A 517,763-nucleotide genomic window follows, 5' to 3' on the forward strand; every position below is an offset into this window, starting at 1 on the left:
AATTCTGCTGATGATGGGTGGGAGGTAACTGCTGTATTCTGAAGAAGCAGATATGTGTTGAGATATAAGGTATGGGTTGTAACACAGTTGCAGATAAATAAACAAAACAATGTTGACCCGTTGTTTGCCAAACAGTGAGCCCACATAAATTTAAACAGTTAATCTTGCTTTCTTTTCCTCCAGTTTCCTTAGTCATTTTTTTATTTATATATTAACAATAGTGTGTGTTTTAATTTCCAGGTATTATAATTTATTTAATGTTACTCCATTAATTGCATTCAAATTTTCCTTTTATATTTTCTTGATATTCCTTCATACATTTCCCTAGATACATTCTTACTATGTGGTGTTTTTTTCCATTTAGGATAACCATTCTTCCACCTACAGAAAAGCTGAAGATAGTTTTGGCTAAAATAAAGGAGTTCCATCAGAGTTTTACTGAGCAGTACTCTTAGCCCCAAAAAATACTGAAGAAACAGAAGCAGAGCCTTCGGGTGATCTCCACTTACCTCTATTATGGACACTTAAGCTCTTGTGAATAACATTCGGTGCTATGAAGGTAATGAGGTATATGGAGTTCTTGTAAAGAGTAGAAGTTTTTTTTAAAATTATAACGTGATAAATTTCCATGTCTTTTAAACAAGTCAAATAGGTTTCTGTTGGAGTACTCGTACTTGTCTTTTAGGAATGCCCCTCACTACTCTCTCTTCATTTTTCCTATGGCTCAGTGGTAGAGAAACTATCACAGCACAAATGTTCTGTCTTCACATTTTGGTGGAGCGGAAGGGCTATTAAACCTCACTGCACCTGCTCCTTGAGCTACTACGGGGCAATTGAACCTCGCTCTGTGAAATGGCATGATAAATAGGGACACTGCCCAAACCTACTTTGGAATGTCTTCAGTGACATGTATAAAGAAAAGAACATTACTTAAGTTATACATTGCATTTGACTTGAGCTGCTTTTAGGTATTAGTCTGGAATATAGTAGCTAGTTCTGGTTCAAATGGATTTTTAGAATTTTAACATTTCTACAAGGATTCAAATATGCTTTATATTCTCTGTTCAGTCTGTTTTTAAAAAGCAGTAGATGAACTGGAATATTAAATATCATGAGTCAAACACGTGATAACCCTACTATGAACAGTCAGCAGACCACCAGACTTTCTATGTTTTAAGTTTTTAAGTGTATGTGTGTAAATATATTCATAATGCACATTTTAATTGCCAGTTTGAATATAGAATTAAATAATTTATACCAAAAATTGTGCAAGTGTTTTTCTTCAATGTGAGCAACTATTTCAAATAACGTTTTGTAAGGAGCTTTCAGAGACATTCAGCTTTTTAGGCATCAGGTTCCTATCAACACCAGCGTGACATTGGCTATGACATTGTCCGAGCCATTCTAACCAAACCGTTCTCAATGACACTTTAATGATGTAGAAATATAGACGACACCCTGGTGGAATACTCATGTACATTTATTGGGGTTAGACCCCCAACCTTTTCTCCATTTGCAGGTAAACTGTCTGCAGGCCTTGAGTTCTAGGAGAATTCTCCTATTTCCACTAGAGTGCGCCAGAGTCTGGGACAAAATCAAACAGCACCCCTAGAGCATGGGTCTTCAAATCCAGTTTCTAGTCCATGATTGTGTACGATGCTAGGTGGCTGATATTAAATTTATATAACTTTATAGTTTAACTACAGTAATATGAGGAGTATTAATAAGGAGTTTATCCCCCCTCTTTTTAGAGCTTCTCTTCTAGGACAGCTGTAGACTAGCTGTTGGAACATTGCAGAAAGGATGCCATGACATTTGTCTTAATAAACCTTCATGAGGTCAGGTATTCATACAGGGTGATCAGGTCTGATTAATTTATGTAAACAGTTATTATTTTCTGACTTGTTGCAAAAGCTAACCCAGTTAATGCAGCATTAGATTCACTCAATTGAGCCCATCATATTGATTATTTTCCCTGCTCCAAAATAAGATGCAGAAAATAGCTTTTAGAAATTAACGGAAGGAATAGTTTATATTCATTCTTCCTGCAGCTGGTTTTCAACCAGTGGGTCTTATGTGTTCTGAAAACCATTCATTAGTCAACAGCAGCAAAGTGAATCACCGCTATGAGACCAAGCCCAAATATTGAGGTTTGGACCATTGCTGGGGGGACATTTTAATTGAGTTTTTATTGAATGCCGCTTTTGTAGTTCATCCTGTTCACTTCCGAGACATCTGTAAATGTGGAGAGTGGAAAACACAAGGGGGGGCTTTTCTTTGTTCAATTTAATTAGAAATGTTCTTAAGGTTTATGTTTGGGGGAGAAGTAAGGGTGATAGTGTCTTATTTAGCCTTGCTCATTCTGTTTTTCAGATTTACCAAGCCTTAAATCCATACACCCCTCTTACTCAGTCTTGATGTTAAGAGAGTGCGCACTTCAAAGGAGACCTCAGAGCTTAGAGCAATTGGAACTAAGCATCAGGCTTCAATACCGGAGGCCCAAGCCATACTGCCCCCTAGTGTACACATGGAAGTGAAAGCCCACAGTTGTCAGGTTGCGGTGAGGCCAGTTTGGTCATATCCAGATCTGAGTCTGGCACTGACCAATATGGCACAGCTCCAGATGTATTGAACATTTCTGAATGAATCTCTGATGTTATGTGGAACTGTTCCTGCTGCTTAGCCAAAAGCCATTTCGCTGATAAAGCAGGGCAACAACTTCCTGCAATTAAGCAGAGCCCATTAAAATTAGCATATTAAAATCTCTCGACCGGTTTCCGCCAAGAACACCAGAGCTGGAACTGTCTGCACTTTTCCAAAAATAAAATCCTCAATGCCTTTGACTGTTGCTGATCAAATGGTATTGACTGGGGGTTGGTTCACTTTTGCTTCAATTATAGTCTGCCAGACTTGATGTTGGAACATTGCAGTAAGGATTTGATTGCATTAAGCTACAAGAGCCTGAATGAGGATAGGTTAGTTGATTAGTTGTGGATCACCAATACCACTTCAACTCAGTCTAAAGGTACTGAAGTCCCATTGTTTTAAATACCCCTCTTTTGGACCCTTGGCATTGTCATGATTTTCCATATGCTCGTGTGCAGCAGCTCCAGAGTGTGCCATTGCTCCAATAATGTTCTCTGAACATAATACAGGTTGTCTGTGTGCCGTCGAATACTACTGAGGGTATCTTACAGAAATTGATTCAACTGCTTTGAAAAGGTTGCGTACATGTAAGTTGCTTTTATAATGTGAATTTGTTTTGTCTTTATACTCTCCTCCCTACAGCTCCTCACGGACGCCAAAATCGCGTGCTAAAAGCTGAAGCAAATTACCAGGGTTGAGTCAGGTTTGAGTCGAACTGGCGTTCGTGGATTCCTAACAGCAGCGAACGGGGCCGTGAAGTTGCAATGTTGGAAAATGATGGACACTAAGTAGCATATAATACAGGAGTTTCATATTCCACCGCAGGTGTATGACAATAAGGGGACGTGCGCCAGCCTCATTGTGCATGCGCATACGAAATGTGACCAATTTCAGGCACACAAATCGTCTATTTGTCATATTGCTGCGAAGCGTGTAACTCACAGCGGCCTATTTTTGGGGAATAAATTATTGCAATATATATTTGGGCCAGGCAGAGGGCAGCAGAAGGCCAGACGTATTGTGTGTGTGTGTGTGTGTGTGTGTGTGTATGTATGTGTGTGTGAGGACTAATGGCAAAGCGTAATGAAAGTGTGCCACTTTACAAATGGGTCACTCTATACAAAATGCTATTAGCCTATATTGCAGTGTGGCTGGCCCGAGATACAGTGAGTAATGGCTAAAAATGGTGGCTGGAACGTGTAGAAATCAATGCTACTTTTCTTCATTGATTCCATTAAAAGTTTTTTTTTCAGAGAGATTGATTACACTGAAAGGCCGTCTTTCCAGGCCGGATTACACACACCGTGCGGATTACACACCATCATCTGAGGGCTTTTTTTCCCCAAGCTTGACCACATTTAGTTTCATATTTTATTTCATCACATGACCGTATAATGGCATTCATCACGCCCTGCTGAGCTCAGAAAAAGCACCTAATGCTGTTTTTTGCCCAATTTCCACAAATCCCGTGGACTCTTAAAACCTGCAAGTGGGCTATTTCTGCAATATCTCCTGTAAATGATATGGAATTTCTCGTCAACTTTAACAGAATCACACGCTCTCTGTTCAGAGTGCAGCTCTCTTTCTGCCTTTATGCCAATCCACACAGACTGAGGAAAAGTAACGAGATAACAGAAGGCCATTTGAAGCAGGAGTGATCAGTCTTCAGGGTTTAATTTAATGAACTATGTTCAATTGAATTACTGTTGATAGCAGAGGCTTATTAGGCTTAGCAAGCCAACACAATAGAAAGCAGGATCAAGAGAGGAGTACTTTCAACTAAGTTTTACCACACAACATCTTACGCTTTCTTTCATCTTTTACTACCACATCTTTCACCCCAACTATTCTGCTGATTGAATTGCTCTTTGGCCTTCAGGCTATATGGTGAGACTATTCCAAATTGCCTCCTAGCTCCTAAAATATCTCTAAGGTAATGGTTTGCATTGCTCTTCAAACCCCAACAAAATCCCATAAAGCCCAAATAAGTTAGAAAATATGATAATTGCTAACACAACAAGAGCGCAGGGATTAGTATATCTATTCTGACCTGTATTAAACTGGAAAGAGTCCTAAAAAAAGGATGCCTGCAACACATTAAAAAAAATTGATACAGGAACATGTTTACTCCTGTGTTGCATCACCTGTCTTTTTAGCTACACTTAATAATAGTTTGTGGACACAAGACATCAACTGATCCAGTGAAACAGATGGTTTGCCATTCCTACATCCTTCGAATCTTTAGCTGCATGTGACATTTGTTGTCAAACTTTGCATATTTTTAAGTGTGGAGAGAGATGTGAGCAGCAGGAGGGCCAGTCTAACACTGGCACTCACAGACCTTGCAGCCATGCTGTAGTAACTCATGCAGAATGTGGCTTAGCACTAACATGTTGAAATAAGTATAGATGGTTTTCTGAAAAAGATGTCACCTAGAAGGCAGCACATGTCACTCCAAAATGTGTAAAAATGTTCAACGTTTATGTCTTTCTATCATCATTATTACTGTATATTCATTTTATTAATGAAGCTAGTCTTGCTAGGCATTTGAATTGACAGCAATATTTTTTAAGGATTCCAGCCAAAAAAAAGTCTTGAGCCCATCAGTCAACTTTACACAGTACGAGGTTAGTATGTGATGAATTTGCCCCCCTGCTCTCGGGTGTAGCATAAGCTTGTATTGTTGTTATCAACATTAGTTCTATAGCTTCAGAGCAAAACTAAAGCACACTTCAGGCATGTCTCATATGATCGACTGCATTTGGGTGAAATAAGGTAAATTTAATTTCTGCCATTTTAAAATGACTAGGCCGAAGGGTGAGTCTTTGAACGACTTCCATGCTTCACTGGGCTATCTTCTGAGTTCCGTTAATGCAGAGTGTCCTCTTCTGTTTCCCGGGTGGTTGGGCCTTGGTTCAAAGGCCCATGCGATCACCCACATGCTGAGACCGTGAAGCTCTCGCTCCTCTTTAAGTCATTCTCGCCCGCAGGCAGCCCCCAGTCTGGCTGCTTCATTAGGTCACAGTGTGCTGTGGGTGAGATTTGACACAGGTTCTGGATTACCATACATTCCCTCCAACTTCAGTCATAAAATATACATGCAGCACGGTAGCGCTGGCTCCTGGCGAAACCAGTCGCGCTCATTACGCGTCATGATGCAATGCCACTGCACTGTCCAAACTCTGGAACAGAGATGTTCCCGTTATTTCATCATTTTGTTTCATGGAAGATTCATAATCTTGGCTTTGCTACACAATGGGAAGCGGAGATGTGCCAAATCATAAGGAGTGCAAGATTTGTTCTTTAATATGCACAAGGTAGTGGATTCTGACATGGATTTTTCAGTTTTTTTCTTGCTTTAGTTTTGAAGAGCTTATAGCACTTTAAAAGGTTTACTTGAATTGTCCAGCCCCATAGAACTCTCTCTCTCTCTCTGAGTGGGAAGGACAATTATAACATGATATTGTAAGTTGGTGTTCTCCTCCAAGTGCTTTGAGCCAGGAGTACTGCCAGGGATTTTGGGCTTCATAAAAAGATCTCACAATGAAAAGAGCCCTCCAACCATCATTGTGAGAGATGGTGTGTGTGGCACACTTTTTAGGGGTGGAGTATATTCGTGGAGCGGGATGGTGGGTTCATGGCAGTCCACTGATTCAACTGATCTAGTGTTAACATTTTTATTTTCAAGAATGAATATTTCAAAAAGATCAAAACTATATATATACACACACACACACACACACACACACACACCCATTGTACGTTCAGGATTATAGCTGCTGGCGCCAGTGCTTTGAGCACTGATGATACTGTATTATTATTATTATTATTATTATTATGCTTATGTCTAAGCCATAGCTTACTCAAATGTGTGTTAGTGTCAGTGTTGCTCTGCAGTTATACAACCAAACCACTAGGGCTAAATCACAAATATCTTACATATCATACAACTCAATGTAGTGGTGTAGTAGCATGTAGTTTTATTGTCTGTAATGTGTACAATATAGGAAGTAGGGCACCATTTGGAATAGGGTAGTTTACATGCATGCAAGGAAAGAAACAAATACAAAGCTGGCAATTTTTTCCTAGCTCCTGGACCATGTAGTTATTTTATTATTATTGTTATTTTTATTTATTTATTTTTAATTTTTTGCAGAGGTGTCTGTATTCTTTGCTTTTACCATATTTTTATTTGTCTCCTGATGTCCAAACATATGTCTTGCCCTGAATTTGCTGCTGTCTGCAGTGTGAAGAAAAGGAGTATATTTCTGAAGTTATCTCCCCTCAACTTGATCCACGTTCGTCTGACTGTGATCCAGTCCTTCATTGCAGTAGTTATATGTCTGGGGAGGTGTGCATCAGTGAGGATTTGACACAGAAGCATAAATTGATCCACTAGCAAGTAGGGTGACGGGGGGAAGATCTAGCTAACGATTAGCCTATTAGCCTACAATTTGTTAGGAAATTGTATTTACTCATATGTAATCATTGATTCTTTTATCTGCCCGAACTTCAAGGAGTACTGGCTGAGTGTACTGGCAAATGAGTTCTGGACATTTTGAAGACTTACCACCCCTACATCCCTGCACTGAGCATAAAATACAAAAAAAAAAAATCTTCCAGCATCCTCTTCCATGCCATTTCAAAAAGAAATAATTTGCATGGAAATGCTAGATATAAACAGCTAGGTGTCTCAATGGCCACTTGTGATAAAATCACATACTAGGTATGAACAGGGCATTAACTGGCCTTTTACACACCATTCCTTGAAGAGCTGTTATTTTAGCATATGAGGCCTTATGCTCGCTTAAAAACCCACTGAATGAACTCCCTGCATTTACAACTCACTGGAGGCTCTTGGTTTATCACAGCATTCACTTTAAATCTAGAGGATTTGGTGTATGAATATCCCAGCTGTGAGAGCCATGTCTGGCACCAACAATCACATGGTGGCAGTCGCATATACACTTTTATGTCTTGCTCATTCTTACATAAGGGTTAAATCACAGACAAGCCTTCAGTTCCCTAGGCTTAAGGGCATAACAGAAAATTAGATTGGGCCCTTTCTTCAGGCCCACTGTAAGACCAAACAGCTTTCATGAGTTCAGCAAGGTCCAACAAATCTAGCATGCGTGCCGTATAGTTCAGGTCTACGAATACTCTATGAATTACACTGGTTTATGCTGCTTTGGCCTGATTCTTGTCCATACAGTGTGGTCATACTGGTTGACAGGCACACCATTGTCATAAGCAATATATCAACTGATTTTCTTTATGGCCAGAACACAGTTATCCACGGCTTTTTGCCTGGCAAACTGCCATCTAATACAGAATTGGCTAGTTTTGCTGGTGACTAGATAAGTGGGTCACACTGGTTGCTCTAGCAAGGACCGCAGTAAAACCACCGAGCTGCTTGTTTTGTATACATAGTTACTGTCCCGCAATTCTCTGTTCAGAAGTACGAGCATGAGCCTTATAAAATGGCCAACGAGAGTGTGTTGTTGACAGATGAGGCGGTTTTATCTGCAGTCTTTTCAGATGTCAAGCTGACAGCTGTAGTTATTGTGCTGCAGAGGGCAGAGAGTTTAGTGTTCAGTAAAGAAGCTTTGAGGCTATTTCGTGTTGCTGTATTACAGATGACACTGAACCCTGCCGCAGGAAAAGACTCTGTTTGGAAAAGGTCACAGGCGTAAGATCCTATAAGACACAATTGTAGTCCATGGCAGTTTTGAACAAGTTGACGGAATGTAAAAGACAAGCTCAGGGTTTAAGGGCTTGGAGGGGAGTGATAGCGGAGGAACTCTAAGCAGGAAATGACACAAAACGCTTGAGCTGCCGTCTCTGTACATGACTGCTATTGAGAATAAACTAAATTCAGTGCTCACTCGCTCAAAAAACAAGTTGAACTTGATGTGTACTTTCCAGTTTTGCAGATAATGGAGAAATGCTTTTGATTTTGGTGTTGACATTTAATGGGGGCCTGTTTTTATACATATAAAATCATGTGCACCTGCACTGAACAAGTTGTTCAGTGCATGTGCGCATGATTTATGGAGCACACCATCCCACAAACTGAGATATAAAACAGTCCAGTCAGTTTTTGTGGGCTTCCTAAGTCAGAAAACATTAAATGTGGAGGAAAGAAGAAGGGAGAAAAAAAAGAGAACTCATCATCATTTAGGGACTGCTCTACAGGGGGGGTGCTTTTGTGCTTTGCATCAATGATACTTTAACTCGGTCCCAAATGGGAGCCTTAAACCCCGTGGCCGTCCTCAAAGGCTACATTTTGGTGACATCAACAACATGCAGTATTAAAGGGAAAAGACCTCAAGGACGCTTGGTTCAAAGCGTGCATTTGGGACAGACTTGTGTGATTTGCTGTCTCTACAGGTGCCTGGTTGTGTTTGTGTTGTACTTCTGGTAATCTACAGAAGCTCAGCTCAGATTACAAGCAGACAGCATCTCAGAGACAGTTTCAAACAATTAACAACTGCATTCAAACTCATATCTTAAAGCAACATTGTATAGTATTTTTACTTTAAAATCTCAGCTTCAAAATCATTGTGATGCTTTACTGACCAGTAACAGGGAGCCTGTTGTTTCTACTCTGGACTCAGCACTGCAGAAACCGCACTGAATTACTCTCTGCAACTGTAGGGGGAGCTCAGGAGCAAAAATACCAAATCTTACCTAGTGTTCCTTTATCAATCAATCAATCAATCAAATTTTATTTATATAGCGCTTTTCACAACAAAAAGTCGTCACAAAGCAGCTTTACAGAGATCCGGGTCCAAGCCTCCTATGAGCAAGCCAGGGGCAACAGTGGCAAGGAAAAACTCCCTCAGCACACGAGGAAGAAACCTTGGAAGGAACCAAGACTCATACGGGGAACCCATCCTCCTCGGGTCGACACCGGAGACACAACAGAGAACAGAAGTAAAAGTGAAATGACCGATGAAGGGGTTATAGTAATATAAATGTAGTATATTAGTGATGATGGAGAAGCAGAAATGAAAATGGTGAGGATGATGATATTAGTGATGTAAATCACTATTAAATATGTTTCTCTCAGCCATGTTCGTCAGACGGCGGTATTGGTTCTTGCCTGTATCTCAGAGGATATTTGGTAGTAGGCCTGTGCGGGATCAATGAAGGCGCTCATTAGCATCCATTTGATCTGCAAAATGAAAAATTGGACACTAAACAGATTAGCTGTCCTTGAATTAAAACGCACTTTTGAATTGATGAATAGTGAGTGTGTTGTGCGACTTGAGTATGTCCTTGTTTTCATCAGTTGTCTTACTTGAAGAAGACTTGGTGGTAAATATAACTTTTCTTTGGCTGTTTTTTTTATTGGTAGGTTACAAGTAAATGTGTGAGTGATAAGTACTAAAATCCCTGCCATTATCATGAGTTAGTAGTAGTTGTGGAGCGCCCCGAGCCAATCACACTCTTCGGATCTAGCTGTAGCATATTTTCTCACTCCAGATTTCCTCTACTTTCGGTAAATTACCTCCAGCACTCTTTCATTAGGACATTTCCTCACGGTTGATAACTCATTATGGTTGAGTTTTTCCTGAAGTATCCAGCGTTTCTGCTCAAATAAATCCCAGTCTCCTGATTTTTTTGGGGACTGCTGCCTTAATTAATGAGGCTCCTCTGCTGTTTGCTGTATGTGCTTTAATAGTCTGCTCTATTGGCCCCTGTGTGCATTAAGGTCATTAAAGTGGAAAATGAGCCTCATTCATTCTTAGCAGTGTGTTTGTTCTGCTGTAACTGAAGCCTAGTGCACTGCACTGCCACAGAGACACTGGAACACGCTCATTAATTTACACACGTCCACACCCTAATTACACCACACTCTGCAAAACTTCCTCTCTTCAGTTCTCTCTCTCTTTTATGTATTTTTTAATGTAATGAATTTCCCTTTTGCCTCGAAACCTTTCCTTTTCTATTTCAGCTGTGTTTTATTGCTGAAGTGATGATTTGGATTAAAACGTGACCAGAGATAATTTACAGGGGAGCTGACATTTTCTTGTGATGGGAATAGAAAACGGGACAACTTTTTAAAGTCTGGGTGCAAAAGTTGATGGAAATTAGTGCATAGCCCCTCCAAGGTGTACCCCGAAATTTCCAGAATTGTTTTAATTGTTGTCCCAATTCACCTGGATATGAATCATTTCCATCTGTTAGTTGTTGTTGTTGTTCTACTTTTGGCTGTTCCCATGAGGAGGAACACCACAGTGGACCTTCTGATCCACACTGTCTATTTGGCACAGGTTTAGGCCTTTCCTGACACAGCCCTCCCATTCCACCTTGCCACCCTATTTCAATCACATTAGCTAAGACTCCCAAATCACATGTTCCTCTGAGATATGGGGAGCTCTGCTGCTTCCTTAAAACTGTCGCTAACATAATGCAATTGGAGCTCAACATGCTAGCATCACGCTAGCATTCTATTACCTTGGAAAGTTAGGAAGGAACAAGTTACATAAACATCACAGCAGAGTTATTAAAAAAAGGACCATGAGATAATAGAATGCTTAACTCCTCAGTGTTCAATATTTATGTCTGATTAATGAAGCTGCTAGGACTGTGTTTGGGAGTTTTAAGCCTGTCCTATCAGATCTGATTGATAGTTCTTAGATGAATCATTTTCACCTGGATATTCAATAAACTTTTTTTTTGATAAGCTTCACTAATATTCTCTTAAGTGTATTGTAATTGGCTAATAATCAGGGTCTTCCACTCAAGACAAATTTAATAAGTTAAGCTCCCCTTGACAGAACGATGAGCAGTTGAATTCATTAACCACTATTACATTAGCTACTATAAACATAATAGATCACTGTCTGTGTTCATTCAGTACAATATTAAATCAGTGTGTGTGCGTGTGGGTAGAGCTATCATATCCTAGAGGAATCCAACATCAGAGTAAAAAGCCCTTACTACAGCATACCCACATTACAAAAATAAACTGCTGTAAAGCCTTACAATGCTTTTCACATTGCCTTCATAATCAATGCTGCATTAAGAAATGATGCAGATTTGACAGCACTGAAAGATGTACAGCTTAATACCCACTTATATATTCCTGAAATGTACATATGACATGAAAACAAGCCGAGATTGGTGCGCAGTGCGTGAATTCAAACACCAGCCTGCCATATTGTTTACATGAAGCATGCTCTAATTCATGCAGATTTTTAAGTACTGAGCCAATGAAAAGTTGGTGTACACAATGCACAATGGCAGTGGGTGCACTTCTGCCACTACTGACCAAACGTTATAGATATAAAATGAAAAGAATATGAAATAAACAACAATTGTCAGATGATATGATTATTTTCCTACAGTTTCCTACAAACTACAGCTGAAACTGATGAATATCAAAATAGTCAGTGGAATTCACATGCACTCATTTTACAAACTGATTCAACCATACACAACTGTAACAAAATGTGTTCCACATGGCCTTCATTCATCACAGTTTGTTACAACAGCAGCAATATAGTTAAATATATATTAACTATATATATTTTAAAATGTATTAATGTTTCAATATTATTTTTATCAACTAATTGTAAATCAATCATATATGAACTTTTATTGTTCAGAAACAGATCAAGTAAAAATACTTGACTTGACCACTCCTGGAATACAGCATTCATTCCGACATATCTGGCAAAAATATCTGGACATTTGCGAAATCACTGTCACTGTCTGGTTTGAATGTCAGAAAATTGCTGTGATGATCTGATTGCATTTGGTTATTAGAACATTAATATTGTTTAAGAAACAAACAAACAAACAAAAAAACGCATTGCACACCTCGTGGCCACCTTCACATGGGGACCTCCTCCATGGTGTATGGTGCATTAATTGGTTCATTCAGCGAGTGCCCCCGTTTGGGGTTTAGTTTGACTTAACTCCTCTCTCTTATCAATACAAAGCAATGCTAGTCTAAAGAGGGCTTCTGCTGGGTCCAAGAATAAGAATTTTGTAGGTTTAGCCAGGATTATTGCATGAAAGGCAGCTTGAAAAGACATGACAATTGGCATGTGTCACGCCGGATGAAAAGCTAGGCTCAAAATCACAAACGCAACACATTCAGTGGAGACACACTAGATGACAAATGGCAATACTGTTCTTTTGGCAGTGCTGAGATAATTGGCACACGGTTGGATAAAGATAGTGGAAGCATCTTGAGTTGGTTGTCTGAAGGAGCTGTTGCCAATGAAACAGTAATTAAAACAAGAGATATTAACATGATAAAAGAAAGTGTTGCTCGTCTGAAAGACCCGGCTAATAATGGTTTTTAGCTTGTAATTGAAATGAAGGGTCTTTGGTCTTTGAATATTGTAAATAGTCTGTGTACTTGTCTCTTGCTTGTTCACTCAGATGTTTGGACAAGTATTTGGAGCACTTTCATAAAATAATGGAGGGAATAATAAAAATGGCTGTAATTTCTAAACAGTTCATGCAATATGTGTATGTGTGTGTGGCTGAGGACTCACTGAGGATTGGACCAGAAATAACTGGAGCTGAAGACACAGTTGACTCAGATGTAGTTGTGTCCCATTCTTCCTGCAAACTATTCTTGAGGTGTGCAACAGATACAGGTTGTTATTGTTGCATTTTGTGTTCTAAATGCACCACACATTCCTTACTCGGGCCAGGACAGGACTTCATGCAGACCAGTTCAACACTTTTTGAAACATCCCTGGAAAAGACACCATCTTGAAGGCAGCAGTAGTCGCATGTTCCAGCATTAATGGTGCCATCACTGTTTGTAAATTGTAGTAAATTTTCACACAACCCTACATCATAAGCCTGTACTCTGGCTTTTGAACTTACAGTTGGTCTGGGTGGTATTTATATTCTTTGTTCCAGAGCAGACTGCACCATTTTCTTCCAAAAAATGAAAAATGTCGATATAACTGACCACAATACACACTTCCACTGTGTTACGGCTCATCCCAGATTCCTCCATGCTCAGTGAACTTGATGGCACTTCTGGACATGTTTAACACACTGCCTCCTTTTGGAACTGTGAAGTTTTTACTGCCATTTGTGGATATAAGTGGGTATTGTAGTGCTTGACAAATGTATTCCAATATAACATTTTGGAGCGTTTGGAACATTTCAATTGGTCAGTTTATTCTTAAATTTGAACTGAGCCTAAATGATGTCTGCCATATGAAGATGATGTAGAAAATTAAAAATTGAGATTATAGAGGGGGAAAAAAGACTCTTTGGACAGAGAGAATATGGAAAGTAAATGATCTGCTCCACATCTTTGAAAAGTGTATTTGAGCAGATGAAAGGTTGTCATTTAAAGTATGTAGACGGAAATAACAGGGTCGTAATAACGCTAAAATGCAGCCTCACTTTGATCTTGAGCAAAACAAGAGATCATGCATGACTAAGTGCAGCACATAAATGACCAAACAGACCTGAGGGGAAAAATACAGCAAAAGAACAACGGTGCTGGATGTTGTGTATCAGGACAGATGAAAGATTCTTATGGAAATTATGTGGAATAAGTTTTCACCTTCCAACATTTCACCTTGGACAGAGAAAATTGCTCCGAGAGCATTTGTGTCAGACATTTATTACGGAGAGAGGGCACTTTTTGCATTTCCTTGAGGGAATATTTAGCAGACTATGTTTAAAGCACATGTCTTTTTTGTAAATATATTTCATGTCATAACTACAGAAATGCATGGATGTTTTTAGATCAGACAGTGAGGGTTTGAAACAGAACCAACTTTGTAAGATCCAGGATCATGCAGAAAAACTATATTCTCACTCTTACTCAATTCCCAGGTAGAATGGCCTCTCCTGTTCTTCAAAGGCTTCACACTATATGTTGGAATATTATTGTGAGGATTTGACTGCTTTCAGCCCTGTAAACATTAGTGAGGTCAGGTTCTGATGTTGGAAGATTAGTTTAGAATCTCAAACCCCACATCAAGTCAAACGAATGTTACTGGATGGAGCTACCATTACTCCAGAGAAAACAGATACACTGCACCACACCATAATACTGAGAGACTTAATTCCCCTCCAGCTTCTATTTTGCCTTGGGCATAGTGGCCCTGGGCTCATGTGCAGCTACTCCAGCACATCCCATTCTACTGCTGAATGCATTCCTGGAGATTTATGTGTGGCGAAATGTATCAACAATGAATGCATTGTACAGTTGGCAAACTACACACTTTTTGACTGTTAAATAAAATGCCTTGATGTGAAATTATACTCCGTGCTCCAGAAAGGAAATTAATTATCTGTAAGTTTCCATAACATAAGGGTTTCCAACAAAAAAAAAGAAAGTGAAATGGGGTTTTGAAAAAAATGTGTGAATGTGTGTCTGTGTGTATTTCTAATATTTTTTAACTTATAGAGGGTAAAATGTATCCTGAAAATATTTCAATATTTGGAACACAGTAAGTTACAGTGTTAAAACAAATAGAACATAATGTATTCAAATGTATTTTGTAGCAATATTATGTAAAACATGTCACAAGCAAAAGCACATTGCAAGATGAGTCCTGGGCATCTGTTGCGGAGTCTGGTTCTGTTGGTGTTGGCTTGTTTCTGTCTGACGGCACCTGGTGGCGGGTTGGTGAGGCAGTGGGGGGCCAGTGGGGGCCAGTAGGAGGTCCAAGTGGTGGGCTGCCATGCAGATGGCTAGACTGCAATTCTTCTGGAGCGACACCCCTCTTGTTCTGACCCAGATTCCACCAATCCCCGCCCCTCCCCTGACATTTCCTGGAGCAGGTGGTCTTCTCGCTTCAGAGAATGTGGGTGAAAACCATTTATCATACATAAAAGCGATAAAAAAGGGTAAATATCAGCTTTACTTAATTTCCTTTCTTCACTCCAGTTATAGCTAATCAACCAAGGGATCTTTAATGTCAGAAGGTGGACACTAGAGCTACGAAGCTTATGTTGTAAACAAATAATGAAACCTGTTAATTAACCTATACAGCACCCTAAGTAGGCAGAGGGAAGCAAGGCATCTCAGTTATGTTAAAGGGGAAGTATTATGGAAAACAAAAATCACTTTTTGAGCACCTTAGCACATTTGTTTGGGGATCCGGAGCTCCTACCAAACCACAAACTAAGAAATAAAAAACAGAAGTAAAAGAATTGTTAATTAGCTAAGTAATCAAGGTACACACTATAAGCTAATGCTTTTGGTCAGTATTTGTTTTTGTTTTGACTCTAATGTGTATTCATTCATTCATTGTCTGTAAGCACTTATCCAGTTCAGGGTTGCGGTGGGTCCGGAGCCTACCCGGAATCACTGGGCACAAGGTGGAAACACTGGAGGGGGCACCAGACCTTCACCGGGTGACACACACCCACACACACATTCACTCGCACTCACACCCGCGGACACTTCTGAGTCGCCAATACACCTACCAACACGTGTTTTTGATTTTGAACCTATGGAGCACACAGACACAGTCATTCTTGATTTTGTGTCTCATCATCTGAGTATCTTTACACTGTACCCATATTTACACGAGAGCAAAGACAAAAAAAAACAAGCAAAAAAAACAAAAACAAACAACACTACTGTTACTCTTTCCTTTGTATTGACACTGTTGAGTTGACGATCCACCTACCAGTGTGTGTTTTTGGACTGTGGGAGGAAACCGGAGCACCCGGAGGAAACCCATGCATACACAGAAAGAACACACCACACTCCTCACAGACCGGAGTGGGGCTCGAATCCTCAACCCCAGGATTATAATAAAATATAGTTTATGGGGCGGCATGGTGGCCCAGCAGGTAGTGTCACACAGCTCCAGGGGCCTGGAGGTTGTGGGTTCGTTTCCCGCTCCGGGTGACTGTCTGTGAGGAGTTGGTGTGTTCTCCCCGTGTCCGCATGGCTTTCCTCCGGGTGCTCTGGTTTCCTCCCACAGTCCAAAAGCACACGTTGGTAGGTGGATTGGCAACTCAAAAGTGTCCGTAGGTGTGAGTGTGTGTGTGTGAGTGAATGTGTGTGTGTGTCTGTGTTGCCCTGTGAAGGACTGGCGCCCCCTCCAGGGTGTATTCCCGCCTTGCGCCCAATGATTCCAGGTAGGCTCTGGACCCACCGCGACCCTGAATTGGATAAGCGCGTACAGATAATGAATGAATATATAGTTTATATGCAGTACAGTAACCCCTCACTACTTTGTGGTTCATCTTTCACGGATTCGCTACTTCGCAGGTTTTTTCATGGGGGCTTTTTTATTATTTACATGTATTAGACTAGGCCTGTAGGTGACACAATATATCATTTACAAGTATTTCTTACGTACAGTACATGTATTGTTCATGTCCACATCCGAGTGAAATTTACTGACGCTAAATCACAGCTTAGAAATTACTCTATTAAAGAAACTGGTAGGATATCACGTAGTTCCAGCTGAAAAAACATTATAGAATGACTGTTTAATGCAAAGGGTGGGTTGTTAACAGTACAGGGAGGGTTTTAAAAGTCCAAATACTCTTTAAATACATAAAAAATATCTTTCCTCTACTTCGCAGAAATTCGTTTTTCGCGGGTGGTCTTGGAACGCATCCCAGCAAAAAAACGAGTGATCACTGTTTATATATATATATATATACACGTATATAAACTATTAATTAAAGGGTTTCAATGGGTCGAGAGCCCACCCAGAATCATGTTTTTGTTACTTATGTGTTTCAATTTTTTGTAATAAGGGACCATATGTGCTTGCTGCGTCCTTGCCCTTCAACGTTACACTTTGTTCTTTTCTAGTTGTAACTTTATTCCACCATTCCTGCTCCTGATATCAGACATGCAAATTCTTTGGCCTTATTAAAAAACATGTCTTTCCTCCTCCTGCTGCTTGCTGTTTGTTGGTGTTAGGAGTTTGCTACAACCTGACAAGCTTTTTCAGTACTCCCCCACCCCTGTCTCTCCCCCCGTCTCTCTGTGGAGTTAGAAAGTGTGAGAGAAGCCTTAGTCGCGTGTTGAAAGGTCACTGAGACAGAAGTGGTGAAAATGTCGTTGTCGTACAAACACTGAATAACTGCAGACTTTGTACAGAGATGACAAAGAATCGCTGTTTCTTAAAGGGGAAATCCACTGATTATGCAGAATGAATACCTAATTAAATCACTAAGCCATAAACAGTCATTCAGGCTTGGATATGAAATGTTTCATTGTGGAGACGCAAATTTTCTTACAGTGATGATGATGATGAGAACCAGGCGTTACCATGTCTACAACATTTCACTATCATCAGCCAGCAGCAATCCTACACATCTGCTGAGCTTTAAATGACCACTCTGGTAAAAATCAAGTGTTTTACCTTGTTAGCATGGTCCTTGTGGGGGTGTTTATATGCTAGAAGGACTAGAGGTTGGTCTTTAATTGGAATTTTCCTTTTGGTAAAATCTGAAAAAAGTAACGCATTTATTTTAACTCTGAAAGCCCAGATTTTGTTGAATTGTGTCAAAATATTTTTATGTTAAATGCTTGAAGCTGTTGGAATTTATCAGGAATCCCCAGGTAGTAATGATTTTAGATTCCTAGAAAAACTATTTAAAAAATGTGATGAATTGAATGTGGTTTTTGCATCTAGCTTTTCTGATTTTCTGGTGCAGAGATCAGGTGGCACTTGTGAAATGTTTGCCAATACCATGCTGATAACACACTAAAACAAATTATTTGTACATGTATATAATGTATATGTATGTAATGTATAGGGTGGCACGGTGGCGCAGCAGGTAGTGTCGCAGTCACACAGCTCCAGGGGTTCGATTCCCACTCCGGATGACTGTCTGTAAGGAGTGTGTTCTCCCCGTGTCCGCGTGGGTTTCCTCCGGGTGCTCCGGTTTCCTCCCACAGTCCAAAAACACACACTGGTAGGTGGATTGGCGACTCAAAAGTGTCTGTAGGTGTGAGTGAATGTATGTATGTGTGTCTGTGTTGCCCTGTGAAGGACTGGCGCCCCCTCCAGGGTGTATTCCCGCCTTGCGCCCAATGATTCCAGGTAGGCTCTGGACCCACCGCGACCCTGAACTGGATAAGGGTTACAGATAATGAATGAATGATGTAATGTATATAAATTAATCCCAAGAGCGAAGAGTACAATTATTAAAGAGTGATTAGATATTAAACGTGATGTTCATGATTTTAATCCAAAAAGATTTTTATAAAATTCAGGGAATGTTTCCTCACCGTATGTTAACTCTCCAGTCTGTGCACTGGAAAAAGGTCTGGTGTTTGTATGTAGCCCTGTCTCTGTAAATGGGAAACGGTTAAGTATCTCTGTATGAAATGGCTTAGGAGATACTTGGGTAAACTCAAAAAGTGTCCATGTGTGAGTGAACGTGTGTGTGTGTGTTGCCCTGTGAAGGATTGGCGCCCCCTCCAGGGTGTATTCCTGCCTTGCGCCCAGTGATTCCAGGTAGGCTCCAGACCCACGGCAACCCTGAACTGGATAAGCGCTTACAGATAATGAATGAATGAATGAATGTATGATACTTGGGTAGGTAGCTGCTAGCATCACACTGAAGGATCATCCAGATGACTGTGGCATCACCAGTGAGTGAATGTTTACACAGGGACTGCACTTTCACTGACATTTGACTCATTAGATAACAAATGATAACTTAGTGACATTCTTTAGAATCTTTGTGTGTAAAAAGAGTTTTCTTCTATAACTCACTCTCTCTTTTCTTTCTCACTCTTTCTCTTCTCACTGTCCTTTTTCCTTCTTCTGACTCTGATGACACAATAATCCGGCCTCGTTGCCTTCTCTATCTGCTCTATCTGCTTGGTGTGTGTGAGTAATGGCTTTCTGGGCCTGTTCTCTGTGGCTGAGTAAGTGAGTGCTGGCCTGTATTATCTAATGTGAACAGATGAAGAATGTGCCTATGCAGAGTTTGGCTTGGAGAAAGTACAGAAGACAGAATGAAATGCAAGACAGATCAATAACTCTATCAGAGAGAAAGAAATGACAATCAGGGTGTGTGGAGGGGAACAGATAACAGCTCTGAAACAATCCCACAGTTCATAAGAGAACTAAGAAAATATGCCACAGGTTAATGGAGAAGGACGTATCTGATTACGAGCAGAGAGACCGCTGCCTTCAAAGAATAATATCTTATATATTACACTTTACTTTAATTTCAATTCAACTGAAGTTACTAATTCTTTTTAAAGACTTCTTTATTGGCTTAGTTACATGGACTTGCTGTTTTACACTGATATCAATCCCTTAAATGATATGGCACATCTAATATTTTGTTTCATTTTTCGACACGATTTTAAACTCAGTAATTCAAAGAATACTTATTGTACAATAGGTGTTTTGAAAATCAATAAATCCTATCATCCTATCAACAGGCATGTACAAGTTTTGTAAACTGTATAACACTAAATTAAAATAAATATTTATATATTACATTAAATATATTTGACAAAAATGGGCTTCAAAATCTGCAATAACTTTTTTATTTACAATAAACTTGAGTGTGTTTGAGAGTTAATTAGGATCAATTAAGAAAGAAATTGTTTAGAATATGTTTTTATGCTCCAGTGAATATCAACTTTGTTGCATGTCTATGTTGTGTTTCTACATAAGAAGATGCATCATGTGTGAAATAATAACAGACCCCATGGCTTAGCTTTACTGGAGTGTACCAAAGACAGTGTCAAATGGCCAAAATCAGAAAGTCTGTGTTTCCTATGTCATAAGCCTAGGGAACCAATCCCATCAACTGGGGCGGTGCTTTCCAGGAAAATTCAAATTGCAGTCCTGTGTTGGAGGGATGGGTGGAGATAGAGCAGGGGACCAAATGACAGTAAAACATTATGAAATATGGGATTGGTGTGGGATATGATTTCAGTATAGGTCTCAGTATTGGAAAAAAAAAATATTGCATTGTTATACAGGTTAAACTCTTATAGAACAACCACAAAGCATAAAAAGTCTAAAACCGTCTTAGTTACCAATCTGCTGAAGTGTTTTATGTTATCTTTAGAAAGAAGCCCTTTGTTCTCTCAAATGCAATGGACATTTAGCACACTACTGTACTCAGTAATTGACTAATTGACCTCATGATCTTCATATGAGCTGTAGCTAATTAGAGGCATGCCATTTGGCTTGTATTACGAAGATTCAATTTGTGTGAGCTGTAACTAAACGAGTCCCTTTTTCATGCTGGACACATGCCAACGCTAAATATGTAGACTGACTCATTCACGCTCCGTCTTCAGCCAAGACAGGAGTGGTGTCTGAAGTTTGCTTCTTTGGTTTTGTGCTGGAGCTACAGTTCAAAAGCCTATATATCGTAAGAAGCCCATAGAGAAAAAAAACAAAGAAAAAACAAAAACAAAAACAAAAAAAACAAGCCAGATTCATAAAACTCAGAGGTAGGTGTGCTGCTCCCCAGGGTCCTGGGGTTGAGTGTTCGAGCCTCACTTTGGGTCACTCTGTAAGGAATTTTGTGTGTTTTCTCTTCGTCTGCATGGGTTTCCTAGGCTTCAGACCCACTGTAACCCATAAACAGGAAAATGAATGAACAAATGAAGTGTGCTGTACAATGTGCTGCATGTGATGGGTACGAGAACCACAAAGACAAATGGGTAAAATAATTCATTTTCCACATGACATTATGGCATCTGAATCTTGAAATATGAGTAACGCTATATTCATGTTGTAAGCTAACTGCAACTCCAGTGTGTGAAAAGTGCTCTGTGTTTCAGGTTATTAAAATGGATAGGTTTTCTACACTTAAACAACCCCAAAGACTCCTGTCTTCGTGAACGCGGCTTCCGCGGCCGCTCCTGTCTTCGTGAACGCGGCTTCCCCGGCCGCTCCAGCCCCAGAGAAGGCGGCTTCCCGCTTCTGTCCTTGCTACTCTGGGCTCAGCATGGCAGAAACTTCACTATGTAACTTTGGAGGAGGGTAGGAAACCACTGCCCTCACTCCCCTCTACCCAATGCTGTAAAAATTAATTAATTACACTAGGGTGAGCCCCAGGAGTAAAAAAAAAAAATCTGACTTGGTGTACCTTTTAAATCCTTATTAAAATTCAGAATGACATTGCTTGATTTTCGACTAGACTTTTTGTCTTGGTTCATCCCTAGTGATTCCTTGTGGTGTCGCTTGTTTTCAGCCATCGTCAGAAATAAAATGTGAAACTTTTACAGCATATTTGTAATGAAAACTATATGATTATATATGATTGTGCTCAAAATACATATCCCCGGACCGATATATGTACAGTGTTTGCATTAATCACACACACACCCACGCACAGACCAGACAGTGAAACAGTCAGCTGGCTGATAAATATGATGACTGTGTGTTTGTTTATGCCAACTGCTGCTACGTGTGTTTTCATAAAATCACACAGACTTCATCCTGTTCATGGTTACGGTGGGTCTGAAACACACCCAGAACAGAACGCCAGTCATTGCAGGGCTTTATTATGATTATTATTATTATTACTATATTTGTTATATATTATTTATTACTAAACTTAGAGTCTTACTAAACTTTAGCACTTAGAGTCTGTCATTAAAGTGTTGATGTTATCATAACGTTCATCATAATGCAAAGGCTTAATTTTTTAATAAAGAAGTAATAAATAACATGACTACTGAACAAATTATAGAACAAATGTCTAAGTAAGGAATGGCCTTACTGTTGATTATAATGGTTTAGAAAATCTTTAGCTTATTTCCTCTTCACTAGACTAAGAGCTTCATTATCGATGTTGTTCTGAAAAGGCTCCTCTAGAGAGTCTTTGTAGTGAGTGCAGTATCCAGAGTCCAGACTTCTGCCCGACAGACAGGCAAGACACCTCTTTTGTTTTTGAGCTGAAGGTCACTTCTCCGAGGCCTTTCTTGAAAGAGCTGCAAAGGTTCATTATTTTAGCCAGAAACAGAAAAGAACCTGGTTTTAGTTGACCTTCAGGGTCAAATATCCTGCAGAAAACTGGCATACTTTCTTAACTTGTAGCTCCAAGGGTCTGTCTGAATAGAAATGAAGGGATTAAAAATGGGTTGGTCCCCATATTTGATATTTAGCCATATTTCACACAAAGATTAGTAATGTGCGGGAGTCTATAAACATATGTAAAAAAATTAAGTGATTGAAATTGTGCCTTTTTGAACAGCACCTGTTGCAATGCTACTCAACAGATCTCTCCAGATCTGTTACATCAGCTATCAGACGCTTGTGTTCACTAGAACCGTGGTCATTGGTGGCTGTAGAGCAGGCAATCCCACACACCCATAGCCCTTTTCCACAGAAGTTGAAATGGTCCAATTCTTGTTTGTGAATTTAATTTGGAACTATTTAGCATGTTTCCACCAACATAAATTGTTTCCAATCGTGAAAAGTTTGTTCCCAGTTAGATTCAAAGAATAGTAGGTTCTTCAGCATGACCCATGATCCTGGACATGTTGAGATAAAGAAGCTCCAGAAAGAGCACAGAGCCTCAAATAAAGCATTATCGTGCAGTGGAGCTGGACGGGGTTGTTTACAGCGTGCTACATAAATAAAAGGGAAATAAAACAAGACAGTGCTCCATCTGTGTTTTTTTCTGGGGCTGTGTTCGGTACCACAAGGTGTATTGGCTACTTTTCACCGTTTACAAGCTCAGGAGAATGACTCAGAACTTTCACACAGCCCACTCTGATCTGACCCCGCTGTAAACAGTGGATAACCCATGACCCTGTCTTGATTCCCTATGTAGGGAACCAATGCTGAATGCTGCTCCACTCATGAGCAAGAAAATCAATTCTTAAAGTGTGCCTTTAAAAAAACAAATTACCCCAGACTTCAAGTTGACCCCTTTGTACTGTTTTTAGCTATATTTAGCTGGATTTTTACAGTCTAATGTAAAGCTCTGGTTTAAGGGAAGGGCTTTTCATGAGTGAGGTGAGAAACTGAGTGCTCTATTAAGGCAGAGGAGATCACAAGGAAGAGATGAAGTAATCTTAAAGAATACTTGACCGTGCGTGAAAATCTAGGTGTCTGATTGTACTGGATAAGTGAATGATGAAACCCAGCACAAAAGCCTCCTGTGATCTCCTCTGTACTCTGTAGAGTTGATAGAATAAAAAGAGATTGTAATAGATTATGTGCTTTTATAAAGGAAATAGAGAAGGTGATTGCTCAGTGGCATACATTAAGTTAGGAAATGGCTAGCACAAAGGCTCTCTTATCTTTTCGTAGCTGTCTTCCTCTCTCTCTCTTTCCCTCGCCCTCTCTCTCGTGCTGCTGATGTCTGTGGATAAGTGCCCGAAAGCGAGCTGAGAGCAGATGCATAGTTCTCAAGGGAGACAAAGCCAACAAAATGGAAAAGGCTGGAGAAAATGAAACAAGAAGCTAATAGTCAAAATTAATATTTTTTTTTTTTTTGTTGTCTACCGTTTCCTTAGAAGCCCCAGACTTATTTCATGGGAATAAAATTCATTTATTCCCATTTCACTTTCAAAGTAAGCTAGAGGTTGGAGGGAATCTCTAAATAGAACAGAGCTGCTCTTTCTGGTCAGCTGTCAATTGCACACCCGGCTTGCATAATCTCTATAGAAGAGTGTGACCAATAAAATGGGGCCCTCTTGAGCAGCAGCACGTGGCTAAGGTCATCGTGTCCAGTGCCAGGAGTCGGCCAGAGGGTACACAATTAAGTACCTTTGGGAACTAATCATACAGACATCAGCCATGATAATAAAATGGCTCCCTTGTTTCTATGCTCATTGTCCATTTTATCATCAGCTCCACTGACCATACAGGAGCACTTTCTAGTTCTACAATTATACACTGTAATACATCTGTTGTTCTGCAACATTTGTTAGCCGTTTTCACAAAAAAACATGTATCTCTAAAATAATAACTTTACAGGAAAATGGAAAAAAACTTTCAAATGTAATTGAATATGAAAAGATTCTGGAGCATTTTGTGGTCCATTTTTAATGAAATGTTTACACAGTGTGAAAGATGGCTGCTGTTTAAATGATGTAGTAAATTAAAAACGGACAAAAATGGAGATCCATTTTTAGCAAACAGTCACAGGTCTGAACTCCAGTTCAACTCAAATAGAAATAACAGAAAAAAGAGGAAAAAAATATAGTTCAACAACACTATTAAAATCAATACAGAAAAGGGACACTTAACAACCAATCAAGACAAGGCAGACTATCATAACTTAAACAGTACTAACTGCCTTCATTATAAAGAGCATGAGGAAACTTTATAAAGAAACATTTTCTGTTTTCTTCTATCTTCCCCTGTGACAAGACTAATCAATCATATGGGTCTGAAACAGTGGCGGATGCTGGTCTTTCAAGGAGGGGAAGCTCAATTTCGGCCTACATCATAAAATGTGTCGGTTTATTTATACGTAAATTCTACCCTCCGTTCCTTTTCAAGAAAATGATCTGTGACCCTGTTGTACCAACAAGGCGTCTTTTCCAGGGACTTGACTAGTGTCCTCTCAATGGCCAGCAGAGCTAGGCTGCTTAAACGGCCTTGGCCCATGTGAAGTGTGTCCGCCTGTGAGTGCTTTGTGACGGTGGAGGGGCTCAGCAGTATAATAAAATGTATGAATCAGGTTTGTGCCAAAAAGAATCGCAGAAAAAAATTCATCTCAAACGTAAAACTTATCATTTCAAACAAAATATCCAGCTCTGACCTTTGTGCTCCATGGTTTTAGTGCGTGAGCTCTAAGTTCCGCGCGTGCTCTCTGAGTTTTGTGCGCCTGATCCCTGAGTTTTGCGAGCAGTTTTGGCACAAAGCTCTCGCGTGGGCGGGACTTCTCCTTGGTGCCTTCCCATTGGCTAATGAGTTTTTGAGTGACAACTCAGTGCCCTGAACGTTGTTCACGACTCTGAGTGCAGGAAGCGTGTGATTTCGGCTTTAGGATTCCGCTTTTGCAGAATATAACGCATTTATTAAGCGCTGAACAGCTCTGATATAATTTCCTCTTTCATAATATTTAAACAGATAGTTCTTTTGCTTGAACTGTTGCTACAACATTTTGACTTCTTTTTCTGTTTGAAAATTGAAAATTATAAGTTTGACGTTTGAGATGAATTTTTTTGTGCGATTCTTTTTGGCACAAATCTGATTCCATACAGCAGCACCCGCTGGACAGAAACTGTGATAGAAGTCAGAAAGAGTGATAGAAGTCAGTCTCCAAACACAAGCAGTTACAAAAAACACAACCAGAAATAGAAGCTCGATTTGTCACTAGTCGTTTTTAACAAAGAAAATGCCGCTAAGAGGATTCAGAAAGTCTGGTTCAACGCAGAACAGAATGAAAATGTAATGTTCCCACGGATCTTTACACCAAAGGATCGCTGATTCGCTCATTTCGCTGTCAATCAAAAAGGGATTCAGCCTCAGAGAGATCATCCAATCATCATGCAGAAGCTGAGCGTCCGGGCCAGCCGAGGCCAGCCCACTGCCCCATAGACCCCCAGAGACGCTGAGCGTCCGATGCGCGGGACAAAGCCAAGCATTTATCCAATCACTCGTCTCGTTTCGCTGTACTTCGCTGCTTCTCTATTGAACACAAGCACTGTCTTTACCAGTGATAATTTAAGTGACCATTATCCACTTCAGGGTCGTGGTGGTTCCAGAGCCTACCTGGAATCATTGGGTGCAAGGCGGGAATACACCCTGGAGGGGGCGCCAGTCCTTCACAGGGCAACACACACACACAGATACACATTCACTCATACACTCACACCTACGGAAACTTTTGAGTCAGAAAAGGATATAGACTTTTGCAAAGTAAACAAATTGGTAGTGCTTTTAGTGCGAGCCCAGACCTCATCATCACAGTCTAAGAATGGAGGTGAATATAAAAAACAGATTGGAGTTACTTTAATTAAAGAAAATTGCTATAAAAAAGAGCTGACATATATAAATAAATAATTTTTTAAGTGTATTTGTACGCGTGCAGAATATATTCTGATTAAAATGTAGCATTTGTATTTAAGTCTGATAATGAAGTGTGGTTTCTAATGTTTGCAGATAAATAAATATATATATTTTTTTATCCAAATTCATAGTGTTCCATCTTATGAACATAAAAAGCTCTATTGCGGTTCCCCAATGAATGGTTGTCCACAGGCTTCAACCAATAAATTAGCTGGACAGGATTATTTAACATGGAGGCAGCAGTGGTCTCCTTTACTTCCTCAGTCTTAATTGGCTTCTGACCCAGCATGACAGGGTCTAGACGCTATGCAGCCATATTTCTCTGCTCTTTTCCCTCTATCCATTACCATAGACTTATCATTATAGTCACATCTCCTCCCTAATCCGTGTTAAGACCCTCTACATTTGGTCATTAGAAATGTCAAGTCCATTGGAAGAAGCTAAACAAACAGCATGAAGATACCCACTCAGTCTAAACCTGACTTTCTTAACTTCCATAATTAGCTGTGCTAGCATGCTAGCTCTCTAGCTTCTGCCTGTGTGGTGTGTGAGATGTTAGCTTGTCTCCAGCCACAACAGAACTTGAAGATCTCTGTGGGGTGCACAAGAGTGTATGTAAATCATTTCAGTACCTTAGCGCTTTGCTAATGAGCCGAGGAAGCATGTTGTGATGAAAGTGGAAGTGTACGTTTTCATTATGGTGAAGCTGGGCAAGTTCTCCATGGGTGGGAAGACAGTGGTAAACACTTTGCCGGCTGGAGATGCAGCAGAACAAGCATCACACCTCGTCTCATGCGTATTTCTCCTCCTAAACCTATTAGAGTGTCAAAAACGGAAGCGTGTCCAATGCTAGGTTAACTAGGTGGAAGACGAGAGACTTTTCCTTCACCCGTAGTTCCGCTCCAATCCTCCACGAGTGCTTCATAATGATTCAGGCGAAGAAGGGAGGCTTGCTGTGAGAGAAATTCACATGCCATAATTTTGCTAACTCGCCTCAAGCTGGAAATCACAATCACAGCACCTCCTGTCATACTTTTCCGTCGCTTCGTTGTCCGGCCCTGGCTGTGCTAGCTCTATGCTTTATGAGGACGCTCTTATCCAAATATAGAGTTTCCTTTCTCTTTCAGCGTTTTTTTTTTCACCCACTCAGCTGGTCCCAAATATATTAGAAAAGTCATACCTAAAGAGAATGTTTCTCACAGTCAGCAGTCCAGTGTAATATGCATCACAGGGCAGCATAACCTTTCATGTGGGTCATGGCAGGATTAAAATTTCAGCAGCAAATCTACAGTCGCGAGCCGGCGATCACTGCACATCCGCTGGTGTCTGTCCGAGTTTGGATTATATGAGTTTTTTAAATCCACCTATTGATCCCATATTTACACAAAGCCTGCGGAAGGGTTTCTTTTTTGCAGGTTACTGCCGGCCTCCATTTTTAGAATCAGGGATTTCACACTCTGAAGGGTCAGTATTTTAACTATGACTAGAAATTGTATTTAAATCTAAGAAAATAACCACTTATCATGGAAATCACACTTGGAAATCAGGATGGTGTTCTCAACCCTGCGAAAATAACATCAGCTTTGCTGCCATCAGAGTCTATCATAATAAGCCCTGCTTAAAGACCAGCTTCGACCAACAATGGCACTGTCAAAAACCTCACATCTCCAAAATCTTTTTAGGAGAATGGGGAAAAAAAGAAAATTATTTTGGAAGTTCACGCAATACATATCTCCTATGAAATTTAGTGTGGTACAGTGGTCATCATTGGCTCCCATGTGAGAGACCTGTGTTCAATTCCTTACTTACTGGTCTGTGCTACACCAGTCTGTGCTTGCCCAGAGTCTTTGGGCAAGACTCCTAACACTGCATTGACCTTCCTGTAATACCAGTAACCTTGTAAGTCATTCTGGATAAGAATATAAGTTAAAAAAAAACAGAATTGGAGATGTAAGGTTTTGATGTTTTTTTGACAGCAGTGATATGTTGTTTACTAGATGCTGCTATGCTGTTCAGCAGCCTTTGGTACTTGAATGTTAAAGGAAACTAATGCAGTCTTTGCATTCAAAAGAGCAGGCCATGTCACAGTCTGAACAAAACCTTGCCCCTTCATTTTTTCCACACAGTTTGAAAATGCCAGCCGCTATTTATGTTCCTTGTAAAATCCAAAGTGCCTTAGAGAACAAAGTTGTTCCATCAAAAGTTGAGAACTTTTTTTTTACCTTCTCCTGTACAGTTACTGTTCTAGTGATACAAGGTTTTGTATTGATAGTGAAGGTGTATGTGTTCTGCTCACCAGTTGGTCCTCACCAGTTGGTGTGCAAACACAGTTTTTTCAGCAGTGAAGTACCCAGAACACTGACACTGATGGGCTTTGGATCAGTTAACTTGCAGACACTGAGTGTATTTGCATATACATCCATAAAACAAATATTACCAGATTTCAGCAGTTATTTGATTATCATGTTGACAGCTTTTGCTCTGATCAGATTCCAAGAAAGATGCTCCATAAAGAGACCTGGGATTTAAGTCAGTAAGAGATTTTCAGAGCTTGTGTACCCCTCCCCCTCCCCCACCCACCGCACATCTGCATGTATGGAATCAGTACCAGATTTTGGTCCATTAAATCAAATTTAAATGTGGTGCATATTGTGCATTGAACATACAAAAGTCTACAAACACTTCTAAATACTTTTAATACATGATATTAAAATGTCATTAAAAGTTATATTCTAGGACATCCTCTCTTTCTTTGACAGTAGACACAGGTGTGAGTTTAAAACTTTATTTTTTGAAATATTATCTATTTTTACTTTGTAGTTTTTGGCTGCTATCAGGTATGATGGCCCTCAGCTGAGTGTGATTACATCTGGAGCACAGCAATATTGCATTTCCATTACAATATGAGCATGGAGTCATAAGCAGTTAGGTTTTGTTTTCATTAAACCCCCTACCTTCTCTCTATCTACCTTTCTCTCTCTCACTCTCTATTGCTCTCTCTCTCTCTCTCTCACACACACACACACACACTCACACACAGCAACAGCCAGTCATAGGCTGGACCTCATTCACAGCTTTGCATTATAAAAGGGCAACACCACCGATTCATTTTTACAAAACTCTGCAGAATGAAATGAAATACAAACAAAATAATTCAGAGTGCTTTGATGTAAAATGTACCAATGTAGAGAAACTTACAGATTTCTTTACAGTTATGTTGATAGTAACCAGGAGCTGTGACATCAAAACACATTTAGATATTAGATATGATTTATTCCCCACAAAAAGGTTTTAAGTAATATTGATGATAGAAAATAGTGGTAAATTAAAAAGAACAAAACTTAAATTAAGTACTATTTAAAAAACAATGTCTTGTATGTATCTCTTCACCATTAGTGTATTTTTGGTGTGTTCTTCGTGTGTCTGTTGGGGGTTTACTCCGGGTGTCTCCACATATTGTTAGGTGGACTGACTGTGTGTAATTGCCCATAGGTGTGAGTGTGTGAATGACTGGGTGAGTTTGCGATGCCCTGTGATGGACCAATTCCTTCTCCATGATGTGTTCGTGCATTCAGTGATTTCTGGTAGGTTCTGAACCCACCGTGACCCTGAAGTGGATGAAGTGGTTTAAAAAAATGAATGAACGCATGGGTTTTTAATGGTTAAATAATTTTGTATGTAGTTTTTAGCGGCATTAGATTATGATTTTACAATGTATTGTTTCACCTTATGTTTTCATATAAATGTAGTTTTTAAAATTATTATTATTATTATTATTATTATTATTATTATTATTATTATTGGAGGGGACTTCAAAATGTGTGTGGTACATTTTAGTCATTAAACAGATCTGCTTCCTATCACCACTGTTGTGAACAAATCTGACTCTATAACCCCATCTCACATCCTATCACTCTAAAGATTTGTTTACGTCTTAAAGTTTCACTCAAGTCATTGGCTAAACCACTAAAAATTCATCTCTTCTCATCAGAATGATGTACTTTCTCAAAAAACCCTCCCAATGCCTTTATGAGTCTGCACTTAATCCCAGCCTCTGTCTCCACCAACACTTCCACTAAGAGTCTGCAGCCTGAAAGCCCTGCCCCACAAGTTGAAGGGATCAGTGTCTTAGGTTTATGATGTAAGAAACCCTGGCTGGCTGAATTTGCATGTTTTAGACTGCCTTCGGAACCCATGCAGCTTCAAAATGTAAATGCTCAGCCATTGGATGATAATTTCACACATGATACGTCTCCTAGCGTATAAACAACACCACACGCAAAGGAAAACAAGGTTAAAAGCTTGATTTGATTTTGATTTTAAGGGATTTTGATTTTAAACGATTTAATGTAGAACTGTCAGTGGACTTTACCTTTAATATTTTTATCATTCGTGCCCCGCCTCCCTATGTTTGGACTGGTTCGTATTAAGCAGTCCAGGGCCAATCACATAATAGTAATTTCCATATAATCTCTTGCGCTACATTCAGCCAATCGCAACAAAATATATTAGCCAATCACAGGGAAGCAAGGCGGGACTTGTCAGAATACGCATGGGGGGGAAAGAAATCCAAAACGCTGGAGCCTCTCTGACATCCAGCGCGAGGAGTGATGCGCGTGAAGGACTCGGAGCGACCGTTACAATTCAAACAGAGAACGTTTAAAACATCTCCTCAATCTCCGGAGATTTGCCGCTGTTTCTCAGGTATATAACCAAACTTTCACCCTGTTTTCTCTCTCTTGACACTAAATTCTGTATACGTTTGCTGTTGTTTTTCGACATAAGAGGAAAAAATAAGATAGAAGTCTGTCTGTGTGAATTTTTACAAACGTTTTTTTCATTTCTAGTCCGAATTTATACCAGGTTCCTGACAGTATTTCTGACAGAAAGAACACCAGATTTACTAAACGCTTTATTAAGGCTAATTACATCCGTAAAGTAGTCCAAATCTAGTGCTGAGCTTGGTCGGAAGTTTTCTCACCAACTTAGTGTTTGTAAGCCTCCATTTGCGAGAAAAAGCAGAGTGTGTGGCTTTAGACCAGTGTTATGTATCTAGCTACGAATTGACCGGGCTCTGCTCAGGGTAACGTTAGGCTACACGTCGTTCAGAGGGAACTGTGCTGGTCTGCGCCGCAGAAAGGCTGTTTTTATACTATTTTGTTTTGGCATAGCGTGCTCAGCATGTTTGTCCACTCAAACTGACCTGCTTCAGACCTGTATCTGCGTCAGCTACATAATAATGCAGCATCTCAGAAAGAGCTGGAGCTTCAAACTTGGACCAAATGGTAACCAGTTTTTCTCTTCAAGATCAACCTGCAGGGGTCACTTACATCCCGCTTCTGTCCAACCAAAACATGTATTCACATAACCTTTAGGACTGTATTCTATTTACCTGCAGAGTTCACGTCCAAATCAGGTCAGACACCAAACACACCTGGTCCAGTTGGTCAAGGTTCTGTCCACCTGCAGAACCCAGACCAGGTGTGTTCTGAACTCTGCAGGTGGAATGATATCTAAGAAGAAAGCTGGGACCACTTCTCTAGACCAATCATTAATCTTAAACAGTGTTTCATATTGTACTGCTGCTTTCTGCATTGCTTGCCAGTGTTTCTGATAACATACCTGCAGTGATAATTTGAAGTATTTAGAATACACTGCCAATTCCTTGCATGAATTTTACAAGCATCAAGAAATAAAATTAGTAAGTAGAGATTGCAGAAATGTGCAAGATAAAAGTGGTAACTGCCTGATGTAAACTTTGTGTAGTGTAGTAATAAAAGGCATATGAAGCACTAACATGCTATAATTGTAAGCTTCACCCAAAACAATAGTTGCATACTTGTGAAATATATTTTATATTTTACTTATTGAATACCACATGTAAGTGCAGCTTTTAATAGTGCAGTATTTTATATTGTACAATGTGTTATAATTTTGTCCAGAATTAATATAATCACTAATTACATTTTTATTTATATAGTGCCTTCCCCAATCTGTTCAATACTTCTGAATCTTATAGGTGCCCACAAGAAGCCCATCTAAATCTAAACAGACATATTTCTGTTTTAATAATATATCCTACAATGAAATGAAAGTCTAGACCTGTCCTCTAGACCTGTGTAGCTAATGTATCTGTATACATTTTACCTATAAAATTCTGTTTTAATGAATGTGTTCATTTGCATCAGTCCAATATACTGACCTAGCTAAGCAGATATAGGCTAACAGTCACAGAATGAATGTGATAAAATTCCTCAATGTGGGTTCGCAAATAGGGGTAAAGCCATATAAACTAGTTGGATGTGTCATAGCACAAATTTAGTTAGCTGGGGACAATAATTCCGTCAACCTGCTTCATCTCAGATATCAGATTTCATATTCTCATCATGTTTAAATTTAAACCGTGAACAGCACATTCAGGAGTGGATGGTCTGTAATCCCTTTTCACCTAACACATGCTGTGCAGAACATGAAAAGTAGTCAGACAGCCCCAGCCCTGTGTTTCTTACAGACATTAGGTTTTCATTCAGCAGGATAGAACTGTAAAGCTGGTAGTCTCTGCTTTTGATCACATTGGCAGTATGAAGTGAATAAGATTCTTACTGCAGCTTATTGACTGAGTAGTGACATCTGTAACAATGCGAAGAAGACCGTAAAATTAGAGCTCTGTGTAGGAATTTAATAGTAAATCCTCTCTGGAGCTGGAACTGGTTGTTGAAAAAAATCTGTGGTTTGTGTTACTAGCAATTTTCAGACAGTCTCCTTTCCCAGCCTCTCTGTGCTGTGCTCGATTGACTGAATAGCCGAATGGTGAAGTGTGATCAACGACTACAGCTCAGGTCAGAATGAGTGGGTGCTATTTAATTACCTCTGTGAAGTCCATGCCATCTACACACCATGTACTTATATATGGAAATTAATCTGCAATCAGACTGCACAAAAAAAGTATGTATTATGTTGAATTTATATGACTCAGATGTCTGCATCATTTCCACATGAATATATATTACACAATCTTTCCATCAGCTTTTTGGGCAATAATTGTTTTACTGTCATATGTTCTTCATGGAAAAAAAAAACATTTGCCAAGTCTGGTGCAAATCATATGCGGATTTCTTACATAATGCGGTTTCTTAAATGACGCAGTTGATATGGGTACTTAATTACTTTTGAGGACACATCAAGAATCATTAACATTCACACTGCAGATGTGACGTGGCCTGATGCATCCCAGACTGCCTCAGAAGGTGGTTTGAGTGATTGGATTACAATGCATGTCGAAGATTTCACACTTATACTTAGTGCTGGCCACTTACGATCTGGTAATACAATGCCAAGTGTTTATAGCACCATATTTTGGCTCAACATTTTTGGATGGTCTGCGTGTGCGATCATTTTTTGGAATTATTCATACTGGAACAGTTGCAGACCAGATAAGTGTGGTTTTTCTTTTCCTTCATATTGGCTTTCACTGACCAAAGAGTACTGTGCGAAAGTTTAACCCCTCAAAGGAAAATATGGAACCAACTAAACCTTCAACAAGACATTGTCCCATTGGATACAAAGCACTTAAAGCTTTCAATTTTGAGAGACAGGAGACAAATCAAGCTCTACAACATCTACTCCTGTCTATCTGTCCACTGTGAGAAGACAGCTCAAAGCTATGGGTCTGAAAGGATGCAGAGATGTCACAAAGCCCTCACTGAAAAAGGAAATAGATACAAAAGACAAACAGCTGCAAATCAAACCATGAAATGGCAAGTCTCCTAAAAAAAAAAGAAGGTACAATAATGGCAGATGTTGGTATTATAATTGTTCCTGAGACTTTTTATGGAATTTTCTGTTTTATATCTGTCTTTTATGTATTAATTAAACAAATGAATTGTGGTCCCTGACTTTTGCACAATGCAGTATAAAATGTTCAAACTCCTGTAACAAAAACTATCTGTTTAAGGGATAAAGACAAATTAAGTAATGGCCAGGAAAATGACAGTCTCTGTTATATAAAACCTCAGGAGTTGCATAATTGGACTTAAAGGAAAATGTAGGAGATATGTTCTTTCAATTAGTTATTTCTCATCATTAATTCTTGTGTATCACCAGTAGCTTTAGTACTGAGAAACTTACCACTTCAGTGTCTAAGCCTTGAAAAACCTTGATGAATCTTGTTTTCATATTGGGACACTCACAGGGTAGTCATGTGTGTCCTTACATGGTCAACTGAAGAAAATATTGCGAAGTATGTTTCCTGTCAAGTTTAATTGCCTTCAATTTGCATAGCTATGACTGTTCTCTCTACATTCATGAAGAAAGCAGGACATTCCTAATTTTTTCCCCCACTGTTATTCAAAACATATTCAGAACAAACATCAAATACACAAAGACAGGGTTGAAAAGAAGATTTATTGGGTTTTTAAAGGCTTAAATGATTGCTCCATTGGACTGTATTTAAGCTCAGTCAATATCTGGCTTGCTGTAATATTAAATGATTAAGCTGGACAGGATTAAGTTGGATAGTGGGTATTTTCTCTTTGTAAATGTTGATAGAGTAAGTACTGTTCTATTTGGAATGTACTGTATATTCTAGTTAGTCTTTTATAATCATAATGCGCTGTCAGGTAGATAAGAGCATTGTATTGTTCTTTTAAAATGTAATAGCTACTTGTTTGTTTTGTGATGTCCTTAAGTGCACGCAAGTACAGCTGTTTTATTTTTATTGTTTTTTAACATAATTACTGAATATAAATGAGGAGCCTAAACAACAGTTAAAGCTCTCATAATGTTTTTTTTTTGTACTTGTGAGTGGATTTACTTCAAACATATTGAATTCTTATTGATAATTCTTATCTTAAGTCCTTTATAACATTTGGATTTAAATATTTCAAGGCAGAAATTAAACCTTTGATCTTGTTTAATTGTTATATATCAGATATCAATTACATAGTATTGTTATGTGAAATGTTTCACTGCAAAAAAAGTGCTTTTTAGGTAAGTCATGACCATACTTTTTATAAAAACCTCATGTGGGCTTTATTAATATGATGACCATGTACAATATTACAGTACATAAAAAATAGTTGGATTCCATATCTCTTTTTTTCTCGTATGTATTTTTATTTCCCTTGAGATTGATTTATGAGGTTTGTGTGGGTTAATTAACCTACAATAGGCATCATTTATTTTAAGATGATCATTTTACAACCTCTTTTTACTGAGAGCAGGCTTTTATAGTAATTGTACATAAACAATTTGCTGATTTGCTACATATTGCCTGACTGGCTACTGTAGACTGAGTAGGTGAAAGTAAGTAGCTGCGTTAGTATTTGTGGCATCACAAAACAAATGAATTGAAACCATACTGTCTTTGCAACTAAGTTTCCATGAACTGGTAAGTAAATGGTACTTCTGAGGAATCAGACTTGGTTTTGATGTGTTGAAGTATACCTGGATATCCATGAAAAAGACATCATCTAGAAGGCAGCATAGTTATGTGAATGTATTTTTAGTGTTACTCGTGCTTTGGACACTAATACACCCCTCTATAACTGTCTGTGGCTTTAGTGCTTTATGCTAGTAACAATCTGGGTGATCCTATTCTTCTCTGGTTTGGAGAACACAAAGCCTGTTATTTTCATAAAAAGGTTTTATCTGTCAGGCCCCTGAGTATCAGTTCATTTCATGCAAGCTTGAGACAAGAAGAGTTTGGCACCATTTCTGGACAGTGTTGATGCATGGCCTTCGTTATGGATAACTTACATTTCTGGAGGCAGTGACCACTGATGTTTACAGACCGTGGTTTATCAAAGTATTCCTCAGTGCATGTGATGATGTACATCATAGAACTGCCATTTTAATACTATGTTCACTGGCCATCCAGCTGTGGTTTTATGCTCTTTCTGTGTTTCCTCTAAATCCCTGAAATCCTTGCAATCACATATTTAAGAACATTTTTCTTAAAGTGCTGAAGCACAAATTTCTAATAAAGGATTAGGCCTTTCCTGGATATATTCTTGTGTATCCAAGCATGGTTGCATCACCTGTTTCAGATGATTTTCTTTAAACATTTCACAATGTTAGTCTTATGTTGTTTCTGTCCCAGAATTAGTGTATATTTATTAAAATAATTAAGCAAATATTAAACATTCTACCAAGAATATATGTCAAAATGTTTGCTGATATCATTATTTCACACACTGTCCCAGCTCTATTGGTAATAAGGTTTGTACCCACAGATTATTTTCATTAGTACCCATTTTCCTTAAGACAAAGTAATTTTGTATTATTTAATTGTTTCACTGTCTTGCCTTAATCATACCCAGTGGATGTTAAAAACTGCTGAACAGATTTTATCCTTAGAAATTCAGAGAATTCAGGCTACATTGAAAATTCACTTTTTACGTAACAATGCAGCAGCGAGCGGAGCCTCCTTTTTCTTGGACTGATTAACCTCTTGCTCTCTTTTACCATTTAGTCTTTAAGATTGTTAAATGATATGTAACCTGAGGGGTGTTCAGGCTTCTGCTCATTGTATAGCACTATTTTTGTTTAATGAATATAAATCAAAGCTTTTGGGGAGCAGCCGAAATCTGTGGGATCAAAGACAACCAGAAAACATGGCAGCTGCTAAATATGTAAATGTATTTCAAATAAATGTGGCTTCGTGAAGTGCATACTGCTGAAGACACATTATGCAATTTATTTGCAGGCTTCAGTACTTTTTCCTGTTCTTTTGTGTATTTTAAACAGTTTTACTTTCAGAAAGATTTGTGCAGTGTAGAGTAGACAGATACCAGTCATGACATACTTATGAATACTCTCCAATACTCTAGGTCAGGGAGGTTTACCTTATTTTAATGTAAGCCAGTATTGATTTATGCAATGGTATCAATATTTGCAGTATCATTATGTGAGTTTTTTTGTTTATAGTGTTCTTGTTTAAAAAAATGTATGCATATACTTATGTACATTCAAACAATGATTAATGGAATAAGGTTTTAAAGTGAAACAGCGCTTTCACTTTTGTAATGCACTTTTACAGTGAAGATAAAAAGCTGGTCTCATAAGTGGTGAAATGAATGGAACCTCCATATTACTTACTACTAGACTTTTTTTTTTTTACCTGTGTTTATTCCAAAATATGGTCATAGATTCTGGATTTCTTCATAAGGCCTAATGTCTGATGACATCTTTTGCAGAACCAGAATCAGTTACTCTGAATCATTTTTTGGAAGCATCAGTATCCACTCTAGTCAGACATTTTTAGGGTATATTTGTTTTTGGACAGGGACGTGTGTCCAAAATATGGAAAGCCACTCATTTGTTTAATGTGAGACAAAACATTTGATAGTAACTAAGAATGCATTCCATCTCAAGTTAGAAACTTTTTCTATCATTTCTAGTAAAGCTTGTTATTCAGAAACTAATATAGCTCAGTTAATATAATAAATTATTGCTCTAAATTATTCAGTATTAGAAAAATAAATATGAAATTTTCTTTAGGTTCTTTAGTTATGAGTGTGGTCACACATACAGACCCTTAGAGTTTAAGGGGTTAAATAATATGAAAGAAGGAAGATGAATTGTGTAATTAAAGCTATTTGTCTGTAAGCAAGCTATATTTTATAGCAAGCTCATTTCTGGAGTAGGTCAGAAATGTGAGACACTGTAACATATCCTGAGGCAGCATATTCAAGTCCAGAAAGAAGAATTCTTCCCAGAAATTTGTTTCAGTGGCCCTGAGACTTCTGAGGCTGGTTTGAAATGATTAGACAGACAGACAGGGAGTGAGTTAAATTAAAGTAAAGGATTTTTACTTTTATTTTTACCACTTTCATTTTATTTTTACTATTTTACTTTTGTAAACAGAATTTTCTAAAATACAAGGAACATATAAGACAAGATTTGATGGCTTTGTTCTAAATTGAAATCTAATGACTGGCTGCAGCCTATAGGCTTCAAATAGCAGTAGGCAATATGACAAAAACATGGAGTGTCTCTAGTTTGTCCTTTTTTTGATAAAGAATAGTGTTTAGAAGGCAATCCAGTAGGTCAGAGTTAGAGAGTGGGAAAAAAACGAAAAACCCATTGATTTTCAATAAAAAAGTAGGTCAGAATTAGAACAAAAATGCACTAAAAGCCTTTTACATGGGGACAATAACAGGGTTATCGGCAATGAATTTTTTCCCTTCATTTTTCAGATATTTCTGACTTTCAGATGTTTATTTTTCTTTTATAATTTCTGTTCCATTTTTGCAGTTTCACTCTTTCTTCGGGCATCTTTTCTTCTGTTCCTTTGATTAAGGTTTATCTTCACCTCATATGTCCATTAAACTTTATTTCAGACCTCTTCTTTGATGGCAAATTTCAGTCTGGCCTTTCTGTTCTTGGTGCTGATGAGAGGTTTACATCTTCTGTAACTCTCTCCTCTTCAGAATTTTCCATGAATAGTAAATCATTCTTTCACTTCTATGAACTGGAGATTGCCTGAGATCCCTTCGGCTGTATTTTTAGGGGTTGTCTTCACAGCTCTAATGATTTTCTGTCATCGCTTGCTGTGGCCTTCCTGGTACTACCTGGTCTTCTCAAACTGGATTTGTTTCATGTAGTTGTTTGCTCATTTCATGTTTCTGTAATGCTGTTTTTTATGTAAGTGGTGTTTGTCTTAATCATAACTCTAGAATAGCTTGCAGTTATAATCAGTTTTGCAGTTGTGCATGTACCTGCCCAGTCCTTGCAGTCCAGCAGCTGGTCCTAGTTTTTGCTCTAACCCAATCTTCGACGATATGTAAATACACCTGTCCAGGGGTTCAGTGTTGTTAGTGCTTTCACAGAGTCATACATAGTTCAGTCTGGAGGCATGGTAAAATTTGGTACTGTTTGTTTTTGAAGTTGCTGCTAAACAGGCCCCAACCACAGTCTGTCCTTTGACCCACTTGTCCACAAGTGTCTCCTGTGCACTTTTAATGTTGTATGTATTAGATACAAGCAAAACAACCACTTGCAAGCTACTAAAGAGTGTGTGCAAATGTAATAATCAGTTCTTGCCGTTTTAGATTGTATACTTATTTCTGTGGCAGTCGCTAGGTTGCTGTTTACCATCTGTCCAGTAGTTTTAACTGAATGTTTTTCTCTTGCAAGTGGTAATGTTTATTTTACTGTGTGTAATGTGTTCCTGACACATGCGGCACACAACTACATGGTTAATTAGCCTTATTTGGGGAGTTTTTAGCCATTCTAGCTTATATACATGACACTAACAGCAGATTGCGGGTTGCACAATTTGGACAGGCACAGTGTTACCATACTTCAGACTCCATCTTCAGAAGGTATTGGAGTGGTTTAGAAATGTCCAAGTCTTGTCCAAAGTCATTCCTAACCAAAAGTCTCTGGGGTTTCTTTTTACAAATAACTTCTTACCCTGCATGCCTCTGTTTTAATGGTTTGTTTTAGTTCCATTGGAAGGATGGTACAAAATTGTGGATGATTTATTAGGCTCTTAGGTTTCAGCTGAGAGATTTCATCTTGGTTTATGTCTTTCCCTCGAAACCAATCCTTAACATTCACATTTCTTTTGTGTGGGAAGAGGGAACATAGAACAAATGACAAGTCACAAATCAGTCATCTGTTTTTTTTCCCAAAGCTATGCCCAGCTGAAACTGAGATTTAATACAAAAATTATATTATTCTAACATGTCCAACATGTATGAAAAACATGACCCAGAAATAAAAGCATACATATTAATAAGCTTCAAATGCATCTTTTGATCTGAATATGAATTCCATGAATACACAAAGCTAGGAATTTGTTACTGTCATTCCTGGCCAAATCTAACATCAGAGTGACCTGAGTGCACATCGTGGGGCCCTAAAAGACCCATGCATGTACAGAGAAATAAAATATATATAGACATAAGTAAATATTATTTGTGTATTATTCCTGAACATTTTTAACTAGTTTCAAGCTCTGTCTTTTTTGTAACCAACCTCCAAGCACCGCTTAGTAAACGTTGCTCCTGAAAATTCGTTTGATTTCTATTCATTTTCATATCCTAAACTAATTTCAGTTAAGTTAAAAATTGTAATTTGTGTATCTAAAAAAAGTTGTTGTCATAGTCAGTGGTTTACATTTTTTTGTATAGATACAATTAGAAAAAGTCAACTTGAACCTGAAATGGTAATTTTGAAATTTCCTACTACGTATTTGAATTTAAGAACTGATTTATTATGACATAATGGCTCTAGTGGGGGTTAAAATGAGCCAGTAGGAGTAGGGGTTACATGGGTCCAAGGGGTTCTTAACCTCAGTCAGTCTTAATTATGTGGAATGTAAAAAATTGGAATAAAACTGTCTTTTTCTATAAAAAAATTTTAGTGCTATGATATTGCACAAGAATTTAATTGGACTTTTATATGATCCACTTTAATTGTCCTGCAGTCAACATAGTTGAGTTAAATCTTCCTTCACAACGACAAAAATGGGGGACAAATAGGCAAAAACATGTATAAGAACACAAATTCAACACAACCCTAACAAACAACTATAAACACATCAAAAACCCCTAAATAAACCTGAGAACAGAGATGGATCATGGGAGGTATAAATGCCATCTGCTGCTCTCTCACCCCTCCTTTGTTCCAACACACATACACACACCCATTGCTCAGCGTATTATGCTCAACATTTTTGGCCATAGCCATTACAGTAAAAGATGTAGACAGCAGAGATAATGTAATATTACTGGTGCTGTTTTCCCTGCACAATTAGAAAATAAGAAAAAAGCTGCTCTTGAGTGTTTCAGCTACAGTTCTGATAAAGAACCACTGACTGAAGGAAACTGAAACTTATCTACAGGAACAGCAGGAAATGCAATGTTATAGTTATTTTGTAATATAACCATCTGCTTATATATTGTGGCTGTAAGTGAAAAAATACCACCCTAACAACCCTAGAGAACAGCAGCTGAACCATGTGATTCGTCCTGTACCCAATATTAGGCCAGACATTTTTTATTTAATAGGAATAGGGAATACTGTGTTGTGCTTGTGTTATAGAAGTTTTCAGGGAGGGTCTCTGAGCTTGGAAAGTGTTTTCACTCAGTGATGGATAGGGGTAGTTGGGAGGGAGTGTAAGTAAATTTTAGGCAATTGGTTAATATTATTGTTTGGCACCCTAGGGCACTCAAAGAATTTACAAAGAAATATGGCTATGGTTTAATGTTAATATTCTTAGGTTATGTTAAGCATCTCAAAATAATATGTCTTCTTTAGCATGCTTATGTTGTATTTACATGCTATTATTAATCAATATTGTCACTGGCATAATTACAGTCCAGAGCTTTTCCTCTGTTGTTGGTTGTGCGTGATTGCCTGGCCTCAGTGTTTGCTGACCCAGGTGTATTTGATTGTTTGCTGCATTATTTTTCTGCGTCCTTGCAGGCAGTCAGAATGCTACAGACTCATCCTCCTCTCTGAGTCTCATCTGTTTGTCTATCATCCTTGTGTCTTTGTACAGCATAGTGCAATCCTTCTGGGACCAGCACAAAGGGGCTCTCCAAACCCAGCTCGGAGAGCGCCTGCCGCGGCTGATGAGTTTTGAAGTCCATCAGAATGCTCAAAGGCACTGTAGCTTTGTGTGTTTGTTTTGAGCTCAACCTCAGGGACTTGTATTTATTGATCATCACAGCATCTTTGATTCAGTTAACAATTTGTCTGCATGACTTATGTTGTGAAGGAAGGACATCCAGTGACCTTGTTTAGGAAATGTGGCTATACTGTGCAGGTGGGAACACTGCTAGCATTACTAGGTTTAATGTCCAGTCCCATAAAATTTAGATTGATTAAGGAGGCTCTGTAAAGGGCTTTGAACAATTTGTAGACAAAAAAATAATAATTTAGGATTTTTTTGGAGGCTGCAATCCAGTTGTATAATATATCTAGATTAAGGATTCTGTTTATATTAGAGCAAAGATATCTGACACAAATTAAGCCTAGTCATAGACTAAATTGCCATGCAAATACTTAATCCCAGTTGGAATTCTTTTTAGTCTAGGTCCTGGAAAGTAATGACATAATGCATATTTCAAATTCACCTTCTGGTCTCCAACAGTCAAGGAGACTGCCAATTATATTTATATGCATTTGTAAAAGCCTTCTTTTATTGTTTTACATTATATATATGTATATATATATATATATATATATATATATATATATATATATATATATATATATATATATATCAGTGGCGGATGCTGGTCTTTCAAGGAGGGGAAGCTCAATTTCGGCCTACATCATAAAATGTGTCGGTTTATTTATACATAAATTCTACCCTCCGTTCCTTTTCAAGAAAATGATCTGTGACCCTGTTGTACCAACAAGGCGTCTTTTCCAGGGACTTGACTAGTGTCCTCTCAATGGCCAGCAGAGCTAGGCTGCTTAAACGGCCTTGGCCCATGTGAAGTGTGCCCGTCTGTGAGTGCTTTGTGACGGTGGAGGGGCTCAGCAGCACCCGCTGGACAGAAACTGCGATAGAAGTCAGAAAGAGTGATAGAAGTCAGTCTCCAAACACAAGCAGCTACAAAAAACACCACCAGAAATAGCTTGATTTGTCGCTAGTCGTTTATAACAAAGAAAATGGGATTCAACCTCAGACAGATAATCCAATCATCATGCAGAAGCTGAGCATCCGGGCCAGCCGAGGCCAGCCCACTGCCCCATAGACCCCCAGAGATGCTGAGCCTCCGATGGGCGGGACAAAGCCCAGGATTTATCCAATGACTCGTCTCGTTTCACTGCACTTCGCTGCTTCGCTATTGAACTCTGTGGACGCTCAGCGTCCACACTGTTTAAAACACTGTGAAGCTGCGTTGATATATATATGGAAAATGCACCTCACACCATTTTAAAACATAGCACTATAAGAATATACCATATTAAAGATTTTAAAGGAACATCCATATGAGGCTCAAACTTAAGAAGCACAGATGGGTTGTGGCTCACCATTTTAAACTATGTGAGAATATTGTCAAATAGCATAAAAAATATTCTCAACATTAAATTCCAAGGAATATAAGTCCTTCACAATCTAATGTCTATAAAACAGTGAAAAGGGACCTTTTGAGCCTTCAGATGGCATTTCATGAGAAACTTTCAAGCTAGTGTGACTGAAAATAGCCACATGGGCTTGGGGTAATGTGCTAAGTTTAGGTGAGTTAATTTTTCAACTTTGGTTTCAGGAAAAAAACTAATGCTGTGCTCTCTTTCCCAAATATGAACGACGCTTTAAACTGTTATCAGTGAAAGGTGCCAAAAGCCAGAGTCTGTCATAGTATAGGTTGAATCAGTGCCTAAGGCATGGGTGACTTGCACCTATGTGAAGGTACCATTGATACAGAGGATTATATGTCTTGTGCAAAGATGCCCATGATTATTGCTACAAGACCTGGCCTCGTTCTGTATGTGGTAAATCAGAATCATATTGTAGACACAGTGAGTGTTAGATTGATTGGCCTGTCTGAAGTCTAGATCAGTGTCTCCTGTGGCACATCATGAAGAGAAGAATCAGCCAATAGCCATGCACTGCTGAATAGCTGAAGTTTTGTAACGAGGAAAAAAAATGAAATATTCCACTTGCAAAACTTTAATAGTTAGTATCCTCAGTTCCCAAATGATTAAGAAAAGGTGATGTAACCCAGTGGTAAACATGGTAAACCCTGCCCTAAATTTGTTTGTGTTTTGCAGGCATAAAATGTGTTTATTTTTACAAAATGCCATCAGGTTTCTCAATTAAATATTTTTTTTTGTACATGTTTCTGTTAAACAAAATAAACTCTATATTTGTTTGCAAATTTGGGTTTTTAAGACTGAAACATGTGCATGTAATATACACACTCTACTTTGTGTTGTAGTCTATTTGCAGTCTTAATTAAACTCGCAAGAAAACTAGTGGAGGAAGCCATTAGTATTTGTGTAACACCAGTGTTAGCCTGTTACTTTGAGAGCATGCAGTTAAACAAATTATAATTTATTCATTCATTCGTTGTCTGTAACCACTTTTCCAGTTCAGGGTCATGGTGGGTCCGGAGCCTACCCGGAAACACTGGGCGCAAGGTGGGAACATACACTGGAGGGGGCACAAACAACCGTGTGTGTATGGTGTGTTAGGAGAATTCCTCTGAGTGATCTGTCTCTGCATGTCATGTATTCATTAGAACTGTGTTTCATATCAGTGTTAATTTAGCCTGCTGTATGAGATTAATTTGAAAAAAGAAAACTAATGTTTTTATTGACTTTGACACAAAAGATCTTTGTCTGTAAAGAAATTAGTCTTATAAATGTCTATAAATATTGGTCCAGCGGTGCACTCCTGCTTTGAGAACTCTAAATTATATTCTGATGGATGAATAATGATTTATTAATGCATAGCTTGAGACCATATGCCACTAAATCGAGTTTACTTCTGACCTTTAGATCTTGTTGTATTTATGGATGTGTAAAGTGGCACATAAACACAGTAAACTTTGCATACCCAAGGATATTTTCATTTTAATAAACTCTCTCATGTGTAGATAATGAAAGTTAGGATGTAGTGCAACACACTGCTGCGCACACACAACCACACCGAAGATTTGTGAATTAGGCTTTAACAGCCATTGAAACACACTGACTGTAATATTCAGTTATAATGTTATAATGGCCTATGAAATGCATACCTGAAATACTTTCAGATTGCTGATAGTTTCTTTAGAAGCAGAAGGAAGAGATTAACTAATCAAATGTTTTGAAGGCAGCTCTGTGTTCTTGGATGAATTGTGTAGAGTGGTATGTGGATATGAAAGCGTTTGTATTGCAATGCTTGAAAACCATATTAGATCATAGACCATGATGCATTGGCATAATAATTGACATAATAGTTAAGTCTTGCTGAACACGTTTAAAAAATAGACCTGTACATTTGTCATCAACTCTACATATATATTTTTTTTCACAGAAATATTTATTTCGAATTCTCTCAAACACTCTCTGAGACCAAGATTTGGTTCTCGGTATAGGCTCTTTTTTCTGATACAAGAAAAGTGAGACAAATGAGAACCGTAATGGTGGGGTGAACTATATGTTGTACTAAGTCATATATAACTCCATTAGCACATAAGGTTTTACCTTTAGAGCCAACCTTAGAAGCTCCAGTCATTGCAGGTAATTGTGAGCAAATTAGAAGTTTATGAAACACATGTTGAAATAAAGAGAAATCTGTGGATTACATCCAATTAAAGGTGCAATATACGGTTCAGAAGAATGACTGTTCATATCAAACACACCCCTCTCTTCAGTGCGCCTTCAGAAACTCTGCCTCCTAAAGTCATGCACACGTATTGCCAACGTGAGGACTCTATTTTAGCACACAAACACACCAGACAGCTAACTAACAATGAGGAAACCCTTGGCTGATATTTCCAAAATTGCATTGGATGGATTTCATATACAGTGACTTTAAAGCGACTTCTTTCATTAGAACAGATTTTTACTGTTCTTCATACTGTCTTGCTTTGCAAGAGTGTAGGTCTCTCTCTAGTGGATAAAACTTAAAATACATAAAGGAAAACATTAACATGTCCACCTCCTTTTTATGTATTGAGCTTGTTGTGAATATGTAAATAGCACACAGTCTTTATGATGCTTTATAACAGACATGAATTAGGATCAATAAAATATCACTGCAACTGAAGGCAATATACTGGACCATACTATAGACATTACATCAGTGTGTGTTTGCCAGTTCATGATGTGTTCGTGCCAAGGGGCAAAGCTTCTAAATCCCTGAGGGTTTTCAGGCTCCAGGTGATGCTAATTGGGCCAAGCACGTCAACTCTTTTGAAAAAAAAACAGCTTATAAGGGACTGTTGGGAGTTTATGAGTGAGAGGAGGACGTGGCTCAGAGGATTCGACGTTCTTTGGTCCATTTGTGTTGCCAAAATGCACCTGCCTGATTTGTTTCATGCCCCTGAAGGCCTTTTAATTTTAGTGTGTTTTAGTCTGGGTTACATTTAAATAAATGACCCAGTTACCCTGCATTTCTCTCTCTGGTCTCCCTGTGACTGATTGCATACTCTTTATCCTGGTCAATGGTACGCCCTACAGCATTCTACATAGTAATTAACCCTATCTTAACAGCAGTACATTCAGAGATTTTGGTAAAGTCCCCGTAAACTCATTAAAATGGGCCCCCAGAGTAGTTTCAGTGTGTGCATGGCCACATTCAGGATGGTAAAATATCTTGACAAGTGGAATTAGAGCTTTCTGGTTGCTACTGCCACTGACAAGATAAAATAGGATCATATACATATGTTTCTAAACCCAGAATAAAATCCTTACAATTCCTTCATTTTTAGGTCCAGTTCTTTAGGAGTTTCTAGTACCCACTAGGTAGATATCTACCAGTAACTTGGCTTCCAATATACTTTTGTCCCATTCTACCCTCTAGCCATTGGCAATTGATGATAGTATAGTGTGTGGGTATTGCAGTAGGTAAACGAGAGCTGTTTCCAAAATAGGAAATAAAGAAGGTCCAAGTAGGTCAGTATTGCAAAGAAACTGTTCAGTGTGTGGCACAGCCTGAGTACATGTTTAGCTGGCCTAGGAGAAGCAAGTGGCAACAGAGTGGCAGCTCCTAACTCTTGAACCCTAACATTTAAACTCTAAACCCAAAGCATCAGTCTGCGGAGCCTCTCAGTCCATCTTTTAAGCATCTTTCGACAGTAATGTAAACATGTAAATAGGGTAAAAATTCAGATAAAACAGACGGTCAGGTCTGTTTTCATAGGCATGCAAATATTTGTTCTTTGTGTTGTTTTTGCAATAGGAATAAATAATGGTGTTACAGGAAACTCACTTATTAAAATGTATTTTATAGGCTGCTGTTAATCAGCCTGTTATCAGGCCAGAGGATTAAATTCGTTTGTCTTGTTTGTGTATAACAGCTAGGGCTGTACCATATTGTAACATTCGCCATAATATTGCTATAAAAAATAATAAGAATCAATACTGTGATAATTGTGATATTTTGACTTGTTTGCGTAATGAACTCATGTAATATGGGATACATTCATTTTGTGAGTCATTTAGGCACAACGAATAGTATGGTGGAACATTGCTCTGCAATGGAAGGATTTGCTCCTTCCATGACTTCAGTAATGTGGAGATGGTCTGGGTACAAAATATCAGGTGTACAACAAATAGTGCTGGGCGATATGAATCATGATTAATTGTACATTTTATCATGATTACAATTAATGAACGATTATTTTGTTTTTGTGTTTTTGACCCTCATAATTCTATGACTCCAGCATTAAAACTGGAATATTTTTCTAATGTTACTGGGAGCTTGTTCCTCTTTTGTTTTTTGAGCACTGTTTATATTTGGTGTGTGATTGTGCTTTGGTCACTGAAACTGAAACTGTTTTTTTTCTCAGTGTTTACATTTGACTTCTTTTTGTTCAGGGACATCGTAATTAAAGGGAGAGTACATGAACACAGTTAGAAAAAAAGATATAATCGATATAGGCAAGATTATGTCGATTAGAATTTCCGAATGATTTCGATTAGCTTTCGATTAAATGCCCAGCCCTAACAACAAACCACTGTAAGTGTAAGATATGAAAGAAGCCTGTAACTACAAAACGGTTTAAACACAACTAATCTGTTGAGTACGAGAAGAAACGAACAATGTGAGCTCAACCCAATCAGACAGAACACTCACCATAGCAACTATTCTGTATTTGTTTTGTTATTTTATGTGAGAATTTGCTGTTTATATGCACACATTACATTATCTTCGCTTTAGTTGTGAGGTAGCTTTATAAGCTAAATTGTTTATTTTATACAATGTCAGAATTTGGTTAAGCTACGGTTGTTTACAAAATAAGCATAATTTGTACTAAAATAAATCTTAATTTAATATACTTAATATAATAAAATAATATATATATAATAAAATAACCTTTATTTTGTTGCAGTAGTATCTTCTTGATATTAATAAAAGTATTTTTCAGTGTTTTGTTAATATCACCAAGAAAATTGTTATCACCAAAATAACATTACATTTTAAATAACAAATTTTAAATAATTTTAATAACATATTAAATATTAAAATATCGCCTTAAATATTGTGATATTACTTTAGGGCCATATCGCCACCCGTAATAACAGCATCAATGTTATTTATCAAGTTTTATGATGAAATATTCTCTGCACATCAAAGGCTTCAGCATAACTTATCAATTTAGCAGCTAAAAACAACAGGCAGCATGGTTTTGAATATTCAAAACTTGATGGAGATTCATGTCGATGGCAAATCATTAAAACATTAAATCATTACAATGTTGCTGATCAACACAGTCCCACCAAATGAGACTGAATTTCCCTCTGAAACATTTAGATTGAATGAGATTGAGATGTTTTTATAAATAATAAAAATGATTGACAAAAATAGAGTATTTTTTAAAACATATGTATAATTATTTGAATCAAATTGTGAATTGAATGTTTATTGCCGCTTTTCCAGGGAATTTGGACACTGACAGGATTCATTGTGCTACATGAAGTTCAACACAAAGACCAAGTTAAACGAAGGTCAGAAGGACAGAGTTCCAGTTGAGAGAACAGATAGAGGTACTTTACTCTGTCAGACAGTTATATCTCTGTGTGTTCTGGCTGTCAGTATGTCTGCCAGGTTTAAAGCCCTACACTTATTTATGACACCCATCTGGAGTGTGTGAGCGTGTGTGACAATGGTGGTTACTTCTATAGTGTGCCATTCAACTAAGAGCAATGTGTTGTGGCAGAAACATATGTCAGTTTTCTTAGTTGGGCCTCTAAATGGGGCTACACTATACAGAATAAAAATCCTCAGGTATTGTGATTGTATTGGTGCAGTTTCAATCAAAATAAAATTAGCATATGACTTCAGCAGTGTAATTACAGCAAAACCAAATATCTTGTTAACTTTTAATGAGCTTTATTAAAAGTTTTTTACTGTGCAGCCCTACCTTTAAGTGAGAAGTATTTATGTGTTTACAAAAGGCCAGGATCAGAAATCTATGCAGAATCTCAATAGAACCCTCCAGAGATCTGAAATTGAGCCATCTCCTGACTGAAGGAATGCTCAGATGAGGCTAATGACGAAAAAGCATCACAGCACAAAGCAGAGCTTTTTTGGAGTTCCTCCCTCTATCAGAGATGCAGTTTACTCAAATAAATATCTTATAGAAAGGAGAGAACAAGGGTAGTATCCTCCTTTTTATTTCTATTTAATGAGGAGTCTTTGAAATAGCTCTGAAAAAGCCTCTTATCTTCACAAAAAAACTACAGAGGAAGGGTTTTGCGGGTTTCCCTCGTCTCCAGCTCCGTGGTCAGGTTCTGAAGCGCGAGGAGGATATGTGGCTGATGAATAATGTACATCTGTTGTGCTCCTCCTGTCAGATCCATGGCAGATTGCTTACAGTAAAGGGTCAAGGTAGGCCACAGCCGAGCAACTTCTTACACACCCAGAACAGCTTTGCATTCCTATCTCTGTTTTCCTCTTTCATATTCAAATTCACACATCCTCTGTGTCCACATATAGCCCTATACATCTGCCCTAGTGGAGGAGACTCTGCAGTCTTGAAGGTTTTTTGATTTCTTAATATGACGTTCATGATTCAACTCAACGGCCAATTACCCAATTCTCCATAGAGTCCATAGCAAGATACCTCTTTTTCTTTTGTGATATTGACTCTGAAGCCTTGACTGTTGGCTAATAGTGTTGTTGGTAGGATTGTCTTTTAATAGCGAACCTGAAAAATTAGCTTAATTTATCTGAAGTGCTTTGCTTAAGACAGTCATCTAAAAGCACCACACTCAATCTACTCAGACAAACACAATGTTGCCTTAGGGAAGGAATATGTAGCCAATAATATGACTACAATGACTACCATTGCAAAAATCTTGCATTTTTAAAAAATATATAATATAGGGACTTTCACACCAAACAACAATTTCTTATAGCAAATACCTGGAATTTTAATGTAAAAATAAACAGTGGTACTACTATGTCATGTAGCTGGCTATTTGTTGTTCTTACGCTAACATAAACCCCACTTGGCAATTTGTGCACTAAAAACAATTCTGCAATATTTCAAGTTTTATAGAATGTTACAGAATCAGAGAGGATTTCTCCTTTTTTCCTGTCTTTAATCTGATCCATCATTTTCTGCCGGCTTTGGTAGTGGCAAGCGAGGCTGGCTTTTTAACAAGCAAACAAATAAATAAAATGCTAATGCGCAGTGTCTGTTTTTCTGTGCCGTTAGCATAGTGTTGTGGGGGGGGATGCGATGAATACTAAGAGGCTGAAGATGTTTTGATCGATACTTTTAAAATATCATGGCAGTTAATTTGGCAATGCCACAGATAAACTTGCTTAAACCAGAGAAAATAAACACATTTGAATTTCTGCTCAAAAACTTGACAGTTGACTTTGTTCTTGCTTATGATTTGTGCTTGATTCTTGTTGAAAAACAAGAAAAAAGAAAACTAGGCAAGCCTAGATTAGCTGGACCGCCATTAACCATATAGTCATTGTCACAGAAGTCTTTCTGGCATTTCAAAAACAGGAAATCCCAAAATACATACCCTTTGCATTAGAAGGTCTGGAGTAGCTTTGGTGTCTCGTATGAGTATCTTTGTTTACATGTGGTATTTATTACAGCATTGTGTTGTACAGAAAATATGGAGGGCAGGTAATAAATGCAGAAATGAAAATATGAGCAAAAGGTTTGTTCATAATATATAAGACCAGCATCAGTGTTTTTCTTGTTAATTTTATTAAAAAATAAATACTAAATTATTTAGCAACAAAAAAGAAGACCAAGAACATTCTATTTATTTTAAGAATTAAAATTACATATTTTTTCAGTGTAAGTTTTATAAACACACTAATGCCACAAAATGTCTCCCCACCAATCCCATTACAATATTTCAGACAAATACACACACATTCATGTGAAATAAGACAAATTCAGCATTCTTCCTCTGTATGTGAGATATAATATATGTGTAAATGTTGCAGGGTTGTGACACATCCTGCTGAGCTTGTGAACAGCGGGGTAACAAAGTGTAATGTAACATAACTAACGCAGAGCCAAACACAGTCCCAGTAATACACACAAACGGAGCATGTTTCTGTTTATTTCCTATTATTTATTTATATGAAACTTGGTAAATGACTCTGTCCAGCTCCACAGGGCGAAAAGGCTATGTGGCTCTGAGCTCTGAGTTACTGAACCTCGACATGCCCACGGACGAAGTCACAGTTTGCGCTGAAGAATCTACTCTACTTTAGTTCCAACTGGGAACTAATTTTTCTGCTTTGCGAATTAGTTTATGTCTGTGGAAATGCGCCGATTGGTTCCAAATTTAGTTCTCGACCAGGAACCTTTCCCTTGTTGGTGGAAAAGCGCTATGTGAAATATGGCTAATCTAAAAGCAAAAGGTGAAATAACGTTCCTGCTCAACATTACAAGTCAGTCAGTATGCGTCTACTAGGCCGGTCTGATAGACTGTCTTGCAAAAACTCAAAGAACAGCTACAGCTTACAGTTAGTAATTACTGTAATTGTTGCTGTTGTGTTATTGTAGTCTATTGTGGATATTGGGCGATTAATAGGAACAATATTTACTTTGCTTACCCACTTATCTTGAGAGTGACAATATTTTAAATTCACAAAGCACAAGTAAAATAAATGAAATATAATGAGACAATATACTTTGTGCATATTAAAGCCATTACATTCTGACATTTGTGTTTTTAATTGATTTATTTATTTGTAGTTTTTATACTTATTTTTATATATTGGCCATTGCTGTTACTGTGATTAGCTGGCTCAAGCCTTGTAGGGCAAACATAAAAATGTGTAGTGTCCCTTAATGTCCCTCTTCCAAATTGGTTAATTGAACAAGCAGAATAGAACTACACACACACAACTGCTGAAAGAATGATATATTGTCATCTTAAAGGTCTAACATTGTGAATAGAACAAAAGAAAGATTTTAGCATGTGGCTTCCAGAGCTCAGGAAGCTATACACTAATAAATGACTGTCTTTTTGTACATAGACAGTGCACAGACAGTGTACAGTGGGTAAAATATACAGGGAAGGCACCCACATTGTTTAAAATATGTGATTCTGTTTACAAAGGGATTTAACACTCTGTCAGCTCATTAATATGTCACATATTGTTTACTTATGGCCTGTGTCTGCTCTCTGGTTCTTTGTATCTGTGTTTTCTAAGTACAGTATGACAACTTATGGCCCACAGCTTTATTTTCTTAAGTTTTATTTTAAGTTTTGTTGAGAATTCATGGTTTGCTCTCTGTTCTCTTGATGGAAGCTGAACTGAAGCCAACTTAAAGAATAAATTAATGAAACACAAGCAGAATTTAGTTTAGTGATAATCAGGACATTTTGAACTGCTAAATGGGGCCGGCTAGTGTATTTTTGAAAATGCCAGATGCATAATATATTCATTATTATATTTACAATTGCATTTAAAAAAACATTAAAAGACCTAAATACTGTCAGATGTTATAATGGAAATGCCAGAGAATACAGAGTTGAGGCATAAGAACATTTTAACATCAGACACTGAAGATCATTCTCATTAAGGTATACATTCATACATAAAACATAACACGGCCTGCATAATACATTATGCAATAAGGATTCATGATGAATTATAACCAGCATGCAAAAGGCCATCTGGGCTCTGTATGCTATATAACAGTGGATGCCAAAATGTTGTATGATTAAAGAGTCATATCACCTTCTTGAAGCATAATCAGGAATACAAAATGCTCAGCTTTTACAATTTACATATTATCACACATTATTATAGCCTCCTAAGTAAAATAGGGCAAGACTACCCAAGTTCAGCTCCAGTCCATGTAAGAAGCAATTCTGGATCAAAGGGAATATAGTCTAACAGCATATCATCATTAGCCTGCATGTTTTATAGGTATACTCAGTGTGGAGAAAATATTATAGGATTCTACATTATCATATTTCTTTGATTAAAAGCATAAAATCTCAAAGGTTAAAGAATTCTGTAGTAGAGAGTAGTTAATGAATAGCAAGTTTGTTGTCAGCTGTGCTTGTTAAGTTGGACTTGATGTACTCACCTGAATAGCTGAATACAAATTCTGGAAATAAATTCCAGTTTTTACATTAGAAATGAAGCTTTTGTTATATTGTGTTGCATGTACAGTATTTCCATAGTATTTAATACTAGTTTTGGATACGAGAGACTGATTGTAGAACATAATACAAATATTTAATATAACCCTATGCAAGAAAACCTTATTTGTAGGCCTGTCTTATAATATAAGGTTGCATATAAACAATTGCAGATAGAGCCTATCAAAAGTAAAGCCTTAAGTGGCCAACACTGGTCTTGCTTTCAGCTGTTCACATCTGAAATTGGGAACAGCTCAAACTCCAATAAACAAACATTAGTCATTTCTTTTGGAGTATCATCATATCAAAATTGCCACAATCCAACAGACAACCCTGCTTGGGACTTAATTAATCCAGAGATAGGAAACCAGGCAACACATGGAAAGCTCCAATTCTACATGCTGATCCATTTTTACTGTCAAACTTGAATGCAGATTTTAACAATTAAAGGAAAATGCTCTAAATAACTCTACTGACTTCCAATGAATCTGTAAATTTAGGTTTAAAAGGGTTAAAACAAATTATATTTTTTAATTTTCATTTTAAAATGAAAAGCAGCTGTGAATTTAGTTTAGCATTCAGTGTGCATACTTTAAAAATATGAAAATAAATAATCTGTCAAGATAAAAATCTATCAAACATTATCTATGTCTTTGAAGTGAGACAGCCCTAATTTGAAGCAGTGTTATTTGGCTGAAACCCTCATCCACAGCTGGCTGTCCAGTATAATCCAGTTAATTTGGCTTCAATATTAAAATGAAGACTGCTATTAATATTCCATATGGGCTGGATTAGTGCATTGACGCCTTTTGGCTCTCCACAATTTTGACCCTGGGTGCACACTGGGAGTTTGTTTTGGCTTTGTCTGTGGGAACATGCAAAAAAGACTGTGTGTGGAAAGAGTGCATCACTTGACTTTGACCAGTACATTTATAAAGAGAGCCACCTTTGTCTGATAATGGGTTTATGAAGAGCAGCGGGCTGAAGGAGAGAGACTAATGAGGCTATAAATTAATTGTACTGTGTTTTTTAGCTCTCTCCCTGGTGTAGAGCTGGCCACTCCCTAATAAAAATCATGATCACTGAAGCTTCATTAGCAACCTGAGCACGCTCCTGGATATGTTAACGTAGAAGTCTAATAATCTGTAGTTACATCTGCATTTTAACCATGTCTATAGACATTAGTTATTACAGCGACAGTCTACATTATGAAAAAAACAAAGCCCTTACGTTACACATTAAAGGATCTGTATCATCTGTATCACCTCCTTTAAATAAAATGGTTTCATGTAGCAGGTAAATATGTGTTTTATTACATACCATTCCATTCCTCTCCAAATATGGAATCTAAGCTCTAAAAGGAGTCTGTTTGGTATTGTTTCTGCGATTTAATACAAACAAAGGCACCTACTTGAAATAGAGAGATAGTATAGTATCAATTTACAGATTAATTAAAGGTGGTCAATAGTACATAAAATGATGTCAACAAGTTGCATTTATCAATACATTTTTTGGGAAATTTCTTAGGTTTTACTTAGGAAATTATTTATTAATTGCACCTGTAACTGGTTAAAACCTGCACCTTTGTGCTCAAACTATATGGGATTATTGCTGTATAAGACATTCATGTGTTTCTAATCTATAGTGTCTTTAAAATATTTTTTACAGTATGATAGTTACTCCTTGTCACATCAGCTGATATCAGTTATTACTGATCTGTGCTTTTTCAAATCAGGGAATTGAACCCTAGTCATCAGCTCAAGTCTACTTGTGTTGTACTTGATAAGTTCTTACTGATCTAGGCTTATCCAAAATGGGATTTTAATCCTAGTCTTCTGAGATTTAGACAACTACACTAAATCCAACTTGTTACCATAATTATACCATTGTGTTAGCACTTATTACCGATCTGGGAAGAGCTACTGTATTGTGTTTAAAATGATGAGATGAGGTTTTGTTCCAACGCTGGTGATTTGCAGGTACCACTCTAGTCTTTTGAACGGGAATGTAGCATTACAATAATAAAATTTTCATTCATTGTGAACATTTTTTCAGTCATAGACAGAAAAATGCTCAGAAAAACAGAGGTTTAAATACAGTATTAAAAAACTATTTTTGTACTCTAGATTGATGTATTGCCCTCTGGTCATAACAGCTTAGCTGTGTGTTGCTTCGCTGGTTTCATTCATGTTTTTTCTCTTTTCTATTTATAAGGGTGCTTTAAAGGAAATGGGCAATATTGATTTTGAGCTTACATTCTAAAGGGCAGCCGAAGGTTTAGAAGTGTTAAAATCCCTCGTTGCCTGTCCGTCGAAAAAAGAAAGAAAAAAACGTGATGTAACAAGTAGGCTAATTTTGAAAAGTGAAAAAGTCTGAGGTCAGGGGACCCAACTTTGTAAAGAAGTGTTTCAAAGTTTCCACATCACCTTCGTCCCCTTCAAATCGATGCTGCAATGAGATTTTCCCCTTCAGTAACCCTGGTCACTTCTGTAAAGTAGGACATCTTTTATCTCTATTGCATTAGACACCCAGTCCATTTTTGTTGAAAAAAAGGAAAAAAGAAAAAAAAAAGAATCTCTTGACCCCAAATGAGGAGAAATGAGGCCAGCAGGTAATGAAAGAAAACTGCTTTCATTTTTGATATTGGCCGGATGGCTGGTGAGGAAGATTGCTAGCTGGGAGCCCGCCCTTGACATTGCTTTATGTTGTCTTGATCGAGACTGTCCAAATCCACTAATGCTTGATTGTACTAATGCACTAATTATTGATTGTAATTAGATTACTGTAGGTCCGTGGGTGAGGTTATAAAGTGGGGAATCTAATGAAACAATAGATTTTCTAATTTTAATTTCAAAACAAGAATGTAATAACATTATTTCTCTGTATAACTGGCAGTGAAGAGCTGCGTATTTGAAATTTTTGAGTACTCTTTTACTGTTAGAAAAAGTGATGGAGAAATATGTTCATTTTTAATTGAATATTGCTTTTATTTAAAATTTCAAAACTTATCTTTTATGTTTTAAACGAAAATATTTTCACACATTGTTCATGGTTTATTACTCTTTAGTAAATGCCAAATATTTGTATTGCTTGGGCTTTTTTAAACTTGTTTAATCATTGAATTCATCAATAAATGACAGCCTTACTTAAGAAGAATACCTGTGGAGAAAGCAGGGCATAAAACAAGGTGATAACAAATATTGTGTAAAATGTAACAGACTTTATTAGTAGAAGTAAGGTGTGCTTGTGCCCATTTTCTCAAGGCAATGTCATTTGCAAATTCTGACATTTTTAAAATTACTCTATTATATAACCACACTTTTCTAAAGCATATGAACAACCCACAGTAAGACCTATCCAGGCTAAATTACAGCCTCTAAATTGTGGGGTTTTAATAACTTATTTGAATTTCTATCATAATTCCAACCTATTTCAATTCAAAAGTTTTTATTTTGAAATTATATTCATGGATTTGCCAGAAATATACTATAATGTAAATTCAATACATTTGAAAATTTGACTCTTGCTTGGTTACACCACAGGTATTCAAGTTTTATAATTGATGCAGTCAGGTCAAAACCTTGCTATTTGTCAGTTTCTATCATTTGTTCAAAACACAAACTGTCATTTTCATTGAGTGGAAAGTAATAATTAATACAACAAAAACATGTTTTAAAATATTTGGAATAAATGTAGTTTCCATTCTTTTTTATTGAAAGGTAAGAATGTATTTTTCTTCTCTTAAAATTTGCCTTTTTGGATATAAAAAAATTTGTCTCAGAGCAATGATGTATTTAAGAGTCCCTACTTTAACAGCTAGTTGTTTGGTACGGTGTACTCTGCCTGGGATACGTGTACTCACAACGTTTGCAGCTGAATAAGTGAACAATAAAAAGACAGAATCTTGTGCAAATCAATATTTTTTAAAGATTTAGCTTAAATTAAAGAATGTATCCTTTCCCTTGAAATGTTCCATAAATCATGTTTTTGCAGTGTAAAAACTGTGTATTAAAATGAAGTTATTGTTATCACTTTAATCCTAACAGTTAAAGGATGTTTGACTAGGCTAGATTCTTACTGGAATATTTACTATTATGGACACATTCATTATAGCAACAACCTATGTGTTTTCATGTTTAGCCAACTAAGTATAGTACTTATGTTTGTCTGTGTGTGGTTATATAATGTAATTACTCTTATAAACGTAACAGCTGAGGAGTGGGGGTCAAGGCTTTAATGATGAGTAAATATGCATAAGCATATCACCACTGTAGGAACAAACTGGCTGCTTGTCAGGAGTAGGATTAAAAGCTTTAGCTTTTAGCATAATGTTGTAAAAGTTTCATTTCATTGGGACATTTGCGATACTACTTTCAAAAAATATAAGAGGTAGTTTAAAAAGAATTACAATGTATTACTGTGACTGAAGTATTCTTGTATACAGTTTTGTGGAATTGTATTCATTTTCTAAGAGACCATAACTACCTAATCCTTCAGAGGTTTCTAACTGAAATGTCACATTTTTTGCTAATTTTAAAGACCAGTTTCCATGTATTTGTTGAAAACAATAAAATACAAAATGTGCCATTCTTTGAAAATTTGCATCTTTGTAATATCTGTAGAGCGTGTGTACTCATGTAATTTGATCAGAGGAGGATAAATGTTTGTATTGGATTGCATATTTGCATTGTAAATCTAGATATTAATGTGCTGCAGCTATGATTTTACCAGTTTGTTTTGCATCTATGGACAACAGACAGTGATGGTCTTTCCTACACTGAAAAAGTTATAATCTAATCTAATAAGATAATGTATCTTCTACTGGAAATTATGTAACTATGCATCATTCATCAGGAGGCACTCAGTCATGTCAGTGCTGAATCTTGATAGAGAAACTAAACACTGTGTTGTTAAACTAAAGCAAATATTGCTTAGTGTAATTGATAAAAAAGTATTTCCTGGAACCTCCCTTAGGTCAGTTGCTCGTGTGACTAACCTCAAGCCAAACCAACTATGAACACAGCACTTGGCTCTGTCATATTTCCGAAGAAGTGAACAAGAAAGGATACATCAGTGGCAATGTATTCCTGCTTGAATTCTTTGACCCCTACACTTCTCCAGATGTGAGCTATCTTCTTTGCTGATGCTCTGTAAGGCCTGCAATACAGCCATTTTCACTTCCTTCTGCTTTCAGGGTCTTCAGTTTTGTCTTCAGTAAGAAAAATACATGCCCAATAGGGTTTAGACTGGGTGATTTCCACTTTGGGACCCTAAAATTGCTTGCAATTTCTTTAGCACTGTTTCAGGTCTTTGTGTTTTTGCAAGGTGAAGCGCAACACATTGACTTTTGAGGTGTTTGGTTGGGCCTGAGCAGTTAAGATGCTTCGGTTCACTTCAGAATTAACCTGCTGCTTCGGTCAGCACTCGCATCTCCAATAAAGATAAGTGGGGCAGTTCCACTTTCAATAAAGACAAGTGATCCAGATTTGATCTATGACCAGAAATGGGTTGGTTTGCTATAGACCAAGACTTACCTTAAGGTTTTCCTCACCTTTAAAAAATAATTTTGTGCTAGATTTCTCCAAAAATTTTAGTCTGTACAATATGAACCCTGATAGCTAGTACTCCCCTAGGCACACACAGTGCCACCAGCCTGGAAGGGTCAAGGCAAGCAAACATGCCTGAAGATCTCTAACCAAACAGATCTGCTAACTCAGCCAACAGATGCCCACTCAGCTAAACATTGTACTTGTATAATGGGTGGAAAGTAGGGGCCATTTGCACGTTCTTGGACTCTCCCAATCTATCGCCAGCCTATCTCCTAATGATAGGGCCAACGCATACATTTTGCAGTGCTCAGGAGCCCATACACACTGTATCATTTTCTTTTTATTTAAGCAATTTGTAACCTGAGCTAATTGTTAGATAGTCAGCCCTGTTTGTTTGCAGCAGTACCAGACAGTTGAGCCGTCCATTGTGTAATGTGAAATTTCTGTTTTGTGCATTTCAGTCAAAGATTTGTTCATAAGAGTCTCAGATATAAATCCAAAAAGCGATATTTATATGCAGAAATATGAAATATTTTGCAAATTGAAATCAATTAAACACTTCAAATATATGCAGACACCTACATTACATACTACAAAATTCTCTCTAGGTTGAATGAGATCTTTTTTTTTACCAACCTAGCAACAGTAGCTATGAAAAAAGTGGTGTGCGGAGAGGTCAGTTGCTGCTTTCTGCAGAATGGCATTGCCAAAGCAGTTTGAAAAAATGCAGTGGCCGGCTTCATGTGTCTTGGAAGAAGCAAGTACTCTTCTTTTAATGGTCATCTTTGACACATCCTGGACAGCGCTCTGTTTTTTTTGTTTTTTTTTTGACAGTTTTCTTCATGATTGAACATATTCTTCGGTCATCCAGTGCTGTGGACTTCCTTGATCCTGCTGGATGTTGTTTGTGATTCATTAACCTAATGTTTTCTTGCTTCTTAACAATGTACCAAACAGCTAAATTTAATTTGAATATGAATTTAATATATATTTAATGTTTGCTGTGTCCCTGATTGATTTATTCGGATTTACAGCCTCATGCTTGCCTGCTTTATTGGAATAGGCATTTTGAGACACAACAGCAGAGACCATATGCAAACGCCACATCTAGATTCTACTCTAAAGCTGTTGATAGCTTTTGTCTGCAGCCAATGATGCAATGACTCACAGCTGGCCAAAACCCAATAAACAAAAACAAGTGAGCATCCAAATGGCCAATTACACTGAATTGTTTCACCTGATATAGATGTATGCTTTTGCATCAAAGCAGGAACTCTGTACTTTAACCTCATGTTCATTGCTTAATTTTAACTCCACTGTGCTGGGGTTAAGTTAGAGCCACAGCAACAAAAATTAAATCATTGTCCAATTATTTGCAGCCTGTGCTATATGTATAGCGATGTCATCACCGCTGAGCAGTAACAATCTAGGAATTTTAATATGAGCTCTGTGGTCATAAGGCTATTGGTCATTTTAGCCAGCAAATGATTATTGGACTAAATTACTAATGCAGTGTTTCTAGAAAAAAAATCAATTTAGCATATTAAACAAAAAGCATACAGTTAAGCAAATACAATTATTATTAGCTAAATAGTGGGCACAGCAGTCAGTGTGTGTGTTTGTTTTGTTCCTTAATATTGCTGAGGCAGTCTTTTTATTTTTTCATTTTATTGTAGTCATCCAGGAAATCTCATTAGTCTGTCTCTTTCCTGAAATACGTTTTTTTTCTGCACAGAGCGTCACAAGAGCCATACGTGCAGACTGTGATGGCTTTGTTTTAGCTCCATGAATTATTTAGTGTTGCGTGACAATTGCGTTTGTAGCTTTATTGCTGACCTGCTGTTATTGTCAATAGATGCTTGAATGAAAATGTGCTTTCCCACAAGGCTTGCTGGGTAATTGTCACACGGGTAGCCAGGGAAGAGGAAAAACAAACTCAGAGGCTAGCTTCTCCTCTGTTTATTCTGAACTAACACAATCCAAACTTACACAGCTATTTACATAACAAATTATGCTTGTAGGTTTGAAACATGGACTTGACACTAAAGGAGACTCAATAAGAAAGTTTAGAATTTGCATTTTTATTAGCACTGATTTGCCTGAGACTTGCAAGTACAACGCTGGCACTGTTAGGATACTGTTTATGTTGTGTAACCTTTGAGACGCAAAGATACAAACTGAATTACTTCCAAAGTTAATAGAAACTCTAGCTTTTGGTATCTCTTTTCCCCCTAAATATGTCCCTTACATTGTTTTTCTTTATTGCTATCATCAAGTAGGATGCTTTTATTGATACAGCTATAACTGAACATATTTTTCTGTCTTTGTTATGCTAAAGGAAAATGGATAAATGTTTAAAGTTAAAGGACAGATCAGAGAGATAAAATCAGTGAACATGCCAGGTCAAAAAACAAGAAAATATTTAAACAGTAGATCCAAAAGACAAAGTCAAAAGTAAGTCAAGAAAAACAAAATCCAAGTCCTGACTCAAGTAAACATACAGTACAAAGAAACGCTCTGTTTGCTCAGAAAGAGTTTGCAATAAGTAGTAACAAACAAACAGTTTATACCCTAAAACCCAGATGAAGCAAATCAATATTCACGTGAAGATGACTGTCTCCTGAGTCTCTGACTGGGTGCATCGCTGACTAGCTTGGCTTTATTCTTATGTCTATAATATTGTTTGGTGTATGGTAAGTCTAACAATGAGAATATTGCAGCAGTATCAGCAATGCTACAATAGTTAGTGACAACAGCTTTAACTTAGCTAACATGAATATTGCCAAAGAAATTTGAATTTAAATGTGCTAAGGTTTATAATCAGATATCTTTTAGAATCTCAGTTTAAAGTTAATGAAAGTGGATTTATTTAACAGGATGCACTCTGGGTATACGTTTTGTATCATCTGGGCTGAACTGTGGCAGGTGTTTTTGTAAAGACAGAGTTGTTTGGTTTGTTCTGTGTGTGTGTGGGTGGGAAGATATTATGCTCGAGTTCTTCAGCACACAGGAAGATACCCTCATTTACATGGCAATTAGAGAGAGGACACCGGCTCACGAGAGAGACAAGTGTGTGTGGATTTGTTTTTGTACAGTTTCAGAACACCTCCTCTAGAAACCCTGGGATAAACAGGTCTAAACTGCAGGATAGAGCCAAAAATCCATGGCTTATGTTTTTAAGCCACTTTTTGGTCATGTGTTCAAATGAACATATGTGCAAGTGTGTGTAGTATGTATATGAGCTTAACATAAAAAAAGAGGCAAAAAAATGGCAAGAAGGAAAAAAAGTAGCATGAAATATCACTTGCGTTATTAGGCAAGTCCATGTTGGTATGGGGGGGTGGGGGGTTCAAACATATATATTTAAGTTCTTGTCATGCAAAAATGTCCCTCCTTATCCATTCGCATGTACGGTCAAATCAACCAATTACCTTTTGAAATGAGTTTTGGTTTGTACCAGAGATGTTTAGTAAAATTTGTGGGAAAGATCCTAACAAAGCAGATAAATGTGGTTCTGTTTTTTCCAAATTAAACATTTTAGAAAACTGCAGTGTCATAACAAAATGCAGTGAAAAAAAAGTCTGTAAAGGTAAAATGTTGTAAAATTGTTTGTTATGAAAACTTATTTACAAAAAAAAAACAAACATTCCTGAAAATATATTGTATGAATGCAAACTTATTTTAGGAATAAAAAACTTAACTAAAAATATTAGATTGTTTACAGTGTTAACTGTTTAAAATACCAAGATTTGCTAGGCACAGGTAATTTGCTTACTTTCTGGTAACTTGCCTGCCTGGGCAAGTTGAAACAAATTTAATGTTAAACCCTGTCCATGGTCAAAGGACAATCCTTTTTGATTTTCAAAAGTGAAAATAACTCCCTTAAAAAAAACAAATATGTCATTTCGAACCGTGATTTTCTGAACTTGACAATGTTTAAGCTTTGTTTGTATAGAAGCAAATCTGTGTTTGTGCAGCATATTAGTGGAAGTTCATAATTAGACTCCCCATCCTTAGCATTGACATTTTAAATGCAGTCGTAGGTCGATAAATCAATAAGTCTAGTAAAACCAATATGTAGTGCTCAGAGTAGTGAAAGAACTGTAAACTAGCACAGTTTTGGCTGTGTGTGCGTAGGCAGCGAGTTTGTTTGAGTGATAGCTCTGCGAGTTGTAATGAGAGTTGGGTCGGAAAGGGAGCTTGTGAAACATGGTGATTTATTTGGTAATTTTGGGTGCATTCAAGCGAGAATGCTGGGTAATGGAGTTTGCAGCGAGCTCTGGAGCATCAGATGTGTGACACATTATAGCAGGAACACCCCAGTCGATGTATGCTGTACACATTAAAGGTTAATTGTGTTTGTATGAATGTGTTTTGTACGTTTCTTTCTCTGGTGTTAAAGTGTGAATTCAGCTATTAGTTTTGGGTGCATAAACTGGGTTGTTTCAGACTATCAGTCAAGTTGCATATTTTTTACAGTAACAGTGGGTGTATAAACAGCAACTGAGCAATAAACAGTAACATACAGTAAATAAGTAAAAAAAAACTTTTTATAAAATTCAGAGGATGTTTCCTCAACATTTGCTAGCTCTCCAGTCTGTTTTCATGCTCGAAACAGGTTTAATGCGTTTACGAAGCCTCTGTGTCTGTAAATGGGTAAAAAAACAAACTGTCTCAGTCCGGTATGCTATTCTTTCTCTCTCTCTGTTCATGGCAGAGGCAAAGGAGAGAACAAACATTAAAAAGCACGAACCAAGATGAGCATTGCTCTATTCTTGCTCCATGGTTGGGTAATAATTAGTTATTATTTGCTGTTTCTGATCACTTAAGGTGGAAATGTCTTTAAACCTGAGAGACGACTAACTGCATTCCCGAAAGTGCTACAAAACTAAACAACTTGAGTTACTAATGAGTTTAATAATGTGGTAATTTAAACAGTGAACAGACATATTAAACTTCAGCCACATACAAACAACAGTTGTTATTTTCCTTCAGATGTACCGCTCCACCATAAAAGATGCCGAGCTTACAACTGCATTTCTCTACAATCGTAGATATTCCATTTAATTAAAATTCCAATAACAAAATAAGCCCCAAAAATTACAGCCCTTAAAAGTTATGGTAAGCAAAGCAGTGGGTATAATATGTATAAAGCCTTCCTCCACACATCAGATATGTGTTTGATTCCTAGCTCGGGCAGGAAAACCACTCTACATCAACATGGGTTTTTAGGCAAGACTCAATACCCTACATATGTAATATGATTAAACTGTACTTATGTCATTTGTGCATGCATAATTTAAGCCATGCCCCTTTTGAAATATCAAACTTGTGCTCAGTAACTAGCCTGTTAGCATGAGTTGTTTACTAATCAGTTCCATCATGTCTCATCTGTTAAAGGCACTCTAGACAACAGATGCTTCTCTGAATTCTGACTCCCCTTCAGTTGCACACATTGTGCATACTTGTGAACACCACATTATAATCGCAATTTCTTTTGTTTCCTTTTATAAATAACATGTTGCTGACATTTTTCTTTTGTTATCCTTGTTCTTTTGTTTATAAAATGTTTTGTATTTTTTTTTATATTTTTGCTTTAAGACACGATTTTGGTAACTGTTGACTTCTATTGTTTCTTAGTAATATTAGCCTCGTGGCTACAGAGCTGGAGTGAAGAAGTAAAAGTTTGACCACACACGTCTTGGTTGACTGAGTATATCTAGGGTAAGAGAAGAACTGAGTAAATTTGATTTCCTACCAAACCATTTCTTTAATGTCGCAGCGATACAATCCTCAAGAAATTAAAAGCTTAGAAAGTGCCGTGAGCACGCTACTTTAAATTCTTCTGGCTGAAGGGGTGAATGAAGCAGAGCATGCAGGATGTGACAAGCCTGCAAGCCACTTTCTCCTGTTCATGCACAGATTACACACTCTTACGCTTGTTTACTTCCTCAAGGGATGAGCAGAATGTAAAAATTGGCCTCAACATCAACAGAGTTGCCTTTTTTTCCTGAGGTTTCAGTATTTATTTATTAGTGTAATCTTTACAGAAAAGAACACAGGCATTTTATTATTGGAATTATTGTGTTTTAATTGGCTATAATGTTTGTTACAATAGACATAATAAATGGGTGGGAAAACATTACTGTACATTAATTGATATATATATATCTAGTGATACAGTGCCATCATTCTGGCGCCATATACAGCCATAAAATTGTATTGCTGCTTATCAGAAGACTATCAGAATAACCTAGTCCTAGCTACTTATCACAGTAGGTACTTGGCTCATCACAGAGATCGGTGTCCTGGACTGTTCCTTATGCTCTTTTTTTTGGTTCACATGCCTCCTTTTGTTCCTTGCCCTAGCCATGCCCAGAACATGTGAGGTATCATTGGTCATAAGACAGACCTCACAGGGGTTCTATGTTCTTTTTTTGTTTAAAAGCCCAGTGTTTTTGTCTTAGTCCTGTCAGTCATTTTGTTATGGCGTTTTCACATATTACCTGATTAATTACAGATTAATTACAGATTAAAATCTTGTTACACTGTATACATTAAATCGAGCAAGTTTTGATTTTAAACTGCAGTTAAGAGTTTTGATGTCCTGTAGACATCACATTCATGTGCTGTGTCTCATCATACTTGACATTGATTGGCTTGTAGTGGACCATAAGTCTGAATGAACAGATTCTTTTTTACTATGTATTATTTACTACTACTACATATTTATGGCTCAGATCAACCTCAAAGCTTCTATAAAACACAAACACGCAGTGTTTGTGTATGCAGTGCTTAGTCTACTTATTTACCAGTTCCCTTATTTGCATTTTCGATTCCACCTTAAATGGTTGAAACTCATTGCACTGGCTATGTCCAAAAACACACCTGACTAAAATATAAATAGCAGAAATGAATCTGTTTAGACTTTGGTTCGGACTTTCATGTGTGAAAAAGCTCTTAGTGTAATGGCGGTTCTCTTTCTGTATTTACACACTTCTATGTTTTTGCTTTGTTTAGCATATTTATTATAATGGAAATATCCCCCAAATAGAGTATTTGTCATGGATAGACTTTAAATGACCTATAGCAGGCTTTAAGGCAGCTGTGCTGGAGTAAATGTATCTAAGTGCCTTGGCAGGGAGCATGACTCAGTAAGTAATAGTTCAGGGCCAATAAGGGTCCATTATAAGGGCCCATTGTTGCCTGGTCTAAAGTTTTATTGTAATTGAATCAGCCTTGAACATCCCAGACCAAAAAGCCTCTGGAGACATCATCTCGTCTAGGCTTATACTTGTAAACATGCAAAAATGTCTTTGCTCTGCAGGGGGAGTGTGTGCAAAAGGGAATTTCTACATCTGCAGTATGTACATTCTGGCATGTCTAAAGAAAATGTCAGGGTGTACATTTAAAGTGATCCAAAATCTATAGTACACTGGTAAACTTTGAAATCAGTTGACTTTTTATTATTGGCAACCTTTAGCTATAATGGGATTTTGGACATTTTACAGCCTTCAAAATCCCTGGATTTAGAACCATTTTAGAAAAAAACGTTTAGAAAACAACGTTTGTACAAAACAAACAATAAAGAAAAGTATAGATGGTGATAACGTTTACCATACAGTTTATTTGCCACATAAGTTTATTTGGATGGCACAATTGTTTAGTGGCTAGCATGTTCATGTCCTAAAGTAAAAAAAAACAAAACATGGAGGTTAGGTGTATTGGCTTCTCTAATTACTGTCCTGGTGTGTGAGTGAATGAGTGTGTATGTGAATTAATGTATGTATGTATGTGTGTGAGTGAAGATGTATATGCCCATTTATGGATTGGTGCTCTATCCTGGGTGAAACCCTAGAATCCAATGCAGTCCTCCAGGTCATTCCTGGTTGAGAGCATGCTGTACGTGTTTAACTGCCGCTTCTCACCAGTGTGTGCGGATTGAATGTTGAACGAAATGGTGTTCTGTGTCGTGTTGATTGTAAAGTGTCCTTGGGTTTCTAGAAGGGTGCTATATAAGTGTATTGGCAAATTAAAATGAATATAATAAGTTGACTTCTTTGCACGTAATAATGTAGTTAGCTAATGATGGTATTTTAAATTGTGCAAGTACTCGAACGGGTAAAATTTGTGTGAGCTTATATGGATATAATTATATATACTGTTAACTGGAAGGCTTGCTTTTGTAAAGGAGCTGACTGGGCCTTTTACAGGATTTAGAAGAAAACCTTTTGAAAAATGTTATTTGAAATGTGTTATAAAAGCAGACGCATTGCCTTTTGATAAATATAACCAATTTACACCATGAACATGCCATTCAGGTGTATAGAGTATAGTTATAGTTTTGGTAAGGGTTGGTCTACTGCAGACTAGGTTTGGGCAGCAAAGTTAGTCATTTTCAAAGTACCAAATTAAAAGAGCTGGGAGGTATGATCAAAAAAGATATTAGAATAATTTTCAGTATAGTGATCAGTCTCAATAATTAGCACGTTATAAAATATTATACATATTACACTTTTACAGTTTTTAAAGGACATTCTTCTAAAAAATACACACAGAATACACCAAATGTTCATTACTATACAATAAAAATAGTAAATATGCACACAGTATATATAACCCTTGTAGGTGGGTCTGTGACTCCATTGGCTGCAGCACTAAATGACGGACAACTAACTCTGGCTGCTGATTGGCTAAATAAAAGTAACAACCAATGAGAAGTGTATTCTCTGTTTAAGAGCTGTGGAGTATCTGCCACTCCCTGCGGCTGAGGGAGAGCAGCATGTCCCAAACAAATCATGGTCTTAACTGTCTAACCTCAAAAATACATTTAGTGTCCAAATATGCGAGGGTCGGCCACTCTAATCACGTCCCCTCACGCTCCAGCTCTGAATCCGACTTGCGGGATTGTGCGTTTGTGCAGAATACTCAGAAAGAAGAGTATTGTAGCCTCTGCTATGGTGGCCAGCAGAGTCAGATCACAACAACATTTAAAAATCGTGCTACAGAAGTGGGAGGAATTATGAGCCTGTCGCCTAGAGGAAATGGAGGATCTGACTTAATCAAACTCAATAAAGCCAATACAGATCATAAGATACACAAAATAAGGCAGCAATCAGCTGCGATACCGATCTTTGAGATCGAATCGGGACATCCCTAATAATAATACAATATAAAGCCTACACCCAGAGATCTGAGACAACATGAAATCGGAGCCGAGTTTCACTTCATTTAGTTTGCGCCTGATGAACAACATGTTGATTTATGGGAACTGTCAGAACTGCGATGGCTGAACAGTAAACAGATTTTCCATTCAAATCTATGTAATAGAGAAACATCGCTTCATCCCAGGATTTCTATCGTTACGGACATGACACCAATGACAAAATGATGACGCAACTTCAGCTGTCAGTGTTGATTGATCCGTACATGAGTTTGTCTGTTTTGAGAAGCGCGGACAGACAGAGGAGGAAGCTGCTGGGTTTTAAGGCAGACAGTGCGGTGGTGTTAATAACGCAAGGGGGAGGTGCACGGAGGCATCGCTGTACAACCTGTCATTGACACTGTCACACATTAGCGCTCTCTTAGACTTCCTCAGTCTGGAGCTGTGAAAGGTTACCGTGTACCTAACTCCCCCTCCTCCTTTGCTTGCTCACCCCAGGGCTGACATTCTCCTCTCTCACTTTTAATTGCCCCCTGGGGGCTTTTTTTCTCAGCTGCCATGGAGGTCTGTTGCGCGCCGACTGCAACAGGGCGCCCGGCTTTCTGGCCTGTCGTCTTGTTAGAGAAGGAGAGCAGAAGCTAAAAGAGCAGTGATGTATGTTTCTATCCGCTGTTCGACTGAATCCTCACGACTCTCCGCACTGTGCATGGGTTTAACTACAGAATGGATCAGTGTAGCTGCAGGAGTACAGCAGTGTGTGGTCGACTGGAAGGCATAAAGCAGTAAATAAGGCAAGTTAAGGGTTGTGATTGATTTGTAGCTTTCAGGAAATATTGCACAGTTATTAATCATGACATTACATACAGAGAGTGTGTGTGTGTGTGTTTTATGCTTCCACTGGTAGAACCCTTGAATAGACCTTGATTATATCTAATAGTCAAGTTCTTTTAGTTTACATTGCTGTTACATATTTAAAAGCACTCAAAACAGTTTGTTTACTCCCGATGTGTTTACCCTGTTGTCAAACATTCACCCAGCCATACTCGCCTGCCACACTATATGTGGTAACATTGTAGGCTTACATTTGCTTTCTAGCGTTGGCTGATAAAATTAGGATGTTTATTTTAAGGTGTAAAGATGTACTAAATTAATACTGTGTGGAGCACACATCCAGTTATTGGTGGGGAAACGTAATACAACACATTTTTTTTGTGTTGGAAAAGCACTGCCTCCTAGTTTTTTAACTAAAATGCAATTGACCTTTTACACAAGAGGATAAAAAAATATTGAAATACACTGAGCAATCACTGAATACCTACCTTGTATCTAAACTCATTGTCCATTTTATCAGCTCCACTGACCACGCAGAAGCTCTTTGTAGTTCTAAAATAACAAATTGTAGTCTATCAGTTCCTTTATACTTGGTTAGCCCCCTTCCACCCTTTTCTCCAGTGGACCACAAGAGAACAGGTAGTGCTTCCGTGACATGGATGTGGTGGTGGTATGTTATTGTGTGCTGTGCTGATAGGAATGGACCAGACACAGCAGTGCTGCTGGAGTTTTTCAACACCTCATTGTCACTGCTGGATTTAGTCCACTAAATCCAAATACATCTGGACATTTAGTCCAAATACATCTGGTCGACATCATCCTGTGTCCATTGGTAAACCAACACAAACAGGGTGAAAAAACGAGGTAGGAGTGCCTGATAGAGTGGACAGTGTGTGGACACAAAGGCACACTGCATTGTCAATAAATGGACAATGAATGTAGATATATGGTAAGTGTTCCTAATCCAGTGATCGTTCAGTGTCTATTGAACTGAAGTTGCCAGAGGAGGAAAATATCCAGTCTTAATTGAAACGTAGAGTTATTCCAGGAGAAGACTTGATTAAGAAGCATCTGCTTTTTGCCTCAACACTGAAGGGTTAACGTATATATATGGTGAACTGCGGCAGGCAGGATTCATACTGTAAATATGTATTCATAGATGAACAGATGTGTGTCTGAAGCAATTACATTTCGCATTTTCCTACCGTATTCAAATTTCAAGTATCTTTAAAATAGTCATGAGGGACAGAGTGATGGAGAGGGGAGGGGTGCTGAAAGAGGAGAGAGGAATGGAAAGAGAATATATATATATATATATATATATATATAGAGAGAGAGAGAGAGAGAGAGAGAGAGAGGAAGAAAAGGGGAAAATGAGAGAGAGAGAGGGATGTCTACAGAGAACAAAATACTGAATGGGGAACACAACAAGGGAGGAAAAGAAGAAAGGGGAGACAGAAAGAGGATGAAAGTAGGCTTTATGAAAAAAAGGAACAACACAATATTTGAAGACAATTTCACCATATGTGACATCCTAGAGAAAGAAAAACAATTAATGATGGTGTATAAACTGATCAGCCATAACATTAAACCACTCCCTTGGCTCTATATGTATTATTTGGGTGGTAGATCATTAGTGTTACTGTGTATTGTGCTGCTATGAGTGCACATACTATTAGACACACCTACTACAAGCTGGTTGTTCGGTGTGTATCTTAAAATTTAAATCTACACTACTCTTGTTATGATTTCATAACACTTTAAATTTTAAGAGGATTGCAACAGCTATTCAGTTATTGGGTGTAACTGGTGTAATGATACATCTGTGCTAACGATTTAGGTTTCAACATAAAATAAATATAGAAGCCGTTTATGTCTAATATATAGCCTATCATTATGATGTAACTGATGGATTGGATGAAGATCACCCGTTCACATTTTATACGTATTCAATCTCAGTGCATTATATTTTAATTAATGTAATATACAGTGCAATTTTATAAAGCTTCTAAAACAATAACATTGAACACCATAACGGATCACTGATATTGTTACTGAGTATGGGTCAATACCCTGAGCAGTGGCGTTCTTATCGGGAGATATTATCGGTGCATCACTAGCGATACTGATATCAACACTCATACAGCACTCCTCTAGAAGCAAACCACTAAGCCAACAGAGCTAAATAGCTTTATGTAAGGATGGAAAGCCACCAGCCTTTAACAAGACCAGCTGGACAAGTCTCAAGTCTGCCCCTGAATGCTCTGTGTTGTTGTGCATGAGTCATTTTTCTGTGTTTCTTGTAGAAGCTGCCAGCAGCGATGCCAGACTCTTCCCTTGTCCTGCTGCTTGACCTCAATACCAATGGATGGCATAATTCACTCAAACCAGGAATGTTGCTTCTGTCCCTTTTCTTTACATTCCCCCAGGCTGTTTGCTATACAGTGTCTTTTGTCAGAGTTAGAGTGGACCGTTAAGACTTTCTCACTGTGTGGTCTTCAAACTAACCTCATAGTGCTTACGTTAAAGCTTTTTTTTGTGTGTGCCATCGTCAACAATTCTGATTTTAACCACAGAGCTACTTTCGGTTGTAAAATCGTTGGCCTGACCAGGCCTGGAGTCAGAAGATGAGCCTGCATTGTCAGACATCTCCTTCTGGAAAGCCTTGAGGAGACAAAAAATCTGCATAACATTCACTAACCTTGTTTGTAATTTAAATTAAAATTTACATTTGTGGCTTTTTTAAAATGAAGGCAGTGTTTCTTTACCCAGTGTTTTTCTCAATATAGTCAGTGACAAAAGCTAGAACCCTTTGAGACATGTGACGCCACCCATTGCTGGCTGATGCAAACCGATGCCAATACAGTGTCATTAGTGCTCAATACGCTTGAAGGAGAACACTAACTGCCAATTGTGTTACCTACCCAGCACAAGAGAAGTCTGCATTGGCTCCTGTTGCGCTGAGCGAGTGGTACTTTGCCTTTCCCACCCAGAGATACAGGACAATTACATTCTCTTGGGCTCCTGGCCTCGGATGGCAGAGATATCACTGGAGATTGAACATGCATGTTGCTACTCATCTCCTGATAGCCCACACCTAGACTAACCACTAAGGAGACCTGATAGATTTATCTCTAAGGTAAGGTAGTATAATCCAAGCTCAGTCCTCAAAACACTGATAAACTGCCAGTGAGTGTACGTTTTACAGTTTGATGATAAGTTTTTTTTTTATTTGGGTGAATTTTCTGTGCACTTTACATGTCAGCTGTCTGATTTTCACTCTGGTATGTTGGCTGCACCTGGGTACAAATTGTGTCTGACGCACGCTTAACAGGGTAGGTGTTGCAGTGTTGAAATAAACCTCTTCTCTTTGATGTGTATAGTCTTGTTATTGTAGCTTTGAAACAAGCTGAATGACGACTCCACTGCTAAAGCCTGATGCCAAGTCACTGTAGGATATGATTGGGGATGTAAACCTTTACCATGTTATATGAAATAATATGCCATTTTATTAGTATTTGACCACTGTGCCCTCAACTAATGCCTTTTCATATTCAAAGTGTGGCTGATTATGTATTCTGCTCAATACTATAATTTGAAGAACTATTTTCAGACAGTAGTATGACAATTGCAGACGGGTTGTAAATTAGCATTTTTCTCTAATATAAGTAACTTAAAGCAGAAATATTTGGGGAAAAAAAAAATATATATATATATATATATATATATATATATATATATATATATATATATATAATACATTAAAACCACAAACTGTGAAATAGCCTACCAAAACCACAAGCTGGAATATAAGACCTGTGGTCTGCTTAAGACAGAAACATGGGCTGGTTTTATGCTGCTTCTGATATCGAGTGTGATTTTAGAATGGTCCCACCTCCTTTACTCCAATCAAAGGGCTGGATATGTTTTATGTGAAAATGAAAAGATGAGTTTAAATTGAACAAAATACAAAAAAGAAAGTACTGAGAAAATGACAATTAGGATTTGCTCATTTCCTGGGTGCTCAACACTGAAGTCAGCTGTGGCTCATTCTCATTTAAAGGAACAGCTGCTGAAACCGGCCTTTCTGAGCAAGGCGGTTTAGACGGGGAGAACGCTTCTGTCGGGTTTGATCCTTGTGGTATATTGACCAAAGCATGTAACAGACATTTCATCAAGACCCCAGAGAACTGTTAACATGTTAACAATCCTAAGTCAAATACACTTGAATTCTCAGTGCAGCAGCAAGGTAAAACCAAATCAGTTTCAGTGGACTGCTCTTGCTCAAAAAAAAAAAAAAACAATGGCAAAAAAAAAATTTGATTTCACCACATATCAACATATCATTTATAGGCTTTGTCTATAATGGTAAGAGAAATATATTTCCACTTTTTTTTTTGAAACACTAAATTAATATCCATTTTAGGCTTGTTCACAAGGCTTGCACTGACAAAGGTCATCCTTTTAAAAATTCCACTAGCAGCTCTGTAGTCAGTTTTTGTAATGATACGGATGGTTAAAGGATGTTTTGAAAAAGGGATGGTCTGCATTGATTTGCCATTTCAAAACTCATAAAAATACACCTCTGGCCTAATTTTGGCACACGACTGTGCAAATACAATTCATTAACTGAATGCAAAGCCTTGCGGGGACGTCATGTTCACGTTAAGTAAAGACTATTAGTGGATTCTTGTTCATACTAATGTATCAGCTTCTCTCCCTAAAGAAATGAACTGAACATATTTTAACCTTGACAAGGACAAATTATCCTTCTACTGTCCACCTGAACAGAAGACGGAAGATTAATGCTTTATGGCTTTAGAAAAAAGATTCTTATAAATGAAAATAACTTAAAAATAAATGTCGACTTTTAAGAACAGCTGAGAATGATATTTAGAAGCTTTTTAAAGAAATATAAACTGGTCTTTCATTGTGGAGTTTATACAAATAATAACTGTCAAAATAAGAATTGATGTTGACAATGGTTGCATATACAATGCAGTGCACTGCTGTTGATTATTAGTAGAGATCAATTATGATTAACAGTGTGATTTTGACTGAATAGGCACATTTTACAACTTTTTCATGCACTTTTACAAATAAATTAGCTATAAATGGTTTTTTGGAGTAGTACCAAAGAAGAAACACTTCAATGGATGGTGCTTTTAAACATTTTTATGAACTTCCACACATTGTGCTGAAAAAGTCATAAAGAGCACATTTTTTTCTACACTGCAAAAAACTATTGAAGCATTTGAGGATTCTTTGAGTTCTTATGGCCCCTTAATGATGGAACTCATTACCACAATCTCTTTCCCTTTAAAGCTCAGCTTAAACCCTTCCTCTTTCATTCCCGTTTCCTCCAGTTGATAATGTTGATATTGTCTAGTCGATTTTTCTGATGATTCTGAACATGATGCTCCTTTAATACATGAGAAAAACTCATAACAATTGTATGCAGTAATGAAATTTACAATGAAAAATATTGGCTAGAACCTGACTTCAGGACTCATTCAACCAGAACCGGATAAAATAAACTGAAAATGCTGACAAAACATACCAAATAAATATCCCAGAATTATTACCATGAAGCATGCGCCACAAAATCCAACGCCCCGACAACAGTAATCCAAGTAAATGACTTCAATAAGGACAGGAGTGACAATCTGGTGAAGTTCCATTCCACCTTAAATGCTGCAGACTATGCACACGGATGTAACAACTACACCCCGGTGGAGTGGGAAATGGGAAAACAATGCAGGCCAATGAGAAGTAAACTTCAGCTACTCTTCTTTGCTCTTTGTACTTTGGCTCTGGCATCTGGGACTTTAAGGTGTTACTAGGCCCTGGGTTCAATCCAGGCCCTGGGTCTGTGAGCATTATGGGGTGTTATCCCTGTGTCTACATGGGTTTCCTCCAGCAATCAAAAAAACACTTGTTGGTAGGAGGACTGACTGAAGGTGTCCACAGGTGTGAGTGTGTGAAAGACTAGATGAATGTGTGATGCCCTGTGATGGACTGGCAGTCTGTCCAGGGTGTGTTCCCTGCCTTGCACTCTCTCTGCCGAATGTCATCTCTCTGCCAAATAGCTGGTAAGTGGTGAACGTACTGGCGCAGATTAGCTGCTGTCACATCGCATCATCCAGGTGGATGTTACACATTGGTGGCTCCCTAATGTCCCTTGAATGTTCCTTTATGCTTCTGTTGTTTCACTGTGCTCTGTGTATTGAGCTTGGATCAAACCAAAATAGTTTGCACAAGGTGTCTCAAACATGTCTTGAACATGTCTGAGATGAGTGAAACACGACTGGAACAGACAGTGCTCATAACCATTATTTCCTGTTTTTATTACTATAAAGTTAGTTTGTAACGTCTGGGATTTTGACACGTTGAAGGGCCATAAAATATAATGTCTTCTGGCCATTTTGATCTGAAAATTTAGTGAATACTTACATTTACACTGCCATTGTCATGATACTATTTATAACCATTGTCTATACTGAAGAATCCCTTTTTAAGAGCCTGTCACTCCCCCTGCTTTCAAAGTGCACTCTGTGAGCACTTGCTCTCCATGTGCAGTCAGGTGTGTGCTTTCAGAACATGTTCCATCAGAAATAATATGAATATGTCTGCATAGGAGGGGCTTTCAGACCCTGGGCTAATGTGTGCTTTACCCTCAATTTCAATTGCAAATCATCGTCATAGAGTGACCTCAGCCAATTTCACTAATGAGGGTTCTTTTTTGTTGGGAGCATGAGCTCAGGTCATGTTGTACAAGGTTTGAACAAACACATATAGAGATCATATGGCTCTCAGGGTCAGTTCCTCTGCCCTGGATCATCATATACCTAACTCTACTGCAGGAGAGGGATTTTTTTTCCCTATATAGCCAATCTGCATATTAATAATTTAACTATTTTCTGCACACATTTTTGTGCAGTAAAATCATCAAACATATGTTGTGGATGTGGACTCTAGTGCATGAGACTCATATGTTGTGAATTGATTGTTCCTTAATCCAAAGAAGGTCTGTGGCATTTTTCCTCATAAATTAATAGATGAATGGTATGAATAATAACTAATTTTCTAATTAGTTTCATGTTACATTCAATGTCCTTTTTTTTGTAAGATAATAAAGTGTCCTAAACAATATGGTTCAGAGAGCACACTAACAGTGAGGTGGGTCTGGAATGTGTTGTTTGACCCTTGCAATCAGAGTGTTGTACAGCAGTGTTCTCCCTGCACTATCACACATGATTAAACTCATCAGCTTATTGCCAAGCCTCTCAGCAGCTGAAACAGATATGAGTTAGAGCAGGGAAAAATACACTCAACTGTGCTTTGGTACTCTGTGCTTTAGACAATTACAAGGAAGTAATGCTAATACTGCAAATTCGGTTCTCTGAACAAATTAATAGGTCTTTATTGTCAGCAACAACAAAATGTCACTCAGAACATCTCTCTTGCGCCCTCTCAGCTGCCATTTACATTTTGGTGAATAAAAATTATCGTAGGAAATGTTGGTACTTGGTACATTAACTTACATTACGATCATCTGGCAACAATGATGAAAAGCATCTTGTAAGTTTGTATTAACAATTTCTTTAATATTTCTGCCTTTTTTTTATCATTAACACTAATAGAAACAACAAATTGGGATCAATTGAAACAAAACATAAACCGGGTGGCACGGTGGTGCAGCAGGTAGTGTCGCAGTCACACAGCTCCAGGGACCTTGAGGTTGTGGGTTTGAGTCCTGGTACTCCAATGTGCTAATTATCGGTTATTGTATCTGCCCAAAAAATTGTAAATCGGTGCATCCCTAGCTAATTTGCTTGATGACCCTGTTTGGCCTGCCTTATAAACAGTACAGCAAAACCATTTTTTAAATCTTTTTAAAGCTGATAAAATCAGATATAAAGCTTCAGCAGTTTTTTATTTGAAGGTCTAATGATTAATTGCTTTTCCTTTCTCTTAGATGACACCTGGAGAAGTCTGCAGCTAATGGATGACTGACCGTGCCTCCTGAGGACCAGACGGTGTTTCTGGACTACCGTTTCTGACCATTACCTTCAGTTTCGTTACCGGTACAACTCCCAGCAGGGTTGTGGATTATTATAGCAGGTTTATTTCTTGGTGCTGGAGCCTGGTACAGAATGAGAACTACTCTGCTGTTGTTGCTGTGGCTGTATTTGTGGTATGAAGTCCGAGGCACTCTCAGGACTACAGGGGCTCAGAGGAGAACAAGCTGGGAACACAGAGGAATGACTGGTGAGGGACGGTCACTCAGACGCTCCAAACGAGGCTGGATGTGGAACCAGTTTTTTCTGCTGGAGGAGTACACCGGAACTGAAGAACAGTACGTGGGCAAGGTATGGTTTCTTTTATATTTTCTTTATCTCTTTAAGAAATATGTAAACAGATGAATCAATTGCTTTGAACTGTATGGCTGAAAGTTTGTAGACACGTGGCTCTTCCAACATTTCTTCGGAAATCAAGGGTTTTAATTAGTAGTTTGTGCCCATTTGCAGCAATAACGGCTTCAGCTCTTCTGAATTTTATTGATACAGTGCAGGAGGGCTTTAAACCCCTTTAGCCTATACTTGACATTTGGTACAGTGACTTTAGTCTCATATGCAGCTGCTCCACAGCATCCAATCTGTATGTGAACAATTGTAGTAGGAAAAACATTCAGCTCTGTTCAGTGAAACTATGTGGCTTTGTTAAAAAAATTACATCACGCAATAACCCTCATAATAATCAGGAGATTACTTGGTTACTAATATAATCAGTGGTCCCTAAACAAATTAGCTCATGGATATGCTCTAAGACTTGACCTCTTTTCCTTACACTGTTTAGTTAGACAAACGTCAATCTACAAAGTATAAAACTACTACTGCAAATCTTCACAGGCAAATGCCAGAACAAATGTCAGACTAACTGGCAGCACCACTTCAGATTAAATTTACTGTGCTACTGTGCATGTTCACGGAATGCTGAGTGTGTCCAGCTGCAGTGCCATATGTTGGTGAGGCACTAAGATAAGCCGTTTGATCTTCACTCTCATCTTTACTGTGAATTCTGCCACCAACGCTGAAGACTAGTTATGAGACTAAAGGCTAAATACGAAATCAGATTTCATGCAGGTTTTGAAAGATACAATTTTTTTGGAAGACATGAGGAAATTCCTGGTAATCATCCAGGTAAATGCGATAGGCCAGTGGTTGAATTGTCCTTTTAGGAGATAAAGAGAATATTCAGTATATCATCACAAACAATTTTTGATGCCACAGGACCGGTAGAACGGTTTGAAAATCAAGTACAGATATAAATTGCTGAGGTTACTTGAGTGTCTGTAAATCTGTTAATATATAGTTAATTGGATAACTGTGGATCAAGGTAAACAAAATGCAGAAATGGATACAGTATAACGCTGTAGGCATAGGTTTCAAGTTGACAGCACTGTTGCTACCTGAACAATTAGTATCATGCAGAGAGGCACGTTAATGAATTAATTCCTTAAATTCATTCACCAATGACACATAAGTTGTTTGATTTTTGAGGGAAATGTAGGGGTTTGGTTTAGTATTAATAGGGATGGCCTCTCTACAGTTCGGAGGCTGATGTGCCCTTCTGTCTTCAGTGGACGCTGTGACAAAACATTTGCCAGTGAAACAAAGAAAGTAATAAAGAAATATAGTTTATGGCCATAGCTGACATCACCTCCAGTATCTTGTATATGTGAATTCTAAAGCCACAATATCTCTGCATCCTCTGATACATCCTTAACTACATGTCCTTGGAAACAGGTCTTTAGAAACTTATCTTTCACAATGTCTCCAATTGCGTTGTGGCGCTCATGAACTTACTCACTGGTTACTCACTAGTTTGAGCAAAATGGACACATTGTGTAGTTCTTTCAAACCATCAACTTGGCATTTCATTGAATTGGCTGTGTATTTTCTTGTTCAAGTTCTTCTCATGGTGGACTGTAATATGAAACTCATTGGGGATTTCTGTATTTGAATACTGCTGCCTCAAACAGTAAATCTATTACATACTTGGTCCATGTTGGAACATTTACCACTCTGTGTCAAAGATTGCAAGAGTGAGTTTATGCGCTACAACTAGTCATTTTCTTTAGTGAGGAACATCACTCAGAGTGTCTGTGCTTAAGCTGAAGGCTCTCAAAATGCCAAGGCTCATTTCTTAGCTTAATAACTGAAGCAGTACTGCTGACTTTTCAGTTGGCAGAAGATAGTAAAAGGTTTAATCACCTTTTCACTCAATGAACTTGCTGGCCATGACATAGTCTTTGATATAGAACAGCAATAATGTTGGTACATGACCTGATTCTTCTTCATAAAAAATGTTCACTGTCTTATGTCCACTTAGATGTTGCAGAGAATCTGAAATTAGAGTCACCAGCTGTTCCCTCCCTTGCATAGGTTTGGTCAGTTTAGAGTGTTATTTGAGAAGCTGCCTCACTGATATATCCCTGATAAAGAGTTGCTGTTTTCAATTTGGCTGATTTTCTTGGCAGATTTTCATGATGCTCACATCTCTTATGAACTCTTATGAAGGATGTTGGCTTTTTCTTTGTTTCAGTTGCTCTTAAGCTTTGTTGTGGTTCTTAAATGATAGCCTGATTGTGATTATTCGAGCTGACAGCGATTAAGTAATGAATGATATATTCTTCATAGGATGTACCTTAAAATAATTACTCATAAAGGTTAGGGAGACTGAGGTCTGAGCTCTGGAACCATATGCTATATGTGGCCAAAATTGTGTGAATTCTTGCTTATCCTTCAGAACACAAGAGTAGTAAGCAGTACATCACTATCCCTCTAATGGTTTATACCCCTCAGAATTGCACTTGACATTGAGGGTAGTCAATTTAAATTCATGTAAAGCTGCTCCGGAGCATTTCATTTTGTTTCATGCCTTTCTGTGAAGATTATACAAACTGTGAGGGCACAGCTAACATCCTGTCCACAATATCCGAACCTTAAATGAATTACAAAGAGGGTTCACAACATTGGACAAATAATGTAAAAACAAGTTCTCATAACTGACACAAGTAAAGTCTGAAATTCTCTTTAGGATTTCATGCCAACTTTCTGTTCTCTCAGACCAGCCTCAGAGATCTAAGCGCAGTTGACACAAAATTCTGGGAAAGATTCTTATTTTTAAGACCTGAATATGTCACCTCTGCTTGTTCCAGATTCCAGTCTTGGCTGATTCTGATTGTGCACTAGTAAGAAAGCCACAGGAGTATGTTAGGGTATTTTTCCACTGGGGAGTGTGTTTCGGTACAGTTTTAAAATCTTTGATTATGCATTTTGTTCCTTTTTTGAGGGTACCAAATGGGCTGGATTTAGGGCTGGACAATAGTTCAGTATCAATATATATCACAAAATAAAATGTTTCAATGACAATGATATGATTTTTAAAAAACAATTTTCAGTATTTCAAAATACATCATTTACAGTATCTGTCACCGACTGACACTTATTACAAGGCACTGCCCAGTTCAATACCTTCAATTTTAAAGTTTAAAAATATATTAATATAGTAATGCTAATAATATAGTAATAATAAGAAAGCTAAGAGGTTTAGAATATTAAGCCCTAGCTGGAATATATGGGCGAAGACAAAGCAATGATATTCACAGATTGCTTAAATTGAGTCATCACAGAAATGTCACTATAGCCAGAGAAACACAACTGCCATTAAAACCTACACAAGACACAATCTTAAGGTGCTAACAATGGAAAACCACAGTCAAAGCTCTGACTGGTCTGATGCTGAGGTACAAGATCTTCTCAGTATCTGGTCTGAGGAGCATGTCCAGCAAGATTTGGAATTCAGTATAAGAAACTAAAACACATTCCATGTTATTTCACAGCATTTACTTGAAACATGGTCCCAGAAACTGAAAATTTCACAGTCACTTTTTGTCTCTACTTCTTCCCTTAAGACCAAACTGAGTAAAAGTTATATCAGCTCAAAGCTCTTTCATTGCTGCTACTGTTTTGTAGTGATGTGTGATGATATCTAAATTATATCAGTGTGAGCAGCTAATTATTTTTTAAAGATCTTCGGCATCAGGCTGATGCTTGGATTTTGCAGATATTTCAAACTGATAATTGTTCACACATTTATTTTATGCCAGAAGAAGACTGGGCAATGATCTTGTTCCAAACATTTGACTGAGGAACGTGTCGAAAAAAGTTTGGCTCAGATTCTTCCACTTCTGACAGTGTGGAGAGGCATAAAGGCAGTGCTGAAGCACTCTTATTTCTATATTATTAATATTCTGGTATTTAATTCCGGTTTAATACTTTGCCTTACATTTACTTTCATTTATTATTATTTTTATTAGTTTGAGTAGATATATTATTTCATTTAATTAGCTATTTAATAAAAAAGAGAGTTTAAAGCAGTGACCAGTTTATGCAAGTGCCAGCTAACAAACTAAATGGAGTATCTTTCTGTATTTTATAAATGTGTATAGTGCCATTGTCAGAATTCCTATATCAGTGCATCCTTGCTGTTTTGTTTGCTGTTTACACTAATGTCATGTGGGAAATCACATCGCCAAAAGATATACGTCACCTACATTCATGGATGTGCAATGGACATGGCACTCCAGCAGGGTGTGGATATTTCTGGGTCTGTATTAGTAGCAGACCTATGCCATACCCAACGATCCAGTGGAAAATTGCCATTAGTTTAACCTAGAGATGGCAGTCATTGTAGGACCCCTGTGTCACTCTTTCATTATTACTTTTTTTTTTTTTAAATAATCACGTTGTCAACATTAAGAATATTTCAGCAGCTGCCATACTTCAGTTTTGCTGTAGCTTTCATGCCTCGCCAATCTCAAATCTTAAAAACAAACAAAAAATATTCAACACCTAAGAGAAGAACAGCCTCCACAGTTTTTTCCTGTATCATACAGATGTTCAAGAGCAATGTACAAACTGACACAGTCATGTTACTGAAAGCTTGAGAAGGGTTAGCCATGCATGAATAATGAGTATGGATAACTGGTTTTGAAGTTTGCTTTACAATATCACGCTGCACTACGCTGGATTACGTTCCCCTCTGTTAGACTGATCGAATCAGAGCTAACGTCAAAGACGTTTTGTGCTGACTGCTGTCTGGCTCGCTGCTGGCGGGTGTCCGTGTCATTTATTATAAAGCATTTAAGGTTTCGTGTCAACCCCTGAGCTCATGCTGGATTTCAGCAGAATCAAAACACGGAGCCTTGTCAAGAAGAAACAAGCTAGAGCACAATGAAGCCCTCAAAGTGCGCTAACGCAGTCCAACTCAGGAACTCACAGGTTAGAGGTCACTCCTCTACTTCTCTGTGACTCCAGTAACACAAGCTGAATTCCTTATCCTCTGAATGGCACTCAGAGAAAAACAGAGAAAGAGTGTTATTCTCTCTGAGAGAGAGGAAGCTGCGGAGATGGACATTTAACATTCCTCCAGTTCAGTCAGAGGACATGTTCATCCGGTATGAGAAGCAGTCAGATCCCATATGTAGAAATTACACATGGCAACATAGCACTTGGTCTTTTCCAGTATCAGTAAAATTTCAAATCAACCTACTCATTGAGAGGAATAAATGTGCTATAAATGAAAAGCACATTATTATTACTGATGTTTATGTTACTGATTAGAGATTTTATATCTTTCTAAATGGGCATGTTCAAAATTGGCCGTTGCTTTGTGAATGCTGCCATTCGAGCACCGGTGCAGACCACTTAAACAGACCTAAAAACCTTAGGGGTTCAGACTCAGCTCACTTTTAGTCAAACTCAAAACTTTGAAATATGAACATACAAACAGAACAAAGATGACTAAACTGATCAAAAATAGTGAACCTCCTCCCCTTATAAAAACCTTTCTCTTTTGAGAATAGAATAGAGTTTAGAGAATTTTGAATAGACAGTGTCCTCTAAAATACATGACATAAACACACATGACTGAATGCATATATGATAATATGTACTAAGGTGCCAAGTTTTCCACTCAAGGCAGAGTGTTACAGCGATTTCACACCACCATACTGTCATGTCAAGTCTCATTATTTAAATGAAATTATCACTGAATATTGTTTTGACTTGTTTTATACTCATGAGCATGTGACAAGTCCACTGTCATTTACACCAAGATGTCTTATTCAATGTAATGAGTCATAAACCGGAACCCATTTTTATTTATTTATTAATTTTTCTTTGCTGATGTTGTATAGCAGTCAATACTAAATGCAAATGTGTACCATTTCTAGTAGTAATTTATGGACAAAAAAAAAAAGAAAAGAAACACTTACTAAAGCTTATGATTTTTTAGTTAAACAATGGTTTGGCAGTTTTATTTTATGGTTTGATATACTTGCCGTTTTTCTTCCAGTGCTGTTGGAGGTGAAATGTTTTAAAGCATGTAGTATAATGCATGAATCCTTTCAGACAGCAGAGAAGTGAAACAGAGATACAGTTGCTAGAGAGTGAGCTGATTCGGAAACATTGGAACAGGAGGTACATGAATTACGCAGTTTGCTGACCTTTAAAAAAGGATCTTTCTGGAAGAAGCCCTGACCGTCTTGCTTTGCTGCTGTGGCCAGCCTGCCCAAGCCCCAAAACTGTGTTAGTTCCAGTGTCCTGGCAAAAAGCAGAACTTGCAAGGAAGAAAAAAAGCAAAGAACAACCCAAAAAAAATAAAAAATAAAAAATAAAAAAAAGAAACACCCCTTAAACAGTATTGTTTATAAATAGAGCAACATCGGATCTGCACTATTGCCCTACTACTACATGTTGGATGATGTGACACCTTTGCAGATCACCTTGTGTTGTACTTATTTGCCATTCAGTATTAAGATAACATTACCATTGAAGGTTATTTAGTGTGATGGTTTCCTAAAGGACATTTCCATCTCAGTGTAAATGAGATGTATGACTGTGAAGAACATTTTTAAAAGTTCTGTACCAATTAAGGATGAATTTTGCCTAAAACTGTCTGTTCTGAAACGGATGTGTAAATCTAGCCTGTGGTAGTATAAGCTATTAACATGCTCATGAATGTATTTAAATGTTGACATATCGAAACTGGGGCATTTTAATATTCTTTAATGCTTTTTTTTTTTTTTTTTTTTTAATGGGATACGCCGTGTTGATTTTATGTAACAGTTGTGTTTACAAGCTCTTAGTTAGGAGTTAGTCTCTCCTATGTTATTTAACGAGTAAGATAAAGATTTAGTGAAGAGGAGCTGGAGTTCTTTATGTGGAATTGGCTTTTGATAGAAAGCGTGTATTACAGAAAACAATAACTGCATCTTGGATGAGATAAAAATTGTTCATATGTTTTAGACACTGACAATTCCAGACTGCTTTATAGCTCTCTGTTAGATATACCAAGATAAAAATTCACTGTAATTACATCAACACGTTCATTGTATTATGAAGTTATTTCATTTGGAACAAATGAAATCATAAACGATGAATAAGGTGTCTCTGCTGTTATCACGATGACTTTACCCATGTTTAACATTCAAATTTTAATGTGTGATAATTATCTGCTGAATGTTATATAATGAATAATGTGTCAATGAAATATAGCACATTATATGTTTTGTGCTATACTTTTGCTCATACGTTATATTTGGCAAGTACACAGAAATGAATTGTGAGTAACAGTGCACTATTTAAGTGTATTCTCTGTAGTTAATGTTTAGACTTATTTTCACTTAAAAACATGTAGTTTGACCAGGGGGACTACACTTTGCTTGCGAATGTACAAACTCTGTAAAGGCTTTCAGCCAGTTAAACTCAGCTTGCTTCCAAAAATACTGTGATTTCTCTCCTCTGAAGTGCTGCCTCCGATGTCCTTTATTATCCCAACCATTGTCAACACAAAACTTTCCCATTTCCTCTTTCCTTTTCAGCACTGATGGATGCTGCACTCACAAGACTCTTTCAGGAGAGTGTGAAACTTTCAACAGACATCTTGCCCTAAATATCTCAGAGCTGTATGTATGTCTCGAAAGACCCTGTTTTCTTACAGACCCAGCTACAGGAGCTGTATTGCTTTAGTGGACAGTATTCTGAAGGGAATGAATAGACTGTGACCAGACAGGAACCTAAAAAGCATGTTCTGTCCTAATTCTGAATTCCTCAGTACTAACTATAGCAAAGCCATTTATCACTCATTCCATCACTTTCAAAGAATCTCTTAATTCTGCTTGGCAATCAAAGTGAAATTGAGGTATAAAACTTTTGATTAACAGGGTGATGTTTTTCGTCTTAAGTGAAGCAGGGCAAGTAGGTTTTGTTGCAAGTAGGTTTGCAACAACAGTAACAAAATAATAACAAAAATAATATTAACAATACTTCCACTTATTGGAATAGCCCAAATGGGAAAAATTGTATGGAATAAGTGCATTAATGTTTTTGTAATGCTAAACATATTATTTTATATTGTATATTATTGAGAATTATTGTAGACTTTAGACATCTAAGAACCAAACTGTAGCCCTAGCTTCAACAGTCTCAGTTCGCTACATATTCATGGACTATGATGATGATCTGCTGATTAATTAGTTATGTAAGTAATATACAAGGATTATAGTTCCTAAATATCTAATTTTAACAGAATGACAAAAAGTCCTAGAATGGCTATAGCACTTTTTAAATGCTCTTTTTAAATGAAGTACGTCTATGAAATTCAAGATCAGTTCAAGTTCACTTTGAAACATAGGTTTTTTTTTTTTTTTAAAAAGAGAGAAAAATAGATTCCAAACAAGGTCTTTGAAATGGTCAAGGTCTCACTATTGATATCAGAACATGTTATGGTGCCATTTTTCATTACTAAAGGTAGAGTGAATATAATGTCTGTCCTATAGCACGTTTTCAGAACCAGAACAAGTCATTAATAAAAATCCACTTAGAGCTAAATGTAAGGGGCAGTAAATCTTACAAGTGTTTCCTTCTCTTCGGTCTTCATCCGAAAACAAAGAAAATGTGGGGGAGGGGATTTTACCACTTTTCCTAGAAATGGTGTAATTGTATTTTCAATGAAAATTGATCAAGAGTACATTTTCAATGTGCTGTGGGGCTGAGGAATTGATTTTTTGTACCAGGCATTTTCTCCACTTTGAGTCAGCTGCTATAAATTCAGTCCTATAGGTTTATGTTTTTTTATTCACTTGCTTCCAGATTATCATTTAAAAAATAATAAAAAAAAAGCCTAGATAAACTGAACACAGAGGAGGAGATTAGCTTCTGCAGTTGAACACCAGCCTCAATGCATTAAATTTGTGAGTGTAACTACTACAGAATTAAAGTACTGTTGTATTCAAAAGTGAAAGGTGCAAATTCTCTATAGAGAAAACACCTGTACACGATTATATTTTATATTTTTTATATTATATATTATATTTGCTAAATTCATAGTGCTGGAAAAAAATATAACAGAATATATGGCTTTTCTAAAAGTTTTGCATGAGTTAAATTCAAGTAATGAATTGAAAGAAGCAGAAAATGCCATATGAGTGTGCATTTTCACTTAAAATTTCAATAACCAGTTCTTTATCTCATAATATCCATGTGTAAAGGCAGAGGGTGGAAAACACTACTGAATGTGTATGACCATCGAGACTTCCGGCGGTATTGTTTGTGAATCCTTCATGCTACTATGATGGACACAGCCACATGGGCTTGGGATTACCTTGGAAAATCGTTGTCATATAACACAGTCCGCTGTTGCATTAAGACATGTAACCTGAAGCAGTATTATCCAAAGAGGTAGCCATATACTAAATTTGTGCAGAAAAGCCAGGGAATTCTCTGGGATTAAGGTCTTCTGGGATTGACCGAAGTCAGTGTTAAGATGAGTCCATATTTCAGCTTGTTTTTGGGATAACTGACTGGAAATGCGCATGCATGACTGGCCTTCCTTCATGTACACCTGTCATCTATTGAAAATGTTTGCCATGATGAGGAAAAACAGACAACAGGGACCACAGATTTTAGAGCAGCTCAAGTCTTCTATAGAACAAATATTCTGCTTGCAAAACTACAATAAATATTGTCTTCAGTTCCCAAATAATTAAAAAGTAAAAAGAAAAGGTGATGTGACCCAGTGGTAAACGTGTCTGTTCCGGCTTTTATTATGTTTCAGGCATTGGTTTCTAAATTAATATATATATTTAACAAGTTAAGTTTTTCAAAAAAACAAACAAACAAAAAAAAAACACAAACAAACAAAAAAAAATGATTCAAGTTACAATTCAAGTCAACAAATTACAAATGTCAGGTTTTGTGTGTCCCCCAAATTTTCTAGAAGTCGGATTTATAAATAACATTGCATAAGAGTAATCTGTGGAAATCATCCAAATAAACAACACAGTACATTGTTTTTATTTTTTGTACATCTTGAGTAAATGTAGGTAAACATATATACTACCTACTGCATTGCATTGTAGTAGCGGCATGTCAGGAAATTCAAAAACCAAAGCATCCTTAGCATGTGGGGTGAATACACATCTGGGTACTATAACATTTCTTGGTTTTTGTGTTCTTGAATACTGGAAAGTACCTTGCACAGTGAAAATAACTGTACAAACACACAAGTAGGCCTTCTGAGAAACAACTACTACAAAATAGAGGAAACACTGCAGAACTATATAGTGAATAGACCAACAGCTTTGGGCAAAGCCTTAGATTTTATTAGAAAACAGTAGATAATCTTAAATTTTTTTTACTGTAGTACTTTTTTACAGTATATCTAGTTATTCCCTTGTAATCTCTGAGCAATGCTACCTGTTGTAGCCTTTTTTCTGAGAAAATTAACCGCCTTGGATTCCACCCATACAGCTATAAATTTTTAACTGATTTGTGCCTGTGGCCTTTTTGTTGCAGCAAGTATTTTAGTCCTGCATTCAGTCTTGAAGTAGTGGGTACGGTCCCTAAAATGGCGCCCTTATAGTGTGGGATGTCCCTTAATACATTTCACCCATGTGTGTTTTAACAGTAGGGAGTCCGTCAGTTAGAGACATTAACTACACTTGAATGGCTTGCTTGGTGGTCCGACAAATAAAAAAACAACTATTTTTGAAGCAAAATGCAACCCTAAGTAAACTGCAGGAGCACAGTGATTGCAGCAGTGAGTCTTTTTAACAGCGTGATATTTCTGCCTCCCACAGCTGCACTCCGATAAGGACAGAGAAGACGGCTCTGTAAAGTACGTTCTTACCGGAGAGGGAGCTGGCACCATTTTCGTAATCAACGAAAATTCAGGCGACCTTCATGCCACCCGGAGGCTGGATCGCGAGGAGAAAGCCTCCTACACTCTCAGCGCTAAGGCTGTGGACAAGGTAACAGGCCGAGACCTGGAAGGACCATCGCAGTTCACCATCAAAATCCACGACATCAACGACAACGAGCCAAAATTCACCAAAGACCCCTACATTGCTTCAGTGCAAGAGATGGCTGACGTAGGTGAGCAAAGATCTCATGGTCATAAGGGTGTGTTACAGTAGACTATTTATGAGACTGATATATTGTCCCAGAAATTATTGCAATAAATGATATTATTGTCATTTTAAGACCATTTTATGATATGCATAAATGTATAATATAATAACATAACAATTCAATTACATAAAGAGCAGTGAACCTCCAAGTAGGTTGTACTTTTTATTGAACCAGTAAATTGCCAACAATATTTACATGCGCACAAAACCCTGACTAATATCCCAGACTTAGAAGCAGGGCCACACAAATGTATTTACAAAACCTGTATAAAAATGTGTTCATCTATAATCTTGCCTACCAACATAGGAGTATAGCCTGAGGTTATAAAATAAAATGCACTTTGGTGCACTTTAATTTTTTTATAGTTTTTGAAATTATAAGCTTTCCTTTTTCCTCTCTTCTATTCAAATATCATGATGTCTATTCCTGAAATAAAAAAATAGTAATGTCTCTCCCCATCTGAAAAAGTGCAGCTCTTCTGCTTTTTGTGACTCATGTTTGTTTTGGTGTCAAAACCTGTAATCACATGCATGTCAGTGAGTGTCAGTGGAGAGAGTCACACATCCAGATATATCTTGAATATTCCAGCCAATACAGGCCTGAATGGCATGTTTTATCTGGGCTAAGCTTAGATTGACAAAGACTAGTCAGTGTGTGACATTGAACTGTTCTGTTTACATTACCGTGTCTTAGTTTGAGTTTTGGTCGTAGTTTGATGAATATCGAAACACCGGTGTAAATGTAAACATAGCTACTGAATCCCTGTTGGGAGATACTCATCCGGGCTAGGTTACCTGAAGGCATCACTGTTATATGTCTATGAAGGTTTTAGTTTAAAAATGCAATAAAATATTTTAGACACACCTTTTAATTAGGCTTGGTACGCTTAGGCTCATGTGCAGCTAACTCGTTTCACTGAACATCCATGTTCACAATTAGTGCACCTTAGAATTGTAAAATCTCCCTAAAACAAAAAGGATGAAATGAGTTCGGACAGTCTGCAGCAGCTGCAGTAGCTGAGCCTACGCTTAGCTAGCCTAATGCCAAGTGTGGGTTAGAGGGTTATAAAATCCCACCAGCACTGGTCTGTAGCTGTGGAACTGTTCCTTGGGGTGATGTACCTAACCATGTGACTGAATGCCATTGCATCCTCAGAGGAATGTTTCAATATCTAGTCTAAAGCCTGCTCAGAATAGTAGATGCCCCTTATTAATAAAAATGTGTTAGATTAGAAGATCATTGCATACCTTTGGCCATTTTGTGTATATTATGAGTAAAACCAATTTTAAGTACAAAAATAAAGCTATTTCCATTATAAATGAGCTTTTTCCAGCTCACTTTTAATGGCTTATCTAGCACAGTGATTTAGTTCTAGGGCTCAGTGATGTCCCAAGATAGAAGGAGGTATTAAACTATGTCTGGGCAATATGCAAACAGGTTCATCCCCTTCCATATTGTTCCACATTTAAAGAAGAAAGACATTTTCCAACATTGTGTTTGTGCACGGGGGATTGGGGACTAGCCCCATCTGTTCAAGTCAGCAGAGACAATCCTTCATCACACAACACAGTTCGTCCCTCTATAGCTTTCCAGAAAGTCAATTTCCTACGCTAAGTTAATTATTCTGGAGTCGAATTGAGTGGATACTGGCTGATCTTTGCACAATGACAAAGCAGACGAGTTGGATGTTGGAGAGTGAGCGTAGTGAGTAATAATGAGCATTCACAATATATAAATATATCACCCCTCCCCAGCATCGTCCAGTTTAAAGGGATTAAAGAGCTTATCACCGAGGCAAATGCTAAAGAGGGTCAGTGCAGCTTTATCAATCATAATAATTAAACAGTGTGTAAGAGAGATTGACTTTTGATATCTGCAGTTCAACAACAGCAACACTCCTGCTGACACTTGGAATACAGTTGACCCGTCTCCCGTCTTTACTTTTAGCAAAATCCCACAATTTAGTCTGTTTCATCCGCTAAATCCAAATGGCTTAGTGAAGGTTTGAGGGGCTAAACAACAGTCTTTTATTTCCATTTGTGTCTGTATTGGTACTGAAGGAAATGGGTTTTGAATGGCTGCAGATTCTCAGGTAGCAGTTGGGCAGAGTACTTAACTCTAAGTTGCTACAAGGGCGAGTCTTTCAGCTCTTTCCCTTCAGTGTCTTTCATGACCGTGTGAAGGGTTGCATTCAAAAAACACTTTATAGACCACTAGAATTTATTGCCCTCTTTTTCAGGATATATATTGGGTAGAGTGGGCTTTATACATGCTATCATAATATATCTTTATTAAAGAAATACAGATGTGTCTTCAGTTATATGTAAAATGCTATTCAGTTCAAAAATGTATATTCAGAATTGATACTAATAGATTAAATTGATAATATATGGTCCATGCATAGACATTTAAAATAAACTTTTTTTTTACATTTATATGACTATTTTGAATTAATATAATCAAATAAAATTTTTATTTTATAAATATTGCTGTAGGATTAAATTGTAAGGCATTGATACCTCTCCCTGTGTTAAATGTTGTAAGACTAACTGTATATTATATTTAGCTGCTAGTGAGCAATGTGTAGACTGAAATGGGTGTGCTGATTAAAATAATTAGTAAAACAAATAATCAAACAAACATAAAAACACCTGGCTTCTTAACCCTTTTTTCATAGTTCATGTGAATGACTACAATGATAAAAAAAATCCACTAAATGCACTTATAGAATTATTAACTTGCTTGCTTAGCTACAAAGGCAGATTTACAGTTCAGGTTTTGAAAAACACATAAGACATTATAACCGCTAGGAAAGGGGTTAACTGATGCTAGGCACTATAATAACCTAACATTGCAAAGCTCACAAAGCACTCTTGCCATGTGGAACAAAACAACATTCAGAATGTGACAGAACAGAATTCAAGGCTGTTAAAACCAACCACAAGCCTAAAATATTGGTTAATAATAAGAAAGCCCTTTGCCTTCCTGAGATGAATGAGGCTGCAGTTATGCCTCCTGGAGAACTGTGCACATTGCAGTTGATAACAAATGAGACAAGATCTTGAATGAGAATAGGGCCCTGTCTCTCAAAACCTTTCCTAATACTCCCTCACTGACTTCCTCCCATTGCTTAGAAATTCATAAAACTATTTTGTGCATGGGCACTATTAGAACAGGAAGAGGATGTCTGTAGACTCCATGCAAGGGACCTTGGAGGGTTCCACTAACAAACTGCAGCTTATAAAGAACAGAAATATCTCTAACGATGGCAACAGGGATTCTGCCAAGCCGAAGTAAAACTAAACATTTATAGTGCACTTTCCCAAGCTATCACAAGTTACCCCTGGCTTAGCAACAGTTGTTTGGACAAGAGAACACATTTGGCATTGTCTGAGCAGTCAGGGCAAAGTGTCACTTCAGGACAGACTTGGCTTAAAGAACCTCTGAACAATTTCATCTTGCACTTTTTCCTGTTAAAATTTAATTGGGTGTTTATTTGCTTGACGATGAGGATTTTGCATTTCTCTCAGATATGCTTCACCCAACAGAATACTTCTCAAATTAGATGCCACTCAACAACTGTTCGCAATAATATCGTCTTGAACAAGCTGATTTTTTTAACTCCAGTTTTTAGATTCACGTGGATGGATGTTATTGAAAATTCTGACATTGTGCGCATTGTTTTTGTTGTTCTACATGTGGTCAGCACCATTTAGGACATTGCATATTTGACATGGCTGTTTCTCTGTGATCTGCAATATTAGATTTGATAACATAGATTTTGCCCACCACACAGACAAATCATTTGAATATCAATGCAGTTTTTTTTTTTTTTTTGTGGATTCCAACTACCTCAATTATAGCACTTGAAGTGCCATGAATATTTGGTTCGTGTGCTGTTCTGGGTTTGAGAGCAATACGCTGTTGCAAATCTGTTGTTATGCCCTTGATAAAAGTTCTTTCATTGTAGGTACTCCATGTTTAAAAGAACATTGTGGAAAAGGGGATAAGCCATGTGTTTTTCATTAGTTGAAACAATACATTGTGTATAACACGAAATACTAATTTGTATCTAACTGCTGCACTTTTTCTTTTCTCCATTAATCAAACATAATAGACTGGTTTATAGATTATGGAAATAGTCTCTAGCAAAAAAAACCCATTTCTCTCAAAATAAATTGTGATCAGTTGCTTTAGTTTACATAGAGAATCATTATTTTGCGATGCTGAATGGGTTTTGTATTTGTAGTTATTGATATAAGGTGAAAAGTGTGGGCGGATGTACAGTGCGAGGACAGAGTGAATTTGACCTGCTCTCTTACCGCAGCCGGCGTATGACTCAGTTTGGATGATGTAGCATTGATCACTCTGCAAGCGTAGCACTTTTAAAGGGCTTTTGGGGAACGCTGGTGTTCAGCTGTGTGAAGGAGTTCATCATTTCAGGTCATGTGCGCAGTGCATGCAAAGCAGCAGTAAAAGGATACAGACAATAACAATGTTATTGGGCGTTTTGAGGGTCAGAAGAGCTGTACACGCTTATTTTATGTTATTAAGTCATGTGGTGCTGTGTGAGAAAATGTCTATTTTATGATTTTATTAAGTTTGGAAAACATCCATAGATTGTTTACTGGAGCTACATGGCTAATAAAGCTAATAAGCAATAGAATTGTTTATTGTTCCTGTTAGCATTGTACAAACTGCATGTCTCAAGTATTACATGCAGTGTAGGGCTGGGAAAATTGACATTCAATTGACATAGTCTTGTCTATAACTATTATATTGATTATTTTTATTCTTTAAAAACCACACTACCAAGCTGTAGTTACGTGAATCTGCCCCTATCTGCCACAAGGAAACAACCTAAAGAAAAACACAGAGTCCGTGATTTGGACGTGTTTTACTTTGGCTTTAATTAAAATGACACTTGACAAAAAGAAATTAAATGTAAGCACTGAGAACAACCAGTGTCAGCAACCAAAGCACAATCCCACACCAAATATAAACAATGGTCAGAAAACGATAGGAACAAGCTCGCAGCACTATTAGAGAAAAAATATCCCAAATTTAATACTGGAGCATATTTACAACACAAACCTCGTCACTGAACTATGAGTCAAAAACACAAAAACAAAATAATCGTTCATTAATCGTAATCGTGATAAAATGTAAAATTAATCGTGATATTGATTTGCGCTCATATCGCCCAGCACTAATGTCCAAACAATGTAGAAACACATATAACTAGTGAATTCAGCTAATTTTATATACACTCATTATGGATTCAGATGATCATTTGTGTACATTCAGCTTGCATGTTCTCCATAGAAATGCACTATATGAAATAGGATTCTCTAGAGCTGCTCAGTGCCTAATGCGGTCTAGACGGGTATAAAGCCTCCTTGTGCCAAGCCTTTAGGACAGAGGCATAATTTCAGATCACCAGGATAGCAGTGACATAGGACTGGACTCTCAGACACAGATCTAGAAGAATGTTTTATCTGCTCTGATATGCATCTTTCATATCAGATCAGTATATTCCTAATTACAAGAGTTCTTTTTCAGTGTGCAGTTTCTCCCCCTCTCTTTTGTCCAGGTACATTTGTTGTGCAGGTGACGGCCACAGATGCCGATGATTCTACATACGGTAACAGCGCTAAAGTGGTGTACAGCATCCTGCAGGGACAGCCATACTTCTCTGTAGAGCCGGAGACAGGTCTGTTTCAAAATACTTCACCACACACTTATGTTCCCTGTTTCTCTTCAGCACATTCCACATGCACACACACACATTGCCCTTATCACACACTCTGCTTTGCTGCACTTCTGCCTCTGCAGAAAAGAACTCTGGCAGAGATTAGGGACAGGGCAGTGGCGAATGTAAGTCTAATATTGTGCGAATAGTGTGTTTGAAGCAACTCTCCCATACATGCTTCAAAAAGAGAAATGAAACATAAAAAGGCATTAGCAGATCACTTAGGCAGCTTATTGCTATTATGCTTTATCTCAGATGAACCCACAGATGCTTTATGAGTCCACAATTTACTCTGCATGTGGGATGATAAATTATACATATATATATATTTGCATTGATCATTGACTGATCAGCCATAACATTAAAGACACCATATTGTTTCTGTTTTACAATATTTTTCTCTTGTTTTATCAGCTACATGTAGCTCCATTTTCTAGTTCTACAACTACAGTTCTTCAATGCCCCCCCAAAAAACATGTCCATCTGGGGGTGGATGTTACAGAAGCCAAAAATAATCTAATATTTTTATATAGGTCAATGCAGAGAGACTGCATTCAGAGCGATTTTTAAACATTCCTATTAATCCATCCATAATGAAATGTTCACACACTGTAAAAGCAGCGAACACATTTCAATCATGTAGATAAATGAAAAAATGGAAATAATGGACATACATAGTTTTCCTTGGACAGGGATGATACACACACACACACACACACACACACACACAATGCCCAGCCAAAATAACAAACAAAAACTTTTTTTTACAATTACAGACTATAGTCCATCTGTTGCTCTGCATAATTTGTTAGTCCTCTGTCATCAGCTTCTTCAACAGTCAGTACTATGGCTCTGAAAGGATGTGGAGTGGTCAAGATGCCCTCACTGAGAAAATGAATGAAATGTGTGATAGAATGAAATACAGACACTGAATGAGCTTGGAATTACTTGAATCATGAGAAGCAGAATTCACAACCTTCATCTAAATTTGAACTTTGTAGGTGAGAAAAGACATCCTAGACAGATTTCTTGTAAAAAACTGAAAGCATGTCTCTTCATAATAACTGAACATATAGCTGTTGAGGGAAAAAAAATGTTACTTTTGAATGTTCTACTCAACAACACTGGAATTACAGTTATAGTTCGTGTCTTGCACCCAGTGATTCCGGGTAGGCTCCGGACCATCTGCAAACCTGAACTGGATAAGCAGTTACAGACAATGAATCAATGAATTTTTCCAAGCCCTTGATGAGCCATACATACATATAATACTCACGTTCACTGCTAATTTTAGAATATTTCAAACTTTTTTCTGTAGGTTGAAATAATCAAAGTCTTTTTTTCCACTCAGGTATAATCAGGACAGCTTTGCCCAATATGAACCGTGAGGTCCGTGAGCATTATCAGGTGGTGATTCAGGCCAAGGACATGGCAGGACAGATGGGGGGCCTCTCAGGGACCACTACAGTTAACATCACTCTGCTGGACATCAACAATAACCCGCCGCGCTTCCCTCAGGGTGAGACACACACCTCATGGACACCATGACCCCAGTTCTGATGATGCAGCGTGTGTGCATATATTGGCTATGCGGCACTCCATGCTGATGCTGCTTTAATGCATATTCAGCATGCTGCCACATTCTTTCAAGCTACTTACTACTGCTGTTTCTGTGCCATTTATTTGAATTCATGCTACAGTACTTACCATATTTATTAAATACTGCTTTTAATATCTATGTGCTTGCTTTTAAAATATAACACCATGCATTAAGTGTACCATGAAACAAACTGGTCCCAGAATGAAGTCATAGAAAAAAAACATTTTTAATAGAGCTGGGCAATAAGTTCATATTATATTTTTATGTCACCGTTTGGTTTTCTGAGTATATCATATGTATTATCAGTATTGATCTGTAGAAAACGGATTTATAAGAATGAACACATTATAAACAAATGTATAATATACAATTAACACCAGTTATAGAGAGCCTGTAAACAGCAGCCCAGATTTTAGTACCTACACAAACCTACAAAATATCTAGAGGTGGGTATTAGGTAGTTACATTTACTCAAGTACACGTATTATAGGGGTGGCACAGCAGGTAGTGTCGCAGTCACACAGCTCCAGGGACTTGGTAGGTGGATTGGCAACTCAAAAGTGTCCATAGGTGTTAGTGAATGTAAGAGTGTGTGCCGCCCGGTGAAGGACTACTGCCCCCTCCAGGGTGTGTTCCTGTCTTGCGCCCAATGATTCTGGATAGGCTGTGGATCCACCGCAACCCTGAACTGGATAAAACGCTTACAGATAACGAATGAATGAATGAACATGTATTATATTAAATATTAATTATACTCAGCTACATTACTGGCTAAATCAAGCAAATTTTAACTCATGTTACATTGTGTCCATTCATTTTGTGGACTTTTAAATGCCACTGTGCTTTTGCTGTGTTGTTTTGTGACTGGGGCTCCCCACTGACTTCATTTCCTGTGCTGACAGATGCTGGAATTCCACTCAACACAATACAGCATAATCAGTATTTAAGTAGTTGTTGGGCTGCTATTTTTATACTTCTACTCAAGCTGTTTTAGAGGAAGTACTTTTGCCTGAGTATAAATTTAGGACACTTTACCTACATCGCACAGAGGGAGTAGCCGATTAAGGGAAAACCTTATGCTATTATGTTTTTTAACATATTTTTTTCACTGTTTGATAGTACTGCATATTCTTTCTTAGATTCTTACAAAGATTTAATCAAAATATCATTTTACTCATTAAAATGTATACTGCTGTTTTGCTGCTGCCATTTGTCCACACTAATCTGTGAAAATATCTTGCAGTACCACATCATTTGTATAATTGTCATGTGCGTATTTGAACAAAAAACAGCAATAAGGCTGTGTTATTTTTACTCATCTTATTTTTCTATCCAAGCCACTGGCTTGCAGAAAGAAAATTTTGTTGCTAATCTGAGCTCAGAATGAACTTACACATGTTGATAAAGCACTATTCTGTCAGAGAGAAAAATTAAGGGTTTTATTTTTCACGCTATGATTTTGCTTGATTAAAATAGCTGTCTAGCGAAAAGCTGTTGATTGTTTTTCAGAATTAAATATTCTCCTGTCGCACTCCAGAAAAATCTCCTCAGAGGTCCATCCAGAGTTCAAAGTAAATAGCAGGGAAGGATTTTTTTATATAGCTCTGCAGCTACCAAGGCTTTTGAGTGCTTCTGCTGAAACAAAATCAACAGGCTTTTTCATATAGCAGATGAATTGAATGCAGTATTAAAACCTGAAATTATTTTGGAAGCTGTTTCTAGGACAATGGAACTGTATCGACAGTACACACTTTGCTCTCTTCTGAGCATGTCTAATTTATAGTCTTTTATTTAAAGCACTGTAAGTGGTCAACACTAGGCAACACTAGTGATCAACTAGGGGACAGGCTTATTCTGTGGCACAGTATGCATTAAATTGGCGCTACCAGACAATGCCAGATGCAGTTTCTGTATATTCAATGTATTTTTAACAAACAACTTGAAAACCAAACTGAATCTAACTCAGAATTGAAAAGTAGAACCAACCTGAAAATATGTATCATTTCACCCCTATATGAAATCTCTGAGTTACCCTGGGAGCAGCTGTGGTGCCTGTTTGGTAAGGCCTGAGTAGTTCTTCAGAATATAGTGCACAAGCTATTCCACTTCACTGCACATAGTGTAAACTAGATTCAGTGAAATGGAAGGATCCTTTCAGTAACTGTTCTCTGTGTACATGCTCTCCAGGTGTTTATCAGTTCAGTGTTCCTGAGACGTTAGAGCCAGGCAGTACGGTTGGTGTGCTGAAAGCTACGGATGCAGACACAGGCAAAAACGCAGAGATGGAGTACACCATCATGGACGACCAAGACATGTTCCAGGTCTCCACCAACCGCGTCACGCAGGAGGGAATCATCACTCTGAGAAAGGTCAGAAATTTAACATACTTACATATTACTAACACTAACATTGAAATGAATCACAACAAGAGAGAGATGGGACAGACTGGATGCTAATATGTTCAACTGATATTAATATTTGTATATAATTAATCATTTAATTATGATTTAGTTTGATCTTCATTAAATGTCTATTCATACATAATTGTGTAAAGACAAAGTTAATAACATTCAGTTTACATTTTTACTGTCTGCACACATTTTTTCTCAAATTCAGAGGGATTAAAGGTGTCTTCCTTTCCACTTACTAACACAAATGTGGTATAAATGGAAAGTTTTAGATCTGCATTGTCTTTCTCAGTTGAGGTACAAGTAAGAAAATCAAAGTATTAAAATGTGTAAAAGTTTGCTTCTTTCATTTACAATGCAATCCAAATGATTTAATACATTTATAAAAGTGTGACAGGGTGACGCAACTGGTACTGTCACAGCTCTAGGATCCTGGGGCTGTGGGTTCGGTATTCACCTTGGGTCACTGTCTGTATGAAGTTTGGTGTGTTTTCCCTGTGTCTGTGTGGGTTTTCTCTAGGTGCCGTTTCAACCCAAAGTCTAAAAACACTGGCTATTCAGAAGTGACTATTCATAGGTGTGAGTGTGTGAGTGAAATTATATGTGTGATGTCCTGTGATAGACTGGTGCCCCATTCGTTGTGTGTTCCTGTGGACCTACCATGACACTAATCTGGATGAACTGGTTACAGAAAATGAATAAATGATCAAAGTTTATACATGTATAAACTATAAACATGCATAAACTTTTTCTGCAGGCATATGCTATTACTGTTTGATTAAAAAAAATTATTTTAGCATTGGATGACATGCTTTTTTTAATAGAATTTTTCCTCAGAATCAACCTGTAGTATTGATGTTAAATAATGACTAAATCATTAAAAACATAAACTAAATAGGTGCTTCCTATAGTGTGCAGTAGGTATTAACAGGTAGCATAACTGGGGAGCAGCTCATGTTAAATTGCAATTACCCTTTTTGTAAAGTGGGTTGTATTGTACATCCTGTGCATTGTAGAATCTGTGAGCACATTCATGTTGAAGGAGTACTGGAGGAGAACTTAATTAAAACTTGGGGAATGAAAAGTTAATTAAGGATTTATTATCTAGTATTGTCATCTTATCCTCATCTGTATCATACTCTATATTAATTGAAAAGTAGATGCTGTGTGAAATTTTTTTTTAGGTTCAGTGTGTGACATTAATGCATAAAGATAAACAGGTACCAGATTCAAACAGACTGCTCTGACATTTGAATCAAAGTAATATTAATTAATTATGAGATAATGCTACTGCCTTTAATTGTATACAATTTTACATTGTGAAGCTGTAAGATATTTACTGAAGCGTTGGTGAATATTTTTGTCCAAACTTGTGTCTGGCAGAATTCTGTGAGCTGACAGAAACCCAGTGCACCAATGTCCTGACATATTGTGCATATGACCAATAAAGACTTTAACTTTTGACTTAAACTGCGAGGCACCCACATGGTGTATTAATAAACTCAGAGCTTTTGGCACTCATTCAGCAGTTCCTGAAAGGTTTGTTCAGGCAGTTTTGAAAGGATTATTTTTCTCTTTCCCCAGCCCCTGGACTTTGAGAAAAGGAGGACGTACACTCTGCGGGTTCAGGTGGAGAATGTCTATCTGGATCCACGCTTTCACTCGCGCGAGTCTTTCAGAGACACAGCTACAGTGAAGGTTTTTGTGGAGGACGTAGACGAGCCACCTGTCTTTAAACGACCGGCCTACATCATGGAGGTCAAAGAGAATGTGAGGATTGGAACCATCATTGGATCTGTCAGTGCTGTGGACCCTGACGCCAACCGAAACATTGTCAAGTATGTCCAGTTTCACAGTCTTAGGCTTTGGAACTAAATCTAGAACCCAGCTGATAGCATTAAACTAACTTGTGCACATACCTTGGAGCAGATGTGGTTGATCCATGTGAATTTGAATGTGCTGGTAAAGTAGTAGCTGATGAAGCATCCTCCCAGAGCCAGATTCTGTGACCTCTCCTTACAGGCCTTTAGGTTTGGAAGTGGGTCAAACAGCACCTATAAAGTGGTGAAAGCCTGTTAGCAGTATTTAAACATACTGAATTGCAACAGGACAGTGAGTATTAAGAGGTAGGGTTTAGTTAAATGTGCACTATAATTGGTTGTCTTACATTTTTAAGTGCGTCATATAGTTTTGGAGAAATAATGAGATATTAGGGCTCGACAAATATGGGCAAAATTTATATCACGATATATTTCTTAATTTTGGTCGATATGATATAATTCCGATACCGATATCGAACAGTACAAAATACTATTCCAAGAAAAAACTTCCAAGAATAAATAAGAAACATGACATCACCATCAGAGATAAACCTATTGGCTTTGTCAATATTAATATTTTTAAAATAAATTCAGTGCTGAACTGACAACAGTGCCCTGTAATGACCGTCATTCAGTGACAGATGTTGTAAATAATGTATATTGAAATATTGAAAATGTGTTTAGAAATCATTGTTGCTGAAACATTTTATATTGCGACTTACATATTGATATTGAATTATTGTCCAGCCCTATGAGACATACACTTCAAGGTTTATGTATATTATTATTGTCACTGATGTAACTACAATGGCTTGTTGCATTGTAGGTTAATGGAGCAACATTTTATTCCATGTAATGCCAGAGTATTTGCAGAGTATAATGCTGTTTTTAAAGTCTGAAGTTAATTTAGAGCTACTGTAAGTCATATGTATACTAACATAGCTCTTCAGACTGTGGCATTATTTAAATGTTAACATTTTTAAAAGCTATTCTTAGGACATGTGTATGAATTATGGATAATGTTGAATCGTTCTTTTCTGCCCCAAACCGAGCCGAATCCTACATTAAGGCTGACACCCAGAAGTTGGTAGAGCGCACACCTGCAGACACAGCGTGAGCCGAGTGCCCCTGTAATCACGTTTATTCTAGAGCAGGTTCTTCATGAACGCTTGATAGCCGATATTAGTCGTGTCTGACCCTGAATTAACCCTTAATTAGAGAGATTGGATGCAGACTTGAATAGGGAGTGCTTGTCTTTATCACAGTGGGCTGGTGTTGAAATGTGCGCTATGCTATTGTTCTGCAGAGAATCATCTCGCTGGAGCTGTCAGATGTGTTAATTACTTTGCGCACACTGTTCATTTCCCTAGCTGGCAAAATCCCTCATACAGGGTGCCCATATTCTGGATTTAAGAACCACTAGTGGTGGTAGGCTTTTGCTGTTAAGTCTGCTTCTTAATCATGATCAGTAGTCCCAACAGAGACAGAATTACATCTCTTGTAAGATATAGTGTTAAGCTGAAAACAGCACTCGAGCTCCACATAATCATCTCCATTTTCTCTCATTACAAAGCAGGCAATGCTCAGTTTAACTGCACAAGCAGAAATGAAACGATGCCAGAAAGGAGCTGTGAATGTGTATTTATGCAAGCCTTCTTTTATTGCTGTTTAAAACAAATAGGTTTTATAGTGAATCTCACAGAGGCATAGACGCTGGCACTCCTCGCATAGCTTTGCTGCTTTTGTCTTGTAACCTTAAACATCATTCGTCATGAAGAGCAATAGCCAATATTCAGAAAATCCATGCTCCCAATTTTTTTCCTGATAAATCAACCACCAAAGCTTTGTGTCGCAGAAGTAGCCAAATAAAATCCATATGCACAGAAAATCATATACATGTTTGTTTTGCAGACACGTAGGTTTTCAATATGTTTTAAGTAATGAACATTTTCTTTATGAGTTTCCAATAACATAGCATATTAAATCTAAAGCTGTAGACTGCGCCTAGACGTTCTCTTTGTAATAACTGCAAAACTACAGGAGCACCTGATAAAAGCCCAACCTTGGGAATAAAGCCAAAGGCCATGCAATTTCATCCTCCTGTGATGTCAGCACTCATCAGTGCTCAATCCTTTCAAGTGTATAAAGCAAAAGAGTTACAATATGTGCTTTTAAAAATAGCTCTGAAAACTGTCAAATCATTGTTTATGCTAAACCTGCTCTTCATATCAAGGAAGACACATTGATGAAGATGCTGGCTTTTGAAGCTAAATATACCCAAAGGATTAGTAAGACGTTTTCTTTTCTTACTAAATAGGAAATTACAGTAAAACAAACATAATTTGAAAATGTTCATGAGTATATTGATATTGTCTGTGGATTTTCCAGTGTGCAAGTGTGTTTATTGAGGCTGTTTATATACTGATATATTATACTGCTATATTATATATTAAACACTATAGTGCATACACTCATTCATTGGTGGTTTTTATGGTTTAATATCTGTTATTTTAAAAGTCTATACAAGTTTCTATAAAAAAATGTTCAACTTTCTGTTGAAATCTATAGGAGCGATTATAGAAGTTGCTCATGGATAATATATTCATATATATATTATCTTGCATACCGTTTGTTAAGGTCAATTATGGTTTAATGTCTTTATCAAAGGAGTTTATGGATTAATACCTTCTATTTTAGTCTGTGAGTTTTTACCGTTATGAACGAGTTAAAAGTTTATGATTACATGTATCCCAACATGTGTAACACAGACCTATGCTCCTTTACTTCCTTGAGGCAGTGTTTCGTTTTTTTCTTCCTTGTTTCAACCCATTGGCCCATTAATCAGGAGGGGAAACAAATGAGTGTTTAACTTAATGAATGGCCTTTACAGCACCTTCTTATACGGCAGGTGCCCCTGGCTGACTTTAGTTTCTTAAAATTAAAACTGACATATAACAGGGAACATATTTCATATTAGTTACTCCAGAGGCCATTTTTACATTAAAATGTAGTGCATGTTCATGGCAGGGGTGTGTGCGGGGGTGCTATATTAGGTTTGGAAATAATCTCTGCTTGGTGGTGGTTCTCCAGGAGGAAGGCTTGGCCTTGCTGACATATCATATTCAACAGGGCAGGACATAATTTATTTTTATAAGGGGCAATTTTGCCCTTACTCAAAATGGAAATTTAGGGACATTTTATACACAACTGATAGCATTTCATTGTTCCGAAATATCCAGAATAACTTTCTGCCTAGAAGACTAACTATTCTGCAGAAAATACAAAAATTGCATTTTTAAAATTCATATTGATTTACTGTATTTACAAAGGTCATACTCCCCTATGCCTCTGTTTTAATGGGGCAAAAACATTGCAATTTATTAACACTAATCCAGTAGAAATTTTATATAAAAATAAATACATATGTTCAGTGTAATGCTTCCATTCTTAAATTTTCCTCTGAATTGCCACAGTACATCTGCAAAGACACATGATCTAAAAGAAGAAAATATGAAATGTCAGTTATGGGCTTCTCCATTATTTGGGTAACACAGGAGACAGGAGGGTTCTAAGAAATCTAGGCTTGGGACCTTGTACTGCGCGTCTCTGTGATTGGTCCAAGGAATTGTTGAATCCACTTAATACATTTGGTTTTATTTTCATATCATAACTCATTTGCATGAAATAGAAAATCTGAACTAGATCTGCAGCTTACAGCTGACTCAGTGTGGCCTACTGACAATTCAAGGCTACAAATCACATGCTCTTGTAGGGAATAACCTCTGTTACCATTGACTGTTTTGTTTGTCATTTTTTTAGGCATATGTAAATATGTGACATCACAAAAGAGTACATTTAAATCAGACTCCATTTTTCAGCATCGATTCCATATGTGGAGTGTGGAATTCTTTACGAATTACATTCAACTCATTTATTTGAGCAATGCTAAGGAATTGGGTTTTCCAAGATATAAGCCCTTTAAAGCCAGGTGGAACTGGAAGTACGTTCATCATTATCAGTGCACAGCGTTCACATGCAGTTCACTTTTTAACACTAGCTGTAAAAAGGGTCTGAAAGCCTGAGGGAGCGTATGAGTCGTTTGGTAATGGAAAGAGTAATGGTGCAATCTGAGAGTCTTCAAATGAAACCTAATTAACAGATAGAGCAGAAGGGCTGGCTTGTTAGTTAATCTAAATAAGTATCGGAGCTGTGAAAAATGTTGAACCAATGTAGGTTCTTTTTATTTATTTATTTCCAGCTGGGCCTCACTAGTGTCTGTTTTTTGTTTCCAGGTATCTAATAGACTGGCGCACGGATATGGACCATGTGTTCAACATCCATCCAAACAACGGATCAGTGTACATTTCTCGTCCACTGGACAGGGAAGAGCAAGCCTGGCATAACATTTCAGTGCAGGCTGCTGAAAACAGTACGTTTCATATCACACAGGGAACAGATAAATGTCCGGTAACGTCACTGTCTGTCATAAGAAGACCATATTTCTCTTTTTAAGAGAGAGGAAACAGTTATTTTCAAATTTTCCTGATAATTAAACTTAAAAACTGAAAGGTTTGGCAGCTACAGAAAAGTAATGAGGTTTTATTATGACAGCTACATATATTATGACCCATTTGGCATAACAACCACTGAAGTGTTTACTCATCAAAGCTATTCCAAATGCTCTTTTGATCACCATCAAAGTGTTTTAGTGAAAAAAAAATTTAAAATAAAAAAGAACGGCATCTGGCTGAAAAAATCCTGTGCTTTTTGGTGCTCGGAGGTGCTTTTGCATATTAGTTTAAGATGCAGATTTGGATCTGTTATATTCTAAAGAATGATTTTTGTATATAGAAGTAGTTCAAGATATTCTTTTTTAACACTTTTTAACTTCTTTTTAACACATTTTAACACTAAAATATCTTATTCAGGCAGTCTGATGAGTCATGTACCAGTCTACGTCAGGGTGCTGGACATCAATGATAATGCCCCGACGTTTGACAATGTGGATGAGGCGTTTGTTTGTGAAAATGCCAAAGCAGGCCAGGTAATGATGATGATGATGATAATGTGATTTTTATTTTTATTATTATTTTTTCTGATTATTAATTGAGAAGTTGTCAAGTTCAACCTTAAACATCTTAATCACAGCTCACCATTTACAGAGAATAGTATTATTACAAATTTCAGATTGATGGTTATCTTATGATCTAGGACAGTATTGGCTCTCTTTGTGAGTGAAATGTTGTGGCTCTGCATGGAGCTGCTAGTGAGCAAAAAGGAGAGATGAGACCCCCCTGTAATAAAAACAATTCTCATCTCCCACAAAGGCTAATAAAACTGATTTTGTTAGTATCAGACAATGCAACATAAAAAAGGAATTTAATCATATTAAAATAATTTATATAAAGGTTGAAACGCTTGCTGTCTTAAAAAGACACAAATCTAGTGGTTTCTGGTTTTGCAAATCGTCCACATTCAGCTGAACTATATTTAATCAGCATTATTGGTGATTGAAAAGAATTAGTTTAAATTCAAAACAGGCAGAAATGGCATTTAATGTCTACTGTCAAAAGGCTTGTCTTAGACTTAATTGCATTACATTTTTTTTGTCTAGATAGGAACTTATTCTGTGAACTGAAATGTTCTGTAAAGAAGCTATCAGCGCATATACAGAATGAAAATAATATAAGGATAAAAAGGCTTCAGAATAGCTTCATACAATTTCACCTGTGTTTTCTGCTCACTACAAAGCTTCTTTCTCTTTCAGAGGATCCAAACGGTCAGTGCCTCAGATGCTGACCAGCCGGTTGGAGGTCATAGGTTCTTCTTCAGTTTGGCACCAGAGGCTTCCATCAATGCCAACTTCACTGTTAGAGACAACAAAGGTGACTTACAGAAAAGTGGAACTTTGTTTTTAAAGGTTTAAGTTTGTCATTATTCAAGGTCCTACAGCTGCAAGGAAAGTTCATGACAAAATCCCTTGAGTATTATCCATCTTTTAGTTTATTTTGTCATTTGTCCAAACAGAGAGCCCTGTGTTTGGAGTTCTGGCAAAAAAGAAAATGTTTTTAATGCCTTAGTAATTAACGTGATTTATTATCTTATTAGCGTATTAACTGCAGTGGTCCTGATATGAAAGTCTATTACCTTTAACTATTATCACTATTATAAAATTAATCAGAATGGAATAAATTAATGAAAACTCACAGGTGCAGAACAGAGAGGCTTAAACTAATGCCGCAACACTCCTCAGAATCCTGCCTTTTGCTACAGTCTAATCTTTAGTTAATTTGACAGCACAACCTCTGTTGACAGAAAGAATCTGAGCTAAACTGCTCTTCTGCTCTGAATTCTTTTACATTCAATTTCTATTTATTTATTTATTTATTTTTACATGGTTTAACGTTTTATTGAAAATGTTATGCAACATCTGCACAGACATGTAGTATAAATTAACAGTAAATAAACAGCATTTGTGCATTAAAAGTTAAGATCATTTTCATTTTAAAAATCAATAAAATGGGATCAGGTTCACTATAGTTTTTCAATACTAATGTTTTATATATTACACACTGTACTGATCACTTCAACAGTTATTGGACCATATTTCTGCTTTTAAAAAAAGACTTAACCTAAAAAACTATAACAAACCACACAGAAGCTTTCAAATATCCCAGACGCCTTTAGTGGGAAAAGCTAAACTAACAGATCTGTTGCGGCTGTGAATAAATATTGACCTCGTTTGGGGTGAAGCAAGATTAGAATCAGCTCCACTGCTTCATGGTTGTCTCTCTGAATTGGCTGCTGTCGAACATCTTCCTTTATTTATGCCTTGTGCAGAGGATTCCCTAACAGATTATCCTGTTGCATCCCCTCAGCGGATCAAGGCCTGAAAGCTGAGGCTCGGCCGTTTAAGGCCGCCCCATATTTCACAACTCAAATGCCAAATAAACTGCATTTCAAAAGTTTGGAGCGAAAGCTTTCAATAGTGAAGTTTTGTTGCAGCTACGCTTGTAATGTTTACAATGCTGATATAATAATCAACAAAATAATCACTCTAAATGAGAAAAAAGTCACAGTGTTCCCAACAATAAAGGAAGCCATGAACATCTTTCATGCAGTGACAAAATACATATTGGAGAATATGAAGGTCCCATTTTACAAGTTGACATGTTGGAGCTAATTGGACAGATTAGAAGTGTTCACTCCTTTTGTAGTAGATTTTAAACAGCATAAGGTAAGGTGTCAGATCCTTAGAATGAATTGTGAATGAGATGCTTGATTCAATGCTGTTCAATTATTATTGCACAATTAAGAATAATGACAAACATGATGACTGAGCCCAGTCTTTTAAATATTTAGTTTTGTGTAGTTGTGAGTGAAAGGTTTGAACTGTTCTGTGCAGATAACACGGCCGGGATTGTGACAGTGCGGAGTGGTTACAGTCGGCTGCAGAAGAGTGTGTATCTGGTGCCTGTGGTGATTGCTGATGGAGATTTCCCTGTCCAGAGCAGCACCAACACACTGACCGTGCGGGTGTGTTCATGTGACCGAGAAGGGAACATGAAGCAGTGCAACTCTGAGGCCTTCACGCTCGCGGCTGGACTGAGCACAGGAGCTCTCGTGGCCATCCTGCTGTGTGTCATTATACTGCTGAGTAAGAACACATTACTACGATTCTTACCATTATTATTCTTTGCTGTATTACATTGTTTTTAATATATTTTCTCTGTCTCAAAAAACAAAAGTACATATCTCAGTATTTTGCAGGTTTCAGTATTTACCGTTTGAAGACATAAGCTGCTTTCTGAATTGATAAGTGGCCAAATAAAAATGCTCCACAATGATTTAGAATAAAACCTCTTTCTTCTCTTCTAAGATTACAATTCTGGAGAACTGTGGTTTTTGGACAGTGATGATATATTGAAGCAATAAGCTGCTTGAGTCTGTGTGATACAGCAAGTGTTATCATGCAGTTTTATATTTGTTGAATAAAATGACAATTGTGAAATATGACAGCAGTTACCATAAAATGACAGAAGAGCAGAGGAATGTTTAAATTTTGAATGACAGTTATACATAATACATATTCCTTCAAGAAAATGTAGTTTGGTTTGAGTATTATTTACAAGCCACCATGAAAGGTTAAAGAAAGGCAAGAACTTTCTGTTGACCGTCATTACATTTTTATTGTTCACATAGTGCATTCATCTAGCAGTAATCGATGTTCTCCAGACTATTGCAGTGTTAATGCTAATATCCACCATTCCCTGTGTTTTATCATATTGCAGCTTTTGGCCTTATTATAAAGCTTCAACACCCCATAACAGTAGTACGGTCTAAATCATGGCTGCTCACAACAACTACATTAACTTTGTAGCCCCAGTGTGAAAATGAAGAAGCGAACTTCAGAGAGCAAACATGTCAGAGAAAACAAAATTAGATTTGTTACATCTCGGTTGTTTTCACTCCACTTCTTTAAATTAGCAGATGTTATGAAATCATTAAAATGACAACCGTGATGTGATGCCGGTGTCCTGTTCATCTTCGCAGTGATCGTGGTGCTGTTCACGGCTCTGCGGAGCCAGAGAGAGAAGATGGAGCCGCTGATCATTTCCAAGGAGGACGTGAGGGATAACGTGGTGAGCTATAACGATGAAGGCGGAGGAGAGGAAGACACCCAGGCCTTTGACATTGGAACCCTGAGGAACCCGGAAGTGATTGAAGACTCCAAACACAGACGGGACATCATCCCTGAGAACCGGTATCCGTCCACACGCAGGCTAACAGCCACTGCAGCCCGAGACAATACAGACGTCCGAGACTTCATCGCCCAGAGGCTGCAGGACAACGACCTGGACCCAACAGCGCCCCCGTACGACTCTCTGGCCACGTACGCCTACGAGGGCAGCGGCTCAGTGGCTGATAGCCTGAGCTCACTGGAGTCGGTCAGCAGTGAGGGACTTCAGGACTATAACTACCTGAGTGAGTGGGGGCCCCGATTTAAAAAGCTCGCAGACATGTACGGAGGGGAGGAGAGTGAAGATTCATAGCCACGCAGTAGGGCTGCACCATATGGACAGAATAGTAGCACTGCGAATATATTGCGACTGTGGTATGCTCTGCAATATATGAAAGATTTATCAGTGAATTTACGTGACCAAAATATCTTACTTTTGTTGAAATGAACATTTTGATTCTTCACCCACAGAAACTCACCTGAAACTGCAGTTGGTCAGGATGCTCTCAGCACACAGTAACAAACATTGTGATTGGTTACAAGACTCATTTACATATTGTCTCTTCTGCAAAGGCCAATATCAAGAAACAATATATTGTGCAGCCCTACCATGCAGCTTAAAGCAGGGAAACCGACACTGACTCTGTGGATTCGCACAAGCTGGTCCTCAGTGGTGGACATCCATAAACCGTGAGAGCCAAACAAATAAAGGAACATCTACCCCTTGTGTGGTATTTAACAAAGTGAATACCAAGGCAAGCACTGACATTGTTTTCTTTCTCCCAAAGTGCCCTTTTACAGGACTGAACTTTTGATGTCTTATCAAACCTACTCTGAGCATTTGGAGAACATTCTGGTCTTCAGTGGCTCCAACCCCAACATAATTAGAAAAGGAACTGTTGACCGTGCCGCCTGTTGACCTTGGGAATCCTCACTGACTGCGTGCATTACTTTTTTTTCCCCGCAGAGCAGATAAAGAAGTTAAAACAATGGGATTTACACAAATACGGCAACATCATTATGCATATTTGAAAATCACAACGTATGTCTGTGTACACAAGTCAGTGCTTCTGGGTTTTAGCTGTGTAGCCGTAACTCTTCTGCAGTGCCGCTGTACAAACGCATCGTCACACTTCATCGTTGGAAGAAACCATGCTGTTGGCTGAGACAGTTGAGTATGATTCATGTGAAAAAGACTCTAGAGCATTCACAAGACCATTGGTTCTTGTTTCATTTGCAGTAGTTAGGCAATGGACTGGTGTAAACTGTGTTTTTGTAGTTTAATGGTCAGGCAGTACATAGCTAGCACTTACCACGAGGTGCTGGATTGTTGGATTAGTTTAAGGTGCTTTCTTTCATCGCAGGAGCCTGATTGGTGTTTCCAAGTGTAAAGAAGTCTCAGTTGTAGTAAACAAGGTCAAGATTGGTAGGTCCGGCAAATCTTTAGGTAAGTAAATGCCGCATTTTGGCTTCAAGTAATAAAAGAAATGAGCTTATGGATGTGGAATAATGAACAGGTTCTCTCTGAGCAGAAGAACTACTTTAACTTTCCATCCTTGATTTCCAACTCCAACTTAAAATCCTAAACTGGTTAGCAGAAATGTAAAAAGTGTTTACGTTCTGCTCCTTTATTAAAGCCTGATGAACGGTAATGCAGTCAGCCTTCTCTGTCCTCGATTTTAACAATAGACACTTGAACATTTTTTCAGAATGTTTCAACAAGCAAAAACGTGAGTCAAGCGCTACACTAAATCAATGCAAATTAGATGATGTGTAGACACACCTTGCTGTAGCCTCTTGCCATTCCAGATCCTCAGTCTCTCTCCAGATCTTGCTGTTTGAGCACTATTTGCATTGTGTCTCGTTCATCACTTCTTTTGTCTGCACTGAACACCTACAATTTTTTCCCTTTTTATTGTTCCCTAAGCAATAGAGCACAGTGGCATTTTTTATAAGGGATTTACACAGCTGTGGATGTGTACCCTGCAGATACAGAGGGCAGAATGTAGTAGGTTTGACAGTTGTGCTTGTTACAAAATGGTTTCTCAGATCCTGATGCAAGTCAAAGTTCTGTGAGAGTAAAATGCAGGAAAAGAGTAAAGGAGAGGAAAAGCACAAAATGCATTTGCAGTTACAGTAGCTTGTGATTGCTGAAGTGATATTGAACTTTTTCACTTCAAAATCTAGTTTGATGGGATATAGTAAAAGGAGACATGCGATAAACTGGTAACGTTTCAAATTCGCGATCTTTCTCTTCGGTGAATATTACTTTTTTAATATATATTACTAATTTTACTTTTCATTTTTTGATCCTAGAAAAATACTTTAGGTTTAGGCTCATTCCCCAGACCCGTTTGGAACATATAAAACCCAAAATGGAGACCAAAGGCCATATTATTTCCGAAGCACGCCACTTTAATTCTGCCTTTATGAATGAAGTATTAATAATGCATTGATTGCCATCTCTGACAGATGCTCTTTGTTCTGACATGCTCATCGTTGTAGACCAATGTAGTATGTATTTTGCTTTTTATCTTTGGGCACTTTTACATTTCAGCTTTTCTTGTTTTATTTCCAGTTGTGTTCTTCAAACCAAAATGCTCCGGCGCACTCCCTGCCACAGTCTACTGAATCGAAACGTGTCTTCACAGAGTATTCATTTCTTGTATCAGGATCAAATCAGACAGAAAATTAGACACGTTTATTCACATTAAATCGAAACGTGGCTCATAATAGACTGTAATGTGGCTGAGTTCATGTATTTCGTTGTGAATTTACTGTAAACCCACAAAAAAACATCAGTTCAATAATAATCCTAAACAAAGAAATTACATCTTTCCTTGCATTTCTAACAGTCGCTGCTCTTGTTCTTCTGGTGATTTAGCCGTGATTACTATTAGAAACCAAAGGGTGAAAGCTCAGAAAGAAGCTACAATACAGTACAGGGCCATCAGAGAGACAGAATAATCAATACACTTGAAGAAGCAAATCTTAGACTGTCTTTAAACGACTCACATGAGACTTGTTTAAAAAAAAAAAAAAAAAAAAAAGATAGAAGGAAAGAAAGAAAAAAACACTGCGCACCAAAATACCCTGCTCTTCTTTTGAAAAGTGAACTGTGAGTGATGTAGACGTTGGAGGCCACTTTGGCTCGCTTTGTGTGATGTTGCAGACACTGTTAGATTATCCTTGGTTTCCAGTCCGAAAGGGGGGAACTAACGTCCCTGACACAATGATCACCTATCTATGCTTTGTACAATGTGATATTTTGTATGAAATATTTATATGACTCTACATTAAATACATGTAAAATCACTGACAATGGGTTTCTCCCCACTGTGTGGTTTTTCTCTGCGAGGTGTTCAGGACACGTCATACTTAAGAAGATTGCAAGCTATTTACATTCATGTTCCACCTCTGAGCTTATACTTGTCCACCATCCACATAAAAGCTGCTTAACTTCTGGTCAGGAGCTGACCACTGTTGAATGCGTAATAAATTTGACCTCACATGCTTCATCTATAAATGTGTTCTTGTGTAGCTACTGTCATAAGTTTGAATGAGCGTAACTGAAATTTGGTAAAAATCCCATTCAGCCCTTTGTGAAACAGTTGTTTGCCTTGTTTGATACAATTATAAAATCTTTAAATTGGCCTACATATAAAAGTTTGCCAGTGTTTGTCTGCTCTAAACGAGTTTCACAGTCAATATTTTGAACAATAATAAAAAAATCACTTCGAAATAGTGTTACTCAACTGTTTAATCTGTTAGTTCAGCTGTTTTAGATGCTACGCAGTCATCCTGTGCTGAGTTTGATGGACATGCAACAGTAACTGAGGGAGGTGAGACAACTGAACAGCAACAACTGATCACTGAGACTGAAAAGCACCTGGACTTCACAAAGTGGATGATGTGCGTATAAAGGCCATAGCTTCAACACTGTCTCAACACATGCAACGTACCGCCCCATTCCTATAAATAAAGGCCCAGTCACCACGGTGACGCCACAGCAGCCTGGCGACGTTTTTTTTTTTGGCCTGGAGCTTCCTAGCACAAGCATCTCTACAGAAATATATACATCATCTGTCCAAATGTATCCAGACACCTCTTATGACTAGTGAATTCAGCTACTTAAAGGTGCACCCACTGCTGATGTCATTAGCCTTTGAGTTACACACAGCTTGTTGCATTACTTCACAGAATAGGATTGTTTTTTTAGGTTGAGCTGGAGTCCAGTATCTGCCTTCACTCCTTCTCTAATGGTCTCAACGCTGAATGCCATCAAACCCTCGCAGCAACAAATTACAAATCCCAGAAGGGTAGAAGCTGTAACAGCATTGTAGTGGCTTAGACAGAGTGTAATATCAGACAGAATTTATCTAGCCAAAATAACATGCTTTTAATCATGAACAGCTCTGTTCCTGTTCATTCTGCAACTGAATTCATGACAACAATGAAGCACCTTTGGATATTGAGCTTGCGGCGTGGCTGTAAACCCTTTTAAATCAAACTGTGGTCTTGTCATAATTGCATTTCCGTAATCATACTGTGTGAATGTAATGTCTGGACTGGCAATCAGATTGCATGGTAAACAACTGCTCTAGATGCCTCTAATAACTGCATCTGCTAGAGATGAAAACAATCAAATGTGCAATGAAAGTGCATGTCAAATCTGAGTTAACATCAGAGAGGAAATTTTTAATAGTGGGTCTTATCTAAAAAACTGAGCTAAAAGGCTTCCACAGCTGCATTAATGCTGTCCTTTGCTTTGGTCTTTGAGTTTTTACTAAAATCCAACAGGGATTTATCTGTAAATTCATCGTGTGCTGCTCTATTTTTTGGCCAGTACTGAACGCTGAGGAGCCATTCTCAGAGAAGTTCTTTTTTTTAGGGAAAAAAAAACGAGTCTATGTAGGAGTTCCCTACAAATCAGCTTGGGATTTGTAATCCACACTCAAAGCACAAGGGGTTGACCCCCACCCCCACGCCGACTTCAGCTTTTTAGAAAAAAAAAACCTTTGAACATATAAAGAGCCGTCTCTCCTCTTTACCGCTCTTTTCTGTTGATGTGTATTCAGTTCTTTGTGAAACAGTTTGATTACTTTCACTAAATTATCCTGACCGAAAGAGTTAAAGCAGTGCGAAATGGCTCATTTTAGAGAGACAGACAGCAACGGTGATAGAAACCAGGGGTCACAACAGCTATAACAGAAATATAGCCCTTCTATTTACTCTAAAACCACCTGTGAATATACAGGTGTCTCCTGAAGCGTAAACAGCAGTGCATTGTGAGGAGCTTTTAGAGTCGCAGACGTCTGGTTCCTATCACCACCACTGTAAACAAGCGAGTGTATGGGCGTGTGTGTGTTCACAGTGACACTGATGAGTTACTGCAAGGTTGACATTGGTCCACCAACCAAAAATATCTTTACAAGTACAGCTCTGTGGTCAGAAACTGCCCACTGATGAAGAGCTAGAGGATGGTTAAAACAAACTGTGTATCAGCACAGTGCTAGCAGTGGGTTAATATCCTGTGCAAGCTTCAGCAGGTTTCAGTTTGGGTGGCTGTCCATTCGTGTAGATCATGAGGGACCACAGCTTTCCTCCAAAAATCGCCTCAGGACCTGGCAACACTGCCAGCAGTTCAAAAGATGCAGTGGCAGGCTTAGAAGCCTTAGAGGAAGTGTGTGAAGCCTGTGTGCTCTCAGGTGTGTGCCACAAATACAGTGACACCAGGAGGAAGAGCAGTGGAGAAAAGCTAAATTGGATGGAAGAACCACAGTACATAGTGCTGGGGAATGATAAAAGGTCCTGACACTCATCGGCACCTGAGTGAAACTCCAGCAGCTCCAATATTTACCCACAGCAGTTCGACCATTAGTACACACCTCACAATCATCCAGGTTTTTGTCTTGAAAGACATGGGTATTAATTAATAAATGGTTTCAGAGGAGATATTAATGGCAGAGAAATACAATCTGGAGGTGTTCAGATGGCAGAAAGACTTCCAAACCTTGAAAATCATGAAAAGAGATGAAGATATTGCTTAACCCTTGCTCCATAGGTGGTTAATATTTACTTCTTTTTGCTGTTTCAGATTAATGAGGTGGACCTGACTCTAAAATGAGAAGCTGCATTAAAGTAAACATAGACTGAATGTGCTATAAAGAGTTTGAGTTACAAGTGAGATTCTGTGGTAATTCAAACTGAATAAAAACTTAGACAAAAAAAAAAAAAAAAATGGATGCCATTTTTTAATGTACTGGAACTTTCACACCAATTCTGTTGTGTTTTTTGTCACATTTTGAAACCGTGAAATCTTGTCAGAAATTGATTGCCAGTGTCAGATTTGCAATATCTCGTGTGGTTCAAAAGTTATCAACAAAGAAATGTCAAACGTTTTTGTTCATTACAGGTAACTAAAGATGGAATTGACAAGAGAAGAGAGGATTAAAGTGATTCTGATATCCATTGAGGGTTTCCGTCTCCAGTACCTCGCATTCTGGCGGTTGACCTCACCACTGACATAAAATGTTGCTCTAATGCCCACGTTCAGAACTCGACATGTCTGTCAGGGTCATTCTCTGATAGTTTCTGCTGCAGCTGGACCTTGAAGGCGTGCCACATATTGGAATGAAGAATCCTTACAATGGATGACTGGCTGACACCACATTCTGCTGTGAGATGTCATGGGCTACGTCATGGACTTTTTGCAAAGGCTGCCAAAACATTGTTGAGGTTTCTTTGCCGGTAGTGGTCTTCGGACATCCACTACGTGGCTTGTCATTAACGTAGTTGTTGGTCTGTGGCAATGATATGGCAGCTGCATTCCCAGGACATCAGCATCACCTCAATCCTCTCTTCTTTCATCAATTCCATCTTCAGTTACCTGTAACGAACAACTAAAACTTTGAAAAGTGTGTAAGGTGTAATTTTTGAATATTGCAAATCTGATTGTGGCAGTCGATTTCTGAGAACATTCTGGTCGTCTTTGATATGCTACATGACCACTTTCCAAGATTGCGGACATGTTCCAGACATAGCCTAAACTGCTGGGGTATTCAGATATGTCCTTCCCCCTTTTATTTCTGAAATATAAGGGTGTCCTGAGACTTTTGACTCATCCTGTAAATACATGTCAATGGAGATTACACACAGCTGTGTGATACGACTGACCCTGTGTCCACAATGGGTGTGTGCAGCAGTGTCTGCAAACTTATGACATATAATAAATTAAATAATGAAGGCAGTTTCACACAGTTCAGTTCATGTCTTTATTAAGAAGCCTGGTCCAAACTTAACAGTTTACTTTATAGAAATCACACTCCACACAAACAGCACAACGTGATAAAAACATGAAAAAATAAACAAACAAACAAACAATTTCAAATCCAGAGCTTCTGAATAGAGGAGGAAGCGACAGTTCCAAGTTTCCCCTAACTGTAGACCATCCGCTGAGATGTGTTTGGAGTCTGAAGTTCGCTCTTTAGTTCAGCTCTGGAGCTTCGAGTGTAATTCAACTAACAAGTAAAAGAAGTCATTTTTAATTAAACTGCTTTCATTGAATATGTTCGTCCCAAATGGTGTCGTTGCCTCATCATCTCCTAAAACATTAATGCTGTCCAAGTCCCTTCCCAACCCCCCAAAAAAATTTAATAATGCATGTCCATCTCAAAAATGCTCCTAATTTTTTTTAAACAGATTAACAAAGAGATTGAACTCAGAGCCATTTTGGTCCATCCATTATGAAATGTTCACACAGTGTAAAGAGCAGTGAACCTGTTCCAATCATGTAAATAAATAACAATCCAGTAATTGACATCCTACATTTTTCTTGGAGAAAGATGTTATATTCACTGCTCAGCCAAAAAATATTCTACAATCTCCACTGCCCACACAGATGCACTTTATAGCTGTACAATTACACGCTGTAGTCCATCTGTTGCTCTGCATACTTTGTTAGCCACCTGTCACCCTGTTCTTCAATGATCAGGGCAGATGGACTACAGTCTGTAACTGTAGATCTGCAAATTGCACCAATATGTTCAGTGGAAAATGAATATTTGTGTGTGATTTCTGGTTTGTCTGGTGTAGATAAGTGTGTCACAAATCAAGACAGAGTTTTACAGCTGGTGGCTAGTTACTGGGGTAAAAGCTGTTTCTAGTTAGCGGTGCTGGCCAGTGTCCGGTCCTGTTGACTGACTACAATCAGAGGAAGTGTTCAAGTTCATAAACATGAGTTTTGGGCCAAATGTCTCGCTGTAATAAGTTTTTGCTGATCCGGAGCTAGGGAAGAACCTGAGTGTGGCCTGGTGTGTGTTGGGTGTGTAACTTTGTCCAGTCTACCTCCTCTAGGCTTTACACTCCTCCTTACAATGCTCTTCTTTCTTCTTCATTCATTTTCGTCCATCTTCCCCCTCATCACTGTCTCGTTCCTGCCGCTCTCGCTCCCTCCTCATCTCCTTCAGCTCCTGCCTGTACTTCCGCTCAATGAAGCGTTTCTGATAAGCCATCTGAGGGAAGTTATCTGCGAGAAGGAGGAGGAGGAAAAGGAGGAGGAGACAGAAACAACGTTAGTGAGAGAGAGAGAGAGGGAGAGAGATTTAGTGAGATATTTCAGATGTGGAACATAAACCCCAAACTTTTTCCATTAACATTACGAGGAAACGAGGAATCAGCGTGTCTGCTGCTTTGACAAATCGCTTGGCGAGATGCACTCGCGATCCCGCAATTATTTTGACTGATACAACCTCGTAGCAAGGGTTTAATTGCATATTCCCAGATCCCCCATAATTTAACCTATCACTGAAAAAAAAAAAATAAAACAAGGAGGAGGAGAATTAGACAAGCTTCATCAGCTGCCATGGCAATCAGATTTGATAAACCAATTAAAAACCCTACGTATCTTAATACCATCAGAGACAAGGCCAAATGTGAACGTCAGATTAATGTGGAAGCATACGTCTCAATTTAGGCTGAAAATGATGAGGATCAGTGGAATCTGTGTTCCAGATTTAACAGTAAAGAGCTGAGGATGCTCACACTCGCCATTCAACTGACCACTTCAGGACTCAAGACATCAACTGTCAGGTTTTCTCCTGGACTATTTTTCACTTCAGTTTTATTTCTACAGATTGTCTGCCAGCAGCCAAAAGCAGCTTGTCCAGCAATATGAGTGCAGCCCAAGGGAGTGTCAGAACTCTAATAACCATTGACTGACCACTGAAGGGAAACCACTGACAGGAACCAAAACTCAAACGAAAAACTCAAGGAACCAAGACTCAAAGGAAAGAGCTCCCAAACAGCATGCGAGGGAGAGCAAGAACCACACAGGAACAAATACTCAAAAACAGAAGAAACAAAAATGAAATGAAAAGCAAAACACTGCCAACATGAAGAAATACCACTGAGAGAAACCACCACCAAAGAACAAAGAACGTGAGGAAGAACCACTGAGAGAAACCAAGTCCCAGAGAGACTCAACTGTCCTTCAGATGACTGAGATTATGAAAGCATGACATGGTCGGACCTTGTGAGTGATAAATGTCCATCCCATCCATAAACACACACACACAGAGGAACTTTAAGCAGAGGTAGAGGTGCATTAATGCTTCATTATACAGACACAATCTACAAAGCGGTGGAAAACCGTGTTTGACCTCTTAGTGAGGGGTTCCAGAGCTTATGGACGGTGCACTGTTATGCAATGAGTGGATACAGTTTCATCAACGTGGACATAAACACAGACAGAACACCCACAAAGTTCACTCCAAAGAACATTGCTTTAACAGCCATTTCAAAAGCTGTATTGGAAGGAGAGGGCTAAAATCGTGGATTCCATCATGGCAACATACTGAGCCAGAACCTCTGGGCTTCAGGCTGGACCTACTACAGATGGTGTGAATGGTCGAAATAAGACAGTGTGCTGGAAAATTGCTCAACACTCAATTTATAGCTCACCATTACCTCAATCTCAGCTCCAAACTACTTCTGCAAAAGATACAGTTTTTCACAACTTAATGACACTTTGTAATATAGCAGTCCCCTCAAACACAGTGAACGCTGTTAACAGTGAGCAGAAGTGAGATGGCACTTTAGCGCGTTTGGTCAAAGAAATCCTTGAAAAGGAACAACATCAGTCATATGTGAAATGATGAAGTGACAAAATATAAAGAAACTACAAAAAAGAATTTCTCCATTTAAATACAATAAGAAATAAATCCATTTAGAGATGGTAACAGTCATATCAGATAGATCATATTTGAACCCAATCTCTCAAGGCCATAGACAAATGTTTTATGTTTTGCCACCGTTTATCAGCACTGAGCCCAGGAGGGAAAGTAAAAAAAATTCCAAAAGCAATTTGAATAACAAGGCCTTTCACTTTGACACGTTCCTCCCTCACACATCCCTGATCAACTTCCAATTGAAAAGCGCAGAGCACAGCACCGGGGCACAAACGAACATGAAAATGTTCCACCGCACAAGAAACGGCCTTCAGTCCACGGCTAATTTTCCATTCTGCAGAGCATCCTTCAGGACTCAGTGCTTTGTCCACAACAGTTCATTGGTAAGTCTGAATTAGGTCAGGGAGTGAGTGAGTGTGGGGGGAGAAGGAGTGAGAAAGAGAGGAGAGACCACAAATGAAAGAAAAAAAGGAGAACTTGGAGGGGGAAAAAAGGTTGGAAAAAAAGGAAACAGTTGAATTAAATGTGTGCAGTCTTTCGTGGGTGTTTGATAGAAGAGAGAAGGACAGGCCTAAACTCTGGCATTTTTAACATTGCTCAAATTCTCTGTACTCAGGCCTCTTTTTCTGAGCGAGAAAATCACCTTTTGAGCGGCGCACTCTGCATACAGATGACCCGGCCAGTATGCAACAGCATGCACACTTCAGCCAGCGCCTTTTGTTTATTGACAACGAAGTAATTCCTTTCAAGGACGGGACTCGAGTTTCTGGAAGGCAATTGAGTCCTTGATGACAGTGAGAGCAGAAAGCAGCAGGAACACGCCGTTAACGTCCAAAAAACTGCAGGTTTACTCATGAGACAGAGGAGCTACAGTATTTATAGTGCTGATATTTACAGCGTTGATCCATCAGGGCTGTCACTAACTCAATTCTGTTTGATTATTGAGAGATGCCGGCCTGAGAGTCACCATCTCTAAGAGGAAAAGGAATTTCAGATCTCTGTGGATTTTGTCAATCTAAATTTCATTAAAACCAGCTCCATTCATTTGAAGAAGAATGACAACAAGCAAGAACAGGAACAAGAGCAAGAACATACACAATACAAGTGGAAAATTAGCTGTTTGGCGTCTTGCTGCATTCACAAGCTAGACAAACACACATCACAACAGCCCGCCCCCAAAAATCCACTCCAAAGCTGTTGCAGTTCTTTAAAAGTTCCTTAAGATGAGCAAGAGCAAGAAACACAACTAGAGCTACAACTAAATGAAGGCATTATGCAGCAAATGACCACACATTTGGAGAAGAGCTCCAGCTGATGAAAGAGCTCTGAAGAAAAACTCCTACAGCAATGACATATGAATATTCAACAATATCCGGAGTGGAGGGGAAAGTCTATTCTTGGCAGAAACTTCAGCACTGCAACCGCAACTGATACACACCTCCTGGAAATCCATAGAATAAAAGTCCTTCAGGTTAATCCACCAGGTTACTTTCACACCTAGTTCCTTACCATGAGAACACTGCCCATGTTTTTTTTAATAATGAGAGCAGAGATACTACCCCAGAATATCACACCGATGCCTTGGCTTCTCTTTCAGCTCAGGGAACGGCAGTCAGAAAGTCATTACTGAATGAAATAACCCAGAAAATGTCTGATTTGTAGTTTTGTGAAATTTTGGAGCCGCTGTGTCATGGTGCATTGCGCCTCGTGATGCATTTGTGGCCAGTCCAATGACTTCTGAGTCCGCTCACATTTTATTTATTTAATTTTTTTTTATAAGGAAGAGGAAATAATCAAAACTGCACTCTGAGATATAAACATCACCTGAGCACAAAAATAGGAATCGCTAGGCTAAATTTTTCTATAAACACACAAGTTGGCCTGGAAGTTTCTGGCTGATTTATGAAGCCAAAGTAAAATTGCCTGTAAAAGTGAAAGGAGGCTCACGCTGTGGAGAAAACAACGATGAAACAATGTTGACAACTTAAAGTGTACTAGCTCAACCGTGTGGCTAGCAGCTGCTAGCATCATCTCTGCTCTTGACAGTACATTTAAAATGAAAGCCCTACAGAGGCACAGGACAGGAACATAAAAAACCCTTTGATGTGCCATAGTCCATCATGTCTTCATCTGATCTCAAATACTGGGGTAAAGTACATCGTGATAAAGGGGCATTCAGAAGCCAGAAAACAGTAAACCTATATGTTACTTGTTGTGTTGGGCTATATTCTGTAGCTCAGCATTACATCCCTCATAGTCATTGTTCAGAGCAGACAATTGGACTAATAATGTGCAGAACCTGGTGTTGCACAAATGTGTCCATATCAGATTAACACCAGCTAAAACTTTAATAAAGGGGCTTCCTTATTGGGGCAGCCATCTGTCTTAGCGTTAGCCACTATCATCAGGAGATCTCTGGTTCAATCCCTGGTGAAGTCCCAGCCATCTGAGAACGGGAGTGGGGTCTCAGCAAGTGCATTTTGGCCTCAAACTTTTTTTTCCTTCTCTCCCTGTCTGTCTGCAAAGGGAGTCAGCTAATGAGACACATCTGGGCAGTTGGCATTCACCTCAAGTGTGTGAAGTTGTTCAACAGCATTGTGTTAATAGCAGTTCAACAAGAAATGGATGGTTGGCGTTGTTTGATTTTGGGGGCACTGTGTCTGATTGGGGGAGACTTATTGATTGGTGGAGTTGGAGATTAATAATTGGGGGAAAAAAAGTAATACATTTAGTATGCTCCACTCTTACTTCAGAACGGTTCAGTCATCTTTTCACTGATAAGAATCCCACTCTTTGAGATTGTCTTGGATCATGAGAAAATGCCACCAGCAATTAAGACATGTTTCTAAAAAGCAGAGCGATCACAGACTCACGTCTGAATTACTACCCAAGGCTGGTCGAAGACACTACACCAACGCACTTGTTACAAAACTTTCCCAAGTTTGTTGTGGACGGATGACCAGCCTGAACCAATTACCGATTATTCAGGAAGACTTTTGTTCTCCTGTCCTCGAGCACTGAGCATTTTCCTCCATCTAGAACCACCCTTAAAGCCCTCTGCATTGACTCTCCATTAGAGCGGCCCTCCTACACCTCAGATCCTCAGCCTGCCTCAAGCACCCTTCAGAGTGTGTTCCTTGACTCCTTTTTCACGCCCAAACATCACTCCACCATCTTCTCCAAACCCCATCTGTTCTCTCTGCCTCCTTCCGAGCGCAATCTAGCTGCCAATCAAGAGGAATTCATCTTTAATCGGAGTGAATCATAGCCAAGCGCCACGGAGCTTCCCGGCAGGGGAAAATACGTGAAGAAGAAATAAGAGGGGGGCTGCTGAAGGAAGAGGGATTGGAATGAGAAGGCCAAGTGGATGGAGAGATCCGCAGGGAAGAGAAATGCGCAAACAGGTGAGGAAGAAGAATGAGGCTGCAGAAGAAAAGAAAGGCTAACCTATGACTGGAAAGGGAAGAGATGCTAACTAACCCTCAAGCTTTCGAGGGCAAAAGGATATGAACTTTCATGCATATTTCAGTTCCATTCTGCCTTTCAAGAAAGAACAGGTGTGAGGTCTAAGTGCTGTGTGTGCGTGTGTGTTTGAATAAGCCTGTGTGAAAAGAATCCACGCTTTAAAAAGCCAGAGCGCTGAAAGCGAATGTGACCAAAGGGCCAGCACTATAGGTGGTAGCTCAGAGTTGCCTGGAGACATATTTTCCCATTTTTTCCGCCTTTCCGATCAAACTGGAGGTCAGATGCCGGTTAACGTTTAATTCTGTCTCTGCGCACACAGGCCTCCAACTGGCAAAACCAACGTCATTAAACGTTTACTTGAAATCCAGAGGAGCCATGGGCTTTACAGTGTTTCCTGCTGCTAGAATACTGCATGCAATTTGAGTCGCTTAAAATTTCTTAAGATGAGGCCTCTGGTCATTCTCTCAGGATGTGATATGGTAGTTCTCAAAGGACAAAATTGACACTGTGACATCAGTGAATCAATCAAATGAGGAACATTGTACAACCTTCTAAATGTTATTCCACAAAGATTCGCATAAACTTCTTGTTTTGGAATATTAGGAATTAAACTGCTGGTAATGTCCCTGGTTGCACTGTGTAGTGCTTGACCAATATCTGGATACTATTTTTTTCTTTCCCAAGTAATAGTTTCTTTTTAAAATTGTGTTAAGTGTGTAGCCTGTAGGCTTGTCACAATAATTACATTAATGACCTATGGTACAATTCCTCAAAATATGGACATTTCCAGTGCTGACCTCTATATTGCCCATTGTACACTGTTGTGTTTGTTTATGTAAAAATGAATGTCACCAATACTTTAGCCACTGTGTTTTCTGTGATCTCTCTCTCTTTTGTGATGTGGATTTGTTGTATTTTTAAATATTTAAGATATTTAACCATTTTGTCTAGATTCTTCTAGATATTTTCTTTAGACTCAATCAAAACTGGGCCAAAAAATCTGAATGGTATTGATAGCATGTGCATGGATTTGCCTGCATTCAGCAATGAGCGCAATATTGAGGTCAGTACTGATGTTGGATGATTAATCCTGGATCACAAACACCACTCCAACTCGTCCCTGCAAAACTGAATGGCCCTCCACTACTGCAGAGATCACAGTTCCACCGCTCCACACTACGGCACTGGGGCACTTGAGCAGCTCATGCCGAATCTTGTTATTGGACCTTAACCTGTTATGGTGACCTTAAGCTCAGGTAGGGCTGCTCCACAGTGTCCCATTTTGTTTCATGATTTTCTAAGGAGACTACTTTTGAAGTAACTGAATTCACTAATTTACAGACATTTCTGCAAATATTTTGACATGTGACGGCTCATGCAGGAGTGGAATCTAAATTCTTTGGCTTCAGAAGACAAGAATGAAGAGTGCCTTCCCAAATACAGCACTGTACTGTACCAGAAACTACCGTAGTGGCAAGGGGCTCTATATCTCCACTGCTGTCCACACTCAATACCCTCGGTGTATAGGCAGTTCCTGCTCTGAGATAACCCCGTTAGCAGTCAGTACATAGGCCTAACCTCTGAAACTCATCCATCTTGTCGAGGAATCATTGACTGTAAGCTGAAATGAAACCGAGAGAATGTTCTGATCATATGCATGATGTGATTTCAGAGCAAATCTCTACACGGCATTTCCTCCTCCGCCGGAGTTCCACAGCCTGGTCCTCAGGGGCCGGGGAGGAGATAGAGAGAGAGAGAGAGAGAGAGAACAAGACAGTGAGAGAGAGGGGGGGGTGTGGGTGTGTGTCCCTTGGCTGGTTTATTCATAGAAAGGCACACGGGGGGGATTTTGAACCCGGCCCAGTTCCGTAGTTCCGGCGCCGGCCCGAACGTGACTGATAGTTGATATTAAATGAACTGACCTTTTCAGGAGGCATCGCTAATCTAGTCACATGAAACGGCAATTTATGAAGGGGGAAATGTTCATTTAGCAGCAATGAGCGAGTATCAATCAATCTGACAGCTGCTTGCAAGGGAGAAAGGATCTACTGGAAGAAAGGAAAAGGGGGGGGGCAGAGAAACAGATTAAGGAGGCAACAGGGAGCGAGCAAATGAGCGAGAGAGGACGATGTGATAAGGGAGGAGGGCTAGAGACAGAGGGACTAGACAAATGAGCAAGAGGCATGGGGAGTGAGAAAGAGAGAGAGAGAAAGAAGCGCAACAGCATGTATTTTTGGCAGAAAATCAAATTTACTCAATCTCTCCTCCCAACTATCCCAAAAGTAGTTGATCAGCCAAGGCATGTTTGGAGTCTGAAGTTTGCTTCTTCAGTTATACTCTGGAGCAGATCCCTAGTTTAATTTTGAAATGTAAAATTATATTTGAATTTTACATCTATTTTTTTTTAATCATGCAAAGAATATAAATCAGACACACGACTGCAGCAAACACAACGGCCAAGGATCTGTCTCAGCCTGGAGGTTGTGGGATGTTGGTACTAGTGACATGACATTTATTAGGCCTGCATCCACATATTTTTGTGCATATTTTGGCAAACCAAACTAAAAAGATGTGATGGAAACAGCCAACATTAAAATTCACAAGTTTCTTTTGCCAGTGGCTGATCAACTATTTCCAGGGCAAGAGGGAAAAGAGGTAAAAGTGACTCCGGGCCAAACTGCTCCTTTAAGTGGTCATTCTCTCAGGGATAAAGAGGCGAGAAGACTGAGTGTATGAGAGCAGCAATGGAGACGTCGGAGTGTAAAAGCTCAGGGGCAGCTTATTACAGAGCCCTGCTGTTGAGTGCTAATATTTTATAAACCTGAGAGGAGACGGAGACAAACAGCATCAATCACAGACGGCTAGGGGCCTCATTTGCGGCCGAATTAAATCAAAGCTCTGACCCCGCCGCCCTTCAACAACGGCGGCACAAACCTGAGCCGGAAACGCGAGCTTTATTCGGTCCTGGCTTATTAGTGAAAACCTTTTTTTTTCCTCCCTCTAATAACACAGTGTGTGATTAATGTGCTAGCTATGACGGTAAGCTAACACAACCCAAATCTTTAAAACCCAGAGAAATCGGAATACACTTAAGTGCAGTGGGTCCCAGGATTGAATGACCGTGAAAAAGTCCAAAATTAATGTTCCTGTGATACATTTTGGTGTAACATTAAAATACATTTATCCATTCTCCATCTAAAGGTCTGTCGAGACCCTTTAGAGTCAATTCAGTCTGTATAATCTCCAGAGGAAAGCATGAGTTGGAATGAGAGGTTCTTGAGTGGCTTCATATGAGCTTAAGTTCACCATGTTCAATGTCAAGGGTATGCCAGAGAGGTATAAATCCCCCCAAGTACCAGACTAGTGAAACTACATTCTCTCAAGTGATGGAGCTCTATTCATTACCTTTGGGAGAGAACACAGTTCCACTGCTGGATGGGTTAATGCCCCTCTACATGATGCTTGGCATTGAGTGACTTAGGCTCATGTGAAACGGCTCTAGAGCAGTGTAAATATTGGCAGCTGAATTTGATTTAGTTTTAGTCTTTTGGATAAAATATGTATTAGTTTTAGTCTCATTTCAGGTGTTTAAAAGAGCAATCTGTAGGCTATTTACTGTACTTGTCATAAAATGTCCAGGGTGTGTGATCATAGATTAAGGAAACAGTCAAAGTTAAAACACTGCTGCTTCTCACAGCATTGCTGAAGCAGTATATTCTCCTTGAGAAGTGCCCAGTCCGGAGCGAGCTCATATGATCCGCCCTCTGTCCAATCATTTTACAGTCCACCTTGTGGCCAGGTCTACAAACAGTGTCTCACAGCCATGAAATGACCAAGTGAACAGAGTTGTATTTTACCAGACCCAAAAAGCCCCAATGCCCTTCTAAAAATCTCCATGAGCAGAGATGGAATAAAATGAGAGGAAATATTGGCCCTGTGTCTGAAAAGTGGAGGCAGACAAGCATCAGCACAACAGAACAGAGCCAGAGCTGGCTAATTTTCTCCTGAACATGTAACAGCAAATCATTTCTCAAAAAATATAGAAGTACAGATGCCTTTGTATAGATTAAAAGGAATAAACTAGGGTGACCAGACTTCCTCTTTTACCCGGACATGTCCTCTTTTTTAGACTTAAAAAAACGCCCGGGCGGAATTTCACAAATGTCCAAGATTTTGTTTTTCTAGTCCCGCCCTTCCTTACTCCGATTGGTTCGCTTGAGTGAGAATGGGGAGTGGTGAAGTAGCCTACAATCTTCGGATTGGACGGTCTGACTGTACAGCTACCGTTATTGGTCGATAACCTTCTCTGTAAACATTTAATTGGTCAGTCTGCACGTCAGTAGTCCTTGTTTACGTCAGGTAAAGCTCATGTACCTACCCTCATCTCGAGCAGCTATGCCGGAACGTAAATGTAAGTTCTCGGATGAATTAAAAAAGAAACTCCCATGTTTTCCCATGTGTAGCAAATAAAGGTGTAAAGGACCTAAAATCACACATAGGTTCAGCTCAGCAAACAACGAGTGCTCATCACCCCCACCCCCGAGACGTGTCCTCTTTTTCATCATCTCAGATCTGGTCATCCTAAATAAACCCCATAGGTTGTGTGTTTTATGAAAAGAAAGTGAGGCATAGCCACGTTTGAAAGGTGTTAGTACTGTTTTGTGTGTTTTATACGAAGTAGGTGAATAACAACGTTATTGAAAAGTGTAAATACCTTTGTTTGTAAGTACTATAGATTGTTTGTTTCTTTGAAAGCAATTGAAGCAGTGTGTGTTTTAAACAAATTAAGGAGTAATAGTTATGTTTGAAAAGCCTCGCATATTCACCTATTAAGGTGGAATGGAGAAATCAAGCTTGGTAGTAAACACCAAAATATAAACAAACAAACAAACAAACAAGCATTTGTTTTCCTGCTGCTGTTCAGAGAAATCATGTCACACAAACACCCTGCAGCATCTGCCGCTGTGTTGCATGATTATAGTGTAGATAGTAGGTTTTCATTTAGGAGTGTGGGGAGATTTTGGTCTAAAATGTCATAAGTCAACTCATTTCTACCTTAAAACTTCTCATTTTAAAAACTTCTAAAAAAACTGCTAATTTTTCCCCCTTCACAGTTCTGCAACAGGAGTCAGATTTTGCTCTAGTTCCAAAGCTGTTCACTCAGCAGCGTCTCTGTTCACAGTGAAAGCGGTGGCAAAAAGTCAAAGTAAACGTAGTTAGCAAAGAGGAGTCGACTCCCAAAAAAATGGATACTTCACGTTGGCGCCCTGACAACAAATTGACATTGCATTTTTATTTGCTGATGAAAATTCCAAAACATTTTGTCAGTTTTGTCTTCAGATGATTGTTTTTGTTTAGTTCTTGTCTAGTTTTTCTTGTGAATGTAGGTCATAAACAAATGTTTTGTCATAGTTTTAACAAAATAACTTTTTTAGTAAGTAACACTGCTCTAGAGCTACTCATTCTAATGACCATTTATTTCTATGAAGATAATAAAGAGTGAATGTCTTTGTCTATAATGGGCACCCACTCATTATAAAGGTTGTCTACAAACCTCGGACATACAGGGTATAATTTAACATTTGCCAATGAAAGGACCTCAAACTAAACAGCTAACTGACTCAACATTTTAGGAGAAGTCAATGTACTGCGTCTGCACTGATATGCATTAGTGGTGTGATGGTGCAAATCAGAAAATCACGCCAGTTGTTATCTCTGCACTTTTGTCCTGGAAAGCCTTATGGTAAAAGCCATTAACAAAGCTCTTGTCTAATCCAGGCGACGTATATCTAATTTTCCTTGAGTGTGTTGTAATTATGCTGAACGGAGGCTTTGTGGAGTGGCCTGGAGGAGAGCTCTCGCACTGGAGGGTTCTTCTACAACAAAACTCAGCTCCACAATGGGCTCATTCACTGTGGCAAACAATTGTAGTGTTGATGAAGATATGGTGCTTATACGTTAGCATAGCAGAGAAGGCTCCGTGTGCAAACGAGTTCTGCATTGCGTATCTAAGGAAGGAGGACGTGTCAAGAGATGCAGTTGAGCTTGGCCTTGGACCACGACAGGCTTTGGGAAGGATGACTTTATCTACATCTATTCAGCACAGCTTACATAGAAATTCTTTTCAGTCAAACCACACCACAGCCTTGAACCACAAGGAGAGGACGATTGGGAGCGTTAAACTCATTGCTTTCGGACAAAAAAAAAAAAAAAATAACAATTCATCTCTCTTAAAATTCCCATAGTGCTTAAAATATTCCAGGGCAAGAATAATCTTTGTAAATGAGGAAAACATCTAACTGTGACTTTTTAGAACAATACTGTGACTGTCATTTCAACTGTGAAAAATGTGAAATTAAGACCCACTTCTGTGTGGTTTTTGGTTGAGCAGACCGTTGCTGCTGGTCATAATTTGTCAGGCAGTTAACCTGTGATGTGTTACTGGCTTGAATTCTTACCAAATAAGACAACACTTATTTTCAGCCAGTGGATTAGCCAAAGGTTTAACATGTGGAATAGCAATTTTAATAGTCAAAGGGCTAGCCAAAAGACTTTGCATTAATTTTGGAAATGTTTCTACAGTGTAAAGGGCAGCTAATGTTTTTAACCAGTGTTTTATAAACAGAAAACCAAATCAAGTTATCCTTAGACAGTAATGACTGTGGGGAAAAGTCATGGATAAATTTCTCCACACTGTTTATACTGTTTACCCGGCTTGTCTTGATTCCTGTAAAAAGTCTGTTATTATAGATAAAGTAGTTAATGATTAGTAATTAATTCAGCTTTTTATCCAGGTTCTTCCCCAAGATAACAGCTGTATTTTAAATAATCTCTCACTATGTAAAAAACATTCCGTAAAATCACTTACATTTCTCCAGAGCGTCCATAGCAGCCCCCATCTCAGCCTGCTGAATACTGCGGATAAAGATAACATATACACAACATTAGATATACAGTGGGGGGAGAGACAGAGGAAGAGGAAAAAGACAAAAAGAAAAGAGAGGGGCAGAGAGAAAGATATTACAGTAAAGAAATGAGATCCAGAGGGGGAGAGAGAGAGAGGAGGAGAAGGAGGAAGAGATTGAGAGTGAGAGACAGACAAGGAGAGTTAGAAAGAGAGAGAGAGTATCTTAAACACATCCTCAAAAGTACTGCACTAAATTCAGCTGTGAGGCGGACAGGAGAGGAGAGAAGGGGATTAAAGAAAAGTGTTTGTTAAAGCTGTTTGTGTGTGTGTGTGTGTGTGTATATAGAATGCCGTTATTGAGTCGGACACCATCTATAAAAGGTAAAGCTGTGAGGCCGCTGAACCTGAGAGCGTTGTTTATGTGGTCTCTCCAGTAGCTTACTGTGCATAACCATTCTGCTGTATACCATCACAGCACCAACACAGCAGCAGCTTAGTGACGGGTAAATACATAAACAGCTGAGGAGGGGTGAAAAAGAAAGAAGGAAGAAAGAGTGAGAGAGAGAAATAAGTTATCGCCAGCTTAGGGCCAGGAAGAGGGGGGCTTTCAAAGTGGGTCTGCAGGAAGAAGATTCAAATTCAAAAGAGTGTAAAGGATATGGATAGGATTTAGGGTCTGATTTCTTTAATCTGTCTTTCGCTTAATCACTCGCTTCCCTCAGCCCCTCTGTGAGCCCCTTCCCTGCCCCTATACATTTGCCCCTTGCCTCCAACATGGCTTCTTTCCAACTGTCCCTTCTTCTCTCTTTTCCTACAGCTCCTTCAAGTCGTCTAGGGCACTCAATCAGATCGAGCCTTCTGATTCTCCTGACGTGTTTGAGAGGGTTAGTCTGTTCCTTTTTATGAAGATTCTGTGTTCTACACTATCTTCAGTGGACTCACATTGCCCAACAAAACTGTTCCTAACTAGACTGTGACTACAGACTTCCATCTTGATTTAATTCCAAGAAAAGTGTGTCCATACCCATTTGTGGCCCAACGAAGTTTTATATGAGAGAATTTTCAGATTAAACATCCATATCTGAATAAAAATAAACTAAATTAATTCCAAATATGACAACAAACAACATTTAATCTGAACATTAATAGAACTGTCCAAAAGTCTGAAAATAAAATGAAAATAAACAACATGCCTTCCAAATCTGACTGAAAATCAACTTAGTTGGAAAAAAAAAAAAAAAAAAAAATACTGTAGTGAACAGAACTTAACTTTTTCCCAACATAATTCAGTCCAAAACTGACAGTAGCGAGACAACCTTCTGTAGGTCACTGGTCATTGTGTGATTCTACTTAATTGAATTAGTGTCCTTTTATTATCCTCATGTACTGAGCCCTTAGAATACAGGTTTAGATAACAAGGGCCATAAAAACGCCAGCAGGAGGGAACTCATTTGTATGCGGAGCTGGGAAACGTGGAACAATCCACCGGTTCATTTAAAATTAAAACCCTGTTAGAAATCTAAAATCTTTTAATTAGGCTTCAGCTTCATTAACCTGTGCATTGTAATGGTTCATGCAGTGATTTATTTATTTTATCAGTTTTTCTTATCTTTTATTAACCAAATTCATATATTTGTTTCTTAATTTCTGCACCTATTTTGACATCATTTTTTGTGTCTGGTAAGTCTTCATCTCGAGGCAAGTAGCAACCGTTTCCATTTACTGATTTTTACTTAACTTAAGTATTAAGTAACTTTAGTGTTATTTTTTAAAATACCCAAGAAATGACTTTAACTCTAGTGTATTACTGAGATGCACTTGCTCAATTTAATGCATTAAGATTTAGTCACATGTTAAATTTAATGGTATGAGTTTAATGGCTGTGTAGCTCTTTGATTGGTCAGCACAGCTTTCGAGCTTTGGCTTTTATATTTCAGACAAAAACTTTCCAAAAAGAGAAGAACCGAGCGGCAAAGGGGACAGTCAGGGCCTGGTTGTTAGGGAACTGGGCGTGTAACTGGAAGGTTGCTGGTTCAATCCCCCGAGGTCATGGGTCATGACTGAAGTGGCCTTGAGCAAGACACCTAACCCCCAAATGCTCCCCAGGTGCCTTGGTTAGGCTCCGGGCATGTGTGCACACTGCCCCCTAGTGCTCATTAGTGTGTGTGTAAATGTGCTTCACTGCATGTATTGGGTTAAATGAGGAGAACAAAGTCCTCTGTGAGCAGTACAGTGGTAAAGTGCTTATAATTTTGATTCTAAAAATGTTTTAGTTCCAGTGATGTATAAAGTTCCACTAAGTACAACACAATATACACAGCACGTTTTTATTAAGATTTTTTTGTATGAATTTGTACAAGGTTTTTTTTTTTATAGAAAGATAAACCTTACTTCTCCTGGACTATGGATTTGGGCAAATCCAGTCTATTGAGATTCAGTCATATGATAAAGCTGTATAACTAAAAAGCTGTTTGAGTGTATTCATACCTGGGTCCTTTTCCACAGCCAATGCGCTCCCCTTTAAAATAAACAGCCACAGTGTAGGTCCGAGCATGAGACGGTCCAACTGTCTGCAGCGTTCTGGGGGAAGAAAAAACAAAAAAACAAAATCAAAAATCAAAAACAATTACGACCCTGAAAAAGTAAAGCTGGACAAGGATAGAGAGATAAATTGTGCAGGGTACAGATGGTTTGAAGTGGGAAAAGGTTAAAGAGTGAGAAAAGGACAAATATAGAAGGGAAGACAAAAGATAGAGGGGACAAAAGACCAGGAGAGAAAAACGAAAAAGTGATAAGAAGAGAGGTGGATAGAGCAGATGAGAGAAAGAGAAGGTTCAAGGTGGAAGAGAGGGGAATAAAAGATTGAAAGAGAGAGAGGAGAAGCTTGGGAGGCTCAAGGACAGTGGCAATGTCCGTACAAAATGGAGATGGATGGGGAAAGTAAATAAAAAATGATTTTGATTGGAATGAGCTTAAAAAAAACCCAGAATCTTTGGCTTTGTATAGGTGAAGAACTACTTGCTTGACAGCCTCAATAGAGACCAAATAAAAAAAAAAGAAGAGAAAAAAAAGACAATAAAATCTGACCCCCGGCTTCAGGCCTGAAAACAGAATTTCACACAAAGGAAACGTAAAGAGTGAAGATAAACAATGCTGCTCTGATGTCAAGGAGCTGAGGTGTGCTTTCAGCCAGTAAACAACTCCATCCAAAAGCCTGCTTTAAAACTTAATGATACCAACTCATTATGCACTGGAGAAAATATGAACATGTAAACAAACAAATGAGAGAAAATGTTAGCATTATTTGTGTATTAGAAAAAACAAACCACAACACGCTCAAATCATGTAAATTATTAAGGAAGTATTTCCTTATTTCATGATCCTGATGCATGCTTAATATTTAATATGCTGGGGTCATTCATGGTGCATTATTCATATTTTAAGTCTTTTCTCCAGTCACATAGCTTCTGAAATGTGACATTAGCTTGTATCCTACAATTTTATTCCATTCTGTGTGTATTTAATGTTGAATCAACAGTAACAAAATGCAGCCTTCTCATTCAACAGCTTTTCCATGTCCAGTAAATAACCAATGTACACTATAAGGCCCAGAATTTGAAATGAAATGGTACTAATAGAAACAGTAACAGCATCTACTCCTCTAAAAATACTCAACACTAGATCTCGGTACACTTCTGTGAGGATATGAAATAAGGTACTGTTGATAGCTGGTTAGTTCTGGACCACAAAGACCACTCAAACTCATCCCAAAGGTATAGGATGGAGTCTATAGTGAGCCTATTCCATTATGCCCCAAAATTCATAGCCAATAAAAGCTAAAACAAAATCAATGCTTCAATGATTGAATGATTCAATGCTTGCTAGTCCAGTATTATCTAATGCAGATATTGGGGCAGCCTCATTTTACCAAAAACTCTACCAAGAAGAAATTGTTTGGACAATTGCCAACTGACCAATTGAGATTTGACAAAATATTTTGTGAAATTAGTCTTGGTTTGGAAACTTTCATCCTCAACATCAGAAAAGCCCAACATTAGTAGAATGTTTTGGAGGTATATGCCCCATACTAATACGTGGAGTATAAACTACTATTTGCTACCTACCTTTCCCTCACAGCTCCAGTACACAACTAAATAAGCAAACGTAGAAATTAAAAACGAGTTGGCCTTCACTGTGTGGGAGAGGGAAACTAGGCTAAATAAGCAAACATTCTCTTGGAGTTTGGCTTGGAGTTATCATTTGGGACAGACCTTTCATCGATCACCTGATGAAAGACCCAAAACATTGACAGCCACACATTATAAAGTAGCGATGTACTGGTTGCCAAAAAGAGTGCTTTTATTGAAGAACCCTGAGTGCCATGTACTTGTATGTTGTTACAGTTGTCTCCTGCAGCTGAGTGCTCTGTAACTTGCACACTTATTTACATATTTTTTGTGGTCATATTCATAAAGTGTTTACCAACTGCTAGCTACTGTACATCCAGCATATATGGACAAAGGCTATAGTTTTAGCTTTTAAGGTTTATATCTTCAATTTTCCAGGAAGTATTAGTTTTCTTTAAGGGTTGTGGTTTTCTCTACACAAAACCTGCAATAGTTCTTTACACATGTCCCTAGTCCTTAGAATTCAATGATCTGCGTTCCTGTTCCTTTAAAACTGCTTCTGTAGTTGTCTCTTCTTTGTTGTGCCTCAGGCCAAAACACTCATAGCTTCAGTGTAAATGGACAAGGAGACACTGCTGTAGGCTGAATAGGTGAACAATATATAAATATGCATTGTTTTCTTGAAACAACATTAAAACAATGAATGTAAAATGGGCTAGACCTTAAATATATGTACTGACTTGGTGTTGAGTGGTAGCGATGCTCATTCCAAATAATTTGAGATGTGCTATTCAAATGGTTTAAAAAAACTCTGTCCTGAAGTTAGAAAATATCCAAAACTTTCAAGAACATCCCTCTGCCCCTGGTACATTCGGAATGCTTCAGAATATTAAAGAGAACTTATTATACCACTTTTTCACAAATACATGCACTTCTGTTGTCTTAAGGATCAAGCATCACAGCAGCGTTCTCCCTCCAGTGTAAACAGTCCTGTTCAGAACAACCCGTATCAGAACCTGTTCCTTTAAAAGAGAATGAGCCGGTGTTGACACCAAGAAAAGCACACAGCAGTGAGAAGCGAGGAGCATTTTTTGTATGTTTCTCTGTATTCTTGTACGCGCAGTAATCATATTACTCTCTTTAATTTGTTATGTTTATTTTGCTCAGATTATGGGTATAACATAACATAAACAGTCCAGAGCTGTGATTGGAGAGACTCAGATGAGGGGCAGCTAAATAAAAATTATATGATTCGCTTTATCCCATATTTTCTGACTTGGGTCGCCCACAAAATAACTGACTGAGTGGCCTTTCTTCCCACAGTTTGTGAGTTTTAGGTACTGGGTACTCATATCTATATGCAAGTGGACTATTTAGTTATTTATGTACTATACCCTCTCTAATACACCTTCAATTTCCATGAAATGGACACTTTCAGCTTCTGGTTCTGGTTTCAACACTTGCTCAGATTCCACAGCGATGCACAAAAAGCAGCAACGCACATTCTCCTATTCTCTACACATTTATCATCATTGTGCTCTTGATGGCTATTGACTGTGTTGGTTGTCAAGTCTGAGATAGCATCTGCAGTTCACACACACACACGCGCACACACACGCGCGCACACACACACACACACCTTTCTTTCTCTTATTGGACAGGCCTGTTTGTGGCTGTTAGGCTGCGTCACACTGTGAGACCGAATCTTCTTGCCAATCTTCTACCCACCATGTTGTAAGAGCAGAATGTGGATGTGCCAGTTTGTTTTTGTCACTATTGAGTGTCCTTTACTCTCCTGTGTGTGTGTGTGTGTGTGTGTGCGTGTGTTAGAGAGGATACAAGTGAAGTAGTACATCATATCTGAATCTTCTTTCCCAGTAAACCACACTCATTCCAAGTGCTATGTTAGTGTAGCAGAGTCAGTGCCAAAATCTTACCTCTGTTACAGTAATCTTGCTTAAATCCAAAAACTAAATACCATAAATGTCATGTGTTTATCCTGACTGCAGAGGAGTCAATCAGAGAAATTTAATAAGAACTGGTGCATTGCAGAGTCCAAAGGTTTCATTCATGACGGTGCTTAATACCTCTAAAGATGTTTAATACCTCTAAAAGCTACATACAGAAACAGACAAATATGTTGCCTTATTCCAGAGACTCTGAGATAATGTTTTAGCAGATAGATTAATTTACAGTTTGTGTATGCCACGTTCCCTGTAAAAACTAATTTCACATCAACCACTCTCTATGACTATTTACATCTCTACAAACTCAAAAATATAAAACAATCAAATAAAATAATAAATCCCTTTAAAGACATCAATGTTGCCCCTAAATTGTGTTCAGCGTTAACTCTGGTTAATGAAGAGCCTTGTTGCCAACATTATAGTTTCCTTCATACAGGGAGATTATTGGGGCTTTAATGACGAGGGCATACAAGACAGGTTGGAGTTAATGGAGACAAAACCTAGAGGGGGCTCATAAGAGCAATGAAGCTTGTGGAACCCAAGCTGACCCACTAGATGTATTCCCTGAGCAAAGCAGAGTTAACTGTGCCTGGCAGAAACAGATTTTGAACAATAGTGGAGCCTATATATATATTTATATATATATATATATAATAGGTATGGGTCAAGAGGGCACTTGTACAGTCTGAGGGCAAAAGGGCAGGGGCTCAAGCCCCTCCAGAGTCTATCTGTGCCTGATTGCAAGACATATTGCAATAGCTATATATAGCAATGTAATCACAACCCTGGAAGTGTGCCCACATTGTACAGCAATATTACATGGATGATAAATGTACAAATCTAGCATGTCAATATTAATATATGTTTCTGGATTCTGTATATATTTTTGGCATGTTTTTGTTCTGGAACACAAGAAGAGAAAGCTTTCGAGTTTAGAGAACATTATTTGAGGTTGCGAGTTAATTTGAAAATTCATTTGTTATGCCATGGGTCTAGGTTTATGAATGAAACAGTATAACATTTAATTAGCACCCCAAATGGAAACGCTTAAAGGAGTCCAGATAGTGTAAAAAGGCAAAGGGTTTTGTTTGGTGTAAACGCGCTAACCACACTAAAAAGGGTATTTCAGCAAATATTACAATCATGTCCAGCAGCACCGATAGAGCTGCCGTGAATAAATCAGTGCTGAAAGAAAACTTCTAAAACATTGCAGGAGAGAAAAAGAAGTGTTCACACCCTTCTGACCCAATCATCACAGGACTCGGAGGTGTTCTGAATTCATTATTAAGCTCCCAGAATGGAAACGGCACTCAAAGGAGTGTCATCTGTTTGTTGAAAGAACGGAAATGTGTTTTTTCACCTTATTTCAGAATTTTTTGAAGATGGGCTTGCATTGTATTTTTAATAGAGTAAATTTGTAAGAGGATTAATGGATGGATGATTAGATAGAAAAACAATAATATATAGGAACATAGATTGTTTGGGAGATCAAAACATGGATAAATAAACAGATAGGATTTGATAATCATATTTATACTATATTTATGCCACATTTAACACACATTAAATATGAATAATTATTGAACAAGGAGTAAACTCAGTTACTGAGTGGAGATGGCTGAACTTGCTCAGTGTTGCTGACGGATATCTACAAAAGTTTTCTATGAGCAGCTCTCCATTTTAGGACATCCTCAGGGCTTGAGGTCTCTAGTCCTGTCTCATATAAGCAGTCAGACTTAAAAGTGATTTATCTGATGTCCAAAACCTGATGCTGAAGTTTCAGAACTCAAACAACACATCTTCATGCGTAATAAAGGAACAAGCTACAGTAACCATGACATCAGTAAAGCATGGTAAATGTGAGTTTGTCCTGTCTGTGCTCGTTGGCTGCAGTCTGCAGACTCCGATACACTCTGAGTTGTTCGTTGGTGGGAAGGTAGTGTGTGAGGGGCTCAGACTCCAGATCACGTTTCAGACCAGTTGCATCACATCAAACCTTTGATTTGATTTTTTTCAACCTGACTTTAGACATAATCTTGTATTGTAAACTCTTCAACTCTGCAATGGGTCTGAACGGGTTCTATCAACAGCCAATGAAAACTGCACAGAAAGTAGACACAGAAAACTGGCAATCTGTGCCTTCTACAGTGGACAACTGATTAAACACTCAAACAATGGAAAACTACAAGACATTACATCGTGCTTGATGCACATGTTCCCCACAAAATCAGTATTAGCTTTAACAGAAACAACACAGGAAGCTACAAGTTGTCACAGCCTTCATTCAAGCATTATATTTTATTTTGTGTTTCACTTTAAATGGCGCGGCAATTAAATTGTAGAGTCCGTTACTGCTGCATGTCTGACACTTCTGAACCATTTGAACCAAGGTGGAAGCCTCAGGTGTAAGCCTACTTTTCCCCAGCTGTCTCTGCAATGTGTAGAGACCATGATGACCATGTCCAATTCATGACCCAAAGACATTATGTCTTTTTTTCTTCATTTCCCTTTTATGGATCTTCAGAAATAGCAGTGCAAACGATAACAGATTTTATAAAAATGTGAAAGAATAAGACCAGTCCTGAAGTGCGAAATACCCAGTCTGTTTATAATCTTGTTGTGTAGTGAATTCAAGACTACTGGATTTATTTCACTTTGGATGATAAAATACAACAACCAAAGCTAAACCGTACTGTTACTGTTTATTGAACAAAGCACTCCAAAACATGAACAACTCTGTAAAATTGCGCATTGATCTAAGTAAAAACGGTTTATTAATTGATCTCATAAGATTGTGATTGCTCGTTTGAAGAAAGGTCCACCTTAAAATAAAGTGTCTCTAATGGCTGTGACCAAGATCATTAAATGATTTGAACCTGACACTCGGGAAGACAGAGCAGGGTTAGAGGGCCAAAAGGTCTGATGTAAAAGTCTATTGAAGAGCATTTACACACTTGACCCACGCGCCTGAGCCTGCACCCGGGATTGATCCACAGACGCTGGAGAATTTCCTCTCAACTGTGGATAGTTCGGGCATCACCTCTGAGTGTAGGTTTTTCCTTTTTTGCAAACAAGGGAAGAGAACACATTTGTATCTCCTTTTTTTTGTTGTTGTTTATGTTTTCTTCAGTATCCACGCTCCAACAGTGATGAATAGTTACTGGACGTGTGGAACACCTTCAAACGAGGAGTGGTTCTCGCTTGAGAAGATTTTTAGCCATGCAGACTGAACCACATTCCCTCCACAGATGACAGCATCCCTCTCCCTGACATTACGAAACTTGAAACAGGGAGCGAACCAATTATGTTATTCTATGCCCAGCGCCACAAGGGGATAGATTTCAGACATGATGTGGACAGGTTCACTTGAAGCGAAACCCACCCTACTGTCTTCAGGAGGACTTAGCAGCCATGTCTGAATTTGAAACTAGCTTTCACACTTGACCAAACACACCCAACTCTCATAGCAAACAGCCTTGGGTCCATGAATAAACTTGAATGCCAAAGAGTCTGTGGCAGCAAAGATGGGATTGTCCGTTGGCGAGTGTCCCAGAGGAAACCAACAGGCCTGCAACCAGCTTCCTTGCTCTGCCTTGTGCCCTGGAGGGTGGAAGCCATCGCCTAATTAGCCACTGGTTTACAGAGCCTTGCTGTCCATCCAGCAGGTAACACTTGACCACAACATCGCAGGTCACAAGTCTGCAAAGCAAACCCTTAACTGACCCAGAAACTCTAAATAATGTAAGCTGAAGAGGTGGCAAGAAATTGCCCAACCAATTTTTGAAGAAAACAAGATTTTTATTTTGAGCAGCAAAGGCCGCCTTTATTAATCACTGCAATAGAGTTACTGTGGTACATCCCAATGTACATGTGTTAGAGTGTGTATAACACAGCATTTTCTGTAGGTGGAGCTCAGTCAAAAGTGGGACACTTTGTTTAAAGCTCCAGCCAATCTCTTTAAAAAGCTATAAAATTATCCCAATCCTCCTATATATAATAGGTGTTAAAACTGCATTGAATATATCTGGATGAATAAACAGCATTTTGGAACAGAGCTAACATGATATATTTAAAAACACATTCCTTGTAAGAGTATAGCTTGGTATGTTCTGTGCTGTCACAAGAAATCCTCTGACACATTCACTATATATTTCCCATTCTTTTCCCTTTCCTCTGATTGAATTTGAGCCTTTCCTCTTCGTTTCCGCTGTCGTTTGTCAGACTTCTGGTTTAGGTGCCATTATGTTAAATTAGGTCCTCACACAATATGATTCCACAGAATAACTTACTAATATAAAGTCCATATCCCTAAAAGGAAGAAATTGTTCGGATTCATTGGCTGCTGGATTCTCTAGACCACACTGCACAGAAGAGTGGATATCTGTAATCCTGCTTGCTTTGGTACCCTTACGTATATAAATATTCCAGAAAGGGTCACCTAGCCTTTGTCTCATCACTGCAGTATTTTCAACTTTGGTGATATGGATTTTAAATGCTTAATGATGTCTTTGAGAAGGGTCTCAACACTGAAAAAGGTCTCAGATAAAGCCACTGCAACATCATGTAGGTTAATGCGATTAGCATTAGGCCTAATGGCCGTTAAAAGGTGTAATTGAGTTACTATCAACATGTGGTAAATGTCAGCTTTAAAACCAAATAATTGGCTTTTTCTTCAAAGTCACCATTGATGGAGAAATTATGCTAATTCTTATATTCAGTAAATAGCAGAACCGCTTCATTGATAGCAACCTAACAGTGTCTGGAGATACAGATCAGTCCCATTCTTTTATACAAAGCCTTGCACGGTCTTATAAAAACTGAATTACCACTTTGTTAGGGACGGTACAAACATAACCTCGAACCTTTCTCTTTCGGGAGGTGAACCAGTTGCTTGTTCAGGGTTGACTACTGCTATTTCTTAAGTGGGCCTTCTCCAGTCTCCTCACCTCATCCAGAATGTGGCAACATGGCTGGTCTTCCAAAGGTTCTCACACATTTCTCCACTGATGTGTTCACTGGTTTCCATTAGATTTAAGATCCTGACGACTGTCAAATGGGCCAGACCCTGTGTATACGCTAATACCAAAACCTAGTCCATGCCTCCAGTGAAGTTCGAGACACAACATCAAGAGTATTTGTCCTGGCTCCAAGATGGTGGAAAGACATTTTCACTGGCCTTTACTGTCCGAACAACTGAATACCTCTCTGTTTTCAAACTCAGAGTGACTACTTTCTATCCTTAAGGCTCCGCATTGACTACAGACATGGTAACTTATGTCACAAAACACCAATGCTAACAGGAATTGCTGGCTTTTGAAACAGCAACAACTGGTGATGGTAACCTTGAGCTTTGTTTACTCATCATGCATTCACATGCATATCAGTTCAGACAGATCCACATAGTTGTTCCATTGCTTGTTGCACTGTCCAGCTGTCACTGGATTCTTTGGTTCACCACCATTTTAAGCAATGTTTGTACCGCCTCAAAAAACCATGGCATAATTTTCGAAGATTGAACTTTGAATGATATATAAATCTCTCGGGCTCTGTAAGGTTTAAATGTCATGGTGTATTCTCTTGGCTCACTTGGAACCACGAGCGAGGAGGCACTAAAACATTACCCGTTTCCAAGTACCAGATACTAAATTTGCCTAATGGAAAACCAGAGAGCACCGTTAATCCAATGGTTTGTGATTCTAATCCCGTTTTTACTGGTGAGGATTTATTCTTTCAACAAGGTGGCAAAGCACTTTTGTAAGTTGCTCTAGATAAGAACGTCTGCTAAATGCTGTAAATATAAATGTCAATTGAGAACTGAACCTTAGTGACTTTGAAAATTGTTAGCGAGGCTTCTTTTGTACACTTTAATTTTAAACCCACAATTTAGCTGTTTAATAACAAATGGAATGGCAAAGAAAATAACCAGTGAGTAGTAATCCTGTAAACAAAAACAGCTTGTGAATCAGGAGTACAAAGAGAATGGTGAGAATGCTGCAAGAAAACAGATGGGCCACAAGCAGGAAAACCACATACAAGTTCATCATTGGCAGACGAACTATCATCCCAGTGTGCACCACTAATCAGACTTTGTTTCAAATGGCCTACAACAGCCAAAGACCATGTCAGGTGCCAAATGCTGTCAGCAAGGAACAAGAAACCAAGTCTCCAGTGGGTGCTGAAGAATCAAATCTGGACGGTTGAAAAATGTGTAACAGTCTTGGCCTGTTCAGGAGCATCAAAACTGGGCTGTTGAGTAATGGAGAAATGTCTTGGTCTGGTCAGACAAAGCACAGTTGAATTCTGCATCACACTAATGAAAGGTTGACAGCATAAGTCCATGGATCCAATAACTCCCATGACAACCAATGAAGAGAATCTGAACGGCATGGCTCATCTCAACCTTGTTGCTAACCAAATTCATCCCATTGTGAGAACAGTTTATCCACATTCAGACAACCACTTCCACTACGATAATCCTCAATTTCACAGAACACATATCAGCCTAGAATTGTTCCCAGAATATGACACTGGACGTGTTCATAGAAAGACAGTGTAGCCTCCAAACGGCAGCAACGGTGTAAAGAAATAATTTCTGCTGTTAGGATATAGAATATATTCTAGGATTTATTCCATCCTTCCAAATCCTGAAGGAGGACCCTAGGGCACTGTCAAAATATACTCTGAAGTTGCTGACATAGAAATAAAAAAGATAGTTACAAAATATTTTCATGAAAATTATCAGAACAGTGGCGTAGGTAAAAGTGTGTCCAGTTTAGTGTGCCAAGGTCCTGACATTGTGCTATCTATTGATATGTCCTATTACCTTCTCTGTGCATGCTTGGACCCCCCCACTCCCGCCACCATGCTTCACAGCTAGTTTTGGTATATGTATGTAGTTTGCAGGTTGTTGTGTCAATTCTCCAAGCCTAATGGAGATTAAACCTTTCATTAAAATTACAGTGTTGCTCTTAAACATCCAGATGATCTTGTCATGGACAGATTTTTTCAGACAGAGTTATTTCCGATGTGGTATGCACCTATGAACAACTCCCTTGTTCTGTGTTTTTCTTAAGACTCATGAATACATCACCACAAAGCAAGCTGTTACCATAAGGGGCCACTGTCACAAGCTTAAGGATTAAAGAGAATGTACCCTTGCCCTGGTCACTGTAGTCTGTCCTTTCCCAGGGCCTCTGGGAACCTGCTGCCTATCTGTGGACCAATGGGTGCCCAGATCTCCAGAAATGCATTTGTACATTTACCACTGGTTTCCTCTACAGTGACCTCCACTAAACACTTTTGGTAAAACTCTTTCCAGGTCTAATAACCCTCAACATCTATTCTTCTGTGACCCCTCTGAAGTCTCTATCAGATTATACTGAATCAGAATTCTGCTGTGAGGAACAGGTAAATAACATTGTGGGTTTTTTTTTATATCTGACACGGCAGGTCAAGCTCATACCAGAACAGATTTACAACAGCAGACTTCAATTACCCTCTCTTCAAGAGGTCACCATATCAAGGCCATTTCCCCATCTGTGACCTTGAATTTATCAAACTACTCTTTCAAAGATAAAAATGATGATAATGTTCTAATTATCATAACCCTGCATAACAGTCAGACTACACTTTAGGAGACTTCAAATTGTAAATATTGTGTGCATCAATGGACATGAATATACTCTGCCTAAATTGACATATTTTGTTTCCTTAAAGGGCACATATTATAAAGAAATCAACTGTTCAATGCATGTGCACATTTGCGTATCTGAAGCCTAACAACCAAAATCTGTGAAATAACCCTGCATTCCATTTCAACTCGAATGTTGAAATTTCTGATTTCCAATTAGGAAATTTCACCTGGAATGCCTCCACTAATCAGATTTCCTATTCTGCTCACACGTCAGCATTTAGTACTTACTCGGCACGGTTGGAACCCGGAGTGAGCTGGGACTGAAAACGTACCCAGTTCCAGGGACCAGGTGCTACATTTATCTCTGGCTCATTCTCAGTTAAAGGAACAGACGCTGAATACAGATATTTTGAATGGTATTTTAGACCATTCAAAATATCACTGGAAAATTAGCCCTGGAACAGTGTTCACTTATGGAAAAGGGGTCAAATATGTCCCATATTAAACAAATATGTCCCTTCCTCTTTTCTTATTACGCAGTATGCACTAGTCAGTGTGGTTGTTTGATTGATAACACGTTAGTGTTCCCCTCCAGACACTGTTGTGTTCAGTGATGTTGTGTTAACAGAAGGTTGCCCTCGCACCTCTCAGATTGGTAGCATCATGTGATTAATGAATACCTAGCTAGTGGGTGGAATTGGCAAGTGATAACAACAACAACAACAACAAAGACTTGTTATGCAAATGTTGTCCTCAAACCTCACTTAAACTGCTTCAACTCAGTATGCCATCAACACACTTAATGGGGCATTCTGGCATAATACTAGATCTTAATAAGTAATGCAGTTGTATTATGCAGTATTCTGAAGGTGCAGCTCCGGATGCCCCAGGCTTGGTGGTTTGACAGAATTTTAAATTGTTTTCATTTATCACACAACATACAGCTAGATAAGTGTATCTAATAAGGTACTGTTGAACTTTACTGATCGCAACACATTACAACAGAACTCTTCTTAACAGGACACAACGAAAATATGGTTTAGCACAGAAGGTCTAAGCCACACCTAAAATGACTGCAACATCTGTCTCCAATTACCCCTTTCTTTCAAGAGGTCGCTGCATCCAACTATTTATTCCATCACAGACCTTGACCGCTGAAACAATTTGTTTAGTGGAGATACGGATACATAAACTTACTCGTCACCACACTTTGGGAGATATTTATGCAGAAAAGCGGGAAATCTCAAAGGGCTCGTGAACCTTTTCTTATAAATATATCAACGCTGAAAAGATGAGCAGGGTTTTCTAGTCCTATTCACCCTATGGAGATAATCATACAAAAGGTATATTCATCATTTATTTACTGATAAATCTTTGATGGGGTTTGTGAACTCTCTATAAAGAAAGCTTAGATAATGCATTCTTTATTAAGGCACGCTTCCCATTCTCAGTGTCTCTTTAAAATCAAGCATAAACAGCAGGGTCTGTGCTTTAAAGCATTCTTTAAGACACCCAAGCATTTCATTTCTGACACAGACTTAATATCTCCATGAGTCTTAGAGCAACTTTTGATTCCTCTTTCCCCTCTCTTTTGTCCCAGTTGCCAAGGGACCGTGTAGGATACTTCCGGCAAACTAAATAAATAAATAAACAATAATTCCAATGAAACATTGTTTACAGATCTCTTCTCAAGAGTGAGGTTCTGTTATGACATTCCTTTATCAGAATTAAGGAAGTTTGTGTGCAGCACAGATGGACAATGGAAGATGGTGAAGGTCAGGCACAGAAGGAAGAGAAGGAGTAATATTCTAATGTGTCACATTTGTGAAGCTCAAGTTCTTTCTCATGGTTTCTGTCTCCTATTGAAAAACACAGTAGTGAAGAAATGCAAGCTCTCTTAGATGCAAGGATATTTCTTCCAGACCTCCAAAAGTTAAGAAGTGTTTGCATTTACAGTAAGATGGAGAGCAAATGGGGAGGAGTGTGTACTTGTATAGAGGGAGGGAGGAAGGGAGTGTAGAGAGGATTGTGTACTTGTATAAGGGAATATCTGGCTCTTTGCCCTCCGTCCTCAGTGTGAGACAGCACTGCTGGAGCTGAGATTTGGGATCATTCCAATCTTGATTCAAAATAAATTCCTGCAACACACACAAACAAAATAAAATCATTTTTAAAAACCATTACTCCTGCTTCTTTGTAGCTTTCTCTCTCTCTCACACACTCTTACTTTCAGTACTTGGAACAAATCATAGGCTACTTAAGACAAAAACAGAGATTGAGGCCAAAAATAAGTCTCCCAGGTGTGCAGCATTGATACTCTCTCTCTCTCTGAGGACACTTCTTCTAAAAGCACTTCCATTAACACAAATGCACTCGGCCCAGAGAGCAAAATGGAGACTTTGAACATAGAACTGTCTGTTCCAATTCATTTTCTAAAAAGAGGAGTGCCTCTACCCCGGCACTGCACACTGCTCACCCCACCCCCATCCCTCATAATACCCTTTCTTCCCTCATCCTCTTGGTTTCATCTTTGTCTGTCTCAATTTGTCTGTTTCATGATCGCCTCGACATTTCCTGACCTCTACTGTACGCCCCGCAAAACCATTACACAATGTATTTACTACGTCATTTCATTCCAAAACAAGTGACACAACATCTTTAAGAAAAAAGTGTAATACATGGTATTATGCCTAATATCACACAGAAGAAAATTATAACTAATGAATGTACAGCATATTTTATACATTGAAAACACAAACAACACACAAAAAAGAAAACTGAGTAGACAACAAACATGTTAAACTTATTTTATAAAATAATGACATTCTCTTGAAACTATACTGATAACAGCTGTCAGTTAATAAAGTAAATCAGCTGTGATTGAACACATTGTTTTTTGTAATTCCTTTATCTTTATTATTTATTTTTACTACAATATATTTATTCTATACAATATTTTCCATCCATTTGTTTCTCCACTTTTCTCCTCATTCTGATCTGGTCTCCTCTGAAGAGTCTTTCTTTCTTTAGGTTATACCATCCTCACCTCTCTTCTTTCCAGCTGTTTCATTTCTTTTTTGCACACCACTCTCTCTTTCTTCCTTCAGCTTCCTCTTATTTCTCCTAAAGTCTGACCTCAGGCAGCACAAGGTGGTTTGCTTCTTTTTTGTTTCTTTCCTTTTTTCATGATCTGTGCGCCAATTGTTTGAGAATGGAGGGATTGCAGGGAGGTGAAGTTTCGCAGGATCTGACCTTCTTTTTTTTTTCAACCTAACACATCCCACTCTTCACCAACCCATGAGATTCGGAGAAAAGAGGGGGTTGGGGGAAAGAGAAGATAAAATATCTCTCTTTTATGGCAAAGAGGTGGACACACGGCGTCTCTGGACCTCTTTTTCTCTTACAAATGGAAATCGGGGCCACGGTGCCGTCCCTCGCTTCTTTCCTTCCCTCCAGAGACGCTAGCCTCGCTAGCAGTTAGCATGGCGGATCACAAGTGTGTGTGTGTGTGTGTGTGTGAGAGAGAGAGAGACAGAGGGAGAGTGTGAGAGAGCTACTGAGACGGCGAGTGAGAACAAATGTAAATCCAGGCCACACTAAAAGGAGGAAGAGAAGAAACCCCCTCTCTAACTGTCACCTCGTTTCAAAACGCAGCGCTAACTTCAGTGACGGCTCGCTAGTCGCCAGCGCCGTTTGTTAAGGAACTTTCTGGGCTTTGTGACGGGTGCCGGGTCTTTCCCGCCACAGAACTGAGAGGCTTAAAGAGAAATATAATGAGGCTGAGCGGGAAGACGTACCAGGGGAAAATCACTCCCTTCTCCAGTAGAAGATGGCGCAGGCCTGCTGTTGAAGCTAACTAGCGTGTCCTTGATTGATTGTCGGGAGAATAAATAATCCTCCAAATAGCTCTTTTACACACTGTGGCGCCGAACGCAGCGACTCCGGCAAGGTTTCCTCAAATAAAGACGCTAAAACAAGGGCGTGGATATTGACGGCTTATTTTAAACATTCTTTTTTTAAACCTAGCATAAGGCCCCAGTTAAAAGTAAACTAAATATAGCAGCAGTAGACATAAGGCATTAGCCTAAAGTGGTAAACTGTTAAAACACTGCTAAAATGGCTAAAAATGTCCAGCAAACAAAGACATATTGAATGTCATGAAATTGAAATTTTGATTGAAATTGAATGAACGTACCTTTAGCCGAGGGAAGAAGCAGACATTCATGAAAGTGTGGACATACTCGAGGTCCTTGTCTATGTAAAGTGCAGCAATAAAAGCTGTGGAAACAAGAATAAGTAAAGATTAGATTATTTTGGGGAAAACTCAAAGCAGAAGTCTCACAGTCCACTTTCTTAAGAACCCTATCATCCAATAGTCCTCTGTAAGAGCTTCTTGACAGCTCCACATCCTTTCAGACCCAAAGTATTGAGTTGTTTTGTCAAAGTGGATGGATTGACACAAGCATGCATGGATTTGTGTGAATCAGAGGCGAGCGTGAAACAAAAATTTCTTCAGTGAAAGATAAAAGCTTTAAGCACGAGGTACAGCAGGGCTGGACAATTATTCAATATCAATATATACTGCAATATAAAATTATTTTTCAACACATTTTCTGTATTTCAATAAACACTATTTACAGCATCACTGAATGTCGTCCATTAAAGGGCACTGCCGTCAGTTCATTTTAAATTATCAGCAAGAACCACTGGTTTTTACACTGAAACGAGGAAAATGTTTAGAAAACTAGCTAGCTAGGCTGCTAATGTTAGGAATTTATCACATATGTTCAACAAGCAAGTCATCCATTACTTTTTTTCTTGTTACTGCACAGCACTTGGACACAGAGTGAAGTGGGGTACCCATCATTAGGAAATCGCCTAAAGACTGTACCTACCATCACAAGCATGTTACCAGCCAGTACAGTCTATTAACTGGCAAAGCAAATCTGGAAAATAAGTGTTCTCTTCCAAGTCCTTTGAGCTGCCCAGTTGTGTTGTGTTATCTGCTGTTAGCAGAAAAATAGCGGTAGTTGGCATCATGTGACTCGGAGGAAGCATATGCTTGTCCACACTCCCTGAATGGGGGCACTGTGTGATTGGGGGATTCAGAGCAAAGTGCTGGAAACTGAGGAGAAAACTGGGCCCAAAAAACAAAAACAAAACAAAAAACAAATCCCACCAACCAAAAAAAAAAAAAAAAAAACCTGTTGACTTCTGAAGTGGAAAATGAAGGAATGTCCAACAAGAACAAGATGGCAGCTTCAACACAACACAAAACATTTTAGGCCATGAACAGAGTGATGAAATATGAAGTAAACGGGCAAAATTATACAGCCAATCATAAACTTGTCAATCACCTTGTGCTGGTCGGAGTGTTGTAATGCAAATTCATGGAATTAAACTGAATTCACAACAGTGTTGTGATTGATTCTTTTCTGGTAACTTCCTCTGATCTATGTATATGTATATGTATATATATCCATCCACCATCCATCTATATATAAACACATACACACACACACGTGTGAGAACCCTGGAGAACAGCAGCCTCTTGTCTCTTTGACTCTTTCTCTCTCTCCCTCTGAGCGAGGCCCTCTACTAAAAAGACTAAACGCATTTGTCGTTCTTGTCATGTCCATATGTCAGCCGTCTCTCTCTCTCTCTTTTTTTTCCTTTCCCCTTCTCTTTTCTTTTTCCCCCCTCCTTTTAAAGGCGTGCGCTTGCTGAAATATTCAGGTCGAGTGGGAGAGATGTCATTTTTCTCACAGCGTTGTAGCTCCGGGGAATCGCGGCCTTTAACGCTGGACTCATACACTCCCCCCCCCTCTCTCTCTCTCTCTCTCTCTCTCATACACACACACACACACACACTCACCCTCCGTTAGCCCTGCCTCTTTTCTGTGGTCGTCTCAGCCCTATCAAGAGTAATGTGAGATGAAAAGTATGTGTATGTGTGTCTGTCCCAGGACCCCCTGGGCTGATCAGTGTGTGTGTATGAGTGGCAGCTCAATGTGTGAGGAAGTGTGTTTGTCTGTTTGTTTTCATTCCTTCCCCCAGTGTTTCTATGCCCTGCGATTCAATTTCCAAATCCAAACTATAAACGGATCTATCTCTGCGCGTCCTCTTTTGTAGCTAGTTTCATAAAGTTAGCATAAATCCCATTCAACATAATGAGAAACTGTAAGATGCGTAATACTCGATATGACCCTAAAGTATTTCGACACCAGCTCATCCAACATTTCTTCTGAAATGAAGGATATTAACAGAGTGTGTTCCATTTTGTAACAGCCTCTTCTTTTTTAGCAAGATTTTATTCTACATGGCTACTGTGTAAAAGTCTTAGGTACCTAAGATTATTATTATTCATTTACCTTCTAAATAAGCGCTGTGCTTATTTGTGTATTTTTACTGCTCAGATAAAAATATAGGCACTTTCTCATGTGCCTCAAACATTTGCACAGTACTGTACACTACTTGAATATTTTGCTTTTCCATTAAGTAAATTTGGTACCTGAAACACTTCTTTATTAGCTGCTCACTCTTGCTTTAAAAACAGCAGAGTAGGGACTAAACTGGGACCTAAACCTTGTAAACTAGTCCGATTGTCCAGAGAGACTTGTCAATTAAGGCAAACTGCTGACACCCAGCAATAATATGCCATCTGTTAAAGTCTCCAAGCCACAACAGGGATAACATTTTGTTGTTATACGACTCACAACAACAGTTGCAACAGTTCCACTGAGATTACAAGAGGTTCAAAGCTCCTTGGATCAGTGGCTGATTGAAGAATTCAGCGAGAGCTGGATGGTGCGACAAGGAACGGAAAAAAAAGAAAAAAAAAACTCTACTAGTCTCTCTGAACTGATGCATGAAGCTGTGTTCAGTTCTAAACAACATTTCATGTTACTGCTGAGACAGAATTATGCGATGATGGAACCGGTGTAGAGGAAAATGAACCAGTTACCAGGGACCAAAAAGTGAGTAGAGCTGAGTAGAGTAAAGAAGATATCATCATAGATACCATGCAATGCAAAAGTGCCATTACTGAAGTGTTGTTGGAAAACTCCCAACATTACCAAACCAACGTAGGCACGTAGCTGTGAAAATGTTGCCATGGTGATAGTAGCTTTCCAAAGCAGGTGATGGTCAAAGGAGACCTCTGTCAGTTTCTTAAAGTGAAGAGAAGGCAGAAGTATGTGAGAACTCAGCACCTATAAGTTAGTGCTCTACTGTGAGAGTGCAAGATGAAAGATGAACTACATTTTGTAACATTTTCATCGGCACTGGAGGATTCTTTCATTTATATTTTTAAACCCAGAGCATAGCTAAAGGGGGGTTTCTAACTGAAGGGGCCCTTAAGGCTCCCCTCTAACTATGCCCTAATACACACACACAAAGTTAGGGGACTCTAGCACTGAATAATACTAAGCCAATGCTGAATTTCTTTAGCAGTTTTACATTGATAATTTACCAGTACAGCACAATACAACCTGTACATAGTAGATTGAGAAAATAAACACACACAAACACTTACACTCCAGCAGGTCAGCGAGGGTTTTTGTTCTCAGAGCCACAGGGCGTTTAGTTTTGTCGTTGGTGATGGCGAACTCCTGCATGCCCAGCTCTTCTGCCACTTTAGCCTGGGTCCTGTTGTTCACCAGAGAGCTCCGTAACAGCTGTGGAACACATTCACAGGCAGACGTTAACTCTGGACACAGTGCTTGGGCATGCTTTTGGAGCATTTCCCATTCACTTGAGGCTTATTATAATTAGAGATGCATTGATCAGATTTGGCCAAGCGTGGCAGCGGCAGATTTTTGCTCCCATCGGTTGAGTCAAATGCAAAGGTTTGGACACGGCTGGACAAATGACGTTTAATTAATTAAAATGAAGAGAAGGTAAACATCACCTACAGGACCAAACTTTTTGGCCATATTTAATGCTCATGTTATTTATTTGCCAAGTTTAAAATGAATTAACTTTGGGGAAAAAGATATAAACACAGTACCTTAATCTATGCACAATCTCACAATTTTATACTTTATATATTTTTGCGTTGAAGTGTTCAGGAGGATGTTCTCTGTAAAATTTCCTCTCATTTATTTTCAGAAATTTAAATAAAAAAAGTTGATCTAATTGACCTAAAAAAGGAATGATATAATGCAGTGGTTCTCAAAGTGGGTGACATGCCCCCACTATTCTTATTTACAAAAGAGAACAAAACTAATACAATAGATCCTTTATCTGATTAAAACAGAAAAAAATAGACATTCTGAATGTGATGCTAGCGACAGGTTTCAGAATGTTCAAAAAGGGGAAAAAAGCTGGTAAAAACTGTTGAATTAAAAAGAGCATCACAATTAAAAGAAAAAAGTTCAAGCAAAAACTGGAAAACATTTCATTTTCACCATGACAGCTATTGGCCTCCTCGGTTCCCAAACACTTACAGTGTGTTGATGCAACACAGTGGTAAACATGTGCTAATCACAGCTTTTGAAACAAAGTCAGAAGTGGGCATATCTTTCTCATAAAGGAAATTTTCATTTCTCAGTTTCAACACCTCATATGTTGTCTTGGCACTATTTAAATACCAATTAAATGTACTATTTAAATGATGATAAACTCACATCAGTGAATTCTGTTTTTATTTACATTTTCTACAGATTCTGAACTGTTTTGGAAACTGGGTTGTACAACAGTTATGATGGATGATCTGTGCTGCAGTTTTAAAACACTGTAAATGCTGGATATGGGCCCTGTGCTGAAGTGAATCACTACAGCTGAAGTACTATTACAAAGTTGGGACTTACAGTCCTCTTTCCACTTTTGCTATAACACTGACTGGAATCTCTTTTATTGGCACGCATGCACTAACGAACTCACTTTATACCTTTCCTAGCTCTAAAGTGGAAGAAAGGCATGCAGAAACATTCAGCTACACTCAGAAAACACAGAAACAAAATGTCATAAAAGCAAAGCGAAGCCCTGAGTGGGACACACTGGAAATGGACTTGCTTTGGAGATGGAAGGACTTAAGAGGCCTTGCTAAATGTTTTAGCAAACTGCATCCTCTTTGCTACACTACACTACTAAATATTGGATTCACACAAATGAAAATGTACTTCTGATGATTTCAAAAAACTACATAAATAAAGAAATATCTCTCTAGGATGGGGGAGAAAGCCGGGACGGTTGGACAAGCCGCAGAAAGATGTTAACGGGCAACATTGCCTTACCCCACACACACACACACACACACACACACACACACACACACACACACGTGTTGAATAGGCGCTTTCCATTCCCAAACCCACATAAGACGGCACTCTGGTTCAGCTATGATTTCCCTGTGGGTTGATGTTGGCTTTTATACTTCTGATGTCACTTCCCCTCCATCTCTGAGCTAGCCAGCCATCCGCTGGAATGTAACTCCAGCCGCAAATGGCTTTTATACAGCTTCTCTTAGTCAGGACCCACTGGGTGCTCTGCCAAAAGGGAGAAGGGAAGAGTGGAGGAACGTGAAGAACTCTAAAGCGACACTCAGTGCCATTCTGCGAGGACATCCTGAGAAAACACCATGAATAATGCGCTTGGACAAACTGACTCTTTAAGCTACAGTGAGAGAAGGAGAGCGTTTCCTTCTCTGTTACTGTTCAGAAACGGATATATTCAGGCTCCGCCCACAAATGGGGTCATTCCTAGCTACTGTTGGGACAGGCATAAAGCTCATGAGCAGTGAAGCAACAGACAGAAACTAAGAAGCTAAGTCACTGCAGCAGGGATCTGGCAGAATCTTTTCTGATATTAATATGAAACTCTGAGAATAAAATACAAAAGTAACCGTGGTCAAAGGAATGAGTTCAGTGAGTTCAACTACAATAAAATAAGTTTTATTAGGGGCTTCCGAGTGGTGCAGCGGTCAAAGCGTTGGCTCTATCATCAGGAGATCATGACTCTGAGGCTGGGAGTCCTAGAGAGCACAACTGGTTTTCTCTCTCGGTCGGTAGGACGGCACCACTTTCCCCATGTCCCTGCAGCAGGGGGGTGTCTCAGCTGATGTGACTGGTTTGGGCAGTTTGCATTCTCCTCTGACACGTTAAGCCCCATTTATACGGGGTGTTTGCATTTTGCTTCACCTGAAAAATGCTGTTAGCTCAGCTTTTAGCCTTATTCTCATTTGTGTTGTATTTAGTAATCCAAATTAAAGGGTAGTATAATGTCTCCAGTTTTGAAACCACAACAGTTTTCACAACAGTATGTGAATGTTAATCTCATTGAAATTAATGGAATTTCACATGTAAAAATATACAGACACAACCCTAGTGTGACTTATGCTTTAAGCCATTCAGTGGCACTGCATCACTAACAGTTTGGCAACAAATGGTGGTTTGGGCTCAAGTCCTGGATTAAGCTCAAGTGCGAGTGTGTGTGTGTGTGTGTGTGTGTGTGTGTGTGTGTGTGTGTGAGAGAGAGAGAGACTGGTTGAGTGTGTGATGACCTACGATGGACCAGTGTCTTGTCCAGGGCATGTTCCTGTTTGATGTCCAATGATTAGAGATTAATGAATTAGAGAAGGTGAATGACTGAACGAATGAATGAAACTTCTATTAAGGCATGCATTGCTTGAACTCCAGATTTCCTGTTCATTTGTCAAAGAATAATCCAGCTTTGACTCAAAATTCCTAATATGGTCATGATCCTGGTGACAAAATTACTTCAAAAATAACAACTTCCGTAATGAACAACCTGCACACTGTCTGATTCCAACGGATAAACTCTAAGTTGACATTAGCTGTCATTACATTAGCCTCATCACACCAATGTGGAACTAAAGAAGCAAACCAAAATACATACACATCTTGGCTCTCTGACTTCATTTGGCACGAGGGGGAAAGCTGTGTAAGCCTAAATTTAATTTTTCACCAAACTATTCCTTTGAGTGTACAAACCCCAGCTGATGCCATAAAAAGCTCGTTATCAAAGACAGAGAGTGAGCAATGTTGCGCCTTGTTCGTCACAACAGCAATACAACAACAGCTTGATGATGTCTTGTTCTCCCTCTCCGGCGGTGCACATTCCTCCATAACAGAAAGTAGAAAGAAGAGACAGAGAATAGAGGAGGAAACCTCGAAGTAAAAAACGAACAAATGCTTCCATGGGGATCGATGGCGAGATGAAAGCCACTGTGTGAAAAGGGAGGAAGATGATGGCGGGGAGCTATTTACATCATCTGAAGATCCAAATGCTCTCAGAAAGCCACACACAAATACTCACACTTCTTCTTAGTCAATGCCCAAACATCAACCCATCCTTCATGAAATGCTACCAAAGTGCGAAGAGGAACTTTTTATGTATATGTTATGTAACTTTTTAATGTATGCAATATGTAGGTTGTATGCAAAGGTTTGAAGAAGCCTGTTTGATTTTGTTGATTTTCTAAGAGTCACCTGGAGCAGGACTTGAACCCACAACCTCCAGGTCCCTGGAGCTGTGTGACTGCAACACTACCTGCTGCTACCTGTTCACTTTCTTTTTACTCAACTAAACGTAAATGGTCGCCTTAATGGCACCAGAGTTAGTGTAACTGCTGCAGGGTCAAGGGTCCAAGGCCTGCCTCGGGTCACTGTCTGTGAAGAGTTTAGTGTTTTCTCCCTGTGTCTGTGTGGGTTTCCTTTGGGTGCTACATTTTCTCCCACATTCCAAAAACAACCCTAATCAGAATTAAGTAGTTACAGAAGATGAATGGATGGGTGGGGGGTGGGGGGTAATTTGAACAGGTGTACCCAGACTTTTGTATGTGTCTATATGTATAAGTACAGAGCTAACAATAATTAGAATCAGGACATAAACTACATAAATAAAGATATATCTCTCTATATATCCCCCCCCCCCCCACACACACACACACACTTACGGTAAGGTGTCCTTCATGGTGGTCAGGGAAGTGAATAAAGAGATACTCTGTGGCCACCAGCTGCATGATGGAATCCCCCAGAAACTCCATCCTCTGATTGTGGCCCCTGGAGAAAGGAAAGGTCAGAAGACATTAAAGAGCTGACACCATGTGAGCTCTATAAAATCCGATGCCATCAATGAATCACTTGTCCTTTAATCTTTATATTATACACAGTAATATCACACACAGTTCAGTGACCATTTTTCCTCAACTTCACTTATTTGACATTTCATCAGCAGAAAAATCCCCCCAGAGTCATTCTAAAGTGTCTATTTACTTCATTATCTTAAATTTCTACATATTCTTATTGTTATACCTTCATTCTGGATGTAAATGCATATTGTGGATGTAGCTTGTAGCATAACATTTAATTAAACAGAAATATTAAGGGAATTAATTTTATGAGCTTTTTACTTTTGGTAGAATGTAATTCTGGACATTGATTTTACTGTAGTGTCTGTTTATCTGCATGGACAAAGTGAGCATGAAATGCAGTGGAACTGAGCAGGGAAGGACAGAGGGCCTGGGAAGATGTAAGACAGACTGACAGACAGAGAGAGAGAGAGAGAGAGAGAGAGACACACACACACCGTGTAGGTGCAGGGATAGTACAGGACATCAAGGCTCTTTAATTAAACAGAATTATAGATTAGAGTCGGAGATATATGTTGGCACTCTGCCAAGCCATGCTCTGTGTGTGTGTGTGTATTTTATTTTTTTTTTTTGGGGGGGGGGGGGGTAGAGCTGCACAATCTATTGTTTGTTAATTGTTATTGCAATATTGCCAACTGCTATTAGAAGGGTAAAATTGGCAAATGAGCCTCAGTCAAATGGTTTCATTTTTGTGTTCCTGTTTCTGAAATTTCTGTGGCCAGTTCATCATTATACACTCTGGTCTCTTTATCAGAAACTCCATTATACAGTGTGCAGCATTTATTTCATTCAGAAGCTCTGCATCTTTTAAGGCCAAACACTTTGTTGGGCTCTGTTCCACTTTAAGGAACCTGAAACATCAAAATTAAGTCAATATTACTGATCTATGGAATCTAAAATAAAGCAGCATCCTCCTCTATATTCATGCTTTTCAATCTTCGCGCCACCCTCCAAATGCCTCCAGGGCTGAGACACTGTTTTTTTTATTTATTTATTTATTTATTTTCCCCATTTACAGTGCTAGGGCTCTGTAAAAACACCAGAGCTTTTTCCTAACATGCGGACTAACAGGAGAGCTAGTAAATGTGAGGAAACATTCTCTGAAATTGATAAAAAGTGTGTTTTTTTTATTAAGAGTGTCCACCATTGGCTTGATCACTGCTTCCACTCCTTTCAGGACACTCACTATCAGTTCAAAGAAACATTCAAGGATATTTTCCACAACTCTAAAGTTCAGTCTTACTCCATGTTCAAACTGGAAGGCGACAGAGAGAGAGAGCTGTTATTTCCCATCATAGCAGACTAATTGTAGCTGTGATCTGCCGGCAGGAGGTAGGCCACACTGTGACAGAGTGCAAATGAGTTATGATGCAGAGATGCACAAAGCAAAATGATTCGTTCAAACAATTCCTCAAACCAATCACAGAGACGAACTGCCCAAGGTCCCCATGCCACCAGATCATCTCTCTCTCTGTCTGCTGCTGAAAAACATATTCACGCATTCATCTCAAACCGTCCAGAACTGTAACTCTCTCCTCTCTTGCATGAATTCCTCTTCCCTCCATAAGCTCCAGATTGTCCAAATTAGATAACCAATCTTCTTACCCACACCCGCTCGCATCAACACATTACACGTGTCCTTTATAATTTTCACTGGCTCCCTGTTAAATAACATATCCAGTTTGAGATCATGTCGCTCGCATACAAAGCCTTAAATAAACTTGCCACTTCCTACCTGTCAGACCTTCTTCAGGCTTATAGACCCTGCCCCACCCTTAGATCTTTCACCGCTGGCCGGCGACTCATTCCTTTTTCTAATCTTCACAGCCTAGGAGTCCAGGCTTTCTCCAGAGCTATTCCCTGTCTCTGGAACTCTCTTGGTTTCCTCCAGGTGCTCCGGTTTCCTCCCCCAGTCCAAAAACACACATTGGTAGGTGGATTGGTGACTCAAAATGTCCGTAGGTGTGTGTGTTGCCCTGTGAAGGACTGGTGCCCCCTCCAGGGTGTATTCCCACCTTGCGCCCAATGATTTCAGGTAGGCTTTGATTTACGGTTATGATTATGATCTTCTTTTGTGTCTATTTTCTTTTCTCAGTGAAGAATTCCTGACCCTCCTTTTCTCAAAGAAATCTGCAGGGATATTTTTTTTCTGATTCAGGAAATTTCAAACACAAGCATTTCCTCTTCTCTGTGTGGTCGTTGTAAAAGCTCCACATCCTTTCAGACCCATAATGTTGAGTTGTTCTACTAACACGAAAAAACAAAAAAACAAAACAGAGCTTTTTGCTACAAGTCTGAAGTTCTGTAAGTAAACTTCTGGAACCTTCTGTTAGTTCAATTTATTTTCCATTGTCTCCTTTCTTATACATGTATAATACCTCCTCTGTAATCCCCTCAGATATATCATCTGAAAAATGCATGACTCCATCTTAATGACTGTTTTGACTGGTACTTTAGTGGTCTCTGATTTTTACTCACTTATATACGTACATGATAATTGCTATAGAGGACTTTCAGTGCAACAATAGAAGCCATATCACCTCCTACACTTGTGTGTGAATCATGTGAACATTACAGAGTATTATACAGACTAATCGCAGGAACACTGGATTTCAAAATGCACGCTCACACTCATTCACACACAAGACACCGAAAGGCACAGGCTCCTATCTCCCACACACTGGCACTGCCACCCACAGCTGCACTGATACACATCCTTTCCACACTCACTTACACACACAGCTCCACACATGTACAGAGTGGCACATTGGTGATGCATGAAAATCTCTTTTAGAGCACAGCAGAGGTTGAGGGCGTCATATAAGAAAGGTTAGAGTTTATAGCTCTATTATGAAGCCTGTGGCTTTTATATCACGCCGTTTGCTGAAAATGGTTTCATTAGGCGTGCTGGGACACAACCTGAGGAGAGGAAAAAAGAGGGAAGAAAAGGAGAAATAATCGCAGTAGAAAGTTGGAGGAGAAAACAAAGAAGGAAAGTGGGAGAGTGGGAAAGGAGAGAGAGTAGAAACACTGTATATATATGAGAGAGAGAGTGAGAACCTCACCATTTTACAGCAATAATCTGGTGAACAATTAGGATTAGAAGTTTATAAACATTAACATTTTAACCAGCGTGAAATAGCTACATCGCCAAAAGCCATATAAGAACACTTTGTAGTTCTTCAATTACAGACTATAGTCAATGTGTTGCTCTGCATAGTTTGTAGCCCCCCACCTCCCACTTCAGTTATGAGGACCCCCACAGGACCACCACAGAGCAGCTATGATTTGGGTGGTGGATCATTCTCAGTTCTACAGTGATTCTGACGTGCTTGTGTAGAGTGGATCAGACACAGCAGTGCTGCTGAAGTTTTTAAACCCTGTGTCCACTCACTGTCCACTCTGTGAGACACCCCTACCTCATTGGTCCGCCTTGTAGATGTAAAGTCAGAGACAGCAGCTCACCTGTTGCTGCAGTTTGTTTTGGCCGTGCCTTAGTCCTTCATGAACGGTCATATGTTCAGCCCAGAGGACATTGTTGGGGCTCCAGCAGCACTGCTGTGTCTGGTCCAGCGCAACACACGCAAACACCACCACCACATCAGTGTCACTGCAGCACTGAGAATAAATCCATCAATGGTGGGCAGCAGGAAAGCCTGCATGCCCCTTATAGAGGTGAGAATGATGGCAAGTTGGGGGGCTGCAGCATGTTTCAGGAAAGTCACACATCCTGTAGTCATTTTAATTCCGTCTCTCAAAAGACTAAAGCCTGCACCATTCTCTCTGTCACATTATCAGAAAATGTACAGATAATGATTAGAAAATGAGCAGACAGTGGCTTTAATATCTGAAAAAACTGTGACTAAAAATTGGGGGACTACATCTCATTATTAATTTAATGATGATCTCATATTAAACAAGCTTTTTTTTTTTGGAAACTGACTAAAACACACATCAAGACTGCTATAAACATGCTAATGTAAATTAGTGAGCTTCAAAGCTAGGTTTATGTGTTTTACATATTAAAAATGTGAGGAATTTTCTGTTATTGAAGTGGGTGGATTTTAGAACTCATCTGAACCATGAACACATTTAAAGTTGATGATTGTTGCAATACACTTCTTATAAAATTCACAGGATGTTTCCTTACCATTTGTTAGTTCTTAATCTTTTAAATGAAAATAACTGAGGATGCTGCTCTTTAGGTGGGTAACACTGACATTTTTTGGAGTGGAACTGACTGCTACCTTTGCATGGGAGTAAACGCAGACTGAAAGTGTGACAAAATGAAGCAGTTACAAATTTCGAGTTACAAGGTTTATGCGGTAATTCAAACAGTGAATAGAAACTTACAGATAAGTTAAATTCCACCCATGAATAAGCGACAGTAGGTTTCCTACACAAATATACAATTCCACCTTAAAAAACATGGCTCTTCCTGATGAATACACAAACGGGAGGGGGGAGTTTGATTTGATGTGAGAACACTAGTTCTCCAGAATCATCAATGTTACCTTTAAACGGTTATGAAATGTAATGAAAGTCCACACTTGTATATGAGGTGGTGGAACTACACACATGGTGTGTGCGTGTGTGTGTGTGTGTGTGAGAGATAGAAGACGAGCAGGAGAGAAGTCAGAGAGAGGATGAAAGTAAAAGGACGAGTGCAGACGTGAATGAAGGCTGCTGAATATGGATGACCAGCGGAGAGTTAAAGGTGTGCCCCGGCTCTCTAACTGTGTGGATAAGTGTGTTTGCGTGTCCAGTCCATGTCAAACGCAGAGCGGTTTTTATGGTAAAAGCGCATTAAGCCGTTCTCTTTCAGGAAGGAGCGAGGGAGGGAGGTGGTTTTCCTCTTTCATTCTGTGTCCAGCTTTCATCCTCAACACCTTTCAGCCTTCTTCAAAACTGAGGCGTGGAGAGCTAGAGAAGAAAAAGCCACCCCCCCCCCCAAACCCCCAACCCCCCCACCACTCCGTCTTGGCCTTTTTCCTCCTCACTTCACTCTTTCTTCACCTGTTCCCTTCTTCCCAGCTGCATTATTCACCCCAGTCCATCAGGCCTCAGCTCGTTCTCTCTTTATTCTGTGGAAAATCTCTTAAGGAGGGCAAACCCTCATTAGATCACAAGGGCTTGGAGTAACTATTTTTTTGTATGATGAATAATCTTTCTCAATACTTTCTCAACTGTTTCACTAACATCTCCTCATACACTGCATATGACAAACATCTGGATTGAGCCTATTATAACATTATAAACCATTATAAAATCCTTTTTAAATAAAGCAACAGAAGCCCCATCGCCCCCTACACTTCCTGTAGTGTATTACACTCTGTCTGAACGACAGTGTAGAACATTTGGACACTAAAATGCCATATTCCCCTCCAAAATTCTCACAGTGTATTACAGCCAGTCAGATGGACCTTGTGTCTCAGGTGAGAATTACAGCGCATTACAGCACTTTTTAAATGAAATGGAAAATCATATTGTCCCCTACAGTTCCTGTAGTGTAAAACACACAATATAATGCCTTACTGCATTTATCTATTTGTTTTAACTACAGATATTATATATATTACATAGATATTAATTCCTTTATCTATATGTTTTAAGGTAACAGAAGCCGTATCACCACCTACACTTCCTGTACTGTATTCCAATCTGTCAGAATGTCTGTGTAGATCCTATGGACCAATAGGAAACCACATTCATTGATGAGGTGTGGGCTGTAGGGCGGCCAGTCCACTGTTAAATTCTTAATGGCTGTTCTGATTGAGAAATCAACTAAGGCTGGTTTATGACATGTGTCCAGCACTGAACATGAGTCAATACACGATTCTGCTCCTAATCTATAACAGTTACTCTTACTAGCATTTGTCCAGTGCTGCTGAAATCAATAGCAGTCCATCTGCTAAGCTTTCGGGCACATTTAGCTTTGTGTTCCTCAGAACGTCTTGGTATGAAAAGCATTCTTTGCCAAACAATGACATGACAAATTTTCTTTTCCAAGCCATTGTTTTAAAATACATATTGAAAGTCTTTTAGCCCAAAGCTGGTTTAAAGCTCTGAAAAGTTTAAAGCTGATGAGTTCTGACATCACAACAAGGGGATAAAATGTGCGGCCTTTGGCTTTATTCCCAAGGCAGGGCTTTTGGCAGCTGTTCTTTCAGTTCTGCACTTTTCCACAAAGAATAATGGAAAGAAAATCATTTGAAAATCTAGCCATTGCCAAACTTTTGATGGGCAGTGGATACACCTTTTTCTGCGACCAGAATAATAATGCTGCTTTGTGTAGCCGGCTGACAGTGAATTAACACGGAGTGCACAAACTGTAATTTCAAACAAATTTTAGTGCTTTCAGGCTGGAGGCTGAGGAGTCAAAATGAGTGCTTTCAAAGGTTTTTGCACACACTCAGCTCAAAACTCTGCTGGGAGACAACATACTGATGGCTTTCATAATATATATATATATATATTCTCGTCTCACTTTAAGTGTCTGAGGGGGAAAATAATATAATAAAAAATACAATAATGAAATGAAACGATAATACTGTTGTCACACATTTGAAATGACCGATCACAGTTTTGGCTCAGGAAGGGCTTCAGTCTGTTGTTTTCATTAGAAATCCATTAGGTTTATAGCATGCTTCAGCAAAATATATTATCATCATTGCATTTTATGAACAAATGTTTAAAATCAAGAATAATCAAAATCAAGTGGCAGCAGAATGTGTCAAAATGTAAGAGCTCAGTGACTTTAAACATGAAATAACTGCATGCCAGTGTACGAAGCTTCTGCTAGATCTGCCCGAGTTAACTGTAAGTTTTATTATTGTGAAAGAGAAGCGTCCAGAGTTCAGCCACAAAGTGGGAAAAATCACCATCAACTCACTAGAGAGCTTTAAAGCACCTCTGGAAGCAACATCAGCAAAAGAAGTGTATTGGACTTTCATTAAATGGGTTTCCATTGGCAGACAGCAGCACACAAGCTTAAAATCACAAAAAGCAATGCCAAGTGCCAGCTGAAACGTGTAAACACATCCCTGCTGGTCTCTCAAGCAGTGAACTGATGAAGAACACTTCACTATATGGCAGTCTGATGGATGAATCTGGGATTGGCGGAAGCCAGGAAAATGCTATCTACTGGAATGCATAGTGCCAACAGTAAACTGTGGTGGAGGAGGAACAATGTTTTTCAGGTTTTAGGCCTAGCTTCTTATAGCACTTTTCCACTGCATGATTCCTACTCAACTCAACTAGGCATTTTTTGCTTTTTTATTAGACAAATGTTGTACTTGGTGTACTTGGTGCATTAAACCATGTATTTTTTAGTAACCGCTTGCTCATGGTTCTAATAGAGAGTAGGGACTAAACCATAATGTGTAAACCTTGCAGAGCACCGATTGGCCAGACAGACTTGACGAAATGCAGACATCCGGGGCAAACTAGCCATTTGTACAATGCTACTGTTTTTCATTAATATCTCACTGCTGTAGCTGTGGTTTTCAAAGCCTGTGGTTCTGGTTAGAAATGGTGTTTTTCAACATCACCAGCTACGTTTTGGTGTGCAGCTGTACTAATAGAAAACAAACCAGTTACCAGGGATCAAAAAGCAGGTAGAGTAGAGTAGGTGCAATGCAGTGGAAAAGTGCCATCTGTTCCTGTGAACAGTAAAATTAATGCTGCATTATACAAAGACAAATTTCAGGCCTCCAACTATGTATGTAGGATGAGTCTGATGAGTCCTCTTTTAGGCATCTGTAACATTTCAAGGTCCAATCAATTCCTGTTTCCAAAATAAGATCTGAAACCATAAACTGGTTGAAGTTATGCAATTGCAGTAAACGCTGCTGACTGTTCCATCACCAGCATGTCTAGATCTCTTTTCTTTCTCCACTCTGTTGCACTACAAGACACTTATCTCCCTCTTGATGCACTATACCTCATCGCTCAAGCTAAAGGAACATGTGCATGTATTGTCAAGTGTAAAAAAAAAGTGCAAAGCCAAAACGCAAAGGTTTAACATCATTAATCGACGTGTTGAGCTAAGTGATTACTTTTAAAGGCTGTAGACTCCTTACACAAAGCTGTCCTCCCCACGCCCACATGCACACCTTGAAAAAAACAAACACCAGGCATTGTTGATGAGTTGTAATTTAGATCGACTCTTCGATGGGAACCCACAGATAGAAGCTAATTAGCCTTTACATTGGGTTATTTCTTCGGAGGTAAACATTACGAGGCAATTAAAAAAATCCCACCATTAGCAAATATACCTGCAAGCATACTGAAAAAGCAATTATCTTGAAGAGTGTGATGAAGACCGCTTCCACAAATATGTTAATGTAATATACTTGGCTACAGATGTGCTCAAAACGTCAAGATTCCACTTGGCTTTTGCGAAAAAGGCCCGGCAAACTCACTTTTGGATTCTCCAGTGGAACTAAGCTTTAATCATCCTGCAAATGGATGGTCAGAGCACAAATGGAATGAGCACTGAGGAGGATCTGATCAAGCCGAAAGCTTCCTCACTGTCTTAGCTGTAGTGATATAGAGGAGATATATTTGGGTACAACTGTTCCAATTATATATATATATATATATATATATATATATATATATATATATATATATATATATATATATATATATATATATATATATATATATATATATTTATTTATTTATTTATTAACAAAGGAGTGAAGGCCAGATCATCACATTTAAAACATGGACAGCAACGTTCCTTATCATCACAACTAGTGTGAAGTGATGGAACATCCTTGAATGCTCCCTTGATACAAAGGCTCATTTGGATCAACTCCAGACTGCAGCGAGGACCCACAGAAAGAATGTAATTAGGCCTCTTCATCACCAGGCTATTTCTTCTGGAGTAAAAACTATGAACCAATTTTTAAGTGTCATTAACAGAGTTTTTCACACATTATTTAAAATGTCACATATCTGTCGGTCTTTACAGTAGTGTGCACTAATCTTAGACACCACTTGCTAGCAGACAGACGTACTATGCCTCATGAAAAGCTACTTTGGCGGACTTGTTTCACAGTTTGTGGGTCTGGAGGCTCCAGATACACAAATTAATGTGCACATGGACTGAACAGGGTAGTGAACATAAGGGTAGTGATCAACCGATATATCGGCCGGCCAATTAATCTGGCTGATTTTTGGCATTTTTTATATAATCGGCATCGGTAAATAAGTATAAATAAATAAGTATTAAATAAGTATTTATGCTGTTATTGGAAATCGTTGTGACAGTACAGATTTTCAGATTTTTCACGCCGCCATATTTGAGTCAGTGGGTACATATCATACACCAATCGAACGGGCAGACTCTCAGGATCACGAAGATATACACTAAAAGGTAGGACTAAGGAATTAAAGCCGAAAAAATAAGATATTCCAAACTTCAGGTTTCTTCCTCATCGATGACAAAACTGCTGCTTCTCGAAGCCTGAAGAGCCCACAAGTGGCTCACACACAAAGTTAGCACAACAGCGCTTACCTTAGACAGTCCCCTTCAAAACGAGACTAAATCTGAGTCAAACTTCTCCGTCAAACTGTTCATGAGTAATCCTATTGTTTTTGTCAAGAGTACTGGCTGAAAAAATAGTACACATTTTCAAAAAATAATTAAAATATGACCCATGTGGACCATGTCACTGCAGCGTAGCATAGTCTCTCAGCTTTCCAACGACATGTCAGTCAAGTCTGTAGACCAATCAGGGGCAGAGTTATGGATACCTAAGAGTTTTTACTGTTTGGTGAGGGGTAAATGGACACTTGGTGAGGGACAGGAGACTAGTTTCTCAATAAAGTAAATAAAAACACTAAGATGTTGACATTAGGTCTAGAAAAGATATATACACTGTATTTTTGCAGTAAAAGTAATAATTTTTCTTATGGAGAGCTTGGGGTCTAAAGAGACACTGGGAGAGGCCATCTGTCCACTGTCGGCTCCAGCTTGAATAACTTCAAATCAGTAGGCGGTATCAACTCCAAAATTTACCTGATGAAAGTAGACCCCTGGAGACACAATTTTATAAAAGAGAAAGTAATGGGACTCATGAACTCTTCAGTTTATAGTCACTAACATTTTTTAACATATTTTTTTTCAAAAATAAGACAAGCGCCTACATTTTTTTGTGGTTTTCATATGTTTTTTGGCCACTTCATATATATTTCAGGACTTCTAAGTGGTTTCATTTACAAATTTGAAGGGTTTTCTGTAAAAATAAATCATGATAATGCCTCTAGTTTATTCACTGCCTGAGGAATGGGAATATCGGCTTTACATATCGGCCATCGGCCACTACTGCTGTCTAAAATCGGCATCAAAAAACCCATATCGGTCGATCACTATATAAGAGTGACGTTTTATAGCCATCCTATTCCCCGTGTGAACACAGTTCTGGGGTCTTAATGAAACGTGTAGTGTGCTTTTGTCAAAATAACACAAGGATCGAGGATCACTCAACACCTGTCTATACAGCCCAGCCCTGATTGTTTCTGCTGCTGTTGAGAATGCGCCTATAGCTTTTCACTATAGCTCACACATTCACGACAGCCCAGAGGTTTTCCGGAATTTGCCATAGGAGCTGTATGTGCAAACGCAAACACCTGCCACATTCATCCTGGACTTTATTTTGACTTCATCTTTCTATGGCGCTGTCTGCTTATTTGGAATGATACGTCTCCTACAACAAAAATACCACGCAGACCGTTTTTTTTTTTTTTTATAAAGCTGAATAGGTTGAGCTCAGTTTTACTTCCCTGACCCCACCCCAAGCTATCTACTGACAACTAGGTGGGCCTTAGTTTTGAAAAGATTGAAAATCCTTGTTCTAATTCATTCATTCATTCATTCATTTTCATTAAGCGCTTATCCAACTCAGGGTCACAGTGGGTCCGGAGCCTTGCCTGGAATCATTGGGCGCTAGGCAAGAATACACCCTGGACAGGGAGCCAGTCCTTCACAGGGCATGTTCTAATACATGAAAATGGGAACATTAACATAGGAACAGGAACCACATTTCCATAGACTCCTTATTTTCCCTTTATCTAAAAAGAAAATACAGCCACTGTATCATATTTATGCAAAACAGTGTTGAATTCATCTACATAGAAATGTCATCACTTTCGACCAATTAGAACAGTGTTAGAGCAAGTATTTGTTTCCTGCTTTGTTCTTTGCTTCCAACAAAGTCCTTCAAGGTTCTGTTCCAAGGTCAGAGCCAGACTATTAGACGTAGTCTAAATTTAGACGGAGTGCGGTAAAAACTTCACGTCCCATGATACAGCAGCACTAACGGGATAAGCTGACTGGTGGAAGGCGGGGGAGTGAGGAGGGGGTGGTCCCGCTGGGGCTGGGAGGCTGCAGAAGGCTGGATATCTGGCACAGTGTCAACATCGACTGCAACGGGCCATCAGTCAGAAAGGCAAAATCAATGGCAGTGACCATGCGCTCCAGGCAAGCTGGCATTTATAGACAATTCCAACACCAACAATGCTGTTCTCCCCAACAACACACACACTGAGCCGGCAAGATATTCCATATCTAAAATAATTTTCCATCTCAAAAAAAAAAAAAAAAAAAAGATGCCACTGAGATGTACATCTGTCTCCAACTTTGTCAACAATATCAATCTGTTCCTTTATAGACAATAACACACAAAGGCCCAGACATACTGCACAGAGATAAAAGTATAGAGAGACAAACCAAAAGACAGAGTGACAGATAGATAGATAGAAAACAGATCAACAGACCAGCAGAACGACACAGACAAACAGATATACCAGCTGAATTACAGACTGGACAGACAGAAAGCAAACAGATAGACTGACAAACAGTGAGGCAGACAAAGCAGCTGACCAACAGATTGACAGAAAGACAGCCAGATATAGTTCATGTACGGATGTTGAATGATTACCTTGGGAACACAAACACCACTCCGCTTGTCCTAAAGGTACTGGATAGAGCTGGCTGTAGAACAAAGTGTGTAACACCACTAACTCCCACGTGGAAGAAGGGTTTCAAATCTCAGATTGAGCAGCACCACCATGCTACACCTGTCACTGTCCTAAGGCAAGACTCTCAATGCTGCAAAACCTGATACATGACCAAAACCTTGAAGCTGCTGAATCAAGGTATCTACCAAATGCTGTGAAAGTACAAGTAGGCATATTAAATATTACAGGCAACTGTAAACACACACACACAGACTCATGCACTTACAGCGTGAGGTGGTTGAAGCCCACAGTGCGGAGTGTGAAGGCTCGGGCCAGCAGTCGGACATGTGTAAACAGGACACCAATGGAAGACTCGAAATCTGTGAGTTTCTGCAGGACGGGGGAGGACTCTATCAGCTGCCGGTCCGTCAGTGGCTCCTGTACCTACAAAACAAACCACAACTGGTTAGCGCATGTACAAGGGTGTTAGCTTTTTATTTTAGTTTCTTAATAACAGTGAAATAACTTTTTGAATTCCCCGGTGAAGCAACTGTCTAGGCACTGACTTTATCAACAGGAGATCACAAATTTGACAACCCAATGGTGCCTCAATCATCAAGGCCAAAAGACTCTTTTTGGGTGGGCAGGATGGATCTTCATCTCCCAATCCCCAATTCTGGTGTCAACATTTCTCCTCCAAGCATATTAAGTTGTTCTAAGGCACTGAGTTAGCACCAGTACTGTGTTGTGCTCAGCACAAATAATTGTTTTTATTTTTTCCCAGACTCAACATCATGAAAGTTTAGTCCAACAAAAAAGATCATTAATGTAGCTTCCTGTTATTGGTAAACCCACTCCAAACAGTCGACGCCTACTCCAGCACCATGATTAAATATTCAAAAACTTGCATTACATTACGATATCCTTCCACCTTCTCTGAAATGTCTCCAGCTCTATCCACGTTTAGGCAAATGACTGAATACATTAGAGCAAGACGACACAAACTCCAGAATCTGGAATCTCCCGAATTGTGCGTAATGCCTCGCGAACGACATGTGGCACTAACGACGCTTCAAAGTCAACATTTTAATTGGATTGAGGCTGCCAATGTCATGGTCTCTTTCTCCCGCTTTGCCCACAAAAGCATTTGCCGTCTGCCTCATCGACGAGGTGCTCTTAATTAACAACGCCGCTCCAAATGCCAGCCGTCACTTCGTCACGACTAACGACATTTCCCTCGCCGCTGACACCAGGCTCTGTGCTCGCCGGCGCAGACGCTCCCAGTTTACCGCTCTTGACAGACGCAATTATGAAGCCGGTGGTCCTTATGAGGTGTTTACCTCAGAAGCAGCCAAATTTTTACTCCTGAGCAGATGAAGAAGAAAAGGGCCGCCTTGCGCCCGTGGCAGCAAATTAGCATGACACTGTGGAAAATCCGGGAGTCGTAAAAACATATGTAGGAGCATTTGTTCCAGCCAAAGCGAAACAGGATTTGAACTCCACTCGACATGTGGAAATGCAAACTGGCGAGATTATGCCAGCAAGCCCAAAGCTAAAACATAGAGGCAGTCAGACATAGGAAAAAAAGAGAATGAAATGAAGGTGAGCGTGTCAAACAGTGAATGATCCTGCTGACCTAACAGAGCACAAAGCAGTGAAAGCTCTACAGTTAGACCAGGAGGCTTCTGGGTATTTTTACATCAGCCAAAAAAGCACTACTGACATTGCAGAGTCTCTGCTCATTGGAGCTGTGGTTACAGTCTGAAATTAGGTACTCTTTTTCAACTGAGTTAAGAACAAAAAATATATACACTTGTTTTAGGTGTTTCTCAAGGTTCAATCCTAGGCCCATTTCATATTCAGAATTCCTTTCTTTTATACATTATTTACAAATAATTAAGCAGCCTCTGGTTTTTGTAGTGGTCATTCACGTTTAAACTAAGTTATTTGTTTTAATCAATGTAAAAACAAACACAAAATACACTGATTAACTATATGATGTTTATATGTATATGTTTCTATGCTCATTATATATTTATTGGACATCAATGACCATGACAGACTTTGTAGCTATATAATTACACTCTGTAGTCCATCTGTTGCTCTGCATATTTTATTTTTAGCTTTTTATCACCCTCTTTCTCAACAGGATGTCCAGAGGACCACCACAGAGCAGGTATTATTTGGATAATTCATCATTCTCAGTGCTGAAGTGGTGGTAATAGTGCTGGTGGTGGTGGTGTGTTAGTGTGTCCACGCGGATCAGCACAACACACAGTAACACACCGCCACCCAAGTCATACATCCTCTGTGGTGGTCCTGACCTTTGAAGAAAACAGTGAAATCTGCATCTGAGGAAATGAACAATGACTGTAAGAACAAGGAAGATGCATCAAATGTAAGGGTGACTGGGGTATAATTATATGAAGATAAAGGTGATCTCCAGGTTCAGTCCTAGACCCATTTTCAAATCAAAGCTATACTTAGTCTGAGTCCAGGAAATGATATTTTTTCCCCACTTACCAAGAAAAGCTACAATTTGCTTTACATCGTGACTTGAGCCTTTTTTTGTTAAATCAAGAGTAAAGTAAGCCCAGTATTTACATTTACAAAGGACACTGTTCATCAAGGTTCAATCCTGGGCCCATTTTATATTGGGAATAGCTCATTCTTTTATACTTTTCTTGAAAGATAATTCTTAAATCTGCCAAATCAAGATATGAGACAGTTTGCGAGATATATCTGTGTGTGTCTTTGTGGAGAAGAACAGGAACATGAAAGTACCACAGCACTGTGCCCTGGGGTGTGTTGTTTTGTTTCTTGGTTCAAGCAGAGCTGCTAATCTCATCTCTGAACATGGGCCCAGAGGTTGCATCACTCTCCTGCATTCATATTCTCATACACTTTCTCAATCCCTCTTTTCCTCTCTTCCACTCCCTCTTTCCAATTCCTTCCCTTTAGCTCTCTCCATTTTTCACTGTCTCACTCTGCTTCTCTTGTTTATCGCTCATACTCTCCTCACTGTCTGTTTCACTCTAGTTCTCTCGTTTATCTCTCCTACTCTGCTTCTGTCTCTCACTGTTTATCTCCTTCTCTCTTCTACTTTCCTTCTTTTTGACACTGTACCTCTTTCATTCAGTCTGTCTCACCCCTTTATTCCTGTCACTCAGCCTCTCATTCCCTCTCTCTGTATCTGTTTCTCTCCATATCTTTCTTCTTCTCACTGTTTCTATTTCTCTCTCCTTCTCCTCTCATTCTCTCAGCCAAAAAAGGATCAGTTCATTCAGACAACGACAAACTGTATGAACTGTACCTCAGCGCTTGCGCACACACACTCAACAGCACAGAGAGAGAGAGAGAGAGAGAAAGAGAGAGTGAGAGAGAGAGCGAGAGAGAGTCAAGAGTGTTTGGGGGATGATGACAGCTGGCTGTGATTGAGAACTTTAAGCTTGCGCCTCTTTGACCTTTCAAAACATCCTTCTCAGCTCTAGCCATGATTAAAGCAAAGTTCAAGACCAGAGAGAGGGAGGAAAAACACCCATATACCCACAAACAGACCCAGTGACTCAACAATATTTTCTCTCTCACTCACAGTCTCTCTCTCTCTCTCTCTCTCTCTCTCACACACACACACACACACACAGTCTCTGTCTTTCTCTCTCTCTCTCTCACACACACACACACACACACACACACACACAGACACACACACAGTCTCTCTCTCTCTCAACAGTGAGTATTCCCCTGAGTGGTGTGTGACGTTCCTCTGTAATCCTGTTACAAAATCTTTGATCTTTGATTCCAAATCCTAAATTCAAAATTTCAAAAACATTCACTCTCCCCTTTCATCTGACAGAGAGAGAGAGAGATGTGTGAGAGAGAGGACAGGGTGGGGGTGATGCGTGCGTGTGAGAGAGAGACAGAGAGGGGTGGGGACATAGAGGGGAAAATGAGAGTCGGACCAGAGTGCACAGAGTGTATAAAGCACTGACATCTTTAATTCTGGCCCAAAACAGTTCATCATTATTATGATCACCATTATTGTGATTATTTATGCAAATGATCCTTTAGCCAATCATAGCCTTTCACTGGGTGTTTTGATGAATGAAGGACCTTGAGTAATCCAACTAAAGGCTATTACTCTGGTGTTATTACAGGTCAGTCTCTAAGCAGGTCGCATCAAGGGCTTGTTAATAAGTGCTTCATTAACTGTGAGGCACATTGCGATCGCAGGTTGCTGCAGTGTAATCGCTGTATGGAATATTATTTATACCTTATCGCTCCAGAGGATGAGTTCATATGAACGTTGTCGTTTGTGCTCTCAGTTCATTATTACTCAATCTCACTGGCTTAGCTTAGTCTTCTTTCTCAGTACACAGCCTGATCAACTACTGTGTGGAAACAGGTCAACTTTCTAGCGCAGGCAGTTCGGACACGACAGGAATTCTCCCATGTCCCATCGCTCCAGTGTGGATGGAAAACAAATTCAAAACAATGCAAGGATGCCAGGTCTAAGAAAAACCTGTGAAACTATAAATCTGCGAATGTATTGCGAAAACGTCATGGAGTAATATACACAAAAATGTAAGTAATATATAACAACCCTAAATGTTTTGAAAATCCTTAGACACCTTAAATATCCTGCCTACAGGAATACCTTAATGTGGCTGAATTTTAAGGCAGCATCAAACCACTCCTCAGCCACAAAGGCAATCCCATGATGCAAAGCAAGCACAACTCCCATTTATTTCATTTTCTCCCAGAGAAAAGCAATTAAAACTGATAAAAACGGGAAGACTAGAATCCATCGCGCTGAAACGCTGAGACAATGCTAACCGCTGAGGTAAGTAAACACTGGCCCCTCCGAGCATGTTGAGACACCCAGTGCCAGCATGTTAGCCACATAAAAAGATAAATAAATAAATAATAAAAAAGAAGAGGTCTTGGAGAAAACATGTTAGCCCTCGCCCTTCCATTTCGGGGTCACTGTCTGTGACTGGGGTCTTCTCTTAGCTAAAAGGGGTGGAACTGACGGTGACTAAACTGGGAAGACGACGAGTTTTAAACTTGAAAACAGTTAAAATGATGTAGGGCAGAAAGTTCTGGAAAACAGTATAAAGGTGCTGACAATCGTGGAACACTCTGCCATAGAAACAGTGGTTGTAAATGTATCAGCATTAGTGTGGACAAGGCAGAACAGCTAATGTGAGAAGGAGCACGGACTCCAGAGACTTCACACAACCTTCTGAAATAAGCAAACACTTCATAAGTATCAGTGCGGAAGTGTAATGTGTGCTCTCACCTGTAATGGATGTGGAGGGTAGTTCAGCCAAACCTCCCTGAGGTCCTGCGGAGGAAGGGAAGAAAAAGAGAATAAGCTAATAATTGACGTTACGTAAGAAAGGAGCTGGCTGTGGAGAATGAGACTGCATTAATGAGCCGTCCTTTGGGCTCCGAGAGTGGGAAGCAAAACGCTTTTCACAAACCCAACCTTATTAAGTCGGAAAATGTGACGGCAAATACAGTTCTGCACCTTTTAGCCTCGTGCTAAAGGTTAACCAAAACTTAAAGAAGTGCGGCAGAGCGGCTTTGGCCTCACATTCTGCTGGGAGGCGGAAATAAATGAAATAAGAATGAATCAATAAAGAATAAATAAAGATGTAAATAATCTGATAAAGGCAAAGTAAGTCTACCAGCTTTAGCATTCATGTCAAGCTGATCTACATATTGATAAATCAGGCATTAAAAAACAATGATTTCCATTTACATTCATCTACATCTCATAACAGCTAGTTCACACTTCTTTTATCGTAACTACAAAAAGCAAAGTAGAGGTCAGCTGAAAACACTTTTTGGCCAAGGATGTTGTAAAAGACCAGTAAATTATGCAATTTACCCATTAACAGCCTGATTTTAGTAAGCTGCAGCCAAACACAAGCATAATTTCATCACTGTCCAAAGAAAAGCATGCATCTCCATTTTGGTTGATTTTTAGTTTATCATTTGAATGAGGCAGCCGTCCTTCACACTGTGAAAATTTCATAATGAATGGACCAATAGAAATGCTCAAACTTGTACTTGTACTTGTAATAAAAGTACACCGACAATTTACATTGATTTCCATTGAAAATAGGTTATTTCCTTCACCTCTAAAGTTGATACAGGTTTTTCTCAGGACTTTGACGATTTTAGTATGTAAACGTTTAGGCACTCTACATGTTTTGTCTCTAAACTTATTCCTATACAGAGAATTAATTTATGAACATTTTAATCCACAATTTCTGTTAAACTACTGAAAAATATAGTAATTGTTTTAATAGGGTTTTTTTTTTAACAAAGTCAAAATTCAGCACGCTTGGAGGAGACTACTAACTAAGCTAATTAATTCCTGGTTTATATGTGTTCATCATACACAGATGTTTGCATACACACTGAACATATACTCGGGGGCAGTATCCAATCCAGAATGTACAAACAAGCAACAAAATCAGGTGCTTAGTTGGTACAGAATGAATGGAAGCAGCAGAATCCTAGGAAAATAAAGACATTGGGGTTTCATTTTATACATTTTGAGGATCACCTGTGTTTTTTTTTCTCATGACCATGGCTACAAAAGAACTAAACAACATTTACTTGTCATACAGCATCACAGTCAGATAACACTTAGCGGAGGTATGTACATCAGCATACCTGTCAACATCTGTACAACACCCAGCTTTAACAGAATTGACTAACATTGTGCTGAGTGATGTGGAAAGAGAGGACCATTCCAAACATACAAAGAGAGGAGGAGCAAGGACAACTTGGCTGTGACCAAAATGTAATATATTTTTTATAATTTTTCCAATATGATAAACTAATTAATGACAGAAAAAGTGTGCACCGATTTATCCTCTACCTAAACCACTTCATAGCAGGGGCCCAAAAGGGCCTACCTTGTCTCCTAAACTATTCAGACAGCTGGCAATACCACTGTGGCAGCCATGGCCTAATGGTTAGAGAAGAGGGGTTAGAACTCGAAGGTCAATAGTTTGATTCCAATGACTGGCAGGAAAAATAGACCTCCCTCTGCCAATCTACAGCTGAGGTGCTCATGAGCAAGGCACTTAACCCCCAACTGCTCTAGGGATGGCTGTCTGCTGCTCTGGGTACGTGTTCCTTGACCCTAGTGCACTAGCGTGTGTGTGTGTTCACTGCCTCAGGTTAAAGGCGGAAGACACATTTTGTTTGTGGTCAGAAAAAGAAGACGTGGTTAGATATATGAACTATGGTATGATGGTATGAAATGGTATGAAAGCTAACGCAACACAGCAGTTGTACACGAGTGTGTGTCCAGTTCCCTGAACATGGCTTTTAGAGTCTGCATCAGTCTCCAGGCAGCGCTATTAGCGTTAGTGTCATTACTGTTCATGAGCCACTTTACATCTCAAGTCGCTTGCAGTTAACCTCACACATTGACATTTAAACTCACAGGGCATCATTTAGTGCAGGCGCTGAAAGGCTGGCACTTCACAGTCGGACCTTCACACAACTGGAAATGTTACATCACATCTCTGCGACGTCACAAAGCCCAAATTAATCAAGACAAGAATGCAACACACGTAAACACTGCATTAGTAAACAAGATTAGCGGCTAGTGTTGCTAATATATCTAACATGGCTCCTGCTAAGAGAGGTAACAGTCAGTCGTCTTCTCAAATCATGTTAGAAACCAGACATTATACTGACACCTAGTGGCCTGGATGTACACGATATTCTGTACTAAACTTATTTTACACATGGCTGCTTCCATTTATGGTATGCAGTCTCCTTCAGTGAGCCGCACTTGTGGGGAAAAAAAAACGTCATGTGACCAGGGGCACCCACATTGTATATGAGAGGTGGTAGTACCAATGATACATAAATACATTCAGGTGTTATTTATACAGTGCACATACTTTTTTTTTTTGAAGGGGACATGTTAATGAAAATATCACTTCTTTAATTAATTAATTAATTAAAATAATAATGAAATCTAGAGCCCACCAACCTCACAAACTCTGAAACGAGACCACCCAGTCAGTTTTTGTGGGACTATAGTGTTTTGAGAGTTGTCCCTGCCCCTTGTCTTAAATCTCTACAATCACAGCGTGGGTGCAAAATCAAGGTTAACCAGAGCAAAACAAACACAAGTGCTAAGCAATGTATGTACTGAGCTAGAATGAGAATGGAGTACAAAGAGAACAAAGGAAAAACCAAGCTTCTGCTTCTCACTCCTGGGCTCTTGTGCTAAGCTTAACTGTGGCTCATTATCATTTAAAGGAACAGGCGCTGAAGCCGGCCGTTCTAAACAGGGCTGTTTAGACAGGGGGAGAACGCTGCTGTGGTGTTTGATCCTTGCAGTATTTTGATGTCAAATGAAGTCACAGATGTTTCATTAAGACCCCAGAACTGTGTTCACTTGTGGAAAAGGGGTGGAACATGTGCCCTTTTAAAGGAACACTGGGTAAAACTTGAGGTTTTTGCTTCTGGGGCTCCCCCTAGTGTAAATCATTTTACAGCACTGCACTAAAATCAATGGAGAGGAGGAGGGAAAAGGATTGGTTTCCCACACTCCTCCAGAGGTTAGTATTGATGCTTTTCCACTTTGTACGTTGTTTCCGCTAGCACAGCTCCCCTACGAAATGGAGCCAGTGATGTCGCAAAACCGCTGTCTCTAACGGGAACTGCAGGTTTTGAAAACCACAACAATGTCGGCGGTAATGTTAGGCGCTGTTTACACGTTGTGTAGACACGTGATGTTTTCGTTTTTTGGCTCCATGCCCTGGTTCACACAGAGCAACTTTCCTTGTTGTGTGTTCAGATTTCGCTGGAGAATTTCATCAGCCATTGGCCCAAGGAGCGTTTAAACATCTTCTAAACACCTCAAGGTAAAGTTACGAGCTACTGTTGTGAGTCGGATAAAAAGAAATGTGAAATTTTAAAAGCAGCGAATTTAAGCTGGAGCTCTGCATTTAGTGGTGATAGACAGGTCTCTGGGGTGCATCAGCGCTCTACAGGATTTTACATGATTTAGTACATGCTCGACTTGGTCGGAAACATAACCGAGCAGGGACTCAAAACTACCTTATTCCAGGGACCAGGTACTGGATTTGGCCAGTGGAAAAGCAAAAGAGCTGAGTCAAGTCGAGTCTTGTAGGTTCCATGTAGTGGAAAAGCACCAATAGCAGCTATTTGACGTATTGTCCCTTATACAGCTCAGTGGAGCATCACAACGATACTGAAGTTGTAATTTTAAGATGAAAATATTACATAGTTTTCCTGCAATGTAGGTTTAAATGTGGAATATAGAAAGTCACCATAAATACACCTTTCACTGAATATGTGAAATGAGTAAAATAACATAAGCCACAATCATAGCTGCCATATGAGAAGGGAGGTCATCTGCCTCACTAAAATGTCCATGTCAACATACTTTATTTATGAAATGTTGACACAAGTACACCAGCTGATCTCCACAACACTATGTGGCAGCCTAGTCCTGTTTTAAAAAAACACCAAACGGCCTGCGTTTATAATGCTTCCCTCAAGAAACGATAAAAGTGCCTTGTTCAATGGCATGAAATGGTTAAACCTTCCAATACACTTGATGACTTCTTTTTTAAAAAGCCCAAATCTGCCTTGGCTGATGTAAGATGACAGTTTGAGAATGCAACTATCACAGAGCCAGTAATGAGTCAATTGACGGCTTTATAAGTCATTCTGGCTTCGTTTATACTGCAGGTAAAATGGCCTTCATGTGTTCACTGCACATATTTGATTGTTTTTGTTTGGTGGTTTGCAATAAGTTTAAAGGGGACATATTCTACCCTTCTGGAGTCTTCGTGAAATGTCTGTGACATGCTTTGGTCAAAATACCCCAAGGATCAAACATCACAGAATTATCCCCCTGTCTAAACAGCAGAGTACAGAGCAGCCTGTTTCAGGGGCTGTTTAAATGAGAATGTCATTTAAAGAGTCATAAAGAGTCATAAATGAGATATTGCTGTCGTCCTGTTGCATCAATCCAGCGCTGTGATTGGAGAGACCCGGATGAGGGAGGAGGGCAGTTTGAAGAGTCTGCACTGTACAGAAGCAGCAGCAAAAATTTGACACTACCGTCTCTACATACATTTTGTGTGTTCTGCTCATGTTTAACCTTGCCTTTTGTACTCTTACAAATGCAGGTCCAAGCACTGTGATTGGAGAGATTGGAGAGGAGGCGGGGCAATTCTAGTCTCTACACAACATGTAAAAAGCAGCACAAAATGAGAACAGATCGTTTTATGCCATGCTTTCGGACCACAAATACGGACTGCTGGTTTTGTTTCACAGTTTGTAAGTTGGTGGACTCCAGATCCCAAATGTGCACATGCACTGACTGTCCCTTTAATGTGGCCTGTATATTACAATATTCTGATTAGATCATGCTCCAGAACTGACCCTCAACCACCAAGCACCTTCCACTCGTCACCAAAACCCAACAGAAGTCGTTATATCTTTCTGCCTTTATACGAGCAATGGCTTTAAATTCAGAGGACTAACAATAAACAATAAAATGTCTGGGATAAGCCAATTGTAGCAAAAGGTACAATATAAATTAATAATTTATACAATACTATAATTGTGAACAAAATAAATTTGTGCTTGTTTTAATTCTAGAACTTAAACATATAGGGAAAAAGTTTTTAGTGTACATATGTAAAATAAAGCAGTGGAAGAGAGGCGAATGCAGCGACATAACACTCATACACACTAGATAATGAAACTTGATCTCAGTGAACCTTAGACACCTGCGCTTCTCTCTTTTATATTCTCAAATTAAATTAGATTTTGTAGCTATTTATTAGGTTTCTCTTGTTATAAAGAACTGTGTTCATTAGTTTAAACCACACATTCTGGCCTCGTTTGTCTCCCAAACAAAAAGTCACTAAGGGTAACCTTAGGAAAGGCACGCAAATTTATACCAAAAACGAAAAAGGACTACATCAAGTTATTGGCATTCACGAATGTGTGAAAATTATCGAGAGCGGGTGATGTCAGAGAAGCACAGTAAAAACTTGTTGAAACAGTCAGTACCTGCTTCTGTGTGGTGAACCACATCTCACACTTCAGGGAAGACATTACACTTGACTCGCATAAACTCAGTATATTGTGTAATGTACACACACGTATACTATTCTTGAGATGGCCTGCCCTGACCAAAACCTCTCTCGAATGTCACCCACGGCCACAATGATCGTGAAAGTGAAGTCTGAGTACACTCTGAGGTTTGATTAAGGTCTTATAATTACATCCAAATCTGGCATGGGCGCATGACTTGCTTGTGTGTTTTACGGGAGATAACTTGGAGTATTTCAATTACAGTCATCTCCGAATGCTTTTCGTGATTAAGGTTCAATTAAAAAGCTATTTAAGAGAAACAAGTCTGCCGAAAGTGCTGGCAAGATAATTACAGACATCACCGCGAGCGACAGAGATACAGAAAAATATGCTTTAAAAAACCTTTAAGATTAATGCTGAAAGGAAAAAAGCTATATATTTATATATGGTTTACTACATCATTTCAACACAGAAGCTGTCCTTGACATCGTGTAAACGTTTTATAATGATTGGACCAATAGAAAGCTCCAAAATTACCTTCCATTGACATTTAAGAAGCCCCCCCCCCTTCTCCTGTAATGTTGTAATTTTGGACATTCGGGCTGGACGATATGGGCAACATTTATATCCCGATATATTTCTTCATTTTGGTCGATACAATATAATACGATATAATTCCGATATCTATATGAATATCTATAAAACCCACAGACAAACGTCCAAGAATAAACAACAAAAATGACATCAACCTCAGGGCGCAGTCAAAATTAATATTTTAAAACAAACTTTTAAATTGAATGTGCTGAACTGACAAAAGTGCCAGATGTGTGTGTATATACTGAAATATTGAAATCATAGCATTATTATTGAAACATTTTATATTGTGATATATATTGATATAGAATTATTGCCCAACATATTCAGAAAAACAATGAAAAATGAAGCCAGAACCCAAAAATAAATTAAAAAAATCAGCCCATCTTTGGGGAAATAAAAGGAAGAGGCAGAGTGGAAGCAGAAAAGCTTTGTTTTCAGACATCTACTGTATGAGGAAAGTCCTGACAATGCAGCTGAAAGAGGGAAAGAGGGAGTAAGGAAGAAGAGATTCCAGTGGTTGAGGACGTGAGTTAAAACAGACCACATTCCCAACAACTCCTTAGCCAAATGACCACTCATGTAAAGTATGTACAAAGCTTGGGAGGTGAGAAGTAATAGAGAAAAATAAAGCCAGAATTGAAGCATTGGGAGCAGGGAGGGGGCACAGAGAGGGAGGAAGGGTCTGAGGGATTGAGCAGAGGGAGTGTGTTTAGTCATCGTCTGGCTCTTGATCGTTAATAAATGCAGCGTATTTTATTAAGCCCAAAGGGGCTTAGTGAGTGGCGAGGGGCTAAAGTGGATGACCCTCTACAAAACAGCAGCGGAAAAGGAGGTGTCAACAAAAACAGACTGGGTGGTCTTGTTTCAGAATGTGTGGGTTGGGGGGCTCTATACTCCCACATTAAAAAGCACCAGAGGTGGGTAGTAACACACTAAGTTTACTCCGTTACATTTACTTGAGTAAGTTTTTGGATAAATTGTATTTATAAGAGTAGTTTTAATGCAGCATACTTTTTACTTTTACTTGAGTATATTTGAAGAAGCAGTATTTTAACCCCGTTTCATTCTGCTCGCTACTCACTATTTATTTTTATCGATCTGTCCAATGCACAATCTCTTTGTTTTGATTGGTCAAGACTTCCAACAAAGGCTGTCACATGACTGTGTCTCACCACTCAATTGTAGCCACTAGGGACTTTCACTAATCAAACAGAGCCAAGCCATCACATGACCACACACAAAATCCCTGTGGCAAACACAGGCAGAAAAAGCACAGTACAATGGCATAGATGACGTGTGTTTTGCAAAAACCCATCACCCCTGACCTCACATAAATTCAATGTTTACTCTCCAGACAACCAAAAAATACCCATTGTTTTGTTATTAAGTTAATGTGGCTGAATTTAATTCATGTTATTTTGTAAAGATTTAATTTATTAGTGCTTTAGTTGTTTAAGAGATAGTCTCTGGCTCTAAATTTGTTCATTGCTGTTTTATATTTGTGTGCATTCAGGTGTATTATTTGACGTTCTGATTATTAAACAAAGAGGTTCAGCAGCAGTTACTCAGTACTTGAGTATTTTTTTCACTTAGTACTTTTTACTCTTACTCAAGTAATTAATTGGGTGACTACTTTTTACTTTTACTTGAGTCATATTATTCTAAAGTAACAATATTTTTAGTTGAGTACAATTTTTGGCTACTCTACCCACCTCTGATGAGCATATAAACTGAAAATATAATTTTGTTATTATTATTATTTTTTAAATAATATATTCCCTTAAATATTTTGACTACTTTATAACCGCATAAATCTGAGGATCCAATGAGTCTTTACAGCAACTGGTTTGGCTGGTCTACACATCTTCAGTGGTCTACTGGGATCATGTCATTGCTTTGTGAGTTAATCGCACTTAAGTGTAGTCTTCATGTACTGCAGACACCAAACAAAGACACTGATCTAGAAGTGTTCAACCCGTCACTGTGTTGAGCCATGTATGAGAGAGAGATAAAGGTCACCGTTACATTAATGCACACACATGATGATAAACTGACACTCGTTCCTATGTTTGAAAAATCACCGAGCTATTAAACAACCAAGAAACCAACATAGAGCTGGGCGTCAATTTACATCTGATACTGAAGGTTTTAGTAAAGAAAAAGTGTGGAGTTGATCATATTTCAAAAGTGAAAATCAAGTCAGGTTTTTAAAATGCCCTCAGACATTATTTATTCATTTCATAATTGTTCCAATTATTTTCTTTTCTTCTTGCCTTTGTACTTTTGTTTACCTCTGGCTTTCTTTGCTCTCTATCTTCATTATTTATTCATTACGTTGTATTTAAATTGTGTCCAATCCATACATTCATCCTGGTCAGAGTCACTGTGGGTCCAGTGCCCACCTGGACTAAATAGGCATGAGGCAAGAACACACCCTGGACAGGTTTATCATAAGTTAATATTGCAAATAAAATGACCAGTGCTCCAAATATAGCAGGTGATACCAAACATTTGAACAGTAGTGTTTTGGAACACTGTTCTTTAGATAAATAAAAAAGAACATAAAACTATTTTCAGAACAACTATCTCTTTTTTTGGAGAGAGAGAGAGATGGAGAGACAACTAATTCTTATTGATTTCTTGGCATATGCAAAAACAAAACGGTCTGAATTGAATCAGCGAGGATGCTTAAACAGACCATGTTCCCAATCAATAAACATTATACATTTCCAATGAAGAAAACATTGCTGTGGCTCCTCCCAATCATTAGCTTTCAGTTAATATCTTCCAGTGTTAGGGAACCTTTGTTTATCTATGTATTTATTTTAAGAATTTGTTATTATCACTGATTTGATACCAAGTGTCAGTCCTGATCCATCAAAAACTGGAATTAATCTGGTCTATATATAATCTCAGAAACAGTAGTCTCTCTCTCTCTCTCTCTCTGTAGGACGGCCCTCCCTCTTCCTCATCACTCACCAGATCCTGACCCATTCTGTTAGCTAACATAACAGAGTTTAGAATTCTACTCCAAGCCAAGCTTGGAGAGCTCCAATGATGGTATGTATATATGTGGTGTTTCTGGTCTATGACCAGAAAAATCAATAGAAAATAATGCTGACTAGTATACTGACTTCATTATGACGTGGACAAGCGGTTTGGAAAGAAACAGGGTCAGGTCATTCCTTCACTGCCCAAAGATAAGTATATCTCCATTCTTATCAGATTTCCATTTTTCTAATCAATTGAACTAGAGCTGGACGATAAGGCCAAAATTTATATCACAATATATATATCTTAATTTCGGTCGATACAATATAATTCCAATATCTGTATTATCTAAGGGCATTGAATTAGCATGGACAGAGATGACATGTCCCCACCAATATCCAGCAATTACTGAATTGTCCCACCAATAATTTGATCCCCTCCAAAAAAATTAACCTAGAGGTGCAGAAAGGGTTAAATCACGTTCTCTACTCGAGTCCTACCTCCTCGTAACACATGTGACCAGTGTGATTGGTTGTGCCTTTCCCTGATGTAAAGTGAGTCTCTGTAAGTTGGTTGTTAGCAGTGCCAAAACTGGAAGGAAAACTTTCCAGTCACAAGTATTATTGTGCAAGACTCAGGTGCATCATGGGTGACACATGGGTGTTAAAAGTGAGTGAGGATGGCAGTATAAAAGAAGAAGGTGGACAGAGCTATTTTTCGAAGAAACGTGTAAGTCACTTAAAGTCAAGTTCGCTAATGAAATGAGTCCATCATAATAACAGCAGGCTAAAATCGTCTGTAGCTATGAATAACACGGTTTGGAAATTAACTGCACAACAAACTGCCAATTGTCAGTTCACTTACAATGTCGTTTTATCACGGAGCCAAGGGGGGGAGAGGGACACAAAAAACAGGCAATTGGGGTGGGTGTAAGGGGGTTTGGTGGTAGATTTATAGGTCCCCACCAATGTCAAGAACAAATCTACACCATTGACTGTATGAACAAAATAAAGGCGACAGAAAAACTGCCAAGAACTGAAAAGCAACATGACATTACCATCAAGCAAAAACCTCTTGGTTTTGTCAATGTTAATATTTTTAAACTAACTTTAAAATTGAGTGCATTGAACGGATGGAAGTGCCCTGTAATGACCTTCAGTCAGTGACAGATGCTGTAAATAATGTTATTGATATATTGAAATTGTGTTTAAAAATCATTTCATTGTTATTGAAACAGCTTATATGGTGATATATATTGATATTTAAATATTGTCCACTACTCTTTATACTGCGTGAAAATTTGATGGTGGAAGGACCAATAGAAATGCTTATTACACTGACTTTCATTCAAATTTAAATGTTTTCTGCAGGTGAACAGTTCTGGCCTTTTAATGAAATGTCTATGACTGCTTTGATGTAAATACCACAAGGATCAAACAGCAAAGCAGCATTTGCCCCCTGTCTAAACAGCCCATTTCATCACCTGTTCCATTAAATGAGTATGAGCCACAGCTGAATTCAGCCCAGGAGTGAATTCTGGTTTTTAGCTGTTTTCACTTGGTTCTCTTTCTTCTCCTTTGTCATTTTCTCAGTATTTAATCAGTGCTCGGATTTCTCCACAACTGTGTCTGGTTTGGCTTTGTTTAACTAAGGCAGGTCCAGTGCTGTGACTGGGAAAACCCAGACTAGGGGGCATTTGTGAGTTGAATGTGCACATGCCCTGAAAAGCCGTTTTTTTTTTTTTTTTTTTTTTTTAATATGTCCCCTTTACAACTTGTTTGCCTTCTCTTGTCAAGTTTCCAAATTCGGAGATACAGTGTTTTGTCGTGGACAGCGATGATATGTATGTGTTTTTTTCTCCTGTGGCAAATGGCCCCGCCTCCGTCTCCTCATAGTGTCCCTCCTCGACCAGCCCGGCACTGTAATTACCCCTGATTGTGGGTTATGTATGCCCGCTGTCACACAGACTGGCACGGGGCTCCATCACAGACCACGGTTCTGCTCCGGGTGGCACACATCCATCTCCACGCTCTCCGGCTGCACAGCGCAGTCACCATGGCAACATCCATCACCCAGCTCCAACACTAGAGCTGATGCTGCTGTTGAATGTTAGTGGTGAAAAAACGATGTTCCGCGCTTCAAAGTGGAATTGGCGACTGTAACAGCCTATTAAATGTTGCCATGGTGAATATAATGTAGTGCCATTTTGTTAGCGACTGTTTTTTTTTTTTTTTAAAGTGTGCACAATGATATCTGTAGCATAACAGCATCTGCAGGCATTCTAAAAAAGAAAATATTGCCACTGTACAAAAGTTTATATTTAAACAGAGTTTAAAACTAGTATTTGAGGGTTTGATTGATGGTACTCTGAAGGAAAACAGGAAACACTAAGTTTCATTGATGGATAAATGAAATTCCCTGTCCAATGGCAGCAAAGTAACTTTGATACTACCACCACCACCACCACATTTTTTTGGTGCAGGTGCCATATTGAGGACTGATTTCCTGATTTCAGAGAGCAGCATTTACGTAACAGATGGGAAAGATGGTTGCATTTACCTCATACACAGCTCTTCTCCATGCACTGGGGAGAGGGTCACAACACTCACAGAAGCTCACCGCTTCTTGTGTCAGGGGGTAAAGGATCCCACTGTGTTGCATAATGACGAGACAAAGTCTGTTTTCCTGTTAGCCACATTTGCATTATTGTCATAGGACCTTTGTCATAATGGAAAACTTTCAGCACTTAAGTGCAGTTTAACGCCAATGCATTTCTCTGCCCTTGTGAGAGCGAGTTACTCATACACAGATTATATACAAGCTTCAATAATCCTCTTATTTCAATTGTGTTATGTTTTAGAGACTACAGGCACAAACTACATATTCTTTAATTTTAACATCTAAATGAGGACTAAATGTGTTGAAAGAAACAAAGAATATTATTATATTTGTAAACACAACCGTTTTTATTTGAGTTGTGTGTTGAAGCAAATATGGTGGCTACTCTATACACATCACCTGCAACTTATGGACATAACATTATCCAGTTGCTGTCTCGCTCATGTAGGTGGTGTTTAAGAACATGCAGCAGCTTGAAAGGTTCTTGAGCAGTAAAATTATACTCTGCCCTCTTTTGGTACTTTGTGGAAGATTGCTGATTGCTGCTCTGAGCCAATGTTTTTCATTCCTAGAGGAAGTTTCATACTGGAGCGTGTCTAAAGCCCAAAGGCAACACTCCCCTCCAAAAATCTACAACATGCATTATTCCAAAACTCAACCAGGAATTGTTATGGACCTACTTTCCCATCGACTGCATCTTAAAACAGACAGATCTGCTAAAAATAAATAAATTAATTACATTTCTTCCCTAAAGCAAAGAAGAAACAACACTTGCTCTGCTTTTAACTCAATGAACTCTGTGTGGAGGATCAGGGCTGTAGGGCAGAAGCAGAAACGAGGGTTTAATCTCTGACACAAAAACAAACACATATACACACACACATATATATTACCTCACTGTTGAACAGCAACCTCCCGAAGAGCTGCTTGGCCTCCTCTAACCCGCCTTCCAAGTAAACTGCCCCTGGAGCAAGAGATGGAGGAAAGAAACATCAAGTAGGAAGACAGGCACCGGAAAATTTAAAGAGAAAGAAAGAAAAAAAGAAAAATAAATAAATATAAAAATCGAAAAGAAAATGTAAAGAGAAAAACAGAAAAAGGAATAAAGGAAGAAAAAAGGAAAAAAGGGGAGAGAAAAGAAAGCAAAAAATAATGAATGAAATGAAAAGAAAAAAAAAACAAAAAAGAAATAAAAATAAAGAGAAAAGCAGAAAAAGGAATAAAGGAAGAAAAAAGGAAAAGGGGAGAGAAAAGAAAGCAAAAAATAATGAATGAAATGAAAAGAAAAAAAAACAAAAAAGAAATAAAAATAAAGAGAAAAGGAATGCAATGAATGAAAGAAAAAAGAAAGCAAGAAAGACAGAAAAGAAGAAATTAAAGCAAGAAAGTAATGCAATTAATGAATAACGAAAAAAGAAATCAACAAATAATTAAAAATATTTAAGAAAGGAAGCAAACAAGAAATAAACAAAAGAAAAGAAGAAAAAAAGAAAAAGGCAAACAAATGTGCTATCAGATTGGCTCTAATCTTCATGTAAGACTGAAACAACTACAAATGTGTTCTCATGGGAAACACACACACACTTCCCTAAACGTGCACACACACACTCTTTTCTAAAACCAGGATTATGTAAAAGAGGATGTTGGGCATAAAACATGAATATTAATCCTCTCCTGAGGTGAATTTACATTAATGAATTAATTTACCTGGAGACAGCAGAGACGCGCTCTCGCACTCACGGGGGAGTCGAAATTTAGCATAACAAACTCCACATTACAACTCCTGCCATCGCACGCTCCCTCTACTGCCAGCAAACTTGCAGAAATTGATTTGCACTCGAAATGAGCTGTAATTGCTTCATTAGTGTCCAGAAGTGATTTTTTTAAATTTCATTTTTATGAAAAGTTACCCTAGGGGGTGCCGCAACAAAGACCCACCCCTTGAAAGTGCTGCGCAGATGGGACCCGAACGGGACTCGCAAGGGCACTTGGCAAAGGCTAAACGAACTTAAAAGAACTCTGGGCTTACATGCTCATTTAGCAAAGGAGTCACTTGTAATTAGTAAATGCAACTTCTGTAAAAGGCATCACAGAATATCAGTAGTGCTCACAGCTTGTATAATCTCCACTGAAATGCACTGAAGAGCTGAAGGTCACCATGCCCAATGCCAAATGTATAAACCCTGCTCAGAATTGGGTTGGGGAGTTTTCCACTACATGGTAGACTCGACTTGACTAGGCTCTACTCTATACACTTTGGAACCTGGTCCCTGGTCGATTGTCCACTAGCACAGCTCACCCCTGAAATGTAGCTGCTGATGTTGCAAACCAGTCTCTAATGGGAACCTCATGCTTTGGAAACAATGGTTGCAGTAAAAATAAATAAATCAAAAATAAATAAAATAAATAAAAAAGTTGTGTTCTTTCCTTTTTGTTGCACTGTCCCAGCTTTACGAGCTGGCATTGTGGATTCACATTACCAGTCCGAAGTGTCTCAGATCTGATATTATCTGTCACTGTCATATGTGGTCCTATATGGGATATGTATCTGATTCGTGGGCATGCGACACTAATGCAATGCATTATATTGGATTTCATGTTTCTTTTTGCCTATATGAATGTGCCTAGAGCTTTCGCCTTAGCCAGCACCAGCAGTGCGGTAAAACAACAGAGAGTCTCGAGCTGTATCCCCTAATAATCCCTGCATAAATCAGTTCACAAATTATAAAACAAAATCTACTACACCAAGACAGGGAACTAGTAAGACTGGAAAATGTAAAGCTAATTAAAAATGAGATATAATTAGACAGAGACTTATTTTATGACCTGGAGTGTGCACTACAAAGGGTTTAGAGAGATATTTGAGATTGAGCCAACCTCTCAGCGCAGCAGTAAAAGCCGCTGGCATTTTTCACATTGGCCAGCAGTTTGTTGTTCTCCTGGGTAAAATATGATACACATGAGCTACTAATATTTACGTTTTTCTCTTTTAATACAATGCGTCATCTCGCAAATATTTTGGTGAATATACGTAATGTATAATTGTGTGTATGCATGACAGACACAACCCACTTACGTTTATTACACAACTTGAACCATCAACGCTGCAAATCTGATCTGAGCAAAAAATCTGAACTGATGAATAAAGCTTATAATGCGAACACAGCCTTAGTGTCCACTGTTCTGAGGGGACCTTTTCTGCTTCAACTAAGAGGGTCAAACATGAGACGATGATCTTCATCCACTGCGCATTGTGGCTGTTTTCATCTAGAGGCTGTTTGTTTTATTAGCTGCAATAAAGGAACGATTTGCGTTAGTTTGGACCCGAGTACTTACGCCAGTCCATTCCGCTCTGAAATCAATGAGCAGCGCACAAACTGAGTGCAGTGTGGCATACGGCTCTTTTATTTCTGCTAATGGGTCGTTTTGCTCCAGGGCGCTCTGACACTGGTGTGCCTAAATGTGAGGCGAAGCGAGGCGGGGCTTTTATGGACAACAGCACACACTGATGTATCAGAGATTTAAGGCCATGAGACCAGAACATTCTGCCATTGACTGAAAACACCCTACAAAGACCATGCTGACCTATTTGGGCGGAAGAGTGCGACAAAGTATTTGAAACCTTAGTCGTACACGTCTAGAACATCAACACTAGCTTGTATCTCCAGATTTGTCGTTTTTTTTTTGGTCATACATGTTTTAATTTGAAAACTCTATCCTGCACATACCGAAGCATGTTACAAGCATTGTTTCTTGAGTTGGTACTTTAAAAAGAGGACTTTATATTTGAAAACATGAGAACACAATGCCTATGTCATGTTGAAAAATTTAATTGTTCAGCGCATGTGCCTATTTATTTGTGGATCTGGAGCATCTACCAAGTCAGGGCTTTTTTTTTTTTTGTGAGCTGCCTAAGTCAGATAAAATGAGATAAAACAACCTGTTCTGCTTTTGCTCTGCTGCCTATGTCAAGTGCATAGACTTTAGAATTGTCCCACCCACTTGACAGAATCTCTCCAGTCACAGCGCTAAAACCGAGATTATGTGGGAGTGCAGAGATGAGGTCAAACAAGGCTAAAAAATCCAATGAGGGTGGAAAATAAATGGACCGATTAAATATGGAGAAAAGAAATGAGAAGAAATAACTGTTCATTTGTTTCTCAGTGATGTTGGTTTGGGGTTGGGGTGAGCTGTGGCTCATTCTCATTTAAAGAAACAGGCTCTGAAACCAGCCGGTTTGAATAGGGCTGTTTAGGCAGTGGGTTGGAGCCAATAGTCTTGTGTTAGCGGAGATAACAGATTATTCCAAGTTGAATTTTCGTCTAAAATAATGGGTGTGATTGTTCATGTACTCAAATTGTTTGTTATTTGAGTGTACTGTGGCTTTAAGACCGGGCGGCTTCAGACTTAGACTTGCTCAGAGTTTATTGAAGCTGCGTGGGGAGATTTTGTGTTGGGAACTACATGGTTTTCTAACCGAATTGAATTGGAAAATAGGGAAGAATCTAACTTTGGAATTACTTCAGTGATAAAGATTACAACATTCTGCATGTGTATTAGTCAAAATAAACTGATTTGTTTTATTCATCTAGGAGTGCAGTGGAAGTTTTGCAGTGGAAAAGCACATTCTACATGTGTTAAGAAATAGTTCAGACACCCCATAAATTTCCTTTGGTCCCCACAGGAAGAAAGGTGCTGATGTGTTTGATCCTATGGTGGGATTTTGAAGAAAGTATGTCATGGATGTATGAACTCTTTAATTTAGAAAAGGAGAATAATTCATAAAAATATTTATCATAAGTGTACACAAATGCCTCAAGTAATATAAAGACACTCAGTACTGCGCTCAGTATTAAATGTCCACCGACGTCTACTAATGAGACCTGCTCTATTTCTCCACACCTCCAAAGTTCAGTATTAGAAGTTGGTTGGATTTGATTGGTTGTAATTACACACACATTCAGTGATGCTTAGGGTGACCAGACGGTGGAACAGAGGACACATCTCCTCTCACTCAAGCGAACCAAACGGAGTAGAGGAGGGCGGGACTAGTTTGTGAACGAAACGCGTCTCGAAATTCTATGTAAGCTCTAGAAAAACAAAATCCCGGACGTTTGTGAAATTCCGGCCGGACATTTTTTTTAAGTCTAAAAAAGAGGACATGTCCGGGTAAAAGAGGAATTCTGGTCACCCTAGTGATGCTGCTGCATGGCTTCTGTCCAGTTTGTTTGAGTGCTCTAGCACAAGAACTGCTTCATATTCCTAGTTTAGTTTCAGCACTCAGTGCTTCTACTTTGTCTATCTATAACTTTCAGTTGACAGCTACACATCCTTTCTAGCAGTCAGCGCTACGTGACCCACAACATGGAGACATCTTCTACAATGTCTACAGTAGGAAGATAAACAGAAAAGTGTGAATTTTACCACATGTAAAGCTTTAATGGTCTTTTTTTTTCTCTCTCTCTCTCAAAGTTCTATATGCTGTTTAACTGATGAAGAATATCTTCTTGGTGAGACACATGGTCTTGCAGTATATATATCAGTGGCGGATGCTGGTCTTTCAAGGAGGGGAAGCTCAATTTCGGCCTACATCATAAAATGTGTTGGTTTATTTATAAGTAAATTCTACCCTCCGTTCCTTTTCAAGAAAATGATCTGTGACCCTGTTGTACCAACAAGACGTCTTTTCCAGGGACTTGACTAGTGTCCTCTCAATGGCCAGCAGAGCTAGGCTGCTTAAATGGCCTTGGCCCATGTGAAGTGTGCCCGCCTGTGCTGCCACAGATCTTTACACCAAAGGATCACTGATTCGCTCATTTTGCTGTCAATCAAAAAGGAATTCAGTCTCAGACAGATCATCCAATCATCATGCAGAAGCTGAGCGTCCGGGCCAGCCGAGGCCAGCCCACTGCCCCATAGACCCCCAGAGACGCTGAGCGTCCGATGGGCGGGACAAAGCCCATCATTTATCCAGTGACTCGTCTCGTTTCACTGCACTTCGCTATTGAACTCTGTGGATGCTCAGCATCCACACCGTTTAAAGCACTGAAGCTGCGTTGATGATTGAGAGGAAAGACGCGTCTTTACCAGTGATAAGAAGCTGATTCTGAACAAAAGTTGAGCGCGTTGTAGTGCATATTTATTCAATGACATGTACACACAACAGTATATATTTGATCACATATTTTTTTATGTTTTAGGCTAAGCTGAGCTTCCTTTGCAGTCTTAGAGCAATCGCCGCTGATATATATATATATATATATATATATATATATATATATATATATATATATATATATATATGAATGAAAGGGCTGTCTGAGCAAACTACATGATGGTACAAGTGCTTTCGTTTGGTGTGGACAATGTAGACAAAGAAACAAATGGTCTCGTTTTGGGCACACCATGATGAAATGAAGGATAACTGGATGAAACCAGAAGTGGTTTCTAGTGCGAGAGTCAGATAAAGAGCAACTGGAGGCAAAGTTCAAACCAGAACATCTTGAGGATAAAGAACAAAGCTTTATGAATGTATGAGGACTGGAGAGGGTAGTAATAGAATTTCATGAGAAACCCCCAGAGTGCTCCCCAAAAGAAAAAAAAAAAACTCCCACTTTCAGTGGAAGTCAGTACCCAAAAACAGATTACAGTCTATCAATTGACCCCCTTCTAGGTTTTGTCCACCAAGGCTAAAAGACATCCACTCCCACTGGGATGCCATCAGTCTGTCAGTCGTCCAGTAGTGGGTCACCGGAAGAACAGGTCAATTGGGGAATCAGGACAGGCTCTATCATGAAATTCAGCTCCAGTTGCTTTGAGAAAATAAATGTGGACGGGTTCGAATTGCAACTGTGGAGTAACATATTTATGGATGGCGGTTTATAGCACATTTCCAATGTGTGCCATTCCTTTAAAAAAGAAATCTGTAGCTTATTTCTGCAACGGTTTAATATAAAAGCGGCCAGTACACCCCAAGGGTGCAGCCAGTAAATGCACTCTTTGGCAGTGCACAGGTGCACCCTACAGCCTCCCGTTCGGGTTCCAGCTGGCCCATGTGTGCTCTGTGCCTAAGGATACAGCTGGCTGCATTTTCATTGGGTGGAGGGAAGGGTATAGCTCCCTCATTCCCTCTCTCTCAAAGGCAATAGTTTGCTCACAAGCTTGTAAATACCCACTGGAGATATTACCACAGTGAAGGCTCTTAGCCAGTCAGAATGCAATCCATCTCACATGGTTTCTTCTTTCGCAAAAAGGTACAAAGGTCTTGTTTCGACGATTGGCCCAGCACAAGAAAACCCGGGGATTATCTGTACGAGTCCATTCCACAGTGAATACAATATGCACACCATATGGTTCAGGAAAGGTCACTGTGCCATTGGGGCTGCTAGGATGCCTCTTGTGGAGGGTTCAAACGTGAAATACATGAATCTGGCAACCATCCGGCAGATTTAGTTCTTCTAAAGAAACCAGAAAAAAAACATCTTACAGAGAAGACATTTTCTCTCTTATTACAGTTCATCATGTTCTTTAAAAGACACTCTGAAGAAAATAAAACAAATAACACATCAATTCTAAATCTCCACAGGATATGTTTTACCATCATTTACTCCTCTGTTAAGAAAAGGTCATTGGGTGATGATTTCAAGAGCCACCACTGAGATAATGCCACTTTCCTCCAGCCTGCTTTTCAGTTAGCACTCAGCTAACAGTTACCAGTGCTGAATGTTTACTTCCTGAAGCCTGTAACAAACACTCATTCAGTCTGACACGACATCCTAATCAGGGCTGAGGTGGGTCTCTAGACCACCTGGGATCACTGGGCACAGGGCAAGAACAGGCAAATTGTACTCAGTAAAGGTATGATGGCTGGTGAGTGGGCGTGGTTACTCAGTGAACGTATGATGGCTGGTGAGTGGGCGTGGTTACTCAGTGAAAGTATGATGGCTGGTGAGTGGGAGTGGTTAATCAGTGAATGTATGAAGACTGGTGAGGGGGCGTGGTTACTCAGTGAATGTATGAAGACTGGTGAGGGGGCGTGGTTACTCATTGAAAATATGATGGCTGGTGAGTGGGCGTGGTTACTCAATGAATGTATGATGGCTGGTGAGTGGGAGTGGTTAATCAGTGAATGTATGAAGACTGGTGAGTGGGCGTGGTTACTCAGTGAATGTATGAAGACTGGTGAGTGGGAGTGGTTAATCAGTGAATGTATGAAGACTGGTGAGTGGGCGTGGTTACTCAGTGAATGTATGAAGACTGGTGAGTGGGCGTGGTTACTCAGTGAATGTATGAAGACTGGTGAGTGGACATGGTTACTCAGTGAAAGCATGATGGCTGGTGAGTGGGAGTGGTTACTCAGTGAAAGTATGAAGACTGGTGAGTGGGCGTGGTTACTCAGTGAAAGTATGATGGCTGGTGAGTGGGAGTGGTTACTCAGTGAAAGTGTGATGGCTGGTGAGTGGGCGTGGTTACTCAGTGAAAGTATGATGGCTGGTGAGTGGGCGTGATTACTCAGTGAATGTATGAAGACTGGTGAGTGGGCGTGGTTGCTCAGTGAATGTATGAAGACTGGTGAGTGGACATGGTTACTCAGTGAAAGTATGATGGCTGGTGAGTGGGAGTGGTTACTCAGTGAAAGTATGAAGACTGGTGAGTGGGAGTGTTTATTCAGTGAAAGTATGATGGCTGGTGAATGGGAGTGGTTACTCAGTGAATGTATGAAGACTAGTGAGTGGGCGTGGTTACTCAGTGAAAGTATGATGGCTGGTGAGTGGGAGTGGTTAATCAGTGAATTTATAAAGACTGGTGAGTGGGCGTGGTTACTCAGTGAATGTATGAAGACTGGTGAGTGGACATGGTTACTCAGTGAAAGTGTGATGGCTGGTGAGTGGGAGTGGTTACTCAGTGAAAGTATGAAGACTGGTGAGTGGGAGTGGTTACTCAGTGAAAGTATGATGGCTGGTGAGTGGAAGTGGTTACTCAGTGAACGTATGATGGCTGGTGAGTGGGCGTGGTTACTCAGTGAATGTATGAAGACTGGTGAGTGGGCGTGGTTACTCAGTGAATGTATGAAGACTGGTGAGTGGACGTGGTTACTCAGTGAAAGCATGATGGCTGGTGAGTGGGAGTGGTTACTCAGTGAAAGTATGAAGACTGGTGAGTGGGCGTGGTTACTCAGTGAAAGTATGATGGCTGGTGAGTGGGAGTGGTTACTCAGTGAAAGTGTGATGGCTGGTGAGTGGGCGTGGTTACTCAGTGAAAGTATGATGGCTGGTGAGTGGGCGTGATTACTCAGTGAATGTATGAAGACTGGTGAGTGGGCGTGGTTGCTCAGTGAATGTATGAAGACTGGTGAGTGGACATGGTTACTCAGTGAAAGTATGATGGCTGGTGAGTGGGAGTGGTTACTCAGTGAAAGTATGAAGACTGGCGGGTGGGAGTGTTTATTCAGTGAAAGTATGATGGCTGGTGAATGGGAGTGGTTACTCAGTGAATGTATGAAGACTAGTGAGTGGGCGTGGTTACTCAGTGAAAGTATGATGGCTGGTGAGTGGGAGTGGTTAATCAGTGAATTTATAAAGACTGGTGAGTGGGCGTGGTTACACAGTAAAAGTATGAAGATTGGTGAGTGGGCGTGGTTACTCAGTGAATGTATGAAGACTGGTGAGTGGACATGGTTACTCAGTGAAAGTATGATGGCTGGTGAGTGGGAGTGGTTACTCAGTGAAAGTATGATGGCTGGTGAGTGGAAGTGGTTACTCAGTGAACGTATGATGGCTGGTGAGTGGGCGTGGTTACTCAGTGAATGTATGAAGCCTGGTGAGTGGGCGTGGTTACTCAGTGAATGTATGAAGCCTGGTGAGTGGGCGTGGTTACTCAGTGAAAGTATGAAGACTGGTGAGTGGACATGGTTACTCAGTGAAAGTATGATGGCTGGTGAGTGGGAGTGGTTACTCAGTGAAAGTATGAAGACTGGTGAGTGGGCGTGGTTACTCAGTGAAAGTATGATGGCTGGTGAGTGGGAGTGGTTACTCAGTGAAAATGTGATGGCTGGTGAGTGGGCGTGGTTACTCAGTGAAAGTATGATGGCTGGTGAGTGGGCGTGATTACTCAGTGAATGTATGAAGACTGGTGAGTGGGCGTGGTTACTCAGTGAATGTATGAAGACTGGTGAGTGGGCGTGGTTACTCAGTGAAAGTATGATGGCTGGTGAGTGGGAGTGGTTACTCAGTGAAAGTATGATGGCTGGTGAGTGGGCGTGGTTACTCAGTTAATGTATGAAGACTGGTGAGTGGGCGTGGTTACTCAGTGAATGTATGAAGACTGGTGAGTGGACATGGCCACTCAGTGAAAGTATGAGGACTGGTGAGTGGACATGGTTACTCAGTGAAAGTGTGATGGCTGGTGAGTGGGAGTGGTTACTCAGTGAAAGTGTGATGGCTGGTGAGTGGGAGTGGTTACTCAGTGAAAGTATGATGGCTGGTGAGTGGGAGTGGTTAATTAGTGAATTTATGAAGACTGGTGAGTGGGCGTGGTTACTCAGTGAATGTATGAAGACTGGTGAGTGGACATGGCCACTCAGTGAAAGTGTGATGGCTGGTGAGTGGGAGTGGTTACTCAGTGAAAGTATGATGGCTGGTGAGTGGGAGTGGTTAATTAGTGAATTTATGAAGACTGGTGAGTGGGCGTGGTTACTCAGTGAATGTATGAAGACTGGTGAGTGGACATGGTTACTCAGTGAAAGCATGATGGCTGGTGAGTGGGAGTGGTTACTCAGTGAAAGTATGAAGACTGGTGAGTGGGCGTGGTTACTCAGTGAAAGTATGATGGCTGGTGAGTGGGCGTGGTTACACAGTGAAAGTATGATGGCTGGTGAGTGGGAGTGGTTACTCAGTGAAAGTGTGATGGCTGGTGAGTGGGAGTGGTTACTCAGTGAAAGTATGAAGACTAGGTGAATGGGCGTGGTTACTAACTGAATGTATGAAGGCTGATCTTAGCTTGTCTCCTTAACAAACCCAGTAGTGTTGGGTCTTATGTTGTGATCCTTCCGAGCTCTTTAGCAACTCTAAAGTTGCAGAAGCACCAGCCGAGCGTCTGTAATCATTCAAATGCACAGGGTTTTTCATCTAGGGACAGACGCAATTAATTAGCACAGTGCTAGCACCCGCTCGCATGTGACTGCAAAACAGTGTAGTTAGCTCAATATAGAGAAGCTCATCCTCATTCAATGAACCATCACGTTCAATTACCTCTGCGCTCTCTACAGTGTCCTCCACGTCGTGAGTCAGCAGAAATTTCTTGCTAGCTCACTGTGTTTTCTTAAGGTCGATGAGCCTTTAATTCAGTCAGATCAGAGCTAGCTAGTGAGGCTGAGAGACCTATTAACATCAGCTCGCATCAAATCCATTACAGGGAAAAACGCTAACCGCCGGCTCAGAGTTAACTTCAAGATGAGGCTAAAAAGAGCCATGGGCTCGGGGCAAGAGCATCGTTTAAACAGTAAGCTTTTAGTGAGTACTTAGCTTCCAGTTGGGGGTGATTTAGCTGTTTGCAATGCAATCTCTCAAAGTGTCCAGCACCGCCAGTGCTCTGATTTCCAATCCACACAGCATTCGGATTAATCCCGGAATGAATGGGCATTTGACACTTTAATATTTGCTGTTTTGACACTTTCATAAATACACCAGAATGAATCCTTTCAAACTGATTAGCCTTTAATCCATCCGATACTTTTAAACGCATCGCATCAAGTCTGGGCATATGCCAAAGGAAGAAAAACAAAGACAAACAAACAAACACACAAAAAAGAGGCATACAGTATCCCACAATCCCTGATTAAATTCCAAATTTAAGCATCTTACTGTCGTGAGAGGAAAAAATTAAACGGGAGGGCTGAAGAAGGGAAGGAAAAACCCTATCCTTCCTTTCCCTCCACCAGGGTGGCAGCAATTAACAAAAGAGCCTGGCTTTTGCACAATAACCACAGTAAGCACATTGTAAAAAGCGGAGATATTCAATGAATCAAAGATAATCCTTTCTCTCCTCGGTTTTTAATAGGAGAGGCTTTAAGCGACTTCACAAAGTCTCCCCCATCTGTCTGCCTCTGGCGGCGCTAATCCACACATCGACTGCATGTGGAAATTAGGGCCACCAGACAGCCCCACTTTGCTTCTTGCCAGCTTTTTTCCTTTTCATCCCACCGCTCCACCAGCACTTCGCAGGAGTCCCTGGGATAAATAAAAGCTATATACACACAGTTCCATAAGAGAAGGTGACGGCAGCTCAAGGGAACGGCAAGCTTGGCCTTCACAATTACGACGGGCAACCGGTACTTCATTATATGAGGCTATAGGCAAAGGCATGCCTCGGACCATGGTGGGCCTGAAGAGTGATGAATAAAGATTAAAAAAAAAAATGAAGAAAAGAGGAAAAAGTTAGGTATTTCCATTCAACGCTGAATAATTCAGGGTTGTAGGCGTTCATTTGCAATGCAGATTCCTCTTACCCCAGACACCCCACCCTCTCTCTGCCCCCCCCGCCTCTATCTGCGCTGATCCTCCGCTCACACTGCTCTATCGCGCTTTTATTTCTACCGCCTTCAGGTTAATAAATGTAGACGCTATATATTTTTCATACAGGCCGCAGGGTTAAAGCTTGCTAAACGGGGAGCGCTCCGTGGCTGGGAACAGATCCCAAACAAAGGCAAAGTGTAAAAGGTCAAAGCAGCCGGTGTGATTTATGTTCCACTCGGCTTGTGTGAATAAACACTGGCGGAGGGTTCTCGCCAAATGTTTACTGTGCGTTCTCTGTGTACCTAGAGTCATATGGATGTGTAAAGCTCTCACGCAAGATGGAAAAAAAAAATGAAGCATTGCTAGCGGACAGCAGACGGCTTTCTTCACAGACGTAGCCGTGGCTGGAGTGGAGGTAGAGTGTGATGTCTGTTTTAGTCGAACATAAGCAGGGCATGGTTTTGACTGACAGGAAGCAAGGTCATATCTGATGTGGAGCATGCATACCACCAGGGGGAACGGAAAGAGAGGGGAAAAAAAAAAAAAAAATAAAACATTGTGCAAGATTCTGCGGGAGTACTCGTCTTGCCAAAAATTGCTGACAAGTGCACAGACACGCGCTGTCGTTTCGGATGATAGACGTACAGTCTCTCCATCTCTCTCGTGTCCTCTCTCTCGCACTTGCTCTCCGTTTCCTCTGCCACTCTCAGCCTGAGAACAAAGAATCTTAACAGGAGAAGTGGGCAAAGGAGCCCAGGAAGAGAGACAGGAGGCACAGAAGGGAAGAAAAGGCGACAGAGACGAGACGGCGTGCTCCCAAGTAATGAAGGGAGGAAGGAAAATGACAAATGTCACCGCTGAGGAACAAATTATCATCGGAAGTGGTGTTCCTGCCTGTCATCCTATCTGGAGTACACTCTTCCTTGAGGGGCTCCAAGAACTCTTAGAGCAAGAGATGCCTTGAGGGAAGTTTTACATCAAACTTCTCTCGGTGGACGCAACAAAGAATTTGGGATCAAGACAAGTCCTGATTATGAGGGGGAGGAAAAAAATACTGGGATTAATCATGATTAATCAAAGAATGTCACTGGGATTAACACGATTGACTCCACTAATATTCATTCATTCATTAATTGTCTGTAACCACTTACCCAGTTCAGGGTCATGGTGGGAGCAGAGCCTACCTGGAATCACTGGGCACAAGGCAGGATCACGCCCTGTAGGGGGCGCCAGTCTTTTGCAGGGTGACACACGCTCACACACTCATGTAAAATTACACTTGGGTAGCGAATCCACCTACCAATGTGTGTTTTTGGACCATGGGAAGAAACCTGAGCATCCAGAGGAAACCCATACAAACACAGGGAGAACACCAGCAGTAATAGTTTTCTATTGATAGACACAACTAATATAAATGTAACTCCATTGTGTTAATTTTACAATAATTAATTTATTTTACATTACATTTGATCCTGGGCTCCCCCTACAGATGAAGATTGTAATTCCCTTTCCTGAAACAAGGAGGAGGGAGGGAGGGAGGGAAGTGGGGTGGTTTTCTACTCTCCTCCAAAAGTTACATAGTATAGTTTCTGCAGGGCTGAGTCTGAAGTAGCAAGGACAGAAGCGCTATTCTCCCTATTACATGTCAGTGAAGCATCATTATGATTTTGAAATTAAAAGTGAAATACTAATTATTCGAATCCTAACATGGGACTGGTGTGATTAATTGCAATTAATCGCAGCACATTTTGTAATTAGTTACTAATAGTAATACATTAAACCTCAAGAAGATTTATCATTTCAGCTATATACCAGTACACAGTAAAAGTGTGAAACACATTCCTCTAGGACCATGGTGTAACACACAACATAAGTGCAGACAACACCCTACATGCAGAAATTAGGAATGACTTAAATAAACACAGAACAGGACTCTAAGACAGTGTAGTTCTCCTCCACAGCCAGTCATAACACTGTTCAAACTAGCACAGGTTCAGATATCAAACTTGATAGATATTTCTTTTTTTTTTGCAAGGCATCACGGATGGCTCAGTAAGCACTCGGATCACGTCTTTCAGCAGTTCACACACAGCAACCAGAGGGTTTTGTCAGCTATGTACGAAAACAACTGGCAACTGGAAAACTTGGTGCTAAAATCATGTAGCATGGCATTACCTGGCATTAGGCAACTCCACTGCTTTAGTTTTTATTTAAAGCCCTGATGCCCTCCTACAAAGCCAAGGCTGGACCAGCCCCTCCCTACATGACAGCAATGGTCATAACCTGATCCCTGCCTCGAGCGCTTTGAGCTTCAGTACGGCTCATCTAGAACCATCATCAAGTCAAGTCTTATGGGAGACGGGCTTCAAAGATTCTTCCCTGTCCTGGCCTTTGCTGGGGGGAGCAAACCTCCACTGGTCTTTACAATTCAAACAGCAGAGTCTCTCACTGTCTTCAAATACAGACTGGAGACTCATCTATTTGTGCTGTATTTAAATGGCTACTGATCATGCACTTATTGAAACATCTTAATAACGACCCACCAAGATGTGTTTTTGGACTGTGGGAGGAAACTGGAACACCTGGGGGAAACCCATGCAGACACTGAGAGAACTCATTAAATTCTTCACAGACATTGACCCACAGGCCAAACTCAGACTCCATTATAATTCAGTCCACAGTTTTGGTCACATGACAGGTCTAATGACCACTTTGTTCAAATAACAGTCACAGTATGTAGCTCAACAAAGTGACATACTAGCAAGGGAGGGATGAGTTTAATTCTAAAAATTTTAATGTCACAGATGTGTGTAAATTTTGTCAAGTTCTGAGATGCCTTGCTGAGCTTGTAAATAAAGAGAACAGTGGAGAAAAGTAGCCAATGCACCTCATGTCACTTCTAACACAGCCCCAGATGGGACACTTCCCTGTTATATTGTAACACCCTGCAAACAACCTCACCCAGCTCCACTGTGTGATAATGCTTTATTTGAGGCTTGGTGCTCTTTCTAGAACTTCTTTTAGTTCTGAAGAACATTTTAGGTTCTCAAGCCAAATTATGTTTTTGGAAATGCACAAATAGTTTTCAAATTAGGTTTGCGAACCAGTGAACTGAAAGCAAACTGGTTCCATGTTGGTGGGAAAGGGTTCTCTTTACTCCCACACCTGGGAGAAACTGCATACTTCAAAATTCAGTTTTGCTTCATTAAAATAAAGAAGTTCTCTTTTGGATAAATTATTTGGGGCATATGACATTTTGAAATATCACAACAGAATCATATTGAGATTTGAGTATTGTGTTAATACTGTAGGGCCTGCAGCAATCCTCAACCCTACATTCTAGATCAATATGGAAGATACCATGGCAGCTACGAGATGGAACGCTGCAGCAAGGCTACTTGTCTTTAATGAGCCGGTCACTGGTAGTGGTACCCCAGGCAACATCAACACCGTCAGCACTTTTTAATCTTTCACTGGGTAACTAGTGATGAGAAACTTGCTGACTTTGCTCTCCTCCATCTCTGACACCACCTCTATCATTTCCCACGCGCTATAGATCTCTGATGTCCCTTCCTTACTTCCTTCCTTCCTTTCAAAGCAAAGACTTCAAACATCTGGGTAAGATGGGAGAAAAAATGCAAGGACTACGAAAGTGATCGCCATATAATGAATTCAGATTTGATTAGAAATATAGTGAAAGCCCATATGATTGCAATGATGGGAATTGCTTATAAGCTCACGTTAATGTTGTTAAAAAATGTAATGTGTTTTAATCCTGTACAGAAAAATACTTTATCCTGCTGCTGTTTTTTCTGAGCACAAATATTTGAAATGTGGTCCTGAAAATAAGTATTGGTGGGTAACCAAATCTGCTTTAAAAAAAATGAAAATGAAAATTCTGGAGGAAAATTCATGGGCGAGATCCATCATGACATGAACGAATGGTGAAAAAGGTGCGTATCTAAATGAGGATTTTATTAGCTAATAATTTTATTAGGATTTTATTAGCCTGCAGGTTTTACAAGTCCTGCAGTCTCTTGTCTTTATAATCTAAAACCTTCACATTAAGTCAAATATGCATTTTTTATTAAACATTGAGCATGACATTTACTGATGATTAACTGCAACAAAGTTAGTTTTCTTCAGGCAACATGACCCAAAGACCCAGACACTGAGTAACAAAAATAAATAAATGAATAAAAACAAACTATAAATGTCACAATGAAATGGAAAATGGAATGCATTTGTTTTCTTTAATTACTTAATTATTAAGTACTTCCAAATAAAAGAGGACAGTTGGGCTAGAAGTACTTAAAAATATTGAAATCACGCCAACTCGCATACATAATCACACGTCATTAGGTGTTTTACAGGATGAAACATCTCTGTACTTTGAGTAAATTTAACAAAGAAGCAAGGCTTTTGTATTTTTATTGATACGGCACAACTGCGTGAAATTAATTTGAACTAGCATATGAAAAATTAAGATAAAATAGATGGATTTTGACCAAAGCTTTGCTTTAACGGCTGTTGTACTTGAGCATGAAATCTGTCAAAGATTTGTTTCCTGACACCAAAGTAAATGTTCCTAGACATATATAGTATTGCCCCAGTCCTAAAAGAAACACTGAACTGATCACATTTTTCTTTTCAATCATTGTATTCTCTACAACTGCATTGAAATATTAGAAGACATAACAGGTGAGAAACACCTGTACCATAAAAGGGGCTTTTTATTCACATAAGTCACAGCAAAACCAAGACCAACAAAGCCTTGGTACTTATTCCTATTGCAACTCAGTGGATATTGCTATAGCCAGAAGAATTGGCAATCACATTCAAAACGTAAAATAAAACCCAGTAATAGAAGCACCATGTTTAACACAGAACACCTGAGGTGCGGTGCTCAAGAGCAGCGCTCGAATTATTCAAACCCTTTCTGACTTCAGGCTGTTGTCCTGACATCTGCAGCCAAGGGCTTATTAGACCAATTCATTTGAGTGGAAAAAATTGGACCCCAAATTGTTTTTTTTGAGACGAAGCCCAAGGAACATTTGAGGATTACAGATCACTGAATCTGAACCACCTGCATCAGGCATAATAAGTTTAAGAGAATAATAAAAGGAAAGGGTTCAGTATCTTTCAAACCAGACTACAAGATGGAAGAAACTAGTTATGTTGACTAGTTACGTACATGTATTTATGTAAAGGATTTGTGTAAAGAAGTCTACTTTATCCTCAGGTATATTTTAGCTGTTCCTTTAGTCAGTGATTCTCATTTTTCGCTTTATTTTTTTACACTGTTTTTGGGATTTTTAGATTTTTTATTTTAAACCTAAAATTCTATCCACTTTGGCTGTTGTGCTAACATAATTTATGTTTGCTTTTAAATGTAGTGGTGCTCAGACCATCTGTAAGCCTTTTTGTTTATTTAAGTTTTCCCTTGGTGAAGAAATTATTGAATTTTTCAGTATGATTATTTTAAAGCCATGAAATCTATAATTATATGGAAATATTATACATATGGTTTTTGACAATTTATGTTTAATCTGCTTAACTAATGGGTATCAAGGTAAATGACCTCAGCAAACTTAAAACATCACTGTACAGCAATGCTCTGAAGGTTAATGACTGAACGGTGTGTAAGGGAACACACTTTGACAACAGTCCCTTGCTGTTGTACTTGACCAATAACTTACTGGCCCGTTAAATTCGGCAAGCTCATTTCGGCTTAGAAGCTCTTCCTAGTACGACCTGAGAATAAAATAAGGATGTAGAGTTTGATTTCTACAGAGAAGCAATGTGTGAACCCCTTCACACACCTTTCCCACCACTGACTTTGATTAGGCAATGTGTGTTTACAGCTGTGTGATATATGTGCACAAGACATGTCGGGATGTCAGGCTTTGTAGCAATCCCTGGAAAAAATAAATATACCTCAGTTCTGTGATTCTTTCCATGTTCTCCGTATTGCAGAAATCGCAGGGCCCTACATTGATGGACAGTGGAATGGTGTTCTCTGGAGTCAAAAGAGCTCCATCTAATACCTTTGAGATGAGTGAGAAGTGGCATTTATGACCTAGAACTGATCATCCAGCATCATGAAATTTCCCAGAAATATTGCATATCGTCATACATTGTGCAAGCCTGTTTCCTTTACTGCAGGAAAGCACTCAGTTCTTATGTCACCAGGGACCACACAAGTCCTTACAAAGTGCTGTAAAGCAGCTGAACTGCTCACAGGACCAGAAGGGAAAAAAGGAAAGCCCAGAGGAGACGAGTAGAGGAAAGGTGGAGACATCTGACAAACCTTGCCCCTGCCTTCTGATTCATGTGGGCACCAGATATCATGTTACCCGACTGGACGAGCACATGGCGAGAATGAGACTTGCCAAGACTTGTTGGCAAAGGTGCACAGAGATCCGGGAGCAAAGACATGATCTGAGCGCACCTGTCACTGATGTCCCCATGCCACCAGCGATTATGAGCGATATGCCTGTCATTGCCACGTCTCCGTGATAAGGATCCACACTCATCACAAGGCTGGAGAGCCTCTGTTTTAATTTGGTCGAAGACAAGGTGCCAGGATGGTCACGTGGTGGAGGGCTGTGAGAGAACACTGTGGTGCAATAGTGTCCAGATGGACGGCCTGTAATCCAAACCTGGACCTGTGACAACTCTAGGAGTCCCAGGGGGACGACAGGAAGGATGGCAGTAAGCCTGGCCAAGAATTTGACAGAAGGGTGTCGTCTACACTAGTGCTCCGCATGATTTCTCTCCACTGGGCACAACCTCAACCTCATCTTTTGACTTGGGGTGTGGGTGGAGGGTGGTGGGGGCTTTTCATCACTACCTGATTCTGTCTTTAGCCCCGTTCGACCTTGATTCATTTTACCAGAGGAGGTCCAGTTACGTCATTTGTACTGGATGTGACTGACCAATTTGCGCAGGATGAGGTATTTGGACATTTACCTCACGTTAAACCAGAATGCCAGGAAGGAAAACAAAAACAAAAAACCCTCCCAGTTAACACCAAAATATATTAACATTAACTTACCAAATACATCCAAATGGCCACCTGTGAGAGGAGCTTCTAAAATGTTGTATTTTCATTTGAGACAAAGAATATTGGAGATAACACTAGTCTTACTTTTTTTTACTTTAAGGCAGTGTAGACTTTTCTGGGGAACTGCTGTATTCACAGCAAAACAAACTCATCCCTCTCGTTTGTGTTAATTGCGAAGCTCTGCCTCTTAATTTGGAACGGTGTTTCTGCATAAGAAACCAACTGCAGTTTGTTTGTGGTTTAAGTTTAACTTGACCAAGTTTTTATTCACGATTTGAATTACCTTGGAAGCTCATTTGTTACTCAAGCTGTTTGCATTTTCAGTTTGTGTTTACTTTCATGCCAAATTGGGAGTCAGTTCTACTTTAAGTAAAGCATCTGAAACAGCACAAAAAAAATTTTAAATGTCAACAATTAAGGCACAGGAATTGAACAGCATATTATTATTAAATGTTATATAACAGCAATATCACTCTCGAGGTGGTGCTGTTATTAATAATATCAGCACAGCTGAGATTTTGTCTAGATGTTGTTCCATATAACAGCAGACGGTCTTGTGTAATATCCCTTAAAGTAGCTCCAGCTTTGACAAATTATTTGTTATAATTATTATCATGGTGGAATAATCAGACGTAACAAGTATGGCCAATTCATACTGGATTAAAAATCACACATCTCTTCGCTAATCACTCAAATTGCAGCACCTGCAATACCCCATGTACAACTAATCCAGCTCTAATAAGGCTTTTAATAGCATGTAATCTGTATATAATTGGCTCTATCCAAACAACAAACCTGCACAAACCTGGGGACCACTGGCCCACACAGGGCCTCAAATGTGCACAGCTAGAGAAGGTTAGCAGAGAGTGAAGTGCAAGGAACTGGCAATAAGCTGAACACACTGTCCTGGTGGGAGAAGAAACAGTGCCAGACTAATGGTGAGATCCAGGTTGATGTCTGGCCAATGAACGCAAAGGTGAGCAAAATGAGCTCTCACCCCCAGCTGGACACAGAAATATGGTAGTGTAGTCATTCCAAGGTGGGTTTATAATGTAGATACAAGAAATCTAGGTTTAGGCATTCTCAAAATGGAAGAACCATCAACAATATGGACAGAGACAAAAATTATATCAGCAAATGATTAATAAAACAGCTTCTTATAAATAACCTATTAGTAAACAACCAATTAGTCATTTTTCTCTCCAAAGATGATTCTTCACTGCATATTTATGAAATTCTGTACTTGCTTTAAATGTCGCTGCCTCTATGTGGGAGACTCACACTACAAAGTAAAAACTGGTTAATTCTGGGACAACAAAGAACTTTTCTCATGGAAATTGTACTTTTGCCGAAAAAAAGGTTAAACTAATAAATAATCACAATCATAAACATTGTTTTGCAACTGATGTTTCGTCTTCATTTTTATCCATTAATTTAAAAAAAAAAAAAAAAAAGGACCATTTTGATGTTTCTTCCTGTAGATTCCTAAAGGTGTTTTTACTTTGTAACATTCGAAAAGCCTTTATCACCATTTCATCAGTGGGACTCCCACTGATAAATCCATGGAACCCGAATATCAGCTGCTCATCAGCCAAACTATAAATTGATGAAGCTCGAAAAAAGAAAATGAAGTGAGCTTCCTCCAAGCCACACTTGCGCGGTGACAGACAGAGAAACGTGGTGTGTCCTGAGAGCGGCGCTGTCAGGACCTGAGGTTCAGACTCAGCAGGAGAGCTGAAGAAGGACTGAAGGGCTGTGGGGGGTCCGCGGTGGGGAACCAATTTCCAGCTGCGCAAAGAACTCTTATAATGATCTGCTTTCTCACAAAGTAAGAAACTGTAGATAAAGGCAGAAGGCAGTACATTAAGACAGAGTAAGAGTGTCTTGTATTTCATGTGCCATTTTGAAGACTAGTAGAAACTAGCAACTCGGTGAATCCGATATTTAACAAGTGATTCAACAATATTTAATCACCGCAGGGGACAAAGTCTGAGCTGCCTGTGTTTATCCAGCCGGTCAGAAATAACAGTGTTGAGAACACAGCTGTTATATATTAGGTGCACAAATTATTTTTTAAAGCATTTTTGTGTAATGTGCATTTCCATATTCATTTTTTGCGCTTTTGTCATTTGTTATGACAAAACAAATAGGTTATTCGCTCATTGCATAGTACAAATTAGATTTGCTGAGTAAAATTGGGAGAACTCACCATTTTAAATTGTCTAAACCAAACCTCACACTGCACATTTGGACGGAACAATGCATATGCTTCAGCAGCTTATTTTTATTTTGACAGAATGAATGCAGCATAAATTCTTCTCGCTTGCCATTTTGAAACTACTTCAGGGTTACTTTTTTGTTGAACATAATGAAAATTGTCATTTTTCATACTAAACGACCATAACATGCCAAAACAGCAGGAGAATATTTGAATTTTGGATTACAATTAGGTAGTGTGTGTCACTGTCACACAACTCTATTGCCATGGGGTTGCGGGTTTGAGCCTCGCTGTGGGTGACTGTGAGGAGTTTGATGTGTCCAAAAAATGTGGATTGGTAGGTGGATTGGCGACTCAAATGTGTCCCTAGGTGTGAGTGAATTATGAGTGTGAGCCACCCTGTGAAGAGCTGACGCCCCCTACAGGGGTGTTCCCACATTGTGCCCAGTGATTCCGGATAGGCTCCGAACCCACCGTGACCCTGAACTGGATAAGCCATTACAGACAATGAATGAATGAATGAGTGAATTATTGCAGCATTGAGGAACCGTGTTCTCTGGAGTGACAGAGCTCCACCCAACACCTTTTTTTTTGGATGAGTTGGAGAGGTGTTTGTGCTCCAGAACTAATCATCCAACTGTATCTGATCTCACTAATGTTCTCAGAAATGCCATCAAATCTCCACAGCGAAATGTTCCCTCATCTAGTGTAAAGCCTTCTCAGAAGAGTAGAAGTTATTAATGCTGTAAAGATGGAACAAACAGGTTGGACTGAAGAGATCTGAGAGCATGACAGATCAGGATTGAAAATAATCCTGACCTATTTAAGGCTCGGCGTGACTAATTTACGGCCCTGAAAAGATTGGGGCTTAAAGAGATACTTAATCGAAATTATTGCAAGAAAAATACATTCCATGCATAAAAAAGATACGACAAACAATAAAACTGACAGAGGAAAGCCACAGAGGAATATTATCTCACTGCTGACAAAGGCAGAGGAACGGGGGATTCTTTCTACCTGACACACTATTACAAGTACTTTTATGAGTATCGATGGCACTGGCTCTGAATTTATGATCCAATTAAGAATAAAATATATATTGTCTCAGTTCTAACAAAACCCGTAGCTTTATTTTCTAACACCATATGAAAATGTCAGCAGCCCATTACACTGTGTAAAAACTTCATGATGAATGGAGCAACAGAAATGGTCCAAAAATGACTTGGAATAAAATCTTACATTAAAGTCTATTAAAATTACGAGTTGATATTCTTCCAGTTAAAAAAAAATTTCCATTTCAGAGAAACAAGGTTCTTATGAATGTGTGTAGCATATCGACAGCAAACTGGGGAGGCATGGTGGTGCAACAGATTGCAGCAGTGTTGCTGCCACACAGGGCTTGCTGTCCGTGAGAAGTAAAAAAAAATGTAGGTGGATTGGATGTGCACAAGTGACCACAGTTGTATAAAAAAAATGAAATTGGTTCTCTACTCCTAATGGCAGTGGAACTCTTTCTGGTGCTCTGCAGAACCATTATATGAGGAACTATTCTTTCAGAGAGAAGAATCAAACCAAGCAATGAAAAACCTATACATTACAAAGCTTCTTTGAGTGTTTGTGGTTCTATAGATTGTCCAAAGTTGAAGATGACCCTATCACCTGGAGATCGCAGGTTCATGTGACTAGGAGGGAGCTTGTGCTCGCCCCCGCCCTCCTAAAGTGGCACTACGTAGGACCTGGGGATATTTGGTGTAAGAGAAGAACTGAAGGCAACTAATAATAATAATAATAATAATAATAATGATAACACTTGAGCTGTTGTAGTAGAAAGTGGATCACCATGGGGATAACCACTCTATGCCAATAAGTGTCCTTGGGCAAGATTCCTAACACTACATTTATTACGGGTGGTATTGATAATAGTGTTGATTTCATATGCGCAAATCACTTTTCAGGCTGTTCATTCTTCAAGCTCGATTGACGCACAATTCTTCCAGATGTGAGTTTGATTGCACACCATGGATTTAATTGATGTGTTCAAAAACTGATGGTAAAATTTGTGCTCTCATTTCACAATCACAGCCCTGATAAATAAGGGCCAGTAAGTGCAGACACAAGGTTGATGTATCCAGTGAGAAGAATGTTTTCATTTTCCGGATGAATTATGCATCTGGCAGATGAAAGTTTGGGTGTTATCGCAGACGTCCTCTCTTGGCGGTGCTTGGAATTCACACTTAAGGAAATGCATATTCAGAGAGACTGATTTAGGTTGGGACAGAAACTTGCAGAAACAGGCACAGCTGTGCAGTTTTAGAGAGTGGAAAACAGAATGTTGAGCTGTGATGGTACACTCGGTGATACAGGAAAAAGCGGAAGGTGCAAAGACTGCTGGGAGGAAACTGAGCGTTGCAACCTACCCTGTGGACATCAACGTGCGGACAAAGAAAAACATGATGTTGATCACTGCTGAGAATTTTTGATTCAAACTTCTGTTTAGACAATGAAATGAAGATCGCTGTGGAGACAACAGTATTTGTGTGTAAGGAACAAAAACCAAAAACAGGTAGGTGCAGAGAGTGGCTGCTATGCTTCAGTTTAGGCAAAAAAAAAAAGAAAAAAAATATCACACAGCATCAACACGATACAAGATGTTCCAGAGAGTTCCGCGAGCTATCTTTGCAATTACGCAGATCAGAGAGAAGTCACAAACGCATACAATGCAGCTCCAGGTAAAACTTACAATACAATCAAGGCCGCTGTGAAAGTGCACATTCAAATGTTCCATCTATCCCACACAAAGAGATCTGAAGTGTTCCAACCACAAGGCACTCCAAACAAGACCGCCATGCACTGCAAAAAATCGACTTTGTTTCAACACGATAAGATATCCATCACATTGCAAAATTTTTCTGGCTAAAATAACTGAGGAAAAAAAAAACTTTTTACAGAAACAAATATATAAGTAAATATACAGCACTGTCTCAAGCCTCTATCTTTTATTTCCAGTCCAAACTACCACTAAGTACAAGTTAGACATTTCACAGGGGCGTATTAGTGGGAGATCTGACAAGATCCACATCAATAATGAAGGAGAAAGACAATGGAACAGCAAAACAGGAGTTGCAAGATGCAGAGGCTCAAAAACATGACTGTTTACATTCCCAAAATGTAAACAGACGTTAAGAATTTTAACTTTAGGAAACAGAAAATAATTAAGCTCTATTCTCGCTTCAGAGCTGAAAAAAAATCCACAAATGATGTTCCATCCTTCCACATCCTTTAATGGGGTCATAAGAAGAAGAAAATGCATCTAAGAGTAAACTTTGGAGGTGTGGATGTTACATTCCTTACAGTTTCCTACTAGTAATTGGAAAAGTTGAATAATATTATTTAACTCATGACTCATATCTGTGACCAAACTCATTCATTCATCTTCTATAAGTCATTCTTCCTGTTCAGTCATGGTAAATCCAGAGCCTTTTTCATTCCAAAAATCGCAAGGCAGGACACCCTGGAAACTCCATCACAGGGCATAACACACTCACCCAATCACTCTTATACACACACATACACACACACACACACACACACACACACACACACACACACACACACACCTGTTGGTACTTACACAGAAGTCACCCAGTCACTCACGCCTGTGGACAATTTCACACACTCACCCAGTCACTCACACCTGTGGGCAATTTCACACACTCACCCAGTCACTCACACCTGTAGACTCACACCTGTGGACAATTTCACCCAGTCACTCACACCTGTGGACAATTTCACCCAGTCACTCACACCTGTGGACAATTTCACACACTCACCCAGTCACTCACACCTGTAGACAATTTCACCCAGTCACTCACACCTGTGGGCAATTTCACACACTCACCAAGTCACTCACACCTCTGGACTCACATCTGTGGACAATTTCACACAGTCACTCACACCGGTGGACAATTTCACCCAGTCACTCACACCTGTGGACAAATTCACACACTCACCCAGGCACTCACACCTGCAGAAAATTTCACCCAGTCAATCACACCTGTGGACAATTTCACACACTCACCCAGTTTCTCACACCTGTAGACAATTTCACCCAGTCAATCACACCAGTGGACTTTTTTCACACACTCACCCAGTCACTCACACCTGTAGACAATTTCACCCAGTCACTCACACCTGTGGGCAATTTCACACACTCACCCAGTCACTCACACCTCTGGACTCACACCTGTGGACAGTTTCACACAGTCACTCACACCTGTGGACAATTTCACACAGTCACTCACACCTGTGGACAATTTCACACAGTTACTCACACCTGTGGACAATTTCACACACTCACCCAGTTACTCACGCCTGTGGACAATTTCACACACTCACCCAGTTACTCACACCTGTAGACAATTTCACCCTGTCAATCACACCAGTGGACTTTTTCACACACTCACCCAGTCACTCACACCTGTAGACAATTTCACCCAGTCACTCACACCTGTGGGCAATTTCACACAGTCACTCACACCTGTGGACAATTTCACACAGTCACTCACACCTGTGGACAATTTCACACACTCACCCAGTTACTCACACCTGTGGACAATTTCACACACTCACCCAGTTACTCACACCTGTAGACAATTTCACCCTGTCAATCACACCAGTGGACTTTTTCACACACTCACCCAGTCACTCACACCTGTAGACAATTTCACCCAGTCACTCACACCTGTGGGCAATTTCACACACTCACCCAGTCACTCACACCTCTGGACTCACACCTGTGGACAGTTTCACACAGTCACTCACACCTGTGGACAATTTCACACAGTCACTCACACCTGTGGACAATTTCACACAGTTACTCACACCTGTGGACAATTTCACACACTCACCCAGTTACTCACACCTGTGGACAATTTCACACACTCACCCAGTTACTCACACCTGTAGACAATTTCACCCTGTCAATCACACCAGTGGACTTTTTCACACACTCACCCAGTCACTCACACCTGTAGACAATTTCACCCAGTCACTCACACCTGTGGGCAATTTCACACAGTCACTCACACCTGTGGACAATTTCACACAGTCACTCACACCTGTGGACAATTTCACACACTCACCCAGTTACTCACACCTGTGGACAATTTCACACACTCACCCAGTTACTCACACCTGTAGACAATTTCACCCTGTCAATCACACCAGTGGACTTTTTCACACACTCACCCAGTCACTCACACCTGTAGACAATTTCACCCAGTCACTCACACCTGTGGGCAATTTCACACACTCACCCAGTCAAACCTCTGGACTCACACCTGTGGACAATTTCACACAGTCATTCACACCTGTAGGCAATTTCACACACTCACCCAGTTACTCACACCTGTGGACAATTTCACCCAGTCACTCACACGTGGACAATTTCACACACTCACCCAGTCACTCACACCTGTGGACAATTTCACACACTCACCCAGTCAATCACACCTGTGGACAATTTCACCCACTCACCCACTCAATCACACCTGTGGGCAATTTCACACACTCACCCTGTCACTCACACCTCTGGACTCACACCTGTGGACAATTTCACATAGTCACTCACACCTGTGGACAATTTCACACACTCACCCAGTTACTCACTCAGTCACACCTGTGCACAATTTCACACACTCACCCAGTCACTTGCACCTGTGGACAATTTCACACACTCACCCAGTCACTCAAACCTGTAGACAATTTCACCCAGTAACTTACACCTGTGGAAAATTACCAGTTAATAACCAGTTACTCACTCACACTTGTGGACAATTTCACACACTCACCCAGTCATTCACACCTGTAGACAACTTCACCCAGTCACTCATACCTGTGGATAATTTCACACACTCACCCAGTTACTCACTCACTCACACCTGGGGACAATTTTACACACTCACCCAGTCACTCACACCTGTGGACAAATCCCCACACTCACCCAGTCACTCACACCTGTGGACAATTTCCCACACTCACCCAGGCACTCACACCTGTGGACAATTTCCCACACTCACCCAGGCACTCACACCTGTGGACAATTTCACACACTCACCCAGTCACTCACCCCTGTGGACAATTTCACACACTCAACCAGTTACTCACCCCTGTGGACAATTTCACACACTCAACCAGTTACTCACACCTGTGGACAATTTCACACACTCAACCAGTTACTCACACCTGTGGACAATTTCACACACTCACCCAGTTACTCACACCTGTAGACAATTTCACCCTGTCAATCACACCAGTGGACTTTTTCACACACTCACCCAGTCACTCACACCTGTAGACAATTTCACCCAGTCACTCACACCTGTGGGCAATTTCACACACTCACCCAGTCACTCACACCTATAGACAATTTCACCCAGTCACTCACACCTGTGGGCAATTTCACACACTCACCCAGTCACACCTCTGGACTCACACCTGTGGACAATTTCACACACTCACCCAGTCACTCACCCCTGTGGACAATTTCACACACTCAACCAGTTACTCACCCCTGTGGACAATTTCACACACTCAACCAGTTACTCACACCTGTGGACAATTTCACACACTCAACCAGTTACTCACACCTGTGGACAATTTCACACACTCACCCAGTTACTCACACCTGTAGACAATTTCACACACTCACCCAGTTACTCACACCTGTAGACAATTTCACCCTGTCAATCACACCAGTGGGCTTTTTCACACACTCACCCAGTCACTCACACCTGTAGACAACTTCACCCAGTCACTCATACCTGTGGATAATTTCACACACTCACCCAGTCACTCACACCTGTGGACAATTTCCCACACTCACCCAGTCACTCACACCTGGGGACAATTTTACACACTCACCTAGTCACTCACACCTGTGGACAATTTCCCACACTCACCCAGTTTCTCACACCTGTGGACAATTTCCCACACTCACCCAGGCACTCACACCTGTGGACAATTTCACACACTCACCCAGTCACTCACACGTGTGGACAATTTCACACACTCACCCAGTCACTCACCCCTGTGGACAATTTCACACACTCAACCAGTTACTCACACCTGTGGACAATTTCACACACTCACCCAGTTACTCACACCTGTGGACAATTTCACCCTGTCAATCACACCAGTGGACTTTTTCACACACTCACCCAGTCACTCACACCTGTAGACAATTTCACCCAGTCACTCACACCTGTGGACAATTTCACACACTCACCCAGTCACTCACACCTGTGGACAACTTCACACACTCACCCAGTCACACCTCTGGACTCACACCTGTGGACAATTTCACACAGTCACTCACACCTGTGGGCAATTTCACACACTCACCCAGTTACTCACACCTGTAGACAATTTCACCCAGTCACTCACACCTGTGGACAATTTCACACACTCACCCAGTCACTCGCACCTGTGGACAATTTCACACACTCACCCAGTCACTCACAACTATAGACAATTTCACCCAGTCATTCACACCTGTGGGCAATTTCACACACTCACCCTGTCACTCACACCTCTGGACTCACACCTGTGGACAATTTCACACAGTCACTCACACCTGTGGACAATTTCACACACTCACCCAGTTACTCACTCAGTCACACCTGTGGACAATTTCACACACTCACCCAGTCACTCACACCTGTGGACAATTTCACACACTCACCCAGTTACTCACTCAGTCACACCTGTGGACAATTTCACACACTTACCCAGTCACTCACACCTGTGGACAATTTCACACACTCACCCAGTCAATCACACCTGTGGGCAATTTCACACACTCACCCAGTCACTCACAACTGTAGACAATTTCACCTAGTCACTCACACCTGTGGGCAATTTCACACACTCACCCTGTCACTCACACCTCTGGACTCACACCTGTGGACAACTTCACCCAGTCACTCATACCTGTGGATAATTTCACACACTCACCCAGTCACTCACACCTGTGGACAATTTCCCACACTCACCCAGTCACTCACACCTGGGGACAATTTTACACACTCACCTAGTCACTCACACCTGTGGACAATTTCCCACACTCACCCAGTTTCTCACACCTGTGGACAATTTCCCACACTCACCCAGGCACTCACACCTGTGGACAATTTCACACACTCACCCAGTCACTCACACGTGTGGACAATTTCACACACTCACCCAGTCACTCACCCCTGTGGACAATTTCACACACTCAACCAGTTACTCACACCTGTGGACAATTTCACACACTCACCCAGTTACTCACACCTGTGGACAATTTCACCCTGTCAATCACACCAGTGGACTTTTTCACACACTCACCCAGTCACTCACACCTGTAGACAATTTCACCCAGTCACTCACACCTGTGGACAATTTCACACACTCACCCAGTCACTCACACCTGTGGACAACTTCACACACTCACCCAGTCACACCTCTGGACTCACACCTGTGGACAATTTCACACAGTCACTCACACCTGTGGGCAATTTCACACACTCACCCAGTTACTCACACCTGTAGACAATTTCACCCAGTCACTCACACCTGTGGACAATTTCACACACTCACCCAGTCACTCGCACCTGTGGACAATTTCACACACTCACCCAGTCACTCACAACTATAGACAATTTCACCCAGTCATTCACACCTGTGGGCAATTTCACACACTCACCCTGTCACTCACACCTCTGGACTCACACCTGTGGACAATTTCACACAGTCACTCACACCTGTGGACAATTTCACACACTCACCCAGTTACTCACTCAGTCACACCTGTGGACAATTTCACACACTCACCCAGTCACTCACACCTGTGGACAATTTCACACACTCACCCAGTTACTCACTCAGTCACACCTGTGGACAATTTCACACACTTACCCAGTCACTCACACCTGTGGACAATTTCACACACTCACCCAGTCAATCACACCTGTGGGCAATTTCACACACTCACCCAGTCACTCACAACTGTAGACAATTTCACCTAGTCACTCACACCTGTGGGCAATTTCACACACTCACCCTGTCACTCACACCTCTGGACTCACACCTGTGGACAATTTCACACAGTCACTCACACCTGTGGACAATTTCACACACTCACCCAGTTACTCACTCAGTCACACCTGTGGACATTTTCACACACTCACCCAATCACTTGCACCTGTGGACAATTTCACACACTCACCCAGTCACTCAAACCTGTAGACAATTTCACCCAGTAACTTACACCTGTGGAAAATTTCACACACTCACCCAGTTACTCACTCACACCTGTGGACAATTTCACACACTCACCCAGTCATTCACACCTGTAGACAACTTCACCCAGTCACCCAGTTTCTCACACCTGTGGACAATTTCCCACACTCACCCAGGCACTCTCACCTGTGGACAATTTCACACACTCACCCAGTCACTCACACGTGTGGACAATTTCACACACTCACCCAGTCACTCACCCCTGTGGACAATTTCACACACTCAACCAGTTACTCACACCTGTGGACAATTTCACACACTCACCCAGTTACTCAAACCTGTAGACAATTTCACCCTGTCAATCACACCAGTGGACTATTTCACACACTCACCCAGTCACTCACACCTGTAGACAATTTCACCCAGTCACTCACACCTGTGGACAATTTCACACACTCACCCAGTCACTCACACCTGTGGACAACTTCACACACTCACCCAGTCACACCTCTGGACTCACACCTGTGGACAATTTCACACAGTCACTCACACCTGTGGGCAATTTCACACACTCACCCAGTTACTCACACCTGTAGACAATTTCACCCAGTCACTCACACCTGTGGACAATTTCACACACTCACCCAGTCACTCGCACCTGTGGACAATTTCACACACTCACCCAGTCACTCACAACTGTAGACAATTTCACCCAGTCATTCACACCTGTGGGCAATTTCACACACTCACCCAGTCACTCACACCTGTGGACAATTTCACACACTCACCCAGTCACTCACCCCTGTGGACAATTTTACACACTCAACCAGTTACTCACCCCTGTGGACAATTTCACACACACAACCAGTTACTCACACCTGTGGACAATTTCACACACTCAACCAGTTACTCACACCTGTGGACAATTTCACACACTCACCCAGTTACTCACACCTGTAGACAATTTCACCCTGTCAATCACACCAGTGGACTTTTTCACACACTCACCCAGTCACTCACACCTGTAGACAATTTCACACACTCACCCAGTCACACCTCTGGACTCACACCTGTGGACAATTTCACACACTCACCCAGTTACTCACATCTGTAGACAATTTCACACAGTAACTCACACATGTGGACAATTTCACACACTCACCCAGTCACTCACACCTGTGGACAATTTCACACACTCACCCAGTCAATCACACCTGTGGGCAATTTCACACACTCACCCAGTCACTCACAACCGTAGACAATTTCACCCAGTCACTCACACCTGTGGGCAATTTCACACACTCACCCTGTCACTCACACCTCTGGACTCACACCTGTGGACAATTTCACACAGTCACTCACACCTGTGGACAATTTCACACACTCACCCAGTTACTCACTCAGTCACACCTGTGGACAATTTCACACACTCACCCAGTCACTTGCACCTGTGGACAATTTCACACACTCACCCAGTCACTCAAACCTGTAGACAATTTCACCCAATAACTTACACCTGTGGAAAATTTCACACACTCACCCAGTTACTCACTCACACCTGTGGACAATTTCACACACTCACCCAGTCATTCACACCTGTAGACAACTTCACCCAGTCACTCATACCTGTGGATAATTTCACACACTCACCCAGTTACTCACTCAGTCACACCTGGGGACAATTTTACACACTCACCCAGTCACTCACACCTGTGGACAATTTCACACACTCACCCAGTCACTCAAACCTGTAGACAATTTCACCCAGTAACTTACACCTGTGGAAAATTTCACACACTCACCCAGTTACTCACTCACACCTGTGGACAATTTCACACACTCACCCAGTCATTCACACCTGTAGACAACTTCACCCAGTCACTCATACCTGTGGATAATTTCACACACTCACCCAGTTACTCACTCACTCACACCTGGTGACAATTTTACACACTCACCCAGTCACACACACCTGTGGACAATTTCACACACACCTGTGGACAATTTCCCACACTCACACCTGTGGACAATTTCACACACTCACCCAGTCACTCACACCTGTGGACAATTTCACACACTCACTCAGTCACTCACCCCTGTGGACAATTTCACACACTCAACCAGTTACTCACCCCTGTGAACAATTTCACACACTCAACCAGTTACTCACACCTGTGGACAAATTCACACACTCAACCAGTCACTCACAACTGTGGACAATTTCACACAGCCAATCCTCTTCCCAGTCCCTGGAGCTTACCCACAAACCCAAGGAAGAACACACCCCACAGACTGACCTGAGGTGGACGTAGAATCCAGGACGCCCAGATAGGATAAACCCTACCCGCAGCACCACTGTGCCACCCCGGTGGCCTGATCGCTTAAATATGATGTAAAACACATCTCCTGGAATATGAAACCTACCCAGAATCACTGACAAGAATGAAAATTTTGATATGGTACATGACATTAGTAACTTTCATCTGGAACACAGGCCACATTTGAGGTTGATATACATGATGCAAACGAAAAACACAGCATCCTCTGCAAGGTGTTTTGCTCAGAAAGTGCTGGGTATATGAGCTTTTGCCTGAGGGCCGCTTAGTCAGTATGTGGGCACCTTCTGGAAGCTGGACTTTGCCAAACAGCTGCAGATTTGGTCCCACCAACATCCAGAGTGAAATTCCACCAGCCCTAGGGCCAGAAGCCCACTCCCTGTGTGGGACGTCCACTTTCAGTTCACCCCCCCCACACACACCCCCTCCCGAACCCGCTGTCCAAGTAGAAGAAGAGCCGGGCTCAACTTCAAACATCACTGGATCCTGTGGTGAATTCAATATCTTCGGAGGTGTGAGAAAGTGGGATTTAGAGCTGGCAAGCAAACCCTTCATCCAGAATTCCGGCTGAATCCCATCCCTCATGTTTCCTTCAGTCAGTTCCACTGAAAACTGTAATCCAACCTAGCGGTGCGGATCTCAGATCTCAATTAAAGGCACTGTTTATTTTAGGAAATAATTAAATTCACGTTTCAACCTCAGTTAAATTTAGGCTGATAATATTAATATCTCCCACCAATCACAAAATGCTACCAAGCTTGAAGGGCAAAGACTTGAACATGCTTCCACAAGGTTTCTTTTCAAAATGCTGCTAACGCAACACAGAAGCTCAACAGGAGAATGATAATTGGACAAATTGGGACAATCGAGTGTCAGAAGTGAAGCCGTGCCATCCTAATGATCTCCTAAGACATGGTCAATGGGGGTCCTAACGTTTTATCATTTTCATGTTTCAAAATTAGAGTATTTTGAATTAAAAAAAAAAAGGACCACATACAAAAAGTTTGAGAGATATGAATTCTGAGGATGGAGGGGAGGAGTTCTGGGTTGCTTTGCTTTGTGTAGGCAAGTCGGACACCACTGTGAAACAGCGAAAGTTGTCCTGAGGAAGTCCTCATGGAAGACAGGGAGACGATGGGTTTGTGGTGATGTAAAATTTTTGATCACAGTAGTCTGAAGTAGTAGTTTGATCTCTGTAGTCCAGAGAGTGGACAATTTATATAAAGTAGAGAAGGATTTCTTTTGCCCATACTAATGACAAAAGTCACTTGTTCATTGCATGTGCACATTCATTTGTTTTTAATGGTCTGCCTAAGTCAGGAAATTACTTGATTTGTTCTGATTTTGTGCTGCTTCTTACGTAGAATGCAGTGAATTTAGAATTGTCCCGCCTCCTCGTCTGGTGAATCATATCACTCGACCCGTGTTAATGGGGTAGCCAAATAAGAGCTTAAACAAAGCTAAGACCAAAAACAAACACAAGTGTGGAGGGGAGAAAAATAAGTACTGATTATATATAGAGAGAGAAAACAAGAAAGGAGAAAAAAATACAAGCAAAACTGACTCCTGTTCCTCACTCCTGTGCTCTCGCGCTGAACTGAGCTGTGGCTCATTCCCATTTAAAGAAACAGGCCCTGAAACCGGCCTTTCTTTTTTCTGCTAAATTATAAATGGGATCTTTACAACTTTACACTCAATTAGAAAACCAGAATGACTCTTCCATGGTAAGGCTCAAACAAACCTTGAAAATATAGATTGCACTTGGTGAACACATTCTTTATTGAATATTCTATATTGATTATAATCAATTACAACACCCTAAAGATAATGCAGTTGATTCCTCACCTTTAAGTGTATTTTCACACTTATACTTTGCAAGGCTCTAGATTCTGGAGCTTCAGCTGAGAGATAAGTGAGCTCAGCTTCTGTTCAACTGCATCATTTTTTAGCTTTGGCATCGACAAGCCACAGTTTGACCTCTTCTATTCTCTAGGCAACACAGAAACTGTCAGACCGCAAAACAATCCCTTAAAGCATCGTTTGACCCGGAGCCGTCTCGGTGCCTTGGCTGGAAAAAATGTCACACGTAAGCATTCATGTCTAGAAGCACATTTGTGTTTGGACTGTGGGACGAAGCAAGAGCACCCCAGAGGAAACCCACGCTGTCACAGGGAGAACACACCAAGCTCCTGGACCCAAGGCAGGGACTGAACCCCAACCCCAGAACCCCCGGAGCTGTGCCAATGTTCTTACTGTACATCAATTGGACAGCTTTACGGAACACAACGTTTTATGTCCATGTCGTGTGGTTTTAACAGCTATCAGTGCAGAACTGGAGCAGCTGGTCAGGGGATGGCCTAAACAATGCTTATGCACTGCCCAGTAACTGCAGTGGCACGCTCTGAAAATCACTTTATGAGTGGACGTGAATAGTTCCCTTTTACCACAGAGAGACACAGAGAAAAGAGGGGGGAAAAAAAACACCACTGCTTTCCATCAGCGCAAGACCCAATGGCTTATGAATTTCTTCTTCCTCAGGCCTGGCTTGTTTTAGCTCTCCGTATGTAATGTTTGTGAAAATTGCAGCTGTGGCTCAAATGCAGCACAACACTTGAACAACTATCTACCCCGAAGCAGGGCAGAGAGAGCGCAGGCGATGGAGGAGGCAGTCGTTAGCAGGCGCAGAGTAGGAGGAGAAGCTGGAGGTTTTAAAACGCAGGAAACACATACACAGGCTCTGGAAGGAAACCTGCTGCACTCTTTCGAAAAAGCAAACTAGCAAGGCCATTTTACCTTCAGCGGGACAATGCCTAGTAGCATGAGGTGACGGTACAAATGGGGGAGCGTAGGATTCCGGATCAATCCCAGTATCCACAGCTCTACTCCAACAAGCTCAGTAGTTACAGTTAGAATAGGACTGAATAGAACAAACCAGAAGAGATTACTATGGAACTCTAGAATATTTCAAAGCTGCAAAGTTATAATTGTAGGAGATTTCAATATCCATTCTGAGAAGGAAAGTGACCCACTAAAAGGCATTTACCTCAATCTTAGACTCTATTGGTATTACTCAAAATGTAACAGGGCCTACACACTACTGCAGCCACACTTTAGATTTAGTTCTGACACTAGGTCTTAACATTGACAAAATTAATATCTTACCGCAATCCTCAGCAATCTCCGATCATTACTTAATTTCATATGAGCTACGTTTTAGCCATAATATATGTAAGAACCCTCGCTATTCTACAAGGTGTATAATAAAACCATCTACCGCCCTACAATTTATAGAAAACCTACCAGAACTATCGACCCCAGTTCCAACTCCATCAGACCCAATGGACCTAGATGTACTAACTGATTTTGTAGAAAATACCTGTCGATCTACTTTAGAAAAGGTAGCACCACTTAAACATAAAAGTATAAGACAGAAAAAGCTCACACCATGGTATAATGATAAGACCCGTACTTTAAAACAAACGAAAACTAGAGCGGAAATGGCGATCAACCAAGCTTGAAGTGTTCCATTCTGCCTGGAAGGACAGCCTTATAGAGTATAGAAATGCCCTCACTAAAGCTCGCTCAGCATATCTGGCCTCGCTGATCTCCAATAATAAAAATAATCCAAGAGCACTGTTTAGTGTGTTTTCTAGAATTACAAAAAATCAAGCAGGTTCTGAACAACTAATTCCAGCAACTCTCACCAGTAAAGATTTTATGGACTTTTTTAATAATAAAATTGAGAATATTAGACAACAACCTCAAGCCACAGGATCAAATCCATCCTGGCTGCCACCCGATGTGAATGATATAAAACATAATATAACTGTAAAAGAAAGACTTGAAACCTTTTACCCACTCCCACAATTAGAACTAGAGAAGATTATCACCTCCGCAAATTGTACAACTTGCACACTTGATGCAATTCCCACAAAATTGCTCAAAGAAGCACTACCAGCTATTATTGATCCTCTTTTAACTATAGTAAACTCATCCCTTAGTCTGGGCCATGTACCCAAAGCTTTTAAACTAGCAGTTATTAAACCTATGATCAAGAAACCAAATATTGATGCTAGTACACTGTCTAATTACAGGCCTATTTCTAATTTGCCATTTCTGTCCAAGATCTTAGAAAGAGCTGTGGCCCAACAACTTAGTTCATATCTACATAAGAATCATATATATGAAAAATTCCAATCTGGATTCAGGCAACATCATAGTACAGAGACAGCTCTAGTCAAGATAACAAATGATCTTCTTCTTGCCTCTGATCAAGGCTACGTATCCCTGTTGGTGCTTCTTGACCTAAGCGCAGCCTTCGATACAATAGACCAAAATATTCTCATAGAAAGGTTAGAAAACATGGTTGGAATCACAGGGACATCCCTATTATGGTTCAAATCTTACTTATCAATTCGTAAAAGTAAACAATCTAAATTCAAATTATTCTAAAGTAAGATTTGGAATTCCACAAGGCTCTATTTTAGGACCATTATTAATTACATTATACATGTTACCGCTAGGCACAGTTATAAGAAACCATGACATTAACTTTCACTGTTACGCAGACGACACACAATTGTATATTTCAGCCAAGCCCGATGACAAACACAGATTAAAGAAAATAGAGGACTGTGTAAAAGACGTGAAAGGCTGGATGTTGCGTAACTTCCTCCTTCTAAACAGCAACAAAACAGAGGTCCTGCTTTTGGGTCCAAAAGTGGCAAGAAATAAATTATCAGATTTAATTTTAAATCTAGCTGACTTTCCAGTTAAACCTGGTTCAGCAGCAAAAAATCTTGGTGTCATAATTGACCCGGATTTATCATTTGATCAACACATAGGTAGTATCACTAGGACAGCTTTTTTACATCTTCGCAATATTGCTAAGATTAGAAATGCCTTATCCCTTCAGGACGCAGAAACATTAGTACATGCCTTTATTACTTCAAGGCTTGACTACTGTAACGCACTACTGTCAGGATGCACCAGCAGCAATTTAAGAAAACGTCACCTAGTTCAAAATGCTGCAGCTAGGGTCCTCACTAAAACTAGAAAATTTGAACATATCAGCCCAGTTTTATCATCACTTCATTGGCTGCCTGTTAAATTCCGCATTGACTACAAAATTTTGTTATTAACATAAAAAGCTCTACATGGGCTTGCTCCTGAATATCTTCAAGATACAATTTCCTATTATGAGCCTCCACGTTCACTCAGATCACAGAATACTGGATTTTTAATTGTTCCCAGAATTCAGAAGGCCTCAGCTGGGGGAAGAGCCTTTTCTTATAAAGCCCCCAGACTCTGGAATGATCTTCCAGAAAATGTTCGGGACTCAGACACAGTCGCAATCTTCAAATCTAGGCTAAAAACACATTTGTTTAGTTTATCTTTTGGTAGCTAATGCTCCCCCATAGATAAAGGCGGCAGATCCGGGGGGTCCATGGACACAGGGAATTATAGTAAACTGAGACGCTGGTGCTGTCGTCCCGCCGCTTCTCGCGATCACTCAGGTTTGTTGATGGTGGAGCGGAGGGATGACAGTGTTTCAGGATGCTCCCGTGTCTGTGTGTCCTCCTGGTTCTCTCCTTTTAGTTAAAGCTGTCATAGTCAGATCTGCCGGAGTCATTAGCCACACTCTGGAAATTTTCATATTTTCTACTTTACAAACACAAAACAGTTCAAAACTAATTCCATCCCTTTACATCTTTCCGAGTAAACAACTGCCCACCTGTCTGTCTGGACACTGATGGATGACTGTCGAGACCCTCCTCCACGCTTCAGATCAGCTGCCCACGCTCCAGCAACCACCAAGTGCCTTGAAGCTGTCCCTACACTGAAGTTCTCATGGACTACTAACTATCATCACCAGTAGATTGACCAGAGGAGGATGGGTCACCCCTTGTGAGCCTTGGTTCCTCCCAAGGTTTCTTCCTCAGCTGGGGGAGTTTTTCCTTGCCACTGTCGCCCCTGGCTTGCTCACTTGAGGGATTTACATTTGTTTTTACATTTCATGTCAAATCTTTGTCTTACTGGAATTCTGTGAAGCTGCTTTGTGACAACATCAGTTGTGAAAAGCGCTATATAAATAAATTTGATTTGATTTGATTTGATATTAGAATAGAATACAACAAGCATAGAACATAACAATAAAACTGATTAGAATACAACGAAATAAACTAGAGAACAAGAGAACACAAGAATAGGAAACAATTACAGAAATAGAATAGAAGAAAAATTAGAATTAGTTCAGAAGAAAAAGAACAAAAGAACAGAAAATTATAACAGAAAATTTCAAAACAATAGAATGGTATAATAGGAGAATAAAACAATAGAAAAGAACAGAATATAGTTACTGCAGAAAAAACAAGAGCTGAATGGTGCAAAGCAACAATAGGAAAAAGAAAAGAATTATAGTACAATTACACAGATCAATAGAATATAACAATATAATTATTGCAAAGAAAAAAAATAGAATAAAACTGAATTGAATTAGAGCAGAGTTAAACAATAGAATAGAATAAAATAGTACAGAAAAAAAAGAACTATAGAGTAAAAGAATTAGTACAAAATAGCATAGAACAAACTTAAAAAGAGAAGAGAACAGCTTTCCAATAAAAATAAATAAGTAAATAAAAATTTAAATGACCAGAATATAACAAAACAATAGAAGAGAACAAAATAGTATAAAATACAAATTAAATTGAACAAAGCAAAACAATAGAATCAAATCAAAACAAAATTAATCTGGAACAGAACTAAACAACAGATTGGAACAGAATAGAACAAAACAAAAAAAATAGAATAAAACAATACACAAGAAATTGAATATAATGAAATAAAACAATAGAAAAGATTATTATTGATTAGTATAAAACAAAACAACAAATCTCAGTTGTCTCAATGCTAGAAATATTCGTGTTTGTCCTTTTACACTATAAAAACAACAACATCCGAAACACTGACAACTTCCACCCTAATGTCCTAAATACAATGAAGGACAACCATCCGACGACCATCCAGTGAGCATCCAGTTACCCAGTTTAATCTGATCAATAAACCTGGTCCTGCTGATGGAACCAAATGAATCCAAACCCGTGTTCAAAACCTGTTCATAACATTTATCATTTCTTTACAAGGACAAATGCCCAGTGTGCACTGTGTTCCGTTCTGTATTCATGCAAAAACACGACCACTGCTGAGATAAAGAGTTTTAAACAGTTTCCTCGCTGTTTTTCACTGCTTTTAAAACCTTTTTAGGGTCAAATTCAGGCAATTAATCACAATGAAACAATTTAATGCTTTGCCTGGCTTAATAATTATATATTACAAAAATTATTACGTGTGTGTGTGTGTGTGTGTGTTTGTATATTGTGTTGAACTCAACTGGTCCGTGTGGTCCGACTCTTTCAGTGGGTTTATAAAGGCTGAGTCTATGGGTGGACATGTGTATGTGTGTGGGTATGTCGGTGGATACAGTACATATTTGAGCCTCTCCGGGGATTCAGCATTCAGCAGGAGGTCAGGCCACAGAAATCAATATCACTGATGAATGTCTCTCTCTTATTCACTTTCTCTCTCTCACACACACACAACTCTTTTTCTCTCACACACACAAACACACACATTATAGACAAAAAACAATATAGTAATTTGACAAAGCTCGTATCCTGCTATGCTCTCCCAGTAACATGCAACGAGAACAAAAAAAACAGGAGCCAGCAACAACATCCACTGAAACACAACTCCTGATTTACTGACCGCTTTTGTTATTAATCACAGGAGCTATAGGGCTAATGTAACTAATGACTAATGAAAGCTTTCAGCCTCGGTTTTTGCAATTAGCAAACCAGTGGCTAAACCTGTGGCTCTGAAACCAATATTCAGGGATCACAAGCAGGAATGTTGTAAAGGAGGCGGAGAACACAAGTCTTGGGTTGAAAATAGGAACGCTTATAACGCTCAGTATGGTCTCTGTGTATAAGGGATGTCCCAGTTTGCTTGTGCGATATTGTGATTTAATTGCCCCAGTGTGATCATGATATCCACTGATGTTGACGCTGATTATAATATATTATGGCATGTTCAGCGAACGGTTTAGGTATATTACTTTGCATTCCAATGGGCTGATTTACATTTTCATGCACTCTGAGTAAGGGGAAGCTAGGAGTCACCCTGTGTGTTGTGTGTGTATTGTGAGCAAAGTCTAAAATGCCCTGTGTCCACATCTGGACATTTTAAAATATTGAAACTTTTTGAAAGCATAGTACAGTTTTTGAAAAAATGTATTTATATGTATATATTAGATATAAATTTTGCCAAAGTTCTGGAGATTTATTTAGCTGTTCTGAGCAATTAAATACTTAAGTTTATTTTAAATTCTTAATTTTCTTCTTTTTTAAATGGTACATTGGGATCAGGGAAACATTCTGCCAAGTCCCACCCTTCAGTGAGCAAACACAAACAATTTGCAGAAAAAGCCCACCCTTGTTTGAGGTGTTATTGGTGCTGGATAAAGTACACGACCCATGTACTTGAATTAAATGCTTAACACATTGTAGGTGAAAAGACTCTAGTGTCACTCCTGGTTCCCCAGTCTTTTCACAAAATGTTATTAATTAGTCTGACATGGATGAACATACAACGAATGATGTTATATCAACTATTATATTCACCCCAGGTGCTGCCCCTCCAAACCAACAGAGGTCCCTGCATCCAGAGTATTAAGCCCAATTAAAACTTCTGTGTTAAACCTATGCCGTAGGCAGTGTGTCCTGATGCGTGCCTCTCCAGAAATGTAACTCATCGCATTTACACAGACCACAATGACCTTGATTGGTCTGTAGTCGGACAAACGTTTGCACAAGTTGCTCAAGTCAAGAAATATTAACTCCTCTACATTACACTCCCTAAATATTGCACATTAAAGATTCATAAAACTAATACCACTACACAGTGTAATACATAAAGTTGAAGCAGATGTTTGAAATTCAGCCCTAGTGGTTTGGCGGTGTAATTGCAGAGCGACACAGAGGCCAACGCACAACTATAACCTTTCACAGTGGCATGGGACACTTGGTTTAAAAAAACAACAACAACAACAAAAAAAAAAACAATTAAAAAAACCTTTATAAAAATATTTGTTATGTATAAAGCACATTTTTCTTATTTAAAAACACGTAACAAAAGATAGTGTCGTTTTTGTGGGTCTGGAACATATTAATAGCATTTCAATTCATTTTAATGGGGAAATTATATTTGATATACAAGCAAATTGAGTTACGAGCTCGGTCACAGAACAAATTAAACTCGTTAGTCAAGGTACTACTGTAGATTGCACTTTCATGATTCTAACCAGCGAAGACAGCAGAGACTACATTTTTGGGCAAGGTAGGGGGATCTTAGGAAATATATTCTGTGTAGTCTTTATTTTGAATGTGTGTGGGTGTGTGTGTGTGTTTACTAAGTATATATCACATTATGGGGACCAAAACCTGTTTACACACTCCCACCATGGGGAGTTACAACAGCTGGTCCCTACAATGTCAATCAACGCAAAATACACTTTAACAAGAAGATATATTTAAGGTTGTGATAAGGTTAGGCTTATGCTATAGGTACTTGCGCTAAGAAGTTAAGAGTAAGTGTCCACAAAATTAATGGAAGTCTGTTATTTCACAATTGACAGACACAAGATTGTGTGTGTGTTTTTGCACTGACCTATTAGAGCTTCGAAGCAGTTGGCCATGGCGTGCCTGAGGTCAGACTCCCTGCACAGGTCAGGGCCATGAGCGTACAGCATGAACCGGTCCAGCTCCAGTTTCTATAAAATATAATAAATAAAATGGATTACAAAAAAACAAACAAACGTACAAATATGAAGATTTCTGAAAAAAGAACAGAGGTTCCATTCTCACTATTACATCTCAGCCGAGCATCATAATGATTTTGCAGCTGTGAGTTTAAGGTAAAAATATTACACATTGTTCCTTTAAGGGCTTTCTTTCTAACTACAGTCTCATTGACTTTTCAAACACCTCTTCTAATGAGTGATTGCTACTTGTTGGTGAGTTGCACCTACTGCAGACAGCGAAAGTCAATTCCACACAGTATTTTACAGTCTCTACTGAAAAGGCTTGACCAAAAGAACGGGACAGTCTGGAGCAGCTGCACATGAGTCTCAGGTAACCATGAACAATGAAAAGCATGGGCTAGAGCTGTGGTGGGCCATATATGGCTTGTTAGGCTGTTTCATACGGCCCTCTGAGTATTTACAAAATTGTGATTACACCTCTTTCCTGCAATATCCCGCATTCAACTGAGTCCACTAGATGGCGAGATAAAGCCGAGTCTATTTGTTCTACAGATATTCATTCGTCACATTTGCCAATGAGTGCTACTACCCCTTTGGAGTCACTGATCACGCCAGTGTGATCTATTCACTTGTCTTGTTTAAGACGTCACATATAAACCTTTAACTTTTGTTGAAAGTGCTGCCTTAAACACTTTATAGGTTTTAGTTAGACTGCGATTCATCAAACAGAAACAAATATAAAAATAAAAAAAATCACATTCGCACATAAACATTCACATATTTAAATAAGTGTGGCATTTCATTTATATTCAGAAATAAGATAAATATAATATAAAATATATATTAAGGTAGGTAGGCAATATTTACTTCTTAGGTTTCACATGTAATTTATGTATATTAGTTCCCACTCCTCATAACCCCCACCTCTTGGCCCACCTGTCCATTTTTAAATCCTAGAGTGGCCCTTGAGCTGAACAATTTGTCCATCCCTGGGCTAGAGTGATGCTCATTGTTCACAAGCCCCTCACTGTGCTTTAGTAACATGGCCTTTAACCCAATCAGAACCTGATGTTACAGACACGGTACACTTCAGTCATGCTGCTCTTTCTTTCTATCCTGCTTGTTGTTTGTCTACGGTGTTGATCAGAGAAGTCTTGTTTCCTCTCATAGTTTTTCCAGTTCCTCCATCACTTCCACGGTGCGCACTTATGGCTAGGACCCATCATTTTATAAAACTGTTTTGTAGAACACGTTTCGCATTGTCTTAAATATAATTATTTATATAATTATGTCAGAATAAAATATCTATTATATTTAGAGAGTAAACAACTGTGTCTCTCCCTCTTTGTCTGTCATTCTCAATTTCCTTTTCTCTTTTCTGTCTATCACATTCTATTTCATTGTCTCTCACGGTCTCTTTCGCTCTTTTTTCCCCTGTCCCTCTCCCTCTTTCTATGTGTAAATGACAGATGTTCCCATGTGTCACACAGCTGTGTCACACAGTCACGAGTAACCCTGATCAGAGTGGGGCGGGGGGAGGTGGGGTAGCGGGAGGAAGGGAACGGAGCAGCAGATGAGACGAGTAATAATCCGGTGTGACCTTTGATGCGATCTGATTGGCTGCGGGGTCGTCTGGTGCAGGCAACAGCTTTCAACTATTTATAATTGCAAACAACAATGAGTTTCCACAGACAACAGAAAATCTTTTAATCTTGAATTCAATTAATCATCTTTCATTTATTCTTATTATCCCTTCTATTCCCTACCACAAGATACGTATACTTTGCAGGGCACATGTGAAAAAAATAATAAAATCACTAATTTGCGAATCTGGATCATCTACCATTGCACAACTTGTGAAGCAAGACCGAAGTAAGTTTTTGTAGTCTGCCTAAGTTGGAAAACAAGGGACACAATGTGGCCAATCTGTGCTGCATTTCACTCTGTCCAATCACAGTGCTGGACACATGTTTATTTCAGAGCGAAAAGACGATGTTAACCGAAGCAAAACAAACACAAAGAGTGTAGACAAACACGAGTAGTGAATAAAAATGGAGTAATCAATAACAGAAGAGAAAGATAACAGAGCAAAAATGGTTAATAAACATAAGTTTGTGCTCCTCGCTCCTGGGACTCGTGCTAAACTAAGCTGTGGCTCATTCTCATTTAAATGAACAGGTGCTGAGATTGGTCATTTTGAACAAGTCTCTTTAGACGGGGGTACTGCTGCTGTGGTGTTTGATTCTTGTGGTACATTGAGCTAAGCATGTCACAGACCTAGACCTAGAACTGTGGAAAAGGGTGGAAAATGTTCCCTTTAAAACATAATTTCTTTCAGTTTCTAATACTATTTTACATAACATAATTCATTCATTGTCTGTAACTGCTTATCGAGTTCAGGGTTGCAGTGGGACCGTAGCCTACCTGGTATTCACTGGGCAGGAACACACTCTGAAGGGGGCAACACACACTCACACATGCACACATATGGACACTTTTGAGTCGCCAATCCACCTACCAGCCTATATTCTTTGGACTGTGGGAGGAAACTGGAGTACCCGGAGGAAACACACGCGAACACGGGGAGAGCACACCACACTCCTCACAGACAGTCACCCGGAGGAAACCCACGCAGACACAGGGAGAACACACCACACTCCTCACAGACAGTCACCCGGAGGAAACCCACGCAGACACAGGGAGAACACACCACACTCCTCACAGACAGTCACCCTGAGGAAACCCACGCAGACACAGGGAGAACACACCACACTCCTCACAGACAGTCACCTGGAGCGGGACTTGAACCCACAACCTCCAGGTCCCTGGAGCTGTGTGACTGCAACACATTACCTGCTGCTCCACCCTGCCGCCCCATAACATAATTACAATAAAAAAGTGCGATATAAGTTTGAGAGACTAGAACTGTACAAAACACACAACAAGGCTTTGAGGAATGTCAATCATTTTGCTGAACAGACATCATAAAACCCTGTGTGATATGTGGACAATAGGCCTCCATTCGCTATGAGTGCTTGGGACAATGTGGTTAGGAAGACCATCCGCTTAAGAAGACTTGTGGTGCTTTTCCACCGCATGTGCCTGGGCTCTACACGATCACTTTTCCACTGGCAGGGCTTCCCTGCGAAAAGCCGGTGATGTCAAAAACCCCCTGTCTCTAACAGGAATCGCTAGCTTTGAAAACCACAACAAGTTAGGCGCTGATTATTCATCATGTATTCGCGTGTTGTTTTACTTTTTTGCACTGAACACGGCTCCATGCCTCAGTTCTCACAGACAAGTTTTACTTGTTGCACGGTTGGCTTTCATTGGAAATTTTTGTTGGCCAGTTTCGCTTGTCACAGCATCTCAACCACCACAGAGGTCAAATTCTATAGGACGGGTCTCTTCCATTCTGGGCCTCGTATCCATGTTCCAGGCCGGGATTTTGAAATTGTCAGCTAGAATGACTCTCTACCCGGTACATACAGTCAGGTAGATTAGCAGGTGCATAGAGTGCCATACGGGCTGGCCTTGAGCAAGACAATAATTCAATATCAATATATATCACAATATAAAAGGTTTCAATATCAATGATATGATTTTTATACACATTTTCAGTATTTCAATATACATTATTTGAAACATTACAGGGCTCTACCATCAGTAAACTGCATTCAATTATGAAGTAAGTTTAAAAATATCAATAATGACAAAGCCAAGGGGTTTTTGTTTGATGGTGATGTCATGTTGCTTTCAGTTCATAACAAAATCAGAATTATATCATATTGACCGAAATTAAGAAATATATTGTGATATAAATCTTGGCCATATCATCCAGCTCTAGGTTGGCCATTTTAAAATGCGTATAGCAAGGCCAGCACATCCTTAATTACAGCATGTCTGGACTGTGGTTTGATCTCGGCTGAGCGCTTTGATGCTTGGTGTGATTTTTCCAAGGTGAAAGATTTATTACGTTTCAATTTACAACTTTGGAGCGACGGGAGTAGGGTGGGTTTGTCAAATCAGCAAAAGTCCACAGACATTATTTCACCCAAATCAAGACTTGCTCTCGCATGTGAAATAAAAACATAACAAAAAAAACAACAACAATGACAACGACAACAACAAACAAGGGGAGGGAGAGGAAGAAATGATGAATCCGAACCTACAGGGAATGGCTCGTAATTTGCAGGGCCTCGCAGTGAAGTGGCGGATTATGGGCTCGTCTTCTGTGGATAGTTTTTTGAGAGATAATTATGAGTGTTCTTGCGTGGAGGGGCTTAGCGGGGAAGAGAGAGAGAGAGAAAGAGAGGGAGGAAGAGATAGAAGAGAGGGGGCAAAGAGGAAGAGAGAGAGAGAGAGAGAGAGAGTAAACAACTCTTGCGTACACACTTATTGTATCCCTTTTTTTTCTTGCCGACGAGCAAATTGAAACAAGGCAAAAACAGCGAGCGGCGGCTCATACAAATGCAGGGCAGCAGCGGGCTGGTATTCAGGAGGGAACGACATGAAAGATTAAAGTTTTAATTGCTTTTCTCTACATTGCCAGATGATTATTGTAGCACTGTGAAACTACAGAGACTTTTTGGGGCGGGAGGGAGAACTGGAGCAAGGTTTTTCCACATCGGCAGGGAGGGGAGGCGTGGCTTGTTTCTCACGGGACAATACTACACCACTGCTTTATAGCACCAAAACAATAACCTTTTAGCTTTAATTACAAAGACGGTGAGGAAACACAAGGGAGGTGTCAAGGCAAGGAGAGAGAGGAGGAGGGAGACAGAGAGAGATAGGAAAAAATTGAAAAGAAAAGAAGGTGAGAGAGTTTCCCCTGTGAAGTTTGAGCATGAATAAAGAAATAAAAAATTAATAAATGAGCAATAAAAATGATAAAAACAAAGATCCTTGGAACATTGTAAGTTAAAACTTTGTCACCCTTGAGTCCTTTTGCCATGCAATTTCCATGCAAGTTCCATTCAAGTTCATGTTCTTCACCTCTATACGGCACAACCAAACTTTACAGAATCCATTATCCATGCACTGGAGAGAGTCTCGCAGCACTCAGAAGCACAGAAGCCTCCAGTGTGGTTCCCAATCTCACCTCCCTGTACTGATTTCACTTCCCCTGGTTTCAAGGGTCCTTGGGGAGTGAAATCAGGGCGGGGAGGTGAGATTGAGCCCACACTGCGGTTTCGTCACAGTACTATCTCTTGTCACAGCACGGAGAGGTGCTGCAGCCACTGGGAGACTGTTCCTAACTTTGATTGATGCTGCAACTTACGTGGGTTTGCTATAATCACTGTAATTTACACTGAAACTGTAATACTAACCATCAGGAATTTTAGCATGATTTTTCATAAAACCAGTAACTGTTTCATGTCTAATTATATTCCAGTAACATCACACCATCCAGGTCTGACCACAGACTTCAGTGCAGCTTGTGCTATAACAGTAATCCTGGTACACCCCCCCCCCCACGGACCTGGCAGGACCAAGCATCCCATCAAACTCTGACCACAAGGCTCTGAAACAGCTTTTTACCTGTGGGCAGTGTGTTCTGGAAACACCTAATAATAAAAACCGTCCTTTAATCTCACACTTTTTATTAGATGCAGTCACATCCACAGACATTATACATTCATCATTTTGGCCTGCTGCTGTTGAACTAATCAAATAATCAAATACAGAAAATTAGATCATGATGGGCTCCTGAGCAGGCGACTGGTTATGTCTGATGCTCACGTACTGTGCCCTGTGGCGAGCTCTTGGCTGGATATTTTTGGGTGGTGGATGACTCTCAGAGAAGCGGTGCCTAGGGCTAGCTATGCTTCAAAATGTTTCGATACCAATACCCATGTGTCCAGAAGTTAGACTCCGCTCCTTTATGGTGGCCTTAGTGTGGGGACAGATGTTTCAGTTTGTATAACCTCTCCAGAAAAGTGCTAAATAAGCACAAAATCATTGCACATAAATATTAATTTACCATGCCTAATGTCAAGGGTCATTTAGAGAGGTGTAAAGTCCAAGTACAGAGCTGTGGAGATGGAGATCATTCAATATCTCAGGGACGCTGGAGTGGTGTTTGTGACTCAGAATATTTCAACACCAGTACCAGACTAAACTAATGTTTATATGACTGAACACCATCAAATCCTCACAGCAAATGTTCCAGTATAAAGTCCAGAAGAAATATTGGATGAGACGATGTCCACAAATGGCCACACTGCATTTTCTTTAGATATTGTTTGAGGTATGAAGATGTAAAGTGTCAGAAACGAGTGAGAGCTACAGAACGCGGGTATATTTACTGACCTCACCAAGCTGAAGTCTAATCAAGAAGTGTTAACGTTAATGACATGCATGCAGAATGTAATTTACAGCCAATCAGCAAGATTTTAAAAAGGTATGCTTATTAAGTCACTGAGGCTGATAATATTGACTGCTAAGGGGTTGAAGTTTGGCACTGAATGACAAGGTTTGACAAAATCATTCAGTCAGGGCCATGGAAGTACAGTCTCTACAGCAAGCCCTAGCAGAGTCTAGAAATATATGATGGATGGATGGATGGATGGATGGATAGATAGATACAGACAGATAAACGGAGTGTTTATAATGGTAAAGACTATATAAAGACTAATCCAATCCAAATGGAGCTTTTGAATGAATACATTACACCCCATTTACCACAAGTGAACACAGTTCACCAGGATCTTAATAAAATGTGACATACTTTGTTCAAAATACCACAAGGATCAAACACTGATCACTGATATTATCTTGTCTGCCCTGTTCAGAACAACCAGTTTCAGCACCTGCTGAGAATGAGCCAGAGCCAAGCACTTAGGAGCAAGGAGCAGAAGCACTACCTTTTAGTCACTTTTACTTAGTTACTCTTTTTTCCATTTTTGCTTTCTCCAAATTTAATCATTCATTAATTCTTTGTCTGTGACCGTTTGTCCAGTTTAGGGTTGTGGTGGATCCGGAAACCACCCAGAATCACAGACTAAAGGCAGGAACACACACTGGACAGTGCGCCAGTCAATCACAGGGCAACACACACACACACCTGTTGTGTAGAGTTAAAAATGACAATTTTCGTTATTTAAAAAAAAAAATAACCCAAAAATTAAGTAGAAAGTTAAAAGTTTCACCATGCTGCCCCATATTTAATCAGTTTTTTTCTCATTTGCAACACGGATGTTTCATTAAGAACTGTGTTCTGTGTGGAAAAATAAGCATATTTTCACTTCATAAAAAAAAAAAATTAAATAGTAGTATACAGATGCATTTATTTTTCCTCCAATCTCAAAGCTGAAAAATCACAGATGTGAACATTCCAGTGTTTTAAATTTTTTAAAGTTTACTTTGTATGAGATGTCGTCACAACAATTCAACTATAATTAACCATGAGGGAAAGAGTTTCTGATGACATTTTCCCTGCATAGCACCACACCAGTGTGACATTTACTACTGTGTACCTAAACAAAGTCACACACAGACTGGAGTTTTGGATCAAGGACTTGAGCGCAGAACACTCAAGCATAGAAAATAGCAAGAAAGAAACGTCATCCCTTGGTATCCACAGGGACTTGTCCAAGGACCCTCTGCGAATACCAAAATAATTAGATGATCAATGCCTTATGTAAAATGGAATAGTATTCGAATTTAACGTATGCACATCTTCCTGGATACTGTTTATCATCTGTAGATTATGTGTAATACCTGATACAATGTAAAATGCAGCGCCAATAGTTATACTGTATGGAAACAAAGGGTGTGCTAAACAAAAATAATGTATTTACCTTTGTACAACACTACAATTTGTACATCTGCACACCTGACCTGCTTCACCTCAACATACTGTACACTTCCAAACTAAACACACACTATATAACAGTGCTGAAAATCACTGAAGTCTATATTTATTGCTAACTACAGTTTGCCCATTTAATTTTATCTCTTCTATCTGACCTGCAGCACTGTTCATGAATACACTCTCTATCTAACACCTAAGCACCGATTGTACTGTTTTTGTGTGTTCTTTGCACCATTTTATCTGTTTTCTTTTTATCTCTGCATCTGTGAATCAGCCAGATGGTGTTTTGTTATACTCTACAACCCTATATTTGTATAATAAATGTAAACTTATATAAACTCGAATTGAATTGCGCTGAATGAGATGCGAGACAAACAATGCTCACACAATGAGTGCCAGAGAGAGACTTAGTATGTATGGAATGGCAGAGGGCTACAGCAGATTTCATCTACACATCGCTTCATGCACCTGGATTCAGTGTAGTTCTCGAGTGGGACAAATTCCAGGTTTGCTTTTTAGATTTTATTTATTTATTTATTTTTAATATTTTCAATACGCAGTTGGTTAAATTTTTGCAAATACTGAAACTGTGGACCCTAAGAGCCAACACTTACTCTAAATTCTACTGGCACATTGTATTGGAATTGACTTTAAATATTAAGAGCAGTCAAAATTAACGTGTGGGATTTTAACTCGTTAATCTTTTTTGTTTTACTCTAATTAATCACTTTACCAAATTTGGACACAAATTTGTTAGCAGTTTTATTTGGCAATGTAAACACAGTGTCGCTACTGTTGAGTTCAGAATGTAGATTACTTTTTGTTTATGTTGATATGTATAAAATATCATAACTAACTATCACTATTATTACGAGCTGTGCTTTCATTCATTCATTCATTATCTTATCCAGTTCAGAGTCGCAGTGGGTCCTTCCTGGAATCAGTGGGTGCAAGGCAGAAATACACCCTGGAGGGGGCGCCAGTCCTTCCCAGGGCAACACACACACACACATTCACTCACACACGCACAGCTACGGCTATTTTGAGTCGCCAGTCCACCTACCAATGTGGTTTTTGGACTGTGGGATGAAACCAGAGACCCACGCAGACACAGGGGGAACACACCACACTCCTCACAGACAGTCACCCAGAGGAAACCCACGCAGACACAGGGAGAACACACCACACTCCTCACAGTCACCCGGAGCTGGAATCAAACCCGCAACCCCCAGGTCCCTGGAGCTGTGTGACTGCGACACTTCCTGCAGCACCACTGTGTCGCCCTACGAGCTGTGCTTTAGAATTAATATTCTCTACTAAAGCTTGTCTGATACTAAATCTCTCTCTGAAACTGTTACTCAGCAAATTAAGAGATTCTAATTCAAAAATCTACAATGAGATATTATAAAATAGTAAACAGAAGAGCTTCCTCTCATTAGTTAATATAAAATCTAAATGTAACTCGATTGTGTGGATCTTACATTACTTTAGTTTACATTTTAGTTTATATTTAAAGATCCATTATTAAAAGCTTCAGTCTTAAGATAGGACCATGAGATTAATCTCTATTAATCACAGTGAATTGTGCAATTTATTTGTTATTTTGTCATATTTTTAATTGATTGACAGCACTATAAAAAGTTCAGCATTAATTACTGAAAGGGTTGTGAGGAGAAAGCATGTGGGTGGAGCCTCTTTTACCTCTAATATGTGGAAGTTACAACTTGCTTGAGGACATTTCTTCAGCTTGCTTTCAACTCTAGTGTCCAGACCTCCACGTTTAAGGTTCTTTTATTGTGATCTTGATACCCCTCACATCAACCAATTCCATTTCAGACGTCACCCTAACAAAAATCCACGAAACAAATCTCCATTCTCTGCGTGTTACTGAACAAACAGAGCCCAGTCTTTCAAACCTAGAATCTCCATCTAATGGCCTCTCTCCTGGATGTAATTAAAGAAGATGCGTGTTGATACAATCCACATCCAGATTGTATTTGTCAAGTTCAGGAAGTGACCTTTGTAAACAGAACATTAATTCCCCAATTAACAAGGACATATGAGGCCTGCAGAGGGGCTTAGTAAAAAATGGTAAATTTATGCAAAGCAACATGGGCAGAGTGAGTCAGCTGCAGGTGTGTATGGTGTGTTATGAGAGCAATATACTCAGACAGGTGTAAATACATACAGCGTAAACTGCAAATGATCAGTGAGCATTCGTTTCTGTCGGATTAGCTTAAAAGGTATCTGTAGAATTTCTGGATAGTGTTTTATTTGCCAAAGACCCTTTTTTTCCCCTGAGTCTCTTTATCTTAAAGGGAAATCATCATGGAGCCTACCGACCTACGCACTGTGGATCAAGACCACCTAGTCTGTTCCTGTGGGCTGCCTAAGTCTGAAAACATGATAAAATGTGTCATTCCCATTTTGTGTTGCTTCTAATGTAGAATGATGAGACTTTAAAATAGCCCCTTCTCCTCATGTGAATCTCTCCAATCACAGAGCTGGATTCATGAGCACAACAATGAGGTTAAACAAAACAAAGCAAAACAAACACAAAGAGCACAGAGAAATAACAGAACTGTGAAAAAACAGAGAAAACAAGTATGGAGTGGGAACCACTAAAAACCAGAGCTCCTGCTCCTCACTCCTCAATCCTGGGCTCTTGCGCTGAACTGAGCTGTGGCTCATTCTTAATCAAAGAAGCAGGTGCTGAAACTTATTCGGAACAGAGATGTTTAGACAGGGGGAGAACGCTGCTGTGGTGTTTGATCTTTCTGGCATTTTGACTCACTAACGTTTCATTAAAACCCCAGGGCAGAATTTATGCCCCTTTAAGGGGACACATTATGAAAACTCATTTGTTCAGTGCATGTGCATATTAATTTGGGGATCTGGATGGGAAATGGTTATTGTGATTGTTATTTTTATTACCACTATATATACTACTACTGTTATTGCTATTGTTTCCATTTTGTATTCTATATTTATTAATCAATTTTATTTATTTTGATCGACTTATTGTTTGTTTTATAGCAGTGTAGTTATTTTTTCTCGCCCATGTTTATCTTATTTCCCTTTATATTTATTATTGTTATTTTTATTACTATTATACTTTATGCTAATTCTTCTTTTGAAAATTTCTAAAAAAAAAAAAAAAAAAAAAAAAAAAAAAAAAAAAAAATTAAATATACCCTACAAAAATTAAATAAATAAATAAAAAATAATTCACACCCACCATCTGTGTAAGCATTCTTTTATAATTTTAAGGTCAGGAAGCTGATATCAATGAAATGCAACAACACAATAGTGCTCACAGATTACGGTCCACTTGCCAGAATAGTTACATATCCATTTTACCAGCACTGAGATCTATTTAAAGAAGCAACACAGGATACACTTCAGAAGAAATTTTCATTCATCTGTGAACAAAGATGGGCCCATTTTATATCTTGCATAATTCAGAGTAGTATTAAAGATTAATGAAATATATTTTTGATTTAAGATTGATTTGATTTAATTAAGCTGCAGCTCACAATCGAGCAGAAATCTTTCAAATGAAATAAAATACAAGTATTCACACTGACAATATCAGTGGTCTACTCTAAAGGCCCTGCCTTCTCGATATATATATATATATATATATAAATGTATACTCGTAAAGAAACACAACTAAATTGAATATTAAATAATCAGCCAAAACATTAAAATTACCTCCTTAATTCTACACTTTTTGACCATTTCATCAGCTCCACTGACTATATAGTCCATCAGTTGCTCTGCATACTTATTTAGCCCCCATTCTCCCTGTTCATTCACATCTGACCACAGCAGGGCAGATATCACTTGGGTGGTGGAGCATTCTCAGAGTAACAATAAATATTTGAATAAATACCGCTTTTTGAGTGTCAAAATGACCTATCGCTCCTTTAAAGATATAAATACAATACGTTTTGATATAAAAAGGACCATTTAACCACACTCCAAATATCATTGTCTGCTTGTGAAAGGGCTCACCTTGGCTAGCATGGCTAGATGCTGATTCTGGACGATGGCGGTGCGATAGGTCGCTAACCCTCCCTCTTCCAGGTTTGGAAACAGGTAGTAGAGATGGACACTGCAAAAAGTAGGACAAAAAAAATCAGCCTCTTCTTCTCTGTAAGATACATGACTGATAATTAAGACTGAACTTTAAACCAGTAAAGGGAAAGGCAACATCCCATATAATGTTAATTTCATGTTAATAATGAAAATGAAGCTTTAACATTAAATATTACATTCATTCATTATCTGTAACCGCTTATCCAGTTCAGGGTCGCGGTGGGTCCGGAGACTACCTGGAATCACACACCCTGGAAGGGGCACCAGTCCTTCACAGGGCGACATACACACAAACTCACACAGACACACACACACACACACAAATTCACTCACAAAGATGGACACTTTTGAGTCACCAATCCACCTACCATTGTGTTTTTGGACTGTGGGAGGATACCGGAGCACCCGGAGGAAACACACACAGACACAGGGAGAACACACCACACTCCTCACAGACAGTCACCCAGAGGAAACCCACGCAGACACAGGGAGAACACACCACACTCCTCACAGATAGTCACCCGGAGGAAACCCACACAGACACGGGGAGAAGACACCACACTCCTCACAGACAGTCACCCAGAGGAAACCCACGCAGACACAGAGAGAACACACCAAACTCCTCATAGACAGTCATCTGGAGGAAACCCACGCAGACAGAGGGAGAACACACCACACTCCTCACAGACAGTCACCTGGAGGAAACACACACAGACACAGGGAGAACACACCACACTCCTCACAGACAGTCACCCGGAGGAAACCCACGCAGACACAGGGAGAACATACCACACTCCTCACAGACAGTCACCCGGAGGAAACCCACACAGACACGGGGAGAAGACACCACACTCCTCACAGACAGTCACCCAGAAGAAACCCACGCAGACACAGGAAGAACACATCACACTCCTCACAGACAGTCACCCGGAGGAAACCCACGCAGACACGGGGAGAACACACCACACTGCTCACAGACAGTCACCCAGAGGAAATCCACGCAGACACAGGGAGAACACACCACACTCCTCACAGACAGTCACCCAGAGGAAATCCACGCAGACACAGGGAGAACACACCACACTCCTCACAGACAGTGACCCGGAGCGGGACTCGAACCCACAACTTCCAGGTCCCTGGAGCTGTGAGACTGCGACACATTACCTGCAGCACCACCGTGCCGCCTTAAATATTATTTCTGGAGAATTATGAAGAAATAATGATGAATTGATTAATAATCAATACATGACTAATATGTTTGTTAAATATTAGCAAAGATAAATTTATTTTTAAATATATTTCATGTAGTGTATTAGTCACCAGTGTCACAGACAATACACCAACATTAATTAATTATTAATAAAGTGTAGCCAGGCAACAAAGCAGTATATTGCATATTTATCCCATAAAAAGTTCAGTAGGCTCTTTGTTCAGTATGAAGGGTGGGGGGGGGGGGTGGAGCCTGTTTTTAACTCTATCATTCTAATTTGTGGAAAAAAAATAAATAAATACAAAAAAAACACTGTCATTAATAATTTTTACATCACCATATTTCAAACTCTCTTTATGCCTTCTAATTAAACCACACATTTTTGTTATTATGTCTTTAAGACTGAAACATGTAAAATGTTCTGGCTGCTCCAGACTGGAATACTTCTTGTGAGGAGAGCATGGCAATGGAGGGCTATACTATTTTTGGATGAGAATGTTTATGTATAAACAAGTATTGTTTATGTAACACTGCAAAAACAAAACATGAGACAACAAATACAGTGGGTTGTGACATAAGACACAAATAGAACAAATAATCCTGGTTTTGTGATGTCACAAAAAAAATTAATTAAATGCAAAAAGGTGACTGTTTTGTGACATAAAAAACAAACAAACATGAAACTTGGTTGGGTTGTGACATCACAAAAACGTTTTTGTATGGTGGGGCCCATACATAGTGTGAATTACATGTAATTACATGAATACCATCGTAAACCATTGTAGATGTAATCGAGTTTATATAAGTGAGAAGGAAGAATAAACTTTCAAACTGAAAAATGTCCACCGTTGTGCTGCCCTACACTCCGGCATTTGTGTCAAAGACAGCCCTCTCAGTGACCTCAGGAGATATTCTTGTGATTAGCCAGGTGCGAGTAATCTACGATTATTCCAGGCCTAATTTTTTATGACCCGAAATGTCTTCATCTACATGTTTTGTACCTGATATTTTTTTACCTGAAATTTGGGACAAAAATGTCAATAACTACAAATTTCAGACTTTTTTTTTTCTTTCAGGTTCTAGTGACACTTATCTCCACATCTTTCCTGCCCATAAAGCTACATCAAATTAAAAGTTTAAAAATAAACAAATAGTTAAAAACAGAGACAGAAGACAATGTAGGTAAAAGATAGTGAGGGAGATTGAGTGAAAATTAGTAACACTCAAAGTAACAACTTTATAAAAATCTATGCAGTAATGTACTGTAATTTTTCACATATTTTCCTATTTTACGTATTTTTAGCCCATCTGCAATAGTTCTCTCTCTCTCTCTCTCTCTCTCACACACACAGAGAGAGTGAGTGAGAGCGAGAGAGAGAGAGAGAGAGAGAGAGAGAGAGAGACAGAGAGAGAGAGAGAGAGAGGGTTTTTCACATCCACTGACAGACCTAGCCAAACTCAAGCAACCTCACGACTAATCACATACTTGCTCGTGCCATTTCCTTTCCTGGAAAATGACTCATTGCTACTCTTTAGACACTTTGTGTGCGTGTGTGTGTGTGTGTGAGAGAGAGAGAGAGAGAGAGAGAGAGAGAGAGAGAGAGAGAGCGAGAGGGGGAATTGGGAGGGGGTGGGGGCTTTCATTCATAACAATCACACACAGGAACATAACATACCAGTGTAAATAGTGATAGAAAAACTGGAATAGAGCGATGAAGGACGTAGGGAGGGACCTTGAGAGAGAAAGCTGGGCTTTGGAGAAGGCTGTGACATTTTAACACCAATTTAACATTGCTTTAAAAGCCCTGCGGTCTGAAAACTGGACTGAAAACAGCGCTTCAATAGTAGTGGGCAATATTGAAGAAATTCAATTGCGTGGTTTAAATTTAGCTCAATGAGTAATATAAATGCCACACACAGAGTTCAGATTTAGTATTTTCACTTCTCTAGAACCAGTGGATGAGCAGGTTGTCCATAAACTTTTGGCTTTATAGGATATACATTAATTAAAAAATTATTTTGCTCCAGTCTGGTCTCCTGGGAAGGCTTTCCACTAATTAAAAGAAAATTTCGGTGAAGATCTGCTGGCACTGAGCCACGTAAGCAGGTCAGCTACTGAGACTGGATGATTAGTTCTAGATCACAAACACAATTCCAACTCACAACTAAAGGCAGTGTGTGAAGCTCAGTGCTGGGGGCTTTAAAATGGTGAACTTAGGCTCATGTGCAGCTGCTCCAAAGCATCTCATATTCTTTCTTCCTTCACAGAAAGTAATAAAAACAGATTTATTAACACTTTTCATTTCATAATTCACTTATGTCTGTAAGCGTTTATCCAGATCAGGTTCGCGGTGGGTCCGGAGCCTACCCAGAATCACTGGGCCCAAGGCAGGAACACACTAGGGGACGCCAGTCCTTCACAGGGCGATACACACTCACACATTCACTCACACCTACGGACACTTTTGAGTCGCCAATCCACCAACCAACGTGTGTTTTTGGACTGTGGGAGGAAACCGGAGCACCCGGAGGAAACCCACACAGACACAGGGAGAGCACACCAAACTCCTCACAGACAGTCACTCGGAGGAAACCCACGGACACAGGGAGAACACACCAAACTCCTCACACAATCAAAAACTCCAGGTCCCTGGAGCTGTGTGACTGAGACACTACCTGCTGCGCCACCTTGCCACCATCATTTCATAATGAAAATTTGTTTTCTTACAAAATAAAAAAGCCTGGACCAGTCCGTAGCCATGTCCTAAGCTTTGTATATACAAAGTGCTCACTTAGATTTTTTTGTATTGCTCTTGTGCTTTTACTACTTTCAGAGCTTGTTAGTAGGGTTTCCTTAGATCCATTGTACACATGGCAAGAGGGGACTCTTCTTCAGTCTTCTACTGTCATCTCTGCGGCTTAATCTCTGCAGGGTCATCTCTGCGGTATGACCAAAAAGTACATGGACCCCAGTCCGTTTCCATGTCCTAAACACCTCAAATTATAACCGAAAGTGCCTGGACCAGTCCGTTCTCATATCCTAAACAACTCAAATTATAACCAAAAAAAGCATGGACCAGTCCGTTACCATGTCCTAAACACCTCAAATTATAATCAAACAAGCATGGATCAGTCCATTACCATGTCCTAAACACCTCAAATTATAACCAAAAAAGCATGGACCAGTCCGTTCTCATATCCTAATCACCTCAAATTATAACCAAAAAAGCATGGATCAGTCCATTACCATGTCCTAAACACCTCAAATTATAACCAAAAAAGCATGGACCAGTCCGTTCTCATATCCTAAACACCTCAAATTATAACCGAATGTGCCTGGACCAGTCCGTTCTCATATCCTAAACACCTCAAATTATAACCGAATGTGCCTGGACCAGTCCGTTCTCATATCCTAAACACCTCAAATTATAACCAAAAAAGCATGGACCAGTCCGTTCTCATATCCTAAACACCTCAAATTATAACCGAATGTGCCTGGACCAGTCCGTTCTCATATCCTAAACACCTCAAATTATAACCAAAAAAGCATGGACCAGTCCGTTACCATGTCCTAAACACGTCAAATTATAACCAAAAAAGCATGGACCAGTCCGTTACCATGTCCTAAAGGTCCAAAGGTCCAAGTCCATGGATCACCCTCTATGTCCATGAAGGGCATAAAAGTCACATGAATTCTGATCCAGCTGTTTCGACAGAGTTGCATTGCCCCACACTGGATATGGGCCACTTTCCCCTGTTGTGTGAACATGAGCATGAGGTCAGGGATAGACCATACAAAGTGTTCCCTGATGTTCTGGTCTTGCGTGGAGCTTTAAGGCAATATGCATCGCTAAGGGCTGACATAAATCTGGGCGGGTAGTAAAATGGACGCCAAGTCAGTTCACTAAATCTTCAGAGATGCAGACTTGTTCGGTTGGAGGAGTTCAGTGTTGCAACATGTGCATCTGCATCTCATCTAAAGACCATATAAACATGTGCTGGTGCCAGTGCTGCACCCAGAAGCGATGGGCTAATTCATTTCACAGCTCAGAGGAAGTGGCCTCTCAGTAGATCAATCCAGCTGTTGAGGGGCATGTTGGACATGCTGACCGGACAAGATGGTTATGTATTATTCACAAGCTCGGGGAGGACAGCTCCAGCATTGAGTGGACAATCCAGCTGAACAGTACTAGACCGTTATCCCAGATAGCACAAACCTACAGAGCTGCAAAACTGGGCTTTCTGTCCCCTTACACTTCCACACACTGGCCAATATATTAGAAACACCCCTCGTCTTACACTTCCACACACTGGCCAATATATTAGAAACACCCCTCGTCTTACACTTCCACACACTGGCCACTTTATTAGAAACACCCCTCATCTTACACTTCCACACACTGGCCAATATATTAGAAACACCCCTCGTCTTACACTTCCACACACTGGCCGCTTTATTAGAAACACCCCTCATCTTACACTTCCACACACTGGCCGCTTTATTAGAAACACCCCTCGTCTTACACTTCCACACACTAGCCACTTTATTAGAAACACCCCTGGTATTATATTTCCCCACATTGGCCACTTTATTAGAAACCCTCCCATTACATCCACTGACTGGCAAGTTTATTAAAAACATTTAATTTATATTATGATATATTATATTTTCAGAAAAAAACAGCTCTGTGGTCAGAACCACCATAATGGCTAACCACCATTAAGAGAGTGCACCAGTGATTCCCAACCTTGGTTCTGGAGTACCTCCTGTCCTGCACACCCCATCAAAACAACTCCAAATAACAACAGTGCACTGAGCTGAAGTGTGTTTCAGAGTAGGGAAAAATAAATTTGAAGATTGTGGGGTCTTGCAGGACCTGTAGACTAGAGAAGACCTAAATGTGTGCATCAGCAAATGAGTTACAGTCTTTAATCAGTCACCAACAAAGAGGAGCTACAAGAAAATTATTTGGAAAGAATCCCATAGGATAAAACAGTGGCTAACCAAACCTAGCTTTTCTGGTGCCTCTCACCATCCTCAGTGCTTGAGAAGTGGCCGTGTTATCTCCGTCCGAGCAGCAGTTTCCACCAACCGCAGTCCCTGTCTCCATCTGCCCTCACCATTCGTTATTCAGGATAATGAGGTCTATGCTCAGCCACTCAGCAGGAGCTCTGTCCCCATATGGCTCCGACATATTTAACACCTCTTTATACCAGTGGAGGGACTCAACCTATAGCACTTTAGCTTACTTTCCTTTCACTTGAGCCTGATTTATTCAGATGTTAATAGTACTTAAAGAACCTAAAATGAAGACCTAGTAATACAAGGTGACCTCCTGGGCTTTGCCCGCATGGCTTCCTTTCATTCTCAAATGGTCTCTACGTTTCTCCACTTATAACAGCAGTGTAGTATAACTGCTTCCCAACAGCCAGGAACAGCGCAACTATTAATCATTCGTCCACGGATTGTTGTAATGAAAATAAAGATACTTTTATGGTCATTGCACAACATGATAAGAAAATAGTGCCTTTGCTTTGCATTTAAACCATTTTGGGGGGCCAAATCACACACACAGAGACACACAAAATCCATTCCAGCAACTAAGGTGCAGTTTAGGATTAATATGCCTTGCTCAATGAACCTCAACCATGGATGTTGAGGGAGGAGACAGTGCTGCTTCTTTACTTACCCCGCCCCCGTTTTTCCTGCCAATTGAGGGGATGGAACTGGCAACCATTCTACCCCAATCCCACTTCTCTAACCTTCAAGCCCAGTTTATATTTCTGCATTGAACCTACGCCATAGGCAACGCATCGCTGTGGACCCTACGCCATAGCCTGACGCTCACCTCTCCAGAAATCTAACTACATGTCACATCTACGCAGCCCTCAATGACTGTGATGCAGACAGCATCAAATTCACAGAGAGAAATTTCCTCAGACATGGTGTGCACATCAGGGATGAATAAAAAGTTTGAACAAAGTAAAAATACAGATGTCTCCAGGGATAAAATAACAAGGAGCGGTACCATGTGGGAAAAACATGACGGTTTTATATTTGTTTTTTTTCTGGCACCTCATATAAACTATACTCTGTCCCAAAAGATGACCTACTCCGTAAATAGTGCACTTTAAAGATTTACACAAGTAATTCTACTACACCACTACATTGTGTACTACATAGTGTAGAGGAAGATGTTTGAGATTCAGCCCCAGTGGCACAGCAGTGCAATTGCAGAGCAACACAGACATCAACGCAAAAGTATAAATGCTCACAATGGTGTAGGGCTCTTGCGTAGCATACAGCGTACACTCTGCGTCAAGTCAACGCAGAAGTATAAATCGGCCTTTAGGCCACGGCTGCCCCAAGACTCAAAAGTGGGGCTAAATTAAACAAAATTTAATTTAAATTAAAATGCTGTAGGCTGAAAGGGTGGGGCTCAACTCTCCAACACTGATTTTTTTTTACCATGTCCCTTTAAGTATAATTTCTCAGAGCTGCCTGGAAGGAATAAAAACTAAAAGCACACACATTTGCTTTACTTATCCACAACCAGCGAGTGTTGATTTAGTTTTAATTCTTGAAATTGCGTCTTGAAGTTGAAAGTTATGAAAAACAGAAACAGAGCATGAGGGCTGTGTGCAGGACTGGCTAATTATTTTTGGTGAGGTTTAACGTAAGAACTCAAATAAAAGATACCTTTATAGTGAGAAAGAATATCAATAAAGGCTGTCCATCTCCTGCGGATTTCTCGAACCCTCCAATCTGCTAATGAACAGATGAAAGTCAGAGTCCTGCTCTTTCTCTGTGTTTCTGTGTGCGTCTGGGCCTCCACGCTCGTTTAATAATAGCTATATGTAATTAGCGTAGCGGCGGGCCGAGCACTTGGAGGCATGGGGAGCCTTCACCTACAAGTCAATACTACTGGCAGCATCCAGCCGGCTAATTACCAGTTGTCATGGAGAATTTCAGCCTTTAAATGAGGGAATGGGGGAAATGTGGAGGGAGGAAAAAAATATCAGAATACCAATTACTGAAAGTGCTGAAAGAGTGGAGAGAGAGGAGAGAGGGAGGGAGGGACAGAGTGGAGAGAGGGAGAGAGATGGAGAGAGTGAGAAAGAAGGAGGGAGTCACAGAGAGAGAGAGAGAGAGAGAGAGGGTGTTGGAATAGAGTGAAGTATGAAAGGAGTGAGAAAACAGTGAATGGATGGACAGGAATGGAGAGAGGGAGGGATTAAAGGAGGAAGATAGGGTAGGAGAGAGAGAGTGAGACATTGCACAGGCAAGAATGGAAAGAGGGAGGGAGATAGGGAAGGAAGGGAGGGAGCAACGGATAGAGAGTCAGAGTGAGAGAGAGAGAGAGAGAGAGAGAGAGAGAGAGAGAGAGAGAGTAAATGTCCATCAGGATTCTGACCTGGTGAGGAACTCCACCACAGCATCACCGAGAAACTCTAACCGCTCATTATGATTAATCCTGTCAGAGAGATACAGACAGAGAGGGCTTTTTAACACACAAACACACATACACACACGTGTACTGTGCAAGTCGGAGACTGCCCTTCATTTGCAAGCAATATGTCCTGAAATATGAATAATTTGTACTTTAGTGAACACACACGTGTGTATATCATATTCATTTGAATATCATATTCATTCATAATTATCCAGTTCAGGGTTGCGGTGGGTCCGGAGCCTACCCAGAATCACTGTGTGCAAGGAAGGAACACACCCTGGAGGGGGCGCCAGTCCTTCACAGGGCAATACACACACACACGGGCACTTTTGAGTCGCCAATCCACCTACCAATGTGTGCTTTTGGTCTGTGGTAGACTCCTCACAGACAGTCACCCAGAGTAGGACTTAAACCTACAACCTCCAGGCTCCTGGAGCTGTGTGACTGTGACACTACCTGCTGCACCACCGCCCATGTATCATATTAATTTATTTATATATAATATATTTTTTTTTTTTTTATAAACAAATATGTGAGAATATCTTTTAAAAATGTTAAAAAAATAAATTCATAAATCAAACAATTAATCCCAGACTACACCATACATTTTCAGCACTTACCGGGAGGGGGTGGGGTCATCCTGGCCCAGCCGTGACATAATGTTAATCAGAGTGTTAATTCCTGACAAAAGGAGACACAACAGTAAGACAAAGAATATGAGCCTTCAAACAAAATTCCATCGCTCATGGAGTGTGCACATAACAATATTAACAATATTTTTCAAGTCCCAGTCCCAGAGGCCACAAAGAGAAACGTTCTCCACCAAGAGTAAAGTAAATGTTCACACTTTCACAATTCTTTGAACTGTCGTGTCTCCAGATTTTAAGTGATTTGCATGGAGTACAAAAGATTTGTCACTTATCAATGTCATTTGCCGCCTGCAACCAAATTGAGGTTTTAAAAAAAAATAAATAAATAAAAATAATAATAATTCCCCATGTTCGCTCAGGAAACGACAGGTTGCCTATTGCTCTGTCACATTCAAGAGTGAGTGTAAGGTTACAGGCCATTTCACACTATGACGCAACAGACCGACAGATGACCAGTCACAGACCAGAATGACAAGGTATATTAAGCAGTAGCCTGTGTGACAAAAACACCTGGACATGTGTCCACATAAAGTGCCTTTAGATTGTGCCTAGCAATGCCCCACTGTCTTTGTATGACCTCTAGCTTGCTCTCACTGCAACCCACTCAAACTAAAAACAGACCATTCCCTTTGTTTTTACTAACCTTGACAGTGATGCTCAAGATCTGTCCGCCAATGTGCAGACCACAGAACAAGTCATCATTTACATGCAGCAGATGTTTTGACAGACACAATTGTAAACACAAGTGTTTGGTGACTCATGGAACAAGGCAGGTGTGTAAGTGACCTTGACGTGTTCATTGAGCCTTATTCCAAAGCCCCTCAGTAAAGTAGTAAAAGCCGTTACATTTGTTTTGGTTATATTTTTGTTTGTTCGATCATTAAAAAAAATTGTTTATCTGCAGTTTTGGTCCCAATTATCAGTGGTCATCAGTGAATTCCATACTTTCAGTGAATCCCCGCCAATCACACACAGCCTTGGGAGGGCGGAGGTTAAACACATGCTGCCTCTAAGACCCTTTAAGCCGAACCACTGCTTCTTTTTAAACTGCCACTGATGCAATGACAATGAAAAGTTTAGCACCTCTGTGAGAAACGCAAAGTACCCAGATGTGTCATAACAGCAGACAAGCATCCAAATTTGCCAGCACTGCAGCTGTGATAGGGGAACAGGGCTATGAACCGGCCTTGGATGGCTGAAGCTTCACCTGGAACTGCCTAGACCACTGACCACTTGGGAGTCTGGGTTTGGTTAGTTGGCTCTGCAAAGGAATACTAACCTTTCTTCCTCATGTACATATGATGGACTTTCCTGTCACCGTATTTGGGCTGCCGGATGCCGCAGTTGGATAGAGAGTTACGAGCGTGGTCAGGGTTCATCCCAAAGTTCAGGTGATGACTGGGGTGGGTCATCGCCAGCTGAGTAAAAAAAAAGAAACAAAAGAAATTGAAGATATAAGAAATAAATAAATGAGGAAAAGCTAAAGTGTAATGCTAATTGACACTCAGTATATCATTACAAACTAGCAAAATAGTAAAGAAACAACTCAAGCTCAAATGCAGTTGCCTTCGGATTGTGTCTAACAATTCACCCTTGCCCTTTTATGACCTCTCTCCTGCTCTGATTGCAGCCCACTCATACAAGGAACTGACTTTTGCCATATTTATTGCTTAGAAAAACAGCCAAACATTGACAATGATGCCCAAACTTTCATAAAACTACTATACATCCGCCTACAACAGTTTAGCCTCCCAATTAAATCAGAATTTATAAGCCAATCAGAAAAGAGTTCCCTTAAACATACAACATTCAGGAAGGTGCTGTAACAAAAAAAAAAAAAAAAAAACAAAAAAAAAAAAAAAAAAACTAGGGCTTTAACTATAACTTTAACTAAGACTTCAAGGCCTTGTCTACACGTACATGAGCATTTTTTAAAATGTAGACCTTTCTTCTTTTTTGGCCTTTTGTTTATTTGTAAACTGTGTTTAGGTCACTGAAAACTGACCTTTTGGAATAATCTGTCCAGGATGAAGTGACATGATGTCTGTCCCAAAACCTACTGAGCTGCCTAATTAGGAAGAAAATCTGAATAGGTGGAAGTAGTGCTTGCGTTGCATCATGGGATTGCCTTAGCAGCTGAGGAACGGTTTGATGCTGCCTTAAAATTCAGCCAGATTAAGGTATCTCAGTAGGCAGCATATTTAAGGTGTCTAAGAATTGGGACAGCCTACGAGTGGGGAGAGTGCACACTCTGATGTAAAATGCTCTCTATGTAGACAGCTCACTAGGTTTTGGGACAGGCCCTTTTTCTTGTAACAACAAGAGCCAGTTTACACCTGACATTAACGTGTGTTTTCAGTGAATCACATTTGGATTTCACTTGTCTGCATGAAAATCCAAGTGTAAATACCCCCAAGACCCATTGTGATCTGATTAGGTTCGGATCACTCAAACCACATTCAGAGACTGATCTCGCCCACTTTTAACGCAAGTGTGAACAAAATACAATGCATGTGTCTGGGTATAGTTACATGAGTGGAAACAGATTGGTTGAGAGTGGGTATAATGCAGGGGAGTTGTTTATCTGCAGATGTCTGTCATTGCATGCGAAAGAATGACAGAAATTCCACGTAAATCACATTGTGTGTTGACCTTATACAAGCTCCAGTTATGTCATTGTTATTTCACTTGTTTTTAGAGCGTAAGAGACTACAATAACAACTCACATATTCCATTGTGTTGCTGTTTTCATCCTGTTTATGGGGCAGAGAGTCTGATCACACTGGCTCTGAACTTGGGGTGTTTAACCTTCTTGAAAGCTGTGTTCAAAACTAAATTCACCTGTTTTGGCTTTAAGTTAAACAAAGTAGTTCTTCTCGAATCAGGCTAGACCTCAAATGTTTCCCACTACCTTATGTAAAACAATACAGACGTCGCAGATTTCGTTTTAGTTGTGGATTATGATGTAAATGGTTATTATGTAATGGTTTGAGAATGTATAACATACTTAAAGCACCAGGTGAAAGTGTGTTTACAGCCAGTTACAGGATGTATATGTTGATGTGTAAATAATATGTATGTCATCTAGTCAGGCTGGGGAAACATTGATGAGTGTAAACAGAATCTCGTCATATCCCGATACTATCTGGATGCAATTTGGTGCACTGGTGGATGCAGCCAAAATAGTGTGGAATGTCAGAATAGGCTACGGAGGTCACTGCTACATCCAGCACTCCCACCACATAAACCCCACCGCCAGTGCCACAGCCGGTTTTTGTATGAGACCAGAATGGACCTCTAGTTCGAGGGAAAACAAAGTAGGTGTTGCAGAAAAATAGTGAAAACATTCATTGGTCAAGGACATCTCTTTTGTCGTTGAGGTAGCTGCTTTGCCTGCATATTGAAAGGTAGAACAGTGTTTTTATGTTTGCATGTGGACAGATTGATTTTTTTTTTTAAACAATGTTTATTTGGACAGTTTCAGGTGCCAGGAGCTCTGGAAACATCTGCACTCGCAATGTGCTTGTGCTGAAATTGGGATGGAGGTCAGGTCACATCTCCAGAGGTAATAGAATATAATAAATCTGCAATACGGTTTCCACACACTCCCACAGCTTTGTATCACAAAGCCAGTCTCTGTGGACCCTGGAATTGAACAGAAGGAGGGGGGCATCAGTTTGGATATATATATAAAATTACTAATCCAACTCTCTCTGCTACCACACCTTCAAACCTGTTCTTTTCCTTTTTATGACACTGTGCACTAAAATCAATTTCAAGCTCCAGTGAAATATTCATTTAAAAATGGCCGCTTTTAAAAATTATATGTTTTTTTTTTCCCCCAATTTCGAAAGGGTCTCTTCACTCACATCTTGAAGTACAGAGCCTGGTGAGAGCTCCAATGTTCAGGACTATAAATGATATTAATATTTTGTTTTACAGTCAGTATTTTTATGTCTTATTTCTCATCACATTACATTTGCAAAGCTACAAAGCTCATCTGTACATAATCCTTCAGACCTAACTTTAACTCAGTAGGTCTAAAGCCCAAATTAACCCTATGCCGTAGCCTGACGCACACCTTCTCCAGAAATGTAACTACTTTTCACATCCATGCAGACTACAACGATTGTGATAGGTCAGTATTCAGACAGACATTGTTTATGTTGAACCGAATGTAAAGGACAATGAACTCCTCTTCTCCACACTATAGAGACCGCAGACGGCAGCAAATTCATAGCATGAGATTTCCTCAGACATGGTGTGGATGTCAGAAATAAAAATGTTTAACAAAGAAAAAATACAGACATCTCCATGGAGAAACGCTACAAAAGCTCACAATGGCATAGGGCTCTTGCGTAGCCTATGACGTAGGTGCTGCGTCGTGTCAATGCAGCAGTATAAATCCCATTCAAACTTTTACACAATTGACACCCAAACCCATATTTAAACTGGTTATTGTGATTTTGTGCTAGACCTGGTACAACTCAAGTTTATGTCATAAAGGAATCTACCTTGGACTCAGTTTTCCTAATATGGGCACATTAGAATACACATTTCACACGCTGGGCCCATGTTCCAGTGTGACTGCAAAAAAATTGTTTAAACGGAACAAAACAGACACAGCAAGGGCTGAGAAATAAGAGTAAAAAATAAAAAATAAGAGTAAATCTCACCCCTGGACTCACACTGAACTGAGCTGTGACTCTTCCTCATTTAAAGGAACTGGGGCCAAAACAGGCCTGTTAAGACAGGGGGAGAATGCTGCTGTGGGGATTGATCCCAATCACCTATTCTGACACTGCTCTGGTCTTAATCTGTTCCATACTTCTAGTCTCTTCCACAGTTTGGTATAGACTTGAATACACTACATGACTTTTAAAATCAAGGCATATTATAAACAGACTGAGTATCTCACACTACACAACTTTTTTTTGCTGACTTTTACAAAGACTTGAAAACACAGGTACACACTACACGACAGGAGATAACACTATCAGACCCCAAACTCTCAAACTAAACATGTGACTCTGGTTGTAGTTTTCCATGGTTTTACCTTTTAATCCTCCACCACACGTGTGTGTTCAATTTTTTTGCTCTTTTCTCAATGACTGCTGATGGGATTCATTCTGTCTTTATTTCGTGAAGAATTTACTCTACGCGATTACGTCCAAAGTCATGTAAAAAAAAAAATCAAACATGTTTGGAATGAACCAGAGTGGGAGCCCCTCGCACACTACACAACATTCCCCCGACTGACAGCTGCGAATGCACCAGAGTCTGCAGACTAGCGCCAACTAGCAAAGACTCTGCCAGAATGGAAATTGGGATTAAAATCGAGCTAAAAGTCATGTACTGTTACTCCAGCTGCAGTGGGTAACCAGTGATCTTCCAGAGATTCCTGATTAGGTTCAGATCAACATTTCAACATGCAGGAAAGGAACCATGTGTTGCCAAAGGAGGTTCTGACACAAGAAGCTACCCCTGCTGAAAAAACACATTCACCCAAACAATGCTGGTTCCTCCTACAAACTTACTGACTTTTAAACATGCTAGGTGTTCAGTCTTACCCCAGTTCAGCACCTGGCACAGTGTTTCCCATCTGACCCAGCTAAATTAAACTTGCACTCAACAGTAAAGTGAACCTTGCACCAGTTCCCCTTCGTCCACACATCATGTTCCTCTTGAAAGTTTAGTCTAGCCTTTTGATTCTTTCTGCAGAGGAGAGGTTTGGTCACTGCAGAATGAGTTTTCAGCTTGAGCTCTCTCAGGAGGTCGAGACAGTGTATGCCGAGACAGAACCTTGCCCGTTCGGCTCTGAATTGGCAACCAATTCTGGCAACAAGTGTTGAAACAGTTCCCCATCGAGTGTGTCCATCACCCCTGTTCTCTAGAGCATTTGTCAAACATGGACGACCAATGTTTTTTGAGGACATGACTGAATTACTGAAAGAAATACTCATGAAACTCAAAGCTTTATTTTTCAAGTAATCATGTGTTTGCAAAGGCTGAAATTGTATCCTGCATACATGGCTTACACCACTGTGAGCGTTTATACTTGTGTATTGGTGTGTCTGTGTCATTTGACAATTACAACTCCAAGACATTAAGCTTGAATCATAAACATCTTCCTCTACGCTATGGAGCACAAAATGTAGTAGTGTAGTAGTATTAGTTTTATAATCTGTGAAATGTGCTATTTAGGGCACTAAATTAAACGGAACATAGTTAATAAGTGGTGCCAAGCAACACAAGTTTTTTATTGTGATATAAATTATTATTATTAGGGCAGTACGGTGGTGCAGCAGGTAGTGTCGCAGTCACACAGCTCCAGGGACCTGCTCCGGGTGACTGTCTGTGAGGAGTTTAGTGTGTTCTCCCTGTGACCATGTGGGTTTCCTCCCACAGACAAAAAACAAACATTGGTCGGTGAATTGGTGACTCAGACATGTCTATAGGTGTGAGTGTGTGTTGCCCTGTTAAGGATTGCCCAGTGATTACGGTTAGGCTTAGGACCCACCGCGACCCTGAATTGGAAAAGCGGTTGCAAATAATGAATGAATTGATTATTAATGTTATATTATATATTATTATGATTATAAAATAAGCTTCATCCCAATTCTGTTCTATTCAAATCTGGTTGTGCAGTGATTCTGAAATTTTGAAGTGTTAACGGGAATGTCTACCATTGTGGGTAATTCACAGTCCTCTTGTTGTTTACATTTAGAAGTTAAGAATCTTTCAAGGTGGAAGGGTGTGTTTGAGGGGAACAACATGTTTGTTTTGTAGCACTTTCAGTAATGCAGTTAGCCGTCTCCTCAGTTTGGAGACATTTTCCACCTTAAGTGATGCGAAACAGCAAAAATAAGTCAATGTTACTCAACTATAAAGCAGTCACGAGAGAGAGAGGGACAGAGACAGAGAGAGAAAGAAAGAATAACATACTTGAACGAGTCAGTTTGCCTTTTTACTCATTTACAGACGCTGGGGATTCGTAAAACACACCAAATTCGTTTTGAGCATGCAAACAGACAGGTGAAGAAACATCTGAATTTTATAAAAAGTGTTTTTTATTACAATCGTGAATGTCGCCTTTTAATTTGTTTTCTAATTTTGATTTCTGTTGTATTGTTTGGGTATGGTACCACCTCCACCGCTACTGAATAGTCAATCAGAGTTGACACAAACCTTGGCAGCTGCTTCAACTTGCCATCAATCCCTTCTTAGCCAACACATGGTCACGTTTTTCTGCACTGCATCTTTGCATAAATATACATCACTTTTGGTATAGAGAAGATTTAAGGCATTTGTGGTCATTTCTAGTCCACTCATGTTTATTCAAGATAAACAGTGATTACCTTAAAATCTCAAACTTGCCTTTATTAAATGCTCATTGTCATTAAAAACAACACAAAGGCCTTCTCGGACAACCAGCCAACAGATGATGAAAACGATATTGGCCTGGATTAACTGAAATCTCATTGCAGTGGATGAAGTTGGTGGTGCTCCAGCGAGGGGATGAAAAAGTGGAGCAGGGGGATGAGGTGCACAGTGTTAGCAGCTGGTGGAGGTTGTGCAAGAGGCCTGAGCTGGAGTCATGATAAAACAGCCCATTCAGGAGGGGAGTGGGGGGGGGGGGTGCTAATACTGACACTACACAAATTTAGCCAGCTATTGCATCAGCCATTTGGAGTCTGTCACTGCGGCAAGTCTCCCACAAAGGACAAACGCTGCTCGATTATTTGATTTAATGAAGTGCCACTTCTAACTCATCGCCTCTCGCAATAATCTTTTCTTTTTAACATTTTAACTGAAAGGGCATCTAAGGCTAAAGTGCAAATGAGGAAAACTTTGATGATAGTTTGGTTTAAATAAAAAGAGCCCCTTTACCTCAACTATCGCCTATAAACCATGCACATAATCTTACTTGATATTGTAGGTAACATTCTGTAGGAGCTTATACACTGTTTCCAAAAGGGTAAGGCTTAGACACCCATTATAATTAGTGAATTTAATATTTTAAGCTGTAACTATTGTAGATAGAGACATTGAGTTGTGCACACAGTTGCATCATCTCCACAGAAAATCATTAAACAAAGCTAGAGCACCTGCACATGATTCTAAGATCACTATGCTCAGTGCCAGTGCATGGGATGATGAATATTAGGTTCAGAAGTAAAACATTTGGAGCATCCTCCACTACTTTCACTGTGAGCTGAAGTGGTGTTAAGTGATCCAGCGTTAATCACCCAACATCAGCATCACAGCTCACTAAAGCTCTTGTGCCTGAATGCCATCAAATCCTTAGAGAAATATTCCAAGATTAAGTCTGAAGACTTAACGGAAGAGTAAAAACTGTTACTGTAGCCAAAGGGTGGAAACCCGCCTAATAACACTAGGGGTGTCAAAGTAAACACATTAATAACACATTAACACAAGAAAGTTATAACTTAAAAAAATACATAAATAAATATTGCCATTAACACATTTCCATAATTTCACACTGTGAAAAAGCCAGAGATTGTCTGCTACAGATACAAGGCAAGAGAGAATGGCACTGAAGCACTTTGTTTTAATTTGTCTAAATCAGAATTAAATGTTTAATGATAGAAGTGAGAGCAGGGAGTAATGCAGGGCTGTTAACAACACAAGACACAACATAAAAATGTGTAATATATATAAATTTCACTGATATCCAACTTTATACTGCTGTTTTAAAATAAGTGGAAGTGTCATATGCCTAACTAGGCTAGCTGGCAGCTGACAGCATCCAAACCATGCACAATTCTCTTAATTTAGGTTTTAATTCTGTCTTTGAATGATAAGGGGCTGGCTTCTTTCTACACGGAGCTCACCGCAGAAAAATTTTCATGTACCAAAAAAGCTTTAAAGCATTTTTGTGCAGCATATAATTGTAATTCAGAATTCAAACATTTTATGGTAACAGCTATGTGGTATTAAAAGTGACAATTGTCATTTTATTAAACAAAAAAATACAACAGTTTGAAAATTTAAGTAGTTTGAAAAGAATTTATTCATTACTGCATTAGTTCCATCAAGAGAAAAGCACTGTAAAAGCATGTGCATCGATATGTTCTGTTTTTGGGGATAATATTGTATTCCAAAGTGAGTTTTGGTTCAGACAATTTAAATTTGGTCCTTTAGATGTTAGTGATAATGAACGTAGTGTATAATACTTACATTTTAAGTCTTGTTTGTTGATTAAAAATAGAATTGTCATTTTTAATAACACCCAACACTTAACATAAAACAACAAAAGAGTTGAGTGTGTGAGTGAATGTGTAAGTGTGTGCTGCCTTGCAAGGGTTGGCACCCTCTGCAGGGTGTGTTCCCACTTTGCAACCTCTGATTCAGGGGTAGTCTCAGGAACCAAGGCAACCCTGAATTGGATAAGTCTTCTGTTACAGACAATGAATGAATGAATTAATTAATTACACAAAAAAAGAAAAACAACACAGTGATTATCATTTACAAGGTCCAATCGTATTCCTGCATTCAAACAAGGCAGAGTCTGTTAGGTTTTAATAAAGCCATGAACAGCTGATGCTGTTTGGAAGAACCTAGAAACTAGACCCTAGATACGGCCCAAAAGCAGCTGCCTCCAAATAAAACCTTCAGGAATAAATATAAAAGCTCACAGGGCTGTTTCTGAATGTCAAGCATGGTCTGTTAAGGTAAGGTTGAGGCTCTCACTTCCTCAGCATTAGTATTTTTATCTTTTCAATTTAACAGGATAGGATGATTTGACAGATTGTTCACCAAGTTTACCGCACACACTGCAATGATGTTATGCTGCACTGCTGAAAACTGAGGCTGCACTGTCAGCTATAGCAGATGAGAGCACTACGTTACATACCAGGACAGGCATGGATAACGTATATGGTCAAAATATTGCACATAATCAATATTGTACTATGTGATTACAAAATGTTACCCATGACACAGTTCACACACATACAGCTTACTGTAAAGTGCTACTTTGCCTGTGTTACCAGTCCAACACTGATGTCTATATCTACACACCCTTGCATCATTTGCAACCATGTTGGGTTGTTACATAATCTCAAACAGATTTATTTATGTGTTTTCTGACACTGTATGACATTTTTATCCACAAAAATGGCCACCACTACAGACCAACTCCAGGCTTCAAGAGGAAGGCATGCTCTTTTAGCTGTATTACATACTTTTGCATGGGTAGCCTTGTGCTCCGATTCAAATCTAAAGAAGCAAACTTCAGACGTGAACCGTGTTTTGGCTGAACGACTACCTTTGGGGAAAAGAGAGGGAATTCTTTGTTTAAATATAACAAAACATACTGCAGTCAGTGTTAATTATGCATGATTTGTTGACTCAACTATGATTTGCCTTTCTTCTTGGTTATGTCTGGTTCTAGACACACAGACACACAGTCTGAGGATATTTGAAAGTGAGTGTCACACTTGCAGAACCAAATTATTCAGACTCTGCAGGGTGTATCCACGCGTGTGTGTTTCTCGTCTTTTGCCGTCACTAAAGCTCTAAGCAGGATTTTTGCTTTTGGTGCAGAGCGCGGAGATCCATTGATGCAGAGTGTGTGTGCTTGTGTGTGTGTGTGTGTGTGTGTATGTGTGTGTTTCAGGACAATTGTGTCAGTCAGAAGGAGTGGGAGTGTGCGTGTGCATGTGTAATCTCCTGGAAGGTGGCGTTTTTAAGAGGTAAGAGAAGGTGGTAAATACAGATTAAGATGGTAATCTGTCAACACACTCACACAAACACTCACTTTTGAGTTGTCCAGCAATCGTTCTGGTGTGAATCAGCTGCATTGATTTTTCAGCTATCAGGCCAAGACAGGCCACTCAGGCCTCAGGCGCGACACAAACCTTTATCTGAACTTCCTCTCTTTTACCTCTGATTCTCCTCGTGCCCCAGCTGCCACACTCCCAGAGTCATGTGACCAAAAATTGCCTGAATTACTGAATTTGCTGAATAAATTTCATGTTCCAAATATTCACTCCCTTGTTCTGCATCCCAGGAAACAATAACAAGCATTTTCAAATACCACTATTGAAAAATTAACAAAGTATTCCTTACAAAAAAAAAACAAGCCTTCATAACAAGCGTAAAACAACATTATTTATTTGCAGATGTCTCTGCATGTCCAGTTCCACCTTGGACGGCATTATAGCACATGTGGAAACTGGATGTTTCAAACAAAAAGCAGGTAAATAAGTAGTATTCACCTTCATATCACAGAGAGTTAGGAGTGGGTGATAATACTTCATCGTGAATAGTTTTTGAAGGCGTGATGTACTAAATTTAACTACGTTAAAAGTCCAGAAGCTCTGACAGTGATGCAGACCGGCAGCAGAGCGCTGCTGAACTCCAATTTAGCCACTCCTCCCATAACTTATCGTTTTAGTGATGTACTATCGCTTTTATCTACCGACGTAAACACAGTGTCACTGCTGTTGACTTCAGATGGTATATTACACTTTATGCTGAAGTAGGTATTAAAAATCAAAGCACACACATCTCCCTTGCAAAAACACATGGAAGTATGAGAATGTTTTTATTTTTGTGATTTTTTTAAATCAATAGACTCTACTAATATATAATTGCATTGTGTTGATCTTCCATTGATTTTTTATTTTACATTTAAATATCCTTTATTAAAAGTTTCTGTCTTAAGGGACATTGTGATTAATCGTGATTATTCACAGCCAATTAATTGTGCAACTATTTTATTTTTTTAATCAATTAACAGCCAGTTTCCATTATTACATTAAATGCTGAGCATAAATGAACCTCAAGACCTATGTAGGAGATTATATTATGGAGGAATAGTACTCATATTGTATCCAGGAGTTGGAAACAACTAGATGGTACTTAATAATAAAAATATAACATATCCAAATGCAAAGGTAAAAATCAATGAGAAATATTGAACAAATTTACTGTGTTCCAAAATCTCATGAGATCCCAAGAAGAGAAGAAAAAACAAGCAGCTCTGGGGGCTTTTCAGGACAAGGCCAAACTGTGATACAGTACAAGTGAGGTTTGTGCTGCAGTTGCAACATTTTGCAAAGAATGATGGAACAAACATGACTAAGAGTGAATAGCGAAAGTGCTTTGCAGTAGCTGTTCTGCAGATGCACTTCTTCACACAAAGAACATTGTTCTCTGAACTATCTGGACCTATGATAAAATTCCTTCTGCTAAAAAGAAAAAAAAATGTTAAAAATAGGCAAAGACAAAAGTTTTTTTGAGGAAGCCTGAACACAATTCAAGCCCACCTGCCCGTGGTGTTCAGAGGAAAAGGTGACTTATGATATTAGCGCTGGCTTTTGGAAGCTTTAATGTGATGGATCTTCATAAAAGTCTCTTGGAAAAGTGATTTATGCAGGCAGGGCTGAGGCTGGAACAGCTGTGCTCGCTCGTATTGTGATCATTTCCAATACGGCACCATCAGGCCACACATCTGTCCAGCTCTAGCTCTCCTGAAAACACAGCTGGCCCCTCATATCTAACTCTCTCTCTATCCACCTGCCTGTAGCTACAATCTCTTCCGTTCTATTTTTAACAAACCTCCACGACACGAACCTTACATGATAAAATAAACTAGCTTTAGTCTTGGAGTGTTTTTCCTTCACAGTTTCACTATGTTTGAGGATGATGATGGAATTCTATTTCTCAACAATAATGTTTTTTGCACTAGCAGAAATTCTTAAACACTGAACACTTGCTACTCCTCTGCACTGCATCTAGGACTGGAAAATGTATATCACATTATATTTCTTAATTTCAGTCAGTGCGATATAATTCCGATATCGAAATGAAAAACAAACAAGAGCAAAGAGAAACTAGGCGTGATCCTGGTATTTCAAAATTAGGAAAGCCCAAAATACATACCCTTTTCATTGGAAGGTCTGGAGTAGCTTTGATGCTTCATATCAATGTCTTTGTTTACATGTGGTTTTTATTATAGGATTGTGTTGTACAGAAAATATGGAGGGCAGGTAATAAATGCAGAAATTAAAAAGGTTTGTTCATAATATATATCACCGGCATCAGTGTTTTCCTTGTTCATTTAATTTAAAAATTAATACTAGATGATCTAGCAACAAAGAAAAAAGAAGTCCAAGAACATTGTGTTGATTTAAAGAATTACAATTACTTATTTATTCAATGTAGCTGGTTAGAGTAAAGAAGGAGGCTGTGCGCAGCTATATGGAGTTTTATAAACACACTAATGCCACAAAATGTCTCCCCATCACTTCCCTTTACAATATTTCAGGCAAATACACACACTCACGTGAAATAAAACAAATTCAGCAGTCCTCCTCTCTGAGATATGTGTGTAAATGTTGCAGAGTTCTGAGTCATCCTGCTGAGCTTGTGAACAGCGAAGTAACATAACTAATGCAGAGCCAAACGCAGCCCCAGAAATACACACAAACAGAGCATGTTCCTGTTTTATTTCCTATTATTTATTTATATGAAACGTTGTAAATTACCCCATTCAGCTCCACTGGCCAATAACGCTGTGTGAGAGACTTTCTTGAGTTACTGAACTGCAACACTATCACGGACTAAGGCATTTATTGCGTTGAAGGACCTAGTACTACTGTTCTTTGGTTCCAACTGGCAGAAAGCCTTTAAAAAATCTAGCAAGAACTGAAAGCAACATATCGTCATCAAACAACAACCTCTTGGCTTTGTCAATATTAATGTTTTTAAACTAACTTTAAAACTGAGTGCAGTGAACGGACGGGAGCGCCCTGTAATGACTGCTATGTAACCGATATATATTGAAATATTTAAAATTTGTATAAATATCATATCACAGTTATTGAGACATTTTATATTGCGATGTATACTGATATTGAATTATTGTCCAGCCCTAACTGTATAAAGCCTTTCACTTGTGCACAGTGCAACTAACTGTTGTAGCTCATTTACAACAAAGGATATAAACACTATAGCACCTTCTTTTGACAAAAAGTTGAATTACGGTGCTTTTCTAATGCATGCGACCTACACTACACAACTCTACTCACTTTTTGGTACCTGCTCCATTTCCACTACCATAGCTCCCTGCGAAATATCCCTGGTGCTGTCACAAATACGTCACTGATGAAAACGGCTGGCTTTGGAAACCACAACAAAGGCAGCGGTAAATATAAATGTTGTTTACTCATCGTATATTCATGTGTTGCTTTTGTTGTTTGGGACTGAACACAGCTCCACGCATCAGTTCTGAGAGATCAACAGAGTAGTTTTTTCATACCTACTTACACGGTGCAACTCTAGCTTGAGACTTATGTCAGCCACCAAGCCAAGGTACATTTGAACCTTTTCAAAAATCATGACGTAAATTTACGAGCTGCTGTTATGAGTCTGATAAAAACTAAATGAGATCGCTGCAGTAGCTTGGTGTTTTTTTTTGTCAAAACAGGTCATTTGTGCAGGTTGTCTGCATTTTGTCGTGATTCACAGATCTCTTAGGCCAATTAGTGTTCTGCAAGGTTTCCAGGTCATGTTTTAGGCCCCATCTACATATATCTGGATATTTTTAAAAACGGACAAGGTCCTCATTCCCTACATAGTGAATTAAATAAGATATAAAACCACAAATTCAGATTCCGTCATATGAATAAGGATAAATAATGTGAATTTAGACACATATAATGCACTATTATAATCTATATTCAGTAATTCCATTGACTTGTGTAGAGCAATACATAGGGTGTACAGAGCGATTTGGGATTAAACATCTGATTCTGTCTTGCGTGTTTTGCAAAACACTTGCTTGGTGTTTTGACATACTCTTTAAGAGGTACTATAGCCCCATACTGTTTAAATTCTCATAAACATATTACAATAACTACATTATATAGTCACAAGTTTGTGAACACCTGTTCTTCTGAAATAAAGGATATTAATAAGGAATTTGTTTCACATTGGTGCAGCAGCAGTTTCTACTTTCCTGGCTTTGCACTAGATGTTAGAAGATGTCCGTGTTGATTGTTTTTTTTTTATCTTTACAATGCATTTCAAATAAATTCCATCCATATTACATGCCCTTTTATGCATTTCTGCCATGTGTGTACTACCTGCACCTGAAGACTCTTAAACATGGATTGTGGATTCAAGCAGTGTAGATCGAGCATGGTCAAGCTTCACAATGGCCAAGGAAAACATCAGTGGATACTTCCAAAACATATTCTGTGTGTGTTTTAAATTCATTGCACAGAAAAAAAACCACCATGAAAGCTAAGTTTCCATCAATGTAAACACAACAAGCAATCTGTGTGTTACATCATTATCTCACACTGCATCCTAATAAAGCTAAAGTTAAAGATTCCTGTGCTGGAGAAAATCTCTCTAAATAAAACAGTGCTGTCATTTTCATATTTTATTTGAAAGAAATATAAATGTGTTTTTTTTTTTAATCATCTTTGCACAGCAGTATAATGTTCCTTTAAAAGAGGATAAGGCACTACTGACCCCAAAAGGAGCGAGGAGACCCCATTAAAAGGTTTGAAGATCCACAAGCAAATTTTGGGGACATCTAAATGTGTGACTTGTCTGATAGGGATGATTTTTCCACCTGGCTAAAGGCGTATTCACACAGAGCCTGACAAAAATGGATACGATTTTTAACATAGTCCAACACGATTTTTGTCTCAACACTCTGAAATCAGGGAGGACGCTGGAAGAAGACTTAGAATTTTACTTTAAGCACTGCAACTGAACGTCAGACGAAGGTCACTGGGGGAGTTTAAAGCTCTGCTTCTGTTTGTTGCATGTCTCATTAAAAGGGATTATATTTTCTTGCCTTTTAGTAGTCAGCGTGTTGATTGTTCTGTTGTTTGTGTTACAAAAAGCTGCTACGAACAAGACGAGTGGTTCAGCCACCGCCTTCCTGCTCATTTGTTTGGTCTGCAACCATGACAACGGCGCTCTGATTGGTCAGTCTGATTTGTATGCATCAGTAAATTGCAGAACACAGAACAGGTTCTAATTCAAAATCTGACGCTGTGTCGCAGTGCCTCTATTTAAGGCTTGGAGTGAAAGACACCATTAACATACATGTGTTTGTTTTCAAATATTTGAATCTTACTGTGTGAATAGGCCTTAATGCAGAAGGATGCCAGACACATAATAATACTGCATCTAGGAAGCTAAATATGAGTTTGTACCTCTACTCCAGGTGCAGGGATTCTTTCTAGTCAGATTATGCAAGTTATCAGCACTGAAATACTGATATGAAAAAAATATATCGTGGTAAGATTTTTGGCTCTATTGCTATTACTGCTTTCATTGTTCACTTCAGTGTTTAGCTACTTTCATTATTTACCTGTAACAAGCAGCGTTCCTTGAAGGTGTATCCAATGAGCTTATCCAGGTGCATCAGACACTGGTGGTAGCGGATATGGTGCGTGAGGACTGGGAGCATCATTGCATGCTACACACACACACACAACACAGAAGAGACAGTGAAAAACACAGAGTTACTGAACAGACAAATTGCAACAACCCCCGAAGAACAAGAAGGAACCAAACGTGTGCAAAAGCCGTTGAGGCAGAAATCAATCAGCTCGTCATTATTTATTAAGAGCACTTCTGACGGAGAGAAAGATCAAAGCCTGAAACACACAATCTGGGTGTCATCAGCAACAGGGGCAGAGCAGGAAAAAAATGCCGGGACAGTGACTGGGGGGCTGGAAGAGAAGAAAAATCTCTCTCTCTTTCTTTTCTTACGAGCCAAGCTACGCTAAAAATATCTTGCTTCAACTTAAAAGTGTAGTAACCTGGCTCTGACTCTAAGAGTTCGAGTTCACTGAACCTGTGATAGTCATACAAAAATAATTAATAGTTAAAAGAACAATTATCTATGAATTACTTTCTGGTTACTCATTATTTGAGAATATAAAATCTAAATTTAAAGGCAGAGGCAATTAAAAGGTGCCTGGGTTTTAAGCTCAAGCATTTATCTTTTACGGTGGAGTTCTGTTCCTGTGTGCATGTTTGGGTGTGTGTGTGTGTGTGTGTATGTGTGTGTGTGTGCTCCCCTTTGTGTAGAAAAGTGAGTGTGTGCTTTCAATGAGTAGCAGTGAAGGCCACAGAAAAACATACTTTTTCAGAACAACAAAATAAACAGAAACTGTGCAGAAAAAGTACAGTATTTTTCACTTATTGACGCATTACCTTTCTTTTATTTGTATAACAGAAAAAAATATATATATTTTAATATTTTTAAAAATGTAAAAGTGTTTAAAAGTGGCAGTTTCCTTTAATATTGATTTTTATATTGACTTCAACGTTTAGAAATTATGGTCTTCACCTGTAAAAGCTACTGTTGTGGAGACAGAAGGTTTTGTTCCCGAGAGTGACAATGTACATGAATATATAGGACATGCATAAATATATAGAACATGGTATATGTGAATGACTGTGTCTGTCTGTGTGTGTGTGTCGTTGTACCTGGCACACATCAGAGCGGATCCCAGTCTTCCAGAAGCCTTGGCTGCTGAGCTCCACTGTAACCTCTCTCCTCATGGAGTTCTTCTGCCTAATCTTCTGCAGAGCCTCCTGAAAATTACATTACAGGTTATTAAAATGCAATGCACACACACACATACACTCCTGCATCTCTATCTTTACTACTGGGGTCACCACTGAATGGTATACCACTTTAGTTAAAACACTGCAGTGGCCACCATAGTCTTGATTGATTTTTGGGTTGAAAAACTAGGCAAATTCTTGTCGTATGATGAATCTTGAAGGTGAGCAGATGTTCTTTCTTCTCATTTTTCAACCACAGGAGAAAGCAAGACCGCTAACTTCAGTGCTAGGAAGGCGAATACCACATCTGTATTTATTAACTTGAGAGTCAATGGCACATCAGTGGACTACTTTATCACTGGGTGTGATTCCCTGTAAAGCATTATGGGTATTGTAGTAAGACAGCAGTGCTAAACAAAAACACTAAGAGGGGAAATACAAAAAATATCATAAAGAAAACTGTGAATGCCATGCTGCAGAACATTACATAATCTAACAAAAACAATAAATGCACATTTCAGATGTGACATGGTGTAAAACATTTAGGAACCACACCAGTACAGCATGGAGTGTGGGGGGCGTTTGAAAACTCAGTATGAAAACCTCAGCCTTGCTGCCAACTCTACCTCATGTGTCAATTGCCTCAGAAGAAAATCTAACTTTCACTATCCACAACTGTGCTGCTTTCCTTTTGTACTCGGATGTTGGATTTTCCGAATTCCAAGTAGGATATTTCAACTGGAACGTCCCCACAAGTGGGATTTCATAATCAGAAAGTCAGGGTCGCTTCACCAACCCTAAGTTCAGAACCCAAGATGGCTGGTCCCATATCAACAGTGTGTAAAAGCAGTTTATAACCATTTATTAAAGCTTTTAGTGTGTCATTATCAGCTGTATATATATAGCACGGTCCAACTGCTCTATGCGAATGTGTTTATATGTCCAAAACATTACATAGTGCGCTTTTATCTACTGGTATCGCTAACTATGCTAACCTATTGAAACTAATAATGAAAACCTAGGGCACAGGAATTTTTTAACCATTTAAATGGAACGCGCTCAGTTCGGGTGTTACGTCATTCCGAGATACGACATCCGACTTCCGAAGTAAATAGAGCACAGCGTTTTTTCAACTTTGGAGATATCAGCAAACAACAAAAAGCAGGCAGGACATTACACACACACACTGGATTTAGGTACAGCATTTAGGACGTTTCAGACACAGCCACTGTGTGTCCTTGTAAGCCACAAGTTTGACTTTATCTAATTTCAATAACAACTACATTTTCATTTGGAGTAAGAAATACAAACATAGGCGGAACGGTGGCACAACAGATAGTGTCACAGTCACACAGCTCCAGGGAACTGGAGGTTGTGGGTTTGAACCCTGCTCCGGGTGATTGTCTGTGAGGAGTTCTCCCCGTGTCTGTCTGGGTTTTTCTCTGGGTGCTCTGGTTTCCTCCCACAATCCAAAAACACACGTTGGTAGGTGGATTGGCGACTCAAGTGTCCATAAGTGTGAGTGTGCAAGTGAATGTTAGTGTGTGTAGTCCTGGGAAAGACTGGCGCCCCGGCCTTGCGCCCAGTGATTCGGGGTTGGCTCCAGACCCACCTGGACCCTGAACTGGATAAGCGGTTGCAGTGGATGAATGAATGAATGAATGAAATACAAACGTTTCCAAAAATAAATGTTTTCATCAAAAGTTCAAGACATTTTGTCCTTATAAGTAACTAAATACCCACACACACTGACCAACTCATTATCTGGCCCCTTTGCCCCCACACACATTGCCCCCATGTTGTTCTTCTGGAGCATTGAGTGTACAAAACCTCTCAAATGATATCAACACCTGCAGTTACACACGTGTTGGAGGAATAAAAGTAACACACAGAAAAAAATGTAATAGACATAAGAGAGAGAGAGACAAGGCCTTTAATGCTTCAGTCCATCTGTCATCGAGACAGTCAAGACAAACAAAGCCTCACAAACTGAATCCAATTGCACCAATAAGCATCAGCAGAAAAGGTTGTGATGGAAAGAGGCAAAGCCGAGAAGCAGCAGGCCCTGTAAAGCGGCTAATTGGAGGATTGTGATGGCAGCGGGTTGTCAGCGAGGCGGATGATTGGTTTAGATGTTGGAGTGGAGGACCAATCAGGACGGACGTGCACACGAGCGGCCGTCTGTCTATTAGAAGTTAAGACGGACACACGCTGTCACCGTCAAGCCGTAAGGAATTAACTGCATGTAAGCGTGTGTGTAGGTGTGTGTGTATGACTCAATGTGTCATTTTATTTTCTTTCTTTGAAAAGTGAAACTTTGTCCTCTTTCTGTTGTCACTTGTTTGCTTACTCTGGCTTTTCTTAAAGTTTCATTCCACACAATTTAATGTGCCCAGGTGCATGAACAGAGCCTAGCCATGACACTGCCTCACCTGATGCAATACTGGGTGTTGGCAGAGTTGAGGACCTGAGTCACAGAGTCACTGCCTCTCTCTTGACTCGCACTCAAGTCACAAGTGAAATAATTCGCATTGAGTCAACTCCGATTCAACACTGACATCTCAGTGGGTCCCAAATGCACACTCGTTATTCATTCTAACTAGTGTAACATTTGTTGGTCTCCCTCTGCAGTTGCAGATTTCCACTCACAACACTGTCGTGAAATCAAAAGTGTGGGGGTGTTACTACCCTCCTTCAAAATGTAGGCTACACAGTGCAGTTTCTGCAGTGCTGAGCCCAGATTAGCAGCAACAGAGGCTCCCTATTCTCCCTATTGCAGGTCAGTGAAGCATTACAAATAAAGCACTAATTTTAAGGTAAAAATACTACCTAGTATTCCATTAAAGGTTAAGTTCAGAGTTCATAAACACTTCAATCTGCTCGATTTTTTTGGGGAGCATGCTGTCAATGCACAGATGTGAGATAAGACCTAGCAACACGTATACAATGCTGTGTGCCAAAGCCTAGCATTGCCATGAACGTTATTATGATGGACTCATTTTATTAGTAAACTTGACTTTAAGTGACTTACACATTTCTTTGGAAAATAGCTTCTTATGTCCACCTTCTTTTTTTGCTGCCATCCTCACTTGCTTTTGACACCCATGTGTCACCCACGTTGCACCCGAATCTTGCACAGTAAGATTTGCATATGACTGGAAAGTTTTCTTTCCAGTTTGGGCGCTGCTAACAACCAAACGTAGCTACAAAGTCACGTGAGAGCAGGGAAAGGCACAGCCAATCACACTGGCCATATGTGTTACGAGAAGGTAGGACTCGAGTAGAGAACGCAATTTAACCCTTTCTGCACTTCTAGGCTAATGAGACGTTGACAGATCAGGTTTTTTCAAATTATTGGTGGGAACCATTCAATAATCGATGGATACTGGTGGGGACACATCACCCCCACAAGTAACAAACTTGGGACAAATATGCAGCTTGTGTGCTAGGGTGCATGAGGAGTCTCTGAAATCACTTAGCTGGTGATGTGTTTGTTTGAGAGCGCAAAGATAAGGTTAAAAGTAGAAAATCAAAAAACACAAAAGATAGTTTTACAGAATAAATAAGGAGAAAACAAGAATAGAGGAGAAAGAGAAAAGAGCAAAAACAGCTGCTGAAACCGGTTGCTTTTTATGGACAGGGCTGTTTAGACAGGGATGCAAGAATGCTGCTTGGTGTTTGATCCTTGTGGTATTTTGAATAGTGCATGTCACAATGCATGTTTCAGTAAGATTCCAAGACAGTATTTAACAGTAGTTAACATATGGAGAAATGGGCAGATGATGTCCCCTTCAACAGCACATTTTGTACAAACAAGTCTACAGCCTTGTAGCTGCAGGGTGAACTTAAAGCAGCAAACTTCAGAGCGTTTGAGGCAAGTTAAAAGTACGTTTCATTTCTTTTGCCAGACTATCATGTTAAAAATTAAAGAATGGAATTACAAAATATTTTTTTTTATAAAGTCAAATCACTTTACACTCAACATCAAGACTTTTTCTTTTTTTTTTCTTTTTTTGGTGGAAACCTTCTGTGCTTTCCTCTCCATCACTCCTTCCTCCTTCCCTCTATTCCTCCAGCACCATATTATCTCCCTTCTCCCACCTCGTCGGAGATGTGTCAGTCTCAGGCTGGCGTGAAAAAAGTCGGAGGGTCTAAATTACCCATGAGCGGCAGGATTGTGACACGGCGAGGAAATAAGAACAACAAAGGCATGAATAAATAACGCCATCCCACTTTGAACTGCGCATCAAAGGGAAGCATCACAGAGGCGCCAGGGCTCCGGAGACGAACCTGCAACCAGCGCGCATCTGCAGAGCTCCAGCGAACAGGAATCTCTGAAATGAGTACACGCTCTGGTCCCGGCTCCATCCCGGCAGAAAGCAGGGGTGCAGAACGGAGGGAGGAACAGAGGGTTTTAAAAGAAACCGCACAGGACGCACCTGGTGAGGGAACTTCCAAGTTGGAGGCGGGGCCAAAAGCTAAGGTGACATTTTTCCCATTTAGTACATATTGCTATTAAAGTATGAAGCATACCCGATGGCCTCCTCTAACAATCACACACAATCTATGTTGGTTTAATTTATTGATACGGCCTTTTTGGGCCAGCTGGCATGATATATCACTAATCTACAGCCGGCATGGTGCATTCCTCAGTCTTCCAAAAAAACAAGTCTATCTGAGATTAATTAAAGACAATGTCAGCAATTCTGGGGAAATGCTGTTCTCTCTGGTTTGTTTATGTTCAGAAGCTCAGCATCTTAAAATTGAATGTTGTTTGTGGGGGAAAAAACGACTGGTTTTTCGTACATGCCTGAAGTTTAACTTGTCTTTAAGTTTTTATCCACTGCTGGAATTACCACAAAATAAATAAATCATATGTAATGCAAGTTGTTTAGCTTTTTGTTAGCACTTTCGTTCTGTTTACTTTCAAGCTGTTAGCGCTCTTCTGAATTTAGAGTCAATTCCATCTACAGCAAAAATAGGTCAATATTAGCCACTTATGAAGAAAGAATAGAGGAAAATTCTCATTTCCGTTCATGCTTTTAAGTGATTAGAGGTCTTTCCATTGTCTAAAACCTGCCAGATGCCATTGCTCTGAGCCATGAGCAGAGAGAGACAAAGCTTAGCATACTGGAATCGAGATCCTTTGTTTTTACCCATTTACAGACACCGGGGCTCCATAAACACCAGTTTCGATGTGCAAACAGACTAATGTTAAAAAAAAACTCCCAAAGCACAAAGTAGTCTGTGCACTATGCCCCTCAGCATCCGGTCACCCCAGCTATGTCATTTTATAGGGCCTACCACTTCGTGACTTAGTTGCTGTCGTTCCAGATAACTTCTTCTTTGTTATAATGCCACGGACAGTTGACTGTGGAATATATAGTAGCGAGGACATTTCACAACTGGACAAGTTGCACAGGTGGCATCCTATCACTGTACCAAGCTGGAATTCAGGGAGCTCCTGAGAGCGATCCATTCTTTCACAAATGGTTGTCGAAGCAGTCTGCAGACAGTCTGCCTAGGTGCTTGGTTTTATACACCTGTGGCCATGGAACACCTGAATTCAGTTATTTGGATGTTGAGATGTGTGTGGGGGGGGGCTATATATAAAAAATAAAAATCCACACAAACTAAATAAACGAAGTGATCTCTCTGACGTTTGCTGATTTTTAGGTTCATGACATGTACTACAATAAGGATTATATTTGAAACATGGCAAGTACTCATAAAAATCAAGCACAAAGCAGGCTAAAGGTAGGCTAAAATCCTAAAGTACAGGTTAACCTGAAGATTCATTAATGATAAAAGCTCGCCTCTGATGAGAACAAGCCTTCAAAGATATTGCACAAGTCGTTGCCCTTGTAGTCTTGCACATTGTGCATTTTGATTTGCTAATCAAATTTTGAAGTTGACTGCTAGCACCTAGGTGCAATGCTGGTGGCAGTCATCCCTGCTGGTGCACAGCCTCATGAAGACTGCTGGCCTTCTGAAGGCAGTGCGTAGTAATTGGACTTTTCCTACCAGGGGATCCTGGAGCAACAGTGTGCCACGGAGACACAGTCTTGCCAGGCCCGGTTCCTCCAGCGGCAGCCTGGAACCCATCACCTATTAACATGCTGCCTTGTGTGGAAACCTGGTAAAACGAAGACAAGGTGAACTCATTCTTAGAAAAGAAGCAGCGTGATGACGATCTCTGGGAAGACCGGCAAAACTTTCTGAAAACTGTCAAACAAAGATCACAACTGTCAGACAGGAACAAGATGTTAGAACAAGCTGTGTACAGAGTTCGCAGAGTTTCAGGCAGGATTACAGCTCCTGGTTCTGAGTTCATGTGAGGGTTAGAATGTCCAATATACATTACAAGAAGTGGACAAGAAGTCTAAAAAGACAACAATGTCTTCTCACAGGAAAGTCTCAAGTTTGTGGACTTAATTCTATAAAAGGGAACTATATTAAGTGTTCTGTCACCTTCTTTGATATGGTATAATAGGTTTTGTCATCATTTCGACTGTGTTGTACTATATAAAACAAGCAATTTCATTTATTCATTTGACTTCTCACCCAGCTCACCGGAATCTGCTCACTGGAATCATGACTGCACAAGTTAGGAACTCACCATGGACAGGGCATCAGTCCATTGCAAGGCTCCACACCCTCACACAGGCACTTTGAACAACAAAAGCACTTAAAAGTGTGTTTTTGGACTGGGAGGAAACCCAAAAAGAAACTTACCCAGTCACTCTCACACACACAAACTTGTGGACAATTCCACACAGACTCACACAGTACATTCAGAATCTTTCACAAATATTCTGGTTTTACTGTCCAAAACACAGGCCTGGACACTGGTCAGGAAAATCACAAGTTGCTTTGCGTAAACCTTTCGGCCCTGCCAAAAATATCCATGATGTATTCGGAAAAGCTTGCTGTGATGGAATTTATCATGATAACAATACTGCCGTATCACCCACCCTACCTTATACCTCCAGGGCAAGACTTCTCTACTTCACACATTCTCACTTTCGTCTTTTATCTCCGCACGCCTCCTCCCCCCCTACACTCTTGCAGTCTCTTAGGCTTCTTTATGGAGCACTGTGCTTTCCTCTTCATTCCTTTCACTCTGATAACTTAAAGAAAAAGCAGAGCTGGTGCTGAGTAGACATCTTCAGCAACCGTTTGCAGCGGTGGAAAGTTCTGGCCATTTAAATTTATTAAGTTATTATGTTTAAGTTATTAATATGCCACGTCTGTACTTTCTAACTAAAGTTCATCTCTGGATCCTTCAAGGGCCTTAATGAATAATAAAAGACAGACATCTGAACGGGGAATAGCTGATTCTGTCAAATCATACAGAGGTTACATAAACACGGTATTGTTAGCAGCTTGAGCAATGCCAACCTGATGGACTGCACCACTGTCGGATGTTGGCCAACAAAAAAATAAATTAATTAATTTCTAAAATAGGTCATACTGTTCTATCAAGGCCGTAGCAGATTCCAAATACAGAGCGTCAATACCTAAAAGCTACAATATTAGCATACCGGAATTTTACAGTATAGTCAGTATTGCCCTAACAGTAACTTCTACGTATGTAGACAAAAAAAAAACAAACAGATACATGTATGAATTTATGTATGAATTTACACTGTGAGACAATTGTCACAGTCTCTGTGGTGGTACATATTCAGTACCTTTTTTTAGAGAACATACCTTATACCTTAATCTATCATAAGCCCAATTTCATCTCAAGGACTTATATTATTTTATTTAACACATTTCTATGATGAAATATTACAAATATTCACCTCTCGTTTTGGAGAAGAGAAAGTAATGTACTTTTAGGGAACACAACTGGACTTTAACAGCACTGTTGTGCCTTTAAATATACATTTAGAAAAGTTTGCAACTTTAGTGAAAATAATGTATCTTTACAACACTTATTTATTATTATTGTTATTTTATTTTACAGAGGATGTATGCAGGCCTACAAAGACCTTAAAATACATGTGTAATCTCTGAAAAAGGTCCTTACAGTGCTGCAGGTTTGTTATAACTCTAGCAATAATTGCTTCCCACACTACACAGGGTGAGAACGTTCCTTGCATTCTAAGCAATTTTACAAGGCAGTAGACTGAAAAAAGCAGTTTTTGAGCTGTACATATGTGCACTTTGTAATTGCCTGTATAGCAAACTGGTTAGTCGCTTGCTCTAAATGCTGGAGACAGGGGTTCCAAACCCCCTCAGGAGAACATCAGACATGGCTAATAACGTCACAATATCATCAATCTAATTATATCTCTCTGCGGCTGTCCACTTCTAATTTCCTTGTCTTGGAAGATGTTAATAAAATGGAATATTGCAGATGGCAAATAAAAATCCAATGAATAAATCAGACAGTCATCATCCCGGAAAATAGGAAAACAGTTGTGTCACCAAATTGTCGGTGGGAGCCATTTGAGATTTTGGAGGTAAGGAGGGCATCAAGAAATGGTAAAAATGTATCCCAGGATCAATGCAAACAGTCGTATGGAAGGATGTGAGGTAATGAGGTGTAGAAAAGACTCAAAATGGGCACAAATCCTACTCTGGTTCAATGTTTCGCTCTGCTTTCGACCAAAGATCTGTGTTCAAGTCGAGAGCAATTTGTCAAAATGCAGTGTATAAACAAAGAGCAGTGCATAAGCACAGTTAACATGATCAAAATCCTGGCGTTAGTGAGTGTACATTTTTTATTTTTAATGTAATGTAATGAGCTGTTAAGGGCTGTGTTCATAAGTATAGTGAGGGGAAAATAAAAGCCCAGTCTTATCAGTCCTTCAGTAGGTACGATGGCAAGCCATTCTGGGACATGAAGATGGCTCCATGGCTGATGAGCAGTTGACCACCACCCCCAACCATGATTTTCTGTGTTGCTGTGGTACCAAAAAACGTTCTGGCTAATCAGAGCTCAAAACTAAAAATAAGGTCATATGAAACTACCCTGTGTTTATCAACTGTGTAGGAGTTCGTCCGCCATGTTATTGCTCACGTTAGTGTCTTCGAAAAGCGTTTTATCTCAAACTGACACAAAGAAACACTTTGAGATCCACTGCAAATGCAGGCAGCTGTAGATTCAGAGAAAATAGCCTCTGCTACTGTAAAGACCTTCTTCTAAAAGCCATCTGCAGGAGTCAGGAGAACATTTATAAAGGACCAAGAGCATCGAGCCAATTTCTGTTTTTATTTTCCTTCCAAAACAAGGCTCAGCTGCAATAGTTCTGCTTCACAAAGCAATGTGTGCCAATGAAGTTATTAATGCACAGGAGTAATGGATGGCCTTATAAATAGCTTATCTGTGGAAACCTTGCTTAGCATTAGCCAAGCCGCAAGAGAACAAAAATGCAAGGAACAGCATCAAGATCTGCTCATGGCATTTGGTGCTCTCCTCAAAGTTGTACACTGGGCAGATTTCATGTATAAAGTCAGTTATTGTTGCTGTTAGTGCGGTACGGAAAAGCACACTGGCCTCATGTTCTTAAACATTGATCTTAACCTCCCTGCCTGGGGGGCACACTATTAATTTAAGAAAGCATGTGCTAATACTGAATCTCATTCTATCCCACCCCATTCATGAATGCTAATGACTTTAGTTGCAAGTGGCAGCATTTCTGAAAATGTACATTATAAAGTCATCTTTTTTTTTTTTTTCCTCTAAAGCAGAGCTCCTCCAGTTTGTGCATGCAAGCGTTTTGTGTCTTGCAGAATCAGGTCAAACATATGAGTTTATTTTCTTTTTTATTATTTTTTTTTATGTAAATAATTCAGATTTTAAATAAAAAGCAAACTACTAAATCCAAAATGTATTTAAATCTGCATTAGCAACTGTGTATGCTTCTTTTATAAAGCATCCTTGTGCTTTAAGAGGTCATGCTGAATGTTTACTGGTAAGTTTGAGATTAAAAACACCACTCCAGCTCATCCCACAGATATACTCGAGGTCTATTATTGCAGAAATCGTGGTCTCACTGCTTCACAGCCCAATACAGAGGGGATTTATACACTTCTAGATGACATTTGGCACTGAGCATTAGCAATGGGCTCCAAAGCATCCAACTTATTCTATTGTTATTAGTGGAATACAAGTGTAGCCCATAGGAGCCCATGATGACATGTGTCTTAAATCCATTTCTAAGGTCTTGAAAGTTCCCTACACTGCTTTATCCACCATTTTTTAATCATGATGTGACATTTACTGAACATTCTGAATGCAGTCACATGACAGTCTGTGAATTTTTGCTTGTGTGACCTCCTTTACAGAATGACAGTGTGTTTGATGAGTACAATCAGAACATAGAAACGCTTATTTTTAAAATTTTAAAATTCAAAAGCTTTAGTAACCTGTCCTATGTTACATACAACCCATTCTGATCCTAGGGTTCGAACCCCGCTCCGGGTGAATGTCTGTGAGGGGTTTGGTGTGTTCTCCCCATGTCTGCGTGGGTTTCTTCTGGTTGCTCCGGTTTCTTTTCACAGTCCAAAAAAAACCAAACCTTGGTAGGTGGATTGGCGACTCAAAAGTATCCCTAGGTGTGAGTGTGCGAGTGTGTGTCGCCCTGGGAAGGCCTGGTGCCCCCTCCAAGGTGTGTTCCCATCATAAAAGGGTGTCTACAAAGTTTTGGCAAATAGCTTAGTGGATTTGGCCAATAAAATTCCAGCTTTATACTAAAAAAAAAAAACATGCATTACGGCTAAGGCTAGCTAGAATAATCTGAATCAACTCTAATGTTTAGCATTTTGTGCAGTGGCAACAAACAGCAAAAATTAGGCATAAATTATGAAATATAAACAGGATTGTTTTTAAAGCAACACTAGGTAGTATTTTACAGTTTCAGAATAATCGTGATGATTCACCGACCTCTAATAGAGAGAATAATGTCTCTATTGCTGCTGCTTTGGGCTCAGCACTGCAGAAAATACACTAAAACTTTGGAAAGGAAAATAAAAAAACACCTCAACCTTGATTTCAGAACCGTGTTGAATTACACTTTAGAGGGAGCCTAGGAGCAAAAACAACAGATCTTCATGTATCTACATTTGAGATGAGTGGGTTTGGTGGTCACTCAGCATCAGAAACAAAATGCAATCTGCCAAATGCAATCAAATTTTCACACAAAATGTTCAAACTAATGTCCAATCTAAAGCCTTCCATAAAAGAGTAGATGGTGTTAGTGCAGCACAGAGTGTAAAGCTGCCTATTAAACCCTTTCATTTCTGGTGAAAAAAAAAAACAAGCGTTATATGATCAGGAACAAGGGCGGCACAGTGGCGCAGCAGGTAGTGTCGCAGTCACACAGCTCCAGGGACCTGGAGGTTGAGGTTCAAGTCCAAACCCCTCACAGAGCGGGTGTTTTTGGTGAATTTTGGCCATTCCTCAAGGCAAAACTGCTCCAGCTCATTCAAGTTAGATGGTTTCCGCTGGTGAACAACAATCTTCAAGTCTGACCACAGATTCTCAATTAAAGTTTAAGGCTTTGATCCAGGACAGTCTAGTACATTAAAACAATTCCCCTTAAACCACTTGAGTCTTGCTTTAGCAGTATGCTTTAGGTCATTGTTCTGCTGGAAGGCTGTCCCAGTCTCAAATCACTAACAGACAGAAACTGGTCCACCTTCCCCTCCACTTGGACCAGTTTCCCAGTCCCTGCTGCTGAAAACCATCCCACAGCATGATGCTGCCACCACCATGTTTCACTGTGGAGATGGTGTTCTCGGGTTGATGAGACATGTTGGTTTTGCGCACATAGCATTTTCCTTGGTGGCTGAAAAGTTCAGTTTTGGTCTCATCTGCCCAGAGCACCTTCCTCCATACATTTGGAGAGTCTCCCATGTGCCTTTTGGCAAACTCAAAATGAGCCTTCCTATTTTTGCCTGTAAGTAAAGGTGTTTCTCTGGCCACTCTTCCATAAAGCCCAGCTCTAAGGAGTGTACAGCTTATTGTGGTCGTAAGGACAGATACTCCAGTCTCTGCTTGGGAACTCAGCAGCTTCTTCAGGGATATGTTTGGTCTCTGTGCTGCCTCTCTGATTAATGCTCTCCTTGCCCAGTCTGAGAATTTTGGTGGGCGGCCCTCTCTTGGCAGGTTTGTAGTGGTAGCATGTTCTTTTCATTTGATGATAACGGATTTGATGTTGCTCCGGGGAATCGTGAGAGTTTTGGATATTTTTTTTATAACCCAACCCTAAGTGTACTTCTCAACAATTTGTCCCTGACATATGTGGAGACCTCCCTGGTCTTCATGGTGTTGTTTGGTTAGTGGTGCCTCTTGCTTAATGGTGTTGCAGCCTCTGTGGCCTTTCAGGAAAGTTGTGTTTCTACTGACAGATCATGTGACGCTTAAGCTGTGTCCAAAACTGTGCCCTATTCACTATATAGTGCACTATTTTGGGGTTCGGCCATTTTGTAGTAGTGTCCAAAAATACAGTAAACAATTTTCAGTGCACTCAAACAATCCCACAATGCACTGCAAAATGTAGTGTACAACCCAATTTCGGACACAGGGTTTCTAACACAGAGGTTTTAGGACAAAGGGTTTTTGCACAGAGGAGGACATCATTTCACTAAGTATGTGAATTCTGAAGGTAATTCGTTGCCCCAGAAGTATTATTTCCACATGTGTGTGTGTGTGTATATATATATATATATATATATATATATATATATATATATATATATATATATAAATAACCCCCCCCCCATTTCACTTCACCAACAAATTTGAGCACATGCATCACATACAATTCATTTTTAAAAAATATGTAAATACAGGTTGCAATGTAACAAAATATGTAAAAAGCCAAGGGGGTGAATACTTTCGCAAGACACTATATCCACAAATGTAAGGGCATATAGTTTATTTCTTATTCCCTCTGTCTCTCTCTGTCCGTTTCTATCAGCCTGAGCCTCGGCCTGTGTCGCTCTCTGCGTGCGGATGAACGCTGATGAGTGATCAGCGTGTCTGATATCTATCAAAACCTCCAGCCTGCGGTGAGACAGGGCTCACACTCACAGTGCTCTGCAGCCTTTTGGAGCTTCTATATAGCAGCAGAGTCATTAAAGCTGCTGGCCAAGAGGGTATACTCTCCATTCCCAATAGGACACTGCTACAGGAAAAGCCTTTTATAGAGAACCTCCAGTACACAGCATGAAGGAATCTCTCACTGAACCTGTGGAAAAGCACAGCTGCTGGATCCATCACTGAACATGAACAGGCAAATTAACAATGGCCGTAAAAATCACGCATACTCGCAGTCAACCTCAAACTTCTTATTAACTCAGCGGTACGTTTGTGCGATAATTTAATTCATCCATTCAGGGTCACACTGAACTCGGGGCCAATCCATCACAGGGCATCTCATACCTGTTGGCAAGGTAACAAGGCCAATCTACTTACAAGCATGTGTTTTTGCAATATAACTGGAGAAGACTACGCAGACACAGGGAGAACACACTAGACTTCTCACAGCCAGGGACTGAGGAGAGGACTGAACTCTGGACCCTGGTGCTCAATATGCTTGGAGGAGAATGCTAACTAGCAGCTCTGTTATGCTGCAAGTACACGCCCACTTCTTGAGTAATGGAGGAGTGGTGCTGCCATTGCACTCGTGATATCCCAAGGACGTTTTATTGAAAGATTTTAAATATAAACTACTCCAAGTATAACTCATTACATCTACTCCCCATAAAATAAACTTCCAACTAATCTCTATATAATAGACTCTGATTATTCCCTACAGTTATGGTTTCCATCTGTGTAACCTATGGCCTGGAAAAGTGAGTAATGTTCAGTAATGAACTGAACTGAGATACAAAGCCAGACACAGAGTGAGACTGTGTGTGTGTGTGTGTGTGTGTGTCCGCCCAGCTTTGAGACTCTATAAGAATGGAGAATGCACTAATTAAAGTCAATGTGTCTCTGTATCTGACAGTGAGAATTTCAGAAGGTCAGTGGGAACTAAAGCTTTCAGTGGCTTTGGAGTGGACTAATTGAGTAGCCAGCACACAGACACACACACACAAACACACACACTTTTAAATGCAAGGGCAATACTGATACTGTTTGTGTGTGTCTGTGTGTTTATATGTTTTTGGTTTATTTATTTATTTATTTTTTTTTTTTACAGGTCTACATACCTCTCTTTGCATCAGCTTCTGCTTATCGATCTGCTTCACCTTGGGGCTGTTGGCCAGCAGGTGGCGCAACTTCACGTAACTCTTCCACAGCTTTTGATACCTGCAATTAGAATGCACCTGAGTGAGTCGCAGTGAATATGGCATCAATATTTCATATCATTTAACTACAGCCTGAGGCTGGGCATCAATTAGCATTATCGGCAAAGGCCTGCTGGAAAGGGTCTCAATTTTTTGTTGTTGTTGTTAGTCTTTACATGAGTCCAGCAAGTAGGTGGATACACAGAGAATTCACCTGTTTCCATTTTCATATGTGACGTAGGTGTGTTTGTGTGTGGTAGCAGCAAAAACACACTGAATCTCATATTGTTAGTTCAGATCCTGAAATATCCAGGCAATGGATAATCACTGACTTTGAGACTCATTTATTCATGTTCTATTATGTGTATATATTGTATTCCAATTTTCACACGGAAAATCATTGTGGAAAAAAGAAAGCATAAGGTTTGTGATACAGCGCTTCACGGTGACACATATGTCCCTTTTTCATTTCTTATATTCATCACAAAAGTGCTTCGGAAGGCAAAGACATTTTCCTCTGGTCAGCAAGCCTAAAGCAATCTTCTTTTGGCCTGCAGGTCAGTTTAGCAGCATGATGTGTTCAGACTGCTGTCAGATATTGGTCACGTTTAAAATAAACAGTGTGAACAGCCTTGCAAAAAAATAAATAAAATAATTTTTGGTGTGAATGTAGCAGATTACCCAGTAGAGGTGGACAATACAACCCTATAATAATATCATGATATTTCAGGGTCCTCTCTAGGACTCCGGGCGGTGGATGGCTGAAGCATCACCATTTTAAAACCGCTGCACAACTAGGGAGCCACGGTAAACGTGTATTAAAATATGCAGGAGGATGTGTACTTATTTTACTTCTAAAAATTAACCAAAACCAACATTTGACAAAGGTTATGCATCTTTCTCGACCATGACTATGCTCAGACAAAAAAAGAGCAAAGACCAAAAGCAGAAAGGCAGAAAGAAAGAGAAAAAGTAGAGCATGAAAGATGAATAATGACAAGCAGGGGGGAAATAAAGGTGGGTCCATCCACGCCAGTCAAAAGCAAACGACCCCAATCTCTCACTGCCCAATACCTTCTCAATTACTTTCATTTCTCTCTGTCCCTGTCAGTTTGGAACTTTCTTTAGACTTTCTCCTCCCTTGTTCATCCTATTTCATCCTTTCCTTCTCTCTTTGGAGTGCTCGGGCCTTTTCTAAAGCAGTATAATTAAGAACTACAAGAAAGAAGAAAAAAGAAAAAAAGGATACTGTAGAGCTCTAGGATTTTTAACAATGTGGAGAACATTGATGGAAAATCCTACATATTGAAGGTTTTGGGTCACTTGTCTTTATATTGTTCTGAAGTATCTGATGATCCATTCATACGTCCTATACTGAATGCTATTCTTTGCAGAAATCTTGCTGGTCTTCTGTGTATTTCACATCTTGTGTGATGTGCAGAAGGGCTCAGATGATATATATACTCTATAGAACTCTAAAACAAGCAGCAGGTTAGACCTCCACACTAAGAAACAATATAAATACTGTGACAGATTTACACCTAGTTTAGTATTATTAATTTTTCATTACTCATCTTCATTAAAGTTTTGGTGATGCGACATGTTTTCATGCTAAAGTTAAGTGGTAACACTTTACATTAAAGGTACATTAATTAACAATAATATGCCTTACAAAATTATTAGGTAATATCACAATCATTACATAATAATAAAGAAAGAAGAACTAGCATTAACTAGAACTCTTTAAGGATTTTATAAAATCACGTCTTCATGGACCTTCTCGACCTCGTCCTCAATACATTTCCATTACATAGACTTGTCTCCTCTCTATGTTGATGCTGCCAGAAGAAGTAATTACAACATTTAATACTGTCTTAAGCACTGTTAAATAAGTTCCTTTATTGTACAGTGATCCCAGTTAAGTTTATGATGGAGTTCTCATGTTTTCATGTTACTAACAATGATTACCACTATAATAACTGCCATACAGCGATTGCTTGTGCGATGATGTACATTTATCTATCTGTTAGTTAGCAGATAGGTAGCAGCTATCGCCACTTAACGTGGCCAAGAACCGCCTATTAAAACACACAAAAATCTGATTGACATTCCAAAGGACCAGTTGCAAGACTTCTATTCTGGCATCACATGTGAATGCAGTCTTTAACGTTGGACCAGTACCAGAGCCAGTAAAAAATTTGAAAAGGAAGTGTGTTTTCGTGAATGTACAAAAAGCCAATCAAAATGCAACTGGATGAATCCGGACAGTGAGGCCAGCTTAACGCAATGAAAGTATCAGAATCTAATTCTACTTGTGGGCGGAGCATCTGTTGCTAGGACTATCTAGTAGAATTGGAGACAACTAATGACTGGGGAGTCGACTGGGGAGTCATTGGACTTGCCAAGGGCAGAAGAATTCTCCCTGGTCTCAGCTAAATGTGGCTGGGTTACAGCAATGTGGGCATCAAAACTGCTGCTAATTATCAATGTGTTATGAGGCAGTTTTCACTGATGGCAATAAAAGCACAGGTAGTCGACAGTGGATGTGTTTTTTTGTTTGTTTGTTTTTGTTTTTTTGACCAAGTAAAATGACTGCCATGCTCTTAACATGTTACTGAACAGATCCAAGCAATTAAAATAACATGGAAACAAAATTCCACAGATTTCACAGGGCTTCAATCTTGGCAAGTGCAATCTCCAAACTCCCTCCATCTCTCCTTGTCTCGCACTCTCTTTAGGGCCATATAATGAAGTCCCTATCCATCCTCGCATTTGTCATCTCTGCCTCATTGAGGAGAAACTTTGCAGGAGGGACGTGGGGACCCTCCAGGTGTGTGTCCACATTTACAATGGCACACAAACACACACAGACACTCTTCTGTCTCACTGTCCTTAATTAAATTTCTCCCTCTTGCACTCGGCCACAATTGAGAATGCATAAAACACACACATGCCATTTATGCGACCCTATGGAGAGTCGTTGTGTATAATGAAGCAGGCAACACATCAGCATCATTCACGTCTCCCACATTCATTAGCAATGTGACCATACCCTCCTGACATTCTGTCTAATAGCGCCTCCTGCAGAAGGCTGTGGTGAATGAGGGAAATCTCAAAACTGATGTTATTCCCTATGGCCAATGTCTGACTGTAAGTTAATAGTAACACACAACACATTTAACACACAAGCTTTTGCTAGACACTATTTTAAATATTTAAGTTATATTACTTTTATTAACTCAAGCAATAATGCTCATAATAATGCAAATGTAAACTTTATTTCTAGCACCTAGAACTTTCGAAAAATTCCAGATTCACCTGGCGCACAAGACAGAAACAACGCTTGACAGGGTGCCAGTCAATCACAGGGCACTACAAACACACACACACACACCCCTCTGGATAATTTCACCCCAGCCAATCTACCTACCAATATATAATATTTGGAATTCTGGGTGGAAGCTGGAGTGGAAAAAAACAGCAAAACATTCAAATAACACCGCAAACTCGTCACAGACTTTGCCCCGAAGTGGGGTTTGAACCCAAAAGCCCAGGAGCCTGGATTTGTGTGCAAGTGACAACATCTGCCCAAATTCAACCCAATTCTTCACCATTGTCGTGTCCAAAACAGTGCACTATTCACTATATAGTGCATTATTTTGGGGATCCAACATTTTATAGTAGTGTTTGAAAACATACTGGGCAATTTTTAGTGCACACAAACAATCCCAGAGTGCACCACAAAAAGTAGTGAACAAACAATGTCCAGTAACTGTTAGCAGGTACGGTGGGGATCGAACTGGCAACTTCTGGGGATCAAACTGGGTTCTGGGGATTGAACTGGCAACCTTCCCTAACCACCGGGCCACAGCTGCCCAAACGCTTGTAGACACCCCTTCTACACCCCTTGTAGACACACCTGCTCACACAGCTTTTATAATCATAGAAAATAATGGACAAATAGAATTTGGCAGAGCCATGCTCAATGCCAAGTGTCACCAAACACAGAGCTGCAGGGCAACAATAAAATGTGTTCTCAAGTGAGAGAGCACCATCCAATATTTTTAGCATGAGTTGGAGCAGTGTTTGTGGTCCCAGACTAATCACCCAACATCAGTATCTGACTCACTAATGTTCCTGTGGACAAAAGCTATTAAATTCTCATAGTATGTTTCCATATTCCATTCGTATTTATTGTTATACTCTTTATTTACATGTTGTCACAAAAAGGGCAAGACAACGCCAAAGGGTTAAGAGGTGATTAAACGTAAACAGAACTCACTGCTCAAATCACAACTATTTATGGGTTAATTAAAAAAAAAAATTCACTCATGTTTAGCAGGCTGGAGATTGTCCAAAAGAGGGAGCCATTAGTATGCTTGCATAAATCAAAGAAACATAGGAACCCCACATAGGCAAGACGTCAAGAATACTAAAGTTTTTGGCATTAATTAAATATTAATTAATTAACAGGTCCTGGCCAAAGTCTAGCCATTGTCTAGGTTACTTTTTTGTTTGTTTAGAAGAGCACCATTCTTATTCCAAGTTATGCATCTGTTATTTTCTATTTTCTTTGTTGTTTTTTATGTATTATTTATCCCACTTCCTTCTATACTGTCAGCCATCTGTACTGTTCCATGCCCTTGCTATTATTTATTGTCACATGTTGTTTGGTGTCCTATGTGCAATTCCACCTCCCCACCCCTTTCCCTTTTTCTTTGCCCCACCCCATGCACTTTATCTGTAGAAGTAAACTGCTGTATAGGATTTTCATTATATTTTGAGTGCTTTATACATTTTGAATACATGTGACAAACTTGACTTCATGCCTGTTAGTCCTCACTTCACAATCACTGCTCCAGGTGGTAGTTTTAGCCAACGTCTATGGCTTATATGTGAATGTGTGAATGTAAGAGTCATCTCAAGTCCTGTGAAAAATATAACATCCAATATTCTGAAAACTATGAATAAATTTGCAAATACTGCAACAAACTCCAACTTAAGCCTAACCCTGGATATGCAGCCCTTCCATTAAATTGTGATAAACAGACAGAAAATGCATTCTCTTTTTTATATATATTATATATACACACACACAGACTACTTTAAAACATTTCAATGCATTTGTCTCACTGTCAATTATCACGACAGGGGCATAGACATACACGTTATCTGGAGCCCTGTTGCCCCCCCATTTACCAAAAACATTAATTATGGAATGTCTCGACTTTCAGATAAGAACATGTTGGGGGAAAAAAATTTGCATATTCAATAAAAGTGCTTTGATGAGCTGTAAAATTCTGAAAAGTATACTCTACAAGTATGCCAAGCACCACAAAATTGATTAACCCAAATAAAAAATCTGTGCAGCCTTAATTTACCTTCATAACACTGTGTTTAGCACAACAAGTGAAATGAAAAATTAGCTTCTCATTGACCGTTTTAGAATTTACAATTTTTCTAAGTGACTACCTATAGAAATCTACAGACTATAAACTTTTTGGATAGAATACCGTAATAAAAACACGTCTAAAAATAAATTCAAAATTACATGAATAAATGTTAAAAATCACAGTTTAAAAACCATGCGTACACTATAATAATGCAGATTTTTTGCATCAAGCAAATGATGATTGGTTATACTTCGGCAGCATTAACATGGATGTTTACAAAAGTTTAAACCAGTCTTAAGTCAAGTTTAATGCATTAGGAGATATTTTTCTTGGAAATAACTTTAACACATGGATGAAAAGAGATGAGTTTTAATCAATGGGTTTAATCGATGTTCCGGGAGGGATATTAAATACTTCTCTGTATTGATACTAAAAACTTTTGATTGGGGACCAATTACCCACTTCCCAAAGTGCCCCTGTTGTATTAGTTACCAGTTCATATCAGCAAATAAAATCAATGCAAGAAGAACAGAAAATAAATGAGAATAGAGATAACGCAATTGTACTCACAATGAATATTACACAGTATGTTTGTGCTATTGGGACATCAGATTCCCAGGCCAAGATCTATTGTCATCCTTAACCTGCAGCTCCCCCTATAGACAGAAGCATCTCTCTGTACATTTTCCTTGACAGTTGCTAACTAGGATGCTTTTCAAGGTAATTTACATGTAAATTGACTAATGTCACCCTCATCAATAAAGCAGGTCTTCTGTGAAAAACTGGGAAATCAAAATCGGCTGGATGAATAATGGCCGTCCTGAAATTTAAATGAACAAAACACACTGTTGCTTTTGCCAGGAGCTCCTCGACTCATTTAGCCAATCTGTCACAGCTGCGGCAACTTTTACAGGCCAATAAGAAGGAGCTTACCGTCCTCAATGAGGCTGTAACAGTGTGGGTGTGGAATAAGCTACAAAACACACAAGTGTTCGAGTAGATTTATGAAACATAAAATAAAATTTCACATCAGATGTTTGAACATATATTTTTATGTAGAGGTCGTCAAAACTATTGTATTTAATTGCTCTCATGATAAATGTAGATTTCTGAGACAAAGGGAACACGTTTAGTTACAGAGAAAGCACGATTAGAACATTTATTCTGATTATTTTCTTAGATCATTCATTTTCTGAGTTTAATAAATTCAGAAAAAATAAAAACTACAGTACAAAACATACCATACCTTTCACACAGGGTAAATCTATTTTTTAACCCATGTGTTAAATTGAAGAGTAACTGTATATGCTTCATAAAGAACTTTAAACTTAATTTAAATTCTACCCCTTTTTCACATTTGAACATAGGTCTGGGGTCTAGAGGAAATGCCTGTGATATGCTTTGGCCAAAATACCATAAATATCAAAACACACAGCAATATCCACCCCCCCCCCTCCTCTGTCTAAATGCCCTGTACCTTTAAAGGACCCTAGGTATGATTTGTTAAGGTTTTTTTTTTAGGCCTCCCCCTATTATAATTCATATTTACAACACTCTACAGAAATCAATGGGGAAGTAGGGGGAGGGGTGGTTTCATACCCGCCTTCCAAAGTTATAGTGCAGTTTCCACAGTGCTGAGACTGGAGCAGCAACAACAATAGAGGTTCTATTCTCGAGCATTACAATGATTTTGAAGCTGTAATTGTAAGGTTAAAACATTACGCAGTGTGCCTTTAAGTGACAAGGAATATTTCTTCTTTTTCAAGGAATTGTTTTTCTTAATTCTCCACTTTCAATGTGTGTGTTTTTTTGGTTGTTGTTGTTATTTTAATACACGATTTAACCTCACCTTCATGCTCTCACATAAACATGGGTGCTGTGTAGTGATTGAAGAGTCTCAGCGCTTAACGTCAGAAGTGGAGCAACATCAGAACGCCTCATTTCACCACATTATCTGGCAAAACAAAAGCCAACTGGTGGTCTAATTTCACTGAGTGTCCCCAAATTAAAGTGCACATGCACTGCGCAAGTCATTTTCTCACAAATGTGTCACATTTAAGACGTCAATACGTCATTTGCCTGGGTGTGCCCAAACTTTTGCACATGACTGTATATTTGAATACACTTAATTCTTTTTTTTTCTTAATCTTCTCTTAAGGTTAGATTTGTGTGGCCTTTCGTCAAACCTTTTGCTTAATTAAGTACCAAAATTAGATCATTTCTTAATAACTTCTTTATTTGACCTGCTAGCTGCACAAATATTAAATCATATGTGTTTTATTAACTATAACACAGGTATATTTGCCTGTTGGTAAATCTGCCCAATATATAACAGTGGAAATAATGCCAGAATATACTCAAATGCAGATATTTATGCTGGTTTATCATTGGAACCACAACAATTGTCAAACTGCTTATTCCAAACAGCACATGTATGGCATTACAGCTTTTGCAAATCTGCTCCACACACAATAACCTGTTGTCGCCTCTTCGCGTATGTGCTTGCACTATATTGCAGAGTGGAGGGATGGGTTGAGTTGCAGTGAAATTGCATTAGACCTGATTCCAATACACCTGAGTTCAACTGGAATTGTCCCAACAAATAGAACAACAGAGACTAAAAAAACTAATCCCACACCAGCTTGAGTTGCTTGAGGGCAGTGGAAGAAAGAGTGAAGCTGCTGTAACGAGCCAGCGTCTGCTGGCATGTAAACTTAGCCTGTCCCAGGAGAAAAGGTTGCCACCTATTGTTAGATCACACATGGTCACCAAAGACCGGGATAGTAATGAGTCACACACACACACACCTGCTCTGGTTCTTTGAGACAGAAACATCAGAAGCATACGTTCAAAAGCATTATTTGTTAAATGCAAACAGAGTTCACAGAAGTCTTCTTCCCATTAATAAACCACTTTTATACTGCCATCTAACATGCTAGACTTATCACTGACTCTACTAAACCCATTTTAAACATGGCTGATCCCCCCTGTGGGGGGCTGACTCTATAGAGCACAAACTGGCACCAACCAATTTACCAGTATTTCAATCCCTGCCACACTCACCACCACATCAGTAAGAATCCATAAGCGTGCACACACACACACACACACACACACACACACACACACACACAGTGACCAACTAACTAAAGCCTGGCTCACACAATACAGGACAATCGGGCTGATTTTGTAAATCGCAAGAGGTCCCCGATTTTAGGGTGATAGTAAACGATCATCTTTCCAGATGATCCTGTAGTGTGGGGGGGTCTTTAACCCAATCTTTACTCCTCCAATCTTCTCCCAGAGCAATAGGGACCGCTCTGATTGTGAATCGTGAATATGAATCATGCTCAATATTTATGACTCGGAAAACTGTAGTGTGGGGTGGACGCTGATTCTCGGGTGTGAAACACCACATGAACTTCATGCCTGAAAGAGGAAAAACCAAAAAGCTTCGCGCTGGGGTTATTTCACCACCATCAACCGTATTTTTTTTAACATCTAAGCTGTGTCTGAAACGAGCGGAGTGCTGTTACTGGGGCAGTATTCAGAGGGGGGAAGGTGTAGAGTCGTGTTCATATTTAAAGCTTGTTTAAAATTCTGCCTGCTTTAGTGTGCAGGTGCCCAGGCAATGTGCTGAAATATCAAATACTTAGTGACTCAGAGTAGTCTGCTGCCTTGTGAGGCAACAAGAGCGCAAGGTACCTGCTGCTGTCTGTTTCGGACACAGCCCGAGTGTATGAGAAACTCCCGCCTGCTCTTGGGATGTAGCATTGACGCTCCCGCGAGGTTCTGAGGAGCGGAGTGGTCTGTGTGTGTGTGTGTGTGAGATCAGAAAGTGTGTGGGGTTTCAATCAAGGCTGATCGTGTAGTGTGGCGATCCCACACTGCCCCCTGCAGGCAGAAAGCATCTCTAAAGTACAATGATACTATGCGGCAGGTGGAGGGTCTCCCATCACTTGGATTTAAACAAGAAAGAAGGAAAAGCATAGGTTTAATGACACACACAGACAGATACTTACTGGGGATCTCCAGCGTAGCTAAGCTGAGCAGGGCGGATGCCGAAGTGCACGATGATTGGGAAAGTGATGACATTGGGGTTAAACTGCTCTCTATCCAGTTGGTCTATCCTCACGGAGCTGGGTTTCTGTCAACCACACACACATGGGTTTAGTGGAAGGATAAATCTGTTTACAAGTAACTGAATTCAATCTTTTTGTTTCTGAAAGTGTGGGGAAAAAAAACTCTTCACACAGAAAATTACAGACAATCACACGCAGGGGATTTTAGGAACGAGATCATGTGATGTTATTACCATGCCAGGGTTGGTGACGATCATGCCCTTGCACTCCTCTGCATATTTCTGCCATTCGAGCTCATCCCACTGGAGCATATTAGCAATTTCTTCTTCTGGAACCAGAGGCTTATTACTACGTATTAGATACAGCAGCACCTGATGCATAGACAACACTTCTTTACCTCCATCTAAAACAAACACATCAAATCAACATTAAATATACAGTCCGTTTGTTAAAAGACGACTTGTGACAGCTCTTGAGTTAACAGACTTGTATGTCACATGTTAAATGCCACTTGTGTAAGGTTAAAGCTAAATGTATTAGGAGCAGCTGAGTGGAACAACCATCCAAGCATTGGTCCTTTCAGCAGTGTGAGCTTAGTGATGCCACAGCGAGTCCAGTGAAGGCATCTGTTAGCTGCTATAACAGTTCTGGGTAGTGGGTGATCTCCTCCAGGCATGCTGAATCATCCAGTGGTATGTGTTTGTATGTTTCCTGTATAGATGCATGCTCCGGATTTCTGTAGTTTGTATGAAAATTGTTATTAAAAATGCTCCCAAAAATAAATAAATGAAATAAAATTGCTGTTACAGTTATTACAGCAATTCTTAGTTATTATCCTTACAGTTATTTGAGAGCAGAGGGTTCCCAGGACCAGCATGAGAAAAAAAATTCATCCATACAAAAAAAGTGCCCTTGAGCAAGACACCTAGCCCCCAAAGTGTTCCCCGGACGCCGAGGTGGTTGGCAGCCTGCTGTTCCAGTTGTGTGTATTCACTGCCCCTAATGTGTGTGAAGAATTGCTCACCCGTGTGCGCCTGTGTATTCGCTACCACACATGAGTTAAATGCAGAAAAGCAATTTCCCTAAGGGGATTAATAAAGGTGATTCTTCCTCTTTCATCTTCTCAGTTATTACTGACCTGGGAGGAAGCGTACGAATCGAGGCATGAAGTGAAACCTCTGGCAGCCGGATGGCTCGTTTTCCTCTGGATCTGCAGGGAGGAGATATCACAGGTCACTGTTTGAATCACTGCTTTTGTGAATGCCTGTATTTGCGAGTAATTCATTGAAGTGGAGCTTTCTGTGTTGCGAGTACATTCAAAACACATGACAATGGCTCAGGTGTCCACAAAAACCAATCCTGAATGATGCTGAGACAGAACAGCCAAACAACAATAGGAATATACCGTATGTAGAGTGAAGTGTCAGAGTGTATTTTAACACTGTATTTTTGACACACTATCACTGTCTCAGGCGAAATCTTAATAGCGTGCTATGTAGTTTATGTTTCTCCAACAAAATAGTGAATGATATCACCGGTAGAAATCGATTTATTTTCAGCCATAAGCTAAAAACATCCATAATAAAAATGTAAAGATGAATCACTGGAGGAAATGACTGACATTCTTTCAAAAAGCAAATACAGCGCATGGGGAGTTTACCTGTGATGTTCCAGTCATACAGCTCAAGGATGTCCTGAAACAGATACGAGGCAAACAGCTCCAGCCCTTTCACACAGCAATTCTGAAATAGACACCCGCACCCACACACACACACGTATTCTTAGTTTTCATATTGTACATTTGAAGAATACTTCCAAGGGAGACGACAGTCACAGCACAAAGGAAAGTAGGCAATCATTTAAAAAAAAAGGACAAAAAGAAAATGCAGACAGCAATAACAATTTCCAATATTCTGTTTAGGCTGAGCCATTCAACATGATCAATCATTCTCCAAAATAAAGAAATTTCAAAAAAGGTGGGGTATAAGAAGTTACGAAAAGAATAAACTAACCTCAGGTGACATTTCCTCTATGAAGTGAATGGTGTAGTCAATGTTGAAGCGAATTACTCTGCATAGAGGGATCTGAGAGAGGGGGGGGAGAAGGGGGAGAAAAAAGAGGAGAGAGAGAAAAAAGAGGAGAGAGAAAAAAGAGGAGAGAGAAAAAAGAGGAGAGAGACAGACAGAGAGACAGAGAGAGAGAAAGAGGAGAGAGACAGAAAGAGAGAGAGAGAAAGAGGGACTAACATATGCATGCTGGCAAAATAACAATAATAGTAACAATAGTAAGAGTAAAAATAGTAAATAAAACATTATTTGTGTGTACCGATTGTGATCGTATACAACAGTGTATGTAATTTTTTTTCTTTTACACTAATACAAACACAACCAGCTCCATGTTACAATTAAATATATATTACACTGCTTATATTATATATGACTGATCCCACACATACTACACAATGACCACAGCAAGTGCAGTACAAGCATCTATGGTACTCACTGCTTGACCTCAAACTCTGCTTCAGAGCAAAGCTATTGACTCATTGGCCCACTGCCAAACCATCTGCACGAATTGGGGTGTGTTTAATGTAGGTGCTTTACACAGTGCTATACACTAAATGTGATTCATCAACCGCACTCAAATCTGTTTCTGCTTTGGAAGTTTCTTAAATCAGGCACTGAATAATTCAAAGGTCATTCAATACTATTATACTGCAAAAGTTATTCAGAAGCTTACATGACTGAGAGGGGTGTGGGAGAAGAGAGAAAACCCTTCAAACAGGTACTCATGGTCATCATACTCGATCACTGTAGGTCGGTCCGTCTGAGAAGATCACAGAGGAGATAATAAATATACATATATATAAAATAAATATATAAATATTGTATAACCAAGTAATAATAAAATGATAAAAGAAAAAAAATAGAAATAAAGGAGATTTTCATACATATGAGCTCCCACTATTTACACCTCCGGAAGCTGCTTTGGAAAGTAGTGCTTGCTTATATATATATATATATATATATACACACATATACACACACGTGCAAACTAATAAGAAAAGGCAGGTTTGGGAATTCCATGGCCTACCAGAAAGTTTGTGGGTGGAGACACTGTGATTCTGTAGTGGAAAAGTTTCCCAGCATTGTTACTCATTGAGCGACACTGCTTCACTGGCTAAGAGACAAAAAGAAAAAAGAATCAAGTCTCTGCAATGACAATAGTACTGTATCTATATGAATATTCTATTGGAATAAGGTCATGCCAATAAAATTCATCACACATCCATAAACAGTCAAGCTTATAGAAATTTCTAGATTTCAAAGGCAAGACCTTTGATATTGCCTTATTGTCATTTGTTCATTCATTCATTCATTTCTGTAACTGGTTCATCCTTTTGAGTGTTGCAGTGGAGTGCGAAGCCTACCCTGAATCACTGAGTGCAAGTCAGGCACACACATGTTCTGGACAGGGTGTTGGTTCATCATAGGGCACAACACACACTCACCCAGTTGCTCACATATTCACATCTATGGACACACTACGCATAGCCAATAAACACAACAGTGTGTGGTTTTGAATTGTGGGAGGAATTGAACCCACAACCCCAGTACCCTACTTGCAGTGACACTCCTGTGTTGTTTTATATTTACTATAACATTAAAAAAAACGTGTACGTGTAATGAATGGATAAATGAAAAAATTAAATATACCAGATTAAAATCGGTCCAATATTAGATCAAACAGAGTATTACAGAAATGTCATTCTAGCAGTACCTCTTCTCCAGGGTAGATACTATGACGGATTCCTGTGCGCCGGGCTTTAGCACTGCATTTACACAAAGGTCCATCATTCATCTGCAAGAATAAAACACCCACAGGCAGATTTTAAGCATTCAGAACTCCAAAATCCTTTACCAATTTATATATATATATATATATATATATATATATATATATATATATATATATATATATATAAACTTTGGAAGCTGGAGAATTTAATTACTTTATGATGAACTGATTTAAATCTTAATCAATACAACATAAATTTCAAGTTTCAACCCCACTTCAGCTTATTTTGAAAGCTTCAGAACAATTAATCCCAGGCTGTGACAGTTTGTGAGGTTTGAGGAGAAAAGCACAGTCAGACCTGTCCAGGGTCATTGTACCACAGTTCATCGTGAAGACGGTCAGGATGAGCTTTCTTCCGCTTTATTTCGGCAATAACGTCAAACATCTCAGAGTCTGAACTGCTGGAACAGCTGCTGTCTCCATCAGACTCACACTCAGACTCACTAGAACTTTCATCTACAACATTAACACAGACGCAAAAACAACCAGGATAAAAATATACACACGAACACTACACTCATTTCTCCTAGCTCTAACAATTGGGATTCTAGCTGTACCCTGGTTCAGGTCCAGTTTGGTTTTAGGGGGCTCCCATTTGGGTCTGGAGCACTTGGCTCGTTCCTGCCTCTGGCCCAGCTCCTCCTCAAAACGCTCGTACAGGTCCCTCAGCTTACTGGTGCCCACCACTGTAGAGTCACCCTGGAACAGGACAGGACAAAAAAAACTGCAGATTAATACAAATATCCTCAACTGTATGTGCTTCACTTAAAATAATTCATTTAGCTCAGTTTTCCCTTTTCTTTAAAGTGATATAATTCATCAATCTAAAGCTTAGTTTGTGTGCAGAAAATGATCTTCATATGCCTATTAACCACAAAGTTGTATTTAAAAAAAATAATTAAAAAAAATTGATATATAAATATATCAAGTTGCCAAGACAATACATTTGAAGCTACTTTTGAACTACTTCTAAAACAGCTCCACTGGAAAGCCAAACATACTTGGAACTAACCAGACCTTCTACACCATTTAACAGTTATTCATTTTGGGCTTGTAACACACTGGTGGACTGGAAGAATTAAGAGGGCCATCCTGCCCAATCAGAGAGAGCAAGACCAACAGGGACTGAACCATTGAACTGTTCATGTTAATATTATTTGGCAAGCATAAACTACCGTTAACCCATTTCTGCAGTAGCCCTGCAATTTCATGTACTGCTCTCACTGATGTTGTGTTTGATATGTAATGAACTTGCCTTAACAAAGTTGGACATTCCTCTGTTGGATTTTTCGTTTGTTTGTTTTTTGAGGGGGCAGAAACTATTGTTTTCAACAAAAAAACCCATGAAAATAAATATAATTTGAATAGGATTGTGTTCAGTGTTAAATCTGATTAAAGAAAAACTGGGATAGGCTCCTTATCGATCCATATTTTGCTCTAAATAAACACTCACAAAGCACCTCCAACAATATAGAAAGCTAATGCCACATTCACACATTGACTTGGTAGCAGACAAAGTTCTGATTCTACTCTGATTTAGTCTGTGCAGATGTCGTGATTACATTCTTGGCAGATTTAAAGAGTTGAAAGGGCCACTAGGGGACCTGCAGAAAGAGATTATTTAAAATGTACTGCCTTTTAGAAGTATTTTACATTGGCTTTGGCAAATCTACAAGGTCTACATTTGAGGTAAGCAAAAGAGCTTTGACTACTTGTATTGATCATTATTATCATCAGAATTACCACTTGGTCCATGGGGTCATTCGAGTAGTAGTTTTCAGAGTGTGTGCAGCGGATCCAGGCTGGTTTCAGTAACTCTTCCTCCTCTCTCTCCTCATCATGCCGCTGGTCTGTAGCTAACTCCTCTGACTCTCTGCTGCCCCTTGAGGACGCATAGCTCCTCTCTCTGCTTCCTCCCTCTGTCCTCCGCTCCCTCTCTTCCTCCATTCGTCCTCGCTTTCTGTCTCTGCTGCTCGATCGACTGCGCGGACGCTTTCGGTGTCTGTCTGAGGGAGGAGAGTTTCTACTGTCTCTGTGCCGGTAGCGCTCTCTAAAGGGAGAAGGAGAAACTCTGCCGTTAACTAAAAGTTCAAGGCAAAATCAAAATTGCTTTTATAAATTAGGCATGTTAAAATTTCAAAACATAACATTCACTCTCCAGTAAATACTATGATAATATGGAAACTAAACTGCAGAACCAGCCTATATTCGACCCTACGTATAGCACAATGTTTAGTAATCTTCCACGTGGTTTCCATGGTAACTCTACTGCAGGAACAACACTCCGTAGCGCTTCAGTGGGAATGGATGATTTTGTAGGGTGAATAAATATGGTTAAAATGCTCTAGTGTAAATGGGCAGCCCAAGGGAAATGTGTCCATATATGGATGGACTGATTGACTGAACTGTGTTATACAACAAAAATTTCCCAACACTAAAATCTCATTTGTCAAATCATGTATAAACATTTGATATGCACTAATATGACCGCATAGGCTCACAATGGTTTTCATGGAATGATCTTTAAAACTGATGTCGCTTGGCTGTTGAACAGAATACTGAATGGAATTATTTTATTTTGTGCTCATCATTCAAAATAATTTAATTATTTACTAAACATAGGTATGGTTTACTAATTTCATCGTATCACTCTTTAGCATTAATAGCATTAATCCATTTTATGTGCTTAGCTTTGTTCGTTATTGTTTAAGAGTAGTGCAATCAAACAAATGTATAACAAATTAGTGATTATACATACTGTCCTTTCTTAAGATTGAAGCTTTTAATAAAGGATATTAAAATGTAAAATACATTTTAAAAAGCAATGCAGGATCAAAACAGATATTATATTTGTATTAGTAGGTTCTATCAATTTAAAAATATAATCACAAAATTAAAATGCTTATGGTTCCTTGTATATTTTTGGGAGCTTTAAAACAGCTAATACGTCACTAGGGTCTGTAAAAAGAATGAATTAAATAGCATAAAAAAACAAATTCTTGCATGCATTAACACGTTAATTTTGACAGCACAATTTAAGAGTTATGATCTTATTAATTAAGACCCACAGAGACACCGGTCCCTCTCCCCACCTGCTGCGTTCTCGGCTCCGGTGTCTTGGGGGCGTCCGTCCTCTTTCATGTTCATTTCTGTACCTCTCCGTCCTCCGTCTGTCCGGACTCCTCCCTCTGTCCTTCCTCTCTCCTCCGTACTCTGCTTTATGCCTCTCTCCATGCCCGCTGTAGCTGTAGCTCTTGTGGCGATGTTCCTCATGCCGCCGCGGGCGCTCTGGTGAACGGGACTTTTCTCCTTTGTACTGCGGTGGGTGGCGGGGAAAGTGCTCCGGTTTAAAGGATCCACTTTCAGCTTGGGAGTACCCGGGGTTGAAGGTAGGGAGAGGTTGGGGGAAGTGGGGCTGGGGTGGGTAGCTCATGGAGTAAGGAGGAGGCTGGTAGGGCATGGAGGGAGGCATGGAGGGTGGCACTGGCGGCAGTGGTGGAGGTGGCACTGAGGGTAACATGTAGGGATATGAACCCTGAGACTGGGTCACGTTGGTGGAGGAGCTGGGCAGAGGAGGTGGTGGGAAATTCGGGGGTTCTGGGAATCCCTGTCGGACAGGAGGGTTGGGGAAAGGGGGGCGGACCGGGCACTGACCCTGAGGGCCCTGGGATGGGGCTGGTATAGGGTATGGCATAAACTCAGGACGAGGGGGCATGTAGCTGTTAGTTCCCTGCGCATTATATCCAGAGCAGTGTGGTGCTTGGGACTCGGAATAGGAATAAGGGGGCATCGGGGGCTGGGGGTTTGGAAGTCGCAGGCCAGGGGGACGGTAATTCTGAGAAGAACCGTGCTGGCCAGGTGGAGGCCGACCCCGGGGGCATCCACGTCCAGAATGAAAGGACATCTCCTGAAAGGACACAAGAAGACAAACTGTTCATATACAAAATGTTTGAACTTACAGCTGCGTAAAAAAATCTGGACACCAGTACCAGACAAAGCCAACGATAAACACACACAGATGTGCTGAGAAAAGTCCATCCTGATAATGAGACTGTTGAGCAACACGTGGTCTACAACTTAGAACTATACATATGCAGTGCAGATCCACAAGGCTGGTGTTTCTAGAAAAGCAGCCAGTGACTGGAAGTTCATTAAAGGGTAAAAAAAAATTTGATAACACCTGTTCCCCCATCGTTCCTTTTGAAATTTTTTTTTGTGAAATGCAGAGGCTGTTCCCTCCCTGCTGCAGTAAAAGTTTCTACTCTTCTAAAAAGTCTTGGAATTTGTTGTAAAACCTTTCAGAGAGCCACAGAAGCATCAGTTAATTCTGTAAAAATTTCACAAACCTCTCTCCAACTCAGATGTATTGAATGGAGTTCTGACCCTGCAGAGAACATATTTCCAATTCTTCACAGTTTGTACCCCTCTAGCACACATTTGGCATTAGGCAACATGAGCTCATGAGCTCTAGAACGTCCCAATTCACTGCACAGTCTCCTATAGAGGAGAACATCTGTGTCCTATAGAGGAGAACATCTGTGTCCACAATGGTTGCACCTTAAAAGCAGCTGAATGAACTAATTTCAAAGAGCATCCACAAGTTTTTGGACGTAGTGTATGTGCAAGCATATTAGAGGGGTGTTCCTAATAATGTTGCCGGTGAGTGGAACTATATAGAGATATTTTTGCCAGTGTTTAGAAGTTTAAGATGGTGCTTCTAATAAAGTGGCTATAGTGTGGAAATTTAATGGGATGTTCCTAATAAAGTAGCTAGTGAATAGTGAGTTAAAGTATAACAGAGCGGTTTACATTAAACTGAACTATTCCTTCAGTTGAAGAATATAACATCCACGTTGCACATATTTAAACATTTCCAGTTAAAAATAAAAAACCAGGCGCATGTTTTACAGCCATTACGTGCTGTCATTAAGGTCTGCTGGGTGTTTCTGAGGTCATACAGTAGTAGTTTAGTCGTCCTTCTAAGTTTAAAAACATAGCATTAAAACAATTCAAAACAGAAATTGTTCTCACCTTCACTGATGCACAAGCCGCTCAGTCTGTGAAGCTAATGGGCTAATGAACACTACAAACGGATAGAGCTTCAGAATAAAGCTTTTAAAATGTATAGTGCACTTAAATAGTTCACATATGGATCTACAAATATCTCTCCACTTCTAAATTACTTTCAAAACCGCTGTATTCTTATTTCATGTAAGCTTTCCAGCTGCTTTTAGCTCACTGCGGGAGCATCTGAGCAGCGGGTTCCAGTCGAGCCTCTAAAGCTGCTGCCACATCTCAGCCAATCAGAGACTTACAAGAGAACGGGCACGTTTCAAATATCTAAATGATCCCTACTTAGAGGACTACGTAGGGAACGAAATAAGGGCTACTGTGTGAGCCCTCATTTGGGGTGTATTAAAGCGTTATTGTGTAGCGTATAATTGGCATTCAAAAATGTAAACATTCTCGAGTTGTTTTGTCATTTCATGGTATCTATTGTGTAATATTAAGAATGACAATTGTTATAATTATTATTTGAAGTAATTATTTTTATATCGAAATTACCAACTTCTAAACCATCTAAACCTTATAAAGCTTTCTTCAATAATCTAAACCAGTAGTTATTTACCTTTTTCACAGTAAGACCCCATTTTCAGGTATTTCACGAACCCCACTCCATTCAACCCGCCCTCCAACACATATCTGATTAAAAGGTAGTGCTTTCGAATAGCAATATAATAACAATTATATAATTAAGTTTACTCACTTAATGTGATGGCTGGGCCTGCATCATCACTCGTCTGCATAAAACCATACTACATACTAGATTTATTTCCTTTTTTCTGTTGGAATCAAACGTTTTTCTGCCCTGCTTCCATTGTCACCTTCTAAAAAGCACTTAATTTTGAAGCAGATCTGGACGGTGCGAATCTGAATCAAGCTGAGCTGAAGAGTCGAGTAGAACGATAAATGAATCAGTGTGATACAGTGAAATAGCTCTGGATATGATTCGGTTCGGATTTTTCATTTTGAGTTCATATGTGAAAACGGCAGCACTCTCACGACCCTCCCGGGATTATGTGAGGACCCCGCCAGGTTAAGAACCCCTTATCTAAACCAAAGCTGCTATTTACTTTTGGAACCAGTATCCCCAAGAACAGAATAAATTGGTGCTTGTTTTTGGAACTCATAGCAAATGCAGAGACAAGTTTCGCACGTGTCATTTTTAAACTAATTCATTGGTTGTTTTTGTTCAGTAAATGACATATCATTTTAACACTACACAAGAGTTAGTGTAAAATTACAGCATAATAATTGCTATTATATGTTACACAATAAAAAAACAATTCTTAAAGAAATGCTTTACCACTTATAAGTTTCAAGGGTTCACGGAAGGCCCAGCAAACGTTTACAATAGTTAAAAGCCATTGAAAAAGAATTTGTGTACACTGTACAGACTTCTGGTGGATCACGAAACTCACAAAAAACACAAAAACAATTGGTTTTGTTGGGTTTCTGCAAAGAGGAGAAAATTATCCACAGCGCCCTCTGCGGGTCGTGACTTTATCGTTTTGGAGAGTAAGGTGAAATATGATCTCTTTGCGACACGAAGCGATATAACCTTCCAGCACAGGCAATTAATAACGGATTTAACATTCCTCTTTATCTGGCTTCACTGAGACAAGTTACATTTTTGTAGTTATATTACTATTATATTCAGTGATAAACTGAATAAGAAAGTCAATTCTGTTTGTATTTAAGTGAATTTCTACACGGATAAATCTGTGCATTTGACAAGTCGCACGTTCCTGTCAAGTGAAAATTATAAATACTCGGTCCCAGTATAAAAGGCTGGGTGGCGCTGTGTTGTTCAGGCTGAACCGCAGGGTCTGCTCTCTACTGATCGGCGCGGGGGCTTTGACCTGCTCCGTCTCCGACCTGGGCCGGTTCACCCCTCCTTAGGAGACCTGGTAGTCCCGAGCTCCCTCAGGAGCACCATATCGACACCGAACTTAGTGCGGACACCCGATCTGCACAGTCCCCTACGGCCCAGAACCCCTGAGCTCAAGCTCTCCGCCAGCCTCAGCCTCCCGGAGCTGGGATTACAGGCGCACGCCACCGCGCCCGGCGAGAGAGAGCGGGTCTGAGGAGAGTTTAAGCTCAGCCCCGCTCTCTGCCCTCTGCTGGACAAAGGGGGAACTACATTCCACATAAACGGCTCTATTCTGCTGCTTTACTGTGAATACTGTGAATACGCGAGCATTAAAACGCTCTGTCCAGCAAAGCAACGTGTTCCTGTTTGAAAAGGAGACGTACACTTGCTCTCTCTCTGACCATGGTCCACAGATGTGAATGTGAGTGTGTGTGACTAGTGTCGTGTGATTCTGTGGAAGCTCCACACCCACCATTACCCCGATCAGATGAAGTGGTCACAGAAGAAAAGAGCTTCAAATGATTTGTTTGAGCTTTCTGTTCAAATACATTTTTTCAATTGCGTACACTTTGACATGTCTCTTCATAAGTAGTTTTACACTGAGTTATGTTTTTTTTACCTATTTTTAGACTGTTAAACATAACTAATGTTTTAAACACAACTTTGTAGGTTAGGGTTCGCTGCTAGCCTAGCTGCTCATGGATGACTTGCTGTAAAACAGATATTCATGTGAAATTAATATATTTTCCCCAGAGATAAAATATTATGATGATATTTTCATTTAAAATGTATATAATATATTTTGGGAATAAATTAAATATGTAACAACATAGTAAAATGCCACGAATAAGATTTCTGATGTGTATGCGGTGCAATCAGAAAAATCAGAAAATCAGAAATACTTTATTGATCCCAGGGGGAAATTGCAATTATTACAGTAGCAACCAGTTGTAAAAGAATAAACACTCTAATAAAAAATTTAACTCAAAAGGAAATTTACAATATGTACACATCTATAATAATAAATACAGATATACTGTATACAGCAGTAAGAGTATTGCACATTTGAGTTGTTACACTCATAATTAAAAATTTTGTTCTATTGTTATTACTGTACATGTGAAAGGTGTCGTGCTTTAAGTGTGGAGTTATAAAGTCTGGTAGCCACTGGTAGGAATGACCTCCTGTGGCGCTCTGTAGTGCATTTTGGCTGAATGAGTCTTGCACTGAACGTGCTCCTGCGTCTCATGTTACCATGTGATAAAGAGGGTGGGAGCCATTATCCATAATAGCCTGCAGTTTAGACAGCATCCTCCTCTCAGACACTGCCGTCAGCGAGTCCAGCTCTACACCCACAACCTCACTGGCTCTACGGATCAATTTATTAAGTCTGTTGGCATCTGCCACCCTCAACCCGCTGCCCCAACATGCAACAGCATATAGGATGGCACTGGCCACAACTGACTCATAAAAAATCCTCAGCATAGCTCTGCAGATGTTGAAGGACCTCAGACGCCTCAGAAAATAGAGACGACTTTGGCCCTTCTTGTAAAGGGCGTCAGTGTTTTTAGCCCAGTCCAGTTTATTGTCAATGTGTGCGCCCAGATATTTATAGTCCTCCACAATGTCCACACTGACCCCCCTGATGGACACAGGGGTCACCGGCGTTTTGTCCCTCCTCAGGTCCACCACCAGCTCCTTTGTCTTTGTCACGTTGAGCTGCAGATGGTTCAGCTCACACCACGCAACAAAGTCGTTCACCGTCTCCCTGTACTCATCCTCATCACCCCTGCTGATACATCCAACAAGTGCAGAGTCATCAGAAAACTTCTGGAGGTGGCAAGTCTCTGTGCAGTAGTTGAAATCAGTGGTGTAGAAGGTGAAGAGGAAGGGAGAGAGGACAGTTCCCTGCGGGGCTCCAGTATTGCTGACCACTCTGTCTGACACACAGTGCTGCAGACGTACATACTGTGGTCTGCCAGTCAGGTAGTCAACAATCCAGGACATGAGGGGGGCGTCAACCTGCATCATGTTCATCTTGTCACCCAGAAGAACAGGCTGAATGGTGTTAAACGCACTGGAGAAGTCAAAAAACATGACCCTCACAGTGCCGCCTGGCTTATCCAGGTGAGCATACGCTCGGTTCAGCAGGTAGATGATGGCATCCTCAACCCCCAGACGAGGCTGGTAGGCGAACTGGAGGGGGTCTAGAAGTGGCTGGACCATGGGCCGGAGGTGATCCAGGACAAGTCTCTCCATGGTCTTCATGATGTGGGATGTCAGTGCCACCGGCCTGTAGTCCTTGATGTCACTGGGCCGCGGAGTCTTTGGCACAGGAACAATGCAGGACGTCTTCCACATCACCGGGACCCTCTGGAGACTCAGGCTCATGTTGAAGACATGCTGCAGGACTCCACAAAGTTGGGTGGCACAGGCTTTAAGCATCCTGGGGGAAACACCATCAGGGCCTGCAGCCTTGTTCGTGTGGAGTCTCTGTAGCTGTCTTCTCACCTGGTCAGCTGTGAGATTCACTGTAGAGGTCCCTGGTGGGGGAGGAGAGGAGGTGTGACGTGGACTATCACAGGAGGGGGGGGAGGCTATCAGGAAGGGGAGGGAGGGGGAGTGGAGTGGGCTGTTGAGGCCCCAGCAGAGGAGTCAGGGAGGGGCAGATCAGGGCTCACAGTGTCAAATCTGTTAAAAAACAAATTTAACTCGTTGGCCCTGTCCACACTGCGCTCTACTCCCCTGTTGTTGCTGGACCTCAAGCCAGAGATGGTCCTCATACCACTCCAGACCTCCCTCATGTTGTTCTGCTGGAGTTTCCACTCCAGCTTCCTCCTGTATCTTTCCTTAGCCTCCCTGATGGTTCTCTTCAGTTCCCTCTGAATCGTTCTCACCTCCTCCCGGTCTCCAGCTCTGAAAGCCCTCTTGTTCTTGTTGAGGAGTGCTTTAATGTCTTTTGTTACCCACGGCTTGTTGTTTGGGTAACATTTAACAGTCCTGGTTGGGACAGTGGATTCTACACAGAAGTTGATGTAATCTGTGATGCACTCTGTGAGCCCGTTAATGTCCTCTCCATGAGGCTCATAGAGTGCTGTCCAGTCTGTGGTCTCAAAGCAGTCCTGCAGCACTTCAGAAGTCTCCACTGACCATCTCCTCACTGTCCTCATGGTCACAGGCTGACTCTTCACCTGAGGCACATACTTTGAACTAAGGTTGACCAAGTTATGGTCAGATCCACCCAGAGGGGGGAGGGGGGAGCAGCTGTATGCCTCCTTAACATTAGCATACAGCAGGTCCAATGTTCTCTCCTCTCTGGTAGGACAGTCCACATACTGAGTGAAGTTTGGTAATGTCCTGGCCATAGTGACATGGTTAAAGTCACCTGATATGGCAATGAAGGCAGTCGGGTGTTGAGTTTGGAGACGCGCTATGGTGGAGTGAATGACGTCACACGCCGACGTCGGGTTAGCAAAGGGGGGGATGTACACAGCGACCACAACAACATGGGAAAAATTAGCCATTAGCTACACTGGTCTCACACTTATTCGTGATATAGTTACATATATAGGGGACTGCAGTTTGTGACATAGTTGCATAGTTTTTACTTTTTATGCAACAATATCATGATCATAAGTGAATGGGCAATTACCACACAATCCGTGTGCCGTGTTATGCGACTCCTCATTAAGGCGTTATTACCATCCATTAAAACCATGGTCTTATTTTTATTTACTGAAAATATAACGTTATTAATTCAGTATTTGCTAAAATATTGAAGCAAATATTGGCTAGAGAAATGTCTTTTTCAGTATTAACCTTTTGAAAATTTGTCAAAATAACGTTAAGTGAAAGAAATGTTCTTGTTAGAGTTAAAACTAAAGTAGGACAGCAATAATAAGCATTGCTTAGGAGAAATATTATAATAAAATATTTTATGACTTTGTTGGAATAAGAACCTATGATATGTAATTTGCATTGTGCGTTTTTCTATGTTATGAGTAATGACGCCTGTAATGAGGAAGAGTTTTCGTGTTATTGTCGCAAAGTGTTTGTATGGTATTCAGCTAGCAAAATTGTTTAGGCCCACACTCGAGCCTAATCACGTACGCCGGAACAAAAACACTCGGCCGTGATGTACAGCCGTAGAGTGGGCCGATAATCCTGAGTCTGGGAAACTCTCGGCCCAGGCTCGGCGAGTGTTGTGGCTGAGATGCGGCTCAAATGACTCGGCCCTAGTCCGGCAAGCCATAACTAAATCGCGATAACCGGACCACGGCCGAATTTGAGCCAGAAGCATGCCATTAGTGCCAGACTCAGCACATTATCGGTTGTAATTGTTTATTTCTATACCCCCACCACCACCACCCACCCACAACCCACCCCCACCACCACACTCCCTTCCCTCTGAAAAGGTTACAATTGGGTTCATGGTGAAATTACTGCTTTATTAAATAACTTACACTCTCAGAAAATAAGAAAAAAGGTACATTATTGGTCACTAGAGGTACAAGTTTTTAAAAGTCCAGGTTTGTTCCTTAAAGGTACATTGCATTCTCTTCTCCAAAGAGAGAGATACATGTTTGTAGTATTTCATTATAGAAATGTCATATTACAAAAAACATAATAAAGGTCCTGACGATGAAACATGGTGTATGAAATCAACACATGTTAAAATCTACAATTATAATATAATTATGTTCCCTAATTAAATGTACAAATATGTACAATTTAGGTTACCACAACAATGACAACATATCTGACAATGAAATGTAAAATTGTGCTTTTCATACAACCTTGAAACAATGTAAACATACAGAAATTGCAGTGTATACAAACAGGGCATTAAAATCAATAAATAGAAAATACATTTGTAAATGACATTGAAATCGGCAGTGTCATGATTTCCTAAATCCAATTAACATTCAAATACAGTTTTTCAAAGAAACAATTGGTTTTACACCCTAGGAACTGCCACTTAAATTCAGACTTTTCTTTAAAAACATGTAATTTATGTATTATGCTAAGGCCATATAACAAAAAGCTTAAAATAAAAAATATTTCACCAGTAGGTTTGGAAAAGTAAAATAAATAAATATATATATATATATTTTTAATGGCAGAAGTGTACTTTAAAACAGTTTGAGTTTCCTTAAATATGTGGAAGTACACATATGGCACATTTTCATGGCATACATCAGTTCCATCAACAGTTTGCAAGCCTCTGCTGTGTTGTCACACTTTGTCAATACCACACTGCCCTCAACAATCATGGAAATATCAGCCGTATCCTCATCTCTGTCAGTCTGGACAGCAAAGATCTTCAGGATGTGCAGTGTAGTGAAAGAACGCTCAAGTGTAGTCACCTCAGTTGTACTCCTTGTTGAATTCCAGCTCTATAATTAAACATATAGAGATTATGTACATGTTCTGTTGTCTTCAATATATATATTTTTTAAATTCTTAATGAAAAACTGTAAACTACTTATGCATGCAAATTGATTAACTACAGAACTTCAAATGTAAAAGATTATCAGGTTATAGTACAAACGGTTATACAAACGATTATGCTACAACTGACGCTAAAGATCTCATCTAAATAATTTAAATTAACCTCCTATCTGCATTTTTTTTCCCTGCCCACCTGCATTTTTCACTACCCCACTAGTTTTCTTACTGCAGTTCATCTTTACATAATTACATAAGAAAATGAATTAGTTCATGTTCATAGATAATTTTGAAAAAGTTTTACATTTCTCCCAAATCTGTGTGTTTGTTCTAAGAGATTTTCTGGACAGTTCTCATGCCAAGTCTGTTTCCTTGTCCCCAGTGTCTGATTATGAGTCTTGAAAAACACACGCACGATAGTAGTGGAATCAAGAGCCGAGTCCCTGTCCCTAATATGACCCGTTGAGCAGATGCCGTTTGGCTCATTTCAGAAGGTGGTGTAGATGCATCCTTGGCTACTGTATATTTTCACCCATTTCCTTTTGTTCCATAGGGTTGTTCATCACTGACAAATACAGAATTCATCTCTCCACCGCGAGCGAGAGGCAAAGCTCCGAGATGAAGGCCGAAACCCTGAGGTTTTAGGAGCTAAGACTATGCTTTCAGGAATCATTTCTATAGTGTTTTTTGGAAATGTAATTCGAAAATGTTATGTCTTTCTCTCCACGATGAAGAGCTAAGGCATTTCTTTTTGAATGGGAATCGGACTTAGAGAAGCATTAACCTATTGTTGCTTTCTGTTGTTGATGACCGTTCCATCTGCATCTTATGGACTGGAAAAAAAAGATGCAAGTAGAGTGGTAAGGTTTTTTGCTGACAATGGTGGAATTCTTAACATCTCACCTAAATCAGGGTGTTTGTTCTAAGAGTTTCTTAGACAGTTCTCATGCCAAGTCAGTTCCCTTATCCCCAGTATCTCATTATGAGTCTTGAAAACCACCCGCAAGATAGTAGTGAAGTCATGTCTGAGCCGAGTCCCTGCATATAATATGATCCGTTGAGCATTTGCCGTTTGGCTCATTTTAGAAGGTAGTGTAGAGTCATCCTTGGCTACTGTATATTTTCACCCATTTCCTTTCGTTCCATAGGGTTCTTCATCACTGACAAATACAGAATTCATCTCTCCACCGTGAGTGAGAGGTAGAGCGCTTGAGATGAAGGCTAAAGCCCTGAGGTTTTATAAGCTAAGACTATACTTTTGGCGATCATTTCTACAGTTTATTTCTTGGAAACGTGATTCAAAAGTGTTAAGTTTCCTGCTCCACGATGAAGAGCTGAGGTATTTTTTTCCGAGCGGGAATCGGACTGAGAGAAACATGAACCTGTTTTTACTCTCTGTTGTTGATGATTGTTCCATCTGTATTTTGCAGACTGGAAGAGAGAGATGCAAGCAGAGTGGTAAGGTTTTTGTTTTAGAATGGTAGAGTTCTTAACACCTGCTCGAAATCTGGATGTTTATTCTAAGAGTTTTTCTGGATAGTTCTTATGCCCAGTCTGTTGCCTTGTCCCCAGTGTCTGATTATGAGTCTTGAAAAAACACCCGCAGGATAGTAGTGGAATCATGTCTGAGCTGAGTCCCTGCATATATTATGACCCGTTGTGCTGTTGCCATTTGGCTCATTTCAGAAGGTGGTGTAGATGCATCCTTGGCTATTGTATATTTTCACCCATTTCCTTTAGTTCCATAGGGTTCTTCATCACTGACAAATACAGAATTCATCTCTCGACCGTGAGTGAGAGGCAGAGCTCCGAGATGAAGGCTAAAGCCCTGAGGTTTTAGGAGCTAAGACTCCTAAATTTCTATAGTTTATTTTTGGAAATGTGATTCAAAAGTGTTATGTCTCCTTCTCCACAATGAAGAGCTGAAGCATTTCTTTCTGAGTGGGAATCGGACCGAGAGAAACATGAACTTCTTATTACTCTCTGTTGTTGATGACCTTTCCATCTGCATTTTGCAGCCTAGAAGAGAGAGATGCAAGCAGAGTGGTAAGGATTTTGTCTGATAATGGTAGAGTCCTTAATATCCGCTCCAAATCTGGATATTTGTTCTAAGAGCTTTTCTGGGTAGTTCTCACACCCAGTCTGTTGCCTTGTCCCCAGTGTCTGATTATGAGTCTTGAAAAACACCCGCAGTGGAGTCATGTCTGAGCGGAGTCCCTGCATTTAATATGACCCGTTGAGCTGTTGCCGTTTGGCTCATTTCAGAAGGTGGTGTAGATGCATCCTTGGCTACTGTATATTTTCACCCATTTCCTTTAGTTCCATAGGGTTTTTCATCACTGACAAATACAGAACTCATCTCTCCACCGCGAGCGAGAGGCAGAGCTCCGAGATGAAGGCTGAAATTTTAGGTTTTAGGAGATGAGACTATACTTTTGGGGATCATTTCTATAGTTTGTTTCTTGCAAATGTGAGGTCACCTACCAGGTCGCCTAAGGAGGGATGAGCTGGCCCAGGTCGGAGACAGAGCGGGTCAAACCCCCTGCACCGATCAGTAGTGGTCGCGCCTGAGAGCAGACCCTGCGGTTCAGCCTGAACAACACAGCGCCACCCAGTCTCTTACTGATACAACCGTCTCATACAGTATGGCTCAGAAATAGTCATCCAGAATCATCAATAATGTTGTTAAATATTTGCCAAAATACTGTAGTAGGAGTGTGTGAAGTGGTCGGTTGTAGATTATCAACACAACCATCACTAACATCACTGTGGAAATGATTCATGAAAGTTACTTTTGTTTGACTCCTGAGGCCTGGAGCTTATTTGTCCGTCTGTACCTGATGCTCCTCTTTTAGCCCAACTTTCTGTTCAATTCTACTCCAGCTGGAAATACACATCCAGAATTAAAGTACAAATACTTTGGAGAAAACACAAATGTAGTGTCTTCTACTGTCTGTGTGATTGAAAAAAACTTGAAATATCTTGGTTGGGAAATAATATCAAATGTACAAAAGAGACATTTTTCTTTCTGCCAAAAAAAAAACCCTGTTCAGAAGATCTGCATTCTGCAATTCAGAGGAAAAATATATTAGACTCATCAATAAATGTTTACCGTGAAGCTTTGCAGATCTATGGCAACATGCTGTTTACAGGTTTTACTGCCTGCTGATGGTGCAGTAACAATGCTGTGAAATTTGTAACGTCAATATTTAGGCTACACACTCTCTTACAGTCTCATCTGTAACAGGCTCTAGCTTCTTTTGGGAATTATGTTCCACCTTAACAGCAAAAGTGGCATTAGTCCTAACGTACAGACTGTAAAACTTCACAGCTGTAGCTTCCACAGAATCACTGACCTCCTCCCGACACTAGTCACACACACTCACATTCACATCTGTAGACTCAGTGGCGGTTTTAGGGCCCCATAAAAACAAGCTCGCCACCCCCCCCACGGATCCCCTAAATGAGGAGCAAGTTATCTTACTCTTGACACGCGATTACAAAGCAACACGCCAAAGTAAAACCACATATTCAGTTGGACCCTTTTAGGTGGTGGACCGAGTTGCCCTCATTGACGGAAAATGCTTCCCTGCTTAACTGCTGTGGACTTAAATTATGAAAAGAGATTAGCAAAGAGAAAAGAAAGGTGAGTGCATTGTTTTGTCAAAGCTGTCTATCTAAGCATGCTACGTTAATTCGGATATGTATATTTATAACTTTAGCTTGCCAACGGAAAGATCCCATCATAATGGTGGCATGACACTTACTGTTTGCTCTATAGTTCTTTCCTAAATGAAGAGGAAAGGTGATATATCGACTGTCTTCCAAAAACTAAAAGAAAGTTGCACAGAAAGTCAGATAGAGCCAGATTCAGGTGAGGGAAGAGCCCAGGCAACTGCACAGAATGAACAGGAAATGCAGGAAACATGGTCAGCTTGTTTGGACAGTGAGGACACCATAGAGCAGGTAAAGACAGATGGACATCCTGTGAGTGAGGGTGAGGATGAGGTGGGAGCTGAGTGTGAGAAGCAGAGAAAAGAGCCATTTGTGTCCACAAGCACAGCACCATCAGGTTTGTGATGTTGAAAAACTCTGTTAGTTTATGTGGCATCTATAAATATGTGTAGGTTTATGATTGCTTGAAAGTATTCAAAACATCCCTGTCATATTTTGATGTATATAAGATTAATGTTAGATGCTTGCTGTAGAATTACTTATAGAAAAGAATAGAACCTTTGTTCTATTATTCAAATATTTTTTTTTTACTCCAGACATCAGCAAGTGCAGAGATGATCCACCAGTGCAGCCAATTTTAAAAATGTATCCAAGGACTCTGATGGGAGACAGGAGGAGGAGTTTCAAGGCAGCCTGGTACAATATCCACCCCTGGCTTGAATATTCAAAAACGTCAGGCTCTTTTACTCTTTTGTATTGCTACGCATGCAGACATTGTAGTCCTCCCAAAAGCTCAGAGACTGTATTTGACTCAGCAGCTGAATTCTGTAATTGGAAGAAGACGACTTACAAAGAAGGGGGATTTGCAATTCATACAAGGTCTGAGAGGCACAAACAAGCAGTAATTGCATGGAGAGACTACCAGAAAGCTGTAAAATATAATGTAACACTCTTGAATACTCTAAAGAAGGAACACAACAAACAGATTAAAGAAAATCGGGACTATATTAAAACAATAGGTGAAGTGTTGCTACTGAAATCCACACAGAACATTGCACAACGGGGACACAATGAGTCTACAGATTTAGATAATAAAGGGAACTTTATGGCAATTCTAGGAACAATAGCTAAGCATGACAAAACTGTGAAAAAAAAGGTTGACTTCTATTCATAATGCGAAATATACAAGCAAAATAATTCAAAATGAGGTTTTGAGTTCTTTGGCAGACATGGTTCGAACAAAAATTGTAGAAGAAGTGAAAGACAGTGTGGTTTTTAGCATTGTGGCAAATGAGACCAAAGATATATATATAAAAAAAGAACAGATATCTTTAGTACTCGGGTACTATTTCAAAGGAGCTGTCCATGAGTGCTTCCTCCATTTTGAATCTGCTGATCGATTAGATGCAACAGGGATTACTGAAAAAATTATACACATTTTAGAAAGTCATGGTCTTCAATACAGAGACAACCTAGGAGGACAAGCATACGACAGTGCTTCCGTCATGAGTGGGAAGTACTCAGGCGCCCGGTCAAAACAGTTCCGATGTAGAGCAGTTCTTCTGCTTACTGGAAAGATTGTATGTCTTCACATCTGGGTCATATGTGCATCAAAAACGACTCAGTGTAAAAAACGAAATGTATGGAGGTGCAGCCAGGGAGCACCAGAGATTAACTGATTGTCGTTGGGCATGTCGGTACACGGCTTTACGTACCATTACTGATAGACTGCCTGCCATTAAGCAGGTCCTTCATGAGATAGCCCAAGAACACAGTGGAGACAGATCTGTTGAGGCACAAGGTCTGCTTGCACAGGTAGATTTACAATTCATTGTTTATCTTGTTACATTCTATAAAGCGTTTGGAGAAACAAAATCTTTGTCAGATTTGCTACAGTCTCCATCGCTTGACCTCTCAAAGGCTGTTGATTTAGTCAAAGCCTTAGTTCAGATTTGAATGACTACAGAAATTATTCCTTTTTTGATAATTTGTGGAATGAAGTGCTGAGAAATGCTGAGCAATGCGACACTGCAATACAGCCAACTACAAAACGACAAATAAAGCTAAGCTCCCAACTTGCTGGACACTGGGTGCTCACTACTGTAGGTCAGAATATATGAGATTCAGAACTAGATAAAGAGAGTTTTCGTACAGGCTTTTTCTACCCTGTTTTAGATCAGAAGCTCACTGAACTTAACAGGCGGTTCTCCAGCAGAAACCGTGACATAATGAATAGCATCCACACCCTAAACCCCACAAAGTGATGCATTTCTCAGAGAGGATGCTTTGTTATCATTTGATAAAATCTATAGGACAACCATTAAAGACTTAAGACATGAATTACATCAGTTCATGAGAATTTTACAAAGGAAAATACAGAGTGGTTTGCCAAGACCCTCTAGTGTTGTAGAGTTGGCGTCATTCATTGAACCTTATGAAGAAGTTTTTTTTTTAACTGTTTAAACTGTGCAAAGTAGCTGTTTCTATCCCTGTTAGCACAGCTTCTTGTGAGCGTAGTTTTTCTGCACTAAAGCTGGTCAAAACCTACCTTAGGTCCACTATGGCAGATGAGAGACTGAGCAATTTGGGTGTACTGAGTCCAGGATGGATGAATAAACTTGGATGAATCTGTGGATCTGTTTGCAAGAAAGCATAAAAAACATAGAATACAATTGATGTAACAGAAATTGAATATGAAACTGCAAAGTAGCTGTTTCAATGCCAGTCAATTTCTGTCCTAAGCTGGGGTCCACCATAGCTGGTAATAGACAGAACAGTTTGAGTGTACATATTGAGTCAAGCTGGGCAAAGCCTTAAACTTGTATGAGTTTGTTGATATGTTTGCAAGACATAAAACACAAAGAATCAGTTGATGTAACAAATTGCAAAAGTTGAAAAGACTAAAATGAATAAATAACATTGTTAGGCAGCTTTGAATTGTGAATTTGTTGATCTGTTTGTATGAAACATGTGAAAATGTAGAATTCAGAAAGTATTTCTACTGAAAACTGCATAAATACAATTCTGAATTACATCAAACATCGACTTTTTTCCTTTTAATTCCTGCAATGAAGACTGTTATAGGCCCCTCTAACATTGCCACTGGCCCCAGCCTGGCCCCCTACTTTTAATGGTCTAGAACCGCCACCGTGTGGACTGTGACCAAGGAGAGCAGGTGTACGCCTCCTTTTCAAACAGGAGCACAATGCTTTTCTGGACAGAGCTTTAAAACACACTACTCGTCATGTTCCTGCTTTTATTATTCACAGTAAAGCAGCAGAATAGAGCCGTTTATGTGGAATGTAGTTCCCCCTTTGTCCAGCAGAGGGCAGAGAGCGGGGCTGAGCTTAAACTCTCCTCAGACCCGCTCTCTCTCGCCGGGCGCGGTGGCGTGCGCCTGTAATCCCAGCTCCGGGAGGCTGAGGCTGGCGGAGAGCTTGAGTCCAGGGGTTCTGGGCCGTAGGGGACTGTGCAGATCGGGTGTCCGCACTAAGTTCGGTGTCGATATGGTGCTCCTGAGGGAGCTCGGGACTACCAGGTCTCCTAAGGAGGGGTGAACCGGCCCAGGTCGGAGACGGAGCAGGTCAAAGCCCCCGCGCCGATCAGTAGTGGGTTCGCGCCTGAGAGCAGACCCTGCGGTTCAGCCTGAACAACACAGCGCCACCCAGCCTTTTTCAACGATACTGGGTCCGAATTATTCTGGCCAGTTTTCAAATATTTATTTATCCGCATTCAAATTCACTTAAATGCATTCGGATTTTATTTTTGTCTTGTGTTTGTCACTGAATATACCGAATATTAATACTATAACTTAAGTACAGTCTTCTTGTAGCCAGACAAAGAGGGATAATGTTTTTTTTTTCTCATTTTACATCTGTTCTTTTTAATTGCCTGTGCTGGAAGTTTATATCGCCTCCTGCTGCTTAGAAATAAAATTACACCTCACTCTCCAAAACGATAAAATCATGACCCGTAGAGGGCGCCGTGGCTATATTTCCTAGAAATCCAGCCGTATCAACTCTACATTGTAATATATTTGTATATTAATGGTAATTGCAAAGGTACCACAAGGTGAAGCTTGAAAATCTGTGTCGAGTGGCATGTGATGAGTTCACAGCTCCCGGTTTTTGTTGCCATGTTTTAAGATAACCTGGTCATGCATGGCTGCATGCCCTCAGTGTCACTGCTGGATTGAGAATATTTCAACAAAGAAAAATACACAGCCAACAGCGTCCTGTGTCCAGTGATGAAGGACTAGAGGACAGTAAGAATGTATAATAGATTAGCCAGAGAGAGGACACTGTTTAAAAGCTCCAGCAGCACTACTGTATCTGATCCACTTGTACCAGCATAACACACACTAACACCACTACCACCATGTCAATGTCACTACTGCACTGAGAACAATTCACCTCCCAAATCATACTTGCAATGTGGGGGTCTTGACCATTTAAGAACAGGATGAAAGCTGACTAGAATTCATGCAAACAATTTTAATTATATATTTAAAATGTAATTTAAAAATATGTTTTGGGTCTATTAATATTTAGCTTTGAAAATTACAGTCAATGTCATAATAAAAGTGGAAAAAAGTGGTGGTGGGTGTAATAGGAAATTCAGATCATGTTAAGCCTAGTTCATAGTCAAGTAGTTGATGTCTGCTTATCCAACAATTTTGTGTTTTCCTGCTGTAATTACATTCTCTGTTCTTCTAGGAGTTGACTGCATTCAACCACAAGAGCATAAGCAAGGAATGTTGGATAATTAGTGTTGGATCACACACACACTCTGACTAATCCCGAAGGTATGCTTTATTCACCAGTAGTCAACGGTTGGCATTGTGCATGATGACCTTAAACTCATAAGTGATTGCTTCTGCAGGTTCATGTCTTTTCTTGAATTCACTTGTTTTAAAGTGCATCTACAGACGTTTGGACTTGTAGTGTACTTCCAACCAACACTAGATGGCAGAGGCTCGTTGCAATTCATTTTTATTCTGTCTAATCTTATGGATCCTTTCTCTGTGTCTTCAGTTCAGAGGCTCCAAAGGGTATTTGACAAAATAGCCCAGACATTTTACAGCTTTAAATACATTTACAGCTTTAAATGCACACCTTAAGCATTTGGTTTAAGTTAATTATTAATGATTTATGCTAGTCACCATAGATTTATAATTTTAGCAAATCTGGAAAAACAAACATATATTCTTTGTGCTGAAAACTATACTTAACGAGTAAAATCTACTCATATTGACTGCTTTTTATACTTTGTTTTATTAAAGAAGGTGTGCCTCAGGTGTTTATAATGGGTCCTATTCAACTTTCATTCATTCATTCATTCATTATCTGTAACTGCTTATCCAGTTCAGGGTCGCAGTGGGTCCAGAGCCTACCTGGAATCATTGGGCGCAAGGCGGGAATACACCCTGGACGGGGCACCAGTCCTTCACAGGGCAACACACACACACACATTCACTCACAGCTACGGACAATTTTGAGTCATCAATCCACCTACCAACATGTGTTTTTGGACTGTGGGAGGAAACCGGAGCACCAACTCCTCACAGTCACGCAGAGAGGGAATCGAACCCACAACCTCCAGGTCCCTGGAGCTGTGTGATTGCGGCATCACCATGCCGCTTCTGTTCAACTTGCTTCAATTTAAATTATACGAACATAAACAACAATACATTGATGATCATTTACCCTAAATATACACTGGGATGACATGTATTGTATTTTCTGACCCCAGAATGCCTACCTGGAATCACTTTGTGCAAGGCTTGAACACACCCTGGAGGGGGTGCCAGTCCTTCACAGGGCAACACACATATGGATACTTTTGAGTTGCCAATCCACCTACCAATGTGTGTTTTTGGAGCGTGGGGAGAAACCGGAGCACCTGGAGGAAACCCGCGTGAAACTCAAATGCTGCTGGAGTTTTTAAACCCCTTATAATAGCAAGAGAGCATAAACAGCTGGCATTTAGGCAGCTTAGAATAAAGCTTTTATGTGTATTTAATAGGCTTTTTGCTTCAATTTGCCAGTTCACCTTACATGATACAGCAGTTACCTTCTCTACAAGCACCAGAATGTATTGCCTGTACAGTTCATTTGGAAATGTAAAAAATATAAAAGCGTGTTCCAACAGCATTAAAATGATTGTTGTGTTAAAAATGTATTGTATTAATAATGTTTATTTTGATGCCAATATATATGTTTTTAATTGGACAGCGATGATATTTTATTTCAATTAAAGTATTTCTCACTTCTTGCCACTGGTAAGTTATTTCTCAGAACTGGTAATAAAGATGTGGTAAGATTGCTGCAGTCACTTTGTGCCTGTGACTCATTTATTTTTGAAGTAGCCCCCCATAGACCTTACAAACACTCATACACAGAGAGAGAGAGAGAGACAGAGAGAGAGATGGAGAAGAAGGAACAAAGGGACAGACATGTAGGGTAACAATTTGAGGCACAAAAGCCATGCAGCAAACACTGTACACTCTGATCTCACATAGCAGGAGGTTACTTTGTATTCAGTCCCCCACACGCTTTTAAATGTCAAACGTAAAATAAACGCCAAAAGGATCAAAAAGACCCCCTCTTAGATCTGAAAAAAAAAAGGAACGGCTTCATTGGCTTCTGTGACCATCCACCAATCCAAAAACCCAAAACTCCATAGCACCACAATCGTTGTCCAATTGGTTTCATTAGAAAAAAATATCTTTTAATTAAGGATATCTTTATCTTATATTAAGACTAATTTATTCACTGAAAAATCAGTTTGTCTGCCTCCCCAAATTTGGACTTGATAATTTGATATCCCTCATCATCTTCCTCTCTCTGTGTTATAAACCATTGGTAAATCAATACTGACTTCAAGCATAACCATTAAGCTATAGCATTAGTGTTATTATTGTTCATTAAACCACATGGTACTAAAGCCCTAAAAGGCCACTTTTTTCTGTGTTTTTTGTTGCATTTGGGAAAGATTTATTAGGTAAATTAATTAATGTTGTACAATTAAAGATGTACACATCTTCCCCTGTTGTGAATGTAAACATGCGTAGTCCATAATTACATTTGGATTAAATTATAATGAGTTAAAATAATTTTTAATGAAAAAGAAACTCATTGTCACAAAAAATTAAAGTTAAAAATTTCGCAATGACTTTAAAAAAATAACATTTAAAACTGAACTGAAAACTGAAATATAGGGAAACTTTATTTTCCTTCTCAGTCACAGAGGGTTTAGATAATCTGATAGCTTCTTTGCTAACGTTAGCTTATAGCTTGTTTTCTTTTTCCACTGATAAGTCAGTTCTGTTGTTTGAGGAACCATTTCTCTCCATTGTAAAGATAATATGACAGTTACTAGAGATATATGGCTGTAATAAAACATCTGGCTTCAACAATAATGTCAGCTCTTTGCTTCCTGCTGCACTGAGCATCAAAAATCCACCTGTAGTTATAGTTTTTCAGTTGTTGTTTCTACTTTCGAGACATATAATTTTCCAAGACATTTACCTGGAAAATCTACATATTTAGTCATTGGCAGTTCCCTCTGTTTGCTAAGACTCTGCCAGTCACAAAATATGTCACTCATATAAAGAGTGAGGGCAAGTACATGCTTTCTCTAAGACATGTGATGTCAGCTAACACTTCTTTGGACAGCTCAAAGCACATGGTGAACAGCACTAACTGTCCATATGTGCTATGCCAAGTACCGACGCCATTAGCATTAGCTTAGTGTTGTGCTTGTGAATAATGGAAAAGGAGAGCTCTCCAACTCACCCACAATTTAAGGTACTCTTTTTACTCTAGGACTTCTGCCCTTGGATGGCTGTGGTTATTAACACACTGACACACAGATATCCCTTAAAAATGGACACAAGATTTCATTCTCAAAATGGCTGATACAATGTTTACACAGTGTCTGTTTGTAGAGAGCATGCTCTTTGTATGTTGCTAATTTGTTAATTGTAGCTACATTATCATCTTACCCCCTGTGCAATCTTGACCGAGTGAAAATTTCAATGAATTAAAAAACATAATCTCTCTCTCTCTCTCTCTCTCTCTCTCTCTCTCTCTCTCTCTCCCTCCATGATATTTTGAATGCATGTTACATTTTGTGGTCAGAAAATCTTTGGTTGTATCCGCTCTTTGCTATTCCTCTTATGTCGCAAGGTGGTGGGTTTGTTTTCCCAAAAGAGGGTCTAGTGCACCGCTAGCTGCTCTGTCATGGAATAAATGTAGCCGTCTCTTTCTTGACTGGTCAGAAGACATTAGAAACAATGTCAACTCAAGACAAACCCTGTCAAATCAATGCCAAGGAGAGACCACTGTCCTGCGTGCTTATAAACACAGCAAATTTCCAGTGTGGGATAGGGATCAGACTCTGTCCAGTGATTATAAATTGTCTTTATTAACCAACAGAATTTCATTTTTTTAATAATTATTTGGTAAACAAGTACATTTATCATTATGGAGACTTCTACTGAATACAAATGTATCTGTAATTAGGTACATCAGTTTATAATACCACTAATACTAGTATTATAAATGTGGTGATGAGGGCACTTTTTCAAATTACATTTTATTTTGCCAATAGAGAAAAATGGTGTAGACCTGGAGTTCCTTATCTAGGCATGACACTGAATACTGAACAATGTATACATTCTGAGTTCAATAGATGGATATGGAAATGTGTTAGCACCCACAGTCAAACTGAATGCTTTATTTTTCTATGCTTTATTATTAACACATACTCTACAGAAATGTAGAGTAAATGTATGCTAAGCTTAAATTGTGCTGTATAATGTGTAAAAACATGCCATATTTAAGGTCCTTTAAGAGCATACGTGCATACATTAAAAAATCCTCAAAACCTGCCGTTCACATCCATGTCAGATTTTCATTAACCTATTCATTCAGTCTGTAACCGCTTATCCAGTTCAGGGTCGCAGTGGGTCCGGAGCCTACCCAGAATCACTGGGCACAAGGCAGGAACACACCCTGTTGGGGGCGCCACTTTTTGAGTCGTAACAATGTGTGTTTTTCGAATGTGTGGGAGGAAACCCACGTTGACACAGGGAGAACACACCACACTCCTCACAGACAGTCACCCAGAGGAAACCCACCCAGACATAGGGAGAACACACTAAACTCTTCACAGACAGTCACCTGGAGGAAACCTACGCTGACACAGGGAGAACACACCAAACTCCTCACAGACAGTCACCTGGAGCGGGACTTGAACCCACAACCTCCAGGTCCCTGGAGTTGTGTGACTGCTGCGCCACCGTAGCGCCCTACATCCAATTTATTTGTTTGTTAGTGAGTGAGTGAGTGGCACATTTTGTGGAAAGGTTTTTTTCATACTAACTGCATATTAGTTTATGTCAGAGCAATAGAAAGTAGATTAGGTTTTTATGCAGTGAGCCAATAATTGACAGGCATCTCATCAAAAGCACAGTGGCAGTCCTTTAAACATCCAGAGTCTGAGTTCTGCAGCTTTGGTGGTGAAATAAAGTGAGTGACAGTGAAGGAGGTTTCACTGAAAAACAGTTTTTGATTTGAAATGCCTGTAGTACACTGCTATAATTAGCTTGGCCTTATCAACAGATGACGTATTTACTCACAGTTCATCGAGAATCGCACTTGGAACTAATTAAAATCAATACAAAAGGTCAACTCCCACACAAGGTCAAGGTCTTTGGAGAATATCTTTCTGATACATATAACCAACAGGCACAAAATTAGTTTATACTGTGGCATATATCGCCAACTGTTTACACAAGGAAGCCTACATATCCAAACATTTGTATACACCCCTTATGATTACTGAATTCATCTAGGCCTATTTTAAGATGTCACTTCTGTGTTCTGGGCTAGCTCTACACAAGCCTATTGTCTGTGTGCCCAATGCCAAGTGTCAGCTAGAGGGGTATACAAACCAACAACCCAAGAGCTGAGGTATTTCTGTACTGCAGACATTTCGCAAGCAACTTAGTCAAAGAAACCTCCTTACCTCTCACTGAAGCACAAGCTGTGCCTCACTCACTCACTTGCCTCACTTCTTTCCACCATCAAAGCTGCAGAACTCAGACGTTTAAAGGACTGCCACTGTGCCTTTGATGAAATGCCTGTCCATTAGTAGCTCATTGCAGTGAAACCAAATCTACTTTCTGCTTTATGGCATAAAATATTTGCTTTTAGTGTAAATGCTATTTCCTTTTGAAAATGTGCAGTTCACTCTGCAATCCACTGACAAGTCCATATATGGAATTTACCTCCTGAAAGTGTCCATTATGTTTGTGATGTCACAAAAACGAAAACATATTTCATATAAATGTAAGTAAAAAAAGATTTTCAAAAGTAAAGTTCACCTATTTTCTATAATAGACTTAAATATAGCTTATTATGTTAATATAACACACATACACAAAAAAAAAAGACATTTGCAGGGGCCAGATTCATTTTGTTAAAAAAATACTGAATCAAATTTCTTTAGCATGAGTTAAAGTGGTTTATATACTCCATGTCATCCAACATCACCTCATTAATGCCACCAAATCCTTACAGAAATATTCCGACATCTAGCATAAAGCCTTCCTAGAGTAAATGAGGTTCTTACTGCAGCAAATAAAGACAACCCCCTAAATAATGCCCTTCATTTCAGAAGCATAGTGTAAGCAGGTGTCCACAGGCTTTGCGCCCAAGGGTGTAACTCTGTTCTCAAAGCTGGAATGAGGTTTTATCGATTCTTGGCTGCGATTGTGGCTGTAAAGTTGACCGTGATCACATCAATGCACATTTGCCATCGGAATTAACACAACTATGGATGAGCTGGTTCATTGATTTCTGCTACTTTCTCATAAACAGCTTGAACGCAGCGTTAACCCCAGTGATTTTTGAGCAGTCGGATAAATGTGGCGCATGCAATTGCACAGTCGCAGGATAATTAGAACAAATGAGCATGGTGCCTTCTAATGTAAGAGTTACAGCAGCTTTACAGTCTACAGAGTACTTAAAGGGGACTTTAAAGGGGATGTGCACAAATATGCCAGTGTTAAATCATCACTGGTATTTTTAAAGTAACATTTAATCTGCAGCACCTACAACTAGAGGCCTGACTGGAATTCTGACTTTGATCTAGGGTTGGGTGCTATAATTGTATAATATAATTATATATATATAATATATATATATAATATAATTGTGGATAGCACCCAACCCTACTTTGAGCTGCTTCTTATATTGAGTGCATGGACTTTAGAATTGTCCTGCCTCTACGTCTGAGTTTGTCCAATCAAAGCTGACGTTCAACAAAGCAAAACAAACACAAAAAGAGCAGAGAAATAAGTGTACTGATTACATGTGTAGAAAAGAGATTAAAGAAGGAAGACAACAGAGTTATCTTCAGATAACAGATAACAAATGGCTACAATGCAGCACATCTACTTACATACTCCTGGGCTCTCGCGCTGAACTAAGCTGTGGCTTTCAGGTGCTGAAACATTTTCTGAACAGAGCTGTTTAGACAGGGAAGAATGTGTTAACTTCTGGAAAAATATGTGGAATATATCCACTTTAATGGTTTGTCTTTTTTCCTCTGTTTTGGGGCTTGGAGTCATACATATGACATGTGTTCGGTGGAACGTGGAAGCCTGAAAATAATATATAGCTTGAGACTTGGGGCACTTTTTTAGTGTCTGGAAATACCAGTGATGGAATATACCTGGCAGTACCTTGGGCATGAGCAGGAGTTGTGTCTGTGATTCTGATCATTGAATATCTGTACATACAGAAATGTTCCAACATCTAGGCACCTGTCAAATTAAGAAGAAGGAGAACATCACACCGGTACTCACCTGTCTGCACTACTCTCCAGTCAGATACAGAGCTGAAATCAGACTTTTAATATTCATTTTCAAAGCTTTATGAGGTGAGAGTGTAGGCAATATTTCTGACCTTCTTTACTTCCTTTCCACACCTCAGACCTTGCTGTCTTTACACAAGTTGTTTCCAGAATTTACAACAACAACAACAGCAACAGTAACTGCACATAAATAGGAACCTAATTAACATATGACTGTGTTCATTGTTACTCTGATTACACAAAACTCTGACCAAGCTCTAACCCTTTAAAGCCAACTGTATCAAATATGATACACGATCTTTGGAGGTGGCTTGTTCAATGTCTAATGAAAAGAAATACTGAAACATACTTCCATCTTTTTGGGGCAAGTGTTCTGAGATCTCTACTGAACTGTGAATGAAGTGGAAGCATTATCATGCTTTTACCAAACCACTACAAAATTGTTGCTATCATCATGAAAACACAGGAGAAAGTCTCCAGACTAGTTTTCCAGGTACGATTTGTATGATGTTACTTGGAGTAAGACTAAGCATTTTTGCACCATTTCATAGATGTAGTGTATTCTATCTGTCAAATGCTCATTAATTATGTTAAATATTCAGAAAATTCAATCTGTTCTTTAAAGCAGCAAAACACATTTAGACAATTTTACCAAGTGTTTTATGAAACAAAAATGTATTTTTAGTTTTCCAAAAGCCTCTGTGTGCAAACTTTGTTGGCCCCAGTTGTCTACATTGGGAACATTGGTCTACACAGAAACAACTGTGTTATGGGCAGTTTGCTCGTGTTTCGGCCGTGGAAAAGTTCTGAAAAGTTCTGAAGAATAGAGACAGTCATTTGCTATTCATTGTTTAATTTAAATTAATCAAAGTTAAGAAAAAATTGTAAAAAAAAGTCTAAAGAACAGTTTTAACTTATTATTTCATGGGACTATTTAAAACAAAGCAAGTCTGTAATAGCCTTAGTTACCAAGGATGGTCACCAAGTGGATGGCTTCACTACAAAGACGATACCTATGACCATACAGCAGGTACCGAGATCAAATGGAGGTGGTCTAGCTTGGCAGGGAGCATTGCTACAATAAACACAACAGTGCGGTTCTGAAACTGGCCTGTTACAACATGATAATGCTTTTATATTCCACATTGATAAATTCAGAGGTGTGGGTGTAATAAGAATTGGGAGGGTGGGGGGAGAAAGAAATGAACCATGACCTTGGTACACTTCCATCTACTGCTGCAGGGAGTGTGTGTGTGTGTGTGTGTGTGTGTGTGTATGTGTGTTATTCTCCATACTTGTGTTGGTTCCCTGAGATCAGTGGGTTCATCAGAAAATCAATCCACTCCCACTCAGTGTTTAAGTCTGAATTACAGCAGCATGTGCTTATCACATGCCTGTCAATATGTGTGTGTGTGTACTAGTCACACTAATTATAGATTAATTAACTCAATTTAACCTTTACAGAAGGTGAGGTTCATAAATAATTTTCACAATTTTGTTAATATTTATTATTAGCTATTTACCTTTTCTATGAAAAAAGTACTTTAAAATAATACTGGATTTAAATTCCTTACATAACACAACATGTATTATGAAATGAAAGGTATTAATAGGGAATCTGACGCCCTGTCACTAAATGATGGAACATTTCAATATGGATTTGTGTGTGCACTCAACAATGAGAGCTTAGTGACATTAGGTATTGATGATGGATGATTAGATATGGATCATGACCACCATGCCCACTCTATTAAAGTGGAAGCTGTGGTAGTTGTCAGCCTGTGTTTGATAAAAGGACCGAATGGTGCTGTGGGCTTTGGAGAAATTCGGCTGACAGCACTTTTGCGAGAAAGTTATTCCGCCCACAGTTTCATAAACCTGCAGTCGGTCAGAGTGCTCTGAAGCTATGGCGTCCAGTCTGTACATAGTGGACCTATGTATTCACTTGAAACTAATAAAGTTCATAAAGTGCCTGGGTCTGATGAAAAATCCTTACTCCAAGCCAAAACAACTGAGGGAAATGTTACAGTGTTGTTCCAGAAAAAAAGACATGAAATTCCTTTCATGATTGACTGGCATCGTTGACATATTTGGGAAATAATCTGGTGTTTCTATTCAACGCTGTGATCCCTGCTGGAAGAATGGAATTCATGGAATTAAAGACATATCTGCACATGAAAATCGCCCAGCAGATTACTACTCAGAGCATCGCACTGCCTCTACCAGCTTGTCTTCTTCAAATAGACCACTCTGGGCCATCTTTTTGTGGTTTGGGACCATAAAAGATCATCTGGTGACCTTGCTCAATCATAAACCTTGGACCAGATGACTATGTCTCTCTCTCTCTGTCTCTCTCTCTCTCTCTCTCTCATAACATTTATTATATAAAATGTCAAATATTGCATTAGCTATATAGATTTTAACAGCTATTTTGAACACATTCTGAACCATTCTGTTACAACTTTGAACAGTATTCCTGACAATATGTTTCATTCAATCATTCATTCCTTCATTTATATTCTGTAACTGCTTAATACAATTCAGGGTCTTGGTGGGTCTGGAGCTTACACAGAGTCACTGAGGACAACGCAGGAGCACTCCTGTACCCCGTACAGGATGCCAGTTCATTTTGGGGCATCACACACAGATGTAGTAACTCACACCTGCGCTGTAAAAAATGTCTGTGAATTTTACAGTGGAAAACTGTAAAACCATGACAGTAAATGACTGTAAACTCTAAAAAGATTGAAAAGAGTTTCTGTAACAGTGAAATACCATAAATACTTTTATCAGCCAAAACACAATTTTTTTACACCTCTTTACTGTAAAAAATACATTATTTCACTGTTAAACACACAAACCATTAGGTACAAGTGTCAAAGGACTGGGAGGAGCTGAGACTCATTAGGGAGCTCCCAGCATGCTTTGCTTCTCCATATTTTCTGTGATTTGTGTCTTTGAGACTTACTGATTTTGGGTTGCATTGGGGTGATCACTGTGTGTGTTTGTGTTTCTGTGCATATTATGTCGAGACGTGTGTTGGTCAGGAAAGTTCACCATCAGCCTGTGTTCCGCGTGTGGCACCCAGATACCGAACATTTCTTTAGTCCTTTCAGCTATATCTCCTTTTAAGGGCTGAATACAGGATGCAGTTTGGCTATATCTAAATATGGCTATATCTCAGTCTCCTTTCTCTAATTTGTCACACGATTTACATGTGAATTTTATAGCAAAACAATGTTTCTTTGTTATTTTTATGTAAATACCATGTTTTTTACAGTGTATATGTGTTGTTTTAACAGAAATGTACTGTAAACAAAACAGTCCTTAAATGTAAAATTTATGCTTGCCAAAAAACGTGACCGTATATTTTATGGTGAAATTCTGGCAACCACAGCTGCCAGTATTTTACCGTAAATTTTACGGATATTTTTTTACAGTGTGTGGTAAGTTTTCCACAGACAACCCACCAATCCACATATGTTTGGGAGAAACATGGGAGAAAAAACTGAGTGCATGGAGGAAACTTAAGCAGACACTGGGAGAACACTCTATACCAGTAATCAAACCCACAACCCCAGGAACCTGAAGCTGTATGACAGTGACACTGCCGCCACTCGAAATTCAACCTCTGCTTTACCTGCTCAGTGGGGCAGCAGGTAGTGTCACAATCACACAGCTCCAGGGACCTGAAGGTTGTGGGTTTGAGTTCCGCTCTGGGTGACTGTCTGTGAGGGGTTTAGTGTGTTCTCCCTGTCTCCATGTGGGTTTCCTCCAGGTGCTCTGGTTTCCTCCCATGGTCCAAAAACACACGATGATAGGTGGATTGATGAGTGAAGAAGTGTCCGTAGGTGTGAGTGTGTGTCACCCTGTGAAGGACTGGTGACCCCTCCAGGGTGTGTTTTGCCCAGTGATTCTGTGCCTTTTGCCCAGTGATTCTGGGTAGGCTTCAGACCCACTGTGACCCTGAACTAGATTCATTCATTCATTCATTATTTGTAACCGCTTATACAGTTCAGGGTCGCGCTGGGTCCAGAGCCCACCTGGAATCATTGGGCGCAAGGCAGGAATAGACAATGGAGGGGCGTCAGTCCTTCACGTGGCGACACACTCACACCTATGGACATTTCTTGACTCATCGGTTCACCTATTAATGTGTGTTTTTGGACCATGGGAGGAACCTGGAGCTGTGTGACTGCGACACTACCTGCTGCGCCACCATCGCAAATTAGCTTTTAAAATTTCTACACTGTGAGCTTTCCTTGCTTTACATCTTTGTATGTGGGGTAGCATTAAGAAAATTTGTAATTTCACAACTGAAATTATTAATAAGTGAGTCCACAGTCTTAACTCTGACATTCAATGTCATAAAATATTTAATGGGTTTATGTGAAATATAGATCTTTGTTGTTGGGCTGATCGATGCATAAACATGACGCAGGGTGCATTTCACAGAGGTTTCGAGGTGCAAAGGGAATTCTGCTGCTACAGTGAACCGCTGTGTGATTCTGCTCAGGTGTGGGAGATCCTGAGAGTTTACCAAATGTGCTGAGATTTTAAATAAAGGCCAGATTAAACATGCCCCAACACAAACATTACCAACTTGAATAAAAGAAAAAGCTAATAATATTATCTTGTAAGAAATACATACATTTGGATACATACAGTTCTTGTATACCTAATTATTTAATTATTTAATATATACAATAATACATAAATATGTATATAATATGAATGTACTCATTATCATTCACTCATTCATAGTCTGTAACTGCTCACCCATTTCAGGGTCGCGGTGGGTCCGGAGCCTACCCGGAATCACTGGGTGTTAGACGGGAACACGCCCTGGAGGGGGCACCAGTCCTTCACAGGACAACACACACTCACACATTCACTCACACACTCACACCTGCGGACACTTTTGAGTCGCCAATCCACCTACCAACGTGTGTTTTTGGAGCATGGGAGGAAACCGGAGCACCCGGTGGAAACCGGAGCACCCGGAGGAAACCCACGCGGGCACAGGGAGAACACACACAACTTCTCACAGAAAGTCACCCGGAGCGGGGCTCGAAACCACAACCCCAGGATCCTGATGCTGTGTGACTGTGACACTAAGATTGCAGAATATTACAGTGTGCAAATACTTTTATTGAATTTTATAATAGTAGTTGATGCTGAAAGAATAGCCACAGGTTTTCAATAAGCAGAGTGGACTTTGCCAGTGTGTGGTTGCTATGGAAACCAGGTCCATGTAAACTCCTGAAAGCTGTGTTCCTGAAAAGTGCCATAAAACCTCAGACCTCAGTAAAAGAACTGATTGACAGTCCTAACATCACCTTTCAAGACGTCTTTCTGAATTCATGAATGAAGCATTGATTTTTTTTCTTTTTTCCTCATGTCCCCACAGTGAGAACTGTTGAGACGATCAGCGCATAAAGTTCTTTCAGTGGACAGTGAAGCACAGAATATAAAGTGAAAGTTTGAGAGGAATCATTAGCCTGCTGGATGTTCCAGGCCAGATTCACTTTTCCTCTTCACAAAAAGTGAACATACTCTACACTTTTTTTCTACAAGTCAGTTCTGGTGTCTTAATGAAAGCTCTGTGACATGCTTTGTTCAAAACACTACGAGGATCAAGCACAGCAGCACCATTCTCATTCTGTCTAAACAGCCTTGTTCAGAATGACCTTTTCAGTATCTGTTCCTTTAAACGAGAATGAGCCACAAACATCTCATCATCAAGAACTTGATCAAGAACAAGCATCAAGCGAGAAGAACAGAAGTTCCATTCTATCTTTGTAATAAAAATGACAATTACTAGAATATAAAATAAAATCTGTACATAGCAATTCGGTAAGTATTTACAGTTGTATTATTTTGTAGATTTGTTTGTTTTCTAAAGGCACTAAACTCCATCTATGATGACAACCATTGGCTCATGCAAATCTTTTATTGGTTCAGTGTACAAATTTACCTGTATTGGGGGCATGTCCTATTTGAATAATGTAAGTCAGTTTTTCATTTCAGCCCTGGTGATTTAATACTTCAATTAAATGTTCAAATCTGTGATTGTGTATGTTCAACATTGATAAATAAGGCCAGACGTGGACACATTTGTACTGTGCTCTTGCTCCTACATGCCCTTGCCTCCTATGTTTCCTAAAATGAGCTCATTATCAGTAAAAAATGGCTCAACATTTGTGATTTATGTCCCTAAGGCTTTGATAAATCGCTTAAATCAAGTAAGGTGTTGTGCAGGAAAGCTTGCGGGAGATCATTTAAGCAAAGATAAATTTGTGTTGGGATTTGATCAGATGTAATCAGCTTGGCCCACCATAAAGAAATGACAATAATAGGTGCTATATAGTGCCTTTATCACACTCAAGGACAATTTAAAAGAAAAATTACATTTTATACACTATATAAACATAGACAACAAGAACAATATTACCATACAGTGCCAGCCACAATAGCACCTGAACCCCAGAATATACAAATCCACTGAGGATAACCCAGTTTAGGTTTGACAAGTACTTGCCTGAAAGACATTCAAGGAAAGATTGGTACGGCTGCTGGTAGTGGTGTTGGTGGGCCCAACAGGGGACACTCTCTCTGTGGTTTGTGTGCATCCCAGTGCTTAAGAGCTGTGACAGGGACCCTGTACTGAACAAATGTCACAGGCACTGCCCATTGGTCAAAAATATCCTCCAATATTTTCTTGAAAAAAGTAGGCATTTTCTGGTCAATTGTGGCCTCCAGATGACCCCTCTCTAAAATAAAACTGACTCAGTCATTCTCTCTCATCTCTTCAGTACCTAATAGCTGATGTGTGGTGAGCATAATGGTGTAGATTTCAGCTGCAAGTCCAATATATGTCAAGAAAACATCCCCCCACACCTTTAGCTCCCTTCCACCACTGTTGACATAAGGCAGACTGGGTGCATGAGTCCAAGCTGTTTACGCCAAATGCTGATCCCACCATCTCTGAGATACAGTAAAAAATATTATTAAAACAGTGTATGCTAGGCTTCCTCTCTCTGCTCACAGCAGAGAAATGGCGTCTAGAGGTTTTTAAAGACTTCCAATCACTGAAAAAGCTGAAGTGAGGATTTTGTTCTGCAGTACTGAAGAACAATTTTTTGATACACAGGGTACAATTTTAATGGACTGGTAGTCCACAGTGGATTTATTCTCAAAATATGAACTTTTTTCTGGAAAATTATCAAAACTTTATTTTTTTTTAACAAGTGATCCTAAAACATTTCTGAACATTAACCCTGGCTGCTCTGTTCTTGAGTTTTGATATAGTATGGTTTTGACTGTTTGGGGATGGGATCTTGACCACTTCTATCAGCCAAAGCTATTGGTTGGTGGGCTCCTGGTTCCATGCCAGGCTGTGGGGCAAGGCGGAGATCTATAACTTACCCAATTGTAACTGGGAAATTTGATCATAATTTTAGACTTATGATGGTTTAGTTTCAGCCTGGTTTAGTGCTAAAAATGGTGAATCATCTCTATAAAATGAAACTTGAAGTGAACAGGTTGATGTCATTAAAATCATATGAACAAAAGGGTGCCAAAAATAAATCCCTGTGGAACACACTGAGAAACACAGGCTGGGTGACGTTATTGGTGTGAAAAGTTGTCATTGCCAGACTGCTGAGATTATCGTTCCTACTTACCAAAAGCTTTCTGAACTGATTCATGTTAGAAGAGAGAAATCTAATCTCTGCTGGACCTGGACACCTCCGCAGTAGAGTATCATTACACCACAGATTGTTCCAGCAGTATCAGCGCTCTCGCAGTGCTCAAACAACTTAACCACAGGGTCAAACTCTATTGGAGAAGGTAGACAAATGGCACTGTCTTATAAGTAGCTCAGTGAAATTATCTCAAATTATTTTAGTGTCACATAAGCAGCATTGGTTCCTGGGCAATGGAACAATGTATAGCACCTGCTCCTGCCTTCACATATTTATCTTACTCTCTCCCTCTCATATATATTCAAGCACTAAAATAAGTCAAATTGTTATGTCTTTCATGTATATATTAGTAATTGATGATGTTAGCCCAACATATCTTGGATTTTGTTTTTTATTTAATTTGATTTATATTCAATATATTTTTTACTTGCACTTTTATTTACTCATTAATATTTGATCAAATGAAATGGCAGACAAAGTGTAAAAGAACCTGGAAAAACACTATGTTACAATACTGCTGTCAGGGTCCAATGGAATCCACATGTACATTAGTGAAGTCAACATCTGGATCACGACGACCACTACAAGTCATTTCAAAGGTATAGGATGGAGCTCCTTCACTCCAGAGAACAGTTTCACTGATCCATAACACAAATCTAGGGGGGCTTTAGACTGCACAATTAAACTCTTGCTTTACTATGGAAAGTAAACAAACTGTGTAGGTTCAGCTGGACACAAAAAATGGTGAGCCAATTATGAGGGTACAAACTTTTCACCATATAGTGTACAATGAACATATAAAAAACGGTCAGTTATACATTAAAAATCAGGACTGATGATTCAGGATGGTAAATACATAGGTGCAACTACAACAGCTGTATAACAATTTCTAAATATATTTCACATTTTTTAAACAAGTTTCCCATGTCCATGATTAATTATTTAAGACTTTAAGAATGGTCTACTTAGCTAAACTCTAACATGCTAATAGATAAATTTAAAAATTGTAAATAATAAAATTGGAATTAACATGTAAGTGAGATGTTTCAGTGTTTTGAATCTGAATCTGAAAAGGCACAATAAACAGCACAATCTTACATTTGATTTCAGGAACACATTTGATTTCATATTTGGTTTCAGTTATTAAACCAGTGATAATCCAGACTGTATCTAAATTTGTATGGATGGGCATTCTCAGCTTAAGCGTATGGAAAAAATCTCCAAGTCAGGTAAACAGTGAGATGAATCAGAATGACACTGATACAGAGGCCAGGGAGATAGAGCCTCAATTTAGCTTCACAAGTAGATGCAAATCCAGTCAGTGACATTTCCATTATTCAAAACTTTCAGGAAATATATCTGTAAGTAGTTAAAAAATAGGAAAAACAACCAGCTGATACTGTGTACAGTTTATGCTGATTGTTATTCTGTTCAGTAAAAATAACTTGTAACATTCATAAGAAACAAAAAGTGAAGAGGGACACATGCTCAATGCCTAGCTGGTTAATTTTAGCTAGATGAGTAGAAAGCTGTGTGTTATATTATCTGTGACTGCCTCATTTAGCTACAAGTAATATTTTTTGTTTGTATTTCATAGTAAATTGTCCTGTATTCTAAACCTAATTAACATGTTTGTCAGCTTTTAATAAAGAAATAGACAAAGTTTGAGGCATCTGAGAAAAGTCTGTAGATAGACCTGCCTATCTCTACTCTCATTGTTTAAAAAAACTCATAATGAGTATTTATCCATCCATCCATCCATTATCTGTAACCGCTTATCCAATTCAGGGTCACGGTGGGTCCAGAGCCTACCTGCAATCACTGGGCAAAAGGTGGGAATATACCCTGGAGGGGGCTCCAGTCCTTCACAGGGCAACACACACACATTCAATCACACACTCACACCTACGAACACTTTTGAGTCGCCAATCAACCTACCAATGTGTGTTTTTAGACTGTGGGAGGAAACCGGAGCACCCGGAGAAAACCCACGCAGACACAGGAAGAACACACCACACTCCTCACAGATGGTCACCCGGAGGAAACCCACGCAGACACAGGGAGAACACACCACACTCCTCACAGACAGTCACCCGGAGATAATGAGTATTTAGTAGGAATTAAACAAATGAATATAGTAAATTATGGGAGGTTTTCCAATTGAATGTTGAAAGATTGAATCCTTGAGAAGCATTTTCTGAAAGAGCAGTTGATTTACCCTTTTTATATTTTACATTACATTATATTTACATATATAACATTTGGCAGATGCTCTCTTCATGTTTCTTTTCTTTTTGCAATATTTTCGTAAATATGTGTTGTTAATACCACTAAAAGCTCAATTTTGTACTATTCCAGGCCCATTTTGGGCCCAGAAGCAATATTTTGACCACACACATTTACAACTGGTGTCAGTCTAAAATGGCGGAAATTAGGTTTCCATTATTTTTCCTTAATTCATTTTGCAGAGAACTTGGTAATGTTTACTACTAATGTTCATTCATTCATTATCTGTAACCGCTTATCCAATTCAGGGTCGCGGTGGGTCCAGAGCCTACCTTGAATCATTGGGCGCAAGGCAGGAATACACCCTGGAGGGGGCAACACACACACACACCTACAGACAATTTTGAGTCACCAATCCACCTACCAACATGTGTTTTTGGACTGTGGGAGGAAACCCATGTGGACACAGGGAGAACACACCAACTCCTCACAGACAGTCACCCAGAGCGGGAATCAAACCCACAACCTCCAGGTCCCTGGAGCTGTGTGACTGCGACACTACCTGCTGCACCACCATGCCGCCCTTACTACTAATGTGTTATATATATATATATATATATATATATATATATATATATATATATATATATATATATATATATATATATATATATATATATATATATATATATATATATATATATATATATATATATATATATATATATATATATAATGACAGAGAAGGCAATTCAGGGGCATTGAGATTAAATGACTGGAGTCGCTGTTGTCATGGTATCAGTGCTGAGATCCAGTTCTGTGCATTGGGAGATATCAGCATCAGATCAGATTTTTCATTTCCTACAAAGAGGGAGAGATAAAGAGACAAAGAAAGGGATACAATCCCAGCTGCCTTTTCCAGGATGGAAGGGCCAGTATCTGTGCTGGTAAAAAAAAACAATGAGGTTCAGAATTTAAACTCAACCAGAGTTTCACTGTGGCTAGCTGGTTAGCTACATATAGCATTTGGTAGAAACCTGTTGTTTTCATTGAGTTTGGTCATTTTGTAATTTCCTGTATATCAAGGGTATATAGATTAGCATGCTAGCCACGTGGGAGCAGATTTAACTCTGCCTTACTCAAATTACTCTTTATTAGTGGCCAGGTAGTTAGATAAACCATTAACGTAGCGGTAGCAATGTTCTTGCTGGAATTGACACTTGAGCACTCTTTACATAAAGTGATAAACTAAGTCGTTTCATATGATTACATTTTGAAATCCGCTGACTAGCTACGGATGCAATAGGGAGCAAGACTTCATACTAAATATTGAGACACATCCTTTGAATGTTTGCACCAGTAGTTCAGTAAAAATATCACAAAATACGAAGTAGCTCTGTTGTTGTCCAAGTAATTTTTTTCAAAATTAAACATGTAACGTCTATGTACCTCATACAGCAAACACAAAGCGCGAAAAAGAGCTCTGTTACTTCACTCAGAGGGAGGCATGTGTACAGGGCTAAATCAAAACAGTACTTGTTCCCTCAATCTGGGTATCAAAGCCTGCTATTCATGGCCTCTGTAGTGCACTACAGAGGGCGTAGGACTTTATTTGATATTCAGCCTAGTTTTATGAGGAATGCTGCCACTGTTCAACACTAACATGTCATATAGACATATCTAAATGGAAAACGCTCTACACAGCAGAGACTGTTATCATGAAAGCTTAAAGTGAAAATTTAAAGTACACAGGCAATAAGAGTAGGAAACAACCCAAGATGGCATAGTGTTGCTATAAGTAACTTTGCTGCCACAAAACTCCAGGCTCTTGAGTTTCAAATCCTTACCTTGGGCCACTGTCTGTGAGGAGTTCAGTGTGTTCTCTCTGTGTCTATGTGGGTTTCCTCACAGAGTGGTCTGTGGTTGTGGTTCTCCCACAATCTGAAAAGCACATTAGTAGGTTGGCAGTGTGAAATTGCCAACGGGTGTGTGTGAGCGTGTAAGTGACGGAGGGGTGAGTGTGTGAAATTGTCCACAGGTGTGAGTGTGAGTGACTGGGTGAGTGCATGAAATTGTCCACAGATGTGAGTGTGAGTGACTGGGTGAGTGTTTGAAAATGTTCACACGAGTGTGTATATGTGTGTGAGTGACTGGATGAGTGTGTGAAATTGCCCACGTGTGTGTATGTGAGTGACTGGGTGAGTGTCGTGGATGTGTTTTCATCTTGCGTCTAATGATTCTGGGTAGGCTGCAGACTCACTGCCCTGATCAACTGATTACAGAATTTGAATGAATGAATGAACGAACGAACGAACGAACGAACAAAGTTTTTAATTGATAAAGCCATTTTATTCCTAAAAATGAGTTTAATGGAAATCAGCAGCTGAATAGCCTTTTTTCATTTTGAGTGACTCTTTATGTAAAGATGACCTCCCTGACCCAGGCCTTGAGTGGCAGTCACAGAAACATTTTCATTCCTATGATAGACCACACACGCACACACACACACCCACTTGCAGCTGAAAGGTATTTAAATGACAAACTCACAGACAGTCAGAAAAGCGGAGTGAGAAACAGGACAGAAACATATAATTGATTCCAGAACATTTGGTTCAGAGACGGATGAGTCATGGCTGTGTAAATGAAAAAAACAAGTCCAGATCAAAGCATTGGATAAAAAGATTGCCTGAAAACATCCCCCTTTACCTTAAATGCATATGCCTCCTGGTAACTTTGGGGTCAATCTAACCACATTCAAATTTAACATGGGTAAATATAAATGACGAGCAAATTTTTGGGTGATATTTAATAACTCTCCCTAATGTAAAAGGATATATTATGGAAAAGTCACTCGTTCAATGCACAGTACAAGTTCACACATTCACATTTCACGCTGCCATTCACTCTCTCACATCAGGTGTAAATTTCACCTGAACCTGAAGCTGCGTGGCTTTCTTCTAATGTGGCACCAGGCTGCCCTAAGCTTAACCATGATCTTTTGAAATGATTTTAAATCTGATGAAACCCTGCAAAAGGAGAAAGTATCTTAATGAGGAATAAACAGTCTGAGCAGTCTAACTGTGCTGTGTGTGACCACACAAATGTTTCCCTCATTCAGGCAAAAAGCATCACATTTCACAGCAGCATAAAGCTGCCGAAAGGGCCTTAAGGTCAAGCTTGGCTTTTTTCTTCATTATAGGTGTTACCTTTACCTTTAGACAAAACACTGTGCAATGTCATCATAGAGATGCTTGCGCAATTAGGCAGCCAAAAGCCACAGAGAGCAGCACTGGTCACGTTGGACAGCAACAATGGCAAGGAGTTGTTAGGCAGTAAACTGCACCAACTGCAGAGAAGACGGATGGAAAATGTTTAATATCCTGAGGAGATCACAGCTTTTTTTTATAAATTTCAGAAGATTATGGTTCCAGGCCATCAAAAGAGCAGACTGGGGTCCTGATGGTCCCAAAGCAGTCAGATTTAGTATTTGTATGTGTATGTGAGGGGATGAAATGTGGATGCTGTTATGTGAAATGATAATGCAAAACTGAAATTTTGTTTTGTTTTTTGTTTTTTTGTCCATGAACGTGTACATAAACCTTATTATTGCAGTTAATACCAATGTATTTAGAAAAAAAGAACATAAATACGGTGAAATTCGTTATATATATCAGCAAGCTCTAACGTGGGAGTTCACAGAGACCTGATGGCGAGATGATACAGGTAGTCAACTACTGTCAGCTAACGTTTTCTATATCTTTATACTAATATGCAATAAAAAACAGAGATCCAACTCAAAAATTGTATTTTAGTGTCACATGACAAATCACATGCCGACTATGGACTCCTGGATGAGGCAAGAAGGACCCCCAGAGCAAGAGTGTGTGTGCTGTTCATATGTGCAGAAAATAGTCTCTTATTGTCATGCACAATAATATTCTGCATATATGGAAAGATTTGACCTGATTTTTTTATATTAAATATACAAATAGGTTTTAAAGCATTTTTGTGTAACAAAGTATTGTAATTAAAAATACAAACAGTCTTGTATCATTGTGTAGTTTTGACAATTGCCATTCATTCATGCATTGTATGAAATTGCTTATCCAATTCATGGTCATGGTGGGTCCAGAGCCTACCTGGAATCACTGGACGCAAGGCAGGAACGCACACTGGAGGGGGCGCCAGTCCTTCACAGGGTGACACACATATGGATATTTTTGAGTCGCCAATCCACCTACCAATGTGTGTTTTTGGACTGTGGGAAGAAACTGGAGCACCCAGAGGAAACCCACGCAGACACAAGGAGAACACACCACACTCCTTACAGACAATCACCCAGAGGAAACTCACGCAGACACAAGGAGAACACACCACACTCCTCACAGACAGTCACCCGGAGGAAACCCACACAGACACAGGGAGAACACACCTCACTCCACAGACAGTCACCTGGAGGAAACCCACACAGACACAAGGAGAACACACCACACTCCTCACAGACAGTCACCTGGAGCTGTGTGACTGCGACACTACCTGCTGCGCCACCATGTCGCCCGCAATTGCCATTGTATTTTTTAAAAAAGTAAGTATTAATCTGCTATTTTCATGATCGCTAACATTGAAATCACTTCTTAAATTGTCAAAACCTAAACTCACACAAGCTTTTACAAGTTTTCCCTTGGTGTAAAAGTTTTCCCTTGATAAACCATTGCAACCTACTCCCTATGGAGTCTGAAGAATGCTTTCAGTCCCTACAGCTTGGAATCTCATTTAAGATGACTGAATACCCCTGTGTAGTCCACTTTACAGGGAACTACTGGGGTAATTTGAAGGCACCTTTTGTCGACAGAAAACATTGCCAGAATGAGTTCAGTTGACTGGGTTTTGAAGTAAAAGGAGTAATTAGCTTTTAGCATATGAATAATAATTAGTTTTAGATTTTGGTGGACATTTGGTAGCTTGTCTTCTTTTAAATTTCAGTCACATCTTTGATGTCCAATTTGTAAAATCTGCATGGGGCCATCCACTTTCACCATGTATATCCTCTGTTTTTCTTCGGTGTCCTGGCTTTGGAGGCAGCTTGCTGTAGGTAATTAGGCATCTAACCACTGCAGCTAAAGACTCTAATCAGATTCTCAAAGCCAAGTTTCTGTTGTTGGCTTCCACATGCCAAAAAGGGATTAGTCCTTGTGGCCAAAGGTATTATGGTTCTTTATAAGTGGATGTGAATAAATAAAAATGGCTCTCTGATTCCAGTGGAATATATTAGAAGGAGTGAGTTTGTTTGGGATCAGCTGTTGTGCTTTAAAGCTAAACCCCTGGGGTTTCATTACCCCAGTATGAATAATAAAAAAAGTCTATACACTCCACTGAACACAGTTCAAAACCTGCAGACATTACAGGAGTCAGGTAACGCTCAGGTGAACAGCTGCATCAAAGACCCAGCAGTATTTAAAACAAGCTATAGCCAGCAAGGCAAGTTTGCTTTTTAATGTATTATGTTACATTATATAAAAATGATGTAGCTTTTTCACTATCAAAATCAAGCTTAAAATCATGTTTTCCGCATAATTTACACTGGTTATATTTACTAACGTTAAAGAATCAAATGTGTCTATCACCTTATATACTTTAAAGTCAACAGATGTTAGACGTATGCTCAGTGTCCTCATCAAAATGTGAATACAGACATTCTCACTCTCCTCCAGAGGCATCTGCTGTCCTTCGACTCCACGATTACACTTATTTGTCAGTGGATTTGAAGAAGAAGAAGAATGTGTTTAGGAGTAGATGGATCTACCCACACACTGCTAATAGCCTTCACTGCGACATTGCCGTAAATGTACTGTGGGATGATGCACGTTCTCTGGGCACTCTCTTTGCCTTAAGGATAGTAGCACTGCATAATAAACTCTCAACAACAGAATCAGCAGCTTTTCTGTATTCCTTATATACACCCATCAACCCAAACATTACAATGACCTCCCTGTATATGCACTGTTTATGATTATACAATGTTTTATAAACTCCACTGACCACTTTTCTACAATTACACACTGTAGTTCATCTGTTGCTGTCCATACTTTTTAGCTCCCTTTCCACCTGTTCTTCATAGCTCAGGATCCTCATAGGATCAGGTATTATTTGAGTGGTGGATCATAGTCAGTGCTGCAGTGACACTGTGTGTGTTGTGCTGGAATGAGTAGATCAGGCACAGCAGTGCTGCTGGAGTTTTTAAACCCCTCAGTGCTATGGGGGGTTTCAGAACAGTCCACCAACCAAAAATGTATAGCCAACAGCATCCTGTGAAAAAAAAAAAACTGCAGCCACAGATGAGCTACTGTCTCTGACTTTACATCTAAAAGGTTGACCAACCAGGTAGGTGTGTCTAACAGAGTGGACAGTGTGTGGACACAACGTTTTAAAATTCCAGCAGCACTGCTGTGTCTGAGCCACACACTAAAACACCAACACAAAGTCTGCGTCAGTGCAGTCCGCTGCCCAAAACTTATCTGCACTTTAGAGTCCTGCTGTTCAAATTATGAGGAATGTAAAAATATTGGAATTAACTTTGACACAACTAAAATGATGGAATCTGCAAATAGACACAGTACAAAAATATGACTCAGGGTGAGGTAATGTCTAATGGACCATTAATGAAGCAGATTCTAATAGTCATTAGTAAAGGGTAATGGGTGTGGAATTGAAAGCTGGCTGATCATTTAGATCAGTACATACCATTCATGTGTTTGGACACAGGGTCCATCCTTTCAGGCATGCAGCCTGATCTGATGTTCTGTCTTCGGTACACACAGCTGTCGAGAAAAGTCTGAGTGTTAGAATTATTTACTGAAATCAATTCTGAAAAACACATGGAATGCACACATACACACATCTTTTGACTTAAAATGGAAGTGAATTAGAAAATCATTTGGTTCTAAGTCATTTTGGATTATTTTTGTTGCTCCACTCATTGTGAATTTTTCCTACAATGCTAATGGCAGCTAGTAAAACAACAATAGATATACTATTATTAGGTATTCGTACTAGGTAATTTCATTGCCACACAACTTCCTAAATCTGTTCCTGGGATCTTGAGTTGACCTTTTTGTGTGTTCTCCCGGTGTCTGCATGGGTTTCCTCCGGCTGCTCCAGTTTCCTCCCACAGTCCAAAAACCCATGAAAAGAGGTGGATTGACTTCAAAATTGTCCATGTGTGTGAGTCACTCTGTGAGTGTGTGATGCCCTGTGTCTTTTTTAAAATGGAAAATGAAGGCATCGCATTAGACTACATCTTAAAAATGCTTTTGATGTATGAAGCAGGTAGACCCCCAAGATCCTCTGCTTCTTCTCTTTTAGCTGTTGCACATGGAAGAACAGAAACATTTGGTAATGCTGGTGAGGGAGGCAAAATAGTTATTTTTAAAACTAAAATAAAAAAAACATATTCAGTCTGGCTTTTATGTAGTATACATAATATTATATAGTATTTGATTTATTCTATTTTTGTTTTTCCTACTCTTTACTGAATACATTATTTATATCGAATACATTTATTTGATACCATTTTGTTATTTTATTATGGAACCTTATATAATCATATTTTATATTTGTATTTATAGTTAAATTATTTTATATAAACTTTTTTGTCAGACACTTGTAAATCAGTTTGAATTACAATTTGATTACTTTGGAAGGTGGTATATATATATATATATATATATATATATATATATATATATACCCTTTTAATTGAATGATTGATTGATTTCTCCCTATGATTTTGTGTATATTCTGGACCCACCGAGACCATGACCAGTTTATTTCAGATTTTCCTACTGCATTGCACTGTCCTTCTCCAATCCTACTTATTTCGTTTGTTTCTAGCTTCACTGTGAGGATGGGTTCAGCTTCTCACGCCTTTGAAAGTTTATCGCTCGCAGCCTTTCGTTACTTTGGGTCACCATTTGCTTTTCTCATTGGATATCTAGATGCTTTAAATAATTCTTCTCTCCTGAGTTATTTAAACATGGCCACAGGAGTCGACATTCATTATTAAATTCCCAAGGTTTTGTGTCCTTTAATATTTGAGATGGACACTAGGCATCTTTCAAATTTGAGGACTTCCATTCTAAAATTCTTTCTTTCTTTCATTTCTACAGCAGCCAACCTATAAAGACTCGCCCAAATTTAATTATCAGTCAAAACAATATGAGAAACTGAGTTTTAATGCTTTAGTTTTGTACCTGAGCTACAAATTTCATAAATGTAGCTAACAACTAATGGAAAGGTATAGCCCACAAATGAGCTCACCACAAAGTGGTCTGCTTAAATTAACACAAACTAACCTTAAACTGCGGCAGATTGTTTAATATAATACAAGCAATACTCAGGCTTAATGATGGCCCCCAGGACAGTAACAGTGTACTGAATCTGAAACCACATAAGTCTAAATACACTGATCACCCATATCTTTAAAATTACCTCCTTGTTTCTACACTCATTGTCACTTTATCAGGTTCACTGTTGTAGTTCTACAATTCATACAGTTGTAATTCTACAATTATCATTTGACACTGCTTTGTCTGATCCACTTGTACCAATGCAACAAATACTAACACACATCTGTGGTGGTATTTTGGGGTCTTGACCATAGAATGAACATGGTAAAAGGAGACAAACATATGCAAGATATACACTCTGTAACTGTAAATGTACAAAGTGCAAATATATGGTTAGTGGAGCTGAAAAAAAAGGCAATGAATGCAGTATATTAATGTTTTTTACTTTTTTGGGCAGTGTACATTTTTCTTCTTATTAGTGCTAATTAGCATGTTTATTTGCCACATTAGCCTTGTAGCTCCAGTGTTTGAACTGAAGCAAGCAGTCTTAGCTCATTGACTGATTCTGTGGACAAAGGGATAGCTTTGTGTTTTTGAGGGAAATCATTGTTATTAAGTCTTCCATATGCCAGGGTTCCCAGGGAATTTAACGGGCAGTGGTTTGTTGAGTGTCAGCTGGCCCATTTCTTTCGAACAGCTTGAATAATTCAGCTCTGTTCATGAATTATATTGTGCTGTTGTTTTCACTCAGGTAGGTAGTTTGACGGGTCATTGAAAACCACCTCTGGCACACAGAGGCAGACATAGTTTATAATATATAGACAGCACTTACCCTTGGCATACACAGAACATGCAACCACTCATAGTTTCTCAGTAATGTTGAATATGCTCCGATATTGTGTGTGGAATTGCTTCTCCTAATTACATTGTGAGAAATGTTTGCAGTTTTTCAGAATCTCTTATAGTCCCAGTTCTTTATCAGGTCTCCTAATCAAGAGGTTGAGGACAGAAACATGGACAGAACATAACAGAATGTGAATTACCTAGGGAACATTGAGATATAATCAGTTACATGAAATTGGAGTGGGAGACAGAGAGAGAGAGAGAGAGAGAGAGAGAGAGAGAGAGAGAGAGAGAGAGAGAGAGAGAGAGAGAATGACAGAGAGAAAATTTAAAATAAATCTAATATAATGATGTCAGGGTCCAGCATTTTTATTGTTCCTTTTTTGCACAGTGATTTACTGCATTATTTCATGTTCTTGTATGAGCTATACATGTAGCATTGAAAGTCTGTGTCCATAATGGGTGAACCTTAAAGTGACAGAAGTGTCTGAAAACTTTGTGCATCTAGCGTAATTAATGAACCTTGAAAGCTTGAGCCAACAGAAAACAAAATGGGTGCTGTTGATACTTTCTGAAACAAAATGGAGGAACTGTTGCTCAGTCAATATTTGCTTGCTGCTCACAATCCTGTAGAGACAAACTACACAGCTAGCTAATGCTAACTCTTTGATGGACTGTATGTTGCCTACAAATTCTTATCACATCATCAGTGCATATAATCATCCACATTTATTCTCAGATCAAGAAAATAGCTGGTTGACAGCACATGGTGATTGTATTTCAGGCTGAATATCTGCAAGCAGGGCAGCAATCAGAGTCTAAGTACACTTCATTCATGATCAATCCCAACTGTTCAACAGAGTCAAACCGGCGTTGTCAGACTCTGATTAGTAAGTGCCTGCTGAAAGATTTTCAGAATCCTGCCTTATTTTGGATTTATTTTTTTATTTATTGATAGCATTTAGCAGGCGAGGGCGGCACGGTGGCGCAGCAGGTAGTGTCGCAGTCACACAGCTCCAGGGGCCTGGAGGTTGTGGGTTCGATTCCCGCTCCGGGTGACTCTCTGTGAGGAGTTGGTGTGTTCTCCCCGTGTCCGCGTGGGTTTCCTCCGGGTGCTCCGGTTTCCTCCCACAGTCCAAAAACACACGTTGCAGGTGGATTGGTGACTCGAAAGTGTCCGTAGGTGTGAATGTGTCTGTGTTGCCCTGTGAAGGACTGGCGTCCCCTCCAGGGTGTATTCCCGCCTTGCGCCCAATGATTCCAGGTAGGCTCTGGACCCCCCGCGACCCTAGAATTGGATAAGCGGCTACAGATAATGGATGGATTTAGCAGGCGCTCTTATCTGGAGCGACTTACCAAAGTGCTTTGTGTTCATTCAGAAGTTGTATTCTAGCTAGATCAAATAGTCAAAAACACCCTTGAGCTCAGACACTGCAAGAACAGGGCCAGTGCTGATACCTAGAAAGAATATTTGAGAATTAAGTGCGATACCAAGCTATACAAATTCCATTTTTATACGTGTGTTCACACCTAAAAAGAAGATAAAGTATAACAGAATAACATATATAAGAGAAAATTTGCAAATACAATGTATTTCAACAAACACTTAGTGCTCACATCAGTAGTTTGGACAGTCAATGAGAGTTCACCATGGTGGCAAGGACAAAGAAGTATATGTTTGAAAAATGTAAAAAAAAAAACAACAGTAAGCATATGTAATTCTTTATTGTCGTGGTCTCAAGGTAAATTTGTACATATTTGACAAGAAGGCCTTTCCAAGGTTTCATACAGTGTGTAGGAAATGCAAGGGTGTAGAGTCAGCATGGACGGAGGTCACGTGTCCCCACCAGTATCCAGCGATTATTGAATTGTCCCTACCAAAAAAAAAAAAAAAAAAAACAGATCTGTCAACGTCTCATTAACCTAGAGGTGCAGAAAGGGATAAATTGCGTTCTCTACTCGAGTCCTACCTCCTCGTAACACATGTGACCAGTGTGATTGGTTGTTTTTTTCCATGCTGGAACGTGAGTGTCTGTTGTTTGGCTGTGAGCAGCACCAAAACTGGAAGGAAAACTTTACAGTCATAAGTGAGTATAACTGTGCAAGACTTTATTTTTTGATATTTTTCAAACAAACATGTAAGTCACTTAAAGTCAATTTCGCTAATGAAATGAGTCCATCATAATAACAGCAGGCTAAAATCGTCTGTAGCTATGAATAACACAGTTTGGAAATTAATTGCACAACAAACCGCCAATTGTCAGTTCACTTACAATGTCATTTTATCACGGAGCATGGAAAAAAACAGGTCCCCACAAATGTCAAGAGCAAACCTACACCATTGAGGAAATGTATAGTTTGACCCTTAATATTTATATTTACATTTCTTACTTTTACCTTCGACCTTACACCAAAACCAACGATGTCTTAAAGCTGTTATCAACAACACTACAGTATTGCCACACTTCAGTAAAGCAGTATAGTTCGGTATACTTCAAACTGGCTCTAAACATGAATTAGGCCCTTTTTAATGGTCTGTATGTGTCTCCAATGTTGCTCAGTGTAATAGCTTAAAAGATGCTAAAGCTCAAAACAGTCATCCTGGAGTAGAGGAGCTTTGTGACATGCCTTGGTCAACATACACCACAAACTCCACAGCAGCATTTTCTCCTTGTCTAAACAGCTTTGTTCTGCAGCTGTACCTTTAAATGAGAATGTGCCACTGTTTATACGAGCTGAAGTGTACAGCAAGAAGCAAGGAGCCAAGAGGTTTTTAGCCCTTTTTGACTTGGTGGTCTTTTTTTTTTCATGTTTGTGTTTTTAACAAAGAGGGCCTATAACAATGTAAACAAATATGGTTGACCCAAGTGTCAACATTTCCACCATATGTCACAGGTTGTCCATAGTTAAATGTAAATCTGGAATGTTTACAATAAGAAAGCATATCTAACTTCCTCAAAATGGTCATCATTCATTAACAAGTGGATTACACCCAGCCATACGCTTATTAAAGCTTGCAGCCCAGTGAATCACTTCCAACGGCAGGTCTCCAATTCCTCTGGGCACACGTATTTTATAAATCCTCCACATAATCCAATTTGTGATCTGTTCACCCAGAGCTCCCTGATCTTTTGCAAGGTCCCTGTGTTCATCTTAACTGCTGCATTATATAAAAAAAAAAAACCTTGTTTCTGACTTCTCCTAACCCAAGCAGGCTGAAAGAAGTGAAGGGAAGGTTTCTCCTGTCCTCCAGCCAGTCCCAGCCAGCTTACATATGCCTGTCCATAACTGTCCAGACACATCCTCTCTGATGCATGTGCTTATATAGTCACATGGACTATAGGCATGTTAAGTCCATCTGGCATTGTGCTATGGAACAGAGGAAACGTCATGCAATGCATGCCTTTCTCAGTCCTGCTTTTTGGCCATTTTTTTCTGATATTTTTGCACTGTTTTCATGGCTTCAAACCTGAAAAGTTCCCTGAATTGAGATCCGTCGAGAACAATGAGCTTATTTGAAGGAACATTTGAAATTCCAGCCTGACGCTTCCAGTGCTCTTCAAAAGAGCACCATTTAATCTCTGAGAATTTGAACTAGGGTTGAACGATATGGACCTAAAATATTATCACAATAGTTTATTTTTAACAAACTTTTTTATTTATTTTGGCGATACTGATATTTTTGGCTATATAAGAGAACATAAAAAAATACTGTTATTAATTTCAAGAACACACTATTGCCATACTATATATGTTATATTAATATAAATATTATTAAATATATATGAAATCACTTCCATTTTGGAGTAAATTTATCCATCACAGATCAACTTTCCACCATACTGTTGATGTGCCTAAATGACACACAAAATGAACACGTAACTGCATGGCGTCATTACGTAAACAAGTCAGACTATCACTATTACTACAATGTTGATTTTTACAGGTCGTCTCGCAGTCACACAGCTCCAGGGTCCTGGAGGTTGTGCGTTCAAGTCATGCTCCGGTGACTGTCTGTGAGGAGTTTGGTGTGTTCTCTCTGTGTCTGCGTGGGTTTCCTCTGGGTACTCTGGTATGCTCCCAAGGTCAAAAAACACACGTTGGTAGGTGATTGGCAACTCAAAACTGTCCATAGGTGTGATTGTGTGAGTGAATGTGTGAGTGTGGGTCGCCCTGTGAAGGACTGGTGCCCCCTTCAGGGTGTGCTCCTGCCTTGCGCCCAGTGATTCCGGGTAGGCTCCGGACCCACCGCGACCTTGAATTGAATAATCGGTTACAGACAATGAATGAATGAATGAATTATATTATCACACAAAATATACTATGGCACAGCCCTACTCTGGAGTTTTCAGCATGAAATCAAATGTCAAAATGGCTTGTGCCGCTTCTCAGTGCTGGTTTTTATGACCCCCACACAGTCCACATTTTTGCTTCAACCCAACTCACAACGCAGAGGGAAAACATAGCCAAAACCTGTGGACTGTCTGGGGCCATGGAGACATGTTAAAACTAAGCAACAGAAATTGGCTTTATATGACTTTCTATTTGAGCTGTGCTGTTATCTATGGTGGCGCAGCAGGTAGTGTCGCAGTCTCACAGCTTCAGGGACCTGGGGGTTGTGGGTTCAATTCCTGCTCCGGGTGGCTCTCTGTGAGGAGTATGGTGTGTTCTCCCTGTGTCTGCATGGGTTTCCTCTGGGTGACTGTCTGTGAGGAATATGGTTTGTTCTCCCTGTGAATGTGTGTCTGTATTGCCCTGTGAAGGACTGGCGCCCTCTCCAGGGTGTATTCCCACCTTGCGCCCAATGATTCCAGGTAGGCTCTGGACCCACCGCGACCCTGAACTGGATAAACGGTTACAGATAATGAATGAATGAAAGTTATCTATTGTGTTAAATTTGCATATTTAAATTATGTCTTTCATAAAGATCCCTCTTATCTTGCTTCACGGTTTTGTAGATGTACTGTGATGCAAGGGACTACAGAGATATGGCTGGGCAAATGAACCCCATAAAGCAAGGTGGGCTTGACTGGTGTCCACTGGGGTGTTGCACACACACACACACACACTCAGGTGTGCTCATTGGTGCAGATCAGTGAGAAAATAGAGTGATATTGATCTGCTCTAGGTGTCACCCTGACCTTTAGCCTCTTCATCTGTTTAGTCAGTCCAAACCTTTACATTTCCTCCAAGGCAAACACTGACACAGCATCAGGGACAAGTGAGAGGCAAGGCGAGGTATAGAGAAGCCTTCCTTAAAACAATTTTCATTCTCCCTAAAGCTAAATACATACACTTGTTCAATTATTAATAAGTATAAATTAAGATTGAAATAAATATTAAGTACTATTCTGTAACTGTGATGGACTGGCATCACATCCAGGGTGTGACCCTGCCTAGTATCAATGATTTGGTGTTGGTTCCAGACCCATTATGACCCTGATCAGGATGAAGTGGTTACAGATGAATGAACAACTGAATTTAATGTTAGAATATTATGCATGCTTCATAGTCCCAGTCTGAATATTTGAAGAATAAAACCATGATTCACACACACACACACACACACACACACACACACACACACATATATATATAAGGATAGGCATTGTCACATCTTTTTGAAATATATTACATTTTAAATAGTTTTCTACAAAATGTATGAATTCTAAAATGTAATTTATTCTAAAATAATGTGCTTTTATTATCACAATCCAAACAGATGGAAAGGGAAATTTTCCAGAGGCACATTTCAAACGATGGGCTATGAATGCCTAGTGAATCACTGACTAGATGGAGGCACAAGCTACAAAAGAAAGCCATAAATATCCATAATTTTGACTTTAAAAACTCAGATAACCATTGTATGATATTAACTTAATGTAGTTGTAATGGATCAAGGCCCTTTGCTTCATAACAAACATGAAACATTGCTAATAAAATGTAAATGCTTCTGTAGTTAGCGAGTAAATTTCTGATATAACTTGGTGAAACAATTACATTCTGGTGCTTGATGCTGCTCTTCTTTGATATCGTTACAGACCGTCAGGAGAGCGCTGCTGAAGCTCTGCTCTTTTTGTGTTCTGATGACGTATCAGTCTCTTGAAGAGTTGTTCCATTTTTTTAGGAGAAGTACCTAAACACCTTCTCCTACACTACAACTTGTAACTCAACTTGCTGCCTGCTTATTTCACTCATGATTCACACTCTAGCAAATATATAACACCACCATGTCATGTTAACAAGCTTATTAAATAGAGTTTTAAGGGTGTTATGCCTTGAGGGGTCATTTTCATTACATTTAATTAGGGAAAAATTATACTGCACGCCAGTGTTTATTTCCCAGCAGAGGCAAGCACATGCTCACCAATAAGAGTCTTTCAGCCGGACTCCAATCTCGGCCTTTGCCTAAATTTCTAACGTGATTAGAATTGTAATTAGAATTGTCATTCTGGATAACAGTATCTGGAATCAAGTCATCTGTTGGCTGTGCCACTCAATCATCACAGACAGAACCAAAGCCTTTGATGGTGGTTGTGATGACTCCCTAATGTCCCAAGCTGTTTTAGTGTGTGGAAAAGCACTATATAAGTGCATCATGGGCCGTTCCTTCATTAAGGAAATGGGTAACTACATCAAACCCCTAGATACAGCTAATCACAAATACTGTGCACTTTGAGATTTACGTTTTAAGAGTACACCATGATTTCTTTGGGTAGCTCAGACCCCTTACACACAGCCCTGTTTCTGCAAGTATTCCCAGTGGAGTTCTTATCAGAATGGAACCTGCCTCCTCACTGTGTGGGTAAGGGAAAACATCAGTGATGTGAATGGAAATCAGTGGCAAGATAAAAGCAACATGGACAAAGGCTGTGAAACTTCTCTGGAACGGGGCTTTTCTCATAACTTACGAAACGTTCATCTTTCCCTATATTCAATCAGTCTGTCTAATATAATAATAACAAAAATATTGATAATATCAATAATCATAATAATAATAATAGGGTGGCACGGTGGCGCAGCAGCTCTCATACAGCTCCAGGATCCTGAAGGTTGTGGGCCCCACTCCAGGTGAGTTGGATGTGTTCTCCCTATGTCAGTGTGGGTTTCCTCTGGGCGCTCCAGTTTCAGCCTACTAATAATATATTGCGTTTTTTTCATAGTACCCAAAGCAGTTGGACAAAGATTAATATTCATTCATTCATTCTTTCATTGTGTGTAACCACTTATGCAGTTCAGGGTTGCGGTGGGAGCCTACCCAGAATCATTGGGTGCAAGGCGGGAACACACCCTGGAGGGTTTGTGGTGGGGTGCCAATCCTTTGCAAGGACACACACAGTGAGTGAGAATTGTTTTTATTTTGATGACCTCGTGGATCCTTTTGAGGACACAGAAATTGAAGATATCCTGATGTGCCGAGGGGGCCATTCCTGAGATGGTTTTGTTTGTACTGACCACACACTGAAGACTCCTGTGGTCCTGGGCCAAGGTGTTTCCAAGCCACACTGTGATGGATCAATGATGCGTTTGAAGAAGTTCCTCAGAATTCTGATAGGAATGCCTAGAAATGTCTGTCTTCTTGAGTCTCCTTAGTAAATGCAGTCCTTTAAAGTATAAATACCTCCTGTGACCTCATTACTTTACTGTTGACTCATATACAGCCAGATGGTTTTGAAATGAATTTGTAGCCCTAGTGCTTTGCTCAAAAGAGACTCTCAGGATTTAGCAAGAGCAGTAAATAGAGCTCTGCATATTAAACATGAATAAATAAAATAATTAAAGTAAGAAATATTTTATTAAATAAACAATGTAACTTATTGGTTAAGTGTCAAAAGCCTTTGTTCTTTAGTTGTGAACTGGAGTAAAATATAAAATGGTGGTCTATGAAAAATAATGACACAATTTGTTTTATTCCTAATTATTTGTAATGTTAAGTCAATCTATTATAAAAATATGTAGTAAAATAAAAATAATACTGAGAAATCTAATAAAATCACTATAACATGCTAGGTTGTAAGATGCTAACTCATAATTATGACAGGCTAAAGATAACAAGCTAGCCATATCAATAAAAGCTAAGTCATAGCTTTGCAAAGCTCAAAATTGAGAGGCTAACCCATCATTTTGACACAATAAGCCATAAATATGAGCTAGTACACTTTAGTGGAACCCTCATGTGTAAAACATGCACTAGTTGGATTTAAGATGGGCATATGCTGTGCTATGTTTGGGCTGGCATATGGGCTTTTTGTGGGACCCAGGTGAGCAAGCCCTGTAATTCTGAGAGATGCTAAGTCATAATTATGAGATGCTGTAATTCATATGCAGTAGTAAGCCATGATAATGGGATGAATTCTCATTATAATTCTTTACTGAATAGCTAGTAATTATTTGAACGTAGTGTACACAAGTTTCCGTTTAAAGAACTACTTGGAACTCTGAAACATTCAAAGATGGTTTGAAATCCACCCCCGTAACTTTGCTTTTATTATGCATTGAAAGCTACTTGACAAGACACTTTCCCCAAAACTCTTACACAGCACCAAAGCATTCTTTTAAAACGCAAATGGAAAAGTTCAGTGAAAGCCATTACACGAAAAATTGAGAGCTTTATGTGTGGATTTCAATGGAGACGGAGTCTGAGCGATACTCTGTGAAGAAATATATTTGTATATATGTATTTCTCAAGGAGAACACAGTCAGCTGTCATTAAGTTAGAAGAATGTGGAGCTGTATGCAGAATGAAGATTCAGAATGAAGAGACAACTCTGCCTTGCAGCTCGAGTGCTCCTCCAGACAAGAGGCGTGAATACAAAAGCAAATCAATGTTGTAAATATTTCATAAAGCAGCTAATGTTTTTAATAAACAATTTAAATAAAAAATTAATTTCTTTTCATGTGTTAAAAATGCATCCGTGCCTATGTAAATTAGTTTAGAGTATTTCATGGAATTTCCACATTATGTAAAGCACTGAAGTCATTCTGTAAGTTATTCATTCATTGATTGTCTGTAAGCACTTATCCAGTTCAGGGTCGTGGTGGGTCCGGAGTCCACCCGGAATCACTGGGTGCAAGGCAGGAACCCACCCTGGTGGGGGCGCTAAACACAGTTCAAGTTCAAATATGAAAAACAAATATATCTCACTCTACCCCATTATTCAGAGGGAAATAAAAGGGACATGTCAAATTTGGCAAAACACAAAAAAATCTTTGTGATCATTTACTGACTTGTAATAGTTCCTGTCATTGTTAATCTGGCCACTCAGCACTGCAGAAACTGCACTATGTGACTTTTGGAGCAGGGTAAGAAACCACCTCCCCCTTGATTTCAGGACAGTGCCATAAAAGTGAATTACATCCTACAACTGTAGGGGGAGCCCAGGAGCCAAAATACTAATCTTACCTAATGTTCCTTTAACACAGATTTTTAAAAAACCCATTAATTTCTGCCATAGTGAAATCCTGCTAAGACCTCAAATTCCTAATGTGGGTCTGAAAGGACTACAGAACAACAACAGGACTTGAAAGGTGAAGATACAAGTTGTGTTCCTGAGGTGATGATAGCTTTTCTTCATATCTCTTCCTAAGACTTTTAAGCCTCAGTCAAGTTTCAGCTGCTCTGTATGAAAGGAAGATACTATACAAAAGCCGCTTATTACTATGACTCTCATGAAGGCCATCTTTTGTTGTGGTAAAGTCAATGGGCATGTGTGTGTATGGAATGTAATCCCTTTAGCATGTGTATTAGCATGGTGCTGATAGCCTGAGGCCTGGAAGAGTGATGAGAGTGTGCTGGGACCATGATAAGATCCTCAGAGGTGAAGGATCTGTCACAGCTGCAAGGCAAAAACACCTCAGATGTGGGCTTCAGCCATTCCGGCACGCTCATATCACTGTCAGACACTGGAGGGAACTGCAGTGATCACACACACACACACAAGCACACACACACACTACTTTATGTCCAGACAAGGGTGAGTCATACCTATTAAAAATGGAAAAAAAAAAAGTCCAGTGCAGCAGACGTTATCACCAAAACACTAGACTCTGGCAGATGGGTATCTGAAGTGTTCAGGCATTATTATTATTATTATTGTAGTTATTTAACATGCTTCCAGTGCATCTATCCACTTCAGATTCACACAAACAATGTCCTTTAAGCATGTCTTTAAAATATGAAAAACGAAGTTTGTATTCATAAGCATAAATGTGGACAATAACAGTGAGGTCATTCAATATTTATGAGGGGGCTGGGGGGCTAAGCTTGCAGTAAAAGACAGAAAATAGACTCCATGGACCTGGAGGTTGTGGGTTCAAGTCTCACTCTGGGTGACTGTTTGGTGTGTTCTCCCTGTGTCTGCGTGGGTTTCCTCCACGTGCTCCTGTTCAACGAATGTTTTTCTGGGAGCTAAAACACCTATAACATCCTACTTTGATGAGCTCATATGTGGCATATTCTGCTGTACCAGGAAAGACATGCTCTTTCTTCCTCAGACACTGTGGCTGCTTCTGGAACTAACACAGTGCATTTTACAAGTTATTTGATGGGCTGAGGCTACCTTTGTTGGGTTAAGACAACAGTGCTTTCACATATGTGTTTGTCCTTTATACAGATGAGAGAGATATTGCTTGTATTAATACAGAATATTTACTGTTTGGACCGCTTAAAGTCACCTGACCCCACCCCCATCTCTCTTTCTTTCTCTGCTCTGTCCAAAAGCTTGATTAGTATTTTAAGCAAAGTATTTCACAGCAAAATATTCACAGTTCTATTAAGACCCCAGAGCTGTGTTCACTTGTGTAAATGGGGTAGAATAATACCCTTCGTTTCAGAAGGACATCCTCTACATTAGACAGAAACAGTGGAAAGGTCATTAACCTTGGCTATGGCAGCTATATAAGACCCAGAGACTGAAGGACTGATGACTTTATGAACAGATGTCCTGCGGTTTTCCAGTTTAATGAGGTGCGTTTCTCTGGGTAATGCCGTCTGCTTCTGATTTGCCCTTATTTATTTTAATGGCTTACCATTCATTAAACAGCTCACGCATAATAATGCAACATCATAATAATGCAGCCACTCAGCCAGTCACAACTGATCTAGCCCACAATTTTACAGTGGTTCCTCTGACAGACGTTTGAAATGAGGGGTGCTAGTGGGGTGGACAGTGATTATCTGGTATGAAATGCAAGGTTGATGTGAAAATCATCAAATAACGAGAGCTGAGCAATCGGGCAGAATGGGAACTTTAAGGACTACAATGATCAAACAAAGACAAATATGTGAAAAAAGGTCATTATGTGGTGGGATGGCTCACGTTTTGAACATAGGCAAGGGTTTTAAGCGTCCTGCAGGGTTAGCCTGGCATTATATGAGCTTAAAAACCACCACACACAATACCAAGAGTGTGCCTGAAGAGTTTAAAGCCCCCAGCATAACACAAAAGTATTTATGCTGGTACAGATGCGTGAAGAATATAAGGAATACAATTAAGTGCTTTTCATTCATTCATTCATTGTCTGTAAGCGCTTATCCAGTTCAGGGTCATAGTGGGTCCTGAACCTACCCGGAATCACTGGGCACAAAGTGGGAATACAACCAGGAGGGGGCGCCTCACACTCACACATTCACACGTACAGACATTTTTGAGTCCACCTACCAACGTGTGTTTTTTGACTGTCGGAGGAAACCTATGAAGACACAGGGAGAACACACCACACTCCTCACAGACAGTCACCCGGAGGAAACCCACGCAAACACAGGGAGAACACACCACACTCCTCACAGACAGTCACCCGGAGGAAACCCACGCAGACACATGGAGAACACACCACACTCCTCACAGACAGTCACCCGGAGGAAACCCACGCAGACACAGAGAGAACACACCACACTCCTCACAGACAGTCACCAGGAGGAAACCCACGCAGACACAGGGAGAACACACCACACTCCTCACAGACAGTCACCAGGAGGAAACCCACGCAGACACAGGGAGAACACAACACACTCCTCACAGATAGTCACCCAGAGGAAACTCACGCAGACACAGAGAGAACACACCACACTCCTCCCAGACAGTCACCCGGAGCGGGAATCGAACTGCTTTTACCTTTAACAATGCCCAAATACTTCCCTTATTTCTTGCTATTTCCCCCTTTCTTCACAATATCTGTCAGACCTATTTGACGAGCACACTGGCTTTCAGCGCTAAGAATAGCAAAGTCCAGAAAGTCTGTCTTGGGACATAGTGCTTCTCAAGTAGTTTTGGATCCATTTAAGTGACAAGACCTTTCTGCTCTTGCCACAGTGGTAGGTGCAGTAGGTGCAGTTAAAAACAGCTTAAGAGCTCTAGTCATGTCCTTCAAAGGTGGCAGAATTAGAGAAAGTCTCAGGAACAAAACATTGGTCAATGCTTTATTGTACACCCTCAGAAAAACGGTACATTATTACACAGAGTGTAAATGTACCTTTAAAGGTACAACAATGGTTTTAAAGTTCAGTTGTGTTCCCTAAAGGTACATTACATTCCCCTCTCCAGAAGTGAATATTTGTAATCTTTAAAATAGAATCTTTATTATAGTTTAAAATATGTTACAAACATAATATAAGTGCTGCAGATAAAATTTAATGTGAAATCAACACAATTTTTAAAATGTACAATTATCTGTAACTGCTTATCCAGTTCAGGTTCGTGGTGGATCCGGAGCCTACCCAGAATCAATGGGCGCAGGCAGAAATGCACCCTGGAGGGGGCACCAGTCCTTCACAGGGTAACACACACACACATTCACTCACACACTCACTATGGACACTTTTGAGGAAACCAGAGCACCCGGAGAAAACCCATGCAGACACAAGGAGAACACACCAACTCCTCACAGTCACCCAGAGTGGGGTTGGAACCCACAGCCTCCAGGACCCTGGAGCTGTGTGACACAACCTACACCAATGCTTATAGCTGTGTGTTTTACCATAGAGAGCAGCCCACTAGCGAAAAACCAAAACATTAAAGTGTGTCCAGTCACCTTTGGGAATAATGTTCGGCTTCCAAAATGTGAGCACATACCTTAGGAAATATAAGACTGAAAACTCTTACAGGCAAGTGACGATACACTAAATTAATCTGCTGCTTAATTACAAGGGCCTTTCAGCGGAGGTTCACTCACAGTTCACATTCATTACAATGGGCTCTCAGATAAGAGCTAAAAATGTAGCACAATTAAAAGTCATTTGAAAATCTGAAAACTGATTTAATTGCATATACTTTCAAGACGAACATGTATCCTCTTCCATTCTCTCAGTCTGCTTTCCTGTAATGCTTTTATTCAGCCAAGGCTAAGGCTCGAGGAGAAATTGGCTGGGAGTTGAACTCAGTTCAAAGGAACAGAGGGCACATTGGAGCTTATTATAAACTGTTCCCGAAAAAGTTTTCGCTTATGTCCAGGAGACACCTGAGATGACTGTCATCATCACACACATCAAAAGCAAAATAACAGAATGCAGAACGAAATGAAACGCAGTGAGGGGTGATGAAAGGACTAGAGGACAGCTAGAGGACCCGCAGGCTGAAACGCAAGTGGAATATTGGTGATTTCTGACAGAATTGCCAGAGGCATTCTGACTCACCTTTTCGGACAGTGACAGGATGTGGAATTGGGTGCCATGTCATTCAGTTTCCAGTGTTTTTCATTTACAATAATTTCTTATTGCCTTTTAATACAAGTCAATTTTTAGTTGTCTTCAATACTCTTTAGTGACAACCAGGTGCACTGCCAACACATTCCCAGAAAAGTTGTGATTGCAATTTGATCATTCTCCTGGAACCTTATTTAACTGATTTTCTCATTGACCAGCTTAATTGTATTTTGTGTATTAAAACAAATTTTGAATTAGGTGCCCGCAACAATTAGTATCCTCAGTTCCCAAATGTCAGTCAGCTTACATCACATAATTACTGACATGTGATTGCACTATTTACATGTAATTGTGTAATTAAACACAATTAGTTTTTTAAACACAATTAGATTCTTTATAATTAATTTCACTTTGATCCTTTGTTCATTGGCGTTAACTAAGAAAAAGGTAAATTCTTTGTTTACTTTCCAAAGTGTATTTATAGAACTTTCTTAAATGTTTTTGATCTCTTGTTGTTTTTTTTCTTTTATGTCTATTTCTTCTTCTCAGTGCGGTCTTCTTGCCTTCTCCACATCTTTTGAAACCCATAAAGTTGAATTATCTTCTCCCAGTGGAAGGTTGGACACAAACAGCTGTGGATATGTTCAGCTCTAAAGTGAAATTAGAGCATTATTTTCCCCTCTCTCTTGAAGACAAATGCTTTAGATGCTGTTTATGTGGGGTAACAGTTTTGGTGCAACAGGTTTTTTGTTTCATTTCCCTTAGGAATATCTCACATATGCAAAATCCTAAATAACAGCCCCTGTACAAAAATTATATAAAATCTACTTAGATATTAGGACCTTAATGGAAAATTCTATTTTAAAAAGTGAGCAAAATTCAGTTTCCTATCATATGGGCCCTTTAAATCAATATAGGTTCTGGACTACAGTGTTAGCATTTTAATTTATTACGCATATTACATTTTTAATATCCCTGCTTTTATCTGTGTGCCTGATCTTGTAGCAGCAGTACCAGCAGATAAGGGGTAACAGTGTCTTCATTTGCTGAGCTAATCCAAGCGTAATGCAGTGAGTTATCTGAACAAGTGTGTGCAGATACAAGACAGCAAGGCTGATGTGTTGCATTTGATGTTTCTATTTATTGACAAAATGATCATGAGTTACGCCTTTTATTCCCCCCAAAAAGTCATTATTTCATGGCCCCTGGCAGTTGTGTAGCTTGACAGCAAATATGTCCAGTTCCCTTATGGTGTCTTTGCCTCAGAACTCTCCACCTTCCGTGGTGTTCATGTCTCTCACTTGTAGTGTATTGAAACAAGTCTGTGAAGATGTGGGCTCTAAGATCCTGTTCGTCCTGGCATTTGCATGAGTAGAGAGGGCTCTGTAATAAGCAAGATAAACTGTAGTCCATCTGTTGTTACATGCTTCTTTGTTAAGATTGTGATCTGTAAACACTGCAATTACAAAACTCATCTTGAATACAGATATCCCTGATGGCCCACCTTCTCTTTCCTCTGATTGGTCAGCTCCAAAATATTCCTTAATGTAGTTTTGAGTAGTAGTTTTGAGAACTGAAGTATACACAAATCACTGCTGCCACCACATGGGAAACAATACAAATACAATCTGAACAAAAATACACCCTGTATTATGTAAAACGCCAGATTTATTAGAAGTAATGGTGCGTGCAGGTGCTGATCAACAGGTTGGACATGCTGGACTGTTAAGAACAGCAGGAATGTCTTTACCTTTGTTGAACCCACCCACCATGAAGAAAAAGAAAGGACATTGCTAAATACATACCATGCCTTCTCTTTTCTCTCTAAAGCACACAGGTCCAATAGAAGTACATGAGGAATGTCCACATCAATGTCAAGTTTGGTGTTCTTCACTTGGAATGAAAGTTATTTACATGTAGTTAGTCCAGCTTTGCTTCAGAAACACCTTCTACTCTTTGGTGAAGGCTTAACAGTAGATTTGATTTGCATTTTTTTACACTGTCCAGTATTGATGGATTTACACGCTTCCAGCAGACAACTGACATGTGACAAATCGACTTTTAGCTGCCATTTTATTTCATACTTTTCTACGGAGATTACACAGGATTCTACAGGACATCTTAAAATTAGAAGTCTTAGTAAAACTTAGAAGTCATTAGGAAGTCAAATCACTGGACATTGGTGGGTATACCCACTACACACATGGATATAAAAGAAATATATTAATATAATAAAAATGAAAACACTACAAAGACAAGGGAATATTTAGAACAATGACCACGTTTTATTATAATAGCTTGTGCCGCTGTGAATTGAAAAATGATTCGGAGCAGCAATTTAAGGCCAAGACACAAAGCAACAAGGCGGTGTACGTTTGTTTTTGGACACCATATACTGAGGCATTCAGACAAGAACACGGCTGTTATTTTTCATGTACACAGTACAATATTAAGCACTTAAAAAAGGTATATAAAGAACACAGAGCAACTTACAGAACTGTCACGGATTATCTACATGAAGAAATGCAAGTAAAACGACAAAACAGAACAAGGCCATAAAAGAACCTGATCTTGGTTAGTGACAATTAGATATGCCACAATCCCAAGGGCAATATTGACTTTGGACAGAAGATTACACATCTGCAATGTTCAGAGAAATTCTTACATTTGTACATTTACATATAAGAAAGTAGCTTCAAGATGCAAATACAAAAAATAAAAGATCAATCATTCCATATATTTAACACACCCTACATTCACAAATCACACTTTCCAGTATGCATTACCCTGACTTTCTGCACTTTAAATTACAATCTTTGTTATAAATAAAAAATATTTTTTATTTCCAAACCTCCATTGCCCTAAGTCTCACTCATAATATTACATTTTAATAACCCCATTTATTTCTTTCCAGCACGTACTTCCCCCAGGTTTTAACATCTTTACCTACATAGATACATATTTATTTCCAGTATGTATTTCCCTGTTTTCAACACATCTTTGGTCATTGCCAAAACCAGCCTTATGGATATATTTTATAATGCTATAAAATATTAATGATCAAGTCTAGTCTTCTCCAGTATGTATTTTACCACTCTGTAAAACACCGTTTTACCACTAGGAAATAAATTTAAATACATCACATACTGTACATCAACATTTTTGTTTATCAACCAAACCCCTACAAATTTCACATACGGTATTAATTTTTAAAGGTCATATGTGTCACATCTTGGCACTTTCTTGTTTGTTTTCCCCTTCCATGTGGCTCTGTCTGTTTGTTATTGTTCATATCTCCGCCCTCGTTCCACTCTAGCTCCACCTTTTGTTCTGCCTCTTTGTCATTATCTGTGTCAGGTGTTTCTTGTTAGTTCTTGTATTTAAGTCCTCTTCCCTCACTTCCTGTTATCGGTCATTGTGTTTGTGTTGTGTTGTTTGTGTTTGGGTTCTGTTGTTATTTTGCTCTGTTCTAGCCGTAGTCATTCCTACTCGATTGTCGTTTGTCATTTGTAGTTTTGCTCGGTTCAAGTCAAGTCGCGTCGTTTCGTTCTGTTTCCTAGTTGTTATATTAGTGTTTGTTTCTCGTTTCTCGTTCCTTGTTCGGTCTCCTGCCTGTTTCCTGCCCCAGTCCTGTAGTGTTGTTTCCTGCTCTTTCCTATGTTTATAAGTCATGTTATTTCCTGTTTCTCATCTAGTTCCATTGTTTTGTTATTTCTTTATTAAACTCTGTGTTGTAGCGAGTGTGTCCGCCTCCGTAAGTCCACCCTTCACGTCCCCGTGACAATATGCTCAGTATTTAATATGTGAATTGCAAATAAACATAATGTAAAGTTCCTGAATGTATTTTTCTCCATTTTAGTTAAATCATGTAAATACTGTCCGTCTTTGTTCATACTCAACTTTTACACAAGCCTTACTTATAATACTAAGCACTAATAATCACATTTATGTTAATGAGTAGTATATATAAAGTGGTGGTCAGTGCAGGGTGACGAGGTATATGACTTTACCTTCTTTGAAATTCAGCACATGAAATGGATGACAACACTAATAAACCTTTAACTCCCTGCACTTTGAGATTTTGAGGCAGAAATGTATTCAGCCTGTAGGCTAGGCACTACATGCATCAGCACAACATCCTCTCTTGCGCATGGCTTTACAAAGGCATTCTTTATCTGATGCTTCACAGAAATAAAGCAATGGCTCAGTGATGTCAAATCTACAGTTTTTACTCTTGTAACATGTTTAGATAAGGTTTTTATTCATAGATGTGCATTGGAGCTTTGAGACTAATATACATGATCATCCTCAGCACTGCAGTAACTAACAGTGGTGTTAGTGTGTGTTGTGCTTGTACAAGTGGATCAGACACTGTCACTGTCACTGATCAGACAGTGTCACTGATGAAGGACTAGAGGATGACCAACACAAACTGTGCAGCAACAGATGAGCTACTGTCTCTGAATTTACATCTTTACATCTACAAACTGTGGACAAAGTTTTTTAAAAAATCCAATAGCTCTGCTGTGTCTGATCCACTCATACCAGCACAACACACATTAACAAACTTTCACCACATCAGTGTCACTGCATGCTAAGAATGAGAGTCAGGCTTGAGTGATTAAGCTCAATGGAATCAACAAATTAAATCTATATTAAAAATATCCAGAATAAAAGACAATGAAAGCTCTGGTTTCATATGTGACTTAATGGATTTTCTCTACTTTTATCAGTGTAAATATGTTGTGGTAATAGGTTCCCAGACATTGTAGGACAATGACTAATGGAATAATCCATTCATTCATTTAAATTTAAACAACAAATTATTTCAGGCTACATACAAATTCTATGATTAATTCAATTAGTACAATGCTAATCGCTGCATAATGAAATCTGAACTTTCATTACTTGTTAGCAACATTAGCCTCATATTTCCATGGCAAAATAGAAATGTTTAAGATACCAAACATATTATCACTGATAAATCTACAACTGGGGTAAGAGGGAGCATGAAAGGCTAACACTACAAGTGGGTGTTTTGGCTCAGCACTAGCCTCACAGGGCAGGACATGATCTTGTCAGAGGACAATCTGGAAGGAAAGTGAGAAAGTTTATGCTCAGTTTAGGTGAGAACATAGACTTATTTAGGCAAGAACATTAGAATGAAATTTATAAACCAATTAAAATCCTAAAATATCTTAAAGCAGCCATGCACTAGTGCAGTCACAGTTGTTTAATGGACAACACACCAGTGTTAGGTCTCATATATGCTATTGGTTAACATAGCTAAAATTTCCATTAGGTATTTTTGTGTTATATGTCCTCAAAACATACTGTAAAAATAAATATGACATCTTCCAAAGGGAAACACATAAGACTATTGTTAGCTAAATTTAGCATTTAATTGCTAGCTTGTTTTGTTCTGCTAGCCTTGACATTTAAAGAGCACAAACTGTATGAATATGATAAAGGTGGCAAAATTTATCACCAACAAGTCATCCCCAGACATTTCCCAAGCAGAAGTTGTTCATTGTGTCACAGGTTTGCTTCTATGCAGCACTGGCTCAGAGAGCAATATTTACATAATCTGTGTATTCGTCTTACCATAGCAATGCCAAAAGCCCAGTCCTATTTTTTATTTGTCATCCTCAAAAGACTGCACTTTGGTGAAGTTAGCAACATGCAGACCTATAGGGCAAAAGACCTCAGAGATGCTTGGTTCAGACACATGCATTTATAAAAGATTAATGAGATTTGCAGGCTCTACAAATACTTGGTTGTACTTGGGATTCTGGTCATCTATGCTGTCTCAGCTCAGATGTGATGCACAAGTGACAGCTTTAATTAATGAACAAATTCGATTAAATTCGTATCTTAATATCTTGATCAGACAGGCATAAACAAAACTGTCTACTGTGATTAATCTTGTCTCTGTCTCAAGGAATCCTGAGTAACTGACCTGCACTGATCCTGCATCCTTGCGTTCCTCACCAAAAAACGCAGTAAAAACACACAAGGTGCATCTGTGTTCCATTTGTTGGCCAACCCCCTTGAAATATAGGACACCTTACAGCCTCTTGGTCCTTGGGACTGGGCTCATCAGGTCCTTGTGATCTACCACCCTGGAGAGATTAGTTCCTGGCTCTGAAAGCTTTGATTAACTGGATCAAGTTCAGAACAAACCTCTGCAGGATGCAAATTCAGGACTGGACTGGACTGCATATCTATCATAAAATACAATCTAAGTTAGCATGATTCAGATGACTCAGAAACACAGATGTTGGGCAAGCTGTACCAGCAGCAGAAGATCTCTTTGAAGGTTTTCCTCATCTCGTGGCTCCTAAAGGCATAGATAATTGGGTCGATGACCGAGTTGCACATGATGAGGATGAGGTACATGTTGAAATGGGACATGAAGCAGGCGCAGTACGGGTTCCTGGGGCAAGAGATCATTAGGATGAGGTGTAGGAAGAATGGTGCCCAGCACACCACAAACACCCCCAGCAGGATGGTCAGGGTCACAGCACCCTTCATGTTGGCCCGCTGGCGAATGGGTGCGTGGCCTGGCAGGGCAGCGATGCGCTTGATATGGAGCCTCGCTAGCAGGAACATGTGGACATACAGCGAGGCCATGAGGGCTAGCATGGTGAAGAACATGCTGATGAGGCACACCAGGACAGTGGTGCTTTCAGAGTAGACAATGAACAGTACGCCTGAGATGGTGCAGCAAGCCCAGATAGAGCTGATGACAGCTAGCGTACGCCGGGCTGTCACAATGTGATGGTAGCGCAGAGCATAGAAGATAGTGATGTAGCGGTCAACAGCAATAGCCAGCAAGCTGCAGATGGATGCCAACAGTGAACTGCAGATCATAGAGTCAAAGATGTTGTCCATGTTGCGGATCACACCAGCTGAGATCGAGACATTGCCGCCACTGATCAAAGCGATTACTATGGTTTCTGAAGCATTGGAGACACTAACCAACATGTCCGCCACGGCTAAGCTGCAGATGAAGAAATACATGGGCGAGTGCAGGTTCTTGTTCTTGGCAATAGCTGCTATGACCAGGATGTTCTCCAGCAGGCTAACAATCCCCAGTGTGAGGAATACTTCAGTGGAGATCAGCAGTTGTTTGTAGCATCCCTGCGAGGATGAGGAGGATGCTTTCCCGCCTTGGGAGTCTCTATGGGCAGTCATGCTAGCAACACTCTGATTCCTAGCATTGTAGATTTGGATTAGTCCGTAGTGCAGTGTGGTGTTCATTTTTGATTGTTTTTTCTTATCATTTTTCAGAATAGAATTTCAAATTGCCATAGTTGTAAGTAGTTACAAGTTGCTGCAGTTATAAGAAAGTAACCAGAATTTCCAGTGCCTTCCATACCCAGGGTTCTGCTGTCAGATCCAAGCGAAGACAAAGAGTTTCTGTCTCTTGCTAGGTTTGTCTCACCATGCTTGAGGTGAGCTTTCACAGCCTAGGTTGATTTCAATCAGCTCAGTTCAGTTCATCAGCCCCGTGGAATGTGAAAAAAACAGAAATACATTTAAAGAAAAAGAGAAACAAGAGAAGCCACAACAAGATAAAAAAAAGTATCAAAATACAAAATAAAACCAGGCAAATATAGATGAGCAAAAATAAACTGCATCTTCAAGCTAGAACTTGCAGAAAAAGAACTCCAAATAGTAGAGAGAAAAAAATTGGTTCAGGAGCTCAGTAGCAGACCAGAAATGCAGACTGTGAAGGGTCTGAATATCCACCGCACATCTCTGAGGCAGTTCAGTCACACACCGCTTCACACACTCACTCCTCATGACTGAGAGTGGAGCACAGGTTCTTCTGCCTCAAAAACACACCCCCGTTTCCCTCAACCAATCCGGAGGGGATATGAGGAGAACAACATGGGTGGGGATCGGTCTGGGGATCAAAGGGCTGGTCATGAATAATTCATGAGCTGTGAGCAAGCTTTTGATTATTCATGAGATTTCACAGAGGAAAGGCATGTTGTTGTTTATCCGGTACAATTTAATTAATCCATTCTGAATTCCAACTTTTTTACTTCAACAATGTAACTTTGTGTAACTTTAATTATTTTGTGATACATTATGTAAATTATTTCTTGTATCTTTGCATTGACATTTGTGTGCTGTTTGCAATAATATTAATTTGTAAATTATTTCTTATTTATTTGATTGTTTATGCTAATAACCCTCAGCTTCATTTGAAATTTTATTTAGCTAGCCAAAGTTGGTACATTTACTCTTGGGTTAATGGGTGTTTACTTATTGATATATAAACAAAACTGAAATTGAAATTAATATGGCAAACTCTTTGGAAATATTTCTGCTCCCTCCATTCTCTCCTAATCACTGAGGCTATATTTAATTTCCTGGCATTTACAGGTGAATCTGAACTAGTTTGTTCTGAAATAGAAGACTTTTATTTCCCTGAAATAGGTATCGAGGTGTAGTGAATTTTTACATGAAAAGGATTTTATGACACTTGCTTATAGCTTTTTTATATACAAACTCTAATATATTTGTTCATTCATTCATTCATTCATTCATTCATTCATTCATTCACATAAGCTTGTTTAAACACTCACATTCAAAAATACCATCTGATTCAGTCATATACATATTTATCAAAGACAAAACAGATCATTTTGGAAAACTACTGTTGTTACAATCTGTTAAGGTGGAACGCAGAGATGGGGACTCGAGTCTGAGAGTGGACGATGGAAGTTTTGAAGTTTTGTGCGATTTTTGAATCATCATCCTGTACATGATAAACTCATACACAGATCTTGTAATGATCTTGGTGTACTGACATCCAAGATAAAACTAAAACAAGATAATAAACCAAAGAACTATGACCAGAAAACAAGCAACAAGACAAATGGTGTCTCCTGAGTGGTGCAAGTGTAACCCGACTGTCTAAACAACTTTTCACCTCTAGATACCAAAGTTGCACATAGCTAACTGCTGGCTAACTCCTTGGTTCATGGGACACCAGGAGCCTTGGTGAAGTAAAGGAGATAAAGCACATAGCACCCTGCTTGATTCCCAATGTTAAACGCAACAATGCTATGTTACAACGCTAATTTGCATGAAGGTATACTTTCTCTAATGATGTTGCATAGGGGACTTCGTCCACTTCACATTGTTAAACTGGGTGCTGCCTCCTGTCACCAACCTGAAGATACCGAAAGTAACAAATATTTACTACAACTGGACGAGGCAGGGAAGTTCACAACAGATCTCGTTCAGCTATGAAATGAAGCTATTTCATCGTAAGCAGGGTGTTTTTTGTAGATAAACAATTCCCAGGTTAGGTTCAGTATTTCATCCCTTATCTGTGATCTGATTTTCCGGCACATCCTTTGTTTCTCCCTCTGACATTTAGTTGCCACAAGTAGCAACATTTCAGCCTGGAGATTAGGAATCAATTTCAGATTACTATTTCTGTCACATAGAGTAATTACTCAGAGGAAGGGGCAGAGAAGCTGAAGCTACCAATTGCCAGTTGAAAAAGAAATAAACCCCTCCTTGTTCCTCACTGAAATTTGAGAGAGAGGGAGAGAGAGAGAGAGAGAGAGAGAGAGAGAGAGAGAGAGAGAGAGAGAGAGAGTGTGTGTGTGTGGTTTAAGGTTAGAGTATGTGTTAGGGCAAGGGTTAAGATTAGGCTAGTGGTAGTTATGATTAAAAAGGACATAGTATGAAAACCAAGCACTATTTGAGTGCATTTGCACATTAATTTGTGGATTTGTGGAGCTCCTACCAACCAACAAACGGTGAAATAATACAAGCCAGTCAGCCTTATGTCTGAAATCATGGGATACAATGAGTCATTTTAATTTTGTGTTTCACTTTGTGTAGGTAACAGTCACTTCAGGTTGTCCTGTCTTCTAGTTTGAGTCTATACACTTACAGCACTAGATCTCCAATCACAGAGAAGGACCCATGTCTATGTGAGCATGCAAAGACAAGGTTAAACAGAGTGTAATGGTTAAAGATGGCTAAAACAAGAACAGAAAGCATAGAGGCGTAATTAAATTGACTTTTAATTAAAACAGCATTTCTGCACCTTGCAACTCAGTGGCTTTTTCTCAAGGGGCTAAAACTGGTCGTTTAGAACAGGGCTGTTTAGGCAGCGTAAGAATAGTGTTGTTATGTTTGATCCTTGTGGTATTGTGACTAAAGCATGTCATAGACGTTTCTTAAAAACCCAGAACTGTGTTCACTTGTGGAAAAAGGGGTGAGATGTCCCCTTTAAGATTAGGGTCAGTCTTGATTAAATTAATGTAAATTGCGTAATGGCTCCTGAAACTATAGCGATAAGACATGACATGTGTGTGACAGAAATTGTATTTGAGAATCTTGAACATGGAAACTAGAAATTTATTATTATTATGATTATTATTATTATTATTATTATTATTTTTCCCCAGTGTTCTCCCCTTGTCGGCATGGGTTTCCTCTGGGTGCTCCAGTTTCCTCCCACGGTCTCAAAACACATGCATGTAGGTGGATTTGGGACTCAGAAGTGTCCATAAGTGTCAGTGTGTGAGTGAATGTGTGTGCATGTGTGTGTGTGTGTGTGTGTGTGTCACCCTGTGAAGGACTGGCGCCAACTCCTGGTTGTGTTCCTGCCTTGCAGCCAGTGATTTCGGGGAGGCTCCAGACGCGGTTACATATAATGAATGAATGAATAAATTAATTAATTAATTTTTCCGCATATTTCGGGGTGCCATTTATATATGAGACGGAATATTAATGTGAACACAGATGGTCAATAGTTATCAAGAACTGTGGGATGATTAGTTCTGGATCACAAACACCACTCATGCCAAATATATTGGTGTGTGACAGGGCTCCATCTTTCTAGAGAACACCATTCCAGTGCTCCTCAACCCAGTACTGGCAAAGTTTATAACTATCTAGCCTTAGTATTTGTCATGGTGTGCATGATTTTCTATGGAGACAAGCTATATATACAAGCTGTGTGCACAATTGAACATCTGTGTCCACATGGAGCTCACCTTAAAAGTAACTAAATCCACTAATTATAAGTAATGTCTGCAAGCTACTTGCTAAAATGACAGACTATCTGTGGATGTAAGAGCCAACTCTTTTTCAGATTTATATGTAAAGAATTTCAACCCTCTAGCATCACACAGCTTATTAATGGGGGACCTTGAAGCACTGCAAAGAGGTGGTTTTATAAATGTATTGTGTTCATAAACGTTATGTAATCAAAATAATTTTGAAAATGACAGTGGTACATTGCACAAGTGTCTGCTAGTGTGTGTGTGTGTGTGTGTGTAGGTGGAACACTGGGCAAGTATTAGAACAGCTGATGGCATGCTGCACCCACAGCATTATTCAGCATTTAGATTTTCTATTTGATTTTTTTGCAATAATGGCCCACTGCCAGTTGGACCAATTATCACAATACATTTATAAAACCTCCCCATGGTGCTGGCCATTCACGCATGGTGCTCTAAAAACAATTAATAGAGCATCAAATTAATATAATCATGCGACTTTTGCCCACATTCATTGTAGAAGCTTGTGATTACACTTAGGGCATTGTACAAGAACTACAAAAATACTCTAATCAAACTTTATTATTTCTTGGAGAAGGTTTTTATACATTCATCCATTTATTTATTACAGTTCTGTAACTGTATTATCCTCATCAGGGTTGCAGTTCCTTGACAAGATCATAAGTTGCAAGGGAGGAACACAGTGTGGACAGGTCACCAGGCCATCACACATTCATCCAGTCACTCACATTTATGAATAGTCTTGAATAGACTATTTTTTTGGACTGTGAGAGGAAACTGGAGAGCCCAGAGGAAACAGACACAGAAAAAGTGATCAGAAAGTGATAAGAGACGGGGTTCGAACCCACAACCTACTGTGCCACTTGGACTCAACTAGTCTCTAACGCACCTTTAAATGACTGGTGATTTGGATTCACACATAAATGACACAGACTCAGTCTTAAAAGACTTACAACTCACCCTTAAATGACGTATGTGCTTTTAACTCATGACTTGACTCCGTTTGGGAGGGGACCGAGACCACCTCCTCTCAAGGGTCTCTGTACAGTTGTATTATTCTGCATCTGAGTGTGACTACTTCTTTCACACCTTTGAAAACAAACTGCAGCAAGGTTAAAAATGAATCTGAGTTTGATTTAACTGGACTGAAAAGTGCAGCTGTGAAAGCATGCTTAAAAAAATGTTTGACTTAGTCTTAAGTTATTCATTAATTAAACCCGTCCAATGTGGCATCCATGAGTTAGACTCTTCCTAGATTCGTGATATGTGCTGGGGGAATAAACATGCTTGTTCTACTTAATAGTCAATCACTTTGTGAAAGGGCAAGAGGCAGAAAGTACATACTGAAATGTTATCTAGCAAGAGCAACTGATTGACAGCTGCAACGCCATTGTTTCTTGGCAACCGTAGCCAGCAGCTGTGTTAAAAAAAAAAACCTCCTCAGAAAAATCCAGGTTAAGACACACTCACCAGCTTAGAACCTCACATCTTCTGATTAGAAGGTTAACGACAAACTTGCATTGATAGTGAAATGATGTAAAGCTGAAGATGGAGGCCAGTGACCTGTATCATAGCAACAAGAAGACACGTTATTTCCAGATATTGCGTGTGTATATTTACTGACCTCTTCTGTCTGAAAGACCAAGAGAGAAGGGAAAGATATTATAAATAACTATTTTTCTGAGAATGTTTTCTGTTCATGTTAAAGTCCAGGGAGGTCTTGTTTACATGCTCTCTATGCTTTCTTTTATGATATGTGCAGTTCAGTACACTCAAAGTTCTATAAATTTTAAGAACAGTTTGGGAGGATACAAGTGCTGAGTAGCTTTGTTCTGGTTAAAAAAAAAAAAAAACTCCCACACTTCCTCCCAGGGGGATCCCTACTGCCATTTTGAAGTGGCTTTTCGATCCAAAGGAGTGGGGGAAGTTGCTCCCAAAGACTCCCAATCCCACAGTTCCCCCAGGGAAGGAGTATGCAGAACAGAACGCTTTGGACATTGTGGTATACTGAGATGTATTTAGTAACTTTATCACAATCACACACAATGCAATGGCAACAAGCTGATCCACCTCCTGGTTTCTCAGTAGTCGGGGGGGTGAGGGTATTCCATTTTTAAATGTGCCCACAGTTCCTTTTGCAAGTGTCAACTTGGGTTACTTATGCACGACATGCATACAAAGTTCGAGAGGGTGCAGAGAACATGAGCAAGGAGGAAGAAGTGGAACTGAGGACAGATGTGAACTGTTGGGAGACGAACTACTCCAGGAGAGAAGGGGGCAGGGGGGTGGAGGCACACAATTTAGAGTCTGTTGTGTTTATTAAGTTCTGTGAGGTGAAGTTGCTGAAGGAACATTGAGAATATGATCTACACAATTAATATTAATTCACTTCCGCGGATCGCCTCTTTGGACAAATTATCCAGCTCTGTTGCCGTAGCGACAGTGACTCAAGAAAATATGCGTATATTTTTCCAGCTGCTTTCATAACTTGGTCCATCACCCTGTTTTGCCTTTTACAGACATGGTATGATGTAATTTACAACATTATTTGGACAGAAGTGTGTGGACAAGCACTCACTGAATATAGCTTCTACAATGAAGGGCATTATAGGTGGCATGCATGATTTTAATTTAATAAAAATATGTATATATTGCTGCAGTTCTGTCTGTTTGCACTCAAGTCTAATGTTTTTACAAAGCCCCAGTGTCTATAAGTGGGGTTTAAAAAAATAATAATAAATGAATGATTAAATAATTAAAATGATAAAAAACAAATCCAACAGCATGGAACCCACTCTAAATTTATGAGCGCTAACTACATAACCATAAAAATGGTTGATCGTAATGCTTTGTGGCTTAGGTTCTCCAATGGAACTCAGCAGTAAATCACTTCATTGGACTGCTTTAATTGAACGATTATGTTACACTGAACCCTTTGAGAGCTGAAAAGGAAGTTCAAGTCTCAGAGTTTCTCTAGCAGATTGATGGCAATGAATACAGTACATATATACTCATTCACACACACACTCATTCATGTTATGTGTGTGTGTGTGTGTGTGTTTATGCTTGGTGGAAACACACCATGAATCAATGAATGAAGGACTTTTTTCTGTGAAATTACATGTAAATACAATTCTACCCTCCCTCACATAGTCATCTTGGAGTCCTTTTACTGTATTTTCAACTCCAATCAAAACACTAATAAGCAGCTCCTCGTGCAGCTGGGGAAGGACATTCTGTGAAACTTTTTCGGAAGGTCCATCTCCCACACACTTGGACGAATTTGTCCTCAGGGTCGAGGCTACCTTTTCATCAAGGCACATAATGCAGTGAAAATTTCACCACGAAAGAAAATGGGCTTTTAGATGCCAATTTTTAGGAAGGGTTTTTGAGGGTCGCAAGGTCATTATTTCCACTTTTGTGTAATCTTTTTCCTTCATCCTTTCATCTTTTTCTCATTCTTTCAGCATGGTGAACTCTATCAAATTCATCTGCATTTTAATCTGAGTCTGATTTTATCAGAGACTTTAATTAAACATCCTTCATATCTCTTTCATAGAAATATGAAAACATCTGGGGACACTGCAGATAACACAGAAGACCAGAAAAGCACAAGATCATATCTGGGCCCATGAGCCAGAGAGGTTCTCTGCAGCCGCCGTTCATTCCTTTTAACAGTTTTATTTCAGATCAATATACAGCACCCACTGTGGACACAGATGTTTAATTGTGCCAAGAAAATGTGTGGTAATGCTGCTGACAGGATCGGGATCCTGGGAGTAATGTGCTGTGTTCTCCCTGTGTCTGCATGGGTTTCTTCCAAAGTGCAAAAACATGTTGCTGCATGGATTGCCTATGTGAAAAAGACCACTAGTGTGAGTGTGTGAGTGAATGGGTGATTGTATGATGCCCTGTGATGGAGTGGCATCCAGGGTGGCATCCTGACTTGCACTTAATGATTCTGCCTAGGCTCCCAGCAAGACCTTGATTATGATAAAGTAGCTACAGAAAGTGAATGAATGAATAAATTAAGCTTGTATATTCTACAGGGGGGGGGAAAGTCACCTAGCCCAGTGGGCAGCAGTGGAACTGTGTTCTCTGGAGCAAGGGAGCGCCATTCAGTATTATGAGTGGGATGAGTAGGAGTGGTATTTGTGATACTAAACTAAATGTTCACCACTCATACCTGATCTCTCTAATATTCTTACAACAGTATGCCACCTGATCCTCACAGAAATGATCCAAAATCTACTGTAAAGCCTTCACCTTTAAAGCATTCAAATACCTTTTTTATACACAGTGGAATATTTGATGAGTAAGGAGAGCAGATGGCACTGTGTGGGTCATTCTGATGATCAACAACAGCTTGAAGCTTAAGAGAAATAAGAAAACATGTTGTCAGCAAATAATGTTACAGCTTACCCCTGCCTGACATTTACACAGATAGCATTTTTTCCCTGAATGTCCATTATCTCTCAGTGCAATTAACTACACTGCTGTGCATTTCAGGCTGAAAGGCATATATTCGAGAGCATTTTATAGCTCTCAGGAATCACAGCGCCATAAAATTTGACTCTGCTTGAGAGAAAACCTTGGGGAAAAAAATTAATAGATCTTCCCTGCAATATGGCACGGATGGCACTGAGCTTCGGGAGCTTGGTGATGAAAATGATGAAAAATCCGGATTCTTAATAATAAATTTCAGTCATTTTATTGATTTTTAGCTTGTTTAGAGTGTCTGAAGGATTCAAATATGCTACTGCCATCCTGACACTGAATATTGTTAAGCACTTACAAACCACTTACTGATGCTTCACTTTGACAGGAGCTTGCATTTGCACAGATGAAAATAAAATCTGTTGATTTAATCCACCGAGTGTTGTTTACTGAACGGATGTTATGTAATTGAGTTAAGGGACATAAAAAATGACCTAATAACAAAATGAAACCAGGGATATGGGATCTCAAATGTTCCCAGTAGCTCAGTCAACTAGCAAATGTCTTTGTAAGCCTCATTACCATGCTGAAAAATTCCCAGCTGCCCCAGATAACTGCTACCATGGTGAGTAAGTCCCAAATCTCAGCCCAGTTAACTCTGCTATGGGGATGGGAACGTCCAAGCTCATGGCCCCAGTCAACTACGCTGACATGAAGAAATACCCCATAATTCATGGTAAAGTTAACTACTAGTAAATATTCTCTGGCTTGTTACCAGTCAACTCTGCAAACAAGAAGTTAGCATGTCAGCCATTTTGTAGCGTTATCAGAACTCTCAACAATGTGTTTCACTCCCTATATAATTCACTATCAAATACCCTTAATGCATCAAAAACTGTAGTGTACAGACATCCACTACAATGTCCAATGTATACCATAACGCAATGTGGTGGTGTCTTACTAAGGACAAAGATGTGTCTGCGTATTTCTGCTGCTCTGAGATACAAGATGCCAGTTTTATCTACAAATGTAAATATATCTCATTTTTATTATCAGTGAATTAACAGTGCCTGCTTGTCAGACACCCCAAATCTCCTGAAAGTCCCGGGAGTCTCCCGCATATTATGGGATACACATAGCAGCTCCCTGAATACCGCACATCAGATTAAATCTCGCAGAATCTAGAACGAGCAGCCAAGAGCATACGCAGGCGACACACACTTTTTCCTGATCACATGGGAAAGAGAGGGAGAGAAAAGCTGTACTTGCTGTAGTAGTCTACCTTGGGGTAACGCGCATATTCATGAAGTGCATCAAAACAGGAAGAGTTCTAGTTGGCCTGTTCACTGCAGAGTCTGTGAGTGAGCCAATCAATTTTTAGTGTGGGCAGGCAGTGTTTGTTTTTCTCCTCCATAGGCCAATTTCATGTCATAGCCCAAGCTGTAAATAGTTGTTATGCACAGTCCTGTATCAAAAAGTAAAGTGCTGTTATCACACATATACTTAAGTGTTTGCGGGAGGTTTTTTTTTTTTGGGGGGGGGGGGGGGGGTTGCAACTTGGGGTGTCTGACTTAAGTTACTTGTCCATTGTGTTTGATTTGTTTATGCAACAGAATAATTATAATTATTACTCTATATATAAATTTTACATTTATTACTATTATTTCTTTTTGGCACGGTGGCACAACATGTAGTGGGTTGGAGCCCCACTCCGGGTGACTGTCTGTGAGGAGTGTGGAGTGTTCTCCCTGTGTCTGCGTAGGTTTCCTTCAGGTGACTGTCTGTGAGGAGTGTGGCGTGTTCTCCCTGTGTCTGAGTGGGTTTCCTCCGGGTGACTGTCTGTGAGGAGTGTGGTGTGTTCTCCCTGTGTCTGAGTGGGTTTACTCCGGGTGACTGTCTGTGAGGAGTGTGGCGTGTTCTCCCTGTCTCTGAGTGGGTTTCCTCCAGGTGACTGTCTGTGAGGAGTGTGGTGTGTTCTCCCTGTTGTTGCATGGGTTTCCTCCGGGTGACTGTCTGTGAGGAGTGTGGTGTGTTCTCCCTGTGTCTGCGTGGGTTTCCTCCGGGTGACTGTCTGTGAAGAGTTTGGTGTGTTCCCCCTGTGTCAGCGTGGGTTTCCTCTGGATGTTCTGGTTTCCTCCCACGGTTTAAAAACACATGTTGGAAGGTGGATTGGCGAATGTCCACAGGTGTGAGTGTGTCAGTGAATGCATGAGTGTGTGTCACGCTGCTAATGTCTGGCGCTCCCTCCCCTGTGGACCCACCATGACCCTGAACCAGATAAAAATTTAAAGGCAATGAATGAATAGAGGAATAAATTATATCTTTTTTTTTTTTTGAATAAAGCAATGTTTCCAAAAGTGCCCGGAAAATCTTTTAGTTGTCCACTAGTTAATTCGCTATGTAGCAAATGCTTTATATTGGCTTATGAATTAGTTAATGAGCAAAATGTTCTAAACACAGCATCAGTCAGTTTCTCAGCTCCATTGGCTCTTGTGGCTCTGTCAACTGCACTACCACAGTGTAAAAGTTTCCACCTTGTGGCCCAGTCAACTGCACTATGATGTATGATACAGCAGATAAAAGTGTCTCTCACTGTTACCGGTCTCCTGCAAATGTGTTAAACTTGTGAAGTTGTTTTAGTAGCAGGTTGAAAAGTGAGGCAGTGCTCAATGTGACTGAGGAAGTTCATCCCAGCACTCACCCTCCCAACTTGGAGCTATGAGAGATAAGAAATTATGTAAAACGTACAAAGATGTAAACACCATGGGGGGTCCTGGGAGGACTAGGGTCCTGACACTGATTGCATAAGTCAGCAAACAGTTCTTGCTGTATCTTCTTGCCTCTTCTTGCCACCCTGTCCTGGATCAAAGACTGCCTCAGGCTTGGTCAAGAGCTCATTATAATGTATTTATCCTTTCAAAAAACACATTGATACATGACGTCAATAAGCAGCAGAGCATAACTAATATCCTGTCCTTTTTTACTGCGAGAATCTTAGCTGAAGGATAACAAATTAAATGAGGCACACAAATGTCAGAGTCTTTAGGACTTATATTCTCCAGCAGAATAACGAGGACATTCTAAATATGAAAAGGCAGCTACTCACAGAAAGGCCAAATATAATAATATGAATGTGTGAAATGAAAGTAGAAAACCGATGGGAGATCGTTTTTAAAATGAGCTAATAAAGACTCTCAATCTCAACCACTATCTCAAATGTCAGTTCATATTTGCATGAGGGTAAGCTGCATTCTGTTTATTTCTGATTACTCTCACTGCATAGTTTTCATTTCATTAACTTAATGGCCTCTAGAATAGGGAAGCAATTCAGTGAAGCATTTACCTAAATGCTCAAACTTAAAGAAATATACTGTTGTATAGGCATCATGTTTCCAATGTGTGGGGATGCAATAAATGTTCCACCTTTGAGACAGCAATGCAAAATCAGAACTAGCTAAATTTTAAAGCACATTAGTTGATGTATTAATTTTCCTGCTTGAATAACCCACTGCCATTAGAGAAGACTGTTGCCCTGAAGGTGTGCACTTTTCTCTGCAATGTATATGTAGGTGGTAGACCCAAGCAGACATTACCTCTGCTGCCATGCCTTCTTCTTATAGTGCATTCTGGCATAATTTGTTCCCTAGGAAAGCAACACACACACACAGCCATCTATGTAATGTACAAGAAACTGTGATTTATAAGATAAGGCCACTTACTTCCACTACCCCCTGATCCAAGTCTGACGTTCACATGCACAATGTAGGCACTTTTGGTAGTGGATGGGTGTGATGGGGTCAGGGAGTCTTGCCTCCTCACCAAGACTAAGATGAACGTTAATGAACGCATGCATGTATTATTACTTACCTTGTGGTGTCTCGCTGGTCCTGTTCCTGGGGGAGTGGCATCAAATTCTGTCATACTTCTTTGCACTAACCAAACATATAAAATGTTGTATCGTCTTTTGGACAGATCCTCCTGCAGTAAACTTAGTAAAACTTTAGCCATAGTTGGGACAGTCCAATTATAGAAGAAGGGTGGGGCTAAGTTAGTAAAAGAAGGGTAGAAACCCATCGTAGTAAAGCAGGCTGGGCAAATCTGCACATCTGTTATCTGAGATTTTTTAGAACAGGTCTGTTCTGAAAGCTTTAATGAGACCTATCTGATTTGGAGATGACCAGATCTAGGTTGTGGTTCCCCAAAACCCAGTTTCAAACACTTTCTGTAAAGACCTCTGACACACCTCTAAGTCAATGCTGAATATAAAATTTCAAACAGATCCCCCTAGTGAGTTTAGAAACTTTGAGCTTGCACTGCTGCATCACAGATTAGAAAGTTCACAAAAAGTTCACAAAAACACAGCACTACTTTACACTTTAAGCCATTAGATCAAGTCGAATGAATGGCTTCATATTTGCCTCTACATTATTGTTATTGTTTTCAACAATATTAGGAAGTAAGAACAAGTGTGGAGTTTTCAATCAAATTCAAATATATGGAAGGCTGTGACATTTGTGATTTTTAAAATCCGCATTCAACGATAATCATCAGCTGTGAGGGAGCAGAATGTTCAAAAGGTCAACTTTAAAATCCCCATCCAGTCATTGTTTAAACCCATCCAAACATCTTTATTCATGAAAATTTCATATTCAGAAGTTATTTACAAGAAAGTGGCTTAGATACACATCTAAACCTTCGCCTTTCTTTCAGCATGTGGAACTAGTCCCCACCCCTCCTCCACTCGCCTGCAAAAGTCAACGAGACTAGTTACATAAGTGTATGATGTAGGAAAACCTGGCTGTCTGAATCCACCTGTGACCTTTTATTTCACTTCAAATGTTACTTTTTCTAGTTCATGAGCACCACTAGACAAATATATTAACAAGGTCAAAATCTTAATCTTTCACTGGGGGGAGGGTTAGAAAAGGGTATAAATTAAGATAAAGGTTTTTATTTTTCAATCTTTATAAAAAATATCTTGGGACAGCCTTATGAACTTTTCAGTAGTTCTTCACAATTCAAAGTATTCAGTCATTTGCTCTTGTGGTTCTCTGTGATCTGCTAGTGCAACTTTCAATTGCTTTTGGGTTCAAGCCCCACTCTGGGTGAATGTCTGTGAGGAGTTTGGTGTGTTCTCCCTGTGTCATCGTGGGTTTCCTCCAGATGCTCTGGTTTCCTCCCACGGTTTAAAAACACATGTTGGTAGGTGGATTGGCAACTGTCCACAAGTGTGAGTGTGTCAGTGAATGCATGAGTGTGTGTCACCCCGCGAAGGTGTGTCACCCTAGCGCCTCCTCCAGATTGTGTTCCCGCCTTGTGCCCAGTGATTGCAGGTAGACTGTGGACCCACAACCACCGTGACCCTCAATCAGATAAAAATTTAAAGACAATGAATGAATAGAGGAATGAATGATAACTTTTTTTTAAACAAAGCAATGTATAAGGAATGTAAGGCTGTTTCTGTATGTATAAACAGTGTATAAGCACCCTAAGCCACCAAGGAACCTGCAAGTTTGGGATTATAAAAGGTCAGTGAAGCTATTTATTATATTTAATCATTATTTTTAACTGGAAAGAAAAATGTCTAGTTGGACCATTTGAATCATCTGTGCAACAATGACATTTTTCCATTCCACATTAAGGGATATAGTCTGTTCATCACCAAAGTACCAGGTTGTGTTTATCATTTACACGGATAGTAAATGATAAACTGTATCAGTAATAACAAGAAGGTTAGCACTGGATGATGCCTTCAGCAAACTGCCTGGTGCTTGTGGGAGAACTGGGGTTAAATCAACATGCAGAAAACCCAAAAGAGGGAAGAAAGAGACAGACAGAGAGAGAGAGAGAGAGAGAGAGAGAGAGAGAGAAAATCAATATCCAAGCTCATGTTTGCACTCTGTTGAAATTAGTGGAGAAAGGTTCCAGATCCAGTACTGCTTTTTAAAATGAGACTGATTAAAATGAGGCTTGATGTATATTTTGAATGGTTTTATATTCTTGTTTTTAGTGTATTATTTAATCAGTACACATTTATTTCTACGGTACCTCATTTTTGTACTTTCACATAAACATTGGTTCCAGAGCTTTGATTGGAAAAACCCGGATATCATTCATTGTCTGTAAACATTTATCCAGTTCAGGGTGGCACTGAGTCCTAACCGCCCTACCTGAAATCACTGGGTGGAAGGCAGGAACACACCCTGAATGGGGTCAGTCCTTCACAGGTAGATACACACTCACACCAGTGGCGATTGCTCTAAGACTGCAAGGGAAGCTCAGTTTCCCCTAAAATGTAAAAAAAATAAGTGATCAAATATATACTGTTGTGTGTACGTCATTGAATAAATATGCACTACAACGCGCTCAACTTTTGTTCAGAATCAGCTTCTTATCACTGGTAAAGACGCGGCTTTCCTCTCAATCATTCCCGCAGCTTCAGTGATTTAAACAGTGCGGACGCTGAGCGTCCACAGAGTTCAATAGCGAAGCAGTGAAGTGCAGCGAAACGAGACGAGTCATCGGATAAATGCTGGGCTTTGTCCCGCCCATCGAACGCTCAGCGTCTCTGGGGGTCTATGGGGCAGTGGGCTGGCCTCGGCTGGCCCGGACGCTCAGCTTCTGCACGATGATTGGATGATCTGTCTGAGACTGAATCCCTTTTTGATTGACAGCGAAATGAGCGAATCAGCGATCCTTTGGTGTAAAGATCCGTGGGAGCACAGGCGGACACACTTCACATGAGCCAAGGCCGTTTAAGCAGCCTAGCTCTGCTGGCCATTGAAAGGACACTAGTCAAGTCCCTGGAAAAGACCCCTTGTTGGTACGACAGGGTCACAGATCATTTTCTTAAAAAGGAACGGAGGGTAGAATTTACGTATAAATAAACAGACACATTTTATGACGTAGGCCGAAATTGAGCTTCCCCTCCTTGAAAGACCAGCATCCGCCACTGACTCACACATTCACTCAGTCCTACGGACACTTAAGTTGCTAATGAGGAAACCGGAACACCCGGAGGAAACCCACGCAGACACAGAGAGAACACACCACACTCCTCACAGACAGTCACCCGGAGGAAACCCACACAGACACAGGGAGAACACACCAAACTCCTCACAGACAGTCACCCGGAGGAAACCCGCGCAGAGACAGGGAGAACACACCAAACTCCTCACAGACAGTCACCCGGAGCGGAAACCACAACCCCAGCTCCCTGGAGCTGTGTGAGAGTGACACTACCTGCTGCGCCACTATGCCGCCCAATTACAAATGAGATAAATATTAGTCCTGTAAATGATTTGTTAATGTTGATGTTTGTGTATTTAAGGATTTTTGATATATTTTAAGTGTGTTGCAGCATTCCAGGTGACCATTAATCTCAGTCAGGTTCGTGTTTCTTGTTTTTCAGTTTATCGTGATTAATTGTTTTCATTGTTTAACCTCTAGTTTACTCATGTATAAATTTCATATTTTTTTTCTGTGTATAATTTCAATTTTTTTACTTTTTTTTTTTACTTTTTTTAATTTTATAGCTATCAAATGAAAGTGCATCTTAAGTGGAAGGCCTGTGATTTTGGGACAACACAGTTCTCTCTGGTATATTTACGTCCAGAAGCTCTGCCTCTTTTAAGGTGGAATTACAAGTTTAATGGGGAAAAAACGACTGTTGTATCTAAGTGGCAGAAGTTTAACTTGTCTGTAAATTGGGTTTGATTACAACAGGAACTCGTTTGCAATTCGAGTTGTTTAGTTTTGTAGCACTTTCAGTAATGCAGTTAGCCATCTCTACCTGAAGTAATCCAAAATCGGTAAATTAAGTCAATATTACCCATCTGTGGAGCAGGAATAGAGCAATACTCTCATTACAGCTCATGCTTTTCAACGTTTAGAGTTCTCTCCATTGTTTAAAATCTCCTGATGTCATGAGCATTGAGAGAGAGAGACTAGCATTTTAGAAAAATTTATTTGCAGACACTGCGGCTTCATAAACATATTAGACCAGTTTGCAGCTAGAGAGCAAATGGTGAGAAAACATCAGAAGTGCTTGTTTTTTTTTTCTTTTATAACAATAATAAACTTCATTTTTAGTCCTTCTCAGTCGGGCATACAAAATGATGGATGATGTTAAGGCCTCCTACATGTTCAGAAAATGTTCTCCATTGAGATATGACTGTATACGCAGACAGATTGTGTCCAGCTTTGTGTTATCATTGTAAGATTTTTCCTCCATGGCTGAATGTCATGGAAACCTAATGGTGCAGCCCGTCTTTTTTTTAGTATTTATTTTTATTATTATAACAGTAGGAACTCTTAGAGCCTCTGAGAAGTCATGGCAATCTGTACTTTTTTTTTAACAGAACCTGAAGGCAGTGGAGTTAATTTATAATATAAATAAATAAATAAATAAATAAAATTAAATAATATAGTCTTAAAGCTTTTTTAAAATTGTGAATGCCATCTCTGTGGTGATTAGTTTGCAGATTGTCATCTGTGTGATGGCACTCATCACAACACCATCTTGAAAGCTGAAAAGATATGGGGCTGTCAGAAAGCCCTTACAGAATAAAAGGAAATAGACATAAAAGAAGAAATCATACAGAGAAGCTTCTGGTGTTCTATGAACAAAGGATTGGCAGGCCCAGAGCCCACAGCCCACAGCTCAACATTACCTGGATTGTATCTTATAATAATGAAAACAGATTGATATTTGGAGGTGTGGAAAATATCCCTGCAAACACATATATGGAATGAAGTCTCCAAGAAGAATGAAAGCTGTAACAAAGCAGAGTGAGGATTTATCTTCACTTTAGCTGTATACAAAGTAGTCAGTGAAAAAATGACTACAACTTAAAAAAGGTGCTACATGACACAACTGTAAATAATATCGTAATACAATAATATGAAAGATATTCTATAAATACCATAATATACAAATGTTAGGAGAGTGACGAGTGTAGAACTGAGTAGTGCACAATATTGAAGTCATTGTGAGAGTGTATTTATTAAAAGAAAGAGAAAACACCCTTAATATAGGATCTTATAATAATGTCACAGGGAACTAATTGCATTAGCACAGACACAGCCCTCAGGACTCTAAGAAACTCAAGAAACTTCTAAAAATTCTAAAAATGGGTTCCCCAGCTGAGGAAACTCCAGCCTTTTGGAACAGAATGGCCTTACTCCTAATGAGGGGGCACCTTGAAAGCTGCAAAACCCAAAACACCAACCTGGAGGAAAAAGGCAGCCTTGCCATTCAGTGAAAGAATGCCTTGCCCCCTCTGGATCCTGAATAAGACCCTCAAAAGACTACCATAAACTTGAAGCATTATACAAACAGTGTCTGTTGAGTTGGTAGAAGGTCGGTCCATAGATGCAGAACAAAGCAGGCTCATACAGTCTGGTTACTTGCGGGCAAGGTTGCCATGGAGTTTTACAGCTCCTCGTGGTCCAGGGGCTGGATCTGTGGTAGTGCTGGAACAGCGGTGGTTCCCCACTTAATGCAACACATTAAATAATTTCATAAAATGTTATATTGTGAAATTATGGACAACCACTGAACACTTCACATTACAGAATTGTTTAAAAACTGAAACTGGTTACAATGTCTCAAAAATAACAAATATTAGCTAAAATGTTAGTTTAATGTCTTAATGTATGTTAATACACACCTGCCAGAAAAGGCTTATGAAACAAATAAAAATCTTGTCCCAGTCTATTTACTAATGTAATTACACATATGTTAATACATGTGTGTAATTACATGAGAGAGAATATGCTGTTACAATTATGACCCACTTGTGTAATTACAAAAGGCAAAGCAGAAGTTGATACAAATGTAATTACATAAGCTTTACTACTGTAATCCATCTGTACAGGTAAATAAACCATACCTGATATGATATCATTTGATTTTATCTGTAAATCTGTGTTGAGGGTCATCCATTTCCAGCTACCAGCTGCTAAAACTGCTACTATTTACAATGACTGTCGATCTTGGGGCCTATTGTATCCCTGTAGCTTGGTGCTGTTCACTACATACCTTTTTGTATTGCTATTAATAAACAAGTTTCTATAAAGAAGTCAATAACCACACTTGACTGCACATTATGCTTGAATACGCTTTACAGCTGCTAATTATCGTAGCATAGACCCAAACATTGTTTTGAGATACAGAGGAGTTAAATATAAGTCTAGCCTATAAATCATTAATTTTTTGGTGATCTTCATATTCCTTAGATGCGTACGCATTCACACACATTCCTTACAGCTGTAAATGGAATTGAGTCTACAAACAGCTGCTTGAAAACTCAGAGAGAGAGACAAAAATAATTTTTAAATAAAATACACATTCTGGATTTATATTTAGTTGTGTGTGTGTGTGTGTGTGTGTGTGTGTGTGCGTGCGTGCGTGAGCGTATAACTTACAATTCCAGTTACACGTGTTAGTACCCCAAACTGTGTAGGATCAAACCCAGGGCACCAAGCTGGGAGACCAAGGTGAACAGGGTAGAAAACCGTTAAAAAACATTCACAAGTACAGAACGAACAGACCACTACAAGAAAGACAGAAACCCCACACAAAGTCACAGTATTTGCCTGAATTCTGAAACAAAAGCACCTCAGTGTTTGTTAGCAGGTATGAGAGAAGTGAACAGGTGTGTGTGTGAGTGACCCAAATACTTTGGAGCAATGCTTTGCCTCCCTCCAGTGGCCAAAGAAAACCTAGCAGAGTTCAGTGTGATGCTCACTCTGCCACCTAAGGATCTTATATTTGTTCCGAGATGCTTTTGGGAAGCCCTGCCCTGATTTGTGGACTTCAGCACTCAAAGTGTTTTTTTTTTCGTTTGTTTTTAAATCAAATCACAAATGTGGATATATTTTTCAAATAGCAATACTGTCAGATGAAATGAAACTATCATAAAAACCTTATGTTGTGCTATTTTATGCTAACTTTACTCTTGTTAGCCTTCAAGGGTTATGGAAACATTATTGGATTTAATCTGTCATTAATATTTATGACAACATACGCCATCTGCTGTGCCTTGTTTCTGGCATGTCAGGGTTTTAGCAAGGAAATCATGTTTCCAAACACCCACTGTTGTTGTTAGCTTAGTAAATAATAAAGACTAGCTGATTTGCTAAGCTTCATGGATTGTTTAACCGCATTAGCCAATTGTAGCTCTTTTTAATTCTAATGCGGAGCCATGAGGGGGCAGTAAAGAGATACGCACTGTATTAGCTCTATGCTAACATGCTGTCTGTTACATAGAAACAATATGCCCAAGTACTTCTTGTCAGGCCTACACAAAAATCAATCCCTGCCTTCTGCCCTTGGTTTTGTGAGGTCCTTAAGCTTGGTATTGGTTCTGTAAGTCCTGATAAGAGCTTTAAAGCTTCAACCATCTGAAGCCAGCTGTCAAAGTCATGGCTGATAAAAGTCTGCTGATGTGATGATGGTTTCCAGCAGTGCCTTACACTGTGGGGCCACTTCTCAAAGTTCCACTTTTTAATAATACATGCCATATTTTTCTGTTTGAACAGTGAACTGAAGAATGTGGTTTGGCTTCTGGAGGGTGAACCTTATTACATTTACTCAGTTATGTGAGTTAAAGTAAAATTATAATAAAACTTTTACTTCAGTATCTAAAGTTGGAAATACTTTGGAGAATTTGGAAATGTTATTACGTTTATTTCTACACAAGCATATGTAACAATGTGTAAGAACTGATGTGTAACATCATTGGGACATTATAATATGTCCACAATGTTATTAAAAACACTATTAAATGTGACAAGAATAAAGTGACATTCTCTCATCTAATGTTCATATCCTTCATATCATTTATTGTATACAGCAGCAATTAATAAATGTGATTCTGTAGATGTTTAAGTTTTCATCTTTGTTCTTTCACTACAACCGTTAGGAATATTTCTTTGAAAATAATAAAAAAAAATCTACTGAAAAACTACAAATACACATGTAAGATTCAGCTTCAAAGCAATAACAATGGCCTCCATTTACTGGCCTAATATGTCTCCTCCCACATTCATATGACGTCACCCAACGGGGTTTTCCTGGTTCAAACAGGAAAATATCAATCTAGAGGCTATCATTGCAGCACTGGAGATGTGAATAATTTTCATTTTGACTGGAATTCTACGTTAATATTTTATGTTATTAATAAGAATGACATACCAACATAACATAACAAAACATAATAAAATTCATAAAAGGGTTAGGAATTCCATTTGATAAGACACTAACATTGTTTTATTATAAATGGTCAATAGAGGGCACTGTGTCACAAATGTGCTGAGAAGCAGTACACGATCCAACTTGACCACAAGATTTATGGATAATGGGACTTTGCGAAATAAATTTGACATGGGAATTCAAATATTGCTATTCCATTGGTAGGTGTTTCTATATCACTGTTTTGAACATATCTGGAGCTGTAACATCAAAATTTGCTTTTTATAAGACTAGATTTGAGCATATTTAATATATGCTTTTCATGAGAGCAGTTTACTTTGTCCAACTCTTGAGAACCTCATGTTTACAGTTTATCAAGTAGCTTTGTTGACTCTTACCTGACAACCTAAAAATGGTGTGGTGGCCAAACTCATTTGAATAAATCTGAAATCTGTTGAAGACGTGAGCAGACCTTGCAAGTCAGTGGTTGGAGAAGAGAAGAGTACACAGCAGACTGGGTTCAATTCCCTGCTTGGGTAATCACAGCTTGGTTGCACCGTGTTCTCCATGTCCTTCATGTCAGGGCTGTTTTTACCAGCATATCTGTAATATGCTGATGATTTCTGGCTTTTGTACATCCTTGAGTGAGTTTACTTGTGCAAGTCTCCTAATATTATATTAACTATTACACAAACATTATAAATGTAACTATGAACATACCCCTGTAGCTGCACAGAGTGTGCTACAATGGAATGTAAAACCATGCACCATTTGATGTTGCAGAGCTCTACATTTGAAATGAATAGGATGTGGAAAAGTGACGGAGTTACTGTGAATCACAAATACACACCTTTCTCTGAGACAGTGAATGTACTGAACCAATAAAACAATGCCTAACTCATGAAGATGATTCTCGCTCGCTGGGCTGTGTGGACATTACTTTGGTCAATAATGGACTGTAGGCAGAGACAAAGCGACGGTGGATGTGTGTTTGTTCTATCACCTTAAAAATCTGACTGGAAGAATAAAGTCTTGTGTTATCATTAAAACGTTCATATAACCACAAAGCCAGTGGTGTCCAGTCTTTCAGCTCAGAGACAGAGGAAGCATTTACACAGCCTCAGTGCTTCACCCTGTCACACTTAGATTAGCTCGGGTAAGCTGCTGTCCAATTTTAATGTTGACTTTGGTTGGAAGAATGAAAAAGCACCTGTCATCCTGTTATAAAGAGTTTCTGTATAATACGAAACGAGAGTCGAAGTGTGAATTTTCCCCTTGGGATTTTCATGCAGCTGTGCCACTCTCCCAGGGGAGCTGTGTGTGTGTCTGCACTGCGTTTTACAGCTTTACAAACAAATGCATCATTCTGAGCAACCCTCGAAAGGAGCAATCAGATATTTTCTCCAGTGATGAGAGCCATAACACTGACACCTAGTGTCCTACATGCATCAGATCTGAAATATGGCTGATTCCATGTGGAGATCTATTCTATGGAGCATAAGCAGGTTCATTCAAAGTAATGTGATTCTTCATCACACAAACATATTATATTATCACTTTCATAAACTAAATATTGCTCATTCAAGTTCCGTGTCTTAAAATTGCACTTTGCCTTTGTAAGTAAAATTTGGATTCATTTTCAGACATAATCCACTTTATCTCAATAGTCAGCAGAAGCTAATATTTCTAACTACACCAGCTTCTTGAACATCTAATAAAAAATATTAGATAATCCAACTACAAGATCATGTATTTTTATAATAATAATAATAATAATAATATCTGATTCTGGGCTTCATAAGTAATGAAGAAGTTAATTACAGACATGATCTTCATATGACAATAATCAGTGGGATCAGAGAGATCAGGTAATGCATCAGTGAGGAAAAATGACCAAAACCAACTCAGAATTTGCATATGAACCTAATTAACTAAATTAACTTTTATTGGATTCAAACTGAACCCTCGTCAAAATGCTTGCATTTTCAACAACTCACTGATGCTATATTCTCATCATTTCTGACCAGATACCAAAGCTGGACACATTTCTGTTGACCAGATACAGATATTATGGCTGATTGTCTTGCAGCAAACCAACAAAAAAAAAACAAGTGAAATCAAATATGGATGGAATTAGGACCAAAAATGAACAAAGCATACAATTTCACTGTAATGCACCTGAATTACATTTGAAACTAACGTTGCTTACAAACTATATCAAAATAACTTCGAAAAACGTGTGGAAAGCTTTGCTTTTCCTTGCAAACCTTAATGCAATTTAAAAAAAACAACCCAGTATCAATGAAAACACAAATCTAATCGGAATTAACACAATGAGCTCAACTTCCTGCTTTTATACCATTTTCCATTTGTTCAGTAACATCTATCCAATTCCTCCATCTTTTGTGACAGCTTTTCAGTATTTACTACTAAGTACAGGGCCAAGGATGGGTTAACTCTGTCTATTCACTTCTCCAGATGTGTGTGTGTGTGTGTTTACTGCCCTTAATCATTAATATGTGTGAGTGTTCACTGCCATGGATGAGTTAAATGCAAAGGTCACATTTCTTTCTACAGTTGTACAATCATCATAAGCATGTCACTTATTCACTTATTACTCACTTACTCTCACTCCACTTCTGTTCTTTATTATAATAATGAATTATTACAATGGCTTGTTTATTAATGTCCGCAAGTACATGTTTTAACAGAGTTTGTTTGTGTGTGTGTGTGTGTGTGTGTGTGTGTGTACGCTTGTGATTTAGAGGTCTACATCATGTTTGTGCAATAGCTCTTACCTATAATTCCAAGAAACCCTTGACAAGCTGCATTATTCAAAGCAGAGGTGCATTGTCTGGTTTCTTTTCGATGGACGCTGAGATGGTGGTGTTTACCTTTCTATCTGCTGATCTGAACCTTGCTGGAAGAAAACGAAAAAAGGGAGAAATGAAAGCATTCAGACAAAGAGACTAACTTTTCCACTGTGTATTCACTTTACAAATATGTCAATAAATAAGTGGACCTCAGAACGTTTATGTTGTGGCATCCAGCCTGCAGAGCTCCGATAATCACTCTGTTCAATTCAACTGATAACACTATAGTTAATGGCAGTTGATAGAAACACAGTTAAAAGTTGTTCATTGGAAGCTACACACTCCTGGCCATTTTACTGCCTCTCCACTTTACTGGTGTGTATTCATTAACCATCCACTCTTTCTGACCACGGAGCTGCACTTTTTCCAGATATTTTTGGTTAATAGCCCACTCTCAACCCAGCAGTAAGACTGACATGTAAAATTTCCTTGTCAGTGTCAGTGCTGTGTTCAAAATGATCCACCTCCCCAAAAAACATCTGGATAACAGTGGTCCTGCGATCAGAGAGTGATCAGAGAGAAATGGAGTACATGGGCATATGGGAACCCATTGAGCAGCATCTTTTAACCAACCAAACATTTCTTCACACCCGGAATGTTTATAAATTAGAGGCTAAATATTGCTATATGCTAATTTCAATTAGCAATGACTTGGTTTTACCTCATTTCTAATCATCCACTCTATTGGTTTAGGTTTACCTGCATGGGCAGGGGGCATTGAAACCATTTAATAATTCTAAACCAGTTACTTTATGTGAAAGTTTTCTGAAGTTGAAAAGGTTGTTCACTCTCCCAGGTGAAATTCAACAAAACTGAGTCTTAAAAGAACCATCTTTTGAAAGATTCAACTAAATAAACAAATAAAAGTTGATCCATGGAATCAAAAAGGGACCCTCTTTTACAAACACAGTCTTGTTTAACAGCTCATTCATGATTGAGCGCTCAACAATCTCCTCCAATATTAATTTACTCATCACAATGTTAATGTTTTCAACACCAAAGAGCGCTACTTAAAAGCGTCATACTTGTTTTGTGTATCTATTTGGTCTGATGTCAAGGTAAGGGTCACTGTGAGTTCAGGTAATGCTGCGTTTAGGTGCTCATCCGAAGGTTGTAGATACCAGGTGGTTAAAGGAACACTAACATTGTAACTCTGCCATATTAATAGGTTGAAAAGCACTTCTGTCATTGCGACTCTGGAACTGCACCCACAGGAGCAAAAAAAAACCCAAATCTTACCTAGTGTTCCTTTAAGTATTAAACTTGACTCTGTTCAGGAATGTGATGTTTTTCCATGGCAAATAGGATTTGGACAACCTTTCGGGTGCAGTTTACAAGAGGGAAAATTGGCATTTCCCAGTTTCCAACATTAACCACCCATCTATCGTTACACTTATATAGCGCATTTCTAGACACCCAAGGACGCTTTACAATCCACACTGCTCAGAACGCTCAGAACACTCAATACACACACACACACACACACACACACACACACACTGGCGAGAAGTGGCAGCCAAACGCACACAGCGTACTCTTGACCAGGAACGACCGTCCACCTGGAGGACTGCATCGGGCACTAGGGTTTAACCCAGGATAGAGCGCCAATCCATATCTGGGCACATACACATTCAATCACACATACAGACATTCATTCACATACACACTCATTCACTCACAAACCAGGACATTCTATTAGAGAAGCCAATTCACCTAACCTCCATGTTTTTGGACTGTGGGAGGAAACCGGAGACCCCGGAGGAAACCCACGCACACTGTAAAAAATGTGACCCAGACACGGGGAGAACATGGAAACTCCACCTAGATGGGACTTGAACCCAAGATCCCAGATCCCTGAATGCAGCATTAGTACAGATTTACCACTGAAAAAAAATGAATATTTTGTAATATTTAAAATGTTGTTCAAATCTTCACAATTTTATGTTTGTACTAGCAGAGTATAAATATTCCATCCATCCATTATCTGTAACCGCTTATCCAATTTAGGGTCGCAGGGGGTCCAGAGCCTACCTGGAATCATCGGGCGCAAGGCGGGAATACACCCTGGAGGGGACGCCAATCCTTCCCAGGGCAACACAGACACACACACATTCACTCACACACTCACACCTACGGACACTTTCAAGTCGCCAATCCACCTGCAACGTGTGTTTTTGGACTGTGGGAGGAAACCGGAGCACCCGGAGGAAACCCACGCGGACACAGGGAGAACACACCAACTCCTCACAGACAGTCACCGGGAGCTGGAATCGAACCCAAAACCTCCAGGCCCCTGGAGCTGTGTGACTGCGACAATACCTGCTGCGCCACCGTGCCGCCCAGTATAAATATTATTAATTATAATTATGCCCTGCATTGAGCTGACTTTTATAATAAGGAACTCATTAGCAAACCTATATTTTATTAATTTTTTTTAATCCGTTTAGCTTCATTTTGAATTTGGATTTTACTTAGTTGCAAAAGGAAGTGTGACATCTTACCCCACATAGTACAACAACTTGACACGACTGATGAGGCAGTCTCACAAGTGCACATTAGTGACTAAATGCTATGCATTACATACATTAGACTAAATGCTATGCATAAGTCTATATGAAAATAAGACATGACAATGTATAGACTAGGGCAGCACAGTGGCGCAGCAGGTAGTGTTGCAGTCACACAGCTCCAGGGGCCTTGAGGTTGTGGGTTCGATTCCCGCTATGGGTGACTGTGAGGAGTGTGGTGTGTTCTCCCTGTGTCTGTGTAGGTTTCCTCCAGGTGACTGTCTGTGAGGAGTGTGGTGTGTTCTCCCTGTGTCTGCGTGAGTTTCCTCCGGGTGACTGTCTGTGAGGAGTGTGGTGTGTTCTCCCTGTGTCTGCTTGGGTTTCCTCTGGGTGACTGTCTGTGAGGAGTGTGGTGTGTTCTCCCTGTGTCTGCACGTGTTTCATCTGGGTGACTGTCTGTGAGGAGTGTGGTGTGTTCTCCCTGTGTCCATGTGGGTTTCCTCCGGGTACTCCGGTTTCCTCCCACAGTCCAAAAACACCAGTTGGTAGGTGGATTGGTGACTCAAAAGTGTCCGTGAGTGAATGTGAATGTGTGTGTGTCTGTGTTGCCCCCCCCCCCAAAAGGGTGTATTCCCGCCTCACGCCCAATGATTCCAGTTAGGCTCTGGACCCACCGCGACCCTGAATTGGATAAGCGGTTACAGATAATGAATGAATGTATAGAATACACATATTTGCCTGAGACCTAAGTTTTTAATTTGGGTTGCAATTCGTTATGTTATAGTCCACTGACCCCATATTATTTAACATACAATGTGACGAGTGTGAAAAGTTGCCCTTATCTCTCATATATTTTTTTTACTTTTAAGTATCTTACAATTCTGGAGTTAAACCTAACGTTGAAATATACAGCGCTGTTAGCTTGGTTAAAACACAGACTGCCCTGGGTGTGCAAGTTAGGAGCACTGTCATAAGAAAAGGCATCCAAACAGGGACAAAATACCCTTCCAAATGGCTTCATTGCCCATGTTACAGGACATTCAGGGGACTGTGCCATTAGCATATACAGGATGTGAGCTTATTTGTGCCTTATCATGTCTCCTTTGCCCTCCTGTGGTTTATTTTAGCAAGTTCCACTAGCTTCAGAGCCAGAACCCTGGGTTCTTTTTGGCAGAGATGAACATTGGGAGGTTCCTAATGAAGCCGTTTGGCCTGCCGGCTGAGGGAAGAAGCTGTGGAAGGCCATAGGATGTGAAGGGCGAGGGAGGGGTTTGTCCATCTAGTTTGAACACCTATTATTATCATATTCGTCTCAGTGACTAGAACCCAGCTCATTTTGAGATAGCAGGACGGCCTATTTAATTTAGAACATTATCATCCTGACCTGTAATCTCTCTCCTGATCAAATATGACACTAAAAAAAGGCCTTTACCTTCTCAGGTTAAAGGGCCCATATCCCGCATCTGATGAAAAACAAATCTTCCAAAAATATTTAATACATCTTTATACTTACTACATTTTCATTAGGATTAAAGATAGCTATAATTTGCACTGTTTACTAAAGGATTCACTGTAAAACCACAACATAAAGTATGTAAATAATATGTAACCTAAATTACAATTTTACTCCTGTGTTTTTGCTAGTAATGTAAACGTTGCTGTGCCGTCGTTTATATATGATTCTAAGACATAAATGTCCTGTGTTCAAAAAGGTATACAGGCTCACATGCAGAATTAATTGTCAGGAATGTGAGATAAAAATAAACACTACTGATTTAAAGAAATTGAGAGAGCAGTTTGTAAATCGTGGAAAGACATTAAAGACTGTTATTCATTATAATCCAATACATTTTTCATTTGTTAGCGCTCCAGACCACAACTGAGAAAATTCTGCTCTTGGTATGCAGCCCTGGCTTGGTAAATGTAAAACAACCTAAGTGTCGGTCCGAACCATGGCTGATAAACTGCATGTGGAGGCATTGGGATGGTGGAGACCTCCAAATGTTGAAAAGCATGAAACAGGTTGAGGATGTTGTTCTATGCCTGCTTCATAGGAGGGTAATACTGACCAATTTTTGCTGTTAAGGTGGAACTGGCTCCAAATTCAGGAGAGCACTAACTGCAGGAAAATAAATACAAGTGCTACAAAGCTAAACAGCTCAAGTTACAAATTTCTGTTTCTAATTCAAACAGTGAATAAAAACTTTGAAAATTTAAACTTCAACCACGAACAAGCTACAGTCAGTTCCTTATTCAAACAAACCGTTCCACCTTAAATGATGAGGAACTTCTGAATGAACACCAATAATCTGATTTGCTGTGAGAAAAGTAGCTCTCCAGAATTGTCAACACTGCTTCTAAAAAAATGTGGTCATTAATATAAAAAAACCCTCCTGTTTTAAAGTTGAATATTATTTTTAATTTATAGGAAATCATAGCTGGATTAAGACACCATGGACAGATGGTAAATCAAAATATCCTTAACCCCTAGTAAGCCTTCTTCAGGGCTCCATAAACACACAAACACACACTTGTACAGAGGGGGAAAAAGCTGTTGTTTCTATCCACTTCTACACCACACTGTGTAAATATTCCTGCAGACGTCCATGTGGTGCTCAGAGAGCATCAAATGAACTCTCTGTCAGTGAAGGAGACAGCTGTCGACTTTCTGCTCTTGTGGCTGCGAATAGAGCATAAAAACCATCTCCTGAAATCTGAAACATCATTCACCAGCCATCAGGGTCATTTAATTACACACAGATAATGAGACTGGAGAGCATATGTCAAGGCTCAAGACAAGTTTATGCACCTTCTCTGAAACGCACCTTCACTTGCTCGCCTCTCCTGGGAATATTTACTGATTTATTTCGGCTCTGATGTGGGTTTCTAGTAAAGAACTCGTCTAACTCAAGGTTGGCCTAAAGGAGAGAGAGAGAGAGAGAGAGAGAGAGAGAGAGAGAGAGAGAGAGAGACAAAGCCAGGTGCTATTACAGCTTTTACGGCCTTCAGGGAAAGGACACAACGAATAGAAACTGTTATAGTGAGTTACTATGGCATGAATTGAATAATATGGGTTTATTTTTTTTCTACTTCTCACAGACTTAGAGGAGAAACAGAAACAATGAAACTTTAGCAAGCAATGGTTTAGTGAAAATGACACAAGGAGAACACAACTCTTCGTAGATATGGTGCTTTTCCACTGCATGTTACGTGTTCTACTGGTATCTTATCGCTTTTTCCAGTAGCATAGTGCCAACCCCAACAGAAATGTAGCCAATGACGTCTCAAAACACTGTCTCTAATGGGAACCGCAGGCCTTGAAAATACAAAACAAAGGTAGTGGTAACGTTAAGCATTGTTTACTCACCATGTATTTATGTGTTGCTGTTGTTGTTTGGGACTGAACACAGCCACCAATACAAAGAGCGTTTGAATCTCTTCAAAACACCATGGCGAAATTTTATGAGCTGCCATTTTAAGTCGGATAAAAACTACTACTCAAGAAAAATCACTACTCAAGCTTAAGCTTTTACAAAATGTTTGTTGGTCCTGGATGTCTGCATTGCATTGTGTAGACCAGTCTTTCTGGCCAAGCAGAGCTCTAAGAGTGTTAAACGTCATGGTGCCTATGTGGCTTGGAACCATGAGCAAGCAGGTAGCAAAAAAAATTGCCTAATGGAAAAGATAAAAGCAAAGTAGAGTAGGTACCACGCAGTGGAAACGCACCAATTTTGACCTCAGGTGGGGATTGACCTGAGATTTAGCTGTGTGACAGCAACACAACCTGCAGCACCCCCATGACACCCAGGCTATAAATATGCATTTACTATTTCCGATGACGATGTACAAAAAAAATTTTAAAAAAATAAGAATAATTACTTAATTAAAAAGTACCAGCTCCAAAAGAGTTTTGTTTATCACAGCATCCCATAGCTCAAAGCATTGCCTTTTTCCATAGAGAAAAGCGGCAAAGACCTGAACATGCTTATATGGCCATGTCAACATCACAATGCACAAATCCGGACGTAATTTTTCAAAGCTAAAGCCAGTGCTATTTTCATCAGTGATTATATTATGTTCAAATCAATGAATGGATTCTGAAAAAGATTTTTGACACTCAAGATAAAAGACTGCTGAAATGTGATAATGCCTTTGGTATTTTTTCATTTGTTTTATGGTGTCTGGTGTAGGTTGAAGATGTGAAGTACTTGCTTGTAACACACAGAGTTTGTTTTCATGCATTGTGAGGCCATTATATACAGTATACACACATATATATCTATACAAATATACACACACATATGAGAATATCCTGACCCTAAACCTATATTAAATCTAACCCTAACCTTCAAACATGTCTTTGCCTTCCTTTGATCCCCACACAGAGTCCCCACAATGGAGTGTGTAAACAGGTTTTTGTCCCTGCAAAATGATAGCTTCCTCACACTCACACACACACAGTCTATCTGGGGCTCTAGGGCTGCCTGGAGCTCAAGGCTCAGCTGCCTGCTGCTGCTTGTTAATTCTGCCCTTGAGAGCATCTCTCCCAAACCCCCTCTTTACTCCCTGCATTTGGTCCAGGTGATTAGAAACTTCTAGAAAGCCCCTGTTCCTCTCTCTTCTTCCTCCAATTTTCTCTCCCTCCAGGCGGAAGGGAGAAATCTAGGTATTAGGCCGACATTTGTCAGGTATAAAACTGTAGGGGAGGGAAAATAAGAGCGAAGAATGTTACTCGTCATTTGCATTTTGCTTTTAATCTCAGGAACACGTTTGACACAGCTGTTTTGGCAAGGCACCTTTCATTTCCTGCAGTCTCAGGGGGCAAACTCCAGTTATGAAGATGCATGAGCAAGAGGAACCGTCTAATAAAGTTCGCGCAGGTTCACTAGACACGTTAAAGGAGATTCCAAAGTGAAAAGCACATTTTCCCATCTGCTAGGATTCACGATAAAGGGGCCATATCATTTTCACATACTTGTTTCTAATAAGAGTTTGATGTAACTTTTAAATATTGCCCAGGTTTCTATATTTCAGGTCCATTTCATATTCTGTGTGATCCATATAAGGTATTTATGCTGAAAATCAATCCAATTTTAAATAGATGGTTGTGATGTCACAACATTGTAGATAAATACATTCCTTTCACAGCAGTTAGGCCCTGCACAGTCATGATGAAGTGATGGAGTGTTGTTTCTACAACAGCAGAGTTAATTAAGTTGGAGAACACAATTAAGTGTTGTGCTGCTCATGGCTGTTAGAAACAAAGTATAAAAATTGGTAGGATGCCTGTGTGAGTTTGCTTTATTGGAACATATTTTAGGGTAAAATTAATCTGTAGAACTAAGGCACGTCTATACAACAGGGTTTTTAAGCCAAGTTATTTATAATTATTAAAAAATAAGCGGAATTATGTGGCAGACAAACATTTGAAGTGAAAATGAGAAAAGTTTAGTATGGTGAAGGTATACTGCTTAGGTTTACGAAAGTAAACCTAGGAAATTAGGAAATACTCAGTCCTCTGGCTCATCAGGACCAGATTGTTAGTATATAAACACTGTTGAGACAGTTGTGCAAAAAAATTCATTCATTCAGAAGAGGGCCTAGATTGACAGGACACAATAATTATGATCATGGTAATTATCAATCCAGAGGGAGCGTCAGCGTGCCTGGTGTCTGTGCAACAACTGAGGCTCCAAAGCATTATGGCATATGGACCCAACAATAAACTGAATTTGTATGCATTGACTGCATCGTCAGTCATTCGTTGCACTGACAGGTTTACTCGTCGTTTTAATGTGGATGGAACTGGCCCTTCACATGACTGCTTCTAGGGCTGTGCTATATCATGTCGTGTGCAATAATACAGCAATTCTTTTTTAAAAGTCTAAAAAAAAATCTATATCATGATTCTTATGATATTCTGACTTGTTTACGTAATGATGTCATACATTCATTACGTGTGTCATTAAGGGACAGAGACAGGTACTGTGAAAATTTGCTCAGCGTTCAAAAATTTGCTCCAAAATACGAGTGACTTCAGTCGTGTGGAGGTGGTTTGGAAATAAAATATCAATATTCTAAATATTTTTTATACATTTTTAGAAACTTGGTAACTTACAGTTGTTTACAAAATAAGCAAATGTTGTTTCTTCTGAATGTTTAAAATAGTTAGATTTGTACTATAAGTAAAATATAATTAAACATAATTAATATAATTAATATTAATAAAACATTTATTTTATAGTGTGTTCTTGAAATGAATAAAATGATGTTCAGGTGTTTTTTCATATTGCCAAGAATATTGTTATCACCAAAACACAGTGAAATATTGCAGAATTATTTTAGGGCCATATCGCCCACCCCTAACTGCTTCTTTCAACTTCTAACTCTAGACTGGTTCACAGACAGGGATTCTAATAGCTATCTAAATGTTTAGATTAATCTCATAATCCAACCAGTGTTTCTCAACACATTGACTTTTTTCACTGAATTATTATAATGTTTTTCCTCTAAATTATTTCAACATTAATTTTAGATTCTGACACTATTCCCTGAATATTCGGGCTTTATTCCCAGAAATCATTTTTCCCATTGCAGTGGCCTTAAAATTCTAGGTTAAATATTGTAAACAAAGGGTAGACTGCTACTGGACCTATTCATCTATGAACACAAGACTCCTTACAAAACCAGATGTTGCACCATAGCCATCCTCTTTAGATAAATAAAAATTGCTTTGAGAGAGAAGAGAAAAATCAAGCTCTACTCTCATTTCAGATCTGTAAATATCCACACGTTGTTTGGATACAATCTTCCACTGTGAGAAAACAACTCAAACAACTCACCACTAGAGGTCTGAAAGGATGTGGACCTGCCAAGAAGCCCTTAATCCATTCAGTGATATTGAGATCTAGGTTCTGAAACGAACAGGTCATTGTTCTGAGAACTACAGTAGATTCTTTGTTTGATACACAACGTTTCTTCTTTTGTGTCTGTTTCATTTTCTCATTTAGGGTTAGTTTTATTTGGAGAATCAGAAAATGCAACCATCTTCTAAGACTGAACTTTGGAGATGTGGAGAAAAAAACTGCTGATTGTTATCTGAAAATAACAAGATGGAAATATCTTGAAATTCATTTAGAAACCTGCCATTAAAATAACAAAATTTAGAGACCAGTTTGTTTTTCGTATACCTACATTTTTGCACAGTGTTCAAAATATGATACAGATAATATGAAAGCAACTGAATATATTGATTTATTCTTTGTCCAATTTGATGATGACCAGTCTTGTCCTGCTGGGGTTGCAGACTCAAGCATAATGTCTGCTTTGCAGATTTAGAAATGATAAGAAATGCCTTTGCTTCTGGAAATAAGCCCAAAATCTCTCAGTAGGAAAGTGTTGTGTTTACTCCAGCAGAGAAAGGAGTGGCAGAAAGGTCTTAATATCAAACTGGACCATCAATGGGTCATCAGCCATCTGTCCTCAGCAGAAAAAAAATCCTCATCCAGTCGAGTACTGGTTACGCTTGACTTAATTTTGTAAGTGTGTGTATACACTTTAGTACACCCACAGTGTTTAGTTTCACTGGAAAAGAAGACCCTTGCAAAACTGACTCCATGTGGGTGAACACATATGTTTAGTTGCGCACACACAGCTTGTAGAATCTCTGTAGAAAATGAACAGCAAAGAACTGGGACGCTCTGGAGCAACCACATATGAGTATATCATCACCATGACCAATGCCAAGAATGGGCTAGAGGGTGCTAAAAGCCCCCGGCATTGGGCTATGGAGCAGGGGAACTGCAGAATGTGAAGTAAAATATTTGGAATGAATTGGGGTGGAGAATTAAATTTCCAGCTTCAGGACAAGACCTTACTAATGTTCTCGTGGCTGAATACAATCAAATATTCACAGCAGTGATCCAAAATCTACTGTAAGAGATATAGCTCTAACTGTAGCAAACAAGTGGCCAACTCCATTTTAAACCCTTGATTTGTGTAGAAACACTGACAGAACAGACGTCTGCAAACTTTTAGATATATTTTTTAAGCTCAGACTATGCTGATATATATATTGAATTTGACAGCAGTGCTATGCAAGCTTCATGATATTCCTTTAAAAGAAACAATAATAATTTTCATTATCCATGAGCTCTAAAGATGTGAAATGAGCACAAACAAACCATAGAAATATCCAAAACTAAATTAATGTTCTTTATTATGCTTAGTGATCATAATCACCCTCCAGCCGCTTTGCAGCACATATTCCAGCAGCTTTACAAACTGTTATTCATCTTCATACTAGCTCAATGACAGCCTATTTACATTCACAAATAAATGGGCTGAGAGGAGAGGGTGAAAGTCACCTACCTGGATATAAAAGACTTTTTTAAACTCAAACTGCCTTTAAAGGACCTATATTTTGAAAAACACAATTTCAGGTTTATTGGGAGTAGGGGGTGTAACAGTAAGTGTATACCTTGTGATTATTAGACTATTAGGGTAAATAGTCATTCCACAAGCAAGATACTTTACCCAATAAGCTGCTGGATCAGCATGGTATTGTGGGAATTGTAGTGATGTAGGAGTATTGTTATGATAACTCTAATGTTGTTTGTCTCCCACCATTCCTTCTTCTTCCTCTCTTTCTCATGTTTTTTATCTATCTTTATTCTCTTTATTCTTTATTTCTGCGCAGTTTGGTAAAAGTCCTCATGTTCACTACCCTCATAAATTCAGTCTGTTATAATTGTGCACTGTATAGTTAATAATATAGAGAAAAGTGAATAGGGAGCCATTTTGGACACAGCATTTGTTTATATATTTTTTAAATATCATATATTCTGCCCCCAGTCCATTCAGGGATTCAGAAAATTAATGGAGCACTTTAAGAATACAGTAATCCCTTGCTACTTTGCGGTTCATCTTTCATGGATTCGCTACTTCACAGGTTTTTTCAAGGGGCCTTTTTTATTATTTACATGTATTAGACTAGGCCTGTAAGTGACACAATATATCATTTACAAATATGTCTTATGTACAGTACATGTATTGTTCATGTCCACATCCGAGTGAAATTTACTGACGCTAAATCACAGCTTAGGAATTACTCTATTAAAGAAACTGGTAGGATATCACATGTAGTTCCAGCTGAAAAACATTATAGAATGACTGTTTAATGCAATGGGTGGGTTGTTAACAGCACAGGGAGGGTTTTAAAAGTGCAAATACTAGTTAAATACATAAAAAAAAATTACTTTCCTCTACTTCGCATCTACTTTGGAACGCATCCCCTGCGTAAAGCGAGGGATCATTGTATTCCGTAACTAACAGGAACCCAGTGTAAAAATTTTAGAACTGGACTAATGTGTTCTGTTCTTTTTGCTCCTGGTTAAAACGCTAGCAAAAGATTATGAATGTTTATAAAATACATAAACTCTCTGCATTTCATAAACAAGGGCTATTGAGAGTCAGAGTAATTGGGAATGAGTTTAGTATCTCTCATTGTGAAGTATTTAGTTCACGCCGGATTTTATGCTATAGGAGTTACAAGTACAAAGAAAGACAGAACTGTGCGTGACCTAGAAAAACATGCCTTCATCTCCTGTGTGTGTGTGTGTTTGTGATTGTTTGTGTGCGTGCATATTGTTTGTTGCCTGTCATCTCCAATTATCTGCCGTAATGTTTGGAGACGAGGCAGTGACGGGGGAAATTAGCTCTTTTAGACACGCATGCTTTGGTGACCTGTTGGAGGAAGCTGTGCCAGCTCTACAAACACAAACACAAACACAAAAACAAAGACCCTGGACACGGTCCAGAATATAGGGCTAACACAGGCCGACTGTTTAAATCCAAATTCACTCACAACCTGGGCCAGGTTCAGATGCCCTGCCACAGTGGGGTCTGTTCAATTAAAACAATCCACAGCTCTGAAGCAGAGTCTTAGAGCACTGTCTGAGAGCCCTTTTACTACAGTAAAACACACAACGTCAACCTCTGGCAGAAGCCTTTAGCTGATATCATTAAGTGATATATAGTTCTTAATTTTTTATAATCTATTCATACAGTTAATGGCAAATGTGTGTGTGTGTTTGTCACCCGGGCGTTTTTGGGAATAATTAATAGTCCATAAATGCTATTATTATGAGCCTGCACTGATGAAAGAGATGTTAATATCGCCTACATTTCCATATAGTAGTCTTCACTGAAACCATGAACTAATATCTTCTACTGAGGTTGTTCATTCATTAATTATCTGTAACCGCTTTTCCAGTTCAGGGTCACGGTGGGTCCAGAGCCTACCTGGAATCATTGGGCACAAGGCGGGAATACACCCTGGAGGGGGCGCCAGTCTAACATCTAATATTGTAGTGTATGTGTATTACTTTTGATTATGAGGTCTACTACTGTAGAGTTTAATAGTGTTAATAAAGATCATATATGTACTACTATCTCCTATTCTAAGCTGTACGAGTGTTTATTGAGAATTATAAAGATTATTATTATAAAAATGACTGCTTAAAGAGGTTGGTTATGGACTAATATCTACTATTCTATTGACTTTGAGTGTTTATTGATGTCATTTATGAACTAATATTACATATTTTACTCTATAAGAGTGTTCACTAAGTTCATATGGTTTATGGACATATGTTCTATATAGGCCTACCCCATGAATGTTTATTGAAGTTATTTTTTTATTAATATCTTCTGTTGCATGGTACTAAAGTGGTTATTGGGGTACTTCATGGACTAATATCTCATATCCTCATGCTTAGGAGCATTTTTTGAGAATATAGTGTATGACTATTAAAATTATGAACTGATATAGCCAGTGCCACTAGTATGTTCATGGGGACAATAGGTCGCTGTGCCTTTAAGAAATTCGCGGGAAAGGTGGGTAGTTGAGTCTCGCGATATTAGCTGAAGTATCGTTTGGTTCTTAATCAGAAGCATTTGGTAACCAGTTTCGACAGTGTGCGACTGATTCTTTTCCGTTTAGTGGATTGGTGGATGCTCTCCATTTTTAAACATTTTCTTGAAACTAAAGCCAGGGTTACTAAGGGGAGATTTTTGGCGGTGTACTGCAGTGAGCTCGGTATGCACAGTGGAGGTTGAGTTACAGGTAATGCCATGTTTAATAGGTGGGAATGAGTAGGAGGGGGTTTTCTTTGAATATATGGCTAAAAGTAGACTTTTTAATGTTAATTCTCACTGGGCTGTTGAATATACTTACTCTCACCTGTAGAATGGAGACTTCCTTCAGCATCTAGCAGTGGCTTCTGTGTTGAGGACTAACATGATTGACTCTCTAAAGCTGTATTGCTGTGTTATACAGTGAATGGACACAGGTATGTAGAGTTCCTTGAGCTTTGGGTTCTTTTGGGTGCTTTGCATAAATAGTAAAATGTATCTTTTATTTTTAGGAGAAGTGTTTGGTGAAAAGTGATAATTGTGTACTGTTCTTTCTTTCTCTGGGTTTGGTTTAATTAAAAGACCGAAAGGGTAGAGTGCCAAATACCTATACGGTGGGATTTCTGTGTACTGATCAGAGGGTTAGGTTGGATTAGGGGCAGTAATAAATAATTTTGAGAACGCACAGTGGATTGAAGGGGGATAAGGACTTCTCAAGATTTGAGTTTTTTTTTGTTTGTTTCATGAAGTGTATTTTATTGTATGAGTTGTCTTTAAGTGTGTAGTGTCTTTTTCTTTTGGAATTGGGTTTTTCTTGTATTTTTTTTTTTTTAGTGAAGTATATGCGAGTTCAAGGGTCAGCGCAATTGTCCCTATTTCAGCCTGTGGTCAGTTCTAAGTGATATGCTGTCCTCTAGTATTAGGGAATTTGAATTTTAAGCTTAACTCCTGGAAAGTTTTATGAGCATTTGCTCCACATTGCTCACCAGATCCCTGAGTGGGGACCCCAGGTTAATTGGTAACATTTCAGTTTGGAATGTGGGTGGTACTGGGATAGGTGGTAACGGTTTGGTTTTGTGGGATTCTGTTAGAGGTCCCGTGCCTTACATATTTGGCGTAGTTGGCAGGATCCTGAAGGCTGAGGGTTTCTCTTTTTGTTGACTTTTAGTTTTGTTGTTGGAGGAACCTCTTAATTGAGTAATTGGTGTCTTGGCACTCTTGGGGAAAGAAAGAACGGTACTCATTATCTGAAGACTACTGGGGTGGTGGAAGAGGATTCAAGACTTGCTGCAAAGGGATTTTTTTTTTTTTTTTTTTTTTACATTTTTGTAAGCCTTATTATATTTTTATTAAAATGTCCATAGAAGGGGATGATGTCGCAGATCAGCTGCGGTTGCTAAATGAGGGAGAATGATAGGCTGAGGCTTTGTGAGGGTTCTGGGTCAACTACCATTTCTACTACTCACACCCGGGAGCCCGGGATTGAGCGTTGTGTGTGTGTGTATATATATATATATACACACACACACACACACACACACAATCTCAAGGGAAAGAAAGTGCCCAAGATTCTCTGGAAATATTTCTGAGTCATTGTCAGTTGAGGAATGTTTAGAAGAAGCCCGTAGGTGTTTGGAGGCCTGGCATATGTCTCGCCTTGAACAGGCGTTCTTGCTGGACCATTTAGATGGGGAAGCTAAGAATGAAATTAAGTTTTCCTCAGCAAGTGATAGGAATGACCCAGATAGGATTCTGGCCATACTTTCAGACATTTATGGGTGCTCTCAGTCCTATGTTGGTTTACAGAAGCAGTTCTTTCACCGTAAACAACTAGAGGGTGAGTCTCTTTGAGAATATTCTCATGGGTTGCTGGCACTGATGGAGGCCATTGAACAAAAAAAACCCATGGCTTTGAGAGCTCAGATGCATTATTTCGCGATCAATTTGTAGAACATGTTAGGGATAATCTACTTCGTAGAGAACTAAAGTGCCTAGTTCGTCTGGACCCTAGGCTGTTTTTTCTTGATATTTGTAGTGAAGCCATACGCTGGGTGGAGGATGGAGAGTGATCGGTAGCTCCAAGGGTAAGGGTTTATTCCTGTGATTCACAGGTCGGGGTTATGGGAAGTCCTAGGATAGGTAGTCAGGTTGTTGCGGTGCAACAGAACAGTGAATTGGTAGAGTTGAAGGAGTGTTTCAAGAAACAAGCTCAATTGGATGCTATTCTGAAGCGCCTTGATTCCCCTGTTATCACAGCACCTTACTCTGGTAATGAAACAGTTTCAGCCCAAACTTATCGTTTTCATTCTGATGGACGACCCATTTGCATGCTGTGTAATCAACCTGGTCATATTGCTAGGCTTTGTTCTGCTAGTTCGGAGCGTAGTCAGTCAAACAGGAGGCGGGATGTTACATCGGAAAACTTGTCCCCGCTGGTGTTAGGAGCCAGGCATCGGGCGGGAATAGTCAGGGCTCTAATGGTAGTTCAGTACTGAGTAAGTTTATCGGGCATTGTCCAGTGGTGGAAGTTAAGATGGGGGGAGTAGCTACGTGTTGCTTATTGGATACAGGGTCAATGGTTACTACTATTATGGAGGAGTTTTTTTGCCAGCATTTTCAGAACTTGGGTGATAGTAAATTGCATGCATGCCATTGGCTGCAGCTTAAAGCAGCAAATGGGTTAGAAATTCCTTACCTGGGGTACTTGGAATTGGATATTGAGGTCTTGGGTAGAGTGTTGCCAGGTATGGGGGTGTTAGTGGTGAGAAATTCTACCGATCCTCAGTTCCAACAACAGAAAGTTAGTGTGCCAGGGCTGCTGGGTATGAATGTTATCCGTAATTGTTACAGTGAGTTGTTCTCCCAACACGGATCCACTTTATTTCAAAGTCCCTTGGTTCAGTCTGCAGAAGAGGTTTGGAAACAAGCCTTAACCGAATGCCTCCGAGTGCTTGCCTCCAACAGGTTGCCTGGGCCAAGTTACGGTAAGAGGCCTGGCACCTGTGCATGTTCCTGCAGGTTCAATGAAATTGGTAGGGGCGGTTTGTAATCGGAGCTTGGGATAGGCTCTGTCCTCTGCTTTGTTTGAACCTAATGCTTGTGCCCTGCCAGAAGGGTTACTTATGTCTCGAGCTTTTCTTTCTATTCATTCAGGTTCTGTAGCAGTGCCCATAGTAAATGTAGAGCATTGGGATATTTGGCTTCCATCAAAGACTGTGCTGGGGCAACTGTTCATTGTTGAAGTTCAGCCATTGCTTGCGTGTGGTGAAATACAGGAACAGCTGGTGTCTTCCAACCATGTGGTAAACCTCCAATCTTTGGCTGCAACTAACTGTACTTTAGATCTTCAGGATACATCTTGGCCTTGTTTGTCACTGGAGCAAGTAAAGCAAGGGAAGGCTCTCCTTCAATGTTACCGTTCTGTTTTTAGTTATAGTGAGGGGCACTTGGGTTTTACTAGCTTAATTGAACATGAGATTCCTGTGAGTGATGAGATTCCTGTTCGACAGCGCTATAGGTGCCTTCCTCCATCTCAGTATGAACTTGTTAAAGCTCATATTCAGGAGCTCTTGGACAGGGACGTGATCCGGGCAAGTTGTAGTCCTTACTCTTCACCAATTGTTGTTGTCCAGAAGAAGGATGGCACTATTTGTTTGTGTGGATTATAGGCAGCTGAATGCTAAGATGCGGAAGGATGCTTATCCACTGCCACGCATTGAGGAGTCATTGGATGCATTAGGGGGTGCTCAGTTTTTTTCCACTCTTTACTTAGCCAGTGGATATAATCAGGTTCCCATGGCTGAAAGAGATAAGCCAAAGACTGCTTTTTGTACACCCTTTGGACTTTTTGAGTACAACCGAATGCCTTTTGGTCTGTGCAATGCCCCTAGCACATTTCAGCGATTGATGGAGCGAATATTTGGCAATGAGCGGTTCCAGTCTCTCTTGCTTTACCTTGATGACATTGTGAATTTCTCTTCTACTTTTGAAACTCATCTTCAGAGGTTGGAAGTTGTCCTTCAGTGGTTGCAACAACACAATCTGAAGCTGAAATTGTCTAAATGTCTTTTATTTTTTTCAGCTAGAAGTCAAATACCTGGGTCATGTTTCCTCTTCTGGTGTAGCCAATGACCCAGAGAAAGTCAGGGTAGTGTCCGAATGGTGTCGCCCTAAAACTGTTACAGAGCTCATGTCTTTCCTGGGTTTTGCGTCATACTATCGGCGATTTGTAGAGGGGTTTGCTAAATATGCTGCCCCACTCCATCGATTAGTTGTAAAGCTTCAAGGTGGCAAGAGATGGGTAAAGTCGAATATTTTGAAAGGACACTGGAATGAGGCTTGTAAAGAGGCGTTTTCTACATTGAAGGACAAACTTGAGTACACCTGTTTTGGCTTATGCTGACTTTACCAAGCCATTTATATTGGAGATCGATGCTAGTCATGTGGGATTAGGTGCTGTGTTGTCCCAGGAGCAAGGGGGTGGACAAAGACCTACAGCATATGCCAGCCTTGGATTGCATGCTAGTGAGACGAATATGTCTAATTATAGTTCCATGAAGTTGGAGTTATTGAGCTTAAAGTGGGCTGCTACTGAGAAATTTAGGGAGTATTTGATGGGAGCTAAATTTATAGTTTTCACAGATAACAACTCACTAAGCTATTTGCAAACGGCAAAACTGGGGGCAGTAGAACAACGTTGGGTGTCCCAGTTGGCATTATTTGATTTTTAGCTCAAATACCGTCCAGGCACCTTAAACCGTAATGCTGATGCCCTGTCACAATTGATGGGGTCATCAGTACAAAATCTTTACCGGAAATAGTCTCTGGAATTACTGTTCCAACTTCTGAGCACCCACCCCCTGTCCCAGGCACTAACATAGCCACCATGTCTGCCATTGATGCCATGCCTATTTGTTCCAGGGCTAACGTGAGAGAGTTGCAATCAGCTGATCCTGTCATTGGTGCATTCCTGCAATATTGGAGGAGAAATGTGCCTCCAACAGCCATAGAGCGGGCAAGAGAAGCAAAAGGAGTGTTGGAGTTGGTACGTCAGTGGAAAAGGCTGCGAGAAAGCGAAGGTGTCTTATACCGTTTGACACGGACTCCAGATGGGGTGGAGGAGTTCCTACAAGTGTTGCTGCCCGAAAGTTTGCAAGCGGAGGTATTGACTGCCCTCTACGATAATCATGGGCATCCTGGGTGCGAGAGAACTCTCACCTTAGTGCGGCAACGATGCTATTGGCCCATGATGGGGGCGAGGATTGAACAGTGGTGTAAAGAGTGTCTCAGATGTGTGGCGGGAAAAGCAGGGCAGCTTAAAATCCGAACATTTATGGGTAGCCTGTTGGCCTCCAAACCCTTGGAGATTGTAGCAGTTGATTTTACGCTGATGGAGCGCGCAAGTGATGGAAGAGAGAATGTGCTTGTGGTGACTGATGTGTTCTCCAAGTTTACACAAGCCTTTCCAACAGTTGACCAAAAAGCAAGTACAGTAGCCAAGGTTTTGGTAAAAAAATGGTTTTATGTGTATGGTGTGCCTCAGCGCATTCACTCTGACCAGGGGCGAAATTTTGAAGGAGATCTGTTGAAACATTTGTGCAAGATTTATGGGATTGAAAAGAGTCGTACCACTCCTTACCATCCTGAGGGCAACGGGCAGTGTGAACGATTTAATTGTACCATGCATGACCTTTTGCGTACACTCTCTCCTGAAAAAAAAAAAAGAGGATGGCCTAGACATTTGCCACAGCTTATCTTTGCACATAACACCACTATGCACTCGTCCACCGGTTATTCCCCTTACGAGTTAATGTTCGGCAGACGACCACAACTACCGGTAGATTTTATTTATTTATTTTTTATTTATTTATTTTTTTTATAAATTGGGGGTTCGTGACGATATTGTTGATGGCCCTGTGGAGGAGTGGATTCAGCAGCATAAAGAACATCTTTGTACTGTGTATGCGAGTGCTGAGAAGCAGTTGCAAACTGCAGCTGCACAGAGAAATAAGCAGAACCAGGAAGTCGTGATCGACATCTTCCCTGTTGGGACAGTAGTCTATTGGAAGAACCACCCACAAGGGCGTAACAAGATTCAAGATGCATGGGGAAGTACAAAATATTGTGTTATGAGCTGTCATGATAATTTTGGAAGAGTATATGCAGTGCAGCCATTGGGAGGGAATGGGCTGAGAAGGAATGTCCATAGATCAGAATTGAAGGTGATACCAGGGCATCCTCTTGTATATCCTTCAGTTGAAGAAGGTGACACTCAGTCGTCAGCATCTTCTCCCACTGGGATATGTACTGAGAAGGAAGAATGTGACAGTCATCAATATCCCCTCTCAGTGTAACACGTACTGAGGAGGAAGAGGAGGCACTTGTAGGACGGTGGGTAATATATAGTGATTCTGCACCTACTGAAGATGGGGGAAGAGACGTATTAGTTCCAAGTTCACTGGTATCGGTATGCACACCAGTACCCACTTTGAGGCGAACAGCTAGGAGAATGACAGGCCAACATTCTAATCTGCACCATCTTCCCCAAACTGCGGTTATACAGCAAAGAGGTGTGGGTGAGGCTGCGACTCGTCTGGTATCATGTTCCATCCAAACATATTTTAGGCCTTGGCAACAGTAAGTCAACCCCGGGACGGGGTTAGTTAAGAGGGGGTGGACGTAGCCAGTGCCACTAGTATGTTCATGGGGACAATAGGTCGCTGTGCCTTTTAAGAAATTCGCGGGAAAGGTGGGTAGTTGAGTCTCGCGATATTAGCTGAAGTATCGTTTGGTTCTTAATCAGAAGCATTTGGTAACCAGTTTCGACAGTGTGCGACTGATTCTTTTCCGTTTAGTGGATTGGTGGATGCTCTCCATTTTTAAACGTTTTCTTGAAACTAAAGCCAGGGTTACTAAGGGGAGATTTTTGGCGGTGTACTGCAGTGAGCTCAGTATGCACAGTGGAGGTTGAGTTACAGGTAATGCCATGTTTAATAGTTGGGTATGAGTAGGAGGGGTTTTCTTTGAATATATGGCTAAAAGTAGGCTTTTTAATGTTAATTCTCACTGGGCTGTTGAATATACTTACTCTCACCTGTAGAATGGAGACTTCCTTCAGCATCTAGCAGTGGCTTCTGTGTTGAGGACTAACATGATTGACTCTCTAAAGCTGTATTGCTGTGTTATACAGTGAATGGACACAGGTATGTAGAGTTCCTTGAGCTTTGGGTTCTTTTGGGTGCTTTGCATAAATAGTAAAATGTATCTTTTATTTTTAGGAGAAGTGTTTGGTGAAAAGTGATAATTGTGTACTGTTCTTTCTTTCTCTGGGTTTGGTTTAATTAAAAGACCGAAAGGGTAGAGTGCCAAATACCTATACGGTGGGATTTCTGTGTACTCACCAGAGGGTTAGGTTGGATTAGGGGCAGTACTAAATAATTTTGAGAACGCACAGTGGATTGAAGGGGGATAAGGACTTCTCAAGATTTGAGTTTTTTTTTGTTTGTTTCATGAAGTGTATTTTATTGTATGAGTTGTCTTTTAAGTGTGTAGTGTCTTTTTCTTTTGGAATTGGGTTTTTCTTGTATTTTTTTTTTTTAGTGAAGTATATGCGAGTTCAAGGGTCAGCGCAATTGTCCCTATTTCAGCCTGTGGTCAGTTCTAAGTGATATGCTGTCCTCTAGTATTAGGGAATTTGAATTTTAAGCTTAACTCCTGGAAAGTTTTATGAGCATTTGCTCCTAACTGTAATTATACATTTGTCATCTCTCTGCTGGTCTCGTGTGTCTGAGAATCATTAATTGGTATTTTAAAGTGCCATACAACTGTCTAACTATAGTGTTCTTTTAACATTTATATCTTAAAGGCTTGTGTATCTGTATCGTACTCTCTCTCTAATAGCTGGATTTTGAGACTGTTGGCTAGTTTGCATGATTTGTCCATGTCATATCACAGGAACAGTAGGTTGTATTAAATTACTCATGTTATGAGGTTCCTCTGGCCAATTTGATGTTTAATGTACTTGAATGTATTGATGAGAGTTTGATCAAATAAAAGTTATCAATTTTGTACCCTCGCCTTGGTAATTCACCACATTGCTCACCAGATCCCTGAGTGGGGACCCCAGGTTAATTGGTAACATTTCAGTTTGGAATGTGGGTGGTACTGGGATAGGTGGTAACGGTTTGGTTTTGTTGGATTCTGTTAGCCTTACACTAATATGCCCTAATAATTTAAATATAAAAATGTATAGAGAATAATAGCAATGGCATATATTTTTTTTAGTCTGAACACACCTCTAACAGGCAAAAGCTCGGTATTGATTGTTTACACGTAGAGCACGACATCATATAAAACTCGGACATTTAAACCATAACAAACATGTAAGATCAATTCAAATTCTGTCTTAAAACACTTTATCACTACAGTCTCAGGAAAGGCGCTGCACCGATTAAAAGCCACTAAAACATCGCTGAAGCTCCGTATTCATTTGCTCACCACACTAAACTTGGCTTTCTTTCCTGTGTAACAGTAACGCTCCATTCCGGAGGTCCTGGCGCCTATGCAATTAAGTAGATTTTACGTAACATCTTCGTGAATTCAAAGCGGGGGCGTTCCTTCTTTTGGAGTCAGTGTGGCTGTGGACCAATCAGCTGCAGCTGTGAGGGGTGTCCTATGAACAGCGGGGGGGGGGGGGGGGGGGGGGGTCAGAATTGATTGACACCTCTGTAAACCAATAGCAGCAGGTGCTATGGAACGCCTTCCGAGCCAAAGTATGGCCGTTTTGGGCACATAATGCTGTTTAACTTCAAAACACTTGATTGAATCTGTTTAAAAGTTTGTCACTTGTCTTACAAGACCCTGGTAAATAAGAATATAAGGAACCAGCTGCTAGCCAGCACTGGATAACACAATTTACCCTTAAAATAATAGGCACTTTTTGTTTTTTTTCTTATTTCTGTATATAGATTTCTCAGTTAGAACTTAAATGTTGGAAACAAAAGCCTGAAGGTGTATGAATACATTGACCCAAGTGTCTACATCAGCTTAAGCCTTAATTAAAGGATCATTCTACTATTTGTTTAAAAAAAAAAGTGTATTGTTAAAATGTAGTAATACAACCTGTCTCTGCACTATGGGGCTAACAAACAAGTAAATGTTAGCACATGCTCCCTGTGTTTGTGTGCCTTTTCTATGGGGGTTCTGGTTTCCTCCTACAATCCAAAAACACATGTTGGTAGGTGGAGCTGATGTGTGGCATTGTCCTGGGCTGTGAAGTCATTAGTTACTGGGTGAGCGTGTAATGCCCTGTGAAGGACTGGAGCCCTGTCCAGAATGTCCTTGACAATGATAGGCATTGTGCCTATCATTACAGGTAGGTTCCAGACCCACTGCCACACTGACCAAAGGAGCACCAACTAACACGACCAACCCCCCGTACAGGTCAGTCGAGGCTATTCTTATTTCTGGTACCACGATGGTGGAATGAGCTTCTAAGCACTATCAGAGCAACAGAAACCCTCTCTGCATTCAAGAAATCATTGAAAACCCAGCTCTTCCTTTTGCACTGAATGTCTTTCTTTAATGCACTTATTACTTCCTGGCATATTGCACTTAATGTAAGGTATTTTGTATAATTTGTGCTGTAGTTCGAATGTTAGATCCTCTTTTGTAAGTCGCTTTGGATAAAATAGAAATGTGACCAAGCTGAAGCATTTAACGTATTCATGTTAAAGAACATGAATAAATGAATACATGTCTGAATATATACAGCCATGTTCTTTAAAGCGCTCTTTGAAGTAAATGTGGTGTTTTTTAAAAGAAGAATAAAACGGGGATCTCAGATTGGGCGAGGCCTAATATTGTGTGGTATAAATGTAGTATTGAAATATATTTTATGTTTCGCTCCCATGTGTGAGGGAACATTGCTGAGACACCTCTTTCTATTACAATGTAGTTGCTGGCCCAGAGGTAAACAACTTAAGTACTGGTTTTTCACAGTGGGCACATGCTTATTGTTGCAGAGCAAAGCCTGGATAGGAATTCATGAATAAACATTGTGCTCTGTAATCATTTCAGCGCACTCCGCCTCCTTTGAATCCTGAAGTAGGGAACACTGTTCTTCTCTATGCTTTTGTTGGCTGTAGGTGAAGGGCCTGGGACTATTTTCCACTCTTCTGTCTTCTCTGTATTCTTCTGGGTCACTACTCGCTCGATGCAGGTAGAATGTAAAGCAGATGCATTCTGTAGAAAGTGTTTTGTCCAAAAGTTTTGGCACCTCCGGTCAAAGGACATGTTTTGTTGATTTCTCATCCGCTACAAAGAAGACATTTTAATGCACAATTACATTTTGTTTGCTGAAATGTATTTTATTTGTTTGTTTTGGGAAGGACCACCACAGAGAAGGTATGATTTGGGTGATGGATCCAAGCATCCATAGCAACTCATGGACTACTGGATGTAATTGTAGAATTACAAAGTGCTCCTGTATGGTCAGTAGAGCTGAGAGAATGGACAGGATGATGTATGCCCAAACATTGGTAGACAACATTTTTAAATGGTGAGCTTCTTTACAATAAGATGCACCTGTTGCAGACAGAAGCATTAAATGGAACTGTGTTCTCTGGAGTATTGGAGCTGCATATATTACTCTTAGGATTAGTCGGAGTAGTGTGTCAGATCCGGAACTGATCTACCAACATCGACCTCCCATCTAATCCACAGCAATGTTCCGTATCTAGTGCAAAGCCTTCCCAGAAGAGCAGAACAAGGGGAAAACTACCCATTGTTGCAGAATAAACGTTGAATAAGCTTTTGTCCAAATACCTTTGGTCATGCAGTGTACCCAAATGCAGTGTGCATTTTTAGTAGCAGTTCATTACCTGCAGAAGAATAAAGGACTGATTGCAGTGAGAAAATGGTTGGTAGTTATGATATTTATATTTAAAGCTGATATTATTCCAACATTAACCTACTTAAACTGTCCTCTGGCACTCATACACTTTCTTTCATTTAATCTCCCCCTATTCTCTCCTCCCTCCTGCAATCACGCAGTCCCTTTGTCTGTAATTGGTTTACTCTCTGCCTGCTCTCTTTATCACTCTATCAGTGCCCAGTCTGTCCATCTATACTTCTACATGCCACTCATCTCTCACTCCCTGTTATTCCCCATCAGCTGATGTGTGATTAAGGTGTGTTTACATGTGGCTACTGGACCCCTGTCTGATTGGCCTGATTAGAGGCATCAGCTTATTTCATCTCCACGGAAACCAAGGGGGTCAATTTCATCAATTCATGTGTGTATATATGTGTGTGTGTGTGTGTGTGTATATGTATGTGTATATATATATATATATATATGCATCAACGTGTGTTTTTGGTCTGTGGGAGGACACGGGAGCACCCAGAGGAGACTGGAACAGTTTGACAGGAACATTGACTGTCCTTAACTTACTCATACAAGTTAACTCACAATGCCCCATGATAACACACTACCTCCCCCATGTTTCACAGCTGGCACTTTACAATCACTGTTGTCATGGCCAGGTCTACTTCAAACCTGCCGAATCCAATCTGACTCAAACAAGTTAACCTTCTGCCAGTATTCATCAGGCTTCTTTAATGTTCTTTGCCATCCATATTCCTGCAGTTGTATGCTGTTTCTTAGAAAGAGTTTTCTTCTTGAAAAGTACCTACAGAAGCTGACTTAGTGCACTCTCTGTGTACGCACTGAGAAACCAGTATTTGAGGGTCAGCCTGGAGGGTCAGTGGTACATTGGTTAGTCAGTGTAGGGTTGTATGAACAGCAGACTGTGTGTGTTGTTATATTTTGAGGATATTACACCTTTGGCTAATGGGAGTGTGGCTTTTCCAGTAATAACTGCTGCAGTGGTGTTTCGATTAGTTCTTTTTCCTCATTATTTCTGCAACTCTTTTGTATTTTTAGCAGTGTTTAGATAGGTTTCAATTTATCCTGTTTCCCAGGGTAAGTTGCTCATTTACTGGTGTTCTTCAATTATTTTATTTCCAAACACACTGGCCAAGTCAATTTTTTTTTTTCACCCTGTCACCTGATAACACAACAGTCTCAATTACAGACTAACAGTTTTTCAATTAACAGTATTACTTGCACAGGTGCTCTGGTAATTTTAGTCCTGTCTGAATACACAACTGTGTTATTGAACATAGATGTTGCCCCACATTGGGGAAAAAAAACAATTTTCCCCAAGTATATTAATCTTTTTTAAATGTGAAACAAAATTAATCTGTTTAAATAATCTCTCATCAATTTGCATGGTCTCATGATAAAATCTTGTTTCCATACTCTACCCAGGAGAAAATGTTCAGGAGTAGGCTCACTACTCCTCACTAAAAAAGCAGTACAGGTGTGAGGCGTGATAAGGACATGAACCCCGTCTGAAAGTCTGGTCCTGTGGTGATTTTATTTCTATCTGGATACAAGAATGTAAAATGATTACAGGCATCCCCCCTGCTAAATTAATCTCAACAGGGCCTTTATTAGGTAACTAATAATTTATCACTATTCATATAAAAATATGTCATAGATAATTGATTTACCCTCCCTGGACAATTCGTTTGATTCATATCCATGACTTGAATGCTCCCAATATTCACGCACAGCTGCTTCTCTTTGCTTGCTTCAAACCTTATTAATTATTCTATTAATTAGGTTTACCTTGTTAAGGATGCTTGTTAATTGTGATGGGATCAGGGGGAGGGAAAGGCTGCCAGATAGAGAAGTGCCCAGGGGACAAACCAGCAGCTTCCTGTTATTCACTTTTTCTTTTTATTTCTAATCATCTCTCTTTCAGCTAAAAACTCATCACAACATTTAGAACACTCACCGTTCTCCAGACAAATGCAATAAGAGAGGGAGAGAGAGAAAGAGAGCATAGATTCAGAGATTCAGAGTGAGAGTGAGTTAATGAGAGTGAGAGAACGATTGTAAGAGGATGAGAGAGAGATAGAATACAATGAAAGGAAAAAGTTAAAAGAGTGCGTGAGAGGATGAGAAAAGGAGAAAATGCTAAATTAAAAAAAAAATTGAAAGAGAGATTGGAGAAGCACTCAATAACCCCTTGTGGTATTGTTAGAAAATGTGAGCGAGTGAGTGTTTTGCATCAAAAAAGTGAGAGAGGGTGAGGGAGCTAGGGAGACATGGTGTGTTTGTGACAGTAACCAGACAGAAAGAAATGAATTGGGAGCACAGAGAGTAAGGAGCTGTAAAGATAAATAAATGAAGGAAACGAAAGGATGGACGTGTGTGCTGTGTGTTGACATTTATTCGGGCACACAATGTAACACCATCTGCCCTGAGTTCTAACAGAAGGCACAGCAGGCCAGAAAACATTCTTATTCATCTATCCTCCTTCTCTTACACATTCTTCCTCCACCCAACCTTACTTTTTTCTGTTTTTCATCTATCTTTCCTTTCTTTTCACCTTCCTCACCCCTCTTTCTCTTCCTTTCTCATCTTTATCTTTCTTCATTCGAACCCTTCCTTTTATCCTTTACCTTCATTCCTCTCTTCCTTTTTTGCCCTGTGTCTTCTGTTCTTCCCACTTTTTGCCTCCCCCACTCCATGCCTCCCTCCTCCTTACACCTGTTTTCACCCAGTCCATCTGTTCTTTCCTTTCTTAATCCATCCGTCTTTTTCATCTCTTTCTTTATCTGACTTTATCTATCAATTCTATATCTCGAGTGCTCTGCTGCAGAGTTGCCAGTGACATAGATGTGGATCCATCTGGAGTATTACTTCATGGTCAGCTACGATCAAAGATCAAATTGCAGTGAAAATATAGTCCAGGTGACTGTCTGTGAGGAGTGTGGTGTGTTCTCCCTGTGTCTGCGTGGGTTTCCTCCAGGTGACTGTCTGTGAGGAGTGTGGTGTGTTCTCCGTGTCTGTGTAGGTTTCCTCCCACAGTCCAAAAACACACGTTGGTAGGTGTGTATGAGTGAATGTTTGAGTGTGTGTTGTCCTGTGAAGAACTGGCGCCCCCTCCAGGGTGTATTCCTGCCTTGCGCCCAATGATTCCAGGTAGGCTCTGGACCCACCGTGACCATGAACTGAATATGGGTTACAGATAATAAATAAATGAATGAATGAATATGCATAGTACAGATTTTTATTAAAGTGCATTAAACTTAGTTGGTGTAGTATAGTAAATAACACTGCTGCCAGTTATCTCAGAAGATTCAGACCTTTGTATCAAGACAATCATTAGGTTAAATTAACTTCATGATAACATATTTGGAATAAAAAAAATATTTACTTGAGCAATTTTCAGTATTATTTTACTGATATTACTTGTGCCTTTATTGCCCAAACTAAATGTTTTAGGGCACCACATTGTCTCAGATTCTTTCTACTTGTGATGAAGTGCTAGAACAATTCCAGTGATCATTAACTTCAATGCTAACATGTCACCTTTCCTCTCAGTGCTAATGGACTTTAATTACTGTCCTGATTAAGAGGAGTAACGACCCGTGAAGCCACCATCCATCGTCTTTATCCAGGAACAACTCCAGAGACAAAGCCTGAGTGTCTAAACGTCTTCTAATTCCTCAGTACAGTGGGACATCCGTGGGAAAAATATATATTAGAGTAATGAGGCACAAAAATGTTGTTTATTAATCATTTCTATTTGTTTATCTCAACTTGTTGATCCATCGGAACCACTGATGTGTCTGTTGGTAGGGTTGTCAGTGATGTCACCACAATTCCATTTGCAAGGTTGAACACTTGCAGATATGAGGCCTGTACAAAAAAAAACAAAAAAAAAAAAACGCCTAAAGCAATTTCCTGTTATGCCTGCAATTTCCTTCTGGATAAAGAAAGTGTTATCTATGTTATAGTTTACATACTAAAACTACAGGATCAGGTGTCAGACATCAGACAAAACAGCCTTAGCTCATGTATCCACTCTTGCACAAAAACGTTTCAGATAAAATGTTATCAGGCTATGTGTCCACTTTTGGATTAATTACATTTCCATGTATTGAAGTTGAAATTAAAGTTGATGTTCTTCTACAAACTTTATATATGATAGTGATCTGCTGATTAGACTATAGCTAATGTGAAGTTCAGAATGTTTGCTTCCTTTTTTTTCTCTAAATTAGCAGAAGGCAATGTGTTATTATTGTGATTATTATTATTAAGATTTTTTTGTTGTTGTTATATATTATTATTGTTAGTCTTTCTTTGGCTTTTGGGGCATTTGTCATTGCAGTATACATGACCTAGGTCAGCCTAGATTATAAGGATTAAGGTAAATTTATGCTTCTGTGTCAAATTTACACTGTAAGCAATGTGTAGGTATGGCGTAGATGTGAACCTATGTGATACCCTACAAAGTCAGAAAAAAGGTATGGTGCAGGTACATTTTGTCACTAAACGTGCACCATAATTACAAAGGTATTCACCCATCTGCCTTCACACACATGAACTTGAGTGACACCCCATTTTTAATCCATAGGATTCAGCAACAAACTGCAGTATACATGACCTAGGTCAGCCTAGATTATAAGGATTAAGGTAAATTTATGCTTCTGTGTCAAATTTACACTGTAAGCAATGTGTAGGTATGGCGTAGATGTGAACCTATGTGATACCCTACAAAGTCAGAAAAAAGGTATGGTGCAGGTACATTTTGTCACTAAAGGTGCACCATAATTACAAAGGTATTCACCCATCTGCCTTCACACACATGAACTTGAGTGACACCCCATTTTTAATCCATAGGATTTAATATGATGTTGGCGCACCCTTTGCAGCTATAATAGCTTCAACAGGTTTTCCACAAGGTTTAGGAGAGTGTTTATAGGAATTCTTGACAACTCTTCCAGAAATGAATTTGTAAGGTCAGATAATTGTCAGGACTGTCAAGTTCTTTTACACCAAACTTGCTTATCCATGTCTTTATGGACCTTGCTTTGTGCACTGGTGCCCAGTCATGTTGGAAAAGGAAGCGGCCATCCCCAAACTGTTCCTACAAAGATGGGAGCATGAAATTGTCCGAAATATCTTGGTATGCCAAAGCATTAAGAGTTACTTTCACTGGTTGAGCCCAAATCCTGAAAAACAACTCCACACCATAATACCCACTCAACCAAACTTTACACTTGGCACAATGCAGTCAGACAAGTACCTTTCTCCTGGCAACTGCCAAACCCAGACTCATCCATCTGATGGGCATATGGAGAAGCATGATTTGTCACTCCATTTGTCACTACTGCATCCGACGCATTGCGTTGGGCTTGGTGAAAAAAGGCTTGGATTCAGCCAGTCGGCCATTGAAATCCAATCCATGAAGGTCTTTATGCACTATTCTTGAGCTAATCTAAAGGCCATATTAACTTTGGAGGTCTGTAACAATTGACTATGCAGAGAGTTGGCAACATCTTTGCATTATGCTCCTCAGCATCCATGGAATCCGCTCTGTCATTTTACGTGGAGTACCAGTTTGTTGCTGAATTGGAAATAGTATGAACACGTTGCGGTGGCATTAGCACTACATAGCAGAGTCAATGATAATTAATTATTATTTTATTAATAATTAATTATTTAATTCATTTTGCTTAGCTCCATGTTTGGGAGCCATTAACTAATATGTAGTGTCCTTACCTGTCTTAATTTTAGCTTAGTCAAGTAGGTCATCTTCACATATTATACAGCAGAATTAACAAAAATTAACTATTATTAATGAATTATGCTCATTGACCCGCTGTGGGTTCTTGACTCTGAAATGGAATCTGAACTAGAAATTATAATTCCATACAAGAAAGATGCACACACAAACAAATAACCAATGATTGGTTTTATCACACAACTGGTTTATTAATTGTAATATCAAATAATGAATATTGATTAGACATTCATATAATGAAATGGATTACAGCGATATATGAGGGAACAGGGAGATTAATATGAGGGAATTTCTCTATGATAATTATTACCCTAAATTCTAAGAAAGGCTATTGTTTATCCCAGCAAACTTTCAGTACCAACCCATGAGACCATGTGACCTTACGTATCCAGAGATGGACAGCGAGCATGTCGCTGACGGTGCCTTCCGGCACGACTTCCTGGAGAATCGCTGACGCGGGCGTTCCTTTTCTCCGGTAGCTTTCAGACGCAGCCGTCGGAGCTGGTGGCGTTCTGAAGGTCTCTGTGGGGATTATTTGTCGTCACTGATCTTCCGCCTTGTAAGAGAGAGACACGTCCATGCAGGTCTCTCCTGGGGCCTCATCTCAAAACATCATTCTGAGGGAGCCTGCGGCCGTCCTCTTCATGGCGTTGTCGTCGTTTTGAGGGCCAGAGGTCTAAGGTTGCCTTTGTGCTCTGGGTGTGGTGTTGAAATTTCGCTAGGGTTAAACTATAGCTTTTCTTAATCTATAGTTTCTATCTTGACAACATTAATATAGAAAAATCGGTTCTCTCTGGACCATGAGAGAGCTCAGGAGAGCTCTCTGACTACCCTATCTGAGAAGCATCGTCTGCTGGAAGCAGGAGAGAGATGTTCTTCAGAAAAACGTCTTCCTCTCCACAATTCTCTAAGAATGTGTCTCAGAGGAGTGTTAAAATGAGTGAACGCAAAACTCAGGTCATTTTACTTTTTAGCCTTGAAAAAGGCTAAAAGAGTAAACGGCCCAAGTGTCTGGAGCCTTGAAGTGAAGAGTCGAACAGTGGAGAAAAAGGGGAAGAAGCCTAAAAAGCCTGTGTCATTTGGCACCACAGGTTTTTAACCAGAGTTTAGAAAACCCGTCCCGATTACCTGATTCGTCCTCAGTGAGGGAGAATTGGAGCTTTTCTTGCTCCTGATTGGTTTCCTGTACCTTGGGAGTGGCATCACATAGAATTTATGACACTTGACAAGACAAAGACTTGACTATCCCTGGTGAGTGAATATCCCAGGATTCTGAATCATACTTTGCAATATAATAGATTATATGTTAACACAAAGTAATATCATTAAGAAAAAGACAACCATGTTCTATATAATTATTAACCAACTAAACACATAGTATGTGGCTACCTTGGTTCTACATAAATTCGTATAAAACAAAAATGACTTTAAACACATGTAAATTAGTTCCACCTATTTTGATTGTCAAAACGGGATTCATTTCAAACAGTTGTGCACATATGTAACTTCAAATTGTTTTAAACCAATGGGAATTAAGGTTTGTGATTGTTTTGTTTAACAATCTTTCAAAATGTGTGAGAGAACAGTTTTAATCAAGTTTGAGTCTGTGTGTCTCTCTGCATTTTGCAGAGATTCTCCTCTTGACCCTGGGACCTTGGATCGTAAACGTGCTGGAATTAGGTTTTATGAGCCTGCTCTGGATGCTAATCTCACATTCCGATCTTGGTTAGAGATGTCTCTGAAAACTAGTGGAAGCTTGGGTATTTAAAATCACATCTTCAGAAAGTCAAAATTTCTTATTAGAAATTAATACACATTCATCATATCCACTACAGTTGCTGTCGTTCCCAGCCCATTCCACTTTGTTAAAATAACAGACAGTTGATTGCGGTATATTTAGTAGTGAGGAAATTTCACAGCTGGACTTGTTGCATAGTCCACCATGCTGCAATTCAGTACAAATTCTTTACTCATTCTTTCACAAATGTTTCTAGAAGCCGTCTGCATTTCCTAGGTGCTTGGTTTTATACACCTGTTTCCATGGAAGTGATTGGAACACCTGAAATCAATTATTGGGATTGGTGAGGGAATACTTTTGGCAATATAGCATACAAACAGTGTAAATGTACCTTTTAAAGGTATGAGTGGTTTGAAAGTCTAGTGTTTTTCTTTCCTTAACGCTACATTAGACCTCTTTTAAGGAGAGATGAATATTTGGAAGCTTTCATTGTAGAATTGTATAAAATGACACAACAAAATATATGTCCTGGAGATGAAATTGGACATATGAAATCAACACAAATATAAAATCTACAATTATTATAGAATTTTGTACAATTATGTTTCCTGATGAAAGGTACTGGATATTGAATAAGGACCCTTGAGAGTACCACCACAGTGACAGTTTCTCTGACAGTGTGCCCTGTAGCCTGACACCTCCCCAGATGACGCAAACTACAGCAGAAATGGCTAGTCAGTTAAGCAAACGTGGATCGTGTTGAGGACTGTCTTTTACAGAGGACATGGGCAGTTCCCATTAATGTGACCTTTAGCAACTCCTGCAGCTTCCATTTTGGACCTTCCTTGGGGGTTCCAAAGTTCTGATTACCACAGGCACACAACTCATGTCTTAGAGCTCCAAGGACTAGTGATCTTTCAAGATTGTTATAACAACTGATCTTTTTTAAGTTCCTTGAACATTTCCTGTCATCTTTAGATAGGTTGATTTAAAACATAATTTCACCAAATATTTCTGTTCAGTAAAACACTGAAGATTGTCACTTCCATCTGCCCTTTACTTTCTACATACAAGGTTTTGCCTTGACTGTGACAGTACATTTTAATAATCCCACAACCATAGCTACAGTAATTAATGTTGAAATGTTTTCAGTTTGGAAATCAAGCATTTTCTATTGTATTTTTGATACTTTTCTTGTCTGTTTGTTTTTACTTTTTTGTCTCACCCCAGTCTTATGCTTGTTCTTTGTTGTGTTGAATAGGTCTGAGTGTAATAGGTGCACCTCACATGAGGATTTTTTTTTTCTGTTCCCTCGATGGGATAAAGCCATTGTAATATCCTTTCTTCCCTCCGCTGATGTAACTGATGAAAGCCTTGCAATCATGTAATAGCCTACTTAAGTCTGTCAAGATGGGGAAGCAATCATTATTCCTTTTCCTGTATTTTCACACCTCTGTCGTTTGCACCTTGCTTTCGCCCTTCATCTCTTCCTGTCCGTCATAACACAGCAGAAAAACGATAGATCTTGTTATGAAGTGTAATTTACTCTACGTCACATTTCCATACCGAATTAACAAAATTATTCCCTCTGAAAGGATGCTAAGGCGGCTAATCCCATGAACCAAATGGTGATATGTGTTGCATTTTATGTTCCTTTTAGCCACAGTACTAATTTGCATTTGTCATATGTTCTGCTTACTCCAGAACCACAGTTGTCAGCCAGAAAAACCTATTAGCTTGATATTACTAGATAATATTGGATCTCAAAAGGCACAAATTGTCTTTAATAAATCACTTGTTCCAGGGAACTGAGCAGGGTATTGCAATCTTTCTGAGCTTTGCTGAACTGCCCTAGTGGTTACCACATGCAAAAGAAGAAATAAACATATTCAAATACCCTGAGGGGCTCTAGGAGGTTGCTACCTGCTAACATTTAGGGTGAATCCCATTTCTGAATTTTTACCCCAACCCTTGTTTTCAAATGTTATCTTGCCCCTTAGAACTAAGTTACTAAGGTGTAGTGTTTAAAATCCCCTATGAAATGGGAAAACCCTTCCAGAGCCCGATATGTCATCAGAACACAAAAAAGCAGCACTTTAGCGGAGCTCTGCAGCAACACCAGAGCTTCTATAACATAACGTAGTTCAATTTAGGGCATCAAACACCTTCAAAAGCATTCCACAATCATTTACAATCACCCACTTCTTATTCTCTATGATATGAAGTTGATTTCAGCGGCTTATTTTTGTTTGAAACTTCCATTTCCACATTAAATTTGGCTGCAGCTACAGAACACAACTGCTTCATCATTTAAGGTGGAACTGAATATTCAAAGATATCGGCTAAATATTAGCAATGATTTATGCTTGTTATAAGCACATTATATGGACCTAATACAAGGAAAGTACATTAATCTAAGATAACACAATGGTTATCATCGTTGTGGGTTTCCTCCCATATGGGATGTCACAATAACATTGTTGGGCTATCTTTACAGCTGTTTCCATACACAGACTAAGGTTTTGTAAGAAACAGTGGCTACATACCACATCAAACTCATATTTCAAAAATGAAATGTCTGAAAAATGGGTCCCTTTAATGAGTTCCACTGTGGTATTTCATACCCAGCGATAGATAATGTAGCACATGAATATTAAATAAAAGCCCTTCTTTCTGTCGGTTTCACTGCAGTCATTCAGAGCTGGTAATCTGTAATTCACTTTCAGAGCACTAATTAATTTCAAATGAACAGTTAAGCTGAACTGAAATGAACTGATAAGTTTACTTAGAAAAAAAAAAGCAATGGGTTCATGAGAAACTGGATGACACTCAGTTTCACCATATCAGCTTCCTCATTAAGCCTAGATACTCAGATAAGTCTGTCTAATACCTTTACACAAAAACAATACTACCAAGCTAAATATGAACCCCAAGCAGTGCATTCAGAGCTGTGTGCAAATGTTTTCACACCCACAGAGCATATAAATGTGACATATTCTCCTCATTTTTCACAAATGAACACACTTATGTGGTTTAAATAAAATGACTATGAAGAGCTTTGGGGAAAATACCACAAAGACCAAACAACACAGCACCACCCGCTCACCCTCCCCATACCTATATAAACAACCCTTTTCGGAAAGAATGGTTCTAGCACCTGTACCTTTAAATAAGAATGAGCCAGTGCTCACCACACACTGAATCATGCAGCAATGAGAAGTGAGGCCCAACAGCATTTGCTATTTTTGTTTTTATTCTCTTTATCTGGTGTTTTTGTGGTTTTGTTTGTTTTGATCCTTTCAACCTTGACTTTGTGATCTGACGTGTATGTGGGTGTGGCGCTGTGATAAGAGACGCTAACCACAGGAAGCCTATGCACTTGACCAGAAATAGAGCCAAATCAGAATGGTTGAATCCACTCTTATCTGACTTAAAGTGTAAAGTGTATAGCGAAAAAACAAATCATCTTAATTTCCAGGGTGGCCAAACAGTATAAATCCAGCTCCAGGATTACATTCCAAATGCCAGACACTATTCAAATTCTCAAACAATCCTCAGAGGTGTTGGGGCAGTTGAAGCAAAATTCACAGAAGGATTTATAATGGCCCAGAGTTTGCCACCTCTAATCGTATCTAAGACATATTTTAATCTTAATAAGATTTTGTTTACTGAAAAACAAAACAAGCTGTCAACATTAAACTGAAATCCCTCACGCTTTATAGTAGGTCACTATGGGCCAGTTAGCCAAGGAACTTGAAAATTAATCACAACAATGACCATCTGCCTCCATGCCAGACCATCAAAATGCTAATAAACAAGAAATTGTCCAAAGCTGTCGAATTTTTACTGAATTAGTGAGTGTGGACACTGATATGGACGAGTGATTCTAAACACTCAGTGAATATGGGCGTAAATGATGATTACTACTTAGAAGTCTTTCAGCCACTTGCTGAGTCCGGGCACTTGCTTAGAAACTTTGGGATTAAAGGGGTTTTGTGCGTGACTGGCACTGCTTTCCACCACATCAGTGTATGGAGTTCAGACAAATGTAGGTTCTATTGCACAAAATGGGGAAGAAGAATAAAACATGAAGAAGCATCAAAAGCCAACAATTATGAACAAGAATAAATAAAGGAAAAATATGAAGAAGAAAAAGAAGAAAAATAAAAAAACTGATAAAATAGAAGAAGGATCAAAAGAAAATGATGCAGAGGAAAGGGAAGAAGAAAAACATTAAGAAGAGGAAGAAGAACCAAAAGGAAATGAAGAAGTAGAAGAAGAACAAGAAAAAGTAGAAGAAAACAGAAGAAGATGCAAAAAAAGAAGATGAAAAAAAGGTGACAATTAGAAGAAAAGAGTTCAAATAAAAAATGTAGAAGATGATGAAGAACAAACTAAGAAGGAAAGGAAGAAGAAGATTATGATGATGAAGTAGAACAGGGGTGTCAAACACATTTACACAGAGGGCCACATCAGCATAATGGTTGCCCTCAAAGGGCCAGGTGTAACTGTAAGACAGTATAAATGTAACTAAATGTAACCAAATGTAATGTAGAAAAAATATAAGTACTCCTTAATGTTAAATAACTCTGAATGTATTACTTATTCAACTTATAAATATTTGCATAGATATAAAAATGTTTGCTTGTTGCTTTGTTAACAACATAAATCCTGTTAGTTTGTCAGATTAAGAAACTCATATTACTCCATCAATCAACGATCAAACTATCTAAGTGAATAAAGAAAAATATCAAACACAAGTTATAACCTTCAGTATACACTGCTTCAAAAATGCACCCTCTGAATTGACTTAGATGTGCAAGCGATTTCTTCAACTACAATAAAGCTAGCTTTCACAGCTGCATTGTTTTGGGCCGTAGCTCTTGTGAACAAATTCTGCTGCAATCGCAGTTTGCCTTTTAAATCTTGTTTAACTTGTTGCTTTTCTTGAAGGCTAACTTTGGCATACTTAGCTCCATGTTTGGTATCAAAGTGCTGATGTAAATTATACTCCTTGACAGTCGCCACCGTCTCATAACACAAAATACAGGTTTTTCTCCTTGAAGCACAAACATGTATTCACCTTCCCATCTCTCTTGAAACTGTCTTTCATTGGCATAAATTTTTCTTTTCCTGGACATTTTGGGATCAATATTTGTAGCTATTTCTTAATTCCACTTGTTGAAAAAAATCACATCGAAGAGGATACACTGTAATCTAGTGGTGGAATGCCGTCACTTGGCGGGCAATATAATCGACATGATTTGTGCGAAATGTAGTTTAAGGTCAATGCACGCTTTAGAATTAGTGGTGGAATAATTAATAATTAAGTCTAAAAGTGTGCATTGACCATAAACTCCATTTCGTAATCATGCCAATTATTTTACCCGTGAAGCAATGGCATTAAGCCACTAGATTTTTCTTAGAAATAAATTCTGAATATATAATTTTGGTGAAAAACATCAATTTAAGGGGTTTAATCGATGACTATAAGAGGAATTTTATTATACATTGAGAAACTGAACTATAACAGGGTCCAGACTTAATGTTTTAGTTTTCCAAATATCTTATATTCAAGTAATAAACAGCAATTGTGTGTTTTCAAGTTTACAGAAGTGTATTCTCTGTAGGGAATGACAGAGTTTGTACTTATTTTCACAACAAAAGGTGTCCTTTGACTAGGGGTGTCCAAACTTTTGTATATGACAATAAATGTTAATGAACAGACAAAAGAACTAAATGGCGGTGTTTTTGTTTGGGTCCTTGTTGTAGTCGTAGCAATAAAAAAAAATGTCCTGACATATGAACCTCTTATTCCACAGCCAGATATTATTAAAAACACAGGCAGCTGTACAGGAGTGTAGTGTTTGATGGAAAGAGATAAACGAGGTAGCAAGGTCAGTGACAATGCAATTCTGCAAAATTACACCGAGCTTATTTGTGATTTGTTACAGGGAATGTTTCTGCTTGTCTTAAAAATTCATAAAATCATATTTTCCCATTATTCTCTCATTATGTTACTTAATAAAAGTGGAAGACTGTCAGGCATTGATTAGTCACCTCAATTAGACGCTGGCCTGCTATTCAGTTTAATTAGGAAACCCTTGCCCTTGCTAATGCTGTAATAACACTTTATAACACACAGAGTATCAGTTAAATAAAAGTCCACTTTGGGAGCACAGCTAACATTTTATTCAGCATTAGTCCAAAATTACATCAGGGCAGACCACAGTTTTCTTACTACAGCTGGTACTGCTTATCAGATTATCGGTTATTATAAATAGTGTCCTTGAATATGATGTGTAGAGTTTATAGTTTTCTCCTTTTTTCCCCTTTTCCATTCCTTATCTTCTGAAACTGAAAAAGTCCCCATATTTCCGCACTGCAATGTTATTCTTATTTTATGTGTTTATGCACATTATATGCCAAATATAGAGAAATTAAACACATGGATGCTTACACATTGTCCGGAATACACCCATTTTGTTCTGTTGTAGTGGGTAAACACTGTTAATCATATGCTTTGGTCCCCAGTTTATAATGTCCATATATGGAATTAAACTGCAAAAACAGCACACATTTCCTGACAGCCCACACATTTCTTCAGTCTTAGTGTAGACCCACCTATTCAAAATAAATATATAAGTACTGTTTCAGCCAAAACTGCTTGGGATTGATATCCATTACAGTGTAGCCAATCAGAACGTCAGATGTTATTTAAATATATTGGTCTCAAAGGCATTGTAGGACCAGCCTATTTAATTCGAAGGAATAAACAGAGGTTGGAAAATGGTGATGTGCATATGAATTACAACCATTTTTTGGTAAATGAAATCACACATATTATCAACAGGGAAAATATCATCTGGGGAAAAAATAAATTACAAGAAAAATGTGTGATGTGGGCCCTTTAATATTTAGGATTCAGTCCCAGTACACTCAGTGCTACATAATAAAAGCCCATCTAAGAATCATATTTATTGTCAAGGGAAATTTATCTGCACTGAATGTTCTCTGGATTTCATGTAATATTCATGAAAACCTGAATGACTGAGCAGTCCCTGGGCTGGCATTGAAGAATGAATAGGGGAAAAAATTGAGAAAAACAATAAGCTTGGGAAAGCTTTGTATATAAAGCACCTGTGTGCTGATAGCTAGGCATTATATCCTTATTAGCCCATGTGCCAAGCATAATTACATAACAACATTAGAGCAATTATGAAGTGAGGCTAAATTAGCACAGTCAGCTAGCACGGCTACAGGAAGTAGAGGCAAAATGCTGTCCCATCTATTAGCCTTGATTTGGTTAAATGAGTTAAGCTCGGGTGGCCTGCTGAAGAGTTAAATGCTTCTCCAGTTCAGAAAAAACACATAAAACGAAGGCCCCCATGCGGAAATACCATTTAGCCAATCCATTTTCTCCTGTAGCACTCAGGCTGTGCATATATCAAAACATGATTAGCCATGATAGCGTAAATTAACTCCACGTATTCTGAGCCACTGTGTTGTAAAGCTTTTACACATCATTTACTTCAGCCTTCAAAAGTTCAAAAGGATTCAAATAGCATTAAAGCCCTTGATCTGGGATGAAAACAAGAACAAAAGGGACCACACATATAAACTATTTCTACTTTAATTTTATTTATTTATTTATTTTATTTTTAGCCATGGCATTGTTTTCTGCTCAAAAGCTGTTTCCATTCTTTAATTTTTTCAAATTTTAATGTAAAGGATTTGTCAAGTGATGAAATAAAAAACCCATTTTAAGTTTGAAGGTGAACTTACTTATGAGAATCAGCAAATCTCAAATAAATGTTTAAAATAAAAGTAAGACGAAAACATAATTGGTTGAAACAGAGGAATTTATATTGTTGCTGTCTAATTATGTATCTTCAAAATAGTAACTTTATAGGAAAAAAACATTCTTTCAATGGAATTCTATTGAAAAATGTGAAGGACAGCTGCTATGTTCAAATGATGTAGTAAACAAAAAATCAACAAAAATGTAGATGCATGTTTCTCCTTGGACAGTAATGACATGCATGTTTGGGGTTGTCCTAGTTATGGCGTGATAACCCTTTAGCCATAACGGCTGTGTCTCCACAACTCCTAAATTGACACTCGTTACTCTATATGTTTACACTTACTGCACATAGAATATCATTAAAATGACCTACAATTTGCAGTTCTGCTGTTATAGATTGTCATCCATCAGGAAGTTATTGGTGGACTGTTCTCAGCCAATCAAACACTGCACTGCTGTGTCTGATTCACTCGTATCATCACAACACACACTAACATCACCATCACCATGTCACCACAGCACTAACAAAGACCCACCACATAATTCATAGCTGTTGTATGGTGGTCATGTGGGGTCCTGACCATTGAGCAAGGTAAAAGGGCACTAACAAGTTATGCAGGGCAACAGGTGGACTACAGTTTGGAGTTGTAGATCTACAAAGTACACCTATATGATGAGTAGAGCTGATAAAACGGACAAAGAATGTAGAAACTTTCATTTTAATGTTCTGGCTGTTCAATGAAGGTGCCATCTCTAGCACAGAGACTTTCTACAGTCTTTAGACATAAGAGAAAAACACTATTGTCTATAAATATGGCAGCACAGCAGTAAATCCACAGACTTAGATGAGTGGATGAGTAGTAGGATTAGCCCAGGGTTGTAGCCTGCTCGCACCACACACACCATATCTCAATCTCACAGCCTGCTGGGACTCAAAGACTCACTCGCTTATAAAAATTCCCATCATGCACTACCACCCAGCAGCCAATAAGATTCTCTTTAGCAGAAATCTTGTTGAAGCGACAAGCTTTATTCCTGATGCTGAACCACTTGTACACTTTGAGCTCTTGGGCTCAAGCTGGAGTCTGTGCAATATGCAAATGAATTATACATTACATGACCTAAAAGTTTCTGGACACCTAATCACTGAAGGTGAAGATAGTGTGGTAGAGTTATTTTTATTTTTATTTTTTTAATGGAGTACAGCATATGCTCTTCTGGGCAGGCTTTAAATGAGATTATAGTATATTCTGTGAGGATCTGATGGTTCAGTCATATAAACATTAGCGAGATCAGGTCCTGATGAAGTTCTGGATAACAAACACCACTCCCATAAATCCTAGAGATATTAAACAAAGGTCCATCTCTCCAAAGAATCCAGTTGCACTTCTCTACTGCCAATTGCTGGGGATTTTTATAACTTTCTCCTGGCGATCATGGTGAACTTAGTGTATTGAAAGTGGCAAAACTGCCTGATTACAAGACTTTTCTTTACCAATTTTAGGATTTATAATGTAGAAATATTTCTGTCATAGGGGAGTTGAGTACAGAAAACATACCCAAGTGGCTACAATTGCAGCAATGCTCCGAGTGCATGACTTTGACAGCTCACTGTACAGCTCAGAAACAACAGCTATGTTTGGATGGGATGCAGGAAAATAGCTGAAAACAATCCTGTTCTTCAACAAAAAGATGAGACAGGAATCCGAGGCCTTGCTGCTGCTTTAAAAACTTGATAAATTGTAACACTACATGAATGTGAGCACAGTGACAAGTCCATTTTTATTGGGTATTCACAAGAACAAATGATAGTCTGAGAGATTCTCACTGTCAGAGAGTGCTAGGCAGAACATCAGGGGATTTCTTCTCTGTTTTCTCATGTTCGATGACTCTATAAGTGAACACAGAGCAGCGTTCTTTGGCACTGTCACGCAGCTGCAAGAATTCAAAGGGAAAATTGCAAGATGACAGTCACTGGTTACATGTAACACATACCTGTAATCTCCAAAAGGACAGAGCCAGATTTATAGGCTCAGTTTTCTATATTTGCCTGTAAAATAGATTTATTTGGTTTACCAAAATCAGGGCCATTTAATTTTTACATGACCCTTTTCCATCCTCTCTGTATTTCTCAGAGTTAAGCTGGCTGTTGCGGTTACTGCAACTTTAAGACTGATACATCAAATATCTAAACATTTATAGTCACTCCTCATAATGACTGACTTTAGTTAGTGTATGATGCATGAACTGGTTGATAACGATGTCCAGTTTACTTGCATTTAAAGGTGGACCAAGAAGATAGGTTTGTCTAATAGAGCAGACAGTGAATGGACAGTGTTTAAAGGGGGACCGCCTCTTCCACATGGACCCAGTCCACATGGATATGAATATTTTTCAAAATAGAGGGTTTTGTCTGCGTGTTGGCCACCCGTCCACATGACAATGGCGTTTAGGTCACTGAAAACCGGTTTGCGCAATTGCCCTCCAGGGTGGAGATTTTTGAAAAATGCTGTTGTCAATGTTTTTGAGGAAAACAGAGCTTTTCAGAAACGCTATTTCTATATAATGAATTCATTACATATATCAAGTCAAATAGTGCTAGATTTTAGATTACCACATATGAATAAATATAAATAATTTTGTATCATTCATTCATTCATTGTCAGTAAGTGTTTATCCAGTTCAGGGTCGCGGTGGGTCTGGAGCCTACCCGGAATTACTGGGCGCAAGGCAGGAATACACCCTGGAGGGGGCGCCAGTCCTTCACAGGATCTATATTGATTATAATGACTGAATTGATCAGAAACTGTACCACAAACATTTTTTTTTTCCAATATCTGATTTTTCCCCATAGTACAAACCCTTGGGTAGCAAAGTCCTGGGTCAGGTTTGTAAAATCAAAGCCACAGCCACTGAGCTTTTTGCACAGTTTCATGGAAAGATTGAACCTGAATGCGATGCCACTTCTTTTTCGCTCAGGAGTTCAATACCACTGAGGAAAAGGACTGGATGGAACCTTCTGAAGAGGGCATGCACTTTATTTTTTATTTATTTATTTTTTGAAGGTGAATGGGCCAGAGGCAGCAGAACATTTATCAGGATAGCAGTGGTCAGCCAAGCTTGAATAATGTGGGGGAAATCTTGGGTGCTGAAGAGCCAGAATCTCTCAGTTTCAGGGGAAATATGTGTCAGTGCACGAGGTGACAGAGTTTTATAGAGTTTCTGGACACAGAAACAGTCTGTCAGTGACAAGTTTGCAGTTTATTGTACAGCTCTGCAGGACTATTTCTTTATGTACTTTGAGTGAGACTGGCTGCATTTCAGCCATCTTTCTCTACTATCTTTGACAGCAAACAAGTCAAAAGGGGTGTGTACACCTGCTAATCCAAGGCTTCTTCTGAAATGAAGAGTATTAGTAGGGAGTTTGTTTCTTCTTTGACTGTAATAACAGCTTCTATTCTATCTGTGTTGCCCAGGGAATGGACTGGACCAGACCGGCCCACCACATTCGATAACATACACCTTTTCAGCCTTTTCAGATTTTTGAATGTATATACCAACTATGCAACTCTTTAAAACTATGTTGGTGAGTGGTTTCTTTAAAGATATGCCTAGAATTATTGGATTTCTTGTAAAGAGACACACAGCTGCATTGGCATAACATAGGCAATAGAAAAAATAATATAAATTTAAAAAGTGTGGTTTTCTTTCATTTCTGTACATTGTCCCTACACCTACATAAAAACTGCCTAACACGTTTTTCCAGGGCCAAAAAGTAGCTTAGCCTTGACCTAGCCTACTATTCACCCCACAAACAATAATAGTATAATAATGACTTACTGTTATTGTTGGTAAATACTGGTTTTAAAAAGTGTTCTTGTATTTAGGACTACTTAGTTCAGGATGGAAGACATAAAACTACTAACCTAGGCTTATTTTTACCACCAGTCAGTGTACACAATGTCTTATAAATAGCCGCTAGTGATAAGGACGTTATTAGCTTATTTCACCTGCGTTTACAATACAAACTAACCATAGCCATAGAACATTAGCCAAAATTATTTTGTTGACGTTTTATCATTATATCAAATGTACCAATGGGTTGGGTTGCTTTAGCCTACTCATTACTCAGCCTAAGTGTTCTGAAATCAATCCAGTTTACCACATGTTCCTGTTCGCAGTGAGTGCCAGAACCGCCGTTGCCACCACCATCATCAGCCACAGGAGCAGATGAAGGCCCTGCTGTGGCAAACATGTCTGAAAGTTTGGCACATTTGGCAGCGTTTGCTTGAAAAGAAGGGTCTTGTTTTCTCACAGATCTCTGCGCCTCCTTTGCATTTTCTCTCCATCTCAGAAGATCCTAATGGATAACATTACATTCATCCTACATTGCACTGCACACTGGCGCACAGAGCCAAAGGGAGGAGGTGTTTCATCATATGATTGGGCCAACACTGTGTCAGTAAAGAAAATAAACAATGGTCTGCAGACCAGTTTGCTTCAAGAGCGGGTGGTTAGGAAGCAAACTCTTGCGCTGACTATTTTTTTGCCAAATGCATTATGCAGACAGGACCAACACAAAAGGTGATCGGGCTTCCCAGTGTCATTCGGGCCACTGATCTCGTGGTTTTATGGGTCAGATATAAATTTTTTAAAAAGTGTCGGGACTGTCAGCCCAAATAGCATGTCAGCTCACCGGGAAAATGCGCGGTATGGCAAATGGCCAGTCCATCCCTGGTGTTGCCTTTTGAAGGACTGGCCACTGCCCTGTGTTCCGGGTAGGCTCCACACCCACAGTGACCCTGAACTGGATAAGCGGTTACAGACAATGAATAGATGAATGAATGTTTACATTTTTTAACTGTGCCCACAATGGTTGGATCTTAAAATAGTGAAAATCACTCATTTAAAGTCAGTAGTCAAACTTTTGGACACAGTGTACTTGACTCATTACATATCTTAGTTCAGTTTGGCTTCTTTTTTCTGGCTGAGTGGGTAAACAACCCTGTCATTGATTTTGTCCCGCAATTTTGTTTAACAGCCAAGATAAGAGTTATGCTAATTCTAGCTTGGTAGTATTTATTAGCCTATAGATCAGTGGCTAAGCTAGCTGCCATGATTCACCGTCATGCTCTGGTCATCCTCACAGCTGTAAATGAAAGCCAAGGTTAGGGTTGACGTGTGTCTGGTTTCGGACTCCACTGACCATTGACTTGAGCTCTGTTACAAAATGTTGTGAGTACTCTCATCCAGTGAAATCTCACTCTAAATGCATCGCATTTATAGTAGCTTATAAAGTGACATGGATTTTCATTGCAGGCCTGTATCTCAAACTGCATATTCTGTATTGACATTGTTATATTAGTGCACCACGAATTGTGCCATTACTATTTAGTGCAGTAGTACACAGACAGAGACACAGCTTATTTGTAGGTCACATTAGCCCTGTGGTTCAAGCATTGCTCCTATCAGCGGGAGATCACTGGTTTAAACCCTAGCGATGTCTCCACCTTGGGTGGGCTCTCTCTGAGTAAGGGGATGCTCCTCTCCCAGTGATTTCTCTACTCAAATGAAGCAAATGCTTAACCTCATTCTCCCACTGGCAGGGGGAGATCAGCTAACAGAGTAGAGATGGACACGACTAATGATGACTTTTGGCGTTTTATGGTAACTATGTCTTAGTATTAAAAATGGCAATTGTCCTTTAATTTAACAAAAAAAAAAACCTTAATGTACGTAGCTTGAAAACGGCTAGTAAGAAGTATTTATTATTCACAGCATTATTCCTGCATTGCGCCCAGTGATTCCGGGTAGGCTCCAGATCCACCGCGACCCTGAACTGGATAAACAGTTACTGACAATGAATAAACAAATGAATGAATCAAGAAAATAGAGTGGCAAATCATGTGCATTGATTTGTTCTGTTCTTGAAGTATTGTATCCAAACGTACATGTGAGTTTAGCAATCAAGTTCTGTTAGCGACTGTGTGAACATAGCATATTAATTACATTGATAAAAATGCTTTTAACCTTACATGTACACCTTAAATTTGCAGGAAAAACATAAATATAAAATATGCCATAACTTTTACACAAAGAAACAGTTAACGTGCATTTTTATAAAAAAAAAATAAATAAATAAAACATTTTGTTAAAATTTACAAAAGTATGTTTTCCCAACAAAACCCACCAATATATCTTGAATGGGTCGATAATATGGTTCGGAACGTGGGCCTCCAGTAATAGTGGCTGTCAGTATTTTAACTGGCTGCAGGGGGTCAGGGCATATAAATAAATAAGAGATAAAGACAAGACAATCCCAGCTGATGCAGAATGTCCTTGGATCAACCCCTGTATGACCCTCTCATCTGCAATTAGATGGAAAAATGCCTTGGAAAGATAAAGGCCCCTTCAGTGTGGAGTGAATGGTCTTCTGCAGGATTGTCTTTGCGTTGGCTGTTTTCTCTGTAATCCATACAGCTTCTTCTTCTGTCTGCTGTTAATTACAGCTTTCTCCAGCATTGCCACCCTTTTATACTCAACACATCTCTCTAGGACATCTTCTGAAGTCCCTTCTGTTCAGAGGCAGGACAAGAAGAGATGGAGAGAAAGAAAGGAATTAGCTCAGTTTGAATTAGTGTTAATACAGCTTTCCTGAGAAGCAGGTACATCTGAGTGCATTTACTTGTTTATACTTTTCTACAACACCGCAGTTCCAAATATATTGAAGCATTCTGTGAAATGCAAATGAAAAAATCAAAAGTGGTGATAGTTGGTGTAAATTGGCTAAATACACCAATTCAGACATTAAAGCCATCTTTTAGGTTCCTCGTTCATTATCAATTTTATCAGCTCCACTTATTGTATAGATGCACTATGTAGTTTTACAATTAAAGACTATGTCCATCTCTCTGCATACATTATTAACCCACATTCACCCTGTTGTGCAATAGTTGGGACCCCCCGATAAGAGGTGGATCATTCTCAGCACTCTAGAAGTGATATTTATATTATGGTGGCATGTCAGTGCATATTGCACTAATGTGAGAGTGGATCAGACACAGCAGTGCTACTAGGGTTTTTAAACACCCCAGTGTCACAAACACCCAGGCAGTGTCCTGTAACTACTTATGAAGGACTAGCTGATGACCAACACAAACAACAGCTGAGGAACTGTGTCTTACTTTACATCTACAAGGTGGACCAATAAAGTAGACATGTCTAATAGGATGTGCAATGAGAGGGCAGTGTTTAAAAACAATAATTTTTCATCTTGTTCCAATATAGGCCTAGGCTATGTGAAGTAAGACAAAACCTGTATATATCTCCTTTAAGCTGTTAATTTTACTGGGCATTTTCCCCAACAGTGCAAAAGTGTTAAGTGAAAAAGTTCTAGGCTATTAGCCTCTTGTGCTTTGTTTGGAGGGCTTTAAAATTGTCTGTGTATGTGAGAGCATGGGCCACAAGCAGATAACACTCCAAATGAACATCTTGTGCTTTTGAATAACTGCCTGAGTGGACCATCCCTGTAGTGGTTGTCCAGTTGGTCACTCAATTACAATGACAAGTGTACTCTAAGGACAATCTCTGATATATTTTTACTGTTATGTATTTCACACTTGGGTCAGTACACAATGTGATAAATAGCCATTAATGCTAATTCACTTAGCTGTAATATATATATATATATATATATATATATATATATATATATATATATATATATATATATATATAATGGTCAGTGAACTCCTTTCAAACCATTATGGTAAGAAACATTAGACTTTAAGCACTAGACTTTGTGCAAATGTTTTAGAATGAAATGCCATACCACATTTCATCAGTAAATATTAAGCAAGATAGCTTAATGACCTATAAGGGGTGTATTCTATTTTCATTTTACAATTTACTGCTTAATTCACTACAGAATGTACTAGTTACCTCATGGGGGATACAGCTGTTCGTGGTGTAAGAATGAGGTGGATGTAGGTGTGGTGATGCAAGATGATTAAACAAGGTAACACAAGGGAATCAAAGCAGGTAAGGAACAGAACACTGGAAAGAATAAAACCGACACTGTCTATCACAGGACTACATGGCTTTGGAGCTTCATCTGTCATTCTGAAAAATCTGTGTCTGACGTCCTTTTTAAAATCCAGAGGGTGATGGCTGCCACTACTGTTTTCAGGCATGCAAAATACTTTTATCTATTTAATGCTTGCTTAATACTAACATGTTTTAGTGCTAACTGGCTAGGTAATAGTTTTCAATCTCAGCTCCATCAAAAACAGTTCAAATGCTGTTTATCATCTACAAAACTTAACATGGAATTCCACCAAAATTCATCCTGTAAGGTTGATTTATTCATAAATTCAAAAGTGAATTCTCTACCTGAGTCAAATGACTGGCTGTATTTTGGTTGGTTTCCTTGGCAACCTTGCAGCCTGGCAACAGAAGCTGTGTGAGAACAGAGCACAGTGTGTAATCCTGTGTGCAGCCTCAGGCCATACACACTCAATGGGCTTTAAACACACCTCATGCACACCTTATAAAAACCAATGCAAAGTAAAGAAAAGAATGAGAGGAAAAGGGTACTTCATAATCCACAAAAATCTATTCTGAATGACTTTGAACACTGAAAATCACTCGTGAAAATAAAGTGTGATCATAGTGTCAAAGGTTTCTGAAAGCTTTTAAACAAGAGCAAAGAGAAACTAGACATCCTAGTTTAGCCGAACCGCCATTAATAATGTTTATAATGTTTCTGGCATTTCGAAAACAGGAAAGCCCAGAATACTTATTGTCACTGGAAGGTCTGGACAAGCTTTGGTGCTTCATATCCATGGTTTTATTATGTGATTGTATTGTACAGAAAATATGGAGGGCAGGTAATAAATGCCAAAATGAAAAAAAGTAGCAAAACATTATTTCATTCATTAATTTATTATCTGTAAGCGCTTATCCAGTTCAGGGTCGCGGTGGGTCCAGAACCTACCTGGAATATGGCTGAACTAAAAACAGATGGTGTTTTAGCACCACCTTAAGTTCTCTCTGTGAAATGTGGCTGAACTAACAGTTCCTACTCGCGAATACGCCTTTCAGCATTAGACGTTAATCAGTCAGTTAGCGAAAATGCCTCTTCTAGGCCAGCCTGGTAGATGGTCAGGTAAAAGTTAAGAGGAACCAAGACTGTCTAAGATTATTGCCTATTTCACATATGCACAGTGATTGAGAAATGTTCCGGGGTTTACCTGGAAGAGCTGTATGTGTGAACACAACCACCTGCAATATTCGACATTACCCGGACTTTATCCCAGTAGGGTCAGTGAATATGAGAATGGTGCGGTGATATATTCCAGAGGTGCTCCTGCACGTGCTGCACAGGCACTGCACCGCGCCTAAAACATGTGTTTTTATTTCCCACAACGAGAGCATACCTGACGCAGAAAATCTACTGCTGTGTGCAGCAAATGTGAAAGACCACTCCGGGACATCTCTGGCCATAATACTTCGGAGTTTCTCTAGAAACAGGCTGGTGTTAATGTGTGAAACTGAAACCAAGATTCAATGAATTAATAAATAATGTAATATTATAATATACTAATATACATATATCACACTGCACATTGATAGTTCTCATTTAGAATTTAGATTTAAAATCTCGTTTACAGGACAGTCCTGGCCAAGGTAGCAGTGCATAAAATGTTTCAGACAACAAACATCAAGCCACAAACATCAAACAAAATTTAACCATCAACCCTCCATTCATTTAAATGAAATTAAAACACCCATATGTAAATATGTAAATATATGGAACTGAGGTTTCGCACCAGCCAAATTTCACTTTGTGGACACTTTCCAATGGCTTTACGAAGGTTCATAATTAGTGCTGATTAATATTCATACATTTTTCACGTTCTGCATGAGGGGAGGAAGAAGCCTGTAGAGTCCACACCAGGCCAATTAGGAAAGATCCCAAATTACTGTTTACAACAGCCGGTCAGTGGTTTATGAGTGTAATCCAGTGGCCAGAGACACCACTCTGCTATCACAACACAGAAACACACACACACACATTAGCTCTAACAGTGTCCAAATATTAGTTATATATATATGTATATATATATATATATATATATATATATATACACACACACACACACACACACACACATACACGATTTATAACATGAAAAACACAACATTGATCAAAAGAAACTTTATGGTTCTCTCAACTTTATGGTGTGTGTGTGTGTGGATAAGCAATTGCAGACAATGAATGAATGACTTCAAATGAATACATTCTGTCATACAGAGTCCCAGGGGTTCCAGAACCTACCCAGAATCACTGTGAGCAAAGTGGGGGGACACCCTGCACCAGTCCATCACAGGGCAACATACACTCACACACTCACTCCTAGGGACAATTTTGAGCAGCCATTCCACTTACCAGGTGGTGCTTTTGGGAGAGAAACCCAGAGAACACTCTCAAATGAATGTATTTTAATGCTAATTCATATTCAGCATCCACATTTTAATCCTAACATTATTAAAGACTGTTTTTCCAAATGGTTTATTATCCACTGCTTTTAAATGTGAATGACCCAGGTGCCTCCCCCCCTTCAGTTTCAAACAAATAAATGAATTTAAGCCATTTTAGAGCAGGATGAGGGGGCATTCGTGACCATCAGTAGAATCCAGTGTATTATACTGTTTTTTAAAATATGAATAACAACTGCAGATTTGCACTTGGAGCACCTGCTGCACATTTGGAAAATATTAGGCCAGTTTTTCTGGGTTTAGAGACAGAGAAAGAGAGAGAGAATGGGGGAACAATCATATATAGCACCTCTGTCCTTCTATCTTAAACATTTACAATCAGAAATACTCATTATTTTAAATCTCATCTTTCTGCAGCATAAAACCCTGCTGTTAGACTTATTTTACAATTTGTGACCAACAGAAATTCAGACCAATAGAACTGCTCCAACATGTTTTACACCTGACTCCCCACTCCCCCTGCAAAGTGTAATTCGTTTTAACAGTACTGTCCTGAAATCAAGGGGCAGAGGGGAGCGTGGGTGGGAGGGTTGTGTGGCACACAAGTTACATAGTGCAGTATCTACAGTGCAAAGCCTGGAGTAACAATACCATAGGTTCTATTCTCCCTGTTACAGGTCAGTAAAACAGCACAACGATGTTAGAGCTGTAATTCTATGGTAAAAATCCTACCTAGTATTCCTTTAAAATCAATCAGAATTACTTATTTGGGAGTTTATAAGGTCATCTATCTGTGGCTTGAATGAAATGCTCAGTAGAGTCAAGCAGAATGGTAATGATGCAAAACACTCATAAATAAATCTATATAATAATACTTCAGAGTAAGGAGTTTTTCACATTGTCAAATGACCTTGTCGATATACACAGTGATGCACAGTTTATGCACAACACCACCCCCCCCCCCCCCACACACACACACACACCCTCAACTCCCCTCCACCACATTTTGAACAGTTCTGCATGGCCTAGTGGAAAACAAAAGCAAACACATCTGAGCTTGTGGTTATCCTGACAGGAGTAAAAGAAAAGTGAATTCCAGCCACTCCATTGTCAGTAATTAAGGGAAATTATCTCTCAGTGTTTTGGCAGCGGCTCCTCTGCCTCCGATTCCCACTTCCCTGGCAAAGAGCCGCCGTTCCACCATAAATAACTGTCATGGTGACACCCATATGGCAGTTATGGGATGGTGCACTAGTTTTATAATATATATACAGAAATATGAGGCTCTTAAAAGTTAAAGGAAACTCTGTGCAAAGTGACCTTGTAGAGAAAGTGTAAATGAGGAGTTGAGTAGTACAGCTGCATAAAGGACAAAAGACATAAGTACAGATGGGAAAAGGAGTGGATCTGGGCTATATGAACCCTCATAATATCAATGATAATTCAGTTTGATGTTGATAACTCTTATATAACACTTTACTACATTTGCAAAGCGAGAAATTGCGGAGCTGAATCTCCCACCACCAATGAGCATCATCCACCAATCCGCAGCAATACTCTCCCCACACATCAGCTATTTGGTATAGGGGAGATGAGAGGGAATGGCTGAGCCAGTTTATTTGAAGATGGGGATGATCTGGAGGCCAGAAGGGGCAACACTGACAGATTTAGCAGGACATCGTGGTAACACCCCTACTCCTTTCAAGGAAATGCTTGAGGATGTTTTAGATCTCAGAAAGTCAGGACCTTGGTTTTATGTCTCAAATGAAAGATGGTGCCGTTTATAGAGTGTCACTGCTTTCGAGCTTTGGGATCCAAACAGACCACAGGGAAAGCTCCCCCTCTGTTGGCCCCACCAACACCTCCTCCAGCAGCCACCCAAGTTTTGAAATTATGAGCAGCTACTATCATATCACGACTATAAAACATAATTGACCACAGTGGGACTTCTTGAATGAGCGTGAATGTACTGCACTAAATATCACTTAGATGACTGGTTTGCTAATGGAATTCAACAAAAACAAAAGTTCCCTATTTAAGCTGGAATTCTTTTGGTGAAATATAATTTTTATATCTCCACGTTTCCAAAAGCTGATTGATAACACCATGTTATTCCATAAAAAGTTTCTGTTCAATACAAAGTTACACAACTGAGACTCAAGGAAGAAAGCCAAATGTATATATTGACAGAATAAAACACAGCACCGAAGTCTAACTGGCTAAAACCTGATTGTCTAAGTCTATGCTACCACAAGTTATACATAATAATCCATGAAGACAGGGAGAAATCACTAGACTCCTCACAAACTGCAACCAAATAATCCCCAAAAATGTATAGTTTATAATTTTCACCCTTCACATTTCTCTATGAAATGCACCTCACTTCTGATGAGTAAAATAGCTTTGTAGTCCTTGAATGAACCAGCTTATGCTCCATTGAGCAACCGCCTAGACGGAGCTGGCCATGTTTAATACAAAGGTAGAGTACACAATCTCTCAGTTAAAACAAGGCGTCGCTAAAATGAAACCAAAATCAGCATTTCAATCACATAAGGAGCAGAGTGAGAGAGAGTTCCCCAAGTATCAAAGTAGGTGGTTAATAGGTGTTTCAGCTCAGAACAGACCATTTGTTGAACATTTCAGTAAAATTACATTAAATATGTTTATATAGAGGGTGGCACGGTGGCGCAGCAGGTAGTTGTCGCAGTCACACAGCTCCAGGGACCTGGAGGTTGTGGGTTCGATTCCCGCTCCGGGTGACTGTCTGTGAGGACTTGGTGTGTTCTCCCCGTGTCCACGTGGGATCCTCTGGGTGCTCCGGTTTCCTCCCACAGTCCAAAAACACACATTGGTAGGTGAATTGGTGACTCAAAAGTGTCCGTGAGTGTGTGTGAAGGACTGGCGTCCCCTCCAGGGTGTATTCCCGCCTTGCGCCCAATGATTCCAGGTAGGCTCTGGACCCACTGCGACCCTGAACTGGAAAAGCGGTTACAGATAATGAATGAATGAATGTTTATATAGTTTAATGCTATATATCACTCTGTCAGCACTGCAGTCTTAGCCCCACTATTCATAAATCCCTAGTGACATCTCTGGTGGGGCATGAACTACATTGATGCTATAAATTACTTAGTGTTGGTGAAGACTTTTGAAAGTACCTTGAATGGCAAAGAGAATGTAATTATTCTTGATGCAATAATGCCTCATGCATAACGCAAAGGACCGAAATGACTTTATTTGGGACGTGATTATATAAGATTTTTTTAAATAAATAAATAATTGAAAATAAATCTTTCTCTGAGACCCTGTAGAGAAGTCTGTTGTACTGCTACTGAACATCAATGGTAAGTCAATGATGTTAAAGACTTACTGATTGTGCCACGATTGCTCCATGGAAATAGTACAAAGAAGATTTTTTTAATAATGATTTTTCTCACCTGATACAATTATATCCATTAGCTAAATCTCTCTCACTCACACCATACTACTACACCGGGAGGGTCACAGCTAGTTCATGTTTCTTCCAAGACATAAGAAGCCAGACACTGCTAACACAATGTCACAGGAGTTAAACACAATTGCAAATGAGCACTGAAACTGACTTGTTATTATGTTTGGATACAGATGCCCACATTTGCTAGCATCACACCAAGTGACTGAGTTAAATTTAGGGCAATCACTAGGGATTAAACTCAGTCTACTAATACAAGGTCAGTGCTGAGGTCATTGCACCACACACTGCAGGTTTTATTTATCTTATTGTTGTAATACAGTTCATATTTACTTGAAATGTTTTAAAAATGATATGTGCTCCACTAGGATTCAATTACAATATATAACGCTCAACTAAAAAATAAGGAATATCCCATTTGCTGTCATGAAAACAGAGCATCGAAGCAAGTAGAGAAATTCTGTTAGAAGTTTATATCTTAAACATTCAGACAAACTACAAATCACATTTGTATTTGCAAGTAGGTGATATCTTCATTTTTCTTTTGAAATCTCTGACATAATTTGACATTCCTGCAGGCAGTGTGTAGTGGAGTCACTGAAGTGAAAGATGTAAAGAAAGTGATTAGAAGTTGTGCTGCTCCTGTCTGTCAGGGAGCACTCTGATCATTACAGCTTTCCAGAGAATCCTCAGTTCTGGAAAAAAAATTACTGTAATTGTTCCCATGTTTGGGTCGCTACGTGTTCCACATATCGACTTGCTTTCTGAAAGAGCCAATCAAAATAAAAGTCTTGTTTTGCTTTGATTGTTGATTGTTTATTGTTATGTTTTGTTTTGATTTTTAACATGAAAATGTAACATAAAAAAAAATTAATATAATATGAGACACTTTATGAAGATTATTTTGCATACATACACCATATGGACTGGGGAATAAACTTTTTACATAATTCTCCCACAATGTAAGCTCTTTAAAAAATATTCTTGTTGCCACTTGTAATCCTTCTTACACCAATTTAACACCAAATTAACCCTCATTTTAATGTTCTTTGTAAGGCAGTGTGCTGGTATACTCTCTTTGGAAATCAGTTTCTAATCCTTATTTTGCTGCTTGCAGGCATGCCAATTGAATCTCTTTTCAGGAGCACTATAGGGGGACCAAAAGCAATCTTCTAAAACCCTGTGTGGCACACACACACGCAAACACTGGAACAGAGGTAGAGTTGTGTTCACTGGCATGTCTCTAGGGGGCTCCAGTAGAAATTTGATTGGCTACTAAGGGATCCCTCAGCTGAAGCTGGCGGCTGATTGGTTATTAGAATGTCTCTCCTGGTTAAAGTTGGTTGTTTGCTGCCAGATCTTTTTAAGGATCAAGAAAAAGTGGCTTGATTCTACAAGCAATTTCTCATTTCAATACTCTGCATGTGTTTAGGTTTAAATTGCACACTTTTTATCTTATAACCACAAGTGACAAGGCACGACTTGCAAAGGGGAATGATCATGTGACAGTTGTGTTTCGTACATCAGTTACAAGAAAAACAGCAGCACTGGAGCGTTTAGTATATTGAAGCTTTCACAGGAAATGGAAAAAAATATTTTTTTAAATTCAGTTTTACTCAGTATGACTTTTTTAATCATTGCTTATTCAATCTATTAGTTGGGTCTCACTGAATCATTGAATAAGCTTTTCCCAAACTGCTCCCTCCATTCCATTAGGAAGTATTACACACTGAGATGTGAAGGTTGACACTTTGCATGCTGAGCAATGTTGGTCCCATCTCTGGGAGACCAACAGTTCAATCCAAAGCAATGCCTTACAGCATCAGGTGTCAGAGAGAGCCCAATGGTCCTTGCTCTCTCTGGGAGTAGGAGGAAACGCATGTGGACACAGGGAGAACACACCAAACTCTTCACAGAACTTCACATGGAGTGGGGCCCAGTGGAATACAGTTCCTTAGATTTCATATTCTAAATATGTTATGGCGTTACATGTATTCTTTTACTCACAAACACTGTCTAAAATCCCTTGTCAAACCCATGCTTTCCTGTGTATGTTCCCAATAATACGTCCTTTGGAGGCAGAGGTAAATAGTTTAGCACTTCATATTTCGGAGTTGAAATCAATAAAACTGCTTCATCAGACTATACAAGAATGACCAGATATGGCAAGGAACACCCAATGTCCACTGCTATCTGGGCAAAATTCTTCAGTGATCTGCTAAGGTGTGCATCAAGCACTGCTGTTTCCATCACAGCTGCTATTTCTACCACTTATTTGGATGTTAGCCTAGTCTACATTAGCAGGTGCTTTAGTGTGGTTTCACTCTTCGGACGAATTTGTATCTGAGTGCAAATGGTGCTCAAGCTCAAGGCTCTAGCCACTTTTTTAAGCGCTGCTACATACTTACCAAGAGTCACATCCCACTCCTGATTCGGTGGTGACAGCAAAATTCGTTTGCAATGATGATGGATTTGGGAGAGATGTGTAACTGCATTACCATCTTTAGGTTGATGTAGATTTCATGACATAGCTTCTCCAGACCAATGCATATATGCAATAAACTATATGCGCTACATCCCATAACAGTGTAGTACAGTCACTTTCCTGTCACTCTCAATGCTTTTTGCATGTACAAAGTGCTCAAACTTTTCATTATAGGCTGTCCATTTCTTGATATTTTCATAAAAGGCTTTGATATGACCTGTGGTAGCCTCCATGCTGAGCGCTTTCACCTTTCTTTGTGGAATAAAAGACCACCATGAGCCCAGTTACTCACAATAAAATGAATTTATACACCTTGTCATCAATTATGTTATGTATTCTCTAACACGCTAATATAACATTTGAACATACAATAATTTATGTCTACCTTAAGTACTGCTACCAAGAAAGTGGAAAATGCCTTATAAACTAGCACCTTTGTTACTGAGGCTCTCCCAGGAATTTTACAGACCCATTAATGCCACCTGTAGGTGCACTGAAATAAGAGCAATTGAACCCATTTATAACAGGGCTGTGTATGCTAATCATTAAAAGCCCCTGTACTTTGAGTCACTGTGACTGTGTATAAAAGAGCAATGCGCTTCTGTGCCAACTCATCTGAGACTGTACCCTGCCTTGAGCCGCCTCCAATCGGTCTGGACATGCCACCACAGTCGTGCTGTATTTTCCGTGGCTCTCCCCACGTTCCTGCTTTTGTTTTCCGCACAATAAACTTCTCCTTATTTTCATCACTCTCTCTCTCTCTCTCTCTCTCTCTCTCTCTCTCTCTCTCTCTCTCCTCTCATCACTGTTTCAAACCATCAACACACTGTGACTGAGCCACCACAGGGGAATGGTACACTTTTACAGCCAAGCAAAAGAAAGAATAGAAATAGACAAAGAAAGGCAGACTCCAATTAAAACCTGCTATGATTCATTTTCAGCAGAAACAATAGGTACAATGGCATAAAAAGAAAGGGAGATGAAAAATGGACAAATGTGACCCTCTTTCAATGTTTAAAGTCACATTTGAATTATGGTAACTGTATGGTAACAGTAACTAAATAATGAGCCCATATTCATTTAGCAACATGAGTCTGGAGTTTCTTTATTTTGATTTACAGTGGGAAACAAAGCTAATGAATAAATAATAATAGCTAATAACCAACCAATTCACATCCGTGCAAACTGTAATAATGCAAACAATAAGTGTTGTTAAAGCTAATGAACATTACAATAAATACACTACAAAGTTTCTTGTTTTCTTTTTATCATCTGTTCCACTGGTGAAGGTCTGTGAGGTGCATTAGCGTAGCGTCTGATCATTCATCACGTTCCAGGTGACCTTTAAGTTCTTCACAGACATCAGCTCCTCTACACTGACTCGAAAAGACATTCCTTTATTTCTGCTGAACAATATTTGACGTGAAAAATAAGAACAGGTCCTGCATGTCATGTGTTCCCTCAGGAGAAAGAGAGAGAGAGAATGAGAATCATCATGAGCTTTGACATATTTTCATGGGTGAGCGAATGTTTTTGTTTTATATTTTCTGTAAAAAAAAAAAAACATTGGTCAAAATACAGAGGTGAGCAGCTGGGGGGAAATTAACTGTCACAATGAAACCACATTAATTCCATTAGCAGCAGTGTATCTTCCTTATTTAGATTTGCATAGGACTGATGTAGCCCCAGGCCCTGTTCGCTGAAGCTGAAATGAAAATAAGTGAACAAATCCTTTATAGGAAACATACATTTTAATGCATATTTTCAACTTATTTGATGAATTTAATATATTGGGGAAAAAGTTCAAAATTCTTTTTTATTCTTTTTCCCAAAATGCCAAAAAAAAACCCTCACAAATAAATAAACATTTTGCCATATTTCAATTTCCAGCAGAGAATGAGTTTACTTACTTTGACTGAAATCTACAAAACATCTCATTTGACCCGGCATGCCCAAACTTTTGCATGAGACAGTAAGGTTTAAAAATAATATATACCAGGTATGCACACGACAATGGGGGAATATCTACCAGCACCATTCCTTCGTGCAGAAGTGTGTTTGTGTGTGCAGGTGGAGCCTGCATGCAGAAACATTTCAACTCAACCTGAACATATTCAGGTCATATCAAACACATACAGATTCTAACTCAAACTGACAGACAGTGGGCTCTAACTCTGTGTGTGTGTGTGTGTGTGTGTGTGTGTGTGTGTGTGTGTGTGTGTGTGTGTGTGTGTGTGTGTGTGCGTACGTGTGAGAATATGTGCATACATGAATACAGTGTGTGCACGTACAGTCGTGTGTGAGTCTTAAGCCATCTGTGAAAATGATATTTAACACATTTTTACCCGAGTATAAAATATTCATTTATTTATTCGGAACAATATGCTAACACTAGAATAAACATGTAAAGGGCCCATACAATTAAATTTTAAATGCAAATGTTTCATGTAGCATGTCATATTGTCCCTATACATTTATGATATGGAAACAGGGGGGTGGCATTACAAATATTAATTCATTCATTGTCTGAAAGCACTTATCCAGTTTAGGGTCGCGGTGGGACCGGAGCCTACTCGGAATCACTGGGCGCAAGGCAGGAACACACACTGGAGGGGGCGCCAGTCCTTCACAGGGCGACACACACTTACACACTCACACCTACAGACACTCTTGTGTGGAAACCGGAGCACCCGGAGGGAACCCACATGGACACGGGGAGAACACACCAGGTCCTCCATTCAAGCAAAACAATGCAGAAAAAATACTGACCGTTTCGCCACAGAGCTATGTACAGTATATTGCTCAATGATTTCTTCCAAAGCCGGTAAACCACTAGGGTCTAAGCGGAAAATCGCCACCCTATCCATTTTAACCAATTACGTTCAACCCTGCCTGTTAGGAGATAACCAATTATGTTTCTATCTGCCTCAAAGGCAGCACAAATTACATGAGGAGCTTTGTATCAAACAATAATCCTAGGCTGAGACACTCATGAAATGGTACTATTTTCTCCATTACCAGTATGATATTTCCAAAGTCGAAATACATGTTTAGATGCGCTGGTGGCTGTGGATAAAATAAATAAAATATCACCAGCACTATTTAAAAAAATGAAATGTATAGTCAGTAAATCAGAAGGTGACCAGAAATGGTGTGCCTGTTTATTCCAGCTCTGTAACTTTAATTATCTTCTGCTTTTGCTTTTAAGAGGGTGACTGATGTTGGGAAATGGAACCACTTCACTTGACCTGCTTGTGTAGGGAATATCAATGGAGAGGTATATGATGAAGAATAAAGAATAGGGAAGGATTTATCAGTGCCGGTTTTCCTTTGCAGGTGTGTTGACACTGTAGCTGTTCTGTGTTATGGAAACCCTCAGTAGCTCCATCTCTGTGAGTTATGATACGGGTAGCGCTTCGGGATGGATCCTATTTTATTTTCCTGACATTTCCCTCTGTATTTGTGTAAGTGCTTTTATCACTGAGCCCTGTAATAACACAGATAGAGCAGATTGAACACCGGCAGCTTCTCTCCATTCAGAATTACAGCATGTCTGCGGGCTCTTTCAGGACTCACCCCCATCCACTAAAACCTGTTAGCCACAGATGGAATGTCTGTAGACCGGATTCATAGGAAATGGAGTGTGGCACGATGCCAAATAGTCACAAAATGATGTCTGGGCAAGTGAATCTTAAATCAAGCCAAGATGTATATTACTGTAGCACTGTTTTATACAGAATTTACCAAAGAAATTAATATATATTTTCCTGTACACGTCATTTCTGGGCTAATTAATTACTAATTTGATTAAATATGTGTAATATTAAAATAGATTTATTTGCAAGATTTCAGTTTTAATCTCTTAAAGAAGACATATATCCTTTTTCCACAAGTTAACACAGTTACCTGGGGTCTTCATGAAAAATCTGTGACACGGGGGCAAAGACAGGTGGGATTTGGTGGCCCCACCCAAACTGGACCAAGGACCATCCAGTCAACCACAGCTAAATCCGTGAGTACAAGTTCACTCCGGCGAACATGATTTACTTTTCGTTTTCCTGTGCACAGAAAAGTACACACTATTCTGTGAGTCAGATTCAGATTTTGCTGAGGAAAGATTGTGCCAAATACGCTACTAAAAATAAAGCAGCACATCATTCAAAATCCAATTATTCCTTACAAAGTTTAAATGGTGTCAATCATTTTGTCCAGTCTTGTGTGGAATAAAAATAGATTTGACCTTTTTACTCCAATTTTTTCTTTGTTCCAGTGCAAACACAAGAAATAAAGAGGTGACCACCTAAGCATTTGTAATTGCAACAATCTTCTGAAAGAAGTGCAGGGGTGCCCCAACTCCACAATGCAAACAGGCTGCGGTTGAATTAGCCACGTGGATGCTGTGGTGTTTAAGGGAACTGTGTTCATTCAAAGTGCTGTATTAATTTAAGTCTACAAAAAAATAAAATAATAATAACACTGAAATCTCATTAGTGAAGAGGGTTGTAGCAGTTCTTTTTAAATTGTGAATAATTCATTACAGTTTAACCAATAAAACAAATGTATACAAAACCATTTTCATAACCAAATTATCACTTATTATTTTTTCAAAACAAAGAGACCAGTGGAGAGAAAGCCTGTAGAACCTGCAGTGCTTTCTTTACCAATCATGAGGGGCATTTAGCTGCACATTCAATGTGTTTCTCAAAATGTTGAGTATTGAGTCATACAGTCAGGTCATGGTTCAGTATGGATATATGTTATATTAGAATAATAATGCATGGTTTGGCACTACGTATGGTGCACTTAAAAGGGATAGTTGCAGATTGACAAAGCACACTGAGCTTGACAAAATCATTTTGGGTAGAAGCTAGTTTATCTGGAGTAGTTATTCAGCAGATAAGCGGTCTGGGTAGTTTACTCTGCATGTTAACGATATAGTGAGGGAGGGAGGGAGTCAGTGAGCTGAGGCTGATCCAATCTGAGCGGTGAGTGCCTTGCAGTAGAGTTTGTTACAGTGACATCAGAAGGCCTCAGCTGGGGGAAGAGCCTTTTCTTATAAAGCCCCCAGACTCTGGAATGATCTTCCAGAAAATGTTCGGGACTCAGACACAGTCGCAATCTTCAAATCTAGGCTAAAAACACATTTGTTTAGTTTATCTTTTGGTAGCTAATGCTCCCCCATAGATAAAGGATCCGGGGGGTCCATGGACACAGGGAATTATAGTAAACTGAGACGCTGGTGCTGTTGTCCCGCCTCTTCTCGCGATCACTCAGGTTTGTTGACGGTGGAGCGGAGGGATGCCAGTGTTTCAGGATGCTCCCGTGTCTGTGTGTCCTCCTGGTTCTCTCCTTTTAGTTAAAGCTGTCATAGTCAGATCTGCCGGAGTCATTAGCCACACTCTGGAAATTTTCATTTTTTTTTTTTACAAACACAAAACAGTTCAAAACTAATTCCATCCCTTTACATCTTTCCGAGTAAACAACTGCCCACCTGTCTGTCTGGACACTGATGGATGACTGTCGAGACCCTCCTCCACGCTTCAGACCAGCTGCCCACGCTCCAGCAACCACCAAGTGCCTTGAAGCTGTCCCTACACTGAAGTTCTCATGGACTACTAACTATCATCACCAGTAGATTGACCAGAGGAGGATGGGTCACCCCTTGTGAGCCTTGGTTCCTCCCAAGGTTTCTTCCTCAGCTGGGGGAGTTTTTCCTTGCCACTGTCGCCCCTGGCTTGCTCACTTGAGGGTTTTACATTTGTTTTTACATTTCATGTCAAATCTTTGTCTTACTGGAATTCTGTGAAGCTGCTTTGTGACAACATCAGTTGTGAAAAGCGCTATATAAATAAATTTGATTTGATTTGATTTGACATAGCAACAAGCTACTTGTTGAGGAACTATAATTTGGCGTAAGTATTTTTTTTCCAATTTAATAAACATATTTGATGCCACTTCCACAGCTGTTTATTTATTTCATACTTATTACCCCAACTGTTGTATAAAAGCAATAGAACACTCGAGGTTGTGTGTTATCTTGAAATACCAGCACAGCTGAAATGGACTACAGCACTCGCCTTCAGCTCGTGCTTGTGCTGCATCGCAGTCGTGCTGTTATTTCACGATAACACACTCCCTCTCGTGTTCTATTGCTTTTATATATATATATATATATATATATATATATATGTGTGTGTGTGTGTGTGTGTGTGTGTGCTTTAGTTAATTTTAGAACATGAATGAAAAACATTAAAAATAAAAAATAAAACTCTATTGTATTTAACAACTTTCAAAAAGAGACAACGGAAAGGAAAAAAATTGTTTGATGGAGTTCAGTCCAGATCACCTTATTAATAAATGAACACAATATAGTGCTGAATTCAGAGCCAGTAAGCCAGTTTCACACTGTTCCCCAAATCAGCCTCAACACACACTGTTTAAACAGCCAATCAAAGCCTTATCTTTAAACATGAGCAAGCCTCTGTTCTCAAAGTGTCACTGCAAAAAAAAAAAAAAAAAGAAAAAGGAAAACAATGTAAAACACTGCTCTTATGAAGCCACATAATCCAGCTGAATGTTAGGAGCTCCCCTCATGGAGAATCTCCAGCCAGCTCATGTGTGACTGTGTTATTAACATATTTCACATCCTAAATGTTGTCCGTATGCCTTACTAACCAATATGCACTAACGTCTTAGGACCAACAGTGACTACACCTGGTCAATTATACACATACAACCTGATTAATGGCAACAGAAATGGACACTCTGCAGCTGCAAGTGAGCGTAGGGTCACCAAGTCTAATGCCAAACATGGGTAAAGTTAACGGTTCTGTGCTCTAGCAAAGGAGGACAAACTCCATGTTAATACCATTTATTTCAGAAGAAATGGTTGATAAACAGGTGTCTACACACTGAATTATTTCATTCATTCATTATCTGTAACCGCTTATCCATTTGAGGGTCACGGTGGGTCCAGAGCCTACCTGGAATCACTGGGCGGGAAAGCGGGAAAACATGCTGTAGTTCAGCAAGTGCCCAGCATCTTATACTAGAAGGGATCTGATTCAATTTAAATCACAGCAACAGTTTGAAATTATCGGAGGTAATCACACAGTGCACTGCAGATGCAGCTGATGGAGATAGGGTTGAAAAATGCTTAAAATGTTTAAAGTAATCCTTTAAACTAAAGGCTTCTTGTTCTGTTACTGATTTAAAAGTTTTACAGATTGTGTTTAATTATTCAGTAACCAACATGAAGTAGAAGCCTATATACTGTACTTCTGCGAGGAGGGAATTGAAATATGGACCCACATGCAGAGCCTCAGAGTTAAAGGAGTTCAAGAAGAATGTACTTTAAAATAGACTGTTTAAAAATAATAATTTTTTTTAATTAAAATAGGGTCAAATAGTGAAGTGCACAGCACCAGAGTCCCTTCATTGTTTGCTCATGTTGAATTTATGGATGTGATATTTAACAAGGTATTATCTGTTTTTTTACGGGCAGGGTTAGTGCAGTAGTTGAGCTTATTATATGGCTGAATTATCACAAGAATAGTATATTTATTATATGTATATTTTTTATTTCCCCTTTGGATTAGTTGGTGTTATATAAAGTGGCCATTGAGAGGAAGTATAAAACAGGGGATATCTAATACAATGGCAAATGAGTAGCTGTATAAAGGAAGTGTTTGTAATAAAGTGAGAGGGTGTTTCTAAAATGGTGGCATTATAAGGAAGGGGTGCTTCACATAAAGTGACCAGTTATTTGAAGAATCAAAGGGGGGTGTTTCTAACAAAGTTGTCAGTGAGTGGCAGTATATGGAAGGGGTATGTGTACTGTTCTCATGGCATTCAAAGTAAGTTTGAAGTTTTGTTTACCACAGGTAACAATTCCCACAGCATTGCATCATATACTTGCTTGTCACATGTGAATAATGCAAGCACCATGACCAGGAAACTTATCACTCAGCAGGGGTATCCACTTATCTCTATCATCTGTATCTGTAGGATATGGTTAAATGCCTATGACAGAACTTTCAATCTGTTTGCCTGAAAGATCAGAAATCTCATTGGCACTGCAAGCTAAAATCTCATCACAGGCTGAAACGTTGGGACAGTATACGGTATGTAATTTCCAACCTGAATTAAACTTAAAACAGCCCAAAACTTTATAAGATATGACCTCATTAACATCTTTTTCACATGTCAGTAAATCTATTGCAACATTTTGCAGTGTCTCATATTCATCGTCATTCTGACCACTATCTGTGCTGCTGCCTTTGAACACTCATTGAGGGCACTTGTTTATACGATATTCATTCAGCCATTCTCTGTAAATGCTTACCTGGAATCACTGGACAGAAGGCCCGAAAACACACATATGCACTCACAACTATGGACATTTTGAACAGCCAACCCACCTAGCACCATATGTATTTGGACTGTGAGAGGAGACTGCAGCACCTGGAGGAAACCCACACAGACACAGGGAGAACACACGAAATCCCTTACAGTCACCTGCTCGGCATCCAACATATTACACTGAAATGAAGGGCAGTCATAGGGTGTACCTTTCCTTGTTGCTGCAGCAATAGCATCTGCTCTTCTGAGATGGTTTTACACTAGATTTTGGAACATTGCTGAGAACAGTAGAATATTAGTGAGATCAGTCCAGAGAACAGGGTTCCACTGCTCCACAGCCAGTATATTAACATCCTGTGGGATATAAGCTTTCATTAACATACAATGGCTTGTCCAAGGAATATTAGGTAAGATTTGGTATATTTGCTCCTAGGCTCCCATGACAATTGCAGAGGGTAATTGACATTATAGCACTGTCCTGAAGTCAATGGGGGAGTGGATGGTGAGTGGTTTCCTACATGCCTCCAAAAGTTACATAGTGCAGTTTCTGTAGTGCTGAGCCCAGAGTAGCAATGACAAAGGCTCTATTCTCACTTTTCCAGCTCACAATGATTTTGAAGCTGTAATTTTAAGGGGGAAAATACTACATAGTGTTTCTTTAAATGTACACAATAAATACATTATTTAATTGAATTATTGCCACTTAAACTAAAGAGTATATTGGAAATTAATTGAAATGAACTGTTTTTTAGAAGGCATGGTAATAGTTGGTGCCAAGCAGCCAGTTCCATTTCAAACCCAGGAAACTAATCCCTCAAGGGCTTTCTGGAGACGATTGTGTCCCTCTGGGGCTGACCCTAGTCCATCCACAGATGAGGCCTTACAGTCAGGACAGAGGGCAGAAGAAGCTGACAGAGGGACTTCCATTAAACTCTCAAAACAGATGTATTATTAACATGAAATTACTTATTTTAACACATGTCCAGAGGAGGTGTTTTACAATTTTGACGACACTGCATACAGAGGACAATGCTACATATTACATATATTATGAAATACTCACTTTCTGATCATTTGCATTGGATATCAGGAGTGTTATTTTATTTTATGAAGAAATAAATATTTTAACACTGTCCCCTTATCTTCAGTCACTGCACTGGACCTGCATTTTGGCTAAATTCATTGATTCATTCATTATCTGTAAGCGCTTAGCGAGTTCAGGGTTGCAGTGGGTCCAGAGCCTACCTGGAATCATTGGGCGCAAGGCGGGAATACACCCTGGAGGGGGCGCCAGTCCTTCACAGGGCAACACACACACACGGACGGACACTTTTGAGTCGCCAATCCACCTACCAACGTGTGTTTCTGGACTGTGGGAGGAAACCAGAGCACCCGGAGGAAACCCACGCAGACACGGGGAGAACACACCAACTCCTCACAGACAGTCACCCGGAGCAGGAATCGAACCTGGAGGTCCCTGGAGCTCTGCTGCGCTACCGTGCCGCCCTTGGCTAAAGGCCAACTTCATAAAACAAACACAACACAAGTGGAAGAGTAGGACAACAGAGTAAAAATGGCAAAGATGAAAACTTACTGTTCCTCACTTCTGTAGCTGTGTGCTCAGAGCCATTTAAAGACACCTTCCAGGGGCAAGTTTCTATCTTGTTAAAATGTCCATGTTGCTTATATCAATGAGACATATCATGGGCAAAATAAGGGACTAACTGCATGTTAATGTATTCGCATCTGTGAAATGTGAATGTGAAGTTATTGAAACTTTTAAGGCATTAGGATTTTTTTTCTTGAGAATAATTATTTTTACTACAGTACATAGTGAGAAAAAGAAACAGACACAAAAGAATGAACACAAATCAATTAAAGAAGCTGCTGCTGGCCTGAGTCCACATCTCAACATCATTGAATGTGTTTGGGATTGTTTGAACTGTGAGAATGAGGAAATGCAACCAACTTCTAACATTGAACTTTGGAGGTGTGGCTTCAGATGTTCAGATTTTTTTTTAGGAAAGAAAAGCCTACTTCAAAAGCATGCTGTTTAAACTGAAGAGCTTTGGACTGTGCTGTATGAAATCAGGGTCAACAAAGTAAAGATGGCTTCTGAGCCCTGTTGTAAACCCAGAAATATATAAAATAAATATGTCGCATTATTTTCTTTATCAAAGATAGAGCTATATACAAAAAAACAAAGTCCTAATAACAGTAACAGAATTGTGTAAAATCAAAAATGTTGCACACTTGTATCCTTGCAGTTTGCTGAATTTAATAAGGTTTTAATCTGCATATCGAAAGGTGAATGTCCTCTGTGCTCTGCATGTGTAAGTCCAGGTTAGCGAGAGCAGCTTACCAACATGGCAAAGCCTAGTGTAACTCCAAACCCAGGACACACTCCCTTATCTCCCACAGCATTCTGCACGCGTGGCAATCAATTACACCGTCCCTAATCCGGCCCAGCCACTACGAGCCAGAGCAGCAGTCAGAACAAATCTCCTCTAATGTATTCTGTGGTGGCATAGCTAATATTAACTAATGTTAGAGAACAGTGCTGAGCAACAGCCAGCACAGTGTGAAAAACACACACACATATACACACACACAGTCTGATACCATCCTTTCAGGGGACATTACATAGACTTCCATGTATTTTGTGGAGACTTATTACTTAACTTTAACCATATGTAGCACTAGCCTAACCCTAAACTTACCTTTAACCTAATCTTACCCTTACCATAATCATATCCCTAACATGTCTTCTTTTAAAAAATAATAATAATAAAATAAAATTATTTATATATGAATATATAATATTCATATATAATAATTATTTATATATACCTGCTTTTTTGTTCTCACAAAGATGACAAACTCCCAAGATGTGAGCATGTATACAGATATTGGTCCCCACAAAGCATGCCTCTCTCTCTCTCACACACACACACACACACTTACACATTACCCAACTCCAGAAGTGTGAAAGCCATAGATAATTACATCCTTGTTTAATAACAGAACAAATACTTGTAATGCATACTACATTATGTAGTAACCACAGAAATTGTTCAGATACTAAGTATCCTTTCTAAAACACAAATGATTATCAACTAATTTAAGTATTTTACTGCAGCTTCCAAACAGGAAGTTATTAAATAAAATGGCTATTAATTCTGCCATCACTGACATATAACTCTGCAACAGTTTTGTTGGGTTAAATTGTTTTTGGGCTAAAACATACACATGTTTAAATTCAATCCCAGAGAATGGTCACATAGTGCTGTATGGCAAAATACTCTCCAAAGGAAACATATTTTTTCAGATTACCCACCATTCTACTACAAGCATTACACACAATAGATATGAAAGTTTACTGGTTGTTGATAGTAAATTAAAATAGTAATAATAACAATCATGATCATTTTAAGAAAAATTACAAATTAGTACATAAAGATATTTATGTATTGCATTTTAAGAACCTTGCGCTTGCAAAAAAAATAGAATAAAAAAACAAAGAAAAAACCAAAAAGACAGGTTTAAAAAGGGTTCCCTATATTGACAATCACTGTTACAGTCACACAGTAATGGAGAGAAGTTCCCTTTAGTTTATGAATTTAACAGATGCCATGTCCGAAACTGTGCCCTATTCACTATTTAGTGTCTGAAACCATTAGCTACCCTCCTGAATTCAGTTCACTATAATAGTGCACTGTAAAATGAGCAATATGGAGAATAGTGCATAGGAGGATCCCTCAGTCAATAAAACCAGCAACTAGCAGCAGTGTTAACAGGCTTTTAACTGGGGATGGACTTTCTAGGTGGCAGGGGCAGGCAAACAGGGGGACTGAAGACAGGCTTCACTGATCAGCAGGCCCAGCTGCTAACATCAGTGGTAACAGGCAGCTAATGGCCTAACACACATTAAGAGAACAGGCTTGGTCAGAAGTAACAACAAACAGTAGCACAGGGCGCAAACCCGCCACTTTGATATATTAACTTAGGACAGTTATGATTCAAACTGAAATGACTTAAAAAAAATAATTGGGAGGGGAAGGCCTGACTGGCCTTTTTAGGTCCTAAAAAAGGGGACATGTCTTTCAAAAAGGTTACTTGGGGATGCTGACATCCCTCTGTTTGACTGTTGTTTTTCCTCATCCCAATACTTGCACTAAGCCCTTCCTTGAAGTGTGCACTTTGATGAAGTTTGATGAAATTGCTGTAGGTGAACAAAAGTGTGAGTTCACACTTCGCCTTGTCTGCCTTTATGTGTGTACAACACTACAGCTTAAATACCATTCGCTGCTTTTCAGCCAATCTCTGCTCAACATTATAGTTTTCCACTAGAGACTCGAACAGAAATGTGTTCTCAAAAAATCATAGTCTCATCACAGTTCATGTGTGGAGGCATTTCTGTGGCCGACAAGCCTTTCATTTTCTGCTCTGCATTTTGCAAAACAGAAAGTCATCTTGTCTGTCCCTGTAACAACATAAATATATGCTCTCACCCAGAACTGTTTGTCAGACAGAGACAGACACAAATAAAATTGTTATATTTGTGTTGTACACATAGTAAACCGATTTCTATCACCTCCCCTTAAAAAATATCAATACATTTTGTTACAATTAAACATTTAAGAGATTTAATTTGTGACATTAGTAGCTCATTCATTCATAATTTGAATAGATTCAATAGAAACAGATGTATGCAACCAGCTGTATGACTGAGCTGGCCAATCCCTCTTCTAAATTAGCCCCAAAATACTAAGTAGCCAGTTCTTAAACTGTTTGAATGGTATCCTTAGGTGAGAGTATCATAGAGAAAATAGTGGAAGAGTCTATATAACACATTAAGCATTGGCCCAAACAGTCCCTTTGGGCCAGTTTCCCAGTCTTGGACAAAACTGCAGTCCAGTTGGAGATTTGCCATTGAAAATCCCTTACTGTCCAACCTTAGATTCACTCTCAGTGTGAGAAACAGTCTCTGTGGCTATTAAGTTTAAGAGAGAAAAAGGGGAAAAAAACATAGCATTTTATGCTAGTTTTAAAATGTACTTGGAGTTTTTCTTACGTATATGCCAATTTTTATGCAATGCTAATATTCATTATTTTTCATGCTTTTCACAAACTACACATGCAGGCTCAGCAATGAACCAGGGAATGGCTTGAAATACTGGTCTTTGATAGAAAACATTAATTCAGTTCAATAAGCTGAGTGATGTTATTATGTCACAATATCAAGAAATGTTTTAGGGCAGCAATCAAGTACTTACAACTTAGCCATGAGTCTATCGTGTAACCAGGTGTTTACCATAGGGACTGACGATACACTAGTTGGCTGATATTGATGACCTGATGTATTATCATTATCATAAAAAAATATCACCCATATTTACAGACTTCTTATGGTAGCACAATGTATTTATAGTGTATCTAAATATTTACCATGTGCAAATCTATTAAAAATATGTCTAAATATTTATTGTGCGGACAAGTACTTACAAGTATTTAAAGTGTTTACAGTTTATCTGAGTGTTTACCATGTATCTGACTATTTGTCAAGTGCACAATTATATACAGTGTATAAGAAAATTTACTGCATGCACTAGTATTCATATTATACCCGAGTATTACATCCATTGACTGTTATTTACATTGTATATAAACATATTTGCCATGTGCAAACATGTTTATATATACTGTAAGTGTTTGTTTTGTGCATAGTAATTGTCAGTGTATCTGGTGTATGTGTAAGCTGTTCTTGTCCTTGTAAATACTGTGTCTGATATTTACATTATCTGTTTTTTGTGTAGCTAGTTAATTAAACAGTAGCCATGTAAAAGAAAATTTAACCAAATATTTGTTGTATATCTGAGTAATAATATGTTTAATTTATATAGCACTTCACATCCATGTAGACATAATGTACATTAACACAGGGGAGAAAAATATTTTGTAGAGAAAAAGGTGCGTTTCAGTTGAGATTTAAAAGAAGAGAGAGAAGACGAGACTTTCGGAGTATTAATAGTGTAGTAAATTGACTTTACTAGGACTCTTGAATTTAGCACACAGCCTAATGATTACAATATAGATGAGTATTTAAAACGTTCATGATATTTTCAGAAGGGTAGAGAATTTATATTTTTCTGGGTATTTATAGTTTAGCTGTGCATTTACATTTTGCAGGTTATTTACGGAGCAGCTCAGTATTCACAATGTAGCTAGACACATTGAAACAGAAATCTACATGGATTTGCATTAAATAAACAAGACACAAATAGCAGTAAAATTCATTAACTGTAGAGAAGAATGTTAAGAGGTTGTTAAGAGCAAAAACTGGACAAAGACCAAGTTGGATTTACTTTAGGTTTTTACTGTCATACCAGTGCATTTGTATGGAATTTGCTTTAGAGCTTAGTAATACAACTATACAAATTAAAGAGCTGTGTAAATGAGATGAAGAGGCAGTAAAAGGGAGTGTGTGTGTGTGTGTGTGTGTGTGTGTGTGTGTGAGAGAGAGAGAGAGAGAGAGAGAGAGAGAGAGAGAGAGAGAGAGAGAGGAGTGAGGCGGGAGAGAAAGGGAGGGAGGGAAAACAAGACAGTAAGGGAGAAAGAGATGGAGAGGGGGGATTCACTGACACTTTTCACCTGAAGATTACTCCAGCTTCACACTCGCTCAGACACGCAGGATTAGAGCCGTTCTTCATCAGGAGGTGCAAAGCCTTTCTCTTTCATCCTGCTTTTTTCCCTTCGCTCTATCAGCACATGCACTGGACTCTCACTGGAGCAGCCAGCGAGTCAGAGTGGGTGAGTGAGAGAGAGAGAGAGAGAGAGAGAGAGAGAGAGAGAGAGAGAGAGAGAGAGAGAGAGATACAAGACACCTTTTTATGGACAAAAAGCAGGACAGAGTAAGACAAGGGAAGTAAAGCGCAAGAGCGAGAAGTGAAGAACAACTGAGGTAAGAAGGCTTTATCTCATCCTTGTGCTACAGGTCATGATCTGATAAGTGAACAGCCAGAAAGTGCTGAAAATAGGAGGCTGTTGCTCCTTGACTCTTGCGTAGGTGTTAATTGTGAAGTGGCCATTCAAGTTAAATGAACAGCACAGATTTGAATCAGAAGCTCAGTGTGAGTTAAAATGATCACAGTTGTAGTTTTGTGAAGATTGTCATATTTGCTCCTAGCTTCTTGCATATTTCATTTAGCATATTTTGATATTAATTGGAATGGCTGCTCTTTAATTGGTGTTAGAATTTAATGATGAATGGATCAATAGAAATGTTAAAAAATATTCTGGAGATTAATCATGCTCTATTTCAAGTAAAAAGGCTTTTGTCCTGCTATTTTAAGAAAGGACTGCAAACCTATTGCAGATATAGAAATACAAGGTTTATTGTGATTGTTCTGATAAATACCAATAACATATATATATATGCTCTTTTTGATCTTTTACTAGGCCAGGTGATATACTTTGGTTTTGCCTTCCATTTATTATTTTGCTATCCATTTATAGCACCATTCCAATCTATGGTCAGTTCCATAGTGTGCACATAATAATACACCATGCAAACAAAATAATACTCACTAACTATGAATATAAAATACTTTGAATGACACTTGGAAAGATTTTTAGTTTAGCAAAACTTCAACATGTAAATGAATGTAAGAATGAATTCATACATAACATCTACTAGAGTGCAATGAATGGACTGACCACACTTTTTTGGTCAAGTAATGTTTTTGTTTCCAACCAAATGAGCATGGAGGACTTCTGGACAAATATTTATTAAACCCTCCGTACATAACATATTTATATTATTAAGCAATGTTAGAAACTATCCCAGTTTGTATCTACATTAATAGACAAAAATCAAAAGTCACCCTAGACATAATTTTTTTTTTTTACAAGCACTTTTTCATAAGAGGATTTTTAGTCAAAGAATAATGGGCCAGAAAACTAGTTTTCAAGTATCTTAGATTAAAAGATATACAAGAAATTGAGAATATGCACAACAGTATAAAGCCTGGTGTCACATATAATCTGTCCCCATTAGACTATTTGAGGGAGAGAAGACAAGCAAGTTCCACTCCAACTTCAAATCTAAAAAGAGAATCCAGAGCTCTTTATGTCCTTCCATACACTGTGAAAAGAACAGCTTGGCTTGAATTTATTGAGAAGAATAAGAAAAGGAAATAGACACAAAAGCAGAAAATATAAACAAATAAAGAAGTGTTCCCAACTGGCTGTGCCAAAGTCCGGGCGTCAATTCCTAAGATTGAAATTTGTAGTTGTGTACAACGAACATGTAATATGCAAGTATATGTTAGCTTTAATCATTACTGTTACAACGTCCTGTTGAGCTTTGTTTTTGTTTGTTTGCTTGTTTTTTCTTGATTTGCATACCTTAAGAAATTAAAGGAGTGCAAGAGAGGGTGTGTTGGGGAAGACAATGTGTGTGTAGTTTGTCATGAATTGGCTGTCCATAACTGTAGGTTTACATGTATAAATGGCTTTGCAAAACACCAACATTATTAGCATAACTAGCCTTGTTTTTATTATTAATTTAGAGGCAGCAGACCTCTTTCCTTATTAATTAGGTTGTAGACTATATTCTAGCCTTTTGACACATTCATTCAAACAGACTCATTAGGATACTTAGTGATGTAGTGTTCCTGCTCCAGCTGGACATTGAACATTGTTTTACTCTGGGGAGGACAGTGGTGTAACCCACTATACTACACCAAAACAACAGACTGTTACAGAAACAAGGAAAAGTGAAGGAGAAGCAAAGTAAAAAGAAAGTCTGAAAAATGGAGAGGGGAGTGATAGGATGGAAAGAAATTGGATGGAGGATTGGAGATGAAGGGATTGGAACACAAAAGAAAGGGATGGAGAACTGGCAGGCTACCACAACTAATGTTTCAACATGAGAAGCATTTTAATGTGGGGTACACAAAGAGAGAGAGAGATAGATAGAGAGAGGGAGAGGGTTAGACCTGAATAGATTTGGGTAGTAACCTATTAAATTTATTCAAGTAGACTTATTATTCTTAGTCATAGATCCTCCCATGGTAGGATTTGAGGCAGCAAGTGTTCTGCAGCATTTCCAGTCTTGGGTGAGTGTTCTGCTGCAATGTCTTCAGAACCTGTACAAATGTTCTTCTCCAGATGAGTCTTAGGCATCCTCTTGGACATTTAGCACCCTCCATTCGAAGCATGTTGCTGGCTAATTAAAGTCTTCGTTGATCAACAGTAATGTGCAGTTTGTTTCTTTGAAGGACCTCCTTGTTGATGATGTGGTCATAAGAGCAGATTTTGAGGGCTTGGTGATACTTCAGCCTCTTGGTGATACTTCCAGGTCTCGCTTGCATAAACGACCATCAGGATCACAATCGGGTTGAGAAGGTGGAGTCTTCAGAGAGATGACTAGGAAGGACAAGATCTTGTTCATCTTCCGAAAAACAGCTGCTGCTTTATCAGTATTGTATTTGATATCCAGTGTTGTGTCCCTACTTTGGGCAATTATGGTGCCTCCAATTCTTCCTGCCATTGTGTTCCAGCCAGTACCCCCTTTGACTTAGCCATAGCACTGAGGTTCATGACTTTGCAGCACTTAGCTGAAAGGCCAGATGTTCCTTGCTTCTCTATCCCAGTCAGTCATTACCTGTTGTAGTTTCCTCTCGTTCTTTTCTAACAAGGGAAATGTTGTCAGCAACTTGCAAGTCACCCAGATCATTCAGTTCAGACCAGTGGTTGTGAGCACACATGTAAGCTCCAGCATGTCACATGAACTTTTTTATGAGCCTTGGCAAACCCTAGTGAGGATCTTGAAGAAGTCTTAATGCAACTTGACCACAGGCAGTCTTTAAGGATGTCAATAAAGGCTATTGGTAAACCTTAACAATTAAAATTTTGCCAGAGAGACTCACAGTGGATACTGTCAAACACGTGCTTGAAGTTAACAAAGCAGATTAGATAGTGGTTGCAGTATTCAAACCATTGTTCTATAATGATTTTGAGGGTGAAGGTTTTCTCCCTGCATGATCTTTCAGCACAGAAACCAGTTTGTTTGAGATTAAAACACCCTGTTCCTCTCATGCATCATGATGTTTTGAAGTCTCTCTTTAAGAGGTAACAGATTTGTGTGGATGGGCCCTGAATGTTGAATAAATGAATGTACAAATGTCAGTCTAATTAACATAATTGTTGTTAGATTGTGACTCTTTAATGTGAGATAGTAAAATTAATTATAATTAATATAACACTTAATTGATCCTGAAGGAAATTGCAGCAAATTGTGGCCCCACAATGAATTCCCCACTATGTGATTATGTAATCCTCAAAGGGGACATACTCCTGGTACACACACATACACACACACATCTAGTGTCAGGTTCCCACACGCCTTTCTCACCCTGGATAAAGGTTTCATTGTGAGGCTTTATGAACTGGGGCTGGATTCATGAACACTTTCCAAGAAAGGAAAGTAAGTAATCTCAAATATGCTCAAAGCACCATTTTATTTGTTTTAATAAACAGACTATTGGATTATTTGCCATGTAGTCAGTGATTTAAATTAATGTTTTGATGAAATTCCATTATTAGAAATCCAAGTCGTGATTAGAGAACGATTTTGTAAATAAGCAAAATCATAGTTAGAGACTGAATAATTATTGGAAAATTCAGTTAATGTTAATATTATTACTATTTATGTCTAAATCGTCATTATTATAGTGTAGTTTTTTAGTTTCAAAAACCAAATCATTACAAGTTCTTGTATTCCAGAATCTAAACTACCCTTAAAAGTTTCTGTTTTTGAGTCAGCATGGCCATCTGTTAGCTGACATAACAGACTTGGGCAGTTATCATTCTGCTCAAAGAAGGTTTTTCTGTCCAGTGATGTTGTGTCAAGAGCTGTTTAAAAAAGGAAGCAACAGCTGGCTTCTCATATCTTAGAGGGAGCATGAGATCCTTGGTGGCACTGTGTGTGACTGAGTGTGTCCAAGCTAACAGGTGGAATTGAAAATTGGGTAATAATTTTTCAAAGTTCCACTTTCAGTAGAAATCAGTAGAAGCTTTGTTTTCAGAGCCTCAATCACCTCTAAAGTTTCCAGTTTTAGAGTCTACAATATTAGAAATTCCAATCTTAGAATCTAAATCGCCTGTAGATGTTCCAGTTTTAGTGTCTAAAACATTAAAAGTTCCAGAGTTTAGATTAATTTTTAAAAATCCAGTTTTAGAGTCTAAATCACTCTTGTAATTCCAGTATTAGAGCCTCAATAATTACAAATCAGTACCATTGTAGAGTCTAAATTATTAGCATTCCAGCTTTCTAAATCTCCAGATGTCCCAGACTTTAATTCCCAGATTTCCTATTTTACTTTTGTAGTGTGAATTATCATTAGAAAGTAATCACAGTTCCTGAGACTATATCATTAGAAGTTCATTTGTTAATAATTAGAAGTGTAAATGGTCAATTTCAGAGGAAATGATTATTAGAATTTAAACCGGTCCTTTGATCAGGTGTGTTACTCCACAGAGGGCCAGTGATGTAGATTTTCATTCCAGTCAAGCAGTAACTCACCTGATTCCTCTTGTTTAATCAGTTGGCCTCAGTCTTTAAACAGATGATTAGTTAAATGAGGCGAGCTTCTGCTTGTTTGGAATGAAAATCTGCTGCCACATCATCCCTCCTAGGATTAGACTGGTGAACCAGGGATAGCAAGAAATGGAACAACATCAAGAAACATATTAATGCTTCTAAATAATTTGTTTAAAGCACATTTACAAGGATTATAAATGTTGTTATTTTGGAAAACACACAAAATGGCCAAAAGAAACCTGCTTCCACTCTCCTACGAAAACTTTACAGTAGGTGCAGGAACACTGTTGTGAGGATTTGATGGTTTTCTGTCATCATTATTCCAGAGCCTACTACTTGAAGGGGTTAGACGTGTGGTTGCTGCAACACAAATCCATCCATCCATCCATTATCTGTAACCGCTTATCCAATTTAGGGTCGCGGGGGGTCCAGAGCCTACCTGGAATCATTGGGCGCAAGGCGGGAATACACCCTGGAGGGGACGCCAGTCCTTCACAGGGCGACACAGACACACACACATTCACTCACACCTACGGACACTTTCGAGTCGCCAATCCACCTGCAACGTGTGTTTTTGGACTGTGGGAGGAAACCGGAGCACCCGGAGGAAACCCACCCGGACATGGGGAGAACACACCAACTCCTCACAGACAGTCACCCGGAGCTGGAATCGAACCCACAACCTCCAGGCCCCTAAAAAAGTATACAATGCTGTGTGTCCACGTCTTAAATTAGTTGAATTCGCTGATTGCTTCAGTTTGCAACTTATTTTTCCTGGTAGAACGGCATTATATTTTTTTAAATAAAAACCATTGTTCAAAAACAAGGATTTTTATTTTATTTGGTCTGATGGACTTTCCTGCTTTTTAGCTTGTAAAACAAAGGGTTGTTTTTCTTTTAGATGCTACAAATCAGTATTAATTATGAAGCTCTGTGATATTCAGACTCACAAAAAAAAGCAAAGCACAGTTGATCAAAATGAATGAAAGAACTGATTATAGGGAGTGTACAAGGAAAATATTACACACATGAAAACAATATGAATAAAAAGACCTTTCTTTAAATGAGCGCTTAAAGAGCATTGTTAAATATGACAGTATATAGAGTTTTTGTGCTAAATATATGGATTCAAGTGGAAGTGTTCATAAAGTTAGCGAAGTTGAGTTTAAGAACATGGTTAAGTTAGAACAAGTCTCACAAGGCAATATATTATCTTGAAATGAAAACATACACTTGGAGACACTTTCACTCATTTATCAGAATTACATACAGTAAACGAGCTCATATACATTTAATTGACCACTGTAATATACATCAGTGTCATCTTTGACATATATCAACTGTTCAGTTATAGTTATAAGTTTTCACAACATAGAAGTTTTTCTGTGCACATACATCATATATCCTCATGCTAACACACCTCTGTAACAATAACAATAACAGACAGTGATGGAGACACACCTCCACCAGCTGCAATGACAACATTTTTTATGTAGCAAAGTTGTAAAACTCTGGAAAATGTCATGATTTTTGATCCATTCCTTGAGTGAGCTGGAAAATTGGTTGCTGGCCTACACAGACAGATCAGCGTCTGGCTTGATACAGTGTATGCCAGTTAGATTTTTGGTCCAACTGGCATCTCGATTACACAAATTCTGGTCCTGAAGGGCTTTAGTCCGGCATGGTTTCATGATTTTCATCCTTGAACACACCTGCTAAACCTGGAAATCAGCTGATGTGTTGAACTAGGTGTGTCTGAGCTGGAATGATACCAGATTGTGCTACATATCAGCCCCTCAAGACCATTTCTGAAGAACCTTTTAGAGCGTTCAGGCTATAAAACAAGGGGGGCACAGCTGAGCTGATTGTGTTTCTCCAAGCTCCCATGTGCAAATATAACATGTCTGTGTTCATATTCCGGAGTTCACAAATCCTGAAAGACCAGTATGTTTTGTTAGGTGGATTTGAGTTGTCTGATGGCCTGTGAAGGAAGATATGAGTTCTGAGTACATGTGCTTGTGTGTTCATGAATTCACCAGTACTGATAGGCCAGCATGTTGTGTGTGTTCTTAGAGGGAGATGAGTAGTCTGATGGCCTGTGGGAAGAAGCTTTATAAGAATCTGGAGGTCTTATGGTCTAAAGGGTCATGCTGGTCATTACTGGAATCTAATATATGCTTTGTTGTTATATGACTTATTTTATAGCATCCTTGAATCCATCATCCTTTCTGACAAATTGGTTACTTTCTGTTCTTTTGTGTTTTCCTTCAATAACAACCTCTCAATACATTTAGTAGCATGCAAAAACATCCTACAACCTGTGGTGTCAATTTACAATAGCTTAGCATCTAAAATATATATGCTTCAAAATGCAGCTGAGCTAATATTAGTGTAAATTTTACCATGGTTGTCAAACAAGTGTTAACATTTTTACCACAAAATGGAGGCCACAGACATGGTCTTTTATTACCCTGCAGTAATATTAACATTACCAAGGACAAACCATGTGTGTAGATGTCTAAAAAGAGATCAATGCTCCAGAGTGGTGTAACTATATCAGCCCCATCCTCAGGAGTGTAGTCTCAACCATCTGAGGCTGGGAGTTTAAAAGAGCAGATTTGTTCTCACTCTACAGCAAACTTACATTCTCAGAACATTCCCCTAACATTCCATTTTGGTTGTTTGAACATTGCACTGGAATGTTATCTCAACTTTATTTACACCTATAATTTAATATTAAAGGAACGTTGTCTTGGAACGTTCTTAGAACATTGCAAAATTATGTTCTTAGAATGTTCCTATGACATTCTGTTTTGGTTGTTGGGAACATTGCACTGTAATGTTCCCTCTATGTTATTTTGTCCAGTTTTTTTTAAACATTCTCAGAACATTTTTCTTAAGTTAAAAAAACACTCCCAGGAATATTACCTCAATCTTATTTACACCAATAATTTAATATTCTAGGAACATTGTCTTGGGTCATTGCAAAATTATGTTCTTAATATGTTCCCATAATGTTCTATTTTGGTTGTTGGGTTTGATGAAAATTCCTCTCATCCATTTCTCAGCAGGATGTAAAACAATTTAACTAAAATAACAGAATTAAAAATTTAGTGTTCTCCTCCAAGCGTCTTCAGGTTCCATGATATCACAAGACTGTAATTTAAAGAAGATGTGATGTACTTTTGTCTCAGAAGAAGCACTGAGGGTTATTTCCTAAGGCTGTTTTAACTAAGGAAATTTAGGAAATTCACTGAGGTACAACTTTTGAGAAGTAACTTTGTCCTTTGGAGATATTTCATCAATAATAACATTGCTGGCATTTGGCATCGAAGTCAGTGTTACATTAATAAATCTTTACAGCATTAAAGGGAATCTTTCAGAAAATCTGCCTCCTCCAATTTTCCCAAAATGTCTCAAAACATTGACAAAAGTAAAGCTCTAATGCAAACATAAGGTTTTGTTTAAATCCTTGCCAGCAAGATTGATAAAAATAAATAAATAAATAAATAAGTAGGTACATTTAAATTGTATGATGTTTGATAAGAATCAAACATCTTTTACTGGTGGAGGAATGTGTGTGTACCTGAACTTCATATTTCATCAGCACACCTGTGACAAGCAAATCCCTCACACCTGCCAGCAGAACGGCTTTAACACACATACGTGCACGCACACACACACACACAGACACAGACAGAGAGGGAGAGAGAGAGAGAGAAAGAGAGAGAGAGAGAGAGAGAGAGAGAGAGAGAGAGAGAGAGAGAGAGGGCAAATTGTTTCAAACACATGCAGGTCAGAAGGGGGTTTCACCTGGGGAGTCAGATTTCTAAGGAAATACAGACACACACACACACACACACACACACACACACACACACACACACACACACACATAGGGGCTCTCACTCTGTCTCTCATACAGGTAGTGTATTAGAGCGATAAAGCAGCAGGTATAGATTCTTTTTCCTTTCATCTCTGCTTCCTCTCTCCTGAATTGAACACAGTTGGAAAGAGTGTAACCTAATCAATCATTGCATCAGCTTTATTCTGTGTTGCTTTTCCTATTTCTTCGAGTTAATGATTGATAGCAAGGCCCCATTATGTGTAGCAGGTTAAAATTTATAGTGTAAGACTTGAACTGCAGCCAATGCAATAAATTTTATACAAACTTTTTATCAACAAGTATATTTTATCTGTCTTGTGATTGGTTTGATAAGGATGAAAAACTGACTGTTGTGCTTGTTGTTAAAAAAAAACACCATTCTGTAAACGTTTCCTCACCATTTGCTAGCTCTCCGGTCTGTTTATGTGCCAGTTTTTATAAAGCCCCAGTGTCTGTAAACAAAACAAAAGTTCTCAGTTCGGTATACTAGGATTTCTCTGTCTCCCCTCACAGCAGATAAAACAGAATTTAAACAGGATTTTCCACACAGAGACACCTCTAAACATTAAAAAGCATGAACCAAAATGAGGATATTGCTCTATTTTTGCTCCATAGGTAGAAAATATTGACATTTTTGTTGCAGATGGAACTGACTCTAAATTCGGGAGAGGGCTATCTGCATGAAAGTAATCACAGACCAAAAGTGCTAAAAAATTAAACAACTCCAGTTACAAACAAGTTTCTGTGGAAATTCAAACAGTGAATAAAAACTACTGACAAGTTAAAGCTCAGCCATGAACAAACAACAGCCCATTTTTTTCACTCTTCAGACATAGCATTCCACCTTAAATAATTCACAGCTTCTGAACTAAACACAATGATAACACAATGATGTTTGATTGTCCTTGGAGGAGAACACTATCAGTCCCAAAAAACAATTTCAGATAATAGACATTGGCATTAACTACCAACGACTGATAGTATGACTGATGAAAATGTGGGCCTTCCTATGGACCCAGAAGGAGTGAGGCCAATTGTGATCATCTCTGACTGAACCAGTAATCTCCCAGTAACATTATAATAATAATTTTACCGTAGTACAGTAAAAAATGTAAAAAGATATGTAGAATCTTGTTGAATCAATTTTATTGCAGCATTCATCATCAAATGTTCCCACAAAATCAGGGGTCCACAGTTACTTTTCCTCAAGAGCGATATTCAACCAACATGGCAAAGGCCAGGACCAGTGTGTTATTCTCATACTATTTCATACAGTACAGGATAATAGTTTTTATTGTGGTAATCATATTATTATTAAGATGATTATGATTATTTTTAGGTCTATGTAAATAGGAAGGCCGAATTAACTACAGTTATTTGATTGTACTCACAATTCAATGAGAGAAGTGACAGCGGCAGGTTGAAACGAGGCCTGAATTTGGAGCAGTGCTCACTGATTGGTTTGCTTTTTTTCTTTTCGGCACCAGTAGCGTTAAGCCCCGGTCACACTGGGTTGTTGCATTTCACTCTGGCAGTTTCTCAATACAAAGTACTTCAAGTTCGAACTGACGTACTTGGTTGTACAAACGTGAGGATGCTGTGGTCATTCTGTAATTGGAACGCCAATGTACTGGATGAATCACCATCTCTGTGACGGGGAAAAGTCATCGTGCTGAGGTTGGTGCGAAATGCATTCTGAGATATGCAAGTCTAAATAAGACTCATCCTAGTGCATCCTTGATAACACGGGCCGAGCAAGAACACATCTGGGTATTGTGCTTGGCTACATGTGGACTTTTAAATAGAACAGAACAGGGCTTGGGCTGCGATTGTTGGCGTTTCCTAAGAACATGAGAAACAAAAGAATGCAAGAACGCATACTGAGAAACATCTTCAGTCTGGTGAAATGGGCGTGGCTGAGGCCAGCAATCAGCACTGTAAACCCACCTGCATTTTGTCTCTGCAGTTTCACTGAAGAACGGTGGTATTCTAGCACTTCTAGCAGAAGTGAAAAAATAGGAATTTCACCTGCAAAAATTTGAGGACACATACCCAATGTGACCATGGCTGTTGGTGGCGGGCCAAAAGTTTAGCTCTTTTGAGGAACCCTGCACTAAATTCTCCCAAATCTGCCTATGCCTAATGGGTCCAGGTAGCTCCAAACCCACCATGTCCCTGAACAGAATGGAAAGGTTACAGACAATGAATGAATGTATGAATGAATGAATGAATGAATGAATGAATGAATGAATGAATGAATGAATGAATGGATGGATGGATGGATGGATGGATGAATGAATGAAAGAAAGGATCTTTCATATGTTCACCGGTGGCCCCAACAACATCTCCCAAATTCCTACTAAATATTGTAATAACTGACTGTTGGAGTAAGGAGTAATTCTCTTTAATTTACTTCTGATTCTTGACTGTCCTTCATTGTGACATCATCATCAAAAACAATAGTCTTCGCAGCTTCAACACACCATTCAATAGAAATACCTGAGGCCAGCCTAGTTAATAAAAGCTAATGTAACTCATATATAGAACTAATATAGTGCTAATCTTACTCTGTCTCTCTCTCTCTGACTGTCTCAGGCTTTAATCTCCACTGTTTGGAAATTGATTTGTGCGTGCGTCCTCTTCAAATTACCTCCACCGAGTACGAGAATGAGGGAAGAAGACAGAGAGAGAAAGAGAAAGTGGGGGGTGGGTTGAGAAGGGCGGAGTAAAAGGAGCTAGCTTCAAACAATCACTGTGAATTCATTTCACCGTCAGGGTGTTTTAGTGGATTACTGTAAAGGAAGCGTCATTTTCTATACGCTGCTGTAGAACCACTGCTCCAGAGAGACAAGTGCCTACCCTCATTCTTGCAATTCACTGCTTTCAAATTCACCCATAAAGAGCTGTGAAGAACAAATCGTTTGAAAGGAAGTTTGCAGGAGTTTCTCACAGGCCTGGCCTGAATCATTTGAATACTCAAGTGTTCATTTGTTACGCTGGTATTCCTTTCTCTGTTTAGTATTCCCAAGCTTTGTCCTTCAACCCAGTGAACACTGGGCCAATTCCATTTAATCTTTTGGTATTTTTGTCCATTACACTTCCAGCAGAGAGACAGTCACACAAGGAAACTGAAAGGCTACTAAGATATGTGTTTAATCATTTGCCAATACCCCCGAAAATATCATGGTCATGGAATTTAATATCTTCTCTCTTTTTACTTCCGTGTTCTCATTTTTTTCTTTCCCTTCTCTCTTTACTAACCTTCCTCACTATCCACTATCCTTTTGATGTTTACCACCCCATCTCTTCTTTTTACTCTTTCCCTTCTTTCTATACTCCCGCCCTCATTTTTCTCTTACTCCCTCTTTACTATCTCCTTCATGCTCTAATCCTATACTTCTCCGTTTACCTCCCCCTCTATCTTTTCTTTTTATACTTTCCCTTCTTTCTTTCCTACTGCCCTCACTCTATTCATCTTTCTCCTCTGTGGTTACCTCCCTATCTCTTCTTTATACATTCTTTCCCTTATTTCTTTTTACACCTGTTTTCCCTTCTTTGTTTAATACCTTCGTTACTCTCTCTCCCTACCACCGCCCCCCTCTGTCCACTTTCCTCTTCTATTTCCTCTCTTTGCTTTATTTCCATTATCTTTCCTACCCCCTCTTTCTGTTCTCTTTTGTACTGCCCTCACTGTCTTTATCTTTTCACTCCCTCTTTCCCTCCTCTCTTTACTACTTTCCTCAAAATCTCTCCATCATTCTCCCTTCTCGCCCTCTCTCTATGCTCACTGCCCCTTCTCTTTACTACCTCCATCTTTCTCCCCTCTTTCTGTCAACCTCCCCCTTTCCCCTCATTACTACACCCCCCTCACTCACACTCTCCTTTTTTCATGTCACTCTCCCTGTTTACTTCACTATCTCCTCTCTTCTTTCTTTCATTTTTGCCCTTCTCCTCTCTCTCACCCTTTTTATCTCTATTTCTCCCACTATTTCTTGTCCCTTTCATTATCTGTACAGCTATAAAAAGTGTAGCAGTAGACTTCACTGTGTACACTGAGAGCTTGAGCCGCAGAGGCTGCGTGTTTTAGAATTACGGGAAACAGTGGCAGGGTCTGCTTACACAATGTGACTTTTTGTAGTAAAGAGGAAGAAGATGTTCAGATTCTTTTTCACAGTCTGCTTTTTTAAGAGAGGGTCTTCTTCTCCTGGGCTGAGTTCGGCACAAGCTCAAAGTGTGAGAACATCATCATTTTTTGGGACCACCAGACAATCAGAAAAGACCATGTAGAGAATTGTTGATTTCTTATGGATGAGGCAACTTTGTTTTTCTCTGCTGTTGGAAGATGTTTGACTAGTTATATCAAGGCTTCTCAAGCACAGAGACTTCTGTATGGAAAGGGACTGGCATGGGCTGGAATAGCTGAATTACTATCAGCACCTATCCATGGGTTGCAGCCCATGTGATTTATTTTTTTATTTTTTGGGGATGTGTTACATATTCGGAATCCAGTGTGTTTTGGAGCGCAGTACTAATATAAACAGATGTAAAAGATGGATAACTGTATCTCACACACAGCTCCTCTCCTGCACTGGAGAGGGCCTCATAGCACTCAAAAGCACAGAGGCCCATGACGTAGTGGGACAGTGTTACATAATGAGGAGAAAAACACTGTTACCCGCTGTTAGCCACTTTAGCATTTTCGTCATCATAGGATCTAATGGAAAACTGGTAGTACATTAGACAACAATGCATTTCTCTGCTCTTGTGACAAAATCTGAGTGAGTTTTTCATACACAGATCATATACAAGCTTCACTGGAAGTTAAAATTTCATAGTCAGTGGACAATGATCCAAAGCATACATCAGAATCAACCTTGAGCAACTTCAAGAAGTGAAAGGCTAAGGATTTGAAATGGCCTTCACTGTCCCTAGACTTAATTATTATTGAAAACCTGTCATTCAACCTTAAACGTGATGTGCATGCTAGGTGACCTATGAATATTTATAACTACAATCACTGTACAAAGATGGTGGGAAAAATCCTATATCGATATTAGAAAGGCTACTAAGAACAGGCCATGTGATTTCAGCCAAAGTGGGGGTCTTAAAAACTGAAAAAATGAAAGGGTGCTCCAATGTATGCACAAGCCAAGTTTTATTTATTAATTTTTTTCCCAATTTATAACCTTGTATTTGCAGCAGGGGAATCCTGACACACATTGACTCTGGTCTTGAGTGTGCGAGACTGGATGAGGTTGTTAAATTGTCCACAGGTGCAACTATGAGTGACTGAGTGAGTGTGTGTCACCCTGAGATGATGTGGCTCCTTGTTCAGTGTGTGTTCCTCTCTTGCATTCAGTAATTCCTTGTAGGAATGTTGGGTCTGTGTGTCACCCTCTGTGACACTGTGTAGGAAGGTGTCACCCACTGTGACCCTAATTAGGATGAACAGAAACAGAAAAATGGATGAATGAATATTTGCACATTAGAAATAGGAGCAATGAATAGCATTCACGTCACTTCCACACAGACCAGCATTTGACCAAAGGCATCATATAAAAACACATGATATTATTCAGCTCTATTCTTATTTTTTTCCCCCTCTCTCTCTCCTGCACTTTCTTGGTGCTGTCAGTGTGTTATCCTGGTGTTTTATATCTCTGCTGCTGATCAGAGCTGAAGCCCTGGCACAGCCTCTCAAAGTGCCAGCTCAGTGCCAACGTGGTGCCAGCAGGTGCCAGCGGGTGTTGTGCCCATCTGGTGCCCGTCATGTGGCAGAAAGGCATAAAACAGCAAAACATCACACTCAGGCTTCTAGCGCAGTTGCCAGCAGCACATCACATATAACAGCACAAACGGTATGGTTAACATTCGCCAGGGTCTAGAGATTATAGCTGTTCCTTCAGTCTGTTTATTAATGTAATTGGGTTAATAGATTACAGTCAATTCTTCATTGTTATGTTTACATTCCATGTTCACTTTTTTCTTGATTCAGCTTTGTGTTTACTTGGATTTGTGTGCTTCAAGTTTTTGATGCAAAGCACCTTGTGAAGCTGGCTGGCAACTCACTCATAAGTTTATCCACTCATTCCCTCACACACACATGCACTCATACCGTTATTCACACATTAACTGAGTTACACAATCACTAACACATGCATTTGCTCATATGTTAATCTGTACTCTCACTCTGTCAATCATTCATATACCCTTTCACTCAATCAATCAATCATGTAATCACACCCTCATTTACTGAATCACATAAATCACACGCTCATGCAGTCACACACTCATTGATTGATTCACTCACTCACTCACACATTTACACACATACACACTTATGTGTATGTGTAATTTAACTAAATGCTCTACAAGAAGGTGCTATTGGGTGCTTCACAGTACTTTGTTTTTGGGGGGGGGGGGTGGGCTGTATAGGTAAAATGTAATATTATGGCTATAATAATTGCCAAATAACAATAGGCTGTAATATAGCTTGTTAGAGAAGAACTATAGGAAAAAGATGCAGATGGACTTACGGGTGTCTTGTTTATTCTTACCAAGCCATGGCAAGGGTATATAAACCCATCTGCCATACCATTTTAAAAACTGTGTGGGGAAATAAAATCGTATTTTAAAGTTATGGCTGATCTGTGTGTGTTATCGATCAATACAATAATATATAGTTATAAATTTGTATCCACAACCACAACACATTCAGACGGCATTGTTTTAAGGGAGCTTGGGTGTCTTTAGGGTTAGCTAAGCTCTAGTTTGAATGCTGGGCGAGATCTATAGGCAGAGAGTGTGTACAGCTGTAATTGGCTGAACTGAGAGAGAAAGCTGAATTATTTCACGCACATTGTCAGTAAAAATCAATAAATCCAAAGACATTTGTTAGCTCTTATTAAAAAAAAAAACCCTGAAATTGCACTGAAAATAGTAGTGTTTTCAGTTTACCTGCACATTAATAAAACATCTAAAGTCATCACCTTTCAATTTACTTCTTCTGCCACTAATTGTTGATGTATTTTATGTGCAATGGGCGTACACATCCGGATAATAAAAGGACAGTAGGGTTGCAAAACAGCAACATAGCTCCAGGGGCTCAGGGTCCTGGATTTGATTCTCGACTCAGGTCAATCTCTGAGGTGTTTCCCTGTGTTCCCCTGTGTCTGCATGGGTTTCCTCCAGGTGCTCTGGCTTCCTCCCACAGTTAGTTGTTGCAGTTAGTCCATGATGTCTGCACACAACACCCAGTTTTTATGTTTGAATGTCATTCAGTGTCAAAAACCACATAAGCAAATATGTTGAAGATTAATTACATTACATGGTTTATGGCATGTATAGGACAAAATTTGACAAGCTCTTTGTACAATAATTGTGGTTTGTAATTTCCCAATATATCTAAGCTCGCATCATAGAAAAACTAAAAAAAAACCTAGATACTAAGCATGGCTTAGATTCATCAAGTACATTTAGGGTCTAGGGGTTTTGCTATTGCAAAAATACCATTAAAATAATAAAGTAAAACAACAAAAACCTCATAACATCATGTGACAATTTGTCCCGAAAACTAGCTTGACTTGCCTTGCCTTTTGAATGGTAAAACAGTCCCACCATTACAGACTAGAGCTGACCGTTACATAAGCCATGAGCGGCCAGACATTTTGTCTTGGGGGACCAAAATGCAATGAACTTTGGTGCAGTGGCTCATTTCCTGAAGCTTGTTTTCATGGCTGTTGATTCTGTCCTCCAAAGCTGTCAGACTGGCATGTAAAATAAATGAGAAAGGCACCAACTGAGGCAACAACTGAACCAACAGTACAGGGTGCCACTTTGTGTGCCAGTCTGTAACTTACTCCCTAGAGATTGCTGCAAAGTATGAGAGGATGGGAATACATGGGTTAGCCAAAATATTGTCCGTATGTAAAGATGAAGCTGAGAAAATGAACAAAATTATATCAATATTATTAACTATAACTTTTCTTATATATTGATCATCATTTTCAACAATTCAACTAATTTAAATTTTTTTCTGATTAGTCCATAGTCACCTTTGCCTAAATCTCCTCTTCCTGATGCTCCCAAGGAGACAGACCTGGACTGTCAAGCACATAAATTTTGAATTAACAAAGAGATGTTGTAACACGAATGAGGTCTGCCATTAACTTGCTGAAATAACCATGGACTTCCTAGGGTAAGATGTCATGTTGATGGCAGCATATGTCTCTCTAAAACCCAGTGCATGCTTCCACATCAATGGAATGGAAAATAAATTGAATCACCCATGCCATGGTTAGATGTTGGCCTTTGCACGTATCATTTATAACACTCTGGATTCTCCCTTTAGCACAGGAAACTTGACATAAATATTTCATGCAAACAAGCTGAAACATGGACTCATCTGGCCACAACATTCTTGGATTTTGGACCATCTGAGATGAGCTTTGGGCCCAGAGAACTCATTAGTGGTTCTGCATTAAATGTATGTAATGCTTTCTCTTTGTGTAATACAGTTTCAGATTGCAGTGGATGAATCTGCTGGACAAAAGTTGCAGTTCCATCTGAGGGCTCAAAAGCCACCCTCATTCACTATTAATGTCAAGCATAATCCTACATGGACTAGTATTTCTCCAGATATGATTAATAAGCATACAAAATTAATAAAAGTAGATAATAAAATATTAAATATACAAAAATTCTTAGCAATCTTGTATTGACAATAGCCTAATCAACTCTAACCCCGCATTTTGCAGCCCAAACCGTAGGTCCTACAGACTTGTCGTTTGGTCAACTGGTAGTAAACCCTCCCGCTACTCAGGGGCAAAGAATCAGCCCGATCAGCCTGATGGTGGTGCTATAGCGACGCGGAACGCGTCGCTCCCTATATCTCCTGCCCCGTGTAGCGTAGAGACGAAATTCTTTTTTTCCCTGATTCCTCAGGTCAGACCCTACAAAAAAGCCTCAAGAACCCATAAGCTCCGCCTACTTAGATTTTGAGCTAATTTGCATAATATGCAAAATTGCACACATTTTTGAGCGCGAACTAGTCTCTGGAAATGTACCCAATATGGACATATGTGGTATTAGCAGAATCCTAAGAACCTGAACTTTAATAATTATTCAAAAAAAGTTGGAATTTCATCACTGGTCGGCTTCCAGACTCCGCCCAAATACAGGGGTGGAGCTCGAGTTCCAAAAATCACACATATACAGCTATAACTCACAAACGCTTTCTCCGAATGTTACGATACTTCACATGCTTGATCCCTATAAGGGATGGAAGCCATAAGTACTTGGCTGTGCAACTGCAAGCCTAGGGGGTGCTGTAAAAGCAAAAAAAATGTTACGCTTCACAGGATTGTCCGATTGACATGCCGATTGGTATGCGTGTAGTGGGTGATGAGCTGACTTAGATTCTATGACGATGATGTCATATTCGAAAAAACATGGCCGCCATCGACCAATCAAATTTCAGCAGCTGTTTCATGACCTTAACAAGGTCCTATCATCATGACACTTGCATGGTATGTCCATGGCAGCACTTCCTAAGCACATAACAATTTTCATTACGATAGCCACTAGGGGGCGCATTTCAAATTTTCTACATGAAAATATGGAATATCTCAGCGAAATATAAACATATTGACAAGCAGTTTGCTTTATTGCATACTCTGCATAGTGTCTTACAACTTTGCAATTCCAACTATTGTCAAAAAATGCATAGTTTATCCACAATAGTCAGGTATGTGAAAATGGAGCTTTTCGTACTCCTCCCTGGAAATTTGTCTTATCAATAAACAACTGGTATTTTTGCAATCTGTATAGACTGTAGGTCAATAATTATTCACAAAAGTTTGAACTTTTGACATGCTGTTGCGGCAGTAATTTAACAAATATGCATGGGCGGGGCTCCATGCACTCTTTGAGCTATAACTACAACAAACTTCACCCAAATCAAACACAACTTGGTGCACATATGTACGTCATTACTCTGAAGCAGTCTGCTAAATATGCCCGCATTGCACAGAAAGGGGGCGCTACAATTAGACAACAACTGGTTGCATAGGTTCATAATTGATTACACTGCCACCTAGAGATGCAGTACCAGCAAGATGAGACAGTTATATTCTGATGACCATGGGAAAGGAGCTTGTGCGTTTTCATATCATTTGGCTAAAGCATTTTTCAGTTTCAGCTGTTAGTTATGTGAAGTTTTGAATACAAGCTGTACTGCTCTTTTTAAGCAGATCCTGCTATCACACAGTAATGAAAGTTCCACATTTTGTTGATAATTATTAAAGTTCAGGTTCTTATGAATCTCATGATAACACATATGTCCATATTGGCTTTTGATCCAAGCACTAGTTCATGCTCAAAAACATGTCTGTTCCCACTCACCTGCCTGGAGTCTTCTCTTTTTTGCTGAATCCCCCCTCAGCCCCTCCTTCTCCTTCTCACACACAGACTGTCACCTCTCCCCCTCCCCTCCCCCCTGCCAGTCAGAGAGGGCCAGAGGACACAGACAATTGAAAGCAGTTTTAAACAAATCAACAGTAACATAATGACCACCTCCTTATTTTAGTTTCAGTATCCATGTTTTCAGCTCCACTGTCCAAAGTAGCACTTTGTAGATCTAACATTACAGAGAGGGGTGCACCTCTTGCTCTGCATACTTTCATTGCTCCCTTTCACATGTTCTTCAATGGTCAGGACACATACAGAGCAGATATGCTGAAAATGTATGACCTACTGTCTCTGCCTTTTTTATCTATAATGTGAACCAACAGAGTATGTGTGTGTAACAGTGTAGACAGTGAGTGGACACAGGTTTTAAAATTGTCCAACAGCACTGCTCTTTCTGATCCACTCATAAGAGCACAATACAAACTGAGATAGTACCACAATGTCAGTGTCACTACAGTTCTGAGAATGTATGAGATACTGTCTGAATTTATGTCTATAAGTTTGACCAATAAAATATATGTATCTCAGTGTGGACAGTGAGTTGACACAAATGTTAAAATCTCTAGCAGCACTGCTGTGTCTTATCCACTCATAAGAGCACTACACACACTGCCATATCACCACAATGTCAGTATCACTGCAGTGCTGCGAATTATCCACTACCCAAATTATATATGCTTTGTGGGGTCCTGAACATTGGGTCAGAATCCAGGGTGAAATTCCAGATTCAGTTCTGTGCTCTGGGCTGTCTCTGTAACCCAAGCCCCACGTTCACCTGTCTGCAGACCAGAAATTCACTCACTCATCTACTACCCTTTCTTCTTAGAAGTCAGAGCACCAAGGATCACATTTTAAAGCACTACAAAATCTATCTTAAAGTGTGGCTCCTGTATCAGGAAATGTCATATGCTACTTTCTTGCTCTGCAAAGATTGCTCACTTTCAACCTGCTCTTCAATGGTCTGGACACCTATTCAGCAGGTATGACTCAGGTGTTGGAGTTGTAAATCCCTCAGCATCACTGCTTGACAGAGAATAGTCCACAGCCAAACACAGCCAGCAGAGAGTGTCCTGTGTCCACTGATGACAGACTCGAGTACAAGCTACTCCACATCATATCTGCTGTTTGGGGTCCTGAACATTAGGGTGAGAAACCAGAGTGCAACTCCAGAGTGACTTCTGTGCTCTATGCTGTCTCTGTCATCCGCTACTCCTCCAGCTCATGCTACACCTCCAGCTCATGCTACACCTCCAAAGAGATGCCAGAACAGCATGGAACACCTTATAAACACTACACAAATTTCCCCAAAAGCCCCTACTATCTCAGGACACCTCATATGAATAAAACACCTTACAAACACTACACAAACTTCCCCAAAAGCCCCTACTATCTCAGGACAGCTCATATGCTAGCACATTGTTCTTCTACCAGCGAATACCAGCTTGGACCCCGGGAATTGTCGCTTGCGGCTATATTTTATATTAATTTTTGGAGAGTGTTCTAGACGGCAAATTCAAAATCTGTTACAAAACACATTTTTAAAAATCTTTTCTTTGTACATTTGTAAGCAAAATAATGCTTCAAGTGAAATAAAACCTTTCTGAAAATGAGTTTTGTACCAGAGAGTCTGTTGAGGCTCCAGGTGGTGGCTGGTTATTAGAGAATCAGGACCTCCTCATGACTTTCCTGGTTAATTGGAGAACCAGGACACATTTGTTCTTAGACTGGTTGCTGGGAAACCAGAAGATCTTCCAAGTTTTTGCAAGGTGTGATAAAGCTCACTCCTTCACCACCACAGAGTGTAATGGTGGGAGGCGTTCTCTATGGGTAGAATCGGGCGAGAGGCCTGAGATGATATAAGGTTGACTCGAAATAACACCGAGAGGTTCGATTTTTGGTTCCCTTCCACCTTTATTTACACACCAGACTTTATATTACTATTTACAATATATACACGCGCACTCCTTGAGAACAAAAAAAATTAACAAAACAAAATTCTCTATTAGCAGAGACAAAAAAGGATAATGACAACCAAATCAATTGGGTCTTATTATACACATAAGTTATGCTTCTCTCGCCACGGTCTAGCAGAGTCTCCTCTCTTTTACCCTTGTGTGGTATATATATAGGTAGCCCCGCCCCCTAGAATATACCATTCCCTTAAGAGGTAAAAGTTATTGTATCTTGGATACACAAGTTTCATAAACAATAAAAATAACAATGAACTAACAACTGTACCAATATTCAATTAAGGCCCTGGCGTGTTTAACGTTCATTCATAATATCAACATTTATTAGTTAATATATTTTCCCTCTTCTAGATGCTAGTTCTCCCTTCCCTTTGTGGAGAATGGATTCAACCAGGTAAGTAAAACTCAGCATCAAGAGATAGTACTCTTTTCCCTCTCACATGACCCGTATGCAGGTGAGTAAGTACAGGTAAGTATACATATAATGGTTTCTCTTGGTGATGTGTCACAGGTACTGTACATCATCACACAAGGAAATAAGAATATCCTTATTCTCTGCCTGGTTACCAGGAAATTCATTCATTCATTCATTATCTGTAACCGCTTATCCAATTCAGGGTCGCGGTTGGTCCAGAGCCTACCTGGAATCATTGGGCGCAAGGTGGGAATACACCCTGGAGGGGCGCAAGGTGGGAATACACCCTGGAGGGGCGCCAGTCCTTCACAGGGCAACACAGACACACACACATTCGCTCACACACTCACACCTACAGACACTTTTGAGTCGCCAATCCACCTACCAACATGTGTTTTTGGACTGTGGGAGGAAACCGGAGCACCCGGAGGAAACCCACGGGGACACAGGGAGAACACACCAACTCCTCACTGACAGTCACCCGGAGTGGGAATTGAACCCACAACCTCCAGGTCCCTGGAGCTGTGTGACTGCGACACTATCTACACTACCAGGAAATTAGAATCTGTAAATCCTTCTGTTTTTCCTGGGAAACCTCCTCAACTTCAGGTTAACAGGAAACTTCATATCTTCATCCTGTAGCTAGTTATGAAGAAACTGAAGCATCTTCACTTCATCTGTTTAACAGACACCACATATTATTTACCCATCAGCTGATTACCAAGGAACCACAATTTCTTCAATGTCTAATGAGTTAACAAGGAACTAACACTTGTTTATCCTGTAGTTAGTTACCAGGAAATCATATCCTTCACTCTCAGAAAAAAGTTACAGTCACTAAAAGGTACAAAGAGTGTAAATGTACTTTTAAAAGTACAACAGTGGTTTTAAACTTGAGTTATGTACATTACATTCTCTTCTCCAAAAGGAGGGGTGAATATTGGTAATTTTAAATTTAAAGATTAAATGGTGCGTATGGTATCAACAAATCAACACAATATAAAAATCTCCAATTATTATAGACTAAGGTGCAATTATGTTCCTTAACTAAAAGGTACAGAATATGCTCCTTGTGGTACCACCACAGTGATGGTTTTTCTGATATGGTACAGTAAATTCCTGGGAACACTCCTCATCTTCTGGCAGGGATTAAACCAGAACCTTTCTATCTTTTGGCTGGTTATGGGAAGCCAGAGCCCTTCTGTCCTTTCGCTGGCTACCATGAATTAAAAAAAAATCATCCTCTGACTCATTACTAGGAAGCTTTCTCATCCTCTTAATTATTAGTAGGAAACCAGAATCTCCTTATCTTCCAACTGATTATCATCTGTTACCAGGAATCTGAAACCTCCTTATCCTCTGGCTGGTATAAATGAGACCAGAATCTCTACTACCAGCTAATAACCAGAAAGCCAGACCCTGGTACCTGGGAAGCCTCCTAATCCTAAGAAAGACACTTCTCATCAATTGACTGGTTATTAGATAATCAGAATCTCATCATCCAGGAAAACAGAGCTTATGAATCCTTTGGCTGGTTAAGGAATAGCTTATCTGTATAGTAAACAGCAGAGCAGAACCACTTTAAACCCTGGCTGGGCCAAAGTTTATAAAAGCAAAAATAAAAGCAAACTACTCATACTTTGGTAGGCTACAAGGAATTCTCCATTGACCAGTCAGGGGCTCCCAAACTCAAAGCACTGCATATTTTTGTATTTTTCTTAATCTAACTAGTTTCTTACTAGTTACCAGGTTGTCATTGGACTGGTTACCACAAAAAGAAGCTCTTGCTGAATTGCAAATGTAGCAGGGGATAGTTATTGGAAAGCTGAACTATATCCAGTTTCTTAAATTGCACTTAGATCAATTAAAAAAAAGCTCATTAAAAATATTTTAAGCCTACCTGAAACAGAGATGTTTGTTAACTGTGTTCTGTAGGCATAATGTTAAATGTATGCATGAAATTAAATTCCAAACATATTGGTGTAACAGAAAACTAATACAGTTGGTAATGACTGTTGACAATGTGATCATTTGCATTTTAGCGGTCAGAGAGAGATTTACAAATGCACTTGCTTTTTGTAGTATTTATCCAGATATGCAAACAAGTCAGTAACAAGTAAGTCTCAAGCCTTGACAATAAAGTAACGAGTCAAGTCCTAGTCTTAAACTTTGAATCCTAATCAAATCACCAGATGTAACATCATTTCGTTATTTAACACAATTGATGCAGCTGATTAGTAGTATATTATACTGACATTAATCACAAATATTTTTAAAGTATTTAATTATAATCATACACAAGATAAGATGTAAAATATCCTATGCCAATCCATTAGAGCTTCACACATGGCCCACCCTTTTCTCTTCCTACCGGCAGCCACATCATTTCTCTTGTACCCATCCTACAGCTACATCCTAAGATTGCTGTGTCGGTTTATGATCCGAACAGCAACTAGCTACCCTTTACATCTATGGTTACTCATTGAACCCATCACAAGAGTACCCAAACCACCTACTGCATCACTAGCTCTTCACAGGGGCCATTATATATATATACATATATATATATATATATATATATATATATATATATATATATATACATATATATATATATATATATATACATATATATATATATATATATATACATATATATATATATATATATATATATATATATATATATATATATATATATATATACATATATATATATATACATATATATTACAAATAAAAACTGCTTGAAATTAGACCATTTCAAGCAGTTCAAACAACAAAGTGCTATTTTACGTAACATAAACAAGTAATTGTTAATTAAATCATTTGAAATCATTTTTCAATTAACATTAACATGTTACTTCTAACTCATTACTGAGTTAAAGTAGGTGTTAAAGCAGAAAAAAAACACTAAAATGTAGAGGGCAAAGGGCGAAGTATTAGAACACATGACACCTACAGGAATTTTTAATGACATCACATTCAAAACCCATGAGCATTAATATGCAGTTGGTTGGGCCACATACAGGAGTTTTCAATCACCTCCCATACTAAACCCAAATTCATTATTACCAAGATGCCCATCTTTGAAGCTACACTATATGGAAAAAAGTATTGGGACACATGATGTCGCATTCTAAACTAATTCTAAACTTATTAATTTGGTAGGATTTCTAAGCCCTGATCAGCAGTGTTTGGTACTTTTCTGGACTACTTGAACAATTTGTGGCTGAGATGCTGTGGTTCCTAAGTTATTTAATTTTTCAGTAAAAACACTCACAGTGGACAGTGGAAAATCTAGGTGTTATGAACAGTGGGAGAGAGTTTCGTTCACATTAGCTGTTGTTTATCATTATGTCGCTAAGTTTGCTCGCTTGTTAGCCATCTAGCTAATTGCTATATGTGAAATATACATAGCAGAGTCATTCATATTAGACAACTCTGGGCTTAAATTATCTGACTAACTCATAAACACTGCTTTGTGAAATACCCTCCAGGAGGGGGAGCTCATGAAACAAGTGTGCCAAACTCAAGTCTTGCAGCTCTAGCAGTATAGCAGTTATATAATCAGTACATTGCACTTCAATGACTTAAATGTTTCTTATTACTTTAAGCCTAAAACACATCATGGTTCTGCATATCATATCCTGACAGAGTTCACAATGACTGTCAAATTATGAAGGCTTACATAGAAATACAACTCGGAATATGCTCCTGAATAGATGTTACATTCAAAGAGTTTGAAAGGATGAATAGAGAGGGGAAGAATAGGTGTGTATAAATGTCCCTTCTACCACTATTATTTCATTCCTTTAGTTCAACAGTCAGGGAAATTGGAAAAGAACCATTGAATGTAAAATCTCATGTCCCTTTTCATTACCTTTCCCTGCAATGCTTGATATTTAAACGCCAAAAATCATAGATAATACAAGTGCTTATTGTTTTTTATATGAATATATTCTTACTAGATCAGTGAAACAACTGGGAAATAGAAAAACTTATTTAAAAATCATATTCAAAATTTTCAAATTCATACTGTTTTACGTTTGTTAACAGCAAATGGGACACATTGGAATGGTTTCCTAGGCCTGAACTACACATCATTTTAACTAGTCCTAGTCCAGGACTAGGCTTAATTTCTGTCTGGGAAAAACCATTATGTCCAGATGAAGATGAAAACCAGGGCACATCAAGTCTGACTAAAGACAGACCGGTTCAGATCAAGTCCCTGTAAAGACTGACACCGGGGCTCATAGAGTTCAAGCCCGGACCAAGGAACATTGAAAAAATTATTCAAAAAAAATATTTACACCCATTTGTAGTTATATAAAAAACGGTAATCATTGGTTAGATATTACATGAGAAGGACAGTTACTTGTTTATCACTGTAATCCATTCTGGGGCTAATTTTATTTGAAACATGCAGAGAATTTTCTCAGTGAGAGTGTGAGAGTGCTGACGTTCAATGATGACAGAAAAACTTGTTTCCAAAGACCTCCAATGGAGGTGTTGCACTCTGCTCTGTGTGACAGTGACACTACCACAATGCCACCCCCGAAACAAGACAGAGACAGTTCATTTGAAGACTATATGCAGGTCTCTAGCCGAAGAGTCAATTAAATTACAACACTATGCAATATTGTTAAGTGTCTAAAGTTTATGTGTCATAGAGTTGGTTGTTTAAAAAGAAAAATAGGCAAGTATTTGTTTTACCAAAATTGGATCTTCAATTCCGTTGCTCCCAAGAACGCTTCACGTCACACTTCAGATTCAAGGGTGTCCACCAATCCACCAGTAATAACTTATGCAACTAACGGTTAATCCAAAATGGATGTGGCTTGTTGTTTTTATGAAAGTGAGGCATCAACATCTTCTAAACAAATTTAAGTCAGTTGAAGCCTTGTGGCAGTCATGCATGCGCAGCCGGGTGTAGGTTGTGTATGTGCACAAAAATGTAGTGGGTGTTCTATGTTGTGAAAGCTGCAGTGAGAGTTGTGGTGGAGGAGTAATTCTGTCAGACAGCACCACACTTGCCTTTCATACACACTGACAATGACTGCTTACTGCAGGTAAACACACACACACACTAAGCCTGCAGGCATAAGCGAGAGAGAGAGAGAGAGAGAGAGAGAGAGAGAGAGCATCCTTTCTTTACACTCTTCACTTATAACAGGGGTTAAACTGGAATTTCAGAGGTTGAATAGGAGAGTGCAATTTTTTCTGTGAGGTTAAACAATATGGGCCAATGTTGTTTCCCAAAATTGTTGTTATGTGGCATTTTGTGGTGTCATTTATAACACGTTAAATAATAATACAATTGATTTTACAGCATTAATCTACCTTCTAATCATATAATCTACCATTTGAAGATCCAACATTGACTGTAACCCTCTTCAAATAAAGTTTAAATATTGCAAGTTCCATTATTGAGGTCTGTATTTTATTTGTTAAGTTCCACTGCTGTCATGCTGTAGTATTTAATGCTACTATAACTGGAGTCTGAAACATGATTTACAAGCATGTTTTTGGGCGCCACAATGGCGCTGCAGGTAGTGTCGCAGTCTCCAAAGCTCCTGGAGGCTGTGGGTTCAAGTCTGTGAGGTTGTGGGTGACTGTCTGTGAGGAGTGTGGTGTGTTCTCCCGGTGTCCGCGTGGGTTTCCTCCGGGTGCTCTGATTTCCTCCCATGGTCCAAAAACACACATTACACAGCAGTGCTTCAATCTAACATTCATTAATTTGGTCAGTCATCCATTAACCATGAATACTTGGAAAATGGATGGCAAAAGGCAGGAATAGACCCTAGACGGGGAACAGTCCATTGCCGGGCATTACACACTCACACACACCAACCTGCTTTTATGTGGGATTGTGAGAGGGAACTCAGAGGACAGCCACAGACCTAGGGAGAGCACACCAAATGCCTCACAGACAGTGACATAAGGTGATGATTGAACCCAGGACCCCAAGATCCTGGAGCGGCTTGGCATTACCTGTTGTGCCAGCAAGCCACAGTTTTCACCTAACACCCCTAACTAAATTAACTCAGACAGATCTGATTAGAAATATTAATCTAAGCCTAAACCAAGATCAAAAAAATTCCAATGCTAATTTGTCTAAAACACAGTCCAAGATTTAGCTTAATCCTTCTTTAGAAAAGTAATACTTAAAACATTTGGAATATACTTATTTCCTTCTGATGATGTATCTTGATGATGTATCCTTCACAAACGTATCCTTCCTCAAACATCTCATGGAGTTGATACTTTCTATATTTACTCCTCTTTGTTGCCATTGTTGTTTTATCCCTGTCACTAGGGAGAAAGTCGTGATGAAACTCAGTGATGGATTGTAGAACCTGCTGAGGGTTCAACAGGACTGTACACTGAGATTCCTCTTTCTGGATGCATCACGATTAATCTACATCAGGACCACCTTCAGATCTCCAATTACTGGATTTACCCCCTCCCTTCCTTCTCTCTCCATCTCTCTAACTCTCTCCCTGTCTTCCCCACTCTCTTTCATGGCCTCCCTGGTGGATGTGGTTGGTGAAAGAGAGTGACAGGAAGGAAGACAGAGACAGAAAGACAAAAAAAAAAAGAGAAGAGTGTTTGTCAAGCCTCTGAGCTTTGTGGTAATAGAATTTAATGGCCTTGACTTAACTACTCATGAAGTTTGGGAAAGATTTGTTTGAAACTGACAAAAGCCAGATGCTTTTATGTCAACCGAGACTAAATTCCAAAAGGTTAAGAAGGACTTCTGTTGTACGCAGCTTTTTTCTAAAAGAAATATTATTTATAAACCAGTTTATAATCACAAGTTATGTGCCATTATCTTCTTACAATGTCCATCATCTTCCTAATGATACTGTCCTGCTATTCAGAACCATTTTCTGTGAAGTAGCTTAATATCATGATCTCTCCACCATACTTTTCTGTGGTAATTTGTTTGGGATTCTATCCTCAAAACAAGATGAACCTACTTACTGCCAAAAGCTTTTTCATTTGACCAAATTACATTGTCCAAATCAGTGTAGATTTGTATGAATGCTTCTATGCTGATTGTGGATGTGTTTCTCTTTGCTTCTTTTTTTAGCAGAGGACTTTCTTGTGGGTTGTAGGGACAGAAATCATTCCAGTTGCATTGTTTGTTGTTCTTTGTGTATGTGTTGTTGTCCTGCATATTTTACATGATTCACCTGTCCAGGAACAATATTGTTATGGTGCCAAGAACATTCCAGCTAAATATTATTTGACCAGTCAGAAAGTCAGTGTTGTTTAGAGACTTTGTTATGGCTCTGTAGTTTTCAATTCAAGGGATGTGGGTGGATTGCATCAAATTTATTCCTTTAAAATCTAGTTCCTATAAAATCCATGTCACAATAACATCTCTTCTACTAACAAATATAACGGTGGTATGTTTGGTGGTAAGTATGTAAGAATAGGTGTTTCAGGGCATAAACACAATGGGAGTGTAGTAGGGTTAAGGTAAGAACATTGATGATCAGCTTGTACATTTAAAGCCCGTATCCTTCTGATTGGATGTGGATTATTTTGAGTAGCTTTGACTGTAGCTAATCTATTTCTACGGTAGTTCTGTGTCTTTTGTGACTTTCCATTGGGATCATGTCAGTGCTAACCCCTCTGTGCCGTCTAGTCTCAAAAGGGGCCTCAGTATTCCTATAAAACCCTGTAAAAACCCAGTCACATTTGTTCTGCTAGTTAGCACTGCATTCGTTCTGCTAGTTAGCATCTTTGCTTGCTAATTCCTTCAGTCTGCTCAGGAAGCCACGGTGTGTTTAGCCAGAATGCCATCAGAATCCTACACAAACACAACACTTCACTCTTACAGAAGAGGTGCAACTGTGGCTTTTCTGGGTGTTTAGCCAAGCATGCTGTGACAGATTGGTGAGGGCGCTAACCAGCCGGACCCTCAAAGAGACAAAGAGGTTCAGGAGGTCCAGCAGAGAAGAATGGCCTGCCAAATGGGAGGAGGACATATTGAAAGGAGGGAATGAGCTGTGGGGGAGGTTTGGCAGGGGTCTTGGGGAGGGGTGGCGGCACTGGGCTGATGAAGAGAGAAACCTTTTGACCATCTGCTTTGACCAAGGACAATAGGCCCTCATCTGTATTTTTAGGGGAAGCTGCAGAAATGGAGTAAATTAGCCTGTCAGGAAGATTAAAGAGCCTCGGAGAAGGAAAGGGAGTTAGGAGAGAGAGAGGAAAAGAAGGATAAAGTGTGAGTAAGTGACAAGGAAATGGCAACTTTCTTCTGACACTAAAACCACAGTTTGGCAAAAATACAAAATGTACCCAATTTACTCTTTATACAAAATGTAGTCTTTTAGCCCAAACAGGGCTGTCTGAAATTCCTATCTTTGAGTTTAGCAGTGGAGCTCTGTTCCCTGTTTCTATGGGCTATGAGGCTAAAGTTGCTAACAAAAAAACAAAAAATAAGACTTCACCAATTAGCACGGTGCAAACTGCAGTCATAAATCACACTTTCCTTAAAGGGTAACTACACCCCCTAGCTTCAGCTAACTACCTCTGGTTCAACTTTGAAAAAAAGCAATGAAATTGAAAGGGACATGGCAAGGTGTCCTGTAGATGAAAGCAGAGACCTGCTACACTGTTTGTTTCATTTCCATAACAACAGAAAATCAATCAAATGGTGAGGAGACCAATGCAGTGTGGTGGAATGCGATGAGAAAAATTGCTTGTGAACGATATCCCCCAGTAAATGCAGCATGAGAAGAGTGTCATCAAGGGGTGCGGACAGGGGAGCATGGGCTCTCAATATTGCATACTGCGATACAGCTACTTTAGTCACATCTGCGTCATCTGCACCCATGGCTTGGTTAACCCAGAGGGGCACTTCAGAGGTGGAAATGACCACAATAAATAGTTTTTTTCACTGTTTGAAAATACATTTACTAATTTAAATCAAAGCTGTTTTTTTTCTAAGTACACAGCAATACAATTCAGAATTAAATGAAAAAGTTGTAGGAACTCTTTAAACTGTGGTTATACAAATCCATAAGAAAGCCAATAAAAGGGTTATGGCTAACTGACTACATACCTTACTTTACATGTTAGTTGTATTAGCCTTGTAGCATCACTGGTTAAAGCAACTCTAGGTTAGATTAGATTCTTGCTCCTGGGCTCCCCATACAGTGACAGAGTTTAATTCACTTTTACAACACTGTACTGAACCCCGCGACCCTGAATTGGATAAGCGGTTACAGATAATGAATGAATGAATGAATGAATGAATGAACACTGTACTGAAATCAAGGTGGAGGAGGAAAGAAGGTGTGGTTTCCGACACACCTCTAAAGTTACATAGTGCAGTTTCTGCAGTGCTGAGCCAGAGTACCAATAACAGAGACTGCAATGATTTTAAAGCTGTAATATTAAGGTAAAAATAATGCTTTGTGTTGCGTTAAATAACTCCAAGCAACAAACATATCTAGGCCATTTGCAAAATTATTGCTGTAATCAGAACGGCAGTGTCATTGCAGATTATATACGTTGATGACTTTTGCAGTTTATTGTTTTTTTTGTTGTTGTCTTTGTTCATTCATTATCTGTAACCGCTTATCCAGTTCAGGGTCGCAGTGGGTCCAGAGCCTACCTGGAATCATTGGGCGCAAGGAGGGAATACACCCTGAAGGGCAACACAGACAAACACACACATTCGGACACTTTTGAGTCACCAATCAACCTACCAACTTGTGTTTTTGGACTGTGGGAGGAAACTGGAGCACCCGGAGGAAACCCACGCGGACAACACACCAACTCCTCACAGACAGTCACCCGGAGCAGGAATCGAACCCACAACCTCCAGGTCCTTGGAGATGCGTGACTGCGACACTACCTGCTGCACCACCATGCCACCCTGTTGTCTTTGTTGATTTATGAATATGCCATTTTTATAATGCTAATTCAGAGGAAATAAAGAAAATTAAATGGATCTTAATATCTCAGTAGTTTCTCCTAGACAACAATGACATCATCAGTTGTAATGACAAATGAGGTTTTAGCAGAAGTTTCCTGCTGTTCAAACGTGTCTCCAGAGACAAAGACCTCAGTAATCTCATGTCACTCCCTTTGAATTTTAGTGGAGATCTCAGTGAAGTCACAAACTATGCTCAGATTTTACAGATAAAATAAAACCTACTCCCTCTTTAACTTTTTCATCTCCCTCATATGCCTCCATTTTGTCTCATTCTTTTTCTGATAACGACTCACTATTATATCTCCTGGGCAACAAATGAGCAATAAAATTATACTCTGGGTAAATTGTGGGGTATTAACATAGAAATGTTCTATAAATATATCCAAAATGGCCCATTATGGCTTGCATATACATATAAATATATATATATATATATATATATATATATATATATATATATATATATATATATATATATATATATTTTAAAGCATATTCAAGGTCACACAGAGTCTCAGAAATTCAAAGCCTACACATTCAAATCTGCATAAATAATGTTGACATCTATATGCTGTATTTGTGACATGCCCCCACAATATTATATTTGTAGTTCGGGCAGCACGTTGGTGCAGCAGGTACTGTCTCAATCACACAGCTCCAGGATCCTGGGGTTGTGGGTCAGAGTCCCGCTCTGGGTGACTGTCTGTGAGGAGTGTGGTGTGTTCTCTCTGTGTCTGCGTGGGTTTCCTCTGGGTGACTGTCTGTGAGGAGTGTGGTGTGTTCTCCCTGTGTCTGCGTGGGTTTCCTCCGGGTGACTGTCTGGGAGGAGTGTGGTGTGCTCTCTCTGTGTCTGCGTGGGTTTCCTCTGGGTGACTGTCTGGGAGGAGTGTGGTGTGCTCTCTCTGTGTCTGCGTGGGTTTCCTCCGGGTGACTGTCTGTGAGGAGTGTGGTGTGTTCTCCCTGTGTCTGCGTGGGTTTCCTCCGGGTGACTGTATGGGAGGAGTGTGGTGTGCTCTCTCTGTGTCTGCATGGGTTTCCTCTGGGTGACTGTCTGGGAGGAGTGTGGTGTGCTCTCTCTGTGTCTGCGTGGGTTTCCTCCGGGTGACTGTCTGTGAGGAGTGTGGTTTGTTCTCCCTGTGTCTGAGTGAGTTTCCTCTGGTGACTGTCTGTTAGGAGTGTGGTGTGTTCTTCCTGTGTCTGTGTGGGTTTCCTCTGGGTGCTCTGGTTTTCTCCCACGGTCCAAACACCCACGTTGGTAGGTGGATTGGTGACTCAAAAGTGTCCGTAGGTGTGAGTGTGTGAGTGAATGTGTGTGTGTGTGTGTGTGTCGCCCTGTGAAGGATTGGCGCCCCCTTCAGGGTGTGCTCCTGCCTTGTGCCCAGTGATTCCAGGTAGGCTCTGGACCCACCGCGACCCTGAATTGGATAAGCAGTTTCAGACAATGAATGGACCTATGACTCTACGAATGAATCTATATCTTAAAAAGTACTTATGACAATGTTGACCATGTTACCCTTGCTTTACTTTTGGAAAAAAATGAAAAAAGTTGCCTTACTGCTTTAAATGTAGAAATATCAACGCTAGCCATGTCATACATAAAACACCTGCTAATTCGAAATGTAATTAATCTACATAACTCACCTTAATCAAACGGTCACACTCTCAGTGTCCACCATGACACAACTTAGACCACTTTACCAATTCCATGATTCATTTCATTGTAGCTGAAGCTACACAGGTTGTTATTAGCATCAGATGCGCTCTGCCTGGCCATGACAAATCGTCTGTATTTGCTTGTGCACCTCATTTCCACAATCTTTACGCTGATTTAGGGAGCTAATTGCTTACTCGAGTCTGAGTTGAAGTGCTAATCTGACATAACTTCAAGATTTGCCCATTGTAAATCCCTTCTCTCCTCCAACAAGTTCATTAAAATGCATGAGGACTAGCGTTAGCACGAAAGAGATGAACCAAATGACTTTTTACCCTCTGTTATTCCCTTCAACAACTTTTTTACTTGTGCTCCTCAGGAACACACACACACACACACACACACACACAAACTGAGACCAATACTTCTGGATTGTTTATTCACTTGCAAATCTCCAGAGATGAAGTGAGTAGCTTTGGGCTTTGGCTGCTAGTTGAGGAGTGCAGTCTTTCAATAAGATTCAATTCAATTCAATAAACCCCTCCCCAAACCTAACCCCTACCATCTCTCTCTCTCTCTCTCTCTCTCTCTCTCTCTCTCTCTCTTTGCATCTGCCTTTTTTATTTCTCTTACCTTTTCACTGACACTCTTCTCTCTTTCTAAGTTTGTTTCTATTTCACTCCTCTCTCTCATGTTCTGTTTTCTTCATCATGTTCAGTCTCACTCTCCTCTTGCTTGTCTTTAACTGTCTCTCCTCTCTTTCATCCTTCCCATTCTCCCTGGTCCAATCACCCCACCCCCACCCCACCACCACCACCTCTCTCTCTCTCTCTCTCTCTCTCTCTCTCTCTCTTGCTCTTTCTGGGTTCACTTTACCCTGATTGGCTCCTGCCGACCAGAGGACAGTAACATTTGAATGGTCAGTTTGAACTGAGAGGGGCTCAGGGTGCAGTGATGCAGTGAAACAGGAAGTCTAACACTAGACCTGTAGCTCACACCAAAAACTGGGAAAGGCAGAGGGGGAAAAAGGTAAGAAAGTAAAATTCTTTCCATTAAATTAATATGTAAAGAGCAGTATTTTTCCTCTGTAGTTTGTTTCTAAATCTATAATATTCAAATTTTATATACATCAAAGCTATGTTATTTCTGTCACTGATAGCCACTTAATAAGCATTGTTCCAAATTTCTAAGTCTATTTCACAGTACTTACTTTTCACAGAACAATATGGCTCCTCCATATGCATTTCCTTAAAAAAATGAAAAACCATCATATAGATGGATAGAACCAACATCTTACAAGTCATGACAAGAAATATGGCATTTGTATGTCTTGTAATCTGAATTCAACCTAATATGTTTTAAGCTAAGTGTCTTGATTTGCGCATGCTAATTGGTAGGAGATTCCATCACTTGTTAGCTACGTTAACATCATATTTGTAAGACTATAGAATGAGGTAGCTTCAGATAAAAAAGGACATAGGTTCCAAAGTGTCTTTTTGAAGTGTATGAAGTTTCAACATTAAGACTGTATGTTGTTTTGTCTGCTACGTCTGTACACTAGTGCTTAAACATGCTAGCAAGGACAGATGTAAAAAGTACAATGGTTTTAATATGTTTTTAGAGGTCAGAGAAAAAGTGGGCAGATAGAGTTTGTTTCTCTCTCTCTCTCTCTCTCTCTCTCTCTCTCTCTCTCTCTCTCTCTCTCTCTCTCTCTCTCTCTCTCTCTCTCTCTCTCTCTCTCTCTCCCCCTAAAGCATTTATCCTTACCTGGTTTGCCATGGGAAGTGTTGACAGGTGAATCCTCTCTAAAACACAGAACTGTCCCCATCATAATTAGTGCCAAAAGAATAATAAACAAGCCAGATCGTATTAGTCATATTCCTTTAAAATAACAACAGCTAGTCAAGCTGCTGTTGCTATCTCCTCCATTTGTATTACACAGGGTTTACGTATTAGCACTATAGGTATTTTGTTGTGTACATCATATCAGAACCGTGACAGTACTTGACATACTGAGTGATGCAGCAGGGTAAATGTTGCCATGATGTTATAGCATTCTTGCCACAATAGTGGTGGTGATCTGTTTCCTGAAACAGCAATATTGATTTTGTGTTGATGTTTGGGTATGGTTTTACATGATCAATCCAGAGTTGGTTATTTTGAATTAACCAAGCTTATTGAAACTAAATTTCCTGGAATCCAAGCATTTCCGTGTACCATTTCCTAGCATACCTTTGAACTGTTTCTCTTTATTTAGCAATTTCAATTGCATATAATGTATGGCTTTGACTGGTTCAGACTAGCAATTTGATGCACGGCTGCCAACATGTTGTGCACTAGGCAACGTGATGTCTAATAACTGAGATTATTTTCTTACAACTAGCTTGAAATTTTAGATTGCAGCATTAGCATAGCTTCCCATACAGTGCATTTAGTAAGAAATCAAGTTCCTGATCAAGCTTTCGGGAATCTTACTGGGCTGTCCAATGAGCAGATTCAATTGGACTCCAGATGTGAGCTTCAGTATCCCGGCTTCAATTACAATCAAGATCTGCTTGATTCCACCACTACGGCCAATGGCAACAGTTAACTGTTAAACTTGTAGGGTATTAACGCTCCATTGAAAAACATCACAATATCCAATTTACTGTTGTTCATCTTCCACTGTAATGTAAGGAAGTTATTAATATCAACAAGCTCCACAAAACAAAAATGTAATATGAATTCAGAATGGGGTGGCACGGTGGCGCAGCAGGTATTGTCGCAGTCACACAGCTCCAGGAACCTGGAGGTTGTGGGTTTGATTCCCGCTCCGGGTGACTGTCTGTGAGGAGTTGGTGTGTTCTCCCCGTGTCCGCGTGGGTTTCCTCCGGGTGCTCCGGTTTCCTCCCACAGTCCAAAAACACACGTTGCAGGTGGATTGGCGACTCGAAAGTGTCCGTAGGTGTGAGTGAATGTGTGTGTGTCTGTGTTGCCCTGTGAAGGACTGGCGTCCCCTCCAGGGTGTATTCCCGCCTTGCGCCCGATGATTCCAGGTAGGCTCTGGACCCCCCGCGACCCTAAATTGGATAAGCGGTTACAGATAATGGATGGATGGATGGAATTCAGAATGTCAATATACTGCTGCTCAATGCTGGTCTGTTATTGCTGATCAGCTTAACATCACCCAGTTGTCCTGTGCTGGTGGTTCTAGCCTCGTATTCTGTAGAGAAGTCTGCTTTTAGAAAGGATCAGCTATTACTAATGAGAGTCAGAGGCAATGTTCTGGAGAAATAGACATTATGAGGTGTTGCATAGCTAATGACTACAAACTTTTGTGAATGATACTCATGGATGATGACATCACAGCCTCGCACCAACGCACAGCATGAATGGCTGATAAAATGCCCCCATAAATGACAAGATCACCCTTTTACATGAGTTACAGAGTAATGAGGGGATACTAAAGGAAGGAGCTGAGAAAGCGAAGAAGGGATCTAGCATTTTAGCCGCTTAGTGAACCATAGCTGACAAATGTTAGACTTCCTTCTGGAAAATAATTAAAAGTTTGGTGAAAACTCCCCTCTTAATCCAAACAGATAGGTCAAGAGGTTTGGTGAAGTTTGTTCATGTAGTTTTGCTAATTTAGTCTTGTTTATTTAGTCTTGAATACTAAAAAAATAAAGAGGCTGCTGCATTTGACAAGTAATAGAAGGTTAGCCTATATTGCACATGCAAATTAGCTGCATTCATAGGTATCTGACCAGTTTTGGTTATGAATAATTATATGAAGTGTGTAAACAGGGTGTTGTTTTCTCATGTACTGTATGCTTCAATAACAGCCTTTACTCTTGTGAAAATACTTTGGAATAGATGTTACAACATTGCTGCTCTATAGCACAATCTCCAATCCAACTCATCCCAGCGATACACAAAGGATGTCCAACACACCAGAGTTCACTGTTTCACAGCTCTGGAGCTCTTAACTAGCATCCTGTTCTAATGTGTAATGTTTTTCTAAGGAACAAAGTTAATGTCTCTCCACAATGGGTGCACATTACAGTAGCAGAATGCACTTTATATATAGCAATATACTGTATAGTTTATTTTTCTATATTGTCAGAAACCACAATATCAAGTCTACTTCAGATTACTTAACACCTCTACATGGTTTGAGGCAAGTGTGCAGGGCTGCAGGCATGTGGTTTAAAAAGGAGAAGCTGTAAGCTCCATGGCAAACTAAAAAGGAAAAAAATGTCTTGGCTGCTTGCTTTAAGTAATATGAGACATGCTGTACTTGTGTGTGGGGAATCTGTGTTTACACATCTGCCTTCACGCTCTACTCATGAAAGCTAAGGAGAGGAAGTGGTGCAGGAAGATACTGATGGGAAATGGTTCAGAGTTGTTCAAAGTTTCTGGAGTGTGAAATTTGTTTAGTAACTTATACACCAGTCTTTAACGGCATCGAGTCAGAGACTTTTCCAGTGGACAGGCCTTTTGCTAATTTTTAACCAACATCCAGTCAAGAGGAGGTCATAGTATGTAAATGTATTTGCTACATAAACCATGAGCATTCCTTTGTTTTGAAAAGTGCTGGGGACTAGAAGGCAGGCAGGTGTTGCATTCAGTGCATCTGCCTCTCAAATTCACATTCCTTTTAAGGATTCAAAACCTAGGCCACGCTCTTTCAGAAAAACGAAAACTCTGGGATTCACAAAGGTTTATTAACGATATTTCTTTTTGTTTCATAAAATGTCAGTTGTGCTGCGTTTATTATATCAGCATCATGTGACTTTATATAAGCATGGAGGTTTTCTGATTGTTTTATTTGGAGCGTAACACATTTTTGACTCAGATTATTACTGGAAGAATTATTGAATAAAAGAAGCAAAGCTGAAATGCAAGTGTTCCCTCCTCACTAATAAGTCTACAGCAAAGAGCTACTTCATAGGCACCATTCACGTCAATGAAATATCTGCTCATGTTAGTCCATAATAGATGCATGAGCTGATCAAATACACTTTTCTGTATGATCTTAGTGATGTTGTCACAAACTGTTTGGATAGATATCTGAAGCAAGTTTGGCTAATGCTGAAAGGATACTTAGAAATTTTAGACTTAAGTTTTGTTGGAAAAGTGAAAATGTAACCGACAAATGTTTTATGTTCCATTGTGACAAAATGGATGGTCATTTAAATAATCATGAAAAATAGTATTCTTATGGAACAGCAATTCTCCAATAAAATAATTGTACAGGGGAGGATAACTTTCATAACATTCCTGTTAGTCTGTGTGTCATTACCTTTTGACAGAGTGAGGCCGCGGCTAACTTATTCAAACATTGTTACAGACTATGGATACAGGCATGTTTTTTTTTAAAACATTGCCAACTAAACATTGCAGGGGCGGCCATCTTGAAACTTGTAGTTTTGCTTAAACTTAATTTTCTCAAATGATACATCAAATGATGTAGGTAAGCAGACTGAATGATGCTAACTACTGATTATTAGCTTCTGTTTACATGCTAGCTATTAGTACTTCAAGTGCAAACTAAAGTCAATAAACTCAGAGACCACAATGTTAGCCAGGAGAACACTCAGTGAATATAATTTTTTTCTCTAATCTCCTTTAAAGCTCAGGGACTCTACAGAGGTCAAATATATGAAGCGACTCTGTGGTGGTGATACTGGGCACCGTGGAAAATCAATTGAGGTTAACAAATTTGCCATGACACACTGCAATGTGTGTGGGTCTGACTCACTATCTGTCTGTCTGTCTCTCCACTTTCTGTCTCTCTCTCTCTCTCTCTTTCTTTCTTTCTTTCTCTGACTCTTTCTCTGGCCTCCCGACCTCTATAAACCTCCATTTATCCAATAGGAATCGGAGGATATGGTCTTGCTGGGTGTGAAATCAGCCCAGGATAATACTATACAACACCACACACAGAGACTAGCCATTCAGCCACCCACAATGCCATGAAAACAAGCCAAATTTGCCATCTTCAGTCCTGAGTGTGAGAAAAATGGGAATTGAGTGGGATATTTGCAAGTTGCTGATGAACTTAATATATCACGTTGCAATTATATATGAACATATCTTTCAGTACAATAGTTATATAATTAAACTGCCTTTTTTGTTTTGGCATTAGTGTATTGGCATATTTAATGATCCTAAGGCAAATATGCAAAACAGCTTTCCTGCATACTTTTGAATAAATCAAGTTATTTTTGTTCAAAATAGGGTGATGTTTGGGTTGTTTTCTAGAGCACTGAGTGTGTGTGTGTGTGTGTGTGTGTGTGTGTGTGTGTGTGTGTGTGTGTGTGTGTGTGTGTGTGCTTGCAGCTGCTGAAAAAAGCTTGAAGGAACATATTGTTTAGCAGAACTCATTCTCAGTCTGCCTGCATCTTTAGGAGACCTTGCCTAGTAAAGGAAGCAAGAGAGTGTGGGATCAGTTCAGTACACAAATACACCCCTTAAAACACAAATACTCACTGCATTAGTCAAACAGACACTTCTATACCCAAATATACTCTGCAGTTCCCAAATACATACAGTACTACTCCAATATATTCTGTTGTACACAGTTGCTCTGTGACATTGATGATAGTACTCAGATACAAACTGTAGTATTAAACTATATTACTCAAATAGGTCCTATAGCACTCAAATTCAGAATCACTCACTCAAAAAACATATAATGCCTTTACTTTGTACAGTGCATACTCAAATACACACAAAATCAATAAAAACTTTCAATAATTCAATTATACTTGTGCTGGGCGATATGAGCGCAAACAAACATCATGGTTAATTGTACGATTGTATCACGATTACAATTAATGGACGATTGTTTTGTTTTTGTATTTTTGACCTTCGTAGTTCAGTGACTACAGTATGCTGCAGTATAAAAGCTGGGATATTTTTTCTAATGTTACTGGGAGCTTGTTCCTCTCTTGTTTTTGATCACTGTTTATATTTGGTGTGTGATTGTGCTTTGGTCGCTGAAACTGTTTTACCTCAGTGTTTACATTTGACTTCTTTTTGTTTAGTGTCATCTTAATTAAAGTCAAAGCAAAACACATCCAAACTACAGACACTGTGTTTTTCTTTTGTAGGAGCAACTCGAGTTGCTTGGTTGGCCTCAGTGTTTAGGTTCTCCTTTGTGTTGCTTCCATGTGGCAGAATCACTTGACTGCAGCATGGTAGTGTGGTTTTAAAGGGAGAGTACATGAACACACATTGGGGACATAACAGAATTAAACAAACAAAACAAACAAACAAAAAAACAGTTAAATTGATATAATCGATATAGACAATATTATGTCAGTTAGAAGTTCTGAATGTTGCTTGCAATTAGTTTTCAGTTAATTGCCCAGATCTAGTACTCCAATTGTTTAAATGTATACAATACATAATGTAATTAAGTACACTCATATGCAAATGTTTGTTTACAGCCCTGGTCCAACCATGTGATTTTAAGATATTGGGGAAAGGATATGTTAAATTCAGCCAAAGAGTTACTGTGTACACTGTAAAGAAAAAAATAAATAAAAAGCTTCATATTTTATTCAATTCAACAAGACATGCAGTTTGACCAGGGGCATGACAACCATTTCACACAGCTGTGCATGTGTGAACTACATTGTAGTTTGACAGAAGGAGACGTACATCCAGCAAATATGATTTTCCATGTCTGAAAGTGGAACGTTTTGTCCTGATAATGAAAAATGGAGTTTTTCTCAACTCATTTCCTTCCTAATTCCCATTGACCTTGTGATAAGAATGGACTCTTGTCCTCCATGAGGCAAATCTCTCTCATGTGGTCTCTCTGTCTTTCTAATCCATCATCCCTCACGCTTTCTTTCTCGCTCACTCTCGCTTTCTCTGTGTGTGTGGTGATCCACAAGTACCAGCTGCTCTTTACGAAAGAAAAGAAAAGAAAACGCTATAAGATTAGGCACTGAAAGACGTGTGGAATGTTTAGCCACCACAATAATATAGCATGTCCGCTTATTAGCTGTGACAAAATGCTGTTGAATGCAGAAGGGGGGGGGGGGGGGGGGGGTTGACCCTTCATGGTCAGAAAAAGCTCATTTGACTTCATAATGGCAGCATGTTTGCTGAAATGGTGAAAGAAGCCAAAGGAGGGAAGGGAACATGCTGTTTTACCAGAGAGCCCCATGGGAAATTCCAGCAATTTCAGTCCCCAAAACAATCCGAATTATGAACGATTCAATCAGAAATAGTGTGATTTCTTTCGATTTTTTTTTTTTCATTGGACTATATTTTTTGAATTTTATGTATTGATGCACTTTATTTAGACTTCATTATCTACTTGAAAATTAATCATAAAAGTCTTTTAGTATCAATCACCCACCAATACATTCTTATGTACATGTCTTTTACATTTAGAAAAAGTGGGGAAATTGGTGGAGTTCTCCTTTAAGAGTCCAGAAAGAGACCCATGGCCTCCAACTATTGGGAGCTAGACAAAAGGGCCAAGAACAGGACCCCCACCCCTCCTTCTGGTGCTCTTGACCGGCTCCTATGTGTCTTTAGTGAAGATGAAGTGAGGGTGAAGAGTGTGATGGAGTGTGGGACTCTACAATACACACCCCCTCACGCAGAATAATGGAGTCAGGAGGCACTTTTTTCTGCAATGTTCTTTCTCTCTCTCTCTCTCTCTCTCTCTCTCTCTCTCTCTCTCTCTCTGTGTCTCTTTCTCTCGTTCTCTAGCTCATTGATGGTCTCTTGCCCTCAACAAATTCCCCCACACTCCCACCACACACACCCTATTCATACACACACACACACACAAACACTTTCCTTTCAAAATGAAAAGACTTCTGTCTGTCTATTAAATCCATAATGAACAGATACCATCTGTCTGACGTAAAGAGAAAAATGGAGAGCAGTAAGTAACTAAAGGTCAAATGTGATGAAGTGATATAGCCTGTCGTCCTGTCTTCACTGCATAGAAAAATCAGGATTAGATAAAGCAAACTAAAAGTACCATGTTCAAAAAAGTCAGGATGTTAAATGAAATGTTGATACAAATTAAAAAAAAAACATTAATCAATTTCTTCTAATTAAAAATCAGCTTCTGAAATGTGTAAATATATTCTCATACAAATTTCATGTCTCAGGGACATCATCATTGTGTACAACCACCTTTCCTATGATCCACTCCTAATTATTGTTTGAGAACTGAAAACATCAGTCTAATACACACTAAAAATTATGTTTTTTAAGGGTTTTCTAGTCCCATATTGAACCCTGAACACTCTAAGAATCTTTTTTGCATGACAAAAGGGTTCTTTGCATCATGAAAGGGTTCTTCAGATTGATGGAGAATGTGGTATAGATGGTTCTATGAAGCACCTTTTAAAAAAGGGTTATATTCCATAACAATAGAAGAACCTTTTTTGGTGCCATATAGAATCAATTTCAAAAACTATCTATAGCATATTCTCCATCAATCTGAAGAACCCTTCATGTAATCTACAGAGATTTGTTCTATAGAGAACCGTTTACTTAATAAATAATGAAGATTATTAATAAAGAACCCTTGGAGAACCATCACTTTTAAGAGTGTAGTTTCTATCATTGTACAAGTCTTTAGATTTACAACTGTACTGTATTTCTCTAGATTCCCTGCATCTTTACTGATGTAAAGTTTGAAACACCTAAAAGACCTGCAACCACACTGTTGGATTACTCACTGACCCAAAGGGGCAAGCCTCAACCCACACTTGTTCATAAAGGACTAGGCCTTTCCTGAATGGTCATTTTAAATTCAAGCATGAAAAATGAAAGATGAGTTATATATTGAAACCTCAATTTCAAAGAGCACAATTTATTAATCACACGAGCTGCCATTTTAATTCTGACCTGCGTTATCAAGTACAATGTCTTAACAAATTTTAAACAGGGACTTTTAGCTTCTAAATAACAGACCAATCAGAGTCACCCAAATTGTATAAGTGAGATCTTCTTGGTCGTCTTGGTTAAAAAATAAACCTTATAAAAAAATTGCAATGTAAATACTGGTCTGAAAAATCATAATTAGATTTGTTGCTCGAATTATTTAGCCATAATTAAACACCTGCTTATAGGTATTTGCAGCATTTTACAGTACCAAAATGTCTGAAACTGCCCATATCCCGACATTTTGGAATGTGTTACAGGCCACAATTGTAATGTGAGTACATAATTAACAATGAAATTAGTTATGTCAACCATTAAATACAGGCCCAAGTGGATTTACAAATTACTGCCTTGTTGTATTTCCATCTCACATACTGTCACAGCCTTTCTGGCAGTTAGTATGTGTGTTAGATGGAACTGTTACTGGAATATGAAAAGGTAAAGCAAAGTTGTACCCGTTTGGAATATCCATTCAACAAAGGCTCAGGGTCCCTGCCACATCCATTTTACCTCAGCTGCACACTCATAAAAGAGACATTTCCAGAGGACAAGGGTAATATTAGATACCATTTAACAAAATTAAAATAATAGTCATGCCCTTTTCAAGAGCTTGTCTGTCCTTGTTCATTTGTCAAGCTTACATTTCCTTTAATGACCCCCACTCTCATATTTCCTAGATTTCTTTATGATCACGCGCATTCAATGTCAGATCCAAATGTATAGCATTGGTGTGTCAGTATGATGATTTTTTCCCTAGCAAATAATCTTTTTTTATAAAAGACATTCCTGACGTACACTCTTACAAAAGGTGCTACACAAGATTCTTGGAGCAATGTCATAGAACCACCTTTGGTTCCATAAAGAAAGATGTTTGCTAATATGTTTAAATGGATAAAGAACCACAAGATTGGATTTTTAAACATTTTAAAAAGTCACACATCTCTTCTTGTATAGTTCTTCAAAGTCACACATCTCTTTAACAGACACGGTTCTTTGGGGAACCAAAAGTGGTTTTTCTATGGCATCCTGTAAAGAATCCATTGTAGCACTGTACCAGTATTTAAGAGTGTAATGCTGTGGTGCGAAGCTTCTCAGCCATTGTGCTGTAGCATCTAGCCAGCTGTAGTATACTTTCTGCATGCATTAAACAAATAAGGAACTCCAACCAAACAGAAAGTGTAAACAAGATAACTGTTGCAATGGAATTTATTTATATTTGTGTCATAATGTACATAATAAGGTACTGAAGTAATATTATTTGTGATTGAGTAGATAACATTCATCCATTCATTTCATTTCATTATCTGTAACCGCTTATCCAGTTCAGAGGCTACCTGGAATCACTGGACACAAGGCGGGAATACACCCTGGAGGGGGCACCAGTCCTTCACAGTGCAACACACACACACACACACACACACACACACACTCACACACACACACTCACACAGCTACGGACACTTTTGAGTTGCCGATTCACCTACCAGCATGTGTGTTTTTGGACCATGGGAGGAAACCGGAGCACCCGGAGGACACCCACACGGACACAGGGACAACACACCACACTCCTCACAGACAGTCACCCAGAGGAAACCCACGCAGACACAGGGAGAACACACCACACTCCTCACAGACAGTCACCCGGAGTGAGAATCGAACCCACAACCTCCAGGTCCCTGGAGCTGTGTGACTGCAACACTACCTGCTCCGCCACTGTGCCGCACTATGAGTAGATAAGTAGATGAGTAGATGAGTAGATAACTGTTCATAACAATTATATTCATAAAAAGTTCCAGAAAAACTAAGAAATTTGAATTGAAAATAATTTGAATTTGATGCCAGCAACACATTCTTAAAAAGTTGGGGCAAGGTAACCCAAAAAAAAAAATTGGCAATAGGTAAGTGACAAGATTTGGTTTTAAAATAGCATCTCAGAGAGGCAAAGTCTTTCAGAATAAAGAAACGGATAGGTTCAACGCTCTATAAAAGAAATATGGCATTTCAAGCATAATGTTTCTCAAATTAAAATAGCAAAGAACTTGTAAATTTCATCATCTACAGTGTATAATATTTTTAAAAGGTACAGAGAATCTGCAAAAATTTCTGTTTGCTTTGGCCAATGCCCAAAACCAACATTGGCTGGCTATGGTCTTTGGGCCCTCAGGTGGCACTGCAATAAAACAATAAAAAAGACATTTCTGGAAATCACTGCCCAGAACACTGTGAACACAGGTTGTTGCTGCATCCATAAATACAAGTTAAAATTCACAAATGCAAAGAAACCATATATAAACAGGATCCAGTAACACCACCAACTTCTCTGGGCCTGACCTAATTTAAGATGGACTGATACAAAGAGTCCTGTGGTGTGACAAATGTTCTCCAGGTTAAAGAAGAAAGGGACCAAATCCAGCTTGATTTACATGCACAGTTCAAAAGCCAGCATCCGTGATGGGATGGGACTCTAGTGCACGTGGCATGGTCTATTTGCATGTCTGTTAAGGCACTGTTAATGCTATATATTAATGATATATACAGTTTTTGGAGCAACATGTTGTCATCCAGGCAATGATTGCTTATTTTCAGTAAGACAAGGCCAATCTGCATGTATTAATATACCATTGCACGTTTGTAAAACAATCAAGGTGTTAAATTAGTCCAGGTCTGTCAGAAATGTTTAGGATCATTGGTGCATTATGAAACATAAACACTATAAAAAGACAATGTTCTGTTAAATCGATAAAGCCCTATGACAAGCAAGACTTTCAAAACTAGAGCAATTTACATTTGCACAGCCTCTTTTTTTTCAAATGGGGACTGTAATTTCCTTTTATAAACTTTCAAAAGGATGGCTGAAAATTGGTGTACAGCATTTGGAAAACAGTTTCATTATAGTTCCATTGTAGAAATATGTGACAGTATAATGTTTTCATTTATTAACAGGGAGACCCCTGCAGTACAAGATTCCAATCTTCCTTTCAAACCAACTGACCAGCTGCACAGAGAGGCTTCTTCACTGCAATGGCAGGCGTGCTTCTCAACAGTAGGAACATTACCCTGATCATCATGCTGTTGATGTTATTAACTCTGACTGAGGGGCTGCTAAGAGATAAAGTGGAAAAGGATCTGAGAGTGCACTCTCGGAGCAGAGTGAAGAGAGGATGGGTTTGGAACCAATTCTTTGTTCTGGAGGAATACACAGAACAAAAACCTCTGTACATTGGAAAGGTAAGGAAGACCAGTAGTACACAATATCTATGAAAGTGTTTAGTTGCTGCTGTTTTTCAAATGTTTCAAAAAAGTGTACTTTGCCTGAGATGAAGAATCTAATTGCTTTGTAGTTCCTGAATGAAACACTTCGTGCTCTGTAGAGTGGGCTTCCCTCTGAGGGGCAGCCATGTTTAAAAAAGAATCTCACTTACATCCAGGCCACAGCTGTAATATATTAAACCCTGTTCAGAGTCACCGCAGGTCCAGAGCCTACCCGGAATCATTGAGCTCAAGCAGGAACACATCCTGGACAGGTGTATGAGTTTCAAAAATGCTTTTTTTTTAATTAAATCTATTTGAGTAAAATTTTAAATTACGTTCTTGTTTTTTTTCCACTTTACTAAAATACATCCAGTGCCAGCTACACTTTCAGCTGTACAGTCGTCCCTCGCCACTTCGCACTTCACCTTTCGCGGCTTCAGTGCCTCGCAGGTTTTTATAAAATATTAATGTGAAAAGTAAATCATGGATTTTCGCTATTTCACGGGTTTTCTTCGGAACTCGATCAGCAGGAAATATATATATTTGATGAATTTTTACATGAAAAATCCCAAAATGTATAAAAATATATTAAAAATATTAATTCTAACAATAAAGGAATGTTGTAAATCATAAAATATTACGAATTACAGTAAATAGTGCATATTGTAATCATATTACTGTATTACAGTATAGTACAGTATTATTACAGTATTATTATTATTACTGTACTGTACGTATTATCATTTAACCAGACCACTGGGGTGATTATTTGTCTACTGAATGTATGTACCTACGTAGGTTTAGGAATTCTAAATATTTTTCAGTACAGTACAATAAGTGTAAAGGTACAATACATGCACAATAGTGTGGGAATGGTTATTAAGGGAATTGGAAAGGTTTATATAGCTTAAAAGTGTGGGAGAGGGTTTATACAGCCTTAGAATAGTGTATAAATGAAATAAATATATCGTCCCTACTTCGCGGATTTTCGTTTATCGTGGGTGGTCCTGGAACGTAACACCCACGATAAACGAATGAACACTGTATTGTCTATTGCCCAGGGCCAGAGTCCCTTTGGTGGTGTGGTGTGGTCTCCACTTAGAGAAGTGTGTTTGGACATTTTTTTAAAAACTCTCACAAAATATTATGTTAAAATATATTATAAAAAAACCCACTTCTGTTCAGTTTCAATAAAATACTTGCATTTTATTGCTTGAGGTCACCATGTTGGAAAAATGCCATAAGATCTTTTTTATGATTTTCCCCAGGATGTTTAATTCAGCAAGTAGACAATAATATTAAAATGTGCAGAAGTGTGTTCTCTCTAGAGGATATGTTTACTTAACAGCATAAATTTAGCCTACGATTGTCACCTCATTATCATGAGTTATAAACTCTCCATGCCGTATTTTAGGGAATACAGGAGTACACAGTTAAAATCACACCTGCAGAGTGAGTGAGTGCAGTTTGGTTAATTCAGCACTGTTGGTTTTACCGTATTGTTTCTTTGTTGAAGTAAGTGCAGGCAATTAGTGTGAGAAAGTCACCTGCAGCGAAGAATAATAAGTGTGCACTGCATTTAAAGTAGAACTATATTTGTAATGCATGTAACCTCACTTACAGAAAGGATTTTGAAATGCGAAAGAAACCTAAAAAAATAATTTATTCATTCTCTTTAAGATTTATTTAAATTACAAAATACAAAGAAAAGATCTGCAATGTTTAAATTGTTCAAACAAATTAAAATATTATGCCTTCAACATGCCCCAAAGGTTGGGACAGGGGAAAATAAGAGTGAAGCATTACACCGTATACAAGTAAATATAATAGCTATAACACAGCATTCGTGAAAGGCACATATATATGTCATATACAAAAACATCATGAGAGGATTGCCATATGGTTCAAAAAGAACATTTTTAATGCAGGATTGCAAAGAATGTATGGCTTTTGTAATCTATTTGTCTTAATATTGCGATATGATGGAGGAAACCTGGAGAAATAGTCTTCCGAATTGGGTAAGGCTTGACACCAAGTATGACCTTGGTCCTCAAATGGTACTTCAGATTTAACTCTTTGTTGCAGGTATAAATATTGCCACATTGGGACTATTTTAAATACCTGTTGTAACTGTTGTAACCTGTTGCTACTGCATCAAGAAATGCTGTGTGAAACACTGTTACTAAAAGAAAAAGTTATAAATAAGTTCTGTTCAGAAAATTAACAGGTTCTCTGGGCCTGTGTGCATCTCAGATGGTCCAAAACAAACAGAACAGAAACATGTGTTATGGTCAGACAAGGCTATGATACAGTATGTTTGCATGAAAAATGAACAATGTGTTTTCCATGCTAATGACAAATGTGACCATCCAGATCGTTGTCAGTGACAGGTACAAGAGCCAACAGCTTTCATGATGTTGAGGGTGCCCACAGCATGGGTGATGTGCATATGTGAAAAGTTTCTATTGATGTGGAGGTGAACATTGGGTTTTTAGATAGACATATGCTGAAATCAAGATGATATCTTTTACTAGGGAGTCCATGGTTATTTCAGCAAGACAATGCCAGGCCCCATTCTGTATGTGCTACAACAACATGACTTTATAGGCACAGTGAGTGTGTGCTTGACCGGCCTGTCTGCAGTTAACTTTAACATTTAATCCTTGGATCTCAATTACCAAAGATTTTTATTTTTACTGCATTTTAAACAATGTCACTAATTTTCTGAAGATGGATTTAGTATGCATCTTTGCTGTTGGATATATAAAAAATACAATGTGAGTCAATGGAATATTATACATTTCCTAGTCCTTTTCTATTCTTCATAAAATTGGAACACTCGACAAATGAAAGGGTATGTCCTCCCTATTATTTGTAGAGATGTGTGTGTGTTTAGAGATTCATTTTCATGAGGGAAATACAGAGAAAAATACAATATTTTCTTGTATTTTTCATGTTTTGATATTATTTCAAAATGCTAGCTGCTGTTTACAGTGTGTTCAAATATCATGGTACAAGGTCTGATAGAAATGTTCCAATTACTTCTATTGAATGTTAAAAATTACATCCCTTGTATTTGAAGATACAAGTAACAACATTAAATGAACACTATATTCATTCAGTTCCCTTTGGGTCCACTCCTGTGGTCAGTTATGAATAATGAACACATCAGTCCTGAATCACTTAACATGAATCTTGTTGTATTAAAAGACCCAGGTCCAGTTAGCATTTGCATATTTCCCTACATCCATTTATAATACTAGGGTGTTTATTAACTACAAATATTCATAACTGATTTTACATTTCAATTTCCTCTGTGCTGATTGGCTGTGCTGTGTTGTGCCTCTTTTAAAAATGTATATTTGACTGGAGCTTCTTTCTATTGAACCCTTTCAGCTTCACTCGGACATGGACAAAGGTGACGGTTCCATCAAATATATCTTGTCGGGTGAAGGTGCGGGTACTACATTTACTTTGGATGACAGCACAGGTGATATCCATGCCATCCAACGCCTGGACAGAGAGGTCAAGGCCCAGTATATCCTCCGAGCTCAGGCCAGACAGCGTGAGACAGGGCGCCCCCTAGAGCCTGAATCTGAGTTCATAGTGAAGATTCAGGACATCAATGATAACGAGCCCAAATTCTTGGACGGACCCTACAGGGCGACCATCCCGGAGATGTCTCCAGTTGGTACGGTATCAGTAGACGTTTTTTTAACTATATAAATGAGCTCTTTTTGTTTTTTGCTAATTTTATAAGACATTTTCTCTATAAACTTCACTTAAAAACTAAGCTGGGCAAGTTATTAACATTGTAATGGGAAATGATAGATATACAGACAGGATTTGAGATTATTTCACCTAATAAACAGTAATGTTTTGCAGTGTGGGCACAAGTTGCTTTGTTAGCATATTAATATTTAATATTAATATGCTAACAACGAGACCTTTTCACTTTAGCACCACTATTAATCAGGGCATATAGATTCTGACGTGTTTGTTCATCCTTTTCCAATGACATAACCCAGGGACATTCCATGAAATTCTAGATTTATTCAATGTTACTTTCCTCATAGAGACTTAGTATACAAACATACTACGGTCACAAAAATGTTGCTCCACGTCCTGCGTTACTCTACTCCTACACCTGAATCAAGCACCTAATCACCTCATCCCCCAGGCCAGAATAATAGAGCTCAGAGAATGTCTTTTCTTCACAGGAATCTTAATCAATATTGAGGAAACTACTGTTCTTCTTCTAACAAAAGTATTAAATAATGTAACAACTTGAACAAAATATTAAACTTAAACATAACACAATATGGCTCTTACAATATTACTATATTTTAATATAAGTATCTCAACTGGCTTGGTAACACCTGGGAATCTCCCACGAGGATCTAGAGGAAGTTGTGGGGGTCAGAGACATCTGGACTTCTTTGCTTACCCTTGAACTGGATCTGTTGGATAAGACAATGAGATGAGATATTTATTTTTCATTCACTCTGTCTCTCTGTTTTTCTACAGGTGCTTCTGTGATCCGAGTGACAGCTGTAGACGCTGATGACCCTTCGTATGGTAACAGTGCTCGTGTGGTCTACAGTATACTGGAGGGGCAGCCATACTTCTCTGTGGATCCAAAAACAGGTACAAGAAATCATACACACACATTTTTCATGTGAACTAACTTTAACTATATAATTTGTTGTATTTTGTCCAATTTTGCTGCAGTAACAACAATGCAATTTCTGGGAAGACTTTACATTAGATGCATTAGAAACATTTCTGTGAGAAGCTGTTGGCATTCATCCATGAAAGCATTGATGAGGTCAGATTCTGTTAGATGATTGGTCCTGAATCACAAATGCCAATCCAACTCAACCCAGAGGTATTGGAGTATTGCATCACTCCAGGGGACACAGTTCCACTCTTCCACAGCTCAGTGCTGGTGTTCCAAATACCCTTTATGATCAATGATTTGCATGGTGTTTGGTGAATAATGCTGATGTGCAGCTGTTAAAAAAAAAAAGTTTAAGCATTGGCCCTATCATCAGGAGCCTGGCATCCAAGCTAGGGTTAGAGTCAGGAGTGCACAAGAGCACAACAGGCCTTGCTCTCTGGGTGAGTAAGATGGCCTGCCTCTCCTGAGCATCTGTTGGCTGAGGAGACAGACCTGGGTGGTCTCTTCCAAGCACATATATGTGTCTAGTTTTTGCAGTTTTGTTTTCTTTTTGAAAAGAACCCTCTAAGGCTTGTGGCATTTTGTGTGAGTTGTGGAGTATTAGCTGTTGTTGGAATTACAAAAGTATTGGGATTATAAGTTAAAAAATGTGAATAAACTAATTTATTCACCTATAGGGTTTTGTCTTGCCTTACTTTAATGTGTGGCTGAATACCTACTTTCATTATTTTCTGTTTCCTCTGTCCGTCTGTCTGTCTGTAGGTGAAGTGCGTGTGTCTCTGGCTAATATGGACCGGGAGGTCAGAGAGCAGTATCAGTTGGTTATTCAGGCTAAAGATATGGAAGGTCAACTGGGTGGTCTGGCAGGAACAACCACAGTCAACATCACACTCAGTGATGTGAACGACAACCCACCGAAATTCTCTCAGAGTAAGACCATTACTGATTGTTACATTATGCATTAGAACTGCCCTTCTCTTCAAGCAGGGCATTTTCTGATGATTTCAAGGGATTCCTTAGCATTTTGTATGAACAAGATTAAAAAGAAAAGGATTTAGGAATTCAGCAATAAATGCTTCTGGGAAACCATAATATATTAAAAATGAAGAGCATGTCCCTCTGAGAGTTTGATGCACTTCGTAGTTAATTTTTCAGTGCCCAGTTTCTATTTTAATCTGAATATTGCTGACCGAACCTATTAGCATGTGCACATCCCCTGAGCAGATTATTAAATAAAGTAGTTTTTTCTGTGGTTTAACCAGTTCAGAATGTTTTAAGAGAGATTCACCTGCATCCTTGACTTTGAAACGTTTTAGTTAGGCCATGTGTAAGTATCTAGCGCCCTCTAAAGGAGGAAACTGTAACAGCCACTGTAACAGCCAATTAATACCAATTTTGGCTTTACTTCAGCTTTCCATTTCCTAATCATTTTATTATACAGGTGCATGAGACAGATTGAAATTCCTCTCACTCTCTCCTGCAGAGCTGTACCAGATGAGTGCTTTAGAGTCCAGTCCGATGGGGTCAGTGGTGGGACGGATCCAAGCTAAAGATCGTGATATAGGCATTAATGCTGAAATGAAATACAGTATTATTGATGGAGATGGACGAGACTCTTTTGACATAAGCACTGATGCCAGCAACATGTTTGGTGTTATCACTATTAAAAAGGTAATGTTTTAAGTTTTGTTTTGTTTTGTTTTGCTTTGTTTTGTTTTTGGCAAAATGTAGTAGGCACAATGGTCATTTATTTAAGTGTAGTCAGCCTGGCTCTAGCAGCTCACAAATTACCTCTAAAATATCATAAAATGTAATTACGATATTTGATGTCTAAGGCATTAGATTCTTGCAAAGATAATTAAGGTGTTCGAGTCATATAATATACAAACACAAAGCAGCCTGTTATGAGGCAATATTTGGCAATTTAAACATTAATAAACCTAGCAAAATGCTAAGTAGTGGTATATTAGCCCTCACATTAGTAACATTAGCATAATAGTGAATAACCAAAGACACGAGTTCTGTATATTTTGTGATAATTAAGTTGTTTCCCTTAAAACTCTTTAAAGAAATGCCATATATTGGTCCATTTGTTATATTTTTAATGCTGTGCTTTGCTCATAGGGCATAGCTTATAACAAGCACAAGCTGATATGATATATCTGGACAGTTACCATTCTCCTATTATATTTTACATGATGGCAATTTAATTCCAGCACTGCTCAGGCCCACATCCCTCATTTTCATGGCCCACTTGCTACATGGAATAAAGGCCTTGAGTGAAGCATTTCTGCTTGCTACATGTGGGCCACATAAACACAACATTATTTCTACTTAAGTCACTTTTTGGTGGGGGTCATTTTTGGCTACAATCCAGTTTGCTATGGCCAGCACAGGTATATCTTTTTCAGTATTTTTGTGACATAGGCCAAACATTAAATAGTGAAGGAATGTGAAAATGGTTGAATTTATGTACATGGAGGTTTTTGTGTGTTTCAGAGCCTGGACTTTGAAAAAAAGCGCAGCCATACTCTAAAAGTGGAAGGATGTAATGCTCACATGGACCCACGTTTCGCAAATAATGGCCCATTCTGTGATGTGACCATTGTCCATGTGACTGTAGAGGATGTGGATGAATCTCCGGAGTTTGACTCTCCATTTTACTATGTTGAAGTTCCTGAAGATGCAGAAATTGGAACTGTGTTCAAAATCGTCTCTGCCAGGGACCCTGATGCTGCAAACAACACAATAAGGTGAGTTAAGGAAGACCTAAAATATCATCATCTGTTGCTGTGAATCAGTGTCTGAATTGATATGCAGATCAACCATAAAAAAGTGGATCAGCAGTCTAAGTGCTGGCCTATTTATTAGGAAATAGCAAGTCAGTGATCATCTGTGACCACCATCCGAGGCTGGAAGTCATAGAAAGTCATCTGCTCTCAACGTTCTCTTTGCTCATAGGACATAGCTTATAACAAGCACAAGCTTCTGTCAGCTGATATGATATATCTGGACAGTTACCATTCTCCTCTGGAACATTAAGCTGTTCACTGGTGATGCATTAGAGGCATTTGGCCTCCGATGTTTTGTAGGAACCTACACTCATCCCTGCCCTAACATTCTGGTGGCACCATGTGTGATAGGGGGAGATTTACGGACAGCTGGGATGTATGATGACTAATAATAGTGTTAATAAATTAATAACTTAATCCTTCCTGTGTATTTTGGTCAGGTATTCTATAGAGCCAATGAGTGATCCTGAGAAGTTTTTCTACATGGACATTACCAGTGGCTCTCTGATGACCATACTGCCTCTGGACAGAGAGGAGGTTGTCTGGCACAACCTCACAGTGTTAGCTATGGAGATGAGTGAGTTGCAGAATATTGTACATGCTTTCAAATGTTGATATGCAATTTTGTTTATGTGCTTATTATCTGAGGCACCAATAGCAAAAATCCCCTCGAGGATCTATTTCTAACTGCCTGGCTTCTCTATTCATATCAAACCAGCCTCAGAGGTGTCAAGGCAGTTGGGATTTTCTTTTTGTTTCTGGAACTGAATATTCTTCCTCTGTTTATTATTATATGGCACAGTTATTTGCATATATTGTTGGACAGTTTTCATAATCTATTATACACATGAAGTGCCAAAATATTAAAAGAAATAACATATATATATATATATATATATATATATGCTAAAATGTAGAATGTAGGCTATTAATACAGTAGTAATATAACACTAGTTAAAAAATTAAATGTGGTAAATAAATATTAAGGTAACTGGCATGAGCTGTTATATATTCATTGATTAATAGTTACAATATTTTATTAGTATATACTATAAAATATATTAATAAACAACAGTATGTTCCAGACTGTAAGATAAATAGATCCATATGTGTTTGTCTGTTCTAGATAACCCTTCAAAGGTTGGGAGTGTGTCTGTGGCTATAAGGGTTCTAGATGTAAATGATAATCCCCCCTCAATGTCACAGTATTATGAAGCTTTTGTGTGTGAAAATGCCAAAGCAGGACAGGTAAGGGAAATACACACACACACACACATTTAAAATTTGGCAGGCAAATTATGTTGAAGTTTGGTGTCTTAAGTTGGTGCTTGAATTAAAGAAATGTATTTTTTACTGTGTTTGCATCCAGATGATCCAGACAGTAACAGCTATAGATCCAGATGAGCCCACTGGGGGGCATCGTTTCTATTACCGTTTAGCTCCTGAAGCAGCTAATAACCCCAACTTCACACTGAGGGACAACCAAGGTGAGAGTCTCATAACTCTGATTCTGATTCTTTGCTCAAAGACAGGTAAGGCTGGTGGTTGGAGACATTATTAGTTCTTATATTTGGATTTGATGGAATTAAATGGGTTAAAAGAGAGAAAAATTGAGAAATAATGGTTATTAATAATTAACAATGGTTTCCAATTAAAAAAATCCCTTACCTTTCTTCCAGTTATTTACTACAGTGTCAGTGCATCTCATTAAGTCTCATTTTCAAGTAGGGATTTAGTCTGACATATTAGTCTTTGCACATCTACATTTAAATCCCTTACTCACTTTCTCTATATCCTTATTTCCATCCTTCTTTTGTCCAGATAACTCAGCATGGATTTTAACCCGGCGTGGGGGCTGGTCGTCTCGAGTTCAGAGTGTTTATTATTTGACAATTATGGTGTCAGATGGTGATGAGCCTGCTCAGTCCAGCAGCACCACTCTCACCATCCGTGTGTGCAGCTGTGATGCTGCTGGGAATTCTTTATCCTGCGATGCTGAGGCTTACACCCTTCCAGCCAGCCTGAGCAGAGCAGCACTCATTGCCATCCTCAGCTGCGCATTCATCCTCTTCGGTGAGAGACAATCTACTGAATCCCATTACAAGAAACCGCTTGAAATGTTTTTACACTACCGTGCACTATAAGTAAATGAAGAAAGGTGGGGTTTGTCAAATCTATGCTACATTTTCCTCCTACAACACTTACCCCAAATATTGTCAGACTGCCAAAACATTAATAAAAATAACTCAATAACAGAATATTTATTTTTATTTAGTACCACTCCTACATATAAATACAGCTCAAAGCATTTGACAGTTACATTTGTTATACAATTGAATGTGTGTTTAATAGAAAGGTATATACATTCAAAAATATGTAAAATATGCTCCCTTTTAAGTGATATGTACTAATCTCTGTCTGAAATGTATGTGCCTCTTCTTTCATTTCCCCACAGTGATGCTCATCCTGATGTTATCGCTGCGGAGCCACAGCAAAAAGCCCTACCTGACCAAGGAGGAGGAAAATGTGCATGAGAACATTGTACGTTACGATGACGAGGGCGGCGGGGAAGAGGACACAGAGGCGTTTGATATTTATGCACTGTGGGGCCCCCGTGTGGACCCACTGGTGAACTACAGCAAATTGCGACAGGACATGCTGCCCGAGATCCAGAGCCTTTCGCGCTACGTCCCTCAGCCTTGCATCAGCGGAGTGGGGGAAGACGGCCCGAATGTCCACAGCTATGTCCTGGCAAAAATCTACGAGGCCGATTCAGACCCATGTGCCCCGCCATATGATTCACTCCAGACGTACGCATATGAAGGCGAAGGTTCTATAGCGGAATCTCTTAGCTCCTTACAGTCCCCTGCCTCACAAACCGACCATGAGTATGATTACCTTAATGACTGGGGACCACGATTTCACAAACTAGCAGAAATGTACGGGGTTGGTGACAACAATGGCCCAGTGTGGTAGAGATTGTACAGGGTGAGGCTAACAAGACATCAAGGAGCATGTTGACTGTGAGGAATACAGCAGAAAAGAAGGTGAGAATGTCATGTTGACCTCAAAGATAGACGAGAAAGGGGGTTTAGTCAAGGAGTTCAATGCTAGCACAGAGGAAAGAAATTTCTGCTCAAGTTGATCTAGGGCTGTACACTTAAACAAGGAAAATACACAAAGTACAGTAATAGTGGGTTTAGGAAACAAAGAGAAAATGGGGAAATAGTGAGGATAATAAGCAAAAGACATTCATGAAGAGTGCTACACACCACAGTTTTACTGCAGTCTTGACTGCCGCTCAAAATATGTCCAAACCAAGGCTAAGAAATTTGGTTTTAAGGATCTCATTTCTTGAAAAAGAAACCCCTTTTTCCTTAATGCCACAAAATACATATAAATAGTGTAAATTCAACTAATCAAACTTCAGCAGCATAAAAGCACTCATTTGCCCTGAAGTTATAAAGTGTTTCAGCTTGCATTTTGAATGAGGACCAACAAATAGCAGTCAAATATATTGTTCAGTTAATTTATATTTTAAATTCTTAAAGGAATAGGAACAAAAGCAGCCTAACTCAAAAGGCTAAAGAGTTGTTGGGAAAAAATGTTGAGGTAAAAATGAACTACATTTGCATCTATTTTATTTGTTGACTCATGTTGGGACAAAATTCCTAACAAGAATTGTAAGTGTATCTCAGGAAAAGATATTAAAATACAAGAGATATAGGATACGGGATCTTTAACACTAGTTGATATCATGCCCAAATAAGGAAGTTTGGGTCTAAACAGTTTTTAGTCTATGGGGAAAATCAACAGCATCTTCTAAAATATTTCTAGATTATAACCTTCCAGACTTCATACATTTTTCCTTGTAAATTATTTAGGGTTTATATATTTATAATTAAGAACAGCTGAAAAATGTATCTCCTCTGTGGCTTCTTGTCTCTGAGCATCAGTTGAGTTGGAAAGCTCCCTCGTGTGCAAAGCTGGTACAGCACGCTAATTCTTAGCACCTAGCTCCTCAATTTTTTTTTACACTGTTTCTCTGAAGCCTGGAGGGGTAAACGAAAAAAATATAATAAATAAATAAATCTGCTGCGTCCCTGCTGGCCAAGATACTGGTGTAACATTGAAGTATTAGCAAATTATTCTTCTAGTATTTGTTACCTGTCTGGTTCACCTCACTAGTAGGAAAAAAGGGAGGAAAAAAATGTATGTTCTTGTTTTTGACAGCTAAAATTGTGATGCTAGAAATAGTTTATCTGCTTTTGTTGTGTTATACAAGCAGAAATTACGTTTTCCCATAGAGAAAAAGGCTTAGACATGGATTTCTTAACATGGGCATGAAGCAAACTACAAAACACAACTTAAGACATCTATTCAGCAACTAAGGCTGTAACACAAGGATAGATACGGTCTACATGCATGAGAACAGAATTTGCTTTGCCAGAATTTTTCTTCAATTTTTCCAACAGAAAATTTTGTTCTGTTTCTTGATTTTGTTTGTAGGTCCTGTTTGATATCTGTAGTGTCCATATATGCATTATGTTTTGCCAGCACAAAACCTAGCATTGATCAGGACATGACACTTTTGTTCTTGTTTGGACATTGTCTTTTTTCAGGAATTTATTTATATTCCTTGTGCTTTTATTTATTTTTATAAGTTATTTTTTTTATTATGTTTATAATAATGCAACATTTGCAGGGTGTAATTAAAAGATTTAGTTCATATCATGGTATCAAATGCTTTGTCAGATGCTGTTAAATGAATACACTAGAGGTCCAAGTGAGTGGTTGATCGTCAATTGTATTGATCGTTTTTTTTTTGTTTGTTTGTTTGTTTGATGCATTGTGTGGATTTGGTCAAACATTTTAAAAGCAACACTAGTATTTAACTCAGCTTCAAACTTATCATAATGCTTCACTGACCTGCAATAGGGAAAATAGAGCTTCTGTCCTTGCTACTCTGGGCTCAGCACTGCAGAAATCACACCAATACCATTGAATTCAAGATAGTAGTGTTGAAGTAAATCACAATCCTCAACAGTGGGAGCCCAAGAGCAAAGTACCAGATCTTACCTAGTGTTGCTTTAAAGAGAGTAGCTTGAGAATTTCAGTGGACGAATTACAGCAAACAGTCATTTAAATAAATCCATTCCATCCAAAAGAAACAACATCCCACCAGTAAATTTCTTACAATACATGCATTAAGTGCCAAAATGAAAAGAAAACACTCTCCTAAACAATGCCAAAAATGACATGAAAAGAGAGTTCTGAAAATATAGTGGGTTGTCTATTGTTGGTGGAAATCTACTTGAAATACTGTATACTGTATCAGTCACATCGTGTGAGAATTTGAATGTACATATTTTTGTATATTTGTTAATAAAAAGACTCTTTCCAGACTTTGTTCATTAAATTCAAACTAATTTTATTTAAAGAATATCAGGTCCTCGCCTCAAGTGAACATCACTAATTTGAATAATAAGAGGAACCAAAATTCAAACAAGCCAACTCATATCAACCTCAGAGCAAAACGATACACAAACAGCTGTATAAATGGACAATAATATAATAGTTCCATGTTTCACATTAAGAGTTCAGTTAAAGTAGTGTGAAGCAGGTAAACAATGAACAGTTTGTTAGAGAGTTTTACTGTAGTTTAAGATGTTTGACACAAAATTATAAAAATATATTCTGACTAAAGAGCCCACAAAATGAGATAATTATTAGACGCCATTCTAAAGGAGAATAGCAACCAAAGGACATTAAAAGTAAATGGCCCATCATTTGGAGTAAGTTTTAAAACTTTCCATCCCTGTCCATCACTCAAATGAGGGTTTTAAGGAACTGCAGCCTGTAGTTGTAGCTTCAGAGCTTTGTTTGTGCAGTGTAATCCACAAGTAAAATTATTGGTATGATTTTTAGCTTAACTTTTACATGTAAAATCTTGTGTAAAGTATTTCCCTTTACCCCTGCATAATGTTTTGTTTGTCATTAATTAGAATAACTAATATACACTTAAAAACAAATGCTTTAAACATCTGATAGAGTACCTTAATAATAATTATCCTCTAATTTACCCATCTTAGGTCAGAAGTAGTATACCAGCCAACTACTGTGTCCAAATGTTGCTTCATTAGGTTAATTCTGGAGCTACAAAGTTAACATACTATACATTAGATGTCAACACAAATTTCACTTATTTGGATCATCGTTAAGGTGGTGCAGACTGAGTTTAAGGTCTTTTTTTATTCTTTGGGCTGAGACCGCAAAGCTAAGTTGTTGACCTTGGGCTGACACTGAGAAAGTTTTCCTTGTTGTGAATTTGTAGTGATTATATTAGATACATTATATGGTATAAAAACTGCAAATACTGATACAAGTCCTGTTGTATTTAAAAAGGTTGACTCTAGGCAAAAATATCAAATTTTCCTACGTGCCTTCATGTGATAAAGGTGACCATTAGGATGAGAAGCCCTGTTTTAGGTTATATTATGGCTTATGTGGCATTCAAGTGGTGTCGGTTTTCCCACCAGGAAGCACCACATGAACATCCTCTAAAGTTGGAAGCTGATGTCAGACAACGAAATTTTCAAAGCAGCACATACTGCCGGAGTTGTAATGTTTTCAACATGGCAGAACAATCGATCAACATTAAAAACATTAAATAATGTACAATTTTTACTTAATCCTAAGAGTAGTTTTTCACTTTTACTCCGCAGAACAAATGTTTTCATTATGTTACCCCTTCCAAGTAGGACCTCGGAAGAATCCACCACCCGACTTGAATTTGAATGCAGCATTACTGCAAGCTATAGAAATGACTTTACTGGAGCTGGTCACTATTTGTGTGTTTATAGGATTTTTATAGGCCTATTTCAAAACAATGCTTTAGTCAAGTTTTGTCATTTCAGATCATGTCTGCATTT

The 517,763-nt window shown here is 39.4% G+C and overlaps 5 protein-coding genes, 1 long non-coding RNA gene, 3 other non-coding genes and 1 pseudogene across 26 annotated transcripts in view; 8 read left to right on the forward strand and 2 right to left on the reverse strand.

The window, feature by feature from the left end:
- si:ch211-217a12.1 (alanine aminotransferase 2-like) overlaps nucleotides 1–1,253 on the forward strand; it is an 11,161-nt gene extending 9,908 nt beyond the window's left edge. For all 6 annotated transcript variants that reach the window (XM_066665694.1, XM_066665695.1, XM_066665697.1 and 3 more), the window contains one exon: nucleotides 365–1,253. In XM_066665694.1, the coding sequence (XP_066521791.1) occupies nucleotides 365–455 (91 nt within the window). In that variant the 3' untranslated portion in view covers nucleotides 456–1,253. The remainder of the gene's footprint in view (nucleotides 1–364) is intronic.
- Nucleotides 1,254–31,188: 29,935 nt separating this feature from the next.
- Nucleotides 31,189–115,399, forward strand: LOC136691143 (cadherin-10-like). Of its 11 annotated transcripts, none has more exons than XR_010801846.1 (15): nucleotides 31,194–31,286; nucleotides 49,141–49,247; nucleotides 77,365–77,758; nucleotides 88,597–88,891; nucleotides 94,521–94,640; nucleotides 96,031–96,198; nucleotides 98,467–98,648; nucleotides 100,272–100,525; nucleotides 104,800–104,936; nucleotides 105,436–105,551; nucleotides 106,275–106,392; nucleotides 107,913–108,164; nucleotides 109,061–110,417; nucleotides 110,612–110,694; nucleotides 115,345–115,399. XR_010801846.1 is itself a non-coding variant. In XM_066663491.1 (13 exons), exons 3-13 carry the CDS (start codon nucleotides 77,543–77,545, stop codon nucleotides 109,558–109,560), a joined length of 2,358 nt encoding a protein of 785 aa, XP_066519588.1. In that variant the 5' UTR covers nucleotides 31,194–31,286; nucleotides 49,141–49,247; nucleotides 77,365–77,542; the 3' UTR covers nucleotides 109,561–112,807. The 11 variants fall into 11 exon arrangements, 2 of the variants coding, with proteins under 2 accessions (XP_066519589.1, XP_066519588.1); XR_010801845.1 differs by lacking the exon at nucleotides 115,345–115,399 and adding an exon at nucleotides 113,019–113,143; XR_010801843.1 differs by lacking the exon at nucleotides 115,345–115,399 and adding an exon at nucleotides 110,957–112,807.
- Nucleotides 115,400–117,638: 2,239 nt separating this feature from the next.
- On the reverse strand, nucleotides 117,639–301,006 carry drosha (drosha ribonuclease III). Of its 3 annotated transcripts, none has more exons than XM_066665982.1 (31): nucleotides 300,924–301,006; nucleotides 297,649–298,463; nucleotides 296,300–296,606; nucleotides 295,114–295,255; nucleotides 294,855–295,012; nucleotides 294,479–294,559; nucleotides 293,792–293,878; nucleotides 293,438–293,524; nucleotides 292,711–292,782; nucleotides 292,359–292,440; nucleotides 291,837–291,908; nucleotides 290,932–291,101; nucleotides 290,639–290,763; nucleotides 281,146–281,245; nucleotides 266,893–267,000; nucleotides 265,766–265,873; nucleotides 250,682–250,820; nucleotides 249,373–249,433; nucleotides 248,714–248,773; nucleotides 240,005–240,104; nucleotides 228,078–228,180; nucleotides 185,837–185,907; nucleotides 172,918–172,962; nucleotides 167,902–168,059; nucleotides 155,451–155,556; nucleotides 151,068–151,209; nucleotides 147,729–147,811; nucleotides 145,568–145,671; nucleotides 132,294–132,386; nucleotides 129,768–129,814; nucleotides 117,639–117,774 (listed from the first exon to the last, which is right to left on the reverse strand). In XM_066665982.1, exons 2-31 carry the CDS (start codon nucleotides 298,458–298,460, stop codon nucleotides 117,644–117,646), a joined length of 3,954 nt encoding a protein of 1,317 aa, XP_066522079.1. In that variant the 5' UTR covers nucleotides 298,461–298,463; nucleotides 300,924–301,006; the 3' UTR covers nucleotides 117,639–117,643. The 3 variants fall into 3 exon arrangements, with proteins under 3 accessions (XP_066522079.1, XP_066522078.1, XP_066522077.1); XM_066665981.1 differs by lacking the exon at nucleotides 300,924–301,006 and adding an exon at nucleotides 300,324–300,744; XM_066665980.1 differs by lacking the exon at nucleotides 300,924–301,006 and adding an exon at nucleotides 299,588–299,823.
- Nucleotides 301,007–307,588: 6,582 nt separating this feature from the next.
- On the forward strand, nucleotides 307,589–307,800 carry LOC136692996 (small nucleolar RNA U3). Its single transcript, XR_010802033.1, has one exon. It is a non-coding gene; the product is annotated as a small nucleolar RNA U3 (small nucleolar RNA).
- Nucleotides 307,801–308,184: 384 nt separating this feature from the next.
- LOC136692995 (small nucleolar RNA U3) lies at nucleotides 308,185–308,398 on the forward strand. Its single transcript, XR_010802032.1, has one exon. It is a non-coding gene; the product is annotated as a small nucleolar RNA U3 (small nucleolar RNA).
- A 380-nt stretch (nucleotides 308,399–308,778) lies between these two features.
- On the forward strand, nucleotides 308,779–308,986 carry LOC136692997 (small nucleolar RNA U3). The gene has a single exon (XR_010802034.1). It is a non-coding gene; the product is annotated as a small nucleolar RNA U3 (small nucleolar RNA).
- A 375-nt stretch (nucleotides 308,987–309,361) lies between these two features.
- Nucleotides 309,362–309,466, forward strand: LOC136692998 (small nucleolar RNA U3; annotated as a pseudogene).
- Nucleotides 309,467–314,003: 4,537 nt separating this feature from the next.
- Nucleotides 314,004–316,842, forward strand: LOC136692893 (uncharacterized). Its single transcript, XR_010801993.1, has 3 exons — nucleotides 314,004–314,300; nucleotides 315,329–315,417; nucleotides 316,365–316,842. It is a non-coding gene; the product is annotated as an uncharacterized lncRNA (long non-coding RNA).
- A 43,752-nt stretch (nucleotides 316,843–360,594) lies between these two features.
- Nucleotides 360,595–362,518, reverse strand: LOC136691619 (melanocortin receptor 4-like). Its single transcript, XM_066664250.1, has one exon. The coding sequence runs from the start codon at nucleotides 362,516–362,518 to the stop codon at nucleotides 361,502–361,504; it is 1,017 nt and encodes a 338-aa protein (XP_066520347.1). The 3' UTR covers nucleotides 360,595–361,501.
- Nucleotides 362,519–503,127: 140,609 nt separating this feature from the next.
- Nucleotides 503,128–514,096, forward strand: LOC136691101 (cadherin-20-like). Its single transcript, XM_066663412.1, has 11 exons — nucleotides 503,128–503,334; nucleotides 506,755–507,049; nucleotides 507,886–508,005; nucleotides 508,802–508,969; nucleotides 509,523–509,710; nucleotides 510,539–510,792; nucleotides 511,272–511,408; nucleotides 511,958–512,079; nucleotides 512,201–512,318; nucleotides 512,653–512,904; nucleotides 513,287–514,096. The coding sequence occupies exons 1-11, from the start codon at nucleotides 503,128–503,130 to the stop codon at nucleotides 513,805–513,807; spliced, it is 2,382 nt and encodes a 793-aa protein (XP_066519509.1). The 3' UTR covers nucleotides 513,808–514,096.
- The last annotated feature ends 3,667 nt before the right edge of the window (nucleotides 514,097–517,763 follow it).

This window comes from Hoplias malabaricus, chromosome 3 (genome assembly GCF_029633855.1).
Source record: "Hoplias malabaricus isolate fHopMal1 chromosome 3, fHopMal1.hap1, whole genome shotgun sequence".
Lineage (NCBI taxonomy): Eukaryota > Metazoa > Chordata > Actinopteri > Characiformes > Erythrinidae > Hoplias > Hoplias malabaricus.

Excerpts from the sequence above, each read along its gene's own strand:
- LOC136691143 (XM_066663492.1), top strand. The coding sequence starts at position 77,543 with ATGAGAACTACTCTGCTGTTGTTGCTGTGGCTGTATTTGTGGTATGAA. Across the intron at positions 94,641-96,030 it reads CTCTGTAGAGCCGGAGACAG|GTATAATCAGGACAGCTTTG; the intron begins GTCTGTTTCAAA and ends TTTTCCACTCAG. Across the intron at positions 106,393-107,912 it reads CACTGTTAGAGACAACAAAG|ATAACACGGCCGGGATTGTG; the intron begins GTGACTTACAGA and ends TGTTCTGTGCAG.
- LOC136691101 (XM_066663412.1), top strand. The coding sequence starts at position 503,128 with ATGGCAGGCGTGCTTCTCAACAGTAGGAACATTACCCTGATCATCATG. Across the intron at positions 509,711-510,538 it reads GTGTTATCACTATTAAAAAG|AGCCTGGACTTTGAAAAAAA; the intron begins GTAATGTTTTAA and ends TGTGTGTTTCAG. Across the intron at positions 512,319-512,652 it reads CACACTGAGGGACAACCAAG|ATAACTCAGCATGGATTTTA; the intron begins GTGAGAGTCTCA and ends TCTTTTGTCCAG.
- LOC136691619 (XM_066664250.1), bottom strand. The coding sequence starts at position 362,518 with ATGAACACCACACTGCACTACGGACTAATCCAAATCTACAATGCTAGG.
- drosha (XM_066665982.1), bottom strand. The coding sequence starts at position 298,460 with ATGTCCTTTCATTCTGGACGTGGATGCCCCCGGGGTCGGCCTCCACCT. Across the intron at positions 292,783-293,437 it reads CCCACACCCCTCTCAGTCAT|ATCCCTCTATGCAGAGTAAT; the intron begins GTAAGCTTCTGA and ends CCCCTCTCTCAG. Across the intron at positions 145,672-147,728 it reads GCTTCTTCCCTCGGCTAAAG|GAATTTATTTTGAATCAAGA; the intron begins GTACGTTCATTC and ends TGTGTGTTGCAG.